Source organism: Anser brachyrhynchus, assembly GCF_964034855.1.
Source record: "Anser brachyrhynchus genome assembly, chromosome: 5".
Lineage (NCBI taxonomy): Eukaryota > Metazoa > Chordata > Aves > Anseriformes > Anatidae > Anser > Anser brachyrhynchus.
In genome coordinates, this window is record NC_137699.1 from 59,846,535 (window position 1) to 60,423,250 (window position 576,716).

General features: G+C 44.8%; 9 protein-coding genes and 6 long non-coding RNA genes across 53 annotated transcripts in view; 6 read left to right on the plus strand and 9 right to left on the minus strand.

Moving 5' to 3' along the window:
- Nucleotides 1-345: 345 nt before the first annotated feature.
- Nucleotides 346-115,914, minus strand: PRKCH (protein kinase C eta). The gene is made up of 14 exons (XM_080592840.1): nt 115,552-115,914; nt 88,356-88,419; nt 67,656-67,806; nt 66,804-66,838; nt 65,225-65,313; nt 63,418-63,547; nt 62,378-62,505; nt 60,085-60,228; nt 59,165-59,338; nt 45,326-45,480; nt 19,596-19,734; nt 18,588-18,776; nt 2,825-2,968; nt 346-1,361 (listed from the first exon to the last, which is right to left on the minus strand). The coding sequence occupies exons 1-14, from the start codon at nt 115,909-115,911 to the stop codon at nt 1,215-1,217; spliced, it is 2,049 nt and encodes a 682-aa protein (XP_080448966.1). The 5' UTR covers nt 115,912-115,914; the 3' UTR covers nt 346-1,214.
- A 50,288-nt stretch (nt 115,915-166,202) lies between these two features.
- Nucleotides 166,203-175,253, minus strand: LOC308195448. Of its 2 annotated transcripts, none has more exons than XR_013951522.1 (3): nt 175,121-175,253; nt 171,163-171,271; nt 166,203-166,766 (listed from the first exon to the last, which is right to left on the minus strand). It is a non-coding gene; the product is annotated as an uncharacterized lncRNA (long non-coding RNA). The 2 variants fall into 2 exon arrangements; XR_013951523.1 differs by lacking the exon at nt 166,203-166,766 and adding an exon at nt 168,916-170,823.
- A 17,661-nt stretch (nt 175,254-192,914) lies between these two features.
- Nucleotides 192,915-203,116, minus strand: LOC308195449. Its single transcript, XR_013951524.1, has 3 exons — nt 200,191-203,116; nt 199,295-199,359; nt 192,915-195,580 (listed from the first exon to the last, which is right to left on the minus strand). It is a non-coding gene; the product is annotated as an uncharacterized lncRNA (long non-coding RNA).
- A 4,248-nt stretch (nt 203,117-207,364) lies between these two features.
- On the minus strand, nt 207,365-248,459 carry SLC38A6 (solute carrier family 38 member 6). Its single transcript, XM_080592852.1, has 16 exons — nt 248,259-248,459; nt 248,036-248,151; nt 247,274-247,347; nt 243,079-243,131; nt 239,996-240,035; nt 229,008-229,086; nt 224,037-224,119; nt 223,508-223,566; nt 218,647-218,712; nt 218,384-218,437; nt 216,567-216,646; nt 215,748-215,848; nt 211,307-211,431; nt 210,286-210,430; nt 210,074-210,168; nt 207,365-208,924 (listed from the first exon to the last, which is right to left on the minus strand). Exons 1-16 carry the CDS (start codon nt 248,442-248,444, stop codon nt 208,844-208,846), a joined length of 1,437 nt encoding a protein of 478 aa, XP_080448978.1. The 5' UTR covers nt 248,445-248,459; the 3' UTR covers nt 207,365-208,843.
- Nucleotides 248,460-248,528: 69 nt separating this feature from the next.
- On the plus strand, nt 248,529-253,728 carry TRMT5 (tRNA methyltransferase 5). Of its 5 annotated transcripts, none has more exons than XM_080592847.1 (6): nt 248,769-249,132; nt 249,233-249,443; nt 249,749-250,398; nt 250,796-250,920; nt 252,434-253,088; nt 253,429-253,728. In XM_080592847.1, the coding sequence occupies exons 2-6, from the start codon at nt 249,403-249,405 to the stop codon at nt 253,491-253,493; spliced, it is 1,536 nt and encodes a 511-aa protein (XP_080448973.1). In that variant the 5' UTR covers nt 248,769-249,132; nt 249,233-249,402; the 3' UTR covers nt 253,494-253,728. The 5 variants fall into 5 exon arrangements, with proteins under 5 accessions (XP_080448975.1, XP_080448973.1, XP_080448976.1 ...); XM_080592850.1 differs by having other exon boundaries at nt 248,771-249,132; nt 249,233-249,371; XM_080592849.1 differs by lacking the exons at nt 248,769-249,132; nt 249,233-249,443 and adding an exon at nt 248,529-248,644.
- Nucleotides 253,729-255,805: 2,077 nt separating this feature from the next.
- Nucleotides 255,806-380,230, minus strand: MNAT1 (MNAT1 component of CDK activating kinase). 2 transcript variants are annotated; one of them, XM_080592853.1, is made up of 8 exons: nt 380,073-380,230; nt 343,945-344,097; nt 342,186-342,259; nt 332,937-333,040; nt 328,600-328,740; nt 322,947-323,072; nt 293,538-293,659; nt 255,806-257,014 (listed from the first exon to the last, which is right to left on the minus strand). In XM_080592853.1, exons 1-8 carry the CDS (start codon nt 380,159-380,161, stop codon nt 256,894-256,896), a joined length of 930 nt encoding a protein of 309 aa, XP_080448979.1. In that variant the 5' UTR covers nt 380,162-380,230; the 3' UTR covers nt 255,806-256,893. The 2 variants fall into 2 exon arrangements, with proteins under 2 accessions (XP_080448979.1, XP_080448980.1); XM_080592854.1 differs by lacking the exon at nt 380,073-380,230 and adding an exon at nt 361,492-361,517.
- Nucleotides 380,231-380,474: 244 nt separating this feature from the next.
- LOC308195437 (homeobox protein SIX4-like) lies at nt 380,475-392,564 on the plus strand. The gene is made up of 3 exons (XM_080592839.1): nt 380,475-382,056; nt 383,550-384,241; nt 386,744-392,564. The coding sequence occupies exons 1-3, from the start codon at nt 380,876-380,878 to the stop codon at nt 387,538-387,540; spliced, it is 2,670 nt and encodes an 889-aa protein (XP_080448965.1). The 5' UTR covers nt 380,475-380,875; the 3' UTR covers nt 387,541-392,564.
- LOC308195444 lies at nt 387,586-406,383 on the minus strand. Of its 16 annotated transcripts, none has more exons than XR_013951505.1 (4): nt 397,856-399,156; nt 394,905-394,932; nt 393,418-394,189; nt 387,586-391,995 (listed from the first exon to the last, which is right to left on the minus strand). It is a non-coding gene; the product is annotated as an uncharacterized lncRNA (long non-coding RNA). The 16 variants fall into 16 exon arrangements; XR_013951506.1 differs by having other exon boundaries at nt 393,418-394,665; XR_013951508.1 differs by lacking the exon at nt 397,856-399,156 and adding an exon at nt 397,184-397,469 and having other exon boundaries at nt 393,418-394,665.
- LOC308195446 lies at nt 396,366-409,233 on the plus strand. Of its 2 annotated transcripts, none has more exons than XR_013951519.1 (3): nt 396,366-396,477; nt 397,794-397,918; nt 407,015-409,233. It is a non-coding gene; the product is annotated as an uncharacterized lncRNA (long non-coding RNA). The 2 variants fall into 2 exon arrangements; XR_013951520.1 differs by lacking the exon at nt 407,015-409,233 and adding an exon at nt 399,156-399,218.
- A 436-nt stretch (nt 409,234-409,669) lies between these two features.
- Nucleotides 409,670-412,853, plus strand: SIX1 (SIX homeobox 1). The gene is made up of 2 exons (XM_080595650.1): nt 409,670-410,559; nt 411,584-412,853. The coding sequence occupies exons 1-2, from the start codon at nt 410,000-410,002 to the stop codon at nt 411,870-411,872; spliced, it is 849 nt and encodes a 282-aa protein (XP_080451776.1). The 5' UTR covers nt 409,670-409,999; the 3' UTR covers nt 411,873-412,853.
- Nucleotides 412,854-441,882: 29,029 nt separating this feature from the next.
- SIX6 (SIX homeobox 6) lies at nt 441,883-443,916 on the minus strand. Its single transcript, XM_080592855.1, has 2 exons — nt 443,221-443,916; nt 441,883-442,495 (listed from the first exon to the last, which is right to left on the minus strand). The coding sequence occupies exons 1-2, from the start codon at nt 443,790-443,792 to the stop codon at nt 442,327-442,329; spliced, it is 741 nt and encodes a 246-aa protein (XP_080448981.1). The 5' UTR covers nt 443,793-443,916; the 3' UTR covers nt 441,883-442,326.
- A 1,565-nt stretch (nt 443,917-445,481) lies between these two features.
- Nucleotides 445,482-491,151, plus strand: LOC308195439 (protein SIX6OS1). 6 transcript variants are annotated; one of them, XM_080592846.1, is made up of 18 exons: nt 445,482-450,594; nt 455,858-455,914; nt 456,259-456,315; nt 459,367-459,493; nt 464,212-464,301; nt 476,214-476,401; nt 476,832-476,874; nt 477,281-477,401; nt 477,977-478,071; nt 482,360-482,499; nt 482,972-483,051; nt 484,203-484,288; nt 484,388-484,452; nt 485,563-485,633; nt 486,695-486,852; nt 487,375-487,510; nt 488,914-488,971; nt 490,103-491,150. In XM_080592846.1, the coding sequence occupies exons 2-18, from the start codon at nt 455,863-455,865 to the stop codon at nt 490,303-490,305; spliced, it is 1,770 nt and encodes a 589-aa protein (XP_080448972.1). In that variant the 5' UTR covers nt 445,482-450,594; nt 455,858-455,862; the 3' UTR covers nt 490,306-491,150. The 6 variants fall into 6 exon arrangements, with proteins under 6 accessions (XP_080448972.1, XP_080448968.1, XP_080448967.1 ...); XM_080592842.1 differs by lacking the exon at nt 445,482-450,594 and adding an exon at nt 451,612-453,167 and having other exon boundaries at nt 490,103-491,151; XM_080592841.1 differs by lacking the exon at nt 445,482-450,594 and adding an exon at nt 451,612-452,300 and having other exon boundaries at nt 490,103-491,151.
- On the minus strand, nt 450,588-451,706 carry LOC308195447. Its single transcript, XR_013951521.1, has 3 exons — nt 451,582-451,706; nt 451,363-451,500; nt 450,588-451,297 (listed from the first exon to the last, which is right to left on the minus strand). It is a non-coding gene; the product is annotated as an uncharacterized lncRNA (long non-coding RNA).
- Nucleotides 491,152-494,940: 3,789 nt separating the features above from the next.
- On the plus strand, nt 494,941-554,293 carry LOC308196542. Its single transcript, XR_013952272.1, has 2 exons — nt 494,941-531,098; nt 531,207-554,293. It is a non-coding gene; the product is annotated as an uncharacterized lncRNA (long non-coding RNA).
- A 1,794-nt stretch (nt 554,294-556,087) lies between these two features.
- Nucleotides 556,088-576,716, minus strand: part of PPM1A (protein phosphatase, Mg2+/Mn2+ dependent 1A) — a 29,535-nt gene continuing 8,906 nt past the window's right edge. For 2 of the 12 annotated variants that reach the window (XM_080595660.1, XM_080595663.1), the window contains exons 2-9: nt 574,750-574,834; nt 573,838-574,011; nt 571,797-571,933; nt 570,501-571,352; nt 568,611-568,728; nt 563,484-563,592; nt 561,353-561,410; nt 557,051-559,121 (exon numbers count right to left, since the gene is read on the minus strand). In XM_080595660.1, coding sequence (XP_080451786.1) covers nt 559,074-559,121; nt 561,353-561,410; nt 563,484-563,592; nt 568,611-568,728; nt 570,501-571,334 — 1,167 coding nt within the window. In that variant the 5' untranslated portion in view covers nt 571,335-571,352; nt 571,797-571,933; nt 573,838-574,011; nt 574,750-574,834 and the 3' untranslated portion in view covers nt 557,051-559,073. Of the gene's footprint in view, nt 559,122-561,352; nt 561,411-563,483; nt 563,593-568,610; nt 568,729-570,500; nt 571,353-571,796; nt 571,934-573,837; nt 574,012-574,749; nt 574,835-576,716 lie in introns of all 12 variants that reach the window. The other 10 variants (XM_080595661.1, XM_080595664.1, XM_080595659.1 and 7 more) reach the window with 5 other exon arrangements.

Here is a 576,716-nt window from a genome sequence, read left to right on the forward strand (position 1 = left end):
CCATGGAGCTACAGAAAAATCACTCAACTTCCAGAAGAGCACAGAAATCACAGAACTATCTCCTAGTGTGATTTTTGTCTGATTTCTGCAAACTGCACTAAAAAATTGCCTCAGTCTGCCTGGCAGAGGCTTGAGGCTGCAACTGATAAGAAGTGCCCTCTGAGTAATAAGCCCTTAAATCTAAACCAAACCGAGTCACCCCGTTTCTTAGATAAGCCTTATCCTTCTCATGGGAGAAAGTTGTCCTTTTGTGTTACCTATTGGTCAACGACTTTGCTTTCAAGGAGATTGCCAGCTCTGCAGCTCCCATCACAATAATGCTACAAATAAATTAAGCACTACCACTTTGGATCAAAATTTTAATGAGGCACTAAACCCACAAAAGGGGCTCTGTATAGCATAATTAAATAGAATGGGCGTAAATAAACAGTAAGGTTTTACTAGTTACATTATAGTTGAAAACAGCTGGGATGCAAAGAAAGGAGCATTGAAGATGCATGATGTAAAAAGGCATTTCACAGAATGCAAACACTAGAACTTTTCATATCGCACAAACAGTAAAACACTACGAGCACGTGACTTCCCTTTGATTTGGAAGAATCTGTGTGGGGCACAGGGCACTTGTTTTTTTCCTTCTGCTAGTCAGCACAATGAAATATTTCACATAGAAACCCAAACAGCGGCAAAGAGAGCCATTTGTCCTTCAGAAAGAAATAAATACTTCAGAAACAGGTAAAGTCAGTAGGAACATCTGGTTCGGCCAGGCCATGGGATGCTGGTTCATGGCTCTGAAACGCTGGACAGTGCTGGGACTCCACGAAACAGCCTTGCAAACAATCAGAATTATTACAAGTCCGTTTGGCTCAGAGCTGCAAGACGCTTGATTTGTGCTCACGCCGACTCCTCAAATCCACTGCAGGCTGCAAGCGATGACATTCAGGCTGAGCCAACTAGCTCAGTATTCAATTCTCCATCTGCATCAGCTATTTACAGTATCACGTTTGTTCCACCCCTGTCAATATTTGATCAAAGAGCTGAATAAACCTACAAACACAGGAAGGTTTCAATTTCACATTAAGGTAATGTTGACAGTGGTGCTGCTGTATCATGTAAAGTCAGTGCACTGTTACTTCTGGTAACTGAAATTTCTGGTAAACCTGGTTTTCATTGCATTTCCCGCCAGTCCTCTGAGCAGCCCTTCCTCAGAGCCATAGCTATTGCTGCAATTCCGAGCTTGTGAATGAAAAGTTTCTGAATTCATCTTGGTTTATCATCGGAAGAATTCCTTCTTCAATGGGAGTCAGAATGGGCTCCTCTTTTATAAAATCCGGATCGAAGTTGCTCACGTCATCTTTGGATTTCTGTCAAATGGAAAAGACAAAGGGAAGAGACGTCAGAAGTATGTATCTTCTGCCTGACACTCGCTCTGCATCTTTACTCTGGTCTTGAGCGCAATGAACCCAGGCAAACCTTACTGAGAGTTTTTTCTGGGGTTGGACTGGGAGCAGCTGAGTTGCCCCACAGAGCCTCGTACAGTATAAAGGCTTTTAGAGCCTCTGCAGGCTTTTGACAGGCAAACCCCTCTCTGATTTAACTGATACTACCTCTGAAAGGTTGCTTACCCCGACACGGCAGGGCAGGGCACATAAATCAACTCCCTGCCTCAAGTGTCAGCACAGACCCAGCCATTCAAAGTGGTTATCAGCAGTGTTTCCAATTAGCTGACTCCACACAGCCCTTCCTTATCTGCAGAGCGTCTCAGCTGGGTTTGCTGGGGGGGAGGGGGGTACACTCCTCTATGTGCGAGTCATTAAACTTGCACAATAATGAATTACTAGGTCACAGGAAGACAAATGGCTTGCCTCCAGGTGCTGGATTCCTCGCTGCACCATACAAAGTGGAACTGTTTACAGTGCACACAAACAAACGGAGTTTGTGGCACATTTTGACAAGGCATGTGTTTTTCCTGCATCCAGAACAAGATCTTTTATTGACGCTGAAGTCTAACGTTTCCAGATTCTGCCCAGCTCACGGATGGACTGAGGAGGCTCCCTTAGCCTTTCATTCAGGTCAAGAAGCAACTCCAGAGCCTGGCCTCGTGCTGCTGCAGTTCCCCTGGATGCCTGGTCCCACACCCAGGGATCTCCACGGAGCAGGACTGAGCACTGCAACTAAGAGTTAGCAGTGTGACCACATCATGGGACACGGCCACCCCAACTGAGAATTTCAAAGGCAGGGAGGCCACAGAGACGACCCTGGAAAGTCCCTCCACAGGGAGCAACATCTCTTATCGTGGAACATCCCTTGGGCTGTGTGGCACTGGGAAAAGGGGCAGCCCTGTGTCCTCTGCAGCCTGTTTGCCATGTGAACCACTCAGCTCATAGTGGCCTGAGCAGGGAGCACTCTGCTGGGTGCTGTGCACAGAGAGACAAAAACAGAGGTGATGTGTAAGAGAGACAAAAGCGAGGCAGCCCAGACCCGAAGAGGCAGGTGGAGTGGGCAGAACGAGGATTACTTACCCTGTCTTATATTTGGGCAAGGCACAGGCCTGATCTGTTGCAACTGCTCTTATAAACCTGCATCTTTTGGCATTGAGCTGGCTTTGAAAATCCAGCATGGAAGGGAAAAGCGACCTGTACAACATCTTGTGGCCAACCAGCGGCCAAGCCAAGACCATAGACCCCACCTCCTGGGTCCCAGGCCAGGGCTTTCATGTCAAGGTTGCCCTTCCTCCTTTTGGGTCTCACAGCAATAAACGTGCTCAAAACACCCAGAAGAGAAAAAAATAACAAGACCCTTTCCCCCACCCCTCCCTCTCACGTACAATTCGGGGCCTGAACGGTGGCTCCATCTGGCGCTGGTTCAGCAGGTCCCAGTCCAGCTCTTTGAAGTAGGGGTGCCGCAGAATCGCGCTCTCGCCGCCCAGCGCCGGGCTGCCCAGCCGCATGCTGGGGTTCTTCGTCATGAACTGCAAAACAAAAAGGGCTGTTTGTTTCCTCCCGTCCGGCAGGGCCACGGGAGAAGGACCCATTAGCAGTCGCACAAAAGCTTGTCCTCAGCTTTCCTGTTGAACCCAGTTGCTGGCCAGACTTCTCGATTTCATTGTACTGGGACTGTGTGCAAAGACCTTGACTCACTCTCTACAGGAAGCAGTTTGGGCGTATTTCTCCCTGATCCCTTCTATTTCAGTCAAATCCTTGGTTACCACAACAAGAAAAGAAAGTCGAAGTGCATCGTTTGCAACATTGTAGATGTTGCACAGCGTTTTGGGAGGTTATTTATTTACATACTAATTTCTCAGGAATACAAGCTCACTCTCAAATGCTGCTCGCCAGCCAGCCAGGCTTTGGACTGGAGTCAGTCCCGAGCTGTGTCTTTTTCCTAAACCTCAGCTTGCTGAAGCGTGGCCAGGAGCCTACGCTTTCCTTCCTGTCATCTTAGGAAACAGAGGAAAATGAGCAAGGCGCTGGCTTTCACAGCTCCCAGAACGCTGAGCAGATAGACGAATGCTTACAGGTGACCGTCCCCTCTCCATGGCGAAACTCCAAAAGAGGGTTTCCTTTTGTAACGTTTTTTACTCTGCTACTAGTGAAAAGAGATCTCAAACTCCAGCCAAAGTGCCCCGATTTGCCAGGGAGCCCTGAGAAAAGCCATCGATCACGCACACAGCGCAGAGGGCCGTGGCGGGTGCCCTTTAGATCCTGACAAGAGTGATGAAGTGTGAGCGCTACAGGTATTTCGTAAGGGGAAAGAAATAGTGGGGGAGGAGGGGAATCCTTTCCCAAGGCAGGAAAAGAGCTCGTGTGCTTGTTAATTTAGGGTTATAGTTCTTAAAACTTCAGTAAAATGCAATCTTTTCCTTCCCCTCGAGTATTTCTAATTCATTAGAGAAATCAGGTTATGGTTAAACCGGGAAAATAGCCACTTGTATTTGCCTATTGAAACAGCAGCATAAAGCTTCACTCTGGCGGAGGTGTCCAGACGATTTCCTTGAAGATGAAAGAGCATTATGTTCAGCAAACAGCCGAACCAGCCAAACCAGACAATCGGTCACTGTTTCGGGAGTGACCAAGTCTGCTGCATCTCTGCCGTGGGGAAGTGAAAAGAAGGGGAGGTGCAGGGAGAGACGAACATCGTTCTGAGCACAGGAGCTTCTCAGCAGGTACAAATTCTCCTAGGACGTGTGGCTAAAAGGTGTAGGCATTCCCTACCTAGAGAGGTGACAGGGAGAAGAAGAAAGAAGACCCATGGATTGGTTTTAGATGTCTCCCCAGTGCTCCTGTCCAGAGGGGGCTTCAGAACCCGAACGGATGGGATATCTGCAGGTTATCTGCAGCTCAGGGACCCCGCAGGAGCCCAGACTCTGCTGACATGAGCACAAAACCCCAGCTCCAACCTGACCTCCCTCCCGACCCCTCTGAGGACACGTACTGCCCCAGGACCCCCTACTGGACAGCTTTTCCACCATCCCACCCAAAACCATCAGCGGAAAGGGCTGCTGAGTGCACCCAGGACAGGAGCAAAGCCAGCAGGGCTCTCCTCGGCTGGGGCCTCCCCATGCTCTCCCTGAACTCCCCAGTTATGCAGTATTTTTCCAAGGTCAGGCAGGCCAAGTACAAGTACAACTTGTGTTTCCCCCTGACCCTTTCAACCTGCTTTTGTCCCTTCCTGCCAGCAGAAACCAAACACAATTTTTTTTTTTCCCAAGAAACTCTGGCCCAAATTTTCTGTGTGATTCTGAGCACCAGACAACATTTTGGTTTCCAAACCAGAAATGGGTCAAGCCAAAATTTCTCAGAGACCTGGTTCAGGCAAGCCTTTGCAAGTCTTTACCTAAACTTCTTTGGTTTGCAAAACAGGCCAGAAATCTCCTGTTAAACCCCTTTTTCTGTCTAGAAATTCCCTGCGCAGCTTCTTTGTCCCCGCAGATGGATATCTGCGCCTCACTAGCTGTGATTTGCATTGCTGGAACATCTAGAAAGCTCAAACAAGATCAGAGTTCACTGGTTCTGGGAGTGGTAAAGACCAAAACAGTCCAAAAAGAGAAGACAAAAAGGAGAGAAGGAGAGCTGGGAATAAGTCCCGTGTCTCCTGGCTCTTGACCTACCCCCTCCTCCATTACACCAGGAAGCTTTTGCTAAATGTGTGTGGGGAAAACATAAAAGAAATTAATCTCTGGAAAGGGTTGGTAACGTGCTTTGCTTGGGTTCCCATTCATGCTCAGCCATATAAGACCAAAAACCAAACTGGACTGCCCACTCCCAGACCAGTTCAGTGCCCTGGGATATAAAAGTGTGTTTACATTCCTGTTTGCTTGCTTTACTCAACATGATGCCAAAGTTGCACCAAGCAAAGGCACCCGCTGCAACAACCGGAGAGCCAAGGTAAATGCATTCCTCGCTGCTTAAAACACCCTTTTTGTTAGGACAATGAGGATTAGCCAAGGGCTGTCCCTTCAGCTGGGCTGTTTTGGGCTCTGAGAAAACAAAACCCAACAGTCAAAACAAAATGACTGCTCGGAGTCCAGCAGCTGGCTCTGGTTTGTGCGCCCGACCTGCGTGGCGAGAAACCTCAGCTGACGCCAGGCAAAGGGCAAACCAGGCACCCTCTGCTCCGGGTTAGGTGCACAAAGGAGGCAGGAGGGGGGTGAATGCTTCACATTCGCCCACTGCTGGAACACGTCCTCCCGGCTGGCTGCTGAGAGTGGTGCCGGGCTGCCACAAACCCCCTCTGACTTAACCCTCGCCTCCAAAAACAGCGAGCCGACGGATGGGATGGGTACCCGGACACACAGCACCTTCCCCAGCTGCCAGGCACACGTTCAGCTGGAGCCCATACCCGTGGCTCTGCCCACGAAAGCAGCACCTGCGAAGCAACCAGCAGCAGGATAGGTGCAGCTGTGTGCCCAGAGCACGGGCACTGCCCCGTGCCCATGGGCTGGCTGTGCAGGGGGAAGCTTTTCGGAAATGCAGCTCATCTTTCACCTGATCCCTTCCGCTGCATTCAGAAATAGCCGAGCTCTGGAGCTGGAAGAGCCTTACAAAGTGTTGGCCCCACAAAGGCGAGAGTTCGACTCCTGCTTCACAATTAGGCTCAGGTTGGATAGTCCCAAGTGTCTTTCCAAGTACAACTCTCCAGTGCTTTTTGCAGGTGGCGAAAGAGGTCTGCAAAAAGCTTTTCATGGCAAAACGTCACCTCGTAATGTTTATTATCTCTAATTTTGCATGGTAATCTGAAATGCAGAATGAATCTTAGCCTCTGGCACGCACAGCCCCGTGAAGAAACAGAGAAAAAAATTCAACTGTAATACCAACAAGGCAAACCAGAGATGTTCCTGAGCAAAAGGAAACGCATAATCGCCCAAATCCAAAATGCCTCCTGGCAAAACCAATAGCGAGCCTATCAGTCTTCAGCCTGAAGCAGGCCATCGAGCCCTGCGTGTGAACACATCCAACCATGGGGAATGGGAATTATCCCATTCCTGGTGCAAAAAAGCCCCTTGGGGCATCCAAGAGCCCCTTTGGGCTTTGCCAGGCTGCTGAGCAGACTGGAGCGAGGCTCTCGCTGACCTCAGCTAACCCTCTCAGCAACACCACGGCCAAAAGCAGCAGCTGGAACGAGCCAAAAACCCATGACTTCATGAAATCGTTTGAAAACATTTACTGAAAGAAAACGCAGCAAGCCACGACAAGAAATTAAAGAGGTGGAGATCAGTCCACGGACGGCCCGTGAAGTTACAAGGAAAAAATGCAGAAAAAAGCAGCGCCAAGCACGGGGGAAAATCTGCGTCAGCCCTGGGAGCGCAGCCCGCCAGCAGGTGAGGGAGGGCAGGATGGATATCACAGCCACGGGGGTGTGGGGACCCCCGCACCAATCCTGCCCCCGGGCTGCTGCGTGCCCTGGACCCCGCTGGGGAACGCTCCAGGGCTCCCAGCCGTGGGGCAAGGCTGTGCTGGGCTTCCCCAGGGCTGCTCGTGTGCAGCGCTGCCACTTGTGTGTCACGAGGCAGGGCAGGTGACAAGTCGAATGGCTTGGAGGGCGGTGAAGGGCTGTTTGCAGACAGGTAATGTTTGCAGGCACTGATTTCCGTGAATTTACAGGTTGCCTTTCTCAATACTGGAATCCCGATAGGTTTTTATGTGACTCACTTGCGTGCGATTTGCGTCGGGATAATTCACGTCATCAGTGGTATTACATCAAACAGACTACATGAAGTTACAGCACGTTTTAGGAAGACACAAACAAATCCAGACCCCTTCCCAGAAGAAGTGCACTTCAGGAGAGGAATACAACCCCACCCTTCACATCATCAGCTATCTGAAAGAGGAGGAAAATGTTCTTGTACTAAAGAAAGTCGCAGATGTGCCAGCTCCCCCAGGACCCAGCTGCACCGGACAGGCTGTGTTTACCCCCTAAGAGAAAGCACGTGCCCCCGAGCAGCTCATCTTTCAAATGCAAGCCCACAGCAGAGACGGAGAAACATCCCTGTCCTGCAGACAGGGAGGAGAGGAGCGGAGAAACTCATCACTTTGCTGAGCCCTAGGCAGCGTGCCACAGATCTGACAGCAAACCCTCGGTCCCACCTCCTCTCCATCACAACTTCCACTTGCCTCCAAGGGTCCCTGTTCGGGGCTGTGCGATCATCAGCCCCTAACTGCTAAAACAAAGCAAGACTTCCCAGCTCACGGCATTAACTTTTCCTGCCTGGTGGTGTTTCTGGTGCTGCTACCAAGGTGAAAAGCAGCAAGAAGGAGATTAACGCCCCGCAGCCTCCCCTCTAGTAACGAGGAGGAGCGGGGAGATCAGGAGATACCCGACATGCTCACCTTCATTAAGATTCATGAGCTAAACGAACAGGGCAGAAATTAACTCGAAAGGAAGTAAGATTTCTCAAAGATCCATTTGATCTCAGACAAAAGGGAATCGTTATATAAATAGAGCAATTACTCTAATTAAGGCTTCCCTCCATGAATCTCTCGGCTGAATGCTGCAGTTGCTGAAAACAGTTCGGTCGCCCATTGTGTAAGGCAAACAAACCCACAGGCCGGGCTTTCGTTAGCCCTCACCCAGCCCTAACAAAGAGAAGACGGATGTATGGCTCTGGTTGTTAACGTCTGGATTATTTGTGATGATTGGAAGCCAGGAGGCTTTAGCAGAGCATTTTTTAATTATTTTTTTGTTTAATAAAAAGCTGCTTTTTTGAGTCAGCTTTGCATTTTGGTCTCTTGGGCAAGGCTCCCACCGCTCTCCATCACCACTGCACCAGGGCGATGCTCGTGTGGCTAGCTTGTCATGCAAGAGCAGCCCAGGGCTCAGACACACAAGCGGGTTACAGGGACCGAGGGCACCGGCACCCGGCCACGGAGCAGCTCTGGGACCTGTGCCTGCTCCAGCAGCACAGCCTGAGCTCACTGAGGGCTGTCCCATGAAGTGAGCAGGGTGAGATGAGAGCTCTCGCAGCGACCTGCTTGTTCGTAGGGCAGCTCAGGGCCCGGCAACTTAAACTGCAGCGATTTGGCTGTGGGTGTGAGGCAGGCATGGGGAGCCTGAGTCCTAAGACCTGCAGCGAGAACTGTGCTGCCGAGATCAGGGCTTGGGGTCACTGTGGTCTCCTGGATGCTGCCTCTGTTTTGCATTTGCCCCGACCGCAGCCGCTAGAGACCACACGGCATTTCGGCTTTCCACCCTGCAGGCAGCAGGACTGATTGCTAAAAGCCATGGCTTGTACCAGTGCAATTCATCGTGGTGCTGAGCCAGGCTAGGACCCACGTGTGCGTGTGGCACCTCTTCCTCCACATCAGGCTCCTAGCTACAGAAGTCGGTGATTTTAGACACTTCTGCCTTTGGTACTCCTCTAATATATAATGAACAGAACTTAACTTTAGTCATTAGATCCGTGGATTATTTAACATAGGTTTCGGTCAAGACGTCCCCCCAGAAATCTGTGTTTTCAGAACTGAGCAGTAAAACCCAGCTCCCACGTGGGTCACCTGCTGCAGGGGCTGCTCAGAGAGTCAAAAGCAGGCTGCCGGTTTTAAATCACCCCGCTCGGATTATAGATACAGCATGGGGATACGCAGGTCGATTACTGAATCGATACATCAATCAGGGTAACACAAACGCACAGAGGGAATGAGCAGCACACTTATTAACGGAGTGGGGGCATGATCCCACTCGCTTTTTAACCAGTGGTAAAACCTCCCTAGGGTTGCCCGGGAAAACAATTAATCCTTTTCTGATAGTCTTGTCAAGAGGAACCAGGCATTTATCACACAGCCCTGGGTGGCCTATTTACATAGGGTCAAGTACAAAGGGGACTAAAGTGCCCCCAGACAAACCTGTGAAGGCCAATTAGGAAAAAAAAAATCACAGGAAAATACTTCAAAGGAGCTTTTCCATGGTCTTGGTTACATTTCGATTCTTGTAATTTTAAAGTTCCTGAAAAGACACAGCGGGTCAGAAAGGTCAAAGCTGGAAGGACGAGGGGACAAGAAAGACCTCCAGCCCTGAATAGCTCGGCCAGTCGGAGATTTATGGTTCCTACCGAGGCGCTGAGACCTCCCAGTTAGACGCACTGGCTTGCTCCTCTGGGGCTGGGCAGCCAGAGATGGTCCCGGCTGCAAGGGAGGAAGGATTATTCTCATGGCCAGGTCGGAGCCAGGTTCTCAAGGGAATTCTCGGGCCTTCCCCCAAGATTAGGTTTTAATGAACTCCACCAGAATACCCCGGAGGGTCTATAATCACAGTGTCTATCTGGGGCAGAGCAGAGAAGTGAGCCCAGGCCACAGGTCTTAGGCCTCGGCCGCAGGAATTGCTTCTTCCCAAGCACCTAAGAGCAAGCAGAAAAAGAAAAGGAAAAAAAAAAAAAAAAGGGTTGACACAATGAATGCTGCTTCACTTTTTTTTTTTTTTTCAATTCTCTGGCAGGAAAGAGAAGGATGAATCATAATTGACACTACAATAGGCAGGGTTAGGAGCTTTTGTTGTGAAGCAAATCTGAGCCTGCATGCTCTGGGCTTAAACAAGAAGCTAATTTCAGCCTATTGGAAAGGGAAAGGTAAAAGACCTCATGATGAAAGGTAAAAGACTTTCGAGATGAATTTGGCTCTGGCAAGCTACACGGGGATGGTATTAGCTTTCTTTCACAGTGAATTATTCAGAGGCATGAGACTATTACCGTGGGGAAGAGGAACACATCAGAGAGGGGTGTGATCAATCAACAGAAGAGATTGAAATCACTGGGGAGAACTCTTTGCTTTTCAAGAATTAAGAAACCAAGAGACAGCACACTGCAGAAATGGATACGCAAGCTCGAGCAAAAGAGGTATGCAGACAACCTGTGGTGGAGCTCAGCCTCGTCACTTAACCACGCTGCATGTTTATGGCAGAAATGGTTTAGGTGAGAGATCACTTAGAACTGCAGAATTCCTTCTGCTTGGGGAACAACCAGCTCCGGAGTCCTGCTTTCGCTGCACAGGTTCCAGAGCCAACCAGGAAATGCAAGATGAAAGCATTTTTAAAAACAAAACAAAGAAAAAATGTTTACACAGATCCAACGCAGAGTTTCACGGAGAGATTCAAATATCTGCCTGACTCTGACAGCCAAAGCTTAATCAAACTGCGAAAGGGGATTTATGGAGACTGCCAACTCTGAAGAGATGCCAAGGAGAATAATTTATTGGCATATTTGAAGGCATTTTTAATATCTGCCTTTGTTAGCTGGCTCCTCAGCTCCGAGAATAAAGCACTGAGCTCATCTAGCTCCCCCTTTGATTTCAGTGGGTCCACCATTGTGTTGTTCCTTCTCCTTTTAATCTCCTCCGTCTAGAAAAATCTTCCCGGCATCTGGTTCATTCAAACCCAGGTTCATTCTGGCTAGTCCAGCACTGCACGTGAAACAGATTATCTTTTTCTGCCCGTTTCAAAGAAAGAACCTGGCCCAGGCCTGTGGGATGCAAGCGCAAAGCAGAGATGTCTGCCTCGTGCAGTGACGTACGAGAAACGTAGGCAACGTTACACCATCACCATCTGGCTGCCCCGTTCCACACCTCGTCAGCGTTTAGGACAGGACTGGGGAGGAAAAACACAGGGGTTTGGTCGGGCTCACACAGCGGCCAAACTGACCGCCCAGGACTGAGGGAACAGGCGAGGCAGAAAGGCACCAGGAAGCACATACGTACTGCGCTGGGATGTGCCAAGCAAAGCAGAGCCGAGGTGTCTTGAGTCATACGTTGCTTGCTGCAGCATGCAGGGAGGATGCGGACACCTACCGTGGCCGCGAGCCGATGACAGCTCTGACTGGTTCTGACCTCCCTGTAGCCAGGTGGGTTGGACCCCAAGCAAGGACAGTGCATGGAGAGAAGAAACACCTCCAAAGAACAGCCCAGAAGGCCTCACCCTCCGTGATGACTTCCAGAGGCGAGCGGCTGTGTACCGCAGGCAGCCTGGACCACGCACAGCTCTCCTGGACTCAGATGTCTAAGCAAGCAGTCCCTTCCCTCCGCTCCTCTGTCACTGCAGGCTGCTTGCTTGGGTCACGTTCAAAATCTGCCTCTAAGTCTTTCTGCTGTGAAAACTCCCTTCTCGCCTCATTAATGACGTTTCCAAGTTGCTCACAGCCGTGGGGCCAGTCTGGTTCAGCAGCAAGCACACACAGAGCAGAAAGCCTTCCTGAAAACAACATGTGTAAAAAGAATCTCACCAAGATTTTAGGCTGTCATGTACAAAAGGGGTGCTCACCAAGATTTTAGGCACTCATGGTGGCATCCCCTCGCCATGGAGTTTATTCCTCCCATGGCACAGCTCAGTCGTCACTTTGCTTTCTGCAGCTGGGCCTGGGTGGAGCGCCCTGGGGGATTTTTTTTTTTAATTTCTTTCCGATTTTCTTTCTTCTCAGCCTGTTACAGTAAGTTCACACAGCACAGCCGGGGTCTCCAAGGGCTCTGCTGGAGCCATTAGCCTGTGTCCAACCAAACCGAGCTGCCCCGTGCTCTGGCCTCACCAAGTAATACAAGTTCCTCGGAATTTCTTTGAACTGGTAGGAGATAGCCACTCTCAATCTGCACTCCCCAGATATGCCTGGATTTGATTTCTACACACACAAAAATAATATTTCTCCCTCATTACGAGCCACCACTCCTAATTCCTGAGAAACAACGGAAAACACCGCTCGTTTTCACTGGAAGAAAGGTCAGAGGAGGGTACACTTCACATTTAGGTTTTCCTCATCTCTTACCACCTGGAGAAGTAAAGAAGAGCTCCCAGACTCCCACCTTTCCTACTGTCATTTAACGTATTTTCTACATATGAATAACCAAACAGCATAAAGCACTCCTACAACCGACTACCAGTGCCTTCTAACTTAACTTCTTGATTTTAAGGTAGAATTTGGCCACATTTCCAGTTAGATGTGCATGCTTCCCTCCTCCCTCCCCAGCTAGAGAGAAGTCCCTGCTGAACAACACACTACCTCTGACACAACGCCACCAGCAGTACGGTGTGGGAGCCCTCGGTGGGCTCCTGCCTGCCCTGGCACTTACCGGAGGGATGGAGGGACCTAAGGCGGCCCCATACCTGCTCTTCTGGGCAGCCAAGGAATGACAAACTTCTGCAGAGAGTTTTGAGTGGCTTTTTTAATTAGCAAGACGAAAATTGGCTGAGCTGTTGTGGAATGGCCCCAATCTCTCTCTCTCCCTGAATTAAGTGACTTGCCGCCATCTGCACTGCGACATTCCTGAGCCCTTTCTTGCTCTCCAGAAAAATCCGTGTGTGCTGCCTCCTCAGAAAGGGGGATGAGCTGCCTTGCAGCACTTGGTATTGAATGCTGCTGTATGTACTAGTTGTACACACAAGCCAAAAAAGCTAACTGAAAAGACTGAGTTTCTTGGGTTCGGTCTGTGTTGTGGGCTCACAGGAATGGGAGAAGGCTTTACTTTCTAGAGCAGGACTTCTTTGACTTCTAGATCAGGCTTCAAGGCTGTCTGGAGACCATGTGGTTGGACTTAAAGTGTGGCACTTTCAACCATTCCCCCTCCTGCTGCTCCCGAGATCCACACAAGCTCCCTCCCAGCTGCTGACAAAAGCCAGGCAGGAGGTCCCAGCTCCATCCCCTTGTGCTCCAACAGCCAAACCTGAGTCCATAAAACTTGGGCCGTCAGAGCAGGACCTGGCTTCAGCTGACCCCCAGAACATCCTTATTAACCACAACTGAGTTTGAAGCCCTAACCCACAGACACTACAGCCCCTTGGTGTTAGCCTGGCAACACCAAGGGGATTTTAACCAAGTCTGCAAGAGCAAAGCATAACACGGGGTGGGTGTTTAGACTTAAGCGGTGTTGTCGGGGTTCAGATGGCGCCAGAGGAGCCGTGGGGGAAGTGAACCCAGTAACACAAAGCAGCAGAGACTTCAGAAAACCAAAGCATTTGCCTTTTGACTCAGCATCACTTCCAGGCTATTATTCTCTAGAATAACAGATTAACTTCAGGTTTCTCTTTTGCATCCTTTTCACTGTATTGCTGACATCATTTCTTCTCTGAAATACGGGTCATGTTTGTTCTCTCAGTGGAGCTCCCTTACCTTTCAATCCCTCCTCCTCCTTCTAACACAGTTACGCTCTTCGCACTAATCCTCCAGCATCTGTACCACCCTGTGCTGTTCCACCTGCACTGCCTGGGACTGCAGGCTGCTAAAACCACAGCCAATTTCCTCTGCACCTTCCTCTTCTCTTGCCTGGTATTTATTTTTCATATGAAAGCCACTCAGAAGGGGAATCACCATTTTTGCCTAGTCTTAACTCTGAGAGAGTCTTCTCCAAAACGCTTGTGTTTAGCCAGCTGGAGGGTGAACAGGCATTCATCTAATTCGTGTCCCCAAAATATCCAGCCACATGCACGGCTGCACTTTTTGAAGGAGCATTTCAGCTAGACCAGAAGTGCTTCGGAGCTCACGTTATGAGTGGAGGTTGGCACACAAATGCCAAGAGACACCCTCAGCCTCACTAGGCTCAGCTGCACCAGGAGTTCAGAAATCCAGGGTCTGAAGGCAGAGCCAGGTTAACACCTCCCCAGGGAGATGCTGCTTCCTAAGCCCCTGCTGTCACCTGGCCCTGAGAATGAAAACATCCAAGGTGTAACTCCTCATCCAAATCTCCAAGCCTTTGGGCCAACCGTTCAGCTGATCAGTCCATGGAGTGACTCAATAGACCTGGCTCTTCTCTCCTCACCTGACACCAGACTTGGAAAGGAAAAGCCCTGCAGCTTTCCCTGAGAGTTTCCTTCCCATTACACCACTGGCTTTTGAGCCCTGATTCTCCTTATGTCTCTTCATTCTCCCCTCCAACCAAGCCCGACTGTTACAAAGACAGCGCGACTGGATTGCGTTTGAAAGTCATACACGAAGCAAGAGAAACCTGTGCCAAAATACAACGCACCCTGCTTCTGGGAAACAAGAGGACTGTATTTCATTTTACGACTCAGCTTAATCCCAAAGCCTCCAGCTGCCTGGAAAGCCACCCTCTTTGCTCAAGCACTTTTTGCTAGTGACAATTCACAAATTCAGAAAATCAACACACCGTAACAAAGCAAACTCCGGCTGCTCTCTCACCATAAAAGATATGGCGCAGCAATCTCTGCTCTCAGAAAGTCTCTGCTTGCTCAGGAAGTTTCTCTTTCACAGCCTCTTCATCCTCAGGCACTGGTGATTACTCAGCTGATAGCAGAGAGTATTTGAAAGAATTATTTGAAAGAAAGCAAAAATTACTTTCCGGTTGAGATGAAATGGTCTGAATCCATTCAGCAGTAATTTTCCTTTTTTGCATTTTTTTCCTCCCACAAGCAAATCCATTCCCAGTTAGACTTGCTCACACAAGAAGCAGGAGAGCTCAGTTTGAGCCCGCTCTGCCTGACTTGAACCATCATCATTCCACCGATTCCCCAGTGACACACGCCAGCGGTGTAGGGTATATGAATGGGATTTCCTTCTTTCCTCCTCTGGGAGCATCGACTCCAGCAAAATCCTGCTGATTTACACCGATTTAGCTCTGCCCTACTTCCAGAACTTGAGGGAAAATACCAAGGACAAAAAAATAAAAAGGGAAATAGGTAAAATTTTCTTCTAGAGCACAAATGTTTCTGCTTTGAATTCTAAACAAGGTCCAAGGGCACTGAGTTTGTTTTTGTTTTCCTCGGTAGCGGTGCTCAAAGCCACATCAGGAACACCCACCCATCTAAATGAGGTCCTACGGACGTATCTTGGTGATTATCAGGAAACGGCGAAGACGAACAGGATGCAATCTTCAGAAATCAGGTGATTTCTCATGGGGGGAAATCGGTGACACACAGTGATGGTAAACGAAAGCAAAACAAAATAACAGCATCCATGAACCATGTCCTAAAAACTATTATCCTTGTTTATAATGAACCTCTTCGTGAAGACAAACTGATCAAGTGCTTTCTGAACCTAGCTATGTGCACTTGTAGAGAATCTCTTAGCACCTACACCTAATCGCCTCTTCCTGGCTGGGGAATTTGATTTCAGTTTCCGAGCTTTGCGTCACTCAAGTGCTAAGTGAATTCTCACTACTCCTGTTCAAGGTTAGAGGCCAGAACTTTTAGTGAGGGGATGATCCAATTATTGAGGCTATTAAGGCCTCGGTCTGCAATATGAGAGACCCCAGGTTTAATTCCCTGGTCTTCCGTAGATTTCCCATGCTGTGTAATTACTTATAATCATTTTTGTCACTGCAGCAGTTGACTGCCCTGATTTTCCAGAGCTCTTAATATCGTGGGCTAGAAAGCACTGTCACAGCTGTAAATCAGGGAGTTCGAGTTCACTTTCTGTTGAGATAAACCCAGTAGTGACTATTAGTGTGAACAAGGATGCTCACACAGCAATGATGTTATATTTACTAAAAATAACATTAACATCAGAAGTAATGATAAGCAAATCTACTTATTTAGCAGCTAGAAAACCTAGTATCTTCTGTGAAAATAGCTACAAGGGAACAAAATGGGTTCCCCACTCTGTGTTACACTGACTACTAAAAATACTGTCCTACTGACATACTATCGGTACACTGCAAATATAGTACACAGCAGCGATCGCATTTGTTACCATTCAAAAGAAATTAAAGCATGTATTTTTTTTTCTTTTCAATCTAGAGCCCAGAAAATCTCATGACAGGACACTTCCTTCATGTTAAAGTCAACGTGCTCTGATGCTTCTGAAACACCATGAGAACGAGGAGGAATTAGGGAGCTCTTCTAGCTAGCAGGTCTGAGCCCAAAAGCAGCCACTGAGACATTGCAGAAATTCCAGCTGCAGTGAACTACCACCAGTGCTATAAAACATGACACAAAATTCACCTCCAGGTAGCAGCCACCCAGGGAACGGAAACACCGAAGAACTGAAGGTGCAGTAAAAATTTCAATTCCCTCCTCCCATCAGTTAACCACAAGGCTCCTGGTTAATGCTCCAAATTTCATCCTTCTCCCTGGAGTTACAGTCATCTCCTGAAAGCGCAGTGCTTCTCCTGAGCAACACGTGAATTTCGAAGAGGTAGTTTTGCTTTCATTTGGGTTTCACCAGCAACCTGTGATACAGCTGACAAGCAGAGCGGCAGGAGAGACCTTTTGCAGGTAAGTACCCAGCACTAGCTACGTTAATTATGCAGTTTTTGAGACGCTCAGTCAATCTCTATTTAAATCCTTGGCTCCCTCTTTCTCCAGTGCCACTCCTCATGCTGTTTTTTGCTAATCCCAGAAGAGATCTGCTGTTGAAAGTTTGGGTCTGAATATGGGTTAGAGCAGCTTTGTGTGAATGAAGTTTGTGCTGGCTGCTTCTACGAGGTTCCAATCAGAAAGAGGAAAATAAGCATTTCTTCATTAAGAGGCTAAAATGCAAATCTTATTTTAATATACCCTGAAATTCCTGATACGATGAGCATCTATCTGGCCCCATTCTACCACTTTTATACAAGACACCTGCCACAAATCTACTCTACTATTACCAATCATTGCAGAAAAGGAATCGACTCACATATTCAAGAGTACCAATTCAATGACAGAAAAGGCAATGAGTCAGAACTTCATTTTTTTTATTTTAAACTGTTGTAGATCATTTCCATAGACCAAGAGGGCCTTCAGCATGACAAGCGATACCTCCTGAGCACATCCTGAGATTTCAGAACAGAACCCTTTGCCTCCTCAGGAACTGGACTTTACGCTCAGTTGATTTCTGTCAAGTTTATGAGATGCATTTTCAGCTGCAGCATGTAATTGCCGATTTACTATCTGACAGAAAGCTTTCAGGAGAAATCTTCCAACTTCTGGCTACTAGATTAAAGATCTGACAAAACCAAACTCTCATCTCTTTTAAATGGTCCTGTAAATCATTCATTATCCCATTTCTTTGAGTCAGTTCTCCACATGTTATTATGAATTGCTATCTTATCCAACTATTTCTCTGGCCCTCTATTAACACAAAATTTAGTGGTATTAAGACTTAAATGGATGTATATTCACAGTGCTTAAAAGTATTAGGTGATGTGATCATCAGCAGGAAGTAGTCAGTAGCTGAACAGCCAACTCAGGTCCCCTGGCTCCTTGGTTAACACCCTTATCATTGAATCACCTTTTGATTCATGACAAAGCCAGGGAGTTCCCGTACGCTAGGCAGTGTTTGTACATGCACAGCCTGAAATCTTAGAAAGTTTCATTCCCGTGTCACAGGCAAAGATACGAGGCACAAGATAAGAGAGAGACTGGGAAAATTCAGGAATACATGCCAGGACTACAACAAGGACTAGGTGTAGCCAGCAACAGCTCTTCTCAAACTGGTTGCTGTGCAGACCCTTTTTTTCCCCCCAAACACACAAAAATCAGAAATCTTTGCATGCAGGTAGACAGCAGTCCAACAAAGGATTTTCAGGAAGACTTTACTTCATTGACACTCTGGTCACATGGGAATCATAAAACTGCAGAATCACAGGATGGTTTGGGTTGAAATGGACCTTAAAGACCATCTAGTTCCAGCTCCCTGCCATGGGCAGGGACCCCTCCCACCAGCCCAGGCTGCCCAAAGCCCCATCCAGCCTGGCCCTGAACAATTCCAGGGATGGGGCAGCCACAGCTGCTCTGGGCAGCCTGCGCCAGGGCCTCACCTCCCTCCTTGCGAAGAATTTCTTCCTTGTATCTAACCTAAACCCAGCCTTTTGTTGTTTAAAACCATTACCCCTTGTCCTGTCGTACAGCCACTGCTGGTAGTACCGTGTATACCTGCTCCTTCTGTTCTGGAAGATGACCTTATGCTGTAAATCATTAAGCCAGCGAGGGAATGCCCAGAGAAGCAGACATGCACACACTGCCTGCCAAGTTGGCTGCTGAACCATATAAAGGACATAACTGTGCAAACACACTGAAGTGTGGCAGGATTTTTTTTTTCAGTTTATCCTTCATTCCAAGATAAGAAAGGGTCAGGGTCAGGGAAACCGCAATTTCTGAGCTCCCATCCCCCAGCCCTGTTTTCTTTTGCTAGATTTAGGCTGAAGAAAGCCAGGAGAGGATGCAGACAAGCGGCCGAGGGAACTCACCGCTTTGAGGATTGCCACTGCGTCCTGCTGGAGCCACGTCGGGTAGACAACTTCATCGTTCAGAATGGCCTCGAAGAGGTCGTCCTCGTTCTCCGCCTCGAAGGGCGCGTGGCCGCACAGCATCTCGTACAGCAGCACACCCATGGCCCACCAGTCAACATCGGGGCCATACAGCATCTCTTGCAGAATCTGAAAAAGGGATGGGAATGAAATAGCACCCCTGGAGCTTCTTAAACTGAGCAGGGGAAGAAAATGGGTTTGGAAACATCAGTGCTGAAGATCTTGCTAAGAGCTAGCAAGCCTGGCTGGATGTCCAGGAACATTTATGTGACCTCAACCTGGGAACCCCCTGATCTACGCTGAAGTACAACAGATCCATTAAGCAAGGGCCGAATTAACTTGGCTGCTCACTGGGTCATCTTGGAAACAATGTCTTCAAAATTAGGCTAGGTTTTATCAGGAGCAAAAGGGGCTTTTCAGCTATCCTGCTGAGCCTCAGAAGTGGAGGAGCAGCCATGTGCATGGGCTGACACTGCTTTTTCCCTGCCCCAGGAAGGAAAAGTGTACACGGCTCCAACAGCAACACTTTCAGCTGGGGAGGGGAAGGAGCCTGAGTGTGCAAGAAGGCACAAATGCCAACCACAGACAAAAATCATCTGGCAGCATCTGGAGGACAGCTGTTTCTTAAAGAGGTGTTTATTAATTTTGTTGTGAGGTTGGTGAGTGACAGGGAAGGGGAGCAGGTAGAAAACAGAACTGGGAAATGAGGGAGAATTCAATCTCCTTTCAAATCAAACTGGGACAGTATCTGTGTGTGTCTATTTCTTAATTTTTTTTACAGCTGTGGCTCCACTTTTTACCTCACCTTTCCTTAAGAAAAATATACGCTTATCTTGGTGCCTAGAAAACTTTGCACCCAGCAGACAAATAAGGTGTAGCTAAAGACTCCAGAGAGCACACTAGTTGCTCAAAAACAAGTTTGCTTAGCCAAAGAAAGCTTCCCTATACCTCAGGAGCAATGTAGTCTGGTGTACCGCAGAAGGTGGCTGTGGTGATGCCATCGTGAATGCCCTCTTTGCACATTCCAAAATCTGCCAGCTTGCAGTGCCCCTCGTAGTCCAGCAGCACGTTGTCCAGCTTCAAGTCCCTGCAACGAGAATCATTCGCCGAGTTGCTACGTGCTTGGAGCGGCCCCAGCACAACTGGAGGCAGCGTCCCAGGCCTCACAAGCTTAACCTGTAAACTGGACAAGCCTCATCATCATAAAAAAATAAACAGAAGTCATGCAGGAGGGGTTTTCTTTTGCCTCATCTCTTACAAAAGCGAGGGAGGAACAAACATCATTCTGCCGAACGGCATTTAAGATGGGCAGGTACTATACGAGTTCGCCCACATGGCTTTCCAAACGCACCACAAGCCCGACTGGCAGAGCTCCTGCTCACTCAGCTCGGGGACTCACTCACTGGAGCAGAGGTTGCCAGAGCTGTCAAATTGCGTAAGGATGCTCTGATGCAGCAAAACGCGCCGCACACGACACGCTCCAGCTCGGCAAAGCGCCGCGCCGGCGGGGAGCAGATCCTCGCTTCTCCCATGGTGTAGGGTTTAGGTCCCGGACTTCCCTCTGTTGGGGTAGACCTGACTGATAAATCCCACCTGGCATTTTGTCCAAGCTGAGAAGGAAAGAAAGTCCCTGCCAACACAGTGCCACGTGGGCAGGGTGAAGTTTAAGGCTTTACAACCCGTGCTGGCTGAAAGTCTTCCCACGTGTACTGATCCCAGCCAGACCGTGCTAACGAAGAACCAATCTTCCCCCGTGGTGCTTGTTGGGGTCAGTGCCTCCTCGTTTCATACCTGCTTCCTGTCATGAGAATCCCGCAGCCAAATGCCATAGCAAACAAGCCACGGAAAAGCATGTTTTCCAATACCTCACCTGCAACAGCCTGCAAGCACCTAATCAAAAGCAGGCTGCCAAAATGACAGAGCCCTCACAAAGCTTATCAGGGAGACTGCCTCAGGGATCAGCCTGCAGTTCCAAGCGCTGTCAGGACCATTACCAGAGAGCACAGGGTCATCTGCAGACTTAGGCAATGCCTTCCTAAAAATACATACTGGCTCTTGGCACCTCCACTTTTCAGCTGTCAGACGAGCTCTAGGCACTGTCACAGATGGAGGAAAGCAGCTACGATGGGAGTGCAAATAGGTCACATTTCTGGGTTTTGTGTATTTCATTTTTTTATTTTATTTTTTACAGGTTTGGAGAAAACTGCACCAGTGGGGCCAGAAAGGCATCTTGCTGGCTGAGCATACCTGAACACAAATTTATGCTGCTTCTCGCACGAGATACACTTGAACATCTCTGTCACAGAATGAATTTCCAGGTCACAGCTCTTCCACAGAAGCTATCTCAGGTATGGCTAAACTTTGCCCAAGAGCCTTGCAGTCCTCACAGCAGTTCTGCAGCAGGGAAATGTTACCACCTTTTTGCTGAGATGGAGGACAGGCTCATAGGCTTAGACAAAGCAACTTTCAAAGGCATTTGGATGACCAGATAGAAATAGAAAAGTAAATACATCTGAGGGGGCCTTTATGAAATCAGGGCCCCTTTATGAAATCCATGTTAGAACTTGATCCATTTTGTCCTCTGGTTGGACAGCCATTTCCCTGGAAAGTGGGAGCAATGGAGAAGGTGGTAACATAGGTGGCATCTCCATACCGACATGAAAACCTGGGGAGAGCTGAAATCTGAATCCAGCCTGATCCTGCTCATCCTCTGTCTATGATCCTGAAGTGGCAATCAGGTGGTTGATTGCTCTGTCTTGCATTAGCATTTCTACAGCCCACACCACCACCAGAAGCCTCTCTGGAGCTTGAGACAAGCTCTCTTGCAACTTCACTGTTACAGTGGAAAGATCAGTGCCACATTGTGCTAGACAATTAAAGCCACATCCTGCCCTAAGGAGATAAGAAAAAAGTATTATTAGCTTCTTTTGAATGGATAGAAAAGTGGGGGTTGGAGGTTAAGAATTTGCCCATGTTCACCAGAGCCAGGACTGAACACCAGCTTCCTGAATTCCAGCTCAGGATCTTAATCGTAAGATCACACAACATCCTCTCTCTCCAGCTTTTAACACAGCACAGATGCCAGTAAAAACCCCTCTGGAAGGATGCTGCCTATCCCAGAAGGCTGGCTAACTGGTGGCCAGCGAAATTTGGAGGTCTAGGACAGTGCCCACAGTTGTCTTACGCTGCAGTGTTTGCTCTGGGTGGGATGCCCAGCAGAAGATACTTATTTTTCCCCTTCTCAGAATTAAAAATGGCTGTTAAGCTGTGTGGGCAAAGGCTTGTCTTGTTAAGGATTAGGTGAGCACAATGAGAGGTATTGTACATGCTCGTCCATGACAGTATGCCTTCAACAGCGGTTCACAGTCAAAGCTCCTGTTGCTCTTCCTTGTGGTTACTGGCAGAGCAGGGAAGCCCTCCGAGCATAAAGGCAGGCCTTGTTTCCAGGAATCTGCAGTGATGTGGTTAAAACGCGCAGTTTATTCTTGGCTTGCTTTTAAATGCACAGCAAGCGCCTTTTCAGTGCTGGGCAGGTCTGACTTCTGGGGGAGGGTGCACCTAAACATGTGACTGGAAGGGGAATTTTGGTGAACTTGCTTGGAGATCCCCCTTCCAAACTTTCCCCCCACTCCCCAGAACACCCGCCATGTCCTGGCGTGCTTTGGGAACACCTCAAAATACGCCTTCAGTACGTCTGAGCCAGCAGAAACGCAGTCACGTACCTGCACTGAATAAGCAGGTTGCTGTCCCGCACACGGAGCCTGAGGAGCACAGGCAAGATGCTGCGGCAACACGGGGCCTGCTCTGCGGACCAGATTCCTGAATGCTCTGCCACTTGGCAGCTTCTGCCCCGCAGGACGTGCTGCAGGAAGCCTGCAGTCCCTGCCGGCTCTGTAACGCACTGCCCTCATTACACAGGAGCTTCTGCAGGTGCACGAGCGCTCAGCGCTTGCTGCATCCTCCCAGAGAGGCTCTATGGATGTAATTGCCATTAAATTTCAACTGTCTGCCTCTCGCTGAGCTAGTAGAGTTTTAACCACACGAGGCAAACCCCCAGCCCTTTGGCCGCTCCGCGTTGCATGTTAAATCCATTAAGAACGCCTGTTGTCTCCTCCTGCAGTTGGGCTATTGGCTTCTCCCGGCTTCTTTCCAGAAACGTGAAACCTAAACCTTGCATTTTCTATTTTCACATAAGCGGTAACAAGCCACTGATCTCCTCTCACTTGCTCACGCTACGTGTGTTTCACTTCAGAAGAGGACCTCCCACGACCAAAGTCGCCTTGCCGGGCCCACAGAAGAAGGCCCCACAGGTCCCGCTGGCGCAGGCCTCGTGGGCCAGCATGGCAGCAGGCAGCTCCCTCCGGCTACCCCAGGCCCAGCCTAAAGCTTTCTCTGGGAGAGCTCACACACGGCGTGCAGCATTTGCACCGAGCAATTCCAGCAGTCAGACGCTCGGTGCTCGCTGCTTTACGTTGACGGGGCTCCCCGTGTGTCCCACCACATGAGCCAGGCCCGTCACATGAGAGGAAAAACACTGACAGGTTTTGAAGATTTACAAGGAGCTCTTCATTTGAGCAGCAAGGATTCCGGGAAGCTGATGAAACTGGAAGCCATCCAGCTCACAAAGCCCAGATCTACCTCATTTCCTTAATACTTGCATTTTCCATTCAATATTTTTAGCAGCTCGATGAAGCAATAACAGCAGAAAGGTTTTCTGAGGGCTGCATTTCTAAGGTCCTGATGAGACTCTGCCTTAAGCCTGTTGCTGGCAAACTTCCCTTGGAAAACAGACTTCATCCCAACTCAGAAAGGCAGCTTTGTCCTCGCACGCAGTTACGGCACATCGGCTTAACGGCATCGTTTTATTCTAGACCCAGAAGAAATGACAAAACGATCTGCCTAAGCGTCACTTGCTGGAAGAGGTGTTCTTTATACGTCTGCCACTCGAGTCTGACATCCGTAAAAAAGTGAAATTACAATTGCAGATGATCCAGTCCTTTCTGAAGCACGTCAAATATGATTCCCCTTCACCAGAGAGTTTTGCCAGTTAATAGGTGTTATACAAGTACCTGCCACTTGCTCTGCTCAAACTACCTCACTTATGACATAGAAATATATTTTAAAGGATGAGGCTTTGTATTTTTTTCCCCTCTTTTGGCTTCACCACCCTGTTTTACCATGTAGTAAGGATCTTTTCTGCAGGAGTGGGGGCAGCAGAAAATGGCTTCCAGTTTGAACTGCTCATGTCAAGGTTCTTCTAGGTTTGGTAATCCCAAAGCCCAGATTAAAGCTTGTAAAAGCTTGGTGATCCCATCTCAAGGCAAATACTTTAGTCACAAAAGATGCAGATACAGAGAAGCAGCAACTAGCCACAAATGTAGCTGCAACTAATATAACGGTGCAGTCAAATGTGAAAATATGCATACATACTTATATTGTACATATACGATTAAAATAAAATACCCAAACCTGGAATTAGCCAAATGATTTAGTTTTGGCATTTCTGAATGCGAACATTTTGATTATTTATTCTTCAGCATGCAAGGTCATTTAGATAGCCCTTTGGAAACACCTTCAGAGTGAGCAAATGTGCATTCAAACCCCTTTTGCAAGCAGGGAGAAGATTTTGATTTTTCTCCATCTCTTCTGTTGAAGTCATTTTACTTTGTAGAAATACTGAAATCTCCATCGTGGTGGAGAAAAACGTGTTTCTACTGCCTGCTCTGGAAGCCAGAGCAATACACGTTTCCAGCTCCTGCTGCTCCAGTGAAATTGTAATTATTTTCTGTAAAATGAAACAACTTCAGCAGAGGAGAATGAAAGACATTTAGCTCGCAGAATAGCACAGTTGTTAAGATACTTAACTAAGAGGAAGAATTCTCAAGACGGAGGCCCTGCTCCAAATGCTGTGGACAACACACTTAAACCAACACTTCCATTGCACGAGGGGAGCAGGAGGAGGTCTCTAAACAACCATGAGAAGCTAACAGCGTTCTAATTTTCCTTTGCATACAAACATAACACTAAAAATGTAATATTTTATTTTACTTGAAACCAGCATTCTCTTGGAAAAAAAAATAATTTTAATAAGTCCTAACAACTATTTTGGGCCCAACCGAAACAACTTTCTTCCTTTCTTCCCTCTTTTCTATTCTTCCTTCCTTCCTTCCCACTCTAAATTTTGGGGGCTCAACAGCCAAACTCAAAGAAAATAATTGTTTCACAATGCCATTTCCACTGGTTTCAGAATAGGAATCTAAGGCTGGGAAGGGAATTAAGGAATTTTGGAAATTAATTTCCAATCTCATGTGTCTTAGGTTTTAGAGAACTTGCTGATGCTTAAAATTTCCTTCACAGAAGATGGTTCACATCTCCCACATTCTTCTAATAACAACCAGGCATTATTTATTTTTAGGATCAAGTTAATTTCCATAACCAGAAATTCATATATATAACCAGAAATTCATTAAGGAAGCCAATTTCCTAAGCACTGGTATAGCTGAGTGTCAGCAGGTAGTAGAAAATACTGGCTAAAGATACTTGCAATATATTCTACCAGAGCTAAGACATAAAAACCCAGTCTGAGCTGCTGATATTTGTTTAGCTGCTGCCACATCTGTAGGGTAGGGAGAAATATGAAATCACAAATGAAAAACCAGGTTACCAGCCTTTGAAAAAGGAAGCCACAAAGCAGAGATCAGAAAAAGATCAAGCTGCACCGAACTTGGGATGACAGCTTGAAAGCCTGAGGTTTGTTGCTGAAAAAAAAGGAAGAGCTTTTGCTCCCTTTCAGCCTTGGAGGCTTGTTCCAGTTCAGCTCCTGTGGTTCTTTAAAGGGGAAAATCACCGTAACTCCAAGAAGCTCACTGTGCTTACAGAGAGCCCAGAACCGAAAGAAGACCTGAAGGTACCACGCTGTGCCGTTGTACAACATCTAACCAGAGTGCAGCCATGGGGCTGACATGCCAGTACAGTAAGCCTTACTTTATGCACCCACAGCTTCACAACACAGTCCCTAGACCCCTGGGGGATTCAATCCTGATCTCTCCCAGCCTCAGCTTTACAATTAAATGAGGAAGAGGATGGCGGAGCTGCATGCTTCATCCGTCCAGGTACTGCATGGGGTAAACCAAAATACAGCTCAGGGATTGCAAAATGTAAATTCAACTTCTAGTTTTCTTAAAAAAAAAAAACGTTCTTGTGGCTACAGAAAATGTTCCATTTGGTTTCCAACCAACTTCTGAGTTGCAGTGGCAAACTCTTTCAGACTGCCGGTGTGCACACAGACAGGCTGACCACAGCAGGCGTACCGCAACTTGCAGTGCGATGTCATGGGACAGCAATGAAGGGAAGATCTCTCCCGGTATATTTAAATAAATTCATAATTACCAGAAAGTAGGAATGAAACACAGCAAGGTGCCCTTCTCCGCTGTCCTAACAACCAGAAGTTATTTTCAAAAGCTGACCACACTCAGCCGTTTAGTGGCCTTAAATATAGCCACAGCGGCTCCAAACTGAACTTCTGCATTTCTCAGGAACAAAGTAAAAGCAGAAATATGACATAATGACACAAGAGTAACATTCAGACCCAGTGTAAGCGGTACAAGTGTGTGAAACTCTGAAAATTATCACTCCCTGCTAGGCCACGTAACAGCTAACAGCCGCTTGTCCTTGTTGGCTGCTTTGTGCGGCCAGGAGGGAGCAGAGGCCCACGGGGAAGGTCGATCCCATAAACATCTCAGCACCTGAGCACTTCTCCAGCCAGGGGCCCAGCCCCATTCCTGGGGATTTTACACCCTCAGCCCACCACGACGCTTCCACCAACCCCAAGGAACACTGCAGAGGGGGAATGCAGCAGAGCACATCAGAGCCCCGTGCCCTTTCTCTGCCTCACCTAACCCACCTACCCTGGCACACAGCACAAACACCTTTTGAAACGCTCTGCCCTGCGCATCGGGAGAAACGCGTGATGGATTACGGCCACCCGGCCTCCGCAGCAGGCTCCACCTCTCTCGCAGACACCAGGCTGGCACACGGTGATGCAACACGCACTCCTGTCGGGGTCAGACACAAAGCCAGGACGTGTGAGCGACCTCTTAAAACTGAAGCCAAAGCACAACCAAGGGCCATTCTGGAGGGCAAGGTGGGTGTTTGAACTCAGGCAGGACAAGGAGATCCTCACGGCCCCCTGTATCTGTGCCCACCTGCATGTCCAAAGGCACTCTGTATCAGCCTTATGCACTCCCCAGGAGAAGACCGATTAAGCTTTAAAACGCACTCTTGCTCAGCCGCTTGGGCTTCAGCCTAAACCCTGATTGGCAAGCACCTGCATCCAGGAGCTCTATTATTATGTTTTAATCTCAAAGTCAAGCAGCCCTCCAAGCGTAAGGACAAGTTCCTGCAAGCCACCTGCCCAGGTTAGGGCAGCGCCATTTGGGGTTTGGCGGAGACAGGCTGGGACCGGCGCTCCAGGCTCCCTCTCTGCCTGACCCCTTCCTGCTGGCGGGGTCCCTCCACGAGCCGCTTCCCGTGGCCGGTCCCTTCCCGGGCTGCTGCTCGTGCCCAAGGGGCTGGCTTCTCTTAGGGCAGAGCAGCTGGCACAGCTCGGGATCCAGGGCCTCTCCGATGGTTTGAAACATCAGCAGTCCCACCTCCCCTCCCTCCGGGCACTTCAGCAAAGTGTCTGTGGAAGCTAACACAATTACTGACATGATTTCATTGCTATTGAGATGAACGGGCGTGATTCATCCTCCAGTTAAATTAGAGTGGTAGGCTAAAGCTACAGGCACAGACTACAAAAAGCCTCGGCGCACCACAATGTGTAACCACAAAGCTCCCATCACGTTGGTGGGTCCGAACCCGAGGGGCACAGATCCAGGGGGACCCCACAGGTGCTGCGAGTCCCTCCAGGGTCGGGCACACCTCTGGGAGCTTCCCCTTTACCGTATCCACGGCAGCTGGCAGAGAGCTAATGACAGTCTCCAAAGGCAGCTTTACAAGGACAGAAGGACATTCTTGTGAAATGGGGCAGCAGAGAGCAGGGGTCATTACTGCTGAAACACAGACGCGCTGGAGATTGCTACGTTGGAGTAATCCCAAAGATGGCGCAATCCATATATATTTATATGTCCACATGTGTGCGCATACTTCTTTTTTTTTTAAATATATATACATATATACAATATATGCATTATTCGCCGCACTTTTATGTGGTATTCTTGTCAGGAAAAAGGAGTTACACTCGAGGTATTTCCCAGAATCCCAGAGCAAACGTCCTCCCAGTTGGTGCAGGAAGGAGAGAGGTGGACAGAGAAAGGCTTCGTGTCCAGCCTTGGTATGCACGCCGCGCACACCCTCTCCGGATGAGCTGCCAGGCTGACTGCCTAGTCCTGTGATAGACTCCTCGGTCCCACTGGGCAGCAACACTGGAATTTGCTGGCCCAGAAACCATCATTTGCTGAGTTGCTCCCAACAGAGCTGCTATTTTATCCTTGCCAAAAGAAGAGGGAAAGAGAAAAAAAAAAAATCCAAAACACAACCCTTCTTTCTGTGAGTCCCTTTGCCTGAGGTCTTCAGAGGAGGTGTACAACAGGCCTGAGACCCAAATGCGTGAACAAGAATAAGATGTGGACTTATGACGGGTGGTGCCAAGAGAGATTAAAAAGCATAAGCCTGTTATGTCACCTTGACAAAAATAGAGCAACATCGATTCAAAGCCTGATACAGAAATTAAAATGAAATCAGGCCTGTGCCCACAGTACAATGTGGTCTCAGTGCTTCAAGATGGAGTGGAAGAGTTATCCAACACGATTAACCGTCACCAGCGGCCCACAGCCCACCCTAGAGCTGCCCTAAGGCCCTGTCCCAGCAGGATCAGAGCAGGACCACGTTGCTCAAGAGGCTCCTCTTTCCAGCAGCACAGCCACACGTCCCCATTTCGCCACCGTCTGCCACTAAGCCTGCCCTGGGGGAATTAGACGGTAGCTCAAACCAAAGCGACTCTCCTGAGCTCTCCTTGCTAATCTCACAGCTGCTCGTGAAATCTACCCTCCCCACACTCAGCCTCTGAGGAGGGACATTTCACTCAAGGAAATACCTAAAGGAAAAAAAAAAAAAAAGTGGCACCATCCATCATGATCATGTGTGCAGACTGCCTCTGGCAACAGCTCGGGCAGCAAACAAACCTGTACTAGTATTTGTAATGCCAGCAGGGCTTTGTGGGGAAGAAGACACTCCTGAACTGAACCTGTATGTCTAGTCAGGCTTCTCCATATTCATATAAACGGCTAGGATTCACTCCACTCTGACCCTCATCCCGAATCCAGGGAAATCGGCAGAAGATATTCTGTCGGGTTTGGTTGATTTTGGATTAAGCCCTTAGGAGAGAAAAAAAAAATTACTTAACCTTATTAAGGCTCTGAATTACAGATCCAGATTTATAAAGCTAAAGCTATAGGCACTAATCTCCTTTCTATAATTGACTGAACAATGCTGAAGGCAAAAGTATTCTGTATTTTCAGATGGGATTTTTTAAAAGCACTTTGCTCTGGTCTCCGGATTTCCACTGCCAAATTTACTGTTAACTTTCAAAGAATCATTTTTCTGGGCCAGAATGGATGATTTTGAAAATCTCACCATCCACACAGAATTTTTATGCACACGATGAAAGAGCAGTGTCAGTGCTAGTGATACATTGTGGGCATAAAACGCACGGACTGTGCCGGAGGGGGTACTGTCTAGCCCCCATTGGAACAAATTTTAAACATAGTCCTAGGAGATGCTGTCTTGAGATGTTTGTTGTATTTTAAGAACTGAGACCATCCCTGATATCATTGGTTATTTTTTTTCTAAGACTCCGGCAAACCCGTGGGCACACTAAGTGCTTTCCTGACTGCTCTGATCTCTCCGCTTCTCGCCACAACAATCGCTTAAATAGCAGCAGTGAAATCAGATGGAAGAAGTCTTTGCAAGAGCCTAGCAAATGGGTCATTATCCCACGATTTAGGTTCTCATTTCATGTGGATTACTGCTGCTGTTCCCTCATTACAGGTGATTCACTCCAGGCTCTGCAAAGCCCAAGGATCCTGGATAAGCAGGGCAGAGCCGGGTGCGATTCCTGGCTGGGCATGCCGGGCTCCCTGCAATCCCACTCCCGCTTCTGGGGACTCCTCCCAGCTTTGCACCGGGATGAGAGGGACAGACTGCATCTCATGTGCCACCCCGAATGCCTTGCTGGCAGCAACCAGACCCAAAGCCACCCACGAACAACGCCGGCCTGTGCCATCCCATCAGTTCCTTTGCCCACGAGTCTCTTCGGTCGGGGCTCCCTCTCCAGTTCGCGCAGGGACAGGGAAGCTTTCCCAAGGCAGTTCAGCCCCTCTAAAATTTGACTCACCGGCTGGCAAGGCCATTTAAGTTACCAAATTAGGTGCCTTAGCTTGCTGCCCGATTGCAAGCAAAGCAGAAGGAACTTCGAGCAGGAGTCAATGCTCAGCTGACACGGTTACCGTGCAGGGAAGACTGCCAACTCCCCGTTCCCGTAAGACGCGAAACAAATGAATCAGAAAGTGAAAAATAAACCCTGTCTCTGAGCCCCTCTCCTTTCATAATCCAACACACAGAGTACCAACTCCAGGAAGGAGACTGGGAAGTTTGCATAAAGGAAGCACAAGGGGCACTTTCAGGACAGGAATGGGAATAATGACTAACTTCGGCGGGCAGCGAGCTCTAGCTATGTTGGAAATTTGGGGATGTTGCCCGTGTGCCTTTCAGTCGGCTGATTCAGAGCCAGTTCACAGTCTGACTCTGTGTGCTCGCTCTTCTTTCCAGGACCAGGACACCTTGCTTACTGAAAGGTACCTGTGACAACTCTTCTTAACTCACCCTTTTGCAGGCCAGCACCACAGACCTCAGGACCCTCAGGTTTTACTGTTTTAATTGGGGAAGATCTGAAACTGTCAGGTCCCTCTTTTTCACACTATCCTTTACTACATGGTTATGGTTTTTGATTATAAATCCCTTTCTACTGGAAGAAGACACCATGAATCCTCACTGACCTTATTTTTAATCTAGGGAGGCAAGAAGCAACAGGCAAAACAGAGAGAAATCTTTGCTGAGAGTTGTGACGACACCACACCAAATCGAAAGTCATTAGAATTAACGATCTTGTATCTGAACGTCCCATGTTTATACAGGACAGAACTGCACAACAATGCACATTTTCTATCACAACACCAAAGTCAGCCAACCTGAAGGCACGAAGTTTTTCAAAGAACCCTTTGTCTGTGCTTGCTAAAGGTACAAACACCCAAGTGACATCTGAAGTGCATTGTTTTTTAGCTCATGTCCTCATCAAAGCTTAGCACATTCCACCTACAAGGGTATATTTTTATTTTGTGGCAGGAAAGTGATTCTTAATGTTATTGACAATCCCAGGGGATTCAATCACCAAGTACACCAGACCCACCTACACAGTCAAGTACCACTACTCTCAGATGGGGCTGCCGTTTTCAGATCTTCTCCCCATCAGTAAATAATTGATTGAGGACTAATGGAAGACCACAGAAGCTCAGGGGAAGCAGAATCACTCTCTACCGTCCTGAGAGAAAGGACCAAAAAGTGAATTATTTTGATTTTTACATGCTGAAATGCATCAACCACAAAAGCTACATTAAAGCTGATGAATTCCTGGCACTGTTCTAGATGGGCTAGGCAGACAAGGAGCAAGAGGTGACCTGCGTCCTCTCTGCACTTTGGGGACGCTACACACACGTGGTTTATCTGTCTCCCATTTCTGTTCTCAGGCAGACTTCACAGCACTTTACTTTACAAATGGTTTGCAAACCTCTTCATCATTTTGCATGAGAAATGATTCCACGGTAGGGTGGCGAGAGCAGAGAACACTGGGTGGGGATGGCGGGGACGGCGCTGCAGCCTACTTTGTGCTAGACCACAACAGGAAAGCAACCACACCATGACCCAGCAGCTACTTTCACATCAAGATTACATCCCTGCGCATTGGGAATCAGCTTTTAAACGCATGCCTACTTTCACTTCCCACCCCGCATTGTCCCTGCGGTGACTTGAGAAGCACCACAGTGATATGAACGCAAACCCAGCTTGCTTCCTCTTCAGCCCATGCCATGGTTTTTTTTTTTTTTTTATTACTTGTTTTGAATCTCTGCATTTCCACACGCATTCCTGTCTCCACAGCCATCCCTGCTACCTGGAGCTCAGCCCTCAGGCATTTGGTGCTCTGCCCCCTGACCGAGCGCTCGCACTCACTCCTGGCACCCCTGGCAGCCTGCATCACGGCTGGAGTGACTCAAAGCAGAGAACGCCCAACAAGAAAACCCTTATCATCAGCCTTTCATTCCCCCCCAGAAACCAAAGCATGCTCCCAGCGCAGCTCTGCCAAGACAAAGAGTGGGTGCAGCCGACACGCAGTGTGCGGTCTGAACGCAGCAGGCTCTGCCACGGAGCTAACCCAAGCTTCGGGGACTGGGCGAAACCGCTTTCTGCTGCACATCCAAAGATGAGGCTGTGGGTCAGATTTCTTCACTGAGCACTTCTCCATCTCCTCTTTCTACCTCAAGGCGAAGTGCTCCGCAGCCCGATGGCTCTGCTGCCCGCACCGCTCCTTCATGCCACAGACGCCGAGCTCCAGCCCCAGTGACGCATTGCTCAAGCATGCGGTGGCTTGCTGTTAAAACCAGCAGCCAGCCCAGCAGAGCTCCTCATTGCCCTTGATTGCCCTGGGCAGCTGGAGCTTTTTCTGGCACCTGACTAGCAAGCCTGTGGCTGCTACTCCATGTGCAGAAATGAGACAGAACATGGATCCGGGCTCAGCCTCTTCCCGCATCTTTGAAGGAGTGTGTTAAAGGTTTAGCACTGGCCAGCTGCTGAGGTAGCAGCGGGGTTGCTTTTTATAAGCGAAGGACAGCCAGGTTCCTCTTCACGGCGATGTAAGCCGCCTTGCTCTGGCCTCTTCTCCAGCAGCATGGCCGTGGTACCTTCCTACCCACACCTGTCCTTCCCTGCTCTGTCCTATCGGTGATTTTGGGGTGCTGGGCTGGTAAAGGTGCAGCAACAGCGTGGGCATTCAGTGCCTCTCCACATGCTACAACCAACCCCAGCAGCAAGAGCATGGCACTGCAGCAGCCCTCACCGTGGGCAGAGGACAGCGTTTCACTTTACTCATGTCACAAGCTGTTAGGGGAACCAAGAGGCTTCCCAGATCGCCCTGGCAAAGCTGTGCCAAGGCTCGTGGTGCTGCCACAGGACTTCAGCTGGCCCCTGTGCTCTCCATCACATGCCCTGCTTTTTGCCGAATTCCAAAGCATTTAATCATCTCACGTATTCTCCTACTCCGCAGCGCTGTCCCAGCGCACGGGGTGAGCTGTTCCTAGAATCAAGTACCACACAGATGAGCAAGACTGGAAAAATCTCCCCCCTCTCCGCCGCGCGAGTGCTGTATTGGCTTGTCATTGGTACAAACCACAGATTACTTCACGATTTTCCAGCACCCACAATCCACATCATCAGCCGGCGAGTGGGCTGGCTTATATACGCACATGAACCACAGAAGGGTTAACCCTGCAGTGGGCTGAGAGGAAAAGCGACCTATCTATACCCAGGGCTGTGACTCACCAGGAGGGGCTGCGCAAAAACAGGGCTTTCGGAGGCAGACGGAGAGGTGAGGAATTTCTCCAGGGATTCCTCCCAACAGACAGACGCAAGGAAACAGACGCGAGGAAAGGCGGCTCACCTTTCCCATAACTGAGGCGGATCGGGTGGCTGCCCTGCCAGGGGAATCGCTATTGTCCAGCCCATTGTTTTCAGCGTGGCTAAAAAGGGGACGACAGGAGACTAATTGCTTCACTGGAGGGAAAAAAAAAAAAACAAAAAACAAAAAACTGTCTGGAGAGACCAAATTATTTTGTAGACTGTTGTTGTTTGGGTTTGTTTCCATCCTGGCTTAACGAGCATTAATGACTTCAGTTGCACGAGGATGGGGGGGGGGGGGAAGCTATTAGGGTGGGAACATGATCTACACCGACCTCTCTTCTCGCTCAGCACACGCTTCTGCCACGGACAGCCTCTACGGCCAGCTGTGTGCCCCATTTGCCTGGCCATCCCTCCTCCGGACCATCGGACCGAGGAAGGTGGCCGAGAGCAAAGTGAAACATTTAAGTTTGCCTTTTCCATCGGTCTGACTGGAGCTGCCAGACTTGAGCAGCTCCAATATTTTATTGCGTTAGCTGTGCTCAGCAACTTCTGCAGAAAAGCTGCTGTCCCTTCTCAGCAGCAGGGAAACAAAGGGAAAATGTCCCAAAAAAGGGGATGCTCCAGGAGAAAGCACTGGAACCTACTGGCTGCAAAATAAAGTGTGGGTATTTTTTTTGTTTTGTTGCTGTTTTTTGGTTTGCAGAAGCCACGCTGAAACTTCTGAGACTACGTCTGGTGCCCAGAGTGACAGAATTAACGCTAGGGCCAAGACACACAATGAATGCTGAAGTTCTTCCTTATGTAACAGCACCTGGGACACAGCCACTCACTTGGCTGATACCGTGAGCGGCCCTACCACTACAGGCCAAAAAAAAAAGGGTGCCTCCCGACCTGTGGGGGTCAGGTCACTCAAGATGTGCCACCAGCTGGTGCTGGGAAGCAGCCCCAAAGAGCTCCAGCAGGAGCCTCACCTGACTGCCCAGTGGCCTGGGGGATGCCACCCGTCCTGAAGCACTCTGAAGGCTGCTGTGAGTGGGAAGGCTGAGGTGCAGTAAATAGGGCAGGCTTCAAGACAGCTTTCCATTATTTATATCGCACAAAATCTCTCTCTTCTCTCTGGGGCTACTGCTGTCAGGTTAGTCACCAATTTGGGCTATCAGTGAGCTGAGCGATTTCACGAGATTAAAAGAGTGCAAGGGGAAAAAACGCTGAGACTTTCCACTCATGAATCAGACCTTTGCCCACTCAAACTGCAGATATTTTGTGTCTTCAGAGGTTCAAAAGCCAGTCCCACTTTGCTTTGACTCCTATCCAAAACATCACGATTTCCACCAAGAAGCACAGGTAAGTATCTCCTTCCTGAGAACTGACAGGAAAATGTGTTTCAAGTGGCTCATTCACAGATAAAAGCTATCTATTTAGCAGATACGGTGCTATAAAGGCCTTTTCCGAACAGCTGGTGAGATCAGCTGTGAGTTACACTGATCACGTCCCAACCCTGCCACCAGCAGACCGGCTGCCATCAGTCGGCCACCACAGCACCGCCATTAACCCTGCAGCTCGAGGCGTGAGGCTGCCTTGAAGCAAAACCAGCCGCTCCGCTTCGGGCCCTTCAGAGCAAGGTGTGGAAGGAAGGACACAAAGGAGAGCTGGGCCACACGCCGTAAAGCCATCCGCTGCTGGCTCTGTCCGCGTGATCAATTCGTCCCTCAAACAAATCGCGGCATTCAGCCCCCGTTCTGCTCGGCCCGCGATGAATACGGATACGGAGGCCGTTTCCTCTTCCCCGGTGTTTTTGGACAAACCTTGCTGCTTCAAGTGGGAACAGCCAGAGCCAGAGTTGCTGGCTCGCTGTCTCCCGAGCAGCACAAGGGAGACGGAGAGCTGCAGCCCTCCTGTGGGTTCCTCCCTGGCCCCGACGAGTCCCCGCAGAGCAGAACCAGCAGGAGCAGCCCCAGGTCGCTGGTGCTGGGGCAGAGCAGCCAGGCAGAGCTCCGACCTCCGCGGCGGGTGGGCTGCCCGTTTGGGAGCATGGCCAGCTGGCCAGAGGCACAGCAGCTCCTCGGCTTTCTCGTTTATGTCGAGGCTGGGCAGAGACGCAGGAAGCGGTAGCCCACTGCCAAGATCTTTGCTCCCTTTGCACAGCAGAGGCTGAATGCAGAAAGCCTGGCTGTAATGCTGCTGCTTGGGCACCGGGCTTTGAACCAGTGACACAAGAAATACTGAAATGGCAAGCTCCAGCTAGGAAGAACGGTTATAAAGCAAGAGGAAAAATTTAAGAGAACATGCAGGCAATGACTAAACTAAATTGATATGATTGTGTTAAAATCCCCAAAACATTGATAACCACCTAAGAATTCCTGAGATACTGACAAACTGAAATACAAAGCACAATCATTCGGCTTTTAGGCACAAGTCAACGAGGATACAGGACCTTGCTTGGTGCTTATTACGTTTTCCTACTCAGGTAAATGTCAAAAGGAACGTAACCAGATCCAGAGAGGGGAGGAGAAAACCTGAAGCCCGCTTGCTAAATGCCACGCACTGGCTCAGCCTCCGACACGTGTCCCACAGAGCCTGCCTGCTGAAATGTGCTGCGGCTGCACAGCGCCATCACACTCGGCCTTGTCTGAAAGATGATCAAGTTTGAAGGAACGGCTTCCTACCGCCCCTTTTACCGCAGGGATTTACACGTGACAATTTCCCCGGGCTGCTTTCCCTGCTTTCCCACCCACCCTCTCCTCCAGCCCCCCTCGGTGTCCTCCACAACACACGAAGCCACGACCCACTTCAACAAGGCACCACGACGCTGCTGCCTGCCCCCAAACGGCACGGATCCAGGAGCCGGGACACCTCGCAGTGTCCCATGTTCCCTCGCTGCTCTGGTGGTTCAGATGCGAACGTTCGCATCCCAATTCGATGAACTTTGGCACGACAGTACTCCTGGATTTGAGATATAGCTAGAAAATAAACTCTCCTAGCTGTAAATAATCTTCCCGATTCAGGAGCACTTCTCTACTATTCCTGTGCTGCCGAGAGATTTGTGAAAGCTGCTCGAGCTGTTAATAATAAATCACGCTTCTGAAACTTTAATTGATTCAGAAGAAATCAGTTCAGAGAGTGGTGTATCTCTGCGGTTATGAATGTATCACACTTTGTATACAGTATATATGTATATAGTTGAGACTTGAAGGCTTGCTCCTGTTCCCATTGTTGTCAGCTGGAATATCTCCACTAGCTTTAGTGGAATAATAATTGGGTAATACAATTCCGAGACTAAATTGTGCCTTTAGGCACAGCCTCATAAACGGGAGGATCTCAATCCCATTAACAGCAAAGGTGTTATGACTCAGAGGCCAAATGATGAGCAATGCTTTCCCCTTGCTCCATGGGAACAAGCTTTGCAATTTGCATCCCGGCCTGTGCCAGCAGCTAGCTACAACCCCCTGGCATGAAGAGGGCAGATGCAAAGCCGTGCTCGCTGTTGTGCCCAGGGCACCACGGACACGAGATGAGCTCCTTGTTCCACGGCAAGGCCAGGCTGACAACTCCATCTGACAACCACCACACAGTGATATTGCCTACTGCTGCTTCTTGGGGGGCTTAGGGAAGCTCAGGCTACGGTGATGGATAAACACTGCGAAGGAAGCAGAGCTGCTCAGCACCTGAAGTTTCCAGTTTGTAGAGTTACTTTACAGTTGGAAATTTTCATATTTTTTTTTTTCTGGAATAAAAGTAAAAATTTTAGGATTTTCTTCCACAGAAATTCAGAACGCAAAACTGACAGCAATTACTGCAGTGCTACAATATAATGATGAAATTTTCTACCATAATTATTTCTATTTTATTTATGTACTCATTACAGACAGCTGATGACTTTGAACTAGAATTTAAAGGCAAGATGACTCAATTGCTCCACTGATAATAAAAGCTGCTGGGTGACTTTACAAAATCCCTGTTTGCATAAAAATGGCGTATCTACATGCTCACCGGCACAAACAACAAAATCTAGGCATTGGGATTACTGACCAAGGAAACGTCAGCAGCTGATCTTGTCACAGATCGAGAATAAGTCAAATTCTGCCTGGAAAGCGATGGCAGTTGCTGCAGGCCAAGTATGTCAACAACACCGATTTTCTCATTGTCACTCTCACATCTCTCGCAGCTTCACCCACTGCAACATGTCATGTTGCAAGAAATCTTCCATTTCAGCAAGTCAGAGGGAGCAGATGCAACAGCATTTTGTTGGCATAATCTTTGTTTCAAAAACATTGTACAGAACATTTATTAAGGTTGACAGGGACCTTTTCCTCAGCTATAAATATCAGCCTCCCGAATGCTAACTCATGGGTCATATTCTCTGACATTAACGCTGAAAGCTTCCTCGATTCAATGTTATTTCTAGGATGCAGGTGGGTACAAAGATCAACAAAATGACTGGATTAATGCTGGGCGGTTCTGGAGATCTCAGAGCAAAAGTTTTCTAAATTGGGTGCTTAAAATTATTAGCCTGAGTGCCCTTGGTATCAGGGAACAAATTAAAAGTCAGGTGAGCAGTTCTGGATAAAAAAAGGTAGCCATAATATTTCGGGGTAGCTTTAAAAAATAAATTTTACATGACTTCTTAAAATTAAAATATTTTTACTTTTACTTTTTCTCCTTCTCATGCCCTTCACTCCTTCAAACAGGAATAGAGAATGCAAGAAAAGCAGTATTTGTAGATAAGATCATTTCTTATTTTCAGAAGTTTGAACCTAAATATTTCCAAGTACTCTGGGACCTAAAAATCTGAGTCTAATTCTGGGCTTCTTCATTTAAGAACTCATTATGCACAGCGATTACTTGTATTGTATCTGTAAGCTTTCTAATTGTGAAACGCCTTCATAAGGATGCAGTAGTCACCAGAAATACCAGAATACAATTCACGCCTAATTGCTTACCCCTGCCACAGATGAGCAATATTGCTTATTTTTGCTGGTACCAGAGTTACCAAGAAACACCAAGCTCTCATATCAAGCACTCGGTAAGTGAGAGTCCATGTCTGTAAGAGCGCAGCACGAAGTTATTACACACAAAAGTAAACCTACACCAAAGGAGAACAAGAGTAGAAGCACCAGGGCCAGGCGTTTAGGTAGAGGTTATCCAGCCCTGAGGCAGCTGGATGAACCAGACAAACTCTTGAGGCCCCTTCGAGCTCTGTTTTTAGTGATTTATACAAACTCATCATGTGCAGGGTTTGCAGGTTTCAAATCAATCCCTTTAAATAAGCATAAAGGAAAAAGTAGACACTAGCAGAGCCAAAAAGTTCTGTAGGCTATTCAGCGGTCCTTAGTCATGTGGAAAGTTGCATTAAAGTTCACAGACTATATACAGTGGAGTCAATGGGGCACAGAGATCTGATATGTGGATCTCAAAACAGGACTGCTCTTCGTAAGCATAACTGTAAATCAGGACTGAACCGTCCAGCACAGTGACTGATTAAACATGACATGGAAACGTGAAAGGCTGCTTTTTGTCTCTGCCCTTTCCATTTGATCAAGTGCAGAGAAACAACACTTTAAACGGTGCATCCGAGAGCTCAGCTTGCACGCATGCAACAGCCACATGTTAGTGAGAAATTATGTAGTGGATGTACCCCCTATAAGCACAAACCAACCTACAGAGCTGTTGACTCTCACATAAGATAGCTGCAGACATTACCACCCTCCCCACCCTGAGAGACATTCCTTTATATTCTCTAAAGCTGAATGAAGCACTTTCAGGGACTCCAGCATGAAAATTTCTCTTCTACACTAAGCAGTTGCTGTAGGGACTAGGCTGCTGGTATGCTAGTCTGTGCCAATTTGCAGCTTTTAGCCGATTTGCTTCACTTGTTCACCATAAAATCAGCTTATATTTCATTCTTTCTGCTACTCTCGTGTAGATCCCCCCCTCCTTTTTTTTTTTTTTTTTTTGGTCCTGCTTCCATGTATCTACTCCAGTCCTCCTGGCCCCGATTCAGGAAAGCACCAAATCCAGGATCCCATCGAGGTCTCAAAGCAACAGGGACAAGACCCCACAGCTGAGATTATCCCAAACCAGCGTGGGGAGGAGGGAGGCATCAAACACAAAAAGACTGCTTCCAGGTGCAGCTAGCGTAGCGTATTCACCCAATAGTTTTCAGAAGAGTTACCAGCTTTAAAATACCTCATGCAACAAAGATTTACCTTGACTTGCTAAGAAAGCAAAGCCCTGCACAGCAGCTAAGCAAAGCAGCAGGAACCCCCAGCCAGCCTCCCAGCCCGTCGGTTTGCCTTGCAGGGCACTGCTGGTATCAGCGGCAGCCCCAGCCCAACTGCCAAGTTACATCCCTGGGGAAAGCCTCCTGACTTCAGGAGAAACCAGATCTCACCCCAGATGTGAAAAAGGGCAACGTGAGATGAGAATAAACAAAATCGCCAGTTGCAAAAAAAAGAAACAGAGAGAGAACATGAGGGATCCTATGTCTACAATGTCTCGACCCATGGAAAAAGCAAACAGCACGCTCATAAGAGCTGCTCTGTTAGCAGTGGCTCTGTGTAATTAGGAAAGGCATTCAGCTTCTGTTTTCAGCATGTAATTTTTAATTGATTTTGCTGAAAGAAACTTTAGTGTTGTTTCAGTTAATAAGAGTCTTTCCAGCAAAACTGGTCTCCTTAAAAGGCTTATGTAAACCTTCCTCCAAATGTCACAGGCTCGCTGTTTGAATTGGCAGTGAATTAACCTGTTGCAAAAAACCTCATTGCCTATAAAAGCCAACAGTCATGAGACATACAGCTGCAGACCTGACGGGCCTCCTGCGCTAAGGAAGGTGATGATTTCAGACACCTGGCTGGCATCCAGCAATCCCTGCAGATCTCAGAGGAGGAGGAGCTTTTCCCTGTTGTAAAGAGCACCGCACACAGGAAGGCGATGCTTGCGGATAACACACAAGAAAGTAAACACTTGCCATTAATGAACCTATCATACTTTCCCCAAGAGCTAGCGTTCAGCTCCAAGACAAGACCACGTTCTTATTTGGGTAACTGCATAATTACCTTTTGCCTTCCAAAGGGACTGTGCGTGCTATTAAACACAGTCAAGTCACAGGACCTACTTAATGCTTTGCTGCCTTTATCTCAGAGCCTGGTGCCACATCGGAGCACAGGGACTCCACGCACACCATCCCACACTCAGAGGCCTGACAGAGCACAAGCAGACCCCAAGGATCTCTAGATAGGCCACCCGCAACAGAAATCAGACAGACATAATGGCAATGGAATAAGCTAACTAGCACAAGCCCTCAGAATTGAAAGGTTTTTCATCCAAAAAAGCAGTCCTTTCCCAAGCTTTCTAGCCCAGCCTTTTAGTGCTTCTGGCTTTTAAGCAGCCACACTGCCTGTACCCTTAAAGATTTACCTGCCATTGTGCTGTGCTGAGAGGTGAGCTGGGCCAGCTTTGCTATCCAACCACTGGCAAAACCAGCCCTGATGTGCAGGGTGCACGTGTGACACTGCTTCTGCTTCCAGGTAACTGCTGACCCAAGGCTAGTTCAGGTACATCACCATCTCCTCTGTCACTTCCACCTATAGCAGAGACATTCCAAAAAGCAACTGTTTCATCACCCTTCAGGAGATACACTTGCAGAGGCAGAAAGTTCACCATAAAAACCAAGACCATGCCAGCAGCTTGGGTTGATTGCTCTATGTTGCTGTAAAAAGGCTGCTACCTTTCTGAAACCTCAAATGCCTGCAGGGCAAACCCCTACCCCTTCCCCCCTCAAGACAACCCAGTTTAAGAAAACATTTACGTTTGCCTTCAGTATGCAGGTGTGATGCCATTATTCAGGGACACCTTCTAGGTGACCTTGGCAAGGGGACATAGCCACCAACAAAGCTGTACACCACCCTACACAAGGTTTGAACTGGCGGGCAGTAGGGCAGATCAGCCGTTCTTACATACTGCTACCTGGAAGGAAAATTATAAAGCCTCATGATTATTTACTATCTCTTTGTTTTTAGAGACTGCAAGTGGAGCAGCTCATTTGCTCCGTGTAAGCCACCGTGCAGTCTCATACTGCTCAGCTGTGAATGCTGTTTTGTTTTGTTCCTGGCATGCACAGAAGCCAAAATATGCTTCCCACAGCCTGGGAACTGCTGAACTGAAAAGTGAAAGTCGGGAAAGAGCTGCCTCAAGAAAAATAGGTCATAGAAGCTTTACATAAAATTCACAAACAAACCTACCAACCTGCAAGAGGGCCCAGCACGCTGTTTTCCTTTAGAAGCATCCTTAATGAAAGAAGCCGTGCAAGAAGAGTGCCCTGCGAGCAAAGATTTTATCTACAATAGCTCTGATTAGCACCTAACCTTTTCCTGGCAGCGTACGTCGTGAGCTGATCCTAAGTATGTCCTTGTCCTACCCTTCTATGGTTAGGGGTGTAGAGTATGCCATGATTTGGTACATTGAAAAGCTCATTTTCATGTCTGCTTTCATTCTAGCTTTGTTCCTTCTATGATAGGATATGGAACCACACTACACTTGTCAACGTTTTTTTTTTCAGGAAGCAACTATAAATAGGCACTGCTGAGATGACAGCTAAACCTCAGCTTAGGGCAAGCCAGAAATGTTTCCTCGTTAAGGCCAGAAAGCCATCTCTCTTTTGCAGTGCTGGAAATGAGAAGAAAAAAAACCAACACACTGTGAAACTAAAAGCTCCCTAAAAAAAAAATAAAACCAAACATAAATATGCGCTCACACATTTATAGGACTTCTTTTCTGGGCAAGGCTTAGTAGCAAAAAGCAGACTTTCACTGAAGTGAAGGGCGACCACTGAAAATTACATCAATTGCAACGTGAAATCAGCCTGTAAGAGCACCAGTCCAGCACCAGGACTGACCGCAATGTTAGAAAGTCACATCCAACCAACACCATCTGCCCAAGGAACCCCATTCCATGGGCATGGCCTCACAGTAGCAAAAATACAGAAATACCGTGCTATAGATATTTCAGATCAGGAACATGCGGCTGGAGAAGGACTCAGCAAACACCCAATGTTCTTTGTTACCAGCATTGCCACCACAGCCCAAAGTGACACAACTCAGCTACTTCTTGATGAACTTTGAGTGCTCTCTCCCAGGCTTCTCTGGCTTTTCAAAGGAGAGAAGACCCGGCTTTTGGCAGTACGTGTTGCAAAAGCTTGACGTACCAGGAGAACAGTCATTGTGTTGGTAAATGCAGGCTGTCTCCTGAATTGCTTAATCTTGGAGGGGTGGGGGGTGGGGATATACAGGATTGTTATATGAAAGGCCAGCCCAGAAGAAAAACATATGACACAGGGTATTTCTAGGCTAGTGACTTACTCCACTGACCCCGGGAATCCAGCAGAGGCTCATTGAACAGCTTCTGGCACAACACCTCCTGGTCAGGTTTTTTGTGGTGTCTCCCCCCACTCCTCCCAGCTTCCTATGAAAGCACTCAATATTCTAACAATTAATTCATCAAACCCTCTTACACGAATGCAATGATTCCCTTGCAAGTATTTCCCTCCCATCCGCAGGCTCCCTCCTGGTGCCCACTTTCACACACCTCTCCAAAGCCTGGCGTTTGTGACCCAACATAAGCAACCTCAGCTTAACGCAGCTACGACCAGCAGCTCTCTCCCCTTACACCCTCCAGAATGGAGTCTCCCTGGTGATTAAAAATAAATAAATAAATAAATAAAACATGAACAAAACCCTCACCCGCTACATCTACCCACTGCAGCTGAACTGACCTGACTCCACAGCTCAACCAGTCTCCTACCAAGATCAAAGCCCATGCAGTTGTTCAAGCAGCTTTTCAATTACTCCTCCAGTTTCCATCACGAATTACAGCAGCGCTTGAAGAGTGCCAAAACCCAGAGGGATCGATTACTCCTGCCCTGTGACAGGCAGCGGGCTGAAGGGTACAGGAAAAGCTGGAAGCGAAGTGGCATTACATTATGTGCAGGCACAGTTTTGCTGTTGAATGATTGACAATAACTACTGGATGTCACTAGTTTGAGGATAATGTCATTTGCGTAATTATCTGGCAGGGTCTCTCTTCAGCAGCTGGCATTATTCACGAGGGAAGAATCGGACTGAAATCCAGCTGTAGAATCAGTAGATTTGCTATTCTGCGCAGACAAACACTGTGCTTTAGAAGCTCAATACGTATGGGATATACATCACTGGTAGTTTTCATACTCTCAGGACCTGGAGAATATTACAGTGATACTCCTCTATTTTACTGTGCCACATATATCACATGGTTTCATACTTTAAAAATAATGTGATATTCTCTATCTTCACCTGACCATCTGTTCCTTATGGAACTCAAGCTAGGAAGAGAAAGAGAAGTTGCAGTTCCTTGATTTATCTCAATCTCACCATCAGATAGGAGATCGCCCTCCGCACCACCCCTGGCCCTTTCACCAGTTTAGCCCTCAGCTATTCTGTCTGCACGGGTTTAATCGATATGGGAAAACACCCTGCTAAACACAGAACAGCATCACCTGGGCTCAACTGTGCAAAGCCCCAGATCAAATGGCATTTGGCCCAACCCACAGCCTGATACAGAGACTGACTTGCACTGGAACTGCTCCCACCCTGGACCAGATGCGGGTCCTGCTGCACAACTGTACCCACGCACTGAAAACAGAGGTGACGTTATTCTGCTCCGTGCTGCGTGCCACAAGTAGGACTGGGCAGGGTCACAGCAGCCCATCCCCAAATATGCCTGCTTTGCTGACAAAACCCAGGTAGCAGTATCCAAATAAAACAACTGACTGCTCCTCCTTCCAATGTTCTGGGCAAGAGGATGCCAGGGGCATTATACGATGCATGTCAGAAAGAAACCGTTTTCTTTAAGTAGACTGTCTCAGAACAGGCATCTCCTTGCTCTAGGGTCCTGTGCCACTCCAGAACAGGTCTCGCTCTGCCTCTGCCTTACACAAAAGATGCTGGTCATCTTGCTCAGGAAGGGCAGACAGGCTGGCTGATCCACGCTGGCTGGTCCATGCCTTGGTGTTTGGCAATGCAGAAAGGAAAAAATACATCCAAACTGCCCTCCTGGGTACAGGGGGAGGACAAAAGCAGGGAGCTACGTACGGGAAAACATTTCCTGAGAACAGCCTTGAGATGTGGGGTAATGGTGCTCTGAGCCTGGTGCAAACACAAAGATGCCAAACATGGACGTGGATAGGAAGGAAAACCTGCTGTTGGATCATGGCAGGAACGAAAAGACAATTAGTAACTGAGCTGAATGGCATTGGATAGGTATGTTGAATAAATACGATTTAAGCATAGTCCCATAGCTAATACAGGGAAACAAACACACTTGGGCATAACCAGCACCGATTAGCCTTTAAATAACAAGCCATATAGCAGCAAAGGCAACAGCGGCTTGTATTTACCTCCCAGAAAATCTAGGAAGGTTTCTCTGAACGCCTGCCCCTTTGTCATCAGTTTGATACGTGCCCCACAGCAGCAGCACAGGCCCGGAGCAGCACGGGGGAGGCTCCTGTCGCTCAGCAGCTAACACCCTGCAGCCAGGCAGACCCATGCTGAACACAGGCACCTGGCAGGGCAGAGCAGGGGCAGTTCTGGGCTGATGAGCAGCCAAGGCTGCAGAGCGATGTGAACCGACACCAACACAAACATCCCGTGCCTCGGAAGGGAAGCGTCGTTTTCTACGTGTCTGCACACGTCATAGGAATACCCTCCCTGCAGACACAGGGCAGCCAGAAGTTTCACTCCTTCCTGGAAGCTGGGTGCACCTCAGATATTGTGCAGTGGGAAAGCGGAGGTAGCGTTATCCCAGCTGACAACTTGTTCCTGGTGGGCAGCAAGTGACAGTTATTTACTCAAGCAGAAAACTCAAGCCATCATCCCAGCCGTGGGGTTCAGACAAAGAGAACGAATGAAAGCAGAGCTCACCGATAAATGATGCCTCTTTCATGGAGAAACATAAGGGCTGAAATAATTTCTGCTGCATAGAACCGGGCCCGATCTTCGTCGAAGCGACGCGACTTCTGAATGTGGAACATCAAGTCCCCGCCATTTACGAACTCCATCACAAAGAACAGGCGATCCTTCAACACACGCAAACACAACAGATATGAAGAGCATTAATCACATCCTCTGTCAGGCTTACAATTTTCTAAGTATTATCTCCCAAAAAAAGACAGATTAAGTACCCATGAGATGTTGGGGGAAAAAAAATCTTCATTTTTTCAGGAAAGATTAAGCCAATACCAGGAAGATCTGTTTATACCCCCTTGCCACCTCCCTCCACCTCCCGAACTTTTACCCCCAGAAATGGCAGATGTTTACATGTGGATTGGGCATATCAGTAGTTGCATGCTCATCACTAACTGGCTTCTGGAGGGTTTGTTTAACTGTTTAACGTGAATCCAGCAGCGTGTGATACCCCTTCAGCAGCGCTTTCTGAGCTGAGCAGTCAGAAGAGAAAACTGTAAAAAAAGACATTTACTCCCTACTAAACGTTGCAGCTTTCGGGGGGAAACGTTTCATAATACCCTGTCCGTAACCAGGCTGCAGCTTCACCACGACAGCACAAGAGCTGTGGAACAGCAACAACAGCCCTGTCTCTGGGGCACCCCGACGCTATTTCTAGGGAATGTGCGTTGTCTTACAGAGACAGATTTCCTGCCATGCACTTGCACGGCAGCTGCCTTTTGGGCCTTCACGTTTTGGCTTTCCTGGCAGCTCTGATTAACCTCCAGATCTTTGTGCGATGAAGGAACTGATAAGGACAAAGTATAAGGCGAAGTCTCTACCGGGCAGAAAAGCAACTGGTTCAATAATGTTCAGCTCATTAACCACAGCTGCTGGTCTCTGAGGTTTCTTTCTTCGCTTTCTTCTGGTTTTTGCAAAAGTCTCCAGATAGGGAGACGCTTGCTTAAACTCTGAGCGTTCGACAGTCTGGGTGCAGGCTCAGTGTGCCAAAGGGGTGCCCACTTAGCCGTGAGAGAATGGTTACACAACCATTTGTCACAAAAGTAAAGCCCAGAAGTGTTTCAGACCCTTTTAAAATTTCCCCTAGTACTTGTTTCAGGACATTCAGCATCGACCGTTTCAGTTTTACTCTGAGTAACAGGAACAAGCCGGCTGGAGAAGAGGCATAGGATTCACTCGAGATCAGCCAGCCTTTTAATGCTACAATTTGCCCTTCTTGCCCCTCCAGCCCCTTCCCAGGCCTGACATTAATCACCTACAAGCTAGTTTTAAACCCTCTCTAAATTTAAGAGGATAAGCGTTGTCAGTCTCCTCTTGCTGGCAGGCAGCCAGCTTGCAACGACTACTGGAATTAACGTCCCGGGATGCACACAGAAGGGGAAAAAAAAAAAAAGCAGCCAGGAATCCTTTCGACCCTCTCCATACACGAGCAGGAGAGCGAACTGCTCGTGCCAGAAGAGGACAGCTCGTTTCTCGTCACCGTCCTGGGCTCAGACGAACAGCTCTTTGGGCTCCTTCCAGAAGCAGCAGAGCTCAGGTAGGTGGTTCCCAGCGGGCGAACAATGCAGCTGCGTGCGGCACCAAGGCCACGCGCTACGCGCCGCTTCCAGTCCCTGCAGACAACAGTGCTTCATTGTTTCACCCTGCTCCTATCTTAGAGCAGCCGAAACACCCGGGCTGGCTGGTCCGTGGCAGCCGTCTAGCGAGAGCAGCACAAGCTGTGCAGAGGCACCGGCGACCTTGGGTGTCCGGCCCGCATCAGATTTGTACTGCCACATCTTTGCTGCAGTTGGGAAAGCTGAATCCGGCCCTGCTGTGCCTGCCTGCTCTGCAAGCCCTCCTCCAGCTGCAGCGCAGCTATCGCCTCTGCCCTGCCAGTTGGGCCAGCTTTTACATCTCCTTGTTATTCCTTCCCGCCTCCTTCCACGCTGATCACTCCACACGCCACGTGCTTACCTAGCTCAGCTTGCTCAGGCGTCTTTTCAAGCCCACACTTAAAAAAAAATAAAATAAAAAAAAAAATCCCTCTTGCCAGGTCTTCTACAGGAAGCAATTTAACTTACCAGCACCCTGACAAGGTATGTGCGCGTGTATTTATGTAAGTAAGATATATTCTTGTATAAACACGCATACAGTTAGGAACATACATTTTCTACTCTCTCCTTAAAGGTAAGCTTCAGGGAAACAAAGTTAACCCTTCATCTCTCAAAACATACAAGTCCTGCTGCTCTGGTGCTGGCGAAACTCCAGGGCCTATCTCAGACTTCTGGACATACTTGTATGTACTGCAGTGCTTAAAGGAAGGTGCTTCTTTCTCAGGCCTCCAGGCGAGCACAGAAACAGTCTATCACGAAATTTATATACGACTGACATTGGAATTAACAGCTTTTTGGTACAAAGAGCTCTTGCTTCAGACTAACTGCAAACCTGAGTACCTTTGCCTGTGTTACACGGTACTCACAAGTGCGATAGGTACTTCTCCTCCGCCCATGGTCTCATTGCACAAGTCAAACGTAAATACGGATTATTTAATTACTGGAGCTCTCCCATTTAGGCCTAGCAGGACTTTTCATTACCCAAATTTTTATTTTTACTTTTTTAAAGTCCAGCTAATCGTCTACACAGTTTTCTAACACTCAGAAACCCCTTGTACTTACTGAAGAGAAGAGCAGGATGGGTATTACAACTTGTCCATAACACAGCATTAGTGCATTGGCCTCCTACATACCTGGCAACAAGTATTAGAAAGCTCAGCACTAATGAGCATCCTTTTGGGACCAGGATCTAGGAACCAAGCACGGTCTGACATTTCCACTCTTAAACGAGGTCATCAGCTTGCCAAACTGCACAGACCAAACACTCTTCCAGGAATTGTTGATAAGTAAAATAAACAGTGGTATTTTAGGGGGGGGGGGGGGGGGGAGTCAATTTGCAGCACACAGAATAAGAGCGGATAAATAGCTTAAAAAGGGGCCAGGAAAGGGAAACCTTAAAATAGCAGATAGTTCAGATACTTGAGGGTTTGACTCTCCCTGCCTTTCCTGAGGCCAGGTGCTACGAACACGAGTGAGAGGAGGCTCAGGTTAGCTCTGATTTGCGTTGGTACACTACAGCTCCTCCCTCGGGTACACCCTCAATTGCCAGGTGGAGTCGTGAGCCCCCTTTTTTTGGGGACTTCTCAGTGGGAATTAGGAGGAGGAGAAAGCTGGAGTGTCTTTGCCAGGGCTCAGTGCTGCAATCCTCACAACTGTTTTCTGTTTTGCATTGCTCAGAAGTTTTCCCTGATTTACTATCTCGTCTTGACGTTAGCAAAGTAAGAAAGAGCATTTGAGTCAACAGGAAATGGTGACGCTAAAGCCTCTACAGCAGCGGTGGCCGCACGAGGAAATCACATTGCACCATTTCTGTACTGGGATCGAGGCGAATAAAGCCACAGAACAATTGTTACTGTAAATAAAAGAAACACTTGGAGGAAACACAACGTCCATGGCACCAGGTGGGCCCATTTCAAGGCTGGCCTACATCTCGAGATTAGCCCTGACTATTGCAGCGAGAGACAACTGGTTGTTTGTCTTGTTTGTTTGTTTGTTAGTTGATTTATTTTTTTTGCTTAAATGTGAGTTTGTTTGTTTGCCTGCTAGCAGGGCAGGGGCCGCTAGAAGAACACACGATGTCCTAAGACCCGTCCAGATACTGGTTACCACACCTATCAAACACAAGCACTCACCAAGCTCCAGTTCAAACACCGGTTTAGCCCTTTCTCCTCACCCGCTCCACTAGGAAGCTGTTTTGAATCCTTATACCTTGCCTCCTCAGCACCCCAGCAGGGGGGAGTACAGGTTTTATTAAAAGAGCATCCTTTCCCTCCTCATACCCAAAAAAGGCCAGTGCAAAGGCTAGTTTCTACCCACTTCCAGCTAAGAGTCACAGCCGATGCCCATGTGTAAGCCACACGAGACTGGTGTCACACCAAGGACCTCTGAAAACAACCAGGGTGAGAGCCTCACCTCCTTTCACACCGAGTAAATGTGGCAGGGCAGCACCATCATCCCAATTCAAGCAGTGTGGAAGGAGAAGGAGGGGAAGAGATGTATTTCCTATGTGCAGACACAGAAGAAAGTAACAAAGCTGCTGTGCCACGGACAGCGTGGAAGACAGAGAAGAATTCTCTCAAGAGAGGCTTTGGTGGAGGAATTTTACAGAAGCCTCGTCTGTAGCTGACCACTTCTACAGAAGGCAGCATCTTGAGATGAGACCTGGTCCAATGTGGTTTAGAGAAATGGTCCAGTTTTTCAAAAAAAATTTTCTGGCTCTGGAATTCTGCTACGTTTGCACTTCATCCTTTTGGAAGTAATTCATGCACACAACTCCTTAGAAAATCAGCTTTGGGCTTGATCTGAGTTCACTGAAGCCAAAGGGTTTCCCCAAGAAAACAGTCATTTTTCACTGTTTTGGCAGTTTAAGCTCTGCAGAGCGGAAAGCAGGCTTTCAGAATTATCTCCACACAGAAACAGCTGTGTCACTGCTACACAGCAAAAGTTTATTGCTTCCAAAAATGAGTAGCAGGGCTTAGGGAGCTTGTAAGCAAATTATTACAAGATAATTACAAGAGCTGGCAGGCTCCCTCAGCGCTCCCGATGTTCCCTTTCTCCCTTTGTGGTCCGCAACCCCCACACAAAGCCATCTGCCCTCGGTCTCGCTGGGAGCGTGCAAATAAGCGGCGCTGTCTCAGGACCAGGCTTCAGCAAGCCACACGTCCAGCTCCGCCAGCAGCGCCAGTGACCATCCGTATCTGGGTCAAGGCGCTGGACCCGGAGGAGGAATAATAAGCAGGTTTGTTTCCCAATATTTACTCTCGCAGGAGTAACATAACCAACAACCACGCTCGGACGCCGCTCTGCGCCTTCCCTCCGCGCCCAGCCCTTCGGCCGAGGCAGCGCGGCGTCCCCGCGGGCTGCCCGCCGCTCCCAGCTATGTGGTTTGCAGCAGGACCGGCTGCTCCGATGGGTGAGTTACCCTTGGGAGCGTTTCCAACCCGAAGAGGATCACAGGCACCTTCAGAAGGGGCTCACCACAAAGGAGCTGCTGGAGCAACCTTCACACGGGAGCTGAAGGAGACCAAACGAGCTCAGCCCTAAACGGCCGCATGGCGTCGAAGCAGCGCCCGGCTGTGATGGAGCAAGACGCCGATGCCAGGCAAAGATTCGGTCCTTTGGTTTCAAATCAGAGCAGCTACGTGAAGCAGAAGAGAAGAAACAGCTCCATGTCGTGCTCGCTCAGCTGGAATTATCTGTAGGCGTTCGCTACGCTTCTTAAACACAGTCACGGCGACGACTGCCACCGGCACCTGCCACCGCTCTGCCGCCGCGGCCCCAGACCCCCAAACGGACAAGGCAGTGGAAGGCATCAGACGTTACAGCAGCCTGCTGGCTGACCACTGGTGCTCTCTTGGCCATTTTCTCCCTCTGCTTCAGTGGCTTCCGAAGCACATGCCAGCCCCAACAACCACTCATGCCCAGGAGAAATCAGACCACGGCAAGGGAGCGTGTAGTGGATGGCACCGTACAGCCCCGGGGCTATCAAGATGGGAGAGATCGTGGTGTGCCGTGCCACATCCGAAGGGCTGAGAAAGAGAAGGCTGCTTTCTTCCACTTGTTTTTGTTTTTATTTTTTTTAGCCAGAAGGAGGTGCAGTGAAAATTTGGACTGAGAGGTGGGGTAAGCTGCACGCTGCGCTTCCTCGCGGCTCGGCTGCGCTGGAGGTAGCGAAGGCACTTCTGAGAAGCACGGGTCGCTTCCCCCATTTCGGGCTCTTTCAGCAAGGAACTGCTGCCGTCATCGTCACAACTGCGGGAACAGAGCAGTTATCGTTCACCGCTGCGCTCCGCGACGCCACTGACAGTGGGCACAACGCTGCCTTCCCTACGCAGCGGCAGCCAGGCACATAAACATCGCCCGGAGAGTAACAAATTGGCTCTTGCCATTTGCATAAATAAACTCTCTGGGGTCCCTCGGGGTAAAGGCTGCCCAGCGTGTGCATGCGTGCACAGCACAGCATTAATGCTGAGCTAATTCCAGAAGGGCTGCACAACGACAGCCACAACCCAGGCGAAGCCGACGGCAGCCGCGGGTTCCCACCTGCTCCGAAAAAAAGTCCTGAATCCAGCTACAGCCTTCAGACTTCAGCGCGTGTCTTCTTCACTGCTGGGCTGAAATTTCAAACTCACAGGCTGAAGAGTTTTTGTAACGTAAGGTCAAATGCGATCATCCCTCTGCGACAACACAGCCTTTGGGATCTGCAAGTGAACCGCACGCGTACCTTCCCTCCTCATCCCCTCCCCTCACGATGGTCTAAATCACAGTGGGATTGGCTCATTTTATGGCCAGAAACCTTCACTCAACATAAATGCAAATGGACAATTTTTAATCACTTTTCTTCATTTGTATCTCTTTCACTAGAAACAAAACAAAGAGCCCAAAATCGCAGGCACTACATCAACCAGATAAATTATGTACAAAAAAAACCCAACAACGTAATCCCAATTCAAAAAGGAAAAAAAAAAAAAAGTGCTGTCTTGGCCACTAAAACAGACTCTCCTAAAAATAAAACACAGAATGAAAGAAGAAATAAAATCTTCCCCTCCGGACCTTATTAAACAGCATAGAAAATTACATAAACACTCCTTCCTACCTGAAAGATCAAAACCCAAAGGGCTGGCTGAATTTAGGAATAAATTCCGGAATAAGGAACTAGAATATATCAAGCTGTATGCATCACTCATTAATCAAAGATTTATAGGACATCTGCACCCCTCAGCTAGCTGCTAACATCCCGGTGTTTCAGAAGCGGGCAGCTCTGCAAAGATCATGCTGTTTTCACATCTCCCAGTTCAGAACAAGCTACTGGAATTGCTGTTCCCAGTTTGGACTGATCAACCCAAGACAGCTCTGGCCTGTTTTTCAAAAATACCCACTACTTGCAACATCTCCTGGCCTCAGATTGCAGTTGGGGAAAGCTAGAGACCTCTGAAAGCTCAGCTAAAGGTCTTCAGGAAAATCTGAGCTGCAAAACAAAGGCTTTGCGGATCCACCCTCTCACCTGAAACGCTGCCTGGAAAGCGGCTCAGGTTCAAAGAGATTTAGACCTAAAGCACTGCTGGGTTGAGCCTCAGCTAGTTAGCTCGTCTCTGCCTTTTGATAGCTCCCCTCCCTTCCTCCCTGCTAACTGGCACTTGGTTGGTCACCCTGTTTGAGAGTTGGTTTCATTTCAACCCTTTTAATGCCACAACTTCCTCGATTTTAAGGCCAAAGAAAAATATTACTTCCATCTACCGTGGTTAACGATGTGCAACACAACGTCCTTTTGTTACCCTTGCACTAAGCTCGATAGCTTTGCCTAACAGGTACAGCCTCTCTCACAAGGCACTGCAGATGGGGACAGACATTTTCTTAGCTTCATAAAAACAGAAGTAGCCCGAGTCCCTCAGCAACTAGGGCATGAAAGTTACACTAAGTGGCTACAACAGTGCTAAGATGATGGTAGCTAACACTTCAGGTCATATTTTCACTTCAGCTCCTATCACCTCGGTGTGCAGCGTAAGTGTGGACACCCAGCGAAGTTCACAGATAAAATCAGAAACGTCAGCCTGATCTTGTTCCACCTTCTGAAGCCAAAACCACTCTGCCTACAAAAAAAAAAAACACACAGCCACCCTGCCCCGTACGTTCCTGCAGCGACGAGCCCACCAGAGGTGTGATGGTGCGCGTCAGAGATAAGCCGAGCCTTCCAAACTCGGAGAGCCTCCCACATCTGTTTTACCTACAAGTTAAACCGCTGTGCCAGCAAAGATGTCATGGGTTTTTGGTGTACCCGGTGACTACACAACCACAAGAAAGCACGGTTTTGACCGGTGTGCCTTTATTCTGTGTTATGTAGGAGCAATAAATACCAACACCGACTGTCCAGCCGGTGGTCACAAAACACAATGCGTGGGTACCCGAGGCACACGGCGGTGCTTGAGGTGCCCAGCAGGAGCGCAGGGGTGGAGAGATGAAATTCCCCTGTATCTATCCATGTCGGACAGCCCACCCCCAGAAAAACCTAGCTCGCCTCCCCAGGGACCCACGTAAAGCACAGCACAAGCTCCACCAACCCTGACTTCAAAAGGACCCTGCAGCAAGCCCCCAGCAGGGTGCCTGCCTCCCTTTCTTGCCAGTGTTTATGACCAAAAAGCATTTCAGACCTCTTGGAAAATGCCAGGCCTATAAACACGACGTCCCTGTCACCATCTTCGTTTGATTTGGGCTGCCAGCAATGAAACTGAAGCACACGCCGGTCTTCCAGCACGGCAGCCTGGGGCTAGCACCAGTCTCGATGCTTAAGAAAAGGGCAAAAAGGTCCAGCAAGCTTGCAGGGAAGCACCACAGAGACGCACTTGGCTGTCAGGTGTACGCACACAGCAAGTCGTACCTCCCCGACACGCCACAGGGGGAAGGCTGGGGGTTAGAGCCTGGGAGATGATCAAAGCTCTCCTCTCTGCTCCCGATGGGCTCCCTCTCAGCGCCCTTCAAACAGCACATCAAAGAGGCCTCACCATTTCCCTGTCTCCCACTAGCACGCTCCAAGACCTCTTGTCAGGATGCTTTTTCACCTCACCAGACCCAGGAAGGCTGCTGCTCACTTTCTAGAGTCCCTTACCTCCACCACGCTGAGCTCTGCCCCGGGGCTGCCCCGTGCTCTGCTCACTTTGTGACAGCGTGGAGCAGCTGATGGAGAACCAGGCTGGTCCTGGAGACCCCTGCAGGATCAGGACCAAGGGATTCCCCTGGACATGCGAGCACAGCCAGTCCTCTCCTGTGGCCCAGCGGACGGGGGAGCAGTCAGCCAGCCGCCCTTGCTCAGTCCCACCACTTTTCCTGGTGGTTGGTAGGCTCTCGCATGAAAATTATGCCCCTGTCAAAGGTTCCAGGTTATCTTGAACACTTACAGAAGGTGAAATGCAGGCTCATCTCCCTAAACACCTGTAGCACAATGCCCGTGCTGACCCTGGAAGAACTGTTTCAGAGCTCTGGGAGCCAGAGGTGATGAAGAGAAACCTTCCCCTTCTGTCTCAAGCATGACATCAGCCCACAGCTTGTAAAGGGGGCAGAAAGCTGCATGCCCTCATAAAATAAAATGGTACCAGTTCAATGATTAGCTGCCCTGGAATCCCTCCTGGCTTCAACAGCACCCTGCTAGCTATTATCTCTGAAGGACGCTTGTTACAGAAAGTCACGTCCCTCCGCCAAGTTCTCGTGTCTCACTATTTTTGGAACAGCACACGCGGGCTCTGTGCCTCAGCAACTGTCAGCAGAGCCACACAGAAAGCAAATCCATATAACGATCAGACTAACAGGGACAGTGCTGGAAACAGCATCGCCTGGGGGACGGTCCCCTGAAAGCGCCCTGTGGTCATGAGAAAAGGGATAAGGGCAATAAACATAAAAGGCAGAAACCTCTATCCACTGCTATTTGACACTATTTGCATGGGAAGCTGATCTCCCCCAGCCCTTTCATTCTCATGCAAAAGAGGTGAGACAAAAGGATTTAAAAGCAAGCCACCTGTGCAGGAAGGATGGTGCCTAAACCCCAAAGATGACAGGATCGACTTGTTGCAAACTCATCTTAATTAAAACATTCCAGGATCTGCATTCCCCAGGATAAAATTACTAACTTCACTATTTCTATGGATAGCCTCTTTCACCTGTTCGAGGCCTGTATTGTTGAGGTGTTGGATGACACCAATGGCAGGTAAACGGAAAGGAGCATTTTTGGGTGCTTGTGACCCCTAACGCAGAATCCAAGCTTAGCCACAGGTCAGCCCCAGCACCTGTCAGCAACTCCCAGATTAGTGCAGCGGGAGCATAATCCTCTCTGACACTAAAGGATGGTTGTAAGGCCCTAGAAAAAGCAGAAGCAAACGGCTTAGGCAAGGTTGAAAGTACTCGAACCAAGACATTCAATTAAAAAAAATAAAATAACAGAGATGTATCTCAGTTTGTGGTGAGCAAGGGAGACCTCACACAGGTGCTGCTGGAACAGGCCAAACCCACTCCCTGCGAGGGACCAGCACAACTCCATCCCTTCAGAGGAAAGGAATCTGGAGGTGCAGGTCCAAAACTGCCTCCCTCCCTGCAGAGTGAGGGCCCTGCCCAGGGCCGAGCATGCACAGGGCCATGGCCAGCCTCTGCCGGCCTGCTGCACAGCCAGGGTTTCCTCTCTGGGCTCTGCAAACTGTGACCTCCCGGGCAGAGACAACACTTGCAGCTCCTACCACCTAGTGGCTGCAATATTTCTCTGAAAAAAGAGCAAGAAGGCTGGCTGGAGGTCGGGCAGCCTCAGCCCACCATGGGCTATTAGAGCAGCAAGGGCTAGCGTGCATCACTTACGCTGCAGCTGGGACTCCAGAGGACCACAGTACAGAGAGATGAGGCACAGAGGCAGCACCAAAGAACAGGAAACCTTTCTGAAAACGATCAGCAACTGATGTGAGCACAGAAAAAAAAAAATCAGCTAACTCTAAACAGGCAAGCAAAAGTAGCAACAATATAGATTAACTCAGACAATGCACTGCTGTTTCTGGCACTTGTGCCAGCTCAGCTAAAGCTAGCTTACCCGCACTACGCAGCATCGCGCTGTGCAGCACAGACGTGCCCTGGGCTCTGTAAGTCAGCCCTAGGCTCTAAGTCAGAAGAGTTTGCTGGTTTGGGTAGAATATAATACAAGAGTCTGAATTCAAATGGCTCCAGCTCCATCCAAACCTTCAGAACCTGCCCTGAAAGCACGCAGCATTTCAGACTCTTCTGAGCTCCTTCTTCCCAGCTCATGTAACTTCCTCTTGAACTGCAGGGCCCGTAACTGAACACGTGTATTCTAGCTGCGGCCGCTCCAGCGCCAAGCAGAGGGGATAACAACTTCTCTGACCTCCTAAATCAGCCTGGGATGTATTTTACCTTATTCATAATGAGTCTGCTGGTTCATACTGAACTTGGCACCTACCATGAGCCCCAGGTACCTTCCAGAAGGGATGCTACCCAGTCACTTAGTTCCGGCCTGTATCGATGCATCCACAGCATCAGGCTCTTATTTTCTTTTGAAAAACAGTAAGAAGCCTCAAAACGGGTATTTCTCTAAAAACTCCTAAAGACAGGCCCACTAAGTCATTATTTACCCAGGATCTCCACTCATTGCAGGCTGGAGTCATGCTTGTTTTTTTAAAAACACGAACCTTTAATACCACTTTTCCAGAGTTTGGGCTGTAAGTGTACGTCTGATGTAATTTCCACGTAATTGCAAGTGAAACCAGGTATTGTTCTGAGTAAACCTCCCCCCAGCTCCAACCAAACGAAGGTGCTTTGGTATTTTTAAACATGGTTTCAGGCTGACATTTTACGTAAGTGATTCCTCTTAGTTTATATATATATATATATATATATGTATGTGTGTGTCTATATATATATATATTATTTTCTGTCAAGTTAGTGTTAATGAAGGGGATAACTCAATGCCATGTAAAGAACAAGCATAAACCTTAAATATTGTATCAGCACCATTTAAGCCCTCCTGTGCAACGTATACCCTGTTGCTGCAATCATTTCTCCATCATGGCAAAGGGTTTTAATTATGCTTTTATAAGCAATTTAAATCTGGTTATTCTGGATTGAGGTGGGTGTCACTGAGTGCAGAAGGTGGACAAAAAGACATGGTAAACCACATAAGTCTGAAATTCTTTTTTTTTTTTTTTGTAAATGCTTCTCTTTTTGTTTTTGTTTATTACTGGAGGGAAGTTATCAATCCAGATAACGAAACAATGGAGGATTCAAGTAAAAGAGGAACCTGAGAAAGACTGGAACTAGCAGGGGTCTGCTATGGCAAGCACCACCCCCTTGGCATCCTTTCAGAGACTGACCAGGTTCGGGGCAGTGAGGGCTGAGGGTTTCTTCCCTCCGCTCCCCTGATTAAAAGTTGGTCCAGAAATTCCTGTTCCAGGCTGTTCTACTGTTTAGCAACCTCCTTTTCATTTCCAGTCTAACTGTACCCATGGCCAGTCTAGACTCATTTAATCTTAGCCAGCATCTTGACAGCTTTGTTTCCCCTCTCTGTGACATCTGCAGACATCAATCAGATCCTCTTTTTGCCTTCCATTTGCTAGTCTAAACAGGCTGAGTTCTTCCCTTTCTTCCCTTTGCAAAAGACTCCTCATTTACCTCACAGCCCAGCAGACCTCCTCTGCACTCACAGCAGATTGCATTCATTTTTTTAACATGACAGACGCTAATAGCACGGTGACCTTAACTCTTCCCCAAGTTCACTGAAAATACCCAACACAGACCAGGACTGCATTTGCTATTTTCACATCTAAGTTGCAATCCTGTAAAGAAAGCCATAGCAAAGAGCATAGCAACGAGCTGCAAAAAAGGCTGCTGTCCTAGATCTGACCTCAAACAGCACTCATCAGTACTGGGCATTTCTGATATCTTACATGAGAACTTCGGTAAGGCCACTAAAATTGCGCCCCGCTTCTTCATATTATGGAATAAAAAAGAGTTTCCTTGGTTACTGGTGACAACAGCGAGCTTTGTTTCTGCTATATAGAGTGGCTGCTCTGTGAAACCATGTAAACTGTATATATATTAAAAAAAAAAAAGAAGAAATACACCACCTCATTTCTATTATATGAGTCTACCCCATGGGCTCCACCCTAAACGAGCTCAATTCTCGAACCCCATAACTGGCTGTTGCATCACCCCAATGAGAAGAGAAACAGGTAAGTGGCAGGACACATTTGAATGCCTTTTTTTTTTTTTTTTTGGCCTTTCTCCCCACCTCCCCCTTCTTTTTTCTTTTGAGAAATTTTGGGTTTATGAAGGATTGAAGCCACAATTAATAGGTGAAAATTCTCCTGTCTCTTCTAAGAGGGAAAACAAACTCTATCAGCATTTAGCAATGGACAAAAAGCAACTGGAAAGGAGCCCAGGCAGTCTGGAAGAGCTACACTGCAAAAATGCTTTGGTCCTAATAACAGCTTAGCTCAGGGACTCCCAAACTTACCTTGCCGGGATACTGCTGTGGCCACTGCCTCCATCCCAGCCACTCCTGCCACCACCCACGTCAGCAACAAGCTCCCACCCATACGCACACGCAGGAGGAGGCTCTCAGCTGAACAGGCAGCACGTGCAGTCTTCCACTGAGGTATACAAATCACAGGTGACAGCAGTGCTGTCACTTGTCTTATCTACACGAGAAGGAATACCAGCCGTGTATATGGGCCTGAGCCAGTGTCTACCCATGCCAGTAAAATCCCTACCAGTAACCCCAGAAGGATATTTCATTCAGTTCTGAGCAGACAGGACAAATGCAGTACTATTAAAGTTCAGGTAGCAGGGCAGTAGGGTCTGAGATCCCACAGCAACTGGAGGACACTTCGGGCCTGCAGGCATTTACACACATGCATTTGGAAACGCTCAGTGGCATAAATATGTTTCTAGGAAAGATATCTAAGATATATAAAACAAGGCTTCCCCGATACTTCCATTTTGTCAGGGAGCTTACAAGCCAGGATTTTGTTTGACAAATGCCTCCGTATCAGATGTTAAAGGCCCACAGTGCTCTGTTCACCCTTGAGCAGAGAGCTTTCTCCTGAGTTTAAGGTGGACATTTGGAACAAGCAGGGGAACAAACACACAGGAGAGTGCCTCTATCCTGAACATGCCAGCCAGTATCAGGAGGAAGGCTGTCCACTACCTGGGTTATACTTACAGGAGTCTGGAAGCAACAGTAGAGCTTGGTGAGGAATGGGTGGTTCCTTGCTAAGGAAAGGATGCGTTTCTCAGTCATGGTGCATTCAACATCGTCATCTTGGAGAATGACGTCCTTCTTCAGCACCTTCACTGCATACAGCTGCCCACTCTCTTTCATCTTGGCAAGCATCACCTAAACCAAAGGGAAGGGTGAATTGCAAGGGCTGAGCCCTCAGCCTTTATGAGCAATGCTGAGATTCTCGCAGCTTCTCACACTAGAAAGGTCAGTTATCTCATGAGCAGGCTTGTGGAAGCAAGTGAATCAGACTGGTAGTATGGGCATCAGCGTACAGTCAACGGCACGTGCTAGTGCCTGCAGCAGGCTTCTGCCCACGCACCCCAAAGCCTGCTGTGGGGCTAGGTGCTCAAAGATCATCCACCGTCAGCCAAAATGCTGTGCCAGGACAGGCCCTCTGAGCATCACCATCTGTCCCGCTTCCCTCCTCAGTTATCAATTTCCAGTGCGCCATTTCACGCTGGCTTTGTGGCAAGGCAGAGAAATGAAACCCCAGTTGCATTACATTTGAAACCTCTGCTCTGTTTCTTTGAAAGGAAAAGTTTTCACATGCTCCAAGAAATGCTGCCCAAACAAGTGCTAATGCACACACGTGCAGTTTCTGGTATGAGCCCTGGCATGCAGCTGTTCTTCTGGTTGCTAATTTTCTCCTTTTTTGTGATATCCCACTCTTCACTTTGCTGTCAGTTTTCTTTCTCTTCCCTTTTCTCCCTTCTCTTTCAAACCAGCCTCATCGCACAGGGCACCAAAAGCAGAGTCCACTGGACAATCTGCACTTCTCATGATGAAATAACTCCATATACCTTGGAGCTTCTCAAATAAGGAATATGGTATTTCCCCAAAGAGCTACAAATAACACTCACCTTTCCAAAACTGCCTTTTCCCAGTACACGGAGGAAAGTTAAGTCTTTGATCCCAAGTTTGCTCGCTGAATTTTCACTAACATTGTTGCCATCCTTCAAGCTGCCTTTTCCCTGATGTCTCAAAGTAGATCTTGAAGCCAGTTTCTGTGGAGAAAAGTAAATACGTATCATTCTGCACAGAAATCGTCCTTTGCCTCAGAGGTGATCACAGGTAGGCAGCCTACCCAACGTGGGCATTTAGGAGCTGTTCTGATGCACTGCGTGGCCACTGGAACAGAAAGTGCATGAGTACTGCCACCCCACACAGCTGCTACATGTACCAGCCAACCTTGTCACTGTGCAGAGGTGTGCTGAGATGTCAGAGCTGGTTCCTGACCTGGGCATTTTAAGTTGTAAATCCCAAGGCAAGCCTGCCTCTCTCTGCCCTCACTCCCAGAAAAAATAAGACAAGTGTGTAAATAAACGTCTTCCTTCTAACATCAGAGCGAAAAGCATCATTTCTGCAGTATGAGAGGTGCTGGTGAAATCCAGAATCCAAAGAGATTTCCTCTGATTCTCTTACGTTTCTACCTGATGCGAGGGCTCTTAAGAAAAGCCCATAGTGGGACCCAAACCTCAAAACAGTTCTCTTTCCCATAGCTGTGCTCCTGGCTTCCTCTACTGCTGCAAATTCAAACGAATGTTTTTCTTGCCCACACCAGCAATGTGTGTCTGCATTTTCAGGAATTGTATCAGCATTAGCAAGCATTTCTAGAGTTTCTGGTTTTGCAGTATGTGAAGACCAAGTCAATCCCCAGTGCCCTCTGTTCACTGTTTTTCACGTACGAGTGTGCACACAAACTAGAAGTGCTTTTGTTTAATTTATTGGTGCGAACAAAGTCACAGGGACTTCTTGAGCTCCACCTTGTGACTGCTCTGATGTAAAGCAAAATTCTTCCCTGCACAGGAAGCCTTCCCTTGCTGCCACAGAAATGGTAACCTCAGCCATGCAGAAAGAACCAAAACCATTCAGGATAACACCCAAGAAAACTCCCAGGTTTAAGCTTCTGAACACTAACTGGAGCCTTTAGCTGACACGTAAGAAGAGGAGATCGCTAAACACCAAGCACAGATTTTTATTTTCCTGGTTTCATTTTCTTTTGACATATATATTATGCAAACCATGAACGTGAAAAAGCGATGGTTTTTACAAAACTAAGTTGGGGGTGTGTGGCTTGTGTTTCCATGTACCTCCAAGAATTACTGAACCCTGAACTGCTACAGCACAAAGCAGGAAAACAAGGAAGTCCCATTTTTTATGAGCCAACTGAAATCAAAAAGGACAGCACAGCTTAATGAGCATGCTAGGCTGAGAAAGCTTGATGTGGTCGATCAGCGCAGCTGACTAACAAGATTAACTACAGCTGGCGATTATCTTTTGGTTTTGAATACATATATGTAGGTCAAATAAAAATGTCTAGTGTTTTACTATGGGTTATTGGGGTTTCAAACTGACTTTTCAAAACTGCTAGCAAAAATAAAAAAAACGCTTCATGAAAACCAATTTATTACCAAATAACAGCTCTGACTTCTGGTATTGTGTATGGACATTATCACTCAAGCTCTTATACTGTCCTTTAAATTCTCCAAATACATTCAGGTACACAACAGCTGAATTTTAGGGTGCCTTAAATATTGACAGACAAAAATTGTAACACATATGTCCCAGCTCTAGCAGTAATCTCACTAGGACCCTGGCTTGGACCACAAAGACCAGAGATGATGCTATGTTGACAGTGACCTTGGATTTTAGCTGGGGAAAGAGCGGTAAATCATGAAACGGATTGCCCCAAATGACTCAAAACCGGTGACAAAGCTAGGAAGAGAACTTGGGCCTCTTGCTTAGCTCGTCTTTTGCTCTACCACCAACCACATACAGAGGCAGTGCATTTGTATTTGTGGAAAGGCTGAAGAAAGGTATGGCATGAATTGCATTGACAATTATTAGTTTGGGGTCTGATACTCTCATTTAGGCCAAACAGATGCAAGCATCAATGGAGTCACACCACTACGAAACATAAACAAAGTAACATTTATAGACTGATGCCTCCACCATGGTAAATCTGGATAGAAAACATCCATTTTCCAGGTGAAATCTTTGCCACAAGTTTCACAGAGCAACAGCCTACACATGCAGCCCCCTGGCCAATGCCACTTGTCATAACTGAAGTCTCTGATTTCTCCTGTATGCATACAGATTGGACTCAGATGTAAACATTTACAAATAGAGGAGGGAAAAAAGAAAAAGACTCACCGAATTTGGGGAAATGCTCCCAGGTTGCAGGCCCATGCACGCCAAGGTTTTAGCGAGCTCTGCTGAGTTCACCCCACAGTTTGGTGCAACATTTGCTTGGCATCGGATGTGGACGTTCATTTTACAGACTGACAGGGGCGATGGCAGGGGTGAAAAGTAAAAGCAAAGGAACAATTAGAGTAACTTAGAGGGATTTATTGCTGAGAAATAACTTAGCAAAGGACTGCTCAGCTTCAGGAAATATACTGACCAGACTCCACCCTGGATCTGAACAAAGAGTGTATTTTTGCCACTGATCTCAGCAGAAACAAGATTAACACTCGTATAAGCGAATAAACTCCTGAAAATCACGTGAGCATACCTCAAACACTCCAAGTAGGGTGCTATATTACCTGAAGCTATTCATAAGCTCAAGTATGTTTGTGAGGTATATAAATAACATTGCAGCCATGCCTTCAATTAAAATTAGGATTTATAATGCCACAGAATTAGCAACAAACTTTCCCTGCATTTGCAGATATCTAATTTTAGAGATACGTTGATTAATGGGAAGTAAAATCTTTCTTGCTTTCACTCATGGACGCACATACGACCTCTTGTGGGAGATGAAGGCAAATGGAGATTGTTACCTATAGGACTTTACAGTTTAGATCACTGAAACAAAAACGTGGATATGTTTTGTCATGAAGTAACAGTATGACAGTTTAGTCAACCTGTGGCAATGACCTTCTTTTCTTTGGATGCCTTTTGCTGCCTTATCTAATTAGGACAGATAAGGTAAAGAGAAAAAATGATGCAGGAAGCAGCAACACCCAAGAATATTTTCAACAGTGCAAGCTAAACAGAGCTGTGCTGAGAGTAAAAATTTGAGTCCTTCTGGAAACCTGATATTAAAAAGTAGATGTGCATTTTTGTAACTCTTGCAAAGATGAATATTTATTGCTTGTCCTTCTCTTGGTTGCACAAATCGAGCTCACACAGTGCATTGAGAGTCTAAAAATATATATCATGTGAAAAGACTACAGTAAGAAGCTGCTCACTTTTACACTGTAGGCCCTGTCGCATAATTCCCCAGAGTAAGGAACCGCAGTGGTCACAGAAAGTTGGGACTTTGTAGTTGTGGACGCTGAACTTATGAGGAATGTTGATTCCAAACCTCTGTTCAGTCACCTGAGGGACCAAAAGAAAAGCAGAGATATAAACATCCAAATATACACATAAACCAAAGTTCATTTACATACTGACATTTAACTGCAGAACCGTGAAAATAATTCCAACTCAGAAAACATCCCAATCCATCACTTCACTGAGATTTATTGTAAGAACCCTGACTGAAATCTCGTTTGCAGAGAATCTACTCTGGTTTACTTGCCGGGCAGGCTCGAATATCTGACAAAGCAGATTTTAAAGAAGGCTGCCCAGGCAATTTTAAATTCTTAAAACAAACTTAGAATTAGAAAGCATGGATTACCTCATCACAAACCTATCATACTAAAGTGCCAAATATAAATTGCTAGCTACAGCAATTTGTAACTAAATAGTTCTCAAATGACTAACTTGCATACTATGTGCGAACATGTAACTTTATGTCAAACGGCTGATTTCATTAAATTCAATATTGAATAGTTTTCCCAGCTCCTCCTAAAGTTCTCATTTCTTTTCTCACCCTCCTCTTTCATTTCAGGCCCACATTTAGCTTCATAGCTTGCTGTCATCCCCTTTTTGACTTTGTTCTTTTCCAACTGTGAATCTTTCAGATCTCAAAGACACCTTAGAAAAGGTTACATCAGCTGAAAGAATCCATTCCCATTTAACCTCTTCATTACTTTCTAATTTGTGTCTCAACAAGCAGCTCCTGGAAGAGTGACTAGGGGAAGCCATCACTTAGGAAAAGCTAGAGGGGCTACTGAAATGATGAGTTTAAAGCGAGTGGTGCCTCCTCACCTCTGTCTTCTTTTAAAGCAGTTTAAATATGTTATATACCATTCACAATGCTAAAAGGGGGGATGAGGTACAGGGATGATGATTCAGTATTAGACTTGCACTTTAGCCTTAAACATTTTAATTTATTTTTATCTGGTTTGGCAAGGGGTCATTTTAAGAAGTCTAGCTCAGCAGTTCTGAGTCAAGAAATAATGAGGAAAGGCAATTGCTTGCATGCACTAGAAAGGTTTCTGCATGGGATACAATAGATCTACCTCCCAATTAAGAACATTTCAACTGAATTTCCTCAAAGAGTTATTAAACAATTTCCAGTTATAGAAATGAGATGCAATGCACAGTGCTGTTTTAGGTGGGGATGTTATTCCTGTCAAATACAGCCAAAACTAGCACAGAAGAAAGCCTTCAGAAACACAAGTTATGCAAGGGTTTCTTTATTACAACATAAATAATTTCATAGAGTAAAGGTGTGGTGCAGTGACTAAATGGGCACTTAAAATTACTGAAAAAGAAAAATAAAAAAGGCAAAACAAAGAGCAGTGGTTGGATTTTAATGCCAGAGGAATCCACATTAAGAGCTGGGCACCAAATTTTGATGATGACGTGGTTAATCATGAAGGAAAATTACCAAGGCAAACAGTTTGGTTTGCTATTTCTTGATGACTTCAGATGAAGACCCTTCCTAAACTATGTGGTGGTCCAACCAGTTAGTGGAATTAACAGCTAGATGATATTACACAGCCTATGTAATATCATAATGATAGGGATGCATGTCCCTATCATTCTTCCTCATTTTTAAATCCATGAATGAAGGTAGCACAGAATAGGTTCTATGATAGGGAAATGCCCAGACAATCCTGAAGATTCACAAATTACGATGACCCAAAACAACAAACATGACTTTACCTTGAGATCGTTCTTGTTAGTATTGTTTTGGCACGTGCAAGCTGTAACAATTAGATGATGGCAGCGCTTGTGTACAACACAGGTGCATACTAGGAAATAAAAGAGGCATGCTGAAAAGAGCTTTTGAAAGACTCAGAACACATCACCCCATCAGCTGGTTTCTTCAAGGCTCATTTATATTATCAGGACACAGTAAAAATGTGAAAAATAATCAGGGTGGCTCAGAATTTCCAAAATCTCCTAACAGATCTGGAGATTCATCTACAACCGACTGCAAAAGAAATTTTGCACTGGATCATTCATACTGACTAGAAAACGGCTGCCACAAAATACGGGAGATGCAAAGAGAAACACGAGTGTAAAATGAGCTCCCTAAAAATGCTGTTGTACTTATCCTGGGATATTTCACACACATACACAAACAACATTAGAGAACACAGGTCTGAGATACCAAAAGCCATCCCTACATCTCAGTGGCAAAGCGTCTCTCCTGTTGGATACCCAACTGAGTGCTGTCCAGGTTAGTTTGTTAGGGTCAGTGCAATGCCTGCATCTGGGAAGCTGGGCAACTGCAGCAGAACGGTGCTGGGTCTAGGCTAATCAGCTAGTCCCAATCAAGAGGACTAATTAGCCCTAAAGCACAACAGGGCTCTCTGCAGCTCTGAAGCTGGCTTGGCTGGAATGAACTTGGATTCCTCCATTCCATAACCCTGCGTGCACTGGCGCCAACACTAATGGCCACAGCTACTGACTGGGCAAGGAGATTTTTGTAATCGAAGAAGTAAGTTGCAGATGTGTTGCAGGGTCCCGCACTATTCCACCTGTAGCTGACTTAAGCTTACATACACAAGGGTCTACCAGTAACATTCAATTTCACCCAGAGATTTTATGCAAGATACCCATTTGGTTTACATGCAGCTTCCTTGCATATCAACACTCCAGTGCCCTATTGTATTGCACAAGAAGGCTGTGTTAGAAGGCCTGGGTGACCATGCACTTGTGAAGCAAGTAGTTCCGCTACCTTACCATAGAAAAAAAGGGAAAGGAACTAAAATAATTAAGTGCAAACGAGGACCACATACATCTGTACAGCCATTCAGCCAAAATGTGCATTCAGACATGAGTGCTGCACCAGGCCCCGAGACTGCCCTTTGAAGTCACATCCTAAATTTCACTTTGTTTATCTACACAGGGAGAGAAAGGAAGAGGGTGGCCATTCCAGCAAGGTGCTTTGTGTTTTAGTATCAGCTGGACACTGTGTTGAAGGGACGTTGGGTTTCTCAAGCCTAGCCAGGTGTTGCACACACTCAGTAACTTGGTGGATCTGTACAGGAGGAAAACTGTGGGTGAAACACAGCAACTGGACCCCTGGGTGTTTGCATGAGCGTGGGTGATTGTTCCTACACGCCATCAAGCTACCAGACTGACAGCTGCTCTAGTGCACGGTTTTGGCTGGCTGAGGAGGAAGATAAGCGGTGACTTCAGAGAAGCTCGTAACCACAGGACATCCCAGCTGCACAGGGAAGTGCTCCTGAGGCAGCACACCCAACAAACACAGAGCCCGAGCAGAGCACCTTACCTTGACACTGGTATCCCTGCTTCCCAAACACGCCCCTGTGCAAAGCAAAACATGAACAGAATTTAGTAGCAGTAAAGCAGCCTTCTTGCAGACCATTTACAGAAAAGAGAGCCAAAAGGCAAGAGGATCCCAAATGACCAGATCCCTGGGGAAAAACTGCCCAGCAATAAGGGTGCAATTCAGTACTGGGGGGGTGTAAGTGTAGCAAAGCACTGCCAGGGCCAGAGCTTACAGTGCAAGGCTGTCAATGTACGTGTTATTCTTCAAATTCCCCCTCACTCTAGTTTCTGAAATACTTCGTTTTATTACAACACACACCACACTTATTAGACTGATCCCAACAGCCCACACCCTGTTATTATCTCTCCTACTCCATGCTCTTTTGAGACATATGTAAGTTTTTCTCCCTGCTCTGCCTACGCCCCCACACATATCATCCCACACCTTACACCTCCTCTGATGGCTTTTCTGTTCTCAGATATTTTCTCTAGTTTTTCAAGCAACTGTTTTTCTCATTGTAACCTCAAAACTCCGCTCAAACTAACATTTGTGGTCTTTCTTTACTTCTTTTCCTGAAATAACATTTGCACTTACAAGCAAGGAACATTGTCCTATCCCCACATTCTCCCAGTTGGCTTCCAGCATCCAGCCAACACATCAGCTCCGGCCTCTCTGCAGCAGATTCCAATTTGCAGTGTAAAAGTACCCTGGTCATCCTGGTAGGCATGGGGAGTCACTTTGATAGCCCTTGGTAAACTACTGGGTAACTGATTCAGCATCATGGATAGCATGTCAGTCCCCAGGACATAAAGGATAGGAAGGTCCGCACCACTGCTTTTGAGCAATTCTTACCAGATGAACTCCCTGCAGTGTGAGCAGTACGTTGGCTGTCGCAGGTAGGTAGCCATGAATTTGTGCCCGTTCACCTGATGCACTCGTCTTCGCATCGCCCGCTGGCGCTTCCGAGTGAGGTTCTTAAAAATTCGATCCCTCGGGAGGGTTCCTATGCAGGAAAAACAAAAAGCAACAAAGCATTAGCACTGTTGTGCACAATTGCTACCCCACTTTTTGCTATGGCACAAAATGCTTTCAAAGGCCACGATTACATCCCTGGTTTAGAAGTTGGATAATTAGGATCTAGCACAAGGAAAGCATCTGGGAAAGGCAACAGAGTACGTTAATGGCAAAGGCCAAAATCTCAAAATTACATTCTTCATCTAGAAATAACTGCTTCTTCCCATCTGCCTCTCACTCCTCTCCCATGTTGAGACATGTCACTAACACATTGATTCGTAAGGTGTAAACAGACCAGAAGCTCAAGGCTAATGAGTTATCACAACTCACAGCTCTTTGGGTAGTAACTTCTGAAAATGTGACTGCGTGCAACTGACTGACCAGCCCTGTGTGGTGGTGCTGAGCCAAAGCCATCACTTGCTTGCTGAATAGTGTTTATCCACCTTCAGTATCCTCATGCTATGCTTCAGCATCACCATTTGTAGTGACTTTGCTGTTTGGTTTTGTGTGTCATTCTCCACTTTCTTTAAAGGGCTCATTTACCAAAGGACAGATAACATTTTATATTTCTAGAGAGCAACGCACCAGGAGCCGTTGGCACTGCAAAACTCAATCATCTCAAAACTTACTGTTATTTATTTATTTATTTTTAAAAGCAGGTTTAGTTCAGCCATATAACAATTCCCAAGCAAAGCTCAGTTTACACAGAACAAGTCACTCTTAAAACACAGAACTGAGCCCTGGATCCAGAAAGTCATTCACATACAGCAGCAGACATCTGTCTTAAAAACCACAGCCATCTGGCTTCTGGGATCCTTGCACAGACCAGGTCAGACTCATCTGAGCTTCCCAGATCAAAGCCTCATCTGGGCCACACTTGCCTCAGAAGAAAGAAAGAAAATTTGCAGTGTTCAAGTCAGTTGCCTTCCAAAGGATGGGAGCAGGCCCTCCTAACAAGTGCACCCTGGGGACACATGCTGGAGTCTGCTGCAGGACAGCGTGCACCAGCACACTCAGGACGCCTGTTTCGAGGGCAGACTGCTGCAAGACAGAAGCCTGCTATTGCCAAACCCCTCTGCATAGATATAATGCCACAGGAAGAGCAGGCGGTCTGTAAACTTCCCAGCTCTCTGATCGTCCCAGAGCAGCTGATCGGCAGCCGTACCCAAACACAGCTGTTCCCGTACCACTTCATTTGCCCATAAAAAGGGGGCAGAGCATTTCCCTGCTTTCAACTAGCTTTGTTGATTAACTGCTAAAAAAAAAAAAAAAAAAGCCATCGACCTGATCAAGGCTTGAAGTGTAAGAGTCCCACATCACAGGCACATTTCCTGGTCCCTTCTCTAAGAGTGGAGATTAGGGAAACCGTCCCATCAGCGCTGAACCCAGCCACTTCAAAGGGATGCAAGCCACATGATGTATTCCTCTGAGTGTTCTTGCCACACAGGTTTCGAAGCAAAGCCAGCCATAAAGCTCAGTTTTGCTTTTTTTTCTACTGCATTCTCCCGGCCATTTGTGCACTTCCATAGGCACCGACTGGAAACTTCATACCCAATGACTTAACTGTGACACGGAGCTTGGCCTGACTGTGAAACAGCTTGCATTTATTTTTAAAATGGAAGCACACTATAAATTAGGATTTTCCCATTAAAAGAAAAAAGGATGTAGTATGGCTCATCCAAGCACTTAAAAAGAAACCTGCCTTCTTCGCTGCCGAGCTTCAAGCAGTTGCTCAGAAAGACAAGTGTAGAAAAGCCTGCCCTTCTAGGGAAGTGCTTAAATGTGTGTTTAATTCTCACTGAAGCCAACAGGACTCAGGGGACCACAGGAATTGCCAGGCTGAATCACAACATTGGCCCATCTAGTTCAGCATCCTGCCTCTGTCGGTGGGCAACCAGGAACACATGACAGCAAGATGGAGGAACCCTGCAGCTGTGAGATAATTTGCCTCTTTCCCCCACACAAGATGTCATTTTGATCTCCAGAAGTGCGAGCTGACGTGCGGAGGTTTAATATCCCTTCCAAACATTCAATCATCGCTGCGCAATTTCAATAGCCTTGTTATCTACCACGGAAAACATGGCTGAGGAGAACTTCAAGAGGTCAACCAGTTCATCCTTCTTCCCCAAAAGAGGAAGCCAGTTCCTTCGCTGAGCTCAAACTTCGTGTGAGAGAATAAAAAACAAAAAAAATCAGAAATTTCCTTCCGTTATTTTGGAATTTGCCCACCTTTAAATTCAAGCAAACTTACCCTTTGTCTAGGTGTAAGCTTACACTTAAGTGTTTTTCTGGATCAGGGCCAAAAACGTCAGTTGGCAGTTTTCTGGCTTGGAGCTCAGCACGCACAGGAGAACTTCCAAGGAATGGAAAACGAAGAGAAGCATTTGGGAGTGGGTGCTGAGCACAGATTTCAATCACCGAAAGCAGCAGCCCGGTCACCAGCTTGCTTCGCACCGGCTGCTCCTTTAGAAGCCCAACAGCTGACCCCCCTAAGTTCATGTGCTCCCATTTACCAGAGTTTAAGGGAATTACGTTCCCAGTTTAGCTCACGTAGGTCTGTTTGTCACGGTTCCCCCTGGGGACCAGCACGGGATAAAAGCCCCCCGCCACGAGCAGGCCCCAGGCGGATAAGAGCAAAGCAGCCCACAGCACTACCAAGCAGGACACGCAGCGCGGCCTGGGGCTCAGCCTGCTTTCAGACAGCCCACGGTTTTGAAATGGTTCACAAAGGGTTATTAATATTTAAAACATTCCTCAAATTTCACGTTTTCCCACGTTACGCTGTTGCATTATCCTGTGCATTTCTCCAGGTGCAGGTCTTCCAGGTGATCCTCACACCCATGCTTATGTTCATCCCCCATTAAGTTACAGCAAATTTAGGGTTTATTAAACAGAAGACTGACTTCAGCAGGGCCTGCGCTACTTTCAACATGGAATCAGCTCTTTTGGGTATCTGCTCCCCCCGTTTCCTGATGCTGTCTGGATTGAAAATGCGAGGGAAAGCCCAGCACGCCTCAGGGCTGCAGGAGGACATCCACCACGCAATCTGGATGATCCAAATACACGGCCACGTCCCACAGAATAAATTCCTCCTTCAGAGGGCCCGAGCGCTCCCCGACCCCTCACACCACAGCACGGAGCGGGTGAGTTCAGCCCCCCGACAACAAGGCCCAGGTGATTCTGAAATGGCGGACCACCACCACCAGCTATCCTTACCACCAAAACCACCTTATTCCCGACAGCCAGCCCTCACCAGGATGGCAATTCCTCAGCACACAAGCACCACATACGCCAAGCCACCCACAGCATCGCTCTCAAGAGGCTGTGGGCCGAAACCACCCACTGGTGGTAGCCAGCACAGCCCCCGTGCCTTTAGTGTCACAGGGTGTAAGGTCGCTGCAGAAGTCTTTCTGCTCACAGTCTCTGGAGAGTTTCCTACAGAACATGGATTTTCTGCTCACGTGCTGACAGGATTTTGCCAAACAAAGCAGCTCTAGACCACTTTAGGAAGACCCAGACTTTTAAAAGCCTCTAATCTCTGGTGAAGCAACAAGCCACCACGAATGGTTCGGATGTCCACATACTGCTATAAAAACAAGCAAGTAATTACCCAGTGAAGGGAGTTGTCTGCGTTGATGGTTAAATTTGGATGTCTGTAACTATGGGGTATTTACTGCGCCTGGCTATCTGTAAAAGCGACTACAAAGTCAAGTACTAAAAAGCCTCTTCCCCTTTCCTTCTCTCCACTCAGGCCTAACACGTGTTTATGCCAGTGGAAATTATGCATGTGGAGGGAGAGAAGAATAAATAACCCACCGAGTCATCCGGGGATGGCTGCAGGCACTGGTGCCCCGCTCACCCAGCCAGCAGCACAGACACCCTGCCCTGCCTGCCCCCGAGCCCACCTGAGCCTGCCTTCCCGGACAGAGAACCCCCTCTCCCCATTGCATACCTTTCGGACAATTAAGCACAACTGCTGTAACGAAGTTATTTATCCGTATTGCTCAGTGCCACTACCCACTGCTCCTTCCAGCAGCCCTGGCTGGAGCTCAGCTCCTCCTGGTGCAGGAAAGACAAAGCAAGCTCTGCTGGAGAGACAGGTGAATTCATTTCTCAACAAGCCTTTTTGGAACACTTTTTTTAAAATTTATTTATTCCAAGGGTTTACTTCAGTTAAGTCCTTACAGCGGTGGCGTAACTACAGCAGTAAGACAGACGGAAAAGCTGCAGCATGAAGTGCTGTGGCGTCACTGCTCACCTCGGAGTAGTCAAAGCGTGTCAGAGCTCACCCATCAGAAACCAATCTCAGCACTGCTGCCGTAACGCCAGCATGAGAAGTGTTCGGGTACGCCCTGGCACATGAAGCTCTCTAGTGTTATAGTTCAGCATATGTCAACAAGACTTGCCTTTGAAAGAAAGACATTCAAAAAACAATGTAAAAAGCCTTAAGCAATAATGCTAATAGATTAAAAACAAAGCCTTTTTTATTAGTACCAGTATGCGTGCTACCCTGTGCTCCCCTAGGAGCACCCCAAGCAAGATCCCATCATACTGAACACCATACAGGCACGGAGTGGAGCCCAAGCACAGGACACACTAGACTGCCAAAAGCATGTGAGCAGACTGGAGGCCAGCGGCTGCAGCTCACAGCCCCTCACCAGCGCCGCAGCACAGAATAACAACCGCTGGGATCAGGCTGACAGCCCTCCTAGCCCATGTCCTGGCAGCGAGTAGTGGGAGGGTTTATTAGGAAACAGATACAAAAACCATCACCTACATCGGAGGCGGGAAGGAAAACACACACCCATCCCTTCCAGCCATCAGTGGGGCAGGAGCTCTCTCAATGCTCACCTAACAGCAGGCTTCTTCCCATTTACTGAAAATAAACAGAGGCTAAACCCAGATGTTTATTTTCCAAGCTGGAAAACATGTATCTTATGAAAAAATCCCTTACAAGGACTCGGTATATCAGTTAACCAAGAGTTTTATCTTCACAATCCCATGGATAGTCAAAACCACAGGAAGCCTTCCTAATTAAAACATTATAAACACAATGCAGCATTGAAGAAGCTGATAGCCCAACTCTGAAAGGGGAAAAGGATTTCAAAGCTACGACCTAAAGTTGTACTTCCACAGCTGATTGTTCTGCTTCCCCAGAACATGTGCTGTAGATTGAAAGCCTTTCCTTTCTTAAGGACTGCAAAGGTTTCTCTTCAGTTCACCTCACAAGTTACCTGGACATGTGAATCTGCCAAAGGGAAACAGCACATCCCCAGAAAACTTCTTAACTACATGGGTAGTGGTTCGCTTTCACTTCACATCCATGTGAGCTTCTGTCCTCCTGCAATTTCTATCAGTCTGTGCATGAAAACAGATCGGCTCAAATCCCAGTAGAAGCTTACAAAGAAAACATGTGGCACATCAAACAGAGGCTGAGGCTCGTGTTTGAGCCAGCTGCTGTTTTTCCCCTCTGGAAGTGCGAGAAGTTTGGTACAAAGACCAGAGAAAGAACTAGCTTGTGCTGGCAGGGCTGGGGTGTCTTCTACCAGCACTTGACAGAAAAGCCATTTTAATGGGCAGTTCATCTTTTAAGATGTCAAGCAGTCAACACTGTCTTAAAGAACAAGAAGGAATAATAGAGCAATTTGCTCTGACTCCAAAAAAAAGGAATTTTCCCACTCATGAGTACGCAGCAGCGTTCTCAGCAGTCTCAGAGATGCACAGAACATGCAATCATCGTTGCCCCAAACAGAGCATCAAGTCACACAGAATTACGTGCTCAAGGCAAGGCCTTTGGTTCTCGCCCACATGCTGAAGTAGGGCAGACCCCCTTCTTTGTTTTTCTTCCCGGTTTAAGACAAACTGGTCTCAGCTCTCACCCTCAGTGCTAAGTGATCAGCAGCATTTGAGTATCGAGGCTGAATAATGATTTTGGAGTGCAGCAGCAGTGAGAACAGGATCAATGAAGTTCAATCAACAGCGCTAGTGAACATGACAGCGTTCAGCTACTGCTATAAATCCCATCACAAGCTTATTTCTGGAATCACACTGTGATGCCAAAGCTCCGGCAGCAACAGCAGGTGAGGAAGAGATCACAATGCTGAGCAGACACGTCTCAAGTTAGCACCAGGACCTTTGGGGGAAGTTCAATTTGCTTTGCAGTCTCTAGCATTTGGATGTAGGAGTGCAGGGACAAGGCGAGAGCTCTGCGGAGCTGGAGAGCCCAGCACGTGGCTGCCAAGGGGCCATCCACAGGCACGGGAGAAAAGAGGGCTGAGAAGCAGAAGGCAGAGCCTAGTGCTAAGGCTCGAGGAGGAATAGCTGCTTTATATCTGTTTGCATAAATCCTGTGAGAAAGTGAGAGAGGAGGAAGAAGGCAGCTTGAGAAACTTAAAACAACCAGCAAGGGTGTATTCTGCTGCCACTTGGAGTCTACAGACCAGCTATGAATACTATACAAGTTATTTTGCATAGAGATTTAATGATGATTGCCACACAGCTTTTCAGACACGCACAGGGCAATTCAAAAATCTGATTTTCCATGTCTGCTCTTATAAATTCTGTGATTTTTTAAATTTATTTAGAAGTCTGCTTGTGGATGTTCACAGTTAGGAAGCAAGGCACCACAGCATGCTGTACAAGGCTGCAAAACATGATGGTAAGGCTCCTTCATTCATTTCTGTAGCGAGTAACAACGAAGAGGAAACGGGATGTGGAGATTAATGGAAGATTTCCATGAACATGAACAACCCCATGCCACAAAAGACCAGGTTCTGAAATGGAAATCATCACATGCCAGCTAGTTTGTGCTGTCCAGGCCACAGGCTGCAGAAGAGATGCCGGCTGCCAAGGAGGATGTGTTTGATGGGAAAGCCACTTCCCCGTGCTTCCCTCTTCCTTCTCTTTTCAGCCACACCACTGTGAGAGAAGGAAAAGGACAGCTCCATTTTTCACCTACGTGTTTCTCTGCAACAGCAAGAAACGTTTTTCTTACGCTCAGTTTGTCTTTGTCTCTACAAGTTTCTGCATTAGTTTGGAGATGGTAACCTTGTGATATTTGTTTGAAAGAGATACCAGGCTGGGGTGATAACAGCTAAGAACTGCCTCAACATGCACAAGGAGGAGATGCCAGGGGAAAAGGTTTTTAATTTTAAATTGGAGGAGGGACCTGACAGACAGCAGATACCTGGAGGGCTGAACGGAGCCCCCTGGAGCCCCAGATAGGCCCTGTGACTGAAAGGCCCACTCGTATCTGTGCCTGTACCCAGCAGGAGGCACACAATACCCATGTGGTGTGTAAAAGCAGGATAAATTAGTCAGGTCATATCCAGCGAGATGACAGACGGGAGCTTCCCTCGGGCTGCAGCTGAACGTGATCTTCCAGGTGCAGCCGGGCTGGGCGAAGACACCCGGCCCCGGCCCCGCGCTGCCTGCTCACGATGCGTTCCCCTCCCCAGCCCCTCGGACCTGTCGGCCTCACTCCGTGTGCAAGTGTGACCCAGCCCTGTCACGCTGATCTGGGCTAGGGGCAGGCAACAACAAAGGAAACCAAAACCTGAGGCTGACCCACACAACAGTAAGAACCGCGTCCCCTCCCCAGCTGGGGACAGAGCTGAACATCTGCTTGGAGTCTCAGTTTTACCATAAGATGGGGAAAATCCTCCTTGCTTGAAGATGTACAAATAATACTAGTACCTTGTACTTCTTACTGCATCACTCGTTAAAGACTTAACGAACCGATTCCTCTCTCTCCTCCCCTTGCCAATTATACTCATTATTATTTCCTTCTGCTTAGGCAAGTGAATTTCCATTGTAAAACCTCCTGTTAGTCCTTCCCACCTATTAAACTGAAGAGAAAAATGTTGAGATGTGATTTATTGGGAAAGGAAACCATTTAAATATATTATTCATTAAAAACAGGAAAATAAAACTAACAAAGCAACTTTGATCTTTCCCATGATTAATTCATGCACCAGAAGCCCTCTGTACCGTAAGTTTTAGAAGATTTCAAACTACGCTGCGCTGGCTGAAGGGTACGAGTACTACTGATGGGGTGACAGCATTAATAGGTCAAAGTTAGCAGCACCTGTGCAAAATCCTTGAGAAACACATAATTGGCACGCTGGGCAAACAGCAGGGAGATCCTGAACTTTCCCCTGATCCCGACGCCTCGGGGCTCGTGTGTGTTGTAACAGCCAGCAACTCACGCTCGTCGGTAGCTCCGCAGTCGATGTTACAACACGCGACGAGGAGGCCCTACCTACCCAGGAAAGCATGAGTTTCCAAGTGGCATCTATTTTTAACCAGATGCAGCTTCGTGCTATTTTTAAGTAGATGCTCCAGGGACGTCCTTCTTCTGGGCTGCGTGACCAGCTTCGGAATCAAAATCAGGCAAGAGTATTAAAACAAGCGTGGTTACACAAGGTTTTACGCTCGAGTAAATTTGCTTAGAAGTCATGCCTTTATATTTAAACAATGCAGCTTTTCCAGAGAGATACAGGCTCAACATCTGTCCCAAAGAGGGGGCACCAGAAAGATATTCTTTATGTAACACGAGACAAAAAGCATAAAGAAGCTGGGATGAAGGGAAAGCCTGTTGAAATGGGAATACCAAGCAGCTTGTATCCAGCAGGACCCGAGGTCTTGCAGCAATTTGACAAATTGCAACCACGTTACAAAACACTGCAGCCATCCCTGGGATAAAACCTCAAGTTTCCTTACTAGGGGCACCGCACCTTGCGGTGGGAAAGCAAATTGTAACCAAAAGCACAGCTGGAACCTAGACAGGCAGAAATTAATTGGGAACGTTAACAGAGTTGGACAAGCGACTTCAACACTCCCCTTTTCTTGCTGTTGGGGCCGTGCAGCAGAGATCACCGGTGCCTCAGCCTTTCCCAAGTCTTTGCTGGGGCATTTGCTCTGTGCTCCCTTGGAGGGATGCCCAGCACCTGAGTCACCAGCAGCCTCCCTGCAGCAGCTCCCAGCCGACTGGTCACCCAAGTCGCACAGAGCCAGCCCGAGCGGCCCGGCCGCACACTCAGCCCTGATTGCACAGCCGATCCCTGGTACTCTCGAGATTTCCATGTGGCAGCTTGCTAATAAGTTCCCTAATTGCAACAGCCTTAAAAAGCAGGTTGTTTACCATGTCGCTCTCCCACGCAGGTTCCCACACGCCACGGGCTGAGCAAAACGCCACCGCAGCAAAGCATTTGTCAAAAAAATAAATAAATTCAGCCTCTTGTATCCCAAGCTTATTGCTGCCATGAAGAGGCTTGCCAAAAGGCAGCACCTCTCGTCAGGACGGTCCCACCTTGGTAATGCGGCGAGGAAATAATCTGTCTGCAAGTGCTCAGCCCAGCGATAGCATTTGGCTTCGCTTCACAGCCCGTCCAAAAGCACTCCTGCAGATGGCGCGGGCCATTTCTGCTCTGCCCCACGCACCGCACCTGTCCCAGGGCCGGCGGATTATCATCGTTCCCCAGAGGGATTTCCTGTAGGGCCGTGGGCCAGGAGGAGCAGTGTTCGGAAAAGACATCTGTCCCAGACAGCCTCCCGCTCGGCTAACACAGCCAGACACGACCGATCCCACTGCCCCACCTCTCCCCCAACAGGGTTTTCACACTGCGATACATATTTCTCCATTTCGGAGATACATTTCTGAGATTTCAAAAGCAGATGTCCCAAATCCACACAGCTACAGCTTGGAAAATGCTGGGTGCCACATGGAGAGGGCGTTGCTTGCCTTGGCTCGGGATCTCTGCGCAGAGGGAAGGGCCCCTGCAGGTTTCACCAGCTCTCCAACAGCCACCAGCGCCACCAAACCAATTTCCTTCTCACAAACGGACGGCCCTTTCCACGAGGTGTAAGAGCAGCAGTAACGCGGACGTGCTCTGCCTCCCTGAGGGCTCTCCCATCTCACCCTCCTCGACTAATGAAGATGCAGAGGTGGCTGAGCGGGAAGAAAGCCACTTTCCCCACCAGCTTGCGATAGACACCTAAGTCTGCAGCTCCTTTCATCTCCTTCCCAGTGCCCCATGGAGCAGGAACACACGGGGAGGGAATTTGGTTAGGCTCAAATGGCACGAGATGAAAGTCAGACTACGGCTTGATGCTCGCAACAGTGTACTTACACTGAGTTAAGCAGTTCTTCCCCCATACAGCAGCGCCGTGCCTTCCTTCCAGCACTCAGGAACACACAGGCACTTCTCTGCTGGATCAGGTCCCAAACCTGGTTTAGCCGCGCACCCTACAAACAGCCCGATTGGCACGACGCGAGGCGTGAAAACAATTTGGGAGGAAAAGAAGCCTTGTGCCTTCTGTAGGATCTGTGTCACTGACATCCAGACTTCGGAAGCATCCTGACAGCACAGCCCGAAGCCTTGCGTGCTGCTGGACTCAGCCCTTTGTGCCCGCGCACGGGGTGGAGGGTGCCCGAACAGCTACGGCGTGCGATGGCCCTGCTGTGCTGGAGGCCATCAGCCCTTCGGGCTGCGACACTGGCACCTCTCTCTGAAGGACTGGCTTTTCTCGCCTTACCCCACATTAGGAGGTGAAATACAGTACCAAAGGCAATGCAGGGAAAAATGTGTGTAGGACCAGATGGGGGCCCCAGATTCTTCAGCCATCCCTGAAGTGCTCTGGGCTGTGCAGGCTGGAGGTGAGACATCTTCCTCTGCCTTCGGCTGGTCTGCAGTACGACTGCTATCAGGGTGTGCACCACGAACATACAGGGAGGCCAGATGTTAGGCACAAATTTCAGCATTTCCTGACATTTGAGGGTTTGATTTTGTAACTTCAGTGATATCCCTCAAATTAAAAGGTTTTTATTTTTAAGATGATTTCAAAACAAATTAAAGCATCACTGAAAACAAGTTACAGCCACGGGAACTGCGGCAGCCTTCCCCTAGCTCACCAGCAGGGCTGAGGTCCCATGCACACAGCGCTGTCCTCACTCCCTGGAACGAAGTGAGAAACAGGTACAAGGTTTGCACTCGGCTGTGCAGATCCAGCACTGGTGACAGCGGGACACACTGGCTCAACAAGTTTCACACCTTGATGGGAGAAAAGAGTTGAGATTCTGGAATAAAAACTTGGTTCTGGATTCTAGCTGGAAACAGGCACTGCTGGTCACAGCTCTTCTGTTGTGGCCCTTCCTCGTCCCCCCAGCTCCTCCACCACACATCTTTCTTCTCCCCTATCCACCCTCTGAGCTTCTCTAAGCTCTTTGTTCCTGACAGCTTCTAGCCACCTCCATGCATCATCTCTATCCTGCCCAGTCTCCTTTTTCCTTCCATCTCTCTTTATATTTCTCCGTCCTTCTACCTTCTTGTCCTCTGTCCTTCTTCCCAGGTATATTTTCCCAAAGGCAGCAGAAGGCAGATGGAGACTGCGGAGGCTCTCATCCCTCCCACCCTCTCCTCTGCCAAGCTTGAGGTCACCCTGGCAGAATGACACCAGGCTCTTTTCGTTCAAAGCCGTATTTTGATCCAGCATCTCGTTCTGGAAAACAACTGAATCATTTCGGCTGAAGCATTCCAGAAAACAAACATAAAACATCTGGCACCAAACCCCATCAAACAGCATTTCAGGCTGGGAACACTCAGGAACAGCCCAAAACAGGGGCGTATAAATTGTGAGCATTAGGATCCACCTCTGAAAGCACCACTTGAAGACAAGCTCTGCTCACTGCAGCTCACCTAAGGCTGAAGACCCTGTTCTGCTTGGCGGCCAGCAGCTCTCCCAAAAAGGTTGCTACCTCATCTTAGAAAGCAAATTAAAGGGTAGAGGAGACTGGAAAGGCAAGGTTTAAATAGCAAAAAAAAAGTGTGGGCACATTTAGGGTTGCATGTAGGTGGCAGACGTCCCTGTACTTCTTTTTACCTTGTCTGGCACTGATCAGCTCAGCCCAGATGCTTTCTTTCCCTCCCAAAGACTTTCTTAGGATTGTGGGGAAATTTCCCAAGGCTTTGCATTATCCTACTCCCACAGAGTGCAGGAATTGACTGCCACAACACCTACAACAAGAAGCAGCTTGATGCTGTCGGTTCTCCTCGTATCTGTGGGGCCAGCAAGCACTAACGACAGATGAACACCTTCCAGGTAAACTCAGGTAATGAAGCACTGTGGACCACTGGGACTTTGTTACCTCACAGCCTTGCACATCCTCTGATGCTGACAGTCCCGGCGGATCTGCTCACACATCGAGTCCAGCGCTGCCCCAAGGTGCCAGAGGCTTCTGGACTCCTTACGGGCTGGGCTGTCAGACACGAGGAAAACCCTTGCCTGTTGTGGTACCAGCTAAACGAGCAGTCTCCTCCAAAATCCAGAGTTGTCAGGCCTGGATATTAAATGGTACGTTGCCCAGTTTAATAGTTGGTGGAGGTGAGGTTAAAATGAAACAAAACCTAACAAAAACAACAACAGCAAACTATACAGGCTTTTTCTGCTACAGATTTACAGGGTGACCCTATGCAAATTACTTGGGCTTTTGGTAAGCCATTCACCTATTTGATCAGGCAGGTACCTCGGGAATTGTGGCCTAGGGGAAGGCAAACACAGCCAGAAGATGTGCCGATGTCCCGGGGCACCCCACCTTCACCCTGGTGCAGGATGTGATCCAGGTGCCCTTGTCAGCAGAGGATGATCAGCAGGCAGGGAGCAGCCAGGACAGGGCTGCTCTCGTCATCCCCGGCCGCAGGATCAGGGTCCCAACCTCCAGCAGCTTCGTGCTCTGCTCCTTTCAGCCCACGTTCGCCACTCTGCTGTGCTGCAGCACAAACACGCAGTCCGGCACAGCGCTGTCCTCCAAGGCCGAGCAGATAGATGCAGCTCCTCTGGGAACCACCGTCACTTCTTCCAGGAATCACGGCAAAATAAAGCAAAATAAAATCTCTGTTCCTCATTACCGCCAGGAACACTGAAATCCCAGAGCAGATTGCAAGCATGCATATTTATATTTAGGTTTTCAGAGCCTAGACAAAACACAGCCCACTGGAAGTAAAATTAACCCTAATATTGCTGTTTGCTCTATTTCTACAGTGGCTGGATATCTACACAGTTGGCAGATCTTGGCTAGTCATGAATTACTACAAGAATCCCTCAGCTTTAGATTTACTGCTCTACCTATGGAGCTCAAATCAGTCATCTTCCAGAAAATAAAGGTGGTCTGGTGACTGCACAATGGGCTGGGGGCAGTCCACCTCCTGGCTCTGCATTAGAGCCCCTCCATAACATCGAGTAAAGCACTTCATTTCCCAGGGCGCAGATCTTCCAGCAGTCAAGAATAAGGAGACAGTTCTGCTGCCCTCATTGAAATCCTTCTTACCTGTGAAAACTCAATTTTCAAAAACTGCCTTTTTTTTTTTTTGTGAGATGTAAGAGTGCCAGGGTACAAAAAAATGAAGCCCTAAGGAAGACGCCGTCCAGCCCCTTCTGCTCCCGGCATTTCATAGCCCAAATGATGTTTCTCAGATCACCTGAAGGCACCTCCCTGCAGAAAGGATCTCCGAGTCGTCCTTTGTGGTTGCTCAGACTTTGAAATTCTCTCCTTGGATCTTCAGTGCTGCTGAAAATTTCTAACATCCTTGTGCTTAGCTCATGCAGGCTTAGTGACACCGACGGAGCCGCTCTCACTCCCGCTGGCCTGGCTGACTCGGGAGCGCAGGGGGGCACAGTGTGACCTCCAGGGGAGCGACAGCAGATCAAGACTCGGAGATCAGCCTCTGGAACTGCCTCATACTTTTCAAACTGATCACTGCATCCCCAGCCTTGCTGGAAGGTGCTGAAGTTCGCCTACCTCCCATGCAGAGATGCAGAGCATCTGTGGATGATGCTCCCAGTCTCTATAAGGACGCAGCCTTCTCAAGGGTGCACTTTGGGGGGATTTTTCCCCCCATGGAACTCAACATTGTTCTGACCTATTCCCTTCTCAAAGAATAGAGCTGACCCAACACAGGCCGCATCTGGAAATCCCTTGCCTGAAGCATGCACATTTGTGACCAGTGTAAAGCAATCAGGCATCGGGGGGAAAAAAAATACAGGAGTATAGAAAAACACTTCCCCTGCTGCTCTGTCCCACGTAAGACTTTGGGCTCATCATTAAAGACCTTCTTGTTCTCAGGCTGTGTACCTAAAACAGCCAAACATATTTTTACCCTGTCCCACACTGATATTTCCTGCTCAGATCAGGAGGATCTCTGGGCAGCGTCCAATACATGCCTTAAAACTGCCTGGCTCGGGCTAGTAACCCAAAACAGAGGAGTTGCCCAACTAGCCAGCAGCTGAGAACAGGACATTTTTTCATTCTTGGTTCCTAGTTTCAAATAATTATTCCCCTGACTTCAAAAAACAGGCTGAAAACAGTTATTACTGCAGGTCACTGAGGACCAGTAAACATTTTTTTTTCTCTGCCTTGTGCAAGAAGCTAATAACGCGTCTGCCACAGAGCTTTGGTGGGGCTGAGAAGCCACACTGCCACACGCAGCGCGGACCTTTTTAGCACAAAGGCTGTACCACTTAAAACTTCAGGGCTGCAGGTCTTCGCTGGTGCCTGTCTGAGGAAATGCTATTTCTTACGACAAAAACCATTTCGCATTAGAAAAACACAACGTGTTCTAAGAAAAACAACAGCAGAAGACAAAGCCTGTGGTGCTTGAGAACAAACCATCCCAAACCCACCACGTGACAGCTGCAAGCTGAAAAAACAGTTTCCTGCTTCAGAGGCAGGTTCAGGCTTCCTTGCTGCTGCAAAGCCTACCTGCATTAAATATTTAGCAAGGGGTGCTATATCTGCTCCACCACTTGGCTTTTCAATATTCTCTTTGTTCTATTTCTTGCCCAGAACTCAAATTTTTCTTTGTCTTTCCTGACGCTGAAAGAAAGAAAAAAAAAACACCACCACCACTTACCTCACAACACTGAAATTAAAACTGAACCTCAAGCCAGAATTATCACTTTGAGTGGCAATGTCAGAAAAAAAAAAAAAAAGACGAATTACAAGAGTTCAAAGCACTAAAATAGAAGCACTTCATTTTCTACGGAGTTTGTTTCATTCATTAATTCAGTCAAATCATTACTTTGTATTACTTTCATTAGCTTCGCTCCAAATTAAAAATAGCAAATAAGCCGGAGAGGTGGCGAATCCCGGGCAGGGCAGTGTTGCAGGCAAAGCAGCTGGGGGGCTCCAGTGCTGGAAGGGAGAGAGGCTCACGTCGTCCTCCAGGTGCATGCCAGGGGCCTCGCGGTGCCCATCCTGACCCCAAAGAGTTGTGCCACGCTGGGAAAGCACGGACCTCAGCCACACGGGGCTTGGAGGCATGGAGCTGCCTCCTGCCAACGCTGTCTTCATGCCAGGGTGCTTCCAGGTGCCTTCCCGGAGTGGTGGGGCTCCCAGAAGAGCCTCCTCGAGAGCCGTGGTCCTCAGGGCTGCAGCAGAGCCCGGCGGCCTTACTGCAGCGCTGCTTGGTCCCACTGCTCCCCGCTCCCATCCCCAGCTCCTCAGCTGAAAACGCACTTCGTGTTCATAGACATAGCACATTCACAGCAAAGGCATCTCTAGCAGAAGCCACTTTATTTACTTGAAAAAGAGAAAGGGTCTCAGGCCTGTTAAGGAGATGCGGGGCAGAGGAGAGCAGTGCCGGGCCCCGCACACACCGCCAGCAGGACCACGGCCGTGCCTCTGAGAGGTAAATCTGCTCCCGAGGTAAGGAGATTTCCATTCTCATTTTGCACTGGCCAGTTTGCACAGGAAATAGCAGCCGAACGAGGGGGGTTAATATAATCGGATATGGCTTAGCGCAGCAACAAATACACATAGTACGGAAAATAAAGGCGGGCAGGGGTAATTTCACTAGGCCTCCCTCGCTTCCTATCACTTTGTTCCTTTCTCCTGAAAAATTACCTCTCTTTTTAACAACTGAAACAGGTGTATTTCCCCGTCTCAGAACAGCAGGTTACCACCGATGGGCAGAAGAGCCATGTTCACAGGAGTTTCCCTTTGAGGAAGCAAGAGGCTCCAGGGGAAACGTAACACATTTAAAATCTGGGGGGGGTTCAAGTTGCTGAAGAAGCTCCTGTCTCATTGCCATCCCTGGGACACCCGCTGGGAGAAGAAAGGTCTGAGGAAGAAGCAGTAACATCAGCACTAAAAGAAAACCACTAACCCAGTGCTGGACTTTAAAATAGGTAAAGGAAGGCAAACAGCCTCACCTCTGCCTCCCCTGGGGGACCCTCACCAACCAGAGCCAGGCCCAGCTGGACACGTGGAAATCCTACAAACAGGCTCCCAAACACGGCTCTGCTGCTTCTGTCCATGCCAAAACACCGCAGGAGGCAGCGACAGATGGGCATGGAGGAATTTACAAAGGACTAATCTTCTACCAACCGTGTATTTTCTATATAGCACTCATCTTCACAGCACGTGAACGCTTCTTTCAGTCACAGAAGCACCATCCTCTTCCTCCGTTCTCACAATGGATAAAGCAGAACCAAATTATATTTTTGGTCAACAGAACTTCTCATCAAACAGAAAACAACCACTCCCAAAGCCAAAAAGTACAAGCTGCCAACACCACCGGGACTGTCTATTTTGGGTATGTTTTCTAGGACAGCGAAATAATTGAGTCTCGGGTGTACCTAACGTTTGGGACTTCTTTCTTCCTCCCTCCTCCCCTCTCTGTCCCTCTCTTTCGTTACTTTTTCGGTCTTTTGCTTTACCGGAATTACATAATGGTGGCTGAGGTTCAGTGAACTTGGCCATTTCTATAGACAAACAATTAGCTCTGCAAAAAAACCACCTCTGAAACGATTCACACGCTGGCCAGTCAGTGTGAAGACCAGCAACAGGCACTGACCCTCTCTCCGCCTTTGCTCAGTGAGAGCTCTCGGAGGCTTTCTCAAAGTTAGAGTCTCCCCACGGTTCACACTAACCCCATTACATTTTTCTCCTGTCTCCACCGTCTATTGAAAGAAGTAAGAAAGAGATGCTGTGGAAGCACATGGATGGCTCGAAAAGTGGATCTACTGACACTGGCACATCCTTCTTTTTACTTTACTTGACTTTTTCTTTTTTTCTTCAACACCACGTCACAGTTGCTGGCTACATTTCAAAGCAGGAAACACACCAGAATTACACTATCCGTAAGTCACAAGAAAATGAACAGAAGTCCTAAAACATCACATTGCTTGAAACTCCATGTGCTACCTCGATGGAGTCTAATGCAAGCTCCTAATGTAGAGATTTGGGTTTTATGTGTACGTACAGATAGACACACGCAGCCTTCAAGCGGTCTCTGCCAAGCTGGCCATAACCAGCAGCGAGGACGTGGTAGCAGCTGCCCTCTAGATTGGGGCAAACAAGCTGAAAGTCACCTTTTGGGCTTGCAAGTTGTGCGTTACTTACGGGCTGCTTTCCAAAAATTAAATTTCCAATACAACTGTGTCTCCACATTTCCAGAAAAAAAAAAAAAAGAGGAAAATATAGAATAAAACACAATCTTATGACAAATACCTCAATGGTTTTGCGAAGGAAACCCCTCCCTGACTGATGCCTCAGCTTCCCAACTTGGAAGAAGTGCAGTACAGTACTTGCACTTAGCCTTGCCCTGGATTACGTCTGTTCTTGGAAACCCTAAATATGACCACGCATGGGACTGACCAGTCAAGAAAGGCCCCAAGAGCTGTCCTTGATCTTCCTGCTCTCTAAGTCCATACATACCCAGTTACTACAGGAGAAAGAGAAGTAAACTATTTCCAACATTGCCCATTTTCCTCTGAAAGCAGAAGCAGTGCAGACATCCAAGTTCTCCATCTCTCTCCTTTGAGACCCCATTAGCAACAAAACTTAGACAATTAACACTGTTTCTAATGTCTTTTCACCCTTATTGCTGCCTAAGAGCCTCCAGGCTTCCAAGAAGAGTGAACTCCTCCCTAGCACACCTTTGTATTCTCCCTTATCTCTGGTGACAAACCAGAGGTCTTCCCAAATTTGCTCTTCCCAAATTAACTCAAAAAAGCCATTTGCACATCCCCTACAGTCCCTTGCCAAAGCACAGTTGTAGGAAGCGTCCCTCAGAGGAGAAATGGTAAATGATCTGCCTGCATTGTATGCCACAAGGGTGCTTACCAGACCCCAGCGTCCATATGTAGATGGAAAAACACGTGTTCTATGACAGATAAATAACTGAAAGTTGAAGCAATACTTTGTGGCCAGCACAGATTTACGCGGAAAGCGAGTTTCAACGGAAAACTGAACTCTGGTCTTCTCTGCACTGCTGCGAGGCCCTGCCAAGGGGCTTTTCTTCACTCTTATTCCCTAATCCTCTGAAAACAAGAGGAGCAGACTGCATCGCTGCTGTAACGAGAAGCCACTGGCTTTCACTATACACCCGATGATGCTATTTGACTTCTTGCATCAATCATAGCCTAAGAACATCAGGACACCCTACAAATCAACGACGTGCTGCTCGCCAGCGGCCTTTGCTCCCGCTAGCAGCACCACTACTTGCTGTAATGATGTACTGGGAGATAGGATGAGAAAGAGCCAGTCCCCCATCAGCTCAGGCCCAGGCCAACACCTCTGCTACTCACCTGGCCTGCTGCCTTGAGCCATGGCTGCACGAAGCATCCCCACCTCCCTAACCAACAGCCCCTCTCCCCCACACGTGTTCCAGGTTTCCCCCAGTGCAACACATCTTGAAGAACAGCTCTCCATTTAGATGCATCTAAGGCAACGTATTAGCCTGGAGGTTCCTTCTGCTAAGCCACCAAAACGAGCCAAGGAAAGGTCCTTGCAGCACCTCTGGGCACTACTCTCTCCTTTCTCTAGCTCTGGTCACTAACAGGAGATTACAGCATTGACTAAAGCTCCTTCAGCCTACTGAGATGCCCTTCAAAAAGCTGTTGATCCTCCTTCTTGCTGTTGGTCATTTATGGACATGCAATACAGAAGCTAAAATGCAGTTGTGCACCTCTGTTACCCCAGGGACAAGGCAGAGGCACAAAGCCACCTGATATTTACTTGGAAAAGTTCAGCACAGTGGTATGATACTCCCTGCCTTCTTCATCACTCCCAGACCATAAATTTCCTCAGGCGTCAAACCCAGGCTTGCTGCTCTCTCCTAACATACCTCCTACGAGCAGGATTACGCCCTGCCCACGGTCCCTAGGGGTACGAGCAGCCCCAGGCTGCATGCAGAGATACCTGCAAAGCCCTGCTGCTTCCACACCACCCAACCAGGAACGCTGCTGCAGAGCACGCCGTCTCTCTGCAAACCCTTGCCTGGCCCTCAGGTACAGCTCAGCTGGTTACACGTTGGGCTCAAACGCTTTAAAAGGCCACAGCTGCCCCGCAAAGAGCAGCACACACCTGTGGTATGCATCACCTCTAATGAGCTGAGCTCTTCGTCAGCTCCCGCGATGCAGCAGCTCCCTACCTACCACAGCAGGCTGCAGAACCAGCAGAGACACAGCTCCCCAGAAGGGTCAGAGCAAATCACGAGCTTATTTTCAAACCTGTGTTTGAAAAACAAAAGGCGGGGGTTTTGACACACTTTGTCCTGGGCACCTAGCACGACGCGTGAGCTACGTGAGCCAGCAGCCGAACAGAGCCGCCTGCAGCCCCTGCAGCAACCACTGCAGCCTGAGCCCTCCTCGCCTCCAGGACAGAGCAGCAGCAGGGTGAGCTGCCCCTGCCGCAGCCCTGGTGCTCCCTCTGTACCAAGCAACGTGTTCCCGCGTCGAATGAGAGAAAGCATTAGAAATCCAGCACCCCGAGACTGAAGGTAAAGGGCAGTGGAGCAGGTCTTGCCTTGACTCTTGGCTTCTGTACAGAAAACGTCCCCCAGACAAAGTTCAAGGCTGCAGCTAAAACAAGTAACAACTGTAAAGGTCTGAGGAAAATAAGCTGTTGGTTTTTTTTTGAGCCCTGTTACAGATTTCCTGGGTTCCTCCGCCACAGCTCACATCCACACTTACACCAGAGTTCACTGCTATCTCAACAAACAGCAGGGAAATTAAAACCATCACACTGTAAAAGATGGCTATGGAAAGAAGCATCTGCCCATATACTTTTTCAGGGCAGCTTTTGCACTAGAAATTTTCCAAGTTTCCTGTGCAAAGTGAACTCTGGGAACAGAAATGCACATGAAGTAGATGGGAATCATTATGGAATAAAAGCCATCCAGATGTCTGAAACATGTTCTACATGCTCCTGATCTTGCCCTTCAAGAGGCACCTAGGTGAAAAGTACAAGTGACAAAAACAATACGTTTGAAGGACAACTTCAGATAAATAAACCAGGCTGAGCACGAATCAGCTCCCTGGGCCCCAGATCAGAGCAACAAGAGACCAGATGGACTCCAGCACGCGAGGTTAGCAGCAGCCCTTCCAAAATTGCCAGCCGCTTGGGAAGCCTTTGGTGTGCAACAACGTGCAACCTGCGTGGGCAAAGGCGTTCACTTGCACACTGCTTGGTGACCGATGGCAATAGCACACACCAAAGGTGAGCTCTTAACCGAAACAAGCCAAAAATAAGGCCCTTACCTTCTGTGAAGCTGCCGGTAAGGGTTATGACGACAAACACTTTACCTTCTGGCTCCAAATCCACCTGAAAAAGTAAAGGCAACGTTAGGAGAGTGTTTTTCAAAGACTTTTCTCAGGATTTTGCATGACAGATCCTACCAACGTATGATAACATATGAAGCTATATGTACTCTCATGCTCACCCTTAATTTTACAAGAAATTAAGCATCCATGGCTCAAATTGTTCCGCACTTCTAAGAAAAAGAAGGAATAAGTTCCTTATTTTTTAAGGAGAGACTGTTCAACACTTTCTTCTTCTTGCTAGAAGAAATAATGATTAAAATAAAATAAATTTAAAAGAAGAAATGGTTAATAGTGTTCCAGTTTGTCAGATAAGCGAAGCAGGAATAACACTAAACACACAGAATTATCTCAAAAGATTCAATTCTATCTGTTTAGTGCATTATATGCTTATTTCTTCCCTATTATCTTATCCCATTGAAATTGTTTCAGCCTCTCAAAATACCATCTGTGCCAGGGTAAACTCCCGTTTCTGATATAAATCACCTTTTGACCTTAAACCACAGAAAACAGGGAACGGTCAGTGCTTTCCCTAAAGACTTGTTATTTAATCTAAATCAGGTAGAGATACAGACTAGCATTTTAGGGATTAGAGATTCAATCCCAGTGTCAGTCAAGTCGCCCTTGAAAGGAGGGGGTTTGTTGTTGTTTGTTTGTTTTGAGCGGGGTTAACAGCTTTTTAGTTTTCAGTTGCAATTTTAATTAAGGTCTTGTTTCTCTTTTTTGTTCACCAACTAATTTTTAGCAAAGGCGCAGCTGAGAAGCCCTGAAGTTTGTGTCAACTGTCACACAGAAACCTCACTTAAAGGGGGAAAAAAAAAAAGCACCCCCTCCGTACACCCCCAAATTGCACGGATAAAATTAGCGAAGAGGAGCTTCACACCTCGTGAGTATTGATAAGCCGTGCGGAACAGGAATTCTGAAAATAGAGCTCTCTGGAGGGATGACTAAATAGCAGCGTTTCAAACCGTTTTTGCCATTGTGCAGTCACCTTTTCCTGGTCTGCCAAAAAGAAAAGCAAGCCTCCCCCATCAACAGCGCCAACTTCCCTCACTGAGGTGCATTTAACACACCTTCATGAACAACCTGATCTAGTGGGTGGCATCCCTGCCCACGGCAGGAGGGTTGGAAATAGATGATCTTTAAGGTCCCTTCCAACTCGAGCCATTTTATTCTCTGATTCGTGTGCACACTGTGGAGCAGAAAAGTATTTCCTTGCCCTGCAAGAAAGGACGGGCTCCCTTTTTTGTCTTAGGAACCACACGTAACCTTCCAATGCTTCGTGGCAAAGCGTATGGGCTAATCCAGGGATCTGCACTCACTTTCTAAGGGATGGACATTAAAATATAGGTAAGAAGAGAAAGTTGAGCTCTATATGTCTACTGGGAGAGCCACAGAGCAGTGCTTTCTGCTGGGGCCACCAGCCCCAGCACACCACCGCTCCTAGGGATGCTACCTGCAGCCTCCGTGCCGAGAGCCAAGAGGAGACGGTCTTCATGGGATGCAAATCACGGAAAATAGAATTGCTTGGGAAAACCTTATCATAATGCTGATTTTATGGATACCCTGTTTTCCACCCTCTAAATGTATATATATATGTACACATACACACTCCTCAGCAAAAATTTGAATTAAATGTTTAGCTTTGATTCAGGATTATTTTGGGGTTTGCTGGGGCTGCCTATTGCACTGGCTCACAGCAGCTGTGTTTGAACAGCCCTCTGTCCCCATTAACGTGGAAAACACTCCCCCCCAAAAGTTCAATTTTAGTGATACCATACACCATTTTTGTCTAAATTTCAGTTCAATGGGGAGACATGCAACTTTGAAAAGAAATAATTCTCTCAAAACACATAGTATTTACAGCATATACATACAGTCCCCCAAACTGATTTATGGAACATCAAGATTTCAGGACGTAGGGCAAAATCCTTGTTCACATAGGTTTCCAAGTCATCCTTCAGCGCGTATCGTTTTTCCACCAACCTCCATGGACAGTGATATGTTAGACTCCTGCTTTCACATTCACAAAGAGAATCTTTTCTCACTTCTTCTGAAATATATGGTCTGCAGTGCAAGGAGGAGCCCTCTGTTTTGTCCTGAAAACAAGGTTTGTCGAGATACAAGCAGCCAGCCTGAGGCCAGGAGATGCAACAGAAGCCTCATCCACCAGGGCACAGACAAAAGCTGGTCACAGCTCCATGACACACCTTGTTCTCCCTCCCTGCAAAGAAGATCCCTCTGCCCAGGGTAGCACAGTCTCACAAAACAAAGAACAAACATTGTGCAAGTAGTAGCAGGAGGTTTATAAAGCAATCTCTCTCCCCTCCAGACTCTGAGATTAAAGACCACTCAAATCCCCTACACCAACTCAGCAGCCGTGCTCATGTTATACAACAATTCAAGAGCACTGAATTAAGAGGACGTAGCTACACTCAAGACTTCATGGCACACGTCGGCAGGATCTAGTGAAACATTACAGCTGAAAGGCTCCAAAATGAGGAGCGAAGCCCCAACGCACCAGGTGTTGCAGAAGCAGAATGTGTTTTGGCACACCAGCACCCTGCTGGATGCAGGACTGACTGAACTGTGTAACATCTTCGTCTGTTCTGACATCCTCTGACAGCTTTGTTGGTGACACAGACAGTGGGATCGAGTGCACTCTCAGCACGTTTGCTGATGACACCAAGCTGTGTGGGAAGGGCTGCCGCCCAGAGGGGCCTGGGCAGGCCTGAGAGAACCTCATGAGGCTCAACAAGGCCAAGGGCAAGGTCCTGCACCTGGCCCGGGGCAATCCCAAACCCAAACACGGGCTGTGCAGAGAATAGATTGAGTGCAGCCCTGAGGAGAAGGGCCTGGGGGTGGTGGTGGATGAGAAGCTCGACATGAGCTGGCCACAACGCGTGCTTGCAGCCCAGAAAGCTACCCATGTCCTGGGCTGCATCAACAGCAGCGTGGGCAGCAGGCCGAGGGAGGGGATTGTCCCCCTCTGCTCTGCTCTCGTCAGACCCCACCTAAGTATTGCGTTCAGGTCAGGGGCCCCAGCACAAGAAGGATGTGGAAGTATTGGAATGAGTCCAGAGGAGGCCACAAAAATAATCAAGGGACTGGAGCACCTCTGCTGTGTGGACAGGCTGAGGGTGTTGAGTGACAGGACAAGGAGTAATGATTTTAAACCAAAAAGGGTAGGTTTAGATTAGATATTGGGAAGAAATTCTTCACTCTGAGGGCGGCGAGGCCCAGGCCCAGGCTGCCCATAGGAGCTGTGGCTGCCCCATCCCTGGGGGTGCCCAAGGCCAGGCTGGATGGGGCTGGGGGCAGCCTGGGCTGGGGGAAGGGGTCCCTGCCCATGGCAGGGGCTGGGATTAGACGGGCTGTGAGGTCCCTGCCGACCCAAACCATGCTGTGATTCTGTGAAACATACAGCCTGTGTTATGCAAGAGGTTAAACCAGACCATCTTAACAGTCTCCCTGGTCTGACACTGATAGCAGCAACAAGATAAGATACAGTGGAATAAAATCATTGAATTTAATACTCTCCTGATAGAAGTGTGGCTTTTGGAACCGCCCTCATTTTCTTTAAAGATGAAATGTGACCAGCCAAGCAGCAGCCAGCCGGGTATCTGAGATCAACCTGCAGCTACGTGGAAAGTGCCTGAAACAGAAAATAATCTCTGACCTAGAAAACCGAAAGCGAACTGGTGCCTTAATGCCTGACCGCAGACGAGCCTGCCCGAGATCAGACGACAGAGCAGCTCCCGACAGCAGCCCCACCTGACGGGACGTGCTTCCTCTCGATGTCCCACGGCCGTGCATCGTGGAGGGGCCTCGTGCTGGCTCCTGGCACTCGCGGCACTGGAAGCTGCAGTGCTGCTGAGAGCAGACGACGTTCACGCACCGCGGTGATACATCGCTGAGCCGCTCGCTAAACCGAGGCCCCGGGGCCAACCTCTGCGATCCCCGCAGCACGGCTCCTGGTGCTCCCGTCCCTGCTTTACACCTTTAGTAGCGCCTTCATGCTCAGCGCTGCAGCTACAGAAACAGCCCGCGCTTCAGGACAGCCCTACCAACCCAGCAAGCAACCGCGGCCACGTTTGGGCACGAGGAAACGTGCCCGCACCAATCTGAAGCCGGCCACCCACAAACGAGAAGCGTGGTACCCCACTTCTTCCCCCAGAGGAGGAACTCCTAACACAAGCCCTCGTTCAATCTCTTCAGTCAGTGAAGAGCATCTATCGCTAGCATGCACTTCCCCAGCACGAGCAGATTTCTCACTACGCTCTGCATTTAATGACATCTGAGCACTTCAGAAGGACGCAGCTGGCAAGGGCCTGGCCGTGCAGCCGCAGAAGGGACACCCCTACCCAGCAGAGCTGCACCCGTGGGATCCAGCAACACACATACTGTGCACCCACCAAGCTTTGCTTCTCATTTCTTTCCTTTCTTTTCTTCCCAGCATCAACCGTGGCTGCTTAAAGACAAAAACCGTGTTTTTAGAGAGAAGCAGGAGCCACAGTGTAATTCTTGGCAGAATTACTAAAGCCAAAAACAGGCCGTGCAGTCAGTTTGGGTCAACGGTGAAGCCAATGCTGGAGAGGCTCAGAGAAAAAAATCATCAGTGCGAAAATATGACACAAAGGAGGAGCTGTGTATGAAATGTGAGATAAGCGATAAGGGAATGTGATCATCTGCATGTACTTGACAGTGATATTCAGAGAGCACTACATGATATTAAAAGAGAGGGTGCTTCTACAGAGAAAAGTTTCTGTTTGGTACAGGATGGTTTCCTTTAGGAAACAGCATACTGTCTGCAAGGTCTAGTATCAGAGCAGCACACACACCACAGTGGGAGAAGTCCTGCTACGCTGGGAGAAGCACAAATTTTTGGCACGTGGAGCACTGAGAATGCTGCAAAGGTGCTGACCCCCAAATAACCAAACCGGTGGCGTGCAGCGCAGTGAGCAGCCCACACGGTGCAACAGCGTAAGGTCGGCACGCGTAGCTGTAAACGGTAATCATGCTCCCCACTCCGGTGCTTTCATCCCCAGAGAACAACTGGAAGAAAAACACGGACTTTTTGGCTCTTTCAGAGGTAAATTGGCAAAGTTTTAGCTAACTGGGAGAGGAGTACGTGCTTATCAGTCGTGAAACCTCTAATCACCGCTCTCTTCTAGTTCAAGCAAATGGAAGATGGCACATTTCTCTGTAACACAAACCATGGGTAGGATTGACTGTTCGAGCTTACTAACCCCCTTCATATCTGTAAGAAAGCAGGAATTTGGCCAAGAGCTAAGCCTATACTTTAACTTCTGTTGAACTTTACAGACATACCTAAGAGAAAACAAGCTCTGGAGGATTTTGGCAAGTGAGCTGGAAACGAGCAGGTACGGAGCGATGAGTTCAGCTACGGTTTCATTACGCTCTCGTTGTGAAATGCAGCACTTTGGCAGCACGGCTCAGCACAGGACCGCGGAGGACTTTTCTCAGTAATTCAAACCACTTACACCGTGGCCCATGCCTGAACTTGCTCAGATCGCTCAGCTCCGTGCGACTTCAAAGGGAGCTGCGAGGGATCTGTTTCCCACAGGAGGGGCCCCAGTCAATCATCTTATACACACCTTCTCCCCAAAAGAACTGCATTAACATCACTCCAGACAACTAGGCAGGTGTTAGTAACTCCCCCTCTCCCCTACCTGTGTTAAAACAAAAAAACAAAAGCTAGTTCAGTAGCAAACGAGCGAACAGATGCAGAGAGACCAAAACAGGACTCGTTAATCATATGCCTTCACACACATCATAAAAACTGGTCGTGCGTGATTCATCAATGGAAGAGGTTTGGAAAACAATTTCAGAAGGAGGGTAATCTCTCAGGCAACGTATCAACACCCAACTGAAGCATCCGCTGAACTCGAAGAGCAGGTATAGTCAGTCAGCCTCGCAAAGAGCCTGGCATGCCTCTCCGAAAAACCTCCCCGCGGATGGGAAGAGGCAAACGCCAAGGGTGGCTGCCTGCCTGCAAGCCTCTCTGAAACGGGGAGCTGCGTAAATGTGAGTCAGATGGACCCCCGGGATAAAAAGGCATCTTCAGCACTGCCTCTGGCATGAGCGGTAATTCCTGTAAATTTAAATTTTTTGTCCCCTCCCCACAACAGATAATCCAGGCTGGGAAGCCTGAGCTCAAGTACGCTGAAATCAATGGAGCTCTTTTTATTGTCTTTGGATCAGACACAAAAGACAAGTCGTTTACCCTGGAGCCCAGAACATCCTTTCTCCCATTGCTGCCCCGTCCTTTCTTCCCCGCAGGCACAGTTAGTCAGCATCCTAGAAGTACAACCTTCTTTCTGAGCCATGTCAGTGCTGACGTGGCTTCAAAAACAGAACAAGCCAGACACTTGCAGTGAATAAAGCAAATATAAAAGCTACCTGGGGACTTAATTAGCTTAATTAAACAAGTAGCTGTATCTTTTGACTTCCTACACAATTTTTACATTTAATTAACAGAACTGCATATATAATCAGTCATTTGTAGAGGCAATTCCCAAGGCTCTGTTCAGTCGTGAAGCTGAAAGTCTGGAAGAGTCTGGGTTAGTCCAAAGCTGTTTTTTCACATGCCTCTAGTTACTTCTTTTCTTTTTTCTTGTTTAAGCTCCTACCAAGTCATGCTTCTGGAATGTCAGCTCTTTCTGCATTTTAATAACATAGCACCTCCACCTGAGCATGCTTCGGTTGGACGGGTCAAGCAGCAACTTTCTCAGCCAAATACACATCGGGATTAATCAGGCCCTCTTGGATGTTTTGAGCCTGACAGACACCTGCCCATCAAGTGAAACACCTCCAAAAACTCCCTAGAGCTCTCTAATAGAAAGAGGATTTTACATTTCCAGACCGACAGCAGATTAAGGTACGTTTCCTAAAAACGCACCGCATGCATTAGGATTGAAATCAGGGTGCCTAAAAAGCCCGGGGTGCCAAATGTCTTCTCACTGCCGCCAAGTGCTTAGGGCACTCGTTTCCACCCAGGTGCCAAGGGCACCCACAGGTAGTTTCTGCGTGCGCCGGGGACCTTAAGTGACACCACTTGGCGCAAAGCAGTGCCCCTAGCTCCCATCCTACCCAAGCGGCGAATCTGAAGCTGTCTGACAGCAGCATCTCCCTGCTCCTACCAGGATTCACTTTTGACACCAGGTCTCCGGGGGCTGCCCGCTGCCCCTGGCGGGCAGAAACCTGGGCTTCTACATCCCTCCTGTGACTGCAACTGTCCGAGTTTCAGTGGGGAAAAGAAACTCTCCCAGTGACTGCTACTGCCGTGTGTTGGACGCTCTGGAGGTAAACCCGCAAATGGGTGGAAAGTTTGTCTCGCTCCTAACTCCTACAACCAGTTATTCCAGCTATTACTGTAATATTGTCATTCTAATTTTTTGTTCCAGGACACCTGTTTAAAATATTACTTTTGTTTTCAGTCAGGCTGCGTAATTATAAGCTGAGTCCCAGCCACGAACAATCACGGATAACTAACCACTCTTAGCTAATCCCGGACTCTTTAATCAATTTTAGCCTGGTTTCACTCGAGATTCCCCATCTCAACAGGAGATCTGCTCAGAAGAGGAAGGGCTGCAAGGCGACTTATCCTTTCCCATGAAGACTCCTGCCAAGAAAACCCGCTTGGAGGGCTACAAATAAAATATAGACAAAAAAGGAGGTTTCAAACTTTAAGAAAAAAATAAAGATTTTCAGAGGCATGAGCCAAAGCCTGCTCCTACTGGAGGTACACCACCTTATATTGCTTTTGAGAAGCCCTACCTCTAAAACAAGGCAATGAAGGACTTCTCATTAATTATAGTAGTTATGATCATTAATGAATGATTTATTAATGGTTGCAGATGGGTGCTTTTTACGATATTTGGGAAAAAAAAAGCACTCTCATAAAATTAACAATGAGAGACAGACAATTGGTTGAAGAACTAAATAATATTTTTGTTCTCCCTACACTTTTAAAGAAGACAACAGCTACTCTCTGGAGGGATTTCAGATCTTCCTGAGTTATACGGTGGGCCGATGGAGGAATGGGGAGGGTTCAACAGTACTGAAGCTTGTCCAGGACAAAGTATTATCCCCAACACCACCTTCTCTCTGAACAAAAACCTGTTCTTTCAGAAATATAAGTCAAACTCAAAGCAACTTGGGGAAAATAATCTGGCAAAGTCACATATACATGACTGAATTCTGCTACAGAGGAAGTCTCCCATCCCCAATCCCCAAATAAGCGCAGGGATAGAAATCCCAGGGATGGCAGGTGGGCTGAGGAGGCGGCGCAGATGACCGGACCCTACCACGAGGGCCCCGTTTGTGAGGGCCCGGCGCAGACCACGCGTGGGACGGCTCTGCACATCTACCTGCAACCAGCGGCGCAGGTGCTGAAGCTCCCACCTCGAGGCCTTTGTTCTCGAGTCAGCGGGTGTTTTGTCAACCCTGCCGAAGCGGGCCCGCGGGAGGAAGGTGGTCTGCTTGCTGCTGCCAGCTCGCTCTCGGCTGCCTCGGAAGCGGGGCGCGCAGCCCGAGCACGCCACAGACGATCGGCGGGGCGCAGCCAGGCGAAGGCGAGCGGCTTCCTGCCCCCCGGCACAGAGTTGTGAGGGGGGCGAGCCCGAGAGCTGCACTGCTTCCACACAGAGCCAGCGGGCGAGCAGCACAAGGCCAAGGCTTCCCCGTTTTGGAGAAGCTGCGGGGGGCAGAGGGGAGCGAGGAGGCCCAAAGCCCGCTTGGAGCCAGGGGCGCAGTGGGGAGACACCGAGTCAAGGGCCACCCTGCTCCGCTTCCACACCTGGCAGGCCAGCGGCAGCTCGATGGCCCTAGGGACCGTCAGCCGAGCATGTGGAAGGCTTAGGAAGTGAGTAGAAGTGGGCACGGGTGGCTCTGTGCCAGCCCCGAGCATCCTCACGAGCCAGCTGATCTTAGAGGAGGGCGGCAGGAAGGCAGCACCCCAGGCGGGCCCACAGGACACCCCCGGGCCTCTTTCCCCCGCGGGTTGCATGGCTGTAGCCCACATGAAACAAAAATCACACAGGCAGGACGTATTTTGCCTTTCCCTATCACGCATGTGTACAAGCAGAGGCTTAGCTCTTCTGCACGAAGTAATAAACATAGATCTTGCTTGGTAATACCAAACCAAATACCACCACATCCATCCATCACTGGATCCTCCTCCCAACTGTTATTGCCCTCTTCCTAAAGCTATTATTATTTTTTTAAAAGGGCTTAGGGAAAACACAGATTACTTTCATTTCCTACAAGGAAGATGCTGACAACGATGCAGGACCACTAACTTAAAGGGTGGCAATACAGGGCTTTATTTCAGCTGCTTGAAAACTCAGTTACAGTAAGTATGGCCATAAACACACCTGGTAGCTGCTGACTATCGGCTTTACACATGCAACGTATGGAAATCTGCCTACAAGCAACCATATGCAATTGCAGGTAAAATAGGCTGAAAGTAGGACAAGATCTCCGTTCTTGGTAGGACTTAGGACCTTTGACAAAAAAAAACAAAAACAACAACAACAAAACACAAAAACAAAACCCCTCCAATTTCCACTCAATGAACAGTAACAACAAATCAATAGACCTCAACAGCCAGTTGCTTAGCAAAGGAATCAAAATTATTACCAATGAAGTAAAAATCCTTCAATAGCCACAGAGCCACCGAGGCACTACGTTAGCTGTTGCGCTTCGGACACATTACTTGCAAAGGACGATGATGACAACTCAAAGTTTAGGTCTCTGAGTACCCAACGCACAAAGTACTGTTTTCTATCCCCAAGTTCCAGAGAGGATCAAACATATTTTCCATCATCTTTATTAACTCAATATAATTTGGCAGAAAACCCAGGAAACTGTGCCAGTTTTGCTGCCCACGGTAATAGAGAAATAAATCAGTGACGGGTGCCAAGCAGGCACGTTGGTGGCACTTCCCGTTTGGAAACGGACCAAGGGCTGCAGCAACGAGTCGGTGAGCGGAGTTTCCTCAAAATACAAACATCACTGACACAGCTCCTCACTGACAGAGCGTCCCTTGACAAGGAGATGGCAGCTGAGTGTAAGTGTGTGAGCCCAGCGAGCCCAAGAACCAGACAGCCCACAGAGAGACTTGGGTTTTGCCTGGAGAGAAGCAGAAGAGGCACCAGAAGGAAACAGAAGGGGATAAACAAAAAGACTGGGCTCTCGGTCTCAAGGAGAAGTCTTCCAAGGCACTGCACTCACCTGCAGTTTTAATTAACCTTATTAACAAATCTAAGCTGGCCTATGAACGATTCATTATTTTAAGTTAAGCAGCAAAGTCTGCGTCATGGTCTGAGGTCCTCTGTTCAAGGCATTCTCGCTGGTCACCTCGGGACTGCCAGCCACATGGCTACAGCAGGAAAGTGCTGAGTAACTTGAGGGAAATCCATGGATTGTACAACAGAGAACGGAGCCCTCAATATCCTGTTAATGAATCTAACCCAAGGCATGGTGGACACCTAAGAACAGCTGCAAAACTCTGCAAAGAATCCATTTGCAGTTGTCTTCCCAGGGACTTACTCATTTACATACTTATTTTATTCTCCAATATCTAATGCTGGAAAATATTTTCTTGTTCTTCACAGGTTTTATTGCATTGTCTCGAACTTCTGTGGAATTCTTCTCATTCAAGTCCCCATTAGGTGTGTCACCATTTCTACAGCATCTTCTTACTAAACACAATTCACTTTGGTGCGCTGCTGCTTTCCCATTTTTGCCCAGTAGCAGCAGCTTCAAAGGATCCTTGAGTGCAATTAGATAAATATCTCGCTGCCTAAAGCCTGAATGCAGGAAGCTGGGGTTCCGCGATGCAGGGATTCAAACATCAGCCAAAAAACTCTGCAAAGGGCTTGATTTGCAGGTACCTGCCCCCTCTTTCCCTCAGACAGCAAGCATTTCGGAGGAGATCTGTATTAGTGGAAGGCCTTGCAATACCCCACTGTCGGGCTGGCAAATGTGTTGGCTGAATGCAGAGCCAACAGCTATCTGTCCTGATCATCGCTCACCTCGGCTCAACTTCCAGAGCTGCTGTAAGACCACACTGGCAACACTTAAAACCCCAAAGGTGGATGGTGGGGAACCTCTGCACCAGAAGAGGTTCTTGCCTGCTTGCTTTCACTCGGGGAAGCTTCCTGCTCAGGCTGCCATTCCCCTGCTGCAGCCCTGGCACTGCCCTCCTACAGGCAGGGTGGGAGAGGAAAAGGAGCTGCACACACGAGATAACTCTCCACATCTTCACCCAAAGACCTCAAAGCCCCTTGAGGTGCTGGGGGAAACCTTACACCGTTACAGACAAGGAAAGCCATGTCTGGGGACTGCAGGAAACAGAGCCAGGAACTTTCTGTGGGCTCCCAAAGCCTGATCTCGCACACTGCACAGCAGGCTCGCGGGCTTGCAGAACTGCAAGGAAGGCTCTGCAGTACCCATGCAAGCAACGCGCGTCTGGACTTCGGGGGTCCAGACGTCAACAAGAGCCAACTGCTCATTTTGTGAACGAGAAGCTGCCTTTCCCCACGGCACCAGAAGCCGTCATTCTTTTCTGTGACTGCAAAGCCTTGCTCTAAGTGCATTACTGGGGGTAAAAATAAGGACAACGGCACAAATAAAAAACCACCCTGTCAGTATTGCAATGAATTAGCTTACGTGCAGAATCGAGTTATCAGTAATACTTCTGACAAAATGCATGGTTTCCGACATCAGGTCTCAGCGGCACGCCAGTCTTTAGAACAGATCCCGTGATGGATATCCCCATGCAGAGCCCTAACTGCATTACGGATCCTTAGCGAGGGTACGAATAAGAGGGATTAGTTCCAGCAGCTTTTGAAACCTGGGTCCTGGTATGGGCTGCGACACCACGGAAAAGCGCAGCCACCTATGCTCTGACCATTCTTTCCCAATTTTGAATTAATCTCAGTGACTTCCTCCCTCCTCATCTGGCAGTTTCTTCACACTGAAACAATTATGAACTAGCTTTTACATCCAGCTAATATTAATCCACCACACCTCCTTTCACATTCCATGTTGCAAGTCGATTAATAAAATGATTTGAGAGAGAAGAAATGAAAACAAGCTAACGAATATGGGTGGTGTCTTACAGGAGAGAATCTACTCGGGGCACAGGGAAAGCTGGAGGAGAAGGTTAAAAGTAGTTTAGACTGCACACTAACTCCTCTCCCATTCCTTACCACTGCTCATGGGATCATTTAACATCCCTTGGTACAACACATCCCAGAACATCATGTAAAAGCAGTAGCAATTTTTGGCCACATAACCAATTAGACATTTCTGAAGGTACAAAAAAGGAGTGCCAAGGCACGCACTCCCCCAGCATTCCTGAAGGTATGATGCTCACTCCTGGTGTCCAGATGTTACTGCTCGTGCCTGCGCTCTAATCCCACGACATCCAGCGCTGGGAGTCATCGGCAAGTCCTCATGGAGCACGAAGAATGTAGGTTGGGATCCAGAAGGCAGCTGGCAACACCCCGACAGGACAAGCCATTGCCAGCATTCGCTTTGTCAAGTTAGCTCGTGCCCTGTTTGTATCGTGGTTTTTCTTTGCGCGTTTGTTTTTCTGTTTGTTTAGTGGTTTGGGGTTTTTCGGGGGGGGGGGGGGTCAGGGAGGTACAATAACATATTTCTGTACAAGAGTGGCTAAAAGAAGGGTGCATAGATGAGGCTCTTCATAGCGAAGGACCGGCTCGTATCTTTGTACAGAACAAATTAGGAAAAAAAGGAATTAAAATCCTGAAGCCAAGCACTGCAGTAAGAGACAGACTGTTCAGGACCAGGCAATTTTTAGTCCCATCAAGTCTGTGACTACAGTTTTCCTCATCTACCTCATGAGGGAGATGATCTCAGCACACACTTGTGACCGTACAGTCATAGCTGTGACTCCGGCAACCGGGCTGAGACAGGAAGGAGCTGAGAAGCACCAGCCCCCAGCCTTCTGCAGGCCACTGGGTGGGTGACGAGGTGCAGCATCACTGTGGGAAACGCTGTTCAGCTGACCCAGCCATCTGCCTCCATCTGAAGGAGGATGCACTTTTGGGTTTCGCGTGCAACTGCGAGCTGACAGGCAGCATGTCAGCATCTAACGACAGCGCGTTGTCACGTATTTCCCCTTATTAATATTTCTTTTTCCTTTTCTAAAGCATGGTTTCGAGATGAGAAAGCGTTTCGCAGTGTGACCAAGATGTGCCTTGGATTAAAGGAGATTACAGAGGGAGCGGGGAAGGGAAACCCAGAAAGGGTCTAAAAAGGAAAAAGGTCAGAACACAGTTTGTAGCGGTTTTGCTCAGGTGTCCATCAAAAACACAACTCGGTGCTGACCACGCTCCCATCCGAAGCTCAGCATTGCCGAGATGTAACACAACCTGCAGAGCTGCAGACAAATGTTCTCCTCTCCAAACTGAGCTTTTGATGGGGGTCACTGGGAGTCCAAGCACACGGCAAACCTAGGTAAGCCAGAAACAGGACAGGCTGTTATGAAGCCATCCTATTTAGGACAATTGCTGTCATGTTCCCTCCTTAATAAATGTTTAGTTTCTTTGCGAACAGAAGGCCTGGTATTTTATCCATGGCACAGCCAGTGATGCATGTGCTTTATATTACAAATACACATGCTTTTAACTCCAGCTCACTAGCTAATATTTTTAAAAGTATAAATTCCCCTCTGGAGAAAAGTACTTCCCTACCTGGGTGGCACTGCTAATGTGGACCTTATGCTCCTCTTCCCACTGACAAAGAGCCCTTGCTGAGGAGGGGGCACCCTACCTTAATTCCCAAAGCAAAATGTTATTCACTCCAGGAAAAGCCACATCAATTTTAGTTCTATAACCTTAACCAGAGAGCTTTCACCAGCTGAGGACAGAAATCCCCCAGACAGCATCTATCTTCTTTCAAAATAAAACCAAACAACTTGCCTTCTTTAAGGCTTACCAAGCCCTGTAATATAAAGCTAGGAAGCCAGTCAAACAGTTCCTCGCCTCTGTACAAGCAGCACGCCTGGTAATGACCTTGTGGGGGAAGAAAATGAAAGAGATACAGTCCTAATAACTGCCGCACATCCAGCGAAGTGAACCATTGCAGATGAAATCCCCTAAGAAAGGGGATAAACTACCTAAAGCTATCCAGCTAATGTGCGTGGTATTAAAAGAGCCATAGATAAGATTACAGAAGTGAAGAGTTAGATCCTTAGTGGGGAAATCCTCAACCAGCTGAACTGGAGCTGCTGAGTAGACCTTGCTGCGGCTGCACCGTGAGTTTCGGCTTCGTATGACTCTGAGGATTCCTCTTGCAGCCCTTGAAAGGTCTGTGACATTACCACACACAGTAATACGAAGCACTAGAGTGGTTTGGATAGGGAGATACAAAGTCTGAACAAGTAATGACCCACTGGAAAATTCATAGCAATAGACGGAAAGATCTGGTGCCCTTCAGACACCTACACCTTCTGCCTGTGGCTTCGGAGCAGCCACAACACTGTCTATTGTAAAGAGCACTGTTCCTGTGGAAACAGTTGCTTACTATATTTCAAGAGATGGAATAAAAAATACTATAGATGTATAGATTTTGGCAACTACCTATTTACTGGAGATATATATATATTTAAAAAAAAAAAAAGTCCTGCTCTTATTGCTGATAGTCAATGAAACTACGAGGCACAGATAGAGACTATTGTTGTGTGGCTGAAATAATTGAAAGAAAACAGATTTCTTTGCAAGTAAGATTTTATATGCCCAGAACTATTAATACAAGGAGGCTGCTTAGCCAACCTAGGAACTGAACCACGAAACTTATGTTGGGAAAACGCCGAGGACCTTTTCTGAGGTCAAAAAGATTCTTTCCGAACAATTTCCCAGGAGTCGAGCACAGGGGCTCCAAAGGTTGTTTAAAACCAGCAAACCTCAGGAAACTTTCTCTCACCTAATTTTCACATCCAGAACAGAAACGGGCACTTACAAGATGTTACAAAAATGGGAAGTGATATTGCTTAAAAAACAATGAATACTGCATACCCATTTCTGAGGCGAATATTTGCGGTAAGCTTATTTATATATAGAAATAAACTCACCGGCCTTGTATTAATCATGAACAGACTCTTCTCTACGGAAAGGGAAATGACAAACTTGGAAGGAAGTGTCAGACGCCTTCTGAGATCACTTCCATATAAGCTAAAATGTGACGACTTGAAGGATCATTCCCTCTCTTTAAAGAAAACCACCCAGACCCTACAATTTTATTCTTGACAAAAATCAGAAGAGTAATTCTAAAATGAATCACCCGACGATTACAAATGGAGACTTAGTTCTCAGTTCTAAGGTTCTTCTAAAATTCTGAACTTCTGAAGTTCTTAACCCTCAGACTTTTACCCAGCAGAGCCACAACCGGAGGGAACACAACCAGAGGGATTTCTGGTAGGCACAGTGCTAAGTGAGCACTGAAACGAGTACGTGCCGCGTCCTGTCTGCCTCTCATTGCGCACACATTTACAGGCACTTCTACACCACCAGAGTTAACACCTTTTTTTTTTTTTTTCTGCAAAGGTGCAGCAACTGCCCACCCAAGACAAGCTAAAAGGCATGGCTTTCAGCATGCGTTAAATGGCAACGAGCAAAGGAGAGGGTTATATATTCTGATACTGTGTATGTCCAACAGCAGTAGCTAAATGCCGGGAAGAACATAGGATTGATTATGAACTGACAAATCATCAGCCAAGCTCTACAGTAGACACGAAATAAAGGGAAAAGCCATCTCGATACCAGCCTTTGATCAGAAGGAGATAACTGTACCCAGCCCCGCTTTCCTTCCGGACGTTAGCACTGCCCTGCATGGGCAGCAGAATGGACGCTGCCTTCACACATCCCCAAAACCACACTTCTCAGCCCATTACGCCAACTCACTCTGCTTTGACTGATGTTTTCTTCATCGCACTGGGCTGTGAAATTGGTAGGTGAGAAGCAGAGCCACAAGCAGGAAGCTCTCCACCTCTCCTGCGGCACAGGGGCTGCCCGTGCGGCACAAGGGGACAAGTCTGCTGGACATCCTCTTCCATCTGCCCTGTGCCAGCTGCCACAAAGTCACGAGTCTGCTGAAAAAGGGTTCCATCGTGGCTGAACACGAAACCCATTCCTAAACTGGATGACTTTGTAAGCATTCACCCAAATGTTTCATCCTTAGCTAACGCAAGAACGTATTTTGTCTACAAGGTGCTGAAAGCCTTTCTATATATGCATTATACCCTGGATTTTTGATGCTTTACTCCTTCTTTTGTCTTCCCTACACCCTTTTGTCTTTCAAAGGCAGAGGACAGGGCCCTGCTGGCTGGGCTGACCAGCATGGTGAGCACTACGAACATGACACTTCTCCAGGCTCACTCCAGAAATTGTTTAGTGCGAGCTTACTAAGGAAGGTGAAGCACGTTCCTTCACAGATTCAAGAGGATGGGAGAAAACTTTCTGTTACCTTTACTGGCAAGACAGGATAAATGTTACTTTAGCTTACTATTTGAAAATGTGATCAGAATCAGTTACTATCATTAAGAACTGATGGGGTTATTTTCATAAGGGAAGACAGCTTACCCTAGCCTAGGTGGGTTTCTACCCATTTTTGCTCTACTCCAAACGAAGCACAGCTCAGTTGCTTGTACCGTAGCTACTAAACCACCACAATTACATCTCACTTCATTAAGAAGACTTAATAAAACAGCATTTTTCTTCCTGCAGGTCTGTAAGCTGCCACATCGTGAATCCCCTCCAGAAACAAGAGGCTGAAACTTCTAAGAAAGGGAAGGGCTGGTAATGGCCCGACAGGCGGTGTCCTGTGAGTGACCCCCTCTCACAAGCCAGTCTTGTGGGAGCGATTCTTGCGGGTGCTCAAAGCTCCTCCTTTCGACTTTTTACTGTCATAAAGTAAACAGATAACGAAGTGCTAAGTTTAGGGCTCAATCTTGCAAAACGATGATAATCAGCAACACTCCTACAAAGCCCTGTTAGGAGACGGCTGAACACCCTACACATTTGACACCGCTGTAGATTTTGTATAAAAGAGCGTGTACCAACTTTGACAAGAAATCCCACCATAGATTTGGACCACACAGGAACATTTTCCTCACATGATTACATTTTCTTCCAGGCTTAGCAGCAAGCTGCCTTACAGAATAAATTGTCATTGAATATATTAATGTGAGATGCCTCAGTCTGCGAATGACCTAGATAATAAACTCGTTGCACAGAAGCCAATTTCTTCCTCTTTCTCAGGGCTCCAGGAGCACTCTTTGTGCTCCGTAAATAATGTATAACCCAGCTATCATAAATCCTTGTTGCATGCAGGAAGGAGGAAAGAAGCATGTCCAGTTCTTCTTCCAGTTACAGTGGTGCATAGTGGGCAGCTCCACTGGTGCCACTAGAAATCACCGGTGTAGACCTGGCAAGCAGGAACAGAAGAAATCGCTGGGCTCCTGTTGTGCTGACATCCCATAAAACATGCGGATGAACTTTTTACGGTAACATTTCACAACAAATGAGAAAGATGACGACTTTCACTTCAAGGTTATTAAGAACAAATGCTAGAAAGAAGTGAGATACGGAGAGCAGCGTCACATGGAGCGTGACAGAGTCTGGGGGAAGGACAGGAACCGGGCCCCACGCAGGAAAGATTTCTCTCTCTCTTCTTCAGATTTAAAGCATTTAAATCTAAACGAAATTAAATAAGAGAGACAAGATAAAAGAAAACATTCAGTGAATCACTCCCCAGATTGCAGCCCGTAGACCAACATACTTTTCCTCTTCTGGATCCTGGGCAAAAAGCCGACAGGCTGCACGGCCTTGTTTACACAGGAAAATAAATGCAGGACAAAGTAGGAATTCAAACAGGATGAGCTAGTCTTTTACCAGTTCTTCATCCACAAGACCTTCCTTATTCTGAATCAACTCAACCCGGAACTGAATACATGTAATAATGAGCACATTGACCAGTTTGGACGGAGAGAAGCACTCTGGAGATTAACTCAGGCGTCCACAAGCCAGCCCCGACACTACCAGAGACATCAGACTGTTTCAGCTGTTCTGTCACATAAAAGCTCTTGGGAGCACGGACATCCCATTTTCACTGTTGTAGTAAAACTGTCACCCTCCTTCCTTCCGACTACAGGGCCAGCCAGCTCCAGCGAGCTGACACCATCCCAAATGATCTGACCGTGCCCGCCACTCTCTTCTTCAGGCCTACAGCACTCAGCACAGTTATGACTCGTCCCAGGTTGAACCTCCTCTATAAACCTGAACGACTGCAAATATTTTCTACCCAAAAGCACTAAAAAGATTTGCAAACTAAGACCCTGTTGCTACTGTAGGAGGTCTAAGACACAAAAGCAAGCGGAGATGTATAAAGAATAATTTACAAGTGGCATCTTGCTTACATAACGGAGTAAAATAAATTCACTCAAGAGAGAAGCACGAAGTCTGGTACTAGGCCAAAATGGAGACCACTGACAAAGAGCCACGAAGCAAATGAGAAACAAGCAAAGAAAAAACAGAAACCACAAAACAGGCTAGACGGAGGGCTAGAAACCAGAGGTGCTGTAGGAAGGGACGAGCTGCATTTTCAGATCAAATCAGACCGGCTGGTAGTCAAAATGCAGCCTTTGAGGATGGCTGATAGTAAACATAGGAGACAAAGGCAGGAAAAACGATGTTTGGATAGGGAACTATCATCTCAAATCCCTCTAAACCCCTGGATGCACGCTGTCAGAATACAACTAGTAGTAAACTAGTTGTAATGGCCTGCGACAGAACAGATACACATCCTGCTTCTCACATCCTCTCCCTCACTAGCCTGCATCAGAGAGGTTACTGCTGATCTGTCAAGTGATTTTGCACTGCAAATCATCTTTTTTTTTGCCTTTTTTTTTTTTTTAAATGGCAGAGAAGACACGTACTACTCACGTATCATACTTTTAGAAATATGTCCTTTACGGATACATTTGAGAGAATATACCTGTAATGCAAGAAACTAAAAATAAATAAATGGTCAAATAATTTCCAGTAAGGCCTGTGCCAGCAACATCCTTTTAGTTAAAAAATAATAAATCTCTCTCCCACATCACAAACAGAAGCTGCCCAACTTTTCCTTCTGCACCAACACTTCACCTCCTGTCTGTTCAATGGCAAGGAAACCTCTCCTGGAAGGAGTCTGGAGAGCTGCCACCCCACCACCGATTCAGACACAATCACCTAACTAATGAAACTCGATACTTACGAAACTTGGCAGGTGCACACCAAGAAAAAGTTTTTATGTAGTGTCATCTACGGGTTCACACTCCCCTCCCTCTTCCCCTGCCAACATTTTTTTTGTATTGGCAAAGCTCAGGCTAGCTATAGCCGTGTGCTTTCACTCTGGTATGAGCTGCATCAACCCGAAGGGCAGGTCTGCACCGAACAAAGGCACGCAGAAGTGATTTGTGTGCGGCATCCAGGAGGGCTGGCGGAAGAGCCGAAATCTTGTCCTCAACGTGCCTTGTGTCTGCATAGCCCTGAGCCAGGGCTCCCAGCCTGCTCTTTGTCTGTCTGCAAGGTTGTCCTCAGAGGGCGCAATCCCTTTGCCACCTGGATCTGCCACACATCCATCACACGGACGAAATGCAGGCATCGCTCCCTGCGGGTTTCCGCCAGGGCACGGGGCACCGGTGGGCCAGGGAGCACGAGGCTGGCTGGAGGTGTCAGCAGACACCGGTCCCATGAGGAAAACAGGCGTCAAAAACAAACTGGCAGCTGCCAGAGCAACTCTTCTGCGTCCCCCCTGCCCAACGTGCAAGGAACAAAGCAGGGAGCAGGCCGGCAGCCAGCAAAAGTGCTCCGGCAGCCTGCGGGACAGATCCCGTCATTGATTACGTGCCTCTGGTCTCATGTAACAAGGGCACAAGGGCACGCGAGGCCTCACACGGGAAGAAAAAAAGCACTTTTTCCATCACCTTGGGCCCAGCACAGACGCCAAGATTTTAGCATCAAATACCAGCGGCGGCAGGATGGCTGAGAAATGCTTGCTCTCACGTAGCGTCGTGCTAGCGCGCCTGAACGTGGCTTGCATCCGCTCACGGTGCTGCCCTTAAAAATAGAGCAGGATGCTTTCCTCAGCGACTGACTTCACTGGGCGATCAGAACATTTCGTGACGTCAAAGGATAAAAAACGTCCTTGGCGTTGCAGAAATTTCAGTCGTTTGTCTGGCTTACCTTAAGTGGTTTAGCAACATTAATTGGATGCTCCAGGATGCACTTTGTTTTTAGAAGTACATTTGCTATCTTTGATATAATTATAAAGCAAGCCTCTCCCTCACATCCAGCCATCGCTCCTTGTTCCAGCACAACCGAGGGCATGGCTCGGGGAGGAAGAACCGCGGGGTGACCTGCGCTGGGTTCGTCAGCCAGGGCTGCAGCCTGCGCGCTGCACAGCCCCGCTCGCAGCGCAGGGGAGGAATAAGCAATCAGACCAAAACTGCTCGCTGTCGCCAGAAGAAATGAGGTCTACAGCAGGGTTTGACATGCATTAAGTGCGTGCTTAAATCGGCTGAGATGTCGGAGGCAAGGCGTGATGCCTGATCCAGAATCCCTCACGGAAGCTGCCAGCAACAATCCTGCTCGTCTTTTTTCCCCACGGTTACGCAAGAAGTCCCCGACTTCTCGATTGTATTAGCAAAGCACAACAGCTACAATCGGCCTAAAACATCAAAAGAGCTTTAACAGTCTGCAAAGGAAGGGTGGGAGTCTGCCTCGGTTCAGTAAGGGATATGCTTTCATATTGAATTACGCCGTAAACCAGTTGACTTTTTAATGGCATTTCAATAGCTCAAACTGCCCCCTTGACAATCTTTTCTGTGGGGGTTTATTGCCTATAAGCTCGAGATGGCTAGAAACCAAATCATTACTCAGAAACTACTCAAAAACAGAAAGCCACGGACGGCCTGGATGAGACGCGTTTTAACAGAAAAACCTGTGGTAACAGCTGAAAATAAAACGCGGACAGACTGAGGCCTCCCCCCGCCGGTGCAAGCGGCAGGGGCTGCACAGAGCACGGCCGGGACTGAGAGCTTCCTGCAGCGCTCGATGTGCACATGTTGCTGCTGCCGCCCCAGCCTCGCTCCTCCGCCTGCACAAGCGGACTCTTGTACAGCAGCGAGGGGATGGCCGGGGCTCCGGTCCGCAAACACCCCCAGGAGCTTTTTCTGACGCTGACGTTGCTGAAGGAGACCCTGCGTCCCATCACCTGCCTCCAAATTAGCAAGGGCTTGAAAAAACAGCTCCGGAAAGCCTTGGGTGTCTGCAGGAAAGGGAGCCACCCGCTCCACCCAGTGCCTGGAAGCTGCCACCGAGTCCAGGTGCCGAGCGCCAGCCCACGGCCCCACGCCGGCGCACGCGTGGGCAGGAGAAGCCAGCACGGGCTGAAGTTTCGCTTTGAGCTCCGCCGACAGCACACTGTGTAGAGAGCAGGCTGGGCTCCTGCTGCAAACCTGAGCCCAGCACGCACTCGGCACGGAGATGAGGCACTGGGGACCCTTGGGTGGGATTGGGGTGAGCTCTTGGCATCGCAGCTCCTCGCAGCCGGGGAAGGCGAGGTGGTGATGCTGGTGTGCATCCTCTCCGCGCACGCTGCCGGCTCCCAGCACCCTTCCCAACTGCAGCTGTGGCAGAACCAGGCACCTGGCCGAGTAAAAAAGAGACAGCTTCCTAGCCTGCTGCATCCATCTCAAAGCCAGGGCACAAGCACCACTCCCACAGACCCCTGGCATTCCAGTGGCTCTGATCACTGGAAATTGGGTTTTCTCACGGTTTGACCAAACATTTCAAGCCTCGGATATCCTTAGGAGGAAAGAAACAAAAAACAACTCTCAAGCAAAACGCCTGCGTTCTCCAAGGATGCTCACGGTTGCCTGACAGGCCTTTTCTTGGGGAGGAGCTCGTGGATGAGAGACGTAGAGAACTGGCTTGGCTCAACCCCCGATGCTGAAACAGGGCAGTAAGCATGCAGCTCTTTGCCACGCAGTCAGCTCTATTCTCTCTCACCTGCCTTGATCAGTAGAACTGTTATTAGCAACACAGCCCAGGATTGTATAAATACTTGACAAACAGCAACATTTTTTTCTTCTTTATTTTTTGCAACTCTTGTATGAGGCTGCAAGGCATGCTCAAGTAGCCTTGGTGCACTGAACTGGTGTTTGGAGGGGTTTGCTCGTAGGCACCAAGTCCAGCTACATGCCAAACGAGACAAAAGTGTGGGAGCTTTCAAGAACTATCTTACCTTCACGCAGTGAGTGTGTTTCCCCACTATTCCCATTCAACAATGTGACAGCGTATCAGTAATAACAATTACAGAAACAACTGAAAACTTCACAAGAAACAGGGACGGACCTTAATTTACTCAAGCCCGGTTTGCAATTAACGTGCAGCCCAACTTTCATATAGGTCAGAGAACTACACCATCTACGTGGTTGTCCCGTATGTGGAGATGGGAACTCATACACCCAGAATACTACCGCTATTTCAGCCTACAACTGACCTGTGGACAGACAAACCATTTACTCCAGCTCTACAAGATGCAGTCCATCCCTGCAGATGGGCACAGGCTGATGTGGAGGGACAAGAAGCAACCTGGACAGCATCCTCTTTTTGTACTCGGACAGCCTCACCTGACGTTTTGCCCAGCAGTCACATCATTCTCTTCAAACCTCCTTTTCAAGCAGGCCTTCCGAAAACTCACAGTGACCATACACATCACGACGTACTCTGTCAACAGCTATACAATATTTTTGGCTTCCTGATGCAAGTTTTGTCCACCTGTGAGCCCTGTAGTACTTGGCCCACCACGTCTTGGCTCTCTGACAAGGTCACCACGCTCGGGGGAAGAAGCTGTGTCCTCCTTTAACTCTTAAATTTAATGTTCAATAAATTATGCAATTGCATACAAACAAGGGTAAAAAACAATTCTTTTTGCTTTAAGAAAGGAAAAAATCATAGGAAAGGGAGCAGATAAAAGAGTTCAGGTTAAGCAATGCACGGGAATTATTTGTTTAAATCTCTTCCTGCAAACAAACCTAGCAGTTCTCACATGAGCACATGGTAACAAACTCATCAGGAAGTTGCAATTGGCTCATTAATCTAATAGTCCATCTGTTATCTAATTTCCTTCAGTATACTGTGATAATTTGCTATTTCAAGATTGAGTCACAGAAGGTTTAATTTTAACTCCTTGTTCAAGTGCTAGGAATGACACCTCTACCCATGGACTACCAATTTTTACACTCACAATTAACTCATTCCCTGGTAACGATGCAGCTCAGTGTCTCCTGTAAATAGTATCTCCCCGAGCTTAAAAATGAGTTCTGCTACTACGTATGCCTTGTAGGAATAACTCTACATATCGTAAACTTCTCCATTTCAACTACAGCTCAGTATTAGCTGAATTATTTCTGGTGTCTCACTGACGTACGATTGTTTCCTACACTGCACTCAGAGATAGCTGAAAAGGAGAAAACACCTTGTAGAGGTGCATACACAGAATACAAAAAAAAAAGAGATGTCAGTATATGCTAGAGCAGAATTAAAGACGTGCTTTAAAAGAAACTATTCAACACCTGTTGTAAATCACAACTTCATAGCTTTCAGGTAACAACCGGCTTAATTCTGTACTGCTTTGCACCTGGCAGGGTCATGTGCACCTGCGTAAAATGCTACCATTCAGGTTTGCACAATTTCACACCCACTCATCCACAGGAAAATGCCTACCAGAAAGAGCATGGTACCGGCGAGATCGCCGCCGGTTTCAGCTACATCAAAGCATGCTGAAGGCAAGATGGCATTTATTTGACAGGATTAATAAAAACTACTGCTACTCCGCCGCTTGACAAGTAAATATAAAAAATGGGAAACAGAGAGCAGGATGCTGAAGTTAATAAGCTTTTAAAGATTTGATTTGTGTAAAGTTTGTCAAATGTGTTTTACAACTAATATGAAAATTAAAAAATATTCAGGCTGTGGTGATTTGTCTACCAGAAAGATTGCGGGAAACAAACAAAACGGTTAGAAGAAAAAGGTAATTTTTAAAGAGTCTCCAGAACACGGATTTTAAAGCAAACTACGACCACGATACCCTGTCCAGTACCCAGCGGGATGACTCAGGTGTGTAAGCATTACTGATGAGACGATTCATGTCCATACGCTTACTCATCTGCATAAGTGTTTGGGGTGATAATTGCAGCGATGTACCTGCAAGTCAGCTGGGAAGCACCAGCGCTTACACACCGAATGCTCCTACTCGCTTCTCACCGACACTTCCTACAACATTTGTCACAAGACCTTGCGAGAACTGTAACTGAGCACTTATTTTCCCCACAAGAAGACCCAGGTTTACCAACAGAACAGCGAGAGCCTGAGAGCTCACACCAAACCTTTCAGGCACTGTGGGAGCTGAGGGAACGTCCCAGGTAATCCCGGGCTCTTCTCCTGCGCGCCCCCCTCTCTGGAGGAGCGCTCAGGGAGCAGGGGCTGCATCACACCAGGTGCATTTGGAGTTTACCAACGTATTGTTGTCCTTGCATCTTCTCTGAAGTGAAAACATAAACATTCTATTTCAAATCAAAATGAAAAGCCATCCTTTACTTCCCTCCGCCCCAGACCTCCTTTACCAGACACTCAAACTTCTTCCCAGTTCTGCTCTCCCTTCAGTTCTCTCTCGGGATGCCTGAACATTGTGGGTGCTCTATCCCCCAGGATATTCTTCATGACTGTTTTTCAATCATTTTATATCAAAGGACTACATAACTTTAGGGGAAAAAAAAAAATCTGACTGCTATTGCAGTGATTTTTTTATATACAGCCAAGGATAAGCCAAGTTAAACTCTGAGGATTCACTGATTTTCCCCTCACTTCATTCCTTTCCTTCCCTGCCTGTATTAGCCTATGTGCTTTTGTTCTTTGGGGTTGGAAAAAGGGCAGCATGAGGGATTTCAGAGTGGAGATGTTGCAAATCATCTATAAAACCCTTGCGGTGTCTTTTATCATGCCGGTAGTTCACGGACCTTGTGTTAGTACACAGCAGCACTTCCTATCCTTCAGACTGCACAAAACCCAGTGACAGCCTTGCTGGATTTATCAAGAAATATTAAATTATCAGGGCAAGATCTTGTTCCCATGTCATCATGCGATTCTGCCTGCACGCTACACGAGATGCTAACAGAGCAAGTGGAAAGGGAAGGCAGGAGAAAGGGACAGAAGACAAACACTTGCTCACCCTCCCCACTAAATCCACCCTGGTTGTTTTTTTTGGACACTAACTGAAAGGCCAGAAGCAACCCTTCATCTCTGTCTACGTGCCCTATAAAACATCAGCTTACATCAGTCGAGTTATAAAACTTGCTGCCTTCCCATCCCATTGCAGCCCTCAACTCCCAGACACAGAAGTTGGCAGACCATGTGCCTGTCCAACAGGGAGGAGAAACTCCTCCCTCGCCACCGAGCATCTCAAGCACCTTGGCAGGCCCTACACTGCATCCATCTTAAAAATCAGCAGCCGCGGGATGCATGAAGGGAAAGAAACAGTGGGCCCCTGGACACGTATGCATCCACACAGGAGGTAATATTATTATAGATATTTTGGTAACGTAAATAAGGCCAACACCCCACAACAGGGCATGTCCAAATCCCACACGCAGGCCAGCCCCTGCACAACCAGGACTCCAGCCTTCTAAGAGGGTAAAGTCACTCTCAACAGCAAATAGGAATCACTCCCAACAAATCAAACAAACAAAAATATCCTCAAATCCACGACCCTATATGCTGAGCACACTCCCTTGCCCTGTCCCACACAGGTCTGCTCCATATTTAAAACTGTTTTAGCACAAGTCGCAGGAGCAGTTTCTCCCCGGCAGCACAACTAGCCTGGCAAGCTGGGTATGCACCCACGGAGCTCACCCTGATGAACTTGGTACCTAAGAATGCTGAAGGGGAAAAAAAAAAAAAAAAAAAAAAAAAAGGCACCAATATAGGTCTGTTAGGCGCTCCTGCAGCTGGTATTTCCCCGTAGTCACCCCAGAAATGGAGCATCACACCCCAGTCACAGGCACTGGCTGAGAACAGAAAACACCAGCGCTCTCTCCAGCGATACCATCTAGATACCGATCTGTTCTCTACACTGTCAGCTCTCTTTCCTCCACGTCTGATTTTATTGTGGTGGTTACCTGACCACAGGTACTGAACTTCCTGGTCTCAAAGTTAATACCTGTGCCAGCCTCAGAAATTCTGTGTTCTGCACCTTCTCTGCCTGGAAGTATTTATTTATTTTTTAACTTAATACTTACAAGCAAACTAGTTTGGATCAATACCTCCACTTCCTCCTCTGCTACAGCACTGGAAGCAAAGGCACAGCTTTACAGCCCGTGCTACTCCTTTCACTTAGGACTAAGACATAAAAGAGGTTCTCTGGGCCGGATGTAAGTGACTTGGAAATAACCTAGAATTAACTGCAAGTGAAACCGTGCTCAACCAGCACAGGGGTGTACATAACATATGCAAGACTAGTCCTGCCATTCTGCTAGAAAGACCAAGAAACCTGCATGCACACATCAAACAATCGTGCGAGGATGTGTAGAGCTCAGGAGAAATGCATCCCTCCCTGGGTACGTGCGTTTCCAAGTAGGTCCCTGCGTGCAAAGCTAAAGGGGGAAGGCACAAAATCCTGCGAGTCTGCAGGTGTACTTTGCCGGGTACGTATCACAAATCTCCTCTCTGCCAGGCTACAGCGGGGAGAGACTTCACAGCCCTCAGCCACGAAGTCTCGGCCTTCCAGCTACGACAGCTGAGACTTCGCTCTCAGGGTCCCAAAACGCGTCACCTGAAACGACGCTGGCCGCTTACCCCCATCGGTCCGGCCACAAACCTAACGCCCCACGAGGGTACACCTGCGTCAAGGCAACACCGCGCCGCGTGCATCTGCGGCGCAGGCAAGCAAGGGCAAGCCCCGGCTCTGCAAGCACCCCTGGAGCGCCTTCATTCATTCGGAGGAGCCCAGCTCCGGCCTCACGCCGGGCCAACCAACTCACCCAGCCCTCGAAGCTGTCGCTGGGGCCCGCCGAGCGCAAGAGGTCTTGGAAGTGCAAGGTGCAGTTGGCCACGAAGTCATCGTAGCCGATGGGGGTGTCGTGGAAGACGGACAGCTCGAGCTGGTGGCCGTCGGTGACCGTGGCCGAGAACTCCTCGTTGTAGGTGGGCTTGTTGGTCTTCTGCTTGGTGCTGGTCTGCCCGACGCGCACCTGGTCCACGCTGACGGTCACGTAGGGGTCCAGCAGCTGGTAGCCCTTGCGGAAGAGCGAGTGGCGGAGGGACCAGCGGGTGGGCTGCAAGCCCACCGCCTCCCCGATGCGCACCTTCAGGTACCCGTTGAACTTCATGGCTCCGGACATGGCCGGCCCCGGGAGGAGAACGGGACCCCCGCGCCGAGCCGAGCCGTGCCGAGCCGTGCCCGCAGCCAGCCCCGCCGCTCCTCCTCAGGGGGCCGGGCGGCGGCGGCGCAGCCTCCCCGGGGCCATGCCGGGGCCCCGGAACCGCCGCCCCCGCTCCCCGCCCGCCTCTCCGCCCGGCCCGGGGCTCTCGTGCCGAGGAGGGAACGGCTCGGCTCGGCTCGGCTCGGCGCGGCTCCGGGGACACCTGGATCGTGGGACGGCGCCGGGCGGGGAGGAGCCGCCAGCCCCGTGAGGGCGGGCCCGGGCCCGGGCTGGGAGCGGCGGGGCTGGGCGGGCGGGACGGGCCTGGGGGTCGGTGGCTGTGGGGAGAAGGAGCCGAGGGCGGCCGGGAGAGCTGAGCGGCTCCGTGCTTTGTGGTGTTCTCTGGCTCGGGGTTTAACGAGGGCAGCGGCTGCAGCGAGCCTCCAGACACGGCGCTTTCGCTCGCCGCGAAGTTTGCTGGTCCAGCCCTGCCCGCTGGGATTAGCGGCGCGTGATTCACGCGGCTGGCACGCAGGGCTTCGTCGCGGGGTGCGCGTCTGCCCGTCTCTGCCTGCGCTCGGTAAAGCCAGCAGTCAGGTGCTTTGGAACGACGCTCCGGACTCCGCAGGAGAAATGGCGTGAAGCGGGGTTCGGGGAACAGCAAAATCCTGCCGTCCCCGCGACGCTTCAGCTGCCACCCGAGCGACGCAGCGATCCCCACGGCAGGGGACGTGGTCGCCCAAGGGTCCCCTCTGGGGACGAGGACTCGCAGCCACCGAGCCCTGCTGGGAGCTGGGCCCTCGCTAGCGGCAAGCACCTCGGACACTAAAGGGCCACGGGGCAGCCCCGCGGTGCCCCAGGTTGGGATGCGGTGGAAGGAGTTGCTGGCCTCACTCCGTGTTGCTCCGACTCCTCCCGTCTGGCCCTAGCCCAAGGAGCCCTCCCTGCCCTAATCCGGCTCCTTCCTTGTAGCTGCTGTGTGTATCGCAGTCCTGCGCAGGTGTGGAGGTGTCCTCCTTCCCCCTCTGTCCTGTCTTCTATTTCCACTCCTTCCTGTCCCTCTCGCATCTCCCTGCTCTCTTCTTTTTGTGTGTTTCTTTCATTTTTTTCTTTTCTTTCACATTTTCAGCCTATTCCTCTGCCCTCGGCCCTTTATCTTCTACATTCTACGTAGCAGGCTGCCTCTGGTTTCCCACCGTTTCCTCACCCTTTTCTCCTTCCAGGTGCTCCACATTTCACAGGAGCTGGGTGCAGGAGCACCAAGCCAAGGCTCCCGTCAGCCTCAGACAGAGCAGGGCTCCTGTTCCCTCCTCGGGAGAGAGCAGGTGGAACAGGTTCAGTAATGGGATAATTCCTAACAGGGAGGAAACAGTTCTGCCAGAAAACCTTGCAGACCCTTAAAATCAGACTTTTGACAAGCAGCCTGCAAGGCTTATAAGGCCCTTGATCTATAACAATTAGCTGGAGATAAGAAGTGTTTAAGAATTTTTGAGCTTGGTTAGGACAGGTCATCCTGCGGAGGGACACAGGTCCAGTTTCAGAAATTGCCAAACTGCAGGATATGCAGTCACCACGGGCTCCAGGATCTTGTCTCTAGCAAAGTCCAGCTCCAGGCCTTTTAACAGAAGGTATGGCTAAGCAAGCACAGAGTATCCTGTCCCAATCTACTTCAAGATTCAGGGAAATTCTTGTTGGTCTGATATTCCTTCCAAAATACACTTCAGCATTAACTATCATCATTCTGGGTAGTTTTCTTCTCCCTAAAGATCCAGTCCTTTTTTAAATCTTCGTGCCTTCTTGGATTTCTCTATTCCACAGCAGTGAGTTGGTCAGAAAAAAATAGTTTCCTTTCATCAGTTGTGCATCTGCTATCTCTCTAGTTTTGCTTCACAACTATTCTTCTTTCATGACACCATAAAAAAAAAATCATTTACTTTCTGAAGTGTATCATCATTTGTCATTTTGCACTTTCATCATCTCTGTCTTTCCTAGCCATGAGCTGTCCCTTGAAGTCTGGACAGACCCTGTACTGACCAGGATGGTCAAACCACAGTTCTTACAAAACTTCACCATGACTCCATAACAACTGGAGATGAGACCTAAAGACAGTGAACTTTAAAGCACCCACCATGAATGTCCACAGGCTGAGGCTGAAGGCCTTATAAAGTCTGGAGTGCCTACTCTGTAAACTTCAAATCATCAAACGTAGATTTTACTCTGCCCAGAGGCCTTCAGAGAGCTCAGTGCAATAGCAATCAAGAATGCTGATTTAAAAAGAACAATTTTTGGCTTAGCCTTTTCCGTTGACCTTTTTCTGAGGAAGCAGAGATGAAAGCCTTCTCAAGCAACTTGTTAGAAGTAATCACGTAGTTACTGACACAAACAGGGAGAAGACTAAAATCTGGTAGTTAAAGGTTCAGGCAATGCTGTTTCCTCTGCTTAATCGCATAAGCTGAAGTTCGTTGCTGCACTGAATTTTCACATATAAAAGCAGTAGGAAAGGGGACATCACTTTTTCAACACAGTGGCACACTGAATTCTCCTGTGATAACATGATTCCTGGACCTGGGCCTTAAAAAAACAGCAAGATTGTAAAGCTTACGGAAAATGCAGGTGAACTGTAGCGATACATGTTTCTGATTAGCGGCAGTACCCGTTGCCAGCCAGTTTTCCACTGGAGGAAAAAATCGATCCTGTGCGATCATATGATGTGAACATAATTAATTTTGTTTATCCACTTGAACCAGTCTGGAACAGATCATCTCAAACAGCACCTGAACCCACCCCTGTTCTGAATTCCCAGCCAAAACCCAAGTGACCCATTCTCAAAGAGACTGGGCTAGTGACATAAAGTCAGAACATACCCTGCCTACTCTCCAGACACCCAAGCAGCGGAGAAACATCCCCAGTTGAGTATTTTCTTCCAAGAATCAAAACATCCCTGCACACCGTGACCTTGCAAGGCTGTATGCAGCAGCACCATCTGGTGATGGCTGCTGCATTGAACCTCCTTGCACAGCTCTCGGTGCCAGGCAGGAGCTGGGATGTCTCCAGGAGCGTGGCTTCTCTTCTCCTCCACAGCAGGAGCTCGGAGAACTGGCTCCTGACATGGGCAGGTTGATTCATTTTGTGCCCTCGAGAGTTCAGGGAGGCTGAGCTCTTCCTGGCAGTTCCTGCCCAGCTGCATGGTTTCCTGAGCCGTCGGCCGATGACACACAGTTGTTGAAGAAATGGACTGTGAAGAGGGCACGGATCTCCTGGTGCTGTGCCTGAGCAGCAGGACGGCAAATAGCATGCAATGGCTACAAAGACAAAATAAAGCACAAGGCAATACAATCGGAATTACAGGTGAATTGCAGGATTAACAGAGAACAGGCACTCCCACTAACCTACCACTCTAGGAGAAGATTTTAGAGCAGTGGTGAAGAGACCCCTGGAAAATCAGCTTAGTGCTCACTGATTATCAGAAAGACAGACTATTAGTCTACTAATAATTACTATTAGTAATTATTAGGAACAGAACTGAGATCAAAGCCGCCACTGAGGCACAGTACAAATGATACACCCATACCTTATATTGTGTGCAACGCTGCTTCTCCCACCGCCTCACAAAGCGCAAACCAGAATTAGAAAAGGCACAGAAAAAAGATGACAAATGTGATCAAAGGCATGAAACAGGGCTGTGGAGGGAGAGAGACTGACTAGCTTAAGATTTCTCAGTGTGGGAAAGAATGACCGAAGGGGAAAATGTGGGGGAGATTTGTACAGTCACACACCATATGAGCTGGATGAATGGGGAAGGGTTTTTCATTTTTTCCCACATAAGACCTAAGGGGCACTTGCTGAAATTATGAGGTAGCAAGTTTAAAATATACAGAAGCAAACACCTTTTCATGCTGTGTGTAGCTACAATATAGAATCAATTGCCAAAAATGGATGCCAGAAATATAAACAGCCTCATAAAGGGGCTATACATTTAGGGAGGATAGACTTAGTGGTGGCTACTGACCAGCAGACAAACTCAGGAAATCCTTTAACCACAAATCGCCAGCTGGGAGGATTCACCAGAGCAAGGAACACTCTGTGTTTCTCTTATTTCTTATTCTTTTATGCTTAAGCATCTTATTTGTTACTCTGAAGCCTCAGCGACTGGCCACTTTTTGGAACAGTATGGCTGAAGTACGATGAATCTAGGAGAGAATGAATATGCCTGTTCTGTTCCTGTGGATTGTAATTTCCATATCTAAGTGAGAAAGCTCAGGAATGACACTTCTTGAGACCGGCTTAGTCACCTTTCCTGCAGATGAGGAAATGGCCAAGGAAGGGACCAACTCCCTGAGATTACTCTTGCATTCTTCCTTCAGGTCACAGTAACCTTAAGGATAAGTTTATGCCAGATCCCTCTTATACTTTTGGTAGCCTATCTGGGAAATTTGCCACTTAGTTTTGCAGACAGTCTGTGATTTAAATTTATGATTTAAGGCTGGCCTCATTTCACACTACAGCTATGCACAAATCAGAGCCCATTCACACGTCATGTAAAAGCCTCCACTTCCTTTTTCCTTCTAAAGTGTATACTATTCCCTTCACCAATAACCTATAATTCTCTAATAATTTAGTATCGTCCCCATTTGGCAAGTTAAGAGCAAATGCTCAAACTGCTCCACTTGAAATTGCTACCAAACACTGGGTACATTCAGAAGTGAGTCAGTAAAGTGATGGAAAAACCTTGGCTTTCACAACCACCGTTGCAAAAATGTTATTGACATCTCTTGTAGATGGAACTGCAGTTAAATACATTTTAAAAACACAAAAAATAAAAGAGCTGTGGAGGTTAGTAAAGCAGGAACTAACTCTATTTGGTTCCTCTATTAATTTTAGCCTATTTATACAACTTCCCTTTTATAGTTCTTTCTATAAGAGCGCTTGTTAAATGTCTAAATAATGACAGCTGCTAAAAACTGAATATCCCATGTGTGGAATCATTTGTGGTCTGGGAAAAAAAAAAAGATCAAATTCCTCTCTAATGATAATAATTACAGGATCAATCCAAAACTTACTGAAATTACAAGCAAAGCTGCTATGTAAGAATCAGCCCTGGGTTGTATGTCTGCTGTCACTCCGGGTTTATAGTGTTAGTGCAAACTAGAAAGAGACATTTAGCCTAATATCAGCTTTTCTTATTTAAGATGCATACTTATTTTCCACAGCTAAACTGGAACTCACATGATCCTTGTTACTTTATTATTTATTTATTTATTTTGGAAAACACCGAGTCATTTTATAAAGTGCTGGTGTTATAAACTGCAGAATATAGTTTATAAGAGCACTAACTCCTACAAGCCAACCATTAATACAATTAATGGCCTGTTTGTTGTATTAAACTGATCTCATTTGTCTGGCTCAATTAACAAATGCAGTGGTCATTAACAGTTAACAGCAACTCAGTTATTAGATTTTATTACTTGTACAGGAAACACTGGAGAACAAACTGATTGTTTTGGTTTACTGGGGTGTATTTCTTTCCCAGCAGTCTTGCCCTATTATTTATAATTCAGCCACTTGCTTATTCCCAAACATAACTGACACGCTCAGGGCTGGGTTCAAAGTCACGCATGTAGACAGCCCCTCCTGCCAGCCCCCCAGCCCCATAAACCTCTCTTTTAAACCAGAGAGCTGCAAGGTACCAGGCATCTGCAGCGGCCCGTTTTTCTGATTTTTCTGTAGCTTTTTGTTGGGCAGCAGCTTCCATCCATATATAAAAGGATGGGATTTAAGTAAAAGATAAAATAATGTGTATCTAGGAGGCTGTAAGATCCCGTGCCTCAGCCATGGTTCTCTCTCTCTCTCTCTCTGTCTCTCTCTCTTCCTCTCCCTCCCTTCCTAATTCACTGATATCCAACATGCAAGTTTAAATGTATATTTTACTTCTTTGTTTGGACTGATGCATCAAGTAATGGTGATCTCTTTCTGCCTCGCACAGACATTTAAACCAGATAATTTCAGAGGTCTCTTCTGGCTGACAAATTAGCTTAGAGCAAACACTTGTACATGAGGAATATCACTCTGTTATTAAGCTTGGGGAGACCTCTCAGGTTCTGAATGCTAAAGACCCCTGACACACACCTTCCTTGCTCTGCTTTCTTCACCCTGATTTAGTTCAAAGCAACAGAAAAACAATACCAGCGTTACATTGTCACGAAGGACCAACAAAGGCTTGTCATGAAGGTGGCTTTCATCAAGCAGTCTGAGCAGCTCTCTTCACCCCGCATTGCCGCGATACACAAACGAGGGAGGAGACACCCACAGATTTGTTAGTCCTCTTTGGAAACAGGATCTTCCGGACTCACACCAGCCAGTGTTAGAGCAGACTGGTATTGCAAGACAACTATCAGTGCTTCCGAGGTGGAGATACGTGAAGAGACTGTGCCTTACCCTCTGTGGGATATGTGTAATGAGGCTGCAATAACTCAGTTTCTGAGCTGTTGGGCTACGTCTAGTCATAAGTTCTCTCCTCCTACAAAGGCACAAGGATATGTCTGGTATAAATGATGCTACCCATTCACTAAAGGCTTTGGTGGATCAGAAAGGTAGGGCCATATCCAGCACAGTAGTGACACCACCGGGTGCTTAACTGCCCGAAGACGACAGGCCGCACTCCTTCAACTGGGGTGGTTCACAGTGCGGTGTCTGAGCATGCTGCACTGGAGACGTCCCACCGATTCTGTTTGGCTGATCAAATAGGGTCTTACCACGGTTTGATTACACACAAAGTGATCAGAGGGCCACAGCGGCATGCAAATTTGGCCAAATTACAATAGCCCCCTGCTACCTGCAAATCCATTTGGATGCTATGGCAGCCAAAGGGTACTATGCAGCTTCAAGAGGAAAAAAGGTGAGAGATTTTGCTAAGAGCAGGCACAGGACACTGCTAGTTTGTATGACCAGCACAGGTGATTAGAAAGCTTTTCTACCACCCCTGGTGCAGAGGTTAAAGTCTCTTCTGTGTGCCCATGCCTGTGTCTCCGTGGTATGTGCATGGGGAAGTGTAATGTTGAAGTGCTGCGGACTGAAAGATACAAGTCAGCTTATCTGCTCCTGCCTATAATTGAGACGCTTTGGATACAACTTCCCTCCTATCAGCTTCTGATAACAACTTCCTTCCTACCCTCTTTCCCAAGCTAGCACGTGCTAACATATTGTGCAACAGAACCAGTTAGACAAGAAATGGGAATGTATTTAAGAAGCCCGAAGACGAGCACATTATACCATTAAGAAGCTGACTCAGTGGAGACTTGCTAGGAATGGCCCCAGATCCTTGGGCACGTATGCATCCTCCCTACCTTGTAGTGACCAAGAGGGGCGAATAAAAAGAGCATCTCTGCCTCTTCTAGTTCCTGGTACAGCTCAGAACATTAAAGCCCAGGATTTTCCATGGACAGCAGGAGTGTTCAAACACAGAGGAGACAACGCAGTCTGTGCTTTACATGCAGGAAGCAGGTGTCAGAGCTGCTTTCCAGACCCTTGCTACAAAGAGTCTGAGCTCCTTGCTCCCTGGTCTTGCATGAGATGCCGTGCAGCTTCACCAACCTCCCTCTCCTGTTTCACGTCCTTCTGCCTCCAGCTCCCCTTGCGAGAACGGGTCTTTCAAACCAGTCACTGTGCCTTTCATGAAGCATGTTATTTCTTTTGTTTCTTCCACTGGATCATTTTTCTTTCTCCAAGGATCTGGGTGTCAGCAGAGGAAGAGATCCTGTCACTGCAAACAAAAATTACGTTACCGTTTGCTAGTGGACCCATCCAGCCAGCACCAACAGGCTGATGCTTCCGTTTGTGAGATGGCTTTTTTTATTCTCTCCATACTACTCAGGTCACAAGCTACCACCTGAGCCAAGTTGCTGAGCCCTAACTGCAGGTGGCAAAAGCTTCACGTTCAGCTCATTTTAAAAGAAATTGAACTAGGAAATTATGTTAGGATTCAGAGGGGAGTGTCAGGCCAGGGCCTCTCGCTGCAACAGTATGTAGCTTTATTTCAGATCAAGGAAACCTATCCCGTGTTCCCAAACAGATAAGCAAGATTTTAGTGAGGCCCAGAACTGAGCTTTTAAATCTGTGGTTCCCTTGTCTCTGCAGCACACACCTGATCAGGCACAGATGCAGATCTCTGAAGTAAAAGCTGCCAAGATACCCTGGAGGAAAAATAGCTTCTGGCTGCCACTGTGAAATGAAATCCTCATGGTGACAGCCCATTTCCTGGGCTCCTGAGCTACTCAGACAAAAACAAGAAAACCCCAAGGAGCAAGTTGAAGGCAAGATGAATAATGCTAATGAACATACAAAGTCTGGACTTTTGGGAAAGCACCTTTGTTCTACTTCACCTGACCAGAAAACCTCGTCTCGTTTCATTCCTGTCCGTTTTCCTGTTCCAGAACTTTTTCTATCCTTTTTCTGTCCCTGCTGCAGGGATCCACCTACTGAGAAATGGCCAGAGTCTAAGAGTCTGGGCCATCAAGACTTCAGCAAGTGCATGTATTTTGGACATGGGCTGACAGTCTTGACCTGGGGGCAGTGCTCCCTTGAGCCACCTAGCATCCTAGTGCTGTCCCTGGCCAACCAGCATCACAGCAGAGGGACATTTCCTACAGTCCTCTGGCTGAGGAAAGGAGTAAAAGTCCTGAGGTCCTGTTGGTTAGGTCTCAGTTATGAATTAAATGAAAAGAGTGCAGGAGAAGCCCAGCCAGGGCATCACGGGATAGCACTGTAGGACAAACAGAACTTCAGTTCCGTAACCTGGGCTGCTGCTCTATCTCCACTACCAAAGATGCAACTGTTGAACCCCGACTCTGAGTGGTACCCACAAGCAAACCTTGTCCAACCACTTTTATACCTGGGCAAGTGTATTTTTTGTGATACTGACAGGTATCACAGATGGTTTGTATTACAGTCCGGAGAAGTTCTATGTTCCACTCTCATTAAAGACATAGTGAAAGGATTCATAGGCACGAAGGCCTGGGCACATGCTCACTAACTGTTCCTAAGGCTACTAGGAGGTAGCTATGAAGAATGCAATAGCTGCAAAGTTACAGAGCTCTGCCATCTCACTGGAGTTTGCTCCAGAAGAGCAGAGGGCAAAGTAGGGTAAGGTGTATTCAGCTTGCACGCCTCTGAATCACCAGCAGAGTCCCAGCTGCACGAGACCTTGTGCAGGTGCCAACACGACGACTCTGGGAGAGGAACTCTGCTGGCTCTGGAGAGCTGGGGTTTGCGTTGCTGAGGAGACTCGGAGAAGTTTGGCAGACAGCTTCGAGGGCTGCCGTGCTCTGGCCCCCAGGAGACAAAGAGACACCCCGTCTGCTTGCATTGAGCGAGAAATAATCTCTGTGAGAAATCAGCGTGAATTGTGCCTAGCTGCCTGGTTCTCGTGGGAGAGTCTGAAAGAGGTGAAACAGCAAGTGATGGCGAGCTTGATGCACAAAACCACTGCAGTGGTTCCTGGAGATCTGTTTGAGAATTAAACCCTCCAAATGTTCCCCAGAAGTGTTTACTATGAATATTATTCCTTAAGCAGTAGGATGTTGTTCTTTTCCTGAGTAGTTTAACTTTGCATTTTTTTGAAGTCTTCAAAAGACTGAACTATGACCCATGCTAAAACAATAGTAGATATTGTTTAACAGTAAGTAGGCTAAAGAAGAGAGAAAAATAAATGCATTAAAGTTATGGGACTATTATGACTACATGTTGCAGACTCACTATGTTAGCTAACAATACCTAACTGAGTTGGCTCTTGCAATACTAACAAAGGATAAACAAGCCCTCAAGGTTCTCCTTTTGGACAGGATTTAGCCTGATCTTTCAGTTTCCTGCCATGTCTCTCATTAGATTCCTTTTTCTCACCAAAAAAAAGGAAAAAAAATCCCATCTGCTGAGAACTGCACATTCTTTTTATCATCGCAAGTGCTGAACTCTGCTCACTGAAATGCAAGAGTTCACCAATAATCTCTATTTATCTGTACATTTTCTAGTAACCACAAGAGCTATCGTCTTTCATATCTATAGAGCAGATTGAAGTTGAAAAGCAAGCAGGAAAGGGTTAGAATGAATGGAGTTCAAAGTATATCGAGGTGAGTCTACTACAGAGAATATAGTGATAAAGAAGAATGTCCAAAGGGAGAAGGGAACAATTACCCAGACTAGGTGACAAGAAGAAAAAGAAACACATAGGAGGTACTTCTGGGCATTATTAGCCTTTAAGCTCTACACAAGGAATATAGATTTATTTCTGCAGTCCATTACAAAGAACTCTCCTCTTGGTTCAAATGCAAACCCTAAAACATGCCTCAGCATACAAATGCAGTACTGTGGCAGGCCTGTACTTCTAGGATATCAGATGTGCTTCTCTGTTTCTGCTTCCCTCATTGCTGATAGCAAGAACACATGCTGCGTATGCACTTTTACTGAGATTTTTAAAAGCTCAGGAAATCATAACTCTGTGATACCAAGATGCTATCCCGAGTATCCTTGATACAAACTGTTAGATTCCTAATTACTTAAAATAATGCCACTCTTTGTGCACACCTACACGTTAAAGTTACCTGCATGTCCCCATCCCCACTTCGTGGTGGGTACCACAGTGATACTCTTCCCCTTTCGAATCAGAGTATAGGCTCAGACAACAAACACCACTGTAGGCTCAAGCACAGTCCTCTCAAATAGGCACTGAGAAATTCTGAGATGTCTGCGAAGAAATAGAGAGAAACAATAAAGAAATAATGGTGAGGACATCCCTGTCCATCCCAGTTCTGCTGAGAAGCCCCAAACTGTGCACAGATGCTGCAAACTGTACACACACGGATGTTCTTGCTGAGCTGCAGCTCGCTCTGAAATAAGCGGGGGAGGAAAATCAGTATCTCAGGATTGCTCTAAAACTTCAAGGCCTTGCTCCAAAACCTTAGAACCTGTAAAACATTTAGAGACCAGGTATAACCACGCTGCACAAGAGAAAGCACCCCCATGCACACAGTGCTGCATCGGCCAGGAACTGTAAGAGCAGAGCTAAGAAAACCAGGTTTTCTTCTATTATCCAACGCCTCTAGATGGAGCTACCCCTTTTCTTTTCAAGCCAAGCATCAGATAGTGAGGCATTGCCAGCGTAAGGCAAGGCAGGAGAAATCTAATGCTTTGTAAGGGAAGCAAGCTTAGGCATTTGCAGCAATGTACACATCCTTTAGCATACATGTTTTGCTGTCATTAGATATTCTGAGCATTTTTGTAATCCTTCTGACACTAGCCACGATACCCGTGCCCTTGTACTAATTTACAAAGTAACCCCTTCCAGAAGAGCAATGTTGGGGAGTGAGAAGAGAGCCAAAGTGGATGGCGGAGTGCTGAGACCTGAATGTCATCAATATGCCAGATCCCCAGCAGGACAGGGATCAGCCATGCTAATTTATCTCAGTGCTGTGGCACTGGGAGCTCAGCTCAGTGCTGAACTAGACCCCTTTGAAGAGGGAAACACTATAAAAACAGAGACACTGAAGAACTCCTCTGCCTCCTGTGATGGGGGAGTTCATCTCTGGGAGCTCTGTACTTTCTGGGCACAGCGGTAGCCTCGGAGTTCAATGGTTCCAGCAGGGCCAGCCAGTCTGGAGAGAATTGACCATGCAAGTGTCACGCTCAGCCTGTGAGATCCTGTAAGCCTGGAGAATGAGCCCTGAGGGTACAACCATGCCAGACAGAAGGAAATACTAACAATGTTACCCCCCTGTTTGCACCGCAATATCACCGCCAGGCCCAAGGACAGCAAAGCCCTGATTTTGGAAGGATTAAGGCAGCACACATCTCCCTTTAAGCATCACCCCTAAACCCACCTGCACCCTGTCATCCTTGCACGGGGTGACGAGCACACATGGGCAGGGTCCAAAGCCAGCATTTCATTTCCCATAATTTCTCACCAGCCCTAAAAAAGCCCCACGGAAGGCAGGACATCCCTGCCCTCCCTCCCTTGTCAGCTGCTGTGTTTCAGTGCTGCCAGCGCCTGTTCCACTAGAGGGTACCCTCGCCCCACACTGGTGCCACGCAGGAAGCTCTGCTGAATGCTGCTCCTAATGAAACCTGAAGGCCAGGCCCAGGAAAGTAAAAAACCAAACTTTACAGAAAAGCATGCTGTAATTTTATGATGCGCTTTAATTTGACTCTGTTTAGTTAGAGCAGCCCCCTGGGCAGGCTGGGACCGCACCGTGCAGCGTACGGCTGTGCTTTCAACTAACAGCTCCAGCCTGAAACGTAACTGTTAGAGCCTCACGTGCAATCAGGGCTGGAAATGACCCTGGGGAGTAAAGGAAAAAAATATATATAAATAAAAATAAAAAACAGGAGGCCCACAGGAGCTCACATTTAAAATACATGTTTAATTTTATTAGAAGGATAAGAGCAAAAACGTTCAGATCTCTAATATTACTTATTATAGCAGTGCCTAAGGGGAACCAAATGAGCACAGGCCTGCTCTGCGTTCAGAAGTGGACAAACACCTAGTAAGGAGCACACAGCTTGTTCCTCGTAACTTGCAATCTAAATAGACAAGGCACAGAGAAGGAAGGAAAACACAGCAAAGTAGGATAAAGAAGTGTCCCAAGACCACCCTGCAGATGGGACAGAGCCGGGAGCAGGACCCAGGTCACCCAGTTCTCCTACCAGAGTCACCTCCTTGGCTCACGCTGTCTCAATTGCTGTCTGTGCACAGCATGTCCTGGTTCACTGTATTTTGTTTCTTCCAGCTCCGTTACAAACATGGATGTACAGCTCTTCTGAACGCCAGGTCCCCCGCAGCTCAGTTTCAGCTAGACTAAAGCAGGTCACAAGAAAGAACTAGCGTGAGCAAACATTAGCCTAAACTGTGACCTAGAAAAAAGAACCAAATATTTGGAAATGACACTTATTTTTTTGTCAATGGAAACTAAACCCAGCACTTCAAGCTCTGCCTGTTCCAATACCTCCTATACCCCTGGAGACTGGCAGTAACGTCTGCATCTGTCATATTCTAATGGAAGCTCAGAAGGATTCGGTGAGCACTTTGGCTCATGTAACTGGCTGTGCCAATGGTCAGTTTTCATTGTTACTAAAAATTACTGAATTCATGCAACTCCATTACACTTCCAGGGAAAGTGAGAGCTCTTGGCTACACGGAGCAAAATCCTCCTTGATCCTGGAACTTCCTGCCCCTGGTCTGCTCTAGGTGGCTGTTAAGATCTGTTTTGCTCTCTTCCAAACTGGTAGAAAGCAGGTAGAAATTTGCATACTTACTCTAGAAGCTACAGGAAAAGTTTTTCTCTCACTTTTTTCTTCCATTCATTCCATCAGCACCCACTTTCCAACAGGTCCTTTCCTGCTCGCCACTCTTTAGACATCAATGAAGGTGGAATATGAAAGGTGGATGCCGGGTTAATCGGACAGCATGGTGTTTTCCCAGGTTAGAATACATCAAAGGAAAATACATGCAACTTTGTATATCCTAAAAAGTAAAAAAAAAAAAAAAAAAATTAACAGCCTCAAACCAATGACAATGACAGCTTGTGTGAGTATTTGGAATTGATCCAGGCACATGACTGATGTGAAGGGATCAAATGAAGGAATTATGAAAGAAACGTTAAGACACATAACAGCCTGAGGTCCCTCGTATCCTCACAGCAAATACAATAGAAGAATCATTAACTGGTAGGGCAGCAAGGAGTCTTTCAGCAAAATGGATTGAAGCATTCCATTGAATCAAAACCCTTGGATGGGAAAAGTGCTGGTTTCCACCCAGCTCCCGGGGGGAAGTCGGCTCAGCACAGGATGGGATTGTGGTCAGTGTTAGATACAGGTCAGCAGACAAGACGCTCTCATGGGATGTGGCACACCAAGGTGTAAATCCTACATTTGAAAAAGGACTTGAACTTGGGTCTTCAACACCTCCAGGGACTGCCCTAACCACAGGGCTATTTGCTATTTTGGCACCAGCCCTCTTATTCACTCAGCATTTTTTGTAGTAAAAGGAGAGGGGGAAAAAAAAAAAAAAAGATTTAATAACAGAAAAAAAAAAATCTTCACAGGGCTGATAAATTATTTGCTTCCCCACACTAATCACTTAGCATCTACTTTGCATGCCAGAAACCATCCCTGATGTCTAAAGACAGAGTTGGATGGAAAAGATTAGATCACTACATCACTAGAGCTGAGCACTAGTGGACAAAGTCAGGAAAACCTGTATACGTCTGTCCTCACTGGGATAATTACTGAAACCCTATGATATTACTGGGGAACTTTCCTGTCTGAGAAAGGGATACAAGGATCAGTCCTGCAACATTAAACTTGACTATTATAAAACTTGTCCAAATAAAGTTGGTGGTTCATTTCTCATTCAAACTTTTTTTTTGGGGGGGGGTGGTGGTGAGGGGGAATAAACTAGGACAGATTTCTCACATAAAATTATATTATGTGGTTTTGACTAATGTGAATGTTTCTGATGTATGTGTCTATACAGCTTTGCCTGTAAAACATTTTAGTAGCTTTGTGCACAAGATGTGTTCTGATATAGGTGGATTATACACGAACAAGTGGTACAATGAATGCACAATCACACGCTCCCCAAAACCCCTGTGGGTCATTAGATATCAGAAACAGAGCCTGAAACTCCCTTTTGGAAGCCTTACATACGTGCCTGGAGCTTTCTCCCTGGATTCGATTGACTGATTTACAAAATGAATAGCAGATGAATGACTGTCATTTCCCTGCTGATTTTGACAGTGGCTGCACCCTTGTAGCAATCAATGTTTTTTAACAAAGAACACCATGTATTTCAACTGAATCGTTAGCTGTATTTTGGCATTCTGTTTATGATAAAGAATTATTTGTTATTGAATCCTTAGTGGTCCATAGCATCAACTTTGTTCTAATTACCAAGGCAGCCAAGTAACAGTTTTCTCCATTTACATATATTTGTAGGACTATAACCAGAAAGAAAGCCACGAGTGACTAGGCCAGTAAACAGTGCACTTTGCTGACTAGTGTTTGTTTTATAACCTTTGGCACAACTTGATATGTACATAATAATAGTTCTTAACCCATAAATAATATTTTACAGAGGTCACACTATAGTTATTTAAGTTCAGGGGGTTATTTCCCAGAACACTAAGTAGCTGTGAATGAATTATGTTTAGTCTGATCTGCCACAGAAGGGTCATAAACTTATAAGTTGTAGCAAACCATGGAATATTACTCCTGTATGTCAGGAAAACTGTAAATGGTAAAGAATAATGCTTGATAAGGGGAAAGTCTTTTTTATTTTGTTAAAGTAATATATGTTCCTAGGGAAAGACTATAAAAACTCATGTTAACTTAAGTGACAATTTGGGCAATCTCTCCACATAGAGCTTGTGAATTCTGCTTGATACAGGGGGCTCTCGCTGCATGTCTGAAAGGCTGCAAACTCCATTCTGAGCAGGCAATTTTTTTCTTTCTTGGCGCCCCCTTGGCTTGCAGTGTCCCAGAATCTACAGGAGGTGATCGGAGAAAGTTTTGTGCCTTTGCACAGAGCTAATAAAAAAAGAAGAGGGTCATTAAATGTTGATGATAGCCTGTTCAGATGCAACAGCCTTGGACAAAGAGAAGGCTACCACCTCCTTTGTTAAGTCTGATAAATACATAAGGGGCAGGGAGGGAAGAGCACTAAGGTGGGGAAAAGAAATAGGGTAGGGGTCTTTGATCACTTCAGAGGCTGCTCAGGGTCACCTACAAAGGAGGATAGAGCAGAAAGCAGTGCTGGGTGAACTGGGAGTGAAGAGACCAAAGGGACTGTATGTTCTGGGAAAGACACCTTGTGCAGGAAACAGGAGATGGTGGGCAAACTTCTGTAACAGAGGAATATTTGTTAATTGCAAGAACAGCTGAGATGAAGAAATCCAGCCAAGGAGGAGAGGGAAAAGGCTCCTGAGTCCTGAAGGGAAGACACAGGCGGGAAGAGTGAGGGGGCCGGACCTGCAAGAGCTCTGACTTGATCCCAACGAGTACGTAAAAATGAGGAAAGCAGGGAAGTGCATTTGAGTCTATATGATTTTGGGGCTGCTTACAGTAATCACTTCAAAACAGTAACTGGATATAGAACCTGCTGGAAAACTCGAGTTTCTTTGTGCTTCCACCATCTTGTGTCCCCAAAGCAGTGAACTGCAAGGTTAGAGCCCTAGCAAAGGGCAGTTTTAGGCAAGGAGGAAGAACAACACTGGTCGTGAGGGTGTTCAGCTGCTGGGCCAGTAACTCCCATTTCAGCGAAGAGGCAACAGATCCTGCAGTGGGGTTATGCCCAGGACTCAGCCCCCAGTTAACCTGGCAGTGAGCCCAGATCGCAGCACAGCAGCCGGTCACCGCACGCGGCCTACGCACGCTCGAGCCCACGCCATGCTTCCCTTCCGCAGGGCCTGCGGCCAGGCCCTGTGCTCCCCCTCCTGTTCGCCACCCCATGAACTGCAGAAAGGCCAGGGCTCTTAAAAGTCTGAAGAGTTTCACGGATGACCTTTAAGGGACGCCTTACCGAGGTGGTGACAACTTCCCAAAACAGAACACAGTTTGGACCAAGAGGATCAATAATAAAATCAGATCGCTTTGGCTCTCCAGATTTTTCCGACTCCAACCAACTACTTTGCTCCTGCCGACATCAGGGGGCCTTGCTGAGAAATTCTAGCCAGCCTGGAGACTTTTAAGACGAGGAGATCAATAAAAATAAAACAAAAAGTCACCAGCTTTATTTTTCCAGTGTGCGTTGCTAGTGCTGGAAGCCTCAGACCAGGCCTAGCTTTTGCGAGCGCTGTGGCGTGGCGAGACAGAACCTAGATCGCCGCCCAGCTGAGCCTGCTGTTACTGGCAAGTCGTGTGAATGTCCTGGCACTTCCTTCTATACAAAATTAGTCCTGCCCAAATGAATACTTGCATACCGGTGGGGGAGATTTTTAAAGTAAAAATATGACAGTGAATTGTTGAGTTCCCATTGAAAGCCAGCAGGAGATGCATGCCTAACTTGCTCGTTTGCCTTGAAAAACTTCAGCGAATATTATTTAGAAATATATTAACTATCAAAAAGAAAATAAAATTTGAGTGATATGTCCTGACTTCTTCAAGAAATTTAAGGACAAATGACTTCTTTTCTGTGCAACCTTTGAGGGAACCTTGTGAAACTCATAAAAACAAGTCTTTAAAGAAAATAGAAAGCACTCTTAAGTGTCCTGACCACAGGGCAAGTATTCCAATTCATACGTGTTTTATTATGATGGTGAATTCAAACTGAACCGTAATTTCTCATGGTGGAGGTCTAAAATCAAGGGCTTCTGTGAGCAGTGTAATTTGTGGATCCCGGTTTCTTGTGGCTGTCTCACACTTGGATGACGCTGTCTGACAGCATGAACTGCAGTGGTGACTTCTGTTCTTGGGGTCTTCAGTATGACTGCTCCTCATGTAATTCCCATCTCTATTAATATAGCAGACTGCTACAGCCTCTCTCTCAATGTGGGTATTCGCTTAGATCTTTCTTTTTTGCACAGATGCCTTTTTTTTCCATAAAACCTATAGGATACCTTTCTGAATCACTATTTTGAATCTTCTTGTTTGTCTGATTTGCTTGAAATTCCTTTAAAACAAAAAGTTTTCTGGGGTGAATGTAAGCCAAAAAGCATAGGTGTGGTAAAAAATGTGATGTATAAGGTAATTTTGTTTCCTTATCCATAACCATATTTTCAGTAATACTTTATCAATGAGTTTATTTATTGTGAAATTCCAATTCAAAATACTGGGAAAAGAAAGTAAGTTGACTAACCATAACATCTCCTATGCCCAGAGATGGTTAGGGACTTTGGGCTCTGTGGTGGTCCAAACAACTGACATGTCACAGAGCTCCTGGCTGTGCTCTGTAACCATCCCTCTCAGAGATACCAGCATGAGGTCATGTTATATTTTTTATTATCTGTATTTTAATTCAAGCATTTGAGATTACAGCAAATAACACTGCTGTTATATAAAGCATAATAATGGCTCGGTCATTTACTTGCTGCCCTCAGCCGCCAGACACCAGTCGGATATAAAAAGGTTCATAGATATTTCCTACGTAGTGAAACCTCATGACACAATGTAGGATAAAGATTACTGATATTCAAGGCCTCTTTATACGTACATGCCATTGCCCTCAACTGGACAAAAGATGTGAAGTGGCATTCCTATATTGCTAAGGCTTATACTATGAACAGGACTGATTTTAATAAGTGAGGGTCCTGTGCATGATTTCTGAGTGCAATACATATTGTTTCATTCTGGATAAGAAGACTTTTAGAATACAAAGCGTCTAAAAAACCTGATGAATTGTCAGAATTGATCAGAAGGAAACATCATTTTATTACTTAATATATTGCATTTACTCGATGCTTTGAACAAACAGATGATGCCCTCAAGGACGCTATTGTGCCGAGCAAGTACAGAATAAAAAAAATAGTTGCCTTCTCCCAAGAGATCTCATGCTCATGCCTAATTCTGTTAAACATATGGGAAGTTTTGCATCTGTGCCCAAAAGCACGTTTATGACCATCAGTTCCTTGCTACCTACATCTACCTCTTCCAAACACAGCCACTCTGTGTAGCTCATAGGAGGTAGCACTTTAAGCTGCCGTTTTCCACACGTGCATTTTTTGGTGAAATGAAAACTTCCACTGGTGTCACTGGAATTTCTAAGTGAAACTAAGCAAGTAAAGTCAACAGCAGTTGGCTGTCTAAATAAAACTGAAAGTGTCCTTTTGAAAATCCTAGGAATTTTAGGTGCAGCAGAAATACACTATGAGACTCCTTCTTCCATTATTACTAAATACAACATATTATAATTAATTTAAGACTCTGTATTTATCATTTCTAGACATGAGTAATTTTCTAGCACTACACAGCATCACTCAAGCACCACAATCAACAGTGTAGTCAACTTTGACTAATTGTCCTAATCATATCTGGTACTTAGGACTAAAGCCCACCCCCTCCCCAGACACAGACAAGATTAGAAATACTTTAAGCATATCATGTTTTCTTCCCAGCTTTCAACAGTGACATTTCTTAATTTATATGAGATCATTATTTATTGATTATAACAGTGCCTAAAAATCCCAAATAGCAATTTTTGAAAAGGAAACACAGATAAACAGAGATGTAAAAGCCTGTAAATAAAAGGCCCAGAGAAACAATCAAGTTACAGCAGTTTAAAGTACTACAGGTCAACAGAACTGTGGTTACTGAGCATGAGCATACTCTTAATCTATTGCAGATAAGACATAAAATGCATTAAGTCAAACCTCTTTTACTGAGATTTATGTGGATGTGTCCTACCTTGATTTTGTTGCAGGTTAAAAGCATGGCCCCAGTGAAGAAGTACTGAGTAGTTGTGGCGTTAAGCCAGTCACTAGGGCACCTGAGCCCCGTGTCACTCCCTGCATCATCCAGAGAGGTGTGTAATCACCCCTGCGCACCTTGGCTATATGGGGTACTGCGAAGCACAAGGTCAAAAACGTGCTTCCTACTACCCTCTGCAAAAAGGGCAGATTAATACTTAATTAACATGTATCGACTTGTCTTGTGGTGCTTATAAAATGTGTTTTGCATTATGTTTTTGTAACAGTTGGCTAGCAAACCTTGACCTGCAAAGGTTAGGATGAATACCTGCACAGCTGGAGCCTTCAGTGGCCAATCACAGTCCTTCTCTCATCATTTCCCGTTTTTATAAATGTAAATATTGGAGGTCTTGTTTAAACCTTCAGAACCTAAACATGTCATCACTATTAATAACATATGTTATAAGACACCACATGCTGGCAAAATAACCTGCAGTAAATGACACCAAAAATATTGAAAAGCTTAGCATAAAATTGAAACTCGTTAATGGTACGCTGTGCAGTTTGGCATACAACTAGAGGCAAGAATTCCACACAATGGGACTGTGTGAGTGCTAACAGCAGGCTCCCACAAGATAAAATAAACTTGTTTTATGGACATGAGGAATTGATTTTTAATGAGATTCTGCTCGGCCGTAACATCATCCTGGGAGGGTGAGCTGGTTTTCCCCTTGCCTCTGGTGCAAAATTATAGTTTGCAGAAGAAAGGCGCATTTAAATTAGGCCTATGGATTTGCACCTTCGTCATATTAAGTGAAAAGTAGGTGTTATCCCAGGTCTGAGCATAAAACAGCTGTTAAAATGCCTGCAAAGAAGATCTCCTCTTCCCCATATTACCTATCCGTAAGTTCTGGGGTCGGGAGGTCAGCCCGCAAGCAGAACACACACTCCTCAAGTTCTTTAGGAGATAAATGATCTTGCAAGCTTATTTCCTAAGGACAGAAGATTAGTAAAATACGGATAAATCTCTCTCTTAGGAGAAGCTGAGTAAAGGCATTTGGGTTTATCTTTTCATGTTCAGGTCTCAACCGCCTGTTAAGAAAAAGTTAAAATCTAAAGAGGTTATCAAACCTGCAGTTTGACGTCAAATCACAGACCCGTCAAGAAAGAGCTGTCCCTTTGCTGCCTATTCACATGTGATTCTCTATTTCATTCATTCCATCAATTGGAATTCCTCAATACCAAACCTCGTTTTTGAAGGCCCCCCAGCAAAACTGATATCAAACAAATGGAAAGTGCCTTGTAGCCAGGCAGCATTGTGAGAAAAACAGAACACAAAAGCAAGAACAAATATCAAGCTTCCTTAGCTCTAAGCTCAAAACATTTTCTTTAAAAAGAAATCACAGTTTTGCTTCCCAAATCAACGTCACTTGGCCCTGAACGAGCTGAGCTGCACAGTGTTGTTGCTTTTCTTTCCTCTCTGCTGTTATGGTTTGCACTGTTTGTGTGCAATCATTGGCTTTTAATTGCCTTCTATTGCCTATTTCATTTGTCAATAAATAGAAAGTGCAGACCTATCACCAAAGACCTTACATCTGTTTCTCATACATCTTAGCCACCCATGGTGCCTTAAGCTTAAGCTATCCCCTACTGCTAACCAGGCTACCAGTTTATTAGGGTTTTTTTCCCTGCCCTTTTAAAAAGATGAAAGTCCCTAAAAGCTTTTTTTTGTGCAAGTGATGGTTGAAGTTAATGAAGTAAGCATCTGTTAGGTGAGAGAAGGTCACCCTGGGGTTGGGCACCTCCCAGTGGTGGAACTGGCATTAACCCAGCGATTAGTATGTGATGACAACACCTTAAAGATAATTAGTTGACAATGAGTTGAGAGCCTGTTAACCCCTTTAACACCTTATAGTTTATGATTATAATGAAACACTTTGGGACAAAACAAAATAGATCTAGTTTTTCTCATTGACTTACCATTTCTTGTTGTTTCACTTATCATGCTTGTGACCTTCTTCCAAAGAAACAGCTGCTAGCAGCCCAGAGCATGTTTCTTATCTTCAACCATCAGAGCTAAAATGTAGCTTTTCTGTCCATTTTCCTCCACAGGCAACAAGGTTAAAGACACTTTGACCAGGAGTAGAAGCCATTGCTGGAGTAGACACAGGAGAACACATATGAGTAAGTTAACTATTACAGCATTTCCCACATTAATGGCATTTCTCATGTGACTGAAGACTGAAAACTCAAGCTGATTTTTTTTTCTTGCCCTACAATTTTGATGGAGGCCATTGGATTTGAGTCATCTGAGCGTTACAACTGGGCTCACTGAGGCTTCCCCAAGAAACAAGAGGTATTTGGCAGAAGGAGAGAGAAGCTTTTATAAACTTTGTGTATAGGCAGGCAGGATCAGGCTGCATCTCCATTTGAGTAAAGCAAACAGGAAACAGCATTGATTGTGGGTGTGGGGAGAGGAGAATGAAGCAAATGGAGAACAACTGGCAGTCTGCTGTGATTTATGTAGGCTGGCGTTTCCCATCTTCATTCATTCACTCAACGTGTTTAATCACGATGTAAGAGCTCAAATTAATTATGACCGGCAGCAGCTCCAGAAATTGGGCAATAGCAAAGTAAAATAAATCTGTGCACAGCATTCAAGAAAAGCCTGTCTTGAGATTAAAACTAAAATTCCATTTAATTTACAAAGATACACTTCTCACTTTCCTCTTCTTTTGCAATTTCTAGGTCAATGTGATACAGGCAGTCTTGGTGAGAAAATTTTATGAGAACATGTACTTGTGCCATTTTTTCACACAGAGCCAGAGCAAGGATTGCTCTCACTTTCATTAAGCTTAGCATAGGACTTCAACTGATTTCAGCAGCAACAGGCTTTAAGTTTGGTGTGTACCCAAAGACATGGCTAGCTAAGCTGATCTGTCAACTTTCTGAAACATGCCCATCATTAACAGTTACCAGGGTATTAGGATGTACAGTAGTTCCACACAATCCTCATTTCTCCTGTGCCTCCCATTTCAGCCCCTTAAAATGCTTTAAAAACACCAGTAAATTAAGTTCCATTGTGGCAAAACTTCCCTGGAGAGACTTTTATTCCCAGCTGACAGGCAAGGCAAATGCTTCCAAAGGATCCCCGTAGCAGTTACAGCCCAGACCTCCTGGCTCCTAGCCTTGTGCTTTACTGCTAATTAAATACATCTAGCTTAATGCAGAAAATGTAGAGTTTTGTTATGCTTTTTACATTTAAAGGCAATATATGGATTCAGCACTATATCAAATGTCCATAAATTCAAAAATAAAATATTTCCAACAACTTATAAGTCACTTATTAACTAACCTGTACTACTGGATAGTTCTGAGATTACAGAAAAATTGCTGTTATTTATCTTAATGTAATTTTAGGAATAGAAAAACTGTCATTCTCCAGAAGTTGAGATTCTGTTATCCAAAACTGATTCACTTATCTGCTGTTACGACCATCAGTTCTTTTAGCGGTGAAAAGAGCTCACAGTAACTTCATCGTAAACACAGTGAATATAACTTGCTGTTGTGGGTAGATAGGTCATAAAACCAGAATTCCTAGATCACATCATTGATTGTTTGAATCTTGATTATTAATTGTAGTTCAGGATTAATTAAGTCATCTCCTCCATAATACAGCAGAAAAATATTTTTAAAATACCTTACAGAATCAGATTCTCTTGTCAGAGAAGTATTGCTCACATATTGGTCTTTACATTTATTTGTCCCCCTTCCTGTAACTCTTTAATGCATGACTAGTCACGATGTTAAGTACAGAATTATTTGTCTGGCTATGAATTTCGAAAATATGGCTTATACATGGATGGATATAGAAGGCCAACATTATGGGTTGAATCACCATCTAGTATGAAATGGCTTGGCTCCACTGGCTTCATCAGAGCTATGTAAATTTATGCCAGCTGAGGATCTGTCCTCATTTCTACAAAATCTTTTCTATCCAGCTACTTCCTTTGTCCATTTTTAAACTACTTTAGAACATCACTCTGGGCAACCCATCTAAAATACCCATTTGATAATGGGATTCTGCATCAAGATGAACAACTCGGTTTGAATTTGGCACTTACCTGCATTCCTTGTTATCTCATCAAAATGATGAAATCTCATGCTGATTTCAGCCTAAATGAATCCAGAAAACAGGCAACTTGGACAGGTATGCTGGAAACCAGACCTATGCAAAAGTCATAAGAATAGCTGGACGTGGAACAAGTGGAATTATCCAGGATATCAAGGCATGGTGTTCTTTCTTCATACGACTCACAACTTGTTCCAAAGACGCTTACAGAACCACTGCCACCACCTTGCTCAGTTGTGGGCTGCTGCCTCCTCAGTGAGGGTCAATCCAGCACAATTTCCAGATGGATTTGCATTATCCCAGCAAAATGGGAACAGCTGGTTTGGTGGTTTTGAGCATAAAATATTTCCTTAAGAATTTTCAAGCCATATTGTAAGGTGTCCGGGCATTTTCAGCTCTCAGCAAGGAAAAGAATTATCAATATACATGGATTTGAGTACCAGGTATTTCCCCTCATCATTTAATCTCACAAATAAGACAAACCAAAGCACATAGGCTATATAGCTTCGGTATTCTGAGGGAGCAACGGTATGTTACCCATGTCTCACAACCAGGAAGGATTATTAGGAGCTGGACGTTTTGACAGACATTATTATTACTTAGTTTAACAACCTGGATGTTCTACAGAGGTGCGACCACAGCCAAAATGCAAAGCCATGCAATGGCTCGTCTCGTCAGCAGGTAGGGCCGTCTGATACAGCATTCTTACTAACCAGCACAGCTCTCCTGGACAGGAGAGAAGCAGCAATGGGTATTCTGTTGTCCAGTCATGAAATCAGCTTGACCAACTGCTTAGCAAAATGGTCATTGATTAAACAAATGTCTTCAGCTGAAGAGGTTACCAGCATAAAGTCATTTGAAAAAAGAAGATCACTGATGAGCGGCACTGCATATGGAGAAACTTTCCATTGGTATAGAACTAAATAAATACTCCTCTCTCAATGTCAGCAAAATGCCTCCGCCAGCACAGCCAAGAAAAAGAAGGAAAACAGCGTGGGAGCCAGCACACAACCTTGTTTGGGGCTGCTTGAGACAGGAATGGAGTCTGATATGTTGCCATTTTCCATACACTGGCCATCACGGAAAAATAAAGTGACAGAAATAAACTTCGGAGACTTCAGAAAGATGAACAAAATTTTCCAGACCCCCTCATGATTTTATGCTGTTAAAAGCTCCTGCTAGACCAACCAGCAAATCTGCTCCCAAGCTATTTTCCTGAAGTTGACAGAGATCCCATCAATAGAGCATGGCCAGACCTAAATCCACTGAAACTCAGGAAAACATTGAGAACATTCAGGAAGACTATGGGAGGATCTTTCCAGTAACAGAGGCTAGGAACATGCTTGGAGAATTGTGATAGTTCGCTTTGTCACCTTTATGTTTAGAGAAGATTATACAAATCACAAGCCTGTGTCATTGACTTTTGCTTTCAGATAATCCTAAATATTCAAGCAAGCTTCCTTCTAGACAGGTAATTGCATGCCTCTGAAGGTGACTTGTCCATATGTTTATTTATTAGCTGCCTATGTTTGTCATGTCCAGTACCGCATAGCTATCTGTGACCTGTTTTTCAGGCCAGAAATGTCATGCAAATCCACCACATCTTATTAGTGCTGCTGCTAGTCTGCCCATGAATGTCAGCTTTGAGATATTTCCATGCTTATCTGAAGGCTGATCTGAAGGCTGTTCCAGTACCTGCAGGTCACAGGCATTCTCAGTAGCAAGTAACACCAAACCTGTAATACTCTCTAAACCAAGCTGTCTAATGTATTCCAAATTACAAAGGTAAGTGACATAAGACCCATAATAAAGAGGCATCAAACCTCAACGATCTTCTTCTCATATGAAAGTCTCCGTTGGTAAACAGTCTACTACTATCCAGGTCAAACTTATTATAGTTTGAATTTCAGGGCAAGAAGGAACTTATGCAACATGTTGCTCCATGGGGGACCCTGGTCATTTGACAGACCTGTCCAAGGGCTACCCAGCATGGGAGGCTGGAAGTTGTAAGAAGAATCTCTTACCAGCTCTCTTAGGGAGGGACAGACACTGACTTTGTTTTCTAGAGGAGAAGACAAGAGGATTTATCCCAGAATTAGAAGGCTCTGAGTGAAGAGCATGTGAGATGGATGAAGAAACTTAAAAAAGCAAATATGCAAGACATACTTATTTTTTCAAGACTTGTGTATTTCTTTCAGAAGCTGAAGTAGCTCAATACTGTTACTAATTAATAAAATTAGAAAACTTCATTCATCAGGTATCTGTGTTTCAGCTACTACATGCCTTTGAAGAGATGGCCTCTAAGAATAAGGACTGTAAAAGCCTGGAGCTCTGCAGAGGATATTCATACCAGCTGGAGTGTCTCTGAGGCTCTGTGGAGTTCTCAAGTAAGATTGCAAATGGTAACAGAGAAAAGTCATCTTAGGAGCATGCCAGATAGAGGAGAACGGAGGCCATGTTAGACACAATCCATACCAAGGGAAAATTAAGGATGGGCAGGCCTTGTGTGGTGAGACCCACACACAGGAGCCAGTTCTGTGTCCAGCTGGAGGAACTCTGCTGGGGCCATGTGACACGCAATGCTCAGTTTTTGTTAACATCTGTGTGGTCTAATTTTCTATTACTGTCAGCAAATTATTTCTAGGAGTGCCAGGTTATTTTGTCCATAAACATTGTCCCCATCACGCATTTCCAATTTTAACCCTATTTGTCTCCGGTTGATTTACATTTGGCCAGAAGCAAATTACCTATTGGAAGCATTTATTGAAAATTAATTAGGTGGCTAAAATACCTCCAGCAGATTCTGTTAACCGTGTCTGTTCCTTGTGGCTCTCCAGAATTCAGTATTTTCCAGTTAAAACACCTAGCAATTAAAAAAAATCCATAAAGTAAATGATATAATTAGTTCCAGAATGGAACTTAGTCTCTTTGAAATCAGATGCTTTCTTGTAAGGCTACAGTACCATACAATAGCAAGAGGTTTATAGTGCCAGGGGATTTTTGATAGACGAAAGAGTAAGGACTTACAATAGCTAGGTCACTGCACGAAGCAAGATGAAGGTGTCCTTACTAGCTTAAAGTTGGTCAGGCATACAGGACAACTGTGCAGATACCAAAGTCGGGAACAGGAAAGAAGACAAGATGTATGAAGGGATATTTAGAGGAAAAATAGAGGATTGCATCTGAAGCAATCGCAGCACCCAAGAACAGGGAAAATACACGCTGCATCTCTCTAAAGAAAAGCCAGGATGTTAACATGATTTACTGCAAATAGTTCCACAACATTAAAATGAGTTTTTATTTTCTGTGTGTGCTGCTTCAAAGAACAACTCTGTGGGCTCATAAAAATGCAGAGAACAAATAGGGGCCTCTAAGACCAATTTATATGCCATGCCCACTGTGCACTGAGACACATATAATCTGTAAAATGTCAGCTTCAAAGTTCCACAGAGATTGGTGTTAACCCTGACCCCCGACCTTGCCGACTCTAGCTGGGCCCTCATGCTCTCTTAACCAGCTGTTTTAGATAAATGTGCTCCATTTTTAAAGAGATTGTCTCAGAGTTTTACGTGAATAGTAGTAATATTATTAACTCTCGCTGAAAAAACCACCTTAACCGAGAGTCTTTACAGATGGGCCAATCAAAGTCTTACCCCATGCAGAGAGTGGTGGGTTAATAAATATGTCATTGGACTGAAAATATTTAAACAACACTGGGAGAAAAGAGCAAGGCATACGACAAAAGGAAAGCATATTAGTACTGTTTCCTGTCAAAATACACAGAGGAAGCACTTTACTTTGACCATTTTCCTCATAAAGAGACACGGTAGGCCAAAACAAACAAAGCTAAGGAATCTGGTTTATCCCACTGTTGGATACTGAGGACTATCAACCTAAATGAAGTAAGGCTGAGAGACCCAAACCAGGTTCTGCTCGACAAGACTGTTAATTGAACATATCAGCAAAGGCGAGACACACCGACTGTGGCCCTGTCGATCAATTCCTCCATTCTATAAGGCCTTGTGCGTGTTTTTCATATTTTACTTTATGTATCTCGCCAAAATTAGGTGGGGGATTAGCCACTCATGGTCTGTCGGAAGTCCAAAAGTATGATGTAGCCTGCTGGTTTGGCAAACCGTGGACAAAGTCTAAATCATCCTTTTGAAAGGAAAATGTTGAAGTTCAAGGGCAGACAGTATATTTTAGACAACAAAGCAGCAGCTGGTGTCCACTCATAATAAATAAAAATAAGTTGGGGTCAGCAATACAAGTCAACTGGCTCCCCATTCACTGGAGGTGAGCCAAAGACAACTCGAGTGAAAGGGAAGGCTCAGAATGATTTCATGAGGTTTTGACTCAAACCCACTGCGAATGGGGTGAGAATATATCCGCCGATTTCCATGGGATGTGGGTCTGGCTCTTCGGCGCTGCATTTCGGAAACCACCTACCCTTCATTTTTTGCTACTGATATGTTCAAAAACTTTCTGAGTAGATAAAAGAATAAAACGTAGCTCCTTAAAAGCCACAACAAACGCAATGATACCGGATGTAGGTTACAAAGATGTAAGTGAGATTTAGAAATGCTGCTGTTCCTTAATAAATAAAAAAGCCTTTCATTTTAAACCACTGTTTAAAATATTACAGCCAAATTGTTTTCACACTGTTTACTTCCAGGGACAGTGCAACCCCATCTTCTCGCTGAGTTTCCAAACCTTGTTCCAGCCTTTCTGGGTTAGCAGATAACCATAATGCTAAGAAAGCAAATACACGACTGTCAGAACATGCCAAGTTACAGCTGAAAGCTCAACTTTTGCTCTTCCCGTCAGTACCTCATGACTCAGAAAAAGAAGATCTCCATATTGCGATCAGTCACTTGGCTGTTACTGCAATACGAATAGGAACTTTATTCACTTACAAGCACAGTACCCAGTCTGCAAAAATGATTCAGGTCTAAGTGTCAAAATGCCATTGACGGGAAAGATAAGTTTGAAGAAGGATAACTCGTGATCATCCAAGCTTTAGCATATCTAAACATTTGCTTTCTGAGCTGTACTTCCCTTGAAGGTTGAAATTGTCCAAATTCTTTGACAATGCCAATAAATTAGGTTTGAAAGTTACTTCCCACATTATTGGATTCATGTTTTCTAAACAGAATATAACCTCCCACTAGAAAATGCAAAACACACACAAGAGAAGTTGGCAGAGGCACAATAAATGAAAAGGCACAGAAACAAACAGAGGCTGCAATAAATATAATAAATACAAACAAAAACATATGAACAAAAATATACAAATAAATACAAACAATAAATACAACAATTAAAAAACATAAATAAAACAGAGGAAGCGCTGGGAAGTCTGATGAAAGGACATACACAAATCTTTACAGAGGACTGATCTGTGGCTGCTTTGCTTTTGTCAGTCATCTTTAATACATAAGTTGGCTCCCTAGAAAATCTGTTTGTTTTTGAAATGTAATCTCCTTAAACAGCACAGGAGAGAAAAGGCGTTTAAATTACAGACAAAACAAGTTTGTGAAGGTAAACATTTTGTTTTTCAAATCCCCAAAATAGGTTAATAGTTTTGAGTTCTGTGAACTTTCGGAGGTTTGCCCTTCCCCACTTGAAATATTTACTTCCTGTTCCCACTTGTGTCAACAGAAATTCTGTTGACTAACAAGGAAGCAAAAAAGGACATGAACACATGAAGCAACCTAAATAAGAAACATGTTTCTCAACACTTGTTTATGGTAAAAATCCAATTACGGTTCCTCAGGATTTCTGAACAGTATGACAAAGCCCTTGGGAAGTAGTAGATTGTCTTGATTTCAATTACAGCTCTTTCTAGGAATAAGAAGCTGTTCATCCTCAAAGTTGATCCCATTTTTTTAACCAAATATTGTTTCTACTAGAACCATGAGCCTATCTTTGTCTGGCTCTCATTAGGATGCTATGAACTCTACGTGGAAACCCAATAGGAAGCACAATGTGGGGCAGCAGAAAAACCCTTTTTCTTTGTAAAACCCCCTTGGATCTACAAGCTTAACCTCACACTTCTTTCTGCACCATCTGTCCTTTGCACACCCAACCCAGAGCTTGGTCCTTCTCTCCTTCTTCCCCTTTGGCACAGCGTGCTTATTGAGAGCACTCCCATGTTACTGGTTCCCTTTTAAAACAGTCTGTAGGGAAAAAAGCATCTCTTGCTTACCCTTAATCTGGTCACTGCCTCTCTTGTAAAAAAAATAAAATAAAAATAACGTGTATCTTACAAATAAAGACACACAGACCTATAATTAAGGTACTGACCTCATGTTTGGCAAAGTCAGGCTTACATTCTTGCTCTACCAAAGGCCTCCTGCGAGGCCTTGGGCAAATCACGAAGGGCTTAATCACAAAGCATCTTGTGGTACCTCACTCACAGATACAGATCCTCAGTATGCCAGCCACAGTGCTACTTGAGCCTGTATATCCAGATTACCACACTCAAAGCCATGCATGCGTACAACTGCTCCACCACTGTGCACGTGCATGACAAGAAATGTTTACCAGATCTCACACAGTACTAAACATCAATAAGAGAGATGGGTAGAAAGGTGTTGCTTTTATATCCAGTATTGGGAACACAGGGACATTCCCCACGATGTGCTGAACTTCACATTTTTTCCTGCCCAATTTGAGCTTCTCACCTTCCTAAAGATTTTCCTAATTACTGCAGTATCAGATATTCTGAGGTTGGTCTTGTTCAGACTCTCATTTATACAAAATAATTAAATGCTTACTGGGGCAACTGCTGTTCCCTAAGCGACTGTGCTAACCACCAAGCCTGAATAATTCACTCTCTGACCCTTCATGCATGTGAGCATTTAGAAAAATTACTCCGTGACATTATAGAGCTGCAGTTTTCATCAGTTTTCAATTTACAAGCCCCCTAAAATTTTTACAGAAGAGGTATGGATCTTTGAATAGAGAATTTAAACCAACTGACAATAGGCTTGCTTCTGTTAGTTGTTTTTCATGGACCTCTTGGAAGCATTCTACAGACTCCCAGAGGTACAGAGACCACAGGTTGAAAAACACTGTTGCAAAAAGAAAAAAGCACAGGTTTAATAACATAGGCTCATTCTCCTGAGGCCTTAAGACTGCTGCCTTCATAATGCATGTTCTGCAAGCCTTGGCTCGGAGAAGATGGAATATGAGACACGATCTAGACGTTCACCTGCCAAGTGAGGAAAATCCTTTCCCTTCCCAATGAGACAGAAGTACTGGCACAGGAGGTCACTAAAACCAAGTGTTTGCTGTTGTGGTGATGTGGGTTCAAAAAAGACAGATGTGTGTGAAACAAGATCCTCTGTTCCTTAAGATCCCAGCGTACTATAAGAAATTCATACGGGAACTCTGGCAGTTTTGAATTGCAGAAGATGTGGTTTGCTCCCCTGCCCCCTCCCTGCAAACAAAAAGGAAGACAAAGAGACGTGTCCCTACCTGATATTGATGGGGAGCACATTTCAACTAATCTGGCGGAATTTCTGAGCTGCAGCTTATGGTAACAATGTCACAACTGCAATACCTGATTGTTGGAATCACCCTAAAATACTCACGTCTAGTAGGTGCTTGCCTAAACATGTCGAAAAAATTGCATTACCGGAATCAACAAATTTACAGACATTCTCACATCTTATTTCTCTAAGGAACTGGAGTGAATTTTCCAGTTAGAGGTCTGTTTTGTAATCACTTATGCTCCATTTAGCCACTGGAGGGAATGAAGCAATTCCAGGCCTGGTTCATCTGAAGTTTTTTTGGAGGTCTGCAATAAGATAAATCACACACGGTGCGCCTCTCTCTCTGTGGACTAAAAAGAAATGTGCAATATTAACACCGCATAAAGGACTACACTATAGGCATTTCCACTTGAACGAATGAAACCCACTCCTCATGTTTAACTAGGGCTGGTTTACATTTTCTGGTGGAATAGCAATAATGAAACGTCCTCAAGAAAGAAAACATTGATTTCTGTAATCAACTTTGCAGACACTTATTTATTTCCCTATTGGGAACCTGGGATATTTATCTTCGGTCAATATTCACATCTGTATGCACGTGAGTCGCCAAAATAGGGGCTGCAGGCCAAGTACCGCAGGGCCCTGTAGGCTGTGATGCATAGCTGAACTATGTTTCCTGTGATGGACTGTGGCAGCTTGGCAACTGGGACAGAAAAATCCAGCTACTACCTATCTGGAGCTGGAACAAACTCCTGTAATCCGTGCTTGTGTATGAAGAGGATTGGGATGAAAATGCTGGAAGCCAAATAGCTGAGGAGCACAAATTGAGTTTATTCAAAAAGAAAGCTTCATGGAAGCAAGAAGTGAGATTTTTTACTTCCAGATTATTCAATATGTAAATAGGAACCATTACAGGAAGAGATTTCCAGGGGAAGAAAGCAGGATAAAACTGTTTTCCCATTCCAGTACGAGTAACGCTCACTTGTGTGAGTTGTGGAGCCAGGAGCTGGACTCGATGATCCTTGTGGGTCCCTTCCAACTCAGCATATTCCATCATCCTACGATTCTAAGAAGGGAACCGATGCAGCTCACGAGCCCAGTGACTGTGGTATAGTCTAAACAAAACCCTGCTTCAAATCAATTACTTCAGTACTTTGCCCTGGGCAAAAAATATAGGCATTTTAATCAGCTCCAGTGTACTGCTGCAGCACATAGACTACAGAAGAGTAATTAGGGCCATAATTAAATTTTCAGTAAAAGGCTGAAGTGGGAATATGGGAAATAATGTAGGTATTGCTGGACGTAGCATTGCTGTTTTTCCACCGCATTGGTTATGGTAGGTGTTTGCCAGCTGGCACTAAGCAGAAAAGGGGTCAGTTGTCGGATGATTACCAACCGTGACACTGTTGGTTGGGTTTCCTGACGTGCAATTCCAAAACAGCTAGCCCAGCAGTCATCACAGTTACACTGACCATGGAAGGGGAAATCCATGTGCTCAGAGTTTGTCATTTCTTTCCACCTGAAGTAACATTTCTTCCCAAAATAGTATTTTGAGAATAAGTTCCTCCTTAGCTGCTTTCCTTTGAGTAGTGCAGGGTTAGGAGAATGAAAGCAGTATGCTGGTGGCCAGAACATGGATTCAACATGTAGTGAGAACAATCAGGTCTTTGGGGGTGAGAGCTCATCCTGCTCTTCTGGGGTTATTTCAACACTGGTGAAAATAAGGACAGAGAGCAACAGTGACAGCGAACAATAAATAACTTCAGGGACTTAGAATATTCCTGGACATGTAAGATGCAAATCTTGAAACTCTGTAGAGGTCCAGAAATGTGACATCCAAACCAGAATCAGAGTGTCTTTGTTGCCAGCTGTGGCTCTGGAAAACCATTAGTGGCAACAGAATTCAAGACTAACAGCACATTGCAAAAGGAACAGGAACCAAGGCTCTGTTTCTCAGTGCCAAAGTGCGAGAACCTCATACAAAGCACGTCAGAAAACCAAGAACATTCCAGCACTTTGAAACCAGGTCTCAAATCTGAATTTCAGCAATAACCTGTGGGGTTTTGTTTGTTTGTTTGTTGATTTTTTTTGTTTTTGTTTTGTTTGTTTGTTTGTTTCAGTAGCCAAAGCCTAAGCACTGTTATCAAAAAGGATTTTTAGGCCATAAGGAATCATTGTGATAACCAAATGTGATCTCCAGCATAATGCAACCCTGACATTCCCGTACCCAGAACAATGACTTGCAGTTGTCATCGTTGTGCCGTCACAGTGTCTGTACCTCCTTACCTCCTCCTGGCCACCCACTTCTGCCTCTGTAGGAGGTGTTTGTGCAGCCTTGCGGCAGGTGCTGGCTGAAGAAAAAAATAAAATAAAAAGATAAGCCAAGCAGCCTTATTAACACAAACCTAACATCCCAACCCAATTATTCACACATTTCTGAGTGTGATCAGTTCACCACCCAGCTGTGTGAACGCCTGTGCCAAGCACACTCAGAGAAAAGCACCAGGCAGCCCGCAGTGAGCGTGGAGGGAGCGAGGCGCTGCGTTTCGCAGTGGCCAGCTTAAAGGGTCACCCAACTGCCTGTGTGTGGGCATGCACACGTGTTCATCAGTCTTTGCTGTTCATTCCCTCTCCTTCTATAGCTCTTAAAATTGTCTGGTAACTTCAACCAAATGTGACAGCAGGGCTGAGGACTCAAACACACTGAGTTCCTACCTCTTACGTAGACGTTGGAAGAGGGGAGAGATCCAAGCCAGAAAGTCCTCAGAGGAAAAAAGCCACAGTGTGAGCTCACCTCTTATCAGCCACCGGAGAATACACATGTGCAACCACTTCAGAGACACTGATGTTATTAGACACCGGAGAATCCACGCTGAAGAGGCACAGGAAGCCTGACTTCACAAGTTCCACTGCTCACCGAGCAACTTGTGAGATTTACTAGGTTTTACTCAACTGATTTGGGGTCTCTGAAGAATCTGCAGTGCTGACTGTACAAGAACAACTCACTCTGGCTCTGGCAAGTAATTAAAGGGAAAAGAACCAGAACAGCCATTAAAAGAGTCGAGGCAACTTTTTGATCCAGGACTCCTTAAAAAAAAAAAAATAAATAAAAATTTAAACTAAAAATCAGCACGTAGGAGGAGAAACACTTCCCAATCTGCCACACACACTCTGTCCCCATCTCAAGTTTGGTCCTAGGGGGCTTGCAAAAGTGTTAATACCCTTTGCAGTGTCAGCCTGAGTTTCACCATCATGTGAACTTCCAAGTTCATAGGAAAGCGTAGCCTGACTTAGGGCCTGAGAAACGCTCTGGAAGGAGTTTTTCACCCTGAACAGAACTAGTGGCTAGAGTTTAATACCCCTCACAACCTTTCCACGTATCAGCTGGAGCAAAGGAAGTCCTGTCTCAGGAGGGCTGGAGCTCAGACCAAACTTTCACCTGCCCCATTCTGTAAACCATGAGCTTGGCTCAAGAAAACAGGGAAAGACTTTCTCCAAAAGATGGGTGAACAGTTGGTTTTTATTGGTGCTACTACTACAAGCCACAGCTTCATTTAGTCTAATTTTCCTTAGACTTGTTCACTTTGTCCTGCAGGGGTCGGTCTTGCCTGCAACACTTCACAAACCCCTCTTGCTCTGTATACGGTAGGTGTATTCCACTTGCCTAAAACTCTTCTGGGATTAGAAGGTTTCTTTCCCAAAATTAACTTTATCTATACAACAGAGATGCACTGTTTTTATAATAATTTATGTTAAAAAAATAGTGATCATGATGCTCCTAAATTATTTATCCTAAGAAAAGAGCAAATGATAAATCTTATTTCCCCCAAAACTCTGGTAATTGAGAATAAACCGGTCACATCCAGTGAGTTTTGATATAAATATGCTAAATCAAGTCTTTTTATTGCCCTTTTAAGCCCAACGTTTGCACTTGCACTAACCAAGGTTTTCTGGCCACAAGATGGGCAACAGAGCAAACTGCTAACGCCATCAGTTCTGCTGCTCCTGTAAATGAACACACATTCTCCCCGTTTGGATGCAGCCTTGCTCCTGAAGCTGTACCAGAACACAACCTTGGAGACTACAGCAGGCGTGAAATCCCTCTCTAACTCTGCAGTACTCAAATGTATGAATGCAGACATCTTTTCCTGACATTGCAACCCTTGGGTGTACTGCAAAAAATCGACTGCCATCTTCCAGGAGAAACAAAATCACCCTAGTTCCAAAGCAACGAAGCACTGCAGCTTCGCTTATTTACCCTAAACACGATTTGACTTATCAAGTGCTAAAAGCTCCTTGCCTCTGAGCTGTGAGGGGGGTTTCTTATCTGCTCTAAGCCACTGAAACATGAGCTGAGTGGCAGCTCTTTGCTAAGCTGGTTTCGACAGCAATTTCACTAACATTTTCCAAACCAGTTCAACTTTCCCACCGTCTCAGGACCGATCCCCAACTAGAAGTATTTAGCGTGGCAGCTGCTTCCTGAGACACTTGGCCTTCCGAATGCATTCCTCTGGGGCTGGGAGGAGGTTTCGAAGGAAGCCGGAGGTAGTTCACTTCTCAGCATTTTGTGGTCAGCCTCTTTTCCTCGCTGCAGCCCGGTCAGTATGGATAGCCAGATAAGAAGGAAAGACAAAACCCTGTCAGCTTAAGTAACCTGGAGAGAAGCAGGGGCTCAGAACAGAGACAGATTTTCAGCTCGCACTTGTGTGAGGGTCAATTAAGCCAGGCCTCTCGTTAAGACCAAGAGCAAACACAGCTAAAACAGTGGCAATAAGACCCAATTGCTGGCAGAGAGAAAAACTTCTGTGTTTTTTAGTAGGAAGATTAAGAATTCATGAGTAGGAACGAAGGCAAAAGTTCACCTGAGGAAACAAGGAGTTTGTCTGGAAGGCGACAGGGTCCTTTATTTAGACTTTATCCTGCCTTGTACATTCCTGACTGTTGCTTCATATTGTCATGTGCTGGTTGGGATGAGCAGCTAATAGCAGCTGGCCCGCTTTAACTGACAGCTCGAAATTACCTTCAAAGCAAGCAGCATAAACTTGTGCTACTGTAGATGTGGAAGAGCTGACTCCTACCTATGCCTTCTATTAACAGGCAGGATTTCCTTACAACCTCTCAATACTTTCCAGGTGAAATCACCGAATCCCTCCTGGGGTTTACATACAGGATGGATCACAGAAAAGTGGATTTTTGTCCATAGTGATTACGTCTCATTATTCTTGTCTGGCAAATGTATACTCTCGCCTTTATTTGTCACCTTTCTTGCTCTTACACTTGTAAATGCTCCCCATGAGTTGAAAATATTTCTGAAGTGACTAGTCAGATATATAAAACAGATGCACGATTGCATCTTGGGATGAATTAATTCTGTCTGTGTGTGAGCAAAAGAATAAATGTGTAGGCAGATCAGGGAATAGATTGGACTAAGCACAGCAGCTGATTTTTAAATCTCTAGATCTTGATCATTGTTTCTTTGTGTCTGTTCCCCCCCCCTTCTGATTTAGAGGGGGAATCAAACCAGGAGGTTTTAAGAAGTAGTCCCATGTCAAGTATCACACTTTAATTTAAATCAAACTATCTTAATGCCAAAATGTATCCAACACTCTTAATTTCTGGTTTTCTGTCATCTGAATTGTGACTTTAAAGCAGCCAAGCCAGCAAGAATCTCCCTCTAAACTAATCAGGCAAGGAGCCAATTCTGTAGGCCTTCTCTCAGATCAGTTCTTGTAATGTTTACTACCAGCAAACAGTACAAATACTCCCTGGGATTTGTAGGCGTAAATTAGGCTACCACATACACTGTGGCAGATATTCACATGTGCGGGTTCCCTCAGTGTATTTTGAACAACTGTTCTTTGTCTGAGAGCTTGACAACCTGGCCCTATATCTCAAGTGTCAGGGCTACAGTGAGTTTTACGGCTGGGCTCAGATCTTCTGAATTACATATATCATCCTGTACTCAGAGAGACTGTGGACATTGCTCTTTTGAGAGAGTAAGCAATACTCGTGTAATTAAATCCTCACCTCTGAAAATCTGCATTACATTTCCACATCTTCCATAGTCAGTATTTCATGATAGAAATATTAACATTGCAACCAACAAAGCTGTAATAATGGCATAAGGTACGGCTAGGGAATATCCTGCAGAACCATACGACCAGCCAGGAACCTGGAAGAAGCATTTGAATCACTGAACCTAAGCTGGGGTACCATAAACAAGCCTATTACCATAATTTCCTCAAATGTAAAGCTACGTGCCCATGACAACAGCCTCTTAACACTTTCATTAACTATGGACCGTGGCTTGCTTTCACATCATCTGCTTTGTTACCTTCAGCAGGACAAGTGTTAAAACAAATGGTGGTCTGTGTGCATGGTATTGGTTGGGCTCTCAAGAAAAACTGAGTCATTACTTGATGCCGTCTTACACAGCCGTGGGCATGGGAAGCCCAGATCCATCAAACGCCGTTCGTTATTGCATCTATGTCAACAGAAATCATGCACTGAACTATTTTGAAGTGTCTGCTCTTGGTGATCCAGTTTTCTACCCATAAAATCCCTGTTCATTAACTGTGATCTGTTTCAAGGGAATATTGTGGGGATGTATATATGTTTTGACGTATTTTATGTGTGTATTTTTGCCCTTATAACACTGACGAGGCCAGGACACATCTAGAAAAGTAATGGTCATAGAATGGCTTGGGTTGGAAGGGACATTAAAAATGATCTAATTCCAACCCCCCTGCCATGGTCACACTGAACAGGAAAGATTTGGTCCTCTTTGTTTACACTGTTTCTTCTGCACTCTCTTTCAGAAAGGATATGTCAAGTGTCCAAATCCAGCTTATTTTCTTATCAGCTTATTATATATTTGTGTGTAAATATCCAGACTCATGCAATTTAAAATAATGCATTAATGCCCTTGTAAAAATTCAGCCCTTTTACTTTTCTAAGAAGCCTGCTAACAGAAACAGCTACAGGGTCAATCTCAGGTATAATAGATTTTTCTTTTAGCCTTCAACAATAAAATAGTTGGTGGTCTCTAGTGCTACTGCCTTTAAAACATTCCTGGGTTTTATTAGGATAACCCATAAGTCTGGAAAGTCCCACCCTAAGAGCAGCAGCAGCTTTTGTTCAACAAACACAAGTTTCTTCTTGTACATTGTTGGACTCAAGGGTATCTGAACTATGAATGGGTGGCTAAGGGCATAATAGGCAACAGGTTTCAGACTTTTATGAGGGGAGGGAGAAAGGCAGCCCTGCATTTGGTGCTAAAGTATAACACCACCTGAAACATGAAAGGATTTCACCCAGCTCCTGTTATACACGGTCAGATCCTCGACTGGTACAATACAGTGAAGCTCCACTCAGTGCTGATTTGCACTCCCAGCTCTGGCCACATATCTAAACACCACACGTTGTCCTTGAGAAATCAGAGAACGTGCAGATCTCTTCAGCAAACTTTTCTAGGAAACCACATGCAAATGAACGTGGTTTCTGAAGTGCATGAAACATACCTGCGCAGAGCTACAAGACGATCTGAGATACACAGTCATTTCTCCCACTGCAAATAACCATGTTGTTCCTTTTCTTTCTAAAATGCCTGGAAAATAATGCCATGGCTCACCATCTTTATAAAATTACGTTTTTTCTTGGTTTATTATTGCTGCCTGACCTCATGAGCTAACTTTTCAGAGGAGCACATGTGAATTTATTTACATACGTGCCAATTATATTAATAGAAGCTGCAATGACTCATCACTGCACATTGCTAAAAATCCTCCCTCATCTCATCTTCACAGTAAGGCTTCTGTTCTATGTGAATTTACCTTGCTAGAAGTTCAGGCATCCTCAGGGAAGAGAAGTTCCCTTTTTCCTTCCATCACAGTGAACAGGCCTGCAGCACCGTGACTTTGTTGCAAGGGCCTCTGCAAAGTGCAGTCCTATTTGGGATTCAAATCCCAGCTACCTTCCTGGCAGGGAACTGCTGCTCGCTCTGCCACCTCTCAGCCCCTGGTCAGTGAAGCTCTGAGATCACACACATATACAAGCAATAAGAACAAATCATAAAAATTTAAAACTCTTTCACAATATCATAGTATTTGTGTCAGATGAGGCACATCTCGTAAGGCTGGAGCTGAGCGGACTATTACACACTTGTTAGAGATAATATTTGTTTATTAATATCTTTTCTCTATTCCCTCCCTAGTCTTTCATATAGCTCCCACATCTTTATTTTCTTCCATCTTTCTGCCTTTCTTTTTCTCAATTCCACTTGATTTTTCTCATTTTTCTTATTCTGACGGTTTCAACTTTACAAAATACAAATCCAGCCACACCTTGCAGTGTTAGCCATACACACAAATAAAGCAAAATGCTCAACAATACATAAAGCACCTGCAGGTAAGTGGCAGCATAACTCAAAATACTTACGGTGGGTTTTTCAAAACTGCTCTGTGTTGGCCCAATACAGCTCCTAAAGGGAGCTTTTGAAAATCCCACTGCAGTATTTTAAACTCCGGGAACTAAAGTTCAGAAACGATTCCTAAGGAATACTGTGTTCCCTTGAAAAACCTAACTGATGGTGGTTTATAGGCCAGAGTCCAGATAGGGGGTTCTTCCTTGTGAGGACTACGAATGTGTTCACAATTTAGACTGTCAGTCTGTCCGAGTGAAAGGCAGAACTGGAACAGTTGAGGTGTTCTGCATAAAACTGTCATGGTACACATATTTTAGATATGCACCCACGTGGGCAGCTATTTCGCAGAATTTCAGTGCCTGCTTTTCAGTTACATATCTGCAGGTAACCTCAGAGGGCAACAGCAGTATTTCCTAAGTGAGTTTTGGCAAGGATTACTTGATTAGAGCTAATAAATGTTAAATGTATGGTACATCGATAATCAGATTTGTTGATGGTGCTGCTGAACAGATCATTTCAGACAATTTTACTTGCTAGTAGAAAGGAATAAAAAAAAAAAAAAAAGCGGTCCTTGCCCTGAAGAACTGGCATTCAGGGCAGACCAAAATATCCATCATTTCCCCTTCTGCAGTGCTGCATGGGGACAGATGAGGGTGCAAATTTTTAGCATAAAACCAGAGGAAAGAGATGTAATTCAGGCCCATTGTGGAGCACAGCCATGGAGCTCAGAAGAGTGGAAGCAACTTTCCCCAAGAGCTCACAGGTCACATCACAGAGCTGAGCTGAACTGAGCTGAACCCAAGCCTTTCAGGTCCCCAGCCGGTGCTTTAACCATCCCTCCACTTAGGCAGCTTTACCCAGGTAGCCTCAGAGGTCCAAACTCTGCCCTGGGGTATGTATTGGCCTCATTAACTTACTGTAAATAAGAGCTGTGAGCAGAAGTTGGCCCACAGCAAGCAAGATTTATGGACTGAAAATGCCACATACTTTGCTTTTTATTCAGTGAGAAAAAAAAAAAAAAAAAGAAAAAAAAAAGCCTGAAACAAGCCGAGCAAAGTAAATGAATCAAGACTGCATATCTTTCATTCTACAAACATGAAAATATATACATGTGAACATAAAAAACACAGGTGCCTAAATACTGCAGTCGCCTCCTAAATCTGCTATAAAGCACCAATGGCTATGTTATACTTTTCTCCAGACAGATACGTAAATTACTTTTTTCTTTTTTTTTTCCTCTTTTTTTTTTTTTTTTAAGGGGGGGAAAATCATCTTAAATAATCTTTTTTTTTTTTTTTTCCCATCTTTTCCCCTGAAGCCCTGTGGCCCTTTCACTTAAATTAAGTCTATATAGGTGCCATTTTCTTTGAACATAAACTGCACAACAATTTATTCTCAACAGGAAAAGGCAAAGCTTTGGTTATGCTGCATTCCTAATATTTTTTGCAGTTTATGGAAAGCTCCCATAAACAGAGTACAACACAGTAAGCCTCCTCTGCTAATATGCTGTCTAGACTGCTTAAAATATGAGTTCTCCTTGCCCACCGTGTACCATAGCTTAAACTTTTGACCTTGTTTCTTTTCCCTTTGACCACTTCATAAGCTTTGACCTTTTTCAAGTATTTAACATCCAAATGGCATGTCACCCAAGCTGCTGGGGATGTAAGACCAAGCACTCTTTAAAACTCTCCTTTATTGTCAAGTTGAGAAAAATGACTACAGTCTAACATATAAAAAAAAAAAATGTTAAAAAATGTCTTCCGCCTTCATACAGCCTCCAACATACTGCACCCTCCTAGGCTGGGCGGCATTGATGCATTATAGAAGTGATAGCAGACAATTCTGTAACACCATCACAGACGTGCTAGAAGGGGCAGAGGGTTCCTCGTGGAACCATACAAACACTGGGGCATTGCTAATGCATGCCTTTGATTTCTGTTTATGGCCCCCAAGTCGAGTGATCTGTCTTGTTGGCACCAACCTAACTATTTTTAAATGATGTAGCAGCTGGCTCAACACATACTTTGAAGATTTATGTTCGTGTCGCGAAGCCCTCTTACTGAAAAGGAAACCGTGGAGTAGTTTCTATAGCTTATTCCACATGCAGATATGGTCTACATACTTCATCCTGGGCCATCATAGCATACATTTTAACAACTAAAAGGAAGAAGCAGTGAGATATATAAGGGAAGGCAAATACAGAATAACAAACACAGCAGTGAAACCATTGAGGTTTACAAACCTTGAAGTTCCTGAAGTACAAGGCATTACTCTAGAGTGCACATGCTACAGTCAAACTCTTGTTGTGAATAAAGTGAAAGAAATCATCCCTTCTTATAAAAACAAATACAGTGAGAGTTAATTCCCACACTTGCAGAAGTACATGGATAGACACATACCCATGTGAACTGGGGTGTGCTCACATTTCAGTAACAGAGCAGAACAGCAACACCCGAGACCGCTGTGCTGATTACCATCATCAGGCAGCAGTTTATGGAGGATACCTAGTGACACTCATGCCTGCTGAAACACAGACCATTTTATCTAAGCTTTTCACATGCTAACGCTAACAATTAGTAAAGACACTCTTCTGCATGGAGTCACTGAATACGATATTCAGCCTACAACGCCTCTCTATTACAAATAGTCTGAGTGAAGTCCTGTGGTTAACTGTCGTTCCAGCAGTGCTGACCAGCCTCATCTTAGCAGAGGTCTAGAAATCCAAGGGTCCATAAGGGAATATGTTTCACTGCTGAGTAGAAAAATACACGTAATTCCTGGCACTATTTTCCTAGCTAACTCCGTGTGGACACTTGTCCAAAGCAGAGATCTGCAAAGTGCAACAGCCACGGGAGGCTGCCACGTACAATCGGGACATTTTGGCCTATTATGACAGAACAGGCCTTTACCCAACAAGCCTGAGATGTGAGCCCCATCATAAGACACCGAGGCAAAGCGTACGCAAAGCAACAAGCTCTCTGTCTGGTTTACCACGAGGACACTGCAGTCCTTCGGAGCCCAGCATTGCCCTACCTCCTACCTGACCCTCCTAAGGGATCCTCCGCACCCCCATGCCCCAGTCCCTACCAGCGTTGCGCACCCCACAGGCCCAGCTCGCTCCTCTCAGCTTTGCCTCCCCTCAGCGCAGGTGAGCTCTCCTCATGGCAGCCCTGGCACAAAGCTCGAAGCATCCCCAGCCCCAGGGGCAGGCAGGATGGCGGTGACGGGTTGTGACTTTGCACATTGTGTAATACCCACGCCACAGCTGCGCGACTGCCGTTAGAAGAACTGGCTACACCTGCATGCGCAGAGAAGAAGGGCCCCTATCTGTGGCTAGGGACAGATCGCCAAGGGTTTCCTCATGGGGGAGTCTCCTCCTCGCCCCCAAAGCCTGTCCTCCCCCAAACCCCAAAGCTGACAAGCTGTAGAAGGCCTTTTTCTCCCTTAACCTCTGGATGTCCCAGCACATGAGGATATTCAGAAATCCCTTCTGCACCGAGTCCCCCTGGGAAGGTAGCACTTTAACTGCATCCCATTTTGCTCCTTCAGCTTCTCTCTAGCTGTTTCCTATGCTGTCTGGTTTACCAGCCTAAAATAAATCACCTTCAAAAGAGAGATTTCATAGAAGTGTCCAAAATCAACTGATGTTCAAGCACTTGGATTATGGAAAAATTTTAACGGTATAAAAATGTAAACCACAGGGAACGTATACTAGGCGATTTTCCTCCCACTCTCTGTCTTATTTTAAGGTTGATACCAGACCCATCTAGACTTCCTGGGGACTTTCTCACCAAAGCCATCCCCAGAACTGCTCAGGCACCCGTGCTGCTGATCACAGACCAGAATCGCTGGCTGGTGCGTACCAGAGAGCCTGAAGTGTGACCACATCCAGCTGTAGCCTACTTGCAGGCTCTTCCCCTACTCCGAGAGCATTCCTGTTTTCTCACAGGAGGTTTCTGTCAGCAGTCCTAATACCGAGAGGTTCCTACACACCTGAGCCGAGCCCTCAGCCTGCCAGTCAGCTGTAGCTTTCTTTCCTTCTTTAATGCCTAACTAATATTTCTCTAATATCTCGCTACTTAATGGCTAAGTTTTAGCTTCCAATATTTGACAATACAAACAAAAATTTAATTTCTGCTCTTCCCTGGCCCCACAGTCTGCAGCAGGCTTTTCCTGTGGTGAAGAGGGAAATCCAGCTCCTCCCAAGAGAGGAACTCTTTTTTTCTTTTTTTTTTTTTTGGTACTTTCTTTTACAGCTCAGGAGGTTCCACATCATCTGAGAAGCCAAACAAGCTGGAGCTCCTCATTGTAGCACCAGCACATCAGGTAGCTTTCCTCCTCTGTGCCTACAAGGGCATTTAGCTCCTTGTTGGTAGCCTGGGGACCAGAAGCACACCTAGACCGTCACGCTTTCTCAGGTCTGGCCTCTGATGGGGCTGGAACACATTCCTCCCAGGCCTCATTTCTTCTGGTTTATATAAAATGAAAGTCTTCTGGTTATATAGAATTAGAGCTGAAAAATCAGGCAATGGCAGTTTGTTGGAAGGGATGGTAAGGTGACTGACAGAAAATGAACTTCATCCAAACCGGAAAAGCCAGAGAGTAATTCCATAAAACCCACACTAAACATATACACACATACATACTCACACCCACATTTATCATCCATATGTTTGTCTCTCAGCTTCATTCAGGCTCAAGCCAAAGTCCTTGTAATCTTTATGAGGCACTGTAGCTGCCATCCCTGCGCCTCACTACCTTTAATGTTTTTTAGGAAATACAAGCCCAAAGCCTTTGAGAACAATAGGAATCTTTCCATCAGCCCTGTTGGGTTTCAGATCAGGACCTGAATGCCTGCTCTATGCCAAGATCTGTGTGTTGTCCTCTCTCTTTTCACTCTGATTTTCATGTCTGCCACAATTCCCTGTCTTCCTTATAACATCTGGCTGAGTTTTTTATGCGTCTATATCTGAGGGCTGAATTAGACACATGACTTTTAAATTGCTTAAAATATTGTGACATCTTTCAACCTACTCCTAAATCCTACAGATGGGTCAAATTATCTGCTAAGATCTGCTCAGTGGGTCTCACCCTAGTGTTTTCTTGTCTCAAAATGTGCAAAACAATTATGTGAAAAAGAGTTCCTCCTACCTCAGCTGAAATTTATGGCGCTGAGCTGAGGAGATAAGTTCAGCTAAACATTTTGTCGGCATGTTGCAAACCAAATGTGAATAAGGAATTGATATTCTCTGCGTGTCTTCCTGGCATTCTTGTATGCATTTATACTCATGCATCTCGAGAACTAACATTGTAAAAATACAGAGTTCAGGCATGTATTGAATATTCACACACCATAATATTGATACATTTATAATGGTCTTCATATGGAAAATTCTAGCAATTTCAAATGATTCACCAAGATTTTGCTTAGGTATTCACGTCTGAACCAGAAACTCTCCAGAGGGTCATTTGCTTGTTTGATAAATCAGAGAAGAACACATTTTTATACAAGTATTTTAATACAGGAAATATGAGTCTAGTCAGTATCTTTCCAAATACATGTCTGAGTGGTTTTTGATGTGAAATGCTGCTTAATGTCTTTTAAAGTACTATTTAAACAACTTCACATGAGCAACTACCAATCAATATGTCTCCCATTTTCTAACACTAAAAGACCAATGCTAAATAAATACTTTTTAGGCTCACATATAATGAATAAAACAGAAACAAAGGAGAAGAGGGGGAAAAAGACAACAGCAACAAGGTGTTATTTAGAATATGTATTACCCCAAAAATGTAAATGGTCACCCCTGGTTTTGCTCCCTAATGGAAAAGAAATGACATGAAATTGGGCAATTGCAAACCTTTTGCTGAGGTATGACTCAGCCTGCTGCATTTTGTGAGGGCTGGCAGGAGTGGCACTGCTCCTGAGCAGCGTCCAGGCCAGAAGCAACTGATTTATGACATGAAGAAGGGTGTAGCCAGAGAATAACTTCTAATAAATGCATCTGAAAATGAGCTGTAAAGAAATGATGGATTGATAGCAAAGAGCAGGCCCCCAGGAAATGTTGGGGTTTGAAAGCTCCCATTTAACTCTGGCTTAGTTGTTTTGAATGGAACCAGCAGAGGGAAAGGAGGCTTTTTCCACAAGCCATATTTTTATATTGTAAAGTGTAGAGCAACTCAGAAAAGAGTCCCAAGTATCCCAACAGAGGAAATGGAAGACAAAGCTGCTTGCCAAACAGACACTAGCCATGATTGCAGAGCTTTCCTTTCAGAAAAAAAATTAAATCTAAGCATTTTGGTAATATGGCTCATCAAGAGGATTACTGAACGAGTCCAGTGCTGTCACATGTGGGGTGGGAAGGAAGGTCTAAAATACAGTAAGCCACATGAATGAGAGCGGTCACTGAATGTTTTGGATGTTGAGTTTTTATGCGCCAAAAATGCTGATCAAGGGCTGGAGAGAATGACGGATAGACACTTAAAAAGCCGTGTCTGTTTGGCTCACCAAAAACAAACAAGACTGAGAAGTGACTTAATAACAGTATGCAAGTCTCTCCATAAAAATGTGAAGTACTAAAGGCCTAGCAAGGAACAGGATCACAAAATCAATAGATGGAAGCAAGATTTTTAACTCTTGGAAGGAAATACTGAACAGATAGAGTAGTTAGGTGCAGGGACTCATCATCAAGGAAAGTGAGAAGCTTTCTGTCTGTGTTTGAATCAAGACAAGATGCCTTCCTGGAGAAGGGGTTTCAGCCAAACCCAGTTTTGTCTTGTGCCAAACACAAATTGTTGGTCTCAAAAGAGAGTTACCCTTGGTAAGTGAATTATTCTCTGCTAAACCAGATTAGATAATCTGATGGTGCACACTGACCCTAAATTTTCTCAGTCTATAAGTCTACCTACCCACTTCAATGAGTGTGGATATGAACGGTAATGTTAAATTAACGTGCCTATCAACATTTTTATTAATGTATGATTTCTGGGTTGGAAAAGCCTCAATCCAATTTAAGTGAACACTTAAGCATACATGAAGGTTTTTCTGAATCCACCAGGACCAACCTCATGTTCCCTAGCATGCAATCGTGAAGCACACTGCAGACAATAAAGATATCAATGAAATCCATATCTGTTGGTATAGCATCTACATTTTCCACATTTCTTTTCCAGTATTCTTAGCATATTCTCATTATTTTAAAATGTCTCTCTTCCCAAGTACAGGTATTTCCAAAATAATGAAAAAGACTGCGTAATGATAGCTATAATTGCATTACATGTAGGACCAATTGTACTGCCTCTTATTACAATTGCTCAGTATTGTCCACTGTAATATCATTTTGATTGCTTGTAACTTATGAAAATGCAATTGCATGCACTGAGATTTTCTACATATTCTAGAAGCCTCAAGTTGAATACATTAATATATATACAGTAAAGATTTATTTGTTCAAAACAGGAGTTGTCTCTAAAAAAATATGATTGGGAGAATCACATTGTTTATCTATGTTAAAACAATTCTAGTGCCTTTTCAGTGAATAGCTGTAGTGCTTCTTACCTTCTGAGAGAAGAACTCAAAAGCTGGTAAGCATTGGAAGGTGACTTTTGCTGTGCCTATAAAATCTCCCCTAACAACACATTCAAGAAGCTTCTGAAGTGTCACAGTTCCCACAAGCTCAGAAGAGACATTTTAAGTCTTAAAACTAAAAATGTCCACTTTTACTGAGCATGTTCAGCTACCTCACTGCTCCTAGTGCTGCTCAGTCTGGGCTGGGACTTCCCCACAGGGCAATTATGGGTGCCTGTGGGGACTCGGGAGGACTTTCTCTGTAATTATTGCTCTGTCATTTGGGTATGAGGACATGGACACTGAGAAGTCCGTGTCTCTTCTGTAGCGTCTCCCCTAGCGCTCAACCAGCACAAAGTAGAGAGCAGACTTACTCAAATGTAGAGGGGATAAAAGCTGTTCTGGACAAGGACAGAGGAAATGAGGTGTATAGGCTGACTTTGTGAAAAGGTTGTACTCGTGTAGTTAGACTGTACTGTAAAGAACAATAGGGCCAATTTAAGATTGCACAGGCAGCCTTAGTTTGGGTAGTTTCTGAGTTTTGTGGACCCCATTTTGCATCCATGACATTGTTCCTGCAGTTTATTTTTACTGGAGATGTGTAACGGCTCACACAACCAGTATGAAGTAACGAGCTGCCCCAAATGGTGTCATTCTGCTGTCCCCAGTGTGCAGCTCCATCTCCTCAGCTGTTACTTCCTTGAGTATTTCTCCCACTTCACTTTTTCTTCTTCTCTCCAATCTCTTTGGTATTTTCCAGTCCTGACAGATTTACCTTTGTGCCCCTCTCCTTTTTCTTATCTCCTTTTGTTGGCATCCCTGTGCATCTTATGCACCTTGCTTGGGCAAGCAGCCCTTTTCCAGCTCAGTTCTTCTGTCTTCCCACTCTCTTCTCTCATTGCAAACTTCCCCTTTGCTATTCTGTTCCTCTCTAGGTCTTTTCTAGTTAGCAGCATTGTCTTTATTTTCCATCCTCAGGTTCCCTGCTCTATTCCTCTCTTCTAAGTTATATTGAAAATGCTAAACTTCTTGCATCCAGAACATCCTCTGGCAGGGATTTCCAGTTCCGTTACTCCTGTATGGTAGTTACCGTGTGAGAAACAGTAACTTTTGTTTTTAGCCTGGCTCTTACTAGCTCCGTCTCATGCCCACTAGTACTTGTGCCAAAAGAGACCACGAACAGTTGATCCCGGCTCAACCTCTCCTTCCATCTGTGGTGTTCATTTCTTATATAGGAGTTATTCAACCATCAGATAATTCTTTTTTGAACCTTTTCCAGTTTATACATCCTTTTCTATAGATGAAGGGAGAACAACACACATTGTTTTTAGGTATGGGTGAACCATGGCCACACGGAGTGGTGAAGTGATTTTTGTTTCGCTTTCTATTCCTTTCTTAATCATTCCTAATTTGCTTTTTTGATGGCTTGTGAACCCTGAGCTGATGTTTTCATTCAACATTCACTTCTTAGTGTTAACAGGCAGCCCAGAGCCCATCATTTTATAGTGAAACTAGGATTGTTGTTCCCTCACATGCATTGCTTTATGTTTATATACACTGAATTTCATCTGTCATTTTATTGCCAAGTCACTCAGCCTCATGAGGACCTTCTGCAATGCTTCATCCTTCACAATCCTCACCATTAAAAACCAACAGGAAACGTGTGGGTCTTCCCCCCCCCCCCCCCCCCCCCCCCCAAGGAAGGTGAGCAGAGCCTGGGCACTACAGAGAGACTCATCTTTGTGCAAAGTCGTCTGGCTGAGCTGTGGCCGTGCTCTTCTCAGGACAAGCTGGGCACTCTCAGAAAGGCTTGGAGAGAGCGCACAAGCAAACCAGAAGACTGTCTAGCACACCTCTACAAATAAACTTCAGTCTTCACCTAAATGGGGCCTGAAAGCATGGGTGTATGAGCATGGGGAGGAGCAAGGGAGGCTTTCCCTGTGCAGCTGCACATGTTGCTTGGGAGTTAGACTGGCTATGGTACAGCCACACGTCTGCTAATGTCAGCTCATAAAAGACAAAAAAAAGAAAATCGCCTTTGGTTTAAAGTTTGCCCCCTCTGTGCCCCCCTCTTTTCCCCCCTTCTCTGCTTCAAAAGAAAGACAGGTTTGAGTCTGACTCTGAAGCACCCTCTGCTACAGTATGTGCCATTTACTTTAGTAAGGCTGATTAAGTCATGCATTTACAAGTAGACCTTCCATCAGAGCTAATTTAAAGCAGATGTTCTGGGTTCCACAGCCAGGGAGGCATCAATCTGAGAATTGCAAGGGTCTCTGTAAGAGCACTGTTTTTACTGCACTTTATAGCGCACTGGGAGGAGGTTAATTGGTGTAAAAGTTTAATTTCAAATAAGGATCCCCTTTTAAAGTTGCATATATGCATATACTTTTTATGGAGCGTTATATTACAAAGTCAAAGTGGGGGAGAAAAATCATCCAAAAACATTTCAGGATCAAAGACACCCAACCTGTCAAATGCTAAGATATTTTTATGAGGAAATAGGACTCACATTTTCTCCAGAAGACGCAGAGAGAAGCAAGGAGTGGAAAAATATTTAACTAGATTCCATGGTATATTAGGAGAAGGAGAAAAAAACCACCCATGCCAATATGTTGGTTTCAGAACCTTCTGGCTTGGCTTCCGCTGCTGAAAATATTGGCAAGAAAATGCTCTGTGCTGGGATTATTTATTAGAAAAGCAATAGATTTGTACAGCTCAACAATAGAGGGAGGATTCAGAATCGTCCATTTGCTCTGTCTCCTAACTTTCAACTACTTTTGTTTTTTATTTGTGAGCCAGAATAATCATCTTTATCCCTTGAAATTATCATCAGCACTGGCTTAAACATAATTTTATTATTTGAGTAATTGTATTGCCTATGGAGGGGTTATGGCCTGCCCGTTACAGTGAAAACTGCATGGGCTACTCCCAGATGGGAGACTGGTTTTCTTATGAATCTTGAGTCATTTAGATATACATTTAATATTTTTTAGAACTTATTGTTTGTTTGCTTTTGGCTTTAGTAAAGATGACAAGAGAAGAAATTATATTTACCTTGAACTTCAATCTAGTTTTGCAGGCAATACAGACTACATCAGTTTTCAGCTCTATAAAGGCCCTTCCTCCCTCTTCAGGGAGACTCCCATTAAATTTTGCTGCCCTTCCTGCCTTGCATTACAGCAACACCTAAGGGTCTCAGCTGAACTTGCTTAACACCTCCAAAACTATGGCCTTGACAAAGCACCTTCAAGTCTACCAGGGCAAGACAGAAAAGCACAGGCCTACAATCTCTTTCTGCAAATAAGAAATGAGTGATTTACTCAAGACTGTAGGAAAACTATGCCCCAAGTCTTCACACACACTTCTACATCTGAGGCGAGAGCCCCAAACATAGCAGGTTCAGTTTCTGTTCCCGGTCAAGACATCTCATCAAACAGCAGCAAAACACGACAGCTCATCTCTTCTGTTACTACTTCTTTCCCACCTGTGCGCTGCACAGATGCCCTTCAGACTTGCATGGCTGAGGGAGATTGTTGTGGCGTTCAGAGCAGAGGGTCATTTCAGATTTCTTGTGCACCCCTGGCCCTACACCATGCTCCCCTTCTCCTCCTTGGCCAGGACAGTATTTCATTTTTCTGTAGTGTCGTGCTGCAGTAAGAGCTACGTGGCAATGTTCAGACACGTATGAAGCTGCTACAAGGGATCCACATCGCATTCGCCAAAGTGCCCACTGAGTTCCTCACCTCTGTCCGTAAGCAGCACCATTTGCTGCTGTGGAGAGGGCACCGTCTGAGCTCTGTGCAGCTTAGGAGCAAGGAATGTGGGGCACCTGGGAAGGGGAAGGGAGCAGTTTACTTTGGAGATTTCCCAACTGGAGCTGAAGGCTGGGCAGGCTGGAGGTCTAGGCATGCAGGACATTTCCCAGACAGCAGAACAGCCCAGGTGCTGTAACTGCACTAGCTGAATGGGCACTTCTGTTATAGGCAATGTTTTGAAGGGGTTGGCAGGATTCTATCCTTTTTGCTAAATTCTTTTTCAAAATTAAGAGTAGCTGTGCAGAAGGACTCAGACCCTTCACGTCTGGGTAGGATGCACCAAGCCCACCACTAAGTTATTTCAAAGTGCTACCTAAAAAGGTATTGACATGATCAGTAAAGGTCCTAGGCAGTGTTCACACCTATCCCTTATAGCCTAATTCAGGGGTACACAGGGACGAGAATGGGCTTAGTGCCCAAGGAGGAATATTATCCTTCAGGAGATATGGAACTAATATAATCTCATATAGTACTGGAGCCAAAACAGGCAGAGCACCCTGGACCAAATGTATACATACATACTGGAAACCCTATGATTTGAGAAGGCTACAAGGATGAATTAACCCAATATGCTTTGAATTTAAAATAGATGCCAAGTGGTAACCATTCTCACTTGAAAATAGCTAACATCTCTCTTGGAGACCAGCATGTTCCAATGAAGTGCATAAAGTTAAGATTTTTTTTCTTTCCAGCTGAATAATGTAAGAATAAATTAAAAGCAGGAAACCCTGGTAAGTGCTACAAGGATGTCCATGCTAAAAAAACATCAATCTCCAACTTCCCTGGCTCCCTTTCTCAACACCTTTTTCTTCATTAATCTCATTTTCAAAGTTCTGAAACAAGTTACTGCCAAGCCTGCCATCTGGGGCCAGGCGAAAATTTTTATGCTATAGATGGTTGGAATATGCATTGCAACGTCGTTAAAATGCAGGGAGATTGCCCAAAAAGCAGTTATTACCCACTTTATACAAGACAACAGTGATCTTCAGGTTCTTTACTTCTGTTTTGTCTTTGAAGAATTCATTTCTGAAAAGATTGCTTCCAAATTCCATGCAGTTATTTTCAGCCCCCCAAACACAAACCATGAGGCCTTCCAGTTAGCAAATGCTAAAACCTGGAGTCAGCTTTTCTAAAAGTTCTTCTGGAGAACATTATAGTCCTTCTGACTTTAATAGGGCCTTTTGTTTTAGCTCGTACTGGTATCAGTAGGAGCTTTTCAACTTTTAAGCTCCTGGACCCTAAATACCATTATTCCCAGATAAAATAAGAATCCGTACCACAGCCTGTGAGAGATTTGGGAGTTGCATTTAGGCCCAAATTTGATCCTCAAACTCCTATTCAGACAACTTTGTAACCTGCAAGCACCAAGGAACCCTAGTGCCCACCAGCAAAGTTTGCTGGACACTTAAATTCATGCCTCAGACTGGGCGGCACCTTCTCCTTCCAGATGGTTTTAGGTATGACCACAATCCCCGAACTGAGAATGGCAGAGGAAGGTGCTTCTCTGAAACCCAGCCTTTGGGGGCTATTTACCAAAGTTGGGAAGAGGTTACTGCTACAACCTCATCCCGGGTTCTCCTACTGACCTGTTTATGCAGCTTCCAGCTCAATAAACTTGCCTCGTACATGCCATTTGTGAGTGCATATATTTCCTCCTGAGCTGTCAAGAAAGCCTGGGTAACTAACTTAGCTTTGTGGCTTTTTCCATGTACTTAAAAGCACTGTAATATCAGCCTAAGCTTCATTGCCTTCCCAAGATTTAGGAGGAAAACTGACATCTGTTGATCCATCTTTCAAACTTAATACCATGCTGATAGAGGAATTATTGGCTTTGGCCTTTATTAGATGCCTTTGATATAGGACTATCCTGCAGAGGGTATAGACAAGGATAAGCTAGTTCTCTGCTTTTCCTACAAGCATGGAAAGCTGAAGATGAGCATAGGCCAGATGTTCTTTTCTCTTTAAGCTGAGGTGAGGGCTCTGAATTGTTATGAGTTGGTCAAATCTGTCCAGCTGGAAGATTTCTTCAGCAGGGATGAAAGCTAATGTCCTGAACCAGTGTTCAGCCATGACATTCACTGCTTATTTGGGACATTTTGTTTTATCCTGATTTTCAGCTGCTCTAATGTCCATGGAAGACTGAAAACATCTGAACTGGTTATGTCTAAGCCAAAATGTTAAGATCTGAATGCAGGAGTGGTGCTGACCCTGGAGGTATTAACATGATAATTTCCACCAGCTACATCTTTCTGTGTTTCTTACATATCTGTTACTTGCCTCATACATCAGTAGGGAGCTGCTTGCCTAGAAATATCAGCACAGGTAGGCAATGGGTAGGACTTCACAGACAATGAGATAATTCTTAAACCACTCGACTTTTATAATGAAACATGCTACATAATCAGAGACGCCACCATGCTACAGATGTATGTTTTCATCACTATTTTCCCTTCCTTCATTTCTAAATGCACAGAGCAGTTTGACGTTCGTAAAAACAGGAGACAAAACGCAAGGTCATGTCCTTGGATTCATCTCCATGGATCCTGGCGTCTGGCTGCTAGTGCCAAACGGCCTCTGTGCACAGCACCCCATTCAGCTCTGCCAACACATTTCTTGCTCCCCACTAACTTATGATGTCACTTGGAGCAAAGCTTCTCAATATCTTACTTTTATTACAGTAACTGTGTTGCAAAGCTGGAAACAAAAGCCGCAGTACCCTGGCTTCTCAGCTGGTATAAAAAGGAGAGCTCCTATGTTTTATGCCAACTGAGGATGTGGTTCAAGCTGTTCAGGGAGCTTGGGTGTCATCCCCCACGCCCCCCACAAGCTGTTTGCCATAATCTCAAAGACATTAGAAAAATGTTAATATCAGCCAGTTGGGGGCAGGAGTGAAAAAAACGGAAAATTTAATATAGTTGCAGAGCGCTTTTTGTTTTTTCCATTAGCTGATATTCTCAGGTTACCAGAAAGGAATTTGGTGTACTTCTCCACATTCACTGCTAGTGAAACAAGAGATTGAAAGATCTTAGAATAAATGACCAGGCCAAGAACTAGCAGTGCTTGTGCTGGGGTTTAGGTTAGGGCCTTTACAAATTCAAGGCTGATTAGGCATCTATTTCCTGGTCCTTGGCAATAAGACTAGGAAGTGCAGGAAATTCATTGTCTTCAGCTTGCCACTGCTGGCTTGCTGCAATAGCTATACATCACGCAAAGGACTGACAGGCTCAGAATGTCCATGTCAATCTGCAGCTGCCTTTAATCATATACAGATTTATGAGACACCCCCCACACCCCCTGTGGAGATCTAGAAACTGTGCTTTGTTTTGACTTGACATACATTTTTCCATTTAAGATTAAGAAGTATGAGCCCTATTAGACTGCAGCTATGAAGCAGAAGGGGTAAAGCTCTGTCTGAAATGGAGGAAATGATGATGTAATTTTGAACCGTTAAGGACTGAAGGGATTAAAAGATTTGGAGTAGGATTTGGAAAGTCTCTGGTGTTGCATACGGTAGGGCTATGTTGCCTGCCTCACCATCTGGACAGAGAAGGCCTTTTTCCTATTTACTGGTTTGAGGTTGTTGTTATAGCTGTGCCGCTCACGAGCGCCACTGCACTTAGTACTCCATCATCATTTCCATCATAAACCCTTTTTTCCCCCCTGAGGGACTACAACGTCACAGTAAATATTTGCTGCAGGGTAGAGCTTGCCACTAGGGCCTGGTCTCAGGCCGAAGAGCAGCAGGGGCACATGGCAGGATCCGGCTTGGAAGCTTTCCACCTTACAGTAACTTTACACTTACCTCATTTGCTAAAATGAACATTTCTAGCCATTATCAACAACCATAGACCGAAGGCTGATGTTCCTTTTCCATGGGTTTGGACAGCTCGCTGTCCAGTCTGTGTGAGGATTTATAACCCGACCAGTTTGGTGGTAAGACGTGTGCCCAGGGTGACCCTGGCCAACCACCCCTCACACAAGGGAGTTTGTAAAACCTCAGCAGCACACTGGTGACTCCAGGCAGCTGTCTTCTTGGCCCTGTTTTGTGCTTTCTGATGCACCAAGCAGGATCTGCATGAGGAGGGAAGTGGCTGTATTTCTCAGCCTCCCCTAGGCCATTCTGCTCTTACAAAAGAGGTCCAAGAGAACAGGGATGAAGTCATCCTGTGCTATAGAAATTGCACTATTGTTCTGTACTGCTCGAGTGCTATAGTTGGTCCTTGCCATGGTATCTTCCAGCAGCTCAGTAGTATGCATTTATTAAAAAGTTAATTTCTTCTTCATGTTCCTAATTAAAACCACTTTATGAATTCAAATCCTCTTTATTAACCAAATTTAGCTTCTCTGAACAGAGTGGGAATCAAATAACAGGTGGGACGTCACCTGGTCCTATTACAGACACCTACTCACCATTATTCTTTCTCCCCTTCTGTGTTCTTTTCTCAAGGTCAGTCTGACCATGTCTGGCTGCAGCTCAGGGCCCTCGTTGCCTTTTCTGTTTGCTCCCTTGTCCAGTCCGCTGTTCTTACATACAAACAAAATTACAATCAGTGCTGTGCACTGTCCTGCTTGTACTCTCAGAAGTGCCTTTGCTAAGATTTTCATGGAAAATTAAGTTTTCCAGTTACAGATACATTCGTATCAAGTACATGACAGGGATTTCAAGCTCAGAATATGTTAACAAATGGCAAGACAATGAATTATCTATGAGTCTCTAAGAGCAGAAGTGATAGTTTGACAAGCATTTCTTGCCAGACATTAAAGTATGAATAAACCCCATAAGCTTTCTAAAAACATGGAAAGTAAGTATATATTCAAAAAAGTGGGCATATCCCCCACTAAAAAAAAAAAAAATTGACAAACTTTATTGCAAATAAACTTTCAAAGCCTCCTCTGTAATTACTTTGCTATAAAGAAACAGAGAATGAATTTGTGCTCTGTTCCTGATAGTTTTAATCACAAAGCAAGCAAATAGAATCAGCCATTCAGACATGCTGAAATAAATTCAAAGGCCTGATAAGTTTGCAGGAATGATCACAGATGCAAATCAAAAGTTTTTTTAAAAAATATATTAAAAAAAAGTCAAAGTATATCAGTCTAATTCAAGAGGCTTCCAAAGATCTGCTTTATTTTCCTCCAAAGTCAGAAAAAATTGAGTGCAATATGTTCTGATAACTTCCATGAGCTTCTCATCTGAATAGAAATAGCACAGGGACTGTCTCACCAAGGCAATTGTAAATCAAAAATGAAACAGTTTTAGTGTAACCTCTGGGAGCTGAAGAGTGGGCCATACCATTATAGCATAAAAGCTGGCCATAAAAACAGAGCTAAATGAATCTTAAACGCCTTTTTTTTTTTAAAGAGATTAATTTTACTTTCAGATATGGGCAGTGATTTACAGGATTCATATTCCTGTGTTATTTTTATTATTACACAGCTCATCCAGAGCCAGTTGAGACTCCAAAATTCTGTGCCGCTTGTTGCGGGGATTAATACAGGAACTAACACCAAGGAAGCAAAGTCATTTCTGTCTCTCTCTTGTCTGGACATACGTTTGTGCTGGGGAGTGGGATGCTGCTTTGTAGGGAAGAGGGTATAGCACCGTGCTGTAGGCGGGCAGGTCTGGGTTTAATTTCTCCAGAGCACGACAGCCTTCATGGGTCCCACCAGGAGCATGGTGAGATTGCCCAAACAACAGCACTGCATCACAAAATACACTTAAATACATCCTGCTTGGCTCCTGTAATACTTCTCTGATGGGTAAGAAAGTGGTAAGGGAACATACCCTAGGTAAGCCAGAGGAGAACTTGTGGATGCTGTCCCACATTTCTGCTTTGGTTCATATGAATCTAGTGATCATCTTAATTAAAAAAAGGACTGGGTGACACAAGTACACACACATGGATATAGTATTCTTATTTGGAAAGACCAGAAAACCATAATTCCCCAGATGAAAAATATCAGGCCAAATCCAGAAGTCCTCTGCTTAAACATATTAAAATATTCCACAAAGAATAAGAGTGTCTATCGAGGGATCCCAAGCCTTATGCCTTACCAAAGCTGAAATAGTATAGCAAAATAATTTTATAAGTCTGTCCTTATTAATGCAGTTAGGGAATAAAAGTATAGGACCAAAACCAGTATTGCTCACAAGTGCACAAAAACCAAATTTCATCATATTCTTTTTTTTTTTTTTTTAAATTCTCCTTCTGTGTCATGCTCAGGGCAGGTATAGACAACCAGAAGAAGATTTCAATGCTCAGTTCGGCAGATCTGCTGTGCTCATTAGGAAAAATAGTCGAAGAGTATCTCAAGAGGAAACCTTGTCATAGGTTACACTTTCAAGATTACAATTCGCAACCGACTGCTAGGCTGAAAACAACCCATTTCACCCACATGGTATTTTCAACCCACAGTTGTCACCCAGATAGATGTGCTGCACCATCAGTTCGTCCTTATGCCTGGAAAGAAGCTTGGTCCCTCCTTCCCTGAGCCCTGATGGACAGGTGGAAGCTTGCCATCAACCTGGGGGAAAGCTCCCCTTCGATTCCAGATGCATGAAATTATATCTGTAAATTCTGGTCAGTATTGCCATTGCTGGCTTTTGCAGGGTTGTTTAAAAGGGCTTTTTCCCATTGTTTTTCCAAGGACCTGCCCAAAAATGTTTCCATCCAAACCACCATCACGCAAAACTCCAGCAGAGGAGCAAAGAACAATAGCACACAAGGTTCCAAGTTCAATAGCAATTTCAAGGATTTCAGCTGTCAAAGTTAATTAGTGGCAGTTTCTCTCAGGCCTCCTTTGCTTAACCCCTGAAGGACAACACTTGGAAAGTTGCTGGTTGAGAGGGCAAGAGAAGTCAAAAAGATCAGTTTTAGAGCAGCCAGGAATTATTAAGAAAGCAAAACTAAAATATGGAATGTGAAGTAAAATTTTGGACAGAAAAAAAAAGAAAAAAAATCAACTTTTATTTCCCCCTTTTTTAAAAGAAAGAGGCATGAGCCTGGAGGGTGGGGTTCAGAATCTGGATTTTGGGCAGAGTTATTTTAGAAAGCTGAACACAGTCCAACTGTTGTTCTAGGGCAAGCGCTTCCTAACTTCAGGGTATTTTAAAAAAGTCTGGATCCTGATCTGAAATCCGTGGCTTGGGCTTGTTTCTGAACATTTTTTTCTTACAGCAAAGAAGAGCCATCATATGGTAAGCCACTGCAGAAAAACACTGGAGCTCTGCATGTTTACAGGAATCTACCTTGGCATGCCCTCCCTTAAAAAGGTGTGGTCGCTAGATAAAGGACCGAAAGCCAGATGAATTGGGAAATCCAATGTTCCCAAACACTGATGTACAAACCACTTCTTGATGATATACCAGAGCAGTTCCTGACCCTCTGGCACAAAGTCCCCTGACACACTGAGCAAGGCCCTGCGCGCACACAGCATGGGGAGCCACCATCTTGGTGCAGCCTCCTCCCTCGCAGCTCAGGGGAACATTTCTTCCCCAGCAGCTACCAACCTGCATCACGGGGACTGTGGGCCTGCTGCCATCGCCACCTCCAGAATAATAAGGCCCAGGACACAACATCCTTGGCCCAGCCCACAGTAGGCCTCATGACAAGGGGCATCCCCGCCATGTGGCCTGATCCAGGACAAGCATCCCCTGAGCCAAAAGAGAGGGCCACATCCCCTTGGTTGGCTCAGGTGGTCAAGGGGAAGCCCCCCAGTCCAGGTCCCATCGAGCAGTGGACACATCAGTCCCCTTAGAGAGGTCAAATAGAGGAAAACACATCACAGGAAGAGATGTGGGATTTCAGCCTCCAACATGAGAAAGACTGTATTCTACAGGAGATAAGCAGCCCTGCCAGGCATTGCTCACTACGTGCAACCCTCAGAGCCAGTTTTTTACCCCTGCAACAGACAGAGTGAAATGGATTAGATCTATTGTACACAAGGAACAGCTGAACAAGCAGGACAGAGGAAGACTCATGCTTCTGCCTCTCCCAGCGCTGAGCTCAGCATCTCACAACATTCAGTGCACAGACACACTGCTGCCCCTGCCCACAGGCTTGTCCCTAGACCTGCCCCACGGGAGCAGTCTTCACAGCTGCCCCTTTGCTCCCCACACTCACACACACTTTGCAGCGCGTACCACAGCGGGACAAGAGGCCTGAGCTCCAGCTTGCCACCAGTCCCCAAGGCTGACCTATACAACATAGTACTTCACTCTTTCTGCCTCCATTTTAGCGTGTTCATGTCCTGTGAATGGCATCACAGACGGAAACAGACCAAAATTAGGGTCCGTGCTGCAGAACACAGCAAAGGTAGCTCAGTGGAAATCAAGGGAATATTCAGAATATCAGCACTTTTGTGTTACCTGAAATAGGGCATTCTCTGTTGCTGGCAGCATTCCTAAGACTTCTGTCTACCTTACAAACAACAACAACAGCTGAAGCATAGCTAAATCCCCCAGTACCTCTAGTAGAGGAAACATGAGGCCCTTGTTTTCAAGTAAAATGCTCGTCACAGAATCTCTGTCAGAGCTCAGGGTCTGATATGAATGAGGAGGGGAAGCTGACAGCAGGTGGAGATCTTCAGGCTAATTACCTCTGATAATTTGCCTGCAGGTGCTGTGCAGGTGGTCTGAGCCCTGAGGCGCTGGCCTAGGAAAAGTGATGGCAATTCTGCATCCGCCACTGCTCCCGTCTGGGCTGTAGGCCTGGGATGCTGAAAAAAAAAAAAAAATCTAGATTCCACGTTTTAATCCCCGGATAACAGTTTGGGGTTGTTTCCCTGAATGTCTTGAAAGAGGAAAAAAAAAGTTTGATCCCATGGAAAAGTTTAACTGTTCACTTTAGTAGCTTGCTACGTGTCAGCTTTGGAAGAGCCCCAAAGTGGAGCCCTTGCTCACAGATTAGAAGGGCATTCAGCAGCTAAACCCAGTGGCATTTAAAAAACAAAACCAAACACAACACACATTCTTTCCTGAGGCTGGCAAGGCAGCTAGCGGGAGTCTCACCCGCTTAACAACTGTCATGTGATGTTTTAAGATATTCTTGGGTTTTAGTTAGTGACAAACCCTCAAACCCTCTGGTTCCTCCTGAAATGTGCTCCAATTCTTCTCCAGTCTGCTGACTTGAGGACTACTGTGGCTACATTAAGGTTTACAGCTGTTTAACAGCTCTTTGTTCTAAGCCAAATTCTCAAGACACATGAACCTTAAGAGTCACAGTAATTTCTGAAGTGAAGTAGTAATTTATACGGGTGAGAACTAGATTTTGCATTATCAGCAAATCTCAATTCTGGAAACAAAAACGCTACACCACTATTCTATGCTTTGAAGTATAGGAATATGTTAGGAAACAAGGTTATTTATTTATACTACATGCTCTACTGGCTTCTAAAATCAGATACATGCCTGTGATCAAGTGAGAGTTTTATCATGCATTTTTTAATGCTTTATGTGCAATGCTTGGGTTATATCCCAACAAGCAGTAACAATCCTTTCTACACCCAGGGAACACACTGGTCAGGACTCAGTGTAGACTGATCCCAAGTCTACTGAGAAACCGAAGGCTTTGCTCACCTGCTCAAGGCCCACTGCTCGAAGGGGGTAGAAGAATGCTTGCAGGGGAGTTCTCATACGCAGAGAACACACATTGTCTTAGCATAGACTGAGGACGTGAATGTCCTCCTACTAATGTTAGGATGAAGAAATGCAAAGCATTCAGCGTCCACTTCAAAATTCACTTTTTTTTTTTTTTTTTCCACAAAAGGTGTCCTCTGATATCAAAAGCTGAGATGCAACAAGGAGGTAACAGACAGGGATCAAAAGAAATGACTGTTCAAAGAATGAGAGAGCAGGAGTATTGGAACCAAAGCAAATCCAGGCTGTTCTGCGTGTCTGAAATTCATGTTCCTCTTTTACAACTGGGAACCCGCCTTCCCATAAAAGAAACAGTTACTTTAGCACCTTCTTTGTGCACACAGCAGGCTATATCAGACCCAAGAGGCGAGGGATTTTTATGTTCTTTGGAGGCGAGAGGAGCTGAAAGCAAATGGGTGTTGCTTTTGGTGCAGTTATTGGGCAATTCTGTAACTTTTTAAATAACCAACATATAGACACCTGTAACTGCTGGTATATCAGTACAACACACGTGTACACACATGTGGATGTCTGGTCACCTCCCTCGACCCGGATGGTTTCAGATATGTATTCAGAGAATACATATGTTGAGTTGTAGTCAGATGCCACTTCACTGCCGTACTCAATTTATTTTTAGGAAACGCAAACTGATCCCCCTTTGCCAGGGCACGGTGGGATCACATAGCAGGAGGCTGCTGCTTTGTCCACCCGTCAGGCGTCATGCTGGAAGGGCCCACGCTGCCCCAGAGCCGGTGTTCTTTGTTCTGCTTCAGGGTGTACTCTGTTTGCTTTCTTCCTTGCTGTTCTTGCCCATTCTGCTCAATTAGATAGCTTCAGCCCCTTTATTAAAGGAAATAGAAATGTCTTGGGAATGTCTTGATATCCTTCTATCCTTGCAACTCAGTTTCTAACTATTTGCCCTATGTTCTGCTCATTGTTTGTTGTTATTATTATTATTATTATTTTATATTTATTTTTTTCAGCTGCTGCTAAATAAAGGAGCCATTTCAGAGGAGACGGGAAGACAGCAGCTCTGCCACCACCACTGACCGGAGACCAAATGCTTGGGAGCCTGCTCTCCCAGGGAACAGCATGCACTGCCCATCTTCCCATGCCTCTTGCTGTGTCCACATCAAGCAGAGAAAAGGAGCATGGACAGATTACAAATGGTGCAAGCATAACCAGGCAGCCACTATTTTTTGTCATGATGTTTTCATACTGCGAGTCCAGTCTGAGGTCTCATCTATTCAAACCTCCTGGGGGATTTTTAATCTTCCTGCTTATTTTTGCTCCATCTGTCTTTTCAGAGAGTCCCCGAGGAATATTTATTCTTTCTTTGGAATCTGCTGTCTCTTTCATAAACTCTTTCTCACTTCTGCTATAAAAACATATCCAGGACAGAACTCCTTCCAGTTTCCAATTTAATTTTATTCTTGGGCAGTTTATATCCAGTTGTTTCCATGCTGCGGTTGTGTTTTAACTTGAGTTGCTCTTTTCCGTCTCTGATGTGCTCCCCCACAATGTGTGAAAAGCAAATTATTTCTTTCCAGGGCACCTCACATTTCTTTATGATTTAGATGGGCTGCCTTGAGCTTATCACAGCCCACTTATAAAGAGTTTATGAGTTTCCCTTCAAAGACTTTGGTATGCATCAGGGTATCAGATAGATACAACAGGCTGGACAAAAGACACGCACCCCACTGCAGCCTCTTTGTTAGTGGATGGTGCATTTTCAATCTGAAAGCCATCTCTCAAAATGAGTACAAGCCTTGTCCTGCAATAAGGGCAGGGCTTTTCTCTTCCTGTCTTTTGCATCCACCTCTATTTTCCAACACCCATTTTCCAGATCTCATAAGGAAACCCTAAATGAATCTGCTATAGACCTCAAGCACTTCATGGAAGCAATAACCTCCTCTAAAGGGACTGAAGTTAGCTTTCAAACATTCACTCAGGACCTGGTGCCACCATCTTATTTCACAGGAAGAACTGGGTGAGGGTCAGGGCTTGACTGCAGGTTAATCCATTTTCTCAGCAGTCTGTGAAGTCTCTTTTGTTACTTGTAAATGGCAGAGTGATTGCTTAATGAGCCTACTGCCAGTACCTATTTTCTCCTGGCCCATTTCACCAACACCTACACCTTTTCAGAAAATGTCTCAGACTGTTGTTTTCCCCATTTAGAGGTACGGATGGTACCAGTCCATGGACAATCCTGGGAATTTACTCACACTCCATCTTCCTCTTCAACCCACTGCCCCTCCACACACACACACACGAGTCATATTTTGCAGTCATTCCTCATTTTATACAATTCTGCTGTGTATCAGATATGCTCCGTAGGCGAGCGGGAATCCATTTGTGCTCTGCAAAAGGCCAGACTCCTCGAACCTCCGTGCAGGTCTCAACCACGCTGCATTTTTGTCTCTTGGAAACCCACCACAGGAGGAAGTTGTTATGATTGCTTCTGTCCCTGGGGGTGAAAGGAGTCACGCACTGCAAATGAGATGCACGTACTGCCGTCCCCCAGCCCCGCACCACATGCTAAAAAGGGAATTTCTACCAGATTGCTGTGAACACCTTTCCTCACTCTAACCTATTCAGAGAGGGCAGTAATTCCTCTGCTACTTTGGCTAATCAGTCCATGGGCTCACCCCGGAGACCCAGCTTCTAATCCTGGTTTAAGCCCTTTTTTTTGGACGGATTCACCCATCACTGACACCAGTCAGAGGCTCAGTTTTGGATCCCTTGTTCTCTGCCTGCTCTCACATGCCCACGTCCACCACCTGTGCGGGCTCCCAGCAGTTGCCAGTGCACCCCCTCTGACTGCCGTGACCTAAACTCCATGGTTCGACTCTTCAGCTTTCTGTCACCTCCTGCTCTAGCCCATGCATAGAGGAACAGCTATATTAGGCGCTCCCGAAATTCCTTTCTAGATTATTTCATGTGGCTAAAGGTCTTTTCCTGCAGCCAGGAATTTTAGTGTTTTGTTTGTTTGTATATTTTTGTTTTGTTTGTTTTTGTTTGGTTTATTTGTTGTTGGTTTTTTTTCTTTAATTGCAGAGTGACAGATTGTAAAAGAACTACTCCTCCTTTCTGTGGCAGTGCACTTTTACTTGTTTTACAAGGATTGAACAGTATTTCAAGTCACAAGCCACCAAGTATCCCCACTCAGCACTACATTCAGGATGCTCTGCCGGCATGTTCCTCTGCAGAAGCTGCTGCTTGGAATGAACAGCTGCAAAGACCAAGTCATGTCCTGTAAACCATTTCCACAGTTTCTTGGAGTGGCTTTTTTTTTTTCTCTCTCTTGCTGATACTGAATGTCAAAGCCCACTTGTGACTTTATAAATAGATCCATTGCCAATTCATCCTGGACGACCTCACTGTGCCAGGAACACACATTTCCTCTGCTTCTATACACTTTCAAGCAGGGCATCTCCTCTCTCTCCATTTCAAGCTTTTGACTCTTTCCAGGCCAGCTCAGGTTAGTAGCTAGTGCCAGAATATGTACTAAAGACTTGTACAAAGTCTATATTATTCAGGATTTTTTTTTTTTTTTTAACCTGGCAGTTTTGCACCACTGTCAAAGCTGGTCTAATAGAATTCATGCTTGCAAACCCATATGTATTCTTCCTCCCTAGCTAGCCTTTTAGACTAATGTTCAGCTAAACTGAAAAACCTTTGAGGATTTTTCCCTTTCCAGTACAATTTTGCATTATTTGGGAAAATAAAACCTCCCTTATTTGCACTTCTGAGTTATTGATGGGTACAGAAGAATGCCACAAACATCCTGCTTTAGCCAAATTCTCTAGCTGGCCCAGTTCCCACATCAAGGAGGCTGACTTTCATTGTCCTTTGTGACCCCTCTCTCATCTTAGGCAATTTTTCAGCTCCTGGAGAGCAATTGCAGAATCAGGAATTAATTTGCTGCATCATCTTCTGCATTATCAAGCACTATATAGCTGGAGGAATATAAAAAAATACATTGGTGGATTTTTTTAGACTACATTTTTAGGTTTGTCAGGTTAAACCAATCTATTTTTAGACTAAATAACTATAACCTCTTCGCTCACCTTCTTCTGGTTAGTTCTGACAGCAGGAGGATTGATGAAAGATGTCTGCAGCCTGTGTTGATAAATGAGTGCACAGGGCAGCCGCTCGTCCTCCCTTCCACCTCCTGGTGCTCTTTGTGCTGAAGCAGTGCATGGAGAAAGGCATAATGAAGGTGTATGTGGCCACAGCAAAGGGAAGAGAGGACCAGCTAACACCAGATTTCCTTCCATGTCAAGTTCAAGTCAGAAACGTAGAGGATAGGTGAGCGCAAGTGTGTGCTGCCACTTGATTGCCAGGAAACTTCACAGTGTTTCATATGAAACGGTAGTTTCATAATAATAGGTCATAATACGTGAATGAGCTTCGGTTCAAAGTTTGAGTTTGTTTTTAGCAGGAAAAAAAAAAAAAAAACCCTCAGTGTCTCACTCAGGGTTTCTCTAATGCCATACACCTCTACAACCCCTCTACTCTTCCTTCTCTCTTGAAAGTCTTTAAAGTCTTTTATCCTTTTTGGGACACGACCCAAACACGGCTTATCCGAACTTGTCCATCTTGCTCTTTCCTTGTTGAGAACCTGGTTGGGAACATGTGACACTAAAAACATTGCAGGGCTTCCCCCTGTTCATGTCACAGACAGCCTATCAGGATATCACCTGGGGGGAAAAAAAAACGTGCAAAGGGAGACGTGCTTTATAATTAAGACCCCTTCAATAGTTTTCCTGGCTCCATTTTACAAACTCTGAGTCACCCTGGCTCAAGCTGGGAGGAATCAGTGTTTGAACCTGCAGAGATATTATCTGCCTTTGAAATATTTAGGAAAACTCTGAGCCTTATTTGGGAAAGTGAAATCTGCTGTGATAACCAAGGCCTTGATTAGCTGGAAGGAGAGAGGGGTCCTAAACACCTTCCCCCTCCTGATTAACTCCTGCTGTGATTGTGTGGCACCCTGTGGGGCTGCTGGCACCTCAGACATCTCGTAATTGTTTCCAGGGCATCCCTCAAGGTCCCAGGTGACCTCCTCAAGGACTAAAACTTTCTTTTCCCTCTTAATGGAAGACCACGTAACACACGGTCCTACATCAGTGGCATAGTCATGGATGCAGAGCCCTTCTCCCACACCTCCCCTCAGAGACCAGGGCCACAGTGCAGGGCTCAGGCTGCGGCAGGCAGAGAAGGAACACAGATATTCCCCTTAGTAGCCATGGGGCTGGACACACATCTCTCCCCACAGCCAGATTTTTATGATGCCTCGGTCTCCATCACCCAGGACAGCACGGTGGCAGGGTCTTCTAGCAGGACTGGAGTGGGGACACCTCTGTCCTGGGACAGCATTGCCTTGTCCAGGGACACCTTTGACCACAGGGGTTTTGTTGGTGGCAAGACCCCATCCTGCCAAGCAGCACAGTGCCACAGCCCTGCTCTTTGCTGGGGACCCCCAGCAGCTGGGCACAGCAGGAGGTGCCAGCAGGATTACGGCAGTGGGGCCGTGGGGCAGGCCCTGTGTCACCGTGCTGTGACAGCAGAAAAGCCACCGCTGGCTCCGGGAGCTGGCTGCGCTCACCAGGTCTGGTGGCTGTGCTCGGTTCTGCTTCCAGGAGGCCAGCAGCGTATCGCTTACATTTACACAGTCACCAGTAACACAAGACCTGGCAGGTTCTCAAAGATGAGCAGAGGTTTGGAAGTCAAAGATATTTTTCATTCCCAAGCATTTCCTTCATGCCACTGGGAGTATATGATTGTACTCTGCAAGCAGGATAAGGCAAGCAGTAGTGTGTAAAAGTGGTGGAAAAACACCCTCCCCAGTTTGACACGGCTTTTTTACCATGTAATAGAGGATGGCCACACTCCCCCTTAAAATGTGCATTTCTTTCATAATAGAAATACTTCATTTCTTTCCTTTAAAAGCCAATGGAATGTGGACAATGAACAATTTCACATTTAGAAGCCAATTTTTCATCAGGGTTTATCCTTTTGATTTGGAAACTGGCTCGTTTATGCTGGAAAATTCTGTGCAATGTTGCAATAAAAGAGGCTCTATTTTTGCATTAGCTAAAATATGCACACACACAAACCCAAGCAATACAAAAGCAAGCAAACAAAGAAGTGCCCAGCCCGTAAGCTCCAAGCTGCCTAAAATTTCTTATTTCAAGTACAAATGCCACAAAGACCCTTGCCATCTCTAATAATAAAGCAAGCTGCCACCCAACAGCAACATAACATTTCCACTAGGCAGTATGTTTTTCCCTGTGAAACATAACTTAGCAAATGTGGCTTCAGCTGCCTAAATGTCAGCTCAATCTGTTGCAATCTGTTGTAAACTTTGAAGATACTAATCGTATGTCATATACTCACAGCAGTTTCTGGATTTGCTTTGGGACTAAAATGTTCCTGAGCAAAACAATTCACTAAGGGAGAAATCCTACCCTTTGTATTTTTTTTTCCTCCTTCCCTAGAAGTAGCTTTTCACTGATTTTTCCCCTTCCTGGCCTACTTCTGTACATGCTGTTTTACTTTATAAATCAGATCCATCCCAGTTCCAGCAGTCAGAAACCGGGGTATCTTGCTTTTCTATATTGCATAGCAGAGCAGTAACTTCACACACTGTTTGAGAGAAAAGGAGAATCCAGATCCAGGATAGGCTTCTGGCCAAACCAGCTCAGATTTTCCATCCCTTCTGTAACTGAGACATGAAAAGTGCAGGTTAGGACTGGGCAGCAGCCACTGACATCAGAAGCCCTATTTCTGGCAATCTTCTTTCCCAGATTGGTGTCTGATTCATGTTATGGCTTTCAGAACAAATACAGGAAAATTAGGTACCAAGATACATTCAGACACTGAATCAAAGTTTGAGGGAAGGCTAGGGTTTTCTACATTCGTATTAAGCCCACATATACTTGCTGGCAGATATTTATAGAGCATGACAGTATTAATTCTCATCTGCAGTCAAGAAGTGGGATAAGTTACATGAATTCAGTGCTGCCAGTCCAACATAATTTCCTTTCAACACCATGACCAAATTGCTGCACTTCATTGCCTTGATTTTCACACCTGTAAAATGGAGATAATACTTATGCCTTTTACAAGGGATAATGCTATAAACATTAGTTGAACTATTTGTGAAAATGCTTCGGAGAAGCACCGACTCCTTACTGTACAATAACTTTATCTGTACTGGCTGATATCAGACAGGAAGAGCTGAAATCTAAACCAGGAAAGTGAGGGGGAAAGGAAGCATAATTTCCTGTTTGCATGATGTACTCTGCAAGTGCAACTGAGAATATAAGGCTGAGGGATCTTGCAAGAAAAGGCTTTTTCAGCCAGCTCCCCCAGCTTTCTCCAGGCTGTGCTCATGCAATGCCACGGTCCTCAGTGAAGGCATTCCTAATTTGCCCAGCGTGAGAGGAGGATCCAGTCCTTTCACATCAAATTGATTTTCTTTAAATTCCAGAGCAGATGTGGTGCTGTGTGCCAGTGACCCCCCCGATCTCGCACGCCCGTGCTGCACGCGGTGGTACCCTCTGGTTGCAGAATAAACCCGAGTAACCACCACAGTGCAGCTGAGAAAGCAATGGAAAATCCAGCCAGGCAGGAAGCTTTTTCTTCTTGATTTCTGTGAAGTTCTCCAAGTTTGGCAAGCTTTGTAAACTCAGTAGCGGGAACAGAAAAGGAAAAACCATCACGTACAATTTTTCTGTGGCTTGCAGAAGTGAAATAAATCAAAAGATAAAACGGCAAGGCATCTGTGATACAAGATTTATTCTGTGAATGCTTAAAGTATTTAATCGCTGTCCCTGTGGCTTTCAATTCTGTTTGCTAGGGCCACGTTATTTTGCCTATTTTGTAAGGTATAAGCACGTATATCTCAAGTGCTTTCTGGCTGCGTTCCATATTCTCCTCTTCCCTGTTGGTGTTAGTGCTTTCCCTTTTGCATGGCTTGGATAACTCTCCGTAGTGCTCCCCATCTGTCCCTCTTTTCTGCCTTCTGATTTAGCATCTGATAACTTTCTACGTGACACCAGTGAAGTCCTCCTTGTCACCAGTGGGACCAGCTGCGCCATCTTGTTCCTTCCACCCGCCGTGGTGCCTCATCGGAGCTATGCCACAGGTCGCTGTCGGAGCCACTGTCCCTCTGTTGGGGCAGATGGATGTCCCCAAGCCCCCCCATCCGTGGGTCAGGCATGAGGTGAGCTTACTGTTGCCATCGTGATCCCATCCATCCATCCATCCGCTGTGCCATGGTACAACTGGTACATCCCCTTTTCCATCTCTTCACCCAAAACAATGACAAGTACAGGGGCTCAGGTTAGTGCAGGAGATGTGGGAACCACCACAACCCGAGCACGAAGTTGAGGCACCCCCAGTGGCCCCCAGCCCTGGGGTCTGCTAAGACAGGACGAGCAAGGGTAAGCAGCCCAGCATGTGTTTGCAAACTGGAAAACCTGAAAACGACCCGTCTGTCTTGCCTGGTTCAGTCCCACAGAGACCTCCTGTGTCCCGCTGCATGTCCAGGCCCAAACGCTGCGGGGGTGACAGCGGGCCCCCTGCCCCAGCAGGGCTCTGCGGTGCCCGTTGTTAGCTCTGTGCCACGGCTGTTGAATTCCCATTAAATAGCTGAGTCTCCTTTAAACTTCATCCAGAACAAGGAGCTTAAGCCTTACGGCAGCATTTCCTAGGAACTCTCAGCTCTCCTTTGGGGACATATTTCTTTCTATTGAAGGGAAGATTTCACAATACCTCTCTTCTGCTTCCAGGCACCGCGGTGCTGCTCTCCTACCATCTCCTAAGAGACTCACACTCTCGACTTTCAGTTCTCCTCTCGTTCCAGCCTGTCTGCTAGGATTCATTCAAAGGTGTAGGAAAAAAAACCTCCTGGGACAGCCTGTCCCGCGCCGCACCCACCCCTGTAAAACCCCAGCCGGAGCACCACTGGTTCTTATCAGCCATCACACCTTAAAGTATAAAAGGTGTGCCTAATATTAGCCAGGAAACGTCGTGGTGAAGACCTGGACTTTTTCAGCTAATCGGTATTAATAACTTCCTATGCTTGAAGACAGCCCATAGGAAATGCAGCCTGACTCATCTACCCTGTAATTAGATGAACTCCTCGAAAAAGTGCAGGTGGCTGCACCGCAAAGGCACATTAGCCAAGGTGCAGAATATGCTTCTGACCAAAGGGCAGATAATAGCAGCAATAATTTCCTCCACTGATATAATACAAAAAAGCAGTATTTCTGACAGATTTGGCATCTGGCTGAGGCTGGAAAGTCAAGCAGTCATTTTCTTTCTTTCCCTCTCCCTTTTATCTCACTCAAGGGAAATCTGTAATATGCACAAAGCCTTGATTTATTTTTTACACTCTCACAAATTACTGGAATAATTATGCAGAGAAATTTCACAAAAAAAAACAGAAGATATTCAGGCCTATTTGCTACTTCGGTTATACGTAGACTGCGATCCCTACCAAAGATATTTGCTTCCTGTGTTCTCTTTTTCTGCCAAGTTCAGCCGTATATCACTTTTATGTATCTGAAGGCCGCAGCGTAATGCAATATGAAGCTATGAATGGGATAAAGTTACATATTCTCCATTGATTTTCCATTGTACCCATTATCTTTAATGCTGGAACGCGGGATAGTGCGAGGGCCGGAAGCCTCCGCACCTCCGCGCTGCCTGGTGCCGTATGAAAGCCATCCCCTGGGGGCAGATAAAACCAGCTGCGAGCTGCAGAGAGGAGACAGGCGTCCCCTGAAGCAGCCGGCGTAATGGGGGGAGTGGGTTGCTCGCCCGCCAGCAGGGGAGAGAAAGGGAGAAGCCAGGAGCAGGGAAGGATTAGGGAGGGGGCATGCGAGGGGCCAGAAGACAAGAGAAGGGCTGGCAGGAGGGACAGGGAGCCAGAGGAAGGACCCACGACAGATCTGCCTCAAGCCTTCTTGGCAGTGGACGAATACTTTTTTGCTTCACAAAAGAGAAAGGGGAAAAAAAAATAAGAAAAAAAAGTTTTGTGGTCCGTGATGCTGCCGCTGCCCAGGAGCACAGGGATGCTCAAAAGCCTTTGCCCCACTGGTCTGGGGTCTTGTGGAAAGCAAGCTGAGGGCTCACTGCTGTGGCTGCCCGGCCCCATGGCTGCAGGGGTGTGGGGAGAACTCAAAGGCTGAGCATTGGTGCCGGGGGGCAAGGAAGATGAGCGGGCTGGGAGGATGCAGCTGCACGGGGAGAGTGGGGCGCATGGGTGGCCTGCAGCCCAGGCAGGCCTAGTTGCGCTGGGACTAGATGTTAACACTAGCTCTCTAACAAGCTTCTCCAATCGCATTTTTTAAGGCCATGTGTTAACAGAAAGCAACTGCACAAATGCAGCAAGTTCCAGCACCGCTTCCACCCTCATAACGACAGACACCGCCGCGATGCGGTTGTCGTTCCTCTCGCTAAGGGTCAGAGCGGGGAGCTGGGCAGATGATCGCTGCATGCGGTCTCACTCGGGTCATGCCAGTGGGGCCCCTGCCTGCCCCTCCCAGGGGGCCAGGGCTGAGGGTCCGGTCCTAGCAGCAGAGCTCTCTGCCACCTCCGCTCTGCGGTCACCGCTGGTGCCCCTGTCATGTATTTTTCAGATCAGAATGCTTCTGAAGGACGAGCGACCCGCTCATCTTCGCCTGACCTTTACTGCTCTGGATACTCGTGTTGACATCTGTGACTAATTTGTGATCTACGAAACCGAGCTGTGACCAATACAAAAAATCTTTATGAGAGCCTTGCCATGTTCACCAGCAGGTTTTCTGACCTCGCTGCTCCAGAGTTTGTGCTCTGGGGAACTCCACGGGCGACATCTCCACCTCCAGCATCCCGCCCCAACCTCTTCTCCACCACACCAGCTCTCAGCTGTGGGCACGGAGCGCGGGGACCCTCGGGTGAATTTTCCTGTGGTCACCGAGGAACAGAGCCCCCAGTGAGATCCCCCCATCCCAGTGCAAGAGAAATCTGGTGCCTCCTTTTGCTGCTCCAGTGGGGCAAGGATGTGAGCCAGGCTCCTTCGGGGCTGCCCGCCGCCACATGCGTGTGCACGTGCATGTGCTGCGCAGCAGGGCCCCGCTTCTCATTTAAACAGCCAATTAAAGCCTACTTTGGCACTTAGCACATGGCATCAGCTTGCAGTACTTAAGCTGCCTAGCACAGTGTGAATTTAATTTGATAAAGGGGCAACTAATAAAGATCTTGGAAGGCTGGTTAAAGTTCATTAAGCCCTTCCTTTCAAGGTACACTTCTCTCCCCTGCAAAAGCTTGCGTCTATTTTTTTTTTTTAAAGCTGTGTTATATCCTGCCACCAGAAAAAGGTGCCTGTGTCACACTCTGACAGGGTATATTTAAAGTCTCGCTGTCAAAGTCATGTCAGATCTTGATTCCTTGCCCAGAAATGTGCAGAAAGAAAAACTAAAGCCCCCTTGCCCAAGTGCGGGGAGAGGAGTGCACAACGGGTTCGTGCAGCTTCTGCGAGGGGAGCTCAGCTTCTGTCACACTGCGCTACATCCATCCTATTTCTTTTGAGCGATCCGGAATTCCAGATGGCTTTCATAAACAGATGAGGAGGCTCCTCCAAGTTCACTGGTTTAATGAAGCCCGTATGGCTGACTCATGTAATAAGTATTTAATCATGCTGATGAAAATCATTTTAAAAACTTCCACCACACACAGCGCTGTTCCCCGCACAGCCGCGGAGCTGATAACACAACATCACAGCCAAGGAGCCTCCGTTCTCCAGAGCCTCTCCAGTTGCCTGCCTCGACTTTCATTAAGGAGTTATAAATGTGTGCACGTCTGCGCATTGCCACCCTCTAACGAGGACCGGTTCGTCTTTGCAAATGCTCATCAAATCACCTATGTGAGTGCCACAGGAAGATTTTTGTTAAGCTCCACATTCCCCATGCAGCTGTTTTCAGAGGTCACTCATGGGTTAACACTTCGGTGTTTATATCTTCTCCTTAGTTTCAGTTTGTGCTCTCAAATGCCCATACTTGCTAGTTTAAGTGGTCTCCATTTGTAAACAGAGGAATGCCAATACCTTGTAAATACTGAGTCATCTTAGGTGGACATCTGTCCTCTGGTCAGCAGAAGTCCCGGACAACACCACGAAGAATGTGGACCTTCGTCATTTTCAGAGCATGGACCTAAATGAACGCATGTAAGTGCATCATGTGGCCACTGGTCGCCCACACAACCTCGGTACATTTCAAGCTAGCTCCAGTCTGTCCTCATCTCCTCCAGAGCAAACCCGGAGCTGGAGGCCACCCTGGAGCTGCCTGCACACCGAGGGTGGCAGTGACCTCCCCAGGGCAGCGCTGGGGGGCTCGGACATATCCTGGGGTTATGTGATCACCCAGACAGTGCCCTGTGAGGGCTGGAAGACATGCTGGAAGATCTGAATGTATTCCTTGAGGGGGAACGGTCCAGAAATCACTGCCTTGCAGGGTCTGGGTGGGCTGGAAAAGCCAGTGGAGTTCTGAGAACAAGCGGGGCGCCTTGCGTGGGCTGGAGCACTGAGGAAGTTGGAGACACTCTACCAGATGCTCTTTGCTTTTGTGAAAGGCTGAAACAAGGCACATTGACTCCTAGGTCTGGATTCTCATTGTCATGTTTGTGCTTACCTTTACAACGTGCTCATCGCTGCTCAGCAGGTCCAGGCACTTCTGGGAGCTCTGGCAAAAGGAAGAAGACAAATAACATACTGTTCTGCACAGGCTCCCAGCCACACATAGAGAGGTGTCCCTGTTTTTCTACAGAGAGTTTTGTGGATCGGTCCAAATTTTCATAGTCAGATATTTTTTATCACCAGATGAATTAGTTTTACGTGTTGGGGACAAGGCCACTTGAAGTTTCCAAATTCTAGACATGTTGAAAGCTCAAGGCACATTTGCACTATTATCAGTTACAAATTTGCTTATATCCTGATGGGGAAAAGACTTGTTTTCTGACATGAGACCAAACAAAACCTCCACTTTGTGTCATTACAGCTAGTTCCCTTTGGTAAGCAATTTATTGTTCAAGCCACTGACATGTAACACAGTGTTCATAGCTTTGGAAACTGGTTTTATTTTAATTTCCCTCATTTGATTTTACAATAGACGTTTTTCACTTCTATACATGTGCATATGTTGAAAACCTACTGCTACAGGCTGAACAGAAAGCTGAGTGTGATCCTGTCTCTTACACTTACAAATGGTATGCCCAGGAATTACCCCATGCTTTCTGAATGATTTAAACGCCCTTAGTGCAGCGTAGGTGCTGCTTTAAATAGTTGTACCTTGGTGGCTAGCATTTAAATCTTCAGGACTGGGAAGTCTTCTGGTTAAATTTGAATCATATTGCTGCAGCACCTAGACATATGCAGCTGCAAATAACTGGGGCATTATGGTCTTTACAGGCTCAATAATGAGATCCAGAGTTCACTTTACACAAGTGCTGCATCCTCCCATGTGTGGGCTTAAGAAGTTTGGAGCAGCAGGATCAAACTCTGCAAGTAAAGGGATACTGCATCCTTTCTTGTACCCCACTTCAGAGCGCCCAATTAAGATGTCACCATGACTTTTCAGAAGAGCACCTTAAATAGAAAAACACTGGGACAGAGGAGAGGTCTCAATTGCCGTGGTTACAACTTCAGACTCCGGAGCTAAAGGATACCAAGAAGAGAGCTTAATGCCTATAAATCTTCCAGGGTGACCTGATTCATGACTCAGCCAAAGCGCCCAAGTCCCTAAGAGCCAGGAGAACAACAACTTTAAAATACAGTTCACTACTCTTGCTGGAATCTGTAACCCACTGGTTTCACACTCAGAAGGTTTAAGCCGCAAAAGGCAGGAGAGGATTTATGTGCTCCTCTGAACAAAATACATAAGGGTAGGAAAACTTGACCCGACAATTCTGAGACATGCCTGCCGTAAATAACCAATTGATTGGCTGACTAGCAAAGCCATTAGCGGGCGTGAGGTGCCTGCTGAGATTCAGACACCGCATAAAATGCTGGAGGTGCCTGCAAAATGGACACGGCAATTGGCTACGCGGTCATCTGCTTACGAGCCGCTCACAAGGGCTCATGAAAAATGGGGTGGCTTTCATCTCACCCACTTGACACCAGGGCTCTGGAAGGGGACCGTGCGTGGGATCCAGTCTGTCACGGGCAAAGGGGGAAGAACACGGAGGTAAAATTACTACCTTGTGCTTGAGGAGTAAATCATCTGGAGGAGTAAAAGTATTTCAAATTAAGTTGGAGAACCTGCCTTGACAGTTGCAGACAATGAGCCTTTTCTGCTGTAAATCACCACAGCTGCCAAATGGCACTGGTAGGTCTGAGCTAATGGGGCTTTCCACCCCATGAAAAGTGGCTGCAGCAGGTATAGGAGGGGGGAATTTGGTGTCTCTGCTGATCACAGGCAGTCGGGTGAAAGGACTAGAGGTTACGTTTTACTATCTGAGAAAGGGTCATTTTCAGCTTTTCCTTCCATCCCATTCCCTCCCAGTGAATTTATGCGGTACACCCATCTTCACTCTCACTGTTGTGGCCAGTTTCTGGATTTGGGTTGTCTTTTTGTGCCATCCCACCCGAAGGCATAGGAACAGGCCAGAGCGGTGGAAGGCCCCTGAAGCTCTGCCTACCAAGTCTTTCACTGAGAAGAGCAGGCCCTAGGAAGCTGAGCAGACATAATGCTGGGCAACCCCAGACCCTCCTTTACACCAACTTGAGACATTTGCACCGTGCAGTTAGGTAGGAATCTTGGTCTGAATGGCTAAATAAACAGCAACGTAATGACGAACCAGAGCCAGCTCCTCAGAGAGGCCGTCACTTCAGGCTGAACAAGCTGAACAAGCAAAGACGTGGCCTTGTTCCAGTATCAAACGTAAGATCAAAACTGACATCTGGGAGATAAAAGGCAGATAGGAGAATGTAGATATGTGAAACTACATTCAGTTTGATTCCACTCACAGTTTCAGATCTTTCCAAGCTTTCCTACCCAAGAAGATAGCGGCTGGCTCACAAGAACCAGCTCCCTGAGCAGGCATCACTCCCTGTGCTAGATTGCCTCTTGCACTGTTTTTTATGGGAGTGAGAAAGTCCTTGGCCCTGCCCCTGCCTCCACTCAAACAAACCAAGCTGCTTGTTCACAAGCAGAGGATTCCTCCACTACGTAGCGCTCAGTTCCCCAGACAGTTTTTCATTTTATGGATTAGACTAAACAGTTGTGTCATTTTCTTTCTCCAGAGAGTGAAGGGCTGCAAGGTAAGAATTGGTTCCAAACAACTGCATTTACACGGTTTGCAAAAACACACTGGCTGAGTATTGACATGCTGCTGCCCAGGTGGTTCCTGGTGTCTCCAAACCCATCAGAAATGGTGAGTACCAGCAGAGGATTCATCTGCTTCCAGGAATCTGGCCCTATTCCTACAGACTACAAGATTGTACAAGTATGACTATGCCTAACGTCTCACCAGCTAACCTCAGGTTTTATTATAGCACTCTGCTGCTATCCCAGCAATGTCTTTTGAAAGGCAAAAATATCTCAGTCTCCCCACCCAGCCCTAGTCCCCCCCAGTTTAATGCCACCGAGATACGTATCTGTAGGCAGTGCTGTCAGAAGTAGCATCTGCTCCAACAAACTCTCCAGCGGAGCAACCTGCAGGACAATGAACATTGTTGGAGCGAGGGCCTCATCCATGCTCCAAGCACATCCCCAGAACTCACGGCATTGCTTTAGTCAATACATTCAAAACGCTGAGGGTTGATGTTGCTGGAGAACGGTCTCCAGGACCCCAGTATTCAGGATTCCTCTTCACGCTGGTTTGGCCTGCAGTCTCTAACATCGGAAGCAAAGTAAAAGACACAGGAAAAAAGAAATCAGCTAAATATTTCCCAGCCCTGGAATACAGAAAGATGGGGGGTTCTCTCCCTGTGAAAGTTTTAGGCATCACAACATCCATCCACTAGGAGGTGTTCTGCAGTGCCTTGAAGCCTGGTGGAACAGGGTCTCCTCTTGCTTGCTTTAAGCTTGCCATTGGGCAGTTTCATTAGGCAGCGTCTAGTTCTGTTTTTATGAGATGACAGTGAGTAACGGCTCCGTGGTCATTTCGCAGCTACGGAGGGATCAATCCGTATCCCCTCCATGGAAGCTTCTTTCCAAGAAGTGCATTACTCTTTGGGCTGTCCATTTTTTGGAAACCTAACAGTGCATTCTGTACAATATTTTGCTACAGGAGAGAAAGTTCTTGATTTTGGAAGTGTCATTTTAGTACACCCAGCACAAATGTTTATAAATACATACCTGCACACAGACACAGTGCTTGTCCAAACACATTCAAAGGATACCTAGGTTCTTTCATGTATTACATACTCAGAGTGAAAATAACCAGCTATATTTAACCCAGATCCAAGCCTAGACTAAATTATTTTAAAGGTCAATTAAAGAACAAAAAATCTTGGTAGTGAAAAGATAAAAAGCTCTCATTCATTTGCCATTCCAAGAGCTTTAACAGAACCAAAGCACAGAATGAGAAATTACAATTAAGTAGGATTTTATATAAAAATCGGTGACAACTCCAAGTTCCTATACCTGCCAAGACCTGAATGCAGATGACTGAATTTGGCCGACAGCAGTTGATGGAAACTCCATCGCTCACTGCGCTGATGTAGTTGTTTGGAAACCAACGGCTCTTGGCAGAGAAAACACATTTCAGCTTCTGTTGAATGACTGCACATATGATGAGCAGAAGATGAGATAGGCCAATAGCCGGCGTTCAAATCTGGATTATGTTTTGGCTAGGACTTAAAGTTCAGGTCTGGGGCCAAATGAAGGCTAGAATTTAGCCTGAAATATAATCCTGAAATCACATGGGCTCTTCTCCTCAGGTATTGGACTTGGCGGCAGGATCCTGGGGATATTTTCTCCCTTGCAATTGCTGGTCCACCCGTTTGGCAGGCGCGGCTGCGCTTGCTGCATTCCTGTTCTTTGGCCCTGTGTGAGTCAGTTCTGGAAAACTCTTATTTGACCACAACTGGAAAAGAAAAACTAAAAGGAAAAATAAAACAAACACACACACACACAAAAACCCCAAGCCCAAACCCACAGATCAAATTTGCAAGATGGGTCGGAACCACAAAGCCCAGATTTCCGCGCCAGCAGCCTGCATGAGTTCAGCTGGGAGATCCCAGAGCGGATCCCATGAGGGCCACCAGCAGCTGGGGGGGCCATGCGGGGCCAGGACCCGTCCTGAGCCAGAGGGGCCACAGGCATCCCACGGGGAGAGCAAGTGCGGCCAGCCAAATCCCCCGAGCAGCACCAGGGTTTGTTCTCTGGCTGCCTCGAAAAGCTATTTCCAGAGCTTAACTCAACACCTTCCTTCAACCTCAGAGCACCTCCCAGAGCAAACATAATCACCTCCCAGGTTTGGGCCTTACGCAGAAAGAGATCCATCTGCACAGGAATGATATTTAGCACGGGTCACAGTTTAAAATGCCATCAAAAATACCTGGAAGGGCAGTCATGGTTCGGCTCTGCCATCAGCAGTGAGGTGAGGACACCTCGGTGTGTCTGCTGAGGTAGGTGAGTGACGTGCACCAGAAGATTTGTGCAATAAGCAGGAACAACAGCCTGGCTGCACTCCTCACCATTTCTTAATGTCTGCACTCCTTGCCATTTCTACACACTGGGAACCCGTTCGAAAAGCAGCGATGGAAATCTTGGAAAGCGAATCGAAGCGAAGAAAAGCCCTTGGTGTAATTTTACAGCGTGTGAAAGACTTAAAGCAAGAAACACAACCAGATGCCACAAGGAAACTACTTCCAATTAGTTCTGCTTTGTGTTATACCTACTGATGAAAAATAAAAACAAATTCATTCTGTCAACAGCTCTATCTATAGCATAATCCTTAAATGAACTCATCCGTCAAACTGGTCTCCTCTGGCAAAACACATTACAATCCCTGTTTCTCAGCTGTGTGAATCAATCATCTGTTTCCCAAACCCATTGGTCAACATCTTAGGAACCCAATATATTTTTATTGCGCTAAACAAGCCAGTTGCAGGGCACCAACCTCACCACACCACCGATGTACGAAGTGTCCATCTACTAGCAAACTTGGCGATTCTGGGGGAGCTGTTTCCCTGTCAAGGTTACAGGGTGAACGCACTGACCCAAACCGAGCAAACCCCAGCCGTCCTGCCCCAGCAGTGTGGTCGGGCTGTGCTGCTGCTCACGGCTGGACGAGGTGAGAGAGCACCGAAGAACAGACTGGATTTTCTTCTGGGTGGACAGTTCAGACAGTGATGTTTGAAAGGGCATGGTTAGACTTTTTAGAAGATAAAGCTTTTAAGACAAAGCTAATGGTTCATATTGAAGGGTAAGAAGTTACAAGTCACCAGTCACCAGGGTCTGAAACGTACCTCAGAGAAGTCCTGTTTCCCACCAACACTCAGTCGTGCTGCGAGCAGAGACGTGCGGTTGATGCTTTGGGCTTCGCCACATCAGCTGATAGAAAATCTACCAAAAGAGTGATGCGAACCTGGGAGTTTCTTGGAGTTTCTTGCAGATGTATTAGTTCAGACAAACTACAGCGGTGGTTTTACCTGAGGCCACTTCATAAAAGTTTATTACTTAGTTGTATTTTAACTGTTAAATTGACAACCATTATGAGTTTCACTAGGGAATCCCTCAAAATAATCTACAACACAGTTACCAGGAGAGATTATCTAAGGAATATTGAGCAAAGAGACATGGCAAGGGCACCCTGGTCTTACTGTCCTTGCAATGGTACCCGCTGGTGTTACAAAAGCAGCAATATCCCCCCAGTAGCATCCTATTCAAGAGATACTTCATCATCTCCCATGGATTTCAGTTACTGGCATATGTTTGGGATGTTTTGCTTCTGAGCTTGACATTTTTGATGTTAGCCTTTACAACGAAACAAACCTTTCAGAAAGATCTGAGTAACACTTCCTTGAATCCTGGGGTGCACGCAGAACAGTAGAAGACCACCAACAAGAAGATCTTGTTGCTCAAGATGGCCAAACTCAAGGGGTCCGTGTGCTCACTTCGGCAGACATTAAGTCTCTGCTGCAGGGGACCATTCAAGCAGCCCATCGATGTATACAGATATAATTAAATTTCCCTGTGGATACAAAGGCAACAGGATTCATAATTTCAGGTGGATTTTGACAGCTCTGATGTGCTCTGCTCAGGGCTTCCAGACCTGGCTGATCTCAGTGCTGGGCCTGGGAGCCAGAGGAGGAGGAAGAGAGGAATTCATCTGAGCTGACACCAAGGTCAGCTTCCCTGAGGACCTAAGCCATGGCTCCTGGACACTCATGTACCGGGGACTGGCAAGTTGCATGGGGCTGGATGGGGAATTCTGTCAGTTCAATGTCTCCAGCACCAACATCCTTGGGAGGAATGAAAAGTTGCCAGCAGGACTGTCTAAAAAAACAAAACAAATGAGGCACCTTTCACTGGAGAGTCAAATAATCCCAGTGCAGTGCACAAAGGCACTGTGAAATCCACCCATGGAAAACCATCTGGTGTTCATCTTCCCTAAACCCAAACATAGCCACCCCAAATCCCCAGGCATCCCAAGGGGAAGCAGCCTCAGCCAGAATAACCACACGGACAGACACACAGACATGGACACAGCCCTGTACGCAGCAGGAGGGATGCCCCTAGCTCTGCTCAGAGCTTGCTCCCTTCTTCATCGAAGGACCTGCTGCAATCCCCTGCCCCGTACCGTGGATTGAGGCCATCCTCCCCTTTTGCTTTCACCAGCTCATCATTCAAATACTTGTCTTTAAATGAAGCTGAAAGAGCCACTACAGCATGGCCAAATCCAAGCATTCGAACCCATGAGTCAGCCCCACACCCTGTTCCTGAGCTGGCGTTGAACACCACGGGGGTTTTCACGATGCACTGAGCACGCCTTTGCTTCACTTTTGTATGCCCAAGGTCTGCTCTACAGTCACAAAAAGTAGAAGAATTTTTCTTTTCAAAGGTGTCCCGGCACGAGCTTAGAGCCTAAAGCGCCTGCCCAAACATCAGGTACTGCTAATTCATAACGTGCCACTAATAAGTATTGAGCACGTACTTGAATTTGGATGGACAACAATCTGTTGTGCTCAAAGAAAGGCGAAAACCAGATGTGAACCCTAGATGTTCACAGCATTTTCAAGAAGAAAAATCATTTATTTAGACAGGGCAGAGAGAAGAACAAGCATGACACCCAGCCTCCTGGTCACTTCCCAGAACTCCCAGGGAAGGCAGCGGGTGCTGGGGCAGACGTGGGCCTGGCCGCGGGGCCGGGGCTGCTTCGGGCTTTTCCCACCGTGTAAATGCCAGGGGCAAGTGCAGCATTTTGCTGTCTCTGACCAAACTTTGCTTAGCTGGGGGGGTTTGGCATAACCCGAAAGGCCCGATCCAAAGTAAGCCGTGCAATCCTCAAAATCAGCTCATACAAATAAGAGGACAGCTTTTGAGCACACAGCTGTGCTCCTGGCCAGGAGCAGAGCTCCGCAGTGCCTGGCCAAGCCAGGGCATGGCACTGGGGAGCACCCACCGGGGCCTGGATCTGTGCCCCAGGCATTTCCCCCTGCTCAGCTCCCTACGCACCGATGGAGGGCTCAGGACTCACCCCATAAGGCTGTGGGGCACCTCGCTAAAGACCCCTGGCCCCACCATTGGGATATTTGCACTACTGCTCCTCGCACGCCACCACCTCGGGGAGCTGCCCCGCACGCTCATGCCCTTCACCTCACCGGAGCCTCTGCTCACCCCCAGCGCCGCACCACGCTATAAATATCCCTCCCAACCCCTCCTCATCCACTGAGCCCCTGGCACCCCGGGGCAGGGAGCAGCCCCGGGGCCACCACCTGCTTCGCCCGCCCCGCGGGATGGCGCGGCCGCCCTGATCCCCAAGAGCCGGGACATCCCGGCCGGCTCTCCCCGAGGCACCGGCAGATTAGCGGCTCTATTTTTCAAGCTGCCCCTCTCTCACCCCCTCCGGCTTTCATTCAACTCGCAGGAATTTAAGGCAACTTGGCAGGGCAGGCAGGGTCTATATATAAACCCTGGTGGCCATCTCATCAAGCAAAACGCGATGAGCAAATGGCCTCTGTACCTGGAATGTGGTTTTGTGCAAGTGACAGGTCAGCAAAGCAGCTGACATCTTTCCTCGCAGCACAATGGGGATAGCAGGGATGCCATCAGCACTATTTTTTTCCTACCCTGCTGTGCACTAAAAAATTTATTCTAAGAACATTAGGGAGCAGGGGAGTAAAAATAGATCTGCAGGTTCAGCAAATGGCTCTCTCCACTCCTTGCGTTTCAACCTTTTTTGCAGAGAACAGAAGCAAAAAGGGTTGTGCTGCTCTGTTGAACTCTGTGTTTGCTCGGCAGTTCCTGGTAACGACACCGCTGCTTTCCAGGCTCATTTAAAAATGCTTCCAGCAACCTGGGCATTTTTGTGGTTCCGATTAAAACGTTGTTGACATTAACCACATGGTAAAGAAACTTGGAAATAAGGGTGACCTCGATCCAAACCCTCTTGCCAGGCTGGGAGCAGCCTGCGGAGCCGCCCTGTGAGCACACAACATGCACATCTCAAGGGTCTGCAGTGGCCAAATTTGCCTGGCCCCCAGAGACATGCGGTGGTCAGATAATCTGAGAGTTAATGCTGGTGGAGACATTTCTATGGAGCAGGCTGGGAAGTGCCACGACAGCACGGGTAGGCAGCTCCTGCTCTTCCCAGCTCTGCAGGCGAGTCGCCTGTGGAGAGGTGAGCGTGTTTACGGCCAAGTCATAAGCTGCTGAGTGCAGGCTTTGACCTTGGGCTCTCCTCTGGTTTCCTTGTAGGCAGAGGATGAGGACACGAGATGGGCCACCACAGCAGGACCATCTCCGGGGTGAGGGCAGAGCAGGCAACTGTGCATGTGGGGAGGCGCAGGCTGCCAAGCCTCAGGGCAGCAGGGCCGATGTCCCCATCCCCACCCCAGAGCCCCCTGCACAGCGGGGCTTGTGCTATGTGCTTTCAAACACATCCCCCAAAGCTAACGACGGCCTGGGGTTGGGCCATGGGATCTCTCTAAGGAGCTGTTTTGGGGGTAGATGATGCCAGCTTGACTAAGCTGAAACATCTGGCGTGAGCACACTTGGTGTTCCCTCCAGGCGCCCAGCGGGGAGTGGCACGGAGCTGTGCACCACGCTCCCATCAGGCGCAGCCCAAGCCCTGGAGCAGGGCGCTCCGGTCCCCGTCCCCACAGCAGGGACACCCAGCACAGCATGGGGGGGCACTGTCCCCAGCTTCCCACCACAGATATCACTCCAGGACCAACCCAGCTGTGCTAGAAACCAGAAAAGGGAGCCCCTGTGAACCTCTGGCTCCAGCTAAACCCAGCTTGGCTTCAGCTGGCTCTTGGGCCTTGATTAAGGTTTCCAAGCGATGGCAGCCTCCAGGCTGGAAGACAAACGTGCACATGGCCTCCTACTTGCCCCTCACCAGCTGGTGTTAAAAGGCTTGAGGGATGAAGTACCTCTTTCACTGATTTACACTAGTGAGACCCCATGCACGAGTGGCTCATGGCCAGGGGTAGTCCAGGGCAGAAATTCCTGCTAAAAGAACCACCCCACCACCCTACTCCCAACCCCTGAAATTTGCAGACACATTCAAGTGATTTAAGGGCTGGATCCTGAAGATTCAGCTTTCATTAAAGCCCTTGGCATTTAGGCTCCTGACCATACCAGAACGGGACCGACCCACAGGTATACCTGTCACCCTCTGGTGCTGGGCAGCGTGGGACAACCAGGAGCTGTCAACTTCTTGGGGTCCCCAGCAAAACCTCACCTATTTGTGGAAGCAGCATCCGTGGGGCTCTGCTTTTTAGACCTTCCCGGTTAAGTGAGTTCCTTCTGCAACACAAGAAATGACTTCAGTGCTCAGCTTCTCAAGAGTTCGTTTAACAGCGTGCTGTGGGGATTAGGGGGACGACAAGGAATTTTAATAGAAGGAAAGCACTTTATAACTCACTTCCAAGTTGATTTGTACAGCCAAAGCTGCTTTGTTATTCTTTCACAGGGGAAAGATCCCAAGAGCAAACACCTTCAAAGGAGCAATCCAACTCTCCTTGAAGGCAGGAGAGGCAAACCCTGCAAGTCAAAGCAAGGGCTGAAACGTGCCCAGAATCCCTAAGTCCCTGAAGATCTCCGTTTGGCAGATTGCTGCAGCATCCCCTGAGTCTCAGAAGCTGGAGCCTCATGGGTGATGCTGCGCTATCAAAACACTGATGTAGGTGGAATTTTTTTATACCTAGAGCAACGCCGTGCTTAGGATTACATCTTTAAAAGACTCTTTTCTTGGCGCTAAGGTTCATTTCAAAAGGGGAAATTTCTCTCCTAGAACCTCTAAACCCCTTGTGTTTGCACTGCACCCTCACGCAGGGTCCAGGGGCAGCGGGGAAGTGCCCAGGCCAGGACTTGGCTTGGCTTGGGTTTGGACAAGTTTAGACAAGACATGGCAAATGCAAGGCCCCTGCCCCAGCAGGCCGGCCTGGGTGGCTGAAGGGAAGTCGAATATCAGCCTTCAGAATACCAGCATTTGGGGGCAGAGGGATCTATCCATGATTTCCATGTATCTCCAGCCTGAGGCTTTGCATCCCTCGGGCAAGCGTCATTTCTTGGCTTCCAACCCACCGAACCGAACAGTCAGATTAAGGAATGACAAGACAGACGACATTTACTAACATTTGGCAGCCAGGCTGAGACAACGTCTCTCCACCATCGTTCGAGTAATCTCCCCTTGGAAAAGGCCCAGATGAGTGTTCCCGCTGCTCAGATGGTTCCAGAAGAAATGACTTGTAAACAGCAGTGGAAACCGTGCCAGGAAATACCAAAAGAAAAAAAACCATGCCGTTTCAACAACAATTTCAGAGCCGGCTCCAGCAGCGATGCTCTTACGAGCATTAAACACGGCCATCCCTGCGCAGCTCCTGGGGACGGCCTCCTGTGAGGGGCCTGCTCACCTCAGCGGCGGCACCCGGGCCATCCGCACTCGCCTCCACTGTTGGCCCCTTCCAACACTGATGAAACCCACAGCGCCATGGGAATGCCTCGGTCCTCAGCACCCAACAAATGTGCCGGGGCCTGCTTTTGAGTGCCACGGCCCTTGGGCGGGTTTCTGCTTCTGCCTTTCCTCATCGTCAGCACCCTGCACATGGCGGTCCGCAAGCAGGGCCTGGCTGTGCTGCAGCGCTCCTGGAGAGAAACAGAGGGATCAATGTCCTGGGGATAAATACCATGTAAATTCATTGAGAGAAATCTGCCCCATGGCCCTGTACCCCATCACGTACACAGCATCAAAAAGGCAGGAAAGGCCGCAATTCCCCCCGGAGCCTGGGCAGAGGAAGGCACCTAGGGAAGTGTTGCAGCTCAGGCTCTTTCTAGCAGCCACAGCTCCCCCTCTTTGAGCAAAGTGGCTTCCAGAAAGATCTCACATTGGCAACCCTTGCCTCCCACCTGGGACTTCTCCTACAGCTCTCCATACTTCTGAGCTCGAAGCCTGAAGGACTCAGCCAGCACTTGGCCAGGGAGTAATAGAGGAGATTCCCCTGCACCCCTCCTAAAACTCGGGGCTGAGGAGCCCCCCCAGACAGGCTCCTGTGACTGTACAATGACTGGCAATTAATGGGTACCAGAGAAAGGCGAGGCCAGTGTTCTTTCAGAAGTTAGCCTCCACACCACCAAGACAGGGCTCAAGAGGGACACTTAGCACAGATGTTGTCCAGACTGCCTCTGTCTCCATGCTTGGTGTTCACCGACACGAGGCCAGACTGCTGACTCTGCCACACGGGTCAGGCCTTTCAAATGTTAGGTCTAAAGGATCAAATAACAATTTATGCATTTGGAAAAAGAGAGGTGAACCGCAGACAATAAAAAGCATGGATTCGGTCATTTCTCTCTTTGAAAGCGGTGGAAGTTGTTCATCAAAATCCCCAAGCAAAAATCTCACTACGCGTCCCGTGAGCTATTCCCAGTGCCAGATCCGTACAAAGCTGTAAAATACACAGGCTACTTAAACCCTTCCTGCAGGGAGATCCGCAGCCACGGGCTGCACAAACCCAGCTGGGGAAACGCTGTATCAAAGCCCCGTTTCCGGACCAAGGTTCAAAATGAAACAGCAGAGCCGAGCTTGAGGAGGTGAGAATAGGGCCTGAGGTTTTCATGGTCATCAGCTCTAGGTTCTGTGCTGTGATAAGCATGTCCTAGGTCCCTTCTAGGTCCCCATATGTAAATCCTGTAACCTGCCTGGGAGGGTGGCTGGCAGCGCTCCCCGCACGCCTGGAAGGAGCAGCCTCCGGCAACCACCCAGCTTCCAGACCTCTCAGCTCTCCTCCAGCCAGACCCACGATTTGCTGCATGACAAAACGGAGCGATCATTTCCACCCCGGTCTCCAGAAAGGTAGTTCTGCAACCCGGGCTGATTAGCTACCACACCAGCCTCCTGTCCTTCGTATAAATCTAGTGCCTTTGATTACATCATGCCAGAAAACTGAAATGTAAGTCAGATGGTTAAGGCATTAATGGCTGCACTGTAAAGACTCAACAATGCAAACCTTCCCAAAATGAACTGTCTTGACCTTCACCATGCTGACAATAAAAGTGTGACATCATGTGCAAACGAGCTTTAAATTTAAACCAGGTGCAGCAAGCTGCCTGGCGTCTTAGGGCTGCTGTGTAAACCACTAACATGCGAGCAGCTATGCTGGAGGCAAGCGAAATGCCAAGCCCGGACAGGACCCGCTCAGCAACAGAAACAGGTATAAGCAGCTGGTGTGGTGCAGGACAAAATAAAGCATTGCACTTGAAAAAGGCAGCTCTGGGGTTATTTGGTACCAATTCTAGTTGGGGCAAATGTTATTAAGTAAACACAAGTTTGCTGATGTTCATCTCCATGCGACGAGCACACTTGCATTCATACAGCTCTGGAATCAAGCCAGTAGTACAGTGATGAGGTTTGTCCATTTTTCTCTCCTATTCAATTCAAGACTCCCTTAGACTTTGCAGAATGTTTGGGGTTGTGCTCGCAGGTTGTCAGCCTGGACAGCAATCAGAGAGCTCTGTGATTTACAACCCAAAAACCATGGCCCTGCTCCAGAGCCCTTCCAGTGCAGCCATCACCCCTCTTGCTACTGCTCCTTAAAGAAATGTTCTGCCTTCCCCGGCCGCCCCTTACCTTGCTGCACAAAAATGCCCTTCCCACGTGGGTTTCTATGAGCAGTTTTCCACCTGCTTTGCCCTGCCCGGCTCCCGCCATCCATGCCTGGAGGCAGCGCTGGCATGGGGCACGCTGTGTGGCTGTGGCCGCTCACATCTCTTCTGCTGGTTCTCGTTTCACAGAAGCAAAACAGAGGCAGGGTTGCTGTGATGAAACCAATACCTAAGAGGAAGTCTACTGCAATTCTCTGCACCCTTCACATTTTGGAGAGCATAGCCCAAAGAGTAAAATCAAACTCTGCTCAGCTGACAGGTCCTGGAGGAGCAATGAGCATATTCATTGCAAGCTGGGTGCTGCAAGACATCGGTGCTCAGAATGAGGAATCACAGACAATTACACAGGAGAACACAGTGAACCAGGCACTGCTGGAATGATTTTAAGGAAATCACCCTTCCCTGGCTAGAGAAATGCTACAGCCCGAGCTGGGGCTAACAGCAACGCCATCACACTTCAGGAACCGAGGGCAGAGAACCCAGCACCAGGTTTGCTTCGCTAAGTGGGCAGGCCACACGCATGGCATGGGGAAGGAAAGATGACAAGCAAACAAGTTATGCAAATACTTTTCTTTATTTTCGGAACATACCCTAGCTGTTCCACAGGGAATTCAGAATAGGAAACATGTTGCACAACACACAGGTCAGACATCAGCTAGGCCTTTTTTACATACAGATGATTTTTATTTTTTATTTTTTATTTTCAACAGAATTTCAACTCCGCATTAAGCACGGTTGAATGAGCACTACTCAAACACAAACACAAAAAACATCACCACAAACTGTAGAAGTTAGGCAGCTCTTTTTTAATACTGAAAACTGTCTGCCACTGGCAGTCGTTAGGCAGTGATATGCCTCACGGTTTCTCAGTACGCAGAACAACTATAATGAATGCTTTCAACATTGAAGTCAACTGTAAAACAACAATTTTGGGTTAAGTGTTAAACCTAATTAGGAAAGGAGTTCTGCAGCAATCAATGTTACTTTACCTCCTGGGCTGATCGAAAGTTGAATCTCTGAGAGCACATTAGGATGCCCACTACGGAGGTAACACTAATCTTCATCCCCATAGGGACATTTGGAAACAACTTGATTATCTTCAAGCATATGCAGTGATGCAGTGGTAAAATGTCCATCCCCTTCTATTGTTTATACAAGTATCAATGTAAGCCAAATAAAGATCCCAGGCTGCTGAATTAGCAGGATTCAGAATTTTGAACCTCACTTTGGCTCAGTAAGAGCTCGGGAGCTGGCTTACGAGAAAGGTACACATCTGCATCGATGGCGAAGCAATTAATCATTTGTATCCAAAACAGGCACAATTCTGTCCTCACATATCCTTTGTAATACTGAAAGAGCATCAGCTGATGCTAATGAAAATGGTTCGTGTTCTTTACAATTAATCTTAAAATTAATTTTAGGAATTTATTTTAAACAAAACTGGCCATATTGGGTCAGGCAAAAAGTCCACAGTAATCCTGCTCTACCAGTGCCCAAGGGAGACGCCAGTGGAGGTACTTGCAGCCTCCCTGCACTGCAGCTTTTGGAGCACTGACTTCCAGATCCATACCGAAGTGATTATTTGTGCAGCACCAGTAATGAACATACTGTTCATACAGTAATGAAGTACAAGCCCATATCCTCTCTCATGGAAACAATGCGTTTACCAGCTGGGTAGGATTCAGCACTTGCCCTAGCAGCTCAATTGGACCATCACGCATTTTTCCTCATTAGGAGGATCGCAGGGGCATGAAATACGGCACCTTGAGTACACTCCGTGTGACAAAAATGATTTAAGAGCTCCAGATCAGCACAGGCTTCCCCTGTTACAAAGTTATGACATCTCCATGCTCCAAAAAGACAAATTCTTACAAGGACAGACATGACGGGCACACACCAAAAAGGCCTGCCTGCATCTAGCACTGACCTTAGGCAATGACCAGCTGTAGACACCTAGTGAAAACCAGAGCCACAAGGCATGACTAAAGGCAGACCGTTCACCCACGCTGCACTCCCCATAATGATCATGTGGAGTGCTCAACTAATGGCACGTTCCTGCCCAGAGCCACACAACTGGCCTGCTCGAAGGAACCTGCTTTGGCAGGGGGTTGGACCCGATGATCTTTCGAGGTCCCTTCCAACCCCTACAATTCCGTGATTAATGCAAAACCGAAATGGAGGGAAGGGGAAAGGAGTGACAGAGAGAGCAGGACGGTTTCAGTGTCTCAGTTTTCACTACACAGGGCCGTGAAAAAATTTTAAACCAACTTACTGCAATGAAGGTGAGTATTAAGAATGCAAACTGCTTAGAAACATGGGAGTAAAACAGAAGCATTTGCCACAATACTAAGACAGGTTAAGAACACTCTTGTTTTGCAGTACTCATTTCTGTAATGCTGTTTGCACACTCTCCGCACCCAGTTTACCACAGGCCATCTGAAACGTGAGCAGCTTTTAAACTGGCAAGGTACGGAAATAGGAGAATGAGTGAAAACAAATCAAAGGCTACCAAATAATTTTAATCTCTACATTTTTCTTCTTGTTCATCTGGGGAAAGGCAACCTTGCCAAGTGAGTTCAGAAATGCTAGCTACAGATAATAAAGTAGAACCACTAAAATTTAAAAATGTGGAAATATAGCCAGAAAAATCTGTACACAAGAAGAAAAATATATTTAGCAGCACATGACTCAGCAGAAAGCTCCAGAGCGGGTGTACATTTAGCTCAAAAAACCTCATGCTTGTGTACAACGGTAGTGAAACCCTTACACAGCCATAATGAACAGAAGAGTCTGTGGGAGATTCAGAGGATAAAAATAGTGTTCTTGCTTTGTTTTTTCATAGCGGAAAATGCTTGCACCTTTTTCTAAGCCCTTTCTCTTTCTGTCCCTCTCCCCACATTTTAAGTTATGTATCATCCAAGCTTCTTAAAAGTAGCAGGATTTCCAGCTCTTTTCAAGTGGAAGATAACGCATTCTGCAAAGCAATGTGCTCCTATCCTTCCTGCACTGCAGCCAAAATGTAATAACAGAGCTCCAGCAGAGGTGCAAATTGCTTCCCTTCATCCTCACGGTGTATTAACTTCACACACTGGCATTCATCATTCCAGAGCCTACCTACCAGGACAGTTAGTTAATAGCCAGGCTTGCGTACCCACAGATTAAAAACAATTGTAGTGATTTCCATAGCATTACAGGGATCAACTGTAAAACTGACACCTTATTTCAGGTATTCTGTGAGTCCCCATTTTTTACCATGATGTACACAAACCCAGCTCTCTGTGTACGAGCAGAAGATTGCAGTGCAGGGCAAGGCTCCGCTTTTTCAGGAGAAAGTAAGAGCAAAGGCTTAGCAAAACTTTGTCAACTTTCAGCACCTTCACAGATAATATAAATCTGCTTTGTTAAGTCCTGCCGTTTAGAGTTTAAAATAAAGTGACTGCAATGATGTCCTACAACTTCCACTCAATAGTAAGCTATAAGAGCATAAGATAAATGAGAAAATTTCCATAAAACCTCCCAATTCTAAGAAATATTCCTCCTAATTCCTAATGTCTGGAAAAAAAACAAAAACAAAAACAAAACATCTATACTTCATTGACACGTCTCCTGTTTTCCTAAAAAGTTTTGAATCAGTCAGAAAATAATTTCTTGATCTACTGCTGTCATCAATTTCTCAAGATACACTTCATTAAAGAAGATTTTTAGCTTCTTACACTACTGTCAGAGAAAGCCAGTGTGGATGAACCCCTATAGTTCACCCCTATAGTGAACCACAAAGCCCATCAAACAGCTATTAGAGGGTAGCCACAGCCAGTAAGGTGGCTATACCTGGTTATGCAGAGTTGAAAAAGAACTGCGAGAACAGAGGCAAGATTCAGAGCCTCAATCCCTAATACTCACACAATGTTGAGAAGCTGTCTGATTGACCCCTCGATCCCAGGAGGCCAGAGACCTCTCGAGTTGGAGGCATGCTCAGTGTGCACAGATTGCTCCAGCAGGTCAAGTGTGAGGTTTGTGAGAAAAACACTCATGTAGTGGCTGCTGCTGCACAAGAAGGCAGTCCTACTCCCTCCACCCTAAAAGAGCTCACTCATTTGTTTTGGCAGATAACTTGTCACATCTCCTGGTCACACGGCCTTTCTGCCAGTTAAACACGCTGAGCAGGAGCCACCGCCAGTGCTGGTGCCCTAGGAGAAGTTGTGACCTTCTGGCCAAGAGTGGAATGCTGTTTCTGGTAGTGACAAACTCTTAGATGGCTCACCTTGCATCATGAAACCTCTGCTAGAAGCTTTGTGATAAAAATGACTGCGATCTTTTCCAGAATATAGTGTACCAATTCCTACAGAACGGGGATTCAACCAAACTTGTGAGTTACTGCCCGTGCCTTACCACTCAAGTCTATTTCTGTATTAAACTCCTAAGTCGAAGAAAATTCCCGAGGCACAAAGGTTTCTTGAAGCAGTACCAAGCTGCACAACCAACACCACCTGGGTGCCTTCAGGCCATCTATCAGAAGTGAAAAACATCTTACAGATCCCGAGAGTTGAGTGATCTGTTTGCACTGGAGCTCAATAACACAGACCTGCTGCTAAGAAGTTAGAAATGCCAATTTACTGGGGCATCTTCCCTACCTCAAATGATAAAACATACGTCAACGCATTAACAGCATTGTTTCAGCACGATTTTCCAGCTAGAGAAAGGTGTGCTAACTGTGCACCTTACGGACAGAAAAAAAATATAAATGGCACTTACTAGCTGCTTCCAAATTACATAGATAAATTACTTTGCTATGTTTTGTTTGTGTCTTATACCAATTCTCAGATGTAAAAGTGCTAACCTAAATTAAAAGAAATACTGCATCTGGAAATGATGAAGAACTTTCCCACTCTCTAAATCAAGCCATTTGAGTCTGAGGTCTAATTTCTTAACTTTACACAGGCCGTTCCTGTGGAGGCTTAACTTCTTTAGGGCATATAGTCTCTAAAGAGATTAGGTTATTTTAAAGCCATCCTATTCCATCTGATAGTAACAAATTTAAGAAGGTTTACCATGATATTAGTAGAATGAAAGCAGTGGAAGATATGAGGAATTTTTGTGGTGGGCACCCAATACCATACATACCAGAGCCCAGTTGGTGTTGAAAATTGCAGTCACATTCCATTTAGGCCAAGAAAGAATTACAGAAGGGTACATTAAATTTTAGAGATCTGGGGTAAAACTAAGGTCCCATAAACATAAAATTTCCTTTGACTTCAACACAGGCAGAATTTCACATTTCAAGCCCAAACCTCCTCTGACACACAGCAGTACATAACATTTAGATATGCTCTATTTCAAACATGAAACACTAGTAGAAATGGGAGTAAGAGAGAAAAAGAAACATTTTCCACCGTCAGGAATAGTGAGGTAAATTGAATAACATTCAAAAGCAGACATTAATTGAGAGATATCTATTTTTAACTTGAAAATTGAGACTTCCTAATGCTACTAAAACCTATTAAGCTAGATGGGCAAAAGCGTCTAATTTAAAAATTACTTCAGTATGATTCAAGTACACAGAGGTATAAAACTGTATTCAAGAAAACAATTACCACGATGTGCCCATTAAACTGGGCTAAGGCTCTTGGTTTCTGAATCCATATTTGGATAAATTAGGGTGAACATTTGGAATCAGGAAGTTCTTTATATGAACTGGCTGAAGTTTTGGAAATTATTCAAGCAACAGAAGTCTTTCACTGTTAGGATAATGTGTGGCATGCACATCAGGATTGATATAAAATCTGTCCATATCATTCTCTCTAAAAGAAAAGTTATTTCAAGGTTCTGCTTTTGTTCACCATGTGCACTAAACTGTTTTTGCATTGCAGAAATTCTCAAGAGATCTTTTTACCTGTCATGATTACATCATTAAAAACTAATATTTTAGAATAGCAAAGACTTATTGTGCAATAACTGAAGAGAGTTCCTTCTCAAGATTAAAGAAAGAACATTACTAATGGACTAAAAACCAGAGGATTATTTCTTCGACAGTGATTTCTTTAGGATGTTCAGCATTCATTTCAGTAGTTTTGACATATCTCTGGTTCTTGATGTCCTCCTGAAGCCCACTTCAGACAGTAACAATATGCTGTTACTGATTAATCCAATTGAAAATTATTAGAACTAAACTGAGAAGACCAACACAAATGCCAAAAATAACCAATGCACATGCCTGTGAAGAAAGAAAGAGAAAAATTAATGTTTTACTGAAGAAAGCATTTTACATTTCTAAAGCTTATGACTGATGATGAAAAAACCTGTAAGGACAGGTTTAAACAGTGTCTTTTCAAATAATCTTTTATGCTGCAATTATTCAGTCTTCAAATACAATGCGTCTGCTTAGGGTGAAATGAAACTAAGTCTGCCCTGAGATGGTTTCTCTGGGAACTCCCAGAACAGTTTAGTTTGCTCGCAGTATCAGTATGAAAACTGCATAGATGGATATGCTTGAAAAAAAACCAAAAAAACATAATTAGCCCTTTAGAGCTCTGAATGAATTAAGAAACCGAATTTGTATTTTACCAAAATTTAAATGACAATGGATTCTTTGTATTTCTGAACAGCCAGGTTACAATAAGGAAACCACAGTTCAAGATACAATAGATTGTGAATTTCTAACAAGGCCCCCAATTTTTTTGCAACTACTCAAGACTTTAAATGGTCAGAAGAGCCTCATCACAAAATTTTCTTTCAGGTTCTCTGATTTATCAACACAAGAGCAGCCCTGTGAATCATAGGAATAGCAGATAATCTACGTATAAGCAGTTTGTTGGCATTTTAGACGCTGTCACAGAGTTGTTCTGCTGAGCAGTGGTTAAAAAGAAGCAGAGTTATAGCGCAAAAAGCAGGCTGCTGCACAAATTCCAACTAGAGCTTAACATACTGTGCCAAAAGAGAAACCATAAAGGAAAAAAAAAATCACCATGTTTTTCAGAAGGCTTACACAGAAAACAAGCATAAACACTGTTTCACTTAAATGCAGTTTGGCTTTGTCCCAGCTGCCCAAACAACATCAGAGTAATGCGTAAAAAACAAAGAGAAACTGGATTAAAAGTTGACATCTGAAAACTATAGGGAAAAGCATGTATTCAGATCAGTGGTCCAGCCCACAGACATACTGCTACTCTAAGAGGTCTTGTAAAAAAGGAGTTTCAGAAACAGCAGAGCTAACACGAACGATAAAAGAAAATGCTCACAGATTTTGCAAACTGCAATGAAAACAGGAACTTTGCCCCTTGGATTACATGCTCTACAGTGCATTAAGATGTATCTAGAATAAGCTTCTTTAAATATAATTAGCACAAGTTGAATAAAAGCATACCCCAAGTTTCTGTGGTGATAGGAAGTCCTCTCTGCTAAGCTTCAGATAAAATAGTCCAGGATATATAAAAAGCAAACATGTTGACGTGGTTGAACCTTTAAAAAACAGAAAGTAAGATTTTACTTGGAGCAAGATTAAAATATACTAGCTCATCATAATACTGAATTTCTTGAATAAAAATAAAAATAATAAAAAAGCAAACAACAACTTACCAACTACTCCAAACATGTTTTTAATGTCTGGCACATATATTGCAAACAAAACAACAATCGTATTCAGTGCTAAAGTGACAAAGATATGGCAAATCCATGACACAGGAAGATGAGAGAAAAACAGCATCAATACTGCTTTCCTTGCCTGCATAAAAGGAAGAGAAACATTGCATGGTTAAATAAATGCATATATTTTAATCTTATTTCAATTTCATAAACAAGAATTGTATCATTTCAGATGTGAAAGAACATTTTAAATCAAATGCAAAAATAATTTGGTAATAGTTAAATGAAGTTTTGTCTTTCTGTAGCATGGAAATAACTAAAGTATTAAAGCGATATTTATCATGTGGGCCCTTAGTCTTAAGGAACAATTCCTTATTTGCATGGACAATAAAAGGTTTGGGGATAATCTTTTGTCTCTGAGCATGCTTGTCAGGAAGTAACACTGCTGCCAACTTGTATGTAATCTATACACTACTTATATATACATAGTTTTAACTGTTGCTTTTTTATTTTTTATTTATTTTTTATTTTTTTGTCATAACCGAATGAATTCTCTCAAACCTACCATGGTATTGATAAGCTAACGTATTTTTTTTTCCAGTGGTGAAATAAGTCAATATGTGTTTTCAATTTACAATGAAATTGAGTTTTCAAGTGTAAGTTTGTTTGTGTGTGCGTGCGTGCATGTAGAAAGGAAAATCCAAGTCAGCAAAACTCAATCTAAGAGGAAAAGAAAATCAAACTAAATAAACTTTAGAAGTTCTGAATTCTCTAAATTAAAAACAATGCTGTGGGCTAGTTTTAATCTGAAATCTGTCTCAAGAGCACAAATTAGCTTAGTGGTTAGTTGTTATTTTGGAGCTCTCATGGAACATATGCAAATATGTGGTCTTTGATCAATCACTTGACAAGTGAATAAAATACACAAGACTAGATGTGACTCAAATATTTCAGTCTGCAAAGCATTAGTGTTACCATTGCTTATGCCAGCTTAAAAATGTTTAGGAGTACTTACTGGGAAGTGGATTAGAGGGACTGTCAAAAGCACAGCAAACAGTATGGCTAATTTAACAGTCAGGATGACAGTATCATGTGGCAGGTACTTGTTGTAACTTTGCAGCAATTCAGAGTCCACTTTGTCTGAAAAACAGAAAAATTAATTGTTTTCTTTATCGCCTGAGACCTAACAGTGAAATAATTAGCAACGCATATTAAGCTTACATTCAAATTGATCATTTTGCTTGTAACTAGTGCACAGTGGGAGGGGGTGCACAGAAGCATCACTGATATACCAGCTCTAACTGATACATAACCCAGAGAAAACTTAAAAAAAAATAAATAAATAATAATAATAAAACCTTCAAAAGGCAAGACCCTATGAAGCCTCTGATGAATCCAAAGCCATCTGAGAAGATACAAATATGGAGGAGGAAGGATTAAAAAGATATTCCATCCTTGTAGATATGTGTTCTGAAACTTTCAATCCACTCACTATTCAGGCAATGTTTAAACTTACCTGAATTTTGCTACATTAGCTAGGCTTAAAATAAAAGACCAGTTTTAGTGGCTTGAAACGATGAGCTAACACCACAGGTAAAGTCTAGAAACCTCCAGAAAACATCTCTCACAGAACTAAAGAAAACATACAGATATTGGTATCCACAAGTCTTAAATCTTTTCTATGGGAATATTTTGAACAAATAACAAAAAGCACCATTCACAAATTAAAACGTGGGTTTAGTCAAAGTCTGCACTCCCAGATATACTGACGCTTGACAAAGGGCCTGAAACTTAAGCAGGGGCTTCATTTCACTAATAAAGAAAATGCAACTTGACTGATCAAGTCTTTACACAACTCTTCCAATCCTAACATGTCAGGAATACCGTAACCTCCGGATTCACTTTTCTAGGCTCCAAATACCTGCATGGAGGCTGCTAGAGTTCAATTTAGAGACTTGTCTCAGTTAGGACCTGGTTTGGTACAGATGCTGTACAAACCTGTTGACAAATACCATTTGAAGAGTAAAAAATCTTCAGTAGTGTGAAAAACAAATTGTATTATTTTTGCTGTCTGCTGTCTTGCCAAGTAAAGAGAAAGGATACATGAAATGAAGCCAAGTATACAGTACTGTAAAACTTGTTCTGTTTGTATGAAACAGACAACACCAGATTCTTTTTGTTCAACTAGAAACCAGGAACAAATTCGCTTTGCTAAATTGACTGAAATGCATTTTCCCTTTTTTTATTTTTCCAGAAACATTAAGTGATATGTGAGGTAAAATTTCACGATTTGAAAGAAAAGCTGCAATTCAATTTAAAGGAAGAAATGTTCAGAACTATGCTAGGGTGTGTGCTTTTCTTATCCACTGCCTATACATATATTGGTGTACTGCTGGATGACATGGAGAAGAATATTTAGCATCGGTTATACTTTTAAAAGGTATTTCTAACAACAAAAAATATCTATTTTGACACTTGAGACTGATTTTCCTCCACGCCAAATGGAGGCAAAGTGCAAAACAATGACACCTAAAGGCTGACAATTTGGTTTCCTATAGCACCCGGAGAACAGGGGACTGTGTTGGTAACACAACTAACCACCCCAAAAGCTTTCGTATCACAGCTCTACTTTCTTCAGAGTGTGAATCTTGTGTGATCTCCATCACGTGCGTATTTAGCTTTGCAAAACCCAGTCTACTGTGGAATTACTACGGTATTGTACACCGTGTGTACATCTTCACCACAAGTTACTTTTGTACTACTCAAGGCAGAAGCGGGACAGAGATGAATCAGCACCTGCATCCTTCACCTTTGTCTAAGACATTTGCCCTTTTAACCTGAAAAGCTTCACTACTGCCAAGCTGACAGCAAAAGCCAGAGTCCAGAAAGCAGCCTGCTCCTTTGACTGTGTGCTTTTTTGGAGTTCAGAATGGACCACGTTTTCACCAAAGTCCAGTCAGTGTATGAAGTTTCAAATCCGCAGAAAACAATATAAAACTTCTGAGCCACAGAAAGATGAAATGTGTCTCATTTCAAAGAGGAAACTTTTTTGTTTGTTTTCAATTTAAAATAAAATGGTTTGCATTTTCTTGGACTGGTGTTTTAGGAACAGAGAACAGATTCTATTTAAAGAAGTAAGTTAATTAAACAAGACAACCAAAAAGTTAAAAAAAGGAGCAGAGGCTTGCAAGGGAAAGAAGTAATATCTTACAAACATTCACTGTTGGTTCTGGTGTTTTAGGCTCTTGAGTCAGTTACTAAAAGAAATCAGGCTTGCAGAAAACCAGAAATGTTCAGAGTGAAACAGACTAGAAATCTGCAGTCAGAAGGCCTTGCCCCAGAGAAACCGTGACAGTGAAGGTGACAGGAATTGGGACTGTTTCTAGGACTCCCTTTTTTTTTTTTTTTAATCTTCCTGTGGAGATCTCATCTGACTCTCTAACAGTGAAGCTCTCATCCTGAATCTCTCACAGCGGCACTTAAAATTATATTTTCCTACAAATCACATGGAGGCAGTTAATTAAATTAGGAAACAGTAACAGCGGCCTATACACTATTAGGGGTTTCAAGACTCCCTATGTAATTTTTCAACTGATTCTGAGTATAAAGGGAACATTTTCAGACAGTTAAGGTCAGACATACGCTAATACTTGGAAAACAAGGTGCAAAATTTCCTAGAAATCTGGAATTGCTAGCTCCTGAAAGCCAACATTCTTGCTGCTTTGTCAAGCACTATCCCAAAGCTATGATCAAGAAACGTAAAACACTCCGAAAAGGAGAGGCAAGTCCTAATCAGAATACCCCAGTGTTATTGTCTTACTGTCCTTGTGGGAATTTTTATTCATTCCAATCCAGACAGGCTAGCATGTGACCATCCCGTATGAAGGGTGAGTTTTCAGAAGACATTAGAAAAATCCACGTAGATGACTGCGATGCACTTACATGATGTCATTTGTATGATACAACTGCGGAAGACAGATCACTTAAGCAGAGGCAACTCAATCTGAAAACGTGTGCTATATTAGGCAAAACACACCACAACAAATCTAAAGCAGGATGCTTAGAGATAAATGACATTTCCTAGAAATGGCACCACCGTGACATTATATGACAATAATGAAAACACTCTCAACCTGCTAACCGTTCAGAAGATGACAGAACAGCTGCTAGCTCTGTTATGTAAGACTGCTAAAATTGCTTTATGAAACAGACACACACCTACTTCTGCCAAGATTCTGATGGACCTTAAAAAGCCACTATGTGGATAAGAGTTTGGAAATCTGAGTATTTGCAAAACACAATAGCAGTCACCTGTGTTTAAACTCAACTAAAAATCTGCTCCCAAAAGTATACAAGAGTCCCACGTAGGGTTATTAAATTGGTACTCAAGTACCTTGTCATGTAAGCTCTATAGCAAATGGAACTGGAAGATATCCATAGAATTTAGTAGGGACAGTTTCATTGCCACTTTTCTGCTTGGTAAATAAAAAAGGTATATTTACTTTATCAGGTATTATGTCGACAACATCTCTAAGAAATGTGTGTTTCTTGCTTCAGAACACGTATCAAGCAGATACCACCTCCAGCTCAGGAACCACATGGAACACAATTTATTGAAGATGGGAAGCATGTACTAGGAAGACCAACTCAAATCTTACGCTTTAATTTTTTTTTTAATTCTTCCCTAGCCTTTTGTCTTTGCCCTCCACTGAAGTCAAGCCACAAAATCAGATGGACCTTTCGTCTGATTCAGCCCTTTTAATTTTCTTATCTTCCTTGCCTATTTTTTCTGGAGTCCTCTAGGTTATCTTTACCTTGTGCATGAAGAAAAGGTATCACAAAGAAGTCACTTTGTGCAATCCTTTAAAATAAAACTTCCTGTTATTTTAGGAAAGGAACTAAACTTCCAGCAGATTTTGAGTGAAATAGCTAGTGCTAGTTCTGATAAATTTGTAAAAAGCCAAAACCAAAACAAGGAAGCAATACATGCTTTGTACCCAAGCTGTATCAGACAAGGCACAAATGACTGCAAAACTACATGTCTCCATGACATCAGGGCTAGCTTACTGAACGTCACAACCCTTACAAAAAAGGCAGCAGCCTCAGTGCTACTGAGAGACTACAAAGCAGGTGGGGATATCACAGGGTTAATAGGCATGATGAATTTTGCTAGAAGATACAGCCTTAGAAGAGAGGTTTCAAACTTGCTGGACCAGCAGACTCTGCCACCAGATCTCAAAATTTCTCTCACAGACCATGATTTTCACTTACACTCTGAGAAGTCAATGAGACTCTAACACTTTGCAGTATCAGGCATATCCTTAAGTCTTCACAGGACCAAGATTTCTGAGAATTTAAGTCTATCAATGCATAAACAAGCCTGAAGTTCTCCAGACAATGCATGCATCATTTATTATTAGCCTGCATTCTGGAGAATACTTGGAGAACATACTTACCATAAAATGTCAGATACCCAAACAAAGCAGACATAAAGTAAATTAGGAAACTCAGGCCAATTCCTGTGACAGTTACATTCTGCATTCTACTTTTGGATGGACTAAAATGAAAAAAAAAAAAAAAGAGAAAAAAAGAAAATGAGTGTTGTTTAATGTGAACCATTGAACACCATGCGTTCTACATTATTAAAAAAACATAGCAGTTTGCCTTTCATAAGAAAGCATATTCTTAATTTATGGCCACAGTTATTTGCTGAGTCTATGTTCTCAGTAACACTTGTTTTTCTTACAGTATTTTTAATCTTGCAATTAAAGTGCACTTTCCATGCAGACAACAAACACTGTCCCTATGTGGTAGGGAATTTAGACATGCCAGAGTGATATATGTGAGTGTATATATATATATACATATAAATTTATTTTATTTTTTTTTAATCAAAGTTTTGATTTATAAAGGATGATAAACATCCAGAGACAGGAAGGCAATCTGGGCCAAAATCCACTGAATCTAGTGAAATGCAGTTTCAGTTACAGCAATAAAAACTAACTAGTAAGTACCTTAGCAAATGACCTTTTTTTCTCCAGATGGCCAGGACAATGTACTGACATTGCTGATGGAACCATATTTGCTACTTTTCTCTCCTGTAAGAGAGGAAAAGCCAGTACAGACTAGAGCTGTACACCTCCCAAAAACATGAAGGCTACCGAGTTTGCATTGCTTGACAGCACTGACTTTAAAATATTCAGGATTAATTTAGGGAAAATATAGCAGGAAAGCTACCATAATATTTTAATGTTGCCTGTGTTTTCATGTATTACCTCTGGAGCTCACAGTAAATCGGCAAGACGGAGGTATGGCAGAGAAAAGAGAAGGCCATAGTTGGTATTGCATAAGCACTCTAAAATAGAAGAACAACATATTTTAGGTTTTTTGTTATTACAGATGGTTGGAAAATTATCTGAATGAATTCATCGTTCAGTACAAGCCTTGGAAGACAAAATCTTTCCATATTAATGCTTCAAGATAAATCTTCACAACACAGAATGGTGCCACTGAATCGTTCCACAGAACTGGACCTTTTCAACTGGTATCTCTTCAAGTGCTGTTCCTAGCTTACTATTTCATGATCAGGAGAGGTCATCAGACAGCAGGTCAATCAGCTAACAAGTCAGAGGCTAAGAACTTAAGAGTAGGATTTGCCGCAGAGTCCATGTATTGACCATGAAATTTTCTAAGAAGTTTTCTAAATTTTAATATTCATAGCTACCTATCAAATTATTTACTCCATTAACCTTGGTTTCGCTATTTTCTCATTATTTCATAAAAAATTGGATACAGCACCCAGAAAACATAACGTGCTTTAGCATCCGAAGTTTTAAGATAGTTACATAATTAAAGTTGTAACCACACAATTAGTGGTATGTTATTTCAAAAACTTGTACTAGCAGAGATGAATCATCTCCTATAGCTTACTTTAATTGCCAAGTAGCAATTAAAGTATAAAATAACCTAAACTACAACAAGGCCCATGCTGGTAAAAAAAAATATGCCACTTTCAATTGATAAAATTAAAAAGGCAAAATGCAGTATAGGTTCTACAAAGTACAAAAGGCCAGACCGAAAGCTATAACATCACGGTAGATGCTTCTGGTCAAAACAAAATTTCTCCTTTGATCTACATTTACATCTGTCTGATGTTTGCACTGCCCAAGCTTTCTTTTTCTTTCTTTCTTTTTTTTTTTGGGGGGGGGGGGGGGGGGGGGGGGGCAGATTTTGTTCTTTCAGACAAATGCAACCAACTGCAGCCCTCTTGAGTTCCAATACGCTATAGGCCTGTCCCAAACTTATTCTTCTCTTTTCCCCTTCCTCTTCACCCAGCAGAGACCGGAGTGCCAGGTGAGGTTTAGGTTGGATATTATGAAAAGTTTCTCCACTGAAAGCTTTGTGAATTGTTGGAACAGGCTGCCCAGGCTGAATCACCAACCCTTGGAGGTATCTGGAAGACGTGCAGATGTGGTGCTTAGGGACGTGGTTTAATGGTAGGCTTGGCAGTGCCAGGTGAACAGTTGGACCTGATGATCTTAGAGGTATTTTCCAACCTAAATGATTCCATGATCCTATAATACTTCCTCTCCTGCAAGACATAGCGGGTGGTGACACAATTTAAATGCCAGATTAATTAACAAATACCTGAGCTGGCATCCGAAGAAATGCACAAGATTGCATTAGGCCTGAAGAATTAGCTTCAGGTAAGCAAAAAATAAGATTAGGTCCAGGCAGTTTCAGTAAACCTGTTCTTCAAGGAACTAAAAGTGTGCGTACAGTCAAGCAGCAGTGACTTCCAGCACATTAAGTTGGCTTGATCTGACTGCATCATGAGGCTGACCACCGCTGGATCTGTTACACTTAATACTTCAGTCACATTTGCAAAATGTTTTCATTAAATGCTAACTTGGACACCCAGCCTTCATATAAAAAATGAAAGAGAGACTGGATAACGCTTGGCAGTAGGTATAGGAAATATTTCAGCAGCCTATAACTAGTTTTACAGAAGTTTAGCTTACCCTGGATAGAGATTAAACCCCAATTCTTTAACACCCTCCCCTTTAGTTAGCTTACTGTTAGTAGAGATTACCTCTTTTGAAAGATGAAAGAGCTTTGCTTTACAATCTGCCGTAGAATTTGAAACCTGTAAGACATACATGCAAAAAACATGACATAATGAAAGAATGAGCCCAGACCACAGACGTGAAACTTTTTGGTTTCTCGACAGTAAAACTGAGATGGCTAAGAAAAGAAGGAATTTAAATCACAAGTAATTCTGAAAGTGTTAATGTAAAAAAAAGCATTCCAGTTATTAATAAAATTAGAAGAACTACAGAACAGCATGTACTTTACCTGTAAAGGTTCTATTGCACTCTTCAGCGGTAAAGGACAAGGGATGGACCACTTTTTTATCATAACCTGCAAAACACCACATTCAATGTACGAATGATATCCTAAAAATCAGGTTACATTTAGATATATAGAGAGATAATAACGGACAGCTGGCGTACAAAGCAGGCAGCTACACCCACAGTAAATCAAGCAGTTTGACTAGTAGATAGTTGGGCTACAGAAAGGGGGACTCGACAGAAAAGCCTGTCCATGCCATTCCATCCAGCTGCTCAGTAACCACAGCTGGCAGCCTTATGGCTTGCCCGTCTGGAGGTGCTGTACTGAAATGAGCTATGACATTAACAGAAATACAACCAGTGCTCCGCATTCACTCCCTCTGTGCTCCACGCTAACTGCCTCCCATACAGAATAGCTGCTGTGCTAGCTATCCCAGGCTCTTTCGCTAAGTAGACAAGCCCTTAACAGAGATAGAGCAGAGCCTAAGGCTAATCTTAAAAGGCAGAAACATATGGTTTGGACTAGAAAGCAAAGGAAAAACAATAAATGCAATTATTGTCCCAGAATGTCATTGGGGCTTTAGCTACACCCTGCTGGTTTAGGGACTGCCAAGTAACAGTGCTGAAAATCAAAGGGAAATTAAAGTAAGGAACGTTACCTCTTTTTTCAGAAGGCTAGTTTGAAATGATAGTTATATTGCTCTCGTCACCCTAATTAATTTCCTATTGTAGTTGCTTGGCTTTAGAGGTTATAATTCTTTTGAAGCCTAGAGCAAATAATTAAAAACTTAATTAAAGACTCAGATTCATGGGAAGAATAACATGGAAGACAGTGTTTCTTCTGGCTCAAAGAATCCACTTCTTGCTTGCAGCCAAGTGGTGCTTCCCAGAGAGCAAGGATTAGGTGCTCCCTCTTGCCACCAGTGCCAAGAGAAGCAAGGGAATGCTACCTCGGGACAAACTGTGGGGCATGCAAATAGCAGGTACACAACATGCCGAGTGTTGTGGCAATAACACACAACTTAAATTGAATAAATGGATTCAAACAAATTGCAACTCAAGATATGGAACTAGGAAGCAGCTTGCACAACAGCACTCCGTAAACTTTGTGAAAAAGGATTAAAAGTGAAAATAGGATTCCTCCAACCACGTCTCTGACGCTAAATTGGCAGTGCTTCGTATCAGGTCTGTTCTTCTTTGCTTCCTGACTGGCCTAACTGCCTCCCTCTGTGCCATGTCAACTGCAATGCCACCCAAGGAAAGGTGGAAGAAGGGAGACGACACTGCTGGTACATCAAGAAGCTCAAACAAAGAGCGAGCATGGGAGAGGAAGGAAAGGACCAAACACCAGAACATGACTTGGGCCTTTACACGCACATGTCTGCCTCTGCAACATCTCCTCCTTCCATGCAGTGAGCAGAAACAATGAGCTCGGACACAGATGCAGACTGCTGCACCACAGCCCTGGATGCGCGGCAGCGCTACCTCCCCAGGATGCCTAAGGCTCTTGGCTAGCTGAAGGCATTTAGGAGGCTGAGTAAGAAGGCAAAGCAGTTTTTCAAAGAGATCTGTATATTTAAAAGGTACCTGTGTAGGGAAAATAAGGGAGATGTTTCAAAAGCTCCAAAGTAAAAGGCTTTGTTTTTAAGTAAAGGGCTTTTAAGTAAAAGGCTTTGTTTTTTTAGCTCTGGCTAAGGCTTGAATAGGCTTCCTAAGCAACGAAAAGCTGCATGGAGCTGAGGGGGGAAATAAGCTGTGCTTGGCAGTGGTGGGCGTGGGTGCAGGGCTTCCAGCAAGCCAACAAGCAACCTTACATATATATATTGCAGAGGTCGGGGGGGGACAAGAAAAACCAACCATAAAAGCTGGAGCACATTCCTCTAAAATGAAATGGATATGGATTAAGAAGAAATTGAAATGGAAACAAAAGAAGACAATGCACTAGATGCATTTCAAATCTGTAACTTTATTTGCCTACCTGCTTAATTATTCAGATCTGTTCAGATTCCTGATTGCAGTATGCTCCTTATTTCTAACGAAGTTGCCAACAGGAAGAGATTGTTAAGCTGGCAGCACAGCTCAGTTAGCGGAGCAGGCGTGCAGGCAGCACAGACAATCCTCCTCTGGAACTTCAAGCCTATTCCACATAAACATTGTCTTTTGAGTATAACAAACATTTGGTTTTAACTTAAAAAAAAAAAAAAAAAAGAGGGAAAACCTAAAGACAGATTCTAATGGAAATAGGGTATTTTCAACCCACACCAAAACCACTGCTAAAAATAAAGCCAGAGGTCTCAAAATGTTCTAACGTTCTCAGGGGGTGTTGCTTTTTGGTATCGTATGGAGGGAGAACAGGAACCCCTTTATTTCAGCAGTACTAACAGCATTCAGCAAAGAGGAGCTCTCTGTGTATAACATCATTCATTACATATGGCAGGTTCCCAATCTGCCTCACATTTTGTTCTGGGAACGTAAACAACAGATTTAGAAAAATACCACCAGGAATCATTAACACCTTTGTTGAACAAGCTACCAATAGGGCTGTCTCCATAAAAAAAAAATCTGTCTTTACTCTTCACCAATATTCGGATGCAGCAAGGGGGAAGGCAATAAAAAAAGTGCAATGCTCACATTTCATTCCTCTTCATTTAGGATTCACATCAGGAAGGTATTCAACAATCAGAAACAAGAGAAAGTGCTCAGGACCTCACAGAATCTGGCTTTCAATTAATAGTAACATACATACGTGTTTTTTCTTCCTCATCAGTTCATCTCAGTGTTTTCATTTTTTCCAAGTGAAGACTATAAACAGTATATTAACTTTACAGGAAAAGATGCTGAAGCCCAGACAGGAGATAAGTGACCTGCCAAAGTCCCACAGCAGAGCACAAGAACAGTCTCCAGCCCTTTGACTCAGTGCACTCACCAGACCATAGTGACCAAGACGTTCTCTCTATAGCACCTACCTTTTCTGCATGCTGTATTAAAACTGCGGCTTACTGGCAAAAAGCTTAACAGATGGTATGCACTTGAAAATGCATAGAATTATTGTATATGCAAAATATGATTGTATTACTTCCATATGACTAACACAGCTTTCTTCTGGAATAAATTAAAGCGTATCTGCCATACAGAAATTAACATTGTGCAAACTAAAACACCATTTCAACAGCACGTATCACCCACTTCAAAGCAATTAGATACGAAAACTAAGCCACAGTTAACTCCTTTGAGTTTCAGAGTCTGAAAAAGTCAGATAAAATACTCCATGAATAGTATTAGTTTTCTCTGAACATCCATAACAGCTTTTAACTATATGTATTTTTTTACCTCAATTAGATTTTCGGTGGCTCTTTCTTTGTCATTTAACAACAAAGATTAAGCAGACGATTTCTACCACTTCATAAGAAATGTGCCCTCCTTCGTTAGAACTCCCTGCATGCTTTTCTGTTACAGGGAATCAAATCTAAACCCTAGCTCGAATCATTGCAGCTTGTAATGTCTGCATGCAAGCCTTGTTTACAGACTTGCTTTCTCTGAGCCCAGAATTACTTTCAAATGCATCCATGCGCTAGGACAGCTTTCTTCAGACATCTGTGCAAATTCACAATGAAATATAGGGATCGGACTTGTTTTAAAACTCTTGCAAATAGCTTTGGCCCAAGACGTATTTCAGCATTACAGTTAGAACTTTGTTGTTGGTGTTGGTTGTGTTTTTTGTTTTTGTTTTTGTTTAAGATAAATTTTAGGAAAGAGGTCAAAAGTTAAAGTAATTTATAAATATTACAAATGAATTTCCATTAGCTCTGGAGAGGCCGTGGCTGCTCCTCAATGCTAAACTTTGGAAGAATACTTCCCAAGGTCCTACAAACACTGCAGCTCTCCAGGGATACCCTAGGGAGATGTTTTGACAGCTTTGAAGTTTGGTTTTATCACATGGTTTAGTTCCTAATGGATTGCCTTGGTCTCCTGGATGGCATGTTTGTTCAACTTGCCTTCAACTCTGTTTATCCCTTTGTAAAACAGGTATTAAATGCAAGTCAATGCAAGCCAGAATGACAGGCAAGAGGGGGAACATTTTTCCAGGCTCCCAAAAAAGATTCTTGATTCTATACCTAGGTGACAGTGTGAGTTGCATGGTTGTACTACATATTACACATGTGCATTAACATACTTCTTCCCTGTAAAAAGGAGAAAGGGTGCAACATTTTTCCTCTTAGATCTGCCTAGTAGGTCTCACTTCAGATATTTGGAAACATCTACCTCGCAGGGGCCTTGAGAGGGTGAACATCGGGGTCAAAAAACCCATATGGCTCGGAGAAAAGAACTTTTCCTTTCAGCAGGAAAGAAGAATAAGGTCATTGACGTATTAATGAATCTTGTAAACCGCCTTAATGAAGTTCTAGTTTTCCTTGCCTTTTTTTGAACTCTGTCACTCCATTGTACATGTAAATTTAATTTATTTGGAGTATATTAAATTTTCTTCTATGCTAGTTGAAGTAAGTAATAGTTAGAAGCTAAGAAAACAGAATTCTATTCCATTACTAGTAGGGAAACAAAAGTATGTGTGCCAGCTCCCTTCACTGCACTGTCAGCAAAACAAAAATATTGTTACATTTACCAGTCCAAAATATAATTATTTTAAATCTTTTCACATGCTTGAAAGTTCATACACATTTCCATGCCTCAGCAAAACAAATGTAATCTGTCCAAGCAGGCACATACTGAACTCAAAGAAAACTCTGAATTCTACATAAAATGTAACGGGGGGAAGGGAAGACAATTCATTTCAAAACAGACTTACGAAAACATTTAAACAATAAGAAAAAAAAAAAAGATAAGCTGTGCACTGATTTTTAACTTACCACAAGAGCAAAGTACGCCATAAAGAAAAATGATAAACTACTTGTGTAGCCAAGAAAGCCTGTAAAATAACAGTAAAAATAAAAGAGAATTTATAAGGAAAGTGATCCTAATGTACAGCTAAAGCTTTACATTTTAGGCATGTTTTCTATTACAGTGCTTGGTATCTGGGGCTTAGGACTCAGAATAACAACATTCCAACTGCCTGTCACAGATCATTTATGTAGTTTTGTAGGGCAGAATTAGAACTGGCTTACCACTAATGGCATGCTGTAAGTAAATGCAGCTCTTTAATGTTCTGCTGTAAAGATTTTATTTTAGTATTGCAGACAAAATACTACTGCAACCCAAGTAATAGGTTAACTAGGCAGGGCTGGAAGGCAGAACATACTACAACAACTTAAGTAGTCCCCGCCATCACCAGCCCCCTGCCAGTTAAAATAAATAAATAACCCATTAAGGTTTTAAAGTCTTCAATTGTAATTGCTACTAAAGTAGAATAATATTCGCTTCTCTCCTTTAATTACTCACCAATTTTAGGAAGAAGTGCAAGGGGAAAAACAATGCAGACCGAAGTAATGAGAAGCAGCAGTCTCCCATCAAGGTACCAGGACCTGTTGGAAAAGCTACTTAGGACTGATCCAAAATTCATGAGTCCTAAAAAGCGTGTTTACTTTAAAACTGTGAACTTAGACAAAATATTCTCTAGGATAAAAATAAATAATTTCCAGTTTCAGGGTTTTTACCCCCGGTGCCTGTACTGTGATATAAAATAGAGCTCCCACATAGCAAGGAAGCAGAGCACCATCCCACAATGAAGCAGCACGGCAGGCAATGTCCTGTAGGCAAGTGTCTGCATGGAGCAGGGGTCTGATGTGTGCAAAATTATTTCTCAGCAGCACAGTATGTAAATCCCTGCCTTTATTCAAACCAATGATCAGAGTGCCATGAGTATTCCATGCTCTACGGATTTCCAACAGAAGTGATTACACAACATGCTACACGTATCTCAAGTTGGATTACGTCAAGTTGTCTATTTCCACTACTAGAAGAAGTGTCAACTTTAAATCCCACTTACTGAAAAACCTCCCTTCAGTTTATCACTCCTACATGACTTAGTTCCTCAACATTTCCAAGAGGTATGATGCGTAAAGCTAACTAACCAAAAGTCAACCCACTGCTTTAAAAATCCCATTACGTTTTCTAAACATGGCAACTTTCCCTTCTGCCCAAGTTTCATTATTCCTATCACCCACAGGGTTCAAATAATAGAGGAAAACTACAAGAAAATCAGCTTTCAGGTAATTTGAAATGTTTGCTGTCCAGAGGTAAAATGAGAAAGAGCAGCAATAAAAAAGACTTATTTTTAATTTTGCACAGTGATCCTTCATTTGTTGCAACAAGTGGGGGACAAAAGAGACGGAAATTATTATAATGAAATCTGCTACAATGCTTATACATAAAAACATACACATAGAAAGCACCACAGAGGCATGTGAAGTCTTAATGCAGTAAAAATCTCATCTTCAGACAGAGGAAAGTACAGATGTGTAAGTTGTTAAGAAACAGAAACATCTTGAGGGTGGCTCCCCCAAACTTGGTAACCACCATATCCTGTACTGATAAACATCTTGCACATCAGCCTCCGACTTTACTACCTATAAACACCTTGGCCTTTGACCTTCAAGTTTATTTAGTCCAGGATATGGTTAGCACCTAATAAACAGGCAGCACCTCAAGTTATCATAAGGAAAGTAGCGTAACACCTGTGTTAAAGAAAAATTACCGCATACACGTATGAACGACTGTCATACATGGTGGCCAACCACTTGTGTCACTTGTTTAAAAAAAATATAGGTAATGTAAATGAACAGAGGAATTTCAAGGCTGAGGAAATCTTGCCCGTCTCTGAATCAAAGTAACTCTTAAGTGACAATATCTATATTAAAAACAAAATATATCACTCTTCAAAAAATCTATTACTAGCCTACGCATGCTACTGCTACAGTTAAAAAGCAGCTTTGCCAAGATCAACTGTCTGCTGTAGTATTGTTAGTATTGTTGAAAGTAATGTTGTTGACACTTATGGGTCACGTTTTTAAACTTTTTCTTTCTTTCTAGGATGGTGGATGTTCACACTAGGAGCAGCAGAAGAGCAGGCAAATCATAAAGAATGCTGCATTATGCTTAACGGTAACTAAAATGCCTCAGATACGTACACGTGAGGCTTCTAATTTAAGTCACCCAATTCAAGACATGCAGCAGATCCATACTTGCTCACGAGCTCAACAGGCCCAAGGAAAAAAATGATTTGGGTTACTTTATGGTAAATGAAAAAAAAGAAAACACAAACATTTGTGGTGGAAGGGAAAGAAGAGAGGGTAAAATTGTAGTGAGGTGATGTGAAGGAGAAAGAAATAATTGTGTGTTTACTTTTAGAATATCCAATTCTTTTATTTATAAGAGCTCAACCTACTCCCCTGCCCCCTACCCCCCAAAAAAAACAATGACAAAAAATCCACCCAGAACAGTGGGCCAGCTATTGGTTATCAAAAAATGTGTCTATTTTCTCCCAAAATACCATTGTAGAAATATATTTATTTTCCAAAGCCAGAATAAATGTGTTTATATTTCCTTTAAAATCAGTTTAATCTGCAGATATAATCCTACATGATAAATGCATTCCAAGTATGAAATTCAGAATATAAATCCTTGCCTCTACTGAAAATACTTTGGCATGCAGATGTTCCTTCTCCCTCCCCCATATTTTAACTAAAAGCAGACATTTATAAATTGCTTTAATTTCATTCCTGAATGCAACAGGACAAGAGATTCATATGTTCTAAATTAGGATCTTACTCTCAGTCCGTATCAATTATATAACACACAAGCAAGACAACTTAATTGCATCAATCATATCCCCCTGACGGGGTCATTAAATGTTAACAGAGGGCTCACAAATTACAACTTTTTAACACAATCCTCATTTGAAACTATGTTCATGTCATCAAAACTATGCGCAATTCTTGTTATGCAGAGAGAGTGAAACATCTCGGCTTCAATTAACAAGTGTTTATATCATATGTTTTTGTTTTTTAATTAAGACGTGAAGGTATATTACACACTGGGTCTGATCCTTTCAAACACATGCACACCTGCTTACCTTTAGCTATAAAAGTAATTCAATTTGCAAAACATTCTTTAGGTGACTTTCCTGGAAGTATGCTCATATATGGCATATGAGTATGAAACATTTTTCACAGATAGTTTAACTGACACATCTGATAAATTCTAACTACAGTTAAAGACACATTCTGTACCCAGAGGCAAGCCTATCAGATGCCATACTGACTTAAAACCAGAGCAGTTGTGCAACCACATCTGGAAAAAAGCAGGCCAGCTAAAACAGTTTAATCAAAGCAGGCAATATTTATGCCCTTTGCATACATAAGCTGCTGCTTTGGCTTGATAACTGATTACCTATTTGTGTTGGAAAATTTCGTACTATTTAAAAATCTCTGTTAGCAAAAAGCTACTCTAATATCATGAAAATTATATTAGAATTGATATTCCATATAAAGAAAAGCATGGAAACGAAAGATTACAATCCATCATGGCAACTAATATGGCAACATAATATATGAAATATGGATGTGGGCAGACATGGACATACATGGACATACATACATGGCTATGCCCATGCACCTGGAGTACTGACTGACCACTGCATTTGAATTATTTGCTAGGGCAAAGAACAGAGGAGTCAAATTGTGTCCAAAGAACATCAATCAATGGAAGAACTCCCAGTAACAGGCGCAGGAACAGGACAAGCCCTTGGCTGAAAATTAACTTACCATTTGAGCTGTGGTTAGTATTCCGATGGACAATTTCAGCTCTTTCTCAATGCAAAATTGAGCTTCGTTCCCAAACTGTAATTTCAGCTAAGGAAGAAGTATGGGTGGTGGTAGTGCTGACAGCGCAGTGAGAATTACTGTGGCTCACATCATTTGCAGTAACTGGCTCAGCCACTGCAACCTGTCTGCGTGTTCAACCAGTGCTCTCCTCTCAAAGATCTGCATTAGGACCCTGATAACACCAAAAGCTGGCGGGAGCATTACCTAATAGGTAGTTTAATAAAAGAGTCTTTTATATTGCCTTTTTTAGACAGAACAGTATTTTGGCCAATATGTATGCATGTCGGACCTCCAAATTCTACCTGTTAAGAGTGCTCATAGCTGTTTAAAAGCGTATTTTTGTTAGAAAAAGTCACTTTGCATTAACAGAGCTGACATTAAATTAAAGAAAGAGCAGTTAAGTGATGTTTTATGCTAAAAATACGGGAATGGTCAGATGGGAACACACACCCAGCAGATACAGTAGCAGGCTCAACATCACTCTGTATGAACAGGGGAGTTGAAAGTGCAATTTTGAAGGAGTAGGTGATAAAGCGCAAATGAAATGCTGATGACTATCACAGGTGGAAAAGATACATTAACAGACTAAAAATGACATTTACATATGAAACATAATCGTTTATTAAAGCCCTCTACTAAATATATATTATTGTGAGGGTATAAGAAGGGCAGGAAGATTACCACCACGTAGTTTTTCAAGTCATACGTCATAAAATTGAAAGAATATAAATGAAACATATAATTTGAACTAAAGTAACTTTAAAAAACTAATTTCAACTTAAAAATTCAGCATTCAAGTACAGTACAAGCATCACACAACCTTTACAGAATTTCACCAAATTTCAATCCAGGGAAAGTTTTGAGTTCAAAAACATCTGAAAATAGCAGCTTGGAAAAACTGCAGTAACACAGTGCAAGATACACTGTTATGAATGACAGCAGCACTGGAACAACTTGAACAAGATATTTCAGTGCTGAAGCTGCAATGTTTGTTTTAGCGCAGGCACAGATTTCTTGCGACAGCTCTAATAGAAATCTGAGGGACGCACTCATTACATACAGCTTTATAGCTCAGTTGCGAAGAATAATTTCTTTACTGAGAGCCAAGTTAAGGAATTATAAACCGAGTCTGGAAACCTGGCATTTTCCCAAGGCAAGTCCAATTACTGGAGCAAGACAACAAAATATTTAAATTTAAATGTCTGCTGGATTTTGTACTGTGGTTTTGAAATATTTTAAGTGATAACATGACAGCAGTTTAAATGTTTCTCCTCCTCTCCCTCCTGTCCCCTCCTGCTTCCCCTTTTAAATTTTTACAGAAGGGAGATTTCTTTAGATGGAGTTTTGCCACTGACTTTAAGGTCGTCTGATGGGAAATCACTATGAGGAAAGAAATACGCTCTCTGTGTGCGCGCAGCAGAAGGTTTACACATGCCAAATACATTTTTTATTCCAAGAACTCCTGTAAATGACTGATTTTTTTGGCATGTGAGATCAGGGGGAAGTGTCAGTACCCATCTACTCCAGCAGTCCTGACCCACTTTCTTCTTCAAGATAAATATGTAAGGTTTGAAGCATTTTTCCTTACCCGCTCTCGTCTCCACTTAAGAAGCCCGCAACAGCACCAGGAAGTTCAGACTTAACAATTAAAAGATAAGATGACATAGCTGCAAACAGAAGCAGAGCAGATTTAGTAGAGGAATACCAGTATCTCTGTTTGTAACAATTAGCATGGCTTAACCAGCATGGTCACGACTGGAACATCTCAGCCACATATTAGACACCATGGCACCAGGGTCAAAATTCATTTTCTCATGCGCTTCCTTTAAAAATAGCTGCAAATCCCTGAGTATTGTACTGATGATAGCTAATGCCTCCAAAGAGGCTGTTACGATGTGAGCCTTGAAACAAGGAAAATAGAAGACAAGGGACTAACAAAACAACACAGAACACAGGACAGACCTTTTACCTAGGAGTACGGATCTACAAGCCAGAGACAGACTTTAAGGCCGCAGCACTTCTTCTTCCCTACTGTTTATTAGATGTTAACAATGATGACAGTAAATCGTGAGATTTGTTTATCAATAAAATGGATTTTTCATAAAGACTCCGTTTTTATTATTGCTCAATTGCTGCTGCATTAAAAAAATGTATGACAAATTTAAACACAAGAATGGGACTTGAAAGGTTCTGCATATACTGCATGCGCAGATTTTCAGGAACTGCGAACACGAAGAGAAATTGTTAGCTACTCTTAAGGGAATGATGATTATTTGTTTATATTTCTACTCATAAGAAAGCAATGATGCATATAAATAAATCCAAAAGCTAATTCACAGTATCAATTTTCTTTTTTACTCCATAAAATGATCAAAGGCCTAAGTAAGAGTTCTTACACTTTTATTACAACTGATACTAACCTGATACCTTCACATACTGCTCATGTCGCTTTCTGCTTTTACATAAACATCAAGCATTTATATGACCCAGAAACCAGCAGAGAAACACTCAAAGCATCAAGTTTTACAAACAGATTCAACACATATCAAAGCCTACTTGAAACCTCCATCAGTCAAAAACAAGTAATTTTAGCAACATGCCCACAATTGCCTTCAGTTATGTTTAAAGCTTGGCAAAAATTAATCTGTTGCACTCAAATTTTACTGTTTTGCATTCAGTAATTCTTTAGAATTTTAGTGGGGCGTATTTACTAATGCATTAAAATAATAACATATTTTTTTTTTAAAGTAAGACAGCAAACTTCCATAAACTAATTTTTGAAGAGTGCATTTAAAAAAAAAAAAAAAAGAGTGTTTTGAACCCTGGAAAATATGTGGACTCTGACATGGCTGTACCACAGCAGTTAACGTTAAATCTGAAGAAAGGGACTGCAGTCCCCATAAAGTAAGGGAATTGTATTAATACAGAGTGACATCTACCTACCGCAAGGTTAAATTAAAAACAGTTGGTAGGTCACTAAATAAGGAAATATTCACTGCTTTATAATTAAAAGCTCTGATTTTTCTCTTATTTTAGTATATTCCCCTGTTGACATGTAGCCGTTGCTTGTTGGTGGTGAGATATTTATCTGCTGTCCTGATTTTACTCTATTTGCATACTGGAGAACGGGAATTCAACCACACAGATCTTTACAGCATGTGCATTTGTACATCACCAGAATTTGTAAGAAAATCAGCACACTTTCTCATGCTAAAGACAGAGGCAGATGCATATTTCACCCTGAGCAAAGATGTATTCTCATAATATTGTGTGTGGAAAAGAGAAAAATTCCTCTAAATTTTAGTTCAACTTTATTTATCCTTTAGCCTTCTTTCTCGTATTATACACTGCTTTTACACAAGCAATTCACAACTTTGATATATTTATGTACTTCAGGAAGATTTTAAAATTAGTTCTTTTGCAGGCTCAGCTGCAGAAAGCTTCAATTTAATTTCCAGATCAGATTTCCTCCTAATATGCAATCTGTCACTCTTGCCTTGCATTCCTATTAGCCTCTGGCTAATCATTTGATCACTTATCCTTTGTTGTGCACTTACTCTTTGTTTTTAAAAGAGGAGTCCTATTTCACTGAATTCCACTCAGAAGTAGGGAACCAATCATGCACTAAGAAACTTGCACATGCTAAACATTTGTATGCATCTTTCTTCCTCTCTCTGTGCATATGGGAAACAATCTCACATAGTAGGATTTTTTTTTTTGTCAGTTTATCTTCTCCTGTTTGTTCTATAAGATGAAGACAACAAATAAAAAAGTAATTTATAGCCTGATGCTCAGATAAGACATGAATCTCTTAAATAAACTGGGGCAGGATGCCCTCACTAAATACAGTTGAAAAAGTCAAATCTTGCCTTTTTTTTTTTTTTTTTTTAATTTACAAATGCAGCTGTACCTCTCATGAGAAACAGATCCTTGAAATTTTGCTCAGCATGAAAGAAGTAAAAGACACTAACCACTGTATGACACTCTATAAACTATGAATAAATAATATATAATAAATTATACGTTATAAATTATACATTTCACTACAAAGTGAGTGCAGAACACTGATTGTTTTTAAAGTTGAAATCAAAACAGAGAAGTAACTTGAAAAAGGACGCAGCAAATGAAATATTATCTCCAGTAGGAATAAAGTGCTTACGGTATGCCAGAGAAAAAAATCATTTCTTCCACTGCAAAAAAGAAACTTTACGTAACTTCCCTGATGCCCACCATGACCAAAAGCATGTCAAGTTATATCGTAAAAACTAAATGTCAACTACCCTTGGCAGTCCTGATGTAAAACGGAAGGAAGAGATTACACAGTCACAAGGCTAAACTGTGGCACAAGTGAACACAACAAAAAACCCATCTTGGGCTTTGATTTATTCCACTTTTGAAATATTGACTTCCTGTCACTTGCAAAATAGTTGTAACATTTTAAAGGCTAACTTTTAAGGCACCTTTTATCATGTAAAAGGAAAAAACAATGTTAGATCTACATTATTCTTTAGAAGTCAAGTGCTCAAAAAAAGTAGCAGATGTCAGGAGCAACATTCCCTTCAGTTTGCTCCCCTTTCCTGTACGTAACGTGAGAGCAGAACTTACTGCTCTTGCATCCCATTTCATCCCCTAAACTCAAAAATAATAGTTTTTCTTGATGTTGCCTTCTCTTTGCAAGATGAGACACCTATCTTTAGCACTGAATGAGACAGGTTTCCTGCAAAACGAAAGGCGTACAGTGATGTAACTTGAGATTTTAGCAACATGCAGATGCAACGAGTGCAGACTCCAGCTACTTTAGCAACCTTAATGCAGTCGCTTCCTAATTTTTACGTCCTGACTTTGCATATTGACAGTATACACCAAGAGCTATTTGATGGAAAACTATGCAGGTCTGAACTTCTGCATTCAACAGAAGCCAATATTCGGACACTAAAACATTACTCAGCAGAAATCAAAATGATATTACTACTTTATTACTAAATAGGTTTACCAGCATCTTGAAAGCAGCGAGAAATTACGTTCTTAAAACAGTTATCACCTTACAATATTCCAAAAACATTGCATTGACTCTAATGAAAAAACAACAAAATAAAGGAAGTGAAATATAAAATAGGGTACTCACATTAAACTTTCATTATCATATTATAACTTGTTTTTGCCAACATCATGTCCTTTTTGTACTATAATATTGTTTCACACTAATAATATGGGCCCCCACCAGAGGAAAAAAAAAAAAAAAACACCTTTAGCTGCTAGAGAAAAGAGAAGCCAAGGTTGTTTATAGATTAGTCTCCAAAACACCTCTTATGACACAGCCCCAATTTAAATCGAACGTGTGATTGGCTTTTTGGTCACCAGAAAAAGAATCGCAACTTTTCCTTACTATCCTACCCCAAAAATGATCAGTTGCTGAAATCCACAGTAATGATACAAGAGAATATGTGCATTAAACTTATGCGTAAACGTTTAAGTTATTCCTTTCTTAGAAAATGGCTGGTGATAAATCCCTTCATTTCATTGAAGGGACTGAATCTAACTCTTCTGGTTATTTTTTCCTCATCTACCTCTCTAGTTGATCGTGTTAAATCACTGCAAATACGTCTCACGCTATTATGCACTGTGCAAAAATGGATGCAGGCTGCCCTCCAAATGCAGGAGAAGGCAAGGGGCTGGGTAAAAATAGGCTTTATCAATACAACTACACTGCCTCTTCAGCTTCTACTAAAAAAAGGTGTGCTGATCTGGGCGCTGGGACAAGCAGACAGAGCAATCTTGGTTTTCATCTTGGGGGAACACTGGGTAAGACGGAGATTCTTCACAAATGCCTACAAATCATTAAGACAAATGAAAATGCTCACCGTCTAACTCTCTGAAGAGTTCTGGCAATAAGATCCCTGCTTTTCCCCCAAATGCTGAAAAGATTAGAGGCCGAGAGACAGAAATAGCACTAGAATAAACATTATCGGTCACAGCACGCTCGAGCCAAGGAGAGCTGGATCCTTCATAGCAACCGCTTGTGACAAATCCATTTGGGCTTGTGCCTCCCTTTGTTGGTAACGGAGGCTGTTTAAACTTGAATATGCCCTGATCCAGCCAGGGTGACAAAAAGGACAACAGGAAAGGATTTCAAGAAAGAAAGTGAAACTAGAGAGCAAAATACTGGATTCTGGGCAAGTTGTTGATTTTTTTTCCCCTCCAGTCAAAGAATGAGAACGGAATAGCAAGGTCAGAAGCGTTTCAATATTGCAACAAGCTCCTTGTAAGTAATTCAAACTGCAGAAACATCAGGAATGATGCATGGATGCCATTTAAAACCATCAATTATTTTGGCCCCCACATCACATATCCTTAGGAGCATGCTCTTTTGTTTTTGTTTCGCAATGAATCCCCCACATATTCAATTTTAAGAAGTTTCCCAATTACTTTATGCATTGTTCTTAGGATTTCCTCTTAGCGGAAGCTTAACGTTTGTCTTTTTTTTTTAAAGAAGGGAAATGTAGACTTCAGTGCGTGAAAAAAGATGGAATGCTTTTTCGTATAGCAAGTTCTGACAACAGAAAGAGGTCGTCAACTTCTTTGCTGATCTGTACTTTATGACACCCATCCTGCTGAATTTCTTCTCCCCAACCTCCCTCTTCCTTTTAAGTTTAGCTTTTATCTGAATTACACTGGAAACTTATCCATAGCAAGCTTCAAAAAAAAGAAAAAAGTTATTCCCCAGGGAACTCATAAACAGCAGATTTATTTTAGTAAAATTTCACTAGTTTAATTGTATTTCCACAGTTATGCTAATATAACTGCCACGTAGCTCTTCATATCTCAACGTATAGCTTCAGGTTGGGATTTTTGTTATTTTGTTTGTTTTGTTTTTAAAGCAGGGTTAATATTCTTTACAATACCAAGCCTTTCCAACAACCATTCACTGCAATATGGAAACGTAACAGCACGGGTCATTAATTGTTAAATTAGTACAGGAGCAGACAAACCTGCCCTTAATTAAGGCAGCTTTGCACTGGAAATCCTCACTGTGAAACAGCAAGGATAATTAGGCTTTCAGGTTAAAAGCAAACTGCATTGTGAAAACAAACACTGAGTTTGTTTGAAAACAGAATTAGACTTCCCATACTTAATGGAAGCCCAGTAATTTCTTAAGGTATTAATGATACAGCTTGTTACATGCTGAGGACTGTATTTTATTCTTCATGATTTACACTTTTCAATTATTTTCAGTCCGTAGAGTACTGTACTCTGATTAGAAAAAGAAGGGTTTTCCAACATAGCCCTCATTCTCTCAAAATATTTGCTCCAGTTACATTTGGGACAAATCTTGTAAATACGTTTAAAATTAAATTGCAGAACTGAGGAACGCTGAGGAAGAAAAAGCTGGCAAAACAAAAATGCCCAATTAACTTGGTAAAACAAGGTCATTGGTTACATTTGATTTTGTTTTGGTGTTGTTTTAAAATACGTGCAGAGCACTTGCAAGTACTGACACAGGAAGCACACACATACCCCACCCCACGAAGCAAATTCAGGAGTCAAACACTTCAATGTCCATCTCCAAAACAGAAAAAAGGAGAAGAAGAAACAGCAAAAAGCAGCCCGGAGGGTCGGAGGCACCAGGCAAGGCCAGCAGGTGGTGGTGCGGGAGCGCTGCAGGCACCCAGCACGGCCCCATGCGATGGGTATGAGCTCGCCAGACTTAAAGATGCAATATAGTTAGGATTGATTACGTTCGGAGCAGGGTTTCCGTGTGCTGTCCGTCGTGTTGAGTGTATTAATGGGCTGTAAAATCCAGCTGAAGAACTGCGTCTGCCATCAGGACTAATCCTAGAGCTCCTATTTACCGCCTGCAGCGCTCAGGCAGAGCCGCGGACACAGCAGCGCTCGAGGGGTACAGCACAGGCGTTTCTCCTCACGACTGACTATTACAAAGAAGAAAATCGTGTACCTTTGAGTACATGCTAATTGCAGAATACTGAAAGGAAATCTGGAAAACCAGTTAGAGAAATTACACTTAACTAAACTCTGTTCATACCAGAAACCCTACAATTCTTCGTAAAATTAGGGCTGCTATCTGGAAAGCGTGGATCCAAAGAGAGGCTGCAAGGCTCATTCAGGTACAGGCCAAAGCAGGCCGGTTACTCGCACTGATCCTCAGCAGGAGAGCTCTGTGCATCTCAGCCTACTGCAAGAAATTGAAAAGAGAAAGCCCAGTGCAAAAAAAATCCTGCTACAGACCACCTATGCTACATGGCTGCACCACATGTTCTGCTGTTGCACTTAATCCCACTGCTAATAAATTTTAAATAATTAAACTCATGTTCTCAGCAGTTTCAATTTATGTTTCCGTGCATCACCAGTACCCGGCGCTCTGCGACGAGCCGCATCTCCCGACAGCGGTGACCTTCAGCTAATACCAGCCCGCAGCCCAGAGAAGTATGCTGTAAAACTCTCCACAGACTTCCTGCTAGACCTCAGCGCTGAAGATTTGTTAGTGTTGGCAATAGATTGTGAGCTGCTCTTGTGCAATGCTTTATTGTGTTTGTCTCCATTTTCCACCAGCCTCACTGAAATAATTCCTGCTCCAACTTCATTACATTATGTTTTGAGATTCCTACCGGTTTTCTCCTGGGTACGGTGGTGAGGACTGCCCTGCTTCTCAGTCAGATCAGCAGTGACGGCTCTAGGAGAAGAAACTCCTGTCCTTGCTCCTTAGGAGAGCATCCACCGAGCTCGCAGAACCTCCCCGACCAGGCCAGGGGAAGGCCTGCGTGGTGCCAGGCCAGGGCTTCGGCCCGCTGCGCCTCATCCATCACTTCCTAGAAGCACAGCGCTGTTAGGACAATAGCAGGGACTCGGTCCAAATCCGGTTGCTCCTGGGAAGGATTACATAAAAGAGGCGCAGAGCCACGTACCGGAGCGTTTTCCATGGCAGCCTCCCTTGCTCCTTCCACGCTTCCAGGCGTGCAGCTGCACCAAGGGCCCTCTCTGAGCTCAGGAGCCGCAGGACAAGATCCAAAACCCTTTAAGATCTTCTGCATGGCGGGCAACAAGTGGATGTTTAGAAGATCACTGCACTTACAGAGCTGGGGTGAACAGGATGGGAGGAGGGGATGAACAAGGTAACTGCCTGGCAGCATGCAGTTTGGCAGTCATCCTTTTAGCGTCCTATTTGTAACCCCACAGTCACCAGCTCGTAGGAGAAAAAGACAGCTCACGTAACTCATCACGTTATTTAGACAAATGAGCTGCCGGACTGGGCCAAAATACTGACAAATAGAACAATATAAAACGAGTAATTTTGGCCATCCCATTCAACCTTTCCCCTTGTTAACAAATATCTGTACTGCAAGAACAAGTACACATGGACATAAGGAAGGATAGACAAATATTCTCAAAGTTTAATCTCTCTCAACTCTAAGCTAAGAATTTGTATGAATTCTGTGAAGTCTTTAAATCACAGTATTTTTGAAGATGACCTCAGTTCACATTCGGATATTGCAAAGTCAACACATTCTCTGGATACATCCTCAGTTAACCTTTGGTACTTAAATAGATTTTGGTATGTGTTATGTTTATTTAAGTAACACAAATTAAAAAGTGTTCCAGCGCAGCTGAAAATCTGCATGAAAGTTGAGTGATCATGTTAGACATACAGGTTGAAATTTCCGAGCAATGAACTCGCATTATTTAAAACAAACAACAACAAAAAAAGAACAGAGTTATTTTACCATTTATTCTAAGTTTGGACAACTACTGCTTTCCTGTAGCTGCACAAAATTAATGTGGTTTTTTCCCCCCTTTGGGTATCCTGCTAGTAGAAAAATCAGCTTCCCTATCTACACAAAGCTGTAAGTGTGGGCAATTAGGATGTCAAACGCAAACATGCAGTTCAAGTTTCCTTTTTCAGAAAGCAAAGATGACAAATTAGAAAGCATAACTGTATTAAAATGATTGTTAAAAAGCTCTCTCCGGCACAAATAAATGCTAATCACTTCCGCACAAAAATTTTAGAAGTGATCAGACCAAACTTTAAAACTGCCAAGACTAGATGCTGCTAGTGACAATAACCCTAGTAAAGTCGTTTATTTTAATCACAAATCATCATTCATTATTTCATGTTCTCCAATCACTTTTGAAATAAGATACTATATGATGCAATGTACCCAGGTCTGATGATGGAGGAGGTAACAGAAAACAATTTTATTTTTAGCCTTACTCTGAAATTAAAGATGTTGACAGAGTCTGGAAGTCTGCCCAACAGACACGGTGCTGCTAGTTCCTTCAAACAGACATAAAACAAGAAAAAAAAAGAGATGAACACCTAATTGTGCTACGGAAAAGGCGAAGAACGTAAGTTTTATACTGAATTCCAGCGCAGCTCCCTTTCAGGACAAACTACACTCCACAATTTCACCATTCCCATTTAAAATCTGTAGAAGGAGCTAGAAGAACAAGAAAAATTTCCTTTCTTTCTATGCATTTCTTCAACAGCCCAGGCTCACTGTGAGATGAGCTCTTCATCTCTCCTACCTTTAAGAGCCTGTTACGCTGAAAATGACTTATTCTGCAATGATCATTCCTGCCACAGTGCTGCTCTGCTAACTTGGACTCTGCTGAAGTGAAAATGGAAGTTGTTAAGGAGAGAAACACCATAGCTGGGAGCTCTGACCCCAGACAGAAACCTAAATACCGAACAGAAGCTGTGACAGCTCCCTGCAATGATAGCACAATAGGTCTCCTGTATGGAGGAAGGTGCCAAGGAAGACAAAGTTGCACGTGAAAACCCATGTTTTCACAGGGTATGCTTCATGATAGACTTGGGCATGGTTTGGTTTTACCAACTCTAACCAGCTCAAAAAAGGAAAGTCAGCTTTCTCTTTTCAGTGCATTTGAAACCAAGTGATTCTGCAAACGAATGTAGAGGATGCATAAAGTGCTACCATTCCCTTAAATGAAAGGCACTGCCCTTAGAAACAGAAGAAGCAAAAGAGTTTTGAATGCTTCCATTAAAATGAGGTCAGTTAAAAATATCTGAAAGAGAAGTTTCAATTTGCAGAAACCTCCTTCTTAACTAGTTAAACAGAAAACCACCGGTTGGCAAAACAGGCCCTACTTACTGGCAGAGAAGCCCACTGCAGAAGACAGAGTAAGTAGTTTGATAATATCCAGCAGACACTAGTTTGGGCCTCTGCAGTTACTGAATTTTATTAAAAATGACACCGAGAAGGTTATGAACTGCTGTGAGGAAGAAATGAGAGTCATATTTCCTTTGACCACAGAGTCTTGTGCATGATCCCAGAGTCTCCAGAACCTGCGCTGTGTATCCCTCCTTGTCTAGTACTGTTTATTTAGAGGTCCACTCAAACAGGAAAGGAAATTAAAAAATTTGTTCTTGCTACAGAACAACCTCTAAAACCCATATGAATAAATAATCCTTAACCTTGGAATTAGTTTGTTCATTCCTGCCTGAAGTTAACGCTAGGCTTTTTAACAGCCATTTAAATTAAGCAGTTTTTATTGCTGTACAACAAAGGATTCCAAGTTTATCCTACAAGCAGTAACTTGGTCTAGTTCTAGGTCGCTATGTAGTGACAACAAATAGTGATCGCTGAATTGTCTGGACTTGACAGGTAATGCTGAAGGAAAGAACAGCGCTGGAAGGCTGTTTCCTTTTGGCATGGTAGGTGAACGTGTGTATCTTAGGCGTGGTGGTGGGGAATGGAAAGGAGGGAGCTTTCACACAGCTTCCTCATCTAAAAGAAAGAATCCAAAAGATCTGAAGGAAATAGCCAAAGGAATTAGAAATTGTTCTGTTAAACACTGTCAGCTTTCAGACAATTATTTTCTAAGGGCACTACTATTCAGTAACTCAAGTGTTTTATGCAAACATACCTGAGTAACAGCTCGAATGCTTGGATGATTATTTTAATGAAAACACAGTTGGTGTTATTTTATTATTACGCACAAAGGAAGACAAAATAAGAATAGAGCTGGAGAACCCAGCATATGACATCATAGATTATCAGCCCACATGACAGAAGTCAGCAAACCAAAGCACGCACCTCCCCACCTCAAAAACCCAAGGTATTGAACTAACAAAAAAAGAAAGCCACTATAATAAAGCAGATTTGGAATTCCACAGCTAAGCACTCCGTTGTTACACAAATCACTAAAAACGCATTAGTGCTTTCCAAAGGAAACAAACAAAACAGACGATATGAAAAAAATGCAGCTACGAGATGCAAATGTACAGAAGAGAAGGGAGTGGATTATGCCTCATCAGCCCCTTCCGATTAGCAACGCCAGCTCTGATGGATATGCTCCATGTCACGGGATGCAGTCAGCACCAGGCATACAGTCCAGCCCGCATCAAGTTCCCCTTCTACCCCATGACTGCAGCGCTTGAGCTTAGCATGATCACATAAGCCTTTTCTGCAAGTCTTCCTCTTTTTAATCAAACTCTTAAAAACACTCGCATTTAATTAGTGCCTTGGATGTTTGTGGAGTTGTGCAGACTGTGGAGATTATATTCCATTCAGTTAAAATTGAGCGTATGAAGTTTCTTACCTCCTATATTCTGGATAATTATTGTAGTTGCAACAAGGACCTATTAAAAAAAAAAAGATTTCTTTAGAAAAGGTAAGGATAACTAAAGTCGTATGTCTATCGCAGTCGTAAAGCACATGTATCATCTTAAACAGACCAGATGTAGAAGCAATAACTGGTACTGAAAGGAAGGGCATCTTCTGTTTAATGAAGAGTTTATAACACACGTAAAGCAATGCAACCTAAAATGAATACAAAAGCAAAAAAAATACTTCCTGAAAGACCACATTTGCATTCTCAGATGACAAAACAACAGTAGTTACAGGGTGAAGCTTGTTTTGCAGATGAGGTCTGAAATCACTGAAAACACACAAGTGCACTCTAATTGATGTTCACCTCTGAAATGGCAATCAGTAGAGATTTATACAAACTACTTCCTCACTCCGAGTAACTATGAATATTTGACTGTCATGAATGTCATTATTCTTTTAAAGTTGTGAACTAGATAGACACTGCTTTTTCTTTAGTGTTTGCGATTATTCACATTGGACTGATATGGAAGTAGAAGTGACCATAGGCCATTAAAAATATTTGTCTGAATCTCTGCAATTGTCAACTCCCAACTGAAAACCCTAGAAGTAGCGTCTAAAGTTTTCCCAGTGTTGTTTTCATTTCAGTTCTAAAATAGCAGCATCATCTAGAATAGCACAGTTTTTCTTTCTGTACCCACTGTTCTTCATTATGTAACAGGACCTTCCTATATGAGTGCTACCAGAAGTCAGCTTGGAAAAAATCAAGCCACAGCTATGAGAAGAAAAACAAAACTGTTACTTTTGAATAAAATCTGAAAGGAGAATTGCCATTTTTTCAATTGATCAGTTAGAAAAACGTATCAGATTTGTAATAAATTGAAAGCTCACAAGTCAGCAAAAAATATATAGTCTTGTCATTTGCCATAGATGGAAAGAAATACTTCATGCCTTTCGAGAGGGAGAATCAGCAATATTCCAACGACACAAAATCTCCAGTCTCACAAAACACAGAGAAATATTTTTGACATGAAATCACCATAAGGTTGAATAACTGCTTTACTTCAAGAGCAGTTACCAGTAGTTTACTGTCAATCTAGGATGCCAGTTCAAGCAAGGTCCTGCAGTGGTCTGGCTGTATTATTAGCGAATGACTTGGATGAGAAAAGAACAAATTTTAAAAAATAAAATCAAAAAATTGAAAAAAAATTAAAAAACCTGCCATCTGCACCCAACTAAGCTGAAGAAAGTTCAGGGTCAGGACTGGAATTCAGAATGATTGTGATAAACTAGGAGAGTCTAAAAAAAAAAAATCAATAAAGCCAGTTAAAAGCAATGCATTCGGGAAGTAGAGATCACATATATGACTTACAGTTATTAGATTGCAAGTAGAGAAAACAGGCTGAGATAAAACTACCAGCAGCAGCCACAGTAATGACAAATCTTGTTTTAGGATGCAGTAACAGGCATGCTTGATCTAAAATATAGGTAATTGCATTTGCTGTTGCTGTCGAGTTGTTAGCCAGCTTACTGCGTTCCCTTTTGCAGCCATGTTTTAAGATAAATGTATAAACATCAAGGATATTTCAAGAGAGAAAAAACATCAGTTCATCGGAAAAGCTTGGCGAACTTTATTATTTAATCGAAACAACAGCTTCTCAACCGAGATATATTCCAGTGATGGAATGCTCTCCGTACACACTGAAAATGGAAGACCAGACGATATTTTTATAAGAAATGACTGTAGTTCTTAAAACAGAACTACTAAACAGTAATATTGAGGAGAATAATAAAAATAATTGACTTTGTCTACACAGTGAAGCTGTGAAAACTCTTTAATTGAGTAACATTGAACGTTCATGGAATAACAGATTCAACAAATGCCTGCCAAGAACAGCTTATATATGTTTAGCCCTACTTCAGAGAAGGGGCAGACTTGGTCACGTTTTAATACTTCCTTAAGCTCTACATTTCTATGGCTTCTGCATCAAGTGGCTTGTGGTTAACATGTACAGAACAGACCCTCCGAAAAAAAAAAAATTCAATACATTGCTAATATAAAGATTTATCTTCTCTTGATGTTGATCACATCTTAACTCTGATCAATAAATATTGATCCATGCAGACTAAGCTCATTATCTGCTTATTAATGCTAATGGAAGAATTACACCTAGTAGCTCAGATTTAATTCTCTGTTACATTAAAATAGAATAAATCAAACTCTGGTCTGTTAAGCAGAACTCGTTTTTTAATTTATTTTTTTTTTTAGAAAACCATTAAAACTGCATTTCTGCATGGTAAACCTGCTTTTAGAATCATTCAACTGAAACAGAGAGCATAGTAGTCTTATTATTATATGTATTGTATTCACTATTAGCATTTCCTGTGTACCCACTATTAGTGAACATCATCTATTAAGAAAAACAGATCGAGTAAAACTACTAAAAAGGCTTGGCTTACATGCTGAGTACTCTTATACCAAAAACGGTTTATGATTTTTTTTAACCGTAAGATAAAGTAACAAGAAATGTTCATCTGAACAGCTTGTTAAAAAAAGAAAAAAAAAATCAACATGCACAAAATATATTCTTGTTTATTTATTTTGTAACAACTACACGAAAGGCAAACACTTATCTTAGATCTCTATTAAACACTAAAACAACACCAGTTAATCACTTAAGTGTCTCTTAACAATTTATAGCAACAGTACAACGGGACTATAACCAACCTGAAATGGATCGCTGAGCCAACTTGATGATAAAGCCAGTGAACACGCATTTGTGAATACAATTAAAAAGTGAACACGCTAACAGGAAAGCAGCACAAAGCCTTGCATTTAAGAAACATCTATTTCACAGTTAACTAATCTTCAGGCTTCCATAGACCAAAAACACTAACTGAAAGGTAGCAAAGAGTTGTTCTCAGGAACTAATGGATTTTTTTTTTATTGATACTAGACCTTCTGTAATTATACTACATATTTCACCTGTATACCTTGACTGTGCAATGAACAGTTGTATATATTGGAAGTGTGAGAATGAAAAGAAAAATACACAGATAAAACCAGACACTTACCTTTCCAGGTGATCCAAATGCAAACAGGCCAAGGTCTTCATAAGACATAACAGCTGTTAATGAGAAGAAAAAAAAAAAAAGCTAAAATATTTCTAACTCCAAAATCACCTAAGAGCTCCAGTTTTGTCTTTTTTTCCCTTTTTAAATGAACACAGTTGAGGATCAAATTTAGGGAGTATTTTATACTATTCACTAAATAGCTTTTACATACACCTGTATTCCAGCTAAAAAATACAACTAGATGTTCAATCATTCACAGATTTTCCAGAAATTTACTTTAATATTAGAAATAGTATTATTTTTTTTTACTACTACTACGCTGGCAGCAAATTACCTTCTCCCAACCCCTTTTGCAAGTGATACTACAGATGAAGAACTTTGAAATTAGTCTCAACAATTAGTTGCAAGCTATCATTTGTTAAGTATGCACTTGCTTTTAAATGAAGACGATAACAGAAAATCTGTTTTCATCTCTCTATGAATACAAACATCAATTATCACGTTGCCAGCTTTTAAGAACTCGACACTACTCGTTTCCAAGACAGCTGAAGGTAAACACCTTCCTGCGTTGAAATCTGTTATTAAAAAAAAAACAAACAAAACAAAGCACACCAAAGCAAAGACAAAAACGGAAGAAAACAAAATGCCTGCCTTTACTTGCACCTCACTTAAATAATTACATGGAAATAGGCTGTGGTTTCCTGTACTCTTTTGTTGAGCTTTAGCTGAAGCTCACTTCTATATTGATGGTAACTCAAAACAATCCCTTTTCAGAAGGGAGGAAGTCCTGTTAAAGCCCTCTATTGTTGTTCTGCATTTTGTTATTAGGAGCTCCAGCGATAGCAAAAAGATTAAAGCTCCCCGAGAAACACCCCTCCCTTTCTCGGTATATAATAAAACGGTCCAGAGTTGTAAATGCCTCAAAGGGTAAAATTAATCCCCAAACCACATAACTGTATTGTCATAACGCTTGCTTTTCCTCCCTGGTTTCTACCTGGTACACGACCGTTCCTGCTCCCATCGCGTCCTAATTGCGGGCACAGCCCTGCAACGCGAGCTGCTCGGGGCAGACCTTCACACCTGAGCGAGGCTGCTCTGAAATAAACGAAACGAGACCTGGGAGACCCAGGCAAGGACCGGGATCAGATGGCAGGACTGGACCCTCGCACTGCCGGCCGAGGCATTGTCCCTTCGCTAGGTACTGCGCACACCAGGTCAATGCGCTACCGGAAAAAAGATAAAATTTCATCTTCTCACACGACTTTGTCGAGGACGACGTTCCACATTCTGCTCTACGACTGACATTAATACGCTATGAAAAAGTAAATTAAGTGACAAAATTAAATTAAAGCCAGAGTCTGCTCACAGCAAAAACCTGGAAAATTCTCCTATGTCTGCTGTTACACTAAGTTATATACAGATACAATTAAACAACTGATGTGTTATCAAATTTTACCCTGTGTTTTTCTTCATTTATATTTACGAAGCAGTTGATCACGAGAAAAAAAAAAAAGCATTTTAGAAGGCCATTCCCAATGGCATCAAATATCAGCAAACTTTTAAATGTGTTTAGTAAAGAGCTGCTTTTACTGCATGGGAACAAATACAGATAAACAGGGAGTTACCACTAAAGAGAACAAATTTTCCACGCGAGTCCAAAACAGCAAAATGAAACCTTAGGAGAGTATTTTCTGTAGTTAGTCTGTTTTTGTAATGAATTTAGTTCTGTGAACACTGAGGAAGCCTTAATCACATTACTTCTGTAATTTCAAAAATACACAGAACAAAATATTAGGCACTATGGATAGAAACACATTCCGCCTGGTTGGCTTAATTCCTAATATGTTATTAATACCATAAAGAAATTACCCATTTAATCCCAAAGTGAAATTGGAAAGTATAACACTGGCAATATTCATGACTACCTCCAAAATGGAAAAAACAAAGCCACAAAACTTCAAAGTATATCCCACTTAAATTCCCAATTCCTCTACTTCACTGAATGAGTTTAGCTTTTGTCAGCCCAAACCCTACAACAATTTATGTAGTACTGAATTAACACAGGGAGAAAACACTGACTAATCCAAATCCAACACTTTACACATGGCAATATTAGCCTTCTAATTCTTTTGGTCTACGTAAATCATTTGACTTTGACAAAGTCACTCTAGATCAACATCATTTTCAAACTGAAGGCACTTCTTTGTTTTTAAACTACAACTAAAATGCTTGAGCTTAATAAATTTTGGTCTCTGTTTAAAATGGAATTAAGGCTTCCTTTTTGGAAGGTATTTTATATGTCAACTCTTTCCTAGGATTACTTTTACGACTTGAATACCTGAATGAATAGCTTACAAACACTCCCCAAACCGTTTTTATTTTCTTACCTTCCACCCATCAAATTTTCCAAGCTCGTTTTTTATAGAAAACTACTAAAATCCCTAATTTCTTGCCATGAATTAGGCTCAATATTGTAATACCGTTCACAAACATCTGCATGTTTTACATATTAAAAAAAAATGCTCAGTTATCTACTTTGGAAGCAAGCATTTATACTGATTTTACTTTGCAAAGGCACAACTGGTCATAATTCTGGAATGGGATTTAACATGAAATTAGTTCAATAATTTACAGAAATTACAGTAAAATCTCCCCCCAACCCCCTCCCCCCCAAAAAAAACAAAAAACACACACAAACAGAGAGGGCCATAAAGCCAGCAGATATCTCAACATAGTTCTAGAGCTAGTATGACCTGTCAACATTAAGTGATAACCAATTACTAAACATAAGGTGCTAATTTCAGACAACGTAAATACTTTACCCTGTCATTCAGTATTATTTTTTTGGTTTTGGATATATGCATTTCAAAAATTCTTTCTGGAGGTAGAATTTTGCCTTTGAACAATAAATGAGTTAAACCATTCTTGTGTGTTAGCTCTCTCTAAGTTTAGTTTTCCCCCCTTTCCTTCCTTTGCACTATCCCCAGCAGTTCTTTTGCAAGGATATCTTCTTATTTTACAAGATAACAACGCAATACTACCTAGTGCCTACGTAATACAGAACCTCAGATCATTTTTTTGTAATATTTGTTCACCTCTTCTCTCAAACTCCCTTTTTTTTCAAATGTATCTTTCTAGCTATTTATTTCAGGTCTTGAATCTTTTCTAATAAACAGAGCTCCAAGAGGGAAAAAAAGAATGCCAGAAACTTGGTCCCAAATCATCAAACAGCCACCGATATCACACATTACAGTATCCCTACCTCCGAAGACTTTTTTAAAGAATGTATGAAGAAGATCACTCAACAGGTGAAGACAGGAGCAGCAGATCTAAGAAGAATCAGGAAGCAATCATCTGAGAGACCAAAGCTAGCTATAGAAAGCACAGCCAATAAGGAAGAAATGGAAGCTTTCTCCCACCACCTTTGAAAAGAGGGGAAAACAGATGAGATGGAAACAATAACCAGGTGACTGGAAGAGATGGAGAATTCCTCCAGTAACATCTTTGCATACCAGAACTCAAGGAACCAGCCAGTTGTTTCGGTAACCGTTTTTAAAAAGCAAGAATTAAAACATTAGCAGCAGATTAGAAATCAGATGTTAGAATCTACTCTTTAGACATTCTCAAAGCAGTATAATTTCTAACTAAGGACTGCGATACGACTTCACATTATCAAAAATGCTGTAATAACACACATCCATAGAGTGCCATGGGAATTATAACAACTCGGTTTGATTACAAAACCTGACAGGTATCCATTTGGAACAGTGAATAGTTCTATACAAGTAGAGTAATGAAAGTTGGCTGTTTGTGGATCTTACTTTGCTGAAAGCAACAGTGAGACTGTGCATAAAGACAACCACACACGAAAATGGTGTGGTCCAACTGGCACCAAAACAATTTTGCTACCGACATACAGTATCTCTCTTTTTGGAGAGATGATAGATGTATTTTGAAAAAAAGTAAAACTGAAAATCTAGAAACCAGATAGTTTTGCACTTCCTTTTTATAATACATTTTGAAATTACAATTCTATGGCAATTAGCAATCATTAAAAACCTAACGTATTTCAACAGCAGTGAAGTAGACATGGCAATATGTTAACATGTTGTTAATTATAATAATTATAGGGGTTCATGTCTTTGTACTACAGGCAAGGAAAAATTTCACTGTTAGATAAATCCTTCCCACTTACCAGTCTGAATGCACATACTGAGCAGAAGAAACACAGAGTAAGAGGCAAGGCTGGCAACAATCAGCAGCAAGATGCTAAAAATACAAGAGGGTGAAATTTAAGGCATTTTTACAGGTCAATGCAGTTTCTTTTTTTTAAAAAAAAAAAAAAGATTCCATTGCAAACAGTGTATCACAGGACACAATTTCCTCATTTTATGGCTTTTCTTTGCTGACTGTGGTTCACTTGGTCGCTGACTGTCCCAACCCGCTAAACCCCACCGCTTCTCGTATCGTGCACCACTGCGTAGGGTGAAGACATGAATCGCAGCGAGGACGTGACACAGAAACGTGTGCACACAGGAACACAAAGGGTAACTTGAAATAAAGCCAGGTTTGTGACCAGAAGGCGGTGAGAGCTGACAGCCCCGGCCCACTCCCAGCTCGGTGCACGCACCCGGCGGCGGCACCAGTGGGTTCACGCATTTTGGGTGGGCAGGCACCCCGCTCCCAAAGGCCCATTTCTGCAGCACGGCGGTGCTCGGACATAAATATATCGGTGCAGGGGGATGTAAATATACGGGTCCGGTGGGAGAAACGCCCAATAAATCAGCACCGAGCAGCAAATATGGGCAGCGCTCGCGCTGGGCCAGATGTGAGCAACCAGAGGCATGAGAGCTCACCCAGGGATGCCCACAGCACACGGTACTCGCTGCTCCTTGGGCCCCTGTCCCTGTCCCTGTAATTAATCACCCTCCCCGCCGTAATTAATCCCCCCGCTCACCTGAAGCCCAGGACGCCCGTGCTGGCCATGGCGAAGGACAAGCCCAGCGCCCCGCTGCCCATGATCGCGTTCATCAGGTTCAGCACCGCGCAGCCGAAGGAGGAGCCGGGGGGCCGCTGGGGAAGGAAGGGCAGGGCGGCGTGAGGCGAGACCCCAAACCCCGACCCCAAACCCCAGCCCCGAGCCCCCCCCAGCCCCTCCCGGCGCCCCCCCTCTCACGCACGCTGCTGGGCGGCGGCGGCGGCAGCAGCAGCGGGGCGGACTCGTCCCAATCCCGATCCTGGTCCTGGTCCTGATCCCAGTCCCAACCCCGGTCCCCGTCCCAATCCCGGTCCCGGTCCCGGTCCCGGTGCCCATCCCCGGGCCCCGCGCCCCCCTCCCGGCCCCGCGCCCCCCGCGGCTCCTCCATGGCCCCGCCCGCGCCGCGGCTCCGGGAGGGGCGGGGCCGAGCCGCACCGAGGGGGCGTGGCTACAGGCGGAGGGGGCGTGGCCTCGACGCAAACCCCGCCCCCTGCCTCTCGGCCGGGCGGAGCGGCCTCAACGTCACGGTGCGCGCGGCGGCGATGACGTCACGACGGCGCCGGCGCGCGCGGCGCGGCTCGGTATGAGGTGAGGGCGGGGTGGGTGAGGGGGGGGGGTGGCGGGCGCGCGGTTGCCATGGCTACCGCTTCCCCCCAGCTCCCCCCCTCCCACCCCCGGTTGCCATGGCAACCGCGCGGCCTACCCGCGGGGCTGCCCCGGGCCGGCCTGGGCCTAGGCCGCGGCCGGGGCCGGGCCGTGCTGGGGGAGCGGCTGCGGGACCCCCGCCGCCGTCTGGGGGTCGCGGCCCCCGGTGGGGCCTCGCCAGGCCCTCCCCGGGCACCCCCGGCCCTCCGCGGGGAACGCGGTGTTTGGTTGTGAGCCAGCGGGGCAGGGAGGAGCGCCCTGCCGGGAGCTGGCTCGGAGCTGGGTTGTCGCCGCCAGCCCCCGGGCTGAAAGCAAACTGCCCGGGCAGTCAGGGAGCACGTCGGGCTCCAGCCCTGCCGGCCCCGTCGGTCCCCGTCAGGAGGGAAAGGCAGGGCCCCTCAGGCTGTCTGCGGCGGGGGAAGCACTTAAAGGTGTGCGGAGCTACTGCTCAGGTCGCCGTGCTCACGAACGAGCTGTGCAGAGTGGTTCGGTCTCTGAACAGGCGTTATTAATTCCTCCCCGTACCTGCAGGAGAACTCTGCCTTTAACCCGTGGTCTTTCTGCCAACTGAGGCGGTCCGTGAAGTAATGACACTACAGAGCGTGTAACCCCCTACACGGGGCTACAGGAGGCAGGAATTGCTACAGACCAACAGTGACCACTGTTGCTGGTAACTGTTTTCTAGCAACCGCTGCTTGGTAATGCATCTTATCAGAAGAGATCCAACAGCAGGGTCAAGACGGTAGAATTTTTTTATTTGGCTTGCTGGGATTAATACTGCATTTATTAGAATAGAGAGAGGCTGTTGGGTTTTGGCAGGAGAGGCTTGTCTCACTGCTTCAAGTTAGCTAAAGTTTAAAAATGCGTTTGCAGAAGGACAGAGATTTGTAGGGTATAATTCATAATAAAGAGCTTTTACAAAGCTATTGTGGGTTCTTTGGTACTAATGGAAATTCTAGTTTAAGAGACCAGCAAATCCATGTGATTTGCAGCCTTTTTAATGGAATGATTACATAATGTCTATAAAATGAATAATTTCTCTTCTAGGACGTTATGGAGATTTGGATACTCTGCCAGACTACTGAAAACTAATCATTCTAGGACAGCTGCATCAAATACATCATTTCCAGCAGTTTGGATGCTATTGGCGCAACATCCTGGCAGAATACCTGGACTCTCTGCGGTAGCTCAGAAAGCCAGTTTTTGTACAATGCGTGAAACCGTGGAGGATAACGCCGACCCCGAACTGTACTCGCCGCATCCCGAAGTGCGTGGGATGACCCTGCTCAACAGAGAAGCTTTCAAAAGGACGGTCGTCGTTCCGGTTCTTAAAGTAAAGAAAGAAATTGTACATACTTTGATGAAGTCCCTGAAGCACGCGGTACTACAGCGTCCTGGTCTAAAGAGAGTGATTGAGGATCCAGGAGATGAGGGCAGTAAACTTGTTATACTGGATCCTCATAAAGTACCAGAATTCTCACTGGGACAGGCAGAGCAGGAGGTATTAAAGCAGCTTAACATTCCTCCTGAGGTATCCAGGTATAACTTGGAGCTGACGTACGAGAATTTCAAGTCAGAGGAGATCCTCCGGGCAGTCCTTCCTGAAGGCCAGGATGTCGCCTCTGGTTTTAGCCGCGTTGGTCACATAGCTCATTTCAATCTTAGGGACCATCAGCTCCCTTACAGACATTTGATTGGTAGGTAGAACGACTCTGATCAGAAAAGTAATTTTTTACTTCCAAAGATATTTCTACAAGTATTCTACCGATAAATTACTACATGTACAAAGAAAACTTCAAAGCACTCTTTGTTGCTTTACGTTTTGGCTTTAAATAGCTTTGTGCAGATCTCTACCTGTACACAAAGGGCAGTTCTTTCCTCTTAGGGTAATTGCAGTCGCACTTCACTGAGCATGGGATCAGGGTAAAGTATGTGCTTTAGTAAGATCCCGCAACATCTGCAATCGTTAGAGGGAGGTTGTTCTAATGCACACTTAATTTTATAAACGTGACTGTAGACTGTTGAGTTTGTATCTCTTAGAACATCCACAGGCTGCAGTCCCCTAACCAGCGTATCTCGTGCCCTTTCTTGCAGGACAGGTTATAATCGACAAGAATCCAGGCATCACCTGCGTGGTGAATAAAACCAGCATTATTGACAGCACGTACAGAAACTTTGAAATGGAAGTGCTCGCTGGAGAGAGCAACCTGGTCACTAAGGTAGAGGATTTTTTCCCCTTCTATTTTAAATTTAATGTGCTGAAAGCCGAAGACACGTACTGGAAAGCTGTGAGGAAGAGACACTGATAACACCATTTATTTGCACGGTGCCCTTCCTCACTCCTTTTGGAGTGCGAGAGTTGGCAGTTACTTCTGTCTTCCTTTGTCCTGCTCTGCCACGAGCAAACTCACAGCCATAGGGATCAAGAAGGTAAGTGTTCTTCCCAGCTCACAGCCTACTTTGAATAACATGTAAAAGCAGCTGAAGTAGAGGTTTCTTACCAAGATACTAGTTACAAACTTGAAGGGGGTATTTCTCACTCTGAGGCCGAAACATTTAGTGGATTTGATCTAAAAAATAAAAGTTTCTTAATTTTACCAGTCCTTGTACTTAAATCTGTCTGGCTTTGCAACTTAGGCAAGAGTTTGCCTGATCCTGTTTCTTTTTCTGACAGCTAGAGGACAGACCTCATCTCATTTATTTTGAGATTTTTCATGTGAACAGCATTATTAAACTGCCAAGTATTCTTCCCTTGGGGATTCTTGTCTTTAGCTGGAACCTTGGCCGCTGGTTTGACCAAAAAATATCTTTCATAGCTGTTAGCAGTTTTATTCTTTTAGGAGAGAAAATATGAGGTTACCAAAGTAAAACGTTGAATAGCTCGGTGGCAAAGAACAGCACATGGACGCAGAAGGCATTTGAACCGTCAGGTCAGAAGGGACGATCAAATATTTTGGAGATGATATTAGCCCGTTACGCACACATCTGGCACACCACCGGGCTGCGCGTGGGGGAATGCCGGTACACCTCAGCGTGTTCCTTCCTGGCAAAGCAAACGCTGCGGTGATTTGGGTCGTAAGTTACTGCAGAGTCACGCCGTGCGAGTGTGGTAGAGCAAAGTGGGCGTTATCCTGCATCCCTCTCTCATCGGAACAGGCACCGTTTCTTTGTAGGTCTGTTCGTAGGATAGCGGCCATCGCAAAGTCTGGGTTTGGCTCTGTTTCCAGACTCCCGTCACCCCGAGAGATAAAACGCAGTATTTTTTCAAGCTGCGCAATTGGCTCCCAGCGGCTTTGAATTTGGCTGAGTGCTGCCGTTCCCGTGCTGCAGCATTCTCAGGCACTTACTGACTGTGTCGACGCTGTGCTAAGGAGGGTTTGAGGCATCTTCCCAAGATCTGCTTTCAATAACGGAGTTTTCAGACAGCCACAAAGCGTTTGGAAAGCCTCAGGTTTTTATTTTATGGTCATTCTAAGTTGCTGCTTTATTTCCACCTGGTGACTAAGACATGCGTAAGCCAGCCATGTGGATTGACAGTTGGAACGTTCCTGATGGCTACTCCCGATGAGTAGGCCTGTTTATACAAGATTTCTGTGCACTATTAATGGGACAAATGTCGGTGTACACATTTTGATAAAGCACCTTGTTTTTCAGCCGTCTTAATTATTGATACTACTTTAACATGTCTGGAATTTGAACACAGAGGCTTAACCAAATGTTTTGGACTTTCAGGTCAAAGAAAATAATATCTCATATGACTTGGACTTTGCTAAGGTCTACTGGAACCCCCGTCTTTCCACAGAACATGGCCGTATCGTTGAGCTTTTAAAGCCCGGGGATGTCCTTTTCGATGTCTTTGCTGGGATCGGACCTTTTGCTATCCCGGCAGCAAAGAAAAAGTGCGTCGTATTTGCAAATGATCTCAACCCTGAATCCTACAAATGGCTTCTGCACAACTGCAAGCTAAACAAAGTAGACAACAAAATCAAAGCATTCAACCTGGATGGCAGAGACTTCCTCCTGGGGCCAGTAAGAGAAGAACTTAGTAAAGCGCTCGCGCTTGAAAAAGAGGAGCAGAAACCCGCTGTCCATATAGTCATGAATTTGCCAGCTTCGGCTCTTGAATTTCTGGATGTTTTCAGGCATCTCTTGGTCGGAGAGCCCTGCAGCGCTGCTCTCCTTCCCACAGTGCACTGCTACGGCTTCTCCAAACATGAAAACCCAGCCAAAGAGATTCAGGAACGGGCCGAGGCTTCGCTGGGAGCCTCCCTGGACGGGCGCTGTTCTACGTACCTGGTGAGGAACGTTGCCCCGAACAAGGAGATGCTGTGCATTAGCTTCCAGGTTCCAGCGGATGTGCTGTACAAGAGGCCCTGCCCCGCTGAAGGTGAGGAACAGCCCTCCCGCGTGGCTTCGGGCTGTCAGCCTGCACCTTTTGCCCTTTCAGGCCGGTCCCACCTTGTCTGTCCTGTGTGTCAGTGCTGTTACGGTGTGGCACCCAGATGCAGGTCAACATGCAGCGTGGTGCAGGTCTTCTGAAAGTCTTCTTTGGCACTTGGTAAAGAAAAGACCTCCCTCACTGCTGTAACAGTTTTCTTTGTGACCATTAATCCTGATCCTAAGCCCCATCACTTCTTGTTAAATCCCTTAAGCATTGCACGGCTTGTGGTTCGGTTCCGTCTGTTTCCCGTATGTTAACTAACTGAATTTTTCTAACTTTCTTCCAGAAAAACCAGCCTCTAAGCGTCTGCGTACCAACAAAGATTTTACTGAAGAAAAGTTAGCGAGTTGAAGACCAGAGTTTGGGTAACAACCTTACTAGTTTGTGTAAGGTACGCCTAGGTTACGTCTCGCCTACCCCTTGAATTGTTTGACGAACACCAGTGTTACCTGCCTGAGGTGCAGAGCTGCACAGTGCGTGTCGCAACTCTCCTTTGTGAGCATCGCTTCCTGCATTTACCGTTTCTAATTGTGGGATCAACAACCAGATCGATATTGTTCAAAACAATAAAACAGCTTTTTTATAACAGTGTTTTGGTACTCTCCTGTCTCACACCCTGTGATAATTCAGTGACACAGACTGGGGTCATTTTTAGCAGTGCTATTTTGAACGTGTGCAGTTTGTCGTGCAAACAGGTTTTTATATTTTGTGGGCCTGGCAAGATGACTTGCATGGCCCCTGCATTTACAGTTTAGAATGGGATTTTCTTCGACAAACGGTTTTGGTGGTTAAGAGTACGAGGTTACTGTTGGCAGATGCACAACCAGCTCTTGTGTAAGCAAGATAACCTCTCAAAAACTTGATCTCAGGTAGAAAGAGGCACAAGTAGCCGTGTATACTTGCTCCTGGGCTTTTGGAGCAATAAATGCTTTTTACCACGATGGGATTTAGCTGGGGATTAGTTGGCTCCTAGCTTAGCGTTTGCCCACAGGTAGCGCAGGAAAGGCTCTGATGCCATTTGCACACTTGCAGGTTAGGGACACACCCATTAAAGCACCAGACTGAAAAACAGCGCATGGCTGATGGGGCCTCTCGCCGTCAGACCTTTTCCTCCTTTGACTCCTGTGCCTCTCTTCTCTGAGCTCTGCCCCACCTCTGGCTGCCCCCCTGATCAGTCCCTGCATGATCTTGCTGCCTGGCTGCTCGCGTTCTGCAGGGAGTTGAAAGGCCTCTGCCTTTGATTTGGTTTTCTTCCCCATCCAAACTATTGTTGGGCAATGTCAACCACAAATAATTTATTTGGCCAGAGAACTCCCATCGCCCTCGGTTTCAGACATTTTCCTTCGGCCCCAGCTCAGAGCTCCCGCCTAGCAACACTTACCACGCGCCCACCTCCCTCCCTGGCCCTGCTGCCGCCGCGCCAGCGCTGGGTTCTGGGACCCGCTGTCCTGGGTCGCACCCAACGTGCGGCTGCGGCCTGGGGGTGAGGGCTGCTCAGGGGCTCTGGCACAGCCTTCCCCTTGTTTTGGGCCAAGCTTTCGTGGCTCGGTTCCTGCTGGAGTGCCTTTATCAGCGGGGGCAGGGGGATGACCATGACTCACCCGTACGTCGTGGAAGCAGCTGTACAGATTACGTCCCCGACCTGCCACTCCTGCACGAGCATTCCTCCGCTGGCCTTTGAAGTGGCATCACAACAGCTTTAACCTCTTTGTCCTTTCTGTCAGTGACGGTCATATCACATCCTACCGCTCGCTGCCCCTCTGAGAGCAAGAGCTGGACTCGCCTCCAGCCCACGATGTGCACCCGGGAATGATGCAGCCACGCAGCGCCCTGCGCTAAGCCCCGGCCGGTAACGGAGGGGAAACGCAGCTCGCTCGGCGTCTGCAGCTTCACAGCCCGAGCTCAGGGCTTGGCACTGCTGCACCAACAGCAGCCTGGCTTCGGTCACCGCCTTCATGTTGTGTTCAGCACGTCATCTACGTAACGCCGAGCTTCAGTACGGGACTAAAATGTCCCAGGGCAGGGAAGAAGGGTTTTCGTACTGGCATTTTTGTTCGCTGAGGGATTACACGCCACTGTTGTTTTAGCAGCCTGACCTTAGTTACGTGCAAGTCAGTGGAATAAATCGAATTGTATTCAATAGCAGGCTTTTTCCCCGTATTTGTGCGCAGCTGCCCCTTCTGCATATAAACCACATCCACGAGCAGCAGCTAGGCAGTGCACAGACAAGTTGTGTATTTACACGGTAGGTGTTAATAGCGCGCACAGTTCCGCACTCACCAGGCTCACCAGCTGCAGCTTTACCAGCCGAAGGGAAACCAGGTATCGGCGAGGTCTGGGTGAGCGCGGCATCCTGTGGGCGAGGCGGATCCCGGAGGGGCTGCGGCCACCCTGATGCCTGCTGGGAAGAGGAGGCAGCCTGGCAGGGGTCTGGGATGGAGGCAGGGAACTCCCAAGGGTTTTCTGCCTCAGGTCAGGGTGCCTGCCCAGCGGGGAGCCGCGCTCCGCAGGCTGCGTACGGCCCTTTACACCTCAGCCTTGTGCGCGGCAATACCTGTCAGCAGCTGTTCTGGGCACAACACAATAGGATTTCGGAGAAAGGGAAACGTAAATTTTGGCACCTCCCTCTCCCTTCCTTAATAAAAGAAGCACTAAGTCTGGAATAGAGCTGCTTCTCTTTATTACAACATAGCAAAAAATACATTCATTTAGTACACTCCTCAGAGCAGTATTCAACGACCATTAACGGATGACCTATAAAACGTGGCCCAGGCTTTACTCTAGCGGTGCTCATTGTCCTGAGCAGTTTCCAGTCTCCTGCAATTTATACATATTCATGGAAAAAACATCCCGAGACAGGAACCCCGCTTCTGCTGCAATCAGTATACGTTCCGCCACTAAGTGAGGCGCGGGGATATATCAAAGCAGCAGCTCAAGGGGGAAGGATTATCCCAAAAGCCAGACAAAGGGATGCTCCTGCCAAAAGAAGATCCCAAACACTTGACAGAAAAGTTGCAAATGGAGCTAAATAGGGAAAAAATAAACCAATTTTGACTACTTTAATGAACCAGCTTTATATAAAGGCATCTTAGATTGCTTTAGAGGAACACAGTTGAAAGACTTGCAGCTACAGGTTTTGCTCGTTTTCCAGTCAAAGGTAACAACCAAGTGACATCAGGATGGATCCTACATAACACTTGTGTCAGCACAGTTCCAGGGTTTCTCGTCTCATCCAGCTGGCAGGAGGAAAAACCCACTTGCCTGAACTGGGGAAACTAGTTTTATGGGAAGAAAATGTAGGCTTGAATATTGACACTAAATGTTATAATCAAAATGGCATTTAAATGCTTGTGCAAATAAAACCCTGCAATAAGAATAAAGCCACAAACTTTAATAAAAAAGTCTGGCTTTATTTAAAAAAATTTACAAGTGTATTTTTTTAAACCTCAAACATACACAGCTGAGTTATTCACATCTTCCATTAGATGTGGCTTATTGCTTCAGCCTCCCTCAGCAAAGTGCCACATGACTAACGAGTTTCCCCCTCCGCAAAAATGTATCTACCATTTTACAAAGCTCTCCTGTAGACTTTTTTTTTTCCCTTTAACACTTAAACACAGCTGGTTTTACACACAAAAGTGACTGCAGCTTAGCCATTGTGCAGATGGCAGCAATTTTACCCAACCTTTGCTGGCTTGACTTGCTTCCCACTCCGTTTAGTGTCCCTTCATCGCAGGCTGGCGTACGCTGGCTAACTGGGGTACCAGAAGAGACCACTGAAAGCATCCTGTAGGGCTCGGTGACACGCCAGGGAAGAAGTGTAGCCCCCAGCAAGATCCTGCGAAGAGGCGGCTCGTACGTGGTTGAGATACCTAAAATAAAGAGAAGCATTACTTTAGCACAGAAATAAATATGTCAGACACCTGCGCGGTTCCAGTACGGCGGGGCTGAGGCTGTTTTTTGGGAGAAAGCACAGAGACAGAAGCTGCGAGGCACCTATGGACGTGTCAGTACTGAACTTTCCTTAGTCCCACAGAAGTGCTGGAGCTGACAGCTGGCCTTCGGACGAGCTGCACAGCCACGGCACTGAAAAAACTGGGGCCGAACTTTCTGCTCCCAGGCCCATCGGTATCTGGAGTAAGTCCACCGACACCAGGCAATTACATCAGTACGAGGTTGTCGTCAACATTTTGGCTAAAAAAAAACCCTCCAAACCCCACCATTAATTCGTTAAGCATCACAACCAACTCGCGGAGCCGCCTGATTTCCCCCAAACCAGCCAGACCGACGACATGCAGCTGAAGCACGGCACCCACGCTGCTGCTCCCTCAGGCCCTCGGCTCCCCGTCGCCCCGAGGGCCCAAACGCAGTCTCTGCACACAGAGAGCTCCCTTTAAAGCCGTCTGCTCGGCGGGGCTTCAGTGTTTTCATTCAATGCTGTAACCCTGCAGTTTGTGCATCCCACATAATACAAACATAGAAAAGGATTCTCAGCTAGTTTTGCACCAAAACCCCACCAAATAATGGTTAACAACCAAAAAACACAGACTGTGCTTAGCGCTATCAACACACTGCCTCAAGCTTTGAGCACCAGAGAACATGCCATAAATGAGAACTGCTTTTCGCAGTTGCAGTGCAAGCCACTGAGCTTCAGCTAGCTGTTTTGATTCATCACTTGGTACATGTTGCTCCTGGGAAGGTTGAGTCATTCCACCTCTGGCTTGGCAATTCAAGCATAAACTTGCAAAACGCATACAGCCTTTTATAATGTTATCCCAAGAAACCTAAACCAGCTGCACTTCTGGCAGGAAAATACAGGACCACCAGTAAAATATCCAAAACAGTTGCATCTTTTAATTTATGACTATACATTGTTTCCATAAAGAGTATATAAAACAGGTCAGATTTTATAGGTAAGACATAATAAACAGTCATACCTATTGATGCCATAAATGTGTAGAAAAAGAGGTTACTTAAAAATGATTAATTACAGTTTTAAAACTATTTCATGAACCTAATAACCGCAACAGGCAGACACAAGCAGCACTTCTGAGTTACTGCGAGGAGGATGCTAAAGCTGAGACACAATTTGCCTCCTGTGGCCGAGTGTACGTGAGCCCTGCTGCCCGGTACCACCTCGTGATGGAGCACGGTCCTTACGCTCAGCGCTGGTTCCCCTCGGTGCGGACACGGACACTGGGGGAAGAAACCCGCTTCTGACAGCATTTAGTGCAAAGGGAGCTCCAAATGTAACAGCAAAGCTGTTGGCACCTCAATTCGTAAGGACAGACAGTCTGCAGAGAGCTCCCGTTCTGTGGGAGAATGCATTTAATAGATTTAAAAAAAAGAACATTCCACATTCCTGTTACTTGTCCCCTAGTATTTTAGGAGGAAAATCTCACCCTTCCCAAAGGCCTTTTACAACTGCTGTGGGAAACAGGAGCTTTTCCCCCAGCCAGGAACGATGAACGGATACTGACTATAACAAATAATTTCCTTCCAAACACTGGTGTGAAATTACCTCCACCCTCCAAGCCATAGTCTTATAAAATCAATTCCCGTCACAGTCCGATTTTACTCCTATCATGTTTATTTCATCGTACAAGCTTCATTTTCCACTCATGCGTGGAATAGCCCAGAGAAAACAGGGGATTCGTTTGTGTTTCTATATTAACAAAGGCTGGTTGTGTGTTTTTTGCTATTTTTCTTATATATCGCTAAACGGAGGAGAAAGGCAGAGCCTATTGTTTCCCCATTTTAGGTCATCTGAAATCGAGGCGTTAGGCTCGTAGTAAGGGCTGATGTGCAGACATCACAGCACCTCTAGTTACTTGCTATGTGGCCTCTGAAGCAGCACAAAGTCATTATGGCCAAAAAGGCTCAGACCAACTTCTACTACGACAACCCGCGTTCATTCTCCGCGCTCCTGCGAAACAAGCACGATGCACCGCTGGCTGTCAAGCGAGGTCTTTCTCTTCTCGTTAAGTATCTGAATTTAATGCTCCGGGCCCATTTAATGACTGTGGCACGCCGGGCAATTGCAAGAATCCGCTAGGCTGAAGCCACACAACGAGAAGGGAACGAATGTCTCGGCGGCTCCCCCACGCAGCTCCCCGCCTGTGCTGCCCGACTCCTGCCATGCCATCGCCGCAGCATCTCGGAGCTGGATTCCTGGGGTTTCTGGCAGAGGTCAGCACGGCTTTTCATGTGCACCTTTAGAAGAGCACCAGGAAGAAGCGCGTGCCAAGTCTTCCTTCCAAAAGGCAGGCTCAGTTAGGTCTCGGGACCTGGAGGTAATTGCTCCGACTAGTTAGCAAATTCCAGCACACTGGGTCTGTTTTTCATAGGTTTATTTTAAGTACCTGTAAATCTTATAAGCAGAAACCAGGAAAAAGAGGTTTGCTTTTCTGGTGTACGCTTTTTTTTTAATGTGACTTGTTTTTACTGAGGGCAGACTAAACTGCAGTTAAAAAAAGCCTGCACTATTATTTTTGAACCAGGCTGAAGATCTGTGTGTTCCCTGCCCCACGGCTTCACGCTCCCTGCCCGGCGCGGTGCCTGCGCCGCCCGGAGCAGCCCCTCTCCCTCGCTGCAGCCATTCCATGTTGATCTTCCCCATTAACCTTTCACGTGGGTTAAAACACGTCGTATTTTGTTCTTCATGAGCCTTAAGGGGGTTCATTCCGGACCTTTGGTTTCTCATCGCCGTGCGAAAGAAAGCCTCCTGTTTTCAAGGGAAGAGGTGTAATTTACCCTGGGTGCAGAGCCTCAGAACCGAGCCGGCCGTTCCTGGGGGTGGGTTTCCTTCACCTTTTCCCTTTTCCAAGGGCCGTGTCACCGCCACTTCATCAGGAATGACTGGAACCGCTGGAGAGCTCCACGGAGGTGCAGTCCCCGCGACTCCACCGCCGCACAGGCGGCCTCAGCACCGCTCAGCGCGGCCGTGTCGGAAAGCCAGGGGGCCCGGAGTCACACAGCAACACCTGAGCTCAGCACCAAACGCTCTCGCTGCTCAGTGGGGCAGTCCACCCCTGAAGGCAGGCGGAATGAGTTTTTTTTCATCTGGTCAGATTTACCCAGACTGTTTCAGTAGGTCTCCCGAGACCTTGCCTCCCAAACAGGCGCTCGCTTTTCTCTTCCTCGCGCTGCCTTTCTGCCTGATGGCAGTGAAGTGGCTTCTGGAGTCTCCCAATAAGCCGGGGTCTGGCTTGACCGCCCGCTGCGTCTCCCAAGCAGCTGAGCAAGGTGCAAGGAGCCTCCAGGGACCGGCCCCGCTGGATCCAGAGCCAGGCCAAGCTCCTGGATTGCCCCCTGTCTCCCCCAGCCTCAACACTGCATCAGTCCTGGCTCCCAAGTATTCATATCCAATATAAAATATTCTGTATCCTTCCTTTTAAAATGTAAGAGCTATGAATACAGCATTCATTTCACTGTATTTGAAAGCGAGGTACAAGAAAGACCCGTTCTGTAACAGTTCTTAAACTTTTTTTTAAAAAGTTCTTAAACTTTTTTTTAAAAAAAGGACAAGCCCAAACCCCCAGCGTACTTCCCTCCACCCACACAACCAAACCCCTTTAAGGTATTGTTATTCAGGACCATTTCACGCAATCATCCCTTATCTACCCAAGATAAATACACTCCCGGTGGTGTATCTGCTGATGCGTTACTGAAGGTACACGCGGAGCACTGTGTATTTGGCACACAGATTTCGCTTTTTTTTGATCTGTTAGACACTTTAAGGAGGTGAAGAAAAATCACTGACAAGTTGTTTGAGGAAGAAACGATAATGTAATTCTGTTCCACGGAGCAGATTTACTGTTCATCTGATTATCTGCAGTATCCAAGAGAGAGAGTACTGGGGCAGACACGAGATCTGGGCTGTTTTCCAGACTGAGCATTTACATAATGCATACTGGTTGCATGAAAGCAAGCAAAATACTTCCAGTCTGGAAAAGTGTGTCGAGCATTAGTAACACAGCAGCACACGCTGCAGCCCTGCCTCTTTCTGAAGACGGCGTTTTCATTCGATTTACCAGGTCTCTGCGATAAGCTGCTGATGCATTACTCACAGAATCCTTGCAGACGCTGGTTTTATCGGATGGGAGATGCACACCAGAAGCCGGATTCTCTCTGTGGGATTTTTGTTGGTGAGGAATGTGTGGCCTGGGTTACTCGGCAGCCCCTGAGCAGGTAAGAACCGGGCTCTCCGCTCACCTCCGCTTTGGTTTGAACCAGTTCTGTGACGCGGTCGGTCCACGCAGCCCAAACAAAGCGTGTTGATAAAACAAACCAAGTTCATTGTTGTTCTTCGTTTAATAACCCTGGGAAATCCATTCAGGAAGGGGCCTTTGCTAGCTGCTATTCAAATGCACCTAGGCTCTCCCTGTCTCAGAGGCTGCAGTGCCTGAGCACAAAACCACGACGCACAAAGCCGCTGCTCGAAGCAGCAGCCCACAACAGCAATTCACCCCTCCGCAGACTCGCTGCAGACCTGCTCCCAAACCCTCCAGAGTCAAAAAGCAGTCCTTCATCTATTCTAACGGAGACTCTTTGGGCACCTCCGTTACATTCAGACCTTAAAAACCAAACAGGCTATTACCGGTGTCAGAAATTCCTGCTTGAATGACAGCCAGCATCGCCTGTTGCAACACACAACACAACCCCAACGCACCTACTCAACTCCAAACCTTCTGCAGGCCCTGCACCACCAGCTGCTCCTCTCCTCTGCTCCCCAGCTGGAGGCAGCCCCCATCAGCTGCTCCTCTCCTGGGTCCCCCAGGACAACAAGGACGGAAGGGCAGCAATCTGGTGTACAGCTGAACTGGGAGAATCGTGCCCTGGAGAGGAGCAGGTCCGGGGCTGTCTCAAGGAACCGCGATGTCATTTGGTTGATAAATGTGGCGTAACCGTTTTCATTGCTTCAGTTTGAATGTGACTAGGAAGTCAACAAAATGGACAACAAATTACCGTGGCGTGGGGTTTGCTGCAAGCAGCAGCAAACAGGCAGGCAGCCACCCGCTGCAGCAGCCGATGGCTTTTTCTTCTTTTTTAATGACTCTGGATAGCTCTGCGCACACAACTGCAGCAATCAGCATGAATGTCAAAAAACTGCTGAGCACAAGGAGGTCCAAATATGACAGATCTCAGGGCAGACATTGAAAATACATGTTTTTAACCAGATTATGTCACCTGTTAGTCTTGCAACAGGACAGGACCAAGTACAGCCCATAAGACAGGGCTGCAAGGAAAAGTCAATCTAAATACCAAGGAAAGTTTGGGCTACAGAAGAAAAAAACCTGCCAAAGACAGTAACACAGGGCTACCACAAACACCCCCCTCGCAGCCTGGAAACCCCAACAAGATTTCAATCCCATTTGCGGGCAGCAGCTCTACCAGCTCAGATTCAGCTCAGTAAGCCAGCCTGGGTTTTGATTATTAATAACATTGTTTACCTAAGCTAGTTTTCTGCGGGCCTGGGGAGCTGAAATCGCTTACCTAGGTGTCAGATGAGTGCCAGACCCAGCACAAAGGGTGCTGAACTCACTGCTGAATGCCCTGCTCAAACTGCGGGCAAGCCATCCGGTTCCAGCAGACGTTACCTTTGATGACATTTCAAGGGGCTCCTCTGAATTGCTTTGAAATAAACAGATTTATACCTAGGCGATGATTATTTTTTATCCCCTTTACTTAGAGGGAAACTTCAAACAACTTCTGGAATAAGGAAAAGTTAAGAGTCCTCGTCTTGCAACAAACCCTTCAGAGTCAGATGCCTATTGACCCGAGTGTCCCCCTGTTTGTTATAAAGGAAGGTTTAAGAAAAATCCTCTCAGATGGGAGTTTGAGTTCCTGGCTTCTAGAACTTTTATTCTTCAGTTTTCGGTCTTCAAAGAGAAGAACTCCTTTCTACCAGAAATAATTCTTCCCAGTAGAGATGCCAAAAAAATAACCCACCTATCAAATCAATAAAAGAAATCTGGGTCCTCAAGTTGTTCTTTTTTCACCTCTTCCATCTGCTTTTTCTAACTATCGAATTGCTACAAAAGCTGTCGGTGTTTCTGGACAGGAGCTGCACATCAACGGCGTGTGGTGAAACACGGTTCTTCAAAATTAAAATCGTACGGCTCTGCCTCAGCTAACATGGAACAGCACAGAGGTCTGCTACCGGACACGAGCAGGGAAGGCAAAGCCTAGAAAAGTAATATTAGCCGTGAAACAGCTGTCTCTGATAAAGGCGGTTCTGATTCCAAAGGTAGAAATCCTCCCTCTCTTCCTCCGCTCCCTTACATCAAAGGGCAAACATTTCGGATGCTGGCAGCCCGAAGCCACGCGCCGGCTGCAACAGCAACCCCGGCAGCCCCGTGCAGGTTCTCGGAGCTCCCTGATCCGCCGTCCTTCCCGCTCAGCTGCTGCAGCGGCCCATAAAGGGATCTCTGGAGTGTTTAACATCAGAAGTGAGGCACTTTTATTTGATGTTTCGCATAAACTGTTTCCTCTTTTAATGGTGAAGCACATATATAAACTGGAAGAGATCGCTAATTACCTCTGTCTGAGGTTTTATTGCAAATTACCTATGACACTGGTGAGTACAACTGTGAACTTTGCAGCAGAAGTATCTTTAAATTCAAAGACACAAAGTCAAAGAAGTCATCCTCTTTTAGACATTGAGACACGAAAGCCTGGGGGGGGAGAAGAGAACAGAATCAAATTTTCCCGTATTACTTTCCCCAAAAACTTCCTCTTTTTATGATGAAATCCAGGCTCCACAGACCAAGCATTTCCACTGAAGAGCTAATATACGGGGGGATGGGATGGAGGAAGCATCTTCCTGTGACAGCTATCTCAGAGTAAATCTGCAGTACTCATAAGAGAGTGCATCCTGATAAGAAAAAAAAAAAAAATCACTTCTACTTGTAAAGGTTTAAAAAGAAAAATTTGAGAGAGCACCTGGTTCTCCTGCGTGTTCAGAGCACTGCAATTGTACCGGTGCTCTGGTTTTTAAACAGATACAGGACCATAATCAGGTACTCACATTTATTTAACACCCAGATAAACATTTGCCTTTGGAGTAACTGAGAAGCCAATGCTCTTGCCTGAAGGTAAGATGAAAAACTAAGGAGAAATAAAGATCAAAGAAGCGAGGAGAAATGCCTTCTGACCCACAGAAACTATCTGATGTAGTTTTAAAAGAAGTGGATGCTTTCAAGTATAAAGACAGGAAACTAATGATGAAAAAAGGTTTATTGAATAAAGAAAGCTTTGCATTACTCTGACCTAATATGCATTGTGTACGCTGCTGGCTGAATGACAGCCCTGGGATAGCAGGGGCAGGCTGCGCACGGAGGTTTCTGCAGGTGCTGCCCTTGCAGCTGGTTTTAGGCACCTCCAGCCCCACTGCAGGGTCCTACCAAGAAGGCAGCAGCCTCGGTGCCACTATTTCATGCGGAGAAAGACTGCAGACAGAAAGCACTACGGACTCTGGACTTAAAGACTATAGACTGAAATGGCACATAACCCCCTTATAAACAGCGCTGACCTAGTCTCACTTTCAAAGGAACTACAAATCCAATTACACCTGTAGCAATATGTTAAAAATGTTAACAAAGTTCAGTAAGGCTCCTTTACTACCAAGGAGTTATGCGAGCTAGAGATTTACATTCAGCAAGAATTCATGTATGTAGATCGAGAGCATGCTCGGTAAACACATTTTGTCCTTCATGTGAGCCCAGAAATTGCCATGGGTGTCTGCATATTTACCCTGATAATAACAAAATGCTACATTTAATCATGTTCTCTTAATATCTCTCCGGACAGCACCACTTCAGACAAAGTGCAACACAATTTTAAGTCTAGAAAATGTAAATAGCAGTACAAGTGAGCAGACATCCCTATCTTTGTCACAAACTCAGACACCTGAGCTAATGTAAGGAATCTCGAAAGCGCTTTCAAAAGTTAAAGGTATGACAGAAGCCATACTGTGTCTGTGGCTTTTTAAAGCAAGCAACGAGAAAACTTGAAGCAGCCAGAGTCCTCCATCATCATCAATTACCAAACTTTAGAGAAAGGAGCCATACTCTCACCTGGTGAAAGTTGGCATTGTTTACAGATTTCTGTGCTGTTACAGGGCAAATTCAAGGCAATTATTAAAGTTCTCCCATTTTAGCATGCAGCTACATGTTTTAAAATAAAAATGGGAAATGGAAAGCAGAACCTGCAAACCATCAAGCCTTTGCAAAGAAAAAAACTAAAGCTTTCTCAGTTACTTTTTGTTCACATGCTTTGACTCTATAAAGGATATTTTATAGGTGTTGTATGCTAACATTTCCTTCTTTAATTGTTTGGGGGCTTCCTCACATCCCACTTTCCTCTCTGTAACATATTCACTCGTTTTTAATGGCTCTGCGTGTGCTGGTCAAGAACCTGCATTGATTACGTGGTGTAAACAGTTTGCTTCTTGTTGCTCACCACCCATCCTCTGCCAGCATCCAACGCCGCCTCCAAATAATGCACAACCACGACCATTTGGATGACCATTTTTTCCCTTCAAACTGAAAGGGCTCGTGCTAAAATCCTTTCCCGAGCAGCCACCTGAATTAATTACCCCCGCGCACTTAGTCGGCAACAAAAGGTTACCGTTTATTTCTAGCAGCGGTGATGCCGCTCGCAGGAAGCCTTCCTTTCGCATGAATTACTTCCGTAACTCGCGCCTGGGTGAGGGCAAGGAGCGCCCCGGGATGAGCGGGGCACCTGGTCCCCCATTTGTCATCCTCCCGAGGTCACCCGCCAGCTGTCTGTCCTCTCAACACCCAGCCTCGCCACCGCCGCCGAGGCATTCTCCCTCGCTCGGGTTTCCAGGTCTGAACTTCCAGATCCAGTAAATCAATCAGCCGTCGCAGAAACTCCTCAAACAACTGCAAGTAAGCGTTTTGACACCCTTGAGCAGCCTCGCTGCGTAACAAGGACACTGCAGCCCTCGCTGGAATCCGGCAAAGCGCTCGCTCTGCATGACTGGTGTGGATTACACGCGGGGACTGCAGGGCTGCAGCTACATTTAGGCTATGACTAAATCAGGCTCCGCTCATGCTTGACCCTGAGAAGAATGTCATTGAACGCAAGGGACTTTGCTCAGCTATCATTTCAGATTTTCCTCTTCAAAGGCTAAAAAAAACAATAAGCCGTCCTTTCTGTACTCGTTTTAACACACGGAAATGTTTCGGCACGGCTCGGTCTGCAGGTTTTTCATTCCCCCCCTGCCCACCAACTCTGCTTTTTCTCCTGCAGGCTACATTTAGGACAAAGGGCACCAGAAGAACATAGATATATTTAAATAATAATTATTACTCTGAGGAAGCTAACCATTGTTTTGAAACTTGCTGCCCGAGTCAGCATTGTTTCCACAGACTTATCTTTCTTTTAAGGACAGGGTAAGTTCAGTCCAAAAAACATCACCGTGTCTTCCCCACGGCCACCTCCCTGGGTTCACCTCCTGGCAGCTCTTCTGCAGGCAAGGACAGAGAACACAGCTTTTATTCTGAAAGAAAGTTCTTTCTGGACACAAGGAGTTCTCCTTTTAGGATCAAAACTCCCCGCTGTTCCTCCCTCTCTGCCTTTTTCTCTGACTTCCTCACACCCCACCGCGTGCCATAAATCCCCCCGTGCCCGACGAGCGATCCATATTGATGAACTGGGGCTTTGAGTAAGTGACATGAAAGAGATTCCTCCCGAACCAGCCCCATGCAAATTATGCAGCTATGAAGCAGACGGAGCCCTTTCCAAACAGAGGGCTCAGTCAGGAACACCTCCAGAAAGAGGATGGGGCTGCAGGGAAACTTTTTTCCTCGCCTTTCGGTGCCTTTTGCTGTCTGCGTGGTTCTGTAACAACAGGCTGCAAGGCTGAAATGCATTTACCCCAGCCACAGGATTTGCTCCCAGATCACTTCTGATGGGAAAAAAAAAAAAAAATCATCATCTGAGCAAAGACAAAAACGTGTATAACCTCAGCTTTGAAAATATTGCCTCCCTGGGTCAGCTGGTTTGTTCTGTTTTCGCTGCGATGCGGCATCCTCCGCTCTGACAGAGCAGCAGTGAATTCATGTTGCATGGTATTTCCAGCTTAATATGACTCAGAAACAAAACAGCACAAGATGCACAAGAATTTCTAGACGTTTTTCTAACCTCTGATACTGATCAGATAAGTAAGCAGCCAAACCTAATAATTATCTTGAATGAGGAACTACAAGCATAGAACAAGCTAAAGGAGAACCCAAAGTTATTTTCTTTAGGCAGTATTTAAAAAGCATAGATGTCAAAAGCAAACAGACTGTACTTTGAATGACACTATTTAAAGAAGTTGAGACCATTCAGGTCAAAACAAGGTGAGAAAGAAGAGCCCGCCTGGTATCGCAGCTGACTGGTGCTCCACTGCATGAGACCCTCTGCTTCTTGTTCTCTTTGCTGTGATCGGGTCAGAATTTCAAACTGATGGCGAGGATCAAGTTTACAGCTCCCTGCCATGCTGGCATTTGCTCCTCAGGAAGGCCTGGAAGATGTGGGAGAGAGAAAAGAGGAGAGCAGGAGCTAGGAGTGAGGGCCTATCCTCCAAACTATGGCTGGGCTAAGAATTGGATGCATCTGCCTAAGGCATGTGCACCCTTTTGGCTGAGCTCCCTGCAATGACAACCTGCAAAGGAAGCACCTAGCCCCAGCCTGGATCACAGAGCACTCAAACACAGCTCACAGAGGTGGAGGGGAGAAGGGGAAGGAGCTGCTCTGTTCTCTTGGGAAGATTTCTGCAGGGGAGCGAAGGCGAAAAAAAATAAACCCACACTCCTTCAATCCTAAGCAGTTTCTTTCTATCTGTCAACATAGGGTAGGAGCCATTATTCTTTGGCTTAAATATAAAACTTCATTAAGCCTATTTTTCCATTTTAAGTTTGACATTTCAATTGTGAAATCTGGCTGTAATTCTCTGGATTTTATTGTCCTTCTTTATTGTGCCCTGGTGGAATTTCTAGAGGGGAAAGAGCTGTGATGATGGGAGATTTTCATTTCACTCTTCTGAAAAGACAATGAGTTAAGTGTCTAAACGAAACTGTTCTTTATTTTATATAATTTCTGTTGAATTATTTTTTATTCTCTGCTGCTATTTTCAGTCTAATACAATTTCCTGAACCAGCAGGAGCACGGACATCAAAGCAGGAGTGTGCTGAGTTAGGCAGAACCCATTAGCTTCACCTGGGGGAGAAAAGTGCTAGCGCAGTTGTTACACAGGAGTGACATTCAAAGTTACTGAAATTCTCCGTGGATTATTTGTGTAACAGTTTGACCTACCTTGCGAACTGCATCGCCCATAAACATATCAAAAGAAGTTGTGCATGGTGATCGGATTGATTTCAAAACCCTCTGGTGCAGAAACTGCATCGCTAAATGTTTGCAGGGAGTGCTTAGTAATTGTGGGGGGGATTATCATTAATAAATAATGGTATTTAATAAATAATCTAGTGATACCCTACTGAGGAAAGAACTCACATTAACACTAGGTGGCAGAAGGCTCTGTCACATTGTAGACACCTGCAAGCACATACACTCAGACCTAGGCTTAAGCTTGATAGCAGATTTTAGAAAAGCCAAGGGAAAAACAGTTGAAAACAAAACAGCTAAAAAAGATACTGTTTTCCATCCACTCCTTCAGTTCTAATTATGGCTCTGACATCTTTACTGTATATCACTTCACCATTTAAAAGATTGCTGGCTATCCCTGAAGCTGAAAACACTTTCTGAACTTGAAGCTTGAATCACATCTTAATTCAGGTGAAATTCTGTACACGACAGACAAGCTTTAATTTAAGTAAAAGAAGAATTCACAGTTTAAGGACAAACGGCCACAAGGACAACCAGACAATAAAACTATATGGCTAATTACCTTGAAAGATAACTTGAAACCAAACTTAGTGCATAGCAAAATACACTTCTGCAGCTGAAAGAAAACCAACAACCTACAAAATCCATTCAAACTGCTCAAGACTCACTGCAAAGGGGCTCTCCTAAAAATAGCAGTTGCTCATTCACGGAGAAACATTTTCAGGAGATACTTCTGTAATTACATATAATCTTCCATGGTGTAACTGGTTTCTTCTATTTTTATGTATTTGTCCCTTTGAAAAATGCTTATGCTTGATTTTCTTCTGTTCTGGCCACTTTCTTTTCATCTACTCTAAGTTTCTCTCTCTTCTAGTCTAAATCAAATTAAAATACGGAAACAAAAAGTTAAATTTCTACTAAAAAAAAAAAAAAAGACAGGTGAAGAAGCATCAGCAATCACAACTCAAAGGCAGTACATGAAGGAGAATTTACCGTGGGCTCTGGCAACCCGGATAGAAAAGAAAGCAAACGTCAGTATGAGGAGGAAGCTGTGAACACAGCAAGGCAAAATGGAAGGCGGGCAATGTCTAGATGTTTAAAACAAAAAAGAGGTGGGGGAAAAATGTTAGAAAAGTTAGAGTTGACAGCAAAGATTTGTTCCAGATCACTGTGGCTCCACTGCTTTTACATTTGCCAACCAGTAACTTCCCAGGTTTACAGCGCTTGAGGAGCGGGTTCGGCAAGCGTAGCTGGTGCCCCTGAAGAGCTCGGTAGCGTTGCGGTAGGTTGTTCTGCACCTCTAGACATGGAGGCTCTTTGTGTTTAAATATAGTGTATTTTATCATTCGCAGTTGTCAGCAGTGGAAATTGTCATCTAAGCAGTAAAAGATGCTGTTGAAGAAACGGGAGGGGTTGGTTAGAAAGTAAAAATTGTTTTGGCTGTGACGACTCATCTGACTGCCCATTCCGAGGGTAAAGGATCAAGCCACCCATTGCAAATTGCTGTCTGAGAGTCAGAAAAATCAATAGTAGGTAGGAAAGCCTACTTGCCAAGGCTACAGCCACTGCCAGCAGATTATTAATGCATCTGTCTGCATTCTTTAATGTTTCCTAAGAAGCAACTATGTTAACTGAAAAGGTGCGATGTGTCACCAGCCCTTCTCTTCTCTCCTCTTCATTTTCTTTCTATATTAAAACCTTGGCTACCAAAGAAAACAATCATGTTTCACCTCATCTTTTCCCAGCTTTTCTGAAGTTCAGTTCCTGCTCTATAGCAATATATACAGTCTAAGTACTATCCCTGACAAGCTGTTTGACAACCCTAAGTTGCACATCTATTTTACTCCCGGTGCTTTGGAGTTGGTAGGGCTTAGATGGGAAATGGAGGCCAATTAAAATAAACACAGACAATATCAATGAATTCTTCAGAAACACACAAGACAAGCAAAATGAAACACTACTAGCTTTTGCCCACAATTAGAGTTCAGCACATCTTGCATGCCGAATGCTCTGGCTGAGATCCAGAAAGACACTTAAGCACATGTCTTATTTTAAGCATGTGAGCAGTCTCATTGATTTTTCACTCATGCCAGTAAGAATATTCAATGCGCTTAAAGTTAAGCACATTGTTAAGTGCCTTCCTGGATCAAGGCCAGGCTATTTAGCCCTTGCAAGAGTTAGTCTACAGAATATTTACCATTATTTTAACTTCTCAAGTCTTTCTTTGAGATAAAGTTTTATGGTGTATGGAAATACTTCATTCATCGAGGATCGTACAAGCAACGACCGTTTTAGAGCAACCTTCAGGGAACAAGTATTCTTCTCCTTCCCACATCTTCTTAAGTAGTAACTGGAAGGGTAATCAAGACACGTGGGCAAATACACCAATAAAGAGAATTAGTTTTGAAAAGGAAGCCAGTGGTCGACATCGCTGATCTGGAAAGCAAAACTTGCCCCATACTGAAAAGCTGACAGACATCAATTTTCAGTGAAAACTAATGAAGTAATTCATCAACATCTCATTGCAATACCAAGTCCCATTAAGGATCTTTGAAGAACAAGCTAATTGTTGACTGAAATTCACTATCACAATAATCAAATATTCAATTCTGGTTTTCCTTCCTTTTATATCAAGTTGAATACAAAATTCAAGGAAAGACCAGTCAGTGCTTCACCAACGTGATCTCATCACGTCAGAGCACTTTGTATCGATCAAAGGCACAACGAACTCTTGCTTCTTCTACAAAGAACCAAACACCATTTACTTTGCTACAGACTGTACAACTGGATTAACTGCCTGGTATGCATTATCCAAGTTCAGTACTGTACCTGGAACATGAACCACAGAAAGGTGCTTCAGACAAGAAGAGCTGTACTGGGTGACACCAGTGCTCCTTCCACCCCAGCAGTCCCTGTCCAGGAGCAGAGAAGGGAGCACACGGGAGCCTGGCAGCTCCAGGGACACCAACATGACATTTTATTCCCATTTTACAAGCAGATGTGTCTTTTTTAGTTCAGCACTTTTTTCTCCCTGGAATGTTCAAACTCAGTAGAGTAAAAAACTGACCGTGTGGTAAACGAACAGAAAGCCAAATCAAAACTGTATTATCTCTGACACCTCAGGTTGACTCAGCTGTATTACTACTCATCATGCTGTACATCAGCACAACTCCACTGGCTTCACGTCAGCAAGGCCACACCTGATGGCGACTCAAGCCTCATAGCATCTAAAATACCACTTTAGAAACTTACGGACTTCTTCCATGGACAACCACAGAGTCCTCTGCAAAAAGTAACTAAGAAGATGCAGCTTCTCTGCTGACAGACACTTCCTGGTAGATTCCAGCTTTGAAGTCCCTGATGTGACAGAAATATTCCCTCTTTTTTTAAATAGAGATATTTTACTTATCTTGATGCTGAGATTTGATGCCATCATTGTGCACAATCAGAACAGATGGCCATAAGGGTCACCACAGCAGGGAAGCACTGGGGCTGGAAGGCCCACCTGGAAACCCTTCAGGCCCTGCTCAGGGCAGGGTCGGCTTGAGCAGCTTGCTCAGGGCTGCGTCCAGTCAGGTTTGGAAGATCTCCACGGCAGAAGACTCCACAGCTTCTCTGGGCAACCTGTTCTAACATTTGATCTCCTTCGCAATAAAAATGTTTCTCTTTTCTTTTAATGGTATTCCCTGTATTTCAATTTGTTCCCATTGCCTCTTCACCTCTCACAGGGCACCACTGAGGAGAATCTGACTGTCCCCCCTTTACTCCCTGCCCTCCGCCAGGTATTTACACACAAGATCCCCTTGAGCCTTCTCTTCTCCAGGATAAACAGGGCCAGCTCCTCTTAATCTCTCCTCATATGGTGCCTCTCCTCATCGTGCCCTAAGTCCTTGATTGCTCCAGTGCTTCCATGTCCCTCTCGAAGGGAAGGACCACCTTCCTCATCCTACTCTGCCCAACTCAATCCAGGAGGCTGCTGGCCTTCTTGCCCACAAGGACACGTTGCCAGCTCGCGTCAGGTTGGTGTGCCCCAAGGTCTTCTCTGCAAAGCTGTTGCTCCTCCCCGGATACAGGACTTTGCATTTCCCTTGGCTGAACTTCACGAGATGGCTGCTGGCCCATTTCCCCAGCCTGGCGAGGTCCCTTTGAAGGGCAGCACAACCTCCTGGTGATGAGCTACTCCCCTGAATTTCACATCACCTGCAAACTTGCTGCAGGCACGCTCGCTCCCATCGGCCAGGCAGCACTGGAGAGGCTAAGCCATGTGGGCGCTGGTATGCCCCCTGGGGTACGCCTCTAGGTCCTGTTTTGAAATCCACACCACAACAGGTACGTTAACATTTATATATTGTGTTGGTTTCATTAGTCCCCATTTAAGAGACTTAAATGAGAGTGCTACTTTAATGGAGACAAGAACAAGTCTATTTCTAAACAAATGTCTGCTGGCTTACATAATTCTTAAAGCAAATTTTCTTTAAAAAAATAAAAAAACTATGACTTCAGAGGCAAAAATAAACTTTTCTTTTTGAACTGCTTTGATATCTAACTAACCCAAATGATGGACTTTATTATCAAATCATTTCTGTGGACAAAATTTCACCTTCACTTGAGACGAGAGCAGCGAGAAAGCTGTATTCCAGAACTGGGATTACAGCCAGTTTATGATGGAAAAATATTGAATGCTTATGGCATAATTATAATGTTACAACATTTGCTGTCATAATTAGAAAAATTCTTAAAATTATGCCCTAAATAGAATGTTGTTTAGCTAAAGTGAAAGCACATTCCAAGAAATGTGAAAAAATAAACTTACCATTATTTCAAATGTAAATTATGCATACTAAGGGGCTTGTTTTAATAAAAACACATTTAGTGGCAGAATAAAGTTCTCAAAAAATTATTTTAAAGATAATGAATGCCTGATGTCCAAAAGAGTGCCACATTAAATTTCATCGCTGACTTGTGTAAACTAACCTCAAATTTAAACAAATGCAGCTGCGATCAATATTGTGTCAATCTGAAAATACCTGTACTTTTAAGGCAAGAAAACCAGATGCAAGGATGAGTAAAAAGTTGGAATCCACAGAGTGAATGGAGATCCTTGCCACTGAAAGGGCTGGAACCGTTACACTGACAGGAGAAACCAAAACAATGAAAAGCTGTGATAGTATTGCCACAGTTAGCAAGAAGAGAGTCAAGTGCAGAAAGAAAAAAGGAGCCAGTTTCAGCAGCTTGTTACTTTTACGTCTTATTTAATTTCTTTCTTTTTAAAGATGGCATCCTCCACTTCTAGGCAGTTTGCAGTATGGACTGTTCTGCCACACACCCTTTAATCACCATATAGTGTCTAGTATGAAAAAAAAAACCCAACCTTATAAAATATAAACAGATTTACCAGCATACTCAGAAAAATGCTGATCACCTAGCAACTTTAATAAATGCAACCACCCTCAGCCCTGATGACTTCAGGGGCTCACACAGTCAGAAGGAAATCCACCCAGTGGACAGAAACCTAAAACAAAGCAGACAGTCACGTATCTTCCTAGCCTGTAAGAACTTCAATTCCTGCAACAGTTTTATCTTTGTTCTGCTGCAACATGCAGCCACCTGTAGTACTAACTGGAGAGAGGGAATGCAGTCTGGTCACCCAGTCTGACTACACACGAGCTTTATATCACAGAGGCACAGACCTTTTTAATTGCACTGCAGATATATTTTTGGATGCGCCACGTGTTTGTATATAAAAGTGTGCATCACCATTATCTGTCACACACCGCAATCTCAGAAGGAGGTAATCTAGAATAAAAAGTTACCTTCATCGATCCCTTTTGTTTGGCTTCATCATTTCTGGGCAACACCACTTATTGTGAGTTGCAATGGTAAAACCTGCCACAGGTTTCCTCCCTCAAAAACTGAACTGAGGGAGGAAAAGGTGTCAGAGTGGAGAGAATTGAGTTTTATCCCTCATACAATAACTCCTACCATGGCAGCCTTTCTGGCTCCTCCTCCATGGACAGGAAACTTCTGTTACAGAATCATGTGGTGCTGGAACAGAAAAACTGAAGTTTCATATATGAGACAAACTATAGTCCTGAGCAGGGATTAAAGAGCAAAATAAGCCGCCCAGTCCTCTCTCCTTTGCCTTTCAAACACTAAAAGCTCAGAATGTGACAGAAATCTGTAGCCTCTGAAGGGGTTTAAATCATACCAATGTGAAGTCAAAGAAGCAGAAGACCAACTAAAACCAAAAGAAAAACAAGAAGTCCAGGACTTCATTGCCTCACGCTGTCCTGGAAGTTTGTATCTTCACACGGAGACAGAAAATCCTAGAGGACCACAGATGGGCAAGGGGTACACGAAGCCAGAGAACCCCAAAACAAAGATGCAGTTGAGCTAGCTCATTTTATTATTTTATCCCTGAAAGCTTAAATTCAAAAATAAGTAAATAAAAAGCACAGAAAGCACCTACTGGAAAAGCACTATGTCAGTATTGTCCTTAAGGCATGTTTCTCTCCCCACCTCTGAAAGGCTGTCTGGCATTTGACATAATTGGGAGGAAGAATTTTCTCCCCTGGCTAAGTCAATTACCTTCACTGTATTTGTATAATCTGTCAGAGCCGAATCTGCTATCTTTTTAGCGCCTGACACAAGCTTCTACACCTACTTGAAAGATCAAACAGGTTTTAAAGAAATTGCTGTGCTTTAAAGGGAAGTTCCACGGCTACATTAGCTCAAAAAGCTGCAAGACTTTTGCAAGTGGTTATTATATTAGTGTGGAACATTCCCCTAGAATATTAAAATGCATCTTTGTACTTGAGATCATTTTAACTTTTTAATGCAATTTGCTATTTCATTATGAAAATCATTTAGTCTTCAATCATCATAAACATCTGTATAAAATTAAATTAGGTAATTTTAAATAAGGTGATTTCCCTACTTCGTGCTCTCAAAGTGCTTAATTTCTCATATTATTAGGACATAAAAACAACTTCTTATAAGGAGGAATGTAAGAAAAAGTGTGGCTCACTGCTTTGACATGCAGCCATAAACAGGTATATCCGTGCTTTTACATGAATAGGCACTGGATGGTACACCAAGCTTCTTTTTAAAAAAAAAGAACACATAAAATATTGGTGCTTTATGCAGCACCGTACAACGCAACGTCGTTAGATTACTGGTCATACCACCCTTTGGCATTCTTAAACCAAGTACCAGATCTCATCATATTTTATGGTCACTATTCCTCAAGTCCAGACTCATTTCCCATTAGCCCCAATTTAATGTTTGCGTTTGTCATAACCTCCTAATTAAAGGCAGCAGAGCAGGGGAAGGACACACATACAGTGTGCTTACTGCATTTCTTCAGTTAAAACACAAATGAATAGATGGCAGCATGGTAGGTAAATACAAGTGTTGAAAAAACTTATGAGGAAATGAATTTCCACTGAGAATGGGCTGTTAAAAGCAACTGGACCAGTACTTGAGCTCTCCCCAGCAGCAACTGGGAGCTCTCACTGGATATATAACTGGGAACAGCATCGGGGGCTCTGTGGACCCGCGCGTTGTGGTTCTGAAGTCCCAAAGCAGAAGAGCGCCTCACCAGAGAAAAATGGTCACTTTTCTTTGAGCACACCTCTATTCTGAAATTAAAAGCTGTATTCTACTCACCAAAACCCCTCTGAAGTTCTGGTGCAACAAAAAAAGAGATTGAATAAAGTCAGTTTACTAGCAAAAGAAAGCTAATAACTTCTAGCAAGTGGGTCGAGGTAGCGCAGACCATCGCATCTGACAGCTTGCTAACATGGTTTAAGGGAAGAGAGCAAAGGACCGCATTGATTTCCCTCATCAGGAGGACAAGCCCGCTAGTAAGTTCACTTAAAGCAGCTACATAGAAGTACTGCATTATCTGCCACATGACTGCTATGGAGGTTTTCAAAGACTTAAGTAATAGTTTGGCGCACAAACCTGCTGTAGACTAATGTGATGCTGGCACTCGATCCCACCCGTGACGAAGAATTTCTCGTACTGCATAGGTTCTGTTAGCTGGAGCCACAGAAGAACAAAAAAACACAGCGGAGCTGGCTCTGCCAGACCACCTCTGCGTTATTCCAACATATGCAGGAGCTCAGGCAAGTCCACGCTGCCCTGGAAGCTGTCTCGAACACAGCCCCACACTTTACCATGAGTGCGCTTTTAGACTATTTCCTTGTAACTCCTTACAGGAGGGTTTAAACCTGTATCTATGCAAATTCCTCACTTTTGCAAAAAAATATTCTTTTTTCTTTTCCAAGAAAAAAAATATTTAGTAAGATTTCAATAGGACTGCTATGTCTTCTTCCTGATTTAGTTATTTTTTCACACCTGAGTTATTGTCCCTTAACCCCACCAGAGTGCAAAAGCTCCCGCTGCGTGCCCTGTCCATGTAATGCACTGCTGGTGAATCTGTTCCACGCTGCCCTACAACACATTTGTTTAGCCAACGCTGGTCTCAAATTTCTTCCTCCCAAGATCCAACACATCTCTCGGTGACTCACCTCAATGAAAAGGAAAGACGAAGTTCACATGTAGGTTTGTAACAAAAACAGGTCCGCTTTTGTTTTTTTCTGAAAGTGCCATATTCAGAATTATTTCATAGGTGCTACACTCAAGTATATTTAAGCACAGTTTGCATTGATAGATCACAAAAAATAAGTATAAATGGGCATTTGTTATCTGATGAGCTATTTTCCCTGCAGGGATCTCATTTTATCTCAGTGATACTCAACAACTTTCATCTACAATTTGAAAGAAGATATAAAAATCACTGCTTGTAAAGCCTGCAGCTGTCACAAAATCTGAGGGGGCTGGCAAAACAGATAAATTATTCAGACTAATCCGTAGCACTTACCAACACTGACTTCTTCCTACTACAGACAGCTTAATAGCAAAGGTCATGCAGCCAGGAGCAAAGAACATAGGTCACATAAGATACAGCACTACATAAATGAATTAATAATGGAAACAACAGAGATGACAGTGGCCAACTTAGAAAACACGAGCTCCAGTTACTTCTGCAGCCTGGGAAGTGGGTATGTACACAAAATAGCGCCAAGCAGGGGAATGGGGGGTGGAGAAAGGAGGATTTACGTTAGGACTGAAGCCAAACTCCAAAGGTATTTGGTACTTAGCTGCCTTTGAGGATTTTAGCCTACCTGATTTAACAAAGGCTATATAGGAATTGTGATAGGAACAGATCTGATTTCCCTTCCCGCATGTTCCATCTATTCTACCTACTGTGCCTTTGCTGCTGTGCCCCATGCGTTGATACATCCTTTTATACTAACACCTTTCCTCCTCTGCTCTTATTATCCTTAGCTAGTATGTTTTTCAAATCAAGTTAGGGCCTAAATTTCATTAAAACTGGCAAGACAGACTCCTCATTCAACTAGCTGCCCCAGAAAATGTCACCTTCATCTATTCAGTGTTCAAACCGTTTTTCTGTAGTAATTTGTCTGAGCACTACCTTCTGTCTTCTGGGGCAAAACACCTACCTTAATCTGTAGCTGCTAAAACAGTCAATGCGCTGACATGCCTACAGGAACACCTAATAACGCAACAGCAATAATAGCAACGAGTTATTTTGTAAATGTAAAATGATATACAGATGTACATATATGCACACACGCACACACACGAATAATTCCAGCAGGAATTACAGCTTTTCTGGGTGCACAGAGCATGCCTCCAGGGCAGTCGTTCTTCATCACCCTCTTCTTGAGGGAAACCAACAGTGCCACTGCAGTTTCTTCAGCACTTTGCAAGGAAGTGGAGAGTTTTGGGGGGCTCTCATTCCCCCCCAGCATGTGGTAGCTATTCCATTGGGAGCACCCAAGCCCTTTGCCAGAGGAAAAGCAACATTTTTAGAAACAGTTCATTAAAAGAAAATGTAAACTATTAATTCGGATGCGGGATGGGAAAAGGGGGGGAGGAAAGAAGGTGAAGGGAAGATAGGTGTACACATACTTATTTAGATGACATTTTCTCATTACTTAAAAAGCACTAAATTTAGCGTGTCTTCTGAACCCTTTTTGTTTAGCTTGTTTGTTTTTTTGTTTTGTTTCAAACATCAAAAGTATTTTAAAGCCTCTCCTTTATTTGTATTTCTTGCTTTACATACTGTTTTTGCTTTCTTAAGGAAACTGGCAGCTCAAACGCTGTTTTAAAAACAAGTCACAAACATTTAGCAGTGTTGCCATTTCAAACACCAGACTCAGCTGAAACTGCTGTGTGGCAAGACTGTGCTGTTTCAGCTGCTGGAGCCCTCAGAAAGGGCAAAAAATGCTGAATAAAAACAAAATATAAGTCACGAATCAACAAAACTCTGGGGTTTGTCGCAAATAACCATCCTTCAAAGCCGGCCAAAATACAGGATGTGCTATTCTTCGAAAACACCAGTAGCCTGTTATCGCCTCCACCCAGCCATTCCAGCTTATGTGGTCCCCTCTTCTGGACCGAGCACTCACTTCCCTGTGCCGAACGGTGGCATTTCAAAGCAGACACCCCTTCCCATTTTACAGATAACGAACCAAAGCACCAAGGTCCCTAAGGAGCTCAGAGGTGTAATGCCCAAGATTTTGGTGAAGATTTGACCGCACCTCGAGCACTGTGTTCAGTTTTGGGCCCTCACAACAAGAAGGACATGGAGGCCCTGGGGCATGTCTAGAGAAGGGCTACGAAGCTGGTGAAGGGCCTGGAGTGCCAGTCCTGTGAGGAGCGGCTGAGGGAGCTGGGGGGGGTTTGGGCTGGGGAAGAGGAGGCTCAGGGCAGACCTCATTGCTCTCTGCAGCTACCTGAAAGGGAGGTGTGGGGAGCTGGGGGTCGGCCTCTTCTCACAGGTAACTGGTGACGGGACCAGAGGGAACGGCCTCAAGTTGTGCCAGGGGAGGTTCAGGTTGGAAATGAGGAGACATTTCTGCTCAGCAAGAGCAGTCAGGCGTTGGGACGGGTTGCCCAGGGAGGTGGTGGCGTCACCGTCCCTGGGGGTGTTCAAGGAGAGGTTGGGCCTGGTGCTTAGGGACATGGTTTAGTGGTGACATTGGTGGTAGGGGGGTGGTTGGACCAGGTGATCCTGGAGGGCTTTTCCAACCTTAGTGATTCTATTACTCTTGCTGCTGCTTACAGTAGCCTTCTCACGCTTTCAAAGACAGCAACAGGGGGGGTGAAACCAGCTGCCTCTCCTGAGGTCTGCACCAGAGCCTCTGCTGTAAAAATGCCATTTGCATTACCGTACCCCCTCATCGCTCCCACTGAAACAAGAGGTGTGCACGTGCATGAGGAAGGTACGAAATAGTACTGGCATCTCCACATACTTGCTACCCTCATTCACAAATTATTTTTCTAGGGGGATAAAAATAGCATTAAGAGCCACTGATTTTCTTCTTAGGGACAGATTCTGATCTAAAAATCTCAGGGCAAACAGCCTGTAAATCCTGTTACCACAGTACATATGGGCAGTTGATCTTACCAGATAGCTCCAGATGGTTTTTCAGCATTTCTGTTTTGAAATGCAGGAAAGTCAACTAGCAACAGCTCCCAGAAAAGCCCCGTCCCTGGTAACTTGGCCGGCCTCTTACCCTGATGATCAGCCTGCAGCATTACTGCACTGCTTCGCTACGCAGGGACTGCCATTCAGGCACCCGCATCCACTTGCTCCGCTTGCAGACATCCCTGAGCCACGTGGTGCCTACTGCTCGACTGCATGAAAGCACCTGGGAGCACTCCTCCTGTTCACACTGCTCACCCTCTCTGCTGCCACGCAGAAGCAAGCAGGATCCAGACACGTAGTGCCCAAGGGCAGGAACGCTTCTGCAGGCCTAACTGCTCCCACCACCACTACAAATGCCCTCTGCCAGACCCGTGTCAGACTTTTATTCACACGCTTATTTTTAAACCTCTCACCCTCAGCGCACGAGCAAGTTCAGTGCGAATTTTTCAAAACGCTGTTTTGACACCGGACACAAAGCCGTGCTAGGGAACACGTGAACAGGATGCACCTACATCATGGAATAAAATAAAAAAAGGGCAAGATTTTCTTTCCCTATTTCAGATTTGCTTGCAGGCTCGGTATCTGCAGGACTTTTCATTCCAAAATTAACTGCGCACTGAAGAGTCTGGAACAGCAGAGCCTTTATGTTTCCAAGTTTTGAGATGGCCTCAGAGTCCAGATCTCCCCTTCTCTCTCATTTCTGGAATACTTTTTGACAACTAACAGAATCAGCGACCACAGAGCAACGAAGCCTGCCCAATCGATCACGGCCTCGATGTGAAAAGAGGAGGAGGAGACAGGGAACCTTCTAACGACAGGAAGGGGAGAAGAGGTGTAGATTTTTTTTGGCTTTATGCACAATCATTTCCTCATGAATTCTGGAAAAGCGTCAGGGAATAAAGATAGCAGCCAGCACTCACCTTCTGAATCGTTTTAAGGGAGAACTAAAACACAGGGGTAGCAAATAAAGGAAACAGAAATACTCTGCGCAAGGCAGATGATACCCCCATACATAGAGCTGGCATAAAACCAAGGAAAAGAGGTTCTTTGGGAAATTCCCAGTAAGTACAAAAATACGAATATGGTAATATCCACATTTTTTCCAAAGCTGATAGAAAAATTAAAGCACAGGTTGATGCTTCTGAGAATTAAGGGATCGGTAAGATTCCCATGTCTGTGGGGGGAAAGAATGAAGAGATGGAGAAACTACCTCTTATGAGTCTCAATTAATGTTAACAGACTGCAGAGCAAAGAGAAGAGCCACCGCACTAGACTCAGGACCACAGCTCCACTTCTATCCCTCCAGAAAGGCTCACTTACTATTTTGAAACGGGAGCAGAGGTGCCTGGAGTGGTGCCTAAGTGACCAATGCCAGCAATACCCAAGAGATGGGACCTCCTCTTTCCACAGAGTTCACAGAATGGCTCACGTTGGAAGGCAGCTCTGGAGGCTGCCCGCTCGACCCATGCTGCTCAAGCAGGGCCACCCAGCGCAGGCTGCCCAGGGCCATGCCCAGATGGCTTCTGAAGATCTCCAAGGAGGTTCCTGACTCCTCACGTTCGTGGCTACCATCCCGCCTCTCTCCCTGCTGTGAGCGTTTCTCAGCCCCGTTCCCAGGAGGGAAAGTCACTGGCCCTTTTCCCCTAGCACACCCCTGCACAGCTCTCTGCAGCCCAGCCCCAGAGCTGCCTGCCCAAACATCTGCACTCTGGAAGATGGGAGAGGAGTCAGGAGGCAAGGAGCAAGGAACGAGCGTCCCTGCCTGCCAGCCTGACACCACGACACGCTGCCCACGACCCTGCTCACCTTGCGAGCCGCAGCCACGCTGTGATTTAGGACAGAAGGGGTTCAGGGCTGTCAGCAGAGGCAGCCCGACGTGGCTGCCCTTTGTGCAGCTAACATAAATCCTAGTTAGCTGCTCTATGCCTCTCAAAGAGCTGTCCGTTGTGTCAGCAGCTACCTGCAAGGGCAGAGGAGAAGGAAAGAACCGAGACTACTTCGTTTCCAACAGAAGGTAATTACAAACGGGAAGAGCAGACAGAAGTGAGCAACCACCCCCTGACATCAAGAAGAGCCCAGAGGACGTGCTCACCCAATGCAGCATCTTAGGGGCAGCACCACCTCTCCACCAGGACAGCTGCATATTGGATCCCTGAGCACAACACCCCATCCAGGCAAACAAATCTGAACTGCTGGGTCATTAAAAAGAATGCCTAAAATAGACTTTTTTTAATTTTTTTTTCCAGAAATATTTAAAATACAGAAAAACACAACTCATTCCAGTGCAAAAGTAACCAAGAATGTAGCAAGCGTATTACATCAACTGAAATAATAAATCTAACCTGCTAATATTTTCAACACCATACTTTGTTCTCACATGCTTTTGAATTACTCTAACACTATTTCTAAATAAATCCATTCAGTGAAGAAAATATCAATATATCAAAACTATTTTTTAAACTAATGAGCTTCCTCTTTTGCAAAGCAATTATTTTAAGCACTGAAAAGGTTTCCAAGGCACCCTCCACTTCCAAAAGACAAATATCAGCAATAGCTGGCTTTAAAATAAACAAACTGAAAAACCCAAATCAGCGGCGTTTGACTCAAGGAAAAACATTAAATATTTTCAAGGCGAAGAATTGAAAAACTTATTCTTTCTTGAAGGAAAAAAAGTACGCACACCTGCTGTTCTATCAATCTAAGCAGGAAACCATTTCACTGCTGCATCATAAGTAGAAGAAAAGTGCTTATTAAAACATTAATCACAGTCCATTATATTCTGACTCCATGCCAGAAGTTCCCATTACATCACTGAAAATATCTATTAACCAAAACCTGATTCTGACAAGTTACAGAAGTGTAGTGTTTAGGATTTAGTAATGTAAAAGTCAGTTTTAAAAGAACAGTTACACAATTGATTTTGCAGTGGCAAGCAAGTATAATTAATTGTTTTTGTGACATTTATTACTGCAATGGGGTTGATTTAACTGGTGTTTCTACTGTAAAATTATTCAAAAATTATTTCAAACTTCATCTACTTTTATTAAACACATTTATTGTGAAGGTATTTAATACCCAGGGCTGGCTAAACAATTTTAAAGTGTGCTGGATATACTAGTACATGTAAAACTGTATTGTCTTGTGTAAATATGGGCCTTGTTTAGAACTACGTCTCACAGGAAATTATGCCAAATGAAAACCATCTCCCCTTCTCCTCTCACTGGAAAGGATTTATGTTTTTACATTTAATACCAGTTAGGCAAAGAAACAAAAATATGGTGGCGTTGCCTTGAAGCCTGAGCAATAGTTCATCTGTGAAGCATGATTATGTTCAAGCCGCTGTTTCGTTATTACAAACGTGGCCTAACACGAATACCTCAGTTTTGAAGAGCGAGAAGCGAACAACTCAGCTCTTTCTGGAAGCCTGGCACAACACGGTTTGTTTACCTAGAACAGTTTTCAGCTTACCATTACCAAAGCTTTTAAAAACAAGATGATGAAAATCAGTCCCTAAATGTGTATATATAAACTGCAGCCAACCGACTTAATTGCGGGTACTTTCCTCAACCCACTGCAAGTAGCCCCACTCCAAAAAAAAAACAAAAAAGTAAACAAAAATCAAAGCCACAGAGCATGACACAAAACACATAACCCTAGAGAGAAAAAGAAAAGGCATATTTTCAAAAATGCTGAGTTAATGATCACTTCTGTAGTGTATGTTTAGTGCCACCAATCTTCAGAAAGATTGCCGTGCACTCGGGGGGTCAACCCTTTCTTTTTCAGCTCGAGTGGGTGCTGCTGAATGCCCCGGGATGGCAGCAGACACCTTCACTGGCTGTGCTGTGGGGTTTGCTGGCCAAGGCAAAGCGCTGTAACTGCACCACAAGCCAGCTTTGGCATCGCCGGTGAGCTTTCTGCAAAACGCTGCATACGAGTGGGTGTCGAGTAACCCAGCAACATCTCATTCATTTAATGTAATACTGATTTGAAACGAAAGCAGAAGATGCTTAGAAACGACTAATATTTAGAGATCCCAATGATGAGATGCCCATCCTGCAAACACTGGCTTTTAAGAGACTCTGAATTCAAAGCACCTCATATCATTAGTGTCTGTGATGAATAAAAGGTCTCTGGGACACACGAAGCTACGAACAGCTGTGAGGTCTGTGTTTGGGTGGGTGGTTTTTCAAAGCCCCGGGTGCCTCTCTTCTGTCCCTTTGCCCCCAACACACTCAAGTCTCTACATACAAAACATGCCTGAGCTAATAACCTTCTACCTGTCCTTGGACAGCTTCCAATTTCAAAGATCCAAAGAGCTTCAGTTTTCCTCTTCTTTCTTTTTAAGTAGTGCCATACACAACTAATTTGGCCTGGCTTCCGACAGCTTGGTCTTGTGGGTGCTTGCAAGCTCGGACTGAAGCTTTTCTTCAGCAGGCAGGACATTTAGGAGGTGTCTCACTCCCATGCAGCTCCTCTGGCGTTCAATAGGTTCTAAGCTTAGCGTGCAGCCTTTTTGTCAGCCAAGGCACTTTTTAGGGTCCCCCTCCAGACCCAACCATTCCTTTTCACGCAGCACCTACAGACTTACAGCCCCGAAATTTCTGCTGCTGCATTGCGACCGAAATCAGCGAACGGATGCAAAAACTGATGAAATGGAGGGTGATACAAAATGTGTCCCCCATTTCAGATAGGTTTGTAAGACTTGGCTTAAACTATTTTTTTGAAGGCAACCAGAAAAAAATAAAGAAGTGAATAGATGTGGTCAGATACCATTAACTCTCAGGAAAGTCCTCCAGTTCCACTTTTCCAAAACGTTCCTCTGGTGCGGTCTACTCTGGGGATCATCAGGGTTGTTTCTAAGAAGCAAACACAGCCTACCAGCCCAGCCCTTAAAAATCTTGCCTTCCATCATATCGGGTGTGAAATCAGTTACATACATAGAATCGAATTTATGAATGAGATTACTGAATTTGGCAAATGGCATCCTCCTCTGGGAGGACATCCCTCACTCCAACCACTTCGCGCTCTTCAGACAAACTTTAAACATTGTTGACTTGTGATCGCTGTGAGAAACACCACCCGCTAGGAATAAAGCTGAACAAAGCTATCTGAAGGGGGTTAAAGAAGAATCACAAGCAACAGCTTGAAAAGCTGTTTGAAGCTTTATGCAAGGCACTCCCATGTTTCTCTCTGCCATTTCAGGAAGCTTGTAATTAATCATCTTTATAGCCATTTAGTACATGAACGTGGAAGGCTGCATTACAGCTATGTTTATCAGCATCAGAGTCAAGAAGATGCATCATTTCTGGCTTTGTTTTCCTCTTTTAGGGGTCTGTTTCGCTGGCTGTCCCACACAGTCCAACTGTTTCCATTATGTATTACTCACCCCTCTTGAAACAAAAATGTTTGCATTTTTACCACTCAATGGATTTTTACAAATGCCTTAGGAGGGAAAATTCAAAACAGGATGCTCCTTGCCTTTGTAGTTCAATTACATCTGAGACCAAATCATTAATTTAAAAAATCAAGCTATCTAAACAGGCCCTTCAGAAAGCTCGACAGTGTTTGCCTAGGCTGCCCCAGAGCAACTCCTTGACATGACATCTTTGCAGTCCCTTACGGTGGCGTACAAAGCAGGAGTGATTCTCACATGTCGATCAAGACAAGCTCTTCCTCTCACCAGCAGTCCTCCATGAGCTTCCAAGCCCTGCCCTCCCATGCTCTCCATCACTTGACTGACTTTGCTCTTCTTGCTCCTCATCCCTAGGCATTCCTCCCTGTGAAGGCTGTCTACCGCTGGGCTTCACGAAAGCATTTTGAGGCTCTGGCCTGGGAAGAGCCACAAAAGCTGAGGACACTGAGGCTGTCCTGTTGTTGGAGTGAGAGATAAGCAGGAAAAATTACTTGTCTGTCCAAAATGTATCACTTTCCTTGTAGTAACTGCACTGTTCCCAACGCATAGGAGTCAGAGAAAGATTCAAAAAGGCAACACAGTGGAGGGCAGGAGAAGCAAAGAAGGAAAAGCAAAGTAAAGAAGAGCACAGAACACAAAAATTACTGGCCTCAGACTTACCACGACTTCCAAGAAGCATTGGGAGATCTAAACCTTAACTTCCACAAAAAAAAATCTACTTTTCTAAGCAGATGGAGAACAGGGAAGGAGTGAAGACTGCGGACGTACGAAGTCACAGGAGAACCACACATAAAAAGTGATACCAATGTAGGGGATGAAGGGAAGGATGAAAGCAGAGGAAGGCTTTCAGATAAGAACTATCACAGATCACAGACCACCAGGTATGTTTAAGTGGCTAGTAGTAAAAAGACGTCGATTTGGTGAGACACAAGAGTGCAAAAACCAGGGCATTTGGCCCACACACTCGCAGGATGCCTCCTGCCGCATTGCAATCCATCATCAGAGAGCTTTGCCTGCCGCTGTTTCAGCTGCCTGCTTTGCAGCACTGCCTCTACACCTGCAGGGAGGGCTCCGGGTTTGCCTCCTACCACCCTTCAGCAATAAAACCAAGGTTACCATCCTGATTTTTTGGAAGCCATTTTAAATATTTGCTAGTTAATCCTGTAGTAGTTTGCCAGACAATTATTTCTTCCTTACATTAAGGCTCTGAGATACTTATATTTAATATTACACGTACTTTAATAAACAGCATGATTTAGTATTCTGCAACCCCACACTACAAAAAGACTATTCTGGAATAAATGGTATAATTACATTTCCTACAGCGACCTTGTAATCTCTTGAGTATTTATTCTAGACTAAACAGCCTTACTCAGCTGCCCTGTGTCTGATTGTCGATGAAAGAAGCTTGTTTGACAACTGCTTCGAGCAGAAACATATTTTTTCCATGATTGCATGAAAAAGTAAAAAAACATTACCAGGCCAGTGTTCTGAGCACAGAGACTCATGTTAGATCGATGAGTTAATTTTGAAGCCAAACGCCAACAAAAACAATCACCATGGACATTCTGCTGTCATGGCCAGCTTTTGAGGTTAATTTAGTGGTACATATACAACTACAGCCAACTTTAAATATAAGAAACGACATGGTGTGTGCAGGCTTCCTTCTTTGTTTCTTTATATATTTTCCATATTCTCTGCTTTTATAACCCTCCCGAGACCTTTTACAGTTACAGAACCCACACTATACCCACAGGTGGGCGGGCAGGAAGTGAAACTCTCCGTTTCATAAGCAGTCCACTTTTAATATATTCAATTGCTAATGACCTTGACAGAAGAGCTCCATGCAAAACACCATATACTTTAGGGTGTCGTTTGAAATGTTCATAGACATTTTTGCCAGAAAGCTGATTTCTTAAACAGTAAGATCTCAGACTTACTATAGGCTGTGCTCCTTTGCTCAATTTCCATTCGGCTGGAAAAAAATCAGTGCTAATCTACCTACTCCGTATTAAATTTGCATCCTTCCAAAATCTTACGGTGAAGCCTGCAGGATTTCTGTAGTATGCAAAAACAATACAAGGCCGTTTCTACATCAAACCAAATTAAGATTATAGACACAGGTCTATTTCCTTGTTCCATCCTCTCTTGAAACAGATAGCACATTCATCCATATTCATTATTCAAAAAAAATGTACCCACAGAGTGCTATTACCACCATTCATAAGTCTTTATTCAATTACTTATGGTATAATCAACAAATAAGAATTCACTTTAACAGGCTATATGCAAATGGCATTGTGTCAGTAAAGCAATAATTCACTTCTTACCTGCCAATTCTCATTCATTAAGTGTCTTACTCAAAAGTCATCGAAGCCAATAGAAATCTTTCTATTGACTTCAAAGAAGAGAGGATCAGGCCCTGCAACAGAAGTCACTGGGAAATTTAGACCATATGCCTTGGTAGCCAAGAGAATTCCTGTAAGAACGAGCACAGCCTTCTCGGTGCGCTCCAAAGCAAGACAAGCTTTCCTTGCTCTTACTCAATCTTTTGATTCTGACTGCTGAGCTTATTGAGAAACTATATTCTGTTTAAAGGAGCAGAATGAATTCAGTGTTCAAAATCAATGGGCCAAGACAGACCAAATAAGTCCTTCATTTGTGGCTTTTCTCCTTTTCCAAGATTCAATAAATATCAGCATACCCCAATCACAAAGTGAGCTGATTTAAAAAATCACCTGCTACAACTTTTAAAGCCCAGTGTTCCTGACACCCATTCAAAATCAATTCTCAGTTCTTTTACTATGTTGTATGCAAGACAGAAACTGACAGGGTTTTATCAAAAACTAATCCAGCCAAAGACCTGATCAGCAGTGGTTCAATAGTTTGGAGAGCATCCTCACTATTCCTCATTTAAAAAAATACCACAGTGATTGACAGCAAAGAAGTTGCACTAGTCATTTCTGGATTAAGTGCCAGAACTCTACATGTGGTTCGAATTACACTACAACACTGTACAACAAAGAAATATGCAGAAATTTTCCACTTGAAATGAAGGCTAAAAATTAAATGCTAACAAAGCTGTAACAGATATGAAATCCAGCCTCCTCATCTTAACTCAAAATTTGAAACGACTTGAGCTGTCCTACACTAGGGAAAAAAGAAATGGATCAATCCAGTTGCTCCTTATAACAAGCGCAGTGGACTAAAACGTTCATTCTATGTAGAAACTTCCTACAGAGCTCCGATTTTCCATCAGAACTTAACCTCAACTCTCAAAATGGCATTTTGCTTCGGTTTAACTTTTAAATTAACAAAGAAGGTACTTTACCTACCCTTGTTAGTGTTTGCCGCTGACGTTTACTTTTGCATCATACTTAAACAACACACTAAATAACTTGGGTGCTCCTAACAATGTGGTTAGAGATGAAAACAAGTCGATACATCAAAGGGAAGTCCCATTCTTCCCTACAGAAAAGCAGATATTTTTGGAGCAAACTCAACTGTCATATGCAGATGTATATATTCGGGAGGCATCTCTGCAGACAAAGCTAAGTAGGCAAACATTATTTTATTTTAAACAGAGCAGGCTTGACTTGTTTACAAGGTCTGCACAAGAGCTCTCTGTTAAGGCTGAGGATTTTTATGCTGAGTGCTAACAGAAATTTTAACTCATACCTGTGAATTACCTCTAGGCTGTGAGAATGGCGTGAGCAGGACTGGCTCTGTGCTGAAGAGGTCTTTGGATTTGGATTACAAGGACCGCTCCTAAACTTTAAGACACGAAATTCACCCATCTTTTCCCACAATGTTAATCACATACGCAGGTTTTTGATTCACAGTAAGTTTTTAAGTAGCTTGTGCACAGCTCTTCCGCAGCTGTAAGCACTCGGTGAGAATGCTTTGTGGCAGCTCCTGCTGGCTGTACATGTGTCCGAATAATCCCAAGAATGCCTTTACATTTTTCAGGACCTCAAACAAACATCACTTTGAACTTTGGGTTTTTTTGTTTGTTTGTTTGAAATCAAAACTACATAACAAGCATATATTTTTAAATCAACAAAGCTATTCACAGGATAAAGGCAACTCATTTCCACCCCCATCCTGTTTTGCTCTTTCACTACTTGGCATGACAGAGTTTGTTTTATTTTTCATTTCTTCTGTTTTGCAGTAAGAAAAATCCTATCTATTCCAGACCTCTAACCACACAAATTCAGTGTGCTCAGCTAAAACATTAGCAAAAACAAAAAAGGGGGAGAAAAAAAACAGAAGACAGACCTTCTTTAGTTTCTTTTAGGAAAACCTGAGGTAAAGCAATGGCAGCGAGTGCCTGAGCATCCCGGTGCTCTTGGTCTTTCTCAGCCACACGATTCCTCTCCCTGGAAAGCCGTGGTAGGTCAAACAGCCTTGCAATGGCTTGGGCAGTTGAACAGATTTGGACTGATTAGGACTAAAAGACGTTACCCACTTTAGTCAAATGACACCGATCTAACAGCTTCTGGTGACCGCAGAAGCGCCAGCAGTGCCTTTAATCGGACCAGCTCTCCGAACACAACCCCCATCATCAAGTTCCCTTCAACCTCACCCAGAAGCCTGGGACTTCCCGATGCGTGTCACCAAACACTTGGGTAATTGGGAGCAGCAACAAAAATCGCGCAGACACAGGGCTACCGCTCATTACAGAGCACACAGCAGCTGTATAACCTCCCTGCAGGATGGGTAGAAGACCACGATCCCAGACCCCAATTTTCTCCAAGGACAGCACTGCAGGTTTGGGTGCTCGTGGTCATCTTCTCCACTTCCTCCTTTCAAGCCCCGTTTCCATCTGAGAGGTGCAGGCAGGCGCGAGCTGGCCTCACGGGCTGCACGCCTGCCGTGCTCTTTGCCACCAAGAGCAAATCATCACCAACCTGGATGCAGCGCGCCCGGTGGTGTTCACGGGACCATCGCGGGACTTCCTTGCCAAAACCCCACAGACACGGGAGGCAAGGGAACCTCCATCACACTGACGAAGTCTCCCTCCCCCTGCCAGAAGGTTAAATACTGTCTACAAGTTAGTGCGACACACACTGCTCCTAGAAAGCCATGCAATTTTCAAAAAATGTGAAAAATTAAAAAGAGAAGAAAAAATGAATGGGGGGATAAGAATGGGATGGGACACGAAGGACACAAAACCCTACACACAGTACCGCTCATTTGTATCGGAGAAAAAAAGGAAAAAAAGATTTTTCTTCATCATTGTCAAACTTCCAACACAACAGCAAAAAAACAAAGCATCATATGGATGTTAATGCTTTTCTGCAGTGCACAGAATAAAATAAAATTTACAGCCCCAGGAGAAACTGAAAACAAGTTTCTAAAAACATTTTGAACGTAATTTCCTTATTTGCAAAACATGCAAAATCCATATAGAAGAGCAGTGGGAGGACACAGAATCAGTTTATTGACTACACAGTGTCTTTTTTTTAAATTCTAATGAGCAAATAAGTCAACTTATAAAGCTAGTTTTTTAATTAAAAAAAAAAATCCTAGCAAATGTTCTCAATGATCCCTTAAGAATTCACCCTTTTTCTTCCTCTTTGCTAGAAACCTTCTTGCCAGCTGTCTCCTCCATTACAGCAGTTTACCAAGAAAGAAATAGCAACGTTTATGCTGCAACCTAAGGTAAGTCTTGCAGAAGGTAAGAGGTTAAGATCTAAATATTCAAAAAGCTCTTTCTGTTGGGTGTTTTGAAGACAAACTGCATCTTACCAAAAAATAAAGTCAATAAATTATGCTGCCAGATGAAAATTCAAAGTCTCCAGATTACTGGAAGTCTCCAGGTTGGCAGTGTCTTTGCAATAGTCTGGCTCCAGAAGCTCAGATGATAGCAGCCTGCGCATTTGAGGGAACTATTTAGCAGTAATAAATGGCCAAACTTTCATCTGCAAAATAGGTGACAAGAACATGAAAGGTTGCTATACTTTACAACTAACGACAGCATGGTCAAAGTGAACAAAAACTCACAAATTTGGAAGGACGATGGAAAACTTCTTTCTTACAGAAAGATGATGGAAGTGGGGATGATGAAGAAGAAGGAATGAAAACTACAAACTCTTTTAGATTTAACCTGTCTTTATACGAGTCCAAAGTAAGAGGAAACTAAAAATCTTTAGCAGGAGTGGTTAACATTGTGCCCAGCTCTTCTGCCTCTCTCAGGCAGCTGTATGCAGCTGCCTGCAAAAACCCCAAACCAGGGACCAAAGCACATTAGTTAAGCATTCATCAACAGGAAATGCGCATGAGTTCATATAAACACAGAAACACAAATATATATAAATGAATAGCCTTGCATGGTTTAAGGTATTTCAGACACCCAATGGAATAGGGTTAGAGTCGTACCAGCTGGGAACCCACAGCATCGATGTATTTGTTTTGGAATTGCAAACAGCCTCAGGACTCAGCAGAACTCTTCCGGTGGGCACCGCGTGCCTCCCCTTACCGAGTGCCTCCCCTTGCCGCCACAGCCACCCAGCTGCTCTTAACTCTTTCACCACCTGCAGGGTCAGAGCGGACAACCGGGGCTGTTGGGGCTCAGGGAAGTAAAACGAGGCGCGTGTCAAAGCACCTCCAAGAACAGACCGAGTGCTGCTTGCAAATCCTGCTCCGAAGACTCTCGCACGCAGACACGGCGATGCGACGGCGCTGTTTAAGGCACGTTGTCCTGCAAGGTGCTGGGCTGCCTCCGGAGCAGAGCCGCGAGCGGTCAGATGGACAGCAGGGCAGATTCCTGCCTGATCCAGGTGCCAGCACTCACCTTACGGGGGCACGTGCAAAGGGACAGAGGCTGGGAACTCTGCTGGTACAAGCCGTCTTCCTCCCCCCCAAGCTGTTTCACTTGCGATAAGGCTTAGGGCTGAGAGGGCCCCAAGGCTCCCATCGCCCCGGAGGTCCCTCACAGCTGTGCTCCATCCAAACAGGTGGTGAAGGCCGAATCTGGCTCTGCCCAAGTTTAAACTGCTAATTAATATTTGGTCTCAGAAGCCTGATATCAGATAATAAAAATTACAGGCACCAGGAGGACAAAGAAACAATAAAAATGGAGACAATCTCAATTCCAGACAGCCTTGAATTTTCTAAAGCACCATTAGGTCGCTTATTTGTTTAAAAAAGTTCATCTACCTCTAGCATTTTCTGTGTGAGATGCAGTTCTGCCTGTGCCACCAAACTAAACAGGATTCGTGTTAGGATTTCAGTGGTCTCTGAATCTGCATCCTCAAGTGTCTCAACTTTCTTCAGTACTTTCTGGCTTCAGGTTTCCCCATAGGGGCAAAGATAAACATATTATTATTATTTATTTTTTTTTTTTTTAAACTCTTTCTTGCCTTGCCACTCTGTGTGTTCATTCTGCCCCATCGTTTTCCAGCCGCTGTAGGTGCTTGTGACCTTGGAAGCCCAGCCACAACCAGTTTGGGGATACTCCCTGTCCCAGCGGTTGGGCATTTTCAGGTTGCTTTTCAGCTGTGAACACCCTCCGGCGAGCAGACGTGTCACTTTTGGCCTTCCCAGCCTCCATTTTTCAGGCACAGCAGGCTCCCTTCCAAACACGGCTGCGCACCGTGATGCCACCAAGCTGCTGGACCAGCCCTGCATTATACTTTTTGACAAAGTTAAGCTCTGTGCTTCTTTTCTCACAAACGCAGTTTGACTGTAGACAGCAGTCGACAAGTAAATCTACCCTTTTCCGTGGCAAAAGGCCCAACTTTAATATTTTTACTGGCTTACAGCTGGGTAAATTAGGCCCCAGATTTTTATTTATTTATTTTTTAATACCGTGCAACTGAAAATGAACAGCTACTTCACTACGACTGCCAAGGACAACCTTAAAAACACTAATGCAATCCAGTCCAGCTCTCAATAGATCTATAAAGGCTTGAGGACCAAAAATTTTAGCTTATCCACCCAAACAAAATGTTGGTTGGTTGGGCAGGAAGTCTAATATTTCATTAAGATCCTTTAAAACAAAACAAAAAAAAGCCCCTACATCCTGGCAAAGTGAAGATGGTAACAGTCCCAGCTACAGCCCTGTGAAATGGGAATTAAAACTTGCAGCGTTACTTACCCCAGCCTTCCCAGCATTTCAAGCTCTGGAACTTTTGGTCCATATGTCTCCACTTGCAGGGGCTGATACTCGTACAAAGCTTCCTCTAGCTTTTGCATGGGAGCTAACGAAATATGCTGACCCTGTTAAAGAAAAGAAAATATATGGTAAAAATTGCTAAAGAGCAGGTCAAGGTTTTATTTAGATTTCTTTTTTAAATGCATTGCAAAAACAAGTGTACACCATTAAGCTGGTCTGGACAAAGACCATTCCCATTAAGGACACGCTGTCTACTACAGCACTCATTTCTTCAAGATTTAAACTTTTTACTGTGATCCACAGTTCAGAATTAATGTTTCATTAGCTGCAACTATTTGGACATGGTAGGAAAAAAAAAGGGGAAAGTTTTGCTGAAGGCAGGCTTAGTGTTAGAGAAAGCAGCTGCTTCCAGTGCCACCAGTAAAATTATTATTAGGTAAAAATTTCATTTATCAGAAGTAATATCAAACAAATGTCTCTGAGCAAGCCTATTAGATTCTGTAATCAATGATTTCCTGAAAGCCCTAATTAGAAAGAGAAGCCACTTTCATTTCTCTCTGCAGGCTTTGTAAACTCCCATATATAATGGCTCTCAAGATACGACTTTTACAGTGCAATACAATTAATTCATTCAGCAAATTCCCATTTGTTTCATAACTAAAAATATAGAAACACACAAACATAAAATTTTAATTCCAGATGGTACTTTTGCAAGCCCTTCAGACCACTGAGAAACAGCTAGACTTTCTTCCCCCCCTTCTCCAAGTCCCTATCACTCCAAGCTCTCACAAAACAGGAGACTTGTGGCTGCAAAGGAGGGGTCAGGAGGATATGAGATAGAGCCAAAGTTAACAGATGTTGCTGCATGACATTCTACACTGATTTGTTGATCTTTCACACAGTTTCAATTTTCTACTGTATTCTATGGTGCTCACAAAAATTAGCAGCAGCAGCAAAAAAGACAGACCACGATGATCTCCCCCAAAACAGCCTGGCTTCCCCTCCAGAAACTGACCTTCACATCTGCAAAACGCGGGAATTTGGGAAAGTAGCAGGATTGTTTGTGTAGACATTTTGTCTGCAACGGGAGATCGGAAGCTTTCCATGGCGCAATGCTGCGCATAACCCGGGCTCCCACTGGTGAGCACTTGCTCTGCTTCAGTTCCCGGGGGCCACTCAAAGCATCTACTCCCTCAACGGGGAGCTGAAGGCTCCTAATCCGGGACACTGGGTTAAAATTAACTAAACGGGGGGAAAAATAGCCAGTAGAAAAGGAAAGCTGCTAATTAAATTTCTGGTTGAGGACAATGACCTGCCTGAATTAGTAGCGTGGCTATTTTTGTTTAGAGAGTTGCGGAAAGTGGATAAGAAAATTGAAGATGCAAGTCCTTGCGAAGTGCTATCATGGGGCTAGGCTGAAATAAAAGCAGCTCACATCCTCCATTGAAAAGGCTTTGTGTTTGTGATGAGAAGAGAGAGTTGTGGCCTTTTTCTGCACTGCTGACGAGCCTGGAGGGGCAGCCGCTAGCAGTGCTCCAGTGACAGCGGCTCAGAAGCAAAACGCGGTGGAGAAAGTTCCCAAGTCAGCCATGAGTCACTCCAACTTCCAACGCTACCGCACGCTGCTATTTCTACGCCGCAAGCTGTTGCTGCAACACTAAAACCAGGCGACCACACTTAAAAAGTAGGAAATAAAGGTTAAAAATTCAGCATTGATACTGCTTCGTGATATTTTAAGGTCTTTTTATATTGCTAGGCGTTGTCACTTTACAATCTATTCAAGCTCACGAAAATATTAAACTTTGTAGCTACCCTGATGTGGGCACGTAACACCCAGTGTAAGAAATGAATGCTTAAGTAAGACTTTCAGATTTAAAGCTTTGACAAACTTTGCATCTCTGACCAAACTGGAGGGAAAAGATGCCTCATCATTTTATATGTGAACACCCTCATCTGGTGAGTGAAAAGCCTCAGTCTTTCCAAATCCAGAGGAATTTTGTTCCAGCCATAGAAAAGAAAATTCAGTTTCAGGCAAAGATCAAAACCATGATAAATATTTTTGGAAATTACTTGTGTGTGGAAAAAGGGAGCAGCTCAGATTGCAGGAGCCACATCTCTGGAGGGCATCACCAGAACAGCTGCTCGCTGTTAGCAGAGTTGCCATTGATGCATTCCTAACACTTTTTTAATGAGAGCAACTTCTGCTGACATTGGCCAAGGGACGCAGGAGGGCTCTCGACAAACGGACGGGGCTCATCGCCAGCCTCTTACCCCACCACCGCTTCTGTGGCTGCAGATGCCCGTCTCCGCCTGGGGACTCCTGGTCGGATGGGATGAAAATATTTCATTTGTCTTCCTCTGGGGCATTCCCAAGGTGCCAGAGGCCAGAAGGGATCGCGATGGTTATTTACTCTCACGATGCCCAACTGCTAAGTGCAAGTGAGCTGCGCTTGGACGCTGGGAGGCTGACCGCTCAGCGTGCCACCTGCATGGCAGGCACTGGTGTACGCACCACAGGGACAATTTACCTTTTACCTTTCAATGAGGATGCCCTAGGACTGTCAGCCCAGGCAAAGCACCTTCTTTTGAAAGGCATCCGATCCAGACTCGGAGATTTCAGGTCATAAAGGTCCAGGCACATCCCCTAGGTAGGTTATTCCAATAGGCAATTATTTTCACCATTAAACACTGGCAGCTCGTTTCTGGCTTATGGAGCTTAGTGTCAAAGCACGGTCTCTCTCTTTTGTCTCTGTTACACCCTGGGCCAGGGTACAAGTGTTAGGATCCACTACACACTTCTCCACGGCAAAACCACTGCGGTGCTTTGGGCCCAGCAGCAGATCCGCACCTCAAGGAGGCCGTGCAGCTGTGTGACGCAGCTCATTTGTTTTCTTTTCCCCAAATCACAGCTTCAGCTGATGGGCTTTGGCAACGTGGATTAGATTCCACTTAGCAACGGGGAAAAAACACGACTGGCTGCGGCTCCTGCCCTATAGCTGTCTGACCCTTAGGTAAAGGCTTTTTCCTACGAGCTGGCATTTAGTCTTCCCTGAGCTGGGAAAGGGCTAGATGGAAGCACGGGAGTTATAACATACGTTCCCGGATGAATGGGGCTGCATCTTGGTCAAAGCCCGCGAGCACAGCAGCTCTGTCGATGCTCTGGGTAGGAGCTGGCCGTATGGACGCTGCCGACCCCATGCCGTGCAAGTTTAGGGCTTGGCCGGGCGGGCTCCTGGGCAGGCTGGGTTCCTGCTCCTTCGGCCCCGTGCAGGTTACGTGGAGGTCTCAGCGCCAAGAGCTGCACAGATCCGTGCAAAAAGCTGGCACGGAAACCACTGAAGTTCACCGTTGGAAAAATGCTGCTTTTCCCCTTTGCGCTGCTGTTTGGCTAAGGTGCTTTTGCAACAAACCTCGGTGAAGTTAAAAGGTTCAGTCTGAGCGATTTGTCCAGCTAAAAGCCGTTTGACCATCAGCATCTCCCCTTTGTGTCTGTCCTGCGGTCCCCAGCCACTTCAGAAGTGGCTGCTATACAGGGGAAGCTGTTGTGTAATTCGGAGACATCACATGAGACAATAACTATTACTTCGGACTTACACAGCACTTTTCCAGATCCAAGAAACATTTCCCATCTATGAGGTAAGACTTATAAATTTTCTGTATTCCACCTAGACAGCCGGCCTTATCTCTTAGCCAGCCTTACCTCCTTCCAGCATTAGGAGACAGTTATTAGCACGCTAAAACCGAGATGAAGGCAGCGGGTCCAAGCTCCTGCTTTTGCATTACTTTCTCCCGACAAACCTAAGATCTGACGTTGTGGTCACGGGTAAGTATTTCTAATTCCCCTCGGATGCTGTAATGTTTGTGTAAAAGAAACTGACAGCATCCAAATGGAGACAGAAAAGGTTTCCAAGAACACAGACAACAGATTTTCCTGCCTCTTCTCCCTCCCACTCCCTATCTTCATGGCATACATGTGTTTTCTCTGGGATTATTTTAGGCACTGTAGCTGCCTATTGCATTTTGGAATGTATGGAACCGCAAAAAAACACTGCTAATTAGAATGAAGGCATTTGCTTATCCGTAGAACTTTGTTTATTTAAAAGACTGCACAGCAGTGGATTTGCGAGCAACTGATTTTCCATTCATGTACTGTATGGTTTTAGATTAAAGGAGTACAGGATTAAATTGGGGGGAGAGGGGGGATAATGTCTTTGCATTACAAATAAAATGGACTGTTTAAAATGGACTGATTTACTTCTCACTGAGATGCATTGTTTGAGCTCTCTCTCAGTTTAAATAGTAAGAGAGAAAAAAGTAGCCAATTTTTGTTTCAGAGTGTGATGCAAGATGGCATTAACTGAAAAAAAAAAAAGGATTATATGCACAGATGCGAAGAGCTGCCCTTGCAGTGACACTGAGCTTGTTTTAAACAAAAAAGCAGTAAAATCCAGTAAGGTCCTTTTAGGAAACATCAGAGCCCACTTCAGGTTATTAGAGCACCAGAGCTAGTGTATCAGTGCACCTCTCACCCAGAGGCTTGGCAAATGCCAGGTGTATTGGTGCTTGCTCGCTATCAGGAGGAGGTTATTTTAGCACAGACTCCAGAAATCCCAGCTCGAGGTGAAGCCTTCAGCCTTCCTCCCATCCTTCCGTCTCTCACCTTCCCTGCCTCCAAGACTACACTGCCTTTCTTCACCCCCGTCCCTCTGCAGCAAAAAGAAAAACAACCAGCAGCCTTCTCAGAAATCTCCAGTGCCAAGGAGGAGGGGAAAGGAGAATGACAACTCCAAAAATGCACTAGTAGGGGAAAGAGGAGGAACAGCTATGCCACAAAAACATCCCCAGGCAAGAGACAGAAGCCAGAGATTGGGGTCATTAAAACATGCCCAGACAATGCCTGTTTCTGTGCTGGAGGTGGCTGGACCAGACGACGTAGCTGATCTTTTTGCTTTTTTCATCTCTCTGCGCTCAGGAACTTGCCCAGGTCTGCTATCACCGCACTAAGAGAACACACCGCACACGCCGGATAACAGAAATAGCAGATATGTGCTACGTCCCCCGAAGCCGGTTTGCAGCAGTGCTGTCTCTGGGGGTAATTCTTTTCGCCATCAGGTCGCGCTCCCTGCGCAGCCAGAAAGGAAGAAACTGCTCCCAGCACAGCGCCAGGGCACGGCTCTGCTAAAACGCATCCCAAACATCAGCTCCATCACACGCAGCGCTGCGGGGGGGTAACGAAGACCCTTCCTGACACACTGTCACTTGGGTTTGCAATGACCCCAGTGCTTACCGGTGGATGTTAGAACGATACTACAGACTCCTTGAATTTTTTACTATAAGTTGTCTTAGAAAACCATGTTACTTTTAAGCTCACGACAGAATTCAGGTGTTGGAAAGATGTTTTCACGATAACAGAATTTCTTAGAGAACAATCTTAATGCAAATATCCCGGGCACTCGAGCCAAAAGCTGTTTTTTCAGTTCCCACCCTCCCCATTTACTATTGACAAATCCGTGTCAGCAGTGCTAATATGGCTATCTGATTCTGATTAACTACTTTGTTTGACTACAGTAATACTCAGGGAAAGGAGAATGAAACTGATAGATTTGGAGGGCTCAGTTAATATTATTTTAACCTTTACCCTCCCTGTCTTCCACAGCTTTTTTAAATAAACAAGAAAAATGTCAAACTAAAATGCATAATTCCATTCCCTAGCCTAAAATTCCTGTGCCAGTGAGTTTTTTTCCAAGCACTTAAATATCTGAAACCAACTGCTCTTTCTTCTGCTTTCAAAAACCAACAACAAATCTAATTTCTTTACACAATTATAAAAAGTACTACGGGGATATCCCAGTAACTAAGCAGAAAAAGAACAAATGATCTGACACAGAAACCATCAGGATCAATTTAAGTTTTCCTATCGATCTCAATAACAGAATCCAACCACATGTGGCAGGGCGAAGATAGAAGATTTGCACCCCACTTCTCTTGGGGGTAGAAGATTTCAGATGCCTAGCACCAACCTGACTAGATTTAGATTTCCACCCACCCCCCCCCAGTAAATTGAATTTTCAAAGCCAAAATGGATTTAAAAAATGTGCTTTCTTTACGAATGGCAGAAATACAGCCAGAGATCAACAGCACCGAAGAAGTTATTAACAAAGACGGTCACATATGTGATTTGTTACATGAAAACCTGTATCTGGGAAATTAACCACATCTATGCATGTGCTCAGCTATACTTGCCTCCAAAATTTTCCTTTTACAACTTTCTGACATAAATAATTACCTGACCAGACTTATCTTTAAGCTCCTGCCAAAAAGCCGCATTTCTCTCATCTCTCAGCAGAAAGCCTACGTCCATCACATATGCCGAAAGAGAATTCTGCTGGTTCGGTGCCAGTAGCAGGATTTAGTGACTACACTTTACAGAAAAGTCTTTTGCCCTTTCTTCACATCAGTGGATGACACTGCCTGTTTGCCCCTGTCGTCTCCCAGCGAGCTGTCGAAGCACAGATATGATTCAGGGGATAGTCTGGATGTTTGCAGGACCGAGTCACGCGCTCATTTTCGGCAGAGACTCCAGAGCTCTGCCAAGCTTTCCTCAAAATCTCCGTCACCGTTCAAAGGACGGCACTGTACGCAAGACAGCACCGTTTCTGAAAACAGAGAATTAAAACACAACGGCATTTTCACACAAGTAATGAGCCCACATGTCATCCCCTGGTTTTCAGGGCTCATTTCACAACCTTGCTCCCAACTCAGCCTCAGCTCCTGCGTGCTTACTCCGTGGTTTGCAAGTGCATCGTGCTGCATGCAGAAGCTCAGCCTCCTCTGAGCCTTCTGCCCTGGCCCGTAGAGCCTTGCCTTGCACGATTCCTCTGCCTTGCACGATTCCTTGTCGGCATTCCCAGCTGGACCAAAGAACCATGCCTCAACCAGCTGCTGTGGGGGACACGGATACCTGGCAGTTGTGAGTGCAAACCTCGCCATCAGCTCACCTGTTCTTTGTCCTACAGTGGCTTCAGGGCTCAACGTGGCCCTTTTCAGGGTACACCTGCATCTTCTTTCTATTTTTCGTCGAGAGGCTTCACTAAGGGTGACTCAGAGTCCACGTTAGTTCAGTTTGTTGTGCTGTTTCCCAGTGTGCTCTGTCAGTATTACAGCATTAAGCAGAATTAAGGAAACTTTTGTTGCATTTCTACCATCAGACTTCTGGAGCCTTGACCATTTTGATTTGGCTCTCAGCAAAGCATAAGCTCTGCAGTAGCCAGTCTAATTACAGGATTATAGGCCTTAATATAATACGGTTTTAAATGCCCACATTAAGGGCCTAATTTTTCAAGGGATGTGAAACAGAAATCAATTTGACAAATGCCACTTTGTGTATCACAACAAATAACATTTAGAGAGTGACAGACGTACCAGCAGAGATCAGAGCACAGCAATAGCCACGCATCGCTCACCAACCAGCAGCAATTGTTCGAGTCTCGGTACAGCTGAACCTGCTTGGGTTCCTGGTGTGTTGCAGTAAAGCCGGGCGTTATGCTGATATGACTCCTCGATTATGCAAGAAAATAATTTAGGAATTCCTGGAGAACAATGGAACTTGCAAAACTTAGCTGCTTTATTGGTGAACCCGTCACGATCTGACAAACAATGATACATCGCTGTACCCACTGCCTGCTCTTTCCTAGGATTCCCTAAAGCAGCTCCCCCCAACCCAAATATCCACAGCTAGACAGTATCATTCTTAAGGAATGTAGAGTCTGATGGATGATTTAAAAAGAAAGACTGCTTAAACTAACAAAACCGAACAGAAAGCTGACCTCAGTCTACAGAGGATGAGAAATTCCGTGTGTGAAAATCAGACATATTCCCTATTTCACTGAGCGTACAGCCTAGACCCAGATAAATGTTGATAAAGATGCAGAACACCCCAACCAGAATGGCTTGTCTGACTGATAAAGAAATAAAGTGAGATTCCTTGAATAGCTAGATTTTAAGGAGGGACTGCTAAAATGTGATAAAACTCTGGCAAAAGAAAGCATGGAAGTTTTTTAAGCCATGGGGACAAAATAAAGGAATAAAATATGAAAAGGACAGCAAAGGCAGATGAAAAGAAGAATGTGAATAGAATAGGAAAAACAGAAGGAGAGAAAGTCAGAATGAATTATCAGAAATAGGCAAAGAGATAAAAAGGAGGCATTTAGAATAACTCAAGTCCAAAGCAGAAAAATGAAGAGCACCACCAGGCATTTGCAGTACATGACACCTCCTGCACAATATTTGTGGACTACTTACTATAAATTTTAAACGCAACCTGAAACCTGTTAGCAACATATTTACAAATTATCGCTTTTAGAATAAAGTGGAAAGTAGTTTATTTCTAGCCTTTTTTTCTCATTTGCATGCAGAGAGCACGAGAAGACGTGAGCTGATTATCGTGGTGACAGGAAGAGACACTGCAAATGTAACACTTCATGCACTGCTTTGAAAATACACATTAATTTTGTCAAACTAAATGAAACACTCCCTGGGGTAGAAGCAACTGTGTTTTTCACAGATCCTCACAAAACATGCTTTTTGTCCTTCCAGAGAGGTTTAGTTTTTTTTCCATGCAAGTTTCAATCTCTGTTTTAATTGCTTAATGATGCTCACACCTGAATTACAGACACGTGACAGCTTTCCAAGTGGCGCACACTTCCAACAGCACCTGAATTTTAGCAATACAGGACAGGATACCCGGAAATTCACAGGATCAAATTCTGTTTGCAAGCTCTGGCCGATCCCCAGAGTGCTGCAGAAAGACCCCTCCGTGCACCCAAGCCCTGCCACGGCCCCACCGCAGCGCTGCGGTTACAGGGGCTGCGGCTGTGTCGCTCCTTGAAGCACAATAACCAGAAACATCTAAAGCATCCATAGCGCAAGCAAAAAAGGAACGGTTCCTGCTGGGAAAAATCTACAACCTCACTTAAGAGAAAAATAGAAGCTGGCAGCAAAACTGCAATATAATCGCACATTTTTTTCCACTTAGTCCTAGAAAAATCCTATTTATCTGTTTATAATATAAGGAGATGCTTCATCTGTTTTACCTCATTCGCTGGCTCCTTCGTGAGCCCTTTTGCTAAAACACTTGTATTCAAGTACAAAAAAAAAAAAAAGCAAGTGTCGCCACACATTCTGAAAGAGGAGACTGCTGTGAAAGCAACTGCAGCGCAAACGTCAGGTTTCGAGCAAGTTACAGAGGCTGCATGAGTATTTCCTGCTACATGCTTGTAACAAGACAGCTCTGCCTTAAAAACAACATTTCCATTGTAGAAAGGGAGATAAGCTCTGACAAATACTGGACGAACCCGCATCAGCAGCATGCCCTGAAATGTGGTGATACACCACGCAGAAGGAAACGGCCCAAACGCAGTGTACTTTTTCACTGCAATCGCGCGCCGTAGTTACTTCTTACTTCTCACTGAAAAAAACACAAACGAGCTGTAATCCAAGAAAAAGGAAGCCCCAAGAACAAGCATTAAAAGCATTTGTTAACCAAAGGACTAAACATATAGGAAAGTTTTCATTTCTTTGACTTTCATATGTTATTTCCATACAGGAAAATAAACATGAAGGTCTCCACAGATGATGCAAATGTCTTACCCTGGCTCAGGACAGCTGCTGTTCTGAGAAACAAACCAGAACGAGCTGATCATTTGAATTCCCTTAAAACTCAAAATATTGGGCCAAGTAAAGCAAAGTAGAGCTTACAGTACAGTTTAGCAAGCCATGCCTAACATCTTTGTGCACTTAAAATTTTTAATTTAATTAATTTTACCTGTTAAGCTTACAGAAGAGAAAAAACTACAAACTTATTTTCTCCTAAACCCGGAATTATCAAGTCCAAATCCCTATACAAGAAGTAATAAAAATAGTTTGGTTTCTGGTAGCAATAACAAAAATCAGGGCAAGATTAATTCTTACACTTTTATGGCAAACAATCTAAAGCAGATGTTTGAGAATAAAAGCGAGATGTCAAAGTAGTTAATAAGAGCTTTTCAAAACCAAACACAACAAGACAACTTGCAGCTTTATGTGCTTATATAAAACTCTAAATCATCTCAGTCAGCTTCCACCGTTAGCCCTTCTCTATTCTCTGGAGCTTCACAATAACCAAAAAAATGCTATATTCAGGCCTAAACTACTACAGATCTACACCTTGCAAAGGAAGGTACAAGGCTGCAAGTGAGCTTTGCTGATTAGAGATCAACTGCTGAATCAGGGCCTCTGTGAGCAGGAATGCATTTCCATCGTTTGAATCGTCACAATATCCAGAATAAAGTTCCGAAAGTTTACAAGAACAGATTTTAAATATATCTTTAAAAGTCCAGATCATTTCTTCTAGAATACTCAGTTTTAAGACAGAGATCAAACTTCACATAGTAAGGTCAAAAATCAACATAAGCATTCCTTAGAATCAGACTTCAAATATCTATTTGAAGTTATCCACACTTTGTTTGCGAGTTCAAAGAATTGCTGATCATAAAGCAAACTGGAAGATATTAAATCTCCTAAGTACAAATTTCACAAAAGACAATGCGTGCATGCAGGAGAATTGAGTCCTTCCACATTTAATATGGCAAAAGTTTGTGTAAGGTAACCATAAGCACACCCTTTTCAAATGAAACTAGCTTTTATTGTGAACACGAAAGACACTGTGTTAACTTAAAACACCGTTCACTTAGATGTGCTTTCCAAAACGCCTTAAGCGGGATTATATTGATTTAAATAAAGTAAATTAGGCAAGTTTTTGCACTCAAGCTTCCCACACAAATAGGATTTGCCAAGCCTTTTGAGTCTAATCAGTGGTACAATCATACAGGTACACAAGAGACTGGCTAAGCACGCGCACACATTTCTGGACTCACCAGCACGAGCTGCTTTTGGGCTGTCTACGAAGAGCTGCCTCGCAAGCCAGCCAGCCTAAACCTCCATCTACCTGGAAGCCATCCATCCAGCTACAGCAGGCTACTGCGCATCTGCATCGCCGTTCCACTTCATTACATGAAACACTAACCCCTTCTTGCAGGCATGGGGGTAACTGATACCGTATCAGTGAAGTCCATGGGAGCAGATCAGAAAGCCTAGAGTTCATATGAATAATAATATTTTGTTGCATTTCCTTTCCCAAGTGCAGGCAGTCGGGGGGGTATTCTCCTCCTCCTCCCCAGCCACCTTCACTGCTGGACTATAACCACGTTAATTGCCTCATGCCAAGGCAAGCTGTTCAAGAAGCTTTCAGCATGTTTGGCTTGATAATCCAGGGTGGGATTTTTCTTATTTGTTTTTTTGATTTAAGCGTCCAAGATTTAACAAAAGAGAGAAAGGTAAGACGTGCAACTCTCATGAAAATTATATTTTCAGCAAGAGATAGCAAGTCCATACCTAAACGCTTTTAAAAGAACCCAAACAGCTTAAATCACCACCAGCCTAAACAGCTTTGCCCTACAGCTCTGAACATAAACTTTTACCAGCCAATAATAAAGTGAAAATCATGTTTTTGCCTTCGGTTTCACATTAATCTCGGGTCGCAGTTAAACCACAACACCGCATCAACTTTTCTCTCCCGTCTCCTTTTCACAGCCATCGCTGTGTTGTAGAAACACTCATTGCTAGGATGGAGCATTGGCACCTGGTGTGTCCGAGATCTACAAGGAAAAAAGACTGCCAGAGCCTAAAAGCAGCTCACCTTACGAAGCCGCCTAATCCCCAGCCTCGGCTACACGAGCGGCCATGCCAGCCAGCTCCGGGGCATTAGCAGAAGCAGGGAGTTGCAGCAACTGTTTGTGCTATCGAGAGGAGGAAATTCAGACTTTGTTCATTCTTTCATATCTTAGATTTAAACCAATACCAAAAGGCAACCGTCCAGTGATACAAAGCGCACCCTATAATTCATACAGCCAGTTGACTCACAGCAAACCGGCAGGCCAGCCAGGGTAATGCGTCACAGAATGTACCTACGTTTGTTTCTGTCAAGGGTTACAGTTTGCTTTTAATCATTTGTAATGCCTCGCAATGTACTTGGATGTGTATACTGTACATACACACAGAAGATTTAGTTTAAAAATAAAAAAATGAGTCTCAGTAATTAGGGACCTGATTGCAGTGCTCAGATATAGCATTTTTAAATGAGAAGCTTTTTTGCTCACGGGTGTTTGTTACATATGCATACACACACAAATAATCAAGCACGAGAGTTAAACAGCTCTTAACAAATGCTATCACTGCACGTTTTGCAAGTCTCTAACACCCTGATCGTGTGTGGATTTACGTGCAGGTTTCATTTACAGGCACATCAAGCCAACAAATCTATTTGCTATAAGGGAATTTCATCAGACACCTATTTGGGGCTTAGACACGGGCTCAGCAGTGTTGATCCAGCTCCAAAAACCACCCAGCTTTAAGCACCGGGGCAGCCTCTCGAGGCGAAAGGAGCAGCCCCACAGCGGTCGCTTTGTCTGGATGGCGGCCGGCGAGTCCGGTCCAACAACGCCCAGCAAGCCTAAACGTGACTGCGCAAACCGAGCCCATCCGTTTCGCTGCAATTACCTATGGCAATAAACACAACGGCCTAGGAAGCTGAGGCTTGCAGAAACAGGCCTCGAGAGAAGCAGCCAGCGCCCTGACAACCCCGACCTCGGCTCCGTGTCCTCCGGCAGCTCGCAGTCGGGGCCCGGCCACCGGCACCTGCCGCGGCCCAGCCCGCGGAGCCGCCATGATCCCTCAGCAGGCCACGGGGACCAGGCCGCGCGTGGCAAGGACGAGTAACGGAGCGGGGAGCCGGGCCAGCAGGAGCACTTGCTTGCCTCATCTGACAGCAGTGCTTAAGGGATTTCTGGGTCAGGGCCAGGATGAGCCCTATCCTATGTGACCAAGCGCCTCTTTCGGTTTTGGGTCATAATTTTAACATGGCTATTTCAGTGGTAACGGTAGCTAGTCCGCGAGGGCAGGCTTTTGTTCAGTACTCAGGAAGTGTATAGTAAGATGAATTTTACCAGATTACTGGGCCATTTTTGAAGCAAACACCCATTGGCATAAGGATTTAAAAAATATATATTTAAATGAATGCTTGACCATACCTCTTTAACCAAAGGTGGGCATCAAGAGACTAATACAACGTAAGAGATTTAAAGAAGTATACAGGGCTTCCAAGTACTCTCTCAAGAGTAGTTTTTTAAAAATATTATATACTTTTTTTTTTTTTTTTACATAAAACATCTTAATTTTTATTATCTAAGCCCCAATTCCTTGGCCTGCACAAACTGAGAAAATAGTCCCACTAGGGACTATGGATAATTGGGTCCATTACTCATAACAAATAGATCAAGCATCCTCAAATTAGCTAATTTGCAGAGATAGTTTCCAAATTTCTCTACTCTGCCTTTAAAACATTAAAAGGAAGATAGACAGTTATAACTCATACAAACACAGCCTCAGTGATCCATACCATTTTAAGAAGTAGACCATAGAAGCCGTTCACTGTCATAGCCACTGAAGTAATTGTATTTACTTCAGTGTCTTATTTGAATAAATCATATCTCAGCATTTGGCAGTACACTTGACATTTGCCTTTACAGTAAAAGAAAAAATTGCAAAACGCAATGCAGACAAACCACAATCCTCTGTAAATTGATGTTCAGGGGCATCAATATGGGATGCACCTAATCACATCAAAACAATAGAAGAAAACTTGCTTTCTTTCCAAATCCACATCAGATTTCTTTAATTTCTGTATTTACTAAACTGCATAAACAGAAAAACAGTGGTTCAATGCAATCAGTACAGTTCCATTTAAAGAATAACACATCACAGCACTCTTAAGTCTTTTTGGAAATACCTCTGCTGCTCAGAAGCACTGGCCTTCCACCAGTTGCTGCTCCACATGCTATTGCCAATCAGCTGCATTTGCTGTAGCGCATTCCAAAGTTTACTAATTAATCTCTGCACTAAACCCCACCAATGGCTGGTTGCCATTTGAAATGATCATCATCTTTTATTTAAAGACATAGTGACCCTATGGGCTAACTCAGACCTTATTTGAAAGCAAGGTGTTGCAAGTTTCAGGTAACTAGATCCACTTCAATATCAATATCAAATAGGATGTTTTTTCTACTGGACAGAGAAAACCTCTTGATACGATTGTTAATAGTTTGAGTGCCTATACTAGACGTACTATGTTATTTCAACATTAACTGTCAGGAATTGAGAAAAATCTTACGCTTTCATCTAGGAGTGACATTCAGCAGAGGGTACGAGATGCAAACTCCTGGAAGAGAGCACTTCTCTCTTGCAAAACAACGTACGTGCTTTGAAGTCATGTGTTTTAATGATTCCAGCTTATTGCTACATCTCATATGAGGTTTTAAATATTGATTTCACACAACCCAACCACTCGCACTATTGTTGTAGGCTGCTCTCATTCAGCAGTGCATGCGAGCTCTGTGACCTTCACAATGACCTCTACAAAAGCAGTTGTGCATTTTAGTGTGGTGTAAATCCTCACAGACAAGTCGAACCTGTTCTTTTTGGCATCCAGCCCTTTAGATGAATACTCTGCTGAGATTTATTATGAAAGGGGAATGAAGGGGCATTATTGCACAACAGCCACCCCTCTCATACAGAGAAGTTCTATCTTTTACAACTTCTAAAGGCTTTTAAATAAGCAGATCCTCTTAATTACACAAATCCTTCTTTCTTCTCACCAATTTTCTGCAATTAAAATTCACTGTGATTTACAAAAATGTAGACATGCCCAGAAAAAGCATGTGTGCTAAGGTGTTTTATATTATTATTAATAAGTAATATTCATACTTCCTGTTACTATACACGAGGGATTAGTGTTTCCTAGCACGCCATTCAGTTACAACACTGAAGTATTATTCCACATTGTAGCAACATACACCGCCCTAAAAGGGTCCATTAATTATTTTTGTAATGCCATGAAGTTGCTGCAGGATATTAGACTGTCTCCCTAAGAAACACACTCCAATAGTAAAATGATGAATGACAACATTTGCAGGTTTTTAATTAGATTCCAGAGGAGTAAGAAAGCTTTGTCAAAGTTATTTTCCATGGCCTTAGTTTAATACTTTGCATGTCCTTATGCAAATTAAAAATAATAAAAAAAAATCAAGATTAATTGTATTAAAAATATAAAAGTATATAAAGTATAAGAGCGACAGATTCTATAAATTCAATCAATCTGCTGGAACGGTCAGAGTAGTAACCATAGCATTCACATTATCCACGTTCCTTATGGTTTCCTAATTAGTTCTTCAACAAAACTTGTCCTAATAGGGAAGGTGGGGAAACCAAAACAAAAAACACCCAAATAAAGTTGTATTCATACTCTAGGCCAAAAATTCACGTTCAAACCGGCTTTACCTGACAGTCGGTTGGTATCAACTGGAAATGAACTGTGATCGAAACAAACGCCCCCGATCTACATCTCTCAGTTCCCCTGAAAAGCTCCTCTCCTCTGCCAAGTGACAATGCACACAGACATACCTCAGACTGGAAAAACAGAGAACTGCTGCATCCCTCCCCCCGTCTCACACACACATTAACCCATGGGCTATGTCAGGTATAAGATCTCTCTCCCATTCCTCTAGTCTCAGCTGGCCATTCCTTAGCTTTCTTGCTCCTCCTTTTCTGCCAGCAAAATCAATGACAACGTACAATAGTGAAGACTTCCCAATACAAGTAAAAAACACACTGTTACCCCACCTTTCCCAGGTCCATATTGCACTTTCACAGCTCCAGAACTGCAGACAGAGGTTTCTCTAACAGAAAACGCAGCAACAAGTTTTACCATCTAAATTCACTTCCTATCTGTAGGTCCTCATCTGCTACCTCAAGCACAGTCCACTCGTTGACTTCCAAACCTGATACCACCACTAAGATGGATCAGAGAGAGCCTGAAAATAAAAGACGACAAACCAGCGTGATCAGGCGGTGTTGTACTTAACAATCACGTATCCTCAGTTCTAACAAGACTTCTTCCTAATGAAGGACTTTCACATTTTGAAAAGCTGCAGTTGCCGTGTACTCTTCATAAATAAAAACAAAAATGCAGCTATGTTTATACCTTGTTCTTCACGACCAACAGAACAGCACAGATACCACCACTATTTTATTTCTGGCCATTTAAAAAAAAAAAATCCCAAGGTTTTCAATCAGGTGATTAACAGACTTATTAATGCCAACGTTGTACCTGGCAAACCAGCTACAAAGAAAGTTACTTACAGGGAGCTTAAAAGCAACCAAGAGCTAAATGGATACAACACTCCTCAGGAATACTTTTGTTGCTCTAAGAATGAAGTATTTGTTTAATTTTGTATGTCAAATTCACTTAACTAACCAGATACAAGTCAGGTTAAAAATTAGCATTAAACAAATGCTGTACACAACGCTATCTGTAAAACTAAACTAACACAACACTGTGCTTTAGTATATATTGCACCTTCAAGGTGTTTTTTATCCCTTATTCCAAACAGATTTTAGAATTGCTTGATTTGAGAGAAATTCTTGGCCTAATCCTGTCTAGGCTTCAGATCCTACAGAAGTTAAAACGGGTATTCGAGCTCAAGACATCATCCCACAAAGAGATACTTAGGGTGGATAAATGAAAACTGAATGGTTGAAGATGAAGGAGGCAGACAGTTTCCACTGTAATCCCCTGTACATCCTCCAACCAGCTCTCAAGTCAAGCCATCTTCCTCTCCCCACACAATGAATAAAACCCTAATAATGCTCCAGTGGGAACAAATGCAAAAGGGAATCCTTGGTATGCAGGCACAGCCAAGACAGTGCCAACAGACATTAAGCACCAGGATATAGATGTTGAAGATCTATGCCAAGTTCTCTTCTGTCAAGCAGACAACAAAGTAGCCCCCCAACTCTATCTGTGTTACAGCGTCCATGTGGCTGGTGGGAAATCCTTACAATAAAGCTCCTCAGCTTATCCCTTTTCGGGATTGTAGTCATAAGATGGCTCAAATCTTGCTCCAAATAAAAGCAGACTGCCAGCACCCTTACTGCTGGTGCCACTGCCAGCATCCTTACCACCAACCTCTTCCAGAAACTGCTTACTTGGTGGAAAGGCAGAAGCTTCTTTGAATATTTACAAATTGATTATTTGTCAAACTACACTCATCTAAACTCAAAGGGCCTACTGCAGGGCAGCACTACAAGCTGGGCATCTTTACATATATCCTTGGGACACACGTGGCTTTTCTTTTTATGCTTGCCATGTACTCATGCCCACAGGTACACAAACACAGGCAGCCCCGAGCCCTGGCACCAAAGACCGCCTAACGATGGCAAGGATCAGATGCCTACATCGATCCCGGTTAGATCTGTCAGCAACTCTTCGCAGCACAGAGCATAAGGTCTTGTTTACTTGAGTACTGCTTATGACAGTCTCGCAGAGGATCACATTTCTGTGGTTCTCTTTCTGTGCTTTGGAGAAGAGAGCACCACTGCATTTATTTATGCCTCTCTTTCAAGAGATGAAACAGGAGAACAGACCTCAGACCTAACAACACGTGGTTCTTTGTTCCTGTCGGCAGCCCGCCATTCTAAATTCTTTATCCCTCCAACCTACTCACCTGTTCTTCCTTTTTCCACCGTTCTCCAACAATTCCCCAAGCACCACCTTTAAATGTACTGTCTGCCTTGTCCAGGATCTACTTCACTGTCCCACAATAACACGAGAATCGTTCTACTTACACAAACCCATCATTTCATTTCCTAGTAATCCTTGCAAATGTTGCAAGTTCCAGTGTCCTGGCCTCCGTCCAGCTAATTTAGATGGATGGTTCCACATGTGCTCTCTGTCCCTCCGCTTCCTGCCCGTACTACTGCACGCATTTGTCTGAGTGAGCCACAGCAGGTTTCTTTGTTTCCACCACATTTCCAATTATTTTATATTTTAAAGGAGAGCCTGAATAAAAGGACAACATTCACACCATGACAGTATCCTCTTGGCACGAGGCAGGGGATGTTACTGCTCTGCTACACATTCTGCTGGAGTTATAACGCGTGCCACAAGGCACGCCTGGCCCTCCTGTTTCCCCAAAATACTGAGTTATCTGTGAGGCAACTGGAACAATAAACTCCAATAGTCAATTCTCCACTCTGATATATTCCATATCTTCATTTTTCTTCTTTAAAAAAAGAAAAGAAGAATAAAGACAAGCCGAACTTTCAAAGATCAATGCACTTCTTCATGAGGATGACTTCTTTCATTAGTATCCGGTGCTGACAATATTCCTTTCCAGCAACACCCCGACTGACACACTGAATCCAGACTAGGTATGTATGGGGAAATTCACCTTTTCATGTCCAACACTGATTGCCTAAAACAATATTCCCTTCTCCCACCCTCTGCACCTGAACAAACATTCTTCGGGAAAATTCTTATTGAAGTCTTCTTGGTAGAGAACATTGTCTCTTTGATCCAAAATATCTTTCACTGCAAGTGCCCTAGTACAGCGAGTGCACCTTGGATGACTACCGACTATTGAAAACTAACACCCTCAACACACCTTTGAAACACATCTTTATTTTTAAATGTATTTTTAATTTGTGTAAATGTGCTATTTTAAAGCTCAAAAGTTGACTCCTTTGAGACCTTGTAGCAAGCACTTATTTGTCCGCTGTGCTCATTTAGGTACAAGTACAGATGTGGAGAGAAGGTGATTAATACACACGCATACCTAGCATGACCGACCTTAATCAACACGCTGAACATTTCTGCTTCTTGTAGAGGATTAATATATTAATAACAATGGGGTATCTCATAACAGGGATTTAATCAAAACAGAAGATGGTGTGGGGAATAGAGGTCCTGCACACACGCCCCTGCCTACAGCCAGAACCCTTGTTACGAAGTACATGGGGCGTCACGTTTAAAACCATCTACGCGTGCCCACAATCCTGCTGCTCTTGGAGTCCAGACTTCTCACACGGAAACTCATCCAGCCAGAGGACTGTGAAAACGCTTGTCCTGGTTTCAGCTGAGAGTTAATTTCCTTCATAGTAGCTGGTATGGGGCTATGGTTTGGATTCAGGATGAACATAATATTGATACCACACTGTTTTAGCTGTTGCAGAGCAGTGCTTACACAGCGCTGAGGACTTCTCAGCTTGTCATACTGCCCTGCCAGCGAGGGGTGCACGAGGAGCTGGGAGGGGACACAGCCAGGACAGCTGACAAAGACTGGCCAAAGGGATGTCCCACATCATATGGCATCGTGCTCAGCAATAAAACTTTGGAGGATTGGCCGGGGGGGGCTTCTGTTTCTCGGGGACAGGCTGGGCATCGGTCACCTGTTGGTGAGCAATTGCATTGTGCATCACTTGTTTAGATTTGTTTTGCTTTCTTAGCCCTTCTTTCTTATTAAACTGTCCTCATCTCAACACATGAGTTCCCGCACTTTTTGTTTTTCAGTTCTCTACTGAAGAGGACTCTCCATTTCTCAGAATTACTGCACCAGGACTCAATTGTGAACTCCCCACCACATCTCCTCTGGTGACCTTCTCCCACTACGATCACTACTCTTGGCCCTCCTCGCATGACATTTTAACTCTGGCAAGAATTTCAAAGCCAGATGTTGGCTCTACTTACCCAAAACTTGTCTGAAAAAGGCCCTGAGAAGAGGCAAAGAAGAAAATATAGGCTTACAGGAGATCTTCTAACCATGCTGCAAGGTGAACAGGCTTTACGACATCAGCAAACAGCTCTGGTTCACTAAGAAATGGAGTAGCCAAGAATAAAAGTGAGCTGTGAGATAAATCTGCACACATGTGCCTAACAGGCAAGTGTCTCAAAACCAGACACAATCCAATTGACAGCTGAGTCGGAGGAATCTGCGAGCCCATTAGCCCAGCTCTGCCATCCCAGACCACCAGCCCTCCATCAGGTAAACAACAGAGAGGATCAAGGAGTGACACAAAACTGCTTTGATCAGCAGCAATAGAAGAAAAGATTAAAAGCAAACCTGTAGTGTTTTCACAAATGCAGACAAGTGCTAAGAAAAGGGGATCATGGCAGGAAGATCACACGTTCTGTGCAGAAACACAAATTCACTCCTCTAGCTTGCCTAAATGGCTCTAAATCCTTCTTTGCTCTTACTGCAGTTCTTTAAATACTCTTATTTCTCTCTTTAAATGATTTTTCCTGTCTAAGGAAAAAAGACTCCTTTTATCAGTTGATGAATAAATTTCACATCTAGTCTGTAGACTGGAGACAGACTATCAAAGATTTGCAGAAGAAATCAATTCTTTTATTGTTAAGCAACAATTAGGATGTCTGGACTGTTTCTCTAGATCTAAATTCTAACATATTTAGTTCTGTGAAGTCCTCTTACCTAGTCATCTCCAAGTACATGACAAGTTTCTGCAAGGAGGCTGAGAACAACCTGCTTTCTGCATCTATGGACTGCCATCACGTCAAGGTAACACATGGTTACAAAGCTCCCCCTAAAATGTAAAAGCGAAGGCAGTGAAGCACTGTCAGAGACTGCTGGGGACCCTCCATCTTAGGAGGTCTCTAGGAACGGGTCAGCCAAGTCCCTGGCAGGACGACCTGAAGCCTCACCGATGCCGCCTCAGAGCAAGGAGAAGGCCTCATGACCTCGAGCCCCCCACCCAGCACTATGATTATCCAATTCCCCAAATAACCACTTCAATTTTGGCATCAAAGTTGCTTATTTTATTCATTTTTTTCTTCCCTGGCCTAAAAGTCCACTCTTTCTTTGGCCTTTCTTGATTTTTAGTATCATCTCTACCAAGATACAACAAGACAGGTTACGCTCACGCTTTGAAACAAGCAACATATTTACTTCTGTTCCTGCCTATCCCTACCTTCTTGGATGTTGACTTTTAAACAGTGCACCAAGCACCACTATTTAACAATTTCTTTGCTTTAAAAAACGTGGTTCGGTAACTTTGCACCATTCTCTCAGCACAAATTTTAATATTGAACATTCATGATGTATGCAACTCTTGGCCAAAGCAGAGCATCAAAAGGGCATATACGTACTAAATTGTATCTTGTTAGAAAGAACAGCAGCACCAAAAAAGTTATATTGGAACAATCTATAAATGTGTTTACATTATATGAATGATTTGCTGTTCCTTCACAAGGCATGTAGGAAGTCAGCACTTCTCAAACGTGTAAAGTATTTCCATGTGCTTAAAGCATGATCTTTCCAAAACAAACAATGATTGAGAAATTTTTTATTATTCTTTATTTCCCTGCCAGCTGTTTTTTTGGACTCTCCTCTCAGCCACCTTCTTTCTTTCAGTCAGATCTCTCCTTATTGCTCACAGTAACACCTACTCAAGCAATAGCATTTTCAGAGCTATGTAAGACTGAGAAATGGGAAGATCTCCGCCTGATTTAAATGACACTTGCCTTAGGTCAGTTTACAACGTGTCTTTGTGCTATTGTAGCAAGTGGCAGGTCTGGCTGCTGGTGGGGGTGGAATCTGGGCACCTACAGGAGGACCTGTGAGCCAGTTCTCGCCGCCCTTTCCCGGTGCCTGCTCCAGGACGGGCAGGGGAGCGGAGCTGGCAGCCTCCTCCCTGCGAGCCTCTTCCTAAATAACCTTCCTCATGCGACCAAGACGCTGTGCTGCCTGACACACAGACGCATTTCTGCAACCTGATGGCAAAGAGGCAAGCAAGCCCTTGAGCAATTACATAAATCAAACGGGAGGAGAAAAAAAGTAAAAGACCAGTTCCATTCCAAAAAGAGGCAGATAAAGGGAAGATGTGCTCCGCTGCTGGCTACAGCCACCAACTTTACTAACGTACACATTCGTCTCGTTGCTCACTCCTGTGCAATTAACAGCTTTGGCACTATTTCATTTACTGAATTCCAGTCATTACAGCTGTGCAAACTTATGGGCCCAATTCCTATTTATACTATATGTATATATAAACATGTGCTGCCTTAGCCATGTAAAGGAGCCTTAAAGCAAATGTACAAATATTTATTCTAACGGAGCAGTATAAAAGAGTCCTGCCATAAAACAGAATCGGGACAAGTGGTTCTGATTATGTCTGTGCACCAAACTGTTTAATTTTGACTGTGGCATCTCTCCTAAGGCATTCCAAACAGTAATCCTGCAAAGAGATACAGGGAGATGCAGAACCGCATTTCCAAAATCCAGTCTCCTTTTGCAAGGCCAGCACTGTATAAATGAGGGGAAATGACAAATAATATCATTTGCCTTGCTTTTTTTTTCCCCAAAAAAATCTTACCTATATTAGGAAAAACGTTGAATATAACTTGCTTAATGTTTACACACTTTGATATAATAGTAATTACACAGTAAGCCCAGAACCCAATTAAATGTTTTAGACTTGAGTCTGCAGGTTGGAGTGCACAGGAAGCGTTCTGATGATAGATCACTTTTAAATACAGTGTATCTGGCATACACTTCAAAAACAAAGTTCAAATATTTAAGCACGGTTCTGCATGTATGTGCTCGAATCTTAACACAACATCTTTAAATAGCAGGCCAGAGATTTAGTGAAACTAATATATTTACTATTGCTAATCATTCTCCATCATGCCACTCAGACGTCGCAGGCATATTGTGAACATAATCCTGTGAGATTTAAGTGAGCAGCATGTGGTCACAGGACTCTACATCACTTCTAAATCCAGGTTGTTACCTCTAAACTGAATTCTGCCATTCAGCATTTTTGGTGTCCTTTCACTCGTGTCTGTATCTGTATTGTCAGAGGTGGTTCACATCCAGCAGCCACAATTTCTTCTCCCTTTTTGCTTTTCAGAAATAGATATCCTTCTCACCAGATCAATGCAATTTTCATTGCTGAAAACAACCTATTGTTAGTGACGACAAAAAATCAAAGCTAAAACAACATGCAGTATTCTCACTGGGAGACAAGAAAGTGCTCAGAACTGCAGAATCCCACAAGCAGAGCTGGTGTTACAGAGCTGTACACATGCACCTGCCCTCCAAATGTGCAACCCCCCTAAAATCTCCACTCCGAGGAAGCAGCTTCCATGGTTTGGCCAGCAGTGCTGCTTCTCTCAGCATGGCTGAGCACCACAAATCCCCTCACCAGCACATCTGCATTTCCTCTGCAGTGGGATGCTGCTTCGTGGGACTGCTGCCCAGCCTGGTGCGTCCGAGCACTCAGCTGGGATACAGCTATCACGCACGCAGGCACCGCGACTGCAAGGGGAATGCAGCAGCCTCGTAGTATAGATTCAGCCACTGACTCCTGCTGGAGGTCTAGATAATGCTCAGTGTCGCTGAAAATTTTACCTTTACATGCACGCTCTCTAAAGCGAGCATGCCTCTTCTGAGCGAATCCATACATCTAAACACTTCACCTCTTCTTGAAAATCCACGTTGTGATTCTAAACTATATAATCTTGTGAAAAGGGAATTACTCCACCCAGCTGCAAAAAAGACAAGCATAGTAGGAGCCTGATGAAGATTAAAAACAAAATAGCAATTAAAGTCAGGCTGGCATAGATTGCAAAGAAATCAATTCCATCTGAAGTGTTTCAGCCTAAAGATATACCAGCTGAGCTAACAGCGAGGGAAGGAAATGGGCTGGATTTTATTTTATCTTTTAAACTTTAGGCAAATTCTAAAAGCGCTTTAGTAAAACCAGCAAAACAACAAACAGAAACCCAAAACAAAACAGAGCAGTAAAAACTGGGAAGGCAAGGCTGGGGGGCTGAAACAGCTCCGCTCCCTGTCACACAGATGGGACGGCAAAGCGCTCGCTGGAGCTGCAGAACAGTTGCAGCCTCAACAGCAGTGCTGTGCTCACTTCACTTACCTCCACGTACCTGGCATATGTCTAGGCAACTTTGAAGGAGCACAACTGATTAAAAAAGTATTTTGAAAGACTTTTTTTTTTTTTGCGTTTGGAACAGGATTTTGGATAATTGCTCCACAAGCTATAAAAGAAACAGACTGAAAACCAGGAGCCGCCGCCGAAGAGCTGTTTGCACAGGAAGCAATATTGTAGGAAAAGGCAATAACGAAGAACAGTTAATTTGACCTGAGCTGATGAGGTCAATGTTTTAAAAGAAAGAGCTTCACATAATGTAAAATAAGAACGCTCTTTCCCATTAGAATAATAGTGCAAGTGTAACGCTGCAAAAAATCTATTCCCTAACACGTGTTCTGCTCAGCTGAGTAGTAACGTGCATTCCTGAGGTGTCCTAGACATCCTGTGTCTGACACAGATTCATTCCGGTGAAATACTGATTTGACTGCTCCCTCCTGCAAGCTTCGGCTGCTTCAGACTGCAAGTTGCTCTCCCCGGCTTCCAGTTACCACCAGCCTCAGCCTACAAGAACTGGAATAAAACCCTGACAACATTCAGACGCACACAAAGTTAAATGCAACGACGCTGCTGTGATTTAGACAGAAGCTGAAGCAGATATTTCACTCCTAATTTGCTGCCATTCAGGGGTGCTGTTGACAGGAGATGGAGCCCGGCTCGGCGGAAGAGACACCAGGTTAGGAATTCAGTAGGGCTGGATCCTATTCCTCCTTCCGCCGCTGGTCTGCTGTCTAATCCTGGGCGAGCACATCGCCTCCGGGCATCTGGTTCCCCTCCCTCCCCGCCACATCTATTTAAGCTGCAAATTCACGGGGGTAATGACCATCTTGGTAATGACGAAGCATGTCCTACATGCACTAATACTTCTATTAATAAATACTCCCACTGCTATTAAGTAATAAAACAAAACCAATGGCAAAGATTGAACAGCCAATGATGCATTATATTCATTTTGAGGTATTTGGGTACAAAATGCAAAAGGAAAACTCTCCCAAGTGGTAGCGGACCAGAGGACACCTATGTTCTTTTCCTGCGCATTTGGGCAATCCAATTAGAGGTAATTGAGTTTTGAACTGCATGAAATTACTTCAAGAATACCATCACCAGAGGCTAAGCCCCCTGGGAGACAAGGGGAAGGGAGCAGAAGTACAAAATAAAACTGGAAGCAACAGAGCATACAGCCTGAAAGAGACCGAAGATAGCATGCATTCTAGCCAGTCTAAGGGATTCAGACTTTCACAAATGTGTAAATGACTGAGTCAAAAGTGTGCATGTTCCCAGTTTCCAATGAATTAAAGAGGAGCTGAATACTTCCACGCTTCCACGCATTTTTAACTACAAGGGTAATGTAAAGCACAGAACAACAAGCACCAAAAGGTTCCTACGGTCCTGCGAACACCAGGGGCACAAAAAGAAGACCAGAATTACTGTAACGTAATGGATTCCTGCTTGCATTTGCAAGCTGCCATTAATGTGCAACGCATAAGAGCACCTCTTAGCTTCAAAATTAGCTTCCAGTTAAAGCCATCTCCCAACCAGAAACGGTCACTATGCTCACCAAGAAATGGAGGAATGGTTCTATTCCCAGACATTACATTTGTTTTGCCCACCCCAATAAGCCATAGAAATGCTAAAAATGGCATTCATTTCTTATAACCTCTGCTCTTTTTGACTAGTACTAAAATGTAAAGTATGTGCATTGACAGGAAGCATTCTCAGTGCTATTGCAATAAGTATAATTAAGGTTATTATAATTTCTTTTGTAGCTTTACCCTGATTTGAGATTAGATATAATAAGACTAATATTTTAAATATTCATATATGCTAAAAGCCTGTTCCTTAATATGATGAGCGGAAAACTCTGAAGTGCTTTCTCCCCCACTCAGAGAGGCTAAATCAAACTGACTGATTAGGTGTGTACGCTTCATACGTGGAAGACATAATTTACTGAAATAAATTTCAGAAGTTAATGAGATCCAGTAGAAGGCAACTAAAAAGCAGCTCCTGTTTGAAGGGAGCAAAACAACAGTTTAACAAAAGGAAAAGCGAAGATGGAAACCCTGCCTCCCTGATCTAATTGTCTCTCTCATGCTATAGGGGATGCTCTTGCTTAGCTTACCGGTTGCAGACATTCCCTCCTCCCCCTGTAAGCACAGGAACTCCACAGCACTCACACGACACCTTAGATGAGCCAACTTCCTTGAGCTTTGCCGGGGAGACTAGAATGGGCATGCCTCTTAATTCAGAAACGGAGAAACTTGTCCAATTATCAGTCAGGCAGAAGAACATCTCTGACCAAGACCATCGCAGGAAAACCACTCGTGTTCAAGCTGAAAAAAGCAAGGACTGCCACAACTGGCATGTAAAGCCTTTGTGTAAACACCAGCTCCGGATTTGCCAGCATCTCGGCTAGCTTTATCTGGATTCCCTTCTTCTGAACACAATTAAGGAAAACATCCACCAGAAAAGGTCAGCGGCCAAACTACTAGGAAAAAATAAACACACTGGGGAAGAACGTACGTGGTCACTTATTATCTGCGTGATGCCAAAACTCTTTACTGGTGGGCCCACAAGGGAATTCTCACAGAAACAATAGTTCGTTTGCACAACTGTAGAGCCAAACAGAGCATTAATTAGAACTTAAAAATATCTGCATCTCAATATTACCCTACAGCTGCCCCACCAATCAGCGGTGCAAACCCCACGGCTTAGACGAACAAAGCTAGAGCACCATGAGGTGCTGCCCATGACAAGCAGCACAACAAAAGCTCTACCAGCTCCACCTATTTCATGTGTACAATTAAACAAAGTAGATGGCCTGTGCATCCCAGGATTTTAGAAAAACTCAATTGGAACATATTAAGTATTTCATAAGGTGAGCCTCAAGGTAGAGGAATTCACCCAACGCTGTCACTGGGTCAACGACTGCACTAAATCTTACACGACGAGCGCTGTTGCTTTCTACAAAACCCCATTCTGAGCTGAACAACTTGCATTCAACTACAGTAACTTTTCAAAAGCCATCCCAGTCCTGATCTGAAACCACCAGGAATTAGAGATTCCATCACATTCCACTGTCAATTCTAACAGCGGGGCCAGCTAACCACTGGAACATTGTGAACTTTAAGGTCTTGTTTCTTCCCTCAGTTCCTATTTGTTTAACTAAGGTTACTAGTTCTTGCTAAATTTGCTGTTGTGCTGTTCAGACCTGGCATTTTCTGCACTGAGGAGGTACTTAATGTACATTGAGTCATATCTTAACCTTCTCATGAACTAGAGGCAGAACTCACTACAAAGCATATCCTACCACCTTTGGATGAACCTTCGTTGCTTTTAGTTGTTGTCTTTACGTTTTTCCCTTTCAAAATGCAGTCAGCAGAGCACTTCAGTGCACGAGTCTTTCCAACGCTGCCTTCAGCAGTCCCTTCCTATTTGCTGCACTACTATTTATATATCCAAGGCTTACACACACGCTGTGGTTGAGGGTCAAATTCATTTACATGCTTAGCTAAACTTCCAAATACTCCTCACAGAGCCCATTATTTATTATTCTATTTATAATTTTGCATTTAGCCATATTAAAACATCTCATTCAAAGGAGGCCAGCTTTTCAGAAATGCCCTGTAAAGCGCCAACTTCCATGTCATCCATAGAAATTCATCATCTGCTTCCAGACGCTGAACCGTGTCCTTCCATGTCCCTTCTGTACTTACCCACAGAAGTATTCCCATGCTGTGGTAACCAACCACTACTTTAGGAATTACGAGGTAGCCAGTTAATTCATTTAGTGTGCAGAATATCAATATTGTTAAAATTTTATAGAAATTACATTATATAATAATAAAAACCAATGTCAGGTAATAATTAAATCAAGCATCCTATAAAGAAAATACGGACAGAGTCGTCATTCTCAACCAAACCTGTAATTTTAGCAGTGCAAAATCAACTTTGCTAATCCGTTTTCCTTAAGACACTAGTCACAATCTTCAAATAGTCCTAACCTTAAACATTCAACTTTTTTTTTTTTTTGTCTTTTTAATCTAAGACTATGGTCAGTAGAGGAGGGTTGTTTGTTCATCTGGGACTGAACAAATAAAATTAGTCTTCTACTCACACCTTCTGAACACCAATAAAACAATGATCAGTTACCTGGAGTATGTCCTCTTATTCCAAATGTTAAGATTTAAATGTCACGATGCTAGAAATCTCCTCGTCCCAGTCTTTTATGTTTTTTGAACGAAGTTTACTTCAGGCTGCAGATTTGAAATGTTTGCTACTACACAATACTATTTAAAATCCATTTACAAATGCAATGGAAAGTATTTCCACTGTCCTCATCATGCAGCATAAGCTACATGGAAGCTTAACTTAGCCCTCCAAACTAAGCTGGAAAGACCAACAGCTTTAAAAAAAATCTAAGAATATATTCTAACAGCTAGAAAAAGTAGAGGCATTCAGTTAGAATATTTTTTAAGCAGAACACCTAACACTTTCTGTCTAGTAAATGTCACAGCAAAAAAAGAAAGAAGAAAGAAAAAGTTAGAAGATACGGTTTGTACTACAGAAATATAAGAGAACAATCTGCACAAGTTTGCAAGAGCTGACACTACTTTTGGAAAAGCAAGCTGCAAATGCAATTATATTGTAAACTCTTCGGGGGAAAGAGACACAATGAACACAGCACAGATATCCCTGACAAATCAAATTGATTAATTGATGGGAGACCGGTTTGATACAAAAGTTTTTGCTTCGTTTACTTTCTGGTTTGTTAGGGGAGGTAGGGAATGTTGGTCGTTTTCAAGACATCATTTAGCATTATCAAGTCTAACGTATAAAGTCTAAGAAAAGTGCAGGGATTTTTAAAAAAGCAGGGGACAAGTAAGGTGCAAAAAAAGATTAGTAAATTCCCACTCCCAGCCCCAGCCCCCCAGATAAAACTTGAATTTTATTATTATTTTTAAACATTTCCACACACCAGCTGATGTGTACTTGTGCCACGTTGGGATAAAAAACAGGAATGCTGACAGATCTTCAGCTGTCACTACAGAAGTAACACATTTGAAAAAATACTTGTTGCTTCCTAGATTCCAAGAGCAATGAAAACAGCATCCTTAACCATTTCCACACTGTTTGTCTCACACTCGGACTATTTCAGTGCTCCAAGTAAACATTAAAAAAGTGCAGTCTTGTCTTGAGCTACCAAAATTTCAACTTCCAAAACTGTTACACAAATGAGAGAAAAAAGCATTCAAAGTACAGCACCACTTTGCAGGGAAAAAGGTATAGCTTGTTTTTGGGCAACTACGCAATGAAAAGGTTTCATACATTCTAAGCAGCAGAATGATGAAATACTTAGACTGTTCTCTTCCAATTATATAATTAGAAATTCATCTGTTTCATATAATATGCAACTCAGATTTAAATAACCTCTAAGTTTCATGTTAGGAAATCTTGGCTCTTTTGAAAGGCGTTCAAAAAAAAGAAAGAAGCAAGTCTTACCATTTTGATGCCAGTGGAAAACGTGACTGGTTTGACAGGTTTGGGTTTTTCCAGTTGCATTTCTAGCTGAGTAGATCTGTCCTTATGCTGAGCTAAAAGCAGCGAAGCAGGAAGGCTGGAGCTCTCCTGTAAGTATACAAATAACAAAGCTGAGTGCTAAAACAAACTAAATACAAATTAATGCTGCATCTACTTGAAAACCGTAAGTTGTGTCTGAAAGGCCATCACCAGCAGTGAAGTGTAATACTGAGTATCCTCTGTATGAAAAACAGTTTACAGAAAACGATCATTTTCAGTAATAAGAAAAAGCTGCAGTAACCCCATAAATCAGAGTAACCTGCAAACAACCATTTTTATAGAATCCACATTAAAGACAATATAACAGGCTCCTTATTCCAACTATAGCCAACGCAACTATATTTATTAAAATTATAAAAAAAATTAAAACTTAATCAGAGAAGGAATAATACAAAGTAGTATAACTTGGATCAGATGTTTATCTAAGACACATTCTTTCTACCAATGAACTCAGACCAGTTTGAAATTGTTTCCCATTAGATTTCACCTGAGGCCGTTTGGAAATGATCCTTGCTCTGCTTTGCACAATGGCACTATTGTAAGTGCAACCAACAGCATATTTATTTTCTCCTTCACCAACTTATTTTTAGGGAAGCCAGCCAATTTTTTTAAAAATATATAAAAGTAATAAAATGAATAGTTAAGCAAATTAACTGCTAAAACTCTCGTGTTTAGGCTACAACAGAATGATTATTAACATACATCTACGTGCTACATTCTTGGGAGAGTCAGAAAATTATTGGCCAAGTAGGTTGCTAATAAACTAATGCGACTATCCACATGCATACTGAATTCCTCTAGACTTCCTAGCTAGAACAAAAGTAAAGTTGAGAGCAAAGAAGTTTAGAATGGATTATGCCCAGAGATCTGTAGTGCAGAGTTTTTCATAAGGCACTCAAACCAAGCAAATATTGAACTATGAATCATATTTGCTACTCACCAAAACCAACCACACTGTAATATACTGTACTGGGATTTATTTATTAACTTAAAACAGTTCGGAGGAAGGAGTTAGGAGTTTTAATGCCATGAGATGCCTTGCTGTTCTCATAGTATCCTGGAAAAATCTCCCAAAGTCATCACAAACCTTGGTTATGCTTTACACCTACTTTGCCCAACGCTCTCACTCCTCTTTCCACCTTACTGTTTGTTACACTCATTTTGTCTTACGACTAGATTGTAAGCGCTGAAAGCAGGAAAATCTCACATGAGACCTGCTCCAGAATGACCAATAATGTAAGTCACGGGATCCTACTGAAATTTCTGCAGTTCCCCAGGTGGAAAAGGTTTAAAAATCTAAATTGTAATGGTAAGACACATCTGATTCCTGTACAACCGAGAGAAAGTTTGGACCACAAACACATTAGTTGACAGTTTTGTGTCTTCACAACGCTGTACACATCCATAACCAACAGGCAGACCCTATGTGCTGCTTGCTGGCAGCAGAGTTTAAGGATGCTGGTTTCTTTTAAATTTCAGATTTAATATTCTGAAGAGTGGGAATTATTCTCTGGTTTATTTGACCCTCTCATATTCCTTAAACATTCACTGCATTTCTAGCACAATAACTAAAGGAAGCCGGTTTTTGTACTAACTTCTCAACAGTTTCGCATTAGCACAATGGTCGGCAACCAGATTACACAACTGTGGGAAATCAACACCGTGCCAGCAAGCCACCACATTCACGATTGTTTGTCCTTTCTAATATGCACATAGTCCTTCTGTTAACTATTAACGCAGAAAATAGACAGAAATCAAAGATCCAATCCTGTAAGCATTTATCCATACCAGCGATTTTCTGTATGGGAAAACAAACCGTGTAACAGCATGAACAAAGCCACTTACACACAAACATTTCTGCAAGATTTCTCTCGAGAACCCTGAGGTTCTGGCAAAAATGGGGACACTTGACATCTGTAGGGCACCCTGCCCTTTGTTTGTCTCCAAGCTAAGCCACAGCCCAAGGAAAACCTGCCTCTTTGTCAAGTGCTGCAGTGCCATTCTGCTCCTGCCTGGGAAGCAGAGGCTCTCAAAGAGGTAAGTCCAAGTCCCACAACACAGAAGACATCTAAGAGCAGTTCTATAACCCTTTGTATACAGATGAGTTTATACAGTAAATAAAGGAAGTGCTTTAGTATTTTACTAAGCCCTTATTACCCACGTTTAGAGAGTTACAAAATAAAATAAACCACACATCCCTTGCAATAAAACGTAAAATACATTTGAGACTGCAAGTCTAAATTACAACAAGGTGCCGTGCTTTTCAAGTGGGAGGTTATATTGTAAAAGGGGTCACTTATAATGAGGGCAACATAAAATCTGCTTAACCGAGCAGCGGGGGGCAAAACGGACAAGAGGTAACGGAGTAGGACTGGGAGCCAGGGCACCTGATTGCTCTTCCAGTAGCCCGGAGGGCCTGGGGTGCCTGAAAGCCTTGCTCACCTTCCCAGCACGTCACACTGGCCTCCTCCTTCCTTCCCAGCCAAGCTCTTGGAGCCTGGGCCTCGAGGCCAGTCCTTTCTGCAAGACTACTGAGCTCCCTCCCCAGGCTGACCATTATGCAGAGCCTGCTGCACGACATCTTAAACACCAAACATTTCTGCGCCTTTTCCCCTCCCTTTGGACTCGCCAACTTATAGGCACCTTGAAAACAGGACAGTGCACTTGCGCACTGTTTTGTAAACAACTGAGGCCTTTATTCACAATGATAACACAATAAATATGTATTAAAAACCATGGATCGTCTCAGTCAGGACTTAAGCACCAAAAGCAAAATTCTCCTCTTCAAAGTGCATGGGGGTGCTCAGTCCTCACACTCTTCTCTTACAAGCCCACAAGCTGTCTGCTAGTGACAGTTTAGTACCTGAGGACTAACTTGACATCTCTACACACTACACAAGAAATTTGCCCTAGATTTTCTCTTAATGCCCAGTATGGGAGGGGAAAAAAAAAAAAAGAAAAAAAAAAAAACATTGAAAAAAATCACCAAGAGCCAGGTCACAGTGGCTGCAGGTTCCAAACACCAGGTGATGCATCCAAAAGATAAGATTCAAAATCTAAGGGTGAAACGCTGGCCTTCCCGCCTTCCTCTGTGCTCACAACCCTGCCAAGCCACTGCTTTTGCCCCTGGTATCATGGTACCACTGCAGCCAGAACTTAAACCTTGCGGTTTTGGTACAGTACCAGCAGGCAGAGATGTGAGATTTTTAAACTGTAATTCCTTACATGGCTCCTTATGCTTGCTTTCGCTGCGTTTCTCAAAGAGAGCACACATTTCAGCTTTACTTATGATCAGCTTCATTTTCAGATTTGTAGCACAGCATTAGAGGGATTTAAGAGACCATAGGAAATGTTTATTTGTTTAACAACTGCTGGTTTTCCAGAGACTTTGTAAGTCATTGTACAAACACTTCAGTGCTGGTTTTATAAACCTTTAGTATTACAAAACAAGTTTAGGCCCAAATCTAAGGTGACAGTGCTCCTTCATAAACAGAAACATAACTTAAAATTGCCCAGTTTCCTTCCTCAGCCTTTAAAATCACCTTTCTGTAGTTTTTAGAATACTAAGATGTTTTAATAGCAATACATATGCAATCACAGTTAAAACTACCTATTTTGGTCATGTTTTAAGGATTATTTATAATCATTCTTTCCCCAAGCCATCTGGTGAAGTAGGTTTCCAGTAAAACCAACTGCTGTGTTAAAGAACAACACTGATCTCTAGTAAATTAAGAGTGTGTTTTAGAGCAGGATTGAAGTTAGTCAGAAACCAGTTCAAAATCCCTTTTCTGAGACATTAAATACCCTAGTGCAGCTTTTATGAATTGATCCATTACTTAAACTATTCCTAATTATGTGGCCTGTAAGCACCTTGAAAGTGAAAAGAGACTGCTGGATGCAAAGTTACAGACTTGCAGGATTCTCAAGGAACCCTTCTACTTATCTCTGCTTCTGTCTACAAAGTATGTAACACCAGCTCCTTTCAACAAAACCAATGAAATGCTGCCAAGTCTCCTGGCTTTGAAAATGACAGCTCTTCAGGAGAGCTCCAGAATCTCCTGAATTGCACATCAGTGCTCTCTCTTCAAGTCAGCGCCTTCTGCTTTGGTTCAAAGAGGAACTATTTTTCCTGGAAAAGTAGAAGAGCATCTACAGCTGGAATAAGAACTGAGCATACAAAGTAGGAATTAATGTTACGAGATAAACTGAAATAAGAAAAATTCTGAATTAACATCTGCCATGCAGCTTTCAACCACATACTGACAAAACTGCACACTGTGTAACTACACGCACACATACGTTGTTCTGATTTGCTTCAATGTTATACACCGACTGTTATCATGGGTGTTAGAATGTGTGTGTATGCATGTCTACACACACAAAAAAAAAAACCCTGAGATGTGAGTCTTGTTTACAGAACAAGTATTTATGGAGCTTCTCTATAGCCACACATTGTCAGTGGATTTCAAATACAGAATCAGTAGCAAATTAAGCCAAAAACAAGATTAAGACCATTTCCAGGAGTAGCTAAGTTCCATACCCAACCTATCATTTAGGTGCTCTGACTCAAAGAGTTGATTAATGTTCAATTAACTCATGAGAATACTGTCCCTTGTTTTTCACTCCTCCACTGCAGAGGTGACTGAGCTCATGGAGCAGCTCCTGATTACTGCTTTGCTTCAGCACACCAGACTGTCGGCCACAGCAATTCAGGGCTGCTTAACAAGCAAACAGTGGTAGAACTTCACATTATGCCTGAAGCAACTTCGGAGCTCCTCTCTACCCCCTCAAACTCTGTGATCAGACATTCACCACAACAGATGCAACCGTCATCAGCTAAAGGCAATAGAAGTAGGCAGTTGCATGGGCTAACACATGGCAGAACTCATTCATTATACATCAGGTTCAAGGTGGAGTAGTAAAAGTATCAGCTATGCTAGGGCAAAGCCATCCTGGATCACAGTCAAAGCCTGGGGCTTTCATATTGTCAAACTCAGTAGAAATCTAGACTTCCATACTAACTCTTCTTCAGATACTCAGTGAAATTTCAACTCCTAAGTAAACCGTAAGGTGGTTATGCTCACTAAAGACATATCAGAAATACACCTCTGCGTGTCAAACAGCAACAAGTAAAGAGCCTTCAGTGGAAGCTCACTAGGGAAAGAAAGAAAGAAGCAAAAAAAAATACAACTGGCAGAACCAGGAAATAAACCTTCTTCTAAATATCCAAACAAGCCTTTCTGCATCTTGTCCTGAATTAATTTTGTGTTGAAGCAGCCAAGAATGTTTTTCCCTATAATTTCCAAGCACCATTGGACATTCTGGACAATGATTCCATTCAGCCAAAGAACTTGTGATATCCCAGATGCACTCTCCCACCAGTTCTTGGCTTACCAAAATCACTCAGAGTTCTTTGTAGCATTGCAATAAATGATAGGAGACCAAACAGTCGTACAAAATTGGTAAGATAGGGAAACAGAAAGGGGCCGATGTGTTAATTACACAGTTAACTGGAAGAGATGAATACAAACATACCTGCTACAGAGCACTCAAAGCCTCCAGTTTTGTTACTCACCAGTTCATCCAAGAGTGCCTGTTTATTCTTCCTTTTCATCATCTGTTGTAGTTGTTCTTCTTTCTGTACGAGCAGTCGCCTTTGTTCATTTTCCTGTCGTTCCACCTCTAAAGCTTCCTCCAATTCTTCCTGCTCCCGTGTCTGAAATGGAAACATTAGAAATTCACTCACAGCAGTCTTCCTCTCTGAGTAGACAGAGTTCACCCACAGCTATATTGCCCATCAAAGGACCTAGGGCAGACCAAGTGATGGGAAAGTAGCCAAATTCTACCTTTTAAAGGTCATTATGGATGATGATCACACTGGACAATAAAAGGAGTTAGGAAGTTAGAATTTTTTCCTTGCTGCAATAGAAAAAGCATCCATCTAGATCTCGGTTCTTTAAATGTTAGAGAATGACAGTGGCTTTTCCTTATCTTAGCTCATTGCTCCTACATATCCTATTTCCCAAGAGCTGCAAGTAAGTGACAGAAAATATAATTTTGCTATACAGTCCCTGATCAACCCTCCTAGATCAGTTGCATCTCGTATGCAAAACATACTGTGTGGTTATCACTACTGTAGAAGAAAATCTCTCTGAATATTGAGAAGCTTATGAACTAGAGCATGTTTAAGCATGAACTGTGAACATGTCACATTCCCAAAAAATTAGGTATTTTTCCTACGACTTGGATAATATTTGTGTGCTAGCAGAAGTAGAAAAGAAACAATTTACTAGGACAAGGTGACCGAGGTTTCGTTTCAGGATTTACTTCTTTTTTAAGTCTTTTTTAACCTGTAAACTATCAAGTCAACTGTATTTGGAACTCGGAGTGAAAGAAAAAAGAGGAGGGCTCAAAGACTACAGAAGCACAGACGGGGAGAATAAAAAAGCATTAAAGCTGAACAACTTTGTACCAAAGAGACAATCAAAAGAATGCTAGTTTGCAGGTAAGATGGGACAGGACAATAACATACAAAAACATTTTCCCAAATCGTCCTCCCCAGAAACACTGAAACAAAAAGGAAATCCAAAATAAAAAAGCAGAGCGCTAACATTTTATAAGATTTAAATGGATGATTAATCCATAGGAATAGTTTAAGCAAAATATTATTGCAGCTTAATAAAATCTTTTTGTCGTTACTAGAAGACCCCAAGTTATATCAGAAAGCACAGTGATGTGATACATGCCAGAATATGCTGAAAAATATCCCTTTAACAGGCAGATCAAGCTGGTGGGTCCCAGGGAGGCCCAGTTACTCCTGGATGGAAGAGCTGACAGATCTCATCACTTGCCCCTGAGTCAACCAAAGATGCCTGTACCCTGTAAGTAGCAGTGACACGGGTGAACAGGTCACCAACCAGTGACCAACTGAAACTGGATTGTCTTTGCATTTAACCAAAGCAAACAAACAAAACTCCTCAAGCTGTTAACTGAGGTTATTTCTAAGAATTAAGGGATCTAGTTAGTTCAGTCATCAGAACAGAGAGCTCAGAGTCTTTAAGACATTCCAAGCCTCTTCCTTGCTTATGTATAAAAGAACTCTGCACTAAAACAAAAGAGAAAAAAAATGTAGGAAAGTGCTAACAGATCTAGTCTGAAAAAAACAGTCCAGAAAAAATGTAGTCAGGAATAAGTAAACTGATATACAAACCTAAGCCAGATCAGACTGCAGCAATAACAGAAGAATTATCACAAGCCAGATCAAATTCTTTCTGAACAGAAGACCAAATAAAACAGTTAAAACTAAGAGAGCTCAAGAGGCAGCAAGGGTTGTGTCAAGCCTGACTGTAACCTAGACAGTTTCAAGATCGAAAGAGATGAAGATAATCTTGGTGAAGCCTGGAACAAAGTCAAAATAGCAAACGGGAAGAAATAAGTAGAAAAAAATGCCACATTCAATAAAGCAAAATCAAGAAAATTTATACACATTCACACCATAGAGTCCAGATAAAGCTATTTCAAGACTGAACAAAGCAGCAAGTGAAACTGAAGATCTAGTACCAAAGCAAAAAGTAAAGTTATGCTATGAGGGGACAACAGCAGTCATTTAAAGAAAAATACAAGTTTGGAAAAACTGTAACCAAGCTGGTCTTTGAACTCAGAGTGCAAGGCTTTTTTAAAATATACACAATATCTAGTCATCATTTTGTTACAATAATATCTTATATTTATATATAAATACAAAAGAATGACAAGAACCCTTTCTCCAAGAGTTCTTCAGCTTTTTTCGTTAACCTGTGTACTTAAACTTTTTTTCCACATGGCCTGGCACCAAATCCAGAGATCTAACAGATGGGTTAGCGTACAAGTAGCAAGATCAGGAAGGCTTGTACTAAAAGAACAACAAGCAGTTGTTCAAGTCCCGAGGTGACTAGTTCAATAACTTCGTATTTGGATTTGTAAGAAAGAACGACACTCCTGACAACAGGAGTGACAGAACAGAGACAAAAACAACTTACAGGCAATGGATTTGGTGACATTAATTCACTAGTTAGAAACAAAACAGGAGACAATGTGATACACTTCTTGATCACTGTTGATTTTGAACCTCTTGTATGGCAGTGCTACAAGAGACCAACCACCTTAGGATGACACGTGTCAACGTGTTTCTAGCAGAGATGGGAAAACGGTGTTACTTTGTAAGAGGCAGTTAAGATCTCAGCTATAATACTGCTTTCAACTCTGCTCCCTTCTGCCTGCCAAACAAATTCAAACTGGAACAGACAAATGATTAAAAAAAATAATAACACCAAGAGCAACAGAGAATATCTGTGTTTCCTCAGGAGCAAACCACTACAGTGGACGCAATTATTTGTCAGTCCAAGAATGAAGGGATAATGACTGACCATAAGAAGTTTAGGCTAGGAATTAGGACACCTTTTACTATTCAAGGAGTAAAAGACAGTCCAGAACCTGACAAAAAGAGCTAGAGAGAAAAAGTACCATTTCAACTGTTGGGAGAGGGGTAAATTTATAGGGAAGATCATGCAGTTTTTGTAATACCCACTGTGGCAACCCTATTATTATGTTTCAATTGTTCAAAAAGAAATTAATCCAGATTTACTGGAGATCTGGAGACATGCAGGCTTGCCCAGCTTCTACAAGTCAGCCTCTAGCACAACAAGACTGTACAGTACAGAAAACAAAGAGCCGGGGGCCTTGGGTGGGCACAGCGTACTGCTGTGCTGCTTGGTATGATCATGCTGTGAGTGCACGTCTGTCTGCAAGTCAGGTAGATGAATGGAAGGTGGGCTGCAGGCAAAGCACCCTGTTATTACGGTGACCCTGGAGGTTGCGCCTACATCATAAAACAAGACGTAGCCGAAGATTTGGAAGGTCTCTTCAAGCTCTGAAGCACAGGACATTGCACAGCGTCAGACACGGGATAACAGATCAGAGATGGACCCCTAGGGAAATTTCCTTGCCTTTAAAAGGAAGAGGTTCAAACAAACATTTTTCAGATTCCAATCTCCTCCTGTGAAATCCTAGTGCTAAAGAAATCACTGGGAGTTTTGCCACAGACTTCAGGGGAGCGAGGATTTCACCCCTACTGATTTGAAAGCAAGTCCTTAGTGCAACTGGAATACAAACACAAAACCTTGTTATGTCACACTCTGGGCAGACATTTTCCTTCAAGAACCGATAACAATGTGTATTTTTATACTGAAAAAAATACTTAACAGATTAAACTTTTCTTACAGAAAGAAATGCTTGCAAGTTTATTTTTAAAGAACAAAATGATAACTGAGCCATATTGTAATGAATACATCTTCAAAGAACCATGTGTTTTGCATACAGATCATGTATACAATACTCCTGATGTTATTGTTACCAGCTCTTGAAGAAAAATTTGAATGTTTGTTTCAACATCTTTCATTTTAAATTTTGCATAAACCAGACCTGTGCTTTCCTTCAGTTTTACAGCTCTCCCTTGGGAGCTTCCTAATGTCTGCGTCTGGATTCCCTTTTCCCTTCGGATGAGAAAGGAATGGTTGTCCTGGTGTAGGAATGAACTTGGTCTCTCCTGGATATTATCCAATGACACTGCCAGCATGCATGCAGTAGTGATGTATTAGATACAGACTTTACTGCTTGTCCCTCTTTCTAAGCCCTTTCCAAAACAAAGGATAATTGCATTTCAACTATCAATTTCATCTCTTTTAAGCAGCCCTAAATATCAGTATCACAGAATATTAGTATACTATATATTTTTGAATACAAAGTGAAGTATGCATAGTGCCTTCAGCTTTGACTTGCTTTTAAGATACCTCAGAAGCGCTCCGCTCCACATTGGACATCCTTTAATTCTTTAGCTAATGAATAAAAATTGTAAGGGAGAGAAGTTAAACTAACCAGTTTTATCTTGTTTTTCTGAATGACTTCTTTGTTATCCTTCTGGTACAGCTCCATTTTCTTTTTGGTGTTCTCCAAATCCACATTGTTAGTCAAGTTAAATACTGCATAAATATTAGAAAGACAGAAAACAAAAGTATTAGGTTGGCATGCACTACTACAACAAAGAAATACAACTCATATTCTCTATCACTTCCAGAAACAGACATGAACATCACAATAATAGAATTTACTTAAATACGCCTTGAAAAGCAAGATACAATCTGCTAAATCCCTGCAAACTTCAACAGAAGCCAGTGATGTTCCTTTAGATTTATACATCTGTAGCAGATGAAAATTTAAGTTTTGCATCCTGTTTTGTGAAACCGGTAAGGACATACGTGAATAATCATGATATTCTCAGTAAAACACTGACCTTTTTAAGTCCTAAGAACACAGTTATTCCTGTAAAATGAAGTTAGACTAAAACATACGCATTGTAAGAAAAGGTTAGAAATTAAGCTGTTCTATTCCATAAGATCATCTAGTGCACAAAGAATACAGAGATTGAATTTTCAGGTACACATAAAATTCCTGTAATTTGATGACTTAAAAGGCACCAATGTACCATTACCTTTATTATGAAGAATCTGTAAATGCATCCAGATTAATGGGTTAAAAGACATTCTTTTGATACCTCTTGGTAGTGACAGACTGTATCTCACATAATTACGAGCCAGCAGGGTCAGCCAGCAGGCTCCGTAGTTCAGCAGAACATTCCCAATTATCTACATATGGCATGGCATATACCTCAAGAAATTGAACAGTTTCTATAACCAACAGCTTGAAAGATGTAGATGGTTTGGATGACTCGTAATTCGATACAGTGCCTGAGCCTTTCACCTCCAGGTCACTGGTTCAATTGTGGGTCAAGTGAATTCCAACTGAAAGCCATTATCACTGCGAGGGCGCTTGGTGTTTGCCATCCAGAGCGGATGCTGGGCTCACACCCACATCCCTAAAGCTACTGCAGACCACGAACATACAGCGTTCTCCCCCAAAACCTCAACGAGCTTTGGTTACGTGCCTACAGCAAGGTTACAGGAGCAGCATAGAAATTCGCAGTGCCGTTGATAAATCCCTCACAAGAGAACAATGGCACAGGGATTGCGAGAAGCCAAACCCTCAGGAAGAGTAAGCGGTTCTAGTGGAAACACCAGCACAGGGCCTGGAAGACTTTTATTCAGTTCTCTGTTTCTGGTTTCTCAAGTGACTAGGGCCAAATGAACCCTGGGCACATACACAAGTAACTCTGCAGCGGTACAAGTAAGACCAACAGAGAGAAGTAGAAGGAAGAACCATGAAGTCTGTGTCGTTACCCATGAGAACAGCCCCCACCTCAGTTTGGTAAAGATCGACATCCTTTATTCTTTTCTCCTCTCCACAGGTAACACGGCAGAAATTAACTTTCAGGAGGGTTCTAGGTAAGAAACCTCAAATAGCCTAGGCTAGCAAACCAGCTGAGAGAAACTAAAGAAAGAGCAAGAAATCAAAGCAGAGATCAGTTACTGGGGGTGAAAGGGGAAGGCTGAAAATGCAAGAGCCGTGAGGTTCAGCTCAGAGCAACGCAGCCACACAGCACCTCAGTACTGCCAAGCAGCGGTGGTCCTGCTCCCACGTCCATCCCAGGAGCAGGTCTCGCCTCTGCTCCGACTGCAGGACTCTGGGTGCTCTGCGGTGTCAACAGAAACTTCTCCGTAACCTGAACTGGCTCAGCAAAGGGGATGGACGAGTGCCAGAGATGGTGCAAGGGAAGTAATAGAAGTGTACAGATGGGAAATAAGAACGCTCTCTTTCCAGGAGTACAGATGCAACGTTATCTTATTTCTATCAAAAAGTATTCAGCCTTTCCTTGAACCGCAGCAAAAGGGTTAGGCAGGATACAGTTGAGAAATTCCTAACCTTAAAACAAGCAAACAAAATGCTCTATTTATTATTTTTCCTCTTTTCCAAATAATAAGCAATATCAAAAGGACTGACATTTTAATTCAGTCTGGCTCCTGCAAAACAGCTCAACTCCTCCAGCCCCTACCCCACCGCCCCGACCTCAGAAGGGATGCAAGAAGCAGGTTGGTTTTGTGCCTTAAGCATTTGATTGGGAATCAAAACCTGGGTTCAATCTCCAACTTGGCTACTGTTCCAGGGTAGATCATTTGCCCTCTGAACTGGGGGAACCACATCTGTAAGAACAAGCAGGAGAATAAAGCTTCTCTTTTCCTATATATATTCTGCTTTATCTCCTTACTATAGTTACTTGCAGCACCTATCTCAGTGTTGTCCTGATCTCAGGTGGAGCCCCTGGGCATCACTATAACCCAAAGACACCATGCTGAGAGCCCTGTGACTTTCAGAGCTCAGCTCCTTGGTTTTTGGAAGCAAGTTACCCATTTTGATTTTTTTTTTGTCCCTCTCCAGAAGGCATAAAAACATTTTCCAATTTCATATTGCAATAAACATAACACTTTCTGAATATGGCAGCATTTCCTTAATAAAACACATTATTTCAGTCTAAATCTTTTGTATTTTAGTGGAGATTTGACCTCCAGCTTTCTAGCCTACAGCTTCCAGCTGACAATCAGCTTCATATTTGAGTATGATGGCAGAGAAGAATTGTCATGTGAAAATGCTGGCATACAACCAGGGCTCCGCAATGACAGCAGCTGCATGGGAATGTCAGCACTTCCTACAACTTAAATCCACACACCAGCTCCCTAAACTCTTCAATGACGACACAAGAAAGAAATAGCATATGAGACATGCTGTGCTAAGCAGGATGTCCAGATGCCACCTTCAGGTGCAAGAGGAGGAACACGATGAGATGCCAAATGCCTTTGGGCTGCTGAATATCATGGGTATTTCTCTAAAAATAATCCAGCAATAAGCTGATGATCTAAGTTTTTGCAACTATTGCTGCTTGAAACACTCGGGTTTTTTTGTTTGTTCCTTTCTCAGTTATCATTAATTACTCAACAAGACACAACCTAGGCTTGTAAAACACCAAACATAAGACTTAAAACTCATACTGGGGAAAGCAGGCAAGTTTTAGACACAGGCCAATGCCTGCCTTTATTTAGAACTACATACAGAAGTGAGTATATCTTGTTATTCAATATAGCAAGTGTTTATTTCTTAGTGTTCTTCACAAGAAATCTTCAATATCCACCCACGTAGATTCGCTGAAGTGCTCGCTGCTCTGCTCACGGCAAGGTGAAAGGTTCCTTTCTCCTTCTGTTCCCCTGCTGTGGCTGGAAGCCCCGGGTAAAATCCTCCTGGCAACTGGATCTCCTTGCACCATGCTGGTTCTGCTCTGCCAGTCTTCCTCTGTCACTTGAGGAGATGGGAGGACAGCAGCAGGCAGAAAGATTCAAGTTTCCTACACCCTCGAAGACCAGAGCAGATTTCTCCCTTTGAACATTGACTTGCAGCCATCGAAGAGGAACATTATCTCAGTCCTACACATCCTTAGCTGTTGCTCTTCAACAAGCACTAAGTGGTCCACGTTTCGAGATTTAACATACCAAAGAGCTACATTTTGTGGGAACAGTGTTAGGACCTGGATGTCTCTATCCCAAGATCAGTGTCGGCAGCTGTCCTTGAATAAACGCAAAGAATTATCTTCCCTCCTACAATAAACATCCTAGCAGCAAAACAAACCGTGTTCTTTGACGCTGCACAGTTATCAGTGGCCACCCACCCAGCCAAAATACCTGCCAACGTGTTTTCATGAGTTTCATAGGTCTCTCCATCAATATTTAGGGAATACAGATTCTTGCCATTCTATCCTCACAATTAAAATTGTCAAGTCCATTTTGTAAGGGGGACTAGCCATGAAAGATAACTGAAAAATTATTTTTCTCTTCTCCTGGGTCCCCTCCACAATTTACCTGGCATTTGATTTGGTTTGATTTGGGTTTTGCCAGAAATTTACTTTTAATATAATTCTTCCAGATATATTTAAAAAAGGGAACATATGTAAAACTAGAGGAACCAGAAAGAGTTAAAAAAAAAAAAACCTCACATGCTCTACCTACCCTGAAAAAACATTGGTATAGGTCTGAATATGACTGGCAAAGCAGATGGCTAGTTTGAAAAGGTTTCAAAGAGAAGACAGACTTATTTTTGTCCATGTTGAAATATAGCATAAGCTGATATAAGAGGCCTGAAACCCTTCAGGGAAAAGAAACAGAAGCTGTTTTGTATGCAACAATTATTTATCTACTTATCCATCTCACACTGGTTGGTTTATAAATTGACTTGCCTTGAGACATCTGTTGAAGTACAACAGGAAGACTATTGTGTTTTCCTGAAACATTTCATTCTATTTAGGTAAAACTCCCTACTGCTGAAATTCAGCCTTTACAGGGAGTACTTTGCTGCTGTAAAATAAATAAACTTTTATTGTGCGCTCCTATTATAAATGCAAAAGCATTTTCCTAATTATTATAAAGGAAACAAAAAAATTTGAGGCAAAAGTTTGGATAACATGGCATAATAAGTTGTCCAGAGATGCAGCAGTATGAGTGCATGTTGCTCCACTGCGCAACTGCAAATTAAACCCACCCAAACTTCCTCTGAGATATTGCAAGTTTTGAGATTTCTCCTCCTAGCTCCTTAAGAGACAGTGATGTAACTATGTTAAAATATTTGCTCTTCAAATACTAGGCACACTGCCTCTCTGCCAAGATAGATGATTAGTCCAGTGACCTCGAAAGTCCGCTCCTACGTTGATCCTTTCTCCTCTCAGGCACAATCCACTTAAAGCCTCCACCTTTCACTCTCTCTACTTCTAGCTGAATCCAGCTAGTGGGAGACACAGACCGGGCACAAGGAATGGTCACTCCATGCATCGAACTCTCCTATAAGAGACATTAATGAATTATGGATGCCTACAACTGCAAACAGAGGAACAAAAAGAACAGTAAATCATAATATATGTGCCAGTGTATGGCTGACACTACTGTGACAGTCAAATTATTGTAAGCTTTATGAAATTTTGTTATTCGACTGGGATGGAGTCAAGATCAATTTTTATTTCTTAAGGAGAAAAAAATGATTGCATGCTACTTAAGCAATAAACCACAGTAAGTTAATCAGCTCTCTCTTCCAACCATTAACACTTCTCTAACCTCCTCCCCCTCGCCCTGTCCACAGGGCACCTAGCCAGAAAAAAAAAAAAAAAAAAAAAAAAGAACAGAATTGCCTGTGATTACCTTGCAAAATACAGTGTTTGATCCACACTTGGCATGAACCAGCCCTAAATTTAACAGATACTTAGTAATTTTTATCAACAGTATTCCTCCCACCCTACCACAAACAACCCAGCCATTACCATGTTCATAAATAGCCAGCTGGAGACTGGGACTGGCAGAAGAGCAACTGCTTTGGGCAGAGCACTACGAACGGAGGCACAACCACGTCCCCCGTCCATGCAGGGAGTCCAAAGCTCCCGTGGCACCTTAGGTCGGTGTTTTCCATGTCTGGCCCTACCCATGTCCCCATACTTTTAAGAGGAGTAGTCTGGAGGGAGAGGAGATGGACTAGATTTTTAGAGGTCCCTTCCAACCAACATTTCTGGGGTTACTACAAAGCAATTGTCAGGAAAAAATAAAACCCAAAACTAAGCCAGGAAAAATCTCGTTAGGCATTATTAGTTATTTCTGTTTATCCTCAGTTGTCTTTTATTGCGACAATTTTCCAGAAAAACACCCTGGCATGCTACTGACTGATTCAAATCCCTCATCCCCACCAGATCTAAGGAAGATCGTTTTGGCTGGAACAGCGCGGCACTGAAATCTTTGTTCAGATGAGATGGCTGAAACGGACCTTTGATAAAGCTGCCCTTTTTCATACTGAGTTATTCCCATTGTTAGCAGCAGCAATACCATCCTTGTGAACACACACGGAGGAAAAAGACCACAAAGAATAAACAACATAACCCACAAGCGATCGTAGATAATAAAATGCTGCCTATCCGAGGATCGCTTGTCTGACAAATGTTCTGAGCAAGACAAGCCACCAGGCAGCTGGGATTGCACAGTCTCAGAGAAGCAATGAGGTACTGGAATCCGAAGGGCACAAACACGGTAGCCTCCTTCCAAGATGAATGTACTGAATGTTTTAAAAAGCAATAATTACTATTAGGAATCGTGTTGCGGTAATGCCTAGAGGCCTCATTCAGGTATCAGGAGAACGGTGCCAAGCAGTGTGTGTACACAGGCTAGGAGGCGGGCCCTGCTTTGGAAAGCTTTCACACCAGGTTTTTAAAAACTGGCTGGGAAGATACCCTGGGGAAGAAGAAAACCTCGCGGAAAACACAAGCAAACTTTGCATGATGTCCAGAGACTGCAACCTGTAGTACCACTCGAAGGTTTAACCTTGTCCCTCTCAGGGACACAGACCTGCCTTATTCCAGTAGATGTTGCACGTACCTTTCCCAAAAAACAGGTTTTAACCTTTTCACTTTATTTTTCTTCCTAGTGTTAATGACAACAAACTGTTTACAATGTTCTCAAATTGTCCAACTGATTTTTCTTCTGGGGAAAGCCTGCTTTAAAATGTGGTTTCTATTTAAAGCCTTGTATAACACATTTTAGCCCAAAGCGTTATTTAGTGGCTACATTCTAAACCACTTAAAAATGTGTTCTTTATAATAGAAATCTTAAGAGGTGACTACCCTAATGTTTGACCTTTTCCCCCCACCTCTTTTGCTTTACCACCCAACACTCTCCTTTAAACAGAAAAGTCTGTAGATATAATACACCTGATATGAAGGGGGGAAAATGTGTTTCAAGTGAGACCATACATCAATCGAACGAGACGCTGCAAACGTTGGAGCTGATTTACCTGAAACATTTGGAAAAGCTATCAGAATCGTGCCAGGGTCACGTGCAGTATACGAATACAGGATGTTTACATTTTGTCTCTGCCAAGCAAGCACTTGATTTTGATCCCCCTCCACCCCTACACCCCAACAACAAGATAAGAAACAAAACTTACAAGCAAGGAGAAAACGGGGTAACGCTGCACTTTTTATCACTTCGACCTTCTCAAAGGAAAACTGGAAATTTGGAGCAGGGGGAAGCAAGGGGAAATCTGGTTCTCTGCTGCCCGGCTTCCTGAGCTGGCAGCTCCACCACCCGCCACCAGCCACTGCCAACCTGCTGCACGTTGGCCCCACGAGGCAAAGCTTTGCTCCGCATGACTACCCTCTTTCTTTCCCTTCTCACAGCCCAGTTTCCCATGTGCGCAAATGAGCAGGGAATTCACATACACAAAGAAAAGGAAATTACTAGTCCTACTAGCAAAATCTGAAATACCCACAGAGTTGAAGACGCCTCCAACGTGTTGTTCAGCCGTGCCGCACGCATCACGCACAGCAAAAATGCTGGAAGAAGTCTGGTACGTAGCAGTAGTGTGACAACTGTCAGGTGGGGAAGAGTTCAGGGAAACAGGAACAATCACCAAAGGTTGAAAGGAAAATATGTGCAAGGAGCTTTATCACCAGCAAAAGGAGAACAGGGCTTATGTTCTTATCAGAGGTGTTGTTCTTGAATCTAACCAGCCCTCCGGCTTCTGGATCTACCTAAGCAGTAGATCATAAAGTTAGTAGATCATAAATATCTCCTTAGACTCTGAAAATTTAGAGCCTTCTGACTGCACCCCTTCCTTCCTCTCATCACCCTGGACAATGCATGAAGAAACGAGGAGGTACTTGGCCTTCCTAGTCCTTTTAGTAGTTTAGATGTCACTTTCCAGCAACTAATTTCAATTCCTGACAGCTCCATTTATTGAGCTTCTATGTTATGCATTTGCAGGACCAGCACAATCACAGATAAATTCACTCTTCTTCACAAGGTTATGAAGACCAGCTGTGAGCTCTGCTGCTTCGAAACCAAGTTGCCATCAGAGGCTCTGGAACCATTTGAAATTTAACAGCCTAATCCCAAGAGCAGGAGAATCGTAACATTCTGCACGAACTGATGAGGTTCAGGCAATTTCAGGCAAAGCTTCAACTCCCTCGTTGCAGATACCAAAAGCCCATGTAAGAGCAGTAAGTGGGAAACCTGTATTTAATGCTACATAAATAAAAAGCAGTTTTCCTTTCCATGAGCACACAGCCTCTTCCAGGATCGTCTGGCTAAGCTGCAACCATTCTTTCTACTCCCTCCCTCCTTCCCATACACCATCCAAAAAAGTATACAAACAGAACTACACCCACTCTCCTCCAGATATTTGGACCCGTATGAGTGTGCCTGGTGTTTCCCAGCCACACGATTTAGCTCTCCAGCCTCAGCCTTCTGATGCCAACAAAAACATGACACATTACTCACAGCAGTAAGCGTACTGGATACATTGCTACAAAACAGCACAGTGCAAAAATGAGCAAGGGCTTCTTTGAGAAGCTGAAAGGGAGTGGCATCTCCATGTTTTCCTTCAAATCGCATTCACTGCCTCTTTTGCACTTTCTAAGCCACCTCTTCTTCTTCCAGGACTAAAAAAAAGAAAAGCCTCAGAAGCTTATATAAATCAAGAAGAAAAAAATTAGGAGTCACCCGTTTGAACACATCCATGTTTTCCTAAGCAAAATCCATCGCTCCACCATAAATCACAAGTCACCCTAACGAAGGAGAAGAAAATAAACTCCATTGACAACATAGTCCCTTTCCAAAGGGCAAAGTTCTACTTCAACTAATCCAAAGAGAAAGAAATCAATGTCTCTTCCTAAACCTCCTTCTTCTACACAGCAACAGAAAATGCTACCACAGTGGTATGTAAGGTCATCAGCTTCAAAGCAGCTTCAACTACTGTAACATGCAGAAGCAAAAATGACAAAAGACACCATATGGCTTCTGTCATGGTTGATAAAGCTAATAGGGGCATATAATGAAAATTTGAATTTCTCTTCTGTTTAATCTTTCACAGTGTAGCACTGACAATGGCCTGCAAGCCTTTCTTTTCCAGCTATAAAGCACTACTTCCTCTTTGAATCATGTTTTTCCCCTGGCAGATAAAACGTTTTACTTAACGGTGTCCTACAGTTCAGCAAATAGGATTGAAACGTACAGAAAAAAAATAATTAGATAAACATCTGACACTATGATAAATCCTTTTACAGAAACTCAACTTAGACATGCTCATAGGCAGTCAAGTCAGAAGATAAAAGCCTCTCATGAGCACAGCACTTCAAAAAATGCAAGCATTAAGACTTACCAATTTCTTCTATTTCTTCCAGGAAATCATTATATTCACTTAGACTGGGAAAGTCATCCTCTCTTTTATTGTATCTTTGAGAAAAGAGAAACAAGCATTTATATAACACACACAGATGAAATTTCAATTCAACAAGGCTCTTGCTGCAAGCATATTAAGTATTGACCTAGTTTTATCAACAATGTGCTTTGTGACTCCCACAACTGACCAGTGCACGGTCTTTAACAGGAGGCAGAAGTGCTTGTTATAAAGGAAAGGAGCCGGTCTGGTATAAATCAGTGCTATCTGTGCCTGCTGTTTGCAGATTATTCTTCCAGTGCTGCAGGTAAACAGGAGCACAGAGACTATTAGTACATAGTAATTTCCAGCCAGGGCTTCACCATGAAAAACCTGTTAAAGGCAGAGACAACAGCAACGCCCACAAGAAAAGCTTTTTCTACAAGTATCAGAAAAGGGAGTTTGGTTCTTTGCCAACCACAGAAAGCTTATGTCAGCAGCAAACTGAAATGCTACGTGATTATCTTACTCCCTATCAATAGATCATTCCAGAACTCATTTATCCAGCTCCTGATAGCTGGAAGAAGTAAAGAAATGAAGGGACAACAAGTCTGGTGAGAACACGGACAGGCTCTGAAAGTCAAGACACACAGGTTTTCCTCCCAAGAAAACATAAAGCTGAGATTCTGCCTGCTCTGCAAACCAAGATACATGACACCCAGGAGTATAAAAATCGAATTCTGAGAAGTCAAGCAAAATTCCAATTTGGAGGATTTTTTTGCCTACTAAAAATTAATCTGGCAAATCCAAATGGGTCAAATATTTTATATTTTCTGTTCTAAATATGCTTTGTGCTTGGTCAACTAAGCTGACTTCATTCCAGCTTAACTTTTGTTTGCTTCAGTAGGCCTTATTATCAAACCTTAAAATTATTACTTTCCGCATCAGCATCCTGGTATCCAAGAAAACAATTTCCCTACACCTCAGCAATATCATAAGATTCATTTTGCATCATACTAAGTCTCAGACAAAGGCTGCCAAGCTTACAGTTTACCTGTAGGTTTAGTTTTGTACAAGCAACTCTCTAAGTGTGCTACATTCCATTAGGTTTTCTTTAAACAATGCATCAACTGGCCTGCTTATTTTCCTCATAAAATGTTGTTTCATGGCCACAAGGACTGAGACGTAATTTTAGATGTAATTTATCTCAATTGCAAGAGCTCTTAAATCTGCCTGACACAAGGCTTGTAAGCAAGCATTTCCACTAACAATTGCTGTGTGAAGTAGAAAACAATGTGAACATGGCTTCTCTTTTGTCCATTTTCAGTCCATTTCAAGGGCGCTAGCCTTCAATTCTCAGAACAGGTCCCCAGGCAACAAAACAATCACCGTCCTGCTTCTCGCCCTACTCCCATGTTCACCCCCTCCAAGGGAAAGCAGCTGTAGTCCTCCATACGTAACCATCTCCACTTCGAAGGCAGGTCTTTGCCAGAAGTACACCACACAGAAACACCCAACGTTTTCTACTGCTAAGCGGGAATTCCTCTAGGCTACGTTGAGACTTCATTCCTCAGTTGTTGCAGAGTCAGATTCTCTGAAATCCCTCCATATTAAATGGAGTCAAGCTATGTGATGGTGGTGGTGGTTTTTTGGAGGGAGAAGGGGGAAGTTTTTTAAATAACTACTGGAGGAATAAGTCAATTTTTGGAAACGATGATCCCTGAAATATTCGCGTTCCATTCTTTGAACCGGTGACACTCACATTTTCAGCACCTTCTTACGAATTTCCACTTCTTTGTCAACAGCAGGATCCTCAAAGAGCTGTACCCTGAAGTTACTTTTCCGCAGGGGGGTATCGCACTCGTGGCAGTTCCCAGCCCCTCTTACAAACAGCAGCTCCACGCAGCTCTCGCATCTGAGGAAGAAAGGAAGAGTAAAAAGGCAGGCACATGTTAAACGGTAACTGACACACAAGATTGTGTCCCCCCCCCTTTTTTGGTGCTCCCACACGCATTGCATCGCCCCTTTCTTTCCCTTTTTACACCCAGTACCACCGGGCTCTGCAGCCCTTCCCGCAGGTACCCAACAACTGCAAGGAAGCACGGGCTCTCCCCCAGGGCAGGAAGGAAAGGACCAACCTCAGCAGCACCATGGCGTTTATTCGCCCTGCCCAAACAGCTTGCCTCTTTGCTCAGGCTCAGAGTTAATCCAGGGACACCGATGTCCTTTGCGTCAAGGGGAAGTTTGTTCATGGACACTGCCAAACTCATCGCACACGGACTAGACGGCAATATCCTTATTTGCTCTTATTTGCACTACCTGGCAGCACAGAAAGCCCCGGTGATGTTCTCAGTGCCACCCTCAGTGCAAGCAGGGATACCAGATCTTGCTTCTCAAGATCTTCAGATCTTCCAAGCACCCACTGCTATCACCACGTTACAACTGTTACAGCAAACCTGAGCTAAACTCCAGCCCAACACACTAAAGGAATCAAAAATATTCTCTATACTATTTTTACCAGTGCCCGGCTCTCCTCTGCCTTCTGCAAAGACTTTTAAAATGGCACATAAATGCACTTCTTACCCAGGCTGCACAGAAATAAGGCAATACCACCTTTCTGGCTTTATTTCTTCTGTCTTAATGAAGATTGCAGATTTTAAGACAATGCTTGGAACAAATTAGCATTAAATAAAGGGAGAACGCACAAGAAAGCTAGTTATTTTAAATAAAAAGAAAGCATTTGGGTACTAATAAGCACAAATTTCCAGCAGAGGACAACACCTGCTGCAGTCATTTCCTGCTGCTACGGGGGCAAGAGGGTGTCTATTTATAACTTTGGTATATCGAAGCCAAGACAGTTGTACATTAAGGGCTAGGCTGCATCGCACCTTCACAAACTCAGCACAAAACTAAACAAGTTAAGAGAAACAATACTGACAAGGCTGCAAAGGATCTTAAACAAACCCTCGCCCCGCCGACCTACTCCCAACTCGACTGGTTCCAGTACGCTCAGAGCAGAGCTGGCCGGAGCTGGCTAGTTCTGCCCAGCTTCTGTTTTCAAGATTAGAAAGCGCAAGGCAAATTCAATTGTATCTTACAATTTAAAAAAGGAAAAAAAAAAGTGCTTTTTTTTTTTTTTGTCAGCAGCAGCAGAACTGCAGTTTCGTAATGCATCTCGCAGCTGACTGCACCAAAGAGCGAATCTGGGATTTACTTAGACATTTTCCAGCCCAGGAATTCCTCTAGCGAGAGGAACAAACACATTTAAATATGATTTATCTGTGAAGGGAGAGATCAAACCTTTTGGCACACTACATCTCAAAGCCAGAAGACATCGGGACATCAGCTCAGGAGCTGCCCTTCTCTGTGAAAGCCTTTTAACTCGCTATCATGGCAGAAGCAACACCGAGTGAAAGAGAGGGGGAAAGGAAGGGAAAGGCTCTCGCCTGCTTCCCCCGACCAGTCTGTGCACGCAGCAGCCCTGTACCTAAGGACAGTTTCGCCGTCTCCTTCGTTTTGGCAGCCAACGCTGTTTGTACCTCTCTCAACACAGCAACCGAAGTACTTGGGGGGGGGGAAAAAAGCCCGTCTCCTCCTCCCTGTTTTTAAGTTATAGAGAAGGGAGTGCAAGGCTCCAGAACTTGGCAGGTGGATCCAAGCGCAGGTGTTTGCATTGTTTTTTAGCATGGTGCTGCCTAAGGAGCAACAGAGCCGGGGCTCCGTGCGCGAGACATTAGCACAGACAGAAGCACCTGAAACTGCTTCGTGTTTTTCCCCTTTTCCCTCAATCAAAGACATTTCAAGTTTACACAGGACTTGACTAAGGACAACACCCCTCCTTGCAAAAGCACTCCAGTGCTGGTGGCCTGGCGTTTCTAAGGCTAGAGGATAGCCTGCCACGCGCAGGAGCCAACACCTTGCTACAGGAACCCCACATGAGCTTTCTCTCACTCACTCACGCACGTCCACCCATGTATTTATCCACACATGGCTCCTCTGGAAGTCAGAGGTGGCTACAGGAGACACGTCGAGGGCAGGATGGGACTCGGCCCACGCCTCGCCTCCTCGCCATCTCCCGACAGACTTAACGCACACGGTCGCGTGGATCCAAGCTTACTCCCTGGCAGACCTGTCGTCCTCGTCCCCACAAGCTGCAGCCGCTTCCCCAGAGATGGCAAGCACACTTGGTCACGGGTTTCCATCTTACTCCTGGCAAAGGAGAAAAGCCACTTGCAGGATTCCTGCCAAACGAGCTCCTCGGGGTCCTGCCACCCACTGCTAACTGCAACGAGCGCGGTGCTCACGTGAAGAAACCCCCCCAAAACCCCTGATCTTACACCATGATGAGCACAAAACCAAAACCAAGCTGCGCCTCACACTGAGACCGTGAACAATACCACAAGGCTCTGCAGAGATGCAGCAAAGGGCCTCAAGTCTGTGATTTTTTTTTATTTATACACATATACGTGTTTATATACATGGTATGCATCTGTGTTACAAGTGTTCTTGCTTAAAAATCAGTCTACACTTTTGGTCAAAACTTCCTACAACTGGTTGAAGAGAACAGCTTCACATGAGATCTCAACACCAATCGCTGGTTCTCATCTTCATGAAGAGATAGTATGGCCTCTGGGACCTGTGTTTCATTTCACACGTTCACTAAAATATCTCAATACCTTTTAGGTTTAGCTTTTTATTCTGGTAATAGGTGAAGATAACAAAAAAAAAAAATACCCCAGGAGTTACTCACACGCAGACAGCAGGGGAAGACTATTAGTAATGTCACCAACAAAAGCAATCGCATCATCTCCAGGAATAAAGGCTCCTGGTCCTCCACAGCAGGACAATAAATAGCAGTACACTCGCTTTCATTTCCGTGGACGTTGGCTTGATCCGTCTTTTTCTTCTTTTTCATCGCCATGAAATATTAAATGAATGGCTCAGCCTAAGCGGTCTACAACGACGCCACATTTTTGAGGAAAACAAGCAATAAAGCATCTAGATGGTCGGCAGCACCAATGCTCAAATAGCCCTACGTGCCTTATATACACTTCAATGGTCAAGGACTTCAGGATCCTACTAAAAATACTTCTGATACATTGCGGAAGAGAAGCAGAAGTTCCTCTCCAGAAAAAATAAGATATTTAACAACTGAATTACACTTACTGGAATCTCATGTGTGTTTTGGACAAAGTGCCTCCAAAGGATAAAAGATTTGTGCCCAAATCTGCATTCCCTCACCCCACACACACGCAGACTTCACGTAGGAAGGATGGGAGACAAGGCATCAAGCCTCTTGGACATCTGAACGGATGAAAACACCTCACAACATCAGCATAGCTTGATGGCCCCACTCACTTTTCTAGCTCAGCTGGCAACAGAGCAAACAAAACAAAGGAAGATTTTCACATGCAGGAGAACTAGATAACCCCTTTCCTTAAATTTTAGATTCTGCTGAGCATAGCACAAATTTGCAGGACTTAGATATGCAGCCATTAATCATTTCAGAAAAAAATCTTTATGGTTTTTGCTGTTGACTAGGATTATTACAGAATGAGTTACTACCCTCCTTTACAAAGGTTATTTTTAGTAGATACAATTATTAAACAGAGTCAAGTATTTAGAATCCCTAAGACCCTCTTTTCCAGCTTTTATAACCAAGATGTTTCTGTTATTTAAAGTAACAGGCAAAACAAATGATCCTTTCTACTGTGGAAAAGTTTAGACTAAAAACATAATACAGACTTCAACGTATAGCCAAGACTTGAACTACAAACAAAAGGAAGGGACGGAATCAGCAAAAGAGATATGTTTTCACTTGTTCCTCAGTTCCGATGTCAGAGGGAAATTTACTTACAGAATCGGAACGATCCTTGATTTATAGATAGGGAACATGAAAAACAAACATAGAAAACACACACAAGAAAGGTTACTGTAGAAAGACATCTCGATTTTTCAATCAAAGATGCTTCTAAGAACATTCGCAGGCTTTTTGCTTAGCTTAAGCTAGACAACTGCGTCTTGCACAAAGATTCTGGAATTGGGGTATGAATGGCCCAACGTGCAGCAAGCAGCTGTCAAACCTGTTTATTTCACAACCTTCAGTACATTTAGCAAGTACTCATAACCCACGGTGGTTTCTGCTGCATAGCCAAGAGTTCATCTACTATTTGCAATTGGCCATTGCAGGTTTGTTTTCCAAAACCAGGCTGAGGGGCCAACAGGCACATCCTAGAAGGCAGGTTCTTCCTCGAGCATGCAGCAGTGATGAACTCTCCCTGATCCAAGAAGCTATGGGATCTGAGTGAAAGCAAGTGTTTTCTTCCACATTACAGGACAGGGAGCACAAACAGAGGAAAAAGAAGCATGACTGCGATGATGCCAAACACTTCTGAGAGCCTCGGAACAAAGGACCTTATGAGACCAGTAGCTCTCAGATGAGGAGGGAGCTGGGAACAAAGTAAGTCTCTTTTCACAGCTCAACTTCAGGAATTTAGAAATCCTCATTTAAGTACTTGCTGAAGGAGCTGCCTAGTCTTTTGGGTCATCTCTACCCTTCCCCGCCTGCAAAACACAAGAGGGAGCCTGGAGAAGATGCTCATTGCTCCTTCCTTCCTCTGCTTTTCAGATTCTGTGCAGTCTTAAGAATGAGGATTTTGCTGTTCTCACCTTGTAAGGAGACAACTTCCAAATGCTCTCAAAACCTTATTTGGCCGAAAAATCCATGATGGGTCTGTCCTCAACCAGTACACGAGCAGTTCTCACAAGCAGTTTACGTGCCATCTAGAGATTACAGCTCGTTACAGCAGCAAGGCATTTCAGGTTTCAGGCAGAAATCACAATTCTAGCCACCAACAAATGAGGTTTTTAGAACACTGCTTATAAGCTATCTTAAGTCTGCAGCTCCCCTCTGCTCAGCCCACAGTAACATGCACTGCAAGACAAAACCTCAGAGATCACTTTGCTAACATTTACGTTTTTATTTTCAGAAATACCTAGACTCCAGAGAGCTGATCTTAGCTTCTCCTTTAAGTAATAAAGCATAACCAAAAAAAGGCTCCGGTATTCTGTCTATATCTGTATTATGTCACTTCTCAGCATCATCTGCCAAGCTGCTAAGCATACAATCTTTCCTTTAGACTATTTATATCTTTTGGGAAAAGGATGCACGCGTACACTTTTGTTTCATTTCTGTTCTGTCAGACGAGTTCTGCTCCATATTGCAGAAAGGAGGAGGTTAAATGAACCCAGACATCTCAAAAATTCAGAAGACACTCAGCCACAGTTAACCCTGTTTTCCAAACACCCGTATACATGCCCTGACCATCCTGCAAACACTACAGACCAGTACATCTCAACTGCACTTACCAGAAAGAAAGCAGACCAGGTAGTGGTTGAACTACAGTCTTGAATGACTGGCATTTAAAGCAAAAAAAGACATACTGAGTGAATTAATAATAAACAGAAACATTCCCGCCACCCATTGTGTTTCAACATCTCCATTACAAAACCATTTCAAGTGTCTTGGACCTGACAAGAGGATTTTGCAGCAAGCTGAAACTTAACTCACTCAGTACACGAGCCTTTTCTTTTTCCTCAACGCCCCTTCAAAAATTAGAGAAAAACCTTTTATGATATTAACTATGGATAGTAAATAGAAAATATTTTACAGATATTTAAATAAAGTGGTTCTTCACAAGGCACTAATGCATACTCAATTAAACACACAATAATAAAAACATATCTTGTGGCACATTTATCTCAATTGAGTCGAAGTGACAGGCCAATGCTTGACAGGCCAATGCTTGACAACTCAAGAGCAGCTGTGTGGCATTGAGAAATAAGTTTTCACAATGACTAGGCATACCAAAATCAATAAAGAATTTACCCAATGTACCAGAATAACTACTTCAAGCCCATTACAGTCTACTGGGCAAACACATGCGCTAAAATAATAATCCAGCTATGTCAATAACCCTTTTATTCTGTTTTATTCTCTTTCAGTAAGAACCTTTGCAAGTTTTTCAGGTTCTCAACAACATCAAGCTTGGTAGCTTCCAGGATTTGTAGCTGCCCACAGCACACCTAAACCTAGGAGATGATTACAAAATTCTCCGCGTCTGCCTTAAATTTAGGAACTGCACATTTTTCAGATGTGGTCCAGCTCAGTGATGCTCATTGGCTCCCAAGACCCAGGACAAACATACTTATCGTTAACAAGTCTAAGATCTCACACCAGACTCCATACAGGACACGTTGCTCCATTCTAGTCCCATACCCATTTGTGACCTTGGGAGAAACGCGTGCGCCACTGTGTGGGTTGACTTGCCCCCAGAGCCTGCAGACCTTGTCAACTCAAGTATTTTGAGCATTCGCTTGCTCAGTCTTATGAAACACCTGCAAATACCAGAAATCACACGTGAAAAAAAATAAAACACAGAGAACAGAAAAATAAATGTTTTAGGGACCCAAAATAGTCAAGACAAATCTTTCACTTGAGGTTTCTACCTTCTGTTCTGTCCTTTCAATGCATTTTACAGGGCAACAATGGCATGTGGAATCAAGACAAGGAAATAAGGCTGTATGGTAAAAGGGGAAAAAAAAATTAAACAGTATTTATGGCATGACGGGATATCCTGACCACAATACTGAGGGCTTGTCACAAGACACTCCTCACATTTCACATCTAATCTCAGAAATAAGAAGATAAAGTTGATAAAACACACATCTGGAAGACAACCAGGCACATGACCATGGTTTTCCACAAAGACAGCAGTGGTTTGGGGTCTCAATGGGAAGCATGTAAGCTTTTTTAAAGCTCAAAATCAAGACGACCTCTCAAAATCAAAACCTTTACCAATCTCTTGTAGACATACCTGTTGAATGGTCTGCGTATGTTGGCTCATCTCACTCAGCCTGCAGGAGGAATCAAGCCAAATTTCTGCCAAGAGCACTGCCTTCTATTTCACCCTAAGCATAAAAGTACACGGTCCCATTTCCTTAATCCATTCAAACACAGAGAGACACTGTGGGTGCATGTACACACACTTAAAAAGGTAAAAAGAGCAGTCTGTTGGAACAATAGCTACATCTTCCATGTTCCAGACAGCACTGGAAACACTGCCAGGGCACCAAGAGCTGTATGTAAGGAAGAACCATGAAGCTTGCTTGGTTTGAAAAGTCTGTGAAAGCACAACCTGTCATGAAAGCGCTGCATGCTAGCTCCAGCACACGTCGTGTTTTATGATACAAGGAAGTCAACTATTCCCTTGCAGGTAAATAATTTTAGGTAAACAGTGTCATTCATTTCAGTTGGAAATGAGTGACCAAACAAGAGGTCAGACATCAGCTCCCATTCGCACGAGTAGCAAAAGTCTTAGCAGCCTCGGGCTCGTATATTCAGCCTAGGAAAACCAAAATTGTATTTCTACAGGTTAAGCCAGCACCAGTGCCAAAGCTGCTGCTGCTCTCATCTCCCTTCACGCCGTTGTACGACCTCCTTCCCTTGCTGTCGTCTCCTGCGGGGCAGAAACAAACATTTGTGCAGCCACATGGTTAGTCGCTGGGTTATTTTCCTGCCAGATGAACTCTCCCATTTGGTTCACCACATAGTTCACAAATGCTTACACCAGCACATAGCAAAGGGCAAAGTGAATGTAGGAACGAGCAACGAGGGTGAGAACGCTTAAGCAGCGTGTTGCCAAATATAAAATCCCAGTCAGAGCAGCGAGCACATCGCACTGCTGCCACGGAGCCTTGAGAGCCAGACACGTTTAAGGATCGCTCGTTCGGGAAGCTGAAGCTTAGAGAGAAGAGGGGCTGTGTGCAGCACCAGGCGACGCTGTGAGCAGTGCCATGTTCCTCAGTAGCTTCGCAGATCCCGTCTGGAAGCAGAACCAGGAGAGCCCTCCAGTGAACAGCAGGCCCCAGCAAGCCCGGCTGCCAGACTTCTTGCACCCTTCAAACAGGCAAGGGCATCCCACAAACGACGATCCCATTGAGGCAGCTTCTGTCACAGCATTGACACAGGGGTGGTTTTGACATGGCTTTGACAACAGCGGGTCCCCTGACTGCGGACGTGCCCGTGACAGGAGCACCAGCACCAGAGAGAGGGCAGCGCCACAGCGGGCAGCCATCAGCGGCATAGGCCGACGTGGGATCGCATCCTCTGGGATTAAAAGACCCTCCCCAGTGTCCAGCACAGGATCACAGACTGGTTGGGGTTGGCAGGGACCTCTGGGTCCACCTGGTCTGACCCCAGCTCCAGCAGGGCCACCCAGAGCAGGGAGCCCAGGCCTGCAGCCAGGCAGCTCCAGAAGCTCTCCAAGGAGGAGACCCCACCACCTCTCTGGGCGACATGAACACCACCTGAGGGAAGACAACTCAACCCTTAGAGAAATACTTCCCCTAGAAGGCTCCTTCACAGGTAACCACAGCAAATCAAACTTGTGGAGGTGCCCGGCAGAGCCGGGGCCCCAGGGAGGCCTTTTCAAGCCAAACAAGATCCCAGAACTAAGTTACAGGGAGAGCCTCTGGGTGGGACAGCACAAAGAGCTGGTCCTCTCTTCCCAAGCTCTGAACTCAAGAACACACAACACTGTTTATTAAATTTTGTCCTTCCCTTCATTCTTACAAAGCTTTTATGACATTATATCAGCTTGACCCAAAAGTGTAAGGACAGAGGACACGACCCAGAAGTGTCCTTCATGATTTCAGGGTACCCTAAGCCACCTGATCACCCCACCTCCAGAAGGGTGACAAAGCACGGTTACGACAAGCCATACAAGAAGAACAGGTGCAGTAGCAGACAAAGGATTAGAACTATTCTTCAGAATTGCTGAAAATAAAAGAGCCAAAAAGCATGTAATTATTTCAGAATATTTTAAACAATGGATACAAGGTCACTTTACAGGCAAGTACCTCCACAGCAGAAACTGAAGGCAACGCAACCAAACAAAAATTCATGCATGTGAAAAAAGTGACAAAGCTACTGGGAGCTCATCGTTTAAAAAGTACCAAGGAGCAGGCAAGGCACCCCACTACAATAATTATTAAAAATCAGCTCATGGTCCCTCTGCAGCGCAAAGCAGCCAGGAAAAGGCATGTGCAACCCAAGGATGCATCTGAACAACTACTGCTATCAGACAGACAGTTACCACCAGGATTTGACGAGACTTCAGCTGAAATCACATTTGCACGGCTGGTCACTCACACTCAAGACAGATGAGTTCAGCCTGGAAATGCAGAAAAGAGCAACCAGGATGATCACAAGCTTGGGAAGATAGGCTTATCGGAGCAGAAAGAACAGAAAAGGTACTTAAGCTGAAACTGACAGCTCTAACCAGTAGCATACAAATTCATACTGGAAATTGTAGTTTTTAACCAGCCACAACAGTAAGTGTGGAACCACCTGCAATAGGAGCAGCAGGGCAAAAAATCAGTTTCATAATGAAGTTTAATAAGCTCACGAGGAAAACTTTTTGATCTGGATGTCTTCAAAAAGTAACTAGATAGCCAAGAACGGGTCTTCCACTCCTATATATGTTCCTCGCAGCTTGTTCTGAATCCTGAAAGCCAGAGAGAATAATGACTGAAGAAGAAAAATAAAAAAGGATTTTAAAAAGCTAATTTTGGTGAAGATAGATATATTACATGCATCTTTGCATATTGAATTTATTTCTCTTCCAAAACAACGGCGTGCATGGCACAGATGTTCTAGCATCTGCTCCTTCTGCTCATAACAGAAATAACTCTTAACCCTCAATCTTAAAGCACTCTTTCTTAAATTATACAGATTCCTATTCTTCTACTGAAAACCAGTTAATTTATCTTATCTGGCATAAAACACAATACACGTATGTTTTCGAGATCCAGATTTTATTCACTTGGGTCAACTTTTTCATCTTTTCATCATACCTTTGTGTTTGTCTGACCTTAACAGCTGATACAATAGCACAGAATTCACAGATTCACAGATTTCTCTAGGTTGGAAGAGACCTCAAGATCATCGAGTCCAACCTCCGACCTAACACTAAGTACTCCACTAAACCATATCCCTAAGCTCTACATCTAAACGTCTTTTAAAGACCTCCAGGGATGGTGACTCCACCACCTCCCTGGGCAGCCCATTCCAATGCTTAATAACCCTTTCGGTAAAGAAGTACTTCCTAACATCCAACCTAAAACTCCCCTGTCGCAACTTTAGCCCATTCCCCCTCGTCCTGTCACTAGGCACGTGGGAGAATAGACCAACCCCCACCTCTCTACAGCCTCCTTTCAGGTAACTGTAGAGAGCGATGAGGTCGCCCCTGAGCCTCCTCTTCTCCAGGCTGAACAAGCCCAGCTCCCTCAGCCGCTCCTCGTAAGACTTGTTCTCCAGACCCCTCACAAGCTTGGTCGCCCTTCTCTGGACTCGCTCGAGCACGTCCATGTCCTTCCTGTAGCGAGGGGCCCAAAACTGAACACAGTACTCGAGGTGAGGAATTAAACTAAAGAATAAGCATTCCCAGTTTGTCTTTTTTCAGATAGCACGTGCAATTTAATATGTACATAATATGGATATCTACTCTACTAGCATATTAAAAAGAATCTCTGGTACAAAGTATGTATTAGCTGATGCATATTCCTGTACACCTTGTGCTGTGACATGGCTTAGCTCACAAGTAAAACAAGTTTAGAGGGACGACATCTCAGCAGCAAAAAGTGGTGGTCGTGATTCAACAAGTTGTCATTCCCTCCTTATCATCAGTCCAACACAGCCTTAGTGAGCAAACTGCTTCCCAAACTGCTGGCAGTGAGGCAGACCGAAGGCCCCAGCAGCCTCTGAATAGTGAGGACTCGGTAGTATTTTTGTTGTAGACAGCACTCAGGTTTCCCTGACAGGTGTAGGTAGCTTTACATCATATCCTAATTCCCTACTGGAATTTCAATTGATTCAGCCATTCTTAATTTCCTGACCTAAAGCACTCTACAGAACAGCTTGCTAAATCTCTGTTGCCTTTACTAAAACAGTGTGAACAGCTGAACGTCAGAGAAGGAAGAATGATCTCTGCTCAGTCCTTAAATACCTTACAGAGCTGACTCTAAATTATTGTTAACATTAAACTGCAAAAAGCTCATCAAAAGAAAGACCCAAGAACATTTTATTGCCATCTTGCATCCACATTCAGATTTAATCCTTGAAGACAGAAGCCTGGGCAAGTATCTTTTAAAATAAAAGATAAGCATTAAAAAGAAAAAAATCATTTGCAAACAGTGAAAAGTTTATCTCCGTTTTTGAAAATGTAGACATAAAGCATAAGAGGTAATCTTTGACATGCCAGATTCGTATCAAAAAACTAAAAATAAATCTAACAATTCATGGCTTGCTGAACAAATTCACTTCAAAATAATCACACAGACAAACAGGGCTGAAAGGGACCACTGGGGTCACTGCCTGCGTTTTCACGCAGCCAGGCACTTGACAGTCCGGGGAAACCTGCAGAACGTCTGCCCCAAAAGGGCCACAGGCCACACAGAGAGCTCTGCAACCCAGCGTCAGGCTTCTGGCAAATATACGTATATTTTTGTGTAACCTAAAATAGTTGAAGGAGATGTAAAGTATGAACCCCAAACCAAGTAAGGCATTCTCCTGTCGCAACAGGTCACTTATTTAGGAGAGGTGACACTGCTGGAGCTCCTGGTATTAGCATCCAAGGGCCCTACACATACGAAGTTACAGGCTTGCTTTTCGTTTCTGTAACCAAACAGATCTTAGTGCATTTTTTTCACAAAGCTTCTTTATCTCACTGATCCTCATTTCCCTCAGTATACCTGCAAAGCAAATACTCTTGAGAAAATCCCCACAGTAGCAATTCCAACAGCTCCCCCCCTCCCTCGTCTCATCTGGGAATCTACTTCCTACCAATTTTTAAGGGTCATTCCTCACTCCATTTTCACATAATCCCTAAACAACCATTATCACATCTTGACTCAGCATGAGATAAAATATAGACTGTGCTTCGTAAACAGTGGAGACCTTAAGATTACATTCTTAGTGGGACGCAGCACGATAAATATTTCAGGGATGTCTTGAAATACCCTACAAAATACAACATGTGGCCAGTGGAACAAGTCTCAAAACCAAATATATTTTGACTTATTAAAAAAAAGGAGAAAGGAAAGCCCACCAAAACCTCCTCCCCCACATCCCACGCTGGCCATTGAGCAGGTCAGGCTGCAACTGATCCTGACCTACTTAAAGCCTGGGAGGAAGCATTTTTTTTGCATTGTAAATTTAATCACTCAAAAAAACTTTTTTCCTTGGGCTTAAAAATGAACAGCAACCGCTATTTTAAAACATATTACATATTGCTATTTTAATATAAGTTGGTGAACATTACTCAAACTTTCTGAAATTAAGTCTTACGGTCACACGCAGTGCAACTACTTCTAGAGGAAGGTATTAAACAAAAATAAGGAGGACGTGTCAGACCTTCGTTAGCTACGCTGGCATCTCAACCATTTCCTACAGATTGTAGGGAATAAAAACCCAGCCCTATTCCAGTGAAGCTGGAGGTAACTTCAAAGGTTATCAAACAGGACTCAAAGTAAGCAAATACTTTACTTGCCAAAGAGGTAACACAAACTGTTCTTCCGAAGTTTCAGCACGTTGCAGACTATTTAATCATGGTTAAAATTTGTGCTGTGCATCTATCCCCTTGCTTGAGGGGCAGAGATGAAGAGAGTTGGTTGCACAATATGGGAACAAGAAGCAGGACAACATATGGATGATCAATGAGGCAAAAGCAAAAAAAAATACTAATAATCTATTTTATCAAGATATATTATATTCTCGTTTGTATTTACATCTGCACCCGTTATGCCATGAGCCACACAGATCAGAACAGCCCGGTGTTGTTATTCAGCGGTGGATGCACGCACTTGGACAAGAGACACAGGGTACACGGAGGAAGACGCACGGCTGAATCCCCACATTCATAAGCTGATCACATTCGAATTTTCATCAACGGTTTGAAGTAAGATAAATATCCACAAGTCTGTTCTTCATTACACAGAGCTCCTGCCATGCACAAGCACCAAGCTCAGAGCACAGATCCACTGGGCGCTTGTGTGTGGCTCTTATTAGCGTGCACAGAAATAGCTTGGAAGAAGTATTTTTAGGTGTCTGTTTTAGCATAAACCCCACCTGCCACCCTCTGTAGAGCTGGCCCATTTTGCACAATATTTTTGTACGTTCCAATCTGTGTAACATCAACTGAAAAAAAAAAAAAGTTCTCAAAATTTCCATTCCCACTTCAGACGGCACCATTTTCAAAGGCAGCTGAAATACACAGCCAACCCAAACCCACCGTTATCCCAGGCTACAGCCGCAAACAAGGAAACAACAATCCCAAGACACAGATGATCAGTTCTGGACAATATTTGAGCCTACCTGTTTTACCCAAACATCAGCTGAGAAGCACTCGACAATGCTGCAGGTTCTCTCATAAACACCACGCTGCTCTGTCATTACACGAGACCTGTGCACCTACTCAAAAGCGCTGTTGTATTAGGGTCACCACAGCTGTGTTAAAAACATCGTTCGTGGTCCGACAAACAGGGACTAGTATTTCCTTATCCATAGAAACCATGCAATAATAGCTTGGTATTATCTAGCAGTACTAAAAGCAAATTAAAAACAAATCAGGGGAGTATACCCTTGTGCATGCACCCCTAAAAAGACTGAAAGCCTCTGAACACAGAATTTTATGTTTGGTTGTGGTTTTTTTTTGTTTTGTTTTTTGTTTGTATGCTCCTGGACATATTTAAATAATAATCTTACACAGAAGTTGATAAGTTTATTTCTTCCACCTCCCCATCCCCAAATCAAAATAACTACTTCACCAGGGAATTTTTGATTCTGCAGACCCTCCAAGAAAGCAACAGCCACCCTAAATTCCAGGGTGACCATCAGCCTGGGTGACCCAGTACAGAAACCCCAAAACCCAAAGGGTAAGTTGTTCAGAAAACACAGGATCCCTTCAGTTTCTAACACTGTGGAGGTGCCCTCTTAACATCGACCGCCTTCAACTTTCTTGGCCAAAGCAGACTTTGTACACACAAAAAAATTCTTGACTATTAAATCTCTAAGGAGATCCCAGACAGTGAATTATTCACTGTCATCATTTTGGGGAATTACATATTACTGTGAGTTATTGGGCTCAATCCTGCAAGCTTTTTGCACCAACAGCCATTAATGCCCCACAGGGACAGGCTGGGCAAACAAGGCTCCTTCCACAAGGACCTTGGGACTCCTTTTCAGAACTGCTGGGTGAGGTTGTCCCTCTATATCATACCCCTGTCCCTGAAATGATCCCCTTGAAACTAACCCACGTCCTTAACGTCACAACTTTCATCTAAACGCCCATCCAAGCTGCATCCAACCCTCAGAACCCCAGGCACCATTTCGGCTAGAGGCATAAGGCCTTCTACCCTTCACCAGTATTTCCCCCAAGAAATACTTCGACGCTCCCCACAGAGCGATCATCTTACCTACTTCCACAAAAGACATAAGCCAAAGGGATCCAAACATGAGAAAGCTGGAGGTTGTGGATACCGAAGGCGACACGTGGGCTACGAGCCATCGTGCAGCCAGCAGCCAAGCGCTGAGAAGAAGCCAAGAGCCGCGGGCCGGGGCTGCAGCTGGTGACCGCCGGTGCCATTGCGCAAGGGCAGGATTGGAAAAGGAGCCGCAAGCAGCCTCCTGCCTCCGCAGGGCATCGGCCTACAGAGGGCAGGAAACACCACCCTGGATGTTTTTGTTGGAAAACCCTCTAAAACAAGTTTGGTGACACCCACTGCAGCATGCCCTGAATCCGACGCACGGATTAACCAGTCGAACAAAATTCCCTGGTGAAAAACACGCTACGGTTGGGTCGTGAAAATTCAGAGAGCAGGCCACATTGCCAGAGCGACTGACCTCGATACAGGAAGCAACACACCTCTGTTTGTACTGGCGAAGCATAACCATCACCCGCTGTCCTCCCACTACCACCTCCCCTTTGTCATCTACCTACCTGGGAGGCTGGAGGGGGGTGCGCCAAAACTGCAACCCTGCCGTCAGGGATTGATGTGGTCATTAGAACAAAAATACACGCGTAAGTGAATTCGGAGATCCTACAGCGTACAAAAGGTTCTCCCTTCTTTTTCCCCCTTTTAGGCCTTCATGTGTCACCTTATGCTTCATGCCCTATCACCGCCACCCTGACATGCTGAGTCTTCAGAACTATGTTGTATTAAAAATAGAACGCATGACTCAGGTGGTTTAAGGAGGTATATGCTTACTCATAAAAAATACTCCCTCCCAAAAATATCACCTCTGATAGCAATTTGTGTCACAGTCTGCAGAACTGCCAAGCAGTTGGCTGCAAAACTTTCAAATGACGGAACTGAGGCACCTGCGAAATACAACATTTTCTTTAATGCTGATTTTCTGTAGTTCTTACTAGAAATATGGGGCAGGGAGGGAATATCCTTGCTGATCAGCCCGTATGTAAACATAATGCACCCGAACACCAAGATGATCAATCTCCGCCTTTGATCTGAACGTGCTCACGTGGAAGAAGGACCTTCTCCAACACGAAGCGCAGAAAGGGCATCTCTTGGCGGCCTCTCCGTCTGGTCCAAGACCTGACAATACCAATTCTCACACTCACTTCTCGGGCCAGTCCCCCAAAGTCACTCGGATGCAATCACGCTGAACTCTTATCAAGACTCCGCGGGTGGAATTAAGCCTCACTCCTAGGCTTTAACCGATAAAGTGTTAAAACTGTGGGAATGCGCATAATAAAGGTAGCTTAACTGTAATTGCCTAAAAAAGTGAATGCACTAATAAGATAATGGCATGTTTTGGTTCTGCTAGCAAGGCAGTCATTTCTCACTCTGGGCACAGAGTCAAACAGAGCAAACTGTCACCAGCACCTGCACCGTGCCCCCACCTACACAGCAAACAGTTGACACTGAAAGGCAAACCCGTGTGACTCCTGCACGGCAGCTTTTAGCAAAACCAGTTTCAAGTGAAGCTAAATGGTCCATTAAATGACCATACCAAAAGTTGCTCTTTGTTTTTGACAATATACAATTAAGTCACTTTTTCCATCCCCAGGGTACCCACTCAAGAGGCATGTTAAAACTCAAAGCCTCACCACTGGCTGCGCAACCGTTCACAGCGTATACACACTTTGTAACTTACTTTTTTTCAGACATAACATGTCAAAAGTTGAATATGTTCAGGTCTTTTTTTACTATAGGGGAAAAAAAAAAGGTCCAATCCTCCAGGCAACTACTCCTGGAGAGGAGAGCTTGCTTCACAGCCCGCTGGGAATGGAGGTCAAGGAAAGCAGGGAAGCAAAACTTCAATATCTGGTGGGCTTCAAGGATGTTTTGGACTCGGCTTCATACTTCTCATTGGAATAGTCCCACAGGCATCATCAGCGCACAAAACCACTCTGTTCATTACCATTCACAAGATCAGGCCCTCCAAGACAAGGGCCTACTGACAACACACAAACATCTACTACCCAGAAAGGAGAAAATCAAAAAAACAGATCCAGACACCTGAGAAGATTCTTATTAACCCTAGCAGCAAGGCCATACTTACACCAAATATTGTGGAAAACTGGTCAGGAACTACTTCTCACTGGTTCTTTGCTACAGAAATAAATATTCCTGAGTTCTTGTTCAAAAAGAAAGACTATAAAGGAGTAATAGATTATTAAAGGGAAACTTGAGCACTCTCTCAGAGAAACGAGAGCCCAAACTTGACATAAAACTCAGCACAAAAGGCTACAGCTCTGCTCCGTTCCACTAGCAGGGGTCTTTCCACCACCAGGGAAACAAAAAGTATCATCTGTCCGCTGTGCTGGAGGAGCGACCATTAAATTCACAGAGAGCAGAAACAAGGAAAAGAACCGCACGGCCCAAAGGCCTGGCTGGAGAAATGGAGCCTTTCATTCCCTGTCCTGGGGCCTCAAGGATACATATTTGTGTTTTTGGTACCCTGCCCAAAGACGCTCACCCTAGCCTGCCCTACCTGAGGATCACCCTGCTGCAGAAAGCTTCCTGTGTATTTCACAGGCTGCTGATGCCACCTGGGGAAAATGCGTCAAGCCAGTCACTCCCAGAGCATTAAGGAAAACCGGTTAGGAGACAAAAGCCTTCCTCAGCTAGCAAGAGTGTTTACAATCGCGCTGAATGCCAGAGTGTGTCCGAGCATGCCAACTTGAAAATAAGTCAAGCACCTGGACCTCAGCACAAAAGGCTGACTCACCTGCATGGCATCTATTATCCTCTGAAGAGACCCCAAGTTTGGCGCTCCAGGGACACAAAGTGCTTTCAGGAGGCCGATGGGAGCATGACTTCTCCACCTCCTTCTCTCCACCTGCGCGCAGGGCAGACAAAAGCTGCAGGATGGCTTCCCAGGCTGAGGCACAGACGGACCTACAGACACGAGCTTTCATACGGCCCAAACGTTCCCCGGCACCAGCCCACCTACTCTAATCCAGGGGTAAAAAAGAACAGCACGGAGATTAAGAACCACAAATGCAATTGCTTAAACTCACACTCCAGGAAGCTCTAACACGAATTTTGTTCCCCATCCCACCCTGCAACTCCTGAAAAAACAACGCATTAAATAGAGCAAGCACTTTAGTATGAGACACTGTGTTAAGCAAGTCATGATGAAAGTGTGCTTTTCTTGTTCACATTTTATCCTCAAAGTTGTTTGCTTTTCAGACTACAGCTAACTTGAGGACATTCCCTTTCCCTGTGCAGAACTATCATGAGCTGGGGCTGCAAAGTTTTTTTTTGCTACTACCAATGTGAAAGCTGCTTTAGAAAAGCAAGCAAAAATAATGCTTGGTGATGACAGCTATGATGCACCAAACATCAAGCTTGCTTCGTGGTCGTTCCCAGCACCATCAAAACACATTTTGCTTTGCATCGCCTTCACTTCCACTTACAGATAGAAGAAATACACAAAATGAAAATCATCACTCACATGAAGTATGGATTGTGCAGTGATCATCCTCCTGAGCAGAGCCTCCTGCAAGCACCTCATTCACACCAGTGACAGTCCTAGAAGGCCAGGGTAAACCGAATCCCCCTGCCCGAGCTTTGAAAGGACTACAAAGAGACCTGAAAACTCTCGTCCCACCTCAAGGAGAAAAGTTGTATCCTCCCCAGCACAGCTCTTTTCAAATTGCAGCACTTCTAGTAATCCACAAGTGATCCTTTCATTCTCAGGAACACAAACTTTACATAATATGAAGAGACAGTTCCTTGTGATTTGTTTAAGCTAAATCCAAATCCAAGCTATACGGTGTTCGAGCAAAAGAGAAACGGAGCCTCTGCATGCTCAGGCTGTCAAGTAAAGCAAACACATTAACTCCCTCAGTATGTATTGGGGAAATTGCGTGGGATCATCCAAGATCAAAGGTTTTTTCTGCATGGCTGCCACATACCTCCGTGGCTACTTTATGCTGTACGACTGCTATGAGGACAACCATTCTCCTGGCACGCTGCTGGAACCAGCAACTATGAAGCATGTGAGCATCGCATATAGAGACGTATTTATTTATTTTTGCCAGCACTGCATATGGCTACACAATTGCAAGGTATGGCCTAGCCCCACAGTAGCTTATTCTGCTTTTAGATCTGTGCTCCCAAAACAGCACAGCTGCCTGGGAGCAGTACAAGGAGCTAATGCAGTTGAAAACAGCTGAAGACCCTAAGCTGGATCGCCTCCCTGAACTGGCTCACCATTCAATGTCAAAAAGGAGGTAAAAACACGTGGATTGGGCCAGCCATGTGACACTGGGGACATCTGGACTGCAATTAGCTGGGGCTACCATGAAGACTCAACGGGAAGTCACCACGTGTGGCCAGTCATTCTTTGTTTTTACCAAGCCACCGCTCATCTTCTTTCTCCCTGTCACCTTCGCACATGGCATGGCCAATGATGTCTTCATGTACAAAGCATAAAAATATCTTACACTAATGAAGCCAGTCACATAGCTTGTACCTTCTAGAAGCCAAGGGCAAGCAGGGACGATACCACTCAAAAGGCAGGATCGCAGACGCTTGGCAAGGCGCAACCTCTCTGGTCATGATTCAGCTTAAAAATGCCGAGACAAAACCTGCACACAAAGGAGCAGGTCTGCCAAAGCGTCTCAGAAAACATAAAGGACCCATAGAAAAGATACCCGGGGGGGTGGCCACGCTGCAGGTTTTTTCTGATAGCGTCCTCGATGCTGCTTATCCCCATTTTCTCCCTGTACCTGCACTGGCATCGCAGCTTGCTGCCTTTCGGGTGTGCTGATACAGCTGTTTGGGGAACTGGGACATAAAGCACAACAGAAAAAAATGAAAGAATGGGGGCAAAAAAAAGAGATACCATGCCCCCAGTAACCCCATTCTTTTTTAAACTCTGCTGTTTCTTTTTATACGCAGTTTCCCTTCCTCCAGGACCAAAACTTCAGTTTTAATATCATGTAGTAGCACTGAGATGATTCTGTGGGTTAGCTGCCCAAACACTGGGTTATTTAACCTACCCGTCATCTGAGCTCAAGGCTGTAACGCAAAATAAAACCTTTAAAAAACTCCGAAACTATACTGCAGGGCAAAGGTGAAATATAATTACCTTAACAAACGCAAATACCTTTTCTGGAATGCCTGATCGCTGCTCAGAGGATCGGCACAGACTAAGTTCAACACTTTTCATTACGAGGCTCTCAAATGGCTATTTTTGTTTGCTGTGGAAGCAGGTTGTTTGAAAACAAAGGGTAGCTGGCAGAAGTTCTGACACTCCCCTTATAGCACACTTCTGAAATGTAGAGATCGCTGTAAAATCTTGGTTATTCCTCTCATCAGTTACGTACGCTTTTACATCACAGGAGAAATACACAGGCACAGAAGGGTTTGTATCCCGAGTCATTTAGCACCATAAAAAAGGAAGAAATTAATGAGTCTGTTATTCATTACAGCTGCTCGATAATGTCCAGTAAGTAACTGGTTCATCAAATAAAGATGAAAATGTTCTCTGAATACGGTACAAGACAAGTCCTTGCAAGATGAAAAATAGCGTTCTAGGTGAACAATCGTGTTATCGTACACGCAGGGGAGCCAGCTAAGACTGAACAAGGAAACCTTTTTCTGGCATTTTCTAACTTCTGAGAGCAAAACTCAGTAACAAAACATGGAATGTAGCTTTTGTGTACAGTTTTTATATACCTCAAGATACTCCAGGCAAAAGCACTCAAATCAGCTTTAAAGCACCTGAAAAAAACCTGCAGAAATTAGGAAAGTAAATATTAGTTTTACTAAGGACATTCCTCCAAATTTGGAAAAAAAAAAAAAAAAAAAAGAAAAAAAAACACTTTTCTACTTTTCTTATCATGAAATTAAGTTGCATTAGTGTATTTGTTACAGACCCTAGTAAAAAGTTGACCCAGACAAAAGAGATCATGCTTCAGACTGGCAACTAAAATATCTGGTGTCACTCGAGTGGAGATGAGAGAGAGTCATTTAAGACCTTTGAGCTGGTAATATCATTTTTTTTAAATAAAAACCAACCTGTCTATCTCAATCACCTTCACTCTCCACCGTTAATAGTCCAAGCCAAACACAAAAAGTGACTCTGTTAAGACAAATTCCTTATTTAAGAGAAGTTGATAGCAGTAAACTGCATTCAGTAAACAATTTAACAGAAGTGTGACCATCAGAAAAACTGATACGCACTTTTTAAAAGTGAAAATAAATAGTATGGTTTTGATCATGAAAGTCATTGTCACATGAGGAGTCTCACTGTTCCTATGGACTACTTGCACAAGTGAAACTACGCTGGTATTCAAGCACCTGATGATCTGAGCCCAGCTTCTGAAACAAGTCTTGTTATGCAGTTCTTTTCTCTGTCCTACTGTTTTCTGCACGGCTAGGAAACAAGCATTTTCACTAGGAATTTGTATTTTTTTTAAATTAGCCACGATAAATTCAAGAAACACACAAATCTATATGCAGTGGAAGTGTCCATCATTGATACATATGTGACGTTGCCCAGCAGCTCCATTAAATGCCTAAAGCAGATGAGGTACAGCGAGTGATTTCACTTTCCTGCTTCACGAGACATCAGATTTACTTGCCCGTACCAGATCTCTTCTATTAGGGACAGAATCTCAAAGCCTTAAAAATCAGGCAGGGCAGAATTCAGAAGGTGAAAAAGCCATATTCTTGCAGGGATGTGCTTGAGGGACCGGGAAACCACCAGGGCCAGGTACTGCAGGGACTGCAGGCTGCAGCGCATTTGCTGCAGCTTCCCCTGGCAAGGGCTTAAAGCACGGCAGGACAGAGCAGGCTGAGGAGCCAGAAGCCATCCTCGCTGGCTGCGGGTGACTGCTCAGAGGCTCCTGGTGAGCCCGTGCTCTGGCAGCTGCGAGGACACCGGCCCCAGAGCTGCACCTACCAAGAGATACCGGCCTGACAACTCCTCTCGGTCCTCTCTGTGGGGAAGCCACAAAGGTCAGGTGTAAAGTCTTGCTAAAGGCTGAAGAGAATCCTGGGGCTGCTACACATACCTGACACAGAGAATATCCATGTCACACGCTCAGCAGACACTGTCCTGTTCCACCTGCAAGGCCACTAAAAGACGCGTTAAATGTTGGATTAAAAAAATGTGGGAGAACATCCTGATTAGCCCTGATAGTGTAATGCACCGAGTAGATTAATGCAAGAAAATATGAATAGCCAAAAGCAATCAGGACACTAATATATGCTATGCAAGCATAAATTTATCTTGGTATTAAAACAATCAAGATTAGTTAAAATAAAACAAAACACTTTACTAGATTAAATATAAAATCGCATACTGCTGGGAAAGGGCGTGGAGCAAATACCATTCTCTACGTTGCCTTTCATATTACTATATGTATTATATGTAGTGGAGAATAGTTCTGGTTATTAAATTTTATGTTTCTAGATTCCATGGCATCACGTTATATATGGCCTTTTTCTGCAATTAACCTCCAAAACACAAATTAAATATTAATGGCTAAACGTCAATTATGATTATGAGAACCAATAAAAGGACCATAAATTAAAATAATGCAGATAGACCAATAAAGTATTTGCACGTCATCAGAACAGTGCGTTAGTGTTAATGTTTTCCTATTCTAATTGAAAATGTAATTACGCGTTCATAGGTGGTGTTACTGCATAAAATTTGGTAAACAATACCATCTTTTCAACGTTATGATCCACTCCCAGCGAGCAAAACAAGCCCTGTTGGGCTGCTAGGCTGGGCTGGGCGACGCAGCATTATCTGATGCTTCACAGAAATCTTCTTTGAGACTGTCCAGAGGGCAGTAGGATGTTTTCACAGTTATTCCTAGACTATTTCCATCTTCTGTAATTAATTATACACAATTCTATATTTTGCTCTGTTATTACCAGCTCTCCCACACATACAAGAAAATTTTCCCATTATTGTACTTTTTAACTAAGAAACCAACCTTAGGCTGGCTAAGGGGAAAAAAAAAAAAACCACCACGCAGCAGAAATACTTAGAAATGTCACTCAGACAACAGCCTCATTGCTTTAAGGTCACTGCTTCTGTTTCCTCGGGCTGGTTTTTATGAAAAAAATAGAAGTCTGAAACAAAACATTTTCAGCCAGCTACCAAACGTAGCCAAAAGCCAACTGAAACAGCAGCTGTTCGACGCGGAGACGTACGCCAGCTCCCATGCTTTACCACGCCGGTCATCAATGGCTACCTTACAAACGGTAAGTGACACGGGACGTGCTGTTCGCAGACAAATCAGATTTATGGTTATATTCAGCTGTTCCTGTTACCTGAAATTAGGATTAGAAGCTCATTAAATATGAATACGTTTCAGAGAATGCGGAGGCACTGCGCTGTATCGATGAAAGCTTCATTAAATTTTCAATGATGGAGCTGCTTCTATATTCGTGAAGGAAGGACGCGGGGTAAAGAGAACCACGTTGGGGCAATTCTCCTCCGGGCAACTTTGCATCTTTTTACTATCAGTAAGAACCACGTGATTTTAAAATAAAATATCGGACTAATTAGGTGTCAAAGTGATTGTGGTCCATCACGTTCAATGATTGATTACTTTCAGATCAGCACTGACCTCGTAGATGTTTGCCAATTATGTAATTGATGCTCAAGAACCAGAGAGTGGGTAGAACACCAGAAAGGGGATCTGAATGATCCAGCTAGTAGAAAACACAGACTCTGTGTGGGTTCTCACCTAATGATGCAGATGTCTTTTTGAACTATCCGCTTCAAAATGTAACGAGAGTTTGGGAAGTAAAGTCTTACCTAATAAATAACAACTTCTTTGCAAGTAGAAACGTAAGACTGTACCCAAAGCAACACAGCCTTAGTTTTGCTGCGAAGACTGAAACCAAGGGAAAGGTCAGTGACAGAGAACGTAAACTAGACACCAGCCAACCTACTTAACTCTAAGGCTACCGTAAATAAGTCAGACAATTAAAGTCTCTCTGTGTTACCCATAACCAAGCCACGCAAATCCAACTTCAGAAGCGAGAACTGAAGCCTGATCCCTCTTGCGGTCGGCGCTCCGAGACGAACTTCTCCCTTCGGAAGGAGGTGGGCACCCAGGCTGTGGCCCTGTGCCCCAGCTCCGCTCACTCCCACTCCCCTTCTCAACCCCTCCAGGCCTCGGTGCCGTTCCTCCAACACACCCGCGCGGCAGTCGGCCTGGGCACTGCCTTTCTTCCCTCGGAGCTACGCGCTCGGCCTGCCAGGAGCTGAGGTGCAGGGCTGCTCTTCCCAATCCGGCAGGACCTCTTTCAGCCCTCTGGGAAGGCGACGCTCAACTGATGTGCGCGCAGACAATGCCATTTTATCCTCGGCCCTTGTTTATTCTGCCCCGTTCAAATCCTGCTTCGACAAGTTTACTTTTCCCATTCTCTCCAGTTTTGCTTGGCATGCAGAGCAAGCATTAAGTGACTGACCTCCTCCAAAATCACCAGGAGGCAGCGTTATCCCCACATTACCAGATAAGGAAACTAAGCCACAATAATGCCTGAAGCATGCCCAAATTTCACATTCCTGATTTGAGAGTGATCAGCATTAGCACTCTGTAGGATTGCCTCTGCCTGAAGCCCAGCTCCCGCGGAGCGCAGGAGCCTTTCGCGCAGCCCGCGCTCCCGTGGGGCAGTCTGACCAGCAGAGCCCCTGGAAACACCGGGCTGCGGGAATTTGGCCAACTCCGGGGCTCTGCAGAGCATCTCTCAAACCCCAGGTGTGCTCCGACCCCAAGTGGGAAGGCCAGATATCAGTGCCAACCCCTCCTGTGTGCTTCCTTTTTTTCCTCACCCATGACTTCTTGATCCAGGCACGGCATCCTTGCTCGGATAGCATCCAACCCTACACCTACATCCCTCCCACAAACACACGTGCCCGCTGCCCTTACCTCTGGTCTTCCTGTAGCCCCCCCAGTGCATCTGTCCTCCCAGAGCCTTGCTCCTCCTTCCTCCATGGATCTGCAGCTCCAGTTCTTCCTCACTCCTCCTCTTCCTCAATCCTTCCCCAGCCATCACTTCTCTCAGGTCCTCATGCAGTCATCCCCCTGTCTCCAGCCAGGTTCCCCTACATCTTTGCTGTTTCCTTTACTGCCACAAGGTAGGATGGGAATCAGCCTCCCCTTTCCACTCCACTACAAATATCCCAGTTCCCCCAGAGCCGTCCCAGTCACACGCTCCTTGCAAGAGAGAAGGATCCTCTCCAAAATCTGTCTGGCGGCAGCAAAGGTTCCCAAACGGACCCCAAAGAGTTCGCATTCCCTAACCTCATTCCAGTGAAGGCGTCTCACAGGGGCTGTGCACAGAGGCATCCAGACACTGCCCACATGGCAGCAGCTAACTCTAGCCGCATCTGCTGTTCCTTCCTGTATCGCCTTTCCCCAAAACCAAACAGACAGAGTAGAAATCGAGGATTTGCTTAGCAAAATTTTAGGTCAGGCTTTGTTGCAAGACTGGTAACAAAAAGGTTCAAACAAATACAGTGATGCTAGACTAAGCCTGACCTCCCCAGCTCCCAAACCGCTCCAGCACTGCCCAGCTGACAGCATTGACGGCGACGCCACGTCACCCTGGCATTGCCCTCAGTCCCAAATAACGCCCTTCTCTCCCTTCGCAGGACACAGTCATAGCACAGACTGGATGAGGCCGGAAGGGACCTCTGAAGATCACGCAGTCCAACCCCCCTGCCCAGCAGGATCACTTCGAGCACGCTGCACAGGATGGCATCCAGGCAGGTTTTGAATATCTCCAGAGCAGGAGACTCCACAACCTCTCCGGGCAACCTGCCCCAGTGCTCTGTCACCCTCACAGCAAAGAAGTGCCCCCTCATATTGAGCCAGGGCCTCCATCCGGTGCTCCACTCCTCTCATCATCTTCGTAGCCCTCCTCTGGACTCGCTCCAGTAGCTCCATGTCCCTCTGGCACTGGGGAGCCCAGAGCTGGACACAATGCTCCAGGTAAGACCTCAGCAGGGCTGAGCAGAGGGGGAGGATCACCTCCCATCACCAACATCCCCAAACTATCGGTAGGTCCCCCAAAACCAGGGGCCCCTGGGGATTTAAGGGCAGCCTCTCATCTGCAGGTCACAGCAGATCAGTCCCAGGGTTATCCAGCTCCACAACTGCCACCGACACCAGCCAGGGTGAGTAAGGACTAATTTATTTATTTTTGGTCTTCGTAAGCCTGTAGACAGCTTCTCTCAGAAGAACCTGAACCCTTCTCTTTACACAAGGCTACTCGTTTACTCACGCTAAAGATTATCTAGTCATCAGGCGCACATGCAGGGCGCTCAGCTCCTGATCTCCACGAAGACACCCATTTTTTTGGAAGGCACACAACACACCGCCAGCAAGGACGACGAAGCCGCCACGCGTTGGTCTGCCTGGGCTTGCCAGTGCCAAAGAGAGGCCTCCCTCCTCGGCCCGGCACCGCCAGCAGCTCCGTGATGCAGCCTCCTGCCCGGGAGACCCAACGCCTCCCGCGTGGCTCAGAAACCTCGAGGTGACATCGCCACCGAACCTCTCCCTCGCCTTTTGCTGTCCAGGAAAGGCAGTAAATCCCTGCAACCCCAGCAGACGGACTCACAGCCCAGCCACATCGCTTAGCATTAATAAAAGCCGGGGAGCAGCACAATCTTTGGGCTTGGGAAGCCGGGCCTGGGGAATTTTAAAGAAGCCGACGTGCTCCAATTAAGCCGAGGATTCTGCAAACACTTAGAGGTGTATTTAACCTCAGTGCCGCCCATTGGAGCAGGACTGTGGTAACAGCAAAAATCATTATCTGCGTGTTTCCCGACTCGGAGCCAAAATATTTATCCGACCAGATTACTCGCTCATCATTCAAAACCAAGTAGCTGTCATTACGGAGGCCAGTCCGCTCTCAGGGCTAGTATTTATGACTTTTGTTACGGCCAGAGCGGCCTTCTCGTGAAGCAGCACCCACTGCCCCCGGCGTGTCAGTGAGCCCACGAGGGAACTGGCAGCGAGAAATGTGCCCACAGCACCAGCGCAGCAGCTTGTCCCATGGCCTGTCGCTATCAGGGAGGGTTTCTTCTTTTTATTTCTTAATTTCCTAACCAGATCTGAACGCTGGAGTGCTCGATTCAATTTCCAAAACGCTGACCCAGCTTTACTCCAAACTTTACCTTCAGCTGTCCTTGGGACAAAAAAAAGCAGAAAACCCAACCAATGCCTCAAACCAAGAGCCCACGGACACAGCTTCTGAGTGTGGCACTGTCAGTTCTGTCTAAAAAGTCACAATTATCCGAGACATCCTTTTGCAAGGACTCAGGAAGATATTTGCTTAAGTTCATAAACGTTAAATCCATGCGTACCACTCATCAGTGCTTTAGAGCTAATGCAACCACACCGAAGTCAAACGCCCTTCTTGCTCACAAACCCACAGAGTTATTAGCTTGAATTAGAATGCAGTAGGTGCAATTAAAAAAAAAAAGTTTCTAATATCTAATTGTTTAAAAGGCTTTCATGCTTGCCTTCTTTTTTGATAAGTAATTTTACCACGGGGATTTCCCGTGTGTCCGTGCCGGCCCCCTACCATGCCGGACATTTCTCACGACTAACCCGACAGGGCAAGCACTTACCCAGGGGGGTAAAAGGGTTAAGCGTGGCTGGAGATGCCTCAAGCTGGGCATCAAATCCATTAGCCTGCTTCACATCTCAAGCAGCAGATTGAGCCAGACCAAATCATCAGAATCAAGGAAAAAAAAAAAAAAAAAGACTTTTCAATTGACTCGCTGGAGATCCAGGACACAAACAATAGCTTGCCTTCTGCCAAGGTTGCCTTTCAGAGCAGAACCACAATTCAAATTTCCAGAAATGCTTATGAGGAACGAAGATTAGAGCTCTGCAAGCCTTGCTGCGTGGACAAAAAAAAAGTGTTACAAAGCAGACATCCCAGTTGTGAGCTCGACAGAAAAAAAAAAAAAGATAAGATTTTCTAAATATTTAAGTTTTAAAACAAAAGGAAGAATCTAACCAAAACACTGATGCCATTTCAACAGGAGTATGAAGGCCATGATCCAGAGCCAAATTTAAAAGCAAATATTCACTGTCAGAGCTGGATGGCAGAAGGAAATAACCTCTTGGGTATTTCAGCAATGATTTAATTACCTCCCATGAATAAACTGGAGAGACTCTGGAAGAGTAATGGGAAGGATCAGAGTCCAAAGACCATCTAATCCCAATTAATAAAAACAGGAATAACTCCAAAAAGATGAAGAAAGATGACCTAGATTTGTATACCCTAAGAATTCAGGGGAAAGGAGCCTGCTTTCTGAGGGAATGCATTCAGCTAAAAAAATATAAGTCATTTGCTTCTTCCTTCGAGGATAAATGGGCTACAATCGAGCAACTATTTCAAACCAGCGGCAGTTAACCCAATTTCCCATGGTAGGTCTGATGAACACGAGTTAAAAACTCCCCGATGTGTCTCCCAGCTCACCCAGAAGAAACACTTGGAACAAAGCACTTCACCTAGTATTTACTGTTGAAGTCCTGAAAGCAAAGCAAGCATTTTTGGGACCACACAAAGTTCCTGCTCCGGGGCTACGCGCAGCTAAAAACCTCAACTTTTGAGATGTTTTTTGGGCTTTAGCCCACCAAGCCCACTTACATTTGTTCATGCAGGCAAGGACCCACGCCCAGGAACCTCATTTGAGACGTGATACAGCAAGTCACAAGAAAACAAGCAGACTGAGGGAGACAAACCAGAGCACCTGCTCTCCGAGATAAGGCAGCTATTCGGGCGCGCAGCCTCACAACGCGGCGCACGCCAAGTTCAGGCTACCGCAGCGGGACCTTCTTCAGCCCTGTCCCGCCTCGCCTGCGGACGCCCGTTCCTCCAGGTTACCTCGTGCCACCTCCGATGCCTGCCTAACCTTCCGTAAGCCACTTCAGCTCACTAATCCCGTGCAAACATCACCGCAGGAACCTAACGACAGAGCTGCTCGTTTTGTGCCAGGTTGGCAAACCGGATCCCGGGGGCAGCAGAGCCTGCAGCCACACGCACACCGCTAAGGTTCAGCCAGCGCTACTCACGCCGCTAACGCTCACGAGCCCAAAGCTCCGCTTCTGAATGATCCAGACAGGCAGTTTTGTGCTACGGCAACAGGTTCAAGTGCTCCAAGGGATGCTGGCCAGGACTAGCACCAGGCAAAGCAGAAGGCGGGTGGCCAGGAGCGGAACTCCCTGGGCCTTGCAGAAGAACAGCGCTGGCGTCTCTGCCAGGAACAGGACCCTGGTGGCCTTAAAAAATCATCATCTTCATCGCCATCATCCAACACAGCAAACTCCTAGGTTACAAATGGCAGCCCTGAACACAACATCACTGTGCTTGTGTATCGTGATTTAAGATGCATTGTTCCGAAAAAAAAGTTTGCTGAACAAGAATCCAACACATATTTAAACGCTTAATTCCCACATACCTGAGTTAAAACTACAGGTTAAAAATTGACAGCTCCTCACTGCCTACCTCTAATTAGACTTCTTCAAACTCGGTTGGCTTAAACACGGTTTTATGTTCTTTTCCACAATCTCCAGGGCTCCCCCCCATCCTAAAAGAACGGCATTTTCTTGAACCACACTACAGGGAAGAATGCAGCGGGAGGCCAAGAGATCCTTTCACTTGGAAGGAGATTAAACGCTACGATTCCAAACTTTTTTCCAACGGCTCCAGCCCCACATGTTGGCATGAGACCCCACTGCGCTGAACTCACTGGGGATGCTCCTACGTGCAACTCCTGGAGAATTTGACAGCCACAAAACTCCGAATGCTCCTAACATTAAAATAAATAAGCAAATAATGAAACCCGTTTCTTCATTTTAGCAGCCGTTAGCACCGCAATTAGAGTTCTCCGAGGATTCACTTACCCCCTAATGAATCCCCGGAAGAGCCGTAACGGGGTGCAGGGCAGATTACAATCCCCACGGCACAACCTGGTGAATTGATGTCTCCCCTGAGCGGCACAAAGCTGGGCCTAGAGATCGTAAGCGTTGTTGTGCCGTCTTCATTTTGGAGCCTTATTAAAAAATTAAATGAGAAATAAACACATCTCCCTCTGGGAAAAGGAGAAGAAGAATTAAATTTTCATCAGGAGCCTAGACAACTTTCCCCGAGCCTCTTGTGGACAGGAAGACAACAGCAAAAAAGTTTATAATCGAGCAAGTTCATTAACCACCATCTATGATTGCAGCAGTACATGAGTACAAAGCCAAACACTCCGTAGGGGCCAAAGCAGCAGAAATTGAGCAGCAGTTCCATGCAGAGGCTGCTCTGGTGCTGTGCCCCTGCCTCCCCAAGATGGCAAGCCCAGGGAACGCTTTGCAGAGACAGCGCAACAGCTGGCTGCCACTAGGGAGGGAAGGGAGCGCCTCTGCTTTTGGCAGCCTGCAGGCACCATCCGCATTTTCTCCCTCCAGCTGGGACGGGCCACCGGTAGCTGGAGCAGCACCCCAGCCCCGAGGAAGGAGCTTTACACACCAGCTTCCCTCCTCCTCCTCCCTGGAGCGGGCAGTGGGACAACAAAGCTGAGCCAGGAGCCCCAATTAACTCCTTTTTTACCTAAGCCTTTTGTGCCTGACTGTTGGGGACCATATGGTCCAAGTTTACAGCCAACAGTAAATTTCTTTACCCAGCCCTGTTTGTAGCAACTGCCTTAACATTCTTTTAATGCAGTTTTGGGTGGGTGCATTTCCTTCCCTCTCTCTGTAAGTAAATCACCGGGATATGCTTACCCTGCCTCCTAAAACTCTGCACAGGCAACAAAAATCCAAGCAGGCCAAGCAAAAGATAATTCACGGCCTCGGACGAAGCCAGGTGGATTACAACTCCGTCGGCAAGCACGCCCCCAGCATCTGCACACTCAGAAGAGGCACTGGGAACCATCTGAATTGTCAAAAATCGTCACGCGTGCACAACAGGCTCTGGAACACAACCTTTAAACGAAGGCAAAGCCATCGCTGCACCTCAGGAAGTAACGCGCTGCAAAACCTGAATCAAGCGCTGCTCCGTTATTAGACACGCCTTCCCCCCTCACAAAAGCATCTTTAAAGCCAAGTATCTGATGACTTGAACCTCTGTTAGACTTAAGAAAATAAACTTAAAAAGACATTCATTATTCCTGAACCGAGCATTTCCATACTAAGTCCCATCTTAGAACAACTTTTAACTGCTAATTTATCATCCTCCCTCCCGGTGACAGGGAAGATTTATAGTGGAAAAGGCTTATTTAACAGCACTCTAATGCCAAAAACACATGGTCTTACACTTTTTGTGATATTGGACAAGAAGCAATAACTAAGGAAAATACTAAAAACCAACCCCCCCAAAACCATTCCCGTAGCCGTACGGCTTGGCGCGGTTCCGTTGGAATAAACTACGGCGGGGGCCCAGCTCGAAGGATGTTTACAGCAGAGACCCCGCGTCCGATTTCACCCTCCCGCACTCATCTGCTCACCCCTTATCTCCACCGTGCTGCTTATCAGCACACCGGCCCCTGCTCCGCCACCAGCGGCCACGACCACATTCCTGAGCCCCTCCGGCCACCGGGAACTCAGCAGGAAGGGGGAAGCCTCCGAGCTGCTCAGACACTGCGTCAGGCTCCCTGAACATATGCAAAGGACAGAAAAGAAGAAATGCCGTCTGCACATATAGGTCCTGAGATGCAGAATGAATTTCTCGGCAGGGTCTAGGGCACAGTAAAAGAGAGATGGGAAGCCAACACAGGTCCTATAACACATAGTACCTACTCCACAGCCCCGGATCTGAGAGGTTTAAAGTGACAAAGCGGGGAAGGGGAGAAGAACGAGCAGCAGGATCGCCAAAGCACAGCACTTCAGAGCAGCAGGGACCTTCACTGCAGGCATCTGTCAAAAAAAAAAAAGAAGGAACAAACAGGACACACATTGCCCAAGAAGTTCTCAAACACTTTGAGATTAACTTTGTTTATACAAGAGGTGGGAAAAGAAAGCTATGAAAGGAAGGCTCTTGTAGCGTTATTCCAACCAAAGGAAGGGAATTGGCTAAGAACATGAAAGCAGAAACAACTTGGTGACAGAAAGCATGAAAAGGCACCACTCGCCATTCTTCAGGAGGGCAAAATAAAGAAAATTAACTAACGGTAAAACAACCTAACTGAAACCCAAAAGAAGATCTGAAGTGTACTGACAAGCCATCTCAGCCAAGTATAAGCCCGTTAATGACTTGAAATTCAACAGATTTTGCACTTTCTCCGTTTTGTACAACTCCAAGTAACTGAAGGTGATGAAGAGAACAGCACAAACAACAAAATACGAAAGGTCAAAGCGTTAGGAAAAAAACTAATGGAGGCAAGCCTCTAGGTAATATGAAAATATTCCTCCAGGATGCACGTGGTGAAAGAGGGAGCAGTTGAAGTAGGAGTGCTTTAACCCATGGCTCAACAGGAAGGAAATCTCCAAAGGACTCGGGGTGTTTTCTGCATCAGTCTTCCACAAGTGAGATGAACTGGCTAATGAAGCTGCTACCAGCACGAAAGGAGCAGGAACACAAGCTAGAACTGGGAGACACGTTAGAGCAAGTGCTTCACACCTCCCAAACCAAGAGACCAGAGTCAGGACCCAATGTCTCGTAAGTATTTATCAGTAAACTTCAACTAGAAAACACAATAAAGGCAATACAGCCCTGCAGGCTACTTATGAAACTTCACCTCTGCACTACATTCACGGGTTACCGCATTAAAAAAGTACTGCAAGGTTTCCAAACCTGGCAGACGAAACAATACACACCCTTTGAAAACCGAGAAAGGCAGTTACCAAAGATCAGCTCTGCTCTCCACATCAAGTCTGAAGAAGGGCAGAAGCACCTACCTGTACGGAGCAGGAAAACGAGCGGGCAGGGAGCGGAGAGCAGAGCAGCCCGGCTTGCCGCCGGTCCCCGGGATGATGCTGGAATAGGATCAGACAAGCACCTATCTCCCGCGTGCTTCAGATAACACAGCACTTAGGAGCCAACACGCCGTTCAAGAACAAGCCGTACCAAAGGAGAATAATTTCCTTCAGTGACAGAGTAGCAATGTAGATAGGGAAATGCCAACTCGAGGCAATATAGTTTTGATTTAGTGGGACTTTTGACACTTAAATTGACAGTCATATAAACTGAACAAATACAGGACATGCTGGAGTACCGAGAGATTGCTAGGAGCCCTACCCAGAGATAAGTTATCATTATTTCAGTCAGAGAGAAAATAGGTAGCGAGCATATTAATGTGGCTCTAATCTTCTTTAAGTCTCCACTACTATAAAAAGTAACTCAAGGAAATAAAGATTATTTAACAAGGAACTTTCTGTAGGCAACTCCGTGTTCTCCTCCGCCTCAGTTTGATTTCTTACGGCTACAAGCAACAACTTTGAACATCTCCCAGACAACACCTTGTCAACAAATTGCGTATTATAAAACATCAGGACAGAAAGGTTTTGTTTGCTTAAGTTAACAGACGGCATATAGCTGGGACAGCTGCAAGCACTTTGACGGACGGGCTCAGAATCTAAAGTCACGTGAAGCAAGTGCAAAAATCATCTGAAATAATGTAGAGTTTGATAAAGCAAACAGGTAAGAGCAGTCAGCCGCTTAACAACTTGGAAAGCACGGTTAAACACAGCTCTGCACAGAGAGATGCTGTGTGGTGAGGTGCTAAAGAATCCGGGGTTTGAGCCAAGCATAAATCAACGCATATCGCCGGAAAAAATAAAGACATGCATAGATTCATCTGTCCTACCGAGATGCATGAAATGCCAGTACCATATGCAAGGCACATGAAATAATTTTGACTCTGCCTGTGGTTCTGAGGACTCTGAGGATTATGTCCATTTCCGAGCACTCCAAGAAAAACACAAACCAAGGGGAAAAAGCCTCGAGAAGAGAAATAAGCCGGGGCTGTCGATGTAAGTGAAATATCACTGAAGGAACAGGACTTAAGTGTGGAAAACACCAAAGAGAAAGGCCCCAAAGCACGCAAAATGTTCCTGCAAAAGAGGTATAACAAACGCTTCGCAAGGTAAAATGCATGTTAGGATTCTTACATGCTTAAGTTACAGCAAAGAAATTTAGATTAAGAATCGGGAGAAGTATCTTCAACAGTAAGAAGAGTAAACTACTATAAAAAGGGTAAATTCCCACCACAAATTTATGTTGGCTCATTTGCTTTGAAAATAAGTTAGACATTCTTTCCCTGTGGCAGAAACATGGTAAATTTATGAAAGAACAAATGCCAATTGCCTCCTTTTACCCCTCATACTTCACTTGCAGGTGTCTCCACTGAGCTTCCAGCTTCGAGACCAGTTATTATGAGAACACACTGCCCGTTACCAAGAAATGACTTCCAGTATGGAGGCTTTGTAACATCATATGGAAGTAATAATAAAAACACGTTAAAGGCGTTATTAAAAGGATATTTCAGAGGGAAAGTGACCCGCTTGAACCACATCAAGACGGAGAGTCCTTGATTTCAAAGAAGGTAACGAAATCCAGAAATGCTACTTACACAGTGACTTCAACGTTACCCTCAAGGGTAAAGTGGAGCTTTAAAGCTGTGGTTCCCTGCTGCAGAGCCCCCCTTTGCAGGGAAGGTGCGGGTGGGACTAGCAGACCTCACCGGATCCAGGCAGGGTCTGTCTGGCTCTGCACAGACCCCTCCTGGCAAGCACCCAGGCTGGCCCAACCCAGGGCCGCACAGATTCAGACCAGCTCTGGCCTTGGACAAAAACAATTTCAAACGCAGAAGTGCAAACAACAAGAGCTGGAAGGAAGACAACAAGAGCAGAGGAAGTCCTTGAACAGCTGGGAAGAAACAAGGAAAGCAAGGCAGGGACATCAGTCCCAAAGAAGATGTCAGCAGCTGGACCCAGAAAAGCACAAAACATGACTAATTTTCTCAAGCAAAGCTCAGCTACAAAAGAAAACTCTGAGAACCAAAGAAGGAGAACAAACTGAAACATGCTGTCCTCTGCTGGAAGTGGCTCTGGAGGAGCTTGAAAGCAGAAGATCATGAAGACCACTAGTCCTTTGATCTTCACTGGAACAGAAGATAGAAACATCATTTTAAAACTGCGCAGCCTTGCCCAAACGCGGCTGCTAGCTTTTGAACTCCAGCTAACGCTGCACTTTTACACAGCCAGCACTGCTGTCACCACAGGGGCACTCCTGCTGCTCCCCTCCTACAACAGCGCGACCCGGGGAGCATCTGCTGCTCTCCCACATGCCTCCCCTGGCAGCAGTGCAAGTGCTTCGTGGCCAGAGGATGGGATCGGGGAACTGCACTAAAGCTAACCCTTTATTTCATAACTACGTAGACATACGCACGCCCTCTGTTGCAATCCAGCTCCTTCATCCTGATCGCTTACAGGGGTTGTGCACATAGGGTTAAGTAAAGGTTTCAGGCTGTCTTTTAAATGTAATTCACGCGTGGTTTAAAAACAAGCATCTCAACATAAATGTCATGGGAAAGATGAAGAGGCAACAAAAAAGAAAGGGCTGCTACTGCAGGGGGAAACTTCTATCACATAAACCTAGAAAGAACTTGAATAGCACCTTTACAATTTCCACGGAAAAGAAGAAAGACCTCCAGATCCGAAGGTGAATGAGTGCAGACATACATTACTGAGCTAATTCCCACTGCCGGCTGCAGCTGATACAAGCGTTCATCTTTGGGGAAAAGGAAAAAGAAGCGGTCACAACCCTGCTGTTACAAGAGATAACGTAAGGAACAAACGACGCAGGCGGCACCGGCTCAGAAGAGGCTTCTCCACTATTTAAAGCAGCATCAACCCTTCAGAGAAAGCACCGTTCATTAGGAAAACTGACACACCAATAAATATATAGGTAGGTAGATCAGGATTAGGATTTCTTAATTATCCAAGCACCGCACTGAACACAGGAGATGTTTAACCAAGAAGCCTTGCCCTTCCTTTCTCGGTCCTGCATCCTGACACCCCACAGCGTGTCCTGAGCCTCACAGCCCCCCAAAAACCCCTCACAGCTCCCCACAGCACCTCACAGCCCCCCAGAAACCCCCACGGCTCCCCACAGCCCCTCACAAACCCTCACAGCTCCTCAACGCTCCTCAATTCCCCCCACAGCCCCCCAACTCCCCCCACAGCCCCCCAACTCCCCCCACAGCCCCCCAACTCCCCCCCCAACCCCTCACAACCCCCCCCCCCGGGGCCGGCGGCGGCTCCCGGCCGGGCCCCAGCGGGCGCTGCCCCGCTCCGAGAGGCGGCCCCGAGGCCGGGCACTCACAGCGTGTGGCCGCAGACGTTGACCATGAGCTTCAGGGAGGGGTTGCGGTACTTGGTGGTCTTGCACCGCGGGCAGCCCTGGTCGTCCATGGCCGCCGCCTTCCCCCCCACCCCCCCAGCTCCTTCCCTCCCTCCTTCCGCCTTCCGCCGCCCGGTGCCGCCGCCAAAGGGCCCCGCCGGCCCCGCCCGCCGCCCTGCGCGTTCCGCCCGGCCCGGCCCGGCTCGGCCCGGCCTTGCCTCGCCTTCCCCGGCCCCCAGCAGCGCCGCCGGGCCGGGCCGGGCCGGGCCGAGCAGGTACGAGCCGCCGCGGGCAGCACCTGCCCTCACGGCTGGGCGGGGGCCGGGCCGAGCAGCTCCGGTTGTAACGGGGGGGGGTGAACCGGGGGGGGAATTGGGGATAACGGGGGACAACGGGGGGGTGGAGGGGGGTGAAGGGGACGAGGGGCGCCGCCGCCCTGCAGCCAGCAGCGGGCTGAGGTGAGCCCCTGCCCGGCGGGGCAGCGCCGCCTGAGGCGCCCTCGCTTTTCCTCTCCCCGAGCGGTTCCACGTCTTTTTTTTTATTTATTTTTTTAAAACTTTTTTTTTTTCCTTTTACTTCTATTTCACTCCTTTTTTATTACGTTCCTTCTCCCTTTTATTCCTTTTTAATTCCTTCACGTTTCTCCTTTCTCCGCCCGCGGGGCTCCAGGTGGAGGTGCCCGTGAGGAGGAGGAGGAGGAGGAGGGAGGGGGGGGGGCGGGGCCGCTTGATTGACGGTTGCCATGGGGACGCGGGAGGCCCCGCCCCCTCGTCGCGGCTCAGCCAATGGGCGGGCGCGGCCGGGGCAGCGGGCGGCGGGGCCATATAGTGTTGCGGCGGGGCCGGGAGTCACGCTGGGGGGAGCGGCGGAGCGGAGCCCGATTGCACGGCTTGGCCATAGCAGCGGTCGTTAATGGTCGGTGCGTGGCCGGGAGGAAACCTGATCGGCTAGAGCCGGCCGAGAGCAGGAGGAGGAGAAGGAGGAGGAGTGGACTTTGCAGAGAGAGAGAGAGAGAGAAAAAAAAAAGGGGGGGAGAGGAAAAAAAAAAACAAAAAGGAAAACAAACCATGTCTTCTGCCTCCCCCACGGCCGAGATCACGAGCGCGGTGGAGATCAAGCAGGAAAATGTGATGGAAATGCTCTCCGAAGCCGTGCCCCCCGACGGGGCGGCGGCGGGAGCCCTGAACCCCGCGGCGCCGCCGCCCCCCCCCGCCGCCGCCGCCGCCCCGTTCCCCATGGAGCACGGCGGGGAGGAGGCGGCCGCCGAGCAGGTACTGCTCCACACGGAACTTCTGGCCAGGAACCACCACGCTGCGGCCGCCGCTTCGCCCTCCTCCTCCTCCTCCTCCTCCTCCTCCTCGTCGTCCTCCTCCTCGTCCTCGTCGTCCTCCTCGTCGTCGTCTTCCTCGCAGACCCCCCTGGCTTTCTCCCCGGACCACGTCGCCTGCGTGTGCGAGGCGCTGCAGCAAGGTGGGAACCTGGACCGCCTGGCCAGGTTCCTGTGGTCTTTGCCCCCAAGCGATCTGCTACGTGGCAACGAGAGCCTGATGAAAGCCCGGGCGCTGGTGGCTTTCCACCAGGGCATCTACGCCGAGCTCTACAGCATCCTGGAGAGCCACAACTTCGACTCGTCCAACCACCCGCTGCTGCAGGAGCTCTGGTACAAAGCTCGCTACACCGAGGCGGAGCGAGCCCGGGGCAGACCCCTGGGGGCGGTGGACAAGTACAGGCTGCGGAGGAAATACCCTCTGCCCAGGACGATCTGGGACGGCGAGGAGACGGTGTACTGCTTCAAGGAGAAGTCCCGCAACGCGCTCAAGGAGCTCTACAAGCAGAACCGCTACCCCTCGCCGGCCGAGAAGCGCAACCTGGCCAAGATCACCGGGCTGTCCCTCACCCAGGTCAGCAACTGGTTCAAGAACCGCAGGCAGCGGGACCGCAACCCTTCGGAGACGCAGTCCAAAAGGTGAGCGCAAACTTTTTTTTTACTTTTTTTTTTTTCTTTTCTCCCTCCCCGCCCCCCTCTCGCCGCCTGCCGCCTTCCCTTTCCCGGCTCTTTCTTCCCTTCGCAAACATGGCGCTTACCTTCGCCGTGCCCCGGCCTCCCCTCCTTCCCCCTCCCCGCTCCCCCCACGCCCGCCCAGCCCCGCGGGGAGGCGGCACAAGGAGAACTTCTCCTCCGGGCCCCCCCCGGCCCCCGGGGGGGGGAGCCCCGGGGGGGAGAAGGGGGGGACACACGCACACACTCACACACACGCTGTTTGTTTCCTCGTTGTTTTTATTTAATTATTGCGCCTGACAGAGTTAATCATTGACGCGCGGGGGTGTGGGGTCCCGCTCTGTTTTGAAACCTGACTCGGGAGCGGGCCGGGCTCGGGTTTCAGAGCGGGGGGAAGCGGGGCCGGGCCCGGCCTGAGAGGAACCGCAGCGGGCCTCGGGCCTCCGAGCAGCCTCGGACGGGCCCCCGGGGAACGGGAGCTTCCCCCGGCCCGGCCCGGCTCGGTTCGGCCCGGGGAAGGGGAAACTTCTCCCGGCCCCCCCCCCCCCCCCGCCCCGGGTGGCGGTGGCGGAGCGGCCGGGGGCTCGGCGGCGTGAGGCGGGCAGGTGGAGGTGACCTCCCCGGCTCTCCCCTCCCTCTGAGGGGAGGGAGAAAGAAAGAAAGAGCGGGGAAAGGAGGAGGAAAGGAGGAAAAAAAAAAAAAAAGGCAGCAGCGAGCGAAGGGCCCCAAGGCATTTCTCAACCAAGGGCGCGATTGTGCAGCCGCGGCCCCCTCTCCTCGGGACACATCAAAGGGCGGGTGGCTGCGGAGGGGGAAGGGAGGGAGCAGCCAAAAAATGCGAGCCCGGGCGGACAAGTCAGAGGAAAAAAAAAAAAAAAAAAACCGGCGCTGCTCCGGCAGGAGGGGCTCTGCGGGCCCCCCTGAGCCTCCCCCCCGGCCCCGCCGCCCGGGCTCTGGGCCCCCCCGGCTGAGGCAGGGCCTCCCCCGCCGCCGGTGGGGCCTCCGGCGGGCCTGCGGAGCTCGGGGAGGGTCGGGCTGGAGCTTCCTGGCCTGCTTCTACCTCCCGAGGCTGCCACGGAGCAAGTTCCCAAATGGCTGCTCCCGGGGCCGCCGGGTTTCTTTCACACGTGCGGCACCGTGCCTTGGGGCGCTGGGCCCGGGGCGGTCGCCCCCAGGTTGTTTGGGTTAGCTGACCGCCGAGGGGGGATTTATTTACAAGGCTGTAATCCAGTCTGTAAAGTTTCACGCCGGTTAGCAGCCGGTTTTGACGTGTTCTTTTCTAAGAAACCTCTGTCTCGATCTCAGATCGCCTTTAAAACATGCTTTAAGGCAAAGCATAGGAAATAAATATGATTTGGACAAACTCCCCTGACCCGTATCAAAGCAAGGCGTCTCCTTTGGTCCAGAGCTTACTGGTGTGCCCTGGTAATGCAATGTCATCTCTCCATCTCTTCCACTAGCGAGTCAGACGGCAACCCTAGCACGGAAGATGAATCCAGTAAGGGGCAGGAGGATTTATCTCCACATCCGCTCTCCAGCTCGTCCGATGGAGTTACCAGCCTCAGCCTTCCCAGCCACATGGAGCCTGTGTACATGCAGCAGCTTGGAAACACTAAAATAGCCTTGAGCTCATCTGGTGTCTTGTTGAATGGAAACCTTGTGCCTGCCAGTACTTCTCCTGTCTTTCTCAATGGTAGCTCTTTTCTTCAGGGACCCAATGGTGTAATTCTCAATGGACTCAGCGTGGGGGCTTCCCAGACAGTAACTTTAAATTCACCCAAAACCACTTCGAGCGTTGTGAGCAACGGGGTATCCATTACTGACATATTGTCATCATCTTCAGAAGATGTTAAGGACTTCAAACTCCTTCAGGCTTCAGTCCCTAACACAGCAGCAGCCGCCACGTTCAGCCCCAGCAACATACCGGTCTCATTCCCAGGATTGATACCAAGCTCAGAAGTGAAAAGGGAAAGCGTAGAAACTGTTGCTTCCCAAGATGGAGGCTCTGTAGTTACTTTTACTGCTCCTGTCCAAATAAACCAGTATGGCATTGTCCAGATCCCTAATTCAGGAACAAATGGCCAGCTGCTGAACGGAAGCATCGGTTTTTCTTCTCTGCAGCTGCCTCCTGTTTCTGTGGCAGCTTCACAAGGTAAAAGTTTTGTTTGTTACAGGGAAAGCTACAAGAAAAAATGGGGGTTGGGCACACTTCATATTTCAGGAGCTGTAATACTCTTCCTCTCATGTACCATCATTGTACCTTGATCCCAGCTGCACACAGTACATCAAGTGATGTTTTGTGTTCCTTTATAATGCGTCCCGCATCCTTCTCTGTGGATTATGTTCATGGGTAGGCTATTACATGAGAACCGAGCTTCTTTACCAAGAACAGGGAAGGAAATCTGGTATTTTACACTCTTTTTATCTCGTACTGTTCTCTGAAGCCTATGGTATTAGTTTTCACAAATGTTTGTCAATTTTACACGTTTCAGTAATTCAAAATATTCCCTATTTGCTGTTGAATTTTTTTTAATGAGAAAGTTTATAAAAATGAAAACTGCTGCAGCTGGAAGCTGTTACCGTTGTTGTTCTTGTGGTGGTTGTCTTGTGTGTTGGTTTTTTTTTTTTAACCAAACCATTTCATAAATAAATTTTAAATGACTATAGACACAACAAGACCAAGCAGTTACACTCATACGCTTTCTGTCCTATAATTAAGAACGATTAAACTGCAGGGAAACAATAGGAGTATGTAATAGCTTGTAGATACAAAATGCAAGGGTATTTGGATAGAACTGCCCTCAGTCCAAGGGAAATATGTCATCGCAGGTTCACATGCCAAGTGTGCAGGCTCCTCCCTGAGTTTGCCTTAGAGTTTGTCTTAACATACCATAGACTGAAGCTTCTGGCCAGGGAGGAAGAATCTTAGGGAATGCAACTCCAGCTCTGGATTGTTATTTTCGAAGCAGGTCAGTTATAAAGCAGAACTGAAAAACTCTGTTACTTATTAACCGCTGTCTCTTTGGTTATGAAAATGATTAAACTTGAATGAATTGCTGTAGTTCCAGGAGCCGGGAGTACTACAATGAAAATGAAGTGGTGCTCACGTTAGCTTATTTCAGTCAAATGTGTGCAGGGAGTTAATCGGTTTTGCTGTTAAAATAACATAGATAGGAATGCTGAAACTGTACAGACCCATTTTAAATGGGTACGAAATTACAAAATCCTAAAATGCAGCACTTATAGTCACTGGAAATTACTGGTAATTAGTTTAACCAAGATTAAAAAACATCAGACGTTTGGTCTGAATACCACCTGTAATTACAAAGGCCGTTTAATCCACATGCTCCAAGGTATAAGCTGACAGCCAGCAGAGCTGAGAAAGAAAGTTCTGTCCCTTAATATGGGACAATCAGTGCATAATAAGCCACTTGCTGAAGATTTTCTCCGGTGTTGAAAATAACAATTCCCACTGGAGACTGGTCCGCCATATGTCTAGTCTGGTGCAGAGAAAAGTCAAGAGAGCTGGATTTGCTGCTTTGATTTCTCTCTTTTTTTTTAACGTGAGAAGGATGGATAGCTTGCTGCATGTTCCAAGCGAAGTGCATGCAGACTGTTTTAAGTAAGCTACAGTAAATGATACGTTATTGCCAGGTAACCTTCAGTTGCCTCACTTTGTTCTCTTGGTTTACACATATGAGTAAATCTTTCAAAAAATCATCGTGATTGATTAATGGAAATGAACAAGGACCTAAACTGTTCCCCTGGTGAGATGCATCTTCAGTGCTATTATAAAAAAAACGAGGTGTCTCCAACTGTAGTCTCTTAAATATAATTATTAAACAGCTTTTGAGAAAGAGAGGTGTTTAAGGTGAGACCCTGTCCCAAGAGCCAGCATATCTTATTTTAGGAATGGTCCTATGGATGACTTAGAAGGCATGCCCAGTGAAACCAGCTTCAGGCCTTGGCTGGCCACCTGTTCTTGCCCTGCTTAGCTAGGACATCGCACAAGCAGTCCCATGGCTTTCCGACGAGGTAGCTGCTCGCTGGGTGGCTTTACACTGTTCGGCGGCTGTGGTGGGGTTAAGCTTCTAGAAATAGGCGATGAAGCAAGGTGAAAGGCACTGCATCTAAATGCCTGACCAACTACAGAGTCAGCCTGGTAGAAGTTGTTTGAACTTTTCCCTGCAGGTTACTCAGGTAGATTCTGCCCAGCAATAGCATGTTTTATGTGACGTGTCTACGGTTTCCCACACACAAGTTGTAGTCTGTCACCGAACTATCTTTAATAGCTTTTCATGCTTCTATTCTTAGATAGAAATTGAGTGGTGGCAACTAGCGAGGGCCAAAGCACGTTCATTTTAATCACGTGGCTAGGGACTGTTTGCCCCTTAATGAGAGTCTGAAAGAGACCTAATATACCAGAACCATTTTTTTTTCTTTCTAGAAGCAGTTTCTATTAACAGAAGCTTTTATTTCTTCATACTGAATTTTCTCTCACCTGTTATAAACAATGCTGTTCTATGTTGCACGAAACATTAGCGTATGTACGTACTTCAAAGATAAGAGGACCAAAGTGTCTTAAGAAAATGACTGCAGAACTCCCTGCCAACTATAATCTGTATTTTCCTCTCTTTTGCTTCCCTTTCCCTAGGTAACGTTTCAGTAAATCCTAGCACATCTGATGGGGGAACTTTTACGAGCGACTCTTCAACGGTGCAACAAGGAAAGGTTTTCTTCAGCCCCCTCACTCCGAGCGCAGTCGTTTATACAGTTCCCAATTCAGGTCAGACGGTAGGATCTGCTAAGCAAGAAGGACTGGAAAGAAGCCTTGTGTTTTCTCAGTTAATGCCGGTCAGTCAGAACACGCAACTAAATGTAAACATGTCTTCTGAAAATATATCCAGCGGAGGACTCCAGTACCTGGCCTCCTCGTTAGTGAATGTAACGCCCTCACATAATTTTTCCCTCACACCACCCACTCTTTTAAATGCTGCAGAACTGAACTCTGGTATCTCAGAGAGCCAGTCCATGTCATCGCCTGTAACCAGTACCTCTACCGTGATATCTATCAGCAACACTAACTATGCAACCCTTCAGAACTGTTCGCTCATTACCAGTCAAGATCTGTTGTCCATTTCTACAGCACAGCCCGCACTTGGAGAAATAGTTTCTGCAACCGGAGACCGTGTCAGCCACCCGTCTGCACAAGTACATCAAGATTTTGTCAGAGAGCACAGGTTGGTTCTGCAGGCTGTACCCGACGTCAAGGAGAATTTCTTGCCTAATTCGGAAAGTAAGTCAACTGGCAACTTAATGATGCTGGATTCAAAATCCAAATATGTTATGAGTAACATGGTTGACACGGTTTGTGAAGAACTGGAAACGGACAAAAAAGAACTTGCCAAACTGCAGACAGTTCAGATGGATGAAGATATGCAAGACTTGTAATTTTTTTCTTGCTTTCTATTTCACTAGCTAAGTCTCCTGTTGAGGCCCTAACAAGCACCAAGCGGGGTGTTTGGTTTTTTTTTTTTTCATTTAAAGAAAATAGAAGAACATTTACATGGTCTGAATTAATGTACAGAGGAATCTCCGGCAATGGAATTAGGTTGCCGCACTTGGTTTGCATGCAGTATTCTCTTTTAAGCAGATTAAAGGAGAAAGGAAACGCCAGGGGAAGTACCAAGCGAATGGGTACAGGTTTGGCTAACTGCTACTACGCTGATAATTTAAGTAGACTCTCCATAGTACAACATGCTCTCAACAGTAAGTATACACTCCTAACGTTAGGTAGAAAACAAAAATCTCGCTCCGAAAAGGTAGAAACGATGCAGTCATTTTCGCTGTTTACTTCTAGTCCGTGGGCATTGAAAAATTTTTAAGAACTCTAGACGATACCTCACAGGCCACTTTTTTGTTGTCTGAGGTTAAGAAACGAAACAAAATCATGAATAATCTTGTTACTGGTGTGTTTGCTTTTTTCCAGCAGACTTGTGTTCATACCAAAAAATCTCGCATCAAACACTCACAGGTTTCTAAATGCTACAGCTAGCATTTTGTCAGTGCACCAGAAAAGCATCATCTGAAACTCTAATTATGCAACTCAGAAGCTTTCTCTCCAGTATGAATGTAAATATTGTTTCAGTTCTTATAAAGGAGACTTTTTTTAAATTAGTACAATGGATTTTATTTATGGTTTATGTTCCCTTTTACTTTAGACACAGTGCATTGAAAAGGAAAACGTTTTCTGGCTGTTTAATTTATTTTTATTGTTTGAGCAGGAAGTAAACGTAGTTATTTCTGACAAGGTTTTACTTTTTTGTAGTTTTTCAAGCAATAGACTGTAAAAGTAAAATGTTAATCACACTGAAACTAGAAGATGAGCTCCCAGTCTCACAAACCCAGGAGGTCCTTGTCTCTACCCCCTCTGTCTTTGTGTTCAGGGGTTTTTTGTTTGTTTTGTTAGTAATTTGCAAATTAGTTGAACCTTTTTTGTGTATTTTTTACAGAATTCCATGTGCCTTTCTTCCTAGTGGCCTTATCTTTGTTACTAAAGCACAGTAGCAGGAGGAATACAAACACTGACTTGCAACTATCCGTCCTCAGGGCCAAATCCTGATGCCTTACTTTTGCAAGTAGACCTGCTGACTTCAGTGCCCCTACTTGCACGAGTAAGAAGAGTTAAAGTCTTTTGGTTGTGGTGGGTGACATTTACCAGTGGTGCGGGGAGCCAAAGATAGGTCCTCTGCGCCGCGTAAGCCGGGCAGGAGGAGTCGGCGGAGGGCCCACGGGCAGCGCAGCCGTGCAGAGGGAAAGATCTTGGCTCCTGCCTCGGGCAGATGAGTGTGAAAGGTTGGCTGGGCGGGCCAGGGAGGGGAGTCCCGTGTTTACACGGCCCCCTTGGCCAAATAGCCCGTGTGGGAGAGCTTCAGCTGCTCTTCAGCAAGCAGGCCCCCATCCAGGAGTGCACTTAAGCGTGTATTTATGTATCCTTCCAGAATAAGCAGCGCGGGGGCTGATGGTGGGGGCTGCAGCTGCCCGACAGGTCCCTCCCTCTTCGCCCCTCCACCGGGGCAGCACGAGCAGGCAGGCTCTAGGCAGGTGGAACACATTTCGCCTTTCCTCCAGAGGAGTTTTTGTAGCATGGAAAAGCACATCCTTAAGCTTTAAGATAATAATAATAATACTACAGGTGTATAAGAATGACATGCTGTTAGTCTTTGTGTTTCTGTTTTATTTGTATCTCTTATTCTAATGTGAATATATACAGTAGCTAAGGCATGTATTCATCCTCATCGGGGGCCTGGTCCAGAGCCTTTGGAAGGCAATGGGAACGTTTTTCATCCACTTCCGTGGGCTCCGCATCAGGCCCAAGACAAAAAAACACTCGTAAAGGACAAAAAAAAAAAAAAAACAAAGGAAAGAGAACAGAGGTAGCACATCCCAGTCGGTTTCTGTCTTGGTTTTTACCTGGTTCCGTGGAAAGACTTTAAGGACCGAAGGTTTTTCCTGCACGCCATGAGCGTGGCATGGACATCCTCGCTGTTGTTTTGCACTATATCAGATGCAGCATGTTTTGCAAGGTATTCCGTGAAATCTCAAAGCTGAGCTCTGCTGGTAAGCGCTGTACTTCTACACTGCGAGCCAGAGAGTCCAGGGTTGCAGGGAAAAGTGCAGAGAAAGGGAAGAGCAAGTGTGCGAGGCACGCGCTGTGCAGCTGTAAGGAGTCACCGGTGCTTTGCAAACAGAAGCAGCCCATAAGCAGTTGGCTGTCCCCACGTGCACCCAAGCAAAAAGGGTGTCCAAGGCAGGCGCTTTAAAGTGGAGATTATCACAGGTAGAACACGGAGCTGCATGTTCCCCTGGCACAACTTCCTTGACGCTCAGGAGATCTCCGCGTGAGCAGGGAATCGGATAGTCCAGAGCTCTCCTCTCTTCTCTGGGGGTTTATCTGAGTACCCTGCTGGCTCCAGCAGGGACAATATGCTCCCCACCTCTTCTTCACCTGTAAAACCAAGATGATGATGGTCACAGTAGCCGTATCTGCTTTGCATTAATTGATCAACTGTTTGGAAAATTGGAAGGACCCTGTGTTGTCACGTTAATGGAGAATGTGTGCTTGGAGCAAGAGCTGTGCGTGGCTCTGAAGGGGTTGTTCAGGGCTTGACGTTTGGTCTGTGAAGCTCAGATTATGTTTAAAGGCAAGCTAGAGAATATTTCAGAGCACTCTGTCAGTTGTTGAAGCAATCAGGTCCCATAAATGAAAAGACTGTGGTGTTACACCAGTACGTTACTTTTTTTTTTTTCCTCCTTTGCATTCATTGTGTTACTGAGGCTCTGAATCCCATGGCTTTGCAGCACAGTTGACGTAAAAACTGTGTATGTTGTTACAGTGGTGCGTATCTTGGAGTGTCTGGTACTTCTAATAGGAGACCTCCCATCCCTTTGCGGGAGTGGAGGATGTACGTAAAAGCAGCGGTTTGGGACAAAGTAAGATAAATCTATTCGTCTTCCAGATATCGAGTAACTTATTTTGTTATTATGTTCTACTCTTTCTTTCTCCCACTGAAAATAAGTGTCATTCCCTCCAGATGATGTAGGTATAACCTCATGTTTTCTGCAGGTACATATGCACAATATAAAGACTCATTGCACGGTACAGTGTTTCTAAAATAGATATTTAAATAGTAGTTTTCCTCCTACTGTAAATTAAGGGTCGGGTTTTGTGGCCCTCAAGCAAGAAGGCTAACGGCTCTACCTAGACAGTACACAAAGCCCCGAGCAGCATCTGGGGCCAGATCTTCAGCTGCTGTAAATAAGGCATTGCTCCACTGCTTCCTGACTGAGGATTTTACGTGGTGTTTAGGAGATACGGGTGCTCATCTCCCACATGTATTAATGGCAGTGAGCGTCTGTATCTCACAGACAGTCCTTATTACCCCGTTCTGTTGTTTAAATGGAAACTATGTCTATCCTGCGTAAATACTACTTCTCCTCCCTCCCTGTTACGGATGAGAATAAAGGATCATTTCAACTTCACGTATGTTTGTAACTTGTAAGTCCACTGGAAATCTTACAGGAAACGTTGCCAAATTCTCCTACTTTTCTGGTCCCAGACTCAGCTTGGAAAAATATGCTTGAAGTTTAAGCAAATTCCTACAAAGCGTGAACATTAAAAAAAATATCTTTGTTCTTTACTACTTTTAATTAAAGCTGCCTCTGTTTCACCCAGACTTTCGCAGAGAACCAGAAATGTACTGAATCACATGCTCTGTCTGGACTATTTGCAGCATTATTCCTGTGGTCTTACCTAAAAGGACATTTCAGCCACATAAATGGCGGGCGTCTATCGGCCAGGTCCTCGGCTGGGACAAGCGAGCACAGTTCCACTGACTAATGTCATTTCACCCCAGCTGAGAATGTGGTCCATGCATTTCACTGGAGTTGGATCAGGGACGGATTTGGCCCAGTACGCAGTGGCAGCACGAAGCAGTTCGCTAGGCTGATACTCAGACAGTTATAACTGAACAGCAACGATCTATCCGAGCATATACCTCTTTCCATTTATTGCTTTACCCTGCCTGTGGATTCAGGAAGACGCATTCAGAAAGCTATTTTCCCCAGAAGTAAGGCTGGAACCATTTTTATAGTTGTCATTATCAAGATAAATGATGATAATGGAGAGATTCACCGCAATAACCATTTTCAGTTAAATTAAGCGAGGCAGAATTTGGCCCCATGTGCACAGGAACTTTTCCTGTATGTAGATTTCCAGTGCCTGTGCACTTTTCTTACCAAGGACAGATGAACAACCAATGGGGTGCATCCCTCCAGTTTCATGTGAAACAAATGTGCGGAACTCCCAGGGGCATGAATCCTGTAGCGTTTGTGGTCAAGCAGCATCTCAAATCATAAAAAGAATAATAATTCTAGGAAGTCCAGAAACAAAATTAATGTCGTTTTACAAGCAAGGAGACCTGAAGTCTTCCTGTATCTCCTAGCAGTTATTATCTTGAAGGATATTTTATATCTTACTTGTATGTTTCATATAATTTAAAACTAGCTTCTTACATTTCTGAACTCAAGGAGGAGGGTGAATCTTCTGACTTTCGGGATTCACGTTCAGAGGCTGTTTGTTCTTTTGCTGCATGTACTGTTTGTCCAGAACTAACCAGTTATTTCTGTGATATGGGTTTATTGTGCCTTACAACAAATAAGAAATTTAAGCGGAATGTACGCATTAGAGGAGGGAATAATCAGAAGTCTTTACTGCACTGTTAGATGATGCTGACCCAGAGTGTATCATCAAACGTAGCTGTGCTTAATTACCCAACCAAAGAGATCTAAAATATGTATGTTTGTTGTACTGTAATAGGGGTTTGTGCCTGGACAATTAAGTGTTTTATTTGTATTCTGAGATGATGTGAACTTATTTTTCTAAACACTATACTGAATAAACTTTATATTTATACACACCTTGTGTAAATATTTCTCTTTAGATACAATATCTGAGGGCTTTGAATTTGGTGTTAAAAGAGCAATCTAAAGTAGAAACTTTGCTGTTAGTGACTCACTGTGAGGGTGATGGCAATTGAACGCCTGTGCTCAGCAGAGAACTGATCTGAAGCCTCCCTGAGCTAGAATGAGAGCTTCTGTTGACTTGAATGGGTTTTTTCAGACCCTAACTTTGCTTCTAAAATATTACATTAAAAAACAGAAACCTATTTCGTACTAAAACCTAGGCATTAAATCTGTGTCTCAAACCAAATTTATACTGTAATTAAGAAAATACTATTGTAATATATTCCACACACTACTTAGGACTGGTCGGTATTTACTCACAGCTTTCTTGGCAGCAGGGCACCTCCTACATCAAGGTTTCTTTCTGGATAGGTAAATCCCTATTTACTAAATTTGTTGAAAATTTTCTTGAAAACATGGCACTCGGTACCAGACCTGGCTTGGACAGACTTTAGAGAACAGCCTGAAATTTATTCCTTACCCTTGATGCTTAAAGATTTAAATAAAATATCTTAAATATAATTAAAAAAAATAATCCCTGCACCAAGAGCTAGGATTGCCTAGGTGCTGTTTTGATGCCGAAGTGAGTGGCACTAAGTTCAAGCAGACTAAGTTGTACATCCAAATTGTTTCCCTCACTGAATCTGTATATCCGTTACAGATCCATTACACATTTCCACCCCTTAAATTGTATTTGGCCCCAAGAAGCAAGATGAGGTCTGCAAGACTTATTTTTTTAGGTAGTCGGATCCAGTTGGGTATAGCTATTACATTTTCCGTCACCAAGCCATTACCTTTCCTCACCTTTGTTCACGATTCCTCCGTCTTTCCCGTTTATCCAGCAGTGGCACATGTCTGGCTCACTCCACGAGCACCGCTGGTCGCGGTCAGGAGGCGAACAGCAGCGAGCAGCCTCCCAAACCCGAGAGCATCGCCCTCCCTCGCTGGCCTGCGGTTCAGCCCGCTCGCACTCTGCAGCTGCCGAGGTAAAGCCACTTCGGGAGCAGCCCGAAGGTAGAAAGAGACAACTGTGCTGTTGCCCAACTCCTTTTCCTTCCCAGAAGCAGCGTGCGTGACTCAGTCCTGCTGTTCGGATCACTTACCTTTGGCATGGCAAAGGTTTTGCCTGAGCGGTAGGACTGTAACAACATTTTCCTGCCCGCGGGGGCTGGCTGCAGTTCCCAAATACCTGATCGATCCCTGGACAGCAGCTCCGTTCCGGCTTCGCTTGGAGCAGGGACTGAGGGTCTGAAGCCATCCTTCAGTGAGCAGCTTCTTGCCTTAAGCTGTAGCATGGCCCCTGGAGCTCACCCGTTGCCCTTTTAGGTGGCGGGGCACAACCACTTCTGCTGGGTCGGCTCCAGCTCGGGGAGATCCCTTCTGGCTGCGCAGCCCCCCTGCTCGAGCAGGCAGAGCGCGGGAGTTGGCGGGCAAGCGAGAAGCGGAAAGTCTCTGCCTATGCAAATGTCAAAATTCTCCCTGAGCAGCCACCCATGCGGTATGCAGGATGAATCATGTCCTAACGGAGCACATTCCTACTACTTTGGAGGGCTTTGCAGATGTGTTCCAGGTCACCCTAGGCGAGAAAACCACACACAGCCACGGTTACTTGTTCCCTGGCAGCTTGTGCGCAGATGGAGAAAGGGGGACAGCACCTTCCGAAGGGTGGGCAGCCTGCTCCCCAAGCCAGATCCTTTTACACGGGGCCGAGGGGTGCTGGAGGGAGGATCAGGGGCTGCCAATGCAGGAGGGAGCTCAGCTGGGAGAAAGCTGCGCTCGGGCTGATGGTAGGGCTCGGCGAGACAGGCTCTGATCTAGCAGGGAGAGTAGCTGGGAAGGGAGGCAACGCTGAAAGACAGCGCTTTTTATCCTCCGTTTCTGGCTGGGTTTTCCCTCCTGCGAGATCAGAGAGGAATTTTTGCTGCTCTGAGGCAGAGAGTGGGTCAGTAAAACAAGACCTTAACAAAAGTGCTCGTGGCTTGGACAGCGGAGGTCTCCCCGCGAGGCTGCATCCCCCTGCCTTGGTGACCTCTGGCTGCAGAAATCTTTGGGCTGGAGGCGCAGGACAGTATATCTCACTTATGGATACAGATCACATTTTTAATATAGAAATACATTTTAGAAGGAAAATGATTCCCAGAAATAGAAATTCATCTGCCAAACAATGTGCACATAACTGACTTTACACTCAGAGGTGCCAGAAAGTTCAGGAATGAGACCAACAATAAAAACCAACACACGTGTGAAAAATCTACTACATTAAAGCCAGATTCAATAAAAATAGCACCTACTTTATATGCTGCAGAAGCTGGCACGAGCCTGCGAAAGCAGAAGGAAAAAGATAAAATGTTCAGAAGTTGCACACAGTCCAGAGAAATTGAGCAGCGCTGGCGCGGAGCTGATGGTTACTCAATAACTCATGTACAATATTCTCCTGTGTAAGTACTTTAATTCTTCATCCTGCTACTTCTCGGGCAGAAAGACCCAATTTGGAATACTCTGGGCTAATCAATAAGCTTTGTTGTTGCAGCCAAAGTGCTTTACGATATATCTTACATTACCCGAAAGGACCCAAGAATGCTACAGCACCATTTTCTTCTCGGTTCTGCAGACTGACATCCAATTATTTCAGCGTGCTAGCGGTGTCCCTTACACCGCCCGCAGCTGTAAAACGCAGCCCTTCCCCTGAGGAGCTTACAGTACGCAGAAACAAAAGAAACGCAAGCTGGGGAGGAGGGGAGGCGAGGGCAGAGAGAAGAAATAACTTGCCCAAGGTGATGCTGGAAGTCAGTGGCAGAGGCGGGTTGCAAACCCAGGTCTCTGCCTCCCCCTGTTGCTTTGCCCACTGGCTCACGCCGCCTCCCGAGGAGCCAAATCCAGCTCTGATGCAATGCCCCCTGAAAGCAGCAGGAGGACTTGCTGCTTATGCCAAAGCGGACTCTGCTCCATTCATTTATTCGCTATTTACAGCCGCCCTCCGATGCCAACCGCCAGCAAGCCTCGAGCGAAGCCCTCGCGATAAATTGGCTGGCCCTGGACTGGGATCGCTGAAACCGGTCAGAGACGGAGCCTGCAAACAGCTCCCGAGCAACTGCTCCTGCGTGGATCATCCCATGGAGGTGAGGTATGCTCCAAAGCTCCCTGCTTCCACGTCAGGGTGGCCTAGGAATGGCTTCCTTCATCTCCCACCCAGCCCGAGGAGCGGAGAGAGAGAGATGCTCTCGGGAGGTGAGGTGGGTTAGGCCAGAGTCCCAGCTGCGTGTGTTCTTGCAGTGCTTGCTGAAATAATAAATCAAGCAGAAATGGGGCCTACCCACATCCTGGGAAGGTGCGAGGATTTTGCTATTCACCGCTCTCTGAGCAAACAAGGGCAGGCAGGGGAATCAGAGGCAGTTGTGGAAAGCGACACGTCACATACCAACCTAAAGACGTTTCCAAGGGACATACGAAAGTACAGTTCCTCTGTGGTAAAAAAGCAAAGTCTGTTGTGCTGTACACACGCAGTGAGCAGTGACCAGATTAAGGCTCAAAAAAAAAAAATCTCCATTTTGATTTCTCCCTTACGCAGGGAATGGCGTTATCTTCCTAAAGGCTACTATAAACTTTTTTCTTCCTCTTGCCTATGGATATACTAATGTTCTTCCCAGAGCTTCTAACCCAATTGCATGCAGCCAGCCTTGCTGCATCCTGCATCACCTGCAGGTCTTTATCTCCCCCTGATTTCTCACAAAGGTAGCCCACACCAGGCTGGAGAAATAAGGCACGCTGAAGTCTGTCCAGGAGGACAAGGACTGGGCGAGAGACCCAGCAGTTCCGAAAACAAGGGTACCTGGAAGCCGGATGCCGACATCAGCCTATTTCCAGGTATTGCTTTATCAAGACCACTCTGGCTGTCCTGGAAGCGCTCCCAGGAGCGGGGCGTGCTGCTCATACCGGGCACGGGCTCCTTGCACCCACTGGAGAATGGCCCCCGCCTCACTGCAGCTGCAATTTATGGGGTAGAGCAGTGCCAGGCTCAAATCTGGCTGGCCTTTGCTTCTAGGAATAGCTCCTTAGAGCCACTGGGTTTTGTGCGTGTGGGTTTTTTGGTGAGGTTCCCCCCCCCCCCCTTTTTTTTTCCTCTTTTTTTCATGTAAACCAAAGGCAGGGCTAGCCCAAATATCAAGGCAGAATAGCTTCACCCCATTTCTTCAAAACCTCCATCCCAGAACATGAGATTCCTTAGCCAGTTGCTCTTGGTTTACATTTGCTGTCCAGTTATAGCAGCAGTCATTACCAGTGTACACATAGTTCTGCAGTGCTCCTGTGCCTCTCAAATTTCTTCCCAAAGATCTGGATCTTTACAGTTCAGGCTACAAAAGCAATACTTGTTCAGGTGAACGATGCTCACACAGACAAGGAATACTCATTACAGATGGATAGAAGTACAGTACAAAGCACATTTCATGTCTTAACTGTTCTCAATTCTTAGGATCTGTTTAAAAGCCATGATAAAATCAGCATGGCTGAGAAATAAGCAGCTGCTATACACAGAGATTCACAAGACTATAAGGCAATAGAAGAACCATACCTAAGCACAAAATGAGACAACACTCTGGCTTAGGCTTTGCCAGAGCTGATTCCAGAAGAAGTGCCTCCTGCCCCAGGAGCTCAGCAGTTAGGAAGAGCAGGACAGCATGCACCTCCTCCACAAGAGGCTGGTATCACTTGTTATTACAGGCCACCACCTTTAAGAACCCATTGCTCCACCTCTGCAGCCAGCTGCTCCCCATTTGCAATTTGGGTGAGCAATTGTTGCTGCCCAGGTGCCCACTGCATGTCCCCACCGAGCCCCCCAGGTCCCCAACCAGTGACACTCGTACCTCCCAGGTTTTCCTCAGCTGGGTGTGATTCCTGTATTTAACACACACACCCTCTTTCAAAGTCCAGGGTGTTCCTGAAAATACTGATTATATATACAGATACATATATATATATATACATATATATATATATACACAGATCCTCGTGTTTTGACCTGGAACCATGAGACCATCACAGCTTCAGAACAATTTCCCACCCATCCTGCAGTGGCTCTGCCCAGATTGCATTTCCACAGTTCATTTAGGCATGGAGCAGCATAAAAATGCTGATGAGTGCCAAGCCATAGCACACCTAACAGCTCTTCCTTTCCCAAATAGCACGGCATGCCATCAAGAACAGTGAGGCTGGCAAGACAGAATATGAGAAACCCACTTTGTACCTGCTAGAAACCAAATCCCAGCAGCTCGATCAGTAATGATGCTCCATGGAACTGATATACCAGGTACTGATGCACCAGGTGACACCATTTCCCAATCTCCTGGCCCTCAGCCTCAAACCTGAGCAGTGCTCTGATTTGCCAACTTTCACAGTTTATGAGATTTGCAATATTTAGTAACTGGTGAGAGAGAGGAAGTAGGAACGGGGGTTTACAGCCACAGCTTCCTGCTCAACTTAAGAATTATGTTCCTGGTTTTTAAAAATAAAAATTGGAGGTGTTGAAGGCCTCCAAACATACACTTTGGTTTATTACATTTATTCACCTAGCCGTGTGTAAGCATTTTATCTAAAAGCTGGTGTCGTGTTTTTAGGGCCAGCCTCACGCCTTGGGTTGCTAACAGGCCACAAGGCACTTCAACAGAATAAACCAGGATATCAAACAGGTACTTTACAAATCAAATGAAAAAACATAAACTTAAAAATAAACTTCTGGGTTAATTTACTCGACAGTTGTAGTCTGATCAGTAAAGGTACCAGATGAGTTTTGACAAAACTCTGTATAATTCAAATATTTCACTGGCCTAAAAACAATTAAAAAAAATAGAATACAAATGTATTTCTTCAAATCAGCACCTCTAACACCAGCTTTTTTTTTTAAGGAACTCAAGAAAATTCCTATTTACATCCCTGTATAAAGCAGCCAGGATTTCCAGAGCATCCTGTGCCTGTCCTTAAACCAGTTTATCATGAGCAAATGGCTCCCAGTTGTAACAAATGGTTCTCAGCTGAGTTACCACTGATAATGAAGACAAGACTAACCTCAGGGGTTGTGGGAAAGGAGAGAGACGTTCATCATGTGCCTTATATTAGCAAACACCTTAAACCCTGTTCTAGGAGAACTCTGAAGCATTTGTTCTCCCAGATAGAGACCTGAAGACAAATTTAATCAACTCCGGGATTTCTATTTGCTGCAACATTACAGCAGCAAGAAGAAAAATTGCTGAGCTGATCAGCTCACTCAGAGTTTTAAAGCTTTGGCTAAAAACAGCAGTTTGAACCTGGCTGAAAAGGTAGCAATGTTTTTTTTTCTGGCCCTGACTACAATGGAGGTTGAAATCTTCCAAATACTTGTATTTTTACAAAACAATAGGGAGCAGGGAGGGAAAGACGGATTATTCTATATTTTCGGTCTGACTCCTAGGCAGCCTGAACTGTAGCTATCTCCCAAGCTGATGATAATCATTGGGAACCAAAATCCCAGTTCCTAAACCCCTGAATTTCCATTTCCCCACCTGTACAAGGGAAGTCACAGCACTTGTCACCTTGAGAGGAGAGGCACAGCCAGGCTGCCATTCACCCAGCCGTGACGGCACAGCCCCAACGCTGCGGGTACGTCCTGCTGATGGAATAGACATCTTATTTGGATAACACAATATTAGGATGCCACTGAACTCGCTCCTCACATGGATGAATTCTCAAAATCGGTCTGGCTGCAGGAGAGGGTGGTAACAGTGCTCGGTGGAGCTGCTGCAGCTCTTCTAGCAGCCGCTTCCCATGGCAAATAAATTGCACTCGCACAGCACTGCCTGGAAAGTCTGCATGGTATGTGGCTTAATTTTCTTTTCCATAATACGAAATCCAATCTGAAATGCACAGATTAGTTTACTAATCTGTGCAAATCCTATTAATAGCCCTTACGCTGCTGCGCTCCCATTCACATTCGAACAAATCTGTTGCGATTGGGTTGGTTTCCTCCCATCTCCGGCCAGACCGTCACCACCTGGTTGTGGTCATGTCTTCACGAAATGGCTGGCCACAAATGGAAACTTCTGCTTTACGATCTTCTCTCATAGTTTGCCTCCTGTCCCGTGGTCCAACATGCTCTGGATCAAAGCATTAGCTCTGTAAATCACCGCGGTGCCATCGAAGCTAAAGGGATTACGGGAAGGATCGCTCGGCTTTCGCGGGGAAGGGCAGAGCCTGGGCCCTCCTTCCCTGCAGCATCGCTGCCTTCTGCGCCAGCTGGGCCCCAGGCACCTCGCTCAGAACCGAGCTGTGCATGAACCACTTAATCCCCCGTAACTCATTTCACTGTTACCCCAGTGTCCAAACGCTTTTTGTTTCCACCATTGGCAGAAGGAGGGTACCACGCCATTACCTTTGGGTAACGGGAACCCTCACACCAGGGTTCTGGCTGCTGGAAGCGGCCTGTGGCCCTCACACCAGGGTTCTAGCCGCTGGAAGTGGTCCGTAGCCCTCACGACAGTCTTCTGGCTGCTGGAAGAGGCCCATGGCCCTCACACCAGGGTTCTGGCTGCTGGAAGCGGCCTGTGGTGAGGGCCGGCCGAGCTGACCACCCCGGCCTTGCCTTGCACCTATGGCCTGCATGGCGATTCCAGCCCCTGAAGGCCTCGCCGACAGCATTAAGGGTTTGTGGCCCCTCTCAGCCATCGCCGAGCTGCCCCCGCTCCCCTTCCAGTCATGGGGAGATTTTCTCTCGTTGATGTAGAATCTGCTCAAGATACGGCTTCGCCGCCTCACGGTTTCTCCTAAGTTGTTTTTAATGAGCTGCATAATTCCTGCTGTTTTGCATGGAGATTAGCTCAGGAATTGTTTATAATTCCTCAGCGTAGTGGAAGAAATGTTTTAAAAGTATTGCCTGCACAAGAAATTCTCCCCAAATTCTCTTTACAAGGGGGTCGTGGTTGTTACCTATGTTAAAGCCTGCCTGTGAAGCACGCATTTGTCTTTGCATCTTCAATCTCTTTCTAAAGGTGCCTGTTGTGCCATGTTGTGCCTGTTAAAATGCCACGGAGGAAGAAAAGAAAAAGAAAAAAAAAAAAAAAGCGGAATTTTTAGAGGGAGCCGACCAGCCAAATACAATATGTGGCCAGACAGAATCAGAAGCGCTGGCTGCAGTACAAACCCAAGAGGCTTCAGACAAACCAGCCCAGCCACAACGGTAACGGTTCACCAGCAGAAGGAATGCAGTAAACAAAATGGGGGGAAGCCCCCCGTGAGCCCCCTCCTTCATTCCTTCCCCCCAGAAAGCTGTCTGGCACGGCAGAGCTTAACCTCACGGAAAGTGGTGGCTTAGATGCTGAGGCAGCACGGGAGCACCCTATGGCAGGCCCTCTGCACATGTACTGCGCTCTTTGTGAAATCAGTGAGGTTTTCCAGGCTGGCTGGTCCCAGCGTCAGGCTTCAGAAACTCAGGGCTCAATTCCCACTGCAAATTTTGGTGTTAATGCCTGCAGCTTGCTGCAGCCTTTTTTGCTTCTCACAGCACGCACCCCTGGTGCACAGGTACAGGACCCTGTCCTGAGTGGTACCTCCATGTCTCACGGTGATAAAACTCACTTTCAAATGAATTTTAAAAGGAGAATTTGAAATTGGCTGCTGTGTAAAGGACCCCAAGTCCCGCACCTTGGTACCTCCCCGTCCTCTGTGCATGAACACCAGCAAGCTGCCAGCTCGCTCCCCAAGCACAGCCTGCAGCTCCAGCATCCTGCTGAGGTTTGCAGACCTGGGAAGAAACTATGGGGGTGCCAGCAGCTGCCGTGGCCACCTTGCCTTCACAGCCAGGATGCTTTGGAAAGTGATCCTGTACAAAAATAAAAATAAAACCCAAACCCCAAATCTTTCACACTTCATCCTCCTGTTTAGCCGAACAGCTTCTTCAGGGACCAATCTGTTTCATTTAGTAATAAAGTTCTGCCATTGCCACCCCACCTCAAGAAGTGTAAGAGCAGAGGGAAGGACTTACAAATACGTTTTGAAAGACACTGATATTGCCAAAATGGTTCAGAATTAAAGGGACTTCAACTTATATGAAAAGAGCTGAAAAAAAAAGGGGGAGGAGAGAGAACTACAGCCATCAGATGGATGCTGCAATCTGGTCCATTTGTGGCACAAAGGATGTAAAATGAAACGAAACCAAAACTCAGTGGAACTGAAATTTAATGAAACCAAGAGAGAGCAGACCTCTCTATAATTAGCCTACAGGATTCACAGCCAGAAAATACCACAGGAGCCAAAAGCTTTTCACAGTAAGACTGGAAATATACATGTACTTGCATGGCCAGACATATATGTGTATATAATATAACTGTGGTGTCTCGGGGCTGGAGAGGACCTGACATCTCCATTCAGCCTTTTCCTCACCTCCAAGACAGGATCAAATGCACGGCGGCATTTTTTGACAGATGTTTGTCTAGACCTGTTTTTAAACGCGAATCTCCCACCTCCTCGGGCAGTTTATTCCAATGCTTCCTTTTCTTCTTCAGCTTTATGCACACACACATGCACGCACGCACACACGTGTATCTGTCTCAGAAGGTGAGCTGAGCTGTCTCCGATGACTTGCACATCAAAAGGCTTGTAAAGTCATTTCTTGTGGCAAGATCTTTATTGTGAATGATGTATGAGCCCAAAAGATCCCATCTTGACCTGAGTTTACAGGCTGAGCTTGGGGGACCAGCAGATGGGGTAAGGGGGGCAAATGGGAAAGGAGGGGGAAATTCATTCCTTTCCTTATTAACTGGCCAGATTTGGTCTGCTGATAAGAGACCCACATGCTGCTTTTGTATACTCAGGTTTTAGACTCGAGCATTCAGTTCCTCTGATTTGGGTAAAGTAAATACGCTTTTGGCTTCTTCAGCAACCACCTTGGAAGAGTTGCTGTCCTGTCAAACTCCGGGAACAAAAAGGATGGGTGAGGAAGGAGGCTGTGCATCTGGATATGCAAATGGCACGATGCAGAGCAGCACTTTTCCAGCGCACCCTGGGTATCTATTACCCCGACTTTTGGACTGACAATGCACCAAATGTTTCAGTGCCTGGGGCCTTACAAAGCTGACTGGCTTTTTTAGCTGAAAGCACTAATGTAGAAAGGCAATTGGGAATTAATTATTTAATGCGATCCTCATTGGTAGAAAGCTTCTTGCCCCTCCTGCATCTCAGCTACCATTATACATATGTTGCTTTCTTCAGACTACAGTGATTAGACAGCAGCAGAAAATTATGACTAAATCCAGTCCCCTCTTATGACAAACTCCATTTAAATCTGCAGATTTGCACTCAAGTAACTAAGAGCACAATTTAGCCCCATGCTATGAAAACGTTGGTCGTGACAAAACGCGTGGGCAGGTCTCAACGTCTCCATTTCTGAAAGTCAGCTGTCTCGTATCTCCGCTCCAAACACTCCCTTTGACAGGCAGTGGAAGACTATTCCTGTTTAAAAATTAAAATACGTGCAAGAAGCACTAGTATTAGTAGGAAATCAGGATGAGATCCCTTTAGTGCGGGTGCCCGGATGCCTCGCTCTGCGCAGTGGAGCTGAATGAGCAGGCAGGAAGGTGAATTTCTGAATCTGCGCCGCACGCTGCTTCAGCTCCCGTTTCTCAGGGATCCTAAAGATAAGGATCCATTTCATTTGGAGTGTTTTTAGTGATGACCTGTGTAAAAGCAAACGTCCTTTTGAAGATCGCTGAGCAACAGCTGCATGCCAGAAACTCCCGTTCAAGTTACTTCAAGAGCATAAGAATCAGGCCCCGTGTATTTAAAAACAAAAGTTTGCAAAACAAGATGCTGCAGGAGGGCTGATAAGGGGCACGGACTTACGGTGTCAGCTGTCATGGATGGCGAAACGGTAACTTCCCCGCAGCCACTGCCTCCGAGATGTTCAGGACGAAGCCTTGACAGGATCCTACCACAATTCAATGCAGTGAGTTACGCCAGGCATTAATTTAATGTAAGGTGTGGTATATTCCCAAACGCAAATATATTGGTTTTGGTTTTTTTTTTGGCTCTTCAGATGAAAGAAATACAACTGTACAGATGTGCTTTTCTAAGATCCAGTGGCATGAAACCTGAAATACCCCAGCAAGATTCAGGAGTGAGAAGTTTTAATCACCATGGAAGCGAGACATTTTGAAGGTCTATGAAATTATATACCCAGCTCTGAGAACGGTAAACTTATCCGTCCGGACAGATCTGCTGATAAACAGATACAACTCATTTTCTCCTGGAAAGCTGCTTTATACGTCGCTTGAAAAAATAATCAGTCATGCAAGACAGGTTTATGCTGGGAAGAGAAAGGAGAAAAAAAAAAAACCAACAACACAGCGCTCACAGAGACATTCTCTAAGGAAAAGGCGAGGCGGTACGAAAGCAACCACTTCGTTTCAGCGACTCCCTGCGAATTCAGGGGGAGGAAGAGAAAAGGGGCTGAGCATCTCTCAGGGCCAGACGGAGCGAGGCCGGCGACGACGGAGGCATATGGACGCCCACCCCGCGCGCAGACAGAGCGGGGACCCCCAGACCCGGCTTACGCAAGGTGACCTTTCCCCTCTCTAAAATTTCAAAGCTGGCGTTGCCGGCGCTGAACAGACTGCGTGCCATATGTAACGTGACCTCAGCTCCGCTCTGCCAAGCCACTGATGGCATCACTAATGAGAGGTGAAAGGTCCCTTTCTCGCAGCGCTCTCGGAAACCCACTGAGGCGGCGGGTGCGGGACGGGCCCCCCCCGGGCTCCCAGATGCCCTCCCAAAATCTTGCCTGCACCCAACCCGCAGCCCGAGCTGCATCAGGCACGGTCCCCAGGCAGAGGAAATATTTGCTCAGTGCCCAAATGCAAAAAGTGCAGGTAAACAGAGCCACTTATGTAAATCTTGTACCCATTCTGCCCCGTGTGAACCCCATGTGTACAGAACAGATTATGCGCTTTGCATCGCCCGGGCGGGGAATATGGATTTGTGCTTTCAGACAGCCAAAAGGGAGGGGAGTGTGGGCCCGGGCAGCTGTAGGTGCCAGCAGGTAAATAAAGCACCCTGGGAGAGATAAATACCGAGAAGTGACGGGTTTGTCCCCCCACCACAATGCTGAGGCCCTTACGGGTGGGACTGCGGGTCCCACGGCACGGACACACCCAGGTGACCCCACTGGGGGCAGTGGGAAAAGTGGCAGTGCCCATCCAAATTTTTGTTTTGTTTTGTTTTTCAGTTGTAATTATTTTTCTTTTTCTTTCTGCAGGATTTTTTTCCATTTTTTCATATTTTTTAACTTTTTTTTTTTGCATATATTTATATTTCTTGCACAAAAAGTATTGTCATATCTTGCAGAAAGAAAGAAGAAAAAAGCCACATACCCCTCTTGGACAAATACCGAATTTTTGCTTTCTCTTCTCGCCATTTTCCCAGCGCCCCCCTGCCCCCAGCCACCCCCTAGGCAATGTTGGGGCTCACCTCTCCCGAGCACCCGGCTCCCTGCCCCGGACACGCCTGGGGCGACCCGGACACGTGCACGAGTGGGTGGCTCTGGCGTGGAGACGCGCGTGGGGTGCGCACACGGGTGGGGATGGGGTGCGTGCACAAGGCGTGCGTGTCCCAGTGGGTGCGTGCACGCGGGCGTGCAGGGCGCGCACGCGGGGAGCGGTGCGCGCACGGGTGCAGGTGCATCCCTTCGTGGGTGGACAGCGGGGTGCCCACGCGTGGGGGCGTGCAGGTGGGAGGCGTGGGTGGCTCAGGGGGACACAGGGCTTTGCGTGGGGCCAACTGGGGGCACCCTCCCGGGGCCGGGTACCCGGGGCTTGGGCCAGACACGTTCCCACGGCCACGCGTGTCGCGGTGCGGGAGGTGCGGGCAGGCTTCGGCGCAGCGGAGGAGTTAAACCCCTTGGGTTTTAGGAAACTGCTCATCCAATTCGGTTCCAGATTATTCAGGGGCAGGCTGACTCGCTCGCTCCCCACACCAGCCCAAACATCTTGAAGTAATCAGCAGCTGAGAACGGAGACGTCCCCCTGGCATCTCAGGTTAAAGAAGGAGGTCCAGGAAAATGTGGTAGAGCCATTACAAGAAACCTGAGATGCATTCATCAGAGACTCCAATTGCCATCGCATTAGGATTGATTAGAGACCAGCAGTACCGTAATGACCCGGAAAGAGGGGCATACGGGGATTATTAATATCAGACTTAAAGAAAAAAAAAAAAAAAAAAAGGAGGAGAAAAAAAGAAGGGAGGAGGAAGGAGAAGAAAAGAAATCGCATTGCAGGGCTGCTGCTGCTGCTCGTATACAAACTTACCTGGGGGAGTGCGGGCACCGGAGAGCCACCCGGGCGGCCACCTCGCTGCTGCGAGAGCACAAAGGGGGTGGCACAGGAGCCTGGGGCCCCCCAAAATCGCCCGGGGGGGGGGGGCAGGCTGCCGGTGGGCGGCTCGGGGAAGGGGTCCCCGCGCCCCCGGGCCGGCGGCAGCAAGGACGAGTTAAGGAGGCTCCGAGAGGAGCAAGGAGACCTCGGCGGCTCGTCTCCTCCTCGGTTCCCTGCGCCAAAACAAATCAGCCCCTCCTGGTCTGGGTTTAAATGCAGCTCACTGGATAATTAACTCCATCTTTCCAGCCCTGCTTTAACTGTTTATTTAGTGTCACCCCGTATTACCATCACTAGCACTTTCCTCTGAACAGGAGGAGCTGGAGGGTTTCACCTCCCGAAAGGAAATTCTTCCTAGCTTAAAAAGAATCAGCATCCCGGAGGTACACGAGCGAGCAGAGAGGGGCTGCGGGGGGGGGGGGGTCTCAGGGCAGGGAGGGGGGACGGGGACACCGGGCCCGGGTCAGCCCACGGAGAAAAAACCCGCTCGTGGCCAGCTCCCGTCCTTCGGACAGCGTGCCGGTAAGTGCGCGGAGGAAGGGCCCGCTGCGCCCCGGTTGCGCGCCGGTTGCGCGCCGGTTGCGCCCTCCGCCGGGTCCCGGCTGGGCCGAGCCGGGCCAGAGCCGGGTCCCCGTCCCCTCCCCGGGGTCCCCTCCCCGGGGTCCCCTTCCCTCGGCCCCCGGCGTTGTTTTTACAGGTGTCCGGAGGGCGATTTACCAACACGTCATTAAAGGTTGCGCCGGTTTGCAGGCGCTCGGGGCCAAAGGCTCCTGCGAGACAAGAGGGATGCGCACGGAGAGGGGCTTGTCCCTCCTCATTAAAAAAAAAAAAAAATAGAATAATAAAGGGGGAGAGAGGGAGAGAAAGCAAATACAAATCCTTTATTGTTTAGAAATACGCCAAGGAAGCTGGCTGTCTCCCCTGCGCCTCGCATTCGGCAGGGAAGGCAACACGGATCCGGTATCACGTTGCAGATTCTCACTGAAGATAACGAAATGTGATCTATTTTTCAGAACAGCAAGTGGATGGGAAAGGAGCCCTCTACAACACAAACCTCATTGACTAATGGGCCGGTTTTGGGTTTCGCCTTCGAAAGGTTCGGAAATGGGCAGCGTTGTGTTACTGCCCCGCCGGCTCCCAGCCTCCGAGGCAGCACACGGCTTATTAGCACCGCCGAGACACGGCTCCGAGATAAAGGAAAAAAAAAAAGAAAAAAATAATAAAAAAAAGCGCTCCTGCTTTTATTTCGTCGCGATGCTTGCTTCCCCAGACCCCCACACTTCGAGACAAAACCAAAACAACAACAACAAAAAAAAAGAGAGGAAGGAACAAAATCAAATTTCTTTTAGGAAGAGGGTTATTTCTAAGGGGAGAGGGGACGCGTGTTCTGCCTGTTGTCTCCATAGTTTTGCTGTTTGTTTTTCCGGCGAAATCGATGAAAACCCGCCGAGTGCCTTTGCGCGAGCCCCCAGTTCCTCGCCGCATCGAAAAAATCACAAAAATAGGAAAATTTCCAGCGCAAACGCCGCGGATCCGCGCCCCGGCGGCGGCGGAGGCGAAGCCGGCGGGGAGAGGCTCCGGAGGCTGCAAAGCCCGGGCTGTGCCCAGGCTGCGGGCTGCTGCCCCTCGCCTCCCGAGAAATAAAGGGGCCGGAGGCTCCTCCGAGCCGCCTTGTTGTTCTTTGGGTGTTTGCATCCACTTCTGTTTTATTTCTTCTTTTTTTTTTTTTTTTCATTGCGACCGTTTTTATGTTTGGGGTTTTTTTTTTTGCGGCTCGAAACCGTTTCTGCGTGATTTTGAACGGGGGCGAATGGCACGGCGTGCTTCGCAAACCCGTGCCATTTCCCCTCTGCCCGGGGGTTAAAGCGAAAGGTTTCAATTTTTAGGAAAAAGGAAAAAAAAAAAAAAAAGAAACCAAACCCAAGCCCCTGATAATTAACACCCCCCACGAGCGGCTCTGGGCTGAGCACAGCCCCCAGGTGGAGCCCACCAGCGGACCGCCGCCGGCCCCTCCGCGGGCCAGTTTCGGGGAGCCTGGAGGAATAAAACCCCGCTCCCCAAAATCACGGGGAAGCCTCTCTCCGGCCGCCAAGGGACTTTTTGCTTCTTCCCAGCCACCGCGGTGTTTATTTAGGTCGGCCTTTTAAAGGAAAGAGAGGAGAAAGGCGAAGGGGGGATAGAAACCAAGCAAGGGGCTTCCCCAGCCTCTTTTTTTTTTTGCGTTTTCCTCACCCTCAGCCCGAGGGTACGAACCCGTGGCTCGGCTCTTCCCTATCTTCTTCGAGGCTAGGGATAAAAATAAAGGGAAATAAAGCGAAAGGAGGGCGGGGAGCCCGTCCCCGGGCTCGCAGCTGGACATGGCACCGCTCGGCCAGGAAGCGGCCGCGGGAGGCTGCGAGCCCATGCGCTGTAATTCTGCGCACTTGCTCCAGACTTTAGGGTATTAGTTGATTTTAGAGCCGGGTTTTAAGGCTCCGTTCCGGTCCCCACACAGCTGCCTTGTCAATAAGGATCTGTTCCAAGCAGACATTCCTTCTGGGAGGACATTGCAGCTCTTTAAGACTTCATCCGAAACATCATAAGTACTAAAATAAAATGGCAAGGGAAAATTACCAGACACATGGTCACGGGCACTGCGCAGACGGGGTGGCAGGGGCTTATTTTAAACGGCCCCGAGACGCGAAATACACGGGGAAAGCAAGCTCCGGGGCTCGGAGAAAATATCTTCGGGCACGGGCCTTTCCCCTGCACGGCCGGGAGGGCGGAGAGGTCCCGGGGGTCCCCCCGGAGAGGGACAGGGGCAGGGGCACCGGGATGGCCGCCGGCCTCGGCCCCAAACTGCTCCTGAAACCCAATGAAGGAACCCGGAACGCTTCACACCGAAGAAATCAGCCCGGCTTTAGCGGGGGCAACCAGGTTTAAAAGAGCCCCGAAGAGCCGGTTCTTAACCGGGAGAGGTCTGAAGCGTGCTTAAAACGCCGCAGATCGCGGAGAAATAGGGGCAGGAGGAACCCCCCCCCACCGCTCCCCTTATCTCAGCGCATTGTCCTCCTCTCCCAGCCCGTCCCGGCTCCTGACAATAGCTTATCTTTGTTTAGGGAGCCTAATTGTTTTCTAATTTTTCCTAAATAATTGCTTTGGAGCGAGGTGTGCAAATGAGGATTAGGGTAATTAAAGCGCCGCCGGTCGGTGCGGTTTGCGCTCCCGCTTTGCCCCGGGGGGGGGGCGGGCGGGGGCTGCTCCCTCCGGGCCCCCCCGGACCCTTTGGGGTAAAACTGGGGGGCAAAAGGGGGGGTAAAAGGAGGGGGTAAAAGGGGAGGGGGTAAAAGGAGGGGGTAAAGGGGAAGGGGGTAAAAGGGGAGGGGGGTAAAAGGGGAGAGTGCGGCGCGGGGAGGTTCACTGCGCATTATTTATTCATCCCCGGCATTAAGGTAATTAAAGACGGGCTGGATGCACGGGGACGGCGAGCGGGCGAGGAGGAGGAGGAGGGGGGGTGGAGGGGGGAGTGAAAAAAAAAAAAAATAAATAAAAAATAAAAACCGATCAAAATAAAGGGGAAGGAAGGCAGGAAAGCCCAAGCTCCTTTCCGAGGGGGGGCTCCCCCCCACCCCACCGCACCCGCGCAGAGGCGGCGGAGGGAAGCGCAGCCGGGGCCGCCAGGCTCCGCCCGCCCGTGCCGAGGCTCTGCCCGCCGGGCCGGGCTGGGCTGGGCCGGGCTGGGCCGTGCCGGGCCGTGCCGTGCCGGGGGCCGAGCCGCGGGCGCCCAATCAGCGCGGCGCGGGGGCTCGGGCGCTTTAAGCGCGGCGGCGGCGGAGCGGGGACAAAGTCCCCCCGGCACCGCACCGAGCATCCCCGCTCCGGGGACCGGGCCGGGACCGGCAACCGGACCGGGAACCGGGACATCCCCCCCACCACCACCACCCCCCGCTCCTCTCCTTTCCTCTCCTCGCCTCGCCTCGCAGCCCCTCCGGCCGTGTCACCGCCTCGCAGCCCCGGCCATGTCGATGCTGCCGTCGTTTGGGTTCACGCAGGAGCAGGTCGCCTGCGTGTGCGAGGTGCTGCAGCAAGGGGGGAACCTGGAGAGGCTGGGCCGGTTCCTGTGGTCCCTGCCGGCCTGCGACCACCTGCACAAGAACGAGAGCGTCCTCAAGGCCAAGGCGGTGGTGGCTTTCCACCGGGGCAACTTCCGCGAGCTCTACAAGATCCTGGAGAGCCACCAGTTCTCGCCCCACAACCACCCCAAGCTGCAGCAGCTCTGGCTCAAGGCGCACTACGTGGAAGCCGAGAAGCTGCGGGGCAGACCCCTGGGAGCCGTGGGCAAGTACCGGGTCCGCCGAAAATTCCCCTTGCCCCGCACCATTTGGGACGGCGAGGAGACCAGCTACTGCTTCAAGGAGAAGTCCCGGGGCGTGCTGCGGGAGTGGTACGCGCACAACCCCTACCCCTCGCCCCGCGAGAAGCGGGAGCTGGCCGAAGCCACCGGCCTCACCACCACCCAGGTCAGCAACTGGTTCAAGAACCGGAGGCAGCGGGACCGAGCGGCCGAGGCGAAGGAAAGGTACTTAAATCCCCCCCACACCCCCCGCGCCCCCGGCCCTCCCCGCTCCCGGCCCTACGGAGGCAGCCGCCGATCGCTGCCCGGCTCCCGGCGCCCCCGGCCGGGGCTGGGGCTGGGAGAGGAGCCCCCTCACCCTTTCACCCCCTGCCCCCCTCACCCCCTCGTCCCCGGCCCCCTTCACCCCCGATCCCCTTCGCTCCCGGCCCCCTCGCCCTTTTTGCAGCCCCCCCCCCCCCCCAGCCGCGCTGCCTCCCCCCTGCAAGCAATTCGGCTCCAGCCGGCTGGAGCTGGGGGTCCCGCATCTCCCCCCCCCCCCGGGGTTAATGGGGCTGGAAGCCGCTTCCCACCCGACCCCGGTACCGATCCCACCTGCCCGGGGGGCAGCGAGCCCCTCGGCCGCCTCCCCAGGCCGCCCCCGCCTTTGTTCGGTGCCTTCCGCCCCCACCCGCCCGGGGTGGCCTCGGTGCGAGGCGGTGGCTCGGCTCGGCACGGCTCGGCACGGCTCGGCTCGGGCTGCAGGCCGCCGGCACGGCCGAAGGGAGGAAGGCTCGGGGCCGGCACTCATCGCCCCCCGGCTTTGGGGCGGCCGCCGGCGGCCCTAAAGAGGCCCGGAGAGGAAATAGGGCCGGCCGGCCCCTCCGAGCCTTCCCGGGCCGCGGGGCCGCGCTTCGATTTTTTTTTTTTTCTTTTTAATTAAAAAGACGGGGAAATAATAATAAAAAAAAAAATCTCGGAAACCCCAACCTCTGCTCCCCACCTAACTCACCGGGCTCTCGGGGGTATGCGGGGCAGCTGTCTTACCGGGGGGCAGCTGCGGGGCCGCTCCGTTAGGAAAATACGAGGCGCTCGCTTGCTTTTTTTCCTATTTCTTTCTTTCTTTCTTTCTATTTTTTTTTGGTTTGCTTTTTTTTTTTTTTTTTTACCGGGGGCGGCCGCGGGGCCCCGTCGGGGCCGGCATCCCGGATTCCCCCCCCCACCCCCCCGGCCCCCGGTAACGTCCCCGCTCTGCTTGTGCCCTCCGCAGGGAGAACACGGAGAACTCCAACGCCGCCACCAACAAACCCAACCAGCTCTCGCCCCTGGACGGGAGCAAACCCCTCCTGTCCAGCTCCGAGGAAGAGTTTTCTCCGCCGCAGAGCCCCGATCAGAACTCGGTCCTGCTCTTGCAGGGGAACCTCGGGCACGCCAGGAGCTCCAGCTACCCCCTGAGCGGCTTGGCCGCCCCCCAGAGCGCTCACAGCCTGCCGGCCCACCAGCTCCAGGACTCGCTGCTGGGACCCCTCACGTCCAGCCTGGTGGACCTGGGCTCCTAAAGGGCCGCCGCGGGACAGGAGGCTTTGCCCGGGGACACGGACTCTCGGCTGGACGCAGCGGACGGCCTCCGGTTTCGCAGCTCGGCCCTCTTAACGGGACTCTCGGCTCTTTTCACTCGACCCCACGTCGGTCCAGTTCTCCCCCCCACCCCACCCCCCCAGCGTCTCCCGCTATCATCATTATTGTTATTATTTTATTTTTTTTTTCCACGTAGCCAAACGCAGAGAGCAGCAGAAACCCTCGTCCCTTCGAGTTCAAACGAGCTGGTCCCAGCGGGAATTACAAAAAAAATAATATTAAAAAAAAAAAACAACAGCTGGATCCGATTCCACCCGAATAAATCCCAGCCCCGCAGGCGTGCTGGGGCAGGGGCGGCCGGGGGGGCGTCCTGTCCTTGTCCCTCGTCCCTGTCCCCGTCCCCGCGGAGCTCGGACGGAGGCAGAGGGAGCGGAGCGCTGTGTCCTAGCGGGAGGAGGGAGGGGAAGTTTCGTTTACATTTTTCATATTTAGCGTTACCAGGAAAGATTTCGATGTAGCTGAAATTTAAAAAGAGGAGGGGAAAAAAAAAAAAAAAGGGAAAAAGGAAAAAGAAAAAAAAAAGCTGCAGTATTAGAGTTTTACCAAGTGCCTATGTCTTAACGCGGCGGTGCGGGGGCTAGCGAGCTCCCGTGGGCCCGCGCCCCTCCCGGGCATCCTTCTCCTCGGCGGGGCAATGCTTCGACGTGGCTAAAAGCGAGAACAGCGCTGGGAATACCGCGAGTCGCCGGCCGCTCCCTCCTGAACGGGGATTTCTCGGGCTGCCCCGCCAGCCCCACGCTGCCTTCTCCTGCCCGTCCCCGCTCGCCGCCCTCCCGGTTCGGCTTGCGAGGAGCCCGCGGCCGAAGCTGTCCGTCTCGAGTTATTTGTTCCCAGAACTAGCATGTGCTTTCAGGTTTCTTTTCTATTGTACCTAAAGAGGCTAAATTAAAACCGCGCTGATGGCAGAACTGCGAGGCTGCGCTCTTCTTTGCGGGGCTGAGCCCCCGCGACGTGCCTCGGAGGCGCTGGGGGCTCGGGGGGGGAGCCGCTCTCCTTCCACGCAGCCCCTTTTGTTTTGCAACCGAGGGATGGAGGGGTACGAGGAGGGCTCGGGGAGGGCACCCCGGGGTGCCTGGCCGCGGGGTGGCCTCCGTCGGAGCGCGGAGCCCGGCCGGGGGGAGCCGCTCGCCGCCCGCCCCGTCGGGGCCTCCGCCGCTGGCGGTGCCGAGCTCCCCCGTTAGCGTTTTGCATCATTAAACGCGTGTTTATTTAAGTCGCTGCCGTGTTTGTTCTCGAGGTCCTGGGCCGTGGAGAAATGTCACCCTCTGCAGGAGGGTCTTCCCAGCTCCGCCGTCCTCCCCGGCGCATCCCGGGGGCGCTTCGCAGCTCCCCCCGGTCCCCCCGACGGGGCGGGGGGGGGTCCCCCGAGCCCTCCTCCGGCCCCACCCGCGGTCCCGGGGGGGACAAAACCCTCGGGGCCATCCCTGCTCCTTGCCGAGGCCCGGCACCGGCCGCCCCGTCGGGGCACCCAGCCCAGACCCCGCCGGGTTTCGTGCGCCCTCCCGAGCCTGGGTCCTGTGGGGGTGCGACCCCAGGCAGGACAGGGCAGGACCCCTGTCCCCACGGCAGGACGCGCTATGGGGCGGGAAGGGCCCCGCTGCGTCCCGATTTTCAGCGAGCGAGCGTCCAGCAGCGGAGGGGAGCAGGGTGAAAGGCGCAAATCCTGCGCTTTGTGTTGGATTTGTGCCCCGAGGGATCCTGGTGGGACGGGACGTGCGCCCGGGTCCCCGCCCCAAGGTCCCCCATCGCCCTTCCCAGGGGACCGATCCGCCAAGAAGCAGCGCAGCCTCCCCGTCCCCCCCCAAAAAAAAGCCCCGCGGGCAGAACGTGGGGAAATGGGGGAGGTTTTGGGGTGAGCAGCCGCCGGGCTCTGCGCCCCCAGGACGGTTGAACTCCTGCTTTTCCCAAGCCACGGGCTCGGTGGAGAGGAAAGATAAAAAAAAATTGCCCGGGGCTCCGGCCCGGCGCGGCGCAACTCGGAGCGGGGACTGGCGAGCCGGTGGCTATTTTCAAAGCGAAGAGCGCAGAGGCGCTTCCTGCGCCCGGGCAGCGGCAGGGCTGGCTTCCAGAGGGGTGGCCGGGGGGGTCCCGCTCCCCCTACGCCCCCCTCCCCAGCTCGGTCCTGCTTCCAGGCCCGACGGCTGCCGAGCGGGGCCGCGCAAAGGGCGCGCAAGCACCGCGCAAGCTGCGCCGCCGGCCGCAGAGCCCTGCCCGCGCCCCGAGCCTCCGCTTCCCTTGGCAGGGAGAGGGATGAGGCTGCAAACAGGCGGGCGGTGGCCGGCGGGGAGGGAGGGATGGAGGATGCTGAGGGAAGCCCCTGGAAGAGGAAGGAGGGGAGGCCGGCGGGCAGGTGGGAGTGGGGACGCCCTGGAGCGGAGCCAGGCGCAGGTCGCTCGGCTCTCCTCGGGGCAGGCTTGACCTCGCAGCAAGCTTTTCACAGCAAAGGCAGCCTGGGGAGGCAGCCCCCGGGTCGGTTCTCACCTCTCTCCGCTGTATTTTCATCGGCAGGAAGGAGTTAATCCCCCCCCCCCCGCCCCCTCAGCCTTCCCCCTCCCCAGGACAGATTTCACACTGTGTCCAGGTCAGCCAAAAAGGGGAGGAAATGGAGAACAGCAGAATGATTAATTCTACCTGCTTTTCCCATGAGTGATCACCTGCTTTCGGGGTCATGAATAGCAGGTAGCTCTCCCCGTCTCCAGCTCTGAGAGGCTCATTTGTTTGGTGACAGCTGAGTGACAAGACCTGAAATCTGAGCCCTCAACTTTGCCTGATGTGTGGATAAAACCCTGGATGTTCCCTCAAACATTTCAGGAAATGAAAGTTGTAACGCGATCCCTTGTGCGCCCACATCTCCCCCAGCAACACACAAAAGCTCAAAGGAACCTTCTCGGATTAAATTCAGCCTGGAGAGGATGGAAGGAAAATGGAGAGCAGGCTGAGAAAGCTGGAGCTGGCAGGCTTTTCTTCGGCACTTATTGGAAATGTCTGTCCAAAGCAGGGATTTAGAAAGGTCACCTCTACCGTAAGCGCCTCGTCCCCCCGCGGAGCGGGACTGGCAGCCCGCTTCTCCCCAGCCCACCTCCGCCTGAGAAGTGCTGGGGGTTTCGCTGAGATTCCCCGAGCAGGAAATTCGGTGCAGGAAAACAAACGCTGGGCAGGAAAGCCAGCCCCCTCCTCTCTCCTCGTTCCATTTCCTGGGTCACGTTCAGCGAGCGCTGTCCCGTGGCAGCGCACACGAGCCGCGCGCCTGCTCTGCCCCTGCCCTGCTGCCAGCTCCTGCCCGGCTCCTCATCCCCAGCCCCATCCCTGTCCCCATCCCCGTCCCAAAAAAGGGACAGGAATGGCCACACGCGAGCAGATCCGCATGAGGCCCACAGCACAATCTCACATCCGACGGATTTCAAGGCAACGGTTTGAGGCCCTGCTACCAAATCTCCCCACCTCTCTGCGGCGCGTGGAGCGGCGGCGTGGGTGGTGGCAGGTCTTCGTGCTCGCTTGTCCTTGCATCCCCCAGTCCTGGGCAGCCAGATAGGGCCAAGGCATCCGGACTGCCTTCCCCAGGCAGGAGGGTTTTATTGTGCTGCCTGTCACCCAGCAGCCAGTCCTCGCTTGCTCCCTTATCCAGCCCGAAGATAAAGCCCTATTTAACAGTTGTTTAACTGTTACTGAAGAGCTTAGGGCTCTGCGGACCCGTAAAGAAAACTTGGCACATGCAGCACGATAACGCTTCACCTTTGCACTTTCCTCTTGCTCCTGCTTCCCCGCAGCGAGCACGGAGTGGGGACCAGGTGGGAAGCCTCACGGGCTGCCTGCCGCCCCTCTGCTCCCGGGGGGTTTGCAGCCAGGGAAGAGCTGGAGCTGCTCGGGCTGTCCCTGCGCACGCTGCCCTCGGGGAGCCCCTGAGCCCGACCACTGCACCTGGGCGTTGCTAACAGCAGGAGTAGTGAAGGTGCAGACACCGCAAGGTTCGTCCGACTGGGCTGTACAAACCCACCTCCATTTTGCTGTTCCTACTGGGGCCAAACCCGTCGGGTTCCTGCGCGAGGAGAGCGGAGGGGGCAGAGGCTGCACCTGCAGAGGCTTCGGTTCAGCCCGAGTGCGCAGAGGGACCCGGCACGCCGTCGTCTGTCCCACCTCGATGTGGGAACAGTCTGAAACACGGAAGCTGAGCAGACTTGGGTTTAACCAAGGAGGGAGGGAGCACACTGCCAGGCTGCTCAGAGATCAGTCATCAGCAGCATGGCTCTGCCTGGAAGGCAGGGACACGGCTGCACCTCCCCGGCTCACCTCTCTCCAGGCTGGTGCCTCGGTGCAGGAACATCTCCTCTCCCTGGCCCTACACAGAGGCTGAACTTTCCCCAAAGCATATAATCCCAATCCTAATAATAAGGTTAAAGAGACAGATTTAGTTCAATTACAGTTTCCTGTTTTCACTTGGCTACAGCTCCCAGAAAGTGTCTCCATGGGCAGAGGCTCCCTTCCGTGCCCGCATCAGCTTTTTACCTACAGCCCAGTTCTGCAGGGCGCCGGGCTGTAGGCAAATGCCCACACTCGGTTCTCAGGATGGAAGAAAAAGGGGAAAATGCACCTTTTCAGGCTTTGGGATGGAAAAGCTTGTAAAGCCAGTAGTTGGAGCGTGCACCGACCCTGCCTCGCAGCAGGGGAAACTGAGCCCCGTGGCCGCAGAGCTGCTGACGGGCAGGGCGAGGGCAGAGGACGGAGCCGGCGCGCACCCACGCTGCCTCCCGTTGCAGTCCCCATAGTAAGTCACCGCGGCTTATCATTATGTAATGCAGTATTCCTAACAACGCAGCACAAAAACAATTGAATAAAAAACAATGCCAAATGAGGCTTGTGGCTAACACTCCCTGAAGAAATTGTTCCTTTTCTGGAACTGAAAAGAAAAAAAAAAAAAAAAAAACAAAACAAAACCCAAACTCAAGAAAATTAGAAACAATTGAAAACGAAATCACATCTGCAAGCCATCAGTGCGCTCCTCCTGAGCCCTGGAGGATGCTGCTGCCCCTCTGCTGCTCTGGGTGCAGGGTGCTGGGTGCCAGCAGGACCCGAGGCCGTGCCCATACGGGCACGGGAGGGGTGTGGGCAGCACCGTGCCTGCGGAAGGACAACCTTCGGTTCTGCAGAAGGGCCGCATCCTGCTAGAACAGATCAGAGATTTATTTAGGGAATCAAGATCTTCCCATGCCTGATGTCCTGGAGCTGGTGGAGAAGGAGGGAGTGCACGCGAGAGAGGGAGCACCCGGCTCAGTGCTGATCTCTCCATCCTCAGCCCTCGAGGGCTGGGCAGAGGCTCGGGCATGGGGAAACCGCAGAGCTTGCCCAAGCACTTGGCCCTCGGCTGCAACGCTTCCCACAGCCGGGGCTCTCATTGTGCTGCAGGGACAGGGCCTGGCAGGAATGCTCCTACAGAGCAGGGATTATTTCCTGGGGGGGAATAGCGCAGGTAAAGGACGTGGGGATGTCAGTGGGAGCGGTGCTGTCCCCTGGACACACAGTGCCTAACGCAGGGACAGGCGTGCTCGGTGCACTGTGCTGGCCAAGATGCTGATGCCATTCCGGGCCGTGCCGGTCGTATCCATTACCCCGTGTGTGGGATCTGCTTCCGAGGCCTCCAGGTCCGACGGGTGACTTGGATGAGGTTCAAAGAGCCCCCGGCAGTGCTTGGGGAGGGAGCTGCAGGAGGCTTGCTGGTCTCTGCGGTCCCTTCTCATTTGCTAGTGTGTGGGGTTTGGAAAAGAGGTGATGTTACATGGTCTGAGTGCGTCAGTACGAGGGAGAGCTCTTAAAAATCTTTAAACCAGGAGGAAAAGAGGAAAAAATGAGCACTAGCACCTGAAATCTGTGAATGGGACTGGGACATAAGGTGTTCCTGCAGCAAATGCAACTCAACACCCAGGTGGCTCCTCCGCCACGTAGGCCGAACACAAAATCCCAAACATTTTCCGAGAGGCCAATGCTGTGGGTATGTACCCACCGATGCTCCCCGGTGCTTTGCCTTCACCCAGGCCCTCTCCATCCTCGTGGCCCTGCCCTGCCGGGGCTACGTGGCCGCAGCTCCTTGCTGATGGCCTCTGGGGAAACCGTATCTCCTGCCCCTGCAACCGGAGACAAGGTGCCCACGCAGCCGCCCCGGCGCTGAAAGAGGAGCCCGCGGGAGGGGACGAGGCCAAAACGGGGGCACCGAGGGAGCAGGGAACGTGCCCAGCTCCTGCCCTCACCCCAGGGGGAGCTGCTGCGGGATGGGGGAGAAAAATCAAGCCCCGTTTGCAGGACCCCCCCCCTGAGGAGACGTGCTCGAGGCCAGGCCTAAACGGGGCGTCCTGCCCAGCGATCCATGAGGAAGGCTCAAACAATGAGCAGGGAAAGAAAGCCGCGGTGATGGTCACCAGGAGAACCTGACACCCGCGGCGGGGAAAACAAATAAATACGGGGAGGCAGCCTCCTCCCGATGCCGAGCTGAGGCAATCTGTGCTTACGCAACCCTACCCGAGCTGGGTATCTGCGCCTCCGATCTGCGCTGATAAGATTGTTCTCCCCTGGAAATCCAAACCGCAGGGATTCCAGGCGGCTCCGCCGGAGTCAGGTTGTCCACCTGAGCACCGGGGCACTTTCATGTGGAAAAATAATCGCAGGGTTATTTTTTTTCTGAAATAACAAGAGGGGGAGGGAGAGACAGCCCTTGACTTTTTAGGGTAAAGGAGCAAATGGTGCTGGCTCCGTGCAGGGTGGCAGGGGACACGCCGGCCACCATCCCGTGCCTGAGGTGTCCCCACGGGGTGACAATAGCCACCTGCCATGGAAGAGCAGTGGGCTGTTGCACAAAGCTGGCTGTTCTGCAGTGAAAGCTCCTTCTTTTAGGGCTTAGGGTCTTGCAGCTGGCAGCTGTCGTGTGAGAAGCCTGCAAGGATCACGCAAGGGGTCTCGGAAGCGGTCATGGCCTGCAAGACGTAGGGCGCTTCTAAAGTTTTAAAACAGCACGTGATTAATGTCTACACCGAACAGGAGACAGAATACATAAACAGATCATAGACGTATACACAGATATATAGATATGGATGCACTAGATAGAGCTGCTCACCAGAACAACTCATCTGATAAGCCATTCCCACGAGCAAGAAGTGCAGGATGAGATCCGTGTTTGCAGTTATGAAGCAGACATTGTGGTTTTGTGTCTATTGTCGTTCAGAAAGCGTGCTGCTGGGCATGTGCCTCGGTGCTTGGCTGGTCACGTCCCCTCTGCCCCGGACACCAGACCTGGCCTCCTCTTGAGACAAAGCTTGCAATCAAACCCTGGCTAGAACAAGTCTTTATCTGGGGAAAATCACAGCCAGTTCTGCTTGGTGATGCTGGAGGGGGGACCTGCTTCCACCAAGGTGGCACTGGGAGGGCTGGGTCCTGCACCCTGCAGCAGAAAAAGGAGCACAAGAGCCTGCCCAAAATGATGTGTGTGTTTGGTTTGTGCACTGAGCACTGAGCTCTGACTGCTCCTGAGGTTAAAATGGGTTGGGTGGGCACCCAGAGCGAAATGTCCACTGGGAACCTGGGTGGGACAGACTGGGGGACCGGGATCCCAGCCCCTGATGGATCCCTGAACTGGTAGCAGCAACCCTGCTTAATGCCTGATTAAAAAATAAAATCAAAAATAAATCCGTATGAAGCTGTGTTTGCGGGTGGAATGTATCCCTTCAGTCTTGTGGAGGTACATGGCCCGCTGGGCAGGCAGAGCTGTGGCTGTGCACACACACAGACACACAGCACACAAATATAACACACAACACAGACACACGGAGTCGTTTGGGTGACAGCGATGGGTGACAAAGCCCTTCAGCCCTGCCCACAGCCAACGCAGCTTGCAGTGGCCTTCCTTCTCCAGGGCTTGGTGCTTCTGGCAAAGCTCATGCGAAACGAAAATGCCTGTAATTTTCTGAAATTCCTTAATCCTGCTCATTTTCTCCCTTTTCCCCGGGAGATCAGAAGCCACAGTGGTCTCCTCGAGCCCACCCACTAATTACGAGACATGAGCTCAACCAACTGCTGGCCAGAAACAACATCACGGGACCGCGCGTGGCTAACCAGCCCCGCTCGGGTTTTGACTCCTCGGTGCTGCAGCTCGCAGCAAGCTGCTTGAAAGCCAGTCACAAAGAGCTCAACAGCGCTGTGCCAGCCAAATCAAAGGCAGAAGGACATAAAATAGCCTTTCCTCCTTCCTCCTGCAGTGATCCCCGCTTGCCATGATCCCGACCAGCAGCAAAATGTCCGCGTGCTGCTCGTCTGCCTTGCCCCGGGACGCTCCTCTGGGGTCTCGCTCCTCTGCTCGGCTGCCACTTTTCTCCAAACTCGAACCGATTATCTTCCGAATTTGCTTGAAAAGGTCAACCACTCGGGCAGCGCTGGGGAGAGCGGGAGCTTCTAGCAGGAGGATGGCATTTAGCAGAAAATCTCCTCTCCAGAGGAATCAGATCAGACAGAGCCCCGAGGAAGCCGGGCTAAAAATAAAGCCTGAGCTCGCCGAGCAGTTGTGCGATGGGAACCGAGGCTGTGATGCAGCCCGCGTTATATTCTTAGCAGGCACAACTGGAAATATCGGTAGCCAGATCCTTCACTGGCATAAATCAATGCAGCTCATGGAAGGGTGACTTTAAAAAAAATTAAAAATCTGTGTTCACATTCCCAGATTTACAGTAACTCAGGTTCCTTCCCGACATCAACCTGGTTTGCGGTGGCTGGTGGTCATGTTGTGGCTGGCTGGGTACCCCAATTTCCTGGGCTGCTTTTCTCACCCTGCTTCCCTTGCAAGGAGCCGGCATGGCCAGACCCCCACCACCCAAAAAGCGAGGGGCAAATCCCTGTGCTGCCCCCCCCGGGGAGCATCCCCGCACCCAAACCGAGCGCGCGATTCCCCCTGGCCACCCAATAAAGTCCACTGTGAGTGTGAGTGTGGGTTTGAGTGTGAGTGCGGGTGTGAGTGTGAGTGCGGGTGTGAGTGTGAGTGCACACGCACGAGCCCAGCTCGCCGGGCGGCTGCGGCGTTTCTGGGGCTGCAGTGCCACCTGCTGTCACCGCTGCCCTTCGCCGGGGACCCCGCCGGCTCCTTGCGCAGGGGGACGCGGAGGGGAGAAGCCTGGGCTCTGCCCCTTCCCCAGCCCCTTTCCCCAGCGCAGATTTGCCCGCTGGGCTTGGGAAATACCAAAAGGCAAGAAAAAGGCGCGGGGGGAAAAGCTGGGGTTGGGATGGAGGGATGGAGCCAGGAGCACCCACCAGGATGTCCCCGCAGTGTCGCCCCCCAAGGACGCTGCAGATCTGGGCTCTGATTTCCTTCTGGACGGTCCCCATGCTTAAGTTGGTCCTGCAGGACTTTAGCCAGCGTTACCCTGAGTTATCTCTGCTCCTCGCTGCAGGAATAATCTATTTTTCCCCCCTGTGCTTGTGCTGACGTGGCCCAGAGCAGGTAGCGCAGCCCCACGTCCCTCGCTCAAGCTCATTTCAACCTAAAAAGCCAAAATCCCTTCTTGGATCACCCATCACTTCCAGCAGGCTCTCAGCTAGGAGGGGGAAGGAAAAGCCAGCTCCTCCATTTATGCTGAAAAAAGGATTAAAACCTAAATGAAGGAAAAGAAAAAAAAGAGTCGGGAGGTTGTAGCTGCTGAAAATTTAACACCGAAGGAAAAAAATGCAAGTGAAAGCCAGCTCCAGACTGGACGAGCAGCCTTCAGAAACAACAACAAAAAAGCTGGGAGGAAACCGGATACTCGCCATGAAAATTTGCAATTTTTTGTTGACCAAATGTTTCCATGGAAGAGCTGTGTTGGCCCGGCCCTCGCGCCGAGCCGACCCGACGCCACGCAGCTGGGCAGGCGGCGCCCAGGGGAGCGGCCGCAGCCAGAACGGGGCCGGAGGCAGCCGGCAGAGCTTGGTCACCCTGCCTGTGCCTTTTTTTTCCTACCTGTATGGGTTATTGCATGAAACGCATTGATTTTGCAAGGGAGAAGTGGGAAAGCTGCTGTCTTGGAGAGCCGAGAGGTGCCCGATGAACCAAGTGACCCTTTTTTCCCCCAGAGGAGATGTACGGCAGCAGGGCATCGCCACCAGCTCTCCAAGAGCCAACCCAGCACACAGCCTGGTGTGTTTTAGGTTCCTTACAGCACCGCTGGGACTGGCTGGATGTGATGCCCCCGCTCTTGGACTCAGACAAAATGAAACAGGGAAAGTAAAAACAAGGGGAAACTTGGCCGCGGCTGCTCCTTTCTCAGGCTCCTTGCGTTGGGTCATAGGAAAGCAGCCCACGGAGAGGCGGGCACGTTACCGACTGCTGTGCCGTGTCCTGGGGAGCCGGGGAAGTGGGCCAGGGAGAGGCCGGATCCTGGAAATCTGCCTGTGCTGCGTGCCAGAGGTCGCTGCCAGAGGTGGGGAGCTGGGGAGTTCATGTGCAGCCTCGCCACGGCATGGCCGCATCCCTCCTCTTCCTCCTCTTCCTCCTCGTCGAGAGGAGACCCGCGGCTGCCGCCGTGCAGTGAGCATGGGGAGCACCCAGACATCTGCCCTGCATCCACATTTTGGCACTGAACTCTGATTTGGGCGTCTTGATCCCGCACAGAGCAAAGGGTTTGGGGCCATTGCCATCCTTTGAACCACCAGCTCTTGGGACCGGTGCCGCTCTTGGCAGCCCCGTTGCCGTCTGCTCGCCAGAAGCCCCCTCGCCCTACGTCTCCCCCACTCCAGGGCTGGTGGGAGCCCCTCTGCCATCAGCCCTTCCTCGTGCTCGAGCATCCCTTTGGGATTCGCCCTTCCTTAGGGCCCTGGATGGTGCCGGCCCTTTCCCCACCTCCCCGTCCCCCCAAACACACCAAGTGCCTCTTCAGCGCGCCCCGCTCCGGCGTCTCATCTCCGTGGCCAAGCATTCACTCCGTGCCAAACTGGCAGGCGGCTCGCTTTCCTGGCACGTGGCCTCCTTGGCTCCCTGCTCAGACCGATGTCTTTTTTTTTTTATATATATATTATTATTATTGCTTTATTTCCCCCCTCTTTAAAATCCACCATTGGTTTTAATTAGGTGCCCACGGACTCACAGCCCTGGTGAGGCCGGCGCTCGTCCAAGAGCAGAAAGCGGAGGTGCGGGTGCAGGACCGGTGTCGGCAGCACTGGCACACAGCACGGAGCTCCCAAAATCACCTTCCTTTCGAGAAAACCAAGCCAGGAGATGTTCAAAGCATTTTCTTTCGTTCCAGCGTGCTCCCGGTCTCCCTGCAGCTCCAAGGGGAGACCTTTCCCGGAGACCCACCGTGGCAATGCCACCTCGAGGAGAGCACAGGGGGACGGTGCCAGGGTGAGGGGGGCATTGGAGGGGGGCTGCCACTGTGGCCAAAAAGCTCACGGGGGTCCCAGCCCACTCCCTCCATCCTCCCCAAAATGTGGGAGAGTGAAGGGAGAGGCCAGTGGTGGGACTGAGCCCTGAGAACCCCACGTGCCCCTCTTGCCTCGCCGGTCCCCCCAAACACCTCCCTGCCTCCCCCCCGATGTTGTTCTTTCATTTTATTTTTAGACCTGCTGCTCCCGTTAGCTCTTTTCTATTTGTTTTTGGTTCTTATTATTCCTGGCTTCCCCCAGTGTTTTGGTTTCCCTCCTTAGCCCTCATCCGGATGTTTATTCTCCCTGCTTGTTTTTGTACTTTCCCAAGGTGCCTCCCAGTCCGGAGCCGGGCAGGGTCCGTGCTTGGGCTGGGTCAGAGCTCACGGCTCCGGGCTCCCAACACAATTCCCTTGCTGTGCCCGTGGTCAGGGGCTGCAGCGGGGCTGCAAGGATGCTGGGTGTCCACGCACGCTTTGTTGTGAAATCCTACTTTTGCTCAATAGCATCACTTTTTTTTTTTTCTTAGCACAAATCACTTGGGAGGTTTGGGGGAGGTCCTTTCTGTAGGAAAAGTGGCAGAAATGGGCACTGAGTGTAAACAGGCAGCCACTGGAACACCGGTCCCCATCCCCTGCTTTTCCCCTCTCTCCCTCTGACCTGGTTGCCAGTGGGGCACCCAGAAAATGCGGCGTTGCCGCGCATTGCTCCCACCGACAAAAAAATTGCAAAGTTTCCTCTTTGCCTCATTTTAGGACAAACACACCCAGGCTCACCCCTGCTCCTTCCATGCCTGGCTGGCTCTGGCTGTGGCATGGCACCCGCACGCACCTCGCTTCCCCCACCACGGCTGCTGGACTCCAGCTAAACACGAGCACATTCCTGCGTTTGCTGTCCCAGGTTCCCCTGTTCAATTATTTATTCCAGTCCGAGGGCGCACATTTTTTATTTATTTTTATTCTTTCGGCGTTCATCTGCGTTCCTCTTCCCGTGAAATTTGCATTCGAGACTTTAAAGGGCTGGCAGGGAGCTCTGCGCCTGTATATAGGGGATTTTTATTGCTCGACTTCAAAGCGGTGCAATAACGGGAGCGAGCATGCAGGTAGGGAAAAGCTCTTTCTTCTTTCCATCTGCGAAAGTGTGCCAGAGGACACAAAGGCATCCCCACACACGCAGCGTTATGGGGGTCAGGGGAGATTTAAAACAGAGCGGGCCGAGGATTTTGCATCAAAATATTATTATTTTTGGATGAAAAAGCCAGCTTACACAACAGCCCAAACTGTCAGGCTCCTTTAGGCTTAGAGGGGGGAAAAGTCAGACTAAAAAGCACTTTGGTTTGCCGAAAGGAAGCAAAACACAGCGATTTTGGGTCAGTTTGAAGCCAAAATCCTGCAGGGCTTCGTGAGAGCTGGGGTCCGATGCTGGGAGCATGAGCTCTACATGAGCAGGACCCCAGGTCCTGAGCCCCTCCTGGTGCAGGTCTGTGCCCAGTGCTGGGGGTCCTGAGCACCACGTTCCCGTCTGAATTTCATCTGGCAGAAGAAACAGGAGCGTTTCACGTCCCTCCTGACCAGGAACCTGGCAACAAACCGGAGCTTTCTGCGTGTGTGTTTTTTATGAATTTTTCATTCCACGGGGAGGATGGATGCTTTGTTGCCTATTCATGGCTTGGGATGAAAGCGAAAGGTTGCAAAATCATGGGAAAAATGTCATTCATCGTTTAAGGTGGAGAAATTTGGTTCTTTTGCACTCGGAAATGGAGCTCAGCCTCCTCCGGGAAATCACGTAGAGCACAGGCCATCGCCCTCAATGTGCTCACAGACACCCCACTGTCCTTCCTCGTGGAATAAAACGCCCATGTGCCTGACTCCCCAGCTTCTCTGCCATCCCTTTAGATACCCTCGCATACGGACCCACGTACCTACGCGTATGTGCATACCAGGGGTATGACTTCGCCTGTATCCCTGGGTAAAGAAGTAATTGGTTGCTGTCATTCAGAGCAGCTGAGGCTGGGCTTTGGTTTCCTGACGCCATCTGCCCTCCAAAGCCCGTCCCCAAAAGCAAGGAATGGTTTGACCAGGAAGGCCGCTGCCGCCAAAGAAAAGGGCTCTGCCTACAGTTTGGTGCAAAACAAAGTTTAAGGAGATGCAGGCGTAGAAACTGCAGTGGAATTTGAGTGGGGTGAAATGGGAAATGACAGGATCTGAGACCAAAGCGCTGAGCTGAGCTAGCACCACCAGGGTGGACGGTGACAGAAGTGCCACCTGGAGCAGGGACAGCGGCGTGTATGTCCACCAGCAGAGGGGCTGTGAGACAGGAGTCAGCACAAGCAGCCAGCGCTGGCAAGTAGAAGGATGCTGCAAATCCCAAACAACTTGTCCGCTGCCAAAGGCAAGCCAAAAATGAGAACAAGTGTGGAAAAGTGCTTCTCACAGGGCAGGCAGCTCCGATTTCACTGCCTGCACCAGTGGCAGCCAGCGGGGCACACACCGTGCGAGCACACACGTGGCCAGACGTCCCCAGGGACATCTCTCAGAGGTCCCCTTATGCCTTAGGCTCTCACCTCTGATTTCCTCACCGCCACTGCAGGGGGCAGCCCCCAGAAGGGCACCCTCACACCCCATCTCCTCCATCCACTGCCTTAATTGCAAAAGGAAAGGTGGGGGATTTGCTGCCCCTTATCATCCCTTTCCATTTCATTTCCCTGTATCTTTCAACGTTTCCCCGTTTCTTCTCCCAGCAGCAGCTGTTTGCTGAGATCCCATCTCACTCACAGCCCACCGCCCCCGTTTTACACATTTGGCCCTTCCTGCGAAGCCCTGGCTGGCTCAGGCTTTGCTCTCAGTCCCAGCCAGGGACTTTATACAAGGAGCTATCTGAAGGATGTCTGTGTGGGCACGGATGTAAATGTGCATTTGGGCTGCGACATCCCATGACACCTCCTGAATCTGTTCTTCAGTCATTCTCTTTAGTTACAAACCATTTTTCGGAAAGCCATTTTTTCTCAGGCTGGAAGGAAGCTCCGGTTAAACAGTGGGAAGTCCAGAGCTGATCAGCAAAGCGTTGGCCATGGTGGTACCTGATGGCCTTAGGACCACGGTGATGTGATGGTGACACCTTCGTGTAAGGAGCCACAGGGCAGCAGCTGATGCATGGACCTGCTCCCATCCTGTCCCCTTCCCAGTGGCTTAGGGCCGCAGGTCTGCTTGCTGGGTTGGACTGGTGTGGACTGGTGCAGACTGGTGTGGCGCCATGGACCTGTCTGAGGAGCATCATGCAAAAGGGGCTGTGCCCCACGCAGGCAAGGTGCTGGCACGCACACGGGGACATGTTTCCATGGCAGGGGAATATCGCCACGCTCAGGAGGCAGCCACCATCACCGAGCACCTACAGAGGGAACAGCTGCTCTGATTTAGCCACTGAACAAATGAGACAGGAGGGAGAAAATACAGTTCCCTGCATCCCTGACAAAGCCTTCTTTGACAGATGAGCTCTGACCTACTTTGCACTGGAGCCAGATGTTTAAATTTATGGATGCAGACACATTTCCGCAGGCCTGGGAAGGAAAGTTTCATTACTGCCTATGTGGTCTCCCAGTCAAAGGACCTGGATTTCATGCAAAAAGCCAGTTTGTGGTCCGATCCTGAAGGTTTTTAAAGGAAAGGAAAGCATGAAAACATGGCATGCCCTTTCAGTGCTGTCCCAAAGGCACAGAACAAGGGGTATTCGAGTGATGGTGTTCACAACAAGCTGTGAGCTGACCACTGCTAAAAGAAGAAATCATAGCCTGGCTTTTCAGAGGGTGACAATTTCACAGCTTTTGACTTGGCATTGGTTATGGTTTCTTCTGTGGGATTTCATACTCACTGGTATCCAAACTATTCCAGGTTCATGACACAGGTCAGAATTTCACGGATATTTCTTAATTCTCTCAACAAATCCCTTTTTTGACCACAAAATGACAGAGCACCATTTCTCCTCCCAAAGCAGTGATCGTGCCACTGGCTTTCCAGTTCAGCATCTGGAAAACAAGGAATATTTAGTTCCTGACCTCATAGAGCTTGTACTCCTCCAAAGTACCCCAGGCAGAAACAGAACTTTGCAAGGGTACCTTGAAAAAGTTGATTGCCATGGATAAGACTTGGATGAGAATCAGCTGGATCCCACTGGCTTTCTTCAGTGTGGGCACCTGATTTGCTGTAGTTTAATTCACAGCTTTTGTTGTTCTTGAAGTCACTGTGGTTTCCAGACTGTAAGCCAGACCACGCCAACATAAGGGGAAGAGGTAGTTAAATACAGGGGAACAAACAAGAATAAACCACTTCATGTTCATCTTCCTATGTGATCAGATGTTAAGGATAGCTGTTCATAGCCCATCCTTTCCAAATTAAAAGTAACATAAAGATGTTTGCACTGGGTAACAAAAGCGATGCTGATATGAGCTGAAAACCAGCTGCAGATCATCGGGGTATACAGGCTTATACCAACATATTCAGAAAGATTTTAGGCGCACACCAAGCAAGGTTCGTAAGCTGCGGGATGCCTGGTGCTGTGCAGAGGTAGGAAGAAGCTCTGCCCATCTTTCAGAGCAGCACCACTCAGGCACAACTGGCAGGTCAGCCAAAATCTTCCTGTGCTGGAGGCTGTAGGGTGTGAGCCTGGTGAGCCAAGAGTAGAGGAAAATCCCACCCTGGAGAGGACACTCCCAGGGCACCCAAGCACCTGTTAACGCCCAAGTTCCTCTGGGCCTCGTGATTCTCATCCGAGGACAGCTTAGACGTGAAATGTCTGAACAGCCCTGGGATGAGGGCTGGGTTTAGAAATGGGGCACACATTTTTGGGCAAATGGCGAGCTTTTTATTGTTTCTGGCCCAGTGATTCCTGGTGTTGCTGTGGTCCAGGCTCACCGCAGGAGGGAAGCCTCCCCTTCAGTAAACCCAGTATCCGCTGGTCTCCCAGTAAGCCCAGTCTCCTGATGGCAAGGCCGCTCCCGTGGGACGCACGGTCCTCCTGGGGTGGTCCCTGATGGCAAGGCGGCACCTGGGCCTCCGTCCTGCCCACACACTAACAGGTTTGGGGTGCTCCCCCCGGGTGAATTCCCTCTTCCCCTTCCCTGTGGGAAAGGACACGGCTGGGACTCGCCCCCCAGCAGCCTGGGGAGGAATTTGGGTCGGGGCAGCCTCCGGCCTTGCCAAGCTTTGCCTCTTCTCTCCTCAGCCTGGACGAGAGAGGCCCGGTGATGCCGGCCCGGGTGCGGGCCTGAAGCTTTCCACCAGGTGGCACCACAGGACCTGGGCTTCCCCTCCCCGCAGGGCCCTGGCTGGTGGGGAAGGGGCTGCGTGGCACAGCTCCTTTTTTTTTTTTGGTGAGACACCAGGGGGAAAACAGCCCCACAGCTTCTGTAACAAAGCCAAAAAAACCCCCAGAAAGCAAGGAACAGCGACCAGAACCTAGCTGGCCCCAGAGAGCTGTCTTCTCCTACGGGTCCGGCACGGCCCCGTGTTTTTATTTGATACACATCATCCCAAGGCAGAGTTTGTTTGCTTGTGATCCTGCTCAGGAGCATCCTACATGGGTGGTAAACCGGGTCCTGCACAGCTCTGGGGCTTCCCAGGGTGGGTGCCCACCTGGCCACGCGTGGCACCCAGCCGAAGGGTGGGCGGGGGTCTGGGGAGCACAGAGCAGCAAATCGTGTGCCAACCGCACGCACCCCAAATCTGTGGCCTTGTGCTCCCAAAAGGAGAAAAGGGAAATCTCCCAGCATCTGTGTCCCTCTGCAAACATTCAAACACGGGGTGAAAGAAAATAACGGGGCCCATGCAGAATTTCTGCAGGCTCTGACAAGGTGCAGCGCCGCAGGCTGCAGCTCTGGCAATGGTAAGCAGTCGGCTGACCAGCCCTGCGAGGGTCGTGCATCCCTGTTCCTGGAGAACTGGATAAGAAGTGGCCCTTTTAAACAGTGCTTTTTTATTTATTACCATTCTTCTTTATTTTATTTTATTTTATTTTATTTTATTTTATTTTATTTTATTTTATTTTATTTTATTTTATTTATTTTATTTTATTTTATTTTATTTTATTTTATTTTATTTTATTTTATTTTATTTTATTTTATTTTATTTTATTTTACTTTACTTTACTTTACTTTACTTTACTTTATTTTAATTTATTTTTATGGTGTACATCAAGGCCTAAGCCCCAGCACCCAGCTCTCCGCGCAGGGGGAGCTGTTGCTCCGTGCAGGACAGGGATGCTGCCGCCGGCAGTTTCTTTGCTCTGGCAGACCTGGATTTCTGCTGAGCTGCAACTGAGCAGCGAAGGAAGGGGCGCAGACAACTGTGCACGGGGTACCGGCACAAGCACAGGTGTCCCCAAATCCCCGCCCAAATTTACACTCGGTTTCAGCTGTGCTGTCACCGCTGTGCCCTAAGAGCTTGGTGCCAGCTAGGGGAGCCTGGCCTCGACAGCAGAGCGAGAGACCACGCACGGGGACAGCCAGGCACAGCAATCCTCCTGGAGACCTCCACCACCACCACCACGCACGTCCTCGCTCACGCTCCGCACCTTTCCTTTCCAGTCGGGCGATGCGTAGGCGCTCAGAGGAGGCTGGGGATCAGCCCTGCCTTTAAATAGCCCGGCCCAAAGCCTCTCTAAGCAGCTGGCTTTGTCAAGCAGTGATAAAACTGCCTTGCTGTCAGCTTCTGCCTCCGACCATTTACCAGACGAGCTCTCCTCCTCCTCACCAAGGGAAGGAGGAAGGCAATTCCCATCCCACAGGGAACGCACCACTGCCACCCACCCGCCAAGCCCAGCAGCCCGGGCCAGTGCTGAACATGGGCACCCGCTGAGTTTTCCCAGCGTTGATGGAGCAGTTCAACTGGGAAGCCAACGGGGCATGAGATTGTGCTTAAATGCTTTGCTGGTTTGGGGCTCGGAATTATTAATAATCATCATTAATCTCCGCCTTGTACAAGTCAGCCTGTACACCTCGTCTCATTTAAGCTATTTAAGCGGATGGTTTGTTTACTGCGACCATCTCTGGGCCACCATGGCAGCACAAACAGCCCGAGAATTAGCAGTTACAGGCTATTAATGTTGTATGGCAATGCTCAATGACAAAGAAGCGACGCAAATCTACTGGTCTTCAAAGGAAAACCTCACATAACCCCCGTACCAAACCCGAGTGCTTCCAGCTTGCAGCCCAGAGTATGAATATTGCAGATATTACACAGCTTTGTATGCTAATTTTTAAATATTTAAGATCAGAGAAGAGATTTTAGCCTAAATGGCTGCCTGAAGTTGCAGCGTTAGAGACTTGCAAAACTATAGCCGGAACACAGAGATGAACAGGGGTTTGCTTTTGTGTAGGGGCAGGAATCGCTTCCCAACAAATCCCCGAGGCAGGTCCCAGCCCACCCCACCTGGGATAGGAAGGGATGGAGGAAGGAAGAGTTGTCAAGGGCACAGCAAGGAGTCCTGGTGGGCCTGCAAAACCCGGTATTCTGGGGCATCATCCCTGTTTAAACGAATGCTTATTGTGTGCAGAAGATGGTTATAGGCTGTTTTTTAAGACATCACCAGTGTGCGTACGGGAAGCTGGGTAGTTATTTGTGCCATCCATGCTTCTTGCTGTCTCTCTGGCCAACACAGTCCCTTGTTTTTTCCTAGGAAAGCCGGGCAGGGGCTGCCCCAGAGAAGAGCTGCAGGATGGGGCCAAACCCTCAGGTTGTACCTGACAGCAGCTGGAGCCACATCCTCTGACACATTATAAAGAGGGGTCTCACCCCAGGACCTGCGGCCGGTGGGGCACGTTCGCAGCCTCCCTCCCCTCTCCTTGGGGTTTCAGGTGCGATGGATCCTGCCAACACCCAGGGGATTTTCACACATGCTCAGGAGCAGGGAGGAAAAGTAAATTCTGCCTGGCAACCCCATATGTTTTCGTCTTTCCCATCCGTAGCACCGGTGCCTCGGGGCTGGCACCACGGCTTGGCTGGCAAGAGGGAAAGGGTGGCTTTGGGTCCCCCCAAAATCCAGGTGTGGAGCTGAAACCCAGCTGCAGCCAGCCCTGGGCTCTGGCTGGAGCTGCCACCCAGCCGCCTTGGGCTGTTTTCCTCCTGCAGGCACCTTTGGGCCCTGGCAGTAATCTCAAAGCATCTGCTCCAAATCATCCAGGATTACAGGAATTAAAAAAAAAAAAAAGGAAAAAAAGAAAAGAAACAATTAGAGGCCTGGGTTCCTACAAGCACAAATCCGTTTAACCCTAATCCCATGGGGTACAGGGCTGCTGCCCTTTCCCAAAAGGTATAGGGACAGTTCCCACTCTGCCTTTTTTTTTTTTTTGTGAACTCCAGCACCGTCTCCTCTCAGCCCTTATGTACTCGTTTTTACCTGCTGATGCTTCCCACTCACCATCATGTCTCGCCCCCTGTCCCTTCACAGCCACCTTCCTGGGCTTTAGGAGGCTCTGCACCCAGCTTGGGCTGGGGTGGCTGGCACTTCGCTGGCAATTCGGTGTGGAAATGCTCTGAGATACAGCAGAGAAAAACTGGATATTTCTTCAGAGCAAGGTCAGAGACCACAAATACATTAGGAGGATCTCTCCTTCCCTTTGGAAGGCACTCCTATTTCTTTCAGTGTTGTTAGGCTTTCCTCCAGCTAGTTAAATCTTTCACCTGCAGCCCTAAACCCCTTAAAATTTAAATACATCACCCTTGGAGTATGTCTAATGTGGCACACTCCACGGAGAACGTGCTTTAATCAATGCTCGATCCTTCCCATGCACGGTGGCCTTTGTCTGTGTTTGCTTGTGTATTTTTCATCAAGAAGATCAAATACATTTTCATCAGATCAAATACAATTACCGCTTTATTTTTTAATAAATGAGGGAAACAATCTTTAATTATCATTCAGCTGTTCATGGGGGTTATACAATTCTAAAAGATGGGTGGTTGTCACAGCAGGCGATAAATAAAGCTTTGTTTGACTTCTTTTGCATGGTGCACAAATGGCAATCACAGCAGAGCTTCCAGACAGGTGATGCTGCAACAGTTAGCACAGTTTGACCCATTAGGACGTAACTGTGTGTGTCTGTGAGCTAAACAAGATCTCATGATGCTGAACATGAGCACCACGCTCAGTTACGCTGACTCAAGATTCTGCGGTTGGTAGAAGTCTCCATGATTCAAAGGGAGGTTCGTGGGACAGAAATCCTCCTGTGGCTCAGAAAGTCCCTAACCAAGGGGCAGCATCGTACTACTGTGATGTTTTTTCTGCATTACCTGGTGTTTCCTTTTGCTGCTGTCAGGTCAGACCCACCTCCGAGCTCCGTACAGTCAGGGCAGGCAGGGATGTGAGGAATGGGTGTGTAGCCTTAGCAGAGTCACCCATGTGGCAGAGCAGGTTGGTGTCAGCTCTTTTTGAGAGCATGGGAGGGAAATAGATATTTTTTTTATCTAATTTGTAAAATTTTCTAAGTTATAAAACTTTCTCTCACCTTTTAAATGCTTATTTTCTTGAGTCACAGGAAAGAGATACAACCTTTCTGTGTCTTTATATTGTCTCCAAATTCCTGTGTCATCTCTAGTTTTACAGAGACGGAAGAGTGATTCATTTCTCTTGCATCGTATCTACCCCATATTCTCTTCACTGGAAGACCTTCTGTCTTTGTCATACAGCATTTGACCACTGGCAGCGTCACCAGAATTTCTGTGGGATTTAGCTCTTAAATCTTTGGTCATGGTTCATCTCACAGCACAAGAATGGAAAAGGGAGATGTATTACAAAAACTGATTATAAAGGATTTTCGATTTCCAGTAGCGTAGTCAAACTGCCAAACCGATGTGTCAGGGTGAGCTGGGGCTTCTCTCACATCTGGCACTCAGAAGTTTTGGTTCATCCTGTAATACCCCTCATCTCCCGTTTCCCTGCTAAGACAGGGTTTTTGTCACGGACGTGCCCTAGAAGCCTCTCAGCTCGTTGGTACCCTGGTGTTTTGGGAAAGCCAGGTAAGGGCTGGCGGTTAGAAAGATGAATTGAAGAAATTGGGCAGCACAGGTGCTATCCTGTGAGATTCTGAGCGCCTTCAGCTCCTGTTGTTAGACCATGTGTTCAGCACACCACAAGCATTAGGTATACATTAAAAGGAAGGGAGAAGGGGAGAGAAATCCTTGCAGTGCTTATATACTTGGAATTTTTCTACAAACCTCTATATGAAACAATATATATAAACTTTTATATATCTCTGTAGTTTGTACAATCTTGCCAAAGCTATGTGCCCTGGAATGTCTCCACAGGTGTGCACTGCTTCCATCATTCACAAAGACATCAGCAGCTGAAAATATTCTCAAACTTCTGCTTGACGTCTAACTTTCATTTGACTTCCATACCACTCGGACTGAGAAATCTGGGTCAACATCCTTTTTTGTTGACACAGCTGAAGACCTACCTGTTTTGACGCCCAGTGTGAGACAAGCTCCTTGCAGCTCCTGTAGGGAAGCTGCTGCCCACTTCACCCAGCTCCAGGGAAAGGAGATGTTCTCTGGCTTTTCTTAACGCTTGGCAGCCCATAGCCTCTTTCTAGCACGGTGATGTAGAATTGCAAGAGTGGAAAGAGATTTCTCATAGGCTCTGCTATGCATCTTGTTATCAAGTTTAATGTCCAGCTGATTAATCACTTGAAAAATGTGGTTTCACATTGTTCTATCAAGGATTTGACCTAATGGCCATTAAAGTCAACAGGAATATCTCTGCTACTCTTAAGAGTGCTTGGACCCAGCATGAACTGATAGCAAGATTCAATGCTCAGCAGCTCGTGCTGAAGGAAATACCATCTATTTATGCTACAGATAAGTATTACCCTTCTATTAAATAAGTAAGTGAAACAGTTCATTGATGACACCCACTTTGCAGTGTCACCAAGGGGTCAGTCTGCTCCATAGCTGTTGGTGGCTTCTGATGCAGTACTGGTGCTCCCAGACACTCATGAGCTGCTCTGAGCCTTGTCCCCGTGGCTTTGCTGGAGACATAAAATGCAAACGGGATCAGCAATGCCGGGGTGAGCGCCTGGGCCAGGGCACTGGGGGCTCCCTGAGCTCTCAGACGTCTGCGCTTGGAAGGTGAAACTTAAGAGACCTTGTAATGGTTGAGTCAGCCCAGTAACACAAACAAAACTGAACAGAAAAAAATGTATCCGTGTATGTACAGTGACATATAGAGGTGACATGTGAACAGCGAGTTCCAATGCCTGGAAGGCCAGGAAAGCCTCGGCAAGGTGACTTCTTCCTAACAAAGCACAGGAAATTGTTCAGAGTAATAAAGACAACAAATGAAAGCAGTTGCTGCAGCCCTGTTCAGAACAGCCTTTCTCCTGTCGCCCTGTCTCACACAATGCGGAGGTGACCCTGCAACCCCCCGATGCTTCTTGGCACAAAAGGCCCGCCGACTCCAGCAGGACCACTGGGGAGCTGCTCGTGAAGGTTACACGTTGCAGGATCAGGGCTGCACGCGGTGAAGCTCGGTCCCACTTCCGCAGTGCAGGAGAGCAGAAAAAAAAAAAGGCATTTTTGATGAAATAGTTGAAGCAGTGGGGATTTACTGAAACGGTGTTACGCTGTCCATACAGCTTGCTCAGTTTGCTGTTGCTAGCAATTCAGATATTGTCCAAGCTGTCCTGCTCATCAGTGCATGAACTCTGAAAACACTTAGCCACTACCAGCTCTGTGCATTATTTCAGCTGGAAGAACCATGGTAGGTAAAGTAACAATGATGGATCTAAACGATAATAAAGTCTCCCTGTTGAAAATTTAAAGTGCTATACAACTATTTTTAGTGACCTCTCCAGCTGAGATAATGCAGAAAGCTAACTAGATGTGAACATCCATCTTAGGTGAATTGATTCTTACAGTTTGCAAACCAAGGTGAATTGTAGGAGGTTAATGCTCATACTCCAATACAAGAGATATCAGCTATATAAAAAGGCGTATACTGCACATGTAAAGAAATAACCTATTAAATATCTAATGTGGATGCAATGGTTTTTTTTCTCCTTTGTGCACATTTATTTCTGTAATGGGCATTTATTTTAGCCCGAACACTAAGAGCTCCCTCGCTCATCTCCTCCATCTTCTCCCTCCATGTGTACGTGTGCATGATGTGTGCAGACACAAGCAAGAGGGACTTTTGCCTTTTATTCAGGAAAGAAAAGGGTTCCTGGGTGCAGTGGCCTGACAGCACATCAAAAGAAAGGATTTAAATTTGATTTTCCAAAATAGAAAACGTGAAAAAAGTTCTAAAGTGATTTTTTTCTCCATTCAAACCTGCCCCAAACCTGAGTTATTTGGTCAGCATTTTCAAATTCAGGACCTTAAAATGAAGCAACTGTGTCCGTATTTTGTAGCTTCTGGATGAAAAGAGCTGAGCACTGCCTTTGCAAAATGCGGCACGTATTCCAGGACTGCTACGGCAAGCTCATTACTTCTCAGAGCTCGTTTACCTTAGAAGAGCTCCGCGTCCAGCAGCTCGGCCTGCTCCCCCTCCCCTCCCAACCCTCAGATGGCAATTAGCAACATCAATAAGTAATAGAACAAATACTTGTCTCGAAAAAAACAAGCCACAGACAGAGCAGCTCTTGTGCTTTTGCTCTTGGGCTGCATTATAAACCTTAATTTTTTATATTTCATCTGTTTAAAGCCCCACTCCTACAAACACTCTGTTTTGAGATGACACCCTTAGAAGTCAACGGGTGGTGAAGGCTTAGGACGGGTGAAAGGCAAGACCTGAAGCTGCAGGGGCCAAGGGTGGAGAGCCAAATCTATCGAGCCCCACGCACACAAAGGATGCCACTGTAAGGAAGATTTTCAGGTGAATTCTTATGACTCCATTTAGCAAAGAGCTTTTGGAAAGGAGAAAGGAGCCTATGGTTGACCTCTTGGCTCCTGGAGACAGTGAGTTTCCAACAGAAGCAAGGCCAGAAGAAAGTGGCAGGGACCAGCTAAAATATCGCAACAGGAGTTTTTATTAGCATTACATAGCAATAAAATGAAATATTATTTATTACTGGGAACAACAGCTTAAAGAAGTTGGAAAGAGATGAGCAGATCGGTGGAGGAGCCATGAACTATGTGCTGACAAGTAGCTGTGTGATTCTGGTGTTGCTTCGAGAGCCTCTCCCCGCAGGAGACACCCCACCACTGACGCCCTGAAGTACTTCTGACCCACGAGTGACCCGCCAAACAAATCTGCTGGGAAATACTCCAGCTAAACAATCAAACTGGTTAGCATCGCTCTTTCAACGCTCGAGGATGTCAAGGGATAAAGAAGACCGCGGGAAGAGAGGGAACAATACTCACAGAAGCTCAACTCTGGCCTCGGGAGTCTCACCTACCCCTGCAGTCAATAGACAGAGGCAAGCTCTTGCAGGCGGGGAACTTGATTAGAGAGCTGATCTGGGAGCTTTAAGGAGGCTCTAAGCCTCCTGGGTCTTCTTGCTGCTGGGGATGGAGGGGGAGGAGGCTGGGATTGTCCCTCGGGCAATGGAGCCAGGTTGACAGGGCTGGATTACCGCACCCGTGTGGGATTAGGTGCGCGGAGTCACCTACCCAGGCAAGGCCTCGCCCCTACTGATCGTGCCATGAATCTGAGGAGATTGGCCTCCTCCACGTCAACGTTGAGGACATCTCTCTGTCCTCACAGCGGCTGCCGGCCTTTGTGGAGAAGCAGAGGGCGCAGAGTGCACGGGGAAGTGATTGTGAGCCAAGGTAATTTTGAAGAATGACCCACAAAGCCTTCAAATTGACTTAAAAACCCTGCTTGGCCCGCAGAGCAGTTTCCAATACGAGAGTCCTGATAGAGATGTTTACGGGAAGGCTTGTTGTTTTTTTTTTTTTCAACTTACAGACGCAGCAATTTGCTCCCAGAAGAGCAATTCCATGTCCTTGTATTTCTTTGAAGTGTCTGAAAACACAGTAGCCGTGCGTCCCTATGTGTGGCTGGCTTCACTGCACATTTAATGGGGAATTATCCTCCAATACGGTGTTCCAGAAGAAGGGCTGTCACTCTGGCCTTGATACCTCGGTATTGCAGCTATGTGGTCTGAAAGCATTTCAAGAATTGCTTCTGCAGAAGCACATGGGTTTCAATAGGTAGCCCAAACAGGCAAAATTAGGAGAAATGGGATGTCTTTGTTCTGAGTGGAGCCACTAATGGTCATTGAAAGCAAAAGTTTTCCAGCCAAAAGAAAAACCATGTCCTGCTCTCCCATTGTAGAGTTCTCCATTGCAGCCAGCGGGTCTTGCAAAAGAGAAGGTGGTGCTGGCACAAAACCCCACTCGTCCTAGTGAAGCCCCAAACCATGTGCATCACAGGCCATGTATCTCCTGCAGGACCCCATCGGAAATCTGCATTCAGCCCACGTGAAGTTTTCCAAGGGGCTGAACTTCTGAGGCTGCTGATGATAAGATGTGGGCAATCAGAGCAAACGTGTGCTCCCTTTCTGCTCCTGCCACTGGATTATGACAACCTCTTTTTGCTGCAGAGCCCCTCCTGTTTGCTCTTTGGACACTGCCACCTGTTTGGGGGGTAAGAGGGCTGAAGAGAGTGGAGCAGGGCATCCCTGCCAGTGGGAAGCACCGCCAGGACGCGGCATTTAACAGCACAGATGTGGTGCCTGGTCCGTGATGTGTCTCTACGGTGACTACACTGAGATAAAACCCTGCTAGAGGTTTTCCAAGCAGGAGTCTGTGCTGGCTGAAGGCGTGTTTGGGCAGAGAGACCACCCCGTGGTGCACCAAGGGGCTGCAAGGGGAGGTTGGTCATGACTGGCACCATTTTGAGGCTTCCTGGGAGAGAAGCAGCCCAAGAGAGGTGGGCTGAGGCCCCAGGGCTGACCCCAGGGAGGGTGGCACCAGGTCCTCCTCTGCGGGGTGTGAGGGGACAAGGCATGAAGCACGTAGGGTTGTGGTGCCACCATGCCTCTGCCCGGCCTCCAGAAGGAGACAGAGGGAACAAAAACGTGGGTTTGCTTTTGTGATGTTTGGAGCTGGAAACTGCCCTCCAAACCATATGTTTTGGAAGGAACGTGTGTGCCAGAGGGGTCTGTGCTGCAGATCAGAAGGTAGCAGGGTTAAAATGGGCTGCTGAGGGAATTTGTACATTTTGGGGGGGCTTGGACTGAGGGGAGCCATTCCCAGGACTTTTGCTGGGAGTCTTGCAGCCTGTCCTGAAAGAGAAGGAAACAAAACTCCAAGGGCTTTATCCGTCACCCCCATGTTGAGAATAGAGGACGAGAGAGTGCAAAGTGCTGTATCCCTCGGGGGATCTGACATGACTTGTTCCTTCCCTCTATTCCCAGCCAGGTCTCACCCCCCCTCCGAGGCAGGCACAGCGAGGTCAGCCCAGAATTGGGGCTCCTTGCGGAGAGGATGGGGAGAGAGCAGGCCCAGGCCATGCACGGTGCCCTTTGTGCCCTCCCACCCTCCATCCTCCCCTCCAGCAAAGGCGTTCGGATCTTCTGGAGGAGAAATAAATAACAAAAATATAAAAAAGCCAACGCAAGACATTGCTGCGGGAGGTGTGCGGACATCGCTGGGGGGTGTTATGTGTTCTCTCACGGTATTGCCCCTGCATCAGCCAGGGGTAACTGGAGCTGAGATGGAGTCTGATCCTCCCGAGCCTTTAATTGGATGCACGAAAGGACCAAAACGCAACTGGCTCTCGTGCTTCCCCCACCACGAGCTGCACCAGCTCCTTGCGTCCCCCAGCCTCCTTTCCAACCTCTGGCACCGCCGGCTCCCAGGCCAGCGGGCCAAATCCTTGCAGCCAAGCAGGGTGCTGGTGAGGGCCAAACATTGCACAGATCTCCACACACCCTCACTTTTTGCCTTGCCAAGGAAACGCCGCACTCAGGCGAGGGGCAGCCAGATCACCGAGGGACGGCGCGCGGCGGCACTGGTGCAAACCGGAGCGCGGAGCTGGGCGTGTGGGGAGCATCGCCGGGGCCAGGCAGCAGCTGGGGCACAGCTCCTGGCCTGCAAAGGCTGGCATGGCCTTCCCGAGGCTCCTGCAGCCCCCAGCCCTCCCTCCGTGCCTGCTTCCAAACAGCAGCAGCCCAGCAGCCCTCCTCTGGAGCTCCGGGCTGGGACAAAGCGCCCGGGCTAAGTGGGCCTTCTGTCCCCAGCTGCACCGGGGCCAGGCTCGCCCCAACCTGCGAGCCTTTTGCTTTCCTTTTTTTTTTTCCTTTTTTTTTTTTTTTTGTTTTTCCTCTTGCAAAATCAATTTGCGGACGGCTCACTCCTTTTTCCCCCTCGCAAACTTATTAGCTATTCAGCCCCGGCGAGCACTCGTAAGCATCCTTTGTCCCAGGGAGGGCTGGAGCCCCCTTCATTAGCAGTGATTACCCTGAGCAGTTTGACAGCCTCCCAGCCCGCTTACAAGACTTTCCCATTCAGCCCTGCCCGGGGCTGCCCCGTTTCTCAAAAGAAACGGAAATATTCAAACATTTCTCCCCCCCCCTTCCCCAGCTGAATAGAGGAAAAGCTGTTTCTCTTCCCCGCCCTCCCCATTCACTTCACTTTTGATACAATATTTTCCTTCTTTGTTAAACCGGAGAGAGAGGGGTCAAGGCGGACTTTTTAGCGCCCCTTTGCCGAGCGTTTTGTTTAACGTAAATACAGGCTCCCCCTGCCTTGCCCCCGATGACGATTATGATGATTTTTAAAACAGCCCAGAGCTCGGGAGGGCGAAGGCTGGGGCCGACCTTATTAAAAAAAGAAAACGGCTGAAAAAAACGCCAGGGGAAGGAAGGGAAAGGGGCAGAGGGGAAAACCAAACCCGATTTTTCCCCCGCGGGTCGCGGCGGAGAAGCCAAACGGCAGCGCTCGCAGCGCCCGAAGCCTCCGCCGAAATTCCGAATATGCGCCCCCCTTGCCCCAGTCCCATATATATATATATATATATTTTAGGTGAAAAAATCCCTCGTTCGTGTATTTGTCTGCCTCTGCACTTGTCTTCCCCAGGGCTTTAATTCCTAAACGCTAAGCCCGCAAAGCCCATGGAGAAATCTCGACCCGCTGCACCCGTCCCCGGGAAAGAAATGAGATAATGGGGCGCATTTTAGCACATTCCGTTCTCGGGGGAAAAAAAAAAATCGTATTTTTTACTTTATTTTATTTTTTTTCTTTGCCCAAAACTCCCCGGTGGAAAGTGCCGCCCGTCCACCAAAATCCGGCCCCAAACCGGGTGCCTGGGTCCGAGCACCCCAGCGCGGTGCGCTGGGGACAAACCGGTGGCTTTTAGGGGTCTTTTTAGGGCCGACAAAGCTGGTGCCGGGCTGCAAGCAGGGCCCCGACCCCTCTCGCAGGCGGGGAAGCCCCATCTCTGTTCCCTCCCCCAAAAAATCGGGATTTACCGCACCCCAATTTGCCCTCTCCAGCCACCGCAAAGAAATCCAGCCGGGGCACCAGCTCCTTGAAAACAACCCTAAAAAAAAAAAAACCCACCTCGCAAACCTCGGGGAAGCTGCAGCAGCCCCGGACCCATCAATCGGCTTAGAGGGGAGGCAGCTCCCTGGGGACGGGGGGACCGGGGGGGGGAACAGCGCCGGGACCCGGCAGCCAAAAAAAGCACAGCTCAGGAGCTTTAAAGATCAACGTCAAATTGTATAAGAGAAAAGCCTTCTGCCGGGAGAAAAAGCTTAGCCCTGCTCCTCCGAGCTGCCGTTTGGTCTCCTCCAGGAAAATCGCTGCGAAACAAAGCGAAGGGGGAGGACGGAGGGGACAGCCCTGCCCCGGAGCCGGGCTGGGCTTTTTGGGGTCTCTCGCCCCCCGTCCGGCCCTTCCCGGTAAGTCCCCGGCTTCCCTTTGCTTTTGCCGGCTCGGGGAGGAAACCTGGCTTTCCCTTAGCGTCCCCGGCTGGGCTGAACCCAGCTGCTTCTAGCCCTTTTTCCCCTTTTATTCCTATTTTTCTCCTTTTTCCTTTTTTTTTCCCCCTTTCTCTTTTTTTTTCCCTTTTCCTTTTTTTAAAATTTTTTTCTTTTTCTTTCTTTTATTTTTTTTTTAATTATTATTATTTTTTTTCTCCATCCCTACCCGGCAATTCACCACCGATAATCCCCAAAATCTCAACCCGTGCGAGACGAGAAACCGCGGCGATGCCTTCTCCTTCCCTTCCCTGGGCACCCGCATCCTCCAGCAACCCCAGCCCCTTTCCCACCGCCTCTTCCCGACCCCCCCAGCCCCCCGGGCCCCCTGCCTTGCACGGACATCACCCCCGGTGGCGAGCACCCGGCTATTTCGGTTCCTCCCGAGCTGATGCTGAAATGCTCGTGGCCTCCGAGATCTGCTCCGCATAAACCGGCGGGCTGGAGACCGACACCGTCATTTCAAAGCAGATCCGAGGGTCGTTCACCAAATATTTTATTATGGTTTTTAGGCTGCTTCATACAGTTTCGTCCTGCACATGCTCTACAAGTCACCTGTGCACACAGAGAACAAGCCAAAAAATAATAATAATTAATAATAATAATAATAGAAAAAATCTACCATAGCAATCCCTTAAATAAGTAAATAAACATTATATATATATATATATAAACCCTTTAAAGTAAAGCAAAACCCAACCAAAAGAACAGCGTCTTTTCACCATGAAGCACCCCCGCGGGATAGGCGCAGGCGCTCGGACATTTTGCAGCTTGGCATTCGTTTTTTTCCTTATTTTTTGTTCTGTGTATTTTTTTTTCTACGTTTTGTGATTGATTTACTTGTTTATTTCTATTTTTTTTTTTTTTAGGCGTGAACTCTGCGACTCCTTCGGAATAAAGGCGACAAGGGCTTTCGATCCCGTTTTTGTGTGTTTTTTTTTTTTTCTGAATGCAGTCCGCTGCGGGGCCGCGCTCCGTGCCCCCCCCCCCCCCACGGGCTGGCACCGGGGTTGGGGGGGGGGTTGGAGGGAGGATGGAGCTCGACCTGCCGGCTTCCCACCTCCCCCCCACCCCCCCCGGCTTTGTCGTGGATGTCGGCGTCAGATGTCACATTCACTGTCGCTGGATGTGATGGAGATGGCGGAGGTGGCCGCCTTGCTGGAGAGGCTGGCGGCGGGGCTGGAGGGGGCCCCCAGCGCCTCCCCGCCGCTCTCCTCCTCCGCTTGCAGCGAGCGCCCCGAGCCCTGCGCTAGCACCTGCTGCTGTAGCCTGCAAGGAAGGGGCACACACACAGCATCACCGCCCGGCCCCGCTCCCCCCAGGCCTCCCCCACCTCCAGTTCAACCCGGTTTCCCCAGTCCGACGGCTCCGTCCCCTCTCCGGCAGGGGTTGCGGGGACAGTGGGACCCCTCCCCGGGCTCCGAAACGTCGGGGGATCTGCTCCCCCCGCTGCTCGTGCCGCTGCCAGGCGTTGTGGGCAGCTGTTTTGTTCTTTAAGGGAAGGGAAAAAAATAGAAAAGAAAGAAAAAAGTGACCCGAGGCGCGCTGCCGGGTGGCTCCGAGGCTTAGCGGGGAAGAGCAGGGAAACGGGGCCGGAGCGCCGGGGAAGGGCACTGCCGGCTCTGCCCCACGCAGCCCTGCGTGAAATCGGGCTCGGTATGGCCGGGGAAAACTTTGAAGGGGGCTTCTCCCCTCTCGGCAGCGGCGAAGGGCCCTTTTTCCTCCCTCCAGGTTCTGCTGGGGTCACGCCAGCATCCCCAGCCGGGGGGGGTCCCATCATTAAAAAAAAAAAAAAAGGAAAAAAAGAAAAAAAAAAAAGGAAAATAAAGGAAAATAAAAGAAAAAAGAACCCCGTAGGGTTTTCCCCCTCTGCTCCTGCCTTAGCTCGCTGCTTTTCCCCGGGAGAAACTCCGGCATCACGGCGGGGCCCCCGGCGGAGAAGCGAGCCCGGGGGCTCGGGGCCGGGGCGCCCCGACGGGGCGGGCAGCACCTACCTGTTCTTGGCGGCTGCCGCCCTGTCCCTTTGCCTGCGGTTTTTGAACCAGTTGCCCACCTGCGTGGGGGTAAGTCCCGTGGCCTGAGCCAGTTCCCGCTTTTTGCTGGGGTTGGGGTAAGGGTCCTGCAGGTACCACTCCCGCAGCAAATGCCTCGTCCGCTCCTTGAAGCAATGCGTCTTCTGCTCGCCGTCCCAGATGGTGCGGGGCAGGGGGAACTTCTTCCTCACCCGGTACTTGTCCACCGGCCCCAGGGGTCGCCCCCGCAGCTTCTCCGCCTCCTGGTAGTGAGCTTCCAGCCAGAGGGCTTGCAGCTTGGCGTGGGACTCCTTGGTGAACTTGTGGTTCTCCAGGATGTGGTAGAGCTCCCGGTAGTTCCCCGTGTGGAAGGCCACGATGGCCCGGGCTCTCAGCACCGACTCGTTCTTGTTGAGAGCCTCGCAAGCCGCGGGGGCCACGGGCAGGGACCAGAGGAAGCGCCCCAGGCGCTCGATGTCCCCGCTCTCCTCCAGGGTCTCGCATACCCCGGCCACCTGCTGCGGGCTGAAATTGAGGATGGGCAGCTGGAACATGGAGGCGGCTCCGAGCACCCCGCCGCCCCCGGGCACCGGCCCCGCGGCGGGGAAGCGGCCGGCGGCGCCCCCCCGCCCCACCGAGGCCTCCCCTCGCCCCTCCGCTGCCTTCTCCCGAGCCGGCGGAGCTGCCCCCGCTGCAAGGAGGGAGAGGAGATGGGGAGAGCTCGGCAGCTCCGGCGACTGGGGGGCGGTGGGTAGGGGAGAGGAGGAGGAGGATGGAGGAAGAGGAGGGTGGGAGGGAGGGAGGGAGGGCGGGGGGGAGGGATGGGAAAGAGGGGGAGAAAAAAAAAAAAAAGGAAAAAAGAAAAAGGGTAAAAAAAAAAAATAATAGAAAAGGCACAAGCAAAGCTCCACGCCGCCGCCGCGCTGCTGCGGGAGCGGCTGATTCGCTGCCGGGCTCGGGAGATTGGCTCCGGGTTTCCATGGCGGGGCTGCCACTCACGGCCCCGCGCTGCCAATCACCGGCAGCCCGGCCCCGGCGCCTCCTTCCCCGGCACCGACGGCAACCGGGGCCCCGGGCTGCCCGGCGAGGGTCCCCGTCCCGCTGCCCTGCTCCCCGACCCGCTGCTCGGGTCCCCGACCCGGTGTCCGGGTCCCCATTCCTCTCCCTGTACTCCCCATTCTTCTCCCCGTGTCCCCATCCCTCTCCCCATGTCCCCATCCCTCTCCCCATGTCCTCATCCCTCTCTCCCTATGTCCCCATCCCTCTCCCCATGTCCCCATCCCTCTCTCCGTGTCCCCATCCCTCTACCTATATCCCCATCCCTCTCCCCATGTCCCCATCCCTCTCCCTATATCCCCATCCGTCTCCCCATATCTCCATCCCTCTCCCCATATCCCCATCCCTCTCCCCATATCCCCATCCCTCTCCCCGTGTCCCCATCCCTCTCCCTATATCCCCATCCCTCTCCCCGTGTCCCCATCCCTCTCCCCATATCCCCATCCCTCTCCCTATATCCCCATCCCTCTCCCCGTGTCCCCATCCCTCTCCCCATATCCCCATCCCTCTCCCTATATCCCCATCCCTCTCCCCGTGTCCCCATCCCTCTCCCCATATCCCCATCCCTCTTCCTATATCCCCATCCCTCTCCCCATATCCCCATCCCTCTCCCTATATCCCCATCCGTCTCCCTATATCCCCATCCCTCTCCCTACATCCCCATCCCTCTCCCCATATCCCCATCCCTCTCCCTACATCCCCATCCCTCTCCCCATGTCCCCATCCCTCTCCCTACATCCCCATCCCTCTCCCCATGTCCCCATCCCTCTCCCCGACCGCCCCGTCCCGCAGCCCCCATCCCACGCCGCCCTTCCCATCCCGACCGGTGGGAGAGGCTCAAAAGGGGTCTCCGGTGGGGACCCCCGGGGCTCGGGGCGCTGTGGGGTCGGACGGGGGGGAAGACAGGGCCGAGGAACCGGACCCAAATCGGCTTTTAGGGTCGCACCGGTGCGGCGGGGAGCGCCAGGGACTACGGATACAGACGGAGGGCTGCGGGAGGAGCCGGGGTTTCAGGGAAAACTCTCTCCCGTCTCCCTACAAGTGACTTCCCATCGCCGTCAAGACGAGGAGTTATCTGTAAAGAGCTCATCGCCCCTCTCTGTTCTCCTAAAGCTTTATGATTTCGCCCCCCCCCCCCCCCCCCAACATTTAAAACCTTATTGTTCGCGGCTGAGTGGCCCCGAACAGACGCCGAGAACAGCGCCGGGGAGTGAGAAGTCATTTGTAGGTCAGGACAGCGACTCGAAGCAGATTTCGGGAATCTTTTGAAATATTGATCACCTCGTAGCCAGCCTCCGTGCGGGTTTATTTTTTATCCCGGGCCGGGAAGGGAAGCGCCCCTGGGCTGTGAGGGTCCCAGTTGTTCTCCGGGAGAGGAAAGCGAATAGGCAGAAGCCGCTTCTTTATTCCGCACATAGCGGCTCTGTGGCAATTTCTTCCCGGGAACATTAGGGGCCATGCTTGGAAAGGCAGCATATATTTTGAATTAAGCTCAGTATGCTCTTTCTTCCGCCTTTTGCAATACACTTTTTTTTTCCCCCTTTCTTTGTATTTTTTTTTCTGGAGCACTTGTCAAAGAAATGCCTCCTTAATTTGACATCTCGCCGTTGACTCTTTCCTCCCCTCTCATTCCTTCATTTTTATTGTTATCATTCTTGTTGGTTTTGTTTCCCTTTCTTTCCTTCTTTCAGAAAGCCCCTTTGCTAGCTGCCCACGGACCGAAATTAAACAGATTTATATTTTCTCCCATCATTTCCCCGCAGAAAGAAGCCGGGCTGGGGCTCGCCGTCTTTTCTTTAGTATCAAGTACAATTTGTCTTTTGCTTGTGAAGATTTGGTAAATCAGAAGGCAGATAGATAGCGCAGATGGTCGGAGGTGTCGGGTCAGATTATGGTACGCCTCAGTACAGTGCTAAGCTCATTCTGACGGAAAACCCTGATATTATTTTCACAGATCTACACAGTTCACTTGAAAAAAACCCTCCGAGCCATTTACATCATTTATGTGAGGCTCACAGCTAGCGGGATGGAAAAGCTTTCAATACTGCTCATTTTCATAAAACCCGACAGAGCCGGGGAGACAGAAAAGCACAGACAAAACTCACTAGTTCAGGGGCACACCGCAGAAACTTGAAAAAAAAATAATAGAAGGGGGGACTTTTCGGCTTCACTTTGCAGAGCCAGGTTAGGTTTCCGCTTAGGGAAAAGGGGGGGAAAGAAAAAAAAATCAGAGAAGGGGAAAATATCTGCAAACATTGCTGCGGTTCAAAGGGTGATGGAGAGTCCCCTTTCTACCCCATCCATGTCCTCTCCGCTGGTGAAAAAAGAAAAAAAAAAAAAAAAAGAAAAAGAGTAACTTGAACAGCTCGGTGAAAGGTCCTAAATAACCAAGGGTAAAAAAAGAAAACCCCAAGCTCCTCGGTGTGAGCATCGGGCTTCCCAAGGGAACGGGTGGGACGGGGCGACCGCTGCCCCCGCCCGGCCGCCCCCTCGAGCATCCCGGGCCGGGCCGGGGAAGAAAACCCCTGCCTGGGAGGTGGAAATGTGGAAAAGCCGTGCTGCTGGGTGCCTAATTCCTCCTGGCCGTGTGAGGGTGATGATTACTAATATTACTGTAGGATTTTTTTTTCCCTTTTTTTTTTTCCTTTTTTTTTTTTTTTTTTTAAATCGTGCGCATGATCTGGCGAAGGGAGTTACTGGGCTGCAGCCTAATGACCATGAACAGAGCGAGACAGGCTCCATAATGAAAGCCAGGACTGTAGGCTAAAGGAATGAATCCTCATTAAGAGGAGGGAGAGCAGCTCGCAGGGGCGAGGGGCTGTCCCCCGGTCCCCAGCCTTTGTTCCCCGGGAACCGGCCCGGCTGGGGAGCGCTGGAGGATCTGCTGCGAGGGGAGGGGGGGTGAAAGAAAGGAAAGGCAACACCGAAAAAATCCATAGGAATCCTGCCTTAACCATTTAAAAGGTGACCCTTAACCATTTAGAAGGGGAAAACCAGCCCAGCTCCTGCAGCTCTGCGCCCTCTCCAGCTCGGGACTGGGGAAGTGGCACAGCCCGAGGGGGTCCTGGCCGGCGGGGGGGCTTCGTTGTGTGACACCAGCACCCCCCCGGGGTGTGCCCGCTGTGTTTCTGTAGGTTTTTTCCCCAAATACCAAGGGCACCGTCCGTGACGTTGAGAACCAGCACCAGCAACCTTAATTTAAGGCACGGCTCCGACCCCCGCTACAGGTAGCGTGCGGGGTTATCCCCGCAGAGAGGGATCCAGTGGAGGATGAGGAATAAAATTGCACATTAAAAATAAAGGTTAAGCAAGAGCCCTGCGCGGGGTGTCCTTTGGCCTGCGGACAGCGGAGCATCCTGGCCCTGGGAGCGGCAGAGCTGTGCCCCCCCGGCCCGGCAGCGCAGTCCCCTGCGGTCCTTTCTGCAGAAGCAGTTTTCAAACGCAGCCGAGGTGCGAATACACTTTTTTAAGCCTTTGATTGGCGTGAAGCATTGCATTTAAAAAAAAAAAAAAATTCCCCCCCTGGGAAGGAGAAGCCCCACTTTAGAGGTCTCGGCGGGCTCGCCGTGGAAGTTCACCAAGTGATGCTAACCGGGTCTGCAGCGCTGGCTGAGAGCCCCTGGGGCGGGTCCCCGGGAAATCAGGCGGCTTTTTGTGCCTCGGGACCGGAGAGATGCTCCGGGTCGGGCAGGCACCGGGGAGCATCCCTGGTGGTTTTCCCCCCCCGGCCCGGAGCAGCGGGCTCGCTGCCTCGCTGGCCCCTGCAGGACCGGCTGGGGGCTCTCGGGCCCCCGCTGGGGTGATGTGGGGGGAAACGCCCGGGTTTCGTTGGTTTTCGTGTCCTCGCCTTTCTTAGTTTTAGTGTTAAAAGCGCCAGGTTTGTTGAAAAAGCGGTTATCAGTCTTTCCGTTTCTTCCTAAAAAGGGCTGTGTTTAAAGTCGTAATCTGCTCAATGTTAGAGAGAGTTTGCAGGCTGGGTCCTCACTTAAAGTTCCGAAAACCGTCGGAAACCCCGGAGAATCCCTTAAAATGCTGCCGGACAGACAGGGGCGTTCCCCCGCTTTCTACTCTCACCACGTATTGATCAAGCGTTTGTCCTGCGGATTATTTGGGTTCCCCATAATACGAAGCATCAGACCACAGGCAGTGTATTTCATGTTAGAAATAAACGCTGAGAACTCAAAAACCTGAATTATTTGGAGACTGGAAAGTGAAGACCCTCCTTGCACAGGGCCCTGGCCAAGGCCAGGGCTGCAGGCAGGACGGATCTCCCACATCCGAGCTCTCTCTTCAGTTTTCCTGAGGTTATGGGCCTGATTTAAGGTCCCCGATGCACCCGGGTTTGTTTGCCCCCTGCCTTTACCCGCGGATAAATGCACGCAGCACCGAATCTCTTTTTAACTGGGGTGTGTTCACTTAAAGCCTTCACTCCGCTTAAAATTCCTGTTTTCCGTCAGGGTTTTATCTGAAAATTCGAACAAAAGGAAACAAACAAACAAATAAACAAAAAATAAAATGTTCAAATAAACACAGAAGTTTCTGCTCATGCATATTTCCTCCCCCAAATATTCCCTCTTTTACACCTTTTTCCCATAGGAACAGCTCCTTTGCGAAAAGAAGGTGCTCATGCGGAAAAATATTTCGTGTCTTTGGAAATGCAAAGAAAATCCCGCAAATACCGCGTATTCTCCCAGGACGGGGACGAGGGCTGTCACCAAACCACCTCTTTAACGGAACGCAGCAATGGGGGCAATTCAGGCGTTTGGGGAAGCGTGAAGGACCAGGATGAGAGACCCTGGGACAGCTTGGTGCCCACATGCGTGTCTACACGTCTTCTGGAGCTGTGCACATGGGGCAAAGCTGGCTCAGGGCTGATCTGGGACCCCAGAGGTTGCTCGCTGAGGATGGAGACTGCTCGGGAGCTGAGGTCCCTCGTTTTTGGCAAGGGAGCATCTCGGCAGCTTTGGGGGCTCTTTCAGCAGCAGCACGCCCAGGGCAGTCCGGCTCCGGCTCCAGCTCTGGCACCCCGGGCTCGGAAAAAGGATCGGGGGCACCTGCCTGGGTCGCTCCCCCCTCGGCATCTCCAAAACCCTGCAGCACCCCGTGGGAGCGCAGACACCGGCCACTCTCCTTCTGCAGGATGAAAACCATGGGAGACCTGAGAAGCAAAAGAAAACGACGCTCCCCTACTTTCCTCTTGGGGGATCTGGCCCTAGAGATGTCCCCAGACTCGTTCATGGGGACGCGGGGACAGGGTGTCCTGTCCTCCCTGAGAGGAAGGGCCGGGGGTCCTTAGCCCTTTGCATCAGCTGGAGGAGGCTGAGGGGAGCTCGCCGAAACGAAAGGGGCATGTGAAGCCCTAAGAGCAAGAGCTGGGTCCACAGAGAGGCAGTGTTAGGGCTCTCCGCGACGGGAGTCACAAGCCCTGGTGGTCTGCCAGCCGGGAGGGAGCTGGTTTGGGAGCCCTTTCAGAGCCCTGCATTGACCATATCTCTTTTCAGAGGAATGCAAGCCATTCAGCATTGATTGGAGATGATACTATGAAAGAGTCCTTCCTGCTTGCCGGTCGATAATGAAAGTAGTTGTTTATGACTTTGGGTTTCTTTAGATGAATGCTGTTGGGAAGCAAGGCAAAACAAACAAGGAGGAACCAGCGGGACACAAAGCCCTCGTTTCTGCAGCCTTCAGAAACCGTTTTTTTGGTGGGTGCACAGTGACAGCCTCGGGTCGGGCGTCCTTGTAATAAATAAATGGGTTAAAGGAGCTCAGGAGCCCTGAAGAACCCCAGTGGGGACCAGCCCTTGACAGTCCTTAGAGCGAATTAACCGAGAAGTCCCTGCTGGCTTTATCCAAAGCCTGTTGAAATGACTGGCACCCTTCCGGGTGAGCTCGGGTGGGACCTCTGGGAACCTCAGCCTCTCTTGGTATCGTTGCTTAAGGCACTTGGGCCATCGAGAGGTGTTAACGAACACCATCGCAGTATTAAACCACTCTTTCTAGACATTTAGGGAGGGTCTTTAAGAGACTCGCTTAAGGTAGATTGAAGCTTTGAAGCGATTTCTCGATGGCTTTATTTAACGATTTGTGAAGGGGGGTGCTGCAAAACAGTAATTTCGGAGGCCCTAAGGGCATCCAGGAACTAAAGAGTCCCTGGGAGCCAGGCAGGGAGGCTGCTCTCCCCTCCAGGACACCGGGGAGATGCGGAGGGGGGCACAGCGCAGAGGCTGCTTCCACAGGGACACGCTGCTTTTCCACGTGTCTCCCTCTTTTCATTCCCCTCCGGCTCTGACCGGCAGCCAGGTAGGTCAGCTATTCCTCTTTGAAGCTGCATTTTTGTTGCTTCAATTCACTCTTGTGAAAGCAGCATCGCATCTGACCGACACCCGTGCTGCGGGTGGCAGAAACAGTTTTCTGTTTGTCTCTTCTGTCCTGTTTCTATTTTCTCTGTCCTTTCTTCTTTCACCCTCATTGTGATGTCTTTTTTTTTTTATTCCTTCCCTCCACCCTGTACCCTCCTCACCTTTCCCATCTAGCTTATTTTCTTGTGTTTATTGGTAGCTTTAAATCCACCCTCTGCCTCAGCAATAGGGAATAAAACCCAACCCCATTGCTACTACAGTTGGTTAGAGGCAAGTATCAGCTTCTAGTCTCTTCCAAGCTTGGGCTGTGCATTTTTGCCGTGTAATGCTGCACATCAATAAATAAAGGCAAACAACTTTGTTAGCGCAACTTCTGTGCAGGCGAGCAGCAAGACCGTCAGCAAGGGCAGGAGCTGGTGGCGTGAATCGGAGCTGACGGGGCTGGTGGCGTTCCCCAGCAGCTTCCCCTTCCAGCCCTGCTCCAGGATGTGAAGTATGACACTTTAATGCGTTTTCAATCCCTCGGAGGGCTGGGCTGCATCTTTGTAGATGTGAAGAAGCCTTTATGTGATCTCTGTTCGGCTTGCTCCAGGGTTAGCTTAGTGCAAAGCGGAGCACCCTGCTCCCATCTAGCATGAGGGCACCTAGGAAAAATGATAACATGAAATCATTCTCAAGCACAGGATAAATAAATGTATAAAACACCAACCCCGAGCAGATACTAGGTATTGGCCCGGATCCTCCAGTTACCTAACCTGGTGTAAAGTCGCTGACTTTTCCAGAGTTTTTATTGATTGCACCAGGGAAAGAGGCAAAAGAACCAGGCAGTTTTCAGGAAGGGCCTGAACTATAACAAAGAAAAAATCAGTAAATTTGTGTTTTCAACTTTTTCTGGGCCGGGGGCTCCTCCAACACACCTACTACCCACCCGTGGGGCCAGCATCACGCGTGGCACCAAAAAAAACTCTATTTTTTTGTAAGGAAAACGCTCGGGGCCCTGCAGCCACCTCGCCCGGCCCGCCTGCGCGCTCTGCCCGGCAGGTGGAGCATCCTCATCGCTTTTCACCCGCTCGTCGCGCCCCGAAGAGGAGGGAAAGGCTGCTCCTTCCCTCACGGCTCGCCGTTCACGGCTTATTTTCGGGGGAGGATACCCGCACCGAGGCGAGGAGAGCCGCGCAGCGGCGGCGCTGAGGGGAGGAGGCCGAGGCGATAGGCGAGGGCTGCCCCGCCATTTTGCAGCCTCACTGGGAGGCAGAGGGGCGAAGCGGGGCTCGCAGCCGCCCCAGAACGGGCCCTTTGCCGGGTGCAGGGCTCCTCCCGGGGTAGGTTGGCCCCGGGTCGGCCCTTTTTCCCCTTCGAGACCGCGGAGGCGAAGCTGAGGGAGCGAGGCGGTGGCCGTGCCCCGCGCTCCCTCCACCTGACGGCCGGGAGTCAGGCCCTGGACAGATGTTTTGGCGTCCCTCGTCATTCCCCTTCTGTCAGTGCCACTAACCCCGCAGGGCTACCACGTCCTGGTCACCTTTTAGGTGCCGATGTCCCCCAGAGGGGCGGAGCGGCCACTGCCCGACCCGGCCCCGTCGCCCCGCTCCCGTCGGGGGCACTCGGTCCTGCGCGGCCATTTTGTGGAGCTCAGCCGCGGGCCGTCAGGTGCTAGGCAAGGAGGGTTTTCCCCTACTATTTAGTAAAAAATCGGCGTATTTTTTTATTTCGAGGAATTTAGAGAATCGTCTACGGCAATATATTTTAATTTGTATGTGCCCGACTAGGTAAAATGCGTCAGTCGAGATGTTTAACTGTGGGAGGACTCGACAGACGCGTTCGGCATGACACACGAGGCACAGTGGCAGGGCGTTTTAAAAGAGAAGTGTTAGAAACAGCGAATTCAGAAATTTAGAGCCGTACAATTATGCTAACTTAGATGTACTAACTGTAGAACTGTCATCAGTCAGGAAAGGGCTCGGGTGTTGTAAGCAGTGAAAACAGCAGCAGTTGTCACCTTGAATGCGGTGTTCAAGTCTCATTACCGGGTTCCTCAAACGATGTAGCAGAAGAGGGGCAGAGGAGGGTAGCAGCACGATGACAGCCACAGGCTTTTTACAGACATAAAATTTAGCCCAGAAATGTGAACTCAACTAAATTTCAAGAAGCAAACAATCAGTCACGTAAGAGTGTTAAGGGATAATGAACAACATAGGAGAGGTATGTCTCGATCTCAAAAGCCTCGTTGGAGTTAAAATGATTTATATAAAGTTAACAAAAATAGTGGTTTTGCACAGCAATGTTTAGAATTGAGCGTCATAACGGAATTCTAAGGAGTAAGGGTCATATAAATAACAAATACATCACAGCTTATTCTAGGAAGATAATACTTGTAAAGGATGCCCTCGTGGTTCAATCTGAGCGCAGGGCATTTGATTTTAAGGAAGGAATTTCTCTCTTAGCTTATGGGTATTTTTCACCTTTTAATGAAGAACCAAGTAATGGCCGTTGTCAGGTGGGATATGAAATACAGCTGTAAGTCTGCTATGAGATGCTGCATTAGTGTTAGTATGGTGATAATGGGTAGATACTCAGGCAGATAATCAGGCAATTTGTTTGTGATTTCTGCACTCAATGCAATCTTGGAATGCATGAAACTTTATTGCCACAATTGAATTTCATATAATTGCGTTTATTAATGTGGTACAAAAATGCAAGATGTACAGTAACATTTTTCTCCCGGCAGCGTTCTGAATAGCACTGGCAGCATTAGGTGGAAACATCCGTTAGAAATGAAGTATTACTGTTTGAAGCTGTTTAATATGTGTATTAAATATTCCTCACACTTTAGCATTAAAATACAGAAAAATGACAAATACATTGTTACCAAAGCTATCGATTTAATCACCACATCTGATAAAGGTTTTGATTTATAATTCCTTTGGGAAAAGTAATTATCCCAACCTTTCCTAAAAACGCCTGATTTTTGCTGTAGCAGAAGTTGATGGAGCAATTATTCTGCTCTTTAGTACGTCTTTCAGACTTAATAACAGCCTCATATGAGAACATCTTAATTTGTCATCCAATACTGGCTAATGGTTTGATGCATCTTTTCTCCAGTAGGACCAAGAATCCTTTAGGACAGTCATATCTCGAAAGTTATCAGTTGTCCAAAATCTAGATGTCTTTTGCTTCAGGCTGGTGCTTACTGCTGCTCTTAAAATCTACAGTAATCCTGTAGATTATCAATGTAGTTGGATCTCTCAGCCCTTTCTAACAGGGACATGTGTCCTCTGAATTTATAACACAGGACAGCATTTATTATTTGTAGTTACGTTACTTCATTTAAACAATGTCCAGAATAGCAAATGTTTTACATAAACATGCTTTCAGAATCACTATCAATTTCTGCAATTTTACCCTTTAAATAAATTGTATTGTGAAACCAGAGAGGAGGGAATAAAAACCCCTCTCCCTTTAGTTCTGTTCCTCTCTTTTTCAAAAGCATTCAAAGAATAAAATGTATCATAACTATTTTAAAGGAGTAAATGGTGTGTTTCATCGTAATAATTAGCAGTTGCATAATCTGCTCTATGGGTGGACCTCGTGTTGTGATTGATATAGCAATGAGTAGAACTTCTTAGCTCTTATGTGTTTAAAGTCATGGTTCTGCTTTTTTTGTATGTCTGCATAACTTCTGTGTGTGCCCCATTTTCTTGCAGATTTTATAGGAACTGTCAGGGAAACAACTAACAAACGTTGTTAAATTGTTTCTAGAGAAGGAATAAACAAACTGTTAACGTTTTCCACATGGTGCTTGCTGTTTGACTCCCAGTTTACTTATAATACAGATTTCCTGAAATTGATATGCTTCCCTGGGATATTTAACTAGCAGTGTCTACTTAAATACATTTAGGGTCAGATACACATCAGTCAGCAATTTACTGTGATAGTTTCATTCTGCATGCTGCAAACTAAACAGATCTTTAATATATAATCCCAACTATTTTTTTTAGGAATTACTAAGGAATTACTTAGGATTCTTTTTTCACATCTTGCAAAAGCAAAAATATTTTGCATTGATGTGTGGTTTGAAGCACTTACGGATTTTTTCCTTAGTATTTACAGAAAATATTTTGTTTGCTATCAGAAATGTTTCCAGGTACCAGGAGCTAGGTAGGGTACCAATCTTTTAAATACATTTAGTAAAACTATTATCTCTTTCTCAGAGTTTTTATCACTGCCTGTTCTAATCCAGTCTCTTGGATTAAGTGTTCTGATCCTCACTTGACTATTAGGCAAATTCATTTCTGTCAAACATCCAGCATTTTAAATGCTTCCCCCCTTTCCCTCCCCATGTTTTCACAGTCTCAGTGCTACAGTATGTAGTCTTAATGCCACGTTAGTTAAATTCTGCAGTAGTTTTCTATTCCTCTTTATCCTGGATTAGGATATCATCCTCATCACTAATTGACTGTGGCTTTACTTCTTACACACAACCCAAGGAAGTATACACCCATAGAGAAGCCATTGTGGGACAGTCACATTTCAAATAACCTGGCTTAATGTTAAGTGTGCCAGAGCTAACTACCTGGGTTCGGTATGTTCTGATGGCGATTGCATCCTTTTTGGAAGACTATGTGACTACATTTAAAAAAAAAGTAACTAAACTTCTGCACATAGCAACACTACACAAACAGAAGAATGAATTCATAATACCCACTTTCCATTGCATGTGAATTGTGACTTTAATCACACTTATATACACATCTTCTGATTTAAACGTTCTTCACAATTACTACAGGAGGAGCGTACAGAATGGATAAGAAGCTTTTCCATTACCAGCATTGCAGTCAATAGGCTTAGTAAACCAGCTGGAGTAGAGGCTACACATTTTGTACACAAGCATCTTTTCTTGCATTCTCCACGCCTCCTAAGAACATTAAGCCTCTCAAGGATAGAACTGCTCTAGGAACCTTTACCCAAATTATACACTTTGTTTTTCCTAACTGTGGTTTAGACTTTCAGTAAGCCCATTACCACAATCAGTGAGAAATTTGGTTCCACTAAAATGGATTAGATAATTAATTTATATGCAGTTAAAACTGTTTTACTCATTTTATCTTAAAATGCATGGTATTGTCTTACAATTTTGACTTGTTTATTGTATCGGTAAAGCTTTGGATTGTTTGCGTAAGTCCGTGAGTTGCATTTTTCTTTTGTAGTTTACATGATGAGCGACAGATTCTTAAGCAACTTGGATAAACTTCTGCTCGAGTTTGGTAGGTCATTTTATCATATATTTTTAAATATATATAATATATAATAATTACTACTGCTGTGCATATAATGATGTTTTCAGCTTTTTACAGTTACATTAAATTCAAACAAGCAAATTTGTAGTATTAAGGTTTTGGTGATTGCCTACAGAATGTTTTATTCACTATGAGGTTATGAAGCAGGGTGCTATCAATTACTTAATGACAAAACTGCTTGTCTGAAGGAGTAATTTTAGATATCTCGTTAAAATCTTTGTTTATTGGTGCCTGTGCAGGTAATATTGCATAACGTTTGTTTCACAGTTCATTGTAGGTAAATGTGAAAAAGCATTTATTTTTCTTTTCAGTTTTCCAGCTAAAGCAAACTTCTTATGCAAAAGAACACGTTAACCAACAGATAAATTGTGAGTAGTGATAAGTTATCATTTTAATAATCATTTTATTTGTATCATTGAGTACACTGCTTGTTTCATTAGTCCCGGTACGTGTTCTGAGCTGCAGGAGCGGAAGCAAGCTTAATAATAAAGCTGTCCAGTGTCCTGCTCTCACCCTACCTCATCTTTTGCCATCAATACTTGGTGATTCTCCCTAGCAGACTTTGCTTTTGCTTTCGACTTTTAGCTAATGCTGTTCAGCTGTCTCATGGACAGCCAGTTTCATGCTGCGCCATTTCCTGCTCTTACTCTGTGGCTCCTCACAGTAACTGGCAGTTCTTTGATTCAGCTGTGCTTGCTCAATGCATCTGCCACTTGCCTGCCTTTCTTTCTTCATGGTTTTTGTTCTGCCCAGATTTGGACCTCTGCCTCACTGCTGCTTCTCTCTTTCTGTCTTCCTATAATAATGAAAGTTCTCTCAGTTGCTGTGACCTACTCAAGCCTGGTTCTTCTTTTCTGCAGTCAAGCAGCTGGAAATTTTATTCGGAATCCAAAACAGTAATCCCAATGGGAAAGTCTTGCTCCACATGAAATTCTTTTTACCTAGGACTAACAAACAGCATAATATTATGAACTTAGATCTTGACTGATTTTTTTTACCACATTGCTATGTTGCATCACTCAATTACGGGAATGTCTGTAGGGGAACTGTTCTTTAGATGACCTGAGGACATCAGTGCTCATCACTGGTACCCCATAAGTAGAAACTGAAATTCATACCCGTGAGGAAGAAGAATAAGAGAGCATTCTGGTCTGATTGGTGTTCCTGTATTTCTAATAATCTTGATTTATATGTACAAGCATGTACTTATACATTTAGAGGTTTATCAATATTAAATTGAAGTATTTTAAACTTTAAAACATCTCTAACATTAAATCTGATACACCTAGAATTCTGTATTAACTCTTTGGTCATGTAATTTAAACTTAGAGCTGTTTCTTGTCTTAAAGTTTTTGTAAGCTTATTGTAAATGAGGATGCTTCTAGGGAAAATCCAAATTCTGTGTAGTAACATACTATAGCTGTTTTGTTCTGTTCAGAAATATCTATATATGTATGAACTCACAAGCAACACATGAACTTCTAAATGTTTGGGTTAAATTGTTCAAAAACTTACCCAGAAAGAGTTCCACTGATTTAATTTAGTCTCTGTGTAAGTACTACTTGGCAGAAGAACAGTTGTGTCATTCAGCGTCTGACTTTTGGTGTAAGATTCATCAGACTTTTTGGCTGGAGTCCCTCTATAATCAGTGAAGGGAAAGATTCACTTCTAGGATGTGATTTGTCTCATCCTAAAGTAAGAGTTTAAAGAAGATTAGATAAAGTATGCTTTAAAAAAAAAATTCTGTCGCTTCATAGTGAGTGTGGTTGGTGCCACATGTGTCTAGATGTCTGTATTGTAAACTTGGGTGGGATGGATCTCATCCACGAGGTCTTTAGGGAAGTAAAAGTGAATACAACAGCTCACACTTGTTTCAAAAATGCTTATCTATAGAAAATTCTAAATGAAATGTTAAGTGTGTAGCTTTGATTATATAATAGACTTTTTAAAACATAGTTATATCTTGGTAAATTTCAAAATGTCATCTGCAGGCTATTTTCAAATACACCTTCTTTTCTGCAGAAATGAAGCATATGTTGCCTGCCCAATAGTTAAGCTTCATGCTAAGTAAAGTCAATTCAAGGTGTTAAGATATTAAAATATGTTCGGATTCTTTTCCTCTTCACTGACTGATGTTCATCTCTGACGGATGTTCTTTACTGGTTTCAACCCAGGTGGCGTAGTGAATATGTAGCAAGTACTGCAAAACCAGGCCCAGACTTCAGGATGACCTGAAGCTCTAGAGCAGCATTTCACACAACTTAAGATACATCTCACATAACTAAGATGACTGTCCTGGTTAAATCAATGAGGAGGGCAGGATGGCTGTGGTTGAGTGACTTCTGCTTAGGGACACTGCCTTTGTCATACAGTGCATCAGGGCAGCCGTGATGGCAAGGGAGAGTTGGCACAAACAGTTCTGAAACGCTGTAGGAAAGAATAAATTAACAGCACAGAGTAAAAACGTGCACCTAGTTGTGCTCATTGCATTGCAATGTGAGCATGCATCATAGATGTCGCAGCTTTCACTTGTGAAAAAGAATGCTGGTAATGTTCATCAATTTGTATTCTCTGCTAACTGCCCATTAAGACAGTATTTCTTCTTGTTATGAGTTGTCTGTTGTTAGAAAAGGCAGGAGTTAGAGTCTGTCTTAAGGATCTCCCCAAATATGATAGTTCTTGAAGACTTGTCATTATAATGCACGCTCCCCATTTTTTAACCTCTATCTCCTACTCAATATATTAATTTATCTTACATTACAGATTTCCAATTTGCGTAAATTCCTTTTTTATTTGGATGTATCTGTTCCTGATCTCGGCAGTCAATTGTGTATATGCTTTTAGTACGCTGTTAGTGATGTTTTTATTTTTCCCTTCTTGAAGTCAGCTTTCCCATTCAAAACATTTGTGTTTCTGGACTTCTGTAAAAGAAAACATGTCTAAAAGAGACCTTTATCTCAAGCAACTTTTGTACTCCAATCAGTCTCCCCAGATGCAAGCGTTAGCAAAGGCAAAGTGGCTTATACTCCAGTTTTCCTGTATACTACCTCTAGTGTCTGCAGACACATGTACTTCTGTGGCCTCCAGAGAAAACAAGGGTCAGCTTTAACTATTAATAAGAGCGCTTTACTTTCTACCACTATTAATTACTTCAGTTTTATGCAGATGGGGATGCAAAAACAGCATCAGTGTTTCCTTCCAAAGCCAATCTCGTAATATTAAATGAAAATTAAGGTACCACACAGCTCAAGCCTTTTCATTCACTTTGTTGTTGCTTTGTTTAATTGCAGGCTGTCCGCTCATCTGCACTATCGAGTCCAAGTATTTTGGAAGAAATTTTGACTCCTCCTGAATGTAGACTTTTTATTTAATGGATATCTTGAAAGAAGTACTTAAACATTTTTTTTTTTATATTTCAGTGTATTCTGTAAAAATCACAGAAAAAAGGAATGAAATTGCTAGGTTGAAGGAAAATATAAATAACAGCAATGATGCAATTGCTGATTTACGCAAGCAAAATGAGAATAGTAAGGACAGCTGTAATGCGTAAGTACACTATAAGCTGAACTTTTGGTCATAGGTGGCATTAAGAAAGTCGCTGAGGAAGTAGTGTAAGAATATGTGTGCTCAGACAGGAGTGAAGTAAAAGAAAACTTTAGTATTTTCCAATTATTTATTAACCTCTAAATGAGGTACAAGAATTGCAGTATTATCCATCCCCTGAACAAATAAATCATAGAAAAACAAGCTGCATTTAAGTTTGCCTGTGCTTTATTAGAATAAAAATGTTCAGAGGTCACAGGTACCATCTTTGCAGCATGCTAATATATTCAGGTAGTAAGGTTGAACATGAACATTAGAAACATGATTTTTCTATTTTTGTATACATTGTAGTTTTGATTAATGTAGACATCTGACAATACAGAAAATTTGGCACAGATGATGTAATCCTGTCTTTTCATTGCAGTATTCATTTTTCTAAAGTCTGTCTAGCTCTTGGCAGTTGAAGTGATGATTTGTTAGCAAATCTTATCCTTTTTGTTTTCTTGCAAAACTGTATCTAGAGATAAGTGCTTGAAAATAAATGTCTATAGCAGATTTGAAAACATTTGCAGGATATGAATGGAGAATATGTGTGTTTCTAAGAATAAAAAAGAGAAGTGAAGATAGCATCAGGGTTCTTTCTAGGTTTACTTCAAACTAGCTGAAAACAGAAGAAAGAATGGAATCAATAGTGTCTGAAGTGGGTATGGTTGGTAGCTGTTTGAATTGATTGCCATTCTGTAATGATTCATAGCTTTATCATAAAAAGTTAGGAAAAAATTTGAGCTTAACAAGAAAATCTCAGTGTTCTTTTATACTAAATTCTTGCTTACAACACACTGTAGAATTAATACTTTTGTAAATTACTGAAATCATTCACACTACTTCCCTATTTTTTTTGAAGTTGTAGCTGTTATGTGATGCAAATACGGAAGCAAAAAATTAAGGGTCAGAATTAAGGATCTGACCTAATTTTTAATCATTGAATTCAAAGGACTTTGACTGAGGTCCTAAAAAGAATAATCAATGGCATTACTGTAAAGAGACTGAAAATGAGAAATGACTCATTCATGGATAGTTTATTCATACAAAGGCTATGCTTGCAGAAGGATGATATTTTGTGTCTTATATTATTGAAAATGTTGTTTAACAACGTACTGAAAACTGCAATAAACAAGCCCTGGCTATGAGATCAGGCAAATAAAGACCTTATGTACTAGAATCATCTTAAACTTCTGATATTTATCTAGTCGATACTCCATATACACTGAACATGATCTACTGTCGATTTTGTAAATTCAGATATTGTTTTCAAGTCACAATCATCCTCACAGTTGATTGATTCAAAGACAAGTATTATTACATTGAGTTGCCAGTAGTGCTCAATAGAGCTCCCAAAGAAACTAATTTTTGTCTGGATTACTAGGCATCATAAGCATATTGAAGCACGTTCAAAGACTCTGAACAAAATACTGGATTCTTATATGCAGCAAGTTTACAGAAAATACAATACATGAGACCTGTATAGGGACACTACTGTGTTTTCTAAAAAGATCCATATTAGTCTGTTTAACAAAGAACTGAAGGCATACAGGGACAAAAATGAAATACGTATTCTTGGAAAAGTGATGACTTTTTTTTTTAATATATAGTTGATTGAATGATTCAGACTTGAAATATTGATCCCAAAACAAGAATGTGTGGTGAAATACAGTTGATGGAACCTTTTCCAATTTGATTGTTTATTTTCCAATTTTATTGTTTATTTTCTCTTCTAGTGTTTTAATTTGGGTTCAAGGATGGTGAGATTTCATGGAAATAAGGGCAGATAAACTCAGAATATTACTAATTTAGGAAAGAAACTTCTGGCTAGTCCCACTTGCTAAACCACAGGAAATTTTTAGTGCTTTCAGTTTAGTGTGAATAAAGATCTTTTATACCCTAGCCAATGAAAGGAAAGACAAATAAATGTGATAGCTACCAAGACCCTCCATGAAATGGTGATGCGTTTAACAAACTAATAGATCAGCAACTGGGATCCTTTATGCTTTGTTCTGCTGCAAAACTGTGTTTTCATACTTTGTGGGTTTTGTTTATCTGCAGAATAGGTGTGAATATGAAACATAACACAGCATGGTTTGCACTTTGGTTAACAAAAGCTCCATGACTTCTTCATTGCTCATTTTTTTCCTCCAAAGAAAGGTACAGAGTTTTCTGGAAGAAGAAGAGTGTTTGTGTGTCAGTGCACTTTTATGCCTGTAAATTTGGTTTCTACTTTTTAAAATCTGACCTCTTTAAAGTGTAGCTTTTTGCTGAATTTGTGGTAGGTGTGGTGAAGTAGCATTTTGTAATTACTTTTTAATCACCAATGGTATCAAACAATTTGTGCTAAATAACGCTAACTTTCCTGGATGGATGCTGCACTTTCTCATTCAGCTTTTTTTGTTGACAAATTTTAATGCTGTTATAAAAGTTTTATATAAAACTTTTAAATATATAATTAATATTTTTTTTATATAAAACTTTATAAAAGTTTTATATTGTGGTTTTTTCAGCACCTGAAGTACATTATCTTTTGTTCAGGGTTATTGGACTTCAGCAAATTAGTTGTGGGGTCTTTGTTCTTTATTTATTTTCTTGATGGAACTTGCATTACAGTAGCTTTTACTGCAGCCTGTGTTTTATTCCAGCTTTGGAGTGCTTGTGCAAATGCACAGTCCTACTTTGTATGATTGCATGTAACAAACTCTCTGCTTTTGAACCATAGGGTATACTCGCATCCCAAAATGCTGTTTACTTGCCCTAAGTAGTGAATATACGGTGTAAACAGTACCATATATCCTCAGTTGCTCTCATTTCCAGTAGAGAATTGCTTGCTTTGTTCAGTTGTGACCTTGTTCTGTATTGCCATTTCTCTTCTTCTCATCATTTATTTCCATCCCTTTAAATGTAACTTTATTTTTGACCTGTATCTTTCCTGTCCCAGATTTATTTGGTTGCCAGCTAGCTGTGTTTCCGGTGCTTATAGTTTTTTTCTTCTCTCTTCAATCTTCATCTTTAATAGGATCTATGTAAGTCTTCCTGAAGTTGTTTTTTACGTGCACATCTCCTGGGACAAATAGTTCCACTCAAATTTCATTCTAGGTGTTTGTGTTGCCATAGAGTAGCTTGTGTTCTAGACAGATGCTGAATTTATAGATAGTTATAAGCCCTGACCAGAGAGAACGGGTGTGCTGCTTTTTTCTGTAGAAGTTACACTTGGAGGGGACATGGGCTTCTTTTTCATCGTAAATGGGATCTCTGTACCAGTCTAGCTCAGATGATGCAGCCATCATCTGAATCTCAGCTCCCAGCATCTCAGAAGTTGGCTGTTTGCAACCTGTCGCTACAGAGATTATTCTCTCTGAATGAGAAGAATTTCAGTAGCAAAATAATATATTTAGCTCTGTAGGCTTAAGTTTAATTTTTCTGTTTTTTTTTTTTTCCCTCACCTCACAACACTTAGGTGTCTGTTCAGTCTTAATAAAAGATTACTTTCTGTTTGAAGACTCCATGCATTGAAGGTTTCTAAGTTTGTTTCTCACAATCTGTAATTGAGCCCCACCCTGGCAATTTGTTGTTACAATTCTTTGTGAAAACATCTTTTCTGATAGCTAGTATCTCAGCTGGGAAGGTAGGAAACATCCAGGACCTAATGGTTCATGCTCTGTATTTATCCTTTTTTTCAGGCAGGATGTTTTCCTTTTAAAGACCCACTATATGCCTCTCCTAAAGATCACATCTTAATTTATTTTGAATCAGAGTCTATCTGCCTGTTTCCCAGAGGTCCCACATTCAGGGAAGAGGCATCTTTAATACCTGGATATTGAGAAAGTACTGTTGGCATAGCTTCAGGAGTCTTAAGTCCATCATGTCCTGAAGTCCTTTCCTTCCTGAAGTTGCTGTGATTTCAGTCTAATCTACAGCATCCTGCTGTGGGAACATCATTTTGGTGAGCTGCATCATAGCTCTTAAATTATATGAGGCGCCTGAAATTATAATCAACCAACCAAACCAACCAGCCAAACAAAAACCCACACAAAATGGATTAATTGTGTTTCAAGGCTGTTGGAGAACCACATGAGAGGAGGCAAAGCGGACCTATCAGTTCACTCTATAGGAATCTATGACTCCAGACTTCCAGGTCAGCCCTTGCGGTCTCTGGGTTATCGTACTGAAAGGCAACATCTCTTTCTGGCTGTTTTCTGAGCAGGAATTGCTTAGCAAATGGAAGAAGTTTTGAGTTGGTGGCTGCTGCCTGCATTTAAGTATGAGATAGGTGCTGGTGATATTGGTGAGAAAAAGCAGCGTGCATTTCCAAGAACGTACACATTTAAAGGATTTACTGGTGGTACTGTTCTGAGTACCTAAAACTTGCATTTTGATGCCTAAATGGTTAGCAGCAGGGTCCTAAAAGCTTGTGAAGCTCACTCTGTTCCTTAAAAAGTGCCTTATAATTGTTGCTAATCCTATATATATTCTTGAATGTGCAACTTTAAAATCTTGAGAAAATAAATGTATGCATGTAAAAGCTTTCTGCACTAAAACCATTTATGTTTGACTTTCAAAATATTATTAATTGTTCTAGTTAGCTAGCCAAAGTAACTTGTTGATGTTTTAATTTTTAAATGCCTTTTTATTAGGAGAGACCATTTATATACTTTTTTGTACTTTCTCCACAGCTGGAAGCCCACCTATGCAATTCTTAGCAAGCATGAAGAATATTTGAAAAATGAACTCGAAGTTCTGCAAGAATCTACAGAAAATGAGAGGTATCTATGATATCTGAGATGAGGTTTCTAGCAGTAGTGCCTATTAACCTCTCTAAACTGATCAGCAAAGATAAAGCAGTCTGCATCAGAAAGTTTTGGTAAACTTTTCAGTGTAATAAAAGAGTATCTGGTTTATATTAGTATGAGTTCATCTGCTACTTTGTAGTTACTAGTGAAAGAGGATAAAAAATGCTTTTTTCCAAATTCAGTTGCTTCCTAAGTGCCTATTATAATTTTTCATAACACTGTTGAATTGTCGATAATTTCAAGAAAAGCCTGTGAAATAAAGGTAATTAATATTTCTGCTTTGGCAGAAATATGAAATATCTGGCCACGTTTGCAGGAACATGTTTAATCTAAAGAGTTTTTTTAACCATTATTGTGACGTCTTCACATAGTGTATTTCAGATACTCAGGTTTGGGAAGACTTTTTGAAAAATATTTAAGTTCTGTTTTTTTCAGAAGCTTCATGTAGATGACCCTAAGCCTTTACTTTCATACATGCCCTAAATAAGATAACAGATGCATTCAGATATTTTTGAGCCTTTCTTATTTGTGACTATGAATTAAATATGACTATTAGAATATACAAAAAAAAGTTTCATATACTTCTATATATTCTTCAAAATAACTACAAAGCATACAAATTGAATGAATAATCGTGAAAAATAAGGTAAGTGCCTATGGAAAGCCTACTCTATAACCATCTTAAGACCAGTTGAGTAAGGTTCTTGTCAGTATTAATTACGTGTTCAATTTTGTTTAGTAAGTGGCATTTCATTTAAGTTTCATCTTCTAATTTCTACCTTTTAAAGAAATGTCTTGTTTTGGAATGTAGCTGCCTACACTGAATGGGATAAAGAACAGTTCCTGAAAAATCTTCACTGAAATTTTCAAAATGGGTTGTGCAAAGTTAACCTTCTGAAGTATTGTTTACCACTCAGATAAAAGTGATCTTCATTTTAGGGAGACTGCTCACCTTCACTGATCTGCTTGGGAAGGGGAAGAGAATGGTTAGCCTTATGCTGAAAAAATCATGGCAGATCCATCTAGCTATCTAAATACCGTTTTAGAGGTGTAACTGTAGGTAACTACAGTTACGTTGGCTTTGTTCTTTTGTTTGTGTCCTTCTTTCAAGTAGCTCGAGACAGCAGAAGTAGATGTCTTCCTTTTTAGGGTTCCATATTTGGTGAAAAATAAGGCTAAATTGGATTTCTAGAAGTATATGATTAAGCCATTTTGGCCTTCACTAATTAGATCTGACAAGCCAAAGAATCATTACTTTTGAAATGTTTCTTTACATAACTAGTTTCAATTCCAACACAAAAGTGTTTGATTTGTTTTCCTGAGCTTCGCTATAAGACACCATGACTATAAATCATAAAATGAATTTAATTTATATATTTTACAAAAGTGGTCTTCAGATATTTCTTTCAAATAAAGTTCCTCTGTACTGAAGCATTTGATGATGAACTCAAATTAGCAAGATGTGCAGTCAACAAATTTTAAATACATAAATTAGGAAGACAAGTATATTTAAAACTTCATGTGCTGAATGCCCATCTTATCTGGCATAAGTGGATATTCAAGGCATGCTGCTTTAAATTGAAGGATGTTTTTAAAAGATGGGCAGATCAATTTACATTTAATTAGGCGCTTACTGTGGAGGTTTTAAAAGCATTCAGTTTTATTTATTTATTTGCTTATTATTATTAGTTTCAAGAACATACAAGAATGTGTAGTACTGGAAATTCGTCTTGAAAATATCACTTATGTATCACTTACATTTTAGAAGTGATATTTTCAGGATGGAAAGAACAATAAAAAAGGAAAGAGGAATAAGTAACTATCAAGGTAGTGTTAAGGAGCTTTGTGGATGTTGTCTTTTTTTCCTTTTGACATTAAATTAGAACTTTTTCTAATGACTTTAGTGTGAACAGTACTGAATTCTAAATAGCCTATGTTTAAATACATGAACTGGAGGATGTGAATTACTTAGGAAAAATACTAAAAATGATGATAATTTCTCAAGACTGTTACACTATACCATATATAGCTAGAAATATTTATCTTTGGAAAATACATTTTTGGGAAAGGCATATATTTAAAGTTTGAGGTTTATTTTCAGAAGTTTTAAATGTACCAGTTGCAACAAATTATTTGACTTCGATTTATTTATTTATTTATTTATTTTACATTTATTTGTAATGCATTCTTAATTGTATATCGGCAAATTTCATTGTTGCTCAGCTAGTGTTTGTAGCATCTATTACATTCCGTAGAACTAAATATCTTCCATCTTTCATACCTTGTAAATCTGGTACAGTATACACAAATCTTTAGTAAATCCCATAGCTTCTTGGGTTCCAAAGACTGTCCGTGGAGAAAAGCAAATAGATTAATGTCCTTCTCTACATCAAGTTTGAGAAGTCTCAATTCATTGGTTTCATAACTTTGAATCACAGCAGTGATAATCTACAACTGCTTTCTTCTATACAGGTGTTTTGAACTTCAGTCACTTTAACAGGAGCTAGTACCCGGAGCATAGTTTTATTTGAAAACTGATATCTTAGTTTTTTTCTCCTATGACAAAAAAAAATACATTTCTTTTTGTAAGTGCAGAAACTTCTACTGTTGTCTTTGGGCACAAATTTTACTTTCTTCCATTGCCCAGCCTAACCAGTGGGCAGCCAGAAGCGTCTGTCTTTCAGTCAAGTTATTAATAGCAGTCTGAGATAAAACATACTCTTTAAAGAATGCTTAATGCAGAGAACCAGGTGGGTCTGTGGCTTTAGTTGCTATTATGCATCATAATTTGTTTCATAAAGCAATTTCTGGCTAATCTACAGGTGTACTAATAACTTAGTATTTTTAAATTTGCCCCTCCATTGTTAACATAACCTTTTACTAGATGACGACATTTCCTTTACCTTCAAATCTATGATTTTGTAGTGGCTTGTTTTAATATCAAGCAACTTGTGTAATATTTACTTCTCAGTTAATTGACCAGGCTGTGTTAATGATGTGTGCTAGATGTCTGGAGCTGAGGTAGGTCTTTATAAATGTGTACCATCTGCATAAATTCGTACCGTCAACTCTTACTATGTATTTTGCGTATGTCCAAATTCATCCTTTTTTTTTCCAAGGATGAATTGAATAGAATACAAACATTTTAGATGAATGACTTAATTTCATTTTAAGCAGTTATTAAGCTTTTGCTTTCAAATGCAGAGAGAAATATACTGGGCTATGGTCGTTATTCATACTATTAAAAGACTGTAAATAATTAAGACTTGTCTGTGTGGGAAATACAGACTTCCTGTAGGTTTATACTTACATTACATGTGTGTGACATTAAGAACTCGAACTAGTTCTTTTGTTAATTACTCAGTGTTATTAATTACTCAGCTAAAGATACTACTTCTGCACTGGAAATGACCTGTAACGAAAGTTATGCTTAGCATCATTATTGGTGTAACAAAAGATGCTTCCCAATGAGACAGTTGAATATTGATCTGTCATTAGCAATCTATCTTTGTAAATTCCTTGTATGAATGAGAAAACAGACCAAGTAAAGTCTTTTCCAATGTAGTCACTGTCATTGATTTAACACAAGGTGATGGCTGCTCTGTGCAACAGTGTTTTTCTTTCTCTTTTTTTCCAAACATAATATTGATCAATTTTCAGCCTTATGTGATGAATTATATCCAATTGTGTGTTATGGTATTTGTTTTTATAGCAATTTTTTCTGAAGCCCATTGTTGTGGTTTAACCCGGCTGGCAGCTAAACACCACACAGCCGTTCGCTCACCCTCCCCCCTCCCTCTCTGGGATGGGGGGAGAGAAACGGGAAAGTGAAGCCTGTGAGTTGAGATAAAGACAGTTTATTAAGACAGGAAAATAATAATAACAATAATAATAATAATAGTGATAATGGTAATAGTATTAACAATAATAATGTGTAAGAAAACAAGTGATGCACAATGCAATTGCTCACCACCCGCTGACCGATGCCCAGCCTATTCCCGAGCAGCCGGCCCCCCCACCCCGGCCAGCCACCCCTATATATTGTTTAGCATGACGTCAGATGGTATGGAATACCCCTTTGGCCAGTTTGGGTCAGCTGTCCTGGGTCTGTCCCCTCCCAGCTCCTGCTGCACCCCCAGCCTGCTCGCTGGCAGGACAGAGCAAGAAGCCGAAAAGTCCTTGGCCTGGTGTAAACACTGCTCTGCAACAATTAAAACATCAGCATGTTATCAGCGCTCTTCTCATCCTAATCCAAAACATAGCACCCTACCAGCTACTATGAGCTACTTAACTCTGTCCTAACTGGAACCAGGACAGATATCCACCCCTTATTCCATACCATTTATGTCATGCTCAGGTTACACTCTGTCCAATACATTCTAATTAATCACCATTTTCATCTATGATATATAGCAATCATGGTAGTGATGACATACATTATTATATAATAATTAACATACTACAATTCAACTCATGGGCTATTCTCACCCAGTATCAAATCCCCTTGAGGTACACACCGGACCTCCCCATTCTTTTGCATTACCCACCAAGTGCATCCAGGTCCCTGAGCAAAAGCAATTCCACGAATGGGTTTGCCTTTTCCTGAGGCAGGAGTAGCCCAAACTGTTTTACCCAGCATGTTTCTTACGTGCACTACAGGAACTTTATCCCCTTCTACAGTGCGTAACAGGTTTGATTGGGCAGGTCCAGCTCGGTTGGCAGATCCCCTGGTATTGACTAACCAGGTGGCCTTTGCCAAATGTGTATCCCAATTTTTGAATGTCCCAGCACCCATTGCTTTCAGTGTAGTCTTCAACAGTCCATTGTATCGTTCAACTTTTCCAGAGGCTGGTGCATGATAGGGGATGTGATACACCCACTCAATACCATGTTCTTTGGCCCAAGTGTCTATAAGGTTGTTTCGGAAATGAGTCCCGTTGTCTGACTCAATTCTCTCTGGGGTGCCATGTCGCCATAAGACTTGCTTTTCAAGGCCCAGGATAGTGTTCCGGGCGGTGGCATGGGGCACAGGATATGTTTCCAGCCATCCGGTGGTTGCTTCCACCATTGTAAGTACGTGGCGCTTGCCGTTGCGGGTTTGAGGGAGTGTGATGTAATCAATCTGCCAGGCCTCTCCATATTTATATTTCAGCCATCGTCCTCCATACCAAAGAGGTTTTGACCGTTTGGCTTGCTTGATTGCAGCACATGTTTCACAGTCATGAATAACCTGTGCTATAGTGTCCATGGTCAGGTCCACCCCTCGATCACGAGCCCATCTGTAGGTTGCATCTCTACCTTGATGGCCTGAGGTGTCATGGGCCCATCGGGCTATAAATAATTCACCTTTATGTTGCCAGTCCAGGTCCACCTGAGCCACTTCAATCTTAGCAGCCTGATCCACCTGCTGGTTGTTTTGGTGTTCTTCAGTAGCCCGATTCTTGGGCACATGAGCATCTACATGGCGTACCTTTACAACCAGGTTCTCTACCCGGGCAGCAATATCTTGCCACAATGCCGCAGCCCAGATGGGCTTGCCCCTGCGCTGCCAGTTGTTCTGCTTCCATTGCTGTAACCACCCCCACAGGGCATTTGCTACCATCCATGAATCAGTATAGAGATAGAGAACTGGCCACTTTTCTCGTTCAGCAATATCTAAAGCCAGCTGAATGGCTTTTACTTCTGCAAACTGACTCGATTCACCTTCTCCCTCAGCAGCTTCTGCAACTCGTCGTGTAGGACTCCATACAGCAGCTTTCCATCTCCGATGCTTTCCCACAATACGACAGGACCCGTCAGTGAACAAGGCATATTTCTTCTCATTTTCCGGTAGCTTGTTGTACATGGGGGCTTCTTCAGCACGAACCACCTCCTCCTCTGGTGATATCCCAAAGTATTTGCCTTCTGGCCAGTCCATAATCACCTCCAAGATTCCTGGGCGACTGGGGTTTCCTATTCGAGCCCGCTGAGTAATCAGTGCAACCCACTTGCTCCATGTAGCATCAGTTGCATGATGCGTAGAGGGGACCCTTCCTTTGAACATCCAGCCTAGTACCGGCAGTCGGGGTGCCAGGAGGAGCTGCGCTTCAGTACCGACCACTTCCGAAGCAGATCGAACTCCTTCATATGCTGCCAATATCTCCTTTTCAGTTGGAGTATAGCGGGCTTCAGATCCTCTGTATCCCCGACTCCAAAACCCCAGGGGTCGACCTCGAGTTTCCCCAGGTTCTTTCTGCCAGAGGCTCCAGGTGGGACCATTCTCTCCGGCTGCGGTGTAGAGCACATTCTTTACATCTGGTCCTGTTCGGACTGGCCCGAGGGCTACTGCATGAACTATTTCCTGCTTAATTTGTTCAAAGGCTTGTCGTTGCTCAGGGCCCCATTCAAAAGCATTCTTCTTACGGGTTACTTGGTAGAGCGGGTTTACAATCAGACTGTAATTTGGAATATGCATTCTCCAAAACCCCACGACACCTAGGAAAGTTTGTGTTTCTTTTTTGCTAGTTGGTGGAGACATAGCTGTTATTTTGTTGATCACATCCATTGGGATTTGACGGCGTCCATCTTGCCATTTTATTCCTAAAAACTGGATCTCTCGTGCAGGTCCTTTAACTTTATTCTGTTTTATGGCAAAACCGGCCTTCAGAAGGATTTGGACTATTTTCTTCCCTTTCTCGAAAACTTCTTCTGCAGTGTCACCCCACACAATGATGTCATCGATGTACTGCAGGTGTTCAGGAGCTTCCCCCTGCTCCAGCGCAGACTGGATCAGTCCATGGCAAATGGTAGGGCTGTGTTTCCACCCCTGGGGCAGCCGATTCCAAGTATATTGGACTCCCCTCCAAGTGAAAGCAAACTGTGGCCTGCACTGTGCTGCTAGAGGGATGGAGAAAAATGCATTAGCGATATCAATTGTGGCATACCACTTGGCTGCCTTTGATTCCAGTTCATACTGGAGTTCTAGCATGTCCGGCACTGCAGCACTCAGTGGTGGCGTGACTTCGTTCAGGCCACGATAGTCCACTGTTAGTCTCCACTCACCATTAGACTTTCGCACTGGCCATATGGGACTATTAAAAGGTGAATGAGTCTTGCTGATCACTCCTTGGCTCTCCAGTTGACGAATTAGCTTATGGATGGGACTCAGGGAGTCTCGGTTGGTGCGATATTGCCGCCGGTGCACAGTTGTGGTAGCGATCGGCACTTGCTGTTCTTCAACCCTCAGCAACCCTACAACAGAAGGGTCCTCTGAGAGACCAGGCAAGGTAGACAACTGTTTAATGTCCTCTGTCTCCAAAGCAGCTATGCCAAAAGCCCAGCGGAACCCTTTTGGGTCCTTGAAATATCCTCTTCTAAGATAGTCTATGCCAAGGATGCACGGAGCATCTGGGCCAGTCACAATACGGTGCTTTTGCCACTCATTACCGGTTAGACTCACTTCAGCCTCCAATACAGTTAACTGCTGGGATCCCCCCGTCACACCATAAATACAGATGGGCTCTGGCCCTTTATAGCTTGATGGCATTAGAGTACATTGTGCACCGGTGTCTACCAAAGCCTTATACTTCTGTGCGTCTGACGTGCCAGGCCATCGAATCCACACAGTCCAATAAACTCGATTGTCCCTTTCCTCCCCCTGGCTGGAGGCAGGGCCCCTCTAGTCCTGGTCAGAATCTTCATTTCTGTGTTTAAAGGACTGCCTGCTGGAAGTTGGAGCAGCAAACCTTTCAGAGAACTCCTTTTTCCCAATTGTTTTCCTTTGCAATTCACGTACCCGTGCCTCTAGGGTCGCAGTAGATTTTCCATCCCATTTTCTCATGTCCTCTCCATGGTCACGTAGGTAAAACCACAGGGTGGCGCGGTGTGTGTGCCCACCATATTGTCTTCCTTGCATAGATGAACGTTTACCCCTAATAGCTGAGACACTGGTTTGTACAGGTGGGGAGGAAAATAAACTCTCTTTAAGTTGGTGGATCTCTTCAGAAAGTTTCTCCAAGGTATTCTCTTTTAGCTGGTGAACACTAGTTCGTTCAGGTGAAGGGGAAGATAATCTTTCTTCAAGTTGGTGGATCTTTTCAGAAAGTTTCTCCAAAGCATTCTCTTTTAGCTGGTGGACACTGGTTCGTTCAGGTGAAGGGGAAGATAATCTTTCTTCAAGTTGGTGGATCTTTTCAGAAAGTTTCTCCAAAGCATTCTCTTTTAGCTGGTGGACACTGGTTCGTTCAGGTGGAGGGGAAGATAAATTCTCTTTAAGTTGGTGGACCTCTTCAGAGAGTTTCTCCACAGCTGAGACACAGGCCTTTAGGGAAGAGGAGAGATTTCCTTCGTACTGCCGGAGTATTTTAGTCACTTCATTCACTGTGGGATTCTCCTCCGTTTTCCAGGTTAGTATTGCCAATGAGTTGGCATATGATGATGGGGCACTCCGTACAAACTTCCGCCACATGGGTGGTGTACACTGGACTGCATCTGGATCTGTGGATGTTTGTGCGTCATCTAGGTCCTTATAAATTACTTCCCGTACGGCCAATTCCCTCAGGTACTGAATTCCCTTCTCCATGGTGGTCCATTTGCTTGGTAAACATACAAGTTCTTCCTTGAAGAGATACCTTTCCTTCACAGCTGACAGGAGACGCCTCCAGAGGCTGCGAGATTGTGCTCCATCTCCAATTGCTTTGTCAATGCATGCGTCCCTAGCAAGGGATCCCAGCCGCCTGGCTTCCTTGCCCTCCAATTCCACATAATTGGCTCCCGTGTCCCAGCACCGGAGCAGCCAGGTGACAAGCTGCTCGCCTATACAGCGACCAAAATCTTTTCGCACATCTCGTAGCTCACGCTGGTATAGAGTCCGGGTAATTACTGTTGATTTTCCGACATCCTCATCCTCATCTTCAGTCTCCTGCACCTTTGATGGCTGGTATGGAGTCCGGGTAGTTACTGTTGATTTTTCGCCATCCTCATCCTCATCTTCAGTCTCCTGCACCTTTGATGGCCCAGCCTCGTCTTCACTTCGCCCAGACTTAGCAGAAGACTGTCTGCGTTTTAAACGACCTGAGCCTCTATACCATTTTTTCACCTTGTCTACAGGGGCAACTTGCACTGCTACAGCTCGTTTCTCTGACCCAGCCACAGGGTCTGCCACAGGGGTTGGAATACCCTCTGCGGGGTCAACTTGCACTGCTACAGCTCGTTTCTCTGACCCAGACACAGGGTCTGCCACAGGGCTTGGAATACACTCTGCGGGGTCAACTTGCACTGCTACAGCTCGTTTCTCTGACCCAGCCACAGGAGTGGGAGCAGCTGCACGAGCTGGGGCAGCTGCAGGAGCTGGGGCAGCTGCAGGAGCTGGAGCGGCTGCAGGGGCTGGAGCTGGAGCGGCTGCAGGAGCCGGAACGGCTGCAGGAGCTGGAGCTGGAGCAGCTGCAGGAGCTGGAGCGGCTGCAGGAGCTGGAGCTGGAGTAGCTGCAGGAGCTGGAGCTGGAGCGGCTGCAGGAGCTGGAGCGGCTGCAGGAGCTGGAACTGGAACGGCTGCAGGAGCTGGAGCTGGAGTAGCTGCAGGAGCTGGAGCTGGAGTAGCTGCAGGAGCTGGAACTGGAGCGGCTGCAGGAGCTGCAGCTGGAGTAGCTGCAGGAGCTGGAACTGGAGCGGCTGCAGGAGCTGGAGCTAGGTTGCTAATAACATCAATTGCAGCTCGATAGGCACAAGCCAGACCCCAGCACGCTACAGTGATTTGTGTCACTTTGGAACTGCCAGAGTCATGACACCTTTTTTTCAAGCATTCTGCCAGCTTTTTAGGATTTTGCAGTTGTTCAGGGGTGAATGTCCAAAACACTGGAGGTGACCACTGCTCTAGAAACCTGCCCATATCCTCCCACACTCCCTGCCACTCGCAACTATCCCGCCTCAAGACAGATCTCCGGATGAGATTCCTAAGTAGTTGTTTAACCCTCCACAAAATCTGAAGCGCATTCAGGAGACATAACAACAAGAGCAGGCTGGTCTGAGTATCCCAAGGATATTCAACATCTCGGAGAACCACCGTAACTAACTCGGGGGATAAGAGGGTGGTGGTGAAGGAGAAAGGGAGAGTGAACAGGTAGGGAAACATGTCTTCCCCTGTCCCCTTCACAGATTGGCTCCCTAACGAAAACAGGCAATAGGTGTAATTGCTAATAGTTTCCGAGATATGGGTTCCAAAGTATAGAGTCGACGTCAGTGCTGAGTACAAATACCAGGTTAAAGTCGTGACCAGATATTTCATCATTTCATAAGCCATTGCTACACCGCACAGTACCATAACAATCTTAAACCAGGGCCCGGAAAGGATAAACAGTGCAACAGGGAGCACATACAGAAAGTAACGCACCATAAAACTCAATTTGGAATACAGGTACAGCAGACTGGAGATTAAGGCAATCAACATCGTGACTAGCAACTATTAAGCAGGTCCAATACTTATACCAATTTTAGTTTAACACACTCTGGTCAGATTTGTCGATATCTCAACCCTTTGGGCCCCACGTTGGGCGCCAAAAAGACTGTTGTGGTTTAACCCGGCTGGCAGCTAAACACCACACAGCCGTTCGCTCACCCTCCCCCCTCCCTCTCTGGGATGGGGGGAGAGAAACGGGAAAGTGAAGCCTGTGAGTTGAGATAAAGACAGTTTATTAAGACAGGAAAATAATAATAACAATAATAATAATAATAGTGATAATGGTAATAGTATTAACAATAATAATGTGTAAGAAAACAAGTGATGCACAATGCAATTGCTCACCACCCGCTGACCGATGCCCAGCCTATTCCCGAGCAGCCGGCCCCCCCACCCCGGCCAGCCACCCCTATATATTGTTTAGCATGACGTCAGATGGTATGGAATACCCCTTTGGCCAGTTTGGGTCAGCTGTCCTGGGTCTGTCCCCTCCCAGCTCCTGCTGCACCCCCAGCCTGCTCGCTGGCAGGACAGAGCAAGAAGCCGAAAAGTCCTTGGCCTGGTGTAAACACTGCTCTGCAACAATTAAAACATCAGCATGTTATCAGCGCTCTTCTCATCCTAATCCAAAACATAGCACCCTACCAGCTACTATGAGCTACTTAACTCTGTCCTAACTGGAACCAGGACACCCATTTAAACTCATAAGATGTCACAAGCATTTACTTAACGGGGCCTCTTAATTGATGCTACTTACTTCAGTAATTTGTAGCTATGTACTCACACGATGTCAGTGAAATTATATTAGCGTAGGATTAATTTTGATGGCAGTTCTTAAAAAAACTGAGTATTCTGTCCCTTTGCCAATTGGACGTTTAAATGTTTGCTTAACCTTAAGCATGGATAGCGCTATTCTTTTAGGACTAACACACACTAATGTGTGTATTTAAGTCTTCCCTGAATCAGACACAGATTGCTCAGCATTTCCTTGGAGGCTGCTCTTGAGTGATGCATCAGGCTGCTGTAAAAACTGGACGCTAGGCCAAATTCTCTTTTAGTGTAAGTTTGATACAGCTCCACTGAAAACAGTGGTGTTGTGCCAGTGAACACAAGCGGAGAATTTGGCTTGCTGTGATTTTCATGATAATTACAGAAGGAAGAAACATTTGTCATCTGCGGAGCTACCTTTGAACATGGTATGGTCTACATTCCTGTCAGAATAATGACTGTTTGTTATATCATGGATGTATTCTCTGATATGTACAGTAACAAAGAATGCTTCCTTGAAAATAGCTGGAAGAGAAAAATTAGAGTCAAATAGTGATATGCTAAAAGTAATACTACTTTTTGCAGAACAACAGCAAGTCTAATTGAGCTGATTCCATAAACTAGTCATTTTTTCCTGATAAACAATAGCTTAATAAGTGGAAAAAATTGTGATTTATTTTTATAGGAAAATGTATCAAGATTACATAATCCAGTATAAAGAGATTTTGAAGCAACACCATGAAAAGTATGCAGAAACTGCTCTTGCACAGGAGTGTTACAAAAAAAAGAAAGAGATTGAAGAAATCCAAAACAGAATTCTGAAGCAGTCTGAACAATATAAGTTGAAAGAAGACGCTTGCTCGGACATTCTGGGTACTATTATTATCAATGCTTAAACTGTACAGACTGTTGCTAGTGCACATTAGAAATGCTGTACAGAAATCCACTAACTGATTCATCACAATTTCTCTTAAAAGGATTAAAAATTCTTCTTGTTACACCATTTTTAAGGAAAAAAATTTGTAGCAAATTGAGATTTGGAACAAGAATTCAAAATACACATGCTGATTTGCCGTTGGGCTTCCTGGGGTAAAAACATCCCAAAATTACTTTAGAACTAGACTCTCAAAAATGTAAATTTATTTTTCATACATGTTCTGTTTTAAATGGCATTACCTTCAGTATTACTGCTATTTCTGCTATGTACACTAAGCAATGATAAGTGTTCCTGAACCGTTAATTCATCTTGTATTTGTAAATATTAGACTTGTTAATGATTTGAAACAAAATTTTGTTTCTGCAGAACCTGCTCCTTTTAAATCCCTTAATGACTGGGCTTTGCATATGTATCCTTGATGCATAGTGTTTATACAGTTTATGGGGAGGAAAGTTTCTATTCACCTTTCACGTTTTTATTAAAAAAGTATAATTTATTTATGCTTAGAGTGGCACTAGTAGGCATTTCCCCATGAGAAAATTGAAGGTCAAATAATATTATTCAGTTAAATTTTATGGCAGTTTTTTGAGGGAAGAAAGTAAAATTTCGTTTAATGACATATCAGTCAACAAGCTTCATTAAGGTGGAGAAGACTAATTGAAGTTAGATTTCGAGACTTGTCTATAAAATGTAGATTTGTCAAGAGCTTTTTGTAGCTCTGTAATTTGCAATTATGGCATAGAACTGTGAGGGATCTGTTAGTGTTCACTGCTTGAAAAAAATAATGTTGCCATGTTTGTCCCTTAACATGAAAGTGCTTCTTTGAGGCAAAAAACACAGGAAATGTTAAAGCTTGCTGAAGTTGCTGCGCAAGAATCAATTGAACTAGAAAGAGAAGCAGAGGAATTAGAAATGAAAATTAATTATTTTAAAAAGGTAACTGCATTTTAATTTTCTTTTATATAAGTATACTTTATATATGTAGGTGTTTATACTGTCATTTGCTGAAACATAAAAAAAGTACATTTTCAAGCACATGGACCAACAGGATGATATCAGAATTGGCAATTATTTTTCTATAGCATCACGTATGTTTTCTTGGAGAAGAAGTGTCCATGAATATAAAGGCTCTTAAAGCTTACTTTCTTTTGACCTCGGTTTACGCTATAATTCTCTCAAGGCCCTGTGTTTGGATGACTTTCATGTTAGCTCAACAGTGCCAGAGCATACTCAACAAAATATAGCAGGACAATTCCTTTGGGAGCCCCAGGGCTTGAGTATACTGCCTTCACAGGTCCTACTATGTTTAAGAAGATTTTGTTAATATGAATGTATTTAACTAAATATGCTTTACAGTAAGAATTGCATCAATTCCTTTTCTTTCCTTCTTATCTGGCTACAAGAAAACTTTTAATTGCACTGATTCATCAAGTTTAGAAACCATTTGCAGCACGTATTTTTTTTTTTATTATTTTCAAATTTTTATGTTTCTCTGTTCTTTATCTTTTAAGAGATTTGAAGAGACTACAGAAGATCAAAATGATTCAGAAATGGTTGAAGGAAAAAATCTGAAAAGTCTAGAGAAGCCGAAGGATTTTAAGGAAAGGTGTGTTTAAAAATTATTTATTTTCCCTTGCTTTCATTCAGAGTACTATCTCAGCATTTATACACAGACTGCAACAAAACTCAAACTGTTGCTATATAATGGTTGGCAAGGTTCTCCAGTCCTGGTCGTGTGGTTGAATTATGTAATTTTAAAAGTTTCCTGTTACTTGAGGTTTAGTGGCTAGAGGTGGTGGCTAATTTTGGTTCTTGGAAAGTAGATGCATCTGGAAACATACTATTCAAAAGTATTTTATATAAGGCTTTGCTCCTCACAGCTACTGGTGATACATCTGTGTGGATAGTTTTAAAGGTTTTGAATACATTTACAGTGAACACAGTCAGAAATAAAATGCATTAACTCTACTAAACACATAATTGGTGAGAAAGAGTCATGGTTACAAATGTCATTTGTCTTCAGCTCTGGATTACTTAAGAAATTTAACTCTTAATTTGGTTCTTAAAAACAAGCATGAGTGAAAGTTTCATAGACAGGATTAATGGTTTAGTAAATCAGTCAGTTATCATTTACAACTTGGACTCACTTTAATTTGAGCTCAACTACAAGGACTGAAATCACCGTCAGGACCATCTTGCACTCATCTGGAGTTCTTGTAAGTATTAAAAAGTCACCCTTAAAACTGATTCTGTTAGATCAAAAGCCGTTTTAAACTTAAAATACGTCCAAAAGTCTTCCAAGTGATTTTACATCATGGTCTTCTTGAAAAAGAAGTTTTTCAGAGTTTTGAATTGGAATTTAGTGGACCATATGTACAGAAATGTGCCATGTTATCTCTCTAAGCTCCTTTCCTAGGGACATTTTAGGTTTTTAATATCTCCTTTTATATCCCTGAATTATTCAAATGAATGATTTTTTTATGGTTTAAAGCCTTATTCCTGTTCTGCCTTCTAAGCTTTTTATAAGTGGCAAGGTCTTAGAAACACAGGGAAGCAAGAAATCCACTTGTTGTTAGACTAGGTGAAAAAGATTGGAAACACTCCCTTCGAATTTTCAAAGGAACCCAAGTATGTTCAGTATGCAGAAACGAAATGGCAGGAGGAGATTTATATTCTGGGCATGGAGACGTAAGAAGTATTCAATCAAACACTTAATGGAACGGAATTCATAGGGTGCATTGCTAGACCTTGCAGTTGTACGTTTATCTCTGTCATGGATCTTTCAGGTGCTTTTACTTCCACCAGAAGTTTTGTCTTGGTTGCATACAAGTGTATCTTTTTGGTGCTCTTACCGAAGAAATAATTCCATGGCTTATGTCATGATTATAAGTTTCTGTAAACATTTTACACTGTACCAACTCGCATTTCTCTTTAACCTCCATGTATGTGAGATATAGCATATAGTATCAGACCACAACCTGATTACTAATTAATGTTTTTGTTTTTTAAAGCTTATTCTTGTCAAAGATATCCACAGCATAAAGGGTTGTGGAAAACTGTAAAAAATGTTTTAAAATATCCCTATTTGGCATTAGTATATTAAAAGAAAAAGGAAGCATAGAATTAACCAATGTTAAGACGAACACAGAAGCATAGAAGTAACCACCGATATTAAAAATAGTTTTTTTATTAATCTGCATATATATATATAATCACTGTAAAAAGAAATCAAACAGAAAATGTGCTAAGATAATGAGTCATATGAATTAAAACCTTTGCAGACTCAAGACAACGTACAAAAATGTAACAGCAGAATATGGGTACTAAAGGCAGGAGTCTATTGTGAGCTGTTCTGCAGTCACTACACTGTGGCTCCTAGGCGAAGAGAGCTTTGTGAAGAAGCAGGAGGTATCTTCATCTTCTGCTACAAAAGAAGGACAGAAAAAGAGTTTTGAATCTCCACGAACTGACATAACAGTGTGGAGAGAAACCAGCAGCATCAAGGGACAGAAGTAAATAGAGCAATGAAAGCTCTGAGCAGAACAATGTAAAAATTAATACCCATGAAATACTTTAGACGACTACAAGACAAGAAACAAACTTGGAAGTTAACTAATAGGTGCTGGTTTGTATATTCTTTGGACAGGAGGATGGCAGTGGTAACTTTTCATTTAAAGGTCTAGAACATTGCTGGCCAGCTAGTCATTGATTAGGCTGACTGCAAAATGTAGATTCCTCTTCTCATACAAGCTGTTAACAGGTGTAAACATGTATGAAGAGTCAACCCCATACTGACCAGAACCTCATAGTTAGTTACTAGGTATTATGACAGCTAGTTATTAAAAGTCCGACTTCCAAAAGGACTTGCTTACATGCTCCTGATTAGAATTCTGAACTTGGCTTCAGTAGAGAGTCCTCGTAAATACCACAGTAGTCAGTATGATTTTTTGTATGTATAATCAGATGCACTTAAATCCTACAGTGAAGGTAAAGTCATACTAGTCTTTGGTCTTCATTATACTACAGAGAAGAAACTACTGCTGAAGAAATGGGATTTTAATTTGACTTAAGGATATCTTTCTTTTTTGCACTTTAGTAAAAATGTTACCTATTTTGCAAAGTGAATCAACATGAAGATTTTTATCTACTCAGATGTTTACTAATAATGAAATAGACAAAGAAAACAAATGATCTTTCTTGTTACTGCAGTTCAGACTATTTTGAGCTTTAATCTTCAGGGTTTTTTTTCTTCAGTAATTAATAATTATGTCAAAGAAGATGCTTGTGTTTTTTTCTTTTCAACAGTTTTTAGGGAAGAAAGGAGGCAGGTGTACTGTATATTTATAAAGTTTAACTGCAGACTCTTTTGGAATTTTTTGTTACTGAAAATATGTCTTAAGAGCTTCCGAGTCCTGTTTGCAACTCTACCATCAATACATTCTTCTGAATAGATATATATTGTAAAAGAAAGCTTTATTTAATGTATGGCCATTTTCTAGAAATATGGAGGGTTGTCTGCTAGGTTTTACAAAAACACACAGAAACTGATTCCAGGAACTTGTAAAAACACAATTGGCATCCTAACTTGTGTAAAAAAAAAAAAAAAAAAAGGTTAATGGTAATCTAAATCATAACCATCAGCAGCAGCCTTGTTCGATTCATTTTTGAATGATGATTGTGATAAAGTGGCCAAATGAGCCACACTGAACAAAGTGAAGCAGTTTTAGCCAGGGTTCTCTGCTTAGCTCTAGTTTTATCACGCCTTGGTTTAAAGATTTCCACATCCGATCTTAAAGATATTTGGTCACATAAACATCTTACTTCCTGTAGCACTCATTCTTGAGACAAGTAACATCTATAATTGGTGTAAATAAAATAAATAGATATTTTAAAATTATTTCTTGTTTCTTTGATATATTGGGTGGTACATGGTTTCTATAGCTTGTTAGGTCTTTGTGCAGCTCAACACTTAAGTGTTTAGGTAACTTTATAGATGAAGATTGTTCTTTTTCATCATTGTTATTTGACTGAGGTGCATTCCTGATTTTATGTGATCACAGCTGAGCATGCACCTGAGTTTAATGTGTTGTTAGGTCTGATAACCAATGCTTCTAGGTTGTTATGTTTTAACCAGCAGTATTGCTAACTTTACTCCATGCTACCTTATAAAGTTCATCGTATTTTTTATCTTATTTTCATTTATGAAAAATTTCAAGAAAACCAGGAAGACTGGCTTGAATCTTCAGTTATTCTGAGTAGTTTTGCTTAGTCAGCCAAAAAACAGATGTTGCAGCTAGAACCCCAGAGGCGCCAAGCAGGAATGCCAAAAAGAAAATAAAATAAAACTCATTATTAAAATAAAAATGGTAAATGTTCCTGTGCCAAATAGGCACTTTATCCTGCATTGTTCTGCTAACTTTTGTCTTTCTATTCTGTAAAAGGCTATTTACCTTACACAGATAATTACCCTACAAGTGAAAACACTTGCTGCCGTTTGTTTTGTCTTATGTCTGCCTACAGTATAAGTATTTTGGACAACCTCAAGGAGTGAAAAAGTGTTTTTAAATATGAAAGTGTGATTGCAGAGCTACAGTAATGATTAAAGTGCTTTTACAAAAGTGTAAAACCAAAACTATTAATACTTTTCTTTGATACTGACAAAATTCAAGTCAGCAATGTTCTTATGATCAACTTATTGCTATTTCATGCTTTTGCTTTCAGTGGCACTCTCTGTCTGGTATTCTTTAAGGAAAAATTAAATCTTACTGATTGCTGGAGCTGTAAGAGGTAGAACCTCCCTGGAACCATGCATCTCCTTTGAAAACTCCACTTATTTAAAGCAGTTGTATTTTATGATTTCCTTTCTTTTCCAATCGTTGCCTTAATTTTTTTAGGATATTTGAAGAGAGTGAGCATCCTTCTTTGTTAAATGAGAAACATCAACTGTATAAACCATTACATCTTCCGTGCATTCCTCGGAAATCAGTCCAGTCTGTACAGACTATTAGATTCTCTATGAAGCGAACAGACAAAGGTGCAGTGTGTTTCTAATGATCTTTTTTGTGAAGATTTTGGGTTTTTTTTGTGTAAATAAATGAAAACCATGGGAAGAAATGTACTCAACTGTTTTTACTGTGATAGCTGAAGCCAAGCTTTCAATGCAAATTGAGTACATACCTGTCTTTGTGTTCTGAAAACCTTCCGATTCTTCTCTCATCTGTGCAATGGGTAAAGTGACATGGTAGGTATATCTAATATGTAGTGCTAGAAAAAAAAATGAAGAATGTGTTTAGCAGTGTTTGTAAAAAAAAAAAATAAATAAAACCAACAACCTGTAAATACTATTTACTGTAATTTGCCTGATACTTTCATGTTTTCTGATATCTTTGTTTTAGCTCTTCATTAACAGGAAAATTTCTAAGCTTTGTTGACAAGTGCACTTTAACAATGCAGTGCTTTGGATACTTACTCCTATTAACAGCATTAAGTAAGTTTTGTTAATATAGGGAGAGAAGAAAAAGAGAAACGTATGGAACATTCAGTTGCTACTAGCAGCTCCTCCAGCCATGCAGAAAATCCATCACGGGTATGCAGTTCTCCCACTGGTAAAAACATGAGATTATATAATGTTTCATCTGGTTGTTTAAATTGAAAATACTTCAAATATATCCAGTGCTATAATATTGTACATAAAACTTAAGCTAAGGAGGGAGGACTTTCATAAGATGATACAAGACAGCATGAAGGGCAAGGGCTAGACTGAGTGAAACAAGACCAAAAGAAACTTCAGGCAGTTCTGATTTGAGACAGGCTTAGTGAGTTGAACAGGATGAGGATGATGGAAGGGTTGTTGCTAGGGTAATCCAAAAATGAGGATGGGAATCTGGAACCTAGAATTGCATTTAGAGAATAGTGGGAAGCAGTAAGTCAAGGTTAAGGGAATTTTAAGAAAGGTTGATGGCAACAACAAGAAGAAGATGGAGTCTGAGGGAAAATAAAAAGATTGAAGGAAAGGAGGTTTTTATGCTTCAGAAAAGGAGTGTGGTAAACTACAGGAGGTGAGTGGCAGACAGATCCTGCATACCCAGCCCTTTTGTCCCTCACCCCAAGCTGAATTCAATTTGATAGCATTTTGCAAATTAAAAACAAACCAGAACTAGCAACTTGCTGTGAGCTAATGTGTTATCCGATGCTGAGGCATAGATTGCTAGTGCTATTCTGCCCTTAAGGCACAAATACATGTTGCATGTTAGAGACAGAGCTTCTGATCTGATGAAATTCTGTGAGGTGGGAGTGTTTTCATGTTACTTGCAGTTATTCCGTTCATATAGCAGACACTCACTTATGTGTGCCCACTTTGACCTTACGAGGGGGGGACAGGCCTGGCTTCAGCCCTTGCTGTCTTGTTAAGCAGGAGCAAACTGGCTGCAGTAATAGAGAACCTGGGTAAAGTTTGTAAATTATTATGACTGAGAAGTTAATTACTCACCTCTAGTTATCAGTACTGTGCATGCAACTACATAAGAAAAAATGGAAGGAAGTGCTTTTGGGTATCTTGCTGTAAGAAGAAAAATGTTAATCTCTAGGTAAAACAGACAGGCAAGAAAGTGTATATGTTGCATAATTGTTTAGGAAAGATTAACAGAATGGATTTACACAGTCTAAGGAGAAATCAGAATTATGTTGTTGAAGCGACAAATTTGTGTTGCCTCAGTTGAATTTTTTGCTATGTTTTAGATGGCTACGGACACTGCGCGGACTAATAATCTACAAATTGCCCAAGTTCCATCAATAGCAAGCTTGCAAAACCAAATGCAATTCAGGTAACTTTTCTCTAATGAAGTAGCTTTCATTCTTGAGATTAAAGCTTATAGAAATAATCCACATTGAAACAAACAACAGTGTATTTTTTTGTCTTTTAGACAGCTAGTTCCTCCAAAGCAGGTGACTACTAATCAACAGTTCGAGAGTGAAAATACAGTAATAGGTAAAGTACCATAGACATTTTTTGATCAGGTGTGCTGTTACTATAAACTGGACCACAAAATGATGAAAGGAAAAATTCTGGGACCCAAAATTTCACTCTGGTATGAATTGGACCACTGTTTGTTTTCCTTTTATGCCTTGATTATATAGTTTAAAATTGTGAATACAGCAGACAGGCTGAGTCCTAATCTAAATGGAGACTGAACTGTGCAGTAATGTGGTATGCATTCTGCATTAACCACTGCTAATGAAGGGCACCTCCCAGCATCTCTTGTAAATCTACGCTGTTAGTTTCAGTTTGGAAACCTGTGTGAAAATCTACCCAAAAGGCATGATAAAATGCAAACTAAGGAATTCAGGAAACTTGAAGCGTCAGATTAAGATTTAAAAAAATGAAAATTAAGTAATATGCACAAAACACTTTCAGAAACAAAACAGAGTAGCTGCAGACGCGCCTACAGTTTTGAAATCCCAGGGCACTGAGCTGTAGGTTAAATGTTTGTTTGTTTGTTTGTTTGTTTTTTCCTAATTACACTGTCAATTTAGATGCATTTCAAAAATTATAGTCTAATTTTTTATAAATAGGATCCTAATTATATGTTCCGAAACACAGGATCTTAGCCTACAGTGTGTGAAATGTTGCATCGTCTAAAGCTTCGAGCAGAAAGTTGGGTAGCATTCTTCTCGTTTTCTACCCTAGATTTTGCACAGGTCTTGAAGATATGTTCCATCAGTCTCATATGGATGTGCTTTTTATGTTGTTTCCACATGGTTTCTATTGACTGATATTGGCACTCTCAGTCTGCAACAGCTGGATTAGACAAAAATAGCACTCTCAGGGAGCAATAGCTATATCTGAAGAACACACCAAACAATATGAAGAAGCTTTAGCATTGCTTTAATGCTACTGAGTAAGTGGCAGAATGAGAGGTAACTGTTATGGAAATGGCCACAAAGTGGGTTATTATGAAGACTACGGTCGGAACACTTCCTTGTCAATAGCAATGCCAAGTTAGTAAATCTTTTTCAAGGATTCTTTCCCACAACATAACTTTTACTTATCCATTTAAAATGTTGTTATAATACAAGCCGTACTGTATTCTTTATATAGAAGACCAAGAGGCCAAATGTGATGGTAAAGAAGCAGAAGATGAGCCTAAGGATTCTTCGTATACACCTCAAGTAACGAAAGCATTTCTTATGTCACAAATAGTTATTTTATTTACTGTAGTCAAACTATTCTGAAGTATTTGAATCGGTTGGTAAGAGGTAATTAGATTTCTCAGGAATTGGCAAAGTGACTCACTGTAAGGCACCCAAGAGGTGAGAAGCCAATCTGTGTCTTCTGATTACTAATACAACGATCACTGCTTTTGGCCTTGTCAGCGTTCTGTGGGTTTTTATGCTACCTTGACTATGGGCCATCTAGGCCCATATGCACATCATTTTTTAGATAGAACTGGTCCATATAACTTTCATCTGTGTGAGCTAAGATGCATGGGAAACTCACTTCTTCCACAAAACTATAGAAAATAGGCTCTGTGCTGGCTACAGAATCTGAAAGGCTCCATTTGCACTACTTCTACAATCTGTACTTGAATGGGAGTTTAAGCTCCCCATGCCGTAATATTCAAGCCAGTTGTTTGTACAGCTTGCATGTGAAGGTGATACTGAGATCAAGTTTGAGATACTCATCTTCTTCTAGTTGGTTACAGGTTCATGGCTGCTGTCAGCTGGTGGAGAAAAAATATCTTTAAAACAATATTGAGCCTGGTGGAAATTGTTCTACAGAATTCAAGTGTATATACTCTGTTAACATTTTCTGAGAAAGAGGAAATATCTCAGTCAGATGAAATATATTCTGATGGTTGATGTTCCTTTATTTCACTAGAATATCACGAGGATTCCAATGTGACTTAAAGCATTAGCTAAGAGATACTTTAGAAAGAGAGAGTTCTTTTATTACAAATCAGTATTTTCAGTCAGCTTACAAGTTTCTTAATTTTTGGAATGAAAATTTTCATACATAATTGCAATCAGAAGTAGCCCATTTTAAATTAGTTAAATTAAGGTTGCAGTTGTAACTGTGGAGAATATGTAACAGTGAGAATTTATTGAATTCCCTTTATTTTTTATGAAAATAAAAAATCTAACTAACCTAAAGCATACAATGACTATGTTTAAAAAAATATTTGGGGAAATTACATATGCCATAAACGTTGTTATATGTTTCTTTTTAATAGAACATACATACCTATTTTAAGTCAAATGAAAACAATCCAGACACAGCAGAAGAAAGTGCAGAACATTTTCTAAGAACACCTGAAACACCTGAGTTTGTTGGAACACCTGACGCAAAGGGGAAGAAAACCCAGTTCTCTAAAACACCTCCATTTGACTTGTATGATTTCAGCTTTTATATTTAGATTTCATAAGAAAATTTGTAATGATGTTTATTGTATATTTCTGCTATTTTTTGAAAGATACTATAGAAAGACTTCCATAGAAAGCTCCTCTGAAAATACTGTTTTTTTTCTGAGTTAGATTTTGTTCTTACAGTATCAATTCTACTTGAAATGTAGCTTTTTCAAGACAGGGGGGACTTTGCTTACAAATATGTGAGGTAGGTTCTTTGTAGCTCATTTGCTAAAATTGTTTTCTTTTCCTGCAGTAATATTTGTTAACCGATTTCTATCTTTAGCATTTTTTTGAAACACGAGTAAAATTAGTAGGAATACTTCAGTCTGATTTGAGGGGCTGTATTACCCATTCTGTGTTGCAAGAAGTAGTTACTAATGGAAGCTACAGAAATTTGGGAAAGTCACAGAACATAATAAGGACAAATAGAACGACAGCAACAAAAAAGCCATCTGTGCTACTTCTTAAAACTATTAATGTAGGTTCTTCCTTTCTGTCTTTACAGCATTCACAACTTAGGTTGTGAAGAAGGAACATCAAAATCTCCGGCTTTCTTTTCTCTCATGAACTTCTCCCAGAAGTCACCTGGCTTTAATTTGTTTGATTCTTCTGTGTTTGGGGCAGAAAATTCATCTGATGAGGTAAAAATGAGTACATGAGAATATTAAATTTCCACAAAGGAAATGATGCTAAAAAACAAACAACAAAAAAAACCCAACAGTATTGACTGTGAATGAGGACTTCTTCACTAGTCATTTTTTTAGCATTTTTTTTATTAGCATGCTTAATTTTACAAGATTCTGCTGATTCTCCTGTGATGACTTCTGATCAAGGATTGGATCTTACCCATATGGGCAAGATTGGATATTGTGCAGGTGCACAAGTGACTAGATTCACAAAAAGGTTACTGGCTTAGCATTGCAATGCAAAATTTTAGGTACCCTGGCAGAATTCACAACTCACATGCCAATCCTACATGGTTTTGTCTCGCTGTAGTGGGGAATTGGGCACTTAAATTGTTTTTTTTTTTTCATCCTCCAGCTTTCACAAAATGCAAAACAATTAGGAAAGGAAGAAAGGTTTATTTATTAGGAGTACTGAAAAGCAAATATATTTCAGCATCTATATTTAAATGGAGGAGATAGCCAACTAATTGGAACAGGGACTGGAATCCAGCTAGTGCTCCTTATCCTTTGCAGATTGCCTAACTGCAGTGCTCCAGAGTAATTTTTATTCTCTCTGAGCTAATAGATAGTCAACTGGATATTCAGGATAGATGTGTGTCAGTGCGTAACACAGTGGTTAGATACCACTCACTGGTAATGCAGATCCAAACCCCATTATACAAAGAAGGGACTTGAACCCAGGTATCTCATATTTCAGCGGGTGTGCTCCATCTTCTGGTTACTAGGTGAAATCTAAAGGAGGAAAGAGGGAAAATAACTATTTATTTTGTATTTCTCAAAATACCTGTTGGTGATATCTCCTATCATCAGCTCTGTGTAGGAGAAAATAGACTGGTGGATAGTTTGTGAACTGTTCAGGAATGAGGTAGGTCTAGGTGAGGTGAGGTAAGTGAGTAGGTAAGTCACCTAATATTGTCAGAACCCATGTTATATTGTGACAGCGTAGGAATTTACCAGCCTCTAGCAGTCATTTCACTCTTCACAGTTAACAAGTTATATGGGAATTTTGAAGATCTTAATATGGACTTAAGTATCTGGACTTAATCTTGCCTAAGGATTCTTCATATATACCTCAAGTAAGGAAAGCATGAAATGTATCAAAGAATTTACCTTGCAAACTCAGGGACTGATATATAAATTTAAATTCAAATGCTGATATTCACTGGTGGGCAACCTGATCTAGTGGGTGGCATCCCTGCCCATGGCAGGGGGGTTGTAACTAAATATCTTTACGGTCTCTTCCAACCCAAGCCATGCTATGATTCTATGAATATGTCTGTCTCACTTATTACATATCAGCATTAAAACTTACATTCTGTCTTTTTAATTTGTTAAATAAAATGTCTGCTTTGTTTCAGACAGATGATAATTATCCTGTGGGACACTTGAATCCCATGTCCCCACAGAAAGATTTTGGTAAGTCTGAAAGTACTTATGTTTTTGATTTGTGATATTGCGGTTTAGTGGTTTGTTGTGTTTGTTTTTTGACTAGCTTAAATCTTTCTCTTCATATTTGTCTTATGGACCTCAAATGTGTGAAATTTCATGGAAAAAAGAAATGTGAGAAAGAAGAAATACAAATAGGGATTGTATTAGGTGCGCTTGAAGCAAACTCTGAAAGGACCTGCAAGGGGAAAGAAAAATTTAAGTGTCAAAGTTTTGTAAGCCTTTTCATTCCTGAAAGGAGCTCTGTTCTTTAAATGTAAAAAGTTACGGTATTTGGTAAATACCACTTTTTTAACTTAAGGCTACTAGCTCAGTGTTAGAAAAATACATCTGTTGTTTTTTCCCTCCTCATCTGTAACGAAAACAAAGTTTTCATTTGATAAAAGAAACCTTGACCATCACTTTAAATCATTGGAGATACACAATGTAAAAACAGCACAAGTGAGAGAGGAGAATGAGACTTCATAAACCACATCTTCTACCCATACTAAGTGAGCCACACACATTTGTACATTCTGTGTGAAATCCTGGCTTTACTGAGGAGAAAGGAAAATTTTTCAATGATAACAGTAGGATCAAAATTCACTTTTGGTCAAGCATTTTTCTGAAGGGAACTGTAATCTACTCTTTTTAGAGGTCCTGCAGGTGCAAAGCTACTTTTTTGAAGTGGATGAACAAAAGTTTGTATGCATACATATGTATTGCAGAGAAAAGGGTATGAATTTTGTGTTACTGAATGTAAAACTTGGGGGGGTTCCTGTCTATAGCGTTGTTTCTCCAAATATTTCAGTGGTTTTTCAGAGGAGAAAGAATCCACAAAAATGTGTCAGTTTACAAAGACTCTGTTGCTTAGTATTCAAAATATTTCACCCAGTATATAATAAAAAAGTGTTTTGTTGTCCTAAATCATTCAAGTACTTCATTCTACATAATTTCTGATAATGCCCTCCTTTACCATGTCTATTGCAGAAATAAACACACAACTGTAGGCTGATATGCAGTGGGCATTGGGAGTAAAATATTATTAAAGGAAGCATATTATGCTGAATGCAGTATTCTTTCAGTAAGACAATCTAATAATATAATATTCATTCTATATAGGAAGCTTATTTGGGAAATCAGAAAGTGAGGATGCATTTGCCTTTCCCTTCCCCTCGGAATCGACTTCTCATGCATTTGGAGATGGAAAAGATGACTTTAGTTTTCCATTTGCATTTGGACAGGATCAGAGATCATCACAGTCTCCTTCTGTGAAAGGTTTTCATTCTTCCTTACAAAATACAAAGCCATCTACATTCTTTTGAATACCTTTGCCTTCCTTTTAAATTCTTTTCCTACTTAGCCTTGACAAATGTTTTCAGTTTCTCAAGTTAAAGTACAAAGCATTTCATCTTCTCCTTTCATTTCATGTACGAATACATTATTGCAATTGCTGCAAGAGCATGTGTATATCCAGCAAGCACATGCTTTGAGATGCAGCATTCATTTTTCTTATTTATTTTCTAAATATGTTGTTTTCATAAAATGTTATGATACGCTTTCCCTAAATTGGCACTTACAAACAGCAGAAATACTATTTTAAAATAGCATGTTGAGTTAATTCAATATCTGTGAGAGAGCATCTAAAGAGTACTTCTAGATGAGTACTTTCAGTCTCTGATACGAAATGGAAGAAAGTGTTAGTAAAAGTAACTTTATTGTACCAGACAAAGCTGAATTTGAGTTACAGTGTTCTTAAGTTGGTTATCTGTTATAAAATTTTTGAAATAAACGTTTTTGTTAATTTCGTGTAAGGTTTTGTAGAAATCTCTTAATATCTGAAGTGAAATAATATTGTAATAATACTTGACATTTAAACTTCTGTCTTTCTAACTTGAAACACTGAAAGCAAATTAAGATCCTTCCACTTTATGTAGAGGTTTTCCAAAAAAAAATGATACAAAGTCAGTTTTCAGAGTCTAACAGTGGTCAATACAAGCGTATCCACCAGTTCTCCACAAATGACTTTTTTTCTGGACTGGCTGGTTGTGAAGATGATACCATAGTAACTCAGCAAGGAGCGCTGACTGTTCAGAGCCCCCACACCACTGTGCACTGTGAATGCCTCAGAACTGTCCTCTCCAAAAGCATCAGTTTCACATTTATGGCCTTTGAAGGAAATACTAGGTCACTTTTGATTTTTTTTTTCCTGTTACATGTGAAACACCTATTACTAGTTTTTGAAACTCCTCATGAATTTATAAGGAAAATCTGTTTCTTGGTAATTTACTTTGAAGTAAATACTCTGTGTAACAGCAGGCAAGCACGATGCTGAAACGGAAGCAGAGGAAATAAAAGGAAGACGACATTGTTCAGTGAACTTCACAGAAGACATTGCAAGTGCACAAGCTAGTTAGGAGGGCACATAGACTGAGTGAAACAGGCTGACAAAAAGCATCTTACCATTATAGTCTGCAGAGTCCACCAATCAAAGGTCTTCAAAGTCCAAAGGGGAGTAGAGTTTCCCTTCCCTCTGCTGACCCACAAAGCCCTGAATCATAGAATGCCCTGGGTTGGAAGGGATCTCAAAGACCATCTAGTTCCACCCCACTAGGGATGCTACCCACCAGACCAGGTTGCTCAAAGCCCCATCCAGCCTGGCCTTGAATACCTCCAGGGATGGGGCATCCACAGCTTCTCTGGGCAACCTGTTCCAGTGTCTCACCACCCTCTGGGTAAAGAACTTTCTCCTAAAATCTAATCTAAATAGCTCCTCTTTTAGTTTAAAAACATTCTCCCTCGTCCTATCACTATCTGCCCATGTAAAATGACCAAGAGCTGTAATCTATGCCACTATTTCTTCTCTGCTAAACTCCTAAATGCCTTAGGACCATTTTCACGCAGCCCAGCTTCTCCTTCAGTACCTGTGCCTAAACGCTGGTGGAAGTTGGGTATTTTTTAAGCAGAGTGGAGATGGATTCAGGAAGCTTAAGTGAAGTGCTGCAGAGATCGAGCTAATAAGAAGTAAGACACATTTGGATTTGGTGGACTTTATGTGGGCTTCCATGCTAATCTAATTAAAACATTTTTTTCTAATTTACTGCATACCTAATTGTCTAAAGGCAAATTTGAGATCCTGTCTGTGTTATTTGATGTAGTGTGTTAAGGTACGCTACTGGCAGATAATATTCGGAGATCATTTAGTAAGCCCAAAAGTGCAATTTTATTGGCTCAGTTATTCCATAACTGAACCTTGTTTTCCTGTCATCTGATGAATTCTGTCATCCACGTCTCAGATGTTTGTTATACTGCGGTAGTATACTGCAAGGCTGCTGGCTGAAGTGGGAGAAACCACAGTTCTAGATCTTGCTGGATGATTACTTACAGAAATCGGATAGGCTTGTTAAAAACAATAAATAAAAAATATAGCTACTTCATAAGAGGCAACCACACAGTATTTGGAATACTTTTCAGAGATTTACAACCATGAACTACTTTTAAACATGCACTGGGATTTTTCATTGTAAGTGAAACTGTCAATTTCTGCCTAGAAATGATCCCTTGTTATTATGCCTATAAAGTCAATAGCAGTCATGTTGCTGGACTGCTGAAATTAACACTTGTCACACTGAAAGATTTTGTTCTTACTGTCCTTTACGTGAACACCTGACTACACCCATCTCTGCTCTAAAAGTGTAGATCATCTTGTCAACGTAGCAGGGGTTGGTTGAGAACAAAGTGCTTTTTTGTTTATTGCCACTTGTTATTTGCCATTGCTGGCCCCGTGGTGCAGATAAAGTTAAAAAACGGTGTGGTTGTTCCTCACTCCTCAAAGCAGAGTCAGGAGGTTTAACTTGTGTTACTGCTGGAAGTGTGGAAAGCTAACTTAGCTGACTCTGGACTCTCGTGGATGAGGGACAGGTGACTGCAGCTTAGCTGAAGACCAGTAGCCTCCAGCAGCACGCCAGCTATGGCAGCTGGGGAGCTGTAATCTCTTAAAAGCTGTGCAGCTGTCTCTGAAGTGGGAATATGGTTCTGCTGGTACTGTGAACCATTGGAGGTGGGGGTTGCCTTGTTGTTCTGCCCTTGTACTGTACCTAGTAAAACAGAGTTCAGGTTTGTAACTGAGCCCTAAGGTAATAATAGTAAAAACAAACAAACAAAAACCAACCCACTCTTTTAAATAAACAGAGCAAGGGGTTGGCTTTGAATCTTGTATGTGTATTCTAATCGGAAGGTAAATGTTTATTTAGGGCCTGATATCTTTACCACTCCATCTAAGTTTTTAATTACAATTTGCACAGAAAACTGTTTCACTTGAAAAGTCCTCGTAACAGCTAGTGTATCACCCGGCATTAGAGAAGACTATAGATCAGTTCTAGTTAAATACATAACTGTAGGAAATATTATAACATTTGAATAAATCTATTTTTGAATTTGTTGAGTACAATTTTTAAACACTGAAGAAAAAAAATTATGCTCTTACCCCCTGCTGCTGGGAGGAGGACAGTCATGCCTAATTTTTCTTTCTCCCAGAGAAATAATACCTATATTGAGATATCAGTTTTCTGATGGGAATTAACACAAAGAACATTTGTCCACATTTCCTTTGTCGTGCGTAGTGGTCTTTCAGCAAAAAATATTCATTATAGTTTGTAAGGTGATATTTCTGTAACACTCTGACCAGAGGCCCATCTACTATTTTACTGTTCATTTTACTGATGCCCAAATGTAAAACATGCTTATAATCTGGAGAGCATATTTAGCTAACAAATACACAACAGCTGGACAATTTTCATGCTAAAATTAATTTAGAAACTAGGAGGTAAAGGCTACCTGGAATGACTTCCAGCTGTTTTGGGATATAGTATTTATTTTCATGTAATGCTGATTTACGGCTTCACACAACATCTTTGATAGAAAATTGCACATTTGTTGACCTGTTTCCACTCAAAAATCGGGTTTCCCAACAAATTGTCAAATTTATTCCTTTTCTGTAACTTCGTTCTCAGTCTATCGATATAAAACATACATGCACAGCAGAGCACTCTCTAGGGCTATTCTATTATATATACTTCTTAAGGTGATAAAAACACAACGGTTCCTTCATTTTGTATCAGAAAAATTGTTCAATATTCAAGTATGAACGAGGCATGTAATAGTGATGAAATGGGTTCTTTGCAATTCTAAATTTTCAACAATACCATTGTGTGAATACTTTGAGAAAAAAAATTTATATAGTATCACACTGTAGACTCATCTCATACAAATATCCACTTATTTTATAAGTAATACAACAAGAGCAACCAGAATAATGAGCTGTAAAAATTGCAGTGATACAAGTGGTACAAAACTGTTTTACAACCCATGGTATCGAGTAGAGAACATTAAATATAACTAGTAGCTCTGTTTAGCTACCTGTTAAGACTTACTGTAGGGTGTCAAAAATATCACATGCTTGCCTGCCACTTTTGGGCAAAATAAAGAAAAAAAAAATTTCAATTTTCATTTCCAGACTATGAACATAATTAAGACAATGTTGGAAGTCAAGAGGCATCGCTGCATATATATATATATATTTAAATGCAAACTGTTGGGACAGTGGTAGAAGAATCATTGCATCATAAGAAAACAGTCTTATACTATAGCATTAATACGCTTAAGCATTTCAAGGAAATAAGCTTTAAGTGCTACTTATTGTAACAGATTGGAATGTGTAGACTTACAGTATTAGATGGTAGTAATCTCCCTGGTGCAAGGCTGATTGCATGAGTAGCAAGAGTTGGCTAATCCTTTTCGGCCAATGGCATAAAACAAGGATTAGTTTTTCATTTACTGCAACTGAGTGGGTCATTAAGATCCAAAGACACTAATGAGCCTGAACAGGCAATTGGATTCTGGTTTCAAAGTTATGGGCTAGTCTAAAAGGAGATGATTGTGTCTTTTAATGATTTAAAACAGGATGATTTAGTGACCTTTTTCTTGAAAAAAAGAAAACGAAAAAGAAGAAAAAAAAAAAGAATGAAGGCTATAACCGTGGAACACAAACCTGGAATGCTGATGATTTCTCTTGGAACTTGAGTTGTTGCCAGATTCATTGCCTTAGAGGCTGAATGGCTCATTTAGAAATGTATCTGTTGCCTTGCTTTTATGTTCTGCTCTTGATGTCTCCAGAGTTGACACAAGTCACATGCAATCAAGTCTGTATTCCTGGTGGACAGGCACTGTCCTAATGTTCTCTGACTCACACCCAGGTTGTTTGCAGCTCAGCAGTTCTGCTTCCAGACACATCGCTTTTGTTCTGATGCTAACATCTTGCTGAGAAATTGCCTCTTGGCACGTTGTTTCTTGAATCCTGTACCTTGCTTGATTTGATGTGAAGATGATGCTCTTTTTAGCACTTGCAACACGTTACCTTTGAAAAGGTAAATTTTTCCCATCACCTTTCCATGTCCCAGATTTTCTTCTTTTCAATAATCATTTCTATTCCACAAGAATAAGTAATCTGTATTTGGTTTCATTCAAATCAACAGATGCTGCCAAAAGAATGTTAAATACCAAAAGGTGGACATTTAAATGTTAAGAGGATGTTTAAACATATTCAAAAGGCAAATACATTGTTATGATTTCTTAGGGGAAATATTGTCAAGTGTTCTAATAGCATAAATGTATTTTTCCATATCATACCATAATCCAAAAAGCAGTCACAGTATTATTTCACTGCACACTTTATTCCATAGCACTTTGAGATTTTGGTTGGGGAAAATCAGGGAAAGAAGTGCAGGGTTAAGTAAATAAAAGTTCTGTCTAGTAGCGAACCAGCTGCTATGACTGGTGGGAAGTTTGGTAGCTGACTGTACTGAAAGTCCGTTTGGGGCTTGCAGTTCTTATCTTCTCCCTTCTGCTGGAGCAGGACTGCCTTCAGCTAAGTGTGGGCTCTTGCTGTTTTGTGCTTTTTCTTGAGGCTCATCTTTGGCTAGTTTTACGGTTTCTACACAATATATGGTACTGAGATCAGTGATGTTCACTACCGCAGGTGGAAAGGACTTATGTCCAGAAGCTATGGGTATCAGAAGTTACTAAAAATGATTATTAACAATTAGCTACAAAATCCTTTGTAAGCAATATTTCCATTACATTTTAGGGAGATGCCAAGCCTTTAAAGCGTTCTAGCCATTATCCAAGTACGACTGGCATGCACCACAGCTTCAAATCATCCCGGGTGGGTTGACAAATGTCACCTGATAAAATACATACTTTAAAGTGATTTTTGCCTTGCGAATCTTTCCCCAGATGCTTGACCAGTTGTGTTTCACTGCAACTTATATTGAAGGAGTTACCATATGTAACTGCCTCTTTCTCCCTTACGTTTGGAACAGGCTCACAAAAAATATACCAGCTTATTATTAATGAGATCTACGAGGTGAGATGTTAAACGAAGGCCCTGGTCACCTATCCTTGCAATCCCCATTGCTTGTCACTGCTGTTGCTCTGTTAGAAGAAGACAGATGCAGAACATAGCTTAGTTTTGTTTTGTTTTGTTTTTTTCCCATCTTGTGAATCATCATCAGGGGCCAAAGAGCAGTAGAGTTCTGATAAAAAAGATGTAAATCACACAGTATGTGGAAAACCAACACTGAACTTCAGAGGTGGAGTTGGACTCGATGATCCTTATGGGTCCCTTCCAACTGGGGATATTCTATGATTCTAAATATGATTCTGTGATTGTATGTAAGTGCTTTTAAGTCCAAGTTGGCCATCCATCCAGAGCACTTCAAAGAAGCTGGTTCTGAGAAGTAGGCCATTACTTCACGTAAACTTCCACTTTACCTTTGGTTGTGTTCTTAACAGGTTTCAAAAAAAAAAGGCATTTGTTTTTTCTAGCGCAGGCGAAGCATTCTGATGGCAAAAACAGTGCAGTAACTGTTGGGCAGGTTTTCCTGCTTTAGCCTTACTTCATGGACCTGAGAGCTATGAAAGTGGCTTTACCTTGTGGGGCTTGGGGGTCCGCCAGTGTCACCACGTACAAATAAATACAGAGTGATAGTGACTGGGGTCTGCTGAGTGCCTGGTGCCACGTGTGGTAAGAATCTTGTGTTATCACTTGTCCACAGAGTTGTATCTAAATTACCAATTCTTGTGACTTTTTGGAGAATCATTAAAAAAGCCAATAATTAGACACACATAAAAGGTTCAGACTGCTCTTTTAAACATTCCTGAGATATTCTTGTTTATCAAGTGTTCCCTGTTTATCAGTGGAACACTTGGATTCCCTGTCTTGTGTTGCACTACAACTGTGGATTGGCCTTAGCTGAAGAAACTGCCCCTTACCCCAGTCACTGGGTATCTCTCAGCCCCCAGTAACATAATGAGGAACGGCGTTTGGGTTTGGATTGTTAAGGGATATTGGATAGTCGCAGATTCCCTCAAATCTACAGGAGGATCACAAGCAGGAATGTTAGGTCAGATCTGAGTCTGTTGCTTCCATCTGAACTGCTGGAGTACGTACAGGTGTGGAAAGAACATTTACCTCCATGGCTGTCAATATTCCCAAGGGCTACGCATCCACATGAAAGACGTGAAAATATTAATGTTGGACATGAGATTTTTGTGCCAGCAACCCGTGACCATATGAAATTTCTTTTCTGAGGAATCAGAAATACTGCTTCAGAATGATACGATACAGATCAGCTACCTTCGTACATAAAGCATCTGTGGGTTTGCCCTAGGCTTTCTGCAGTTCCTGTGCCCTTACAATAAGTGGGGTTTGTTGGGGTATGGGAGATCCACACACACCTTCTGCTGATGTCCCTGTGCTGGCTTGGGAGGAAGAGGAAGACACGCATGATCTAAAACAATTCCTGTGCTGCCAAAGTTCCTTCAGTGTTACATTGGGCAGCTCTGTGATATGAAGCACATGCAAAGGGTGGAGGCTTAAGGCTTTTTTACTATGTAAATTACACACTTGTAGCAGCATAAGGCTGGCAGCAGCGTACTCCACTTTGCATGTTTATTGCAGCTAGCTCACATATTGTGGTGTCAGTATTTCAACACAGAACATTTTACATCAGAAAATAAAAAAAAAAGAAAAAAGAAAAAAAAAAGAAAGATGTTCCAGTGGATAGAGTATGTATTTCAGTTCCCTTTGTTGAGCTTTATCTGAGCTGACACTGCTGGAATAAAGTAGATTGTCAAAGGCTGGGCAGAGCACTTTCATCATTTGCAAGTATTGGCATAAAGTAAAATAATGATTCAAATTTCTGTTTTCTGTCTTTCGTGGCTTACATTGTCAGTTACGGTGATGTTTTTGACAAGGGAGTGCTGCTGGGTTAGTGATTTCTTCCAGAGCTTCAGAAATAGTTAAGTTATCTGCTATTATCATCATATCAAGGCTGACAGTTGATGGTCAGTGCTTATTTATTTTCTTTGTAAATTACTAAATGAAGTTAGCAGCAGCAAACGTACTTTTACAAATGTACTCCCCGCTTTTATAATGTTAATTCCACGGAATTGTTTGTCATGTATGTACATTCACATCTGGCAAAATTCTTGATTCTTGTAAGATGTGCAAAATAACTTCAGAAGATAGGTTTTCTGCAGTAACAGAGCAGGGAAGAGAAAAATACTATGCTGAGCATGTCTCTTGAAAACTTGTAGTGTTTCAGAAATACTTATATATCTGTACATTTGTAAGTGGAAAGAGGTGTTAGAGCAGTGTTGTTATTTGAACCAATGTGGACTTCTTCTACCTGGCTTTGTTATGTATTACAGTGCAGTGACTAACAATTCTGTAGTTTTACAACCTAGTGATATACATAGGTAACATTTACCTCAAGTTTCCCTAGCTGAACCATTAGTCCTTATAATTAGGAAGTTTTTTCACTGAATGTTGTAATATGTATACAGTTTAAATATGTACTATGATTTAAAAAAAAAGAAAGGTGAAGTTCAAAATTGAAGTCATATAATTAACTCTTCACTCATATGACTAAATGATGGTTAAGTATTGACATACAGCTGCATCATGCTGCATTCGCAATGTAGGTATGTGGAGTTATAAAGTATGAGCAGCACCACTGGTGTTGGCAAAGGGAAACATAATTACTGCTAAATCATTTCGATGTTATGGTTGAGATTCCAGGAACTGCATAATATTGGACCAAAACTTAGTTTTATGCACTCATCTACTCCTAAATAAAAGCTAGTCTGACTTTCTTATTCACTGTATGTGAGAACTGGGTAAACCTTGTGTAAATATTCCTAGCTGGGAACACACTCGAAAGATTGATTCAGGAGCAATCCTTCCTGTTCTCCCTTCATCAGTGAAAGCAAGCACAGGTCTGAATTACTTTGGATGTATAGCTAGGAGATATATGTAGCAATTATCATGTATATTGCAGAAGTGCCCACAAGGTACAGCTTCGTTTACGGCTGCATTCTGTTATGCACAGTGAGAGAGTTCAAGCCTTAAATGTTTCACAGTTCAAAAAGACAATGGTGGGTTGGATCATAAAATCCCAGGTGCTTCCCATAAGCGCTGGGCACGTTTGGTTTCCAGTTGGAAGCCAATGGGAGTTAAGGTTGCTTAACTCTGTACCAGTCGGTACCAGTCAGTCTGCTCCATCAAGCCTGGAGGACTCATTAAAAAAGAAAATTTCAGCTAAAAAATATTTTATAAATAATCATTTTTTCCCCTCTACTTGTTTCATAGAATTTGTAGGGGGAGAAAAAAGGCCTTAAAAGAAACACTAGGCATTTGGAAATTGTGGTTGTAGGAAATAATACAATTCCTCTGTTTGGCTATGTTTTGTTAGGATGTCTCAGGAAGGCATCGTTCACCAAATTCAAACTGGGCCGTTTCCACTAGATCAGTGTTACTGACAAGCCATGCTCTGAGCAGGGTTGTCATCAAGAACTTAAGCTGGGAGAAATTTATAAAACCTGAAGAACAGCAGCTTTCAAAGTGCTGGATGTCCTTTCAAGTGTATGTCAGTCTAGAAAGATGATGAAAGAGCAAATCTGGTGAGGCATAGAGAGGCAAATAGCACGGAAGAAAAAAATTATGGAAAAATCATTGGTATAAAACAAAGACTGGCAATTAGTGCCACAGACGCAATGTGTTTATTCCTTCTAACCCTGGATTGTGTAGGACTATGTGTAAGATAGTAAATGCCATCTCCGCTGGGGTTATTTTTATTGTCATACTAGAGCCAGCATTACAGCTTCTGGCAGCTGTTAGGGGAGCCGAAAAGAAGGCCGTCCATATGGCTCTGTGTATCATACACAAAGCATCCTGTGTTTGGGTAGATCCTTACAAATGTCAGTGGTGGGTCACTTAAGGCCTGATTTTGTTTCAGTAAAGTCAGTGGGGATTTTGGCGTTTATTAGTGGGAACAGAAACAAAACCTTAATCCCTGCCAATTCTGTTTGTATTACATTATGCCCAGAGTGACACACGTGTGCACAGTATACCATGAAAAAATCAGGTTCTTATGCTGCCATCACCTCTTCTCCAAAAACAGTGGGACTGAAGGCGGAGTGGACCCGCGGACAGGCAGCTTTGGGCCACTTCTTCATTCTTCCCATCCCCTGTGTGAGAAAATAAATGCTGGGGGAGTGGGTGTGAATCACTAAACTTATTTATGCCACCCGTCATCTCACCGGTGGTGAGCTCTCGAGGTGCTGGCAGTATCAGTTGGCCAAACTGAATGTTAGCTACTGCAGGTGTCACAAGATCCGGAGCAGGAGAAGAGGCATTTGCAAACACAGTGCAAGGGTGGGCATTTAAACAGAGACTGAGGCAGGGGAGCCAAGCAAGAAAACAGAAGTAAGCAACAGGCAAGATATCAGGAAAAGAACAGGATCACAAAGCACAACGAAGGAACGCTGGTGGGAAAGCAGGTTGGATGCCCAGCCGGGTCCTGTTTATTCCAGCTGAGTCACTTTTCTTTGATCCGAATGCTTTGTTTGCCTCATCAGCATCTCCTCCCTGCTGTGCGCTGGCTCCAGTGAAGGGTGGGCAGTGCTGCGATGACGTGGCCAAGTGCTGCTAGTCAGGGACCTCAACTTTCTTACTGCTTTTGGAGCTTATTGTTGGTACCTCGGTTGCCGATTACATCAACTTAGATGGCAGTGATCAGAGGAGATGCTCAAGTCTGTTGCTTGGAAAGTAAAACCATTGCTGAGAAGGACAGTAGCAAAGAAATTTGGAAGTCCTGATACCGAAATGCCTGAGCCTGTGCGTGCCTCTGCTTGCATAACCCCTCTTCGTGCCAAGTGCCAGGCCTGGCATTCCCCGCTGCACGGCCGGGCTTGACCACTGCATGAAGCATCTTCTCATGCCCCACGGCGTGACTCAGTGCTCCAGAATGCCAGGGCTGTGCCTCTGCAGATTGGACCGGAGCAAACCAAAGCGGCCGCTCTTCGTTAGTGAAGTGGGCTGCACTCGATCTAGGCGCTGCTCCAGCCTGACAGGCTCTGCTAAAATTGATTCCTGTGTGCGAGCTGCTTGCACACCATTAGAACAGGACTCGTGTCTGGCCACTTTCTTGGATGTACTGCCAGGAATGCGAGGACACTTGGAGCATCACTTAGGGAGGATGTGTGCATCATTGTTTTTTTTTGTGAACCAGTCTCATGGACTCAGAATTCACTTCCTTTGCCATCTCCTTGTGACAGCCAGAGGTACCAACTGATTGTATCAAATAAGTTTGTTGACAGGGTTCTCCAAAAGTGGCAATGTTGTTTATCGTATCATAAATTTATTTCACATGATGATGTGTTTATTCTGTAATAAACCAAGTGATAACTGTGTCTGGTTTACATTGCTTGCTAGTACTTTCTCAAAGCCTTGGAAAGTAAAGCAAGGACAAACTGCTTTTCAGCTTTGTTCCTCTTGCCCACACTTATAGCATGGTATAAGTAGCACTCACACACTGCTGTGGCTGGCAGACCTGGCTGTTCACGCATTCATGAGCAGCAAGAACATTATCTCCATAAATGAAATACATGCAGACGCAGATTCACGTACGCGAACAACCAGCAATACATTCCCTCTTTCATACGCACTTCAGTTGTCAGCCTCTTACTTCCTGAAGCACATGGGGATATTGGAAAGCCTGGCACTACTGCAGACTCTAAACAAACTGCTGAATGAAGGGAAAGCCATGATCATCCTTGTGTATTAATGTCATTAAATAAATTTCTAATTAAAGCAACCATAAATGCAGCTTCACCATTTCTGGGCCAGTCCTATTTTACTAAGTTCAATGGTCAAGCTCCAAATGTATTTGTTTTATTAAGCCTCTGAAGAACTGGATGTGTTTCTGGGCAAGTCAGTTTTCCTGTATCTCTACTCTCAATGGATCAAAATTACCATGTTAATAATGTCATTACTGTCATTATTATTTTTTATGTGCTAAAAAGTCTATAAGAAGAAGTAATGCCTTTTATTAGACTGAATGATTTGAAGAAAAATGCTGTCACAGTTTGACTTAGCTACAGTTCGCCTTCAAGTGCAAGGTCCTGCACCTGGGCTGGGGCAATCCCAAACCCAACCCAGGCCGGGCAGAGAATGGATTGAGAGTAGCCCTGAGGAGAAGGACTGGGGGTGGTGGTGGATGAGAAGCTTGACACAAGCCAGCAACGTGTGCCTGCAGCCCAGAAAGCCACCCGTGTCCTGGGCTGCACCAGCAGCAGCGTGGGCAGGAGGGTGAGGGAGGGGATTGTCCCCCTCTGCTCTGCTCTCGTCAGACCCCACCTGGAGCCCTGCACCCAGCTCTGGGGCCCCAGCACAAGGACAGGGAGCTGTTGGAGCGAGTCCAGAGGACGCCACGAGGACGCTCAGAGGCTGGAGCCCCTCTGCTGTGGGGACAGGCTGAGGGAGCTGGGGGTGTTCGGCCTGGAGAAGGGAAGGCCCCAGGGAGACCTCACAGCGGCCTGACAGGGCCTAAAGGGGGCTGCAGGACAGCTGGGGAGGGGCTCTGTCAGGGGGTGGAGTGGTAGGACAAGGGGTAATGGTTTTAAACTAAAAGAGGGTAGGTTTAGATTAGATGTTAGGCAGAAATTCTTCCCTCAGAGGGCGGTGAGGCCCTGGCGCAGGCTGCCCCAAGGAGCTGTGGCTGCCCCATCCCTGGCAGTGCCCAAGGCCAGGCTGGATGGGGCTGGGGGCAGCCCGGGCTGGTGGGAGGGGTCCCTGCCCTCGGCATGGGGCTGTAAAGTCCTTGCCAACCCAAACCACCCCGTGATTCTGTGATCTGAGCAATACATAAGTGTGACTCCAAGAGAAAACAGACCCATAAGCCACCTCCTGCCTTTTCCACTGTCGTGTCCAGCCCATGTCACTGACTTTGCCCCTTTCCATTCCTCTTCACTCTTCCCATGTATTGGCAGCTTCTCCCACTCCTTCGTAAAGGCTGGACTTGTCATTTGCACAGTTCGCTGTGTCTAGCACCAGGGAGTGGTTTTGTAAACTCCTCTGCACAGCATGTCTGCCCAGAGCTGCTGCCTGCAGTGCTCTCTGCAAGGATCCTCCAAGCTGACTCTGAGAGGAAAACCTCTGAGGATGTAGCACTAGAGGACAGCCCCCAGGGCACTGGCTCCTCTGCTGCCACCAGGCCTGGGATTAAAGCTATGCAGAAGGTGGAAGGTTTTACGACAGGCTGACATTTTGAAGTACAACCTTTCTCCTGTGTCGGAGGAGAGCAGTTCATATCTTGCTGATCAGCTTTTCTTGTGAAGCATTGTGAGAAACATTTAGGTTTCTCGGGTATACGTATGCTCAGGTCAGCACAAAGCTTGCTGTGAGCCGTCTGACCTGGGTGCTGCTCCCATTTGCTCTCCACGAGAGGAACGGGGCGCTCTGACCACGGCTGGGAATTGCAGCAGAGGTAGAGGAGGAACAGCTACTCCTGGCTAGGGAGATGCGGGCCCTGTTACCTTAGCACACTGTAACTTCATCATGACAAGTGCTTCTCAGTGCCAATGCTGGTTTGCTGTGCCCGGGATGCGTTTCTGAGAATGCATCCACTACAAGGGCTTCTGTTTTTTATCTTAAGGCCAGTTGTTCAAGAAGGCCTAAAAGGGTCTGCACAAAAGCAAGAGAAGTGCTGTGTGTGTCTCCTGGCATCCTGCGAAGAGGCACTTCCCTACTTCCACCTTTCTCTTTTTCTTTTAAATGAGAATGAAAAATGCTCATGCCTTGTCAGGGTGCTGAAGAGACACATTTTCCTATACCTGAAATACCACAAACATTCATAGGACAGGCTACTGGTAATAAATACAGCAAAGCTGAGCTAGCCTGTTTGCTCCAAGAACTGCAGGTGGAAACCCGGCAAAAGCATTTCCAAGCTTTTGTTGACATCAAGTTGTTTTATTTTGCCTTTTTTTTTTTTTTTGCTTTGCTTTGCTTATTCACCAGGGACATAGGGATTCTTTCCAGGGAAAGGTATGGCATTTCCAAACCTATTGGCAGGAAAGGACAATGCTTTTTTTTTTTTTGCTTTTTTTTTTTTACCTTTCCTTTACGTTTGGAACAGCTCTGGGTGCCACGGGCACGGTCTGGCCCCATCAGCCTTTCTTTACAGCACCACACTGACAGACAGGGTGCCTAAAATCCGGGTGGAACATATATGCCCATCTCATCAAAGGAAGTTAAATTTAAGAAAACCCTTTACATAGAATATGTTAAAGATCATAATGTGCTCTTAGATCATGCCTTTGGTTATTTACAGCTTTATTTGTTGAGAGAAGGTATTCCACTAACACTAAGGGTCTATTTGACTGACTGTACTGCAGTGAAAGGGCTGAACCCCCAAGCATTCAAGCCTCGACCAGGGGAAGCAGAAATAAAAAACAGTTCCCAGTATTTCCACACAAGAATTATTGAGTATTTTCTCCTATATCACAACAATCTTCCCCTCTGCCACAACATATTTGGGACCAATCATTCCTTAGACTTATGCATCAACCCACTAACCCTGTTTCACAGATCAACTCACCTCTTACATGTGCAAAACAAAGCAGATTTTGATCTATTTTCATTATGTTTTGTGAGTGTGCACGTGACATAATTTAAATAAGCTTATCCTACTCAGAAAGAAAAAAAAGCATTCTTACCACAGTTTAGATAAACCAAGCAATTATTCTGTTACTAAGTGTAATTAATGCCTAATGTTTTGCTTTGATTAATTGGACAATCAGCATCTGCTCCTAGTAATAGGGATTAGTAACCCAAGCCGTCTCGTATATTAGAAGGTAGGGGTTTTTTTGGTATTAAAAGCTATTTTTCCACATTCATGGCAAAGAAGAAAAAAATAGCCCTGTACTATTTTCTAAAAACAGAGTAACGGGAAGGCAATAAACTTCTGAAAGAATATGGAGAAAGCTTTAGAATGTCTTCAAGAATTCATATTTTTTAGTCAGTTAAGTCCATTATTCTCCATCCTTTAAGAAAGAAAGAAGTTTGATCTAATTCTCTGACAGTTTTTATAGACAAATGACCAAACCATTTAAGATTCTGTGTCTTCTAGAGGTAGAGGCATCTGGAACAGGAAACTGAACTAAAATAAGAATCTGCATTTGAGATTTCTGTGTTGCTGATTACTGCTAAACATCCTCTCAGTTTGGGAAACAAAGGAATGGCATTTTAGAAATGAAAGCTATTTTTCTCAATGATTAGTTCCTCCTTTTTATTTTTATTTTTTTCTTTATGGCTGAAGAGTTACAACATACAGTGAGGTTACAAGGCTAATCGTGCTTTATCATCTATAGATCCTGGAGAGCTGGAGTGCAGTGAGATGCAAACACTAATCCAATCGTGTAACAGACATCCCCATATGGTTAGTCACCAGCTTTGTCTTAAGCCAATCAATAATCACTTTGATAAAGAAAAATAAATTTGGATTTTTTTTTGTTGAAAGGTCATTTGGCCTCTGATTGCTCTAACTACCAAATGATAGCCAGGTGTTATGGACTTCTCTGTCACTTCAGTGTCCACTCAAAAACGGTTCTTGCAGTGGATGGTAGGTAATTTAGGAAATGATTCTCATTACTGGGATTACTGCAGAGCCAAGAACAGAATTAACTTGAGCCACACACTTTGCTTCTAAAAGCCTTTAGTAGAGATAAGCACCTCACAAAATGAGCTGGGCTTTCATTGTAATATAAACAAAAAATATCTGTGAAGAAACTCTGTCAGTATAAGCCATTGAACACAGGAGGTTTGTGATGGAGGCTCACCTGGAGGCTTTTACTCTCCAATCTGTGAACACTGCAAAAATGAATCCATAGTAGGCACCTGATAAGGACTTGGTTTAGTCAGTTGATGGATGCTTTCACAGAAATGTTCATCTGCTCTGATACACGCAGGGCTGAATATAGTGAAAGGAGACGATAAATGCCAACATTTCAAGTCATGCTACTTTAGCCTCTCTCTGAGTTCGTTTGGTTGAGGGCTGACTCCTGTGTTTGGTCACAGGTGGGGCATATGTCCTCTGTACCAGGTCCTCTGTGCCAGAAAGGCTATTTCAAGTTCCCCTGCATAGGGATTTGTGCTGCAGTTGTGGAGGGACTCCAGCAGGTAAGGACTGATGATGTGGGATGAGGACTGATGATTGAATATTCACTCTATGCTCAGTTCAATCCAGTGAATAATTCTCTAGTAACAAGCACTCAATATTCACAATGAATTGCCTTTGACCAGATGGGAGGTGAAACAAAGATGTTGCAATAAACTTCAGAAAAATAAGGCTGAATACCTGAATACCCAAAGGAAATAAGATCTGCTCTAAGATGCCCCACCAACCATGTATTAAATAAATATATTTTATATTGAAAATTATATCTTCTCTTGACTTTATTTCCTCTTGGCTTGTATATTTACTCAGATGGCTGTCCTATGTCATAGACATGCATCTGTTACATACCAATGGTCTTCCAGTTACCTTCATATCCTTTTTTCTTTTCCTCCTATCTAGTGTGGCTTCACCATGCCTTTCAGATGTGCCTTTCCTCCTGTTGCTTATCACGGTGCTGAGATTCAGGGTTTTATTTCTCCTTCTGGAACTGAAGCTCCCTTGTCTTCCCTGTTTGTCCTCATGGAGACCCAGAGACATGGCTTATGAAGCAGGACATTTTTTCTCACGCCTGACACTGAAACCAAGTTCTGTCTTCACAATCTGTCTGTAATATTTTAAAATGAGTAAGTGAGTAACCAGATCCTCTTTGCTGCTTTGAAAGTACCAGCGTGAAGTTTTACTTCTGATAATGTACACTGTGGACATATCCAGGGACCTCAGCAGGGTGAAGCAGGAGCTGTGCAAGCACAATCCGTTAGACTACTCAGCCGTTAGACTACTTCATATGGGTCACATTATGATATGTAGATGGGTGAAGATACTCAAATAGACTCAGGAAGAGCAGAACAGCAGCATTTCTGTGACTCTGCACCAGACCCTCTTCATCTATATTGCTTGCACAATGTCCACAGGAGTGATTTATCTGCAAACTGGATAATCTGCCAGGGAATAATGGCAAGGAAACAAAGAATGCTCAGAGTATGTAACAACACATCACATTTAGATGTTCTTTCCCCCAGAAGTTCTTTAAGACAGGAATCTAAGCACTACCAGGTACCAAGCACTCTAGATGCCAGAATTTATTAGTGAAAGTTGCTCACAAGCCAGTATGCATACTGTGTGCAAAGTAGGACCTCAGCAAAAATAACCTGCCTAAAAGATGCCCAAAATCCAGCTCCTGGACAAAGTCTTTCTCAGTATATATTCTCTAGCTAGAGGATGAGGACTGTTTTGGTATATATACTCTGGTAGGCCCCTGCATTGCACTGTGGTACATCTTTTTACCTCTGTTTGTAATTAGAGCTGCTTTTTGATTGGTCTTGACAGCAGTTTGAAGTGGTCTTTTTGTTCAGAAATGTTACCAGGAAGTATATTAATGGAGAGATGCCAAAGATATAAAAGCTACAGAGTCCCAAGTTACAATGGAGATATATTCTTGTGTATATTCCAATGCAATCTTTGTAATATAAAAGCAGAGACAAAACATCTCCTGCGTTTCTTTCCTCCCTTGAATTCCATCTTTCACCACCCTATTCCCCTTGCAGATTGGTGAGCGGCAGTTGCTAAATATATGCATAATAGTGAAAACCACTACATAATACACTGCATTGAAAAAGAGTCCTGCCAGGCTTCTAGGTCAAGGGAAGGAATATCTCTTTCTTTCCTAGTCAGCTTATCTTCCCATTTGTCTCCTTTCTCTTTATGAAAGAGCTGATGGGGAAGGTCTCCAGTTGAAGGAGCTATTCAGAAAAAGACCTGACATTTTGAATCAAAATTCACACTGCCTCCAAACATCCTAGTGCTATTAAACAATAATCAAAGTAGAATGAAATTCATATTTACTCTGAAAACAAAATACATGCAGGTATTTGATTTAAGAAAATCCAGATAAATGCCTTTTAGAAGAAATACTTGAAAAATGGTGCAGAATGGATAGTTTACGTAGAGTGTGAAAAACAAAGTAACACCTGAACCTATGGGATGAAGAGACGAGCAAACAGTAAGCAGAAGCACGGATGTTTGCATTCTTATTCTTTAGAAGAATGCATAGGTAGATGGGGACAAAGACTTGGAAAGGGTCCCCCATTTCACCAAAGCACACCCCTGGCGTCACAAGCACTTTGGTGACAGGCTCGGAGATTCACAGCACAGCACACACCAGTCCCCACGTGCCATCATTTCTGGCCTCCGCGTCACACAGCAGTCTCTGACAGTGACACCAAATTTAACACCTTCAGTGCACCGAATTAACACTTTCAGTTTCAGTGAGAACTCAGATGACACTGGGGAGATTTTACCCCAAAACTATAGGTAAAAGCGAAAAATTATAGCCCTAAACCAAGGACATGTGTCCGTCTGATCTGTGGCACAAATTCCTTCTCGACCCCATGTCTGTTATCAGTTTAACGCCAACTGTGAGATAAATTACCCACTGCTTGAGAGGCTTCTCAGGATCAGCAGAAGCACCAACAAAACTCAGATGGAAATCCATCCCCACGAGGATCTTTCAGAGGAGGCTGGAGAAAAGCAACCCCAAACCCAAATTTGGCAGTAAGGGTGGAAAAAAAGTCCTTTCATGGTCTTATAAATGGTCAGATTTGGACCTAGATGCTGACTTTAAAATGTTGAGGACCCAACATAAGAAGTGTGTCCCGGCCCACCGCTGACACACTCTTGCCTATCTCCAGGTAGTGTAGGAAGCAGATAAAGAGGAGTGAGAGCTTGGATGCTCAGGTTAAAATCCTTTGTTATTGGATTCTAGACTTGCAGATGTAGTAGTTTTGTCTGGTTTTCTGATTTCATTGCCTCCATCAGACACCCCATAGTCCTGGCCAGCACGCCACTGCAATGCAAATTGTCACCTGAGCTGTAAAGCGACCCCGTGGCAGCCAGGCAGGCAGGGATTGTACTGGTTTATGCTCAGGATTCCCAGGCAAATTGTACTGGGATGTGGTGTTTCTTGGTAGCTTAGGTTGATGGTTGGACTTGATGGTCTTGAAGGTCTTTTCCAAGCTAGATGATTCTATGATTATCCTTACAGCCATGGGTGTATAACCACAGAGGATAATGAAATAACAAAGCATAAAGCCAAGGAGGTGAAAAGGGTCTTTGTATGCCCTGTTGCTTGTCCTTTAATCCGGCAGTAAAGAGACAGCAACCACTGCAGTCATTAGAGACTCTGATGCAACGAGCTAGAACACCAGCGAGGACCAGCAAGGTGTTTGCTAACCTCACTGAAGACCCACGGCTTGCAGGGGCCCAGACAAGTCCCAGACAAGCTCTCGTGGTTTGCCACGGTCAGTGGCCTCATGTCTCACATACAATACATACCCAAAGTAATTCCACAAGGTGACAGGAGCAAGTGTAGAGCAGTTGTGAGATGCTTCTTGGCACACCACCTAAGTGTGCCCCTAGGACATTTGAACACTGCAGCAGGGTGAGCAGGGATGCTCAAAAGGGAATTATTGCCACATATGAGATCTTCAGACTGTTGCTGAGCCAGGAGAGTCCCAGATCCACGGTAGCCTGTGTGTCACCAGACACACAATTCTGTAGACTGCTGCTCAAAAGCAGTGATCTATAGGATTTCTACTGCTAAAACCCTTGTGTAAGAGTTTTGCTAAGCAGCACAATCCAAAGGCTGTATCCTGCTCTCAGAGACACGTACACACGGCCCCCATTAATACGCACTCATGTTGAATGTATCTGCCTATTGCCTGGCACCAGGACATCCCAAGGTAGTAGAGCGCCACAGGAAGCTTCTCGCTCTTCAGAGGCTGGATTAGAAATGCTTTAGAGCTAAAGAAAACATCAGCTTCATTAGAATGACCCACTGTGCTTCACAACAGACCTGACTCCATCACTTCTTGCCCCTGCCCTGCCTTCCCTGCCTTCCCTGCTACAGGATAAAAACCAAACAAACAACAATACACGCATCTGCAAAGCCTCCAGGGGCAAAACTTTCCTCTGCAGCCTTCATCGCATCTCTCAATCTCATATTCACAAGTGCAGAATTCATTGTATAATCCACACCCACTCAGCACACAGATCATTCTTTGACATCAGAGGAAAAGTTAATGTATGAAGAAATAAAAGAATATGTAATGGAGATTTCCCCAGAGCAGAAAGGAGTGGAGAAATCTGCCATCACGTATCATGTGTCTCACTAACAGATACATATTCATTCTGCTTAAATGTATTCTGGTAGTTCTTATGTATTCCTTGTAGTTCCTAACAATTATATCTGATCTCTTTGTTAGGGACAGAAAATGTAGACTTAATAAGATGTCAACAGACAAGGAGTATAAAGTAATTGCCCATTACGCTATAAATGTGTTATAATCATTTGCCAGAGGGAAAAGAAGTCTAATTGAATGAAAACTCTTGATGGTTTCATTATGCTTCTATTAAGAGGCAGTCAGCCCTCCTGATCCAAATACAAGGCTCGATGCTTCTTGCATCTACATCCGCAGAAAAATGAGGTAACTGCAGTTTGCCAATGGATTTGCAGCAATGCAGGGCTGGAGTAAGAGAGATAGGAGTCAGTCCTGAGCATTTCTGAGCCAGGATGAAATGAAAACATTTACCATGCATGTGACTGAGGAAGAAAAATTCAATACAAATGAAAGCAAAGCTAAATAAAATGCCAGAGCTCTTTTCAGCAATGCCAGGAATCAAGTAAGGTCTGTCTGTGGGGGGAATGCAAAGAGCTAAATTTCTGCCTTTCAAATTGCACTGCTAAAAATCCAGGGTAATTATTTGCTTATTAGTTATTTAATAAAACTTCCTCTTCTCCATTCTCCCTGCCACCCAGGCAGAACACAGCCGTTAAATTCCCTTTCTGTCTTTGCCAAGATCAGCCCAGCCTTTTTCAATCCCTCCCTAACTCCCCCTTTCTCTGCTGCATCTTGTTCAAGCTTCTTGTCCTTGCCTTTGTGCCCTGCATAATTCCAGCTCTTCCCCACTCTGCGTGCTACCCCCCGCACATCCTCCGCGCCCTATGTACCAACTTCAGCATCCTGTGCATCTGCTTCTCTGTGAACCTCTTGGCATTTCCCCTGCTGCCACTATTCACAGCTTTCCTGAGGCGCTTCACAAAGTCATCTACTCACCTCACCTACTTTCAACACTTTTTGAAGAACCTTTTCTTCCATGACCTTAAATAAACACAACACCTGGTGGCTTCACCTGCTTAGCACATTACAACAGGGACTGTCGCTCCTCCTCTGCATTAATCTCACTGAATATGTAGCTTCAGTGCCGGTGCATTCCACAGCCCATCTATCTTGGTGGCTGCTGTAGAGTTGTTCGTAAGCGTCCTCTGGCAGGAACTGCGAATCTCCGAGGGGTCCCACCTACACTGGAGGTCAGACAGAATGGACACTCCAAAGCTGTGTTGTCTCTGGGGGAAAAAAAAAAAAAAAAAAAAAGTCTCATTTTGATTCCTAAATGTCTAATTATTTATTTGTTTATTTATTTATTTTTTACTGTGGGAGTAAGCACCAGTAAATAATGCCTTTTAGCCTCTGACAAAAGGCTGACTTTCCTTAATTGCTCTCCGTGTGTTTCTTAAACACCATGCACAGCTCCCTGGGAATCTGCAAACCCGCCCCTTTGCTCTCCCTGATCAGACAAGTGAGTGCAGCTTCCTGAGCAAAGGTATTCTGCTCTAGGTGAGGGCTCCTTGCAGCAGTGAGGATGCTCTCTGGAGGTAGCAAGGAGCAGTGATCCGTTCTGAACAGGAGTTTAAAAACTAACAGGAGTTAGAAAGCCAGACTACTTCTGCTCATTTGCATGTATGCAAGACCCTATGTAAGTTAGGAGCCAATTTAAAATCATACATTCTACATGTTGTGCAAACAAAGATGTTGTAACCAGGACCATCACCCAAAACAGAGGGAAACTGGATGACCACCTGCCCAGCAGTGCGTCCTTCTGGCCCTAAGCCTTTAGGCTTCCCTGTCCTATCTGTCTACCTACCTGCCCAGGCAGTCTGTTGCATACTGCCAGAGAGGGAGAGGTAGCTGGGGGTACAACCGTGGAGGGAAACTTGGGGGACAAAAGGCACAGATCCATCGCAACTGAGGCTTCACTGCTTCGTGCTGCAGTACTACTTTGTTACTCTGCATTGCTTTATTATCTTGCCTTCATTTAATTGGCTTGTGCACTTAGGTGAACAAGCCATTGCAGAATTCTTGAATCATGAACATTTCAGTTAATTTCCCATCTCTTTTTGGCTGGGACAAAGAAACCTATTTCTTTTGCCTCCTTGGAGAGGCTTGCTGCTGTATCCTGTTGATAGGCTCTGCGCTCTGTCTCAACTCCTCTCTGTTTGCAAATCCACTTGCTTGTGTAACACAAAGGTATCTTGCACCTGCTGTAAAGATTTACTTTCATTGACACCAACATCCTGGGCTTATAATAAGATGGTATTAGCCAATTCCAAAATATTGGCTGGGAAACAGCCGTCTCAGCTCAGGTTGTTGCTGAGAGTCACACTTCAGCATGCACTCCTTTGCTTCAGCCTGAAAAGTTTTTGTCGTGTTGTTTCAGGCTCTGCAGGGAAAATTGCTGGTGGAGCTGTATCTGCAAGTGGAAATGTCTCCCTCCAGACAGTCTGGTCCAAAGCTACCTGGAGTTAATGGATTTCTTTCCCTAAGGCTTCCAAAGTGGATTACATCTAACGGTGATGAACTGGTTTATAAACAGAGGAATAGTCTCTATTTACAGGCTGCCTTTCCCTGAGCAGATGAGTGGTATTGGTAGTAAACATACAGCTTCTCGTACGTGGCAGTGGGATTACTTGTATCTCTGCTTTTTTATATATAGATATAGATACTCTCTGTTCAGAAAAACCCAATGGAAGAAATGTAGCTAAAATGCTGTCTGCAGCCCGACGGACTGATAGACAATACATTAAGTATTTGGGGTGAAAATGGGATGGACTGAGATGATAAACAAAAATTGGATTTCATGTAAAAGATAAACAACGATCACTAAACCCATGTTGTTTAAGATTAAACATCACTGTTATTTTTAACATCACAAAACCAAGTCAGTGCCAAAATACCCAAACTGTTTTATCATGTTAGCCTATAACTAAAACTCAGCACTTTTAACAATTTCTTTCAGTGTAATGCAGCTATGTTCAAAGCAAGGAATATAAAGGTATTAGTATAAATGAGGAGTAATTCTGCTGAAATCTTTAGCCAAAATTTTCAGACTGGACACAGAAAAGCAGGACTTTTTGTTGGATAAATCTTATTTTTAGTGAGAATTGAACCCTCATCTTTCCTGCCCTTGCAAAACCCCTCCAAGTGGAAAGTTAGGCTCTGACCTCAAAAGCATCCTGTATTTTAGTCGTGTTTTGCTGGTTGCCTTTCAATTGCAGCTGTTCTGAGAGGAGAAAATCTGACTGTATTTCAGAGTGACATCAAAAGTGTAGATTTTGGAGAATAATTTTAGGCACCCAGGCTTGAAGTTTTGACCAACAGGATTGCATTAGTGTAAATAACAGCAAAGCCACAAACCTGGGAAAAATAACAAAGCAGAAAGATCTTCTCAAAGAAGTACAATCCAACTCCTGCAAAAGCTGCCACGGATTACCATAAGGCAATAATTAATGACCGTTGCTGCTGGGTCTCTAACTGATGCAGGGGGAATATTGATATAATCCTATTAGTGTGTTGCTCTCATTAATGTACTTATGTCAATTAGCTGAGCATTTTAGCGGAAAGGTGAATTTATATATATATATATTTAAAGTAACATAGATTTCCAGTGCAAAAATCAATTTTGAGCAAGCACCAAAGATCAAGGTCCATTAATGAATCTTATCTGACACTAATGTTGTCTAATTACATTAAAATGTCAAAACTAATTTAATGGCATCAGAGCTCCCTGCTACATAAATAAACACAGGTTTGGTTACATTTCTGAAGAATTTCATTTCAAGTAGAAAAACGTGAGTGTAAATTCAAGTTTTGCTCATTTTCCACATCTCTGTCATTATTACTTGTTTGGAAAGCTCAACAGCACAGTCACCAACATCTCACCAGCAAAACAACAGAGCTTTGTGGGAGCATTTAAAAGAATGTGAATCTGGTTGTAATTGGGCAGAAAAGAAGAGGGAACAGAGACTGCAGTGAAGATGCAACAAGGGTTTTCGTCACTCCAACACACTCGAGCCTTGAAAATGAGTTGAAATAGACCTTGAACCAACAACTGTTCAAATGACTGATAACTGGTTCAAAGAGAGGAGATTTTAACCTAATTCCCATTGTGTTTTTTCTTCAACAAAATAAAACAGAAGACTCCTTCACAGTTGCCAGGGCTGGAGCCTCTGTAAGAGATTATGAGACATGCAGCCAGTTACTAAGTTCAGATACAAAAGCATTTCTGATTGGTTTCCCGCAAAACGAAAATCTGTTATAAAACCTGCTATTAATTTTCCATTGAAAGAGCAATTTGGGAAACTGTCTTCCTTTGTGCTCTAACTAGGCAGCAGATGGTTCCAGATAAGTTTTACTTGGTCATATTGATTTCACTGAAGGGATTTAATTTTGTTTCTCAGCTGAATCACAGAATCAGAGAATGGTTGAAGCTGGAAGGGAGGTCTGAAGGTCATTTGGTCCAACCCCCCTGCTCAAGCAGGGACACTTAGATCAGGTTGCCCAGGACCATGTCCAGACAGCTTCCGAATATCTCCAAGGAGGGAGAGCAGATTAAAATATGGGAGACGCATCTCAGTCTCCTGAAATGGCAGAAACCTGCTGCAAAGCAGCTACAGTGTTGGTCCCGCTGTTGGTGAAGTGGTCACCAAGAGGATCTCCTTCCCTTGTGATAGCTCAGAGACATCTGCTTCCTCCTGCAGCAGCATTTGTGTGCAGGGAATATCACTGGCAGACCTGGTGCGACACGCAGACAACAAGCAGACAAAGGACAAATGAGTGACTGTGTGGAAAAGACGTGCAATGTGGTTTTTTTTTAAAGGCTGTCCCCAGTGTGGGCTTAATAAATAATTAAATCCTGTTATTTTCAAGCTCAGATCCATTTTCACACAAATGCACTTTCAACTGCAGTGATAAAAAAAATAAAAGAGGGATGCTTTTTTGTTGATTTTTCTTCAGTGCAGCCCTGAAGCAATAAACCAAATTGACTGCTAAATTTAGACATGAATACAGTCTGGCCAAGTCATCTTTGAGTCTATAAATTTATTAATAAGGGAGATCAAGACTAGTCAGGAAAGAATCCCTGAGATGCAGAGCTGCTTCCACTTTTAGTGGGTCAAGGATAGTTTGGGATTTGAAACACGTTTTGTAATCTCCAATTTATATGTCTAGGTCTAGGTTTCTTCTCTTAGCTGTGGAAGAAACCTCCACAGAAGAGAAGCAGCTGGCTGGGCAGCCCTGACCAGGATGTCCCCATGCCAAGGGGCTGCTTGTTCCAGCCCAGTGATTCCACACTGCTTCCTCCGGCTTTCCCTGGCACTTTGTCTCCCTCCCCTTTTTCCCAGTTGTTAATCCTGACTTAACTCCTTCCCAAACAATGGCCCTCATGTCTCATTATCATGCTGGTCTTTCTGATTCTGGGCTGTTCCTCGCTCATGCCGTGTTTGGTGTCTCTATTTAGAAGAGAAACTCTGGCATAGGAACACCCAACACGTAGATATAACAAGGTCTCAGGATCTCATAGTGAAAATAAGCAGAATAAGAGCTCTTTTCTAAGCAGTATTTCATATGTGTTACCTATCAAAGGAGTCCCTCTGAAGCCCTAGCTGGTGTCTGCATGTTTTCTGCAAAGCAGGTATGATGGTTGATGCTCATATTCCTCACACAGTCCTTAACCTTTAATCTTAGACATTTCACAGAAGTGTCCAGTCAGGTATCACAACTTCTTCCAGATAAGAAAATAAATCCATAGCAAGAGTAAATGATATATGTCCCCAGTGCTGCACCAATGAGGATACAGCCAAGTAGCCGACCCATTGCGTGGCAAGGTAGGAATTGAAAGAGGAGGGATATGAATAGGGAACTGGTTCCCTTCACTGGAGAAAATCTTATCTTCCCAGAGGAGGAGAGCAGGCAAGGAGATGTCACCTCATAGTAGTTAATGCCATAATCTGTCTTACTGCCTTTCTTCACATAACTATACTTCTCAGGCATGTCAAGTCATGGCAAGAGCTTCTTTCTTGAAGAAGCCTGGAAGCTTCTCCAGGAATTAAACCTTAGACTTAGCCTTGAAAGACTTCTCTCATTTCTCTTGTGATCCTCCTGCCCCATCCAATGCATTTCTTCTGCAAGGACAACATGGGTACAGACAGTAGGGTTGTAGATTTTATGTTTAATACTTGGGGAAACGGCCCCATTTGGTGTAGATCTATTGTCCAGAGAGTGGTCAGTGTTGGATGAAGGATCAAGACACTTAGTTACATCTGTCTGCCATCTTTTCTTCCTGTCCATGTTGTGTCTTCCTCTCCCAACATCTCCTTTCACCTTCCTTCCTTTTCTCCTCTTCTTACCTGGGGATCACTGTCTGCAGTGGGCTCGCTCAGCTTTGGAGTGGCAGATTGTGCCAACAGCACAGCTGCTGCATGAAGTAGGTTAAAAACTGAAAAAGCCAAAAGGGATCTTCCAAGACAAGGATGTGGGGGAGGAAAGGTGTCGGATGAGAATGGAAGCTCTGTTGCCAGAGAGCCTGCTTTCCTGTGGTAATGCACCTCTGCAGGACTTGGCAAAGGTAAACATGAATGGGCTGTGCAATGCAGCTGCTGCTCTCTGGGGTTAGAGTTTGCACTTAAGAAAATTACAGCCTTTTAGTTACTTAGCAGGAATTTTCCACTTCTGACTGCTTTGCCGTAACACTTGTGTGCCCATCACCCTTGTGAGCCAGGGACAGCAAGACAAGGACCTGCTCCTGTGCTTAGAGCATGAGCCTGAAGCTGGGGCACTGCTGTGGGCTTGACCCTGTCACTGACAGCATATAAATCAACCATCAAGTTTGCAGTATCAGTCAGCGACTCTGAAGATCACAACTCAGACTAACTAATGTTTGAATTCCTATCCAATCCCCCAAGTAGCAGAGTCAATCCAACTCACCTCTTCCAAGTGGCTTCAAAGAGACTATTTACCCAAGTCAAGAGAGCAGAACTGGATCCATGGCAGCACACACAAGTGTTTGCTCTACTTGGCCAAAATTCATTTCAAAATGTGTCAGCATGAATGTAGGTGAAGTACCACTTTGAAGAAATGAGGACATGATGAAGATCAGTGTGACAAAACCATGTCTCCAGGACACACTGTAAATGACAGCCTAACCTTTAGACCAGGCATCCTGCCCCAGCCTGCCCCAGCCTTGTATGCCTGCCCCAGCCAACTCGAGACTTGTACAAAAGAGCAACCTCTGTTCTCAGAGCAATCAGGAGAGCAGAAAGCAAAACTGGCTTCCATCTGCACAAGAAATGGATGGAATTGCTGCAGTTCAGTTCCAAAAATCAAGCATGACGAGGCCTTTACCTCCTTTTCTGGGATCCCAAGAAGCTTATAAGATGTACATAGATTGGCACCTTGCTTGTGTTGGAAAGCCTCAGGTTCAACTCATTTGATCAGGTTGATCATTTATAGGTAATCTGAGCTTCATAATCAGCCCCTGTGGGGTTTTCCAAATTCCACATGGCAATGCCAACACATCCCCATGCCCGTGCCTATTCAGTGCTTGCCCTCTCCTGGCCCTGTGCATTACTGCGTGTGCTGTTCATCCACACATTTAAGAGTTTGCAATTTTTCCTCTCCTCCTCCAGTTCGAAGCTGGCTTTCCCCATGTAGGATTTTGCCCTTTCCTAGTAGGAAGGAAAAAACCACACAATGCAATTATGGGTGAAAGTCCCTCTGCTAACATCCCCAGGATATAAACTTGAAGTCTGAAACCAGGGATATTAATAAAATTGCTCTCGTTATGCTGCCTGCTTCTGGTGATCAAATCTGCCCTCAATGGACCTATTTTACAGAAACAGAATGAGGGTGATACAATTCACAGCTCCTGGTGTCATTAAAGCTGTTGCACTGATGGGGAAAGAAGTCCTGCTTAGAAACACCTACTTAAGAGTTTGGGTGATTTTTTTTTCCCTTTAAATTCCCCAAATTTGGCATTACTGGGCAAAGAAGAGATAGTGCCCTAGAAGCAACCACTGTCACCTATTTTCCCCAACAACAATTCTCACATCTACTTGGCTATTCTTCTTAAATTGCCATCTAATTTTCAGTATAAAGAGGGTCTAAGTTATTTACTTTTCCATGATTGCAGCTTTATTACAAACCTGCAAGAAAAATAAGAGCTTTCGTTGTTGTTTTAACTCCTTCAAAATTCTGAATTCAGCTTCCCCACAACACACATGACAGAGGAAAAAAGTGGTATTTTAAAGAGCACCCAGAATAAAGGTTGACATATATTTTCTTCTCATTTTCTAATAAAAAGTAAGCAAATAACCATATTCTTGTAATTAGTACGTTCACTAAATACCATGTATTTTGCATCAGGTCTTGGAATGACCTGAAACTAAAATAAGCACATCTCCAGAGTGACTGTTGGATGCAACAAGGGACGCAATTCTTCAACAGACCCATCCTCAGAACAACACGGGACTTCACAAATGTGACTGACGGGTGGTCTGTGCACGAAAAATAACAGCAAAAATAAGCAGGGTGAACACTGTCATTTAAATGACTTCTGCCACTACAAATCTAGGCCAGATGCAGCCCTGGATTTCCAGTCATTTAAGAAAGAGCCTCTTACAAAGAAAATCTATTTTGCAAGATACACAAGTGAAAGAGCTTGGAAGGTCACCAAACCTAAACAGTTAAAAGCAATCGCGTTTCAATTAAGTTGAACTGAAACAAACAGGCTTTAGAGAGAACGGTAAACACAGAAATGTTTCACTGAGCATTGAGATTAACAAAGACCATATCTTCTGAAATGTCTTTAAGAGCCGTCTCATCGCTGCGCAGCCATGAGACATTGCACTGCATAAATCCCCAACTTCCCCGCACCAAGCGAAGCACAAAAATTAAATAGTTTTTCCCTCCGTTCGAGATTAAATAATGGCAATACGGCCATCCGAAGCGTAGTAAAAAGGAAACAAATGGATACGCGGTACTAAGAGAGTTAATTATAGATGCAGATTAAAAGGCAAGACTGAGTAGTGGAAGAAAAGGAAAGAGTAACCTCCGGCGCAGAGATACTGACATGCAGCAGTTGTCAGTCACCTAGCAACAAGTTTCCTATCCCTGCTGTGCTCTTTAATTCAGCAAATCTGCTCAGGATGTTGGGCTGTTCTCCTGACAAAACGCATTATGTAGTAGACTAAAGGATACAAAAATCCACTGTACACAACACTCTGCTCCCTATTGACCACTGATCCTTTCTCTCAACCCACAAAAGAGGCTTGCATAATGCTCTGAAAAGAGAAAAGTCTCAACAGAGAAAACATTTGCTTGTAATTGAGATTGACTACATAATGAAAATGATGTTCTTTTTTAAATTCAGCTTGTTGAGGCCATGCTTTTTGTCTCCTGGCTCTCAAAACCCATCCCTGCTGGGAAAAGGGGCAAACATTGTACAAACTCAAACCTGTGGGTTTTTTCCCTTCTTTTCACTGGGAGCACACACACGCACGCATGCACGCACATGCATTTTGTAACTAAATGGCCAAGACCGGCTCCTAAAGACTTAAACAAGTTTGAAAAGAGAGAAGACAAATAAGAAAATTGTGGTGTGTTTCTGCATCGGAGGAAAGCTGCCTTACTTCTGAAGGAATACTGGGGTAGGGAAGGTTGAATATGTTTTGTAATTGTTTTGACTAACAGGTACCGCTGTCTGAGAAGAAAAGTTTTTTATTCACGAGTCCATGCAGTAAATTATAAGCAAAAACAGGAATGATCTGTGCGCCCACATAAAGTCTGGATTGTGCTTTGAGATAATGATTATCTAAATACAAAGAATAAACAGGGTGTTGAGCTTAAAAGACCCAAGTCTTGACCCAGCGAACTCTCTTCCAGTCTGTGGCAGAAGTCTGGGGGAGCGCTTCTCAAGAGGAAACACAGAGCAGTGTCACTGCTGCCACCACCAGGATAGCTGGTGGTAGCTGGGTGTCTTGTCCTATGTCTTAAACCTTGGTTGGTCTTCTTCAGAAGACAGTAGCATGAGGGAGGAAGGAAATGGGGGAGAAATTACAGCCCCATCCAGTTCACATGGGTGCCCACAGCAAATTCAGCAGAAGAAAACAAGCCCTCTGAAGGCTCTGGGGCTCTGGGGTTTGACCCTAATTGACACACACAGCTCTTTGGGATGGAAATGGTTCATTTGTTCTCTTTGTATAACACCTAAGGAAGCAGAGGCCTGGCATCCTAGGAGCTCCAGAGGTGCAGGTAATGGCACTCGCACATGACAAACCTTTCTACTGATGTAGACCAGCTGACTCAGCAAATGTGAAACTCCAGCTACACGAGTGGTAGCCTCAGAAATGATCTGGAGTCCCTTATGGAGTAAGACTAGTCAGTATGTCAGTGTGAAGCATGAGGTTCATGTCCCAAACCATGACAGCAGAGGAGAGAAAACTGGTCCCAGGAAATATCACGAAAACCTGATTTCCTCAGGATCCCTTTCGTTAGAGAAAGGATGAAAGGCAAGGGCCATGGTTTAACCACTGGGTGTTTCCGGAGTTAATAAAATACTTTCCCTGCTTGTACCTATTATGTCCAGATCCTCATTCCTGCATCTCATCTCCCTGCAGAGGGAGAGATGTGACCACACCTCACCTGGTCCTTGACTTTGCTCTGCCCAACAGAGCATCCATTCCCCTTCTGACTTCACCCATGTAGCCCCAGTATGGGGCTGCTCTGAGCTGTAATAAGTTGGGGGAAAAATTGAAAATAGATGTATCTTATTTGATAACTTACACTCAGATCCTGTTTTTGTGCTTGGTGTGGCTGAGCCATGTCCAATTGGTGTGGGCTTTCCTCAGGGTTCATCTCGCAGAATACGGATAATCGTGGATAAATGCTTCACTAATAAGAGATAGGTATTGCTGACAATTCTCTGGCTTTCTGAAACATGTTTAATAATTTCTCTTCTCTTATCAGTGCTTTTGCCTCTCTAACATTTATTCTCATTTTGTATAATTTTATATATCAAATAACAAGCTGATTCTCTGCTTCCTTTATTTTAATAACCATGGCTCTGAAGATATGGAGAGTTAATAACAATGTGAGTATAACACACCTGTTAAAAAATAATGGATCGGGAAGGGCTGCCATGAATGTGTTGTGTGCTCACAACCAAGAAAAAGCAGAGTTATATATTTAAAACTTTCCCTCTTAAAAAAGATTCCTCCTCTGAAACCAATCAACTCATTTTGAATTTTTTATTGTATTTTTTATGCAAAACCAGAAATTATTTTCAGACAGAAGATAAAAAAAATTGTGAAGATAATTTCAACCGATGAATAAAAACCTAAGGAATAACTTCATGGAGCTGGGAACAATCAGAAGATAAAGTGCAACAGCAGGAAAGTGGGTTATGTGAAAACCCCAAAGAGTTGTTAAAAACATGAAATAATAGAAGATTTAGAGAAGTCCAGTGGAATTAAAAAAAAAAAAAAGGCAGAAGACATGAATAACTGTGGTACTGGTGAAATACATTTTGCTATCTCCAAAACCAGTGTAGTGTTGTTTAAAGTAGAACTTAAGACCCCCTATCAGCCAGAGAGTGCTGACAGATTTCATATAGGGGTTACAAAGAAAATCCCCTGAGAAGGAGTTGGATCAATCATAGAATATACAAGAGTCCAGACTGCTCAAAAAATGGAAAAAAAAAAAAAAGGTAAATATTTAGACTAAGAAGTAGCTTCTAGTACTACAGAATGAAGAGAACACACAGAAGTATTTACACCTATTTCTGGAGCTTTGCAAATATATTCAACAGAGATATTTTTTTTAAATCTACCTACAAGAACGACCTGTGTAAATCCTGGCCGAGCTTAAATCTGTGCAGCTCCTTCCCTGCCGAGCCAGTGCACACCAGCTGCGAAAGGGACCTGGTATTCTAAAAGCAGAATTTCTGCTATGAAGGATATTAATTTTCAAGTATAGCTTTTGGAAAAGTTTTATCTTGGAAAAGATAAAATTGAAGTGGACACTGGGGTCAGTGCAGAATAGTTGGATCACGTCCCACCAAAAATAGGAATCGCAAGGGATTCTCCTGTTGATATTTTAAACTTTTGTTCATGAAAGTTTTAATCAATTAAAATGCATTATCTACCCTCTTAACTTTCTCAGAGAGGATTATCTGACATTTACTATTCACCAGTTTTGCTGAAAAGGTTAATAGTTCACAGGCTGAAGTTAGAAGTAAACAGAATTGATCATTCCTAATGCTTTGGCTGAAATGGAGGGGCTTTGTGTTGACAGGCTAGGAGATGTAATGAGCCTCTAGTACATTCTTAAGGCTTGTTTCATTTGCTCTGTGAATGGGGAAAGTAAAATTATAGTCTATAGGTGTTTTCCATGGTTCTTTCATAAGCAGGCCTCCTGACACCAATTAAAGAGATTATGTCATCAACTGAAAAGAAAGCTATAACCTTGTATGTTAATGCCGTGATTACTTAAGACAGGGTCACTGGACCCAATAGAACAGTGAATGACCTTGGTGAAATTAACTTCAGAGCTCAATTCCTAATTAACTGTTTTGAATGAAAGAATGTGTGATTTCAGGCTATTGGTCAAAATATTCACTTTTTTCTGTACAAGGACTTTGCCACCAGAAGTTAGTCTCCAATAGCATGAAAAACGGGAATAAGATTAGGAAATAGCAAACAGCATGCCCAGAGCTTTATGAAAGCAGATATTGTGCCCTGGATATTTTGTCTGAAAAAACCTTATTCTCTTGAGACTTCTTTACCCACAGTTTAAAAATTACAATCCTCAGGAGGAAATCACACATTTGAAAACACATCCAGGACAGCTAATATTGAAAAAAAAAAAAATTGCTCTAGAGTACTAGTAAGCAACTATGTAGAAAATATAAATGTATATTTATAAAAATTATAAACTTACAATCTCATTTTAATAGAATTGCAGCATATACAAACATCTTGTCAGGGAATTTGTATTTTCTAACATCGGAGGAATGTAAAAAGGAGACATGGAAACATTTTTAATGTGCTGCTCTCCTTTGTCAGTGGGGTAAGAGTAGTGGATGCTCCAAAACCAGAGTAGATGGTCAGAGTCCCCCTTGACTTCGCCCAGTGTCACAGGCCACTCTCTATCAGAGATATGTGCAGTCAGCCCTCATGCTGTAGTATTGTTAAGGGCTGTGTTCCCCTCAAATCTGTTGCTCAGCAGTACATCTATATTAGACCTCTGATCAGCTATGTTAAGCCTCACTTACACATGGTTCACTTTACCAGGAAGAAATACACATCTGAAAACATTTTCAACACTCACAACCATCTGATCTGGCTATGAGAAAAATCAATTAACCTGTCAGTCTTTTCGTAATTTTCTAAATTTCCTTTTTATGTATGGTCCAAGACACATTCAAACTAAGAGTGCAAGTCTTGAGGATGTTGGTAATCCAATATTTCAGCAAGGATCAAATTCATCTTCAAAATTATTATAAAGCTAATGGCAACTTGCTTCATGCAAAGAAAACCTTCAGATCTGAGCTGCTTGTATGAACACACCCTACTTCCATGGGCTTGAATTCACAGGATTGAATGTTATGTTTAGAGTTTATTGAGGACTTTAGCAAAACCATTAAATAAAGAAACTGTGAAGGAAAGTGATTAGAGTTTATAATATAAGGTCTCTTTAGCGTACTTTTTTTTTCTTTTTTCTTTTTTCTTTTTTCTTTTTTTTCTTTTTTCTTTTTTCTTTTTTTCTTTTTTCTTTTTTCTTTTTTCTTTTTTCTTTTTTCTTTTTTCTTTTTTCTTTTTTCTTTTTTCTTTTTTCTTTTTTCTTTTTTCTTTTTTCTTTTTTCTTTTTTCTTTTTTCTTTTTTCTTTTTTCTTTTTTCTTTTTTCTTTTTTTCTTTTTTCTTTTTTTTATTTTTTCTCTTTTTCTTTTTTTTTTCTTTTTTTCTTTTTTTTTCTTTTTTTTTTTTTCTGTCAGATTTCAGGTGATGTGGAGAGAGAACTTGTGCTGACTTAACGACTCTTTCTTGATGACATTTTCTGGCTGGCATTGATAGTGCCTTTTCTCATCTCACACCATTGTCCCCAGTCAACATGCTCTCACCCAGACAGGAGGACAGCACTGCTCAGACACACTGGGCTGCCCCTGTAGACCATGCAGGGTGGTAGAAAACCAGGCCATGTGCTTTTGTAGCTGTCTTGCTTCCCTTCTTTCATGTGCGTGGTTGAGTGTGCACATGAGGACACTGGCTGTGAGAGATGGGCTGCCAGTGTCTCCCTATTACTTGTTATACATCAGTGCCTGGAGGCTGTCACTGTGCCCTGGATGTGCTTGGTGCTCCACACTCACGCTGACTAAAAGGGAAGAGCTCAGCGCCACGTGGGGGTTCCTCAAGTTTTATTATTTCCTTTTACAAAGGGGGAAGCATTACAGGAGTCTAGATCTGATGCCTAAATGAACCTATGAGAATTGGGGCTTTGCTTCTTCACAGCTCAGTGCACTGGGCTGAATGTGCACGTGTGTGTGGGGAGGTATGGTCCCCTTATTAACAATGGGTTAATGGAGATGTCTATGCCAGCTCCAAGTACGGCAGAGGTTCCTTCCCCTGAATGCTCTGGATGTGCTCCTGCTACTGAATGATGCGATAGAGCTGGTTCCTCTCTCTGGCTGCTGTGATGGGATGAGGTAAGTGAACATTGAAGTAGCTCAAGGAGGGGAGGCAGGAACCTCTCCAATCCGCCCACATCCAATTCTACTGGTAGAAGTGATTAGACACCATGTGCCAGAGAAAGCCCAGAGTACCTGGTGCTCAGAGACAGTGGAGGTATCTATGTGCCATGCACAAAACCCCACAGGGAGTCTGTACCCATGCCAAGGAATGAGCCAGCTTCCTGAGACCATCTCCATTCACAAACCACATCTGTGCCAACCACACAACACTGCTGGTTGGCCACCAGGCCAGCTGCTCCTCTCCTCACGTAGAAAGAAAATCTGCCTGGGCTTGGACACAGGCATTCACTGTTCATGGGAACACTCTGAAACATCAGAGTGGGCAAAAGTGTTTTCCCACGGTCACCATGTTATAAAAGAGTGTGATTAAAAGGGGATCTACATCCAGCTCTAGGGGACAGCTAGGGAGACTGAAGGAGATGCACCAGCGATTAAACTGGTGCAAGCTGGGTAACATCGCTGATTCCTGCCTGGAGTTATGGCGTGTGGATGGGGAGGCATTAATTAAACATTAAGATTTGTGAAACTTATGACCATGTAAAACAGGCAAAACAAAGCACACAATTCAGTTTGAATCCAGCCAAATACGAGCAGCTGCTTTCTCTGATATAAAAACAAACAAACAAACAAACAAAAAACTAAATTGCATATAGCTTTCTGGCTTTATTTTTTATTTTTACTGTAGGTCAAAAATATGCCCCTTAGACTGGGCAGGACTGTAATCAAACAAGCCATGGGTTGGACATCACCAACCTCACAGTGAGTTCAGTCGCACAGAGCACACTTCAGATAACCACCTTTCACTCTCTGGCCCCTGGCTAATAAATGGCAAAGGAGCAACTGGTAAATTTGCTGAAAGGTGCAATTAAAAGTGATAGGGACATTCTGCCTGCTGAAAGCAACGTATTCTTTACTGCTTGTTTGTGGAGAATGGAAAAGAAAAGGAAAGGAAAAGATTTCTCCCGTCACTGTGGACCACCCATGAAACTTTTTGTCTCCTAATTCTAGCACCATAAAGAAAAGAGATACTTGTTGCTTAAAGCAATGCCTGGAGCTCTCATGTGTGTTTCTCCCCATACAGTAAGGCTTTTGGAAGCTAATCGCATTAACATGTTGTCAGAGTAAAAGCAGGTGTTGCAACACCTGCATTTTCTAAAGCTGAATTTCATTAAGAATCTTTGCATTTTAGGAGGGTCAGGGCATGTGATTTATACAAAGGTGATATTTAAGGGTCTGGGGCTGCACAGAACCACTAAATTGGAAAGGTTAATAACTTGTGTCATAAAACCCTGCAAATTATTGGCTACTAGAGCTAAGGCCTGGATAAATTGGGAGGAGCTGCTCACTCCCTCAAGGGTAGAGAGGCCTTACAGAGAGATCTTGGAAAATTAGAGGGCTGGGCAATCACCAACAATATGAAACTTAACAAAAGGAAGTGCCAGATTCTGCACCTGGAAAGAGGCACCCCTGGATATCTGTACAGACTGGGGGATAAGAGCAGCCCCACAGAAAGGGATCTGGGGGTTCTGGTTGATGGCAAGTTGAACAAGAGTCAGCAGCATGCCCTGGCAGCCAAAAGGTCCAGCCGTACCTTGGCTAGCATAGCACTGATGGCTGGTCAAGGGAAGGGATTGTCCTGCTCTGTGCTGTGCTGGTGCAGCCTCACCTCCAGTACTGTGTGCAGTTTGGGGCACCACAGTGTATGGTCATAAACTATTAGAGCTCAAAGGAGGGCTACAAAGATGGGGAAGGGTCTGGAGGACAAGATGTATGAGGAGCGGCTGAGGTCCCTTGGTTTGTTCAGCCCAGAGCAGAGCAGGCCGAGGGGAGGCCTCATGGCGGCCTGCAGCTCCCTCACAAGGGGAGCGGAGGGGCAGGCGCTGAGCTCTGCTCTCTGGGGACAGTGACAGGACCCGAGGGAACGGCATGGAGCTGGGACAGGGGAGGGTCAGGCTGGGGGTTAGGGAAAGGTTCTGCACCCAGAGGGTGGTCGGGCACTGGGACAGGCTCCCCAGGGCAGTGGTCAAGGCACCGGGCCTGCTGGAGTTCAAGAAGCATTTAGACAATACTCCCAGACATGTGGCCTTAATTTTGGGTTGTCCTGTGTAGAGCCAGGAGTTGGACTTGACGATCCTTGTTAGTCCCTTCCAACTCAGGATATTTTATGATTCTGTGATTCTATGATAGCACCAAGTTGTCTGAACAAATTCAGCTCAGGCATGATTTTCAGAAGTGGCAGTGAAGTCAGTTTGTGCAGTTAAGCTTTTGGCCCATGCTTTAGCCTTTGCTGGGACCCAATTACAGTGCTCAGTGCTTTACAGGATGCAGCTCCTTAGATCTGGCCTTTGAGCGTGTAGAGCTGAAGTCATCAGGCTCTCTGGCACCATTTTCCTTCAGAAGCCAGGTCATTGTAAACGAGGCAGGGTTTAGTAAATAAATATCGTGGTTACAAAGAACATGACTGTAGCAACACTAAGTCTGGAAGTTCTCCTGGTGGTGGGGGTTTTCCAGGAATAACAAGCAGCTTACGGGTTAGAAGGCCCAAAGTGGAAGACCTGTTTACTCACATGAGTAAGGGCTACCAGCACTAGGAGGGGTGGCAAGATTAGTTCTGAAGGAATGAAGTGCTAATGGGTCTGACACTGAGGAGGCTCTGAAGAAGCTTGCACAGTTGAGGATATGGCCTGTGACATAACACATTTAGCCATGCAAGCTTTGTGTACACGTCCATGACATAAATACCAGCAACTTGTTAAGTGCATATAATCCCTCCCATTAGAGACATGAATGCTACTTCCTTGTAAAAACCATGGTAAAGTCTGAAGAAAATACACTGCCTTGTGCCAGCACTCAGTTGTACACTGAATCATATGAGAGGGGAATAAATCTTGTTTGAGATGCCCTTACTGCAGCAACAGCCCTCTCCACCACTTGTCCATGTTTGATAGTATACCAGAGCAGCAGAAAGAAGTTTGAAAAGCTCTGGTAAGAGCAGAGAGGTTATTTCTGCAGGGCAGACGGTGGAGGGCAGCAAAATATCCATCTTCCAGGTAAAAATCCTGGTGCTGATGGTGCGGAGAACAGAGACCTAGGATAACTTAGAGAGACCACTGGAGTCCAAGTGAAAGTGAGGCTTTCTTACACTGCTGGTCTAGGCTGAGAAGATTCAGAAAGTATTTAAACTCAGTATTGCTATGAATGTACTGTGAGGTTTGGAGAGGTCCAGTTCTGAGTCCTTTTGTGTACCATGGTCATATTTCACGTAATGGTTCAAATTAAGAATTAATATCTACTTCTGTTAGGTATTATTAATCTTATTATTACTATTAGTCTCATTGTTATTACTGGCCTCATTACTCACTGGCCTCATTACTCACTGGCCTCATACTCATGCAGCATGATCATACTCTCATGGCCTGTGCATAACGTACTGCATGGTTTCATTCCAGCTCACTACAGCTTTTAGCACAAATTATCCTTTTCTGAAACTTGCCAGCTGCCAGCTACCATGGAGAGAAGTGCTCTCCCCCCTGACCCTCATCCCTTCTAGGTGCAATGAGTTGCCCCTCTTGAATGCAGTACTTCCACAGGATGCCTCTTGCCCTGAACACACATGCTAGACACCCACCACAAGGGAAATCATTTAATTACTAATATCAGTTGAAATATTTAGTTCAAATGCACAGGAAAGCAGTGGCAGGCTCTAAACAGAGCAAGGTAGATTTGTCTTGTAAACGTTTTAGAATAAAATCTTCCAAAGTGGAAATGAGAGATGGGCAGCAGAAATGACTGACATCCGCTTCCTTCCTTCAGTTGTGGGCTATTTTCAGATATGACTGACAATGTCTTTCCTACTTCCTTCCTCTGAAATCCACTTACTTTTGAGTAAATATGCTGCGCCTTCCTTCTTTATGGCTATTAGCAAGTGCACAGATCCTGGATAGCAATTACTTTTCGTGCTTTGAAGATGTCAGTGTGTTTCCACAGCTATTTTTCACAAGAGCAGCCTTCCCAAAGTAGCCTGAGAAAAAGGAGCAGCTGCCCATAGCGCTGGAGAGCCTGCTGGGGCTGAGAAGGCTCCAGTATCATCAGCTTTTCCCAAAAGATGCTTCAGCAGCAATTTCCACATGAGCTAAAAACAGTAAAATACTCTTATATAGCAATCTTCACACCAGCTGATCTCAAAGCACTTTACAAAGGCAGCACCACTATCTCCTTTTCCTAGGCAGAAATGATCAGTCCCTGGATTATTTGGAAGGCTATCTTACAACCAAAAACAGAAGAAAAGGCAACTTGAGTTCCCCAGGCACAGCTCCAGACCATAGGCCACACCACTCCATCTGCCCGACAACAACTAGGGCAGGCAATAAAGCTACTTTTAAACTTTTTGCTGGTGGATAGTCAAGCCTGTATTATAGCAACCTTGATATTCAGATTTAGGATGCTTCTGATTCAAGTCCTTCTTTGACAGGTCTTCTCCTTCACCTTGAAGAGCCCTCCCTACAAGGCATATGAAACACAGGGGGCTGTGGGTATGTAGCTGCACGATTGGAATGGCTTGAGGAAAACAAGCCATTAAAACCTTCCCTCAAACCAGGCGGGATGCTGTGTCTTCCTGAGCTGAGAACCTGGTGCCAGGGAGCCTCAGAGCCACGTGCTGTCCTGTCCCTGTGCACGGGGACAAGTGCTAATGGCAGTGCACGCTTGGTTCAGAGCTGGTGTGCGAGGAGATGGCTGAATGAGACTGCACGTTGCAAGAGCTGGAGCAGTCAGGGTGAGCTTCTCTTGACCTCTCCCTAATGTCAGTGTTTGAGCACAAAACCTCGGGCTTTCATACACTACATGTTTTCATTCATTTTTACTGATACATTCATGCTGCAATTGTTCCAGGTTCTTCTGTTTCCATTTTCCCTGGGGATCAGCGAGTCAGGCACATACAAGACATCTTCTGCCAGCAGTTACATGCTGCTCTTTGTCACCGTGCTCCAGTGCTGTACCATGAGGAAACTGCTCCTCTCAGCTTTGCTGCGCTCTTTTCTTCAGCTGGGATTTTTCCTGACAAAAGGAACTGGAGCCCTCTTGTGTCGAGTTTTGAAGCTTGCAAAAAATCTCTTCAGAAAAGCAGAGACACGCATGGATTAAGCCATCTCAGCTTCACCTGGAAGCTGCTGACAAACTGCTATTAATAGGCATCAGTCTGCTCTGCATCATCTTTGCTTTAGTAGCAACATTACATAAAGTGATACTCCAAAATAGACTTCAGCTTCAAAAGCTACAGACTTAATTATAGAAAGATAAATTAAAAAATCTTATCATATAAAAGCAGCCTACTCTAATCTCAGTGACCGAAAAATGTGGATTTTTTAATCATTGGAGTTCAATTAACAGGGTACAGTATAAGCCAACTATGTAGGAGGCATATATTAGAGAGAGCAGTGGTGATTAAAGGATTTGCAATTTCACTTGAATTTCAAAGCCGAATAGAAGAAATCAATCTCTGTTCACACCTGCTACACAAAGCTGTGCAAAAGGACTGATTTCCACTTATGGAAACTCAGAATGAGTTTTCCAAAGCCTGAGAGCTTTCCGGATTTGGTTATGGCAGAACAGAATACACACTTTGGAAGAGGTAGCATTTTAACTACTGAGAATTCCTAGGATTGTTTCAAACAGATGTAAATTTAGGTTTATTTTTCATTAATTTTATTTATACATTATGCTTTTCTGTCTCTTTCAGTGACATCAACTTGACTGTAAAGGCTGATATTGAAACCATTTTAAGTGCAAGTACCAGCATTTTCTTTTGAGAAAATAAAATATTTATTTTGCAACTATGATTATTTCACTTTTTCGAAGCTGGGGAAAAAATAGCATTGTATTTACCTTTGTTGTTGTTGTTTGTTTGTTTGTTTTGTGGGGAGATATTTTGATTTGTTATAATACTCTTCTGATTTAAATTTTCTGCAGTGGACTTATTTAAGACAGCCTATAAAAAGTGTTACCTGTGTTTTTAAGTCCTGTAAACTGGCTTTGAATAGTCTCTAGACAGGGATCCTAATTCTATATCTTGCCTTTTAGGGCCATTTTATTAGAAGTTATCGGTGTTATTATTTACTGCAAATTGCAATGGTATTCTGCAGACATGTGAGATGACAAGGTCCTTGTTCTATCTTGCTCACACTGGCTCAGAGAGACATAGCCTATGGAATAACATCACACAGTACATGGCCTTGTAGAGATATACTCTCTGAGAAAGCCAGTCTTAAAAGGTCCCGTGAAGGAAACAGTTTCGAAACAGGATTTTGAAGATGGGAAAAAGAGAGGTGATGTTATTAGTGTGAGGCCCAGTCCTCTGAGATGAGCCCCCTCTGTTGCCTGTGTAACACTTTGAAGACCGAGACCCAAGCAGAGGGGGCTTTCCCAGCGATGCAATCAATAGCAAAGAAGTAGATGCAAATATTGTGCATTTCACTGTTTTTATTGCACATTGGCTTCTCCCCTGCTTCCGATGCAATTCAAGACCATGTATTTCCTGTGAGAAAGAAATAACCTAAGCTGTGAACCAAGAGTCTCCACAGTAACTAGTTTTCCAAGCTTGTAAGACAACATAGGGACATGGCTCTTCATGAGCTGCTGAGACACCTTCTGAAAACTCAGGCCTTGTAAAGATGTTTCCAGTTTTTCTGTTGCAAGAAGAAGCATTAATAAAAGTACTCAACAACTTTAAGTCACTAAAAAAAAACTGTCTACATTTGGTTTGCAGTGTAGATATATTCAGTACTGGTGAATGCCATGTTTGATCTTTCTCTGTTTTGCCTCCTGGTTCTCACCATATGTCAATGATCGTGATTATAATCTGACACAAGAGTGTATTCAGAAAGTGATGCATTTCCTCTACTTGTGGTTAAATACAACACCTACAGAAAAAAAATATACTACATGATTTGAGATTGCAGTAACAGCAACTGGATGAGATAACACAGGTATTTCCGTTTTTACTGTCTGGATTGCAAAGCACATCAGAGATTAAAAACCATAGCGCAGTAGCTGACTTTCACCACGACACAGCTGAAATGGAAATAATTGATGCCGATAGTACCTTTCACTGAGACAGGATTCCTAATACCTCATGCAAACAGCAGCTGCGTGTCTGAGAGACACCAAGCTCTAACGAAGCAAAGAAGGAAGAGTATGACAGAAGACATTACGGTAATGTACTGTAATGGGACTTGCTGATTTGAATAAAGTAGCATGTTAAACACTCCACAGTCCCTTTACTGTGTGCCATGGCCCTATTTACAACTCTAAATTTAAGATATTTGCACTTAATACAATTTGAGACAAGCCAACATGTTCAGATTACAGTATTTTTCCATTTATTTTGCTGTGAACAAGCTTTGTGGCAGCATTACCATCGTTCGCCTCTCAGATTCATCTTTTGAAATGAAACATTGGTCCCAAGTCCAAGGTCAGGAGCAAGTCACCTGTCAGAAACACTACCACTCTTGGAAAACAGATAACATTTGTTTTTGTAGTCATTAGAGCAATAAACATGCTTTATTACCTACTCATAATGAAAAACAAAACAAAACATTAATAAACTTAGCTATGAATAGCTGTAGAGCTGTAGACCATCTGGAAGGCCACAGCAAATGGCTGAGACCGTCCTCTACATGCATGTGGTAAGGGCAAGAGGAGTGCGAAGGTCTGGGGCTGCCATGGTGAGCGCTGAGGCAAGTGGAGGCCTGATGCCCTGTGGAGAAGCTGTCCCCATGGCATTTCTTCTCACCAAAGCTGAGCTCCAGGGCAGTCGGGATTTTCCACACCTGAGGCTCAGCCTCAGCCCTGGGCCTCCCCAGGCGCCTTCACGCTCTGTGAGGGGCTCAATGTGCCTTGTGCAGAGGTAAGTTTTTAATAAATACTTCACAAACTGGTGCTGAGAGACTCTCTGCCCCCAAAATGGAGCTGGAGTGGTGTCGCTGATTCTCCCTTGGGGGGCATGATTTAAATTCACTGAGGGACATGGTCCTTCCCACCATGCCATGGACTGATCACCTCAGGACAGGTGACGTTCTAAAGTCAACAGCGTGACACAGACAAAGATGAAGAAATAATTTGATTAACAGAAAAATTTATTGTTGAATACAATGATTTATTGGTCTGATACAGCAGGGCTGCTTGCAAATGGAGCACAGCTGGGGGTAATCTCCCAGGAAAGAGCTCCTAGGAACAGCATCACCATGAGGATAATGTGGTCAGTGGTAGAGACAAGATGGAAGGACTGCCAACAGCTGAGATGGCAGCCTGCATTTGTAAACGGAGTCATGTTTTCTTTAAGCTATCTTTTTCATTTGTAAACTGTTTATTGCAGCATCCATGCCAGGATTAAGCCCTCCCTGAGGGGTACTACACAGACAGTGCAAAGCATTTGCCAGACTCACAGACCTGATGCCTCTAACCTCTGCTCAGAGACTACAGCAAGTCCCTTTCCTCACAGGGCTATACTCACTTTTGAGTTGCAGAGGCACCGCTGTTTTATCATTCTTGATCACGTTCATATTGTGAATAGAGGAATTTTTCTGATTTGCTGGTGAAGCCTGAAAAAAAAACACCTCAAGTCTTGAAAAACTTGAATTGCAACTGCAATGGAGATGTTTTCTGCTTTAATTCCCCTTCCTCCCACCTTGTGCCCCTCCCCCGGCATAAAGTCTTCAATAAATCAAACACATTTACTGCAGGGCCAAATATCACTTGCATTTTTAATTGAATCTTCTTTTTAACTCAAAACGCAAACCTTTGTTCTCTTTAAAGATCCTTGAAATCATTTTCCTTAAATTAAGGAAACTTAAAATGGAAAATTCTTACAGAATTATAAATGTTTTAATTTGTTGGTGCTCAAATGGCTGTTTATGAACAGCTTAATTAAATGTATATGGCTTGTAACTTTCTGAAATAGCTGAACAAGTGATTACTTGTTTCTTTATTTATTTGATATTCATCTTGACTGAGAGATTTTGCAGCTAAATCTTTCTCCCAGGTTTACCTAGTGACCTTGCTGAGCTCTGGGGCTCAGAGCTACGTGTCCCTTGTAGTTGTTACTAAAGCATTTCTATCTGACTTTGTTTTTCCTGGAACTCTCCGTTTAACACTTCAGGAGCTCAAGAGTGCCACTGTTGGTGGAGTGTTTCTGCCTACATATTTAACATCTTCTGCACAGGTCCAAGATTTCCTAAAATCTTCCATCAGAGGCGCAGAGTCCCCTTGTAGTGAATTTAGGCCTGTCTGTTGAAAAGAGTCTTTCCTTGTTCCTTTTCACCAGTCCCTCAGAAGTAGGGACCCACAGGTTGAAAGCAACGGGTCTGGATGAGTGCTTCCTATTGGCTGGTGAGGATTTTGGCGCATGATCACACGAAGCTGTTTTATTTGTTTGTGTGAAAGGTTGGTTGGTCCACAAGAATCTCATGGCTGAGGGTTGTCTCTGGTGCCTCCAAATCAGGAACTCTTGGCTTAAGAAGACGACAGAAGCTGGTGCTGAAACCTGTTGACCGTGGCAAACTAAGAGGGGCTCTGTGCACAGTTTTGCTCCCTGCTTCCAGGGGTGTATATAATCAGAGCAGACACCATCCATCACAGGATACCACGCCATGTAATACGGCATTGCAGCAGAGGGATAACACCACGGCACACCTGTGGTGTGGCAATGCCCAGGCAGCTCACAGCTTTTCTGCTGTGCAAGGAGCCCTGTGCGATGTGCATCATGGAACAGGACAGCCAGCAGCTTCTGACATGGGGCCGGGGGGCAGCCTTGAAGTTGGAAGGAGCTGTGACACTGCACTGCAATGTCATGAGCTGCTACTGCTTGTAGGGCTGTGGAGAATACATGAGAATTGACAGTGAGGTCAGGGAGATAATAAGAAGGAGCTAAAGTGGCTGGAAACCTGGAGAGAAAATGACAAGTTCTTTTGCACTTTTTGAAGCTGAACCTTATTTACTTCTGGGGACAGATGATCTGAAGAGCTGATGTAGACTAGCGGGTATGTTAGAAATTCCAGGAAACTAGGAGAGCATCCCCTTAGAAACGTGTAGGTAATGAACAACAGAGGAAAAATGAGCAAGGATAATTTTGGATCTGAAAATCAAGGAAGTTCCTAACAGAATTTCATTTTATTTAAATAAATATGCATAAAAATAACTGGTTGGTTAAAAATAAAAAGACAACACAACCAAATGTATTCATGCATGACTGGATCTGAACTGTAATTCTCTCAATGGCATGATGCTCATCTTTTTTTTTTCTTTTTTGTATATACAGGGGGAGGAGGGAGTCAGAGGTCAGCCCTGACAAAGCAGAAGTCACCCATGAAGACAGTCTTTCACCTTGCATAAACCTAATGTAACTCCTTTCTTACCACAGGAACAGCAATAAGGACACTGAACTGCTGGTCTGTACTGCTCTGGGAGCATGTGTTCAGGGCAGAAATGCTTGGCACAGGTTAGTTTCTGGAGAAACGAGAATGGAGAGAAAATTTGCTGAGTGTCCCAAGTTCAAGCACATCATGTTTAAGTTCTGCAAATGCAAGAGGGCAAACTGGCCTACAAACTTTTGTGAATTGGACCATGAGTCATGATTAATTTATCAAGCTGTTCTAAATACATCAACTAAAATAATGGAAATATTAAAAAGTTATGTAATTCCTCCTTGCCTGTGCTTGGGCTCTATTTGTGATGGCTGAAATATAAGCTGAACTAGAGCATATAAAAAGATTTCCAAGAAAAAGCCTTTGTTTAACATCTCCCATGCATCAGATATTCCACTTGCCTCCCAGATGAGTATATTCTAAATGATGCTTTTGCTGGCCACAGAAAATTACTTCATCTATTTATACTTTCAGATCTATGATCTTATACATTAATAAATAGTAATGAAGTCCTGAAGTAAATACCAGCGTTAGAGTTACATGGGAGATCTTGCTGACATTTATAAATATCTGCAGCTTTCATGGTTCAGGACACTGGCAAAGCTTACAGATTCTGTTAAAATTTATCATGATCATGTAATTGTACATATGGTCTCTCTTTTAAAAGTATAATGCATGGGTTTAATGGAATATTTCTGTTAGGCAGCACTGCATGTGTTTGCTTCCTTTACCAAAAGGCAAGTTTCTGTGTGGGTGTACCTTAGCTGACCTACCAAACCCACCATTCTTCATCTCACTTGACATCAAAAAACACGCATAATCTGGACTTTCCTGAACAATGGAAATATTGCTATTTTGTGACTATTCATTACTCTGACTTAGTCATCCATTTATATGTCTGTCTGTTTATACTCTAAGAGATAAGCCAACAAATCTAAGAGCCATTCCACTTCTTGTCTATGCCTACATCTATCAACAGGACTACAGGACTTTGCTCCTTGCAGAGGAAAGTTTAGCTCAGAGACCCAAGAAATACCTTCCAGTTGAACACTGTTATTGCCCTGCTCCAAAAGGCAAGAGAGAGGAATTCCACAATACAGTCAGGGACTGAACTGGGCATGGGACAGTCCTGGGCCGGTGATATTGCTCCTGGGATAAAGCCAAGTTGAAGAGCTGAAGCACATCTGTAGCAGTTGGTTTGAGTCTGGGCTTTCCCAGAAAAGTTTAAGGTACCAAAAGCAAAGAACTTGGGATGGAAATTTATTTCAGCCTCTGATTCACTGGTGGTGCAGTGACCTCTGAGCCAGTTTCTTGCTGATAGCTCCTAATCATCAAATAATGCTTAACTATGTGCAAATAGACAAATGCCATAACATACATTCCTTCAACAGGCAGTCCTAAGTGTCCAGTTTCTTGCATGTATACCAAAAGATGGGGAAGTAGGAGGTAATTCTCCTCTCGGTCTAAGTATGGCTCTGCTCCTTGTAAAACAGGAAGACCATTGCTTTCTCTTGTTCTCTCAAATGTTTTCCCATCCAAGCAAGAATCAAATAGCTGCAGTCCCTGATCTCTGCTAAAACTGGTAGGAAACTGGTAACTTCCATGTAACAAAATGGTTAAGGCTTCACTTTTACATGGTTAACTTTCACATTCCAGGTGAGTCTCATGTTCAGTCATCCCCATCTAACATTAGGTTTGATGGAGGCCTTGGGATAGTCATAGAATCATAGAAGGATTCAGGTTGGAAGAGACCTCTAAGATCACTTAGTCCAACCTTTAACGTAGTACTGACAAGTCTACCACTAACCCAATGTTTCTAAGTTACACATCTCAGTCAGAAGGATAGGAACCATTCAGACCACACTTTCTTGGTTTCTCTGCAGAAGATCTCACGCAGATACAGGTGCTTCCAGTATCTCAGCACTGCATACCTACCTGGGTCCCAAATGAAGGGAACTTTTCTCACTTAGTAAATGGGTTCTGCCAGCATTTCTGAAGCCCAAACACTATTCTCAATTAAAGAAAGTTAAAAGTATGATGTGCTACCTCTTTAGGAAATCTCATAGAGGAACGTCTGAAAACAGCCATGTTAGTAGTTCCCTGTCCAGTCAGTAGAGACGTGAGCCCTGAGATTGACAGTGCTACTGCTGAGGCTGAGACCTTGAAGAGAACAGAAAAGGCAGGTGGGATGGTCTTCTATTGAGGCAAGTATCAGGACTCAGAAACAGATGGGATTTTGCTTACAGGCTGCAGGACGGCACTTCTGAGCGCACTGTGTAGAAACGGCTTTTTAAGAGAATGTATGAAGGACTTTTAGACTCTCTTATCTCCAAATTTCCAGAGATGTGCTTATGCTGGTCTAAAATAAATGTAACATTGAGGAAGGGAGAGCGGCTTGCTGCATATGCCACAATACCGACCAAGTCAAGCGAAAACGCCAGTGTTGGTGGCACATGAAAAATTAGCTCCCTGAAGCAAAGTAGGCAACGACTTATTTATGCTGACTGGAAAAACTGCTTGTGTTACACACTTGTTCTTCTCCTACCTATAGCTCTTCCGACGTAAGATTAGCTAGCCTAGTAATTTTACATATCAGATCTTCTTATTAGACATTATAATGTCTACAGATGCTGACTAATGTAACATGTGCGAGTTAAAGGATTTGGCAGTGAATCATGTGTTTAGACATGTAACTTCATCCCCATTTATCATCATTCTGATAAAGGGAGGGAAAGCAGTGATGAAATAATTGTGTACCTAAAAAAAGGTTGTAAGGTCATGTTCTGATCAATATCTAGCAGTGTTAAATTGCAAAATAGCATAATGAAGTCTGCTTACTTTCAACAGAAAACTGGAGAAAGGTGTTTGCCCTGATGTTTAACCTCAGGGACCAGAGAGGAGTTGTGCGGAAGAAATAAAGAACTCAGTTTTTGTGTCTGTATCAATACCAAGAGCAGACCCAGCAGCTGTTTGAGACTGATCTTAAAACAGCTAAACTGCTTTCAGCGTATACAGCGCATCTTGCAAGGACCTCTGCCGCTGTCTCTGCTTCTCTTTCTCCATTGCTGAAGACTTCATCCAGCACAGGGGCACGTTGTGCTGGTGCCCCACTGAATGCTTCGTGGCACAATGCTGCACAGAGATCCCAGCCCAGACCTAAGGGCTGTGCAAAGGCAGCTCTGTGAAGACCAAATGGTCAGTTTGAAAACGGCAGAAGAGCAGCATTGGGTGAGGGGAGCAGGAGGGAAGGGTGAGGGCAGCCACAAGAGCGCAGTTGGATGTACAACCTCTGTGCTCCATTAAGAGGAAGCTAGCTGAATATTGCTAAAAATCACAGCTAGAAAAATGTACTTTACATGCCTTTATAAGAACTTGCCAATTTGTCATGCTGTTCGTTTTATTGGTTGTAACATCTCACTACTAACCAAATCATTTCTTCAGCTATTTTCTTGCTAACATGTATATTTTCTGCCAGTTCAGATAAGACCAAAGGTAATAAAATAATACCCTTTCCACATTTTTTTAATTTTGTTTGTCAAAAGACAAGGTCTCTTAAAGGTCATATCTTGATAGAATTCCTTTTTTATCCCCCTGTTGTGCTAAAATAGATCAGTATTATTGACCTTGACAACAATGCCTGAAAGGTTTAGTGACAATCTATTCTGTATCAATGAGCACATAAAACTGCTTTTATGGGCTGGGGCGCTCTCGGTGCATTTGATAGCAGGCAGATCGGCTTTTCTTGACAAGGCATCGAGTAAAAAGATTTAATGTCTCCATCTCAATGTGAATTGGATCGTACTCTCCTGACATGAGATCCCCAGCCCCAGGGAGAGCCACGCTCGGTGCTGTGTTGCTGCATTAGTTGCTCGTAATGGCTACACGAAGAAACAGAGCATGACAAGAGCTAAATAATAACGTGAGTGTGGAATTGTCCAGGTTTCACCGGCCTCTCTGCTTTCCCAGGCTTGCTAACCATGAAAAGCAGTAAGATGCTTTTAATGGAGTTTTATTTTTATTTTGAAAGCACTCTTTTCGAAGCATCCTTTGTAAAGGTAGATCGTGCACAATGAATAGGGCAGCCATGGGTTCTGTTAAGGATCAGACGAGAACTCTGTGTTGGCTCTTTCAAGTGGCTTCGTATTTGGGGTGGCGAAGCAGCTGATGAGCACATCTAACTGCTCTCGTGTAGCTGACTCCAGTTTCAAAGGGGCCAGCCCTCACCCTGTGTATTCTCTTACACCTGCTCTTGTACTGCTGCTGGGGCAACAGGTCTCTCTTATTTGATTTTTTTTTCTTTTTCTTCTGAATTCTCTTCTTCATTGATCCCCACTCCAAAATAACAAATAAGAATACAGTTTTAACTCTGTATTTGGTGAAACTCTGGCCCAAATGAAGGCAAAGTAAATGTGCCAGTAGTGTCAGTGGGGGCAAGATTTCACTTGTTTTGTTAGAAACAGGTTTTGCCAGAATCCTGACTCTTTCCCCTTGAGATACAGTGGTTACTGGGGGAGAGGGTAAGGGGGTGGGAGAGGGAACAACTGTAATAGATAAATAGATGCGTAAGAAATCCTGCAGTGGGAAAACGTGCAATGACTGTTGTTTTTCTGGTGTTTTGTATTAAAATGTGAAAAACAAAGCACATGAAGAAAAGAAGACAAGATGGGAATTAAGAGTTTTGTTTCAAAATTTACGTTTCTCTGGTGTAAGGGGTTATAAAAAGAATCCTTGCTAATAGTCTGAGTTACCTCCCATCATTAGTCTTATCTCCATAATGCCTGTTCTATCATGTTGTTCATTTCAGGGTCAAAAAAATTCATCTGGAAGAGCAGCAACACACAGCAGGTTTCCCTGAGCCCAAGCGCTTGTTAACCAGCCCCTTCACTACTCCACCACCGTGAATGAACATCAGCCTCGTGTATTTGGCCTCAGGGTGTTTTCCCTTGCATTACCGTGCCTGGAAGTGGCGCAGAAGCATCGTGGCAACTCTTTGTGATCACTTCTGGAGATGCAGGCTTGCAGAGCAGGCCGAAATGAATTTTCTCCAAGGGTGAACGGCTTCCATATCAGTCCAAAGGTAACTGGTTTAACTGAACACAACATTTGGAAAGGAGAGGTGTCGCTCATTACAGCACAGTGCCCAGGACTGGAGAAACACTGAGCACAAAAACACCATGCTTCCCACCTGTAGTGGGCACAGTGAAGCCGCAGAAGGGAACGAAGTCTACAGTGTGGCAGCTGTGCAACTCTGCCATGCCCTGGGATGAGTATCTGCCTGTGTGCACATTGACCGAGCAGCGGGGCTTATGCAGACACCCCTAAAAATCCCATTCTCCTTTCTTCCTCAAGAGTACAGCACTGCTCTCCCAAGAAAGGATGTTTCTGTGTTTCACATTTCACCCATATCAGATTTTTATTTATTTATTTATTTTTAATTTCTGCAGTGGCAGAAGGCACAGGGAATTGCCATAAAAAAGAGCTTTGATCAGCTCAGCTGCATTCCACGTCTCTGTGCAAGGCCCACCACCATCGCTTGCAACATTCACTGAACACAACATAGTTGCTGCAGGTCTACGAAATCCATCTCAGACGGCTGGTAAAGCAAATTCACTGGCAGTCAGATTCCTGTTTCAGTCATTTAAAGGGTATTTTGCAGATCAAAGGGATGCTGGAAAAAATGAAGACCTAAGTTATTTTAAATACAGTCTCGCTTGGAATAAGCCACAGTGGGGTTCCTTTCCTAAGACAGCCCCTACCTCCAGGTGTTGTTCTGGCAATGAGAACAAAAAGGGGAGGTAGTGGAGGATGAACAAAACCCCCCAAAAGTACAGGAAAGAATGAGGAAGAAAAGAGGAGAGTAATCGTTCCATCACCAGCAGACTCCTGAGCAGTGCATTTGTTCTTCCTGTATGAAAAATTCTTCCTTTGCCATCCAAAACAATCACCTGGCATTTAGCTTGCCTTCAGCCCTTTTCCCCCATTGCAAGCATGTAATTATTTACACCAGGTGCATTGCTTCAACCCATCTCTTATGACGTCCCCATTCACAAGTAAAGGATTGTAATTTGCCAGCCTTCACTGAAGTTTCTTTGTCGACGTCTCCTACCCTGGGTGTAACGTTACATTGACAAGCAGCACAGCACAATGGAAAGGGAAATAGAATTTACTCAGCGAACAAAGGGCATCAGTGCTCCCTGCCTCTAACCCCAGGTGACTGTACAGAGCTGGCTGCAGGGTCTCTGGCGACACAAGGCTTGGGTCATACAAAAACTGGCTTGGGTCATACAAAAACTGTGAGCGTGGCAGCAGAGCCGGGAGACGGCTACACCTGCAGCAGCCCACGGCTGTGCACAACCACAGGGCTTTGTGCGGTTACTTTTTTTTTTTTTTTTTTGCCAAATGCTGCTGCTGCTATTTAAGGTTTAAATTAATAAAAGATTTTAGCTGGCAGGGTCCTCACAACCTAACAGGAGAGTGCCCCATTGCTGCTCCATTCAGACTACATAGCCTGGGCTTTTGTGTGCGGAGTTGCCATAGACTTTGCTGATGGCTGTGTGCAGGATCCGGTGTGTTAACAGAAATGCTGAGAAAAGTCAGGCCTTGTGGCACCCGTGACACTGAATTTTGTTTCACTGAAGCTCCTGGAATTTGCCTGGAATTTGCTTGCAGGTGGGGCTGGACCCGTCCTGGTGTGTGCGGCCAGCAACTCACCAGCCAGAGCTGCTCCCTGACAGATGCCCCTAGGCACTGCTGTAAAACAAACAGACAGGGACCACAATAATAAGGGAAAAGTGAGGAGCAGGATTATGTTTTTGGTTTGATGTAGCGCGTCCAGGCATGAATGAACTGGGCACTGATGGGTGTCAGTACTGTCTGCTTATCCCTGGCTGTGCAGCACAGATGCCACTGCACGAGAGGCTGCTCGCAGCACAGACCCTTCTCACCGGTCTAAATCAAAGGTGTCTCCTTTCTTTCCCTCCCCCAAAACTCACAGGGTCACAGGCCACACGCAGATGCAAATAAAACTACTGAGACAATGATGTAAACGCTGTCTCTCCCATCATTTCTCATTGCTTCTCTTCCCTGAGAAGTATGAGCGATAAGCCAATAACCCAATGAGTCCTGGATGCTCAAGGGGAAAAATTCCTGCTTGTGTAACCTCTGGGGTACTCCCTACATCCCCCAGTCCACCCAACAGTTAAATGGCCAAAAAAGCCTCGGTGACTTTTCTAATTTTTCAGTTTATTTTCCTTTTCAATCTGTTGCCAAACACACAAGTAAAATTCAGGGGCAGTCAGCAGGACAGAAGTCTCTTCCTCTGAACGTCCCCAAAGCAGTAGCTCACAATAAACCTAGAGGGCTGCATGCTGCTGATGGCACCAGCAGGCAGCTTTGAGAAATTTGGCACAACTTTCTGCTGAAGCCCCTCCTGCTGTCTGACCCACCCTGCCAGAGCACTGCCTTCTTCCAGCGTGCCCTCTGCTTGCTGTGAAATCCGCTATGGAGGCACCTCTCTGCGCTTCCTGCAGATGCTTCTGACTCATGTTGATCTACCGAAGATTAGGCAGTCCTGCTTTTGAAGTGCCCCGAAACATGTGCTTTAAAGGAAAATAAATTAATTGAAGCAACATTGGTCTGAGCCCTATCAAGGCAGAAATCAGGCAGAGGCAGAGGGAATGGCCTTGAGCCTTTCTTTCAGCGCTTCCTCTGACCCGCAGGGTGGAGGAGGAAGTGGGCAGATGTTTCAAATGGCGACATGACATCAGCGGGGTTTTATATCCTCCATCTGTATGAACCGTACGGCATAAATGAGGCCAAGCACAATTATTCTTAAAGAAATTAAGGCATGAGCAAGGCACGTGCACGGCCCTAAGAGGTAGCTTGTGATATGGGGGAAGTTTGGCTTCCCTTTGAGGCAAATGAAGATCTGTCCACACTTCCCATCGCCATCCCCTTCTCCCTGTAGACCTGCAGTTGCCCGTGGAGCTCCTGGGACACCCAGACAAGCCCCGGACAATCTGTGCACTCACTGAGACTGGTGGCAATGAGGGAAATCCAGGAGCGCTGCCATTTCTCTGTGGCACATACGGTAACTCAAAAGCTTTTCAGAAAACAGTTTTCTTGAAGGACACTTCTCTTCTAGTGCATTTGAAATGACCACCTCGGCCTTGCTGTTTGAAGCAGCAGGTATCTCTCACGTGAACAAGATTTAAATTGGAAAGGAATAGTATTTAAAAAAAGTAAATCCTGCTTATCTCCAAATTGGACTTTATCTCAAACACTGTAGGAAACTGGCCCAGCGGTGGGATGAGGACTCTGTTCAGTACTTAAGCCGTCACCAGGCTGTTGCTTGCCCGTTTCTCCATGTTTTCATCAAGCCACCCCACAACCAGCCTTAGAGGTGTCCCTTACCACCAGCTGCTCAAAGGATGAGTGCAGAAATGGGCATGAGGCTGTGCTGCAGCACTTTTGGACCTTCCAGGTTCACTGTAAACCGTGCCTTGAGTCCAGCCACGAGAACAGCACGTCTGCTTGTCCCACCCCACCACCTCGTCCAAGCACCTCTCACTGTCTGACTCTTCCAGAAGTGCTGTTTTACAGCCAAAGAGCAGAATTGGAGGCATCCTGCCCTTGGGAAGGCTTTAACATCCATAGGCTTTTGCTTAGTAAGAAGCATTGCAAGGCACTGGCGTAGGTTTACCATATTGCAACATCCTGATTGTCGGAGCACGCTGCAAATGCAAGCTTCTTACTAGAGACTAGAGAATTAGCCTGGAGATCAGCAGGAGACCACTAGCATCTGATTTTCTATTAACTTCTCTGTTTCCTCTGCTATTTTTTTCATCACTACTCATCACAATCAGATGAAATGAATTGACAGTTCTGGCCTCTTCCAATTTATCACATGGGATTGTTTTCTTTTTCATTAACTTGTTTTGATCTTTGCTGCTTTTCGTTCTGGCAAGTATACCCCGCCTGCAAAAAGAAAAAGCAGGTAAGTGCAACATTTTGACCCTCATTTTTTTGCCCAGATTTCTACCAGGAGCTCAGAGGAAGGGAGCTGCTGGTGCTGAGATGGCCAGGCCTTGTTTTCACGCTGCCCACATTTTCAGTTGCTCTGTCCTGCAGCAGCCAGCCTTAGTGGCAGCAACCCAGATCCAGTACTCACCACTATCCAGGAGAAAGAGGCCATCCTATTCTAGGACGTCTCCCTGAGAACAGACAGACAATTATTTGGAGCATAGGAGGGAAGAAGGCGAGAAAACTTCACCAGTGACAGCCTGTTTCACAAGCATTTATAAGTCCCACTTACAGGAAAATTACTGCAGGAAAATCCAGTGTTCATAGCTGGCTGGAAAAATCCCTGAAATCCTTTGATTCTCTGTTCTGCAACAGTTGGGACTTGGTCTGAAATTCAAATTAACTCTCCTACCCTGCCTAGAATTCCGTTTTATGCCCCAAAGCAAAATTTCCTGCATAATTGTGTGTATTTAGGTCAGTTCTCCATTGTTCGCTTGTGCAAAAGAAAATAGATGATTTGCTAGTGGAGAAAACTCCTAATCCAGTTTTCAAAGGCATTTTTGCAATTAGAGATTGTGCTCCTAAATGAGACCGGGTACTGCCTTGAGACTTTTTGTGTCTCTTTTTGACAGCAGGGTGACTCCATTTAAGCACCAACCATATCTGACATTCGTACAGGAATGAGCTGGTTTGCCAAACTGTGCATTTTAAAAAGCCGTTGTCCCATTTCATACTTCTACCAGATATTAACCAATATTATGCAATATGTGCAAATATTACCCTAACCAATTCATGTTTAAGCCACAGAAATAACACTGCTCATCTTTTCCTGTTCTAAGGTTCTTTTCCCTGCAATATTTTCCTACACTTAACTTGTGTGAAATCTCCTTTATTTCTAAATTTCCACTGTGAGAAGTACTGCATTAGTTTCTTCTGTTTATGTCCGACTGTAAAGCACAAGCCACACACATGGACGGACATATATAAACATGTATAAAATGTATAAACATTTTAACTTGTGGAGCTATAGAATTAAATCAAAATATTCTGAGCTGAGTGTAAGGAAGGAGAAAGCTCTCTTAAATGTTCAGTTAATTGGCTTAGGCCAGGGATCTATGTAAAGCAATATCTTTATCTCTGCATCTTGCTAACACGCAAGGAGCATGACTCAAAATGTGTATTTTCTCTACATCCTAGTGGCCTGGTCTTGTGACTTCATCAATATTTTTGTGAACGAGCTGGCAGAACAGATCCAAACAGTCTGAACAAACACATCATACAAAGGCCCTGTTGGGGCAGTAATGCAGGGCAGTGACACCAAGGGCCGGGCAGTGAAAAGACAAAAGCAGATTCCATGTGTAGATTTCTAGGCATGAATTAAAAAATCACATATAATCTCTACTACCCTCCCTCCCCTCCAGAAGCTTGCGAGGGAAAACAAAGCATTACAAATCTACCTCGGGATGCTGGGAGAGGGGGGAGAAAAGAATCAGGTCAAAGCACACAATATACAAATCCTTGGGATGCCTTAGGGCACAGAATGCAACGACCTCAGACGGTTTTGAAAATCGATTACAGAAGGCCTTCAGCTGCATGGAGTCAATGACCCTATCTATGCATATCAAGGGGAAAACAGCTAAATCTCCTCTGAGCTAATACTCGTAAGGGTTTCTGGCCCACGACCCGCGTGGTGGCTGGCAAGAGGGGACCTAAGGAAACAGTCTCACCCAGCTGACCTTCCTCAGACCAGATGAGGAAAACATTGGCTTTCTTTTCATAAAGATCTGATTTCCACGAGATGAAAATAGATGGTCCCTGGTCTTCCTCCTCCCCTTCACAAAAACATCACCAGCTGTGCTAGGGGTCACAATGTAATAGACAAAGAACGTGTGTAATTCAGAAACTACAACTGCCTAATGAAATATATGTCAAAAGAGACAGCTGGCCTGAAGGCTCGGGCTGCCCAGTGTCTTTGTCTTAAGGTTCCTTCTAGCTAGAAGTACAGGAGAATTAGGAGTGATGAAAGGCAGTGAGCTTTGTCTGGTATATCCAGTTGCCAATGTCTCCTTTTTTGTACGTATGCTTGCACCCACCAGGATTTGTAAATGCTGTTCAATTAAAGCTGTTCTGCACAGACAGTACAAGCCAGAGCCAGAGCACGAGAACGAAGGGCTTTGCTCCCAGTGAGCAGGCCATTCAGACACTGGAGGAAACCATTGAGTGTGATTTAGAGAGCAAATAAATGGCAATATTAAGACTTGCAATGCTCCAGCAGACACAGGAAAGTGATTCTGGTGGTACTACTGGTGAGAGACTCTGTTTCCGATAGTTGCTTCGGTTATCCGCAACAGAGCAGGAGAACAAGAGAAGTTCATGGTGCACAGACATGCATTGGGTCTGCTCCCTCCATCAGTGCTTGGATGACAAACAAGATATTTATGCTAACCATATACAAACATTTTTAAAGAGATAAAGGTGAAGGAATTGGGCATAAGCTTGGAGACCACTACTTTTAACAACTTGTAAAACTGGGGCACTGGGATTACATTCTCAAAAGCATACATTTTTGTAACACGGAGAACGTGATACACCAGCACTGGTTCAATACATGAATAAACATGCTCCAGGCAGCAGTGCAAAATCTTTTGAAGTCAAGCAATACTGAAGAGTTTATCAAAAAATAAAAAAGGGTCAAAAGTAGTTCCGTTAATTTTCCTTTCCTTAGCTAATGTAGACTGCACAAATGTGTTTTTCTTTGTTTCTTCTTTCAAAAAACCCCATAGCAACGGCAGGGGAAATGAATTGCGGGTTCAGCTCCATGAAAACATATGGCCGGGCTTACTTTTAAGCACGCGAGCATCTTGCTGGCTTCAGCTGGGACTGAGCGGCCAGCACACGCTGCAGGACGCTGCCAATGCTGGGCCGACTGGGTGGAAACGGACAAAGGGTCTAAGCACTGTTAGATGAGCTGAGACAAGATATTTGCACTACAGCACGAATTAGCTGCCTGTAGTGATAGAAAGAGTTTAGTTTTTTAGTAGTGTACCTAAAAGCTTCAAACCCTCTCAGAGCAGGTGTCAAAGAAGGAAAGCACAAACTATTGCTCGCAGCAGAAAATGTAGAAAATGCAAGAGAGAATATGGCAACACCTTGAGAATTTGCAGACTTTTCCAGACTACTCTGTGAGCTTCAGGCCAAAAAGAGATGGTTAACGAAGAAAAATCAAAGGAATCAGGCGTATGCGAGAGGTGGCAGAAAGGAATGCACTTCACTGCGTACAAAGCAAGAACCGACCGCAGAACAAGACCCAACTGATTTCTGTACATAGGGAATATCGAAATTAGGCTAAAGGTTACAGTCTACCTAGAAACATGGTGATAAACTGAGTACAGCCCCTTATCAGATTTTAATATGAAAGTTTGTTATTAGCTATTAGATAACAAAAGCTGGGCTGTGGCCTGGAGCAGCTTTCTAGCTGAGCTCACACCCATGCTGAGGTTTTCAGGTGCAGGTAAATCGAGACCCTCACCCTCAGCTTAACATTTGAAACTGGGGCAAGACCCAGCCCTATATAGGCTGGCCACCTATTAATGTTCCCTAACAGAAAAATAAAGCATTTTAATATTGAAACTCCTGTAAGTTTTAAGAGTATAAAATCATTAAGGTAATATACTTCTGTAATTAAACATTGACAACATTTTAATTCATTCTTTAAATTTCATTATTAATATTTTCAGTATAAGTTTTCTAAAATCAGCCTTCAGGCTTTTCTTGCTGAAACTGATTCCTGAAATCCAGGCAGTCTTCAGATCATTACTGGGCTACAACAGCAACGGATTAGAGAGTGACTTGGAAGACTATGAAATTGGAATAGGCAAGCAAGCTGAAGGAGCATTAAAATTCCCCAAATAAAAAAAATATGCAATGACAGAAAAAAAAATATCTGAAATTCATTGTTAAGAATAATTATAATACGAAGTAAAAGACATTAGGATTAATACTGATTTATTTGATTGTGTTACTTCATATTATTCAAGTAATAGACTCCCACTACACCCATGACAGGGGTGGGTACTACAAAAGTAATATATTACTCTTCTAAAGGACTACTGAAAAGCTTCTAGCCTTTTAGAAAGAGCAATTTTGGTAAGTAGGAAATGCAGAAAAAGCACAGCTACAGAAGACCCAGAGGTCAGCCATGTCCAAATATCCTATTCCTACCATCTAGATCTTAGTTTAGCGATGACATAGGTTATTTTAAAAACAGACCAAAAAAGATTTTGTTTCCTTAAAGGCCTTTTTTTTTTTTTTTTCATGCTTGTGACATCCTTTGAATTATTTTGTTGAAGTAATTTAAACATAGCTGTTTTATCCTGTACCTTTTTATAGTTTATGGGACAGGATTCAAGTTTCAGAGGAAGGTGACTGTTCCCACCAAGTTATACTTGGTATGCATGAGCCAGCAGCAAACTCTGTTGTACTATTTCAGAGGAAAGGGGAAGAGCCCTGGTGCAGCTTCGGCAAGATGATACTTCCTCGGAGAATCAGCTGGACGCCAGGCACTGGCACAGACACTTCTACTGCTAAGGGGTAAAGACAAGAAAACACATATAGCTACTTACAGTTAATTCATATCTGCTCTATTCTACAAACACACTCACTGGTTTAAATGTGGATTCAGCTAACTTTTAATTCAGGACAAGTCTACGTGGCAGGTCATGGCAGAGTTTGCAGTCCTGGATAACACGATTAAAACCCTGGCTAGCAAATGTTTTCTTAAAGTTGAGGATGAACACCAGAAAGCTGCTAATGGGGCAAAGAAAATAAATCTTTTTCACAACAGCTGTGGCTCAGAAGTAGGATCTTTCAAAGGATGTGGCTAATTTTAAGTCCTCCCACTTCTAGTAAAAAAAAAAAAAATTTGGAAAGTTTCCAATAAAGTTGAGGAGTACAAGGTAATTTGATCAATATATGAATTCTAGTTATACCGATGAGCTTCCAGTCCTGCGAGCCCACAAATATGAGCCATACACCAAATTCACTCAACACCCACTCTCTTGTGTATGCATATTTGCAGGAATAATTGTCCTAATTATTCGTAACAGCAACTGTAAACAACTCTTTTTGCTCCTCCTTGCCAAACTCGCCTTCATTCCTTCAGAACTCCATTGCATTAGAATGAGCCCTTACACTCTTCAAGAATGCCAAAGTGAAATCACAGTTAAATGATTTAACTGGGCTTCAGTGTTTTACCTTTTTAAAATTAGCTCATGTAGATGGTGTCTGATTGAACTCAGCCACAACAAACTACTTAAGTTAGCTGAAAACATCTGTCTAAACACTGCTGGTGACATTCACATTTATTATTACCTGTCAAGCATTACAAAAGCATTTACATGAACCAACAATGCTATTCAGAGGCATATTACTCTTTGCCTCTGAGGAAAAAATATACTAAAACTTAAATTTCCAATCAGAGGGGATAAAGCATTCTTTCCACAAGCTTTGAGCTAGAAATCAAAGGGACATACTTTATCTCTCTCCCATGTTTGCTCTATTAGCATGAACCAAGGCTAACAGCCAATTGTATCATAGCAAGTTCATTTTTTTTTAATCCCCAGAGAACATTCCCTCATTTTGCTAGAAAACTCAGTAGTTTTGATTTTTAATCCTTAGAGGGATGGGGCTGAATCTTTAGAAAAGGCATTGCTCCATGTAAAAGGCAATAGCCGGATACCCTCCCACCCCCTTCGCTGCTGTAATTTGTACAGCCTATGTCAGAATCCTACCAGCTCTCTGGCTATCATAAAGACTTCAGGGAAGACAAAATGTGAACCCATAACATATAAGATCATTCTCCCTCCAAATCATACAGGTTAAAAGCAGTGTAAGGATTTATTTTATCCCTTAGCATCCTTAAATTCTACAAATTACAGAAGTCTGTCCTGCCTTTTACAGTACCGAGTCAGGACAGAAGATGCAAATATATCTCGCTCCTGTGTGACTTGGTTTTCCAAAGGTTGGGCATCCTAAGCAATCCAGAGCTCTCCTAAAAACCCCCAGCCAGGTGACTTCTGGGGAATGTCACAGCTGAAGCCAAGCTCACTGCTTGATCTTGGAATTTCAAAATGTAAGGGGAAAACAGTGGAGAGGGGGATTTTTATTTCTATGACTAACCAATGATGAAAATAGGCACTTAACAGTCCGTTTTAATAGCATGAGCTTGAATTAGAAAACTGAATAAGGCCTGATACCAAGTTTGTAATTTAGTGACAGTAAAACAGACGTGAAAATGGTTTATAGCATACCACTCAAATACACACACACGATGTAATTGCCCGTTTTATTTAGTGGAATCACTTTTGTAGATTAGAAATATTTCCAATTCCCATTTACTCCAATGCAAGCCTCCACCATCAACAGGCATAACGCAGTTTGTTCAACTGATTCAAAAAGAAAAAAAAAATACAATCTCAAAAGTTAAGTTAGAAACTAAGTTCACACATTTTCTTTGGGACCGGGAATCTGTACATAGTACAAAATATACATTTATTGAACTTTCTGTAAACACACAGTTTGAATTGTGTAAAACTGTAAATAGTGGGTGAACTACGTGGAGAATAATTTATTATTATATATTGTTATACATTCTACTTAAGGAAAATAGTTATGCTCTTGTATATTACTCTGTTAAATTTATAAATTCCATAACGAGGCTGTGTATTCTGCAAACATGCTTTTCAAGCTTGAATCTCTCCATTCGTAACACACATTTACACAAGTCATCAATGAAAAAGTTACACTTTCCGCAAAATAGATATAAAGAAGTCATGAATTTTCTAAAAAGACAGGCACAGCATGTCACTACAAACGAGACTCTTTTATGAGACGATGTGGAATCAACTTGGTGAGAAGACAGGTGAAAACTCTCTAATTCAGCATGTTTGTACAGAGCCTTAGTAACAAGACAGATGCTAAAACCCTAAATCCCTGCTTTGAAATGTTTATAAAGCAGCCGGTTCTGGAAATCGTACTCGACTTCACACTTCTCAAATATCCCATATTCCCTGACTTGTGTCTCATATTACCCAAAGCCATTCGATTTCGTGAGCAGTGATCTACCCGGCACGATTCACCATGAACATTTGCGTAATTCAGCACTTCCTCTAAAAACTAGATTCCTGGCACCAAAGAGTTAGATCCGGTTAATAAACACAACTCAACTCTTGGTACTCAAGGTCATTGTGAGTCATACCACCACATACAGCATACAATTAAATGTATGCTAGGGAACCCCAGCTGCCAGCATCCAAGTGTCTACGCGGCACGAACCAGCAGAACGCGTGGTAACGGGCACTGCAGCATCCCACACGCGGGGACTATTGCATAATGCCCAGCTTCCAATGCACACATCTGGAAATTTCAGCCTGCAGCAGACTTGAATCTAGCGTCAACCACTCAGTAAGAATAAAAGCTCCCCTAAAAATGCCGGTAGGCCCATTACTCGACATGGAAGCAATGCTGTGTGTATTCAGCACTTGTATTCCTAGAGGCTTTGCGCCTCATTGCTTTCCCATCCAGGTAACTCATTTTGGATTCCATCCTTTTATCTGTTTTTTAAAGCCAAAAGCATTACATGAAAGACTGAACCTCTTAAATAATGCCCCTCTGCTGTTTTACAAGAAAAAAACCTGTTGATTTACACCTTCAAAGAATTAGGACTTTGTTACTTCCAATTAACCTACTATTTTGCTTTAAGATGGTCCCTTCTTCCTCTTTGGCTTTGAAAAGCTTTTTCAAAACCAAAACAGAATAAATATTATATTTCTCTTTAATTACAACAGAAGTAGGACAGTTTAAGCTCCAACAATACTCGTGCAAACTTTATATACTGCGAGTGATGCCCCATCCACATCAGCAGGCTGTGAAGTGTATGCCTGATTTTCCCAAGATCATCTTAATTCAGTTTTCCCTTGTAGTTCAAACAAAAATATTGTGCTTCAGCCTGAAATCCCAACAGTGAAAATGAAATTGGCTACTCATGTTTCCACTGCTCAGATTGAGTTGAATTCAGTAATACAAGTGAAATTAAACTCTGAAGACCTCAGTCTACAGGTATCAATAGAAGTAAAAGGATGTAATGTTTTCTGACCTGCCAGTCTCAGTTTTCTCATTTTTCTTCACAAAGATATTTCTCAAAAGAAACAACGACATCTCCTTCACTCTGAAGGCTTACTCACAATATGTATCAAGTCCTGTCTGCTTTAGCTGCACAAAACCACATGCTCCCACTAGCTCTTCAGAACCATACAGTTAATGGAAGCAAAAATGAATTTCAGTTTTGGCTCAATGTTATTGAGTGAGCTGAGAAGTACTGATGTAGTGCTCTTAAAGAAAAATGCTGCTATCTGACATAGCACTCACCCTTGCAAACAAATTACTAGTTGCGCAGTAGTAAGGACCATTGGTTTTCTTTTTCTTTTTTTTTTTTTTAATTTAAACAACAAAAAAAGCAGATGCCTAGCGATACTTTAAAAAGCGTTCGGGCTTGAATCAATATGAGTTAAACATAAAAATCTGGCTAGGTTAAAACAATATATGCTGTAGAAATCTGACCTACCATCCCATTTCTACTGAAGTTTTGAAACTTTCAGAGTGGAAATATTTCATTAGTTCTATAAAAGGCATTCTTTAAGTTAACCCCACTTTTCCAAACTTTGTGGCTGCAAAGGTTGGTATTTTTGCTGTTTTATTTAAAGCAGTCTTCCCTTATAGCCCTTTTCCTAAGACACCATTATCACTCCTGGTCTCTTAGCTTGGAAGCAAAGACTTTTCTTATAGAAGTGTCTACACAACGGGGAAAAATGTTTCAATGCTATGCAGATGGAATATCAAATGAAAACATAGATAAAGCAAGGAATAGGCATAAAACCCAGCCCACTGTAGGTCTACAACTAAGACACAATCAAATTAAAGTGCCAGACTGTTTCATGTACTAAAAGTAAGTCGTAGAAATATTTGTAGATTTTCCTGGAAACTGTTTTTCAGCAGGAGATGATGTAATCTCTACTTTTAGCATGCTCCGTGTTCTTTTCTACTTGAAAGCTTTTAGTGATCCATGGGTGTAATGAAAAGCTTTACGTTTTCCTACAGCTTCTTGAGCTTCTGGGACGAAATGTCACAGCCCAGTTGACCACTATCTCATTTACAAAGCAACAGCAGTATGAAGCAAAATAAACGTACAAGAAGCTTCAGAAGGCACAAGCCTGAGACCTGCAGACTGTGCAAGCCCTCCGCAGAGGCAGCTCAGGAAAAGCTCAGCCAAAGAGCAGATTCTCTGGTCAACACCCATGGACTGGTCAGTCCAAAGTACTCAGCCCAGGTTGTTACCTTCCAATTTTGCTCCATTTTTGCACTGCTTTATTGGCTCACGTTGGGAATCACATGCATTTTATGCACTACAGCATCCTAGAAATTCACATGTGGACCCTCTTTTTTCCACATAGAGTTAAAAATCTATTCAGCCAAGTAGAGAATTTACACCCTGTGATGGCGTATGAAGGCTTGGGTCATGATCATACATAGCTGTAGGAACAAGGAGCTACACCAGTTATCTTGAAGACATTTTTACACCTCAAGAAGCTTGGCACAGAATAGCAATTCCATTTCCTACAGAAAACTGTAAAATATAGCTCTATATCTCTCCATAGTTTTGCTGTTTCTTAACCTAAGCAAGATACATCAGGTTTGTATTAAAACCCTGCGTTTGCCAAATGAGGAGGAAAAGGGTAACATTTAATTAAAGGTTAGCCTGTTTCAGAGAGGGCCAACTTTAAATATCAAGAAATTTAAATATACCAAGTCATTTGTGCATAGAGCAATTCAGGAACGTGTACGTAGAAACTGAGGTGAATACCTTGGCATGATGAAATCCTGATGTACATTTAAATAAGGTAAACTCTGACAGCCATGTCATTAATCTAATTGTGACAGCCATGCTAACTATCTCTTAAGACGGAGCTACATACACATAGAGACAGCCAACAAAAAGCAAGTCTGTCAGCATGGAACTCACATACAAGACATTAAAATCAAAGTTTCACGATTCCAGTTTTAAGAAAAACAACAGTGACCAAAATAAAACATTAAAGTACAGTGTGGAGAAAGATCTGCAAAGGTTTTGATACTCCCTACACAGGCCCATTGCTTATCCGCGCTTTGGGAGTGTTTTCCGTAACTGTGGCAGAAGAGGTGGTGCAAGCATTCCTTCGCTCGCAGCCTCATCCTCGCCCCATGTCTTGCCCTGTGCTAGCACTGGGTAGCTGGAATATCACTTTGTCCGGCTGAGAGTACAGATTTTCTTTTCTGGTCCTAGCTGCATTGCCACAGAAGCGCTACTGCTGGCACAAGAAGGGCAGTGGAAACAGACATGTAGCAATAGTTCGGTCTTCATATAAATTGACCATGAAACTACATCCTGAGTTCATAAACGATTTTAAAAAATGCAATAGGAAGTCTATGCTACCTCAGTGTAACAAGATGAGATTCCTAGCAGGGAATGAATTGCAGTGAAAACCGTTCCCCAATTTGGTTAAATCACCCTGACGATTCCAATTCTTGAACTAAGCAACATGGCTCAGATCTAACCTATACAGTTGAGACAGTATCAGTTTTGTGACAGTTTAATTGACATTCAAGTCAGCATCGTAAGTAGGTGTTAAAATGATTAGCTTTGGCACCTGCGTGAACTGTCAAGGTCAGTGCTACCATTACTCATCTGCTGTTTAACATTCTTCAGGCATCCTGCTAGTAGGAGACAATCTAGGATTACCCCAATTCAGCAGTTTCATGACAAGTAGATGGAATTTCTCTCTCCGATTCTCACTTCTGATGGAAGATTAAAACAAGTGATGGCCATGCATCAAGGCCTGTACCACCTGCTGACCAGGCAAGAGCAGCCACCAGAAAGGCCCCGGCTCCACGACTCACCACACGCGCCAGGACTCCGCCGATACAACGGGTTTACAAGGCCTTGCAAGTCTAGGACCCCGCTTAACGTAATTCAGTTTAGCTAATCCAACACTGGTTCTAGGACATTTTAGAAAGCCTCTGTCTTGAGCACATTTCAATGCTGAATTAGTGAGAATTGTTTGAAAGGTCTATAAAGCAGAACAGGTAATTTTCCCAGAATGATCAGTGAAACATTTAATCTGACTGTAACAAAACTCACAGAAACTGAAGCCAGTGAAGCCGTCAAATGTAGAAGGAAAACAAAATTGCATGGCATACGAAGTGAAGTAGCTTTACAAATATCATTTCCTTTTAAAAAAACAAGCAAATTGGGACCATCCTAGTTGAACATGTATTTAAAAATACATCTTTTAACATCACAGAATTTTCATTTTTGTCACACAGGAATAGTTTTCCATGAGGGAAATAAATAGCACACAATACTTCAAAAAAAAAAATTGCTGCCTTGCCCCTGAGGTGCTAATGTTTTTAGCAATTAACAAAAAGTTTCTGGTGCAAGAAGGAGATGCACAAAGGTGCAAAAGTGCCTTTTTCTTTTCAGAGCAGTGAAAAGTACAGCTTGCCTCTTTTCTAGGATGCTTTATATACTTAATATTTTGTAATCAAACTCTGTATCTAAAATGGCAGTGTTTACGCATTCATAATAGATTCAGTGCTCTGACCTCATCAAAATGCTGCACGTAGGTGGTAGGGAGAAAGGCCTGAAACGGGCTTTCTTTTGCTACCTTCAAACCTAGTTACAGCACCTGCAGCAATAGCAGAATTATTTTCTTCCTAACCTTTAGGAGACCTCATAGGAAGAGGCTTCAAAACACATAATTTGTCACTGAGACACTTTAAGTGATTATGGTTTGAAGTATGGCTTTTCACACCACAGTTTTGCTTCTGATTCTCAAAGTTTAAAACTCAAAGTTTCCACAGTCCAGTTCAACGTTTTGCTGTTTCCAAAACTAAACTTTAGTCTCTATGAAAAAGGACAGAACTTTATCTGCCTAGTCCTAAACTGAGTTTAGCTTTTTGCACTAATACGCCATGTATTAAATATGCTTGTTAATTAGGTGCCTGTGAAGCTATAACTTAACATTATTATAGTTTTGCACTCTACAACAAAATTAGACATTTTAAGCATTTATTCATAGGTAGGTAAGGAACTGGTTCTTTAAGCAAAAATTGCTATAAATTTATAAATACAAATAGTGCTTATGTTTTCTTCATTCATGCTTGAACAGATTACAAACTGAATACAATGAAGTTACGTTTTAAGCACCCCACATAGACAAGAGGGATAAAAGAAAAGTTTGCTGGTATATACTATACTTAGTTCCAAGACACTATAAGTTACTTTTTCACTGTTCAGTGTTCCCTAACTCTGCATTAGTTTTAAGGCTATATATACAAATATGTATATTTCAAAGTTAGGGAAAGACAAATATAGCAAAATGCATTGTACTACATTTTCCTATCAAAAAGTAATTATACACCACGTCTTGATTCTGTTTAACCGCAGTAAATGTTACAATCTACTTGTTTTACTGATTTTCCTTTTGGGGAATCTGCCTACTAAATGAGTAAACTACATATTAAATACAATATTCTCAACCAAAAAGACAACACAAGGTGCACAAAACAGCAGTTTTGCAAACACGACTGACTTGAAAACTTAATTTTGCATGTTCAATGGGAGAAAGCTAGGCTTAAATCAAATTAGTTTATTATCTTATAAAATTTTAAATTAGAATTTTAAACAACGAACAGTTAAATATTGTCAACATGCTATATCTCAAATCACAAGTACTGTTTAACCACTAGTCTCTCATTCTAAGTAAGTGGGTCAATTAAAAACACACACCATAAAACGTTAAAGATTGTCAGGCTTTGACAAATGTATTTTTATCAAACAGTAGGCAAATTCAAACCAATGCACATCTTCAGTGGGGAGAAAAAAAGCCTGAAAAAACCCACACTCTTAAAAAATAGGGTAACATTAATCCCACTTCATCCTCTAGCATATGGCTATGTCTTGGGCAGTAATTAAAATTCTTCCCATTTTAAAAATGGGCTACCAATTAATAAAAATATTCTTCCACATGTAAAATATCATTTACAATGGCACTGACATTTCAAAAGGCAGGAGAAAAGGAATTACACATTTATGGAAAAATTTCTTGTTTGTTAAACCAAGCTTTATTGATAAAATGGAATTCAGAGTATTTTACTTGGAACAGCAGCAGACCCAGCCAATCAGTATTGTAAAAATGCTGCAGACTCCTACTGTATGTAGAAAGCTGCCTGTTCGTGCTCAGTGATTAGTAGTTTCAGGTAAGGGTTAATGAAAAAAGAGGTGCAAAGAATCACGGCATTCTAATCCCAAGGTTCATATGCGTATGAACATGATACTATTAATAGGGCATGATTCAACTCCCACTGAAGTCAAAATCGGAACTCCCTTTAACTCAATGTGAGAGCAGGAGTGCCTCCAAGAAAATGAGATAAGTTTGTTGAAGAAAGTGCACTACTCTTTGCTGTTCTTCCTTTGCCGAGCAAATTCACACACTGATTCCTGGCAAGTTGCCCACGATTCAGCTTTCGTATAAAACGAGAAGTTATCTTTACAGTTTTGTGCACCTCTTGAGCACCTAGCTGGCTAGGCTGCTGCTCCTTGCAATCCAAAACCACAACATGAATTTAAAGGGTATATATATATTGTTGCATCACACAAGCCAAACATTTCTTCTAACCTTTATAGTGATTTAAAGCAATTCATAATTAAATATGAGCATTTTGTACAAAGACAATTGCACTTTACAAAAACAAAATCATACAACATAAATTGCTGGAGTCTGATTTACAACATGAATTATGTTTTGAAATCACGTTTACAGAAGTCTGTTTTACAAAAAAGATCAGTTCCTGGGCTAGATGTCGTACTGCTGTAGTTTTCTGCTGTAGTCACTCTCACCAACACATCATATTCCCTTCTTTAATTAATATTGAGGATGGATGTTAAGAAGGGTCACTGAGGTTGGGCTGCACTTTCATTTGAAGGATGAAACATGAACTCCACAGCTAGATGAGCAGTTTTACCACATATCATCAGTTGAGGCAGAATCCTTAAAGAAAAAAGAAGGAACCCTTTAAAGTCTGGAGTGCCCATAGTTACAGCAGTTTCTGGATAATCCAGACTGAAAAGGGAAAAAAAAACTTAAATCATTTTAGGAGCTTGTTTTCTCTCCCCTTTCAGAAACAGCAGAAATAACATTCACAAACATCTAAAAAACCATACATTTAATTAATGAAGCACTAAGGTAAAAAAAGGTTTCAAAATCTGACCAAATGTTTTCTAAAATGCTTACCAATCCTCATAATAACATCCCAGGAACAATATTTAAAAGCACTCCCAGAATAGTTAGAAGTAATACAAAAGGGATACACTTATTACACAGGTCTGTCAAAACAGCAGGATGTGCCTCATACTTTTTCTTTTTATCATTACCATCCTTTGTGAATTCGGTCCTTCCTCACTGCATAGGAAGACAGTCATCAACTGACACCTTATTTTAATTCAGATGAATTTTACTACTTATAATTTAAGTTTAAATAGAGAAGTGTAGTTTTGGTAACTGCAGGAAACCCTGACTTTTGATTGTAATAAAACTGCAAGAAGAAATCACAAAAATTCCCTAACATAAAAAAATAGAGACATGTCATACGCTAAGTCATAACTGTATGGCTACACTGCGTGGCATTACATCCATGCATCCAATATCTGAGTATCCCTAAAATTTGGCCTATTTAGGTCCAAAGACAATAGTGGATCTTGTATAGCTGAAAAATGAAATCACACTGAAAACTGTTTAACTGACTCCTGCTATCAGTTAAAAAAAAAAAAATCCTAGTACAAATCAAATAGTTAAGTTCTAGTGGTTTTTAATCCATTTACTTTTGTGTCCATTTCCTGTTCTCTCATTTAGATAAAGCTGAATATAGAACAATCTAACAGCCTCATTTCCATCACGTTGGGTACGTACGTTAACACCACAGCTAAGAAGTGTGACCACAGCTCAGTAGCTGAAGCAGAAGTTAAGTCAGCAGCACAGGCAGCAGAGCAAGCTGCTATGTACAGCAATCTTTGGTTGTTCCAGCATGGCATGTTACCTTCCCCTAATAACTAAGAGACATGATGGGCTTTAACAACAGTCTCTGCTGGTGCTTCCATAACGACACTTCCCCATCGTTACTGAGACTGCAGGAGGTAGAAATATTACTCTTCTTTGGAAGCACTGCCTTACTGATTCCTTTCAAAGGAAAGAGGCTAATTAAGTCTCTAGCAATGCCACATATGACAATTTTTTAGCATTAACTTTCTGCACCCTTCATTCAAACTTGCACAGAGAATTCATTACAAACCCAAAAGAACAGTTGGCACGGAGGTGTAGTAAAAAAGCCAAGATCACTAAAATTACTCTTTGCAAGAGTACCACCTCCAGATTTTCCTTCAAGACCAGAAGTAGCAAAGGAGAACCATTATATGAAAGACTAAAATGGCTATGTTTGTTCCAATTGCAAGGATGAAGAATAAAAGCAGCAGTGAGTAAAAATGCAGGAGCTGCATGCCAGCTATTCACTATGCAAATTTCTGAATCTAACTTGACAACATCACCACAAAACAAAGTTTACTGTACATTCACGGAGCAGTAACTTACTACAGAATATATATACTCCTTCAGCCAGTATTAAGGAACTGTTATACTAAAGGTATCGTGACGACAGCCAAACAAACAGAAGCACTCAGTTGTAAAGCCAGTGCACAACTTCACGTTTGGAGGCATTTTACTTTATGTCACATCTAAGCACATAAGTAATTTTTGCTGAAAGGTAAATCATGAAGTAAATACTACTTTATGAAGTAAAGCACTTTCAGTGACTGAACATTATTCCCAATAACCTAAATGTAACTGAGATCACTGTTCATATTTTAGAGTTGTTCCCTCCATCACCCTGACATTGGTTCCTAACTGATCACTGACATACAAGAACCTAAACCATATGCTTGCTGTAAGTCTTAGTAAGAGAGTGCTTCCCACAGCATTTGGAAAATGTATATACCCTTAGAACAGAGAGTTATAAATCCAGGCAGGATTCACATCACAAAATTCCAGAAAACCAGCAAGTCAACTAGGCTGAAGTTCTGAGACTACCATCAGCAGAAAGCATCAGAAAACAACCATAAAACAAAGCCCAAAGAGAAAGAGCACAAGAAGGTTATCACTTTTGGGGGGAAGGGGTTTTCTAACCAAGAAACAGCAAGCTTAAAAAAAAAAAAACTTAAACAAACTTAAAAAAAAAAAACACAACAAAAACCAACTGAAATTACTGGGGTCAGAGGAAAGAATGCAGGGGAAAAGATACTTACAGTATCATCATTCCTGTAGGGGTTCAGTCTGTTATAAACAGCTTCAATCACACTCCGTCTAGAGGGAACAAGAAATTAAAGAAACAACAAGATTTTAAGGCTCTGTCTTTTTAAGTCAAAATCCCCAAGCAAAACTGCAGTTTCAGATGCAAACTTTTAAAGGTTTCAAATTCACAGGACCAAGTTTACTGCAAGTTACCGTTAAGTGTCATTAAACATAGCTATCACAGTCCTTTAAAGCCTTTATGAAAAACAAGGCTGGATAGCACTCTGCATTCAGAACAAGAAGAGCACAGACATTCAGATGAGGCCGCAGTGCTGTTTGGTGGTATGTCTCTGAGGCTTTGGAAGCGGGCATCTGAGTACGTGATAGGAGTTGAATGCCATGGCGTTTGTGTGCCCAATGAATACTGCAGTAGCACCTTCAGATATTATGACGCCTCCAGAGGGTTTCAAGAAGAGGATTTCTTGAAAACTGATCCACAAAAAAATAAGGGAGGCTGAAGGAAGAGGAAGCCTCTGCCTTGCCCAGCACATAAGGAATAAATTTTGGAGGGGGAGCCGGAAAGAAAGAAGGGAGCAAAAGGGAAGAGCCACAGACGGGACTTCAAAAGCAATTTTCTTCCAGATAGCCTATTTGCAGAACCAAGTATGACAAAGCAGCAAACTACAACTGTGATAGAAAACAAACCTCAAAAACGCTTCTTAAATGCTCATGAATACATGCAGAGGAATCACAAAGGAGTGTTTTAGAAGAAAAAAGCAGATGACAGGCTTTATAATCATCCTGCAACAATGAGAAGTCAAGAGCTATCAGGCAGCAGTATAAACATCACAGTGAATCTAGTGAATGATTATACAGCACGGAAGAAGAGGTTGAATTTAAAGCAATAAAACAAGCAATTATACACAAAGTATATTGCACGTATGAACTGGAAAGCTGTTCTCATCTTTCAGCAACAGGTATCTTTGATCCTAAATAAAGCCAAGTTTTTGAAAAGCACTGTTTTCCTTCCAAATTGTCATTACTGCTTTGAGTTACGCTAACATCCAATTAAATCCATACTTCTGTCAATCTCTATTCAAGCTAGCATCACTAAAGCACATAATCACACGGAAGTCAATTGCTTCAGTGACCTCCGCACTTCCCCGCAACCATGATGCTAGAGCCAGCCAAAGGAGCTCGAGATAAACAATTTGTGTGCCATCTTTCATGAATAACTGACTCATTGATACTTCAAGATGACTGCAACACATCCTAAATAGGTGTTACTATTATATATAAAACAGCAATCTCTTTTACTAGTTAATATAAGAACAAGTTTGTAGAAGTCATCCTTACAACTCAGTCATCATTTACTCACTTCTGTGCCCACAGACCATGTTTTGGCGTAATAATACAAAATTATACTCTGAAGTATTAAAAATAGACTGTCCACAGCACATGTGCTCAATCTGCACGGTACAGGTTCATGAATAATCTTTTGAACCAAAAAGCACTTGGTGGGCAAATGAGCTAAGTACATCTCTCCCTTAAGTGCTGAACATCTATTTATGAGACACAGCACCAGCCCTGAACTCAAGGACAAAGCCAGCCTATTTAAAGTTTTAAATATAACACTCTACTTAACTTCGATAGACTTCTATGGATTTTTCGTATTTGTCACAAGCAGAGAGATGCATAAGCAAACTTTCAAGCAATGACAATAGTGCCTTAGCTGCAAACAAGAAAAACTGCCAAGCAAAACATGGTATGCACGTCTTCCTGAAGTGCAGAACCACATCTCCAAGTAGCTACTACAGTCAGTGCATTGTTTTTGCATCTTCAAACACAACCTCCCACCCAGAAAACCCAGTTAATTACAAAAAAACAAAGACACTCAGGCCACCCTTAAAAAAAACCCTTCCCCAAACTACATTTTGACGTTTAGTTTTAGCAGCGATTGACAACTTAACTCTGTTCTTGTGCTGTCCCTTCTCATTCAGAGCAATTCAATAATCAGAATTAGAGAACAGATCATCTTTTGTACTGCACCCTTTCTTCCCTCCCCCCACTTTTAAGAGTGGCCTTAATGTTAAGTTTAAATAAAATAAAATAAAAAACAACACATTTACATTGATGTGAACTCACTTGCTTGCCAATTCACCCCCTGGCGGGAGGTTTGGGATGCTCTCAGTTGCTAACGTACGCATCACATGGACTAAGTCTGGTACTCCTTCACCCTGCTTCTTTATGATCTCTGGGAATCAGAAGTACTTTTTTTGTAAGTGCAGTCCAAATTTAACTTAAAAAGATTGAAACACTCAGTTTTATAAAAAGGCAGCTTAACTTCTGTTAATATAAGAAATCAATGACAGACCAGACTCAACATGGTAAACGTTAACTTTGGTTCAGTGAGAAAAAGAACCTGCGATGGTTTTGACACAAGATATCCTGCTGTTAACATGCATAATGGTTTTAGAAACACACAGCTACCTAATACACGTGGAAACAATTTCTTTAATGGCTTTCCTACTGTACCATTATTTTATCTTCCCAACAAAATGCAATGGGCATGAGGCAAATATTAACATCAGCTTTATCACTGCAATAGAAGGTAAAAGATTATCGCCATCATACAAAACACAGTATTTTCAAGAAACGAAAGTTCATACACATGAAAAATAACTCCTGTGGCTGTATGTGTATAAGCCAGTACTTGTACCTTACCGCATGACCACAACATGCAAACGTTAGGAACTATTATGTACAAATTAAAAGCCAGGGACATCAGAGTTAAGAGACAGCTCCATCCTTCACTCAACTCGGGGAACGTGTGACTACTGGGCAGTTATTTAAAAGCTGATCCACTCCAACTTCTGGCTGAAGAGAGACTGTTCTGTAGCCACAGTCACATTTGTTAGGGAATTAGTTCTTTAATTTTATTCTTAGACCTGTTTTTGTTTTTTTGTTTTTAAAGCAGTAAGCACACAATTTTATTTGAACTCTCAAGAGATTTCACTGTACCACTCCTGGAAAGATTCTCTTTAAGTAGGGATTTTATGAAATTTTAAAAAGTAACTTTTAAAAAATGCATCTCATCAGGTCTTCTGTAAACAAGAGCTCAGAAATGAGATGAATTAAGACTTGGCACTGTTGATCTTCAAGTGAATACTGCAGCCCACATACAATGAGCACGTGTGCATATATACACGTGTATATACACACACACGAGTACACACACTATTCTTCATGTCAGAAAGTATTTATACAACTTGAAGAGTGGTTGGAACTCATCAGTACCAAACACTTTAGCATTCAGTTTTTACCCTAAACCATAATTCCAGATAACATACCAAGTTTCCATTTTATAATTTAATTAATGAGGTATGGCAAATTGAATCTTTTAAAATGAACAGTTTTACTTTTTAGTAAAAAAAAAAAAAGTGAATTTTTGTGCATGCAATTGCTTTTCATGGCTGTGTGTGTTTACAAAACCAATCAGGTCTATTTGCAGTCGGGCTGTGTAAATTATTTGCAATGTACACTGGAAACACTGTCTAGTCCTCAACCAGCGTCAGACTCTGCAACACAAAGCTTTAACCTGGCCAATTCAAAACCTACATTTTAAATGTTTAACACCACACACCACAGGTACCTTAAAAACTTGCAGTTCCCTCAAAAATCTATGGCAAAAATTCATTTTACCATCTAACATTTAGTAAATAATCTAACACTCATAAATCTGAATAAGAAGCAAGATCTCAGATTTGGTTTGCCAAGTTCCTTTATTGTGCAATTTTGAACATCTAGTATATTCTACATTGTGCTAGAGCTAGAGTTCTGCTGTACAAAAATAAGGAATTTATATTTTACCTATACTACACAGTTTCACAACCTGTAACTGCAGTACATTTAACATACAGTCTCCACTAAATGAATACATTTATATTTTGAGAAAACTAAAGATACAGACTGAATGAACACTGATGACACAACAAATGGAGTCGGTCTGCTAGCTGTGTTTAATTTATTGGAATACCTTCTTTCAGTACATCTTACAAGCCCCCCTCCCTCTTCGATTTACTTTTAAACCTTCTACACATTTTCATGGCATCATGTACTGGAAAAATGTACTTACAACCCTAAAATAAAGGATTTTAAACATATTTGCTTACTTCATATTCTGAAATAGAATTCCACACAAAGTTTAAGAAAAAGCCAAAGTTTCAATGTTGTGTAAATATGGGAGGGAACACGTAACAGCTAACTGAAATTTATTTATCTCTACATAGATATAAATATTGCAAAGACTATCTATTACTGTATGCTTATATGTAGTAAACTGAGAACAGAAAAAGAACCGCAGACAAGTGTCTCTTTAGAGTCAACACGTCAATAACTCACATATTAGTGCAAATAATAGCAATTCATTTCGGAATGACTAATTAGGATGTAAACTACCAGGAAGTTTACATGACATTTTAGGAGAAACACTGATTTATTGCAAGTAATGGCACAACGATGCTTCTCCACACTTGCTTCTTCTTCCATTACTATCTGTTGTAGCTATCTGGACCACAAACACATCGAGAATTGATAAAAGGAGAGTCCAAGGTGACACAGTGAGTAGAAAGCTCTCATTTTTTTAAAAAACTGAATCAACTCTCCTTGTTCAAAGAATGATTTGGGCTGGAATGGACCTCAAAGATCATCTAGTTACAACACCTTCTTGTTCAAGAGGCCCATCAGTAATAAGCCCTGCTCAGTCTTAAAACTTGCACTACTACCTCACAGTATAAAGATATGTTCTAGGCCAAGGGAATAAAAGCACAACCAGGAAAAATGCACATTAGTAAGCATCAAATCTTATTACCTGTTAGGACTACACTGAGTACTGAAGTGCAAAAGAACACATTATATGCATTTTTCACCAGGTTTCTGCTTTAATGAATTTGAACTTTGATATTACAAATTAGTAAGAGAATTCTAATAGTAGTCTTTATATTTTCTAGATCCTTCAGCTACAGGGTAGGCTTTTAAAGTCAAGATGCTTGAAGTGTGGCAGTGCTTATGTAAAGAGGAAGAATATTTACTGTAGTGTTGAAAACCTCAGAGGCTGTAGCAGTCTTACCTTACCAGCCAATTCTACCTAATCCATTTCCACCAAGAAACAATATAATTGCACAAGAATTATCAAGTTAAACATAACAAAATTAATCGACACCTATACTTGAAGTTCTGCTTTATTTCAGCCTCTCAACTTCCCTCACATGTAAGAGCCAAAATGACAAGTTCTGCCTACAGCTGATACAGATTACTGTGGGGTTGAGTAGTGTTTACTACATGTTCATTAATTTAAATATCTTTGTGCAACAATAGACAAAAGACAGAGGACAACTCTAAAAAGAAGTAAAGACCCTTGAGGGGAAGTACAATGCATTTCCTCAAGTAGTTCAGATAACACGTCATTAAATTAGTATTAAAGTGCTTTATAACTACATACAGAATCCTTCTGCCTCTATTCAAGTATGACACTTCACTCATTCCTGAAATGTTATATTTGTATAAATGGAAAGAATTGGCAATCAATTTCATTGTATGTACCATAACCACATGCAGTTCCAGTGTTAGGTTCTTCATTTACTGAGGAGTCTGTACAAAAGTGTTAACTTCCCCCACTGTTAATATTCTTAAGGGTACAATGGAGTCAGCTGAAACGCAGCCTAAACTTGAAGCTATCTTCATATTCCATGTCATGGGTTTGTCTGAAGTAAGACAAAATAGCTAAGGTATGAAGGTAATAAGGTAAGGTAATTAGGAGAGTTAACATGCTATAAATTAATGGGTGAATTTACAGCATACTTGCTCTTCACCAGTTCTTTGAGTGGGCCTATATAGTGAGCTCTTCAAATGTCTGCTGTTCACTGCTCTGAAATGGAGAAAGCCATCTGACACTCAACTCATGCAGTGCTACCGTACGTGTGGATACTCCTGCTATGCTGTCAAAAAGATTCACACTATAGCTTACTGTGCATCAACTTTTCCTGTTAGGGAGAAGTTATATAAAACACAGAAATGCTCTGTCTGGACATTTATTCGGGGGCAGAACAGCTGTAGTTTGCCAAGACTCAGGAACAAGGCCTTCGAAAAAGGCAGTACTTCCTGAAGGAGCACCTACAAGGTAGCAAGTGCTTTAAACTGCACGTTAATTTGTCTGAACCCAGAATTCCCACATGAACAAGCCCTCTGTGAAACTTCGGAAGTTACACTTTGCATTGCCTTCACACAAATTAAGGAGAAAAAAAGTGCACAATATATTCCTGTGGCATACTAATCACTGATACCATGTTGCTAAGTACTCTGTGTATCGTGCCGCATATGCTATTAAGGATTCTTGCAGTATATGTACATAACTAGACTGGTAACATACAGGTCTAGAGGAGTCCACTTCAAAAATAGACTTAACCTATGCAAACAATGCATACGGTTGTGTCTTACGTTTCAGAAACAAAATCCAAGCTGTGATCATCTTTAAATATCAAAAGGCACTGTAAATCCAGTTTTAATGAGAAATCTCTTAAATGAAACCGATTTTAAATGCCATTTTTAGTTAGGTGAGCCAAAACACCTAAGACTTGCAGTTTCAGCTGAAAGTTTAAGAACTCCAGAAATACATCTTCAATAATAATTTCAAAATTTTGTTTAAAGATGTGCTCCCAGATTGTGCTCATCAGGAATGCTTAAAGATTAGCTTTAACAAATTTCTGACATACTTTCAAGTAAGTATACATGTTACCAGGTGCCTTTAAGATGACAGTGATTAAGCTGTAACCCTACCACAATTGTGTAATAAAATATTTTTCTGGCTAATTTGCAGACAGAGCTACACAGAAAAGTGGCACTCAAATTACCACCTTCGTAGACACTTTACAAGATATTCTGACTATTTCGTTTAACTCCATGTAACAGGAAGAGGGATTTACTGGTCTGAAGTTACTGCTGTCAATGGACTCATGAAGAACACCGAGCACAAATGAATCCTCTCTGACACCCTGAACAATTTTCATGGCTACAGTCTGCTGCACTTTCATAGCAGAATTTTGTCAGGACATACAGCAGGACTGTAAGAGTGCCTTTTTCAGAGATGTACACTAGATGGCCAATGGCACTTGAAAGTCTATTAAAAAGCCTGTATACAATTAGTTGTTGGAAAGGGAAGGGGGTCAGGGGGTCTGTTTAGAAACAAAGTTACTTATTTTTTTTTAAATGATCCACCTTCTACTCTGCTTTCCAGGTACTTGTCCAACTCTGCCTCTCTTTTCACCGCCTCTGGTGATACCTTTGGTGCATTCGGAAAACAGATCAATATCACACTCATGTTGTCTCGACTTCCCTGGTGGAAAAGAAAAAACGATTTGAGAATGCATACATACCAGATTAAATCCACATCAAAGCATTTTACACACAAGAATTCACCAGTCGTGGTACTAGAATACAATTTTTGTTCCCACAGATTATCATCACCATTAACCTTATTTTTTTTTTCCTCCCAGAATTCCAGAAATCTACTTTTTGTAGTTTGTTCAGTAAAAACTACCTTTTAAGTCATTATGTTCTTTTCCACTTCTGGGTCTGAAGACTATCTGGAGCCAATTAGACAGCCTGTTGTCTTTTTAAAAATGACATTACTAGTAAGTGATGTGCAATTACAAAGCTGCGTTCCCTCTTGTTTTAAGGGAACACTGATCATTCTGAGAAAACAGTTGAAATATTAAATCAGTAAACAAAACCTGTACTGCTTAAAAACAGTACATAAGAAGTTGTTGAATTCAGACAGTGCTTCCACCTAAAAACACTGCTATTGATTTTTTTTTTTTTTCCCCTTTTTAGAAAAGACAAATTACAGATTAGAGTATCTGTTAAAAGACCAGCTGGAAGGGGCTCTGGCCTTTACAAAAGCATTCTTTGAAATGGAAACATTTAAAAATTAAACGCAACTCTAATACTCAAATGTATTAGAATACAGACACCTTCTGCTCAGGAAAAGTAACCGTTTAGTTTGCTTTCAGTATCCCTGAGCTCTTGCCTATAAACACGCATCTATACGCTTAGCGGTTAATGCAAATTAAATGCAAATAAGATCAAGAACAAGCAGAAATGTTTTAAAAAGTATATACGGGTGTATGAAGAGGTGCTGACAACTGGCTACTGCAAAGTTTACGGCATCCACAAGCCAGTGTTCATTCCCTTGTTTTCAAGGCTACCAGAAAAATTGTAAACAAAACTATATGCATGATTAATCTTCCAAAGTGTTGGAAAGTGATTCCTTTTTTCCAAATGGGAAACAATGACCTTTGTTGCCATGTGGCAAGAGCTGAGATGCTCTCTTGCTTCTTTAGTATCAAAAATGTTGGGCATTTTACATTATGACTTACAGCGTGCCTTTGGAAAATTAAGCAATAAGCCATGAAAGTATTTCAAAGTATTTCAAATCTCTTAACTGCACCATCCTACAGCTTGTTAACACAAGGTGGAAGTCATTGTACACAAAATTGCATAGATTTGTTAAACAAAACAGTCCTATCTTTTCCTGCGTTAGCTTCACAGCTGTATGACACAACACTGAATGAGAAGTACAGTAATTAAACCAGAACAAAAGCTGACTTTGGAAGTCAGAACTTCATATAATTGAGAGAAAACTTTGAATTGTAAAATAAGAAGTCAGGGTTCAATCATTCTGCATTTACCTTGATGTAATTACGGCAGTAAAGTTACCATATGCCCATGAGAGGAAGGGAAAAGCAGGAAGAGAAAGAATATCTTCTAGTCTGATGAAAGAGTTAAGGTTTTGTAAGGTATGTTGTGAAATAGAAAAGGACAGTTATTGTCCTTGACTTGCCCATACGCTCCCATTAGCTTCTCATTTCCCAGGTATCACAACATATCTGTACATGATTTTCAACTCTTCATCAAAGATGCCCCTACTGTTACTGTTGCATGCTTGTTTCCCCTCTATCACCATTTTTATAGGGATCATAGTAATTACTTTCAAGGTCATGTTAACATAGAACATACTTATCAACTGAAATCAAAACTTATTATTCTTAATTCATTCATAAACATCTAATAGTGAAAACACAAACTTTTCCTCCCAAGTCTTGCTACCTTGTACAAGCAGGTGTCAACTATCTCATTGCAAACTTTCTCAAGGTCATCAGTGACTTCAAGTCTGGATCTTACAAAGTCACACAGCTCTTCATTTCCCATAACATCCCAGATACCATCGCAAGCCAGTATGATGAATTGATCATCTTCTTCTGATCTCTCAATTTCATAAACTTCAGGCTCGGGTGAGACTAGCTGTTCTGTAGGACCTTTCCCATGGACACATTTGTAATCAAAGTCTCCAAGCGCCCTTGAAACAGCGAGGGAACCATTCACACGCTGAATCATTACAGAGCCACCTGCATTCTGTATACGCTCTTTCTCCAGTGGATTACTCGGTTTGTGATCCTGCGTGAAGAAGTGAACCTTCCTGTTTCTACAAAGTAAACCTCTCGAGTCTCCACAGTTGATGAAGTATGTGTGTTGGGGAGAAATCATGACACCCACAGCTGTTGACCCACTTCTGTCTGCACCATGTTTCTTCTCGGAGATGACTCTCATGTGTTCATCAATTTGCAGAAAACCTGTTCTGATGCCGCTCTTTACACTTTCCACAGATGGGGGCCCATCTGGCCCTTTAAAATCCTGGTTGCTTGTGATGTGATCTAATAAATGCTCACAGCAGTACTTGGCAACCTGGGATCCAGCGTGCCCGTCATATACAGCAAAAAATGACCATCCATCAAGTCCGTTTGGCAAACCAATCACAGCTGTATGTGCATCCTCCATTTCAACTCGCCAGCCTTGCATACTACTCAGACCGTAACGAAGCCCATTCCCTTGCCCTTGGGCATTATGCTTCTCCATCTTTGGCTTGTCTAAAAATGCTCCCATGATGACTTGCCTTCAGTTCTGAAAAGAAAGAAAAAAGGATTAAGGTATTATTGAACATAAGTAGTAAATAAATTAATGGAAACTATTAAATAATAGAAAGTGCAAGTAATGCTAAGATGGCAAAAACACAAAGCCTAATTTTCTCTGAAGTCAAATTTGCATGGCTTTCATCTCATTTAAACAAGGACATTGCTACTAGCTGAACTGTACTTTTTTTTTTTTTTTTTTTTTTTTTAAGTATTTTCAGCTGTCATACTTGAAGAACTTTATTCCACTATCATGCATTGTTTTGGTAAAAGTCTCTAGTATCAGTATATATAAAATGAGTTTGATATAAAATGAGATTGGCACACATCTGAATAGTAACGTTCGCTGCAATTACTGGCCAAGGAAAGAGTTCAATGTTTCCAGGCCAGTGACATTCCCTAGACCCCTACTGCCCGGCCATGAAGTACTGCTCACCTTCTGTTTTTGTGATGGTGGTAGGTTAACAAAAGGAAAATGATTAGGTTTTCCTTTGGGAGGAGGGGGGGGAGATTTGTTTGTTTGTTTGTTTAAGCAGGTAAAGCGATCTGGAGAGTTGAGATGAATGCCAGAGCCTGCATAAAAAAAGTGACAAGACTGGATAACTAGGAGCAAGACACAGAAGGAACATAGCAGCTGTCCCTTTAGGCAGCAGCAAGCCATTAGCATGGCTCAGCCATCTTGTGAAAGCTCATCCTTAGATTTTCAGTTAAATTACACAGCAAGCTTCTCAGATGTCTGTGCTGCAGATTTACTTAAAACCTTAATGTATTCATGCTTCAGTGAAAGACAACTACCCCTGACAAGTTTAAAGAAGCCTGTTCAGAAATAAAAATCACACGTTGTAAATTCATGCTGCTTTTTTTTTTTCAAGCCAGCCCAATATATTGCACGCCCAATCTTCCTCCACCTCAAATCACTGGGATGTGATGCAGCAAATATTCATGCTTAAGAAATGAAGAATTACATTTGCAAACTGACTGGTTTATCCTCATGGCTCTCACACCCTACCCATCCAACCCACCCTTCTAATCCACATCAGTTTATTTGAGCATTCATTATTAAAAAAAAAAAAGAATCACACAAAATAGGTCGCACATTTTACATACTTGCAAATTCAGCAGGCACCAAAGAATGTGCAAATCACTGTTATACAATACTACGTAAGGGAATAACACAAGCTTTTCTATTGGAAGACGGCAGACAAAAAGCAACCGAGATGAATCTCAAAATAAGATTTTACCCGAGGCCCTAGCTAAGCTGCTGTACTAGGAAAGAAGTTAGTTTACCAGGGATTTTAGGAGGTTTTACCATCTATGTGGAATATGTTAGATCAGCTCGCTAAGTGATAACATCACTTTTTGCTTGCATGTTACTCCAGCACATCCCCAGCTAGAAATGAAACCGTGTATGCAACAAAGCCTTCCAGCGTGTCTCCTCCAACCCACTATCACCCTTTCTGAAACATCTGTACGTGTTAAAATAAACAGGCAAGAAGTGTTTATATTTGATCTCACCACGACAGGGATCCAAATGCGAGGCACACGCGCTGGTTATACGCTTTTGCTCACATGCTTTGCTAACAAAAACAAAAGCCACGCATATTTCAGCTGCATGGAGAAAGATGTCAGCAGCAGTACACCTCTGCTTCCTCTCACGCCAGCCCCTGCTCTTCGGTTCTGGCTCTTCTCAAGGGAGCACGAAATAACCATGCCCAAGCAAACTCGAACTAGGTAGCAAAATATGGTGCACGGCGCTCTCGTATCCTAAGCACATGCATGAGGTTCACGTTACTGCAGTTGCTAGGAAAAAATACAACTTAGATGTTTTTATCTTGACATACAGCTCTAATGAAGTCAGAGTGATCAAAATAATTACAGAATGCTGCCATAGATCAAACGGGGAATTATTTCACGGAACAGGCTTCTTATTCACCCCTCGTCAGCAGGAGAGTTTAAACTAATGTATAGCACTTTCTTATTGCTGAAGAGATCACAAAACAGAATTCAATTGTCTCACCTGAATTTAAAGCTCAAAAAGCAGAAAGTGCCCTGGCAAATGCCACATTTTGCAAAGTATTTTTTTTTTTATTACTGTGTTTAAAAAACAACCAACCAAAAGCACTAAGACGACGACATAGTAAAACCAACCACAAATTTGAGGCAGAAAAAGCAGTTTTCCTTCAAATCTCTCACATTACTAGGTACCCAATACTCAGAGTTGTGCTCTGGAAGCTGTTCATCCCCCTCAGTAGTTCGTCACCTAAGCCACGATTAAAAAAACCTCAATGAATCTGCTCTCCATTTAAAATCAAGCTGCCTTATCCCTTCCCAGGAGGCAAAACGAAAGCTGTTGCTATTCTTCTAAATTAAGCCTCGGAGGTGAGATGTTGACACATGATTCTTCGAGGGTGTGAGCTACCCACCAGAGATGTGAATACAACCAGAGAGCAGGATAACCACAATGTGGTCACACATACCTTTTACTTAGGAAATTATTCAGAGCCCATGGCATGAAGTATTCACCTTCTGGAAACTGCAGCAACAGACCGCAGTTACCTTCCTCGCAATGCTCTAGCTAGTCGTACTTCCACCGTAACACCACTCTACACCTGGAGGCATGCAAGGCCAGGTTCTCAAAATCCTTGCTGTATCTAAAGGGAAAGCATAGTTTACTCGCAGGTAGGATGAACGTGCCAAGCCTTCGACTCTTCCACAATTTCAGTTCATGTTCAGAAAAGTGGGTTTAGTAGTGACCAGTTTGTGAATTCCTAGGAAACGCAGGCTACCTGCTACTTCCCCCTTATGCAGTCTTAAAGTTACCTTTTTTTTCTTTAAGTTTTAAAAGAGCAGAAAAAACACACAGACTGACATAAGAAAGCTATGAGGCCTCCCCACTAAAAAAAAAAAAATATCTTAAACCTGCTCTTGGGTCCCTATCTAGAGACATCTTTCACACATCACTGCCTACCTAACTCACCAGCACTTCATCCGTTCTTTCACGAGGAGCTGTGAGCACTATGCTGCTTAAGCCAGGATGACACCTTTAGTTAAGCATATATAACCACGTATGCAAATCAGGCTGACCTACAGCAGTGCAAGCAACCAAGTTACAGCAGGACTTCGTTAAGTAACACCACTAAAGACAGAGAAGTCAGGCCCAAAAGAGTCTGCATGCACCCAGACTCCAAGCACGGCTTGGCTCACCCCTCTTCTTCAGTTCTTTAGTCACCTGCAGCCATCTGGTCATCTTTGGCACTGGGATACCCAACCTGGATGCCTCCACTTTCAGGATGCTTGAGCAATGTATGAACGACCAACAGAAACAGACAGCATTCCTATCCCTACTAAAGCCAAAGTCAGAGAAAATGCCCTTGAATCTGGAAGCTTACCGGTGCATTTATTGGCGAATGTAAACCTCCCGTTGTTTTTTCCTTAGAGGAGGACGAATCTGTACAGTACGACAGCAGCAGTGCCCTGTAGGAACATCAGAGGTGCAAGATTTTTTTCAGAAGGGTAACCAGAAGACCATCAGGCACTGCAACTGTCACAGCGACCGGTCAAACAAACCACAGTTTTAACGGAGGCTGCCTCTTGGTTCACCATCTCAGTGCCTATGCCTTCCATTAGTTACTCCTGAAAGAAAGAGCTTTCTGCAGTCAAAGTTCCTGGGTTTTGGCTCCCAAGAATAAAAAAATCAGAAGCCTCTCTAATTATTTTTTTATTTAATTAAATATTTTTTTTTAATTAAAAGAAGGGAGACTGAACATTCTGCATAAATATGCATACCCAGGGGTGCATCTACGCATCTACGAGTGCATCTGAAGCATGACTTCAGAAACGCTGACTCCGTAGAGGTCAAGCTGAAGGAGAACCTCTACAGCAAGTGCATGAAAAACTCAAGTCGCAGTTTGCAGACAGAAAAGCGAGAGTACTGTACAGGCCTAGAAAAATCAACACAAGTAACAAGATCTGGGATAAAACACAAGGGTGCCAAAATTCAAAGGACTGCAGCATTAGAAACAAAACTGAAATAATGAATGGAGCATGCCAAAGAGTCAGTAGCTAAAACCCTTGAAAGTAGATGCAATTGGAGAACTGAGTGGCAAAGAAAAGGAGGGTAATTAGTATACCAGACCATGGACAACCACGGACAACCGCAGATACACCAGTGGAATGCATGAAATCCCTTTGCCCCTTTATTTGTCCCTCAAATTATACTATCCAGTCAGTGCAACTGTATTAACTCCTGGTACACAAGAAAATAAATTTCTACGTATGCTTTTTCATTTGCTTGAAGGCTCATATGAACACGTCTTAAACTGTCCACAAAGGATAATCAACGTAAATCCATATACCCCTGCAAAAACCTTATGTATTTTTCCAAGATCTCAGACTATGAACCGAGCATTTTGTCCAAGAAAAGCCACCACCCCCCATCTGAAGCTCGTACTTTAACAATATATAATTTAATAATCCTTTTAAAACAATGCTCGAATTGTACTCCTTCCACTAGGATAAGCTGCTTATACGAGGCACACTGCAGCCGTAGCTATTTGTCCAACCTAAGCTCAGAAGTGTCCCCATACTACAGTTTCCTGGAACAATTCTCCGAGTGACATTATGCCCTGTATGCTGTAATAAGCACGCATAAAGCAAGATTACAAGCTTTACTTGAACTACAGGACACAGAAGAAGTCAGCAGCAGTATGTATAATTTGGTGAATAGAAAAGGGGCATCCAAAGCCTTCGGCTCCAACCTGATCCGTGGCACTTTCCCCCTCCCGCCTTGGACACAGTAACCAGTCAGGATATAATTGTGCAGGCACGGAAACATTTCTCAAGTTAGCTCCCGCTGAATGAAAATCTGCGTCCATACTGGAAGCCCCAAATCAATTAACATTAACAAATAACATGTCAGAGATCATCCCAGGGATCAGAAGAATGACTAAAATAAAACAGAACACGCGGTCGAGGAGACATAATTACACCACAGTCATGGGCTGAATGAAGTCATGAAAAAGCTTCTTGCCAATGAAACTATTTCAAAACTATCGGAGGCTATATGATTGAGTCCTGGCATTCGTGGCTCAACATCAATGAAGTACTGAAAATCAGAGCTGACGTTTCTGAATGTGTACTTTCAAATGTAGGAATAGATGGCCAATAAAGAGACACATGAATTGGCCCCAAAAAAGAAGTAGGACAAGAAATAAAATGCAGAAATTGGGCTATTTTAATAAACCATTTCACTGAGCTTTTATCTATTTAAAGATAGCTCTGCTTTTGGTTAAAATCCCCTGTTCTTGCTAGGGGCTGACAGCCTTTCTGAATGCCTCCTCATATTAAACAGCAAAAT

Bases quoted from the DNA above. Each gene is read 5' to 3' on its own strand.
- PRKCH (XM_080592840.1), bottom strand. From the start codon at position 115,911: ATGTCCGGAGCCATGAAGTTCAACGGGTACCTGAAGGTGCGCATCGGG. The intron at 62,506-63,417 runs GTGAGCAGCTTC...CGCCCCTGTCAG, and splicing joins ACAGGGCCTACAGTGTAAAA to TCTGTAAAATGAACGTCCAC. The intron at 1,362-2,824 runs GTACGTGAGAGG...TCCATTTGACAG, and splicing joins CACCGTTCAGGCCCCGAATT to AAATCCAAAGATGACGTGAG.
- SLC38A6 (XM_080592852.1), bottom strand. From the start codon at position 248,444: ATGGAGGAGCCGCGGGGGGCGCGGGGCCGGGAGGGGGGCGCGGGGCCC. The intron at 248,152-248,258 runs GTGCGTGAGAGG...TTCCTTCCCCAG, and splicing joins CGCCGCCGCCGCCCAGCAGC to CGGCCCCCCGGCTCCTCCTT. The intron at 216,647-218,383 runs GTAATCTCTACT...CTTCTATTTTAG, and splicing joins TCTTTCATCTTTCAAAAGAG to AGTGCTTATGCAATACCAAC.
- TRMT5 (XM_080592847.1), top strand. From the start codon at position 249,403: ATGCATCTTATCAGAAGAGATCCAACAGCAGGGTCAAGACG. The intron at 250,399-250,795 runs GTAGGTAGAACG...CCTTTCTTGCAG, and splicing joins CCCTTACAGACATTTGATTG to GACAGGTTATAATCGACAAG. The intron at 250,921-252,433 runs GTAGAGGATTTT...TTGGACTTTCAG, and splicing joins AGAGCAACCTGGTCACTAAG to GTCAAAGAAAATAATATCTC.
- MNAT1 (XM_080592853.1), bottom strand. From the start codon at position 380,161: ATGGACGACCAGGGCTGCCCGCGGTGCAAGACCACCAAGTACCGCAAC. The intron at 328,741-332,936 runs GTTAGTTTAACT...TTTCCATTTCAG, and splicing joins AGAAAAACAAGATAAAACTG to ACACGGGAGCAGGAAGAATT. The intron at 293,660-322,946 runs GTAAGACTTGCT...TTTCTTTAACAG, and splicing joins TTTCCACTGGCATCAAAATG to GGTCAGCATATTTCGTTAGC.
- LOC308195437 (XM_080592839.1), top strand. From the start codon at position 380,876: ATGGGCGGGCGCGGCCGGGGCAGCGGGCGGCGGGGCCATATAGTGTTG. The intron at 382,057-383,549 runs GTGAGCGCAAAC...CTCTTCCACTAG, and splicing joins TCGGAGACGCAGTCCAAAAG to CGAGTCAGACGGCAACCCTA. The intron at 384,242-386,743 runs GTAAAAGTTTTG...CCCTTTCCCTAG, and splicing joins TTCTGTGGCAGCTTCACAAG to GTAACGTTTCAGTAAATCCT.
- SIX1 (XM_080595650.1), top strand. From the start codon at position 410,000: ATGTCGATGCTGCCGTCGTTTGGGTTCACGCAGGAGCAGGTCGCCTGC. The intron at 410,560-411,583 runs GTACTTAAATCC...TGCCCTCCGCAG, and splicing joins GCGGCCGAGGCGAAGGAAAG to GGAGAACACGGAGAACTCCA.
- SIX6 (XM_080592855.1), bottom strand. From the start codon at position 443,792: ATGTTCCAGCTGCCCATCCTCAATTTCAGCCCGCAGCAGGTGGCCGGG. The intron at 442,496-443,220 runs GTAGGTGCTGCC...CCTTCCTTGCAG, and splicing joins GCGGCAGCCGCCAAGAACAG to GCTACAGCAGCAGGTGCTAG.
- LOC308195439 (XM_080592841.1), top strand. From the start codon at position 452,186: ATGTCCCCCAGAGGGGCGGAGCGGCCACTGCCCGACCCGGCCCCGTCG. The intron at 452,301-455,857 runs GTGCTAGGCAAG...TTTCTTTTGTAG, and splicing joins GCTCAGCCGCGGGCCGTCAG to TTTACATGATGAGCGACAGA. The intron at 482,500-482,971 runs GTGCAGTGTGTT...TTGTTAATATAG, and splicing joins TATGAAGCGAACAGACAAAG to GGAGAGAAGAAAAAGAGAAA.